This window comes from Abramis brama (assembly GCF_963993115.1).
Source record: "Abramis brama genome assembly, chromosome: 12".
Lineage (NCBI taxonomy): Eukaryota > Metazoa > Chordata > Actinopteri > Cypriniformes > Leuciscidae > Abramis > Abramis brama.
Window position 1 is genome coordinate 4997204 of NC_139974.1, and position 479105 is coordinate 5476308.

Below are 479105 nucleotides of genomic sequence, written 5' to 3' on the forward strand. Positions count from 1 at the left end.
ATGGGCACCCTGAAGATTGTGTGGTGCTGCAGCAAGTTAAGTTTATTGCTCTTAAATATTTGCTAAGTTCATCTTTTCATTGTTGTAACCTGAGTTACAAAAACACATGTCATTCAGTCAAATGCCAAAAAAACACTTTTATTGTTAGATTTTTTGAAAAACAAGTAAATGTTGTGAATAATTATGATGAATCTTTCTGGTCAAGTTCACTGTTTGATATAGGTGGCTAGTTGTTAGCTAGCAATATTAGCTTAAGTAGAAGTTTCATCATTCAGGGTAATGTTTTGTCATTCGGTGTAATGCAAATTGTCTGTTACACCACAGTGTCATCCATTACACTGAATGACAGTGTCACTGTTTAGATAACATTTTTAGCATTTTATTTATATTTCAGACAAATGAGGGATGTTTAGCACTAAAAGAAAATATTAAACTTTAAAAATATGAATGTTTAAATGCATTTTTTTTTATGCGTTACTGATTTACTTTAGATGCCCACAAACAAAGAGAGAGTTATAGGCACCGCCAGAAAGTTAATGCAGACCCAGTAGCTAGGGCAGTGCTTTTAGCAAGGAGACGAGAAAGGTATTGAGGATTGCAATGTCAAAATGATAGGGCTGGGTTAAAAAGATTGATTTCTCGATTTTAATCGATTCTCATTTTAAAGAACCAATACTGATTTGTAAATCGATCTTTCAGATGCTGTTTTCAGTTGATGTTAATCAATATCAGATTTATTTGAAATCGAATCAAATCGTGAAATTTGAGTCAAAGTGCATTTATCCATCATAAAATGTTATCTATCCATCATAAAAGTGCATCTATTCATCATTGAAGTGCTCCTCATTGCTCTGGGGGGTTAATAAAGGCCTTCTGAGGTGAAGCGAAGTGTTCGTGTAAGAAAAATATCCATATTTAAAACTTTATCGACTAAAATAACTAGCTTCTGGCAGACGACTGTACGCATCGATTTACGGTGGACGAGAAAACCGCAACCTGTCGCACAACATAATGATGAACACGGAAGCACAGAGCAAATCGCGAATAAGAGTCTAAAACGAGAATTTTTAAAGAGAAATGTCGGAGGAGTTTGAGTTTGTTGGCCAGCCCTGTTTGTTTGAACCGCGAGAGGCTTTAAAGTCCAACTGAAATCAAAATGGACCCTATTTACTTTGTTAGCGCATATTACTAGTCTTGTGGTGAACAATTAATCCGTGCAAGTTAAAACACAGAAAAAATTTTTTGGGCTTCGTAATCTTTAATCAAAATCTGAAAATGCCCCTCCCCTCTGCATTGGAGGACCTTCTCTGATGACGTAGGTTTGACGGCTTGGTTTGGGAAACGCTTAACCACTCCCCTCAAACCGTTAGTCTGTAATGAGCGAGAGATGGAGAGGAGGAGCGCTAGAGTAAAACCCTGCCCTCTGTTCAATATTCCTTTTCACTGGGAAATACGTCACAGCACTGGAGAAAAGTCGTTTGCAACTTCCGGTTCATGCGGACTTTAAACTTACGATACTCCTACATCTACGTCATACATCGTCAAGTGTTACTCTTTTGGCGTAATTTGACTTGCATAGGCTGTCTGGCGGAAGCTAGTTATTTTAGTTGATAAAGTTTTAAATATGGATATTTTTCTTACACAAACGCATCGCTTCACTTCAGAAGGCCTTTATTATCCCCTGCCATGTGGAGCACTTTAATCATGAATAGATGCACTTTTATGATGGATGGATGCTTTTTTTTTATGGACTTCAAAACATAAACGGCCATTCACTGCCATTATAAAGCTTGGAAGAACCAGGACATTTTTTAATATAGCCTAACTCCGATTGTGCTCGTCTGAAAGAAGAATGTCATATACACCTAGGATGGCTTGAGGGTGAAAAAAAAAAATCACGGGGTAAATTTTATCTTTGGGTGAACTATGTGTGTTTGTCCTTCAAGTTTCAAGTTCTCAATGAAATGATGCTGATTATACAGTATTACCATCAGTTCAGTTCATTTTTACATGAATATGATATACATTGTGGAATAAAATGGTTATTTTTTTCAGCATCTGCTTCTGTGATTTGCTCAGGAATTTAATGATACAGAATAATATTCAAAACATTGCAATATAATAGGAACAATGACAACATTTTCTCAATTTTTATCAAAATGTCATTCAGAGTAACAAACCATGGTCATTCGGTGTAACAGATATATTTATGTAAAAATTAAACAATATACTTATTCTGAGCTGTACTTATTAAAATATGTAAAACAATATGTGCTCCTACTAAATTTTATTAGATTTTAACTGATTTTCAATTTCTTACAAAAACTTCTTGCTGACAAATAGGTAAAACCTAATGGTTTAAAGGATATTGGCGAAGTATAAAGATTTAAAATTACAAATAATTATTATTTGGGAGCTGCACTGTGATCTTTAAATAGAATCCTATAATATGTTATCAAATTAGAGTTTTTCTAAAAATGTCTGATAAGATTTTTTTGCATAAAAATATTGTTACACTGAATGACATTTTAGTGGGTGTCTTCAGTAAAATCACAGTAAAAATGTATGGTGGTAATTATTTTTTGCTCAGAAAAATATAAAGTTAAACAGGACATATTCTAATGTATGTGAAAAAGAATAAATTTAAAGCAGTTTTACACTTTTATTTTTTGATGCTTGAAACCCCCTTTTCGTCTTTGACCCATCAACATAATATTTATTTCAGCAATGTTCAAAATAGCCAAATTTAACTACCTTCCATCAGTGAGCTAACTTTGCTAGCAAGCTAGCTAGTTAATGCTCACTTGAGGTATTTTTTTCATGTTTTGTTCAAATATTTAGATTTTACCACCTAGTTATACTGCATTAAGTGTAAAACAAAGGATTTGATAGACATAAATATTTTATTATAGTAATTATGATAGAGAGAAACTATGCCCCTAGGGGGCCGTTTTACCCCTCAGCGTATATAAAATAAAATGCACAAAAGAGTAAGATCATGACTATCAGAAGTTTCGGCGTTTTACCCCACAAGCTATGACTTTAAAAAAAAAAAAAAAAAGTGTATATAATTATATTCCTTATAAATACCATATGATCTCAAACTACAGACTTCACTATTCATCTATCATACATCACTGCGATATCCTGCAGAACAATATTGTATTAAACACTTGTTTACTAATATCTGAAAATTATAGCATTTACCCTGTAATCCTCTTCTCTTAAAATATGTCGCTGGTGTCAGCTTCTCCATAGAGATTTGTATATCCCCGTTATCAACGTAGTGCATAGCAACAGTAAAAATGTATCTCGACTACTTTTAGTGATCATTTTGGGGAAAACAGGTGGGGGCCGTTTTACCCCAGGGGGGCGTTTTCCCCCACTCTACCCTACTTAACTAAGAAGGTTTCGGAAAACACGTATTAACGATAAGGTACTTCTTAAGGTACAACTTAAGAACGACGTAGCGTTAAGGTAGTTTCGGAGAACGCAGCCCAGTTCACTTCCATTAGAAACCTGTTCAGCACAATCTCTCTTATATTTCTATCTCTTACCTGTGAGGATCAGATGTGTCCACAAGACTCTTTGAACGGATCAATAAATATTCTGTAGTTTAAAGAGGTTGATCGTTGAGGAGTCCATATTGTTGTTGATCAAGTTAGTTTCACTTTCTCTGAATCTGAAAGAGAGAGAGAGAGAGAGACTTCCTCTTTCCTCTTTCGCGTTTCCTTGCCCGTGAATGGACACATATACACACAATTATGTCTAAATACCCGTCTCAGCAAGTATTCTCTTGGATAAGTCACAAGTGAACAGTTGAGAAAGAGTTTTTCACTACGTGGGTCTTAAAGTGACAGCACACACCTAATATTCCTACTGTTTCCTGTGTCTAATGTAAAAAAAAAAAAAAAAATTCCAGCTTTAACAATGATGATATTATTGATATATTTTGGGATAATAAGGTCCCAAAAGATGCCTTATTGTGTCGGGATATGATTTGTAAGAATGTACAACACTGTAAGGATATATATTCCCTGTATGAAGCTATTGTGGAGTCTCTCGGTATTTCGAGTAGGCCTCTATATAAACCTAGGACAAAAGTGTGCAATGCTAAGCCAGGTTGGAAGGATCATGTAGAAGAACTCCATACAGAGGCCCGAAAGGCTTTTAAAAAATGAGTCAGGCAAAAGCAGGCATGGCCCCTTGTTTGAACATAAGAAATGCACTAATGCTAGATTTAAATATGCACTTCGCTATATAAAAAAAAATAAAACACATGAGGTCAGATTCACTGGCATAGAAGCTGCAAAAAAAATATGGTAATGACTTCTGGTAAGAAATAAAAACTATTAATAATTGCAAAACATCTCTTCCATCTAATATAGATGGTGTGGTGGTCCTGATGAAATCTCACAGTTATGGCGGAAACATTATTATGAACTGTTAAACTGTGTAAAAAGTAATGTGTTTGTAGTGGATAATGTAGAGTAATGATGATGTTGTTATCACTTCTGCTGAGGTCCATGAAGCAATATTGAAGTTAAGAGATTATATTACAGCTGAACATCTTAAACTAGTATAAGAAACTGTGTCCTCTGGTGGCTATGAGCTACACAGGTCTTTTTGTTCATGGAGAGTTACCTGATTCTACGCTCTCTGTTGTGCTGGTACCAGTTATTAAAGATAAAGTGGAGCTGAACAGCTCAGATAATTACAGGCCGATAGCTCTGGCCAGTGTTATGTCCAAAGTGCTGGAGACAGTTTTACTGTGTAGACTTGAGAGGTACGTCCTGTTTACTGCTAATTTAGTTTTAAACGAAAGTATGGCACTGATTTGTGTATTTTTGCACTAAAGGAAATTTAAGATAAATATAATAGGCAAAATTCCACAATGTTCTTGTGCTTCATTGATGCTTCTGAAGCATTCGATCATGTTAACCATGAGTTAAAGTGAGTTAAAGTACCGGTAATCTTGGTTTATTGGTCCTCGCATCCGACAATGAGAGTGAGATGCGGGAATGTAACGTCTGCTCACTTCCAAGTGACCAATGGTGTTCGCCAGGGCGGAATTCTGTCTCCTTTTCTTTTTAACATGTATATGAATGATTTGTCTGTGATTTTAAATGCATGTGGTACAGGTTGTAGGGTTGGTGACTCACTAATTAATACCTTATGTATGCTGATGATTTGGTCATTTTTAGCCCATATAGTGCTGGTCTACAACAGCTTCTGAGAATATGCACACAGTATGGTGCTGATTTTTATATAAAATAAAATGCACAAAAGAGTAAGATCATGATTATCAGAAGTAGAGAAGATAGACAGTCAAACTTTCCTGACTTCTATCTGTCTGGCACTGCACTTGGGGTGTGCAGAGAGATTACATATTTAGGCCATATTGCAATATTATTGTCTGATGATAAGGATAGCGGCGTCGGAAGCTGTATGCTCAAGCGAACATGCTATGTCGTTAGTTTAGCATGTGCTCTGTACCTGTGAAGATCTCACTCTTTAGAGCGTATTGTACACCTTTGTACACTGCCTACCTGTGGTGTCGTTATAAGCAAGGCAACATTAGAAAACTCATAGTGTCTTATAATGACAGCATGAGGCTTCTGCTGAGAACTCCAAGAAGCTCCAGTGCAAGCCATATGTTTGTCAGTGTCGGGGTACCTGCCTGCTCTGCAGTTTTACATAACCTGATGAATAGATTTATGTGTAGGGTATCCGAGTCAGAAAATGACTTAATCGCTGTTTTGGCAAACCCTGTACGAAGTTCTGTCAGATTTTCTTCCAGACTGTGGAACCACTGGTGAACATGTCTGTATGTTAGACACTGAACATTGCGGAAGGCTTTGTATTTTTTGTATTTTTATGTCTTACTCTGTGTGTTTTTATTGTGTTATGGATACCCCTGGGTCTGAAATAAAGTTTATTATTATTATTATGAAACTATATTTAATTTCAGCAGTGAACAAAGTGTTATTTTACCTAAAATAAAAAAATAAAACCTTTTTGTGTCCTGCAGTTTGAGTCCGTGTCCTGACCAGTTAGACTTTGTAACTGTTATTTAGTATTCATCTCTGCTTGTAATTCGTGTATTTGTTCTTATTTTATTACTGACGATTCACTTGTTTTTAATAAGGTTTGAACCTTATCTGTTACCTAGTAGTTTTTGATGTAGTATCGTAGAACTTCAAGTGAGCTTTAAGTAATAAATGAAAAGCAAAGTTTTTTTTGCTAATCCAAAAAATGATCTGATCCGTGGCTCAAAATCTGTAAATCATCCAAACCGTGAATTTTGTGATCATTCCACCACTAGTGTCTATTAATGGGTAAAGCTACAGTAACGTCTTCAGCTCGTCAGCTTGAGATCCTTTCCTTCTAAACTGGTATAACTCTTAAGCCTAGTAGTGAATGTTTTATGAGCAGTAGAATATCCATATTCATCCGCACAGTCACGCAGAGCCGAAGCACAACCAAAACAATGTTCTTTGTTTTTTTAACCCCTAGATGGCCAAAAGCTCCATTGTGTGTCTTTATGTGTGTTCGACGTGAAACGAGACAGAGAGAGCTGCAGGTCGCAGTAATGGACGTGCTGAAAGGTGAATATCTACAACAGAAACTTACGCCACACTCAGACAGACAGCTTTCCTGACCAATGATAAAGACCTTTCTTCACACCCATCACTCCAAACTGCAGTGCAGAAACCCACACTCGCTTGAAGCGGCGCTGTGCAGACCGATCGGTGTCTGACATCAAAGCACTGCAAGAGCGATTCGAAACCATAGAGCCGTCTGCTCTCGTTGATGTCAGAGCTTAGCTTAGATCGCAGCGCCGCTTCAAGTCCAACACACCTTTTTAACTTTGTGAGTTGCCAACCTAGACAGCATTTCTGGACTTCACATGCACATTCTGAATGAACATTATACGATACCCAAAAATGCTGCCTAGGTAGACAATGACCCTATGAGGGAGGGTAATCCCTACACAGACAGCTCACTAGGTTTTAAAACACAGTCCGTTTAACAATAAATTAAGATTCATGATTAACTGAAATTCCTTGCAGACACAAGAAGCTCGAGATCCTACTCACGTTTTTCATTCATATGATCAGGAATCCCTCCAAAAGCGCAAACAGCCTGTAAGACAATTCACAAAAAAAATTATGAATTTAGATTATTTTCCCTCTGGTGCTCTTCGGTCATTTCTGACCGGAAAATGTTCTGTTTTGAATTTTTAAAAATCACAGCTTCATCGGAATTGGTGACTTTTATGGCATTTAGAATGTGAACACACAGAAAAATTGAGGGCATGATTCGAGCAGGCTAAGTGGTTGTAAAAAATAAATAGTCACACTTGTGTTCTTCAGTCAAAAATTACTGACCATAGGAAATTAATGGGAAATCCACAAAAACACACAAAAAATCTACAAATCGGACAAGATGCAGGAAAAAAAATTGCTCAGCAATGAAGGGGTGAAACTCTAAAACATCAATAGTGCAAAACCCAAACAATTGAATTGCTACTAGTAAAATTTTTCATTTTTGATATCTGAAAATGTATTTCTGATATCAATATAATTTCAGATATCTAAAATGTCTTTCTTACTAGTAACAATCACATTCATGATATCAGAAATTAGCATTGTCACTAGTGAAAATGGAATTATTTATATCAAAAATGAACATTGTAGTAGCAATTCAATTGTTGACATCAAGAATATACATTTCAACTAGTGACAATTGAATTCTTGATATCAAAAATAAAGGTTTTTACTAGTAAGAATTGTATTTCTGATATGTGGAACTGGAATTTCAACAAGAAATCAATTCTTGATATCAACAATGGATTTTGAATGGCAGCCTATGGTGACATTTCAGTAGTGAAAATACAATTACAGATATCAAGAATTATAGTTTTTACTAGTTGAAATTCAATTGTTGATATCAAGAATTATCATTTTAACTAGTGAAAATGTAAATGCTGATATCAAGAATTAGCATTGTTACTAGTGGAAATGTAATTCCTGATATCAAAAATTGCCATTGTTACTAGTAGAAATCTAATTCCTGATATCAATAAGAATTCATATCCTGCGAATGATTAAAAGTCAAAATGGATTGCCTATTGCCATTCCCAGGAAATAAATTGTTAATATCAAGAATTATAGTTTTTACTAGTTAAAATTCAATTGTTGATATCAAGAATGAAAATTTTTACTAGTTGAAATGTAATTCCTGATATCAAAAACTGCCATTGTTACTAGTAGAAACATTATTCCTGATATCAAGAAGTATCATTTTAACTAGTGAAAACTGAATTGTTGATATCAAGGATTCATATCCTGGAAATGAATAAAAGTTAAAACGGCTTGCCATAGTCCATCAGGACATCAGTCTGCCTGAACACACAGCCTGTGTTCTCTTTATGTGAATAAATCTTTATTTCTTAATGTCAAAAATAGATCATCGAGAAGTCGATAAAAGCTTGTTTTCCTGTCCACAGGAGAAGCGTAAACTTTTCAGCGATGTTTTGTTGTAATGCTACCAGCATTCTGGACCATATTTATAGGCTATATCAATTTATTACTTGGACAGTTAGGGCTGGGCGATATTATATTTAATATTTTAATTAAAACAAACAAATAAATAAATAATATATATATATATATATATATATATATATATATATATATATATATATATATATATATGTATATATATATATATATATTATTTTTTTTAGCCTTATTTTGAACATGTTTGGTATTTATTAGGCCTATTTATATATTTGCTCTGAAATAGATTTGAAGGCTGATTTCTTTTATTAATTTCAACCAAATAGAAACTGTTGCCAGTTTGATTAAAAATGTTTAAAACAAGAAGAAAAATACAGTAAAAATCAAGAGAAAAAAACAACAACACATGTATAAATATAACAGTACATTAAAAGCAATATTAACATATAAAAGACTGAGACTGGAGATTTGAATCAGTTCGACTGATTCATGGAAAAGAATCAGAGAAGAAACTCAATGGCCAAATAAAATCATCACAATGTTTCTTCATTTTATAAATATGTGATATTTTATAAACAAAGCGTATATCGCCCGGCCCTACAGTGTAAACTCAGACTGAACGAACAAACACAACTGGTGTCAAAGGTCATGATGATGTCATATAGGGCCAAGTACTCACTTTCTACTGAATCTTGTTATGATGATGTTGAGTTTCCTCATATTATTTAATGTTTCCAGTTTGAGCTCAGTCCAGATGTGACACAGTCTTTCCCACGACACGCCGGTGACTGAAGCTTTTCTGAAGTGTAATTTCTACAGTGACCTGACAGTATTATTTCACAGTCATTATTTCTTGGTCCGTTCGGTGGTCGAGGCTCTTGAAGATGTTCGTTTCGTGCAGTTTTTGCCCTTCACTCGCTCTCGTTTGGATACAGTCGTTTATATTCGCAGTTCTGAAGCTCTGGTGTGAAACTCGTTTCAGTTTTAACGAGATTTTAAAGTGACATGCATGCATATTGTATTTGCACTTACATCTTTGTTTGTACATTATCGTGTAAGAATGTATATACGTTTGTAAATGTAAAGAAAAATAAGTTGGGTCATTTGCAAACACACGTTTCTGTGCCAAGCACTATTATGGGAGAGCAATGCAATATGAGAGGATTTTAATATTGTCAAATGTTTTATAAAAGCCTTGAACCCCGATCTGTTCTGACGTGATGCGATCCAGTGCACAGAACTAAACTACTTCTAAAATGGGATTTGATGCCAAAAGTGAGTTGATTATATCACTTGATTTCTCGATTTGTTTGATTAAAGGGAATTATGGATTTGTAAATGAAGAGCTCAGGAAAGAGTCCGAGTTTTTAGGCCACATACGTGTGAATCTGAGCTTCATCTGTTTCCACACTGACACATTTTGTTCACAGACGTGCGAACATCTCACCTGAACGTCCTGTGATAGACGACACAGAGCTTTTGTTGATATATATCTATAGCACTTGTGTTATTTTGTGTTTGACGGGATGTTTCCAGATGTGCAGAACAGACAGAGATGATGATGATGATGAAACATTGGCTGTCCGATGATTTGGTGAATCTCACAAAAAAATGTCTGGGTCACGTATTTCACCCCGAGATGAGAAATGAAAAACATCCTTAATTTTATTTATTGTTTACATTTATTTTATTTTATCAAATTATATTCAGTACAACAAATACCATGATGTATGCTTCAAAATTTAAATACTTTTTAGTTATTCTTTTTTATTATTTTCAGTAAGGGAACTGCAAGGTGTGTTTAAATGTGCTTAATTGTCATGAAAATAATGTCACAATGTGAGGACATTTTTTAATTAGGTACTTAAAACCTATTTAATTTTATTTATGTGATTATAAAATAGTATGAATTATATTTATGCAGTTTTGAACTTTTTTGTAAAAAAATAAAAATATATATATTTTTTTTTTTTACATTTTGGGGTGAAATATGACCTACAAGTTAATCATCTCATTTTTTACCTCAAGACTGGTCATAACTTTAAGTAATTAAAGGGATAGTTCACTTTAAAATGAAAATTCTGTCATCATATACTCACTCTCATGTTGTTTCAAACCTGTATGAATTTCTTTCTTCTGCTGAACAGAAAGGGAGATATTTAGAAGAATTTCAGTAACCAGACAGTTTCTGGTCTCATTGACTTCCATAGTATATACTTTTTCCTACTATGGAAGTCAATGGGACCAGAAACTGTCTGGTTACTGAAATTCCTCTAAATATCTTCCTTTCTGTTCAACAGAAGAAAGAAATTCATACAGGTTTGAAACAACATGAGAGTGAGTATATGATGACAGAATTTTCATTTTAAAGTGAACTATCCCTTTAACATAAGAGAGTAGACTGAACCAGCCCTAACTGGTCAGACTAGATCTTTAGATCGAGTCTTAACTTGGTCATTTCTGACAGTTTTTGTGAGATTCTCTCGGGTAAATGAAGTATTTTGAGGTTTGCTGTTCTCCTAAAGCTTGTGGATTGTGGCTGATCTTGTGCTGGAATGGATTTGAATAGTGAAGAAACTGGACTGACCTGCCGTCGCCAAAAGCAGGACAGAAAGCCACTGAGATTATGAACATTTATGGGGTGTTGTTGTAATCTGCAAATGTAAATATAGATATGCTCTGAATATAAGACTTAATGTTAAAAAAACACAGAGATTCAAAGCAATATATTTACAGTCTGTTGCTATAGAAACCACACACGTCTTTTCTATAACCTGCATTTTTACAATAATGTTTAAAGGCAAATGTCAATAAAAGATTTATGTAACATTACATGCTGTCTTAAATGAATTATTGTTATTATTATTTTTATTTTGTGAATTATCTCTCATTAATTCCACTGTCTTTTGTTTGCATAATCCAGATTTATTTATGTTTAAGAATAATGCTTCTGGGTCCTTTATTAATCACTAGTTCATTCAAGGTGTAAAGGAGCGTGTTTTAGACTGAAAACAGCAATGAACACTTTAAATATTGAGCAAAAATGTTTAATTCTTATCACAGCACAACCTCACCACACACACACGCACACTACATTAAACAGAGTTTAGGAATAACGTCTCGGTGACGTATGTAACCCTAGTTAGTCCCTACTCAGGGAACGACGAATGTGGTTTCGCTTAGAAAGCCTCTCACCTTCGAGTATACAAAACAAGCCAATGGCAAGAAAATGCCATGGGTCTGCGGAATTTGCATAGTGTAAGTCTGCCCCATGTCGTGGGTATATAAGGAAGTACGCTGGCAACATGCAGATATGTTTCTTCGTTGAGGAGCTGAGACTGAACTCAAGCGTTCCAGCGGTACAGCAGAAGTGGCAGGGAGACGTAATGTCTCCGTTCCCTACTCAGGGAACGAGGGTTACATACGTAACCAAGACGTTCCCTTTCGTGGTCACTACAAGTTACGTCAGTGACGACGAATGGGGTTCCCAGTCTAATCACGCCACCTCTTGGCTGTCTTCCAGTGCCCTGCGTAAGTCTGAGCTCCCTGTCGTGAGACTGGCATGGACAAAGGACTCCTACTTAACACAGGAATACCAAGGTACACTGGGAAGCATATCTCAGTGGAAATATGCAATCATGCCCAGCCCGAAGGGGGGGACTTGGAATACACATATGACCCAGAGGTGCTGCATATGGAGTATCACTGGGCTGTCCAGCCGCAGATGGAATCTTTCAACCCCAGGGGTGGCAAGGTGGCTTGCCAAGGGAAAGACACATGCTCAGAGAGGCTTACAGTGGAAATACACATGTGGGGGTCGCCCAGAGGGGGAACCATGCACATGGAGGCACCTAGCCAAGTGCGAAAGCTGCCGGTGGCATAACTCTGGTGTTGACGCCGACAGTGCTGGAGGAACTCAGGGCTTATTAGGCTCACCTGAGGAATATCGCATGTATCCCGTCCGTGGAGAGGAATGGCGAGCAAGCGAAGACACCTGAGCAGAATCTAGTACCGGCTGGTTGAAGCGAGTACATGAGAAGAAACTGGCTCCACTCGGAGATTGTAGAATCTCGCGAATGTGTTAGGTATCGCCCAGCTTGCAGCTCTGCAGATGTCTGTTAGCGAGGCGCCATGCGCTAGAGCCCAAGAGGATGCCACACTCCGGGTGGAGTGAGCCTTCACACCAAGGGGGCACGGTCGACCTTGCTGCTGGTAAGCCAAAGCAATGGTGTCCACTAACCAGTGAGACAACCTTTGCTTGGAGAGAGCCTTTCCCTTCAGCTTCCCACCATAACAGACAAAGAGCTGGTCTGAGGTCCTGGAACACTGCGTTCTGTCTACGTAGGCACGGAGGGCGCGTACAGGACAGAGCAGTGCCAAGGCTGGGTCTGCCTCCTCCGAGGGCAGCGCTTGCAGGTTCACCACCTGGTCTCGAAAGGGAGTGGTGGGAACCTTGGGCACATATCCAGGCCGGGGTCTCAGGATCACATGAGAGTTAGCCGCCCCGAATTCCAGGCACGCTTCGTCAACCGAAAATGCCTGCAGGTCCCCTACCCTCTTGATGGAGGCCAATGCAACCAAAGGCAAGGCAATGCAAAGAGCATGGAGGCAATGCAAAGAGCGCTGTCTTCATTGACAGAAACTTAAGCACCACTGATTGCAGAGGCTCAAAGGGAGCACTCTGCAGGGCAGTTAAAACCACTGAGAGGTCCCAAGACGGAACGAGAGGAGGGCGAGGAGAATTCACCTCGCTCCTCTCAGGAACCTGATGATCAGGTCGTGCTTTCCCAGAGACTTTCCTTCAAGTGTATCATGATGTGCGGCAACGGCGGCAACATACACTTTCAGGGTGGAGGGAGACAGCCTTCGCTCCTACCCTTCTTGCAGAAAGGAAAGCACGACACTGATCGGGCATTTCGTGGGGTCTTCACGTCGGGAAGAACACCATTTGATGAAGAGGTTCCACTTCAACGCATAGGCATGTCTCGTGGACGATGCTCTAGCGGAAGTGATGGTAGCCACCACCGCTGGTGGTAGGGTACTCAAACCTGCCTCATCCTGTCCAGGAGCCACACGTGGAGGTTCCGAAGATCGGGACGAGGGTGCCATAGGGTGCCCCGTCCCTGAGAAAGGAGGTCCTTCCTCAGTGGGATTGGCCAGGGAGGTGCTGTCGAGAGGAGTACTAGTTCTGGGAACCAGGTCCGGTTGTGCCAATACGGGGCAACCAAAATGACCTGCTCCTCGTCCTCCCTGATGGCTCACTGGGGGAAAAGCATATTTATAACAATAAAACATGTCGCAATGCGACGAGTTGTGGGAGGCAAACAGATCTACCTTTCCGTCCCCGAACTGATTCCAAATCAGCTGAACCATCTGGGGATGGAGTGTCCATTCTCCAGGGAGAGGCCGAAGCCGAGACAGCTCTTCGGCCGTACGGCTCAGGTCTCCCGGGATATAAATGGCTCAAAGCGACCTCAGATGCTTCTGACTCCATATGAGGAGGTGGCGGGCGAGTTGCGACATACGGCGGGAGTGCAGACCACCTTGACGGTTGATGTACGCTACTGTCGCGGTATTGTCTGATCGGACTAGTACGTGCTGACCCCTGAGCAATGCACGGAAGCGGTGCAGGGCGAGACGTACAGCCATAAACTCGAGGCAATTGACATGCCAAAGAGCATGTCCATTGCACATGGCGCCCCAGCCCGTGGTGGAGGCATCTGTTGATACAACAACATGCCGAGAAACTCGTTCTAAGGGCACTCTGGCCCGTAGAAAACTGAGGTTCGTCCACGGGGTGAAGGTCTGACGGCAGACCGGAGTCACTGAGACTCGGAGCGTACCTTGTTGCCATGCCCACCTCGGGACTCGATCGCGAAGCCAAAGCTGAAGCGGTCTCATATGAAGCAACCCGAGCGGCGTTACTGTGGCTGCGGATGCCATATGCCCCAGGAGCCTCTGAAATAGTTTCAGTGCCCTCGAACTAATGAAGGCAAGTCAGCAGTGACTGCGAGCGCTCGAGTCGATTTCCATACCGAGAAAAGAGATCCTCTGCATGGGGCAGAGTTTGCTCTCCTCCCAGTTGACCCGAAGGCCCAGACGAGCTAGGTGCCGGAGCAATAGGTCCCTGTGTTCGCAAACCTCAGAGTGAGTTAGGATCAACCAGTCGTCGAGATAGTTCAGGATGCGAACCCCGTGTTTCCGTAAAGGAACAAGGGCTGCCTCGACGACTTTCGTGAAGATCGATCGCCGCAATCCTGTGGTCGCACGCATTCAAAAATGCGTTTGGCCGTGAGCATCTTGAACGGCATCCTGTGAAGGGAGCGGTTCAAGACGCGTAGGTCCAGGATCAGTCGTAAACCACCGGATTTCCTCGGTACAATGAAGTAGGGGCTGTAGAAGCTGGACTTCATTGGTCTTCAGCAGCCTGATGGTCCTCGCCATAGATATCATATATAAACGCTAGATGTCTTATGGCGCAGTCACTTCCGGCATCACCGTTCGGCCATCTTGTCACAGTGAAGCATTAAGGTGACTGATCAGCATGCACACAAATCCTCTTATCTCGCTGAAATCTTGACGGATTTACAAACGGTTTGGTTTCTTACAAACGTTATTAGCGTGGCTATAATTCCGAATGCTTGAACATGTATGTTATAATTATTCATATGTATGCAGTGTATGTATGCAGTGTCATAACTACATCTCTGACGTTTATAACAAACCAAACCGTTTGAAAATCAGTAGAAAATTGAGCAAGTTATGGTTGTTTAAAAGTACATGCACCATTAAACGAGTGAGCGAGCACACTGTGGCAAGATGGCCGCCACATGCGGACGTCGACCTCCATTGGCCAGCAGCGCGCACGAGACATCTAGCGTTTATATATGATAGCTATGGTCCTCCCGACCCAGCGGGACAGTCTGGGAAGCTCTAACCAGGCTCCCAAGAACTGTACCAGCGGGGTCATGCGGACCACAGACGTACCCTCGGTGGTGCAGCGAGGCGGAATGACCGGCCCAGGCGTGGGTGGCATAGCGGCCCGGTGCGAGGGCACGGTCATTAGCCTGCCAGAGGGGGCCAGGGAAGCACCAGCGTTCCACGGGGGCGTGCTCTGGCAGGGGTCTGGCGACAGAGGGGGACGAGAGTGGCGAGGCTCGTGAGCGGCGGCACTGTCATCCACAGCCTCTTGGGGCTCGGAGAAAGGGGCATCAGTTCTTGAAATGAGATTCTCCCCCGGCCCTCCACTGGGGGAAGGAGTGGCCCTGCTACCAGCTCCTGAGAAGAACTGAGCCCTAACTCCAAGCTGCCAGTCTCGAGAGTGCTGCTTAGCCCGGCGTTTGGCCAGCTAAGGGGTGGAGACGGGCAGTGCCGCCCTCCCGCATCCCCCTCCTGCTCAGGGCCGGTGAAGGCTCGAGGGGAGGAGCCGCAGGGAGGCGGCCTCGGCGGGAAGCAGACTAAGGAGACCGCACAGACGGATGACCGTTGGTGCAGAAGGCCTCAGTCCGCTTCAAGGGAGGATGAAGGAGGGAAAATCTATAATTAAGGAAGCTTGCAATCGGATATGGCAAGGAAATTGGAAACTGTAAAACCAGAAGACATTTTTATAATATACAAAACATGGTAAGACAAAGTAAAATGATACAAAACTTAAGTAGAGAAGATCCGATAATTTTATTAAGACTAAGGATGGGCCATACAAGACTTAATTCTACACTGAACATAATAGGAAAACACAGTACAGGATAATGTGAAATATGCCAAGTGAAGGAAACAGTTGATCATGTGTTGTTATTTTGTCCTAAACAGGAAAGGAATGAACTATAAAGAGAACTACAGAACATAGGATGCAATGAATTTACAATCTGCATAAAACAAGGATCTGGTCAAATAATAAAGAATTAAATTTATTAAGAATAGTGGACTTAAAGGGTAACTAAACCCTAAACGAACTTTTTAATGATCTGTGAGAATGGGGCTTTATTCGTGCTGTTCATTGATTTGAGTAACTTTTTTGACATTGGAAAATTCAACTGCAGTAGCCACCGTTCAACCTGAAGAGGGCAGCACTCAGATGTTTTTACACCATATATTGTAGAATTAAAACACTTTATACCCACAAATTTCAACACACATCAGAAATCATGTAAAATCAACATCCCACAGTTTACAAATAAACCTGAGAGTCATGTTGTGAATTCTTCAAGCCTTGAATTTGTATTTGGTGCCATTTTATGTGTGCGTTCAAATCAAATAATTTCAAATAATTTTGTTTTGTATCATTGTGACAAAGTGCAAGTTGACAAAGTGACGTGTCTTTTGTTTTTTCTTCCAAAAAGGCATATGCAAACAAACCTGATAATTTGATTAAATGGTGGGAGTCATTATGTCTACTATTAATGTTCACCATTATGAATTTGGATATAACATTCCCTATGTTTATTTTTATGGATAAACATTGGGAATATGAAACGTATTATTAAAAATACAGTTAATTTTTTTTTTACCGTATCTGGTCACTTCTGACTGCGAAGATAACAAGTTGTACTCCCAAATAAGGAGCACCAGAGGGTTAAGATTTATATTATACTAAACTCTGAGTTCATCATCAAGTTGTCAGCTCAATATCATGACAATATATATATATATATATATATATATTATTAATCAAAATTAGGACTAAAGATTGAAAGATTTTGTATTTTATTATCATTATTATCATCAGATTCATCTACATTGTGACTTAGATTTAATCAACTGAAAACAGTGTCTGTAAAGGTGTGAACCAAATGGCCCTTACAGACATATGACCCATAGGTGGGTGTGAAACGACATTGCTCAGGGTAGATTGCAGTGTAGATCGATCTCCTGTGGGAGGTCCTAACAGTTTTACAGTTTTGTTTGTAGCCCTTTTGTCTTCATGTATAAAGTTCAGTCACACAGACAGAACTTTGGGTTAAGATTGTTGAAGGGTGACATGCTAAAATCGCTGCTGAAGGACTGCTACACTACAAACCTTCAATAAATTCTTCTCCCCACAAGAACTCTGGTCAAGCTTACTTATTTTATGTATTGGAGAAATTGAATACATTGGCGAGCAACCCAAACCACTGCTCGGCCAAATACACCAAAATCTAACAAGATGCATGATCAAGAATTAATATACCAGACATAGCACTCACAAAGAACAATTTTAACCAAGTAAACTAAAAACAACTCACTAAACAAATTAAATGTAAACATTTTAAATAACATATTTCCAGGTTTTCCTTGACTGTGTGAACCTCATTGTTTTCTCTGTATTTTCTGATTTGAAACTATAGCGCCACCTAGTGAACATTTCTACAGTAATGCTGTAGCACAGAGACCTCAGAGAATCTTAAAGTAATAGTTCACACAAAAAATAATAATTCTGTCATCATTTACTCGCCCCAAACCTGTATGAGTTTCTTTACTGTGACTGGTTTACTTTAAAGAGATAAAGTTTTCTACTCTTTCTCGCAGGACACAGAACAATGTGAAAAGACCAGAATATGTGACTTGCTTTCTATATTCCTTTTCCTTCAAAACGATGACCTTATTTTATCACTATCTACTGTAAAAAGAAGCTGTGCTCAATTTTCATACAGATCAAAAGACATTAAACATAAACAGCAATATAAATAGGCATCTTTAATAGAATAATCTGTACTATGTCCTGATAGAAGGAAAATATTTTTATAATGTTTATTTTTTTAAGATAGGCCTACTCTATTATACGGTTTCATATTTGTATCTCTACTTCATATCAGCTTCATCAGATATTTAACAGTCCTATATTTTATTTGAAGATGTATATAACTGTATATCAATAAAAAATGAGCATTTAAATTAATCTGATGTGTGTTGAAATTTGTCTATTATTCTATTATATTCTTATGGTTAAACAAACCTAGTTTTACCATGGGGCAAACATTAGACATTTGACATGGTAACTTGGTAATAGACCTACAATGTCTTCTTCTTCTTTAGTTTTTAGTTTTTACCATGATCATAATATCATGGTGTTTTGAAGATCCATAGTGTTGTGTATGAATATGGTAATAATCATACAGTGATATATATTGAGGAATTAACATCTGATTTACCTCAGTATTATCACAGATCATTTTGTAATTGAAATGGTAGAAACAGCTTTGATATACTTTATCAATTTTATCATAGTTTGGTTTATTTTGATGTATATAAAAACAAAAATACAGACACTTTCACTTTGTCAGGTTGAGATGGGAGAAAACAATGGCATGAATAATTATGAAAAGTTGAAAATAAAATTGTTAAACAAGCGTTATATTTTCACAATATAAATTGCAATTATAGCTAGAATTATAGATTTTAACAATGAAAAACAAATTATGAAAATATAGCAAAACATGTTTAGATTTGTAATTATATAAATAATTTTCATTGTGTATTTCATATTAGGGCTGTAAATTCATTTACTGTAATTGACAGGTGTGATGATCAGTGGAGTTGAGTTTTTACCTCCATTATTAGGGAACGGGCAAAAATATGGATAGAGTTTCCCAGTGAAAGACTGATCAGTGAAAGAGTAGAGATGAGAGCTGGACTCCACATCATAAAAGGAGACCAGACCCTCCTCATAATCCACAAACACACCGACCCGCTGCGGCTTCACTCTCACACACAGAGAGACAGGAGGACCAGAACCGGCTTTATATTTATTCCCATTCCTCAGACCCACAGTCCAGTATCCATTACTGAGTCTCGCTGTGATCTCTCCCTTCCTGTCAATGGATTCTCTGGCCACTCCTAAAGTCCATTTAGTCTTTTCCTTCACCTGCACCTCAAAATAAAATCTCCCTGAGGAGAATCCCTCCTTTCCCAGGACACTTACACAGTAATCAAATCTCTCTGGTTTGTCTGGGAGTTTCTGTCTAATGTCTCCATATCTCACTTGTTTTCCATCATCAGACAGGATGAGTTTAGGATGAGCTGTATCAGGATCCAGAGTCACATCCACTGAAAAAACAGAGAATATATAAATCACAAATTCACAATACAGATATTTAGTGATGATGTTTGTAATATGTAATGAGTGTTTAATCATACTGTCGGTCAGTGATGAAGCTGTGAGTATCTGAATGTAATCTAGTGTAGTGCAGACAGCACACTGTACCTGCATACTGCTGTGTCCTCTTCAGTTCTGTAGAGACACATGACAATAAAACACCATCAGATCTTTGTAATGTTTATGTGTGGAATTATAGACAAGATTTAAGGTTATATTTAAAGAATTGTGAACAACATCATGTTTTATCTAATCAATGTTTCTCTGCTGATATTTAGAGAATCCCTGAACTCCTATTGTGTTTGAGCTCGAAATATTCCTCCTTTTTAGAACATCTTTGGGAATGTTTTGTGAAACATTTTATGATATTTTTATTTGATATATTTTTATGCTTAATGTTATTCATCTCAGTTTTGGAGTGTATGTGGTTATTCAGCAAAGAACAAAGCCCAGCACTGCGAAGCTGTTTGAACTTCAGGTCAGAAATATTCCTCTAAAAATTAACAAATTTGCATCTTAAATTCATGATGTCTATGATTTGATTTACTTCTGCTGAACTGATTTTATCTGACACATAATCACAACATTTAGATGAAACAGCTGAAAAGACTGAAAATGTCAGAAAATGAATGTTTCTTTTAGGGCTGTCAATCGATTAAAAATTTTTTTCACATTTTTTTATTTGTTCTAAATGTGCCTTAAATTAATACTTTTCAAGTTTGTAATACTCTAATCAACGTGGGCATGGATAAATATGGATGCTTTATGCAAATGTATGTTTATTATTGAAACCATAGTCAACATAGAGCATGAAGACCAGACATGTTTCAAAGGTCATAGATGTTTTTCAGAGAACTTGTTCATGTCTATTAGACACATGTAGAAAGAACAAAGAAATACCAGGTTCCCTTTCGTGGTCACTCCGAGTTACGTCGGATGACGACGATTGGGGTTTCGCTTAGAAAGCCTATCACCTTCGAGTATATAAAACGAGCCAATGGCAATGAAATGCCATGGGTCTGCGGAATTTGCATAGCGTATCTCCGCCCACCGCAGGGGGTATATAAGGAAGTACGCTGGCAACATGCAGATATGTTTTCGCTTCGGAGCCGAGAACTTCTCCACTCCACGCAAGCCAAAAAATCCTGAGTTGTCCTTCTCATTCCCTTCGAGACGAGCGAGCTCTCCGGTGTTGGTGTGACGGCGATTTCAGCGAGTGCACACTACCCTGCTGATCTGGTCAGTGATCTGACAGATAGTGTGATTTCTCCCTGTTCGCTTCAACATCCGCAGAGTTTTTCCTCTCACAAAAAGAGCATTGCACGCGGCACGTCTTTTTAAAGATGCCTCGTCCGTGCACTTCTGGTTGTGGTCGCGATGTATTCTTTGCTGATGGGCACAATCTCTGCTTAGCGTGTTTGGGCGTTGATCACGCTAAAGCAGCGTTTGTGGATGACTCATGTTCTCACTGCGGGAACATGACCATCTCCATGCTGCGGTCGAGACTCAATGAGCTCACCAGAGCGAGAGTCCCCCTACCCACACCCCGATCTACTGACTCCCCGAGAGCTAGTACTTCGGCTGGTGGCCGGGGTGACCTGAGGGTGACTGTGTGGAGCACACCGCCGATACGTCCACGGTCCACACGCCCCTCTTCAGCATCGGTACCCGCGAGTGTTCAAACTGAGACCGCTGGTCCCTCTACGGAGGCCCCGCGTGTTTAGTTTGGAGCTCCAGCAGAGGATGCAATGTCGATCACTGCATCACAAGGTGGGCATGAGTCCTCGGGAAGTGAGGATTCGGCTGTGTTGCCGCCCTCGGGCGTGCCAGCATTGCCCGAGTCTGATCCCGAGCTGACTGCCATGCTTTCCCGGGCAGCCGCGGCCATTGGGCTCGAGTGGTCCCCGCCACCCGATCCAGTGCGCTCGCGGCTGGATGACTGGTTTTTGGGAGCGGCCGCTGACACTCGTCGCCGCCCAACCCCAATACCATTCTTCCCGGAAGTGCATGAGGAAGTCACGCGGTTCTGGAAGGCCCCCATCTCTTCCCGTGATCGTTCGTCGGCTTTCTCCGCCTTTCCTCCCCTCGATAAGCATCAGGCTTGTGGGTACACTGGGATTCCCCCGGTCGAACGTTCTGTCGCGATGCAGCTGTGTCCGACAAGCGCTTCATCGCGTGGTGATCCTAAGCACCCATCCAAAGCCTGTAGATTTTCGTCTACTATGGTGGCGAAGTCTTACAGAGCGGCGGGACAGGCAGCTGCCTCTTTGCATGCCATGGCCATCTTGCAGGTCTACCAGGCCAAGATGCTCCGTGACATGCACGAGGGTAGGACAGACCCAGGGCTCTTCGATGAGCTGCGCACCGCCACCGACCTCGCTCTCCGAGCGACGAAGGTGACCGTGCGCTCCCTGGGTCTGGTGATGTCCACAGCTGTGGTCCAGGAGCGACATCTCTGGCTGAACCTGGCCGATATGCGTGAGCCCGAGCGGACTCGTCTGCTCGATGCTCCCATATCCCAGGCCGGCCTTTTCGGCGGTGCCATCGAGGACTTTGCCCAGCAGTTCTCGACCGCCCAGAAGCAGACTGAGGCGATCAAGCACATTCTGCCCTGACGCTCCGCTGCTGCTCAGCCGTCGGCACAGAATCCTCAGCCTGCTCGCCGCCGAGGGCGCCCTCCCGCGGCTCCCGCCCCTCCCGCCCCTCCCGCACGGCCCCAGCAGCAGCCTTCATCTGGGCCGCGTCGTGGAGGAAGCCGCAGGAAGGCGCCACAGCCCTCTCCGGCCCCGCGGCCCGCTAAACGCCAGGCCAAGCGGCGCCCCTGAGACGGGCTGCTCAGGATTGGCGCTCAATTCTGTTCAGGAGCTGGTAGCAGGGCCACTCCGTCCCCCGGTGGAGGGCCGGGGGAGAATCTTTTGTTCTTCACTCCCCGCTGCTCGTCCAACGACGAGCAGTACCCTAATGTGGTTAAAGACAGAATTGAATTCCCCAATCCTGAGCCGACAAAGTCCGAGGGCCGCAGTGCACGCCGCCCACGGGCCACGCTCCTCTCATCCCCCTCTGTCGCCAGACCCCTGCCAGAGCACGCCCCCGTGGGACTCGCGCCCTCCTCTGGCAGGACGCGGTTAATGACCGTGCCCCCGCACAGGGCCGCTATGCCACCCTCGCCGGTGCCGGTCATTCCGCCTCGCTGCCCCACCGACGGTACGTCTGTGGTTCGTATGACCCCTCTGGTGCACTTTCTGGAGGCCTGGCTAGAGCTTCCCAGACTGTCCCGCTGGGTCGCGAGAACCATCAGATTCGGCTATGCGATTCAGTTCGCGATATCTCCTCCCCGCTTCAGGGGAGTCCGCTTCACTATGGTCGGTGGCAATGCCCCTGTCATGAGAGCGGAGGTCGCCACCCTACTGGCGAAGGGTGCGATCGAGATTGTCCCTCCAGCCGAGATGAAGTCCGGCTTCTACAGCCCTTACTTCATTGTACCCAAGAAGTCCGGTGGGTTACGGCCAATCTTCGACCTGCGCGTCTTGAACCGCTCCCTTCACAGGCTGCCGTTCAAGATGCTAACGGCCAAACACATCCTCCAGTGTGTGCGGCCGCAGGATTGGTTTGCAGCGATCGACCTGAAGGACGCCTACTTCCATGTCTCCATTTTACCTCGACACAGACCGTTTCTACGGTTTGCTTTCGAGGGGCAGGCATACCAGTACGCGGTTCTCCCTTTCGGGCTAGCCCTGTCTCCTCGCGTCTTTACGAAGGTCGTCGAGGCAGCCCTTGTTCCCCTCCGGGAACACGGGGTTCGCATCCTGAACTATCTCGACGACTGGCTGATCCTAGCTCACTCTCGAGACCAGGTTTGCGAACACAGGGACCTAGTGCTCCCTCACCTAGCTCGTCTGGGCCTTCGGGTCAACTGGGAGAAGAGCAAACTCTGCCCCGTGCAGAGGATCTCTTTTCTCGGTATGGAGATCGACTCGGTCGCCATGTGCGCGCAGCTTACGAGCGAGCGCGTGCAGTCACTGCTGACTTGTCTTCGTCAGTTCGAGGGCAAGAGTGCGGTTCCACTGAAACTTTTTCAGAGGCTCCTGGGGCATATGGCATCCGCAGCCGCAGTAACGCCGCTGGGATTGCTTCATATGAGACCGCTTCAGCTTTGGCTTCGCGATCGAGGGCAAGAGTGCGGTTCCACTGAAACTTTTTCAGAGGCTCCTGGGGCATATGGCATCCGCAGCCGCAGTAACGCCGCTGGGATTGCTTCATATGAGACCGCTTCAGCTTTGGCTTCGCGATCGAGTCCCGAGGTGGGCATGGCTACACGGCACGCTCAGAGTCCCAGTGACTCCAGCCTGCCGTCAGACCTTCACCCCGTGGACGAACCTCAAGTTTCTACGGGCCGGAGTGCCCCTAGAACGAGTTTCCCGGCATGTTGTTGTATCAACAGATGCCTCCACCACGGGCTGGGGCGCCATGTGCAATGGACATGCTGCCGCGGGCTCCTGGCAATTGACATGCCTTTGGGACATGCCTTCCATGCGCTGCTCAAGGGTCAGCACGTACTAGTCCGATCAGACAATACCGTGACAGTAGCGTACATCAACCATCAAGGTGGTCTACGCTCCCGCCGTATGTCGCAACTCGCCCGCCACCTCCTCATATGGAGTCAGAAGCATCTGAGGTCGCTTCGAGCCATTTATATCCCGGGAGACCTGAACCAGGCAGCCGACGAGCTGTCTCGGCTTCGGCCTCTCGCTGGAGAATGGACACTCCATCCCCAGTCGGTCCAGCTGATTTGGGATCAGTTCGGCGACGCACAGGTAGACCTGTTTGCCTCCCACGACTCGTCCCACTGCGACCTGTATTATTCCCTGACCGAGGGCACGCTCGGCACGGATGCACTGGCGCACAGCTGGCCGCGGGGCCTACGCAAGTATGAGTTTCCCCCAGTGAGCCTTCTTGCGCAGACTTTGCGCAAGATCAGGGAGGACGAGGAGCAGGTCATTTTGGTTGCCCCGTATTGGCACAACCGGACCTGGTTCTCCGAACTAGTACTCCTCGCGACAGCACCTCCCTGGCCAATTCCTCTGAGGAAGGACCTCCTTTCTCAGGGACGGGGCACCCTTTGGCACCCTCGTCCCGATCTTTGGAACCTCCACGTGTGGCTCCTGGATGGGACGAGGCAGGTTTGAGTACCCTACCACCAGCGGTGGTGGCTACCATCACTTCCGCTAGAGCATCGTCCACGAGACACGCCTATGCATTGAAGTGGAACCTCTTCGTCAACTGGTGTTCTTCAAAACATCAAGAACCCACAAAATGCCCGATCAGTGTCGTGATTTCCTTCCTGCAAGAAGGGTTGGAGCGAAGGCTGTCTCCCTCCACCCTGAAAGTGTATGTTCCCGCCATTGCCGCACATCACGACACAGTTGATGGTAAGTCTCTGGGAAAGCACGACCTGATCATCAGGTTCCTGAGGGGAGCGAGGAGACTGAATCCTCCTCATCCTCCCTTCGTACCCTCTTGGGACCTCTCAGTGGTTCTAACTGCCCTGCAGAGTGCTCCATTTGAGCCTTTGCAATCAGTAGAGCTTAAGTTCCTGTCTATGAAGACAGCGCTCCTGGTTGCGTTGGCCTCCATCAAGAGGGTAGGGGACCTGCAGGCATTTTTGGTTGACGAAGCGTGCCTGGAATTCGGGCCGGCTAACTCTCACGTGATCCTGAGACCCCGGCCTGGATATGTGCCCAAGGTTCCTACCACACCCTTTCGAGACCAGGTAGTGAACCTGCAAGCGCTGCCCTTGGAGGAGGCAGACCCAGCCTTGGCACTGCTCTGTCCAGTACGCGCCCTTCGTGCTTACGTAGACAGAACGCAGTGTTTCAGGACCTCAGACCAGCTCTTTGTCTGTTATGGTGGGAAGCTGAAGGGAAAGGCTCTCTCAAAGCAAAGGTTATCTCACTGGATAGTGGATACCATTGCTTTGGCATACCAGCAGCAAGGTCGTCAATGCCCCCTTGGTGTGAAAGCCCACTCCACTCGTAGTGTGGCTTCCTCTTGGGCTCTAGCGCATGGCGCCTCACTAACAGACATTTGTAGAGCTGCAGGCTGGGCGACACCCAACACATTCGCGAGATTCTATAATCTCCGAGTAGAGCCAGTTTCTTTACATGTACTCGCTTCAACCAGCCGGTACTAGATTCTGCTCAGGTGTCTTCGCTTGCTCGCCATTCCTCTCCACGGACGGGATACGTGCGATTATCTTCTCAGGTGAGTCTGATAAGCTCTGAGTTTCCTCCAGCACTGGTTACGTCAACGCCTGAGTTATGCCAATCTGTCATAACGCAGCTTTTGCGCTTGACTAGGTGCCTCCATGTGCATGGTCCCCCCTCTGGGCGACCCCCACATGTGTATTCCACTGTAAGTTTCTTTTGAGCGTGTGTCTTTCCCTTGGCAAGCCACCTTGCCACCCCTGGGGTTTAAATATTCCACCTGCGGCTGGACACCCCAGTGATACCCCATATGCATCCCTCTGGTTCATATGTGTCTCTCAAGTCCCCCCCTTAATGGTTGGGCGTAATTGCATATTTCTCCTGAGATATGCTTCCCAGTGTACCTTGGTATTCCTGTGTTAAGTAGGACTCCTTAGTTCGTGCTAGTCTCACAACAGGGAGCTCAGACTTACGCAGGGCACTGGATGACAGCCGAGGTGGCGTGATTAGACTGGAACCCCAATCGTCGCCATCCGATTCGTCGGAGTAACTCGGAGTGACCACGAAAGGGAACGTCTCGGTTACGGATGTAACCCTCGTTCCCTGAGTACGTCTTCCTGCCACTTCCGCTGTATCGCTGAAAAACGCCTGGGTCCAGTCTCGACTCCTCAGCGAAGACATATCTGCATGTTGCCAGTGTACTTCCTTATATACCCCCTGCGGTGGGCGGAGATACGCTATGCAAATTCCGCAGACCCATGGCATTTCATTGCCATTGGCTCGTTTTATATACTCGAAGGTGATAGGCTTTCTAAGCGAAACCCCAATTGTCGTCATCCGACGTAACGTCTCCGTTCCCTACTCAGGGAACGAGGGTTACATCTGTAACCGAGACGTTCCCATTACTTCTCTTTCTTTGCACTGAGCAATTAACACAAACATGTTTAGATTTTTGCATGACAGGGCAGCTCTTCTGGAAATGCTAAATGTACATTTATTATTTATTATTAGGCTACATTATAGTTTGTCTCTCTCTGTGCCCATTCTGATGAAGCTAAATTCTCAATAAAACTGTTTTCATAGGTATATTTTACTGTTTCTGTTGTCAAACAACGGAATGAATATGAAATGGTGACTGAAACGCGACCCATTAAGACATAACCAGCTCTCCCTTCCAAGATGTTAATCTGCACAATAATCCTGATAATCGAGCCGTCGTCTGATGAAATCAAATACACATGAGATAAACACAATATCTGTTTTGCGATTTCGGCTATACTTGCATGTAAAATTAGAGAAGCAACATCAAATCTGTGTTTACTGAATTAAAGCGCTGCTCCTCTCTCCAGCGCGAGACGCAGAGAGAGAGCGAGAGAGAGAGAGAGAGGCGCGCGCGCGTGCTGGGAGAGCAGTACCGGCGGTACCGGTAGATTCTCAGAAACTAAATAAGGTTTGGGCGCTTTGTTGAAGGGAAAAAAAATCGCTAAATGGGTCTGCAATGTCGCTAAGTTGGCAACACTGTGTATCTCCATTTCTCCAACTAGGTTTTGGGCCACAGGTCAAACAGAAAATACGCGCTGCGTTAATCGAGCGTTAAAAAAAATAGTGCCGTTAATATGATTTTGCGTTTACGCGTTATTAACGCGCTAACTTTGACAGCCCTTGTTTCTTTCTGTTGTTTCTCATCTAAAAGTGTTCACAGATTTACTAAAGCCTCAAGGTTCTGGTTACAGTGATGAAGCTTCTAGTACAAGATGAATTTACTGCATGTTTTCTGAAATTAGAGATGAATATGACCTGCTCTCTTCAAGAAGAACTGTGATGATAATGAGACACAAACACATGATCACACACTTCTCTTATTTCAGCTTTAACAGACTCATTCTTCATTACTGATATTAAAAGATGATAAATATACACTCTAAAAACTCCTGGGTTATTTCTTCAACCCATTTTCTGGGTTATTTGTGTTGGGTTAAAATTATGGGTTATTTTTTCAGAGAGTAACCATTTTCTGGGTTATAGGGCTAATATTTTGACCCAATTCATGGGTTGTTTGGGTTTCTGGGTTATTTTTCAAAGAGTAGCCCATGTTCTGGGTTATAGGGTTGGCTTTCTCTCTCTCTCTCGCCCGCAGTTGTTCTGAAATTTTCTCACAACAGTCGTTTGAAATAACCGTCGCTTTCGCGCTCGATCCGTTTTGGCCTGTGCTTCATCGGTGCAACTTCATCTATATTCAAGGTAAGAGAGTATTTTCAGTGTTGATGTAATGTAAACTTTTCTGTGTCCATGTCCCTGTTGCTAGTTTATCACCATTTGCTAAAAAAAATACGTTGAGACTAGCGTTAGCCGTGGTAATTCTGTGGTTGGCATGTAGCCGTGGCTATCACGACAACATCGTCTAGGACAACTCGAGGTAGCAGCTAACGTTATCACACACCGGACGCGATTTTGAACACGGTCCTGAGCCGTTGCTGGGTGTCGCGCATAGATATATATGTAACCGATGTTAGGGCCGAGGGACAATTACCACACTCCGGAGGAGCAGACACCAGCGGACACCAAGAGGCGGACAACAGAATGACTTTTAGAGGTAGGTTTTTCTTTTTATTAATTTAAAACAATAAAAACAGTGCTGAGAATGTTCGGGGCTGGAACCCGGTTTGGGAAGAGGAGCTGGGGGGGGGGATATTCCTCTTCTCTACTGGCTCGTGGGCGGGACAATGGCTTCTTCTTGTCTTTTCGACTCGTCAGAATGTGCTTGTAGGACGGACAGTAATTTCTTCTCGTTTCTCCGACTCATCAGAATGTGCTTGTAAGACGGACAGAGGCTTCTTCTCGCCTTCAGCTTTCCCCCACAGACAGAGCAGGTATGTATTCGGCTCGTGAAGATGCTCTTAGGACAGCCGATCGAATGAACAGCAGCTTCCCCACCTCTTCTCTTCTGAGGGACAGACGGTGACGGTGCTCAGACTCGGCTTGTGGACGTGTTCATGGAACAGCCGATCGAATGACAGCAGCTTCCTCACCTCTTCTGAGGGACAGACAGTGACGGTGCTCAGACTCGGCTTGGGGACGTGTTCATGGAACAGCCGATCGAATGACAGCAGCTTCCTCACCTCTTCTGAGGGACAGAGAGTGACGGTGCTCAGACTCGGCTTGCGGACGTGTTCATGGAACAGCCGATCGAATGACAGCAGCTTCCTCACCTCTTCTGAGGGACAGACAGTGACGGTGCTCAGACTCGGCTTGCGGACGTGTTCATGGAACAGCCGATCGAATGACAGCAGCTTCCTCACCTCTTCTGAGGGACAGACAGTGACGGTGGATCAGGCAATAACAAGTGAAACAGGGCTGTGGTAATTTACCCGCCTTTGCTCTCGTTCCGTACGTAACAGAGCGGCGTCGTTGGAAGAGTTCGTGAGACTGGACTTTTGTGGACGTGAGAGACAGTGCTCATAGAGTGTGGTACTCGGAGTGCGTTGAGCTCTTTCCCTCCACACCGTACACTCGAGTGGGAACCTGGACACAGCTTTAGACAGATCAATTTGAAAGAATCTTCACAGTCATAAGTCAATATTCATCCATCAAAGTTTCAGAGGAATCGCAGTCGTTTGATCTCACCACACTTGTGCATAAATCACTCTTGTAAATCTTCACACGCGTGCACTTCACTCTTTCAGACACTGCAAAACTCACTTCATCTCCACAGTGATTAATCGACTCGTTTCTCTTCTCTCTGTAGGGTGGATGACTCGAGGAATAATGTTTTCAGAAGATCAGCATGAACACATCAGCGATCCTCCCAGCTGTTCCAGTTACTACGCTTCGTTCTGTCAACAAGATCACACACACTGCCCGCAAACAAAAGTTAGTTGCACACTGATGATGGTCAATCTTCAAATGTGGTTTTCTCAACGGGTAATCAAATGAAGGGTGCACTTAACTTTTCCTCGGTGAGTCACTCAATATCCTGCAGTGGTTTCCTCTCTCACTTACTTCATCGCGTTGCTGTTCGTGGTTTCTTCAGAAAACTCACTAAATGAGCATGCCTCGGGGAATCTCACAGTAGAACTCCGATCCGGCATCAAACCTTCAGCCTTTTTGTTTCACCGCCGCTGTCAGAACACACACTGCTGCCTGCCCATGCACCCACACTGCTCAAACACTCCTTTTTTATGCTCCTTTTCCTGAGCACGTGCTTCAATGAAGCGCAGCTGATTTGCTTCAGCTGGCGCTCGTTATGGCCAACACTTTGGCCACACCAAATTTAGGACCAATGAGGAATCTTTTTGGATTTGCAAGGTTTTCACCCGGTGACACCCTCCCCCACCGGATCCGTTCTAGTCCCGAGAACGGGACCCAGACTCCCATTCTCCATATCTTGCAGGGGGTACTCCTTGGGTCTCCCGTTGGGAGCGTCGAGCTGGGGCAGCGGGTTCTTCCTCTCTTGGCTCCGGAGTGGGGGCTCTACGGATCATAGCCCAGCCCACCCAAGGTGGTGCAGGGGCCACAGGCGCTAGCGCCTCTGGTTCTTGTCTCGGGTAATTGGGACAGGGGCGCAGAAAGTTTCGGTGCAGGACTCTCACGGGGCCGGGCTTGCCCTCGGGACGGATGGTGTACACGGGCTGGTCAGGCCTCTGCCGTTGCTCCACTACGTAGGGGGTGGTCTCCCACCGGTCGCTAAGTTTCCCCTTCCCTTGGCGCCGGTTATCCCGCACCAGCACCCGTTCTCCGGACAACAAAGGGGCCTCTCGGGCAGTGCGGTCGTACAAACGCTTGTTTTTCTTGGCTGCTACATCGAGATGTTTAGATACCTTGTCGTAGGCAGAGTGGAGTTGGCGGTGGTGTCGATGTACCCATTCGGTGGTGGTGGCGGGGGCCTCAGCTGGAGCCGTCCCTAACAGCAGATCCGTGGGCAGACGTACATGTCTCCCAAACATCAGGAAAGTAGGGGCATACCCCGTTGTGCTGTGGATGCTGTTATTGTAGGCCTGTACCAGGGCCGGTAGACTGTCCGTCCAGTACCCTTGGTGGTCCGCATCCAATGTCCCTAACAGACTCAGGAGCGTCTGGTTAAAACGTTCACACCCCCCGTTCCCCTGTGGGTGATAAGGCGTGGTGCGGGTCTTCCGGCATCCGTACAGATTGCATAGCTCCTGGACGACACGGGACTCAAAGTTCAGCCCTTGGTCGGAATGGAGCGTCTCAGGGCATCCAAAGGGCTGGAAGACGTGTCTCCATAGAGCACTGGCAGTGGTGGTGGCGGTCTGGTCTAAGGTTGGTATGGCCCAGGCATATTTGGTGAATAAATCGGTAACTACCAAGATGTTCTGGTAGCGATCGGTAGGGCGACTTAAGGTCAGAAAATCCATAGCCACCATATGCAACGGGGCTCTAGGTCTCACTGGGACCATGGGGGCCCTCACGTCTCGCCGGGACTTGAACAGCGTACAACGGGGGCATCCTTGTACATACCTCCCCACCGACTCTTCCATCCCACTCCAAAAGAAGTGCCGGCGCAGTAGTGACACCGTCCGTTCTTGGCCCTGATGTCCTAGCTGGTCATGATAGGCCTGGAGCAACGGCTGGATTTGGGCTTCAGGCACCACCACTTGGGATACCAGCTCGTGGGTCCTGGAGTCCAGAACGGACCTGCAGATCACACCATCTCGCAACTTCAATCTTTTCCACTGCCCCAGAAGCTTCCTTACTCTCCCCGGATGTTCCCGTCGTTCTTCCACCCCAGGGAGTTTGTTCCGCTCCAGGTAGATACGTAGGGTAGCCAACCCTGCATCCTGTTCTTGCCGTTCCCTCCATCGACGGGGGTCCCATCCCCAACTTACTGGTACTCCCTCCGCTCGTGTTCCAGGTGCTTCCACTACTCCCACCATCAGCCCTTCTTCTGGTTCTGGCCCTGGAGTTCCCCCTTCTCTAGCTGGTGGTAATCGGGACAGGACATCGGCATTTATGTGCTCTCGGCCTGGCCGATATTGTAGCCGATAGTTGAAGTTGGCGAGCTGGGCCACCCACCGCTGCTCCACCGCCCCTAGCTTCGCGGTTTGGAGGTGCACCAGTGGACTGTTATCGGTTACCACCAGTACTTCGGCTCCCCACAGGTAATCCTTAAACTTCTCACACAAAGCCCACTTCAGGGCCAACAGCTCGATTTTGAAAGAGCTGTAATTGGCATCGTTCCGTTCAGCAGGGTGGAGGCTCCGGCTGGCGTAGGCAATGACCCTTTCCGCTCCATCTTGTCGTTGGGCCAGTACGTCTCCCAATCCGCTGTTGCTAGCGTCGGTGTAGAGGATGAAAGGCTGGGTGAAATCGGCATAAGCCAGAATGGGGGCCTGTAACAACTCCTGCTTAAGTTGGTGGAAGGCGGTCTCACACTCCGGACTCCAGGTGATGGTGGGGGAACTCCGGCTCCGTGACACACCAGCCCCGGCCAACAGCTGATTCAGGGGTTTTGCAATTTTTGAAAAGTCTTTTATGAAGCGCCTGTAGTAGCCGACGAATCCCAGAAAGGATCGCACCTGCCTCACGGTTTTCGGTGGGACCCAACCCTGCACCGCGGACACCTTCTCTTGATCGACGGCCACCCCTGCAGCGCTCACTCGTTGCCCCAGGAACTGAACCTCCCTTTTGAGGAGCTGGCATTTCCCTGGCTGGAGCTTCAGCCCGTACCGCTCCATTGCCCGGAAGACTTGCTCCAGATGTGACAAGTGGGAATTGAAGTCGGGGGAATAGACGATCACATCGTCTAAATAGACCAGGGTGGAGTCCATCAGCTGCCCTCCCAGGCATCGCTGCATAAGCCTCTGGAAGGTCGCAGGGGCGTTGCAGAGGCCGAAGGGCATACGGTCCCATTCAAACAGGCCGAAGGGGGTGGTAAAGGCAGTCTTCTCGCGGTCTTGTTCCTCCACTCTCACCTGCCAGTAGCCACTCGCCAAGTCCAAGGTGGAATACCAGCTGGCGTTGGTCAGCCCCGTAAGGGAATCCTCGATCCGGGGCAGGGGGAAGGCATCCTTCTTCGTCACCAAGTTCAGTTTGCGATAGTCTACGCAAAATCTCCAAGAGCCCGTCTTCTTATGGACTAGGACAATTGGGGCGGCCCATGGACTGCTGCTCTCTCGAATGACTCCACGTCCTAACATTCCTTTTAGTAAGGCCCGGACTTCTGTATATAAAGTCGGGGGTACCGGGCGGTACCGCTCTCGACTGGGTGGAGCGTCTCCGGTAGGTATAGCGTGTTTGACTATATCGGTGCACCCATAGTCCTCATCATGGGTGGAAAAGACGTGTTGCCACTTGGCCAATAAACTCTGAAGTCGGCGGGTTTGTTCCTCTAGTAGCCCCTCCCCCTGCAGGGACTCGCTCAGTAGGTGGATCGGCATGCCTCGCTCCGGGCAGGGACAGAGACAGCATAGCGACAGGCTACCCGACCAACGTCTTCCCGATCTCGTTGGGAGCTTGCGACGTCATTATGGGTTATTTTTGACCCAGGAGTTTTTAGAGTGTATGTATCTATACAGTGTATTTGATATTGTCGTACCAGTTAGCGTGAGTTTCTCCTGTAGAGAGTCCTGCAGTTTAGTCAGAGCTCTCCTCAGAGTCTCCAGACTCTCATCAGTCTTCACACTGATCTCAGACCAGTTCCTGGTGTTTCTAGAGCTGCACAGGGATGAGTAAATCTACAGCAGGAGAGAGGAGAAATCCTTCAGCATGGGGAGTGTTATGGTGTCATATACTGCATTATCATTGATCAGAGAGATGTTGACTGACCTGTAGGAGGTGGAGGTGATCTTCAGTGTGTGAGAGCTGCTCCAGCTCAGTGTTTCTCATCTTTAGCTCAGTGATCTCCTGCTCCAGCTCTTCAATGAGCTCTTCCTCCTGTTTCTCTGCTGCTTTCTGCTGTTCCTCCATCATCTCCAGCAGTTCAGTCTGACATCTCTCAATGGAGCGGATGAGATCAGTGAAGAGCTCCACACGGGCTGCTTTCTCCTCCTCTGTGTTTCTCTGCTCAACCAGGACAATCAATAAATGATTAGCTGTATTGTGGGCATGATGCACAGTTCATATTACAGAGTACAGACATTAATTATGTCTAAATTCATGTGTCCAGCAAGCAAGTAAGCAACCACAATTACTCACTTTCCTGACTTCTGCTGAGTGTTTGATGTCTTGAATCTTCTTGAATCTGTCCTGAATCTTCTGCTGTGTGTCTTGAATTATCAACTGAGTCTATGAACATAGAAAATTTGATTGATGGAATGACATGATGAGGATAACAATGACAATTATTTTAATTTATAGGTGAAATATTTGAGTATTGTTAGTCCTTTTAATACTCACTTCTTCTAAAGAAACAGTGTTGTGGTTCCTGTGGTCTCCGTCAGTGCAGGACAGGCACAGGATAGTCTGATCATCTCTACAGAACAGCTCCAGAGGTCTCTCATGTTTCTGACATATATAGTCCTCCAGATTACTCACAGGATTGATCAGTTTGTGTTTCTTTAAACCTGCCACTCTCGAATGAGGCTCCAGGTGAGTTTCACAGTAAGAGCACTGACACACCAGACACGACTTCAGGGCTTTCAGCTTTCTTTCCTCACAGAAGTCACACAGAACTTCAGGTTTTTTCTCAGGACTTTTCTTTTTATAGTGATCTACGAGCTCTCGGAGTGTGGTGTTAATCTTGAGATCAGGTCTGTGCTTGAATGTTTCTTTACAATATGGACAGTTGCAGGTCTGGCTGTTGTCCCAGCACTTATTCAGACAGGTCTTGCAGAAGTTGTGTCCACATGGAGTGGTGACTGGATCAGTGAACACGTCCAGACATATAGAGCACTGAAGCTCCTCAGTCAGTGGACCGCTGGAGGAAGACATCGCTGGAGAGAGAAATGATGAAGATAAATCACCCGCATTAGTTTAAAGTCAAAATCTTGTTGAGAGAATGTCCAGAATGTGCAGAGCTTAATTCCAACCAATGCGAGGCTATTTTCAAGATAAAATATAAGATAGATTTGAGTGGGTTATTGACTCACATGGAGGAACACTCATACTCCCTTTCCTTTCTCGTTTTTTTGTTGATGGTGGGAAAGATTCTGCCATTTTTTCACCTCTTTATTCCGTTTCAAGGCAAAAGAAAACAATAACAGAATAATCTTAAATAGGAAATAATGTTCACATTAAAGGACAGCACAGATAACCTTTCCCCCAAAATTAACATATATTTTGTATGGCCAAGAGACATTTAATTTTGATTTAAGTAAATGTGATTTTCAGCTGCAGTTTATTTTAAATGAAATAGTTTAGTAAAGCTATTAACAAATTGTATTAACAATTCTGATACCATTTCAGCGCAGTAAACATTTGTAGGAGAAAAGTTCCTTTCAAAACAGTGAGTGTCATAAAAAACTAAACATTTGGTGTTGATATTAAACGCAAACAATATTAACATAAACTTCTTTTGAAAATGTTTTTTGACAAAATAATCTGATGTAAGTATTATTTCATCTTGTCAAGTGTGTCTGCATTCAGTCATACTTTCTTCACTCTTCATAAGGTGTTTGACACATTTGTGCACAAAACTGTGTAACAGGTTCAGCAGGTTTTTCTGTCAGTGTCTGTATAAGGGTCATTTATGCTCCTGTTTCTTTAGTCTTTAAAATTAAAGAAAGCCCAAACTTTGTGTCACAACCAATCAAATAACATTAAATACAATTCTGATAGCTACCATTTCAGTGCAGTAAACAACTAAAATAGTTGAGTGAGTATTTGACATGATTAAACTTGCATTGGGAAGTTGCATAAACAACTATTATGTTAAGACTAAAGAACCAAATCACAGTTATTTAGGGGTTACCGGTCTTACTTTTCGGTATCAAATTAGACCAATCTATGTTTTCATGTATCTGGCTTAAAAAAGTTATGAACAGTCTTAAAGAAAAACATTTGATTAACTTGTAAGACAAGTCTTAGCAGTTTATGCAAACAGACCCTGGTTCTGTTCAACTTTTGTTTGACATAAACCTACTAAACCAGATCACTTCCATTAGAAACCTGTTCAGCACAATCTCTCTTATATTTCTATCTCTTACCTGTGAGGATCAGATGTGTCCACAAGACTCTTTGAACGGATCAATAAATATTCTGTAGTTTAAAGAGGTTGATCGTTTCAGGCGTCCATATTGTTGTTGATCAAGTTGTTTTCACTTTCTCTGAATCTCTCTGAACTACAGTGATGTCAGAACTCCTCCTGTATTCACACATTTGATTAATGTGTTATTTGTTTTTTTCTCTTATGACAAATCCTTTCATAAGGAATATTACTTAATTAATCTGCTTCTTCTGTTAGCGAAATTTAGTATTCATAAGTGCAAATTTGGAGGAAACAAGCCTTTATTTTTCATTTTAAGAGCAGAAATTTTACACTACCTAGACACAATATTGGGTTTGAAAAATAAGAAAGCTGCAAAGTGCGTTTCAATCTGTAGCCTAAATATTAAAAAAATGTTGTTTAACTTTTAAATGTGTCACTGTTGTATGCCTTTTTGTGTTTGTTTATCTACTTTACTCGTAATTCTTAAAATCCATCCATCCATCCATCTTCTACCGCTTATCCGGGACCGGGTCGCGGGAGCAGCAGTCTAAGCAGGGATGCCCAGACTTCCCTCTCCCTAGACACTTCCTCCAGCTCTTCCGGGGGGACACCGAGGCGTTCCCAGGCCAGCCGGGAGACATAGTCTCTCCAGCGTGTCCTAGGTCTTCCCCGGGGTCTCCTCTCGGTGGGACATGCCCGGAACACCTTCCCGGGAAGGCGTCCAGGAGGCATCCGGAAAAGATGCCCAAGCCACCTCAACTGACCCCTCTCGATGTGGAGGAGCAGCGGCTCTACTCTGAGCTCCTCCCGAGTGACCGAGCTTCTCACCCTATCTCTAAGGGATTGGCCAGCCACCCTGCGGAGAAAGCTCATTTCGGCCACTTGTATCCGGGATCTTGTCCTTTCGGTCATGACCCACAGCTCATGACCATAGGTGAGAGTAGGAACGTAGATTGACCGGTAAATCGAGAGCTTCGCCTTGCGGCTCAGCTCCTTTTTCACCACGACAGACCGGTACAGGGACTGCATTACTGCAGAAGCTGCACCGATCCGCCTGTCAATCTCCCGTTCCATCCTTCCCTCACTCGTGAACAAGACCCCAAGATACTTGAACTCCTCCACTTGAGGCAGGAGCTCTCCACCAACCTGAAGCGGGCAAACCACCCTTTTCCGACTGAGAACCATGGCCTCGGATTTGGAGGTGCTGATTCTCATCCCAGCCGCTTCACACTCGGCTGCAAACCGTCCCAGTGCATGCTGGAGGTCCTGGTTTGATGAGGCCAACACGACAACATCATCCGCAAAGAGCAGATATGAAATCGTGTAGTCCCCAAACCTGACCCCCTCCGGCCCCTGGCTGCGCCTAGAAATTCTGTCCATAAAAATTATGAATAGAACCGGCGACAAAGGGCAGCCCTGCCGGAGTCCAACATGCACCGGGAACAAGTCTGACTTACTGCCGGCAATGCGAACCAAGCTCCTGCTCCGGTCGTACAGGGACCGGATAGCCCTTAGCAAAGGACCCCGAACCCCATACTCCCAGAGCACCCTCCACAAGATGCCGCGAGGGACACAGTCGAATGCCTTCTCCAAATCCACAAAGCACATGTGGATTGGTTGGGCAAACTCCCATGAGCCCTCCAGCACCCTGTAGAGGGTATAGAGCTGGTCCAGTGTTCCACGACCGGGACGAAAACCACACTGTTCCTCCTGAATCCGAGGTTCTACTATCGGCCGGATTCTCCTCTCCAGTACCCTGGCATAGACTTTCCCAGGGAGGCTGAGAAGTGTGATCCCCCTGTAGTTGGAGCACACCCTCCGGTCCCCCTTCTTGAAAAGAGGGACCACCACCCCGGTCTGCCAGTCCAAAGGCACTGTCCCCGACCGCCACGCGATGCTGCAGAGGCGTGTCAGCCAAGACATCCCCATAACATCCAGAGACTAGAGGTACTCAGGGCGGATCTCATCCACCCCCGGTGCCTTGCCACCGAAGAGTTTCTTGACTACCTCGGTGACTTCAGCTTGGGTGATGGACGAGTCCGCCTCCGAGCCCTCAGCCTCTGCTTCCTCAATGGAAGACGTGACGGCGGGATTGAGGAGATCCTCGAAGTATTCCTTCCACCGTCCAGTGATATCCCCAGTCGAGGTCAACAGCTGCCCACCTCCACTGTAAACAGCGTTGGTAGGGCACTGCTTCCCCCTCCTGAGGCGCCGGACGGTTTGCCAGAATCTCTTCGAGGCCGACCGATAGTCCTTCTCCATGGCCTCACCGAACTCCTACCAGGCCCGAGTTTTTGCCTCCACAACCACCTGCAGTTCGCTTGGCCCGTCAGTACCCATCAGCTGCCTCAGGAGTCCCACAAGCCAGCCAGGCCCGATAGGACTCCTTCTTCAGCTTGATGGCATCCCTTACTTCCGGTGTCCACCACCGGGTTCGGGGATTGCCGCCTCGACAGGCACCGGAGACCTTACGGCCACAGCTCCAAGTGGCCGCGTTGACAATGGAGGTGGAGAACATGGTCCACTCGGACTCAATATCTCCAGACTCCCTCGGGATCTGTTCGAAGCTCTGCCGGAGGTGGGAGTTGAAGATCTCTCTGACAGGAGATTCGGCCAAACGTTCCCAACAGACCCTCACAGTACGTTTGGGTCTGCCGAGTCTGTCCAGCTTCCTCCCCTGCCATCGGATCCAACTCACCACCAGGTGGTGATCAGTTGACAGCTCCGCCCCTCTCTTCACCCGAGTGTCCAAGACATACGGCCGGAGGTCGGATGAAACGACCACAAAGTCGATCATCGACCTCCGGCCTAGGGTGTCCTGGTGCCATGTGCACTGATGGACACCCTTATGCTTGAACATGGTGTTCGTTATGGACAAGCTGTAACTAGCACAGAAGTCCAATAACAGAACACCACTCGGGTTCAGATCAGGGGGTCCGTTCCTCCCAATCACGCCCCTCCAGGTGTCACTGTCGCTGCCCACGTGGGCGTTGAAGTCCCCCAGTAGAACGACGGAGTCCCCAGTCGGAGCACTTTCCAGCACCCCTCCCAGAGACTCCAAGAAGGCCGGGTACTATGCACTGCCGTTCGGCCCGTAGGCACAAACGACAGTGAGAGACCTATCCCCGACCCGAAGGCGCAGGGAAGCGACCCTCTCGTTCACCGGCGGGAACTCCAACACATGGCGGCTGAGCTGGGGGGCTATAAGCAAGCCCACACCAGCCCGCCGCCTCTCACCATGGGCAACTCCAGAGTGGTGAAGAGTCCATCTTCTCTCGAGGAGTGTGGTTCCAGAGCCCAAGCCGTGCGTAGAGGTGATCCCAACTATCTCTAGTCGGAATCTCTGAACCTCACGCACAATCTCAGGCTCCTTCCCCGCCAGAGAGGTGACGTTCCATGTCCCTAGAGCTAGATTCCGCGTCCAGGGATCGGGTTGTCTAGGTCCCCGCCTTCGACTGCAGCCCGATCCACTTAGCACCGGCCCCTTACAGTCCCTCCTGCAGGTGGTGGGTCCACGGGAGGGTGGCCCCACGTCGCTCCTTTGGGCTGAGCCCGGCCGGACCCCATGGGGGGAGGCCCGACCACCAGGCGCTCGCATACGAGCCCCAACCCCGGGCCTGGCTCCAGGGTGGGGCCCCGGCTGCGCCATACCGGGCGACGTCACGGTCCTCGTTTTTTTTTTGCATCATAAGGGTTTTTGAACCGCTCTTAGTCTGACCCGTCACCTAGGACCTGTTTGCCTTGGGAGACCCTACCAGGGGCATATAGCCCCAGACAACATAGCTCCTAGGGTCATTCGGGTACTCAAACCCCTCCACCATGGTAAGGTGGCAGTTCAAGGAGGGATTCTTAAAATCATAAAAAATATACGTGGCTGGCAGCTAAACTTTAGACGTGTTTCATGGTGAAAAAAGAAAATCATCAAGAAAAAAATGTTTGATTTCATGAAATTTATTCTTTTTTTTAGAAGTCTTTATAGTTTTTTCCTTTTATTTCCCTCTGATCTGTGCGGTAAGTAACCAAATAATAATTTCGTTGAAGTAATGAAAACCACTTTTGGCTTTATATCTATATGTTAATGTTAGGCTAGCTATTACATTGAATATAGTGTATAGTATGGTTTTCAACGGGGGCGTTCAGAGAACAACAGATGTAAAGAAAAAAAAGTAAAGCGGCCTTGCACAATGAGTCAGTTTTTTCGTATTCGTGATTCGGTGGCTCTGAATAGAGAATTCGTTCCCTAGATTTAGCAGCACATATAGGCTATTACACAGCGTTTTTCCTGAAATGATTGTTTTTACAGTAACTTCATCTAATGTCATTCGTCTCAAGTTCATCAAAACATAGCCAATTGATCGTTACTGGAATCGCCATGGTTAGCACTTATTTCTGTAGTATGGCCGAACAGCGTAGATTATTCATAAAGTCTCACATAAAGGAATACACATGACACACCCATACTCAGAATTTCTTGAACCAAGGAAGTTGTAGAGGAAAATGAGACCCAGGGAGCTGAGGAAGCTGTTGGATTAAATGAAGAAAATGACAACCAAATTGAGGAAAGTGTGATTGTGAATTATGAAATAGCAGGAACGGTTGTAAACAATGTAAGGAGTGAAGATATGGAACATGTTGCAAGTAGTGGAGAAAATGATGTTGGAAGTAAAAGTGAGATCACTGGTGATGCAGAAATGAGAGACGAAGATGCACTTTCTGAGTTTTCGGACATTGGGTCACAAGTGATAGAAGACATGTACTCTTTAGAGGAAATTAATGACTTTCTTGATATAACATTTGGTAAAGTTGTAGAGGTAGAACATTTTTTTCCAGATGTGGACAAATTTATAAAATCAGTGTTGTGGCTGCAAAAAAACAGTGAGCTATGAAGTTTTGGATAAAAAGAAAAGATTCCGGCTGAAATTGAGGAGAAGAAAAAAAAAAAATTTGACATGAACAAATCACAAGTGGTGTTCTTACTCTGTGCTTTTTCTTTTCAGTTTCTGTCTATTTCTTATTTCTCTATATCAGTGGTTCTCAACCTCTCCTGCAGGGACCCCCTGACAGGCCATGTTTCTGTTTTAACCCTGAAATGGCACACCTGATTCAAATAATTAAAGGCTTAACGAGTAGTTGACTAATTGATTAAGTGACTAATTCCTACTCTTCCTATACTCATTAATTGAATCAGGTGTGCCATTTCAGGGTTAAAACAGAAACATGGCCTGTCAGGGGGTCCCTGCAGGAGAGGTTGAGAACCACTGCTCTATATGGATGTGTGGAGAGTGGGATCATTAAATATTAATGGAGGTAGGGACAAGAATAAATTAGCACAGATTTCAGAGTTTTTAAGAATAGAAAAGGTTAATGTTGGTTTTTTACAACACTGATAATGAAGTTGAATGGGGATTATGGTGGAAAGGAAATTTTGCCTTGAGTCAAGACACAAGAAATAGTGCTGGGGTAGCTATTTTATTTTTTGAAAGTGTCAATATTTTAAAGGTAGAAGTAATTGTTAAAGGAAGATTACTATTAACACAAATTGAGTATAAAGGAATAGAATCTGTATTTGTATTTGTTAATGTTTATGCTCCTAATAATGGTCCAGAAAGGCTGGAATTTTTTATGGAATTACGAAATGTGATCGTAAACATGAAAATATCGAAAATATGATGATAATGTTTGTCTAATACTTGGAGGTGATTGGAATTGTACAATAGACTATGTTGTTGATAGAAATGGAGAAGAGCCCCATAATAAGTCAAGTGATGCATTAAAAAAAGTTATCAATGAATTCCAGTTAACAGATGTATGGAGAATGAGAAATGAAGAAGTAAAGCAGTATATGGTTAAGAGTGGTTGATAATAGAATTAGTGGAGCGAGATTGGATAGGTTTTATTTTTAAAAAGACATGGAACAATAAGGTGATGAATACTTTTATTAGACCTAATGGTTTTTCAGACCATCACATGGTTATATTAGATGTTAATTTGAAAAAGACACTCAGATCTAATTATTACTGGATTTTTAACATTAAGGTATTACAGGAATTTCTTTCTTTTTTTTTTGTGTGAAAATTTTTAATTGTTCTGGGATATTTGGAAATTGAATAGAAATTCATTTGAAAACCTAAGCCAATGGTGGGATGTGGGCAAGACAAATATAAAAATGTTTTGTCAAAACTATGCTTTCCACTCATCAACTATTTTGAAAGCAACAGTGAAAGCTTTACAAAATGATATGGAGTTCATTGAAAGACAAGTTGTGTAAATAATGATGAAGCTGTAAATTGTAATGGGTTAAATAAGAAAAGACAAGAGCTGAGCTTTCTCCTACATGAGCAAGCAAAAGGAGCATTGATAAGATCAAGATACTCTTCCATAAAAGAAATGGATGCTCCAAGTACTTTCTTTTTTAACCTTGAAAGAAAAAATGTCCAACAAAAGATGATGTGCCATCTTCGTCATTACATCAGATCCTACAGAGATGAGGAGACTGGCAGGAGAGTTTTATAGACAATTATAAAGAGCTGAGAGTTGTGACATTGACTGTACTGAAGACTTGCTTAAAGAGTTACCTCAGCTTGGAGAAAAACAAAAGCAAGCATTGGACGATTTAATCACATTTCAAGAGTTCACAGAGGCTACGAGGCAACTATCTAAATTCTGGGACCTAATAGGACCAGATTTATATGAAGTAATTTTAGAATGCATCAAAAATAATTCACTTCCAATAAGTTGTCGTCGAGCAGTTTTGTCATTGCTTCCAAAAACTGGAGACCAGTATCTCTGTTGTGTCTGGACTATAAGATTTTTTCGAAGTGTTTAGCAAATAGACTAAAGCACTGTCTGGATTTGTTGATAAAAAATGATCAAACATATTGCATTCCTAAGAGATCTATTATAGATAGCCTTTTCTTAGTGAGAGATATAATTGATTTTAATCAGAATAATAAGAATGATATAGGAGTGCTGTCATTAGATCAAGAAAAGGCGTTTGATCATGTTGATCACGAATACCTATTTAAAGTGTTAAAGAGTTATGGATTTGGTGATGTTTTTATTTCTTATATTCAGTTGTTGTACTCTAATGTTTATGTGATGGTGAAAGTAGGGGGTGGTTTAAGTGCTCCAACACCGGTGACAAGAGGCATAAGACAAGGTTGTCCAATTTCTGGACAATTATATAGCCTAATTATTGAAACCTTATTATGTAGGTTGAGGAGGAATTTAAATGGAACTTTAATCCCTCATGTTAATGGTCATTATAAGGTGGTTTTATCAGCCTATGCAGATGACGTTACGGTTTTTATTACAGGACAAGAAGACATTGAAATTTTTACAAAAATTATTGAATTATATGAAAAAGCCTCCTAAGGTTAATTGGACAAAAAGTGAAGGATTTATGATTGGTAAGTTGGAAAATTTTCCAAAACTTCCAGGAGGGTTGCAATGGAGAAAAGACGGACTAAAGATTTTAGGTGTTTTCTCTGGAAATGAACAATTTCAAAAGAAAAACTGGGAGGGTTTGATAGAAAAGGTGTCTGCCCGATTGTCGAAGTGGCGATGGCTATTACCACAATTGTCATATCGAGGAAGGGTTCTGGTAGTAAACAATCTGGCTGCTTCTGTTCTGTGGCATAGGACTGTTGTCATGGAGCCACCAGAAGAGTTGATCTCCAATATAAAAAGGACAATAGTGAACTTTTCCTGGGATGGACAACATTGGTTGCGTGCTGCAGTATTATACCTACCAGTACAAGAGGGTGGCCAAGGACTGGTGGATGTGAGAAACAGAATCCGTGCTTTTAGGCTACAAGCTGCACAGAGATTTCTGTATGATAAAGATGTGCTTTGGGGAAAAACTGCAAGTGTGATCATGAGGACAGTTGGTGGCTTTGGACTTGATAAACAACTATTTTTAATGAAGCTTGACGAGATTAACCTGTCTGAGCTCACTGTTTTTTATAGAGCTATGTTGCAAACATGGAAAACTGTTATAAAAACAGAACGGAGTATGGACAATCTGGAACTTTGGGCACCAGAGGAGCCACTTTTTTTTAATCCGCTGATTCAAACTAGACTGCTGTCTTCTGTGACTATACGACAATGTTTATTAAGGAATGAAATCGTAAAGCTGGATCATTTATTGAATGAAGATGGATGGAAATCGATTGATATACTTCAAGAAGCAACGGGCTTGAGATCTTCACATCTAGTGTCAAAGCTAAAGGAAGAAATCTACAATGTACTACCAAGTGGATACAGAACATTTATTGCACAAAGACTTGAGAATACCCAGGACATGGGGAATAATGTGCAGTTTCCAGAACTGGTCATTTCTCCAGCAATAAAGGAGGATGAAGAAGAACTGGTGGATGCCATTTTATCCTTCAAGAATCCTCAGTTTTATTCCTTTAAAAGCATGTCAAAGAAAGAACTGTATAACGTCACAGTAAAAACAATCCATCAAGACTCTTTGAGAAAACAAAAAGTTTCCAAGTGGCCAGATTTGTTGAGCCCGGACTTCCTGATAAGAGACAGGTGGAGAGCCCTATATAAACCCCCTGTAGAGAAGCGTTCGGGAGATCTGCAGTGGAGGATTATTTATGGGCCGATAGCAACAGACGGACATGTGGCACACCTGAATACAGCTGTAAAGGGGGAATGTCGATTCTGTGGGGAAAAAGAGGATTTGGAGCATTTGTTTTTGAAGTGTGAGAGATTAAAAGGCATTTTTAAATTGCTTGGGAGCTGGTTTAGGAAATTTGATGAGACTTTTTCAGATAAGGTGTTTATTGGAGGAATAAAATTTACATTTTCAAAAAGAAAAAAAAATGTGTTTATTAAATGACCTGATTGGAACGGCTAAACTGGCAGTGTGGAAAACACGGAAAAACAAAGGTTTACAATTGGCAACTATAGATCCTAAAGAGATTTGCAAGCGGCTTATAGCAGGGAGGCTTAAGATTGAATTAGCATATTATAGGTTGACAAATAATTTATTTGGTTTTTGTGATATATGGTGTGTTAATGAAGTGTTATGTATGTTACATGAGGATCAATTTGTTTTAAATTTTTGAAAGATGTTAAAGGGAGTTTTTTTAAGGAGGTTTTATAATAGTAAGAATGCAAATATATTTATAGTAGTGGTTATATTGTTGAAAATTGTGAAGTAAAAATTTATAAATAAAGGTATTGTTAAACCTCTCTCTCTCTCTCTCTCTCTCTCTCTCTCTCTCTCTCTCTCTCTCTCTCTCAGCAAGAGCTGATCTTCTACACGTTCAGTCGTCAGGCCAGCACTGGCCACACGGTGGCGCTAGAGTTCCTGCTGCAGCGCTGTAACGAGGTCCAGCAGTGGGTGATGTCAGAGGTGCTGCTGTGCCCCTCGCTCGGGAAACGAGTCCAGCTGCTCAAGAAGTTCATCAAGATCGCTGCTCAGTGAGTCTCCGCTCCGAGTGTGTTTGTCAGGATCCACATCTGTACTCAAGTATTAAATACAGGTTATTGCACAGACATGAATCAGAACGCACACTGGAATATGCAGCTCTGCTTTGATCAACCAGTACCGCTTCTTATGACTGATAATGATTATTTTTTTGTATCTTTAATAAAATGATATATTAAAAATGTAAAACATTTTATTAGTTTAGTTTATATTTTTATTATTAAAACAATATAATACTGCTTTATTACATAGTGATTGTTTTTAAATATTTTAAAAACATTTTAGTTTACTATTTTAGTTTATATTTTATTACTAAAAATAATATTGGATTTTATGACAGATAGTCAGATACTGATTGTTTTTGTTTAGTAAAATAATATTGATTTAATATATTAAATATTTTATTAGTGTGTAATAGTTTATCATTACAACAATAATTCCAACTTTTTCTGACAGATACTGATTACTCGTATGTTTAATAAAAAATATTGATATATTAAAATTTTACATTTTAGTTTATTATTTTAGTTTATATTTCATTTAAAATATAATAATACTGCTTTTTGAGGCACATATGGGTTATTATTGTGTATAATAAAATTAAATTGATATTACAAATATAGAATATTTTATTTAGATATTATTTTATTATTAAAAATGATAATACTGCTTTTATGACAGATTATTTTTGTTTAATAAAGTAATATTAAATATAAATATAAATATCACTTTTTTTTCATATAACTACAAGAATACAATATTTTATATTATTATCATTTTCAATATTTTTTGTTGTTGTAATTGCTGTTTTTTTTGCATATTTATTTGTTTGCAAATGTATTATAGTTTTCTAATTGTTTCTGACTTGAGAATGAGTTAATGGTATTTAAGTTATAAAGAGCAATTATCAAACCAAAATATCATAACCAAAAATACTTTACCTGCTGTTTGTCAGACTAAAAAAAATCAATATATGATTTGATTCCATAAACCAAAGTTTGTCTGTGTGTGTGTGTGTGTGTGTGTGTGTGTGTGTGTGTCACATGCATCCGCCGCTCAGTGAACAGACTGTGTGAACAGATTATGTGCGGTTAACATCTTTATTAGTCAGTCAGAGAGGTTCTGGTATGATGTTTTATTCTGTGTGGGTGTTTAAACTCTCTGTGTCTGGAAGGCAGTGACTGACTCGTGTGTGTGTGTGTTTCAGCTGTAAAGCGCACAGGAACCTGAACTCCTCGTTTGCCATCATCATGGGTTTAAACACCGCAGCCGTCAGCCGGCTCAACCAGACGTGGGAGGTAAAACACTTCACACACTTCTACACACTTCTACACACTTCTACACATGCTCACCCTGTACTAACCAGGTGTGATGATGATGATGACACTAGTTTACTTTACAAACAGTTGGTCTCTCCATGCTGAAAGTGAACAGAGGCAAAATCACAGAATATTCAATGCAAAAATGCTTTTCTTACTTAGTATTTTTGTCTTGTTTCCAGTCTAAATATCAAAAGAATTATTAAATCAAGAGGCATTTACTAAAGTAGGAAAATGCCATCAACTCAGATTGCAAGATATTGTCTTGTTTTTTGGGGAAATTAAGATTATTTTTCTTACCCCATGGACAGATCATTTTTCTTGTTTTCAGCAAAAACTCACTTCATTTAGATTAATTCCCCCAGAGAACAAGACATCATTGCTTATCTAATTTTACTTATCTAGCAAATGCATCTTGATTTAAAGGGATACTTCACTTTAAAATGAAAATTCTGTCATCATTTACTCACCCTCAAGTTGTTTCAAACCTGTATGAATTTCTTTCTTCTGCTGCACAGAAAGATAGATATTTTGAAGAATGTCAGTAACCAAACAGGTAACTGGAGCCATTGACTTCCATAGTAATTTTTTTTTTCCTACTATGGAAGTCAATGGCTCCAGTTAACTGCTTGGTTACTGACATTCTTCAAAATATCTTCCTTTCTGTGCAACAGAAGAAATAAATTCATACAGGTTTGAAACAACTTGAGGGTGATTAAATGATGACAGAATTTTCATTTTAAAGTGAAGTATCCCTTTAAGAATTTTTAGATATTTGGACTGGAAACCAGACAAGAAGTAAGAAAAGCTTTTTGCAGTGTACAATGTTTAATGATGTTTAATATACAGTTTGGACCAACCAGCACAACATGAGAACTATAGAGATTTGAGGATTCATCGCTGGTTGCTCTGGTTTGAACACAGTTTAAGGGTGAACAAGTTAACAATACAAAAGTCAGCATGAAACCGAAACTGCAACTGTCTTTTCTGCCCTATTGGATCAAGAACAAATGTGGGCGGGGCTTGATTTCGTTCATTGGGAATTGATTGGATGGTTGTGGTTTGCTATTGGCTGATCTCATGTGAGTGACAAGTTGCCCCGCCCTTATCATCAGAGAAGAGAAGAGCTGCCAGAGGGAGGATAAAGTGATTCGGATTCAAGATCACGACGGCACATGAATTTAAAAAATAATGATGTGCACGGATAAATCATTTATAATAAACACTGCAATACTCCATTAAGAAAATAAGAATTGTCCATTTTGATTTCATAATGACTTTAAACAAGATGATGACTTTCCTGCTCATCAGTTTCTGTCGCTCTCTTTCCTGCAGAAAGTTCCCGGGAAATTCAAGAAGCTTTTCTCTGAGCTTGAGCTGTTGACGGTACGTCAAACCCAGTCACATAAACATAAAACACACATAAATATGGCTGATTTTGATTCCATGTCAACATATGATCATAAAGAGATTCATCCGTCTTCTTCCTCAGGATCCATCCATGAATCACAAAGCCTACAGAGACGCTTTCAAGAAGATGAAGCCGCCCAAAATCCCCTTCATGCCTCTGCTGCTCAAAGGTACAGGAGCCGCCCGCTGGTGGACAGGAAGTGATGTCACAACCACGCACATACACCACACACACATACATCGCATGGCCAGTGATTTGTTTCTTGGTCTCGTGATGTTGTGATCTCTGTTGGTTTTCAGATATCACCTTCATCCATGAGGGGAACAAAACATTTCATGATAATCTGGTGAATTTCGAGAAGCTGGTGAGTGTCCGTGATTGACAGGCTTCAGATGTGTTATCTTCACTGAGATGTGTTGTTGATGTGTGTGTGTGTGTGTGTGTGTGTGTGTGTGTGTTTTCAGCATATGATAGCCGACACCTCCGACTCATTCGCCACTGTCAGACTGATCAGACAGGTCAGTGTTTCCTCCGGTCGAGTGTCCAATCACAAACATCATTTACACATGTCATGTTTTTACTAATCAAAATGAAAGCATCACATGGTTGATATTTCATAAGGTATGATTAATATAAACACACATTATGTCTTAATATCAGGAATTTAAAGTGATTTCTTTTCGGCATTCTGAGCAGAAACTGTATTTTTATGCAGATGTTTTGCTAAATAATATTTGCTAAATGTAATAAAAAAAAAAAAAACTTTGGTCTTTGGTTTAGTGAAAAATGATCAGAACAAAATCACATTATTAACCAGTTACCAGCATTTACAAATAATGTTTTAATGTTTTCACTTTGAAACTCTGGTTTTGTTCCTTGAACCATATATATAGACTGAACGGACACTGATAGTGGATATTAGTGTGTTTCCTCCTCCGTCACAGAGCTCTTTCACAGCCAGATGAGTGAGAACACAGTCCATCAGGACATCAGTCTGCCTGAACACACAGCCTGTGTTCTCCTGATGTGAATAAATCTTTATTTCTTAATGTCAAAAATAGATCATCGAGAAGTCGATAAAAGCTTGTTTTCCTGTCCACAGGAGAAGCGTAAACTTTTCAGCGATGTTTTGTTGTAATGCGACCAGCATTCTGGACCATATTTATAGGCTATATCAATTTATTACTTGGACAGTTAGGGCTGGGCGATATTTTAATATTTTGATTTAAAAAAAATATATATAATATATAAATATACTTTTTTTTTCAGCCTTTTGAACATGTTCGGTATTTATTAGTATTTATATATTTGCTCTGAAATAGATTTGAAGGCTGATTTCTTTTAGTAATTCCAACCAAATAGAAACTGTTGCCAGTTACATTGAAAATGTTTAATGCAAGAAGAAAAATACAGTAAAAATCAAGAGAAAAAAAATAACAACACATGTATAAATATTAAAAGCAATATTAACATATAAAAGACTGAGACTTGAGATTTGAATCAGTTCGACTGATTCATGGAAAAGAATCAGAGAAGAAACTCAATGGCCAAATAAAATCATCACAATGTTGCTTCATTTTATAAATATGTGATATTTTATAAACAAAGCGTATATCGCCCGGCCCTACAGTGTAAACTCAGACTGAACGAACAAACACAACTGGTGTCAAAGGTCATGATGATGTCATATAGGGCCAAGTACTCACTTTCTACTGAATCTTGTTATGATGATGTTGAGTTTCCTCATATTATTGAATGTTTCCAGTTTGAGCTCAGTCCAGATGTGACACAGCCAGTCTTTCCCACGACACACCGGTGACTGAAGCTTTTCTGAAGTGTAATTTCTACAGTGACCTGACAGTATTATTTCACAGTCATTATTTCTTGGTCCGTTCGGTGGTCGAGGCTCTTGAAGATGTTCGTTTCGTGCAGTTTTTGCCCTTCACTCGCTCTCGTTTGGATACAGTCGTTTATATTCGCAGTTCTGAAGCTCTGGTGTGAAACTCGTTTCAGTTTGAACGAGATTTTAAAGTGGCATGCATGCATATTGTATTTGCACTTACATCTTTGTTTGTACATTATCGTGTAAGAATGTATATACGTTTGTAAATGTAAAGAAAAATAAGTTGGGTCATTTGCAAACACACGTTTCTGTGCCAAGCACTATTATGGGAGAGCAATGCAATATGAGAGGATTTTAATATTGTGAAATGTTTTATAAAAGCCTTGAACCCCGATCTGTTCTGACGTGATCGATCCAGTGCACAGAACAAAACTACTTCTAAAATTGGATTTGATGCCAAAATCTGAGTTGATTACATCACTTGATTTCTCGATTTGTTTAATTAAAGGGAATTATGGATTTGTAAATGAAGAGCTCAGGAAAGAGTCCGAGTTTTTAGGCCACAGACGTCTGAATCTGAGCTTCATCTGTTTCCACACTGACACATTTTGTTCACAGACGTGCGAACATCTCACCTGAACGTCCTGTGATAGACGACACAGAGCTTTTGTTGATATATATCTATAGCACTTGTGTTATTTTGTGTTTGACGGGATGTTTCCAGATGTGCAGAACAGATAGAGATGATGATGATAAAACATTGGCTGTCCGATGATTTGGTGAATCTCACAAAAAATGTCTGGGTCACTCATTTCACCCCGAGGAGTCATACATGAGAAATGAAAAACATCCTTTATTTTATTTATTGTTTACATTTATTTTATTTATCAAATTATATTCAGTACAACAAATATAATTTAATTATACAATAATAATATAATTATACAACAAACAGAACTGCAAGGTGTGTTTAATTGTCATGAAAATAATGTCACAATGCGAGAATTTTTTTTAATTAGGTACTTAAAACCTATTTAATTTTATTTATGTCATAATAAAATAGTATGAATCATATTTATGCAGTTTTGTAAAAAAAATAAAATAAAATTATATAGGCTACTTTTTTTTTTTTTTTTTTTTTTTACATTTTGGGGTGAAATATGACCTACAAGTTAATCATCTCATTTTTTACCTCAAGACTGGTCATAACTTTAAGTAAGTAACATAAGAAAGTAGATTGGACTAGCCCTAACTAATTTGGTCAGACTAGATCTTCAGATTGAGTCTTAATTCATTTCTGACAGTTTTTGTGAGATTCTCTCGGGTAAATGAAGTATTTTGAGGTTTGCTGTTCTCCTAAAGCTTGTGGATTGTGGCTGATCTTGTGCTGTAATGGATTTGAATAGGGAAGAAACTGGACTGACCTGCCGTCGCCAAAAGCAGGACAGAAAGCCACTGAGATTATGAACATTTATGGGGTGTTGTTGTAATCTGCAAATGTAAATATAGATATGCTCTGAATATAAGACTTAATGTTAAAAAAACACAGAGATTCAAAGCAATATATTTACAGTCTGTTGCTATAGAACCCACACGTCTTTTCTATAACCTGCATTTTTACAATAATGTTTAAAGGCAAATGTCAATAAAAGATTTATGTAACATTACATGCAGTCTTTAATTACTGTAATTATTTTTTTCTATTTTCTGAATTCTGTCATTAATTCCTCTTTTGTTTGCATGATTCAGCTTTTTTTATGTTTAAGAATAATGCTTCTGGGTCCTTTATTAATCACTAGTTCATACAAGGTGTAAAGGAGCGTGTTTTTAACCTGAAAACAGCAATGAACACTTTTTAAAGGGATAGTTCACTTTGAAATTAAATTTTGGTATGTTTTAGCTTACCTCAAGGGCATCCAAGATGTAGGTGTCTTTGTTTCCGCAGTAGTTTCAATTTTGATATTTTTAAGTCAAACCGTTCTTGTCTGTCAGTCGTATAAACGAGCGGTTTGTGTGAGAAAACGAACAGTATTTATATCGTTTTTATATTTATTACGCGCAAGAAATCACTTCCGGCGCTTGCGCAGACTAAGCCAGAACGCGTGCGCCCTCAGATCACTTGGACGTGGTTGTGTACAAGAGGTAAAAACGATATAAATACTGTTCGTTTTCTCACACAAAGCGCTCGTTTCGTGTCTTAGGTCATCAATGTGTACTTACATTGTTTAATTTGGACTTCTCTGTGCATGCTCTTTGAGGTGGTGACCATAGACCTGCATTATATGAAGAACGGTTTGACCTAAAAATATCAAAACTGAAACTACTGCGGAAACAAAGACACCTACATCTTGGATGCCCTTGAGGTAAGCTAAAACATACCAAAATTTAATTTCAAAGTGAACTATCCCTTTAAGTAAAAATGTTTAATCCTTATTACAGCGCGCGCACACACACACACACACACACACACACACACACACACACAGTACATTAAACAGAGTTTAGGAATATCTATGGAGCACATGCCCATGAAAGTGTGACATCAGTAGCGAACAGAATATTACAGGATTGAAAAATATTAAGAATTTAAATGCATTTACACGGCAAGAAGAAAAGAGTTGTCTTTAAAAGAGGACATCTTGCTATATCAGTGCAAATAAAAGTGAAGTTAGTTTATATAGTAATTGATGAGATAGAAAAAGTTTTTTATTTCTCTTGTTTGTTTCATCCAATAAATCATATTTTTAATCATATAGAAATCATGTTGTGTTCATCATTATTTAATCTGAAATTCTTCCATATAATGGCAGTGAATGGCAACCAGCATCAAGCTTTAAAAAAGACACAAAAGTATCACAGAATGACCCCATGTGACACGTGTCGGTGTCGTATAGTGTTCTGGGGGTGTTCAACAGTTTCTTTAAGTAGGAAGGAGGGAAAAGCTATGATTAAAGAAGCTTGCAGTCGGATATGGCAATGAAATTGGTAAAACTGTAAAACTGGAAGACAGTTGTTTTAATATACAAAACATGGCAAGACAAAGTAGAGAAGATCCGATAATTTTATTAAGACTAAGGATGGGCCATACAAAACTTAATTCTACACTGAACATAATAGGGAAACACAGTTCAGGATAATGTGAAATTTGCCAAGTGAAGGGAACAGTTGATCATGTGTTGTTATTTTGTCCTAAACAGGAAAGGAATGAACTACAAAGAGAACTACAGAACATATGCAATGAATTTACAATCTGCAACTTATTAAACATAAAACAAGGATCTGGTCAAATAATAAAGAATAAAATTCATTAAGAATAGTGGACTTAAAGGGTAACTAAACCCTAAACCAACTTTTTTTAGTTAATGATCTGTAAGAATGGGGCTTTATTAGTGCTGTTCATTGATTCGAGTAACTTTTTTGACATTTGGGTATAAAGTGTTTTAATTCTACAATATATGGTGTAAAAACGAGTGCTGCCCTCTTCAGGTTGAACGGTGGCTACTGCAGTTGAATTTTCCTATTGGATGTTTGCGGTACTGCGTAACATAAGCAGGTTCCAGCTCACCACATATTCCAATATAGAGGCAGAAAAGTCTCAATTATAATTCACGCAAAAAACATGATTCACACATGCGTAGACAATTTAACATGCATGAAACCTAATTCACGTACACACTTCTTCTTCTTCGTCTTCTTTCTTCTTCGTTTTCGTCTTCTTCTTCTTCTTCTCCTCCTTTTTAATTTTCTGTTTTTACCATGATCATAATATCATGGTGTTTTGAAGATCCACAGTGTTGTGTATGAATATGGTAATAATCATACAGTGATATATATTGAGGAATTCACATCTGATTTACCTCAGTATTATCACAGATCATTTTGTGATTGAAATGGTAGAAACAGCTTTGATATACTTTATCAATTTTATCATAGTTTGGTTTATTTTGATGTAAATAAAAACAAAAATACAGACACTTTCACTTTGTCAGGTTGAGATGGGAGAAAACAATGGCATGAATAATTAAGAAAAATTTAAAATAAAATTGTTAAACAAGCATTTTATTTTTAATTTGCAATTATAGCTAGAATTATAAAAAAACAAATGAAAAACAAATTATGAAAATATAGCAAAACATGTTTAGATTTGTAATTATATAAATCATTTTCATTGTGTATTTCATATATTACGGCAGTAAATTCATTTATTGTAATTGACAGGAGTGATGATCAGTGGAGTTGAGTTTTTACCTCCATCTATAAGGCCCGGGCTAAAATATGGATAGAGTTTCCCAGTGAAAGACTGATCAGTGAAAGAGTAGAGATGAGAGCTGGACTCCACATCATAAAAGGAGACCAGACCCTCCTCATAATCCACAAACACACCGACCCGCTGCGGCTTCACTCTCACACACAGAGAGACATCAGGATCAGCACAGGCTTTATATTCATTCTCATTCCTCAGAACAACAGTCCAGTGTCCATCACTGGGAGTCAGTGTGATCGATCCCTTCCTGTTAATGGATTCTCTGACCACTCCTAAAGTCCATTTAGTCTTTCCCTTCACCTGCACCTCAAAATAAAATCTCCCTGAGGAGAATCCCTCCTTTCCCAGGACACTTACACATTTATCAAATCTCTCTGGTTTGTCTGGGAGTTTCTGTCTAATGTCTCCATGTCTCACTTGTTTTCCATCATCAGACAGGATGAGTTTAGGATGAGCTGTATCAGGATCCAGAGTCACATCCACTGAGAAAACAGAGAATATGAATCACAAATTCACAATACAGATATTTAGTGATGATGTTTGTAATATGTAATCAGTGTTTAATCATACTGTCGGTCAGTGATGAAGCTGTGAGTATCTGAATGTAATCTAGTGTAGTGCAGACAGCACACTGTACCTGCATACTGCTGTCTCCTCTTCAGTTCTGTAGAGACACATGACAATAAAACACCATCAGATCTTTGACATGTTTATGTGTGAATTATAGACAAGATTTAAGGTTATATTTAAAGAATTGTGAACAACATCATGTTTTATCTGATCAATGTTTCTCTGCTGATATTTAGAGAATCCCTGAACTCCTATTGTGTTTGAGCTCGAAATATTCCTCCTTTTTAGAACATCTTTGGGAATGTTTTGTGAAACATTTTATGAATTTTTTATTTTAGATATTGTTATGCCTAATGCTATTCATCTCAGTTTTGGAGTGTATTAGTGTTGTGGTTATTCAGCAAAGACAACACTATAAAAATAACCTTAGAGAAAGTGAAAATGAAGCCCAGCACTGCGAAGCTGTTTGATACAGGTCAGAAATGTTCCTCTAAAAAAGAACAAATCTGCATCTTAAATTCATGATGTCTATCGATTTGATTTTCTTCTGCTAAACTGATTTTATCTGACATATAATCACAACATTTAGATGAAACAGCTGAAAAGACTGAAAATGTCAGAAAATGAATGTTTCTTTCTGTTGTTTCTCATCTAAAAGTGTTCACAGATTTACTAAAGCCTCAAGGTTCTGGTTACAGTGATGAAGCTTCTAGTTCAAGATGAATTTACTGCATGTTTCCTGAAATTAGAGATGAATATGACCTGCTCTCTTCAAGAAGAACTGTGATGATAATGAGACACAAACACATGATCACACACTTCTCTTATTTCAGCTTTAACAGACTCATTCTTCATTACTGATATTAAAAGATGATAAATATATGTATCTGTACGGTGTATTTGATATTGCTGTACCAGTTTGCGTGAGTTTCTCCTGTAGAGAGTCCTGCAGTTTAGTCAGAGCTCTCCTCAGAGTCTCCAGACTCTCATCAGTCTTCACACTGATCTCAGACCAGTTCCTGGTGTTTCTAGAGCTGCACAGGGATGAGTAAATCTACAGCAGGAGAGAGGAGAAATCCTTCAGCATGGGGAGTGTTATGGTGTCATATACTGCATTATCATTGATCAGAGAGATGTTGACTGACCTGTAGGAGGTGGAGGTGATCTTCAGTGTGTGAGAGCTGCTCCAGCTCAGTGTTTCTCATCTTTAGCTCAGTGATCTCCTGCTCCAGCTCTTCAATGAGCTCTTCCTCCTGTTTCTCTGCTGCTTTCTGCTGCTCCTCCATCATCTCCAGCAGTTCAGTCTGACATCTCTCAATGGAGCGGATGAGATCAGTGAAGAGCTCCACACGGGCTGCTTTCTCCTTCTCTGTGTTTCTCTGCTCAACCAGGACAATCAACACATTATTAGCTGTACTGTGGGCATGATGCACAGTTCATATTACAGAGTACAGACATCCAGCAAGCAACTGCATTACTCACTTTTCTGACTTCTGCTGAGTGTTTGATGTCTTGAATCTTCTTGAATCTGTCCTGGATCATCTGCTGTGTGTCTTGAATTATCAACTGAGTCTATGAACATAGAAAATTTGATTGATGGAATGACATGATGAGGGTGAGTAATAATGACAATTTTAATTTATAGGTGAAATATTTTAGTATTGTTAGTACTTAATACTCACTTCTTCTAAAGAAACAGTGTTGTGGTTCTTGTGATCTCCTTCAGTGCAGAACAGACACACGATAGTCTGATCATCTCTACAGAACAGCTCCAGAGGTCTCTCATGTTTCTGACATATATAGTCCTCCAGATTACTCACAGGATTGATCAGTTTGTGTTTCTTTAAACCTGCCACTCTCGAATGAGGCTCCAGGTGAGTTTCACAGTAAGAGCTCTGACACACCAGACACGACTTCAGGGCTTTCAGCTTTCTTTCCTCACAGAAGTCACAAAGAACTTCAGGTTTTTTCAGAACTTCAGGTTTTTTCTCAGGACTTTTCTTTTTATAGTGATCTACGAGCTCTCGGAGTGTGGTGTTAATCTTGAGATCAGGTCTGTGCTTGAATGTTTCTTTACAATATGGACAGTTGCAGGTCTGGCTGTTGTCCCAGCTCTTATTCAGACAGGTCTTGCAGAAGTTGTGTCCACATGAAGTGCTGACTGGATCAGTGAACACGTCCAGACATATAGAGCACTGAAGCTCCTCAGTCAGTGGACCGCTGGAGGAAGACATCCCTGGAGAGAGAAATGAAGAAGATAAATCACCTGCACATCTCAAATATTTTAGAGATCATGTACAGTCAGCTGGTCATTACTGCAAAATGAACCCAGACAAGCTGATCAGAACCCTAATGTGAAGCTCATTACACGAACACTAATCAAATAAATAAATACACAAAGGAGCAATATTGATTTGAAACATATGATTTTAAATGATTTTGCTACTGTACACTCCTGAACTGTACATAATCAAATATTATATGAGAAGAGTGAAAGTTATTCATGCACTAATTCATTCTTCTTGTTTTTTATTTTTTATTTATTGACTTACATGGAGGTGTATGCTCAATACTCCATCTCCTGGTTTTTCTTTCTTTGGTTGATGTTGGTGAAGATTCTGCCATCCTTCCCCCTTCTTCAAACCTTGTCAAAAAATAAAATAAAAATTGTATTTAACAGTAAATTATGAAAAATGATTTGCTCCTTGTAATATTGAGTGTTTATTTGGTCACTGATGTTTAAATGAAATTTCCATAGTAAAATTGTGGGTTACTTATTAGTATTATTTAAAAATAGATAATTTTACAGAGCAGTATTTTCGGCTGCAGTGAGTAACAGGTTTGTGTTCGGTCTGTCTGCAGGATTTACTTCCTGTTTCTTTAGGGCCAGATTGAAAGTTCAGCACAAGATCTACTGAAGAATACAGACGCAGCCGGATCATTTCCATAATGACCAACACAATTATTTAAATGCTCTCCTCCCATAAATTTTGCGTCTGAAAGGGAAACTTTTTCACTGCGTGTCTTTAGTAAACCCTGACAATATTTTTTACTGCCAAAAGAGGGTTTGCACGGGCGCATGCTGTTAGTAAATCTGTTTTAATCTTATGGAAATGATCTGTTCTTTAATATGCTAGTCTAGCCTGGATGCCAGGCGAATTTAGCCCCGCCCACAAAATTTTTAGGACTAGAATCTGAGTATAGCCCTGACCCAAATGGCGCACTTCATGAGGACTTTCGGTCTCGTGGACTTAAATTGCGCGTGCTCGCCGAGTCTACGAGTCAGGCATTATTCAGAGTGGCATAAGCCCGATAAGCGAGGATTTAAAGGAAAAAGGAAGTGGAAAATTTTTTTATTTTATTTTTTTATTAAGAGGTTAAGTGCTCACGGAAGAGAAGGGTTTTCAGTTGTCTTTTGAATGTTGTCAGGGATTCTGCATTCCGGATGAGGGTGGGGAGAGCGTTCCACCAGCATGGAACTGTGAATGAGAATGTTCTGGAAAGTGATTTTGTGGCTCTCTGTGATGGAACCACGAGACGTCGCTCGTTGACCGATCGTAGGCTTCTGGTAGGGATGTAGACTCGTAGGAGTGAGTGAAAGTAGGAGGGAGCTGAGCCTGTGGTAGATCTGTAAGCAAGCGTCAATGCCTTGAACTTGATGCGAGCAGCGAGAGGTAGCCAGTGCAAAGTGATGAAGAGAGGAGTGACGTGGGCCCTCTTGGGCTCATTGAAGACAAGACGAGCTGCAGCATTCTGAATCATTTGTAGAGGTTTAGTTGCACATGAAGGAAGTCCAGCCAGAAGAGCATTGCAGTAGTCAAGCCTAGAGATGACCAGGGCCTGGACGAGAAGTTGTGTTGCATGCTCAGTTAGGAAAGGCCTGATCGAGTAGTCTTTGAAATGTGATCTGTGAAGGTCATCTGGTCATCAAATGTTACTCCAAGATTTCTGACCGACCTTGATGGGGTGATTGATGATGAATCTAACTGGATAGTGAAGTCGTGCTGTAGAGACGGAGAGACGGAGGACGAGAAGGTCAGTCTTTGCCAGGTTGAGCTGTAGGTGATGTTCCCTCATCCATGTCGAGATGTCCGCCAGACAGCTTGAGATCCGTGCAGCTACTGTGGGATAATCTGGTTGAAATGAGAGGAAGAGCTGTGTGTCATCAGCATAGCAGTGGTAGGAGAAACCATGTGCCTGTATGATGTGTCCCAGTGATGTGGTGTAGAGGGAGAAGAGCAGGGGTACAAGAACTGAACCCTGAGGAACCCATGTGGTCAGCTGATGTGCTTTGGATATCTCGCCTCTCCACGCGACCCTGAAGGACCTACCTGTGAGATAGGACTCAAACCAGTGGAGAGGAGTACCTGTGATGCCCAGTGATGAGAGGGTGGACAGAAGGATCTGATGATTCACAGTGTCGAAGGCAGCAGACAGATCCAGGAGAATGAGAACTGAGGATTTGGAAGCAGCTTTTGTGATCCGTAGGGCTTCTGTGACCGACAGTAATGCAGTCTCAGTTGAATGCCCTTTCTTAAAGCCGGATTGGTTGACATCCAGCTGGTTTTACATGACATCCATTCAGCATTTAAATGCTCTGAAGTGTGCTCAGCAGCGCCCCCTTTGTACCCTTGAAGCGGTCTTCCGCAAAGCCTGCATAGATCATGCAGGCTCCACACACTTTAACTACCCAGGAATCCTTGTGAAAGGCCAACCAGACAACGGATGGGAGGAGATTTCACTCACGGATAATTGTAGACATGGCTGAGAAGAAAATATTAAGATTTTTATGACCTAGATGTACATTTTACCAGTTGTTACCTACAGTTTATACAAACATTATGATCATCGACCAGTGGTTGATGTCTCAAACATAATAATAGTGAGTTGAATAATACAATCACATTATGATTCATTAAATAAATAGAACCGAATGTCAGGGCTTTACTGAGTCATATATAAACATAGTATGAATATTGAAACCTGTAAATTCATCTGAAACTCATGCACATTTTCATTATGTGTTAAAATTGTAATCTTAGTTCAAATGGAACATTATGTATTATTATGTACAACTGTATACATCATTTAAATAAGCATGATGTATCTATTGTCTAATGCCCAGGTGCACAATATCAAAATATAGAACTGTAAAATTAGGCTGTGTAGTTGAGATAAGACGTCGGAGCGTAAAATGTGATTTCTCCTGTCCAACAACAACAAGACCGTTATTTCCGGCGTGGCGATCGAGTCTGTCCCAAAAATACCTCTCAATGCGCCCTCGTGGACTCGCGCCAAGGGCCCTATAGGTCTGCACTACATGACGTCACCAAAGTGTGGACTTTTGAGGAAGTGTGCCATTTGGGACAGGGCCTATCCTCCTGGGACCCAGGAATAGACTTTTGTCCACTGTAGTGGACATTATATTTTAGTGAATTTCTCTGACATCATACATGTCACATGTCACAGCCTGGGTGTCCTGTAAAGAGCACATTCAGGACTTTTCAGAGATACCAAATGTTTGGAGGTTTCACCATAAAAACAACTTCTCCTTGGTCTTTAAAAATGTCTGACATTAATTTAGTGATCAAATGTAAGAAATATGATAATATATTGTAATTATAATTTAAATCGGACTACTTTTCAAATTGTATTTCATAAACCAACATCTCAGGAAAATGTTATGGGGTTTAAAAAAAAACAAAAAAAACTTTCTGTTACAGAACAGGGCATTGATTTCATACGTGTCCACTGTAGAGGACATCAGGACTTAAATCTTGTTTATCAGGCATTTTGGGAGACACAACAAGAGAATTTGGAAATAAATTATACATCAATATTCCTATGAAATATTAGATATTATTATTAAAATGTTGTCAATTATTACTCCAATTATTACACTTCTTTTTTTCATTAAATGTTGCTCCAAGAACACATTAATGTGCAAATTAGATACAGTGTATAGATACATTGCATTGAATGGGAATATTAATTTATGGCCATTTTACCCACATATTGCATAAAGTAAAATGGTGTATCAATTCATTCCGTTATATCTTTCATAACATAGTTGAGAATCATCTTTATACAAATTTTGGTTAAAAAAAATCCTGAAACACCAAAATGTATTGGTGATTGGGAAAAAAATCCCATTGTTTTTGACTATACATATAATTTCATGTCATTTTATTTTTTAAACAACTGAGTCCTGGTGTCCACTACAGAGGACATAGTATAACGTATGAATAAAATATTATTTTTCAAAAATGTTTTTTTTTTTTTTTTTTACCATTTGTTTCTTATGCTCTAAACAATGTGATGACATAAAAAAAAAACTAAATTCAAAAAACTTTTTTTTTCTGGGTCTCAGGAGGCTATGACGACGTCAGGCTAATGCTAGTCGTCAGTAGCCTAGAATCACATGCAGAATTTCCCACTTCCGTCTGCGCTTTTATGGGATTGCGCTCTCACACTAGAACTCCCAATCTGGCCCTTTATGTAGTGACAAATTGACAGAAACACCAACATTTGCCTTTGCGTTACAACCAGTCAAATGAAATAAATACAATTCTGAAAGGTCTACCATTTCAGTGCAGTAAACAACTAAAATAGTTGAGTATTATGCTTAAGCCTGGTTCTGTTCAACTTATTCCAGTTTGACATAAACCAACTAAACCAGATCACTTCCATTAGAAACCTGTTAAGCACAATCTCTCTTATATTTCTATCTCTTACCTGTGAGGATCAGATGTGTCCACAAGACTCTTTGAACAGATCAATAAATATTCCGTTGTTTAAAGAGGAAGATCGTCCATATTGTCGTTGATCAAGTTAGTGTTGTTTTCTCTGAATCTCTCACTGAACTAAGGTCATAGTCCAATGTATCTGTTATCAGTTTCCAGAACAAAGGCTGCTCATAAAATCCTCTGCTTAGACTGACATACTCTGGCTTATTGTTTTACAACAGATATGTGGATTGTGAAACTTCTAGGATTAGGACTGTTCAAAGTATAACATAATTTCAATGTGGCAATGCCAGATAAATGCATTATTTAATATGCAAAGCATTTGTATGCTCATCTGCAAGCTATTGTAGTAATTTGAGAAGAGATTATAGATATTAATGGAGTAATGAGAGATTTATAAACATTAAAAATATGACCTCTGAGTCCTTTCTATATTTTAGTCTTGCATCACACAGAAAGAAGCAGTCATCTCCAAAAGTGTCCAGTAGAGGCCGCCATTCTCTCACAATGACTGCTGTGATCAGTGTTATTGATATGTGTGGGTGTTAATACTGTTATTCCCCATTGAGCCTGCAGGTGGCACTGCCACTTGTAATTGTAAGTTGTTGAGTAAGTAGAGAATGTTGGCTGTGTTCTTTTAACATGGTATACACAGGGGGGCAGGGTTTCATATTATTTTGAAGTTTCCCCGGGCGCCGCCATTGGCTAGCGGACCCCCATCTGCTGTTAGCATCCCATTGACTCCCATTCATTTTGGCGTCACTTTGACAGCGAATAACTTCACGTCTGAGGCGTTTAAAGACTCCATTTGTCCATTATTTATTTCTAAAGAAACACGAAAATGTATAAAAGGCTCCATTACCTTGTAGCTTCCGTTATGGCCCTGTAGAAGCAATTTTTGTAAAAATAGGCTAACGATTGCGTCATAACCGCACGTCGCACAGTAGAGAATTACCGTATGGACAGGAGGAGAAGCTCGCGGGCAATCGGGGGGACGTGGAGGCAAAGTGACTAAATAATTAATCAGAATACATAGCAAAAGTTTCTCCTGCTCCTAGCTCATGGACAGCTCCTACTCACGCTCTCCGTCTCTGCAAGATTTGGAAGGGAATGATACAGATTTCTCTTGGCACAGCTACTAGAAGACAGACGGGTTGCTCACGTCACATCTACGTCGTCAAGCCCAGTTTGAGTCTGCGCAGTACGGTCAGCCATCAGGAAGTTAGTGCTTCTAATTGACTTCACTTGTCTCCGTTGAATCCAATGGGGTCGCTGTGTCCAGTTTATATACTGTCTATGGGTATACACCCAAGTGTTTTCTACATGTTGATATTGAGAGACATAACAGTTATGTCAGATGTGCTTGCGATCACACCTGGACTGGTGATTGTCTGGGTTTCTTGTTTTTATTTTTTTAATACATAATTTTATATATTTTTTTTTTAATAACGAGTAGTTATTTGTAGTTTAGTACACACAGAGTTTGGCAAATGATAATTATTCTAATTTGCTTTATGAATATCCAGTAAGTTGTTAAATTGTCAAATGGTTAGTCCACTTTTTCCTTTAAAAATAGTCTTGATAATATATATTTTTGTAAAAACACTTGCATGTCCACCTATCATGTCCACACTCAGAGCCGCCTTAACCTAATGTTAGGCCCCGGGGCTGAGAGGTTTTGTAGGCCCCCCATCCCCTCAATTTATAGTCTCATTTTAAAAAAGTGTAATATGTAGGTAATCTACATCACATAATGCATTAGTTTCTTTCGAGACCTACAACAGTGAGTTTTTTTTATATTGTTTTCAATTTTAATATTGTTATTAACATATCACTGAGCACATAAACACAAGACACTTTATTTAACAACCACACACAGCAACTAAATTTCAACTTTATGCAAATGAGAAGCGATTTTCGCGAGCGACAACCAATAGGAAAGAAGCCTTTCAGTGGAGCTCAGCTCCCGTCACCGTCTCGAGTGCAGGAGAGACAGAAGAGTTCGAGGGCGATTTCACTGTTTTATATGATTTGACAGTAACTAACCACAAACATGGATATAATAAAATGATGCACGGAAAAGAAACTGTCGACAATCTCAGTGAGTTTATTCTGGATTTAGTGCATAAATCATTTTGTTTACAAATTAGACGCTTTGCAGTTGTTATATAGCCTACATGTTAAAGATTTTATTTTGGATGTGTTCATTGTGATTATATTGGCTGGGTTTATAAAAGTTTATAAAATTGAAAGGATCATTGCTTGGTGCATTTGGAAACAAAGCTTGTCTATTTCTAAATGTAATCGCGTGCATCGCTGATGATTATACTGTCCGTGTGTTGAAAAAAACGTCGATTAAACACACTCGCAAAAGACACCCCAAAGCGGAGACGTTAGCGGCACTGAGCGGACACGAACCGTAACGTCTCATTCGCGCCGCGGGACCTCTAGACGCGCATAAACGCGTCTTTGCATAGACTTAACATTGAAATCACTCGCGCCAGACGCTCTTTTCACGTTTGGTGTGAACGCACCATAACAATAACATTAGAGCGACAGCACTACCAACGTCCACAAGCGACTAGCGACATACAGCGACAAAATCTGACAAGTTAAAACAATATGACCTTTTCAGCTCATCATAAACCTGAACATGGGAGGCCCCTGAACTTGGGAGGCCCCTGGGCTTCAGCCCAGGTAAGCCCGTGCATTAATGCGGCCTTGTCCACACTATTGATTTTCTGCATCATCCTGTGGCTTGAAACATTCTGAACGCTGGATTTGTCAATATTATAGGCCTACGTTTTTGTTCCCTGTAAGATTTCACTAATATTTGTCACTACGAAGTTCTTATTCTGTAGTTTATTCTTAGATTTTCATATTTTGAATATTTTATGCTGTAAAGTTGTGTACACTATTGTTTATGCAGCAGTATAATCATAAAATAAGAGGCAGACATGCGAGTGCAGCTCAGCAACTGTAATGACAACAGAACAGCCAGCGAACAACCAGGGAAAAGCAATCGACTGCCGATCGCATGATTCATTACATTCCGTAACATCCCCCTTTACAAATATGAACTAAAGAATTCCCTTCTAAAATAAGAACAAAATACTATATATACTTTAGGCCAAATGACATTTAAAACGACTGCAATAAACTTCAAATTAGGCACTAATGACCTGAAGTATCGCTGACTATAGATTCCTTGTTACACTAACCGTTCTTTTCCTTTCCAAAAACTGCCACAGAAGCATTTCTAACCTATTACAAATCAAGCCTCTTGAGTGGCTTGGACAATCGGCCAGCCCTAGTGTAAGTGTGTCCATCTGATGATGAGGGTTTGACAGGGCCAAGTGAAGCCTGTGGTATGGGCTTCACAGGAGGTGAGTCAGCGGATGGAAGGGCCTCTGCAACACTCCCTTCCAGCATAAGAGGCAGTTCGGGTTCAGTACTGTCCAATGCTTGTGTGGTGGTTGACTCTGCCGTTCTTAGGTGCACTCTGTTTCGTCTATATAGGGATCCACACACATTCACAAGATAAGAGCGTGGTGCCACTTTCTGAAGGCAGGTGCCGACCCTCCATAGCGCAGGGTTTTCCCCTGGAAGGGGCTTCATGCGGATCCTCTCTCCTATGTTCAGCTCTGGCAGATCACGAGCTGACCTATCATAATAGGATTTTGCCAACTTCTTTTGTTGGTGAAGCCGCTCCACAACCCCAGTTACAACACTTGGCTCCAGAAGCTTGTTTGTTACTGGAAGAGATGTTTTCAGTCTCCGTGACATTAACCTTTGTGCAGGGCTATCCATGTATTCAGTAGAGGTGTTTCTCCAATGAAGGATTGCTTTCCAAGGGTCAGTTCTGTCATGCATAGCTTTGCACAGAAGGTAATTAGCAATCTTGACGGCTGACTCAGCCTTTCTATTTGTTTTAGGATGTCTTGGTGAAGAAGTGACATGCTCAAATTCCCAGCTTGAGGCAAAGCACAGCACCAAACTGAGGGCCATTATCTGTGATCACTCTTTCTGGCTGACCATGTCGAGCAAACTGAGCCTTGCAGCGCTTAATGACCGTCTCTGCAGATAGATCAGTAAGCAGTTCAATCTCCCAAAAATCTGAGAAATGATCCACAATTAGAAGATAGTCCTTTTGCCGGTGACTAAACCAGTCCATGCTGACGATCTGCCATGGCCTTGCTGGGGATGTCATGAGATAGCATGGTTTCCTTCTGTTGGTTGTGCGCAAATTCATTGCAAGTCGAGTAGTTACTCACAAAGTCTTTGATTTCTGCTTGCATATTAGGCCAATACAGTGTGTCACGGGCTTGACGATAACATGCGTCACCTCCTATATGGCTTGAATGTATGCACTTGAGCATCTCTGGACGTAGTGACTTGGGGATAATAGCTTTCTGTCCACGGAACAAAATACCATCTTTCACACTAATTTCATCTCGATAAGGCCAGAATTCTGGCCAGAGTTGTACATCATCTTGCTCTTTCTGCAGATGGCATATGGCGTGCCGCTGGTAAACTGATCGCTTGCCTGTACAGTCAGCAGTGGCCCTGCTCAACATGTCAAAGCCCCGGCTTGTAGACAACCTTGAGACTGTAGTTTTGAAGTGTCATGAGCATGCTTTGAAGTCGCTTGGGTGCACTGAGAAGTGGTTTGCTGAATATAGTGATCAAGAGTTTGTGGTCAGTCTCTGCTGTGACCAACTCTTGTCCATAAAGGTAATGGTGAAATCTTTGGCAAGCAAAAACAATACTGAGACACTCTTTCTCAATTTGAGCGTAATTTTTTACCCTGTCAGATGTAAATAGACATTTAAAATGAGCGTCTTTAAGATGTATATGGTTTATGTAAATCCACTTTGGAGACGTAAGTGTTATGTTGGGCATAAGGCTTGTTTGAGATGAATTTGAGATGTTTTAGAAATGTGCCCGAGTGCGGTCGTGTCAGATTCTGCAGTCGAGCGCAGTTGCTCTCCACTGACTGCGCTGATCAAAAGCACGATGGGAAACGACTTGCTTGATGACACAGCTTAATGCTCATTGGTTTAAACAACTGTGATGTATTGTTCTCTTTTAAAATGTTCGATTTTAAAACTCTGATATCATGTTTTATACGTTATGTGTGAATATTCCCAAACTATCTGACAGTGCGATCTCTATGGGTTATGCAATGTAATAAAAAAATAAAAAAAACATCTGTCTGTATTAAAGAAAAAATTATTGATAAACATGTATTTGGAATTGAATTAAATAAGTACTTTGGGTGTCTTGTTCATTATATTTATTTTCATATAAAAGCAACAGAACTTAAATTCCATCCAGTTTATTAGCAACACTGTGCACGAGCATGAATCCCGTGATATCCACCTGATCTCACAGGTGTCAGATCCACTGCGAGAAGAGAGAACTGTCCTGCACTTGCCTGCACTTTCTTCACTCCTCCCCTCACTGCAGCCGCCTACTTTCGCTTACATTTCAGGCGAGGCAAGGCGCATCTCAAACAAGCCTATATTAGAACGCACTTTAAGTATACGTATGTCCGAATCTCGCGAGATACCTGGTACGTCACCCAGGTAATTCTCGCCTACTCTTTTATGAATACTAAGGATTCATAAATACTTTTTCGCTCGCCTATGCTTTTCCCCTACTATATAGTAGGGAAGTATGCAGTTTCAAACGCAGCAATATACTTCAATGGAGACAAGTGAAGTCAATTAGAAGCTGATTAGAGGCACTCACTTCCTGATGGTCGAGCGTACTGCGCAGACTCAAACAGAGCTTGTCGACGTAGATGTGACGTGAGCAACCTGTCTGTCTTCTAGTAGCTGTGCCAAGAGAAATCTGAATCATTCCCGAATCTTGCAAAGATGGAGAGTGTGAGTAGGAGCTGTCCATGAGCTAGGAGCAGGAGCAACTTTATGACTCTCTATGGGCTTCTCCCTTGACTTTATCGGACTTTATGCCTCCACGTCCCCCCGATTGCCTGCGAGCTTCTCCTCCTGTCTATACGGTATCTCTCTACTCTGCGACAGAGAGTCACGTGGTTATGACGCAATCGTTAGCCTATTTTTACAAAAACTGCTTCTACAGGGCCATAGTGTAAGATACAAGGTAATGGAGCCTTTTATACATTGTCGTGTTTCTATAGAAATAAACAATGGAAAAATGGAGTCTTTAAACGCCTCAGATGTAAAGTTATTCGCTGTCAAATTGACGCCAAAATGAATGGGAGTCAATGGAATGCTAACAGCAGGAGATGGCTTGCTTGCCAATGGCGGCCCCCATAGAAGGTACGCTTTCCGGATGAAAAGTTTGTAGGTCTTGCAAATTGTGAGATTGTGTTTTACCATGGTAAAACTAGGTTTGTTTAACCATAAGAATATAATAGAAAAATAGACAAATTTTAACACGCATCAGAAATCATGTAAAAGCAACATCCCACAGTTTACAAATAAACCTGAGAGTCGTGTTGTGAATTCTTTCCTCTTCAAGCCTTGAATTTGTATTTGGTGTCATTTTATGTGTGCGTTCAAATCAAATAATTTCAAATAATTTTGTTTTGTATCATTGCGACAAAGTGCAAGTTGACAAAGAGGACATGTCTTTTGTTTTTTTCTTCCAAAAAGGCAAATGCAAACAAACCTGATAATTTGATTAAATGGTGGCACCAAAAGAATGCACACAGTTATTTCCTGATATGTTTATGATTACTCTCAGTACTGTAAGAACAATTAACAGGCATTAATGTCTACTATTAATGCTCACCATTATGCATTTGGATATAAAATTCCCAATGTTTATTTTAATGAAGTTCCTAAACGCAAGTTAGGGAGGAGTGAGCCCATCTAATCTTTCAATCAACAGCCTGAGTATATAAGCAGCCGCTTACCTCTCTCTAGCATCAAGCTGTTCCAGTATCCCTCCACCTCCCCAAACTCCACCTTCATCTCCGGTACCTTGCCCTTCAATTATCATATCCTACATTTAGCCACTGGGGGGTATATCAGAGCTCGAGTTGAAGCTGCTTCATCGAGCCCCTCTTCAGTGGACAGCAAGCCAAATAAGTTTAACCTAATATCTGAAAGATTTTATGGGCAAACAAACTCGTTAAATGGATAAACATTGGGAATATGAATCATAATGTGTCCGGTCACTTCTGACCGCGAAGATAACAAGTTATACTCCCAAATGAGGAGTTAATTATTGTTTAATATCTTTGTTATTATTTCTAATTATATATTTCTAAAATACTGACCGCCACTGATGTGACAGAGGACGTTCCGCTTCCTTGAACTTCCTGTTCCTCCGATCAGTCTTGCTGTTGGAATTCCTAAAGCAGAAGAAAGCTGATGCTGACCTGTATAACTTGTTAGGGGTTAACAGTTTAGGACCCAAAGACCAGATGTTTGAAAGAAGACCCAGAGTCAGAATTATAAAAAATGTAAGAAAAGTTTTACTGAAGATAGTTTGCAGTTTCATCAGCAGAAGTCAGCTTCAAGACTCACACAGGAGTTCGTAGGACGCCCCGCTTACAGTAACAAAGATCACAGCAGTTATACCATTTCCAAGGTCTAAGCTACGTCATTGCTTACAGGTTGAATGATTCTCATTGGCTAAGAAATAGATAAACATAGTCATTTTCTACACATATACAGATAGACTGAAGCATATCTCCATCTGATTATGCAGCTGACACTCAGACCCTGAAGTTAGGCACGTCGTGACCTTCCAGGTCGCAGATTTGGGTTGCTGGGTGCCAGCATGTCCAGAACAACAACTCAGTCAATCTCCAATAATGCCAGTGGTTCCTTAACCTGTAACCAAGAAGACTAACACACACACCGGCACACAGCTTTTCCAAGGTTGGATTCAGCCAAACTCTAACTATAAACAGGATTCCTCTCAAAACATCAAGATAATGCGTTCTTTCTCTCAAGGAGAACTACACTTTAGTCTAACTGGAAAGTACGGCTTTAACAAAGAAATGGTCTCTTAAACTATTGGCTTCAATGACCCCTATATGTTTAAACACGTTGAAGACCTTTCTCAAACACAAAACCAGTCCCTATTTCATTTCTGGAAGCCGGGCTGAATGAGCAAGCACTGTTACTGCATTCAGATATCAAATACAGACATTAGAGAATACATGAAAATAATTTTCCAGTAATCACACTGGTAACTTCTATAACAAAGTAAATTTTCTCTGTATTTTCTGATTTTAAACTATAGCGCCACCTAGTGAACATTATCTACAGTAATGCTGTAGCACAGAGGCCTCAGAGAATCTTAAAGGGATAGTTCACACACAAAATAATAATTCTGTCATCATTTACTCTCCCCAAACCTGTATGAGTTTCTTTACTGTGACTGGTTTACTTTAAAGAGATAGAGAAGAGAAGTTCTACCAGAAAGACTCGGGAGAATTAATACTGTGACAATAAACATTTATTTAAGAGCTCAGCAAACAATCAAATTCTTTGGCGTAGGCCCCGTCCGTAACTCGCATTCCGAGGGTACGGAATCTGCATATCCTGCCTGAAGACGAAGGCAGGGGCGCAGCTCACCCCCTGCGAAGTAAGGAAGGGGGCCATCTGGTGGTGGTGGGGTGGAAGGAGGAGAGGACATCCTGGCGTCTTCAGGGTAGAGGGGAGAGCCCGTCTGGAGGTGATGGGGAGGATGGAGGGGAGGACCCAGCATAGAAATGTTAGGGAGATGAAGGAAAATTCCCGTCTTGGTGGTGGATGGGGAGGATGGAGGTGGTTGAAGCGACAGCATCTGCGAACTCAGACATGTGTAAGTACCACCCTTTTATACTGGCTATTAGGATATGATTGGATAGAAGAGAAGGTAATACATGACGTGAACGATTGAGTCTTCCTGGCAGAACTTGCGCTAGGCTTCATTTTTCTACTCTTTCTCTCAGGACACAGAACAATGTGAAAAGACCAGAATATGTGACTAGCTTTCTATATATATTTTTTCCTTCAAAACGATGACCTTATTTTATCACTATCTACTGTAAAAAGAAGCTGTGCTGAATTTCCATACAGATCAAAAGACATTAAACATAAACAGCAATATAAATAGGCATCTTTAATAGAATAATCTCTACTATGTCCTGATAGAAGGAAAATATTTTTTATAAGGTTTAATTTTATACTCTTTTATACAGTTCCATATTTGTATCTCTACTTCATATCAGCACCATCAGATATTTAACAGTCCTATATTTTATTTGAAGATGTATTCAACTGTATCAATAAAAAATGAGCATTTAAATTAATCTGATGTGTGTTGAAATGTGTCTATTATTCTATTCTATTCTTATGGTTAAACAAACCTAGTTTTACCATGGGGCAAACATTTGACATGGTAAATTGGTAATAGACCTACAATGTCTTCTTCTTCTACTTCTTCTTCTTCTTCTTCTACTAATTTTTTGTTTTTACCATGATCATAATATCATGGTGTTTTCAAGATCCATAGTGTTGTGTATGAATATGGTAATAATCATACAGTGATATATATTGAGGAATTACCATCTGATTTACCTCAGTATTATCACAGACTATTTTGTAATTTAAATGGTAGATACAGCTTTGATATACTTTATCAATTTTATCATAGTTTGGTTTATTTTGATGTATATAAAAACACAAATACAGACACTTTCACTTTGTCAGGTTGAGATGGGAGAAAACAATGGCATGAATAATTATGAAAAGTTGAAAATAAAAATTTTAAACAAGCATTATATTTTCACAATATAATTTGCAATTATAGCTAGAATTATAGATTTTAACAATGAAAAACAAATTATGAAAATATATCAAAACATGTTTAGATTTGTAATTATATAAATCATTTTCATTGTGTATTTCATATTACGGCAAAAAATTCATTTATTGTAATCGACAGGCGTGATGATCAGTGGAGTTGAGTTTTTACCTTCAGCATTAAAGTACGGGCTAAAATATGGATAGAGTTTCCCAGTGAAAGACTGATCAGTGAAAGAGTAGAGATGAGAGCTGGACTCCACATCATAAAAGGAGACCAGACCCTCCTCATAATCTACAAACACACCGACCCGCTGCGGCTTCACTCTCACACACAGAGAGAGAGGAGGATCAGCACAGGCTTTATATTCATTCTCATTCATCAGCCGCACAGTCCAGTGTCCGTTACTGGGACTCAGTGTGATTGATCCCTTCCTGTTAATGGATTCTCTGACCACTCCTATAGTCCATTTAGTCTTTCCCTTCACCTGCACCTCAAAATAAAATCTCCCTGAAGAGAAACCCTCCTTTCCCAGGACACATACACATGGATCAAATCTCTCTGGTTTGTCTGGGAGTTTCTGTCTAATGTCTCCATGTCTCACTTGTTTTCCATCATCAGACAGGATGAGTTTAGGATGAGCTGTATCAGGATCCAGAGTCACATCCACTGAGAAAACAGAGAATATAAATCACAAATTCACAATACATATATTTAGTGATGATGTTTGTAATATGTAATCAGTGTTTATTCATACTGTCGGTCAGTGATGAAGCTGTGAGTATCTGAATGTAATCTAGTGTAGTGCAGACAGCACACTGTACCTGCATACTGCTGTCTCCTCTTCAGTTCTGTAGAGAGACATGACAATAAAACACCATCAGATCTTTGACATGTTTATGTGTGGAATTAAAGACAAGATTTAAAGTTATATTTAAAGAATTGTGTACAACATTGAGTTGCCATTAAGGGAAAATTTTAGGGACTTTTAATTTTACTTTTATTTTGATTTGATTTTCATTTTAATTTGATTTTGCTGTAGACCTGGAGTTTGGGGTTAGAGGTTATTTCCTGTATAGAAGAAAGGAAGCTGACAGTATGTGTGCACATTTAATCCATCTGTTGTTAGCACTAGAGGCAATGTCGTAAGTACAAAATTCATTGTTATGTTAATAAGTTAATGTTACAACCGTTTAAAAAAGGAAAGACTACACATAGTTACAATATTTATTTATTTACAGGTATATTTCATTAGACAAGATTTATGTTAAAACAGTCAAACTTTATTCCATTGTTATAGTTTTCACTCTGTCATGTAAGATGATGTTGGAAGCAGGGGCGTAATTTGTGGGTGGGTTGGGGGGGAGATAACCCCCCCCCCCCCCCAATATTTAAATCTATGCATTACAACCCCCCCAATATTTATACCATGATCACATGAAAAGGAGGCATCAGGAGGCATACCCAAACTTCAACCCCCCCAATGTTCAAACCAAATCTACGCCCTTGGTTGGAAGCCACAGTAAACAGCAAGAAATTGCTCACTACGACTTGTCGTCATTTTGCATCAGAGTTAGCTGGTTGTATAGCTACAGTTGCTACACTGCAGTGAGGACAACACAGTGAAAAGACAGAGAAAAGTTAGTGTTGAACATCGTGGCAAGATGGAAGGAAAACGTCCTAAGAAGAGAGACTGAGCTTGAAACACTCGCCATGTGTCGTGAAGCAGCGGCTGCTGAAGCTGAAGCAGCTGTTTGGGAATCGGCTGACACAATGGCGAAGTGTATTCTGTTGGATGAAACAGGCTCGTCAGGAGAAGATAAAATGGAGCGGACAAGCGAATACGTCCAAACTCTTTTTGGCCCAACTAGCTCCCCAAAGCGAGCAGCTACGAAGGCTTGCCATCGGGCATTTCAGCCTGCTACAGATGGCACTCTCATTTTCAGTCCGAACAACCCCTTCTCTTCATATCAGCAGGTTCCTGTTTCTTCACATGAGCCACGACAGGCTAATAACATAGGCAATGTGAATTTATCAAAGGATGGTCTAGACGATGCTTATGTTCCACCGGCAGTCAAACTGTCATATGGTCAGACTTTATTTGACAGAGAGGATGCTCAAGTCGATTCAAAGAAGTTTCACACTGACTTGAATATTTCTGCTCCGTGCTACTACCCCCGGCTAAAAACTGACCAGGGTGTGTCTGCAAATGAACATCTTGCGCAATATTTAGCTCGACGTGACCTGGTGAGTGCAAGCTTGTATGAGTTTGATGATAAACCGGAAAATGATTGTGCTTGGCAGTCTTCATATAAAAATGCTACACAAGGGCTGGGTCTCACTGCTACTGAGGAGCTAGACTTAATGACTCAATGGCTTGGCAAAGAATCCAGCAACCGAGTGAAACGCCTGCGTTCAGTGCATGTAGCAAGTCCAGACATAGCACTTAGAAAAGCATGGGAACATCTTCAGGAATGCTACGCAGCACCAGAGGTAGTTGAAAAGGCCCTCTTCACTCGACTCGACAAGTTCCCTAAGGTTTCGCGAAAGAAAATCTGAAGCTAAGGGAGCTAGCAGATCTGCTGATGGAAGTGCAGTGTGCTAAGGAAGACAGCTACTTTCCAGGTTTGTCCTACCTGGATACTGCACGAGGCATTGAACCTATTGTAGCCAAGCTGCCTTATGGACTTCAGGAAAAATGGATTTCTGCGTGTTCAAGGTATAAAGAAGGAAACGGAGGATGGTTTCCACCATTTGAATTCTTTACCAGATTCATGTGCTATGAGGCAAAGAAAAGGAATGATCCCAGTATTGTCCTTTTAAATGCTAGCGAATATTCTGTAAAGGCTGAAAGTCCCCAACTTAAAAGCACCAAGAACCCCATTGCAGTTCATAAGACCAATGTCTCCCCAGCAGAGTCAAGCACTTCCAGTGATCCAAATAAGAGCTGCCCAATACATGCAAAGCCACATCCACTGAAGAAGTGCAAAGCCTTTAGAGCCAAAGATCTTCAAGACAGGAAAGCCTTTCTGAAAGAGAGAGGATTCTGCTTTAAGTGTCGTGGCTCAAATAGTCATGTGGCGAAGGACTGCACTGCAGTAGTGAAATGTTCTGAGTGTGACAGCACCAAACATGTCTCAGCTATGCATCCGGGCCCTCCACCACAGACGGCTCCTGTAACCTCGTTACAGAATGGCGGGGAGGGAGAAGAGGATAACAACAGCAGGGAAGTCATCAGCTCAAGCTGCACTGAAGTATGTGGTGCAGGACAAGTTGGGAGGTCATGTTCCAAGATATACCTAGCAAAGGTGTATCACAAGGGCTGTCCAGATAAAGCCATCAAGGCATATATCGTTTTAGATGACCAAAGCAACCAGTCATTGGCGAGGTCCAGTTTCTTTGACCTTTTCAGCATTCAGAGTAAGCCATATCCTTACGTGTTCCAGCACAGAGGAAACATTTGGCAGAAGGGCTGAAGATTTTATGGTCAAAGCACTTGATGGGAAAGTGACAATCCCTCTCCCTCCGCTTATTGAATGTAACGACTTACCTGACAACTGGGCTGAAATTCCCACGCCGAACGCCGCTCTTCATCAACCTCACCTCGTCAAAGTAGCAGAACACATTCCCGAGTTGGACCCCACTGCGGAGATCCTCCTGCTGCTTGGTAGAGACATAATTAGAGTGCACAAGGTAAGGGAACAGGTAAATGGCCTTCCTAATGCCCCTTTTGCTCAACGCCTTGACCTAGGTTGGGTGTTGGTTGGAGAGGTCTGCCTAGGGAATGCGCACAAGCCAAATGTCAGCACTTACAGGACAACAGTGCTTGGTTGTCGACGGCCCCCGCTCCTCCAACCGTGCACAAGTTTTATGCATGTCAGGGATGAGCTTCATGGCAAAGAGCCCAGGAAGATTGTCTTAGGGCCCAGCAGGGCTAAAGAAGACAGGCTGGGTAAAAATGTATTTGACCGCACCGAACAGGACAACAAGCTGGCACCATCAATTGAGGATGAGATTTTCTTGAACATAATGGACAAATAAGTCATTTACAGAAATCACACTGTAAAAAATTCACACAGTTGGGTCGCTCCACTAACGTTCAGGCAGCCTAGAGAATGGTTGCCTAACAACCGCAGCCAAGCACTCAAACGATTTGAATCACTTCAATGCAACCTGAGGAGAAGCCGGAGATGGAACAGCAATATGTGACATTCATGGGTAAACTGCTGGAAAATGATCATGCTGAGGTGGTGCCAGGACTAAGGGAAGATGAAGAGTGTTGGTACTGTTGTAAAGTTTTCTTGTTCGAAGCAGAGACCAGTGAGACAGTTGGGATCGCGTTCAACAGAAGTTATTCTTTATTGAGAACTCCTCTGTACGCGGCTGTAGAAACGTCCAACATGATCTAACTGAGGGAACTTTACATGGTATCTTATAGGCCATTCAGTGGGCTGTCCTTAAAGGTGCTGAACTTACACACAGCCTTAGAGATGACTACTGAATCTAATCATCTAAAGACAATAGAGGCAATTACCCCCAACTGAGATAATAGTACCCCCAAATGGTATAATTTGATACGCTGTAGACCTGGAGTTTGGGGTTAGAGGTTATTTCCTGTATAGAAGAAAGGAAGCTGACAGTATGTGTGCACATTTAATCCATCTGTTGTTAGCACTAGAGGCAATGTCGTAAGTACAAAATTCATTGTTATGTTAATAAGATGATACAAGACCGTTTAAAAAAGGAAAGACTACACATAGTTACAATATTTATTTACATGTATTAACAAGTATATTTTTATTAGACAAGATTTATGTTAAAACAGTCAAACTTTATTCCTTTGTTACAGTTTTCACTCTGTCATGTAAGATGATGTTGAAAGCCACAGTAAACAGCAAGAAATTGCTCACTACGACTTGTCGTCATTTTGCATCAGAATTAGCTGGTTGTATAGCTACAGTTGCTACACTGCAGTGAGGACAACACAAACATCATGTTTTATCTGATCAATGTTACTCTGCTGATATTTAGAGAATCCCTGAACTCCTATTGTGTTTGAGCTTGTTTTGTGAACAATTTATGACATTTTTATTTTAGATATTTTATGCCTAATGTTATTCATCTCAGTTTTGGAGTGTATTAGTGTTGTGGTTATTCAGCAAAGACAACGCTATAAAGAATAACCTTAGAGAAAATTAAAATGAAAGCCCAGCACTGCGAAGCAGGTCAGACATTTTCCTCTAAAAAAAAGAACAAATCTGCATGAATAGACATTCATGATGTCTATCGATTTGATTTTCTTCTGATAAACTGATTCTATCTGACACATAATCAAAACATTTAGATGAAACCACTGAAAAGACTGAAAATTGCAGAAAATGAATGTTTCTTTCTGTTGTTTCTCATCTAAAAGTGTTCACAGATTTACTAAAGCCTCAAGGTTAAAATTACAAATGATTTACTTCTAGCATCTGACCAAGGCTGTATCTCAATACTAGTTTTACTTGATCTTAGTGCTGCGTTCGATACTATACATCACACAATACTCTTAGATCGACTACAAAATTATACTGGTGTTCAAGGACAAGCATTAAGTTGGTTTAGATCATACTTATCTGACCGCTACCATTTTGTCTATTTAAATGGAGAAAAATCGATCATAACTCCAGTAAACTATGGAGTACCGCAGGGATCTGTGTTAGGCCCTCTGTTATTCTCAATATATATGCTGCCACTTGGAAATATTATAAGGAAACATGGAATTAGTTTCCATTGTTATGCTGATGACACTCAAATCTATATTTTATCACGGCCAGATGAAAACGCTAAATTATCCAAATTGACAGAGTGTGTTAAAGATATAAAAGATTGGATGACGCGTAATTTTCTTTTATTAAATCCAGACAAGACAGAGGTACTAATCATCGGTTTAAAAAAACGCCCACAAAACCTCTCACACTACAACTTTAACATAGTAGGATGTCCTGTTACTTTATCCTCTACAGTAAAAGACCTGGGTGTTATACTAGACTGCAACCTGTCTTTTGAAAATCATATTTCATATGTTACAAGAACAGCCTTTTTCCACCTTAGAAACATTGCTAAGCTACGTAATATGCTATCTGTTTCTGATGCAGAAAAATTAGTTCATGCATTCATGACCTCGAGACTAGATTACTGTAATGCTTTATTAGCCGGTTGTCCTGCATCCTCAATAAACAAGCTACAGTTAGTCCAAAATGCCGCCGCTAGAGTTCTTACTAGATCAAGAAAATATGATCATATAACACCAATTTTATCATCACTACATTGGTTACCTATAAAGTTCCGTATTAATTACAAGGTATTGCTACTGACTTATAAAGCCCTAAACGGCTTAGCTCCAGTCTATTTAACTGATCTTCTATCGCCCTATAATCCATCGCGCTCTTTAAGATCACTAAATTCGAGGCTTTTGGTCATACCTAGGATATCCAGATCCACCAAAGGAGGGAGAGCATTTTCACATTTAGCTCCAAAACTATGGAATAGTCTTCCTGATACTGTTCGTTGCTCAGACTCGCTCTCCCAGTTTAAAACTAGATTAAAGACGCATCTCTTCAGCCAGGCATTCATATAATACTTTTAATCTTACAGTTAAATCCGACCTCTAGTTCATAAACGCCAGAGGAGAACTGGCCCCCGACTGAGCCTGGGTTCTCCCAAGGTTTTTTTTTTTCTCCATTAGGTCACCTGATGGAGTTTTTCGGTTCCTTGCCACTGTTGCTTTTGGCTTGCTCAGTTGGGGATATTTGGGATATTTAATTTAATTAATCAATCAACAATACTATTGATCAGCATTACCAAACTTGGAATTTTTTCACTAGAAACAAGCATTGATGTATTATTTTAATTTAATACTGTGAAGCTGCTTTGATACAATCTGTATTGTGAAAAGCGCTATATAAATAAACTTGACTTGACTTGACTTGACTTCTGGTTACAGTGATGAAGCTTCTAGTACAAGATGAATTTACTGCATGTTTTCTGAAATTAGAGATGAATATGACCTGCTCTCTTCAAGAAGAACTGTGATGATAATGAGACACAAACACATGATCAAACACTTCTCTTATTTCAGCTTTAACAGACTCATTCTTCATTATTGATATTAAAAGATAATAAATATATGTATCTGTACGGTGTGTTTGATATTGCTGTACCAGTTTGCGTGAGTTTCTCCTGTAGAAAGTCCTGCAGTTTAGTCAGAGCTCTCCTCAGAGTCTCCAGACTCTCATCAGTCTTCACACTGATCTCAGACCAGTTCCTGGTGTTTCTAGAGCTGCACAGGGATGAGTAAATCTACAGCAGGAGAGAGGAGAAATCCTTCAGCATGGGGAGTGTTATGGTGTCATATACTGCATTATCATTGATCAGAGAGATGTTGACTGACCTGTAGGAGGTGGAGGTCGTCTTCAGTGTGTGAGAGCTGCTCCAGCTCAGTGTTTCTCATCTTTAGCTCAGTGATCTCCTGCTCCAGCTCTTCAATGAGCTCTTCCTCCTGTTTCTCTGCTGCTTTCTGCTGCTCCTCCATCATCTCCAGCAGTTCAGTCTGACATCTCTCAATGGAGCGGATGAGATCAGTGAAGAGCTCCACACGGGCTGCTTTCTCCTTCTCTGTGTTTCTCTGCTCAACCAGGACAATCAACACATTATTAGTGGCGTTTGTTAAGAGAAGAATCAGTGTTATTATTTCTCATACTTCATTGTTTTTAGGCGGTTTTCAAAATCCCTCATTCTGCACCGTTTGCACTGAATGATTCCTCAAATCATGTGTGTTGTTGAGGAGAGATGTGTTATTACTTTACTAAGTGATCAGGGAATCACAGACGTGTCGATATTCAGGCCACCAGTGTGACTGTGAGTGTGAAATTGCTTTTATACAACAATTCAATAAACAATGATAGATATTAAAATTAATTTAATTAAATTATTTTAAACTCACTTTTCTGACTTCTGCTGAGTGTTTGACGTCTTGAATCTTCTTGATTCTGTCCTGGATCATCTGCTGTGTGTCTTTCTGTGTCTTCATCAGTTGAGTCTATAGACAGAGAACAACACACAATATGTTTTCATAACTGATTCATTTATATTAAAGAACATGTGATTCCTCATGATAAGAGCCATTTAAAATCAGTTTGTTAGTAACTTCTACCTTCTTCTCTTCACTCTCCTCTTCTAAAGAAACAGTGTTGTGGTTCTGGTGGTCTTTCAGCACACATTGGACACACACATGTCTGATCATCTCTACAGAACAGCTCCAGAGGTCTCTCATGTTTCTGACATATATAGTCCTCCAGATTACTCACAGGATTGATCAGTTTGTGTTTCTTTAAACCTGCCATTCTCAAATGACGCTCCAGGTGAGTTTCACAGAAAGAGCTCTGACACACCAGACACGACTTCAGGGCTTTCAGCTTTCTTTCCTCACAGACGTCACACAGAACTTCAGGTTTTTTCTCAGGACTTTTCTTTTTATAGTGAACTACAACTTCTCGGAGTGTGGAGTTAATCTTGAGATCAGGTCTGTGCTTGAATGTTTCTTTACAATATGGACAGTTGCAGGTCTGGCTGTTGTCCCAGCTCTTATTCAGACAGGTCTTGCAGAAGTTGTGTCCACATGGAGTGCTGACTGGATCAGTGAACACGTCCAGACATATAGAGCACTGAAGCTCCTCAGTCAGTGGACCGCTGGAGGAAGACATCACTGGAGAGAGAAATGAAGAAGATAAATCACCTACACTAATAGTCTAAAGTTTGGAAACACATTTGACTTTTTGATTTACTGGCTTTTGCTTGAAGGACTTAAATAACAATAATAATTATTATTATTAGCCTTATTATTATAAATGGGCTCATTTAATACTGTTTATAAAGAATCCTATGATGCACCTCATAAAGTTGGTTGAATGTAAAGAATGTCTAGAGACAAAGAGTGATGTCTTTGAAGAAACTCAAATACATTAGAGATCATGTACAGTCAGCCGGTCATTACTGCAAAATGAACCCAGACAAGCTGATCAGAACCCTAATGTGAAGCTCATTACACAAACACTTACTGTACCAAATAAATAAATACACGAAGGAGCAATGTTGATTTGAAATCTTGATTTGAAATTATTTTATTTTCTGCTGCTGTACACTCCTGAACTACATATTAAATATTATATGAGAAGAGTGAAAGTTATTCATGCACTAATTCATTCTTCTTGTTTTTTTATTTTTTGTTTATTGACTTACATGGACGTGTATCCTCAATACTCCGTCTCCTGGTTTTTCTTGCTTGTGTTGATGTTGGTGAAGATTCTGCCATTGTTCTTCCCTCTTCGTTTTCAAGAATAGAAATGTTATTGATTGATCAAAGAACTTATAAGAAACATCTAAGCCTATATTTGCTCCTAGTGTGTATTTAGTCACTGAGGTTTAAATGAAATCTTACCTCGAGTCCGGCTTAGTTTTACTTATTCATCATAATATTATTTCAAGTCAGATTTATAATTTATATCAAATTGGTTTGTTAACTTACAGAACTGAACTTTGACCTGCTCTTTTGATAACTTTTTTTGAGAACTTTTTTTTTGAGAACTCAACTGAACTTTTGACCCAAAGTGATATAATTTCCAACAAAACTATATATATTATCTCTTCACATATCTCTTCATATCTCTTCACAAAATACATTATATAGTCAAGTGTAGTTTTGATCTAGTTTATTATAAATGTGATTTTCATCTGCAGTTTAGCAGGTTTGTGTTCAGTGAATCTGCAGGTCATTTACTTCCTGTTTCTTTAGTCTTTCTGCCATGTGACAAAATGACAGAAACACCAAACTTTGCTTTACAACCAATCAAATTACATATTTAAATACAATTCTGATACCATTTCAGTGCAGTAAACAACTAAAATAGTTGAGTATTTGATATGCTTAAACCTGGTTCTGTTCAACTTGTTCCAGTTTGACATAAACCTACTAAACCAGTTCACTTCCATTAGAAACCTGTTCAGCACAATCTCTCTTATATTTCTATCTCTTACCTGTGAGGATCAGATGTGTCCACAAGACTCTTTGAACGGATCAATAAATATTCTGTAGTTTAAAGAGGTTTATCGTTTCAGGAGTCCATATTGTTGTTGATCAAGTTAGTTTCACTTTCTCTGAATCTCTCTGAACTACAGTGATGTCAGAGAGTGATGTCAGAGCTCCTCCTACATGTATTTCATGTGTTGTCTAATGGTATCCATTGTTGGGAAAATGTTTTTGTTAGGTACTGTATATGCCTCAAATATTAAAAAATATAATGTTGATTTGTTCTCTGATATTGAAAATGAGATTAACAAAGTAAGAAAAAGATTTCATGATCTTGAAATGATTCTAGGTGGGGACTTTAATATTGTCCCAGATGTTAAGATGGATAGAAATCCTATTCCTATAAGATCATCTACAGGCGATTCAGAGCTATCTATATTCTGTGCAAGTTTAGGGGTAATTGATATATGGAGATATAAACACCCACATTTGAAAGAGTTCACATGGAGTAATAGAGATAAATCTAAACAGTCAAGAATCGATTTTTGGTTAATTTCTAATTTATTAGAACAAAATACAAACAGAGTATCAATTGAACCATCGATATTGTCTGATCACAAAATGATTTATCTTCTCATTAAAATGAATAACAAAAGTTCATATAAAATCTCTTATTGGAAACTAAAAATAAATAATTGGAAATTGATAGTTTTCAACATGAAATTAAGAAGATAATACAAACATATTGAGCTAAGCAAACAAATTTATACTGTAAAAATTGGGAGTTTATGAAGTTTCAGATTAGATTTAGTGCAATTGATAAAGGCAAAGAAGTTGCAAAGTCTAACAAGTCAAAGGAAGAGGAAATCATTAGAGCTCTTTGTAACATCACTAATAATAAAACTGATGGGAATTCTAATGTGTTAATGAATCTGCAGGCTGAGTTAGATAAATTAATCAAGGCAAAAGGAACATTTGTTAGATGACGAAGACGTTGGTTAGAGGAAGGGGAAACTAATTCCAGATACTTTTATAATTTGGAGAAAAGGAATGGAGAGTATACATCTATTAGAAAGCTTAATATTAATGGCCATGAAACACAGGACCCTTTTATTATTTCAAAATACGTCTGAAATGTTTATGGTAAACTATATTCCAGCAGTGCATGTTCTGTAGACACAATAGATGATTTTTTTAAAGCCCCTGAAACATAATATAGATCGTATCGATGGAGAATTTAAAGCTCTTTGTGATAAGGAAGTTTCCATTTTAGAGATAAGAACAGCTATAAAAAAAAACTTAAATTAAACAAGTCCCCCGGTAATGATGGCTAGACGATCTAGCTGAATTTCTGTTAATGGTCTTTAAAGAATCTATTGATCAGGGGTTTTGCCCTCCATGACACAAGGTCTAATATCCTTAATTCCATCTATTGGCGACCTATTACCTTAATTAATAATGACAGTAAAATTATTGCTTCCATATTCGCTGAAACGTTAAAGTTAGGATTAGAATTTATTATTGATGAGGCGCAGTAAAGTTTTATAAAAAGAAAGACATATTTGTAATAATATTTGTATATTATTATATAATGAGACTTGTATTATAGATTATACTGAAATTCTCAATGAAAATAGTTTTATTCTGTTTGTCGATTTTTACAAGGCCTTTGATACAATTGAACATGACTTTATTTTTTAAACTCTTAATTTTTCGGATTTGGGAACAAATTTCAAAAAGTAATCAGAACCCTATATAATAAGATCTGTAAAATTGGCATATGGAACTTCTCATAGATTCAGAATTAAAAGGACTCGACAGCGCTGCCCTATTAGTCCATTGCTTTGTTTGTTGGCTACACAAATTATGGCCATTATTAAGAGAGACGTTTTTTGTGGTATCAAAATAGAAGATACAGAAATGAAATGCACACAATGAGCTGATGACGCTCCTCTTTTCTTAAGAGACTGAAGTTGAAAAAGCAATGAAGTGTCTGCAGTTATTTTCATCTGGATCTGGTCTTTCCCTAAATATTAATAAATGTGAGCTTATGGCTCTAGGTTCCTGTGACTTTACCGCAGTATGCAATATTCCCGTGAAAGAAGTTGTCAAATATTTGGGTATTAAGATATCAAAAAATGAGGAAGTCAGGAATGAGTTAAACTTCACTCCCATCATTCAATCATTTGAGAAGAAACTGAATTCTTGGCTGATGAGAGATCTCTCTTTCACTGGTCGTGTGTTATTGGTTAAAGCTGAGGGTTTGTCCAGGTTGGTTTATAATGCTCAAGTGTTACTTGCAAGTTTCCACAAACAAGCATTACTCTCATGGACTCGCATGTATAGTCATAATTTCCCCCCATAAATGTACCATCTGGAATAACAGATTTATAAGGATTAGAAACAAATCAATATTTTTTTGAGAATTGGTTTGAAGAGGGAATTATTTGAGTTAAACAGCTGATCAAAAATGTTTTATACAGTTATACTGAGTTTGTTCATATTTATAACTTTTGAGTTGATCCTGTCCAATATCTTTTGGTTTGACATGCAATTTCCAAGGAAATTTTGAGATTATTACACTCTAAAAACTAATTCAGAGGACCTTTAGTCATTACTTAAATATATATATATTGTTGTGAAATAAAAAATCAAGTTCTGAGATACTGTTAGACTTTTTACTTGTAATTGTTATTTTATTGAGCTGGGATGACACACAAATTATGCCTATTGATTAAATATACTATCATGACTTGTCAGAGTTTAACATTTTCAGTTAATCAAAAATTAATTTAATTTTAAGTTCTGTTAATGTAAAAAACAATTTGATGACGTGTAAACGGTCCACAGTTTCCGTGCGCATGTTTAAGGCCAGACGAGTGTGGCCACAGCTGAAACTCGCTGAAGCGTATTGTGGTGAATGGTAAGTAATTTTATGCTTAAACATATTCGCATTCGCTCAGGATTCTGTTGGTGATAGCCTACTGTAACCGAATACCGACATCTGGAAATTTGAGCAGTGTTGATAGTAGCCTATACGTTAGTCTGTGTGCCGAGGTAAAGTTAGCTAGTAGCTGTAGCCTGTCACTGATTGAGTAGCTACACTATTTGTTCAGATACTTTGCTCAAAACAAGTCGGAGTTATGTAGGGCCCTATGAATTCCCGTTTTAGTTTTCCAAATTTCGTTTTTATTGTTAACAATTGTGACAGGCGCCCGCGCATGTTACTGAGAGAACGAGCAGAGAGAGAGAGAGAGAAAGAGACACCCTCCTCTGGCCGCGCGCGCGCACTCTCACAGTCTTCAAACTGTCTTGCTCTCCCTCCCTCCGTCGCGCATTAACGTTAATCAAAATTGATATTACCATCAAAATCAATAGAGAATTGACACGATGGTAATAGGTCGGAAGACCGAAGTTTCACGTGAAGCATTCAGAGATTTTTTTTCCCTGAGTTACCGCTGGGTGCGAATTGTAGGCTACTAAAATAACGTTGCCTTATCTTCTCTGAAAAGCGTTCCGCACATTCAGCTGACATAAACCACACTTTAAATAAACGAACGAAACCTATCCCGTGATGAAATGTTTTCTGTGTTCAAACTTCACAGAGGCAATTTATGAGATCAATGTAGATCGGATGAGAACAAAAAAGTGTTGGCTGATTTTTATTGACAGATTGTCACACTCTACAGCCAATGATATCATTAACAGTGTGTGCGCGCCTGTCCAATGACAGTGTAGTGACCATACATTTCAACTGAATGTTTGATTTGAAGTGATAAGTACACAGGTTGATTTCTAAGAAAATGTATGCTTTACGTTGTATTAGAAAGGACATGGTAATACAGTTCTTTTAAATGTTTTGAAAGGGAAATATATTAAAAGATGAATGTTACATAACTGTTGTTTAAAAGAGTAATCAACTTCAAATCAAATCAAAAGGGCTCAACTTAACTCTTGCAGAGATCAACTTAATTATTGAGTTCATGTTACTTAGAAATGTGTTTTATTGTGGCCAAAAAACTGCTTCACCTAACTTAAAACATTATGTTGGATCAACTTAATTACTTGTATTCATGTTGAAAATTATTAAGTTCATGTTACTTAGAAATGCGTTTTATTGTGGCCAAAAAAAAGTAATTCACCGTACTCAAAACATCGCTTTGAATTAATGTAATTCTGCCAGCAGTCTTAACATAAAAATTCTAGTGGAAAACGTTAACATATTTTTTTTTGTTGACCCAATGTTTTATTTTTTAGAGTGTAGAAGGTCATAATAATTATTCTCTACAAACAACAGTAGAAGAATTTACTTCTTGTATTAAGTTGCAGGGCAAGGATTTCACCAGTTCTGGATGTAATAATACTTTTGTACGTTCCCTTCTTCAATCTAAATGTATACTTGTTGTTACTCACTGGAATTCTTTATTTAAAAACGTATTGATTGGAGTAAAGTTTGGATGACGCCTCATTAGTATTGCATCACAAACAAAGTGAAAGAGGTTTCATATAACATTCTTCATCGAGTTTACCCAGTTAAGTCACTTGTGGTACAGCGTTTTAAAGTGAACATGGAAGATATTTGTGCTTTTTGTTAAATTTCCCCTGAGACTAACCATCTATTTTGGGAGTGTCCCGAGACCAAAATGTTGTGGAAAGAACTCAGTAATTACTTGCAAAGAAAAGTTATGACTCTTGTTAACTTTGAAGAAATTGATGTTATGTTGAAATGTTTTTCTATTGAGGGTGATAAAAATCTTCTGTTTATATTTGATTTAATTGTTATAATTGCCCGTTACTATATTCATAAAGTCAATTGGAATGGAAAAATAGCCTACCAAATTTTGAACATTTTAAAATTGATGTTAAAATATATTTAAAAACTAGGCTATATCCAAAAGAAAAAAACCTAAAAGCTAGGAAAACTACACAGCTGTTTGACAGGTACAAGTGTTTTCTGTAAAACGCCTTCCTTTTCTCTTTTTTTTTCTTTTTTTTTTCTTCTTTACCCCTGTCATGTATGGTTATATGTACTCTTGTATGTAAAGTTTTGTTCTTCTTAAATAAAACCTTTAATGTGTTGCACATTTCTATTTTAAAGGGCACCTATTATGCAAAATTCACTTTTACATGGTGTTTGAACATAAATGTGTGTTGGCAGTGTGTGAGAAAAACCACCCTAGAATGATAAAAATCCACCCAGTAATTTTTTTACTATCTCAATAAATCATAAGCACTGTCTCAGAACACCCTGTTCTAGATTTTCCTCAGTGTGATGTAGAAATGAGCTAAGCCCCACCGACGCGGTTTGATTGACATCTGGTTTTGGCATAGACCCCGCCCTCGGTGATCTGTTCTGCACACCATCGCCACGACAGCCGGTAATGTCTCATAAGAAGTGTAGGTGTTCTGTTGTGGGTTGTAAGAATGGACATAGTCTTCACTGACATCAGAGCCACCGAAAACGCAGCGGATGGATTTTATTTATGAAGAAAAGGCACCACTTAAACTTCCTAAATACAAGAATCATTTTCTGACTGACTGTTTAGTGAACGAGGGTCAAAGTTAATCCTCAAGTGTGGATCGTTGCCTACTGTTCGTGATCCAACGTCACCTCCAGAAGAAGTAAGTGTATTTTATCATTTTTGAGCAAATAGTCATTTCAATCGATGTCAGCCAGTTCAACAACAAATGCGTCTAAAGCTATTTATTGTCGTCGTCATAGGATGTCTCAACAAACAACGTCAGACAGTTTTATGTCACGTACATTATTTTTTGCAGCAATAAAAAATGTAAAATGAATACCTCTATCTCCATAGACAGTATAAACGTCTATCTCCCTGCAGCATTTGTTTTCTGGTTCTGTAACGTTAGCCATCTTCTCATATTTGCCACATAAGCGTGTGTATAAGTTAGTTTAAAAAAATTGCGCGAAAGTTATCACAATTTGTTTGTGTGTGTGTGTGTGTGTGTGTGTGTTGCACATCCATAATTGCAAAGGGGACGCGATTAAAACTCTATAAGTACATAAATGTATCAAATAACCTTTCCGAGACGTTTAGTCCATTCTCATTCGTGTTTATTCTGTGCCGGAGTCTCTTCATCATCTGGGTCCAGCAGGGCGGGGATATGCAGCTTTTTTACATTTAAGGTGGTATAGACCAAAAACAGCTCTTTTTAAAACAGGCCCCAAAAATGACATTTTCAAATGGTTATAATAAATTAACTGTGGGGAATTTTGTGCTGAAACTTCACAAATACATTCTGGGGACACCCAAGACCAATATTACATCTTGTAAAAAGGGGCATAATAGGTGCCCTTTAAAATGAAGAAGCAGTATTTTTCTGAAGTCTCCAGTAGAGGCCGCCATTCTCTCACAGTGAAGCTGTTATCAGTTATCCACCTTCTTCCTACAGGCCCCATGATGCTTTGCGCAGCAGTGACTTCCGTTAAACTGTTAAAGTCCCTGTAAAGTCAAAATTAAGTACGTGTTCTGAGTCTATCACACCACAGAAAAATGTGTTATTAGCCACCCAGCCAAATTTGAATGATAAAAAAAGCCGTCAAGTACATAAAATAAGCTATCAAAATCTTGAAAAAATGAGCAGTAGTCTCTGCTCTCAAACGCTGGGGGCGTGTCCGCTGGCTGCGCTGAAACCACGCCCATTTGCGGGAAAGCTGCCGTCGCCACACTCAACTGTCACCGCTACAGCCGGAATGGATGCTCCTAGCAGCTTAATTTGTTTTACAAAGCCATACATGTTCGAGCCTGGACTACCTACTATAATTATAACATAAGCACACAAGGCAACTTACACTCATTGGTTATATTGTTAGGCACGCACTGCCGACGATGGCACCAGTTGTCGGCGCGACGGGAGGATGAAGGCCGAGGCGGGAGATAGTCGGTTCGGCCCCATTCACCAGTAACAGCGGATTATTTAAACAAGAACACCGATCTGTTTTGAACGCGATCGCATCCAGGTAGTACGCATTTCCGTGACGAAGGCATAGCTAGTTAGCAAACTGTAGGCTGTAACAGAGAATGTAGAAAGCTGTAGTATATAATACTGACAGTAACTCGCGATTGAGCGGCAAACTGATGTGAATCTGCTCTATTTATATTGTTAGGGGAGGGGCCAGCGTCAGGGGCTCCAGTGCGTCATCAAGTAGGGGCGTGTCCAGGGGGCCTCAGTGCGTCATCGAGCCCCCGTTTTAGCCCCGCCCAGAAAATCCGTAACACAGCAATGGTGAAAAACTGTTTAACGGTCTAACTCCACAATTCAGCACTTCACAGTTCACAGTCTTTGTAATATGTTTTAGCAATACATTTCTAACATTTATAATGTGTTTAGAATTTTTTTTTAGAATTGCCTTTACAGGGTCTTTAACAATCAGTGAAAGGCTCGCTCTATGAACGCGATAATATATATTTTAAACTGGCTTCAAATAATTATTCTACTCACCTTTCAACAATCGAACATCAAAAGGAAACATACAAATGTAAAAGCTTTAAAAATTACTTTCAACAATATATATATAGGCCTAAATGTTCATTAACTTCAGCATTGAGTGATAATATTTCAAAGTTATTTCAGTCATTTTGATAGACAATATTTTATTTACCTGCTTTAGAAAGATTCCAGTAAACACTGGGATTAGAAGTGAAAAGCGTAGAGGAGGAACAAAATGCTTGATTAAGTATTATATTCATTTGAAAATATATTTTAATTTTCACTAACCCTATTTTATTTTATTTTATTTTATTTCTCTTATCTGTGGCTATTACTGATTGCAGTGTATTGTTAACTCTGACTTCCAAAGTGCATACTTTATTATCCAATGTTGGTTTGTGCTATTGCACTTTTCATGTAATATGAGCCCCAGTGTTGTTGTGTTTTTTTTTGTACATTATATGTGATGTTACAGACATGTGATGTACATTGTTGTGTAAGTGTTTAAGAAAATGCAATAAAAACAGTATTACGAAGAAGTGAAAAGCGGAGACAATTAAATTTTAAAGCAGGGGTGTCCAGACTTTTTTTTTTTACCGGCGGCAGATTCGACAGGGCTCTAGAATATTTGAGACCAGTGGCACCAACACACGATACAGCATGTATTTATAATATTACATGTTTTGTCTCTTGGAAATGCACATTTGACAGTAGCTTGAGTTGACAATAGCAGTTGGGATACAGATGTACATTTATTTTTCATTAACACAGACAGTAGTGAACATCTGTAAAAATAAATAAATAAATAACAGCCTCATTTTTAAAGGGCAAAATTTAAATAGGCTATTCTTACTGAGATAGAAGTTAGAACTCTTAATATAATCTTATTAAAATTAACCATTGGTCTAGCTATCATACATTTAGATCATGAGAACCACAGGTAAAACACACATGGCACACATATGGTTTCTGATGAATGGCTTTATTGTGTTTAGTCAGATTTAGTATAAATACAAATGCAAAAAGTAAAATAAAAAATTTGCTATCTTATAGGCTAACAAAAAATGCCTGTAATTTGGCCTGTATTTCATTACTCATTTATAACATTTAATAGACCTACATGTCTCCATAATATAATACATTTGTAGACAAATAGCATTTCTTTTACTTGGCCTATTTCTCAATAAAAATGTGTAAAAATATTCAAAACAAGATCAGATTGAATTGAGAAGCACTATTTTTAAATTGGTTTTAAATTGTTTTATCTTGCTCATCTTGTTTTTTCACAATATTTTTTTAGATATTTAAACAAAAACAAAAAAAGTTACAATACATGATGAAAATATGATTTTTGACAGTGTGAAATGAGAAAGCACTTTCTGCTTGGACGAGAGAAAGATATGGAAGAGTTCCTCCCATTGCATTGTCTTTCTTATGTCGCCGCCTGTAAGTCTATGGCAGTGCTGACTACGCCACCCGCTGGACAAGACTGGTCAGAGCAAGGGGACTCTATTTTACAAAGAAGCACACACAGGCTTGGCTTAGCAAAGTAAAAAGATACTTTATTTTATCTTAGTTAAAAATGAGTCACTTTTGGTTGTCAATAAATAACACACAAATCCATCATTTAACATAGGGATAAGCCACAGGTGGGGGGGCACCGGAATACAAGCTTGACCAGGCCTAGGTTTCAATACCACACGTGAGCTAAGGCACACCACTTTAGAGTAACGAACACTACAAACTCAGCTTACACAACACGGCAACCATGTTCTTTAAGCTATTTCAGAAGACGCACACTTCACAGCATTACACTGCACACATCGGCTCCAAACGGGTGAAACACTCTGAGGAAAGCTGAGTAGATCCCGGTGGGCTAGTCTATCCTATGGGCCCAATTCACACCGAGGCTATTACTGGGGAAGGGGGGTGAGACAAACAAAAAGAAGAAACCGCTAGCCGGTGGCCACAATCAGTTCACTAACACAAATCTTCTTGTAGTTCACTAACTACAGCCCACCGGCTAGTGGGAAAAGAAAAGAAAAAAAATAAACAACACGGAAAAGTGTCTAAAAAGCAGCACCTGCACACTTACATGAAGTTAAAATGGTTTTGTCATGTTGCTTTGCTCTCTCTCACTGTAGATGAAGTGTTGTAGAGTTAGTTTGAACAGATGTGGATCTCTCCGGCTCTAAGCGGCTGGAGTACGGAGGCTGCTCGTGGCTCGAGGAATGTTGTGTTTGTTGCGGCTGTGAGAAGCCCATCGGCGGACAGTCGTTCATCCTAGATAAGAGCGAGTTTTACTGTGTGCCCTGTTACGAGGGACGAGGAGGGTTTTGAAAAGTCAGAAGAATTGTTCATTCTGTTGTGGTAGTGAGTTATTTGAGCAGTAGAGAGACATTAGCAGAGAAGCTCGAAAGGAGGGATTTATACAAACCAAGGTTCGATTTGCACCCTTTCTTCTTCCAGTCAACAATGTGATCTCTCCATCCCAGGATACTCACTGTGGTCGATGTGATCTCACCATCCCAGGATACTCACTGTGGTCAATGTGATCTCTCCATCCCAGGATACTCACTGTGGTCGATGTGATCTCTCCATCCCAAGATACTCACTGTGGTCGATGTGATCTCACCATCCCAGGATACTCACTGTGGTCGATGTGATCTCTCCATCCCAGGATACTCACTGTGGTCGATGTGATCTCTCCATCCCAGGATACTCACTGTGGTCGATGTGAGGTCACAGTGAGCTAAAAGTGTAACCTCAAAGCTCACTCACTGTGTGCTCAAACTGTGAGCTCAGCATGAGAGACCACTGTAAAGTCATTGTGTTAAACTCTCATTCTGTTTGTTTAGTGAGTTTACTGTGATCTAAAATTCCTCTAATATTGGTCAGTTAGCCTATATCACAAACATCATGTAGAAGTTCATATTTTATTTCCATCAACAAAGTATTTCAAAAATTCAGTTTTCTTGTTTATTTTGTATTCTTTTCAGGTGTTGACATTTGACAAATATTTCTATTTGACGGATGCATTCAGATTCTGGTGTGGTTTTGGTGACTCTTTTTCACTTCTTAACCTATATTTCTTTTTCCCCTTGAAAAGACTCGACATCCTGAAACACAGAGAGCAATATGTTTGATTACTGGTGTGATTTCTGAAGCCAGGTGACTCTACACATGAGCTGGTAAGATGGATGGTTCACATGTACCTGGTCATGTGACAGTACTCTGCTAACACAGGGCCAGGCCACAGTGCATATTAGCATTATAATATCATATGAGCGTATGTGAAATGCAATTAAAGTGACCACTCACCATTTCTCCAGTGTAACAATTCCACGCTGAGTCCAGAACACAACTGTACAGCACAAACGGTTTGCTAACAAATCCTGCAGTGTCCACATTTTTCCAGAGTTGAGAAACAGGAACTATAATGTTCCCCAGTGACCGATATTTGAACTTCCTCCTCTCAACCGGCTCAACATTTTGAATTCACAATGAGCTCATATAATATTCACACTGTGAGTGTCACTGTATGAGAATGGTCTCATGATCTCACATGTTGACTGGGATCTGCAGCCCTGAGTTTAGACCGATGCTCGCGGAGAACATCACATGACCAGGGCAGAGGAGGTGACGCGGGCTGGCCTGGAGGAAAGGGGGCAGAAGTCTAAGCAAGATTTTAGAGTGGAGAAAGAGTATCAGTTGCACTGTTAGTATCTGATGATGATGAGATGATTAGTGGGAGTAAGTGTGTCTGAGACCAGAGAGGACAGACGGAGGGTGAGAGTGAGCGAAGGTTACAGTGTGTTGTTCCTCCGGTTGCTGATACTTCTCTCTGCTGTCAGGTTCTTTATAGATATAGAAAAAGACTATTAAAATATTATTTACACTGAGAAAAAAAAGTGTTGATTTCATGCACTGGTCAATTTTCATTAGACTGGCTTTTCATATCATATTGTTTCAGACTAGTGGAAACAAAAAATCCAAAATACACTTTTAAGTGTTTACTTTATGGCACTATATATATTTGCATCTCTAGATTTAAATTACAATTCATATCTTTAAAGGTTGCTTTTTTTAAATGAGTTTTTTTTCTCCTCCAGTTCAGTAGCACTTACACACACCAAACTTTACAGTTTTATTCATATCTATATTCTGAAGGTTTTTACAGAGGTTTGTTCATATATCATTTGGCTGATATGTTACAACAATTTATTCCTAAAAACATGGTGAAAATGTATTTATTGACAGTATTGGCTGATTTATGGAGTAATAAAAAGAGAAATCCTAAATCCCCTCTCTAAAAACCTTTAATTCTAATATGTCAACAAAATGAAACAAGAGATTTGAACCTGACTTCATCCAATATTCAGATTTTTGTTTTGGAGTTTTTCACACACCGAAGAAGGCCTGCCCTAGAGTGAAACTGATCTCAGGCACTCAGCTAGGACGAGAGCACTTGTGCACCAGGCGTACTAGGGAGGTTCAGACTATAAAACCTGATAAAAGTGTGCGGGATAGCCCAACCGGCTGCCTCACAGATCTCCTGGAGGGGCACTCCCGAGAGGAGGGCCCTAGTGGTTGCCATGCCTCTAGTAGAATGAGCCCTTACGGCCAAAGGTGAAGGCAAATTGCGCACCTTGTAGGCCGAGGCAATAGTCTGAACAATCCAATTACTAATGGTTTGTTTGGATGCCGGGAGCCCCTTCTTAGGTGACATAAAACACACTAATAGTTGGTCCGACCTCCTCCAAGAAGAGGACCTCTCAAGGTAAATACTCAAAGCTCTAACTGGGCAGAGCAAATGGAGCCTCTCTTCTTCTGCCGACACATGAGGTGGAGGATGAAATGCCTGTAGGACAGTGGACCGTGCCATGTTAGAAGGCACTTTAGGCACATAGCCAGGTCTCGGGTGCAGGATGACCTTAACTCCGCCGGGGGCAAACTCCAAGCAGGCTGGCGTTACTAAGGCGTTGATATGGCAGTGTTGAGTTCCCTCGATAGGGAACTAATGATTTATGGTAATGCAAGTGATGACCCTAAAAGTATAGCAAAGTTCTGTGCCGAATTTTATAGTGATTTGTATCTAAATTTTCCCAACAACATATGAATGATTTCTTTAAATATTTACCTAATATAAACCAGTTGAGTGATTTAGATAAACACTTTTGTGACGCCTCTATTACACTGAAGGAGATAGAGGAAGCTATTAACTGTTTAAAAACCAACAAATCTCCCGGAACAGACAGACTCAGCTCAGAGTTTTACAAGCTATTTAGTCAAGTATAGCACCATTCTTGTTAAAGGTATATGAGGAAAATATAGAAAAAGTATTACTTCCAGCCACATTAAGTCAAGGATTAATAACACTTATACCAAAATTAAATAAAGATCCCCTCTTAATTGAAAATTGGCATCCAATTACACTATTAAATAATGATTATAAAATAATAGCTGCAGTCCTAGCAAAAAGATTAAAATATGTTTTGAATACTATAATTGACGAAACACAGTCAGGATTTATGCAGAAAAGACACATTTCTAATAATATATGGCTAGTGCTAGATATGTTAGACTATTCAGAATTAATTGACAATGATGGCTTCATTTCCTTTTTAGATTATTACAAAGCCACACTTCGACACATTGGAACACAAATTTTTATTTCAGGCTCTTTGAAAAATCGGCTTTGGCGACTTCTTTTGCAGGATGGTCCAAATGCTATACATACACGGAAACAGCTCAATTAAGCTAAGTAATGGTACTTCACCTAGATTCTTTTTAAAAGGAGGAGTTAGACAAGGATGTCCAGTTTCCCCTTACCTATTCCTAATTGCAACACAATTCCTTAGCGTACATATCAATGACAGTTCTTTAAAGGGTATCACAATTGGCAACACTATAAAAATTAGTCAATTAGCGGACGATACAGCTTTATTCTTAAATGATTCTTCACAAATTCCAGTGGCTTTGGGTATTCTTCAATCCTTTTCTAAAGTCTCTGGATTAAATCTAAATTTTAATAAATGTGAATTGCTACCTATTAAAAATTGCTCTCTTACCTCAATTGAGGGTATTACTGTTAAAAATAGGGTAACATATTTAGGTATACAAATTACTAAAGATGAATGTAGGTGTTCAGCAAACTTCAAACCTATTATTACCAAAGCTCAAAAAAAAATAAAAAATGCAATTGCTGGTTACAAAGGGATCTGTCCTTAAAAGGTAGAACACTGCTCACTAAGGCAGAGGGTCTGTCTCGTCTGGCCTATGCAGCTCAGTCTCTTTTTGTGGACAAGACCACTTCTAAATTAATTAATGAGGTTTTAATAAAATTCTTATGGAAAAATAAATCTCATTATATGAGAAAATCAGGCATATTAAATTCTTATAATAGTGGTAGTTTGAATTTTATTGATTTTGATTCCCTCAACAACACATTTAAAATTAATTGTCTGAATCAGTACTGATAAATAGCAAATTATTTATGAATAAGTAATTATTTACATAAATGTGATGCTTTCCTAGTTTCCTTATCCCTGTTCTGGCTCTGATCGCGGCTGCTTAGGCTCCGCCCCCTGTGCTGTGAACCAGCAGTTCACAGAGGTTAAGTGCTCACGGAAGAGATGGGTTTTCAGCTGTCTTTTGAAGGTTGTCAGGGATTCTGTATTCCGGATGAGGGAGGGGAGAGCGTTCCACCAGCATGGAACTGTGAATGAGAATGTTCTGGACAGTGATTTTGTGGCTCTCTGTGATGGAACCACGAGACGTCGCTCGTTGACCGATCGTAGGCTTCTGATGCACTCACTTCCTGATGGCTGAGCGACTGCACAGACTCAAACTGAGCTTGACGACGTAGATGTGACGTGAGCAACCTGTCTGTCTTCTAGTAGCTGTGCCAAGAGAAATCTGAATAATTCCCTTCCGAATCTTGTAGAGATGGAGAGCGTGTGTAGGAGCTGTCCATGAGCTAGGAGCAGGAGCAACTTTATGACTCTCTATGAGCTTCTCCCTTGACTTTATCGGACTTTATGCTTCCACGTCCCCCCGATTGCCCGCGAGCTTCTCCTCCTGTCTATACGGTAATTTCTCTACTGTGCGACAGAGAGTCACGTGGTTATGACACAATCGTTAGCCTATTTTTACAAAAACTGCTTCTAAAGGGCCATAGTGTAAGATACAAGGTAATGGAGCCTTTTATACATTGTCGTGTTTCTTTAGAAATAAACAATGGACAAATTGAGTCTTTAAACGCCTCAGATGTAAAGTTATTTGCTGTCAAAGTGACGCCAAAATGAATGGGAGTCAATGGAATGCTAACAGCAGGTGATGGTCTGCTAACCAATGGATGCCCCCATAGAAGGTACGCTTTCTGGGTGAAAAGTTTGTAGGTCTTGCAAATTGTGAGATTGTGTTTTACCATGGTAAAACTAGGTTTGTTTAACCATAAGAATAGAATAGAATAATAGACAAATTTCAACACACATCAGAAATCACGTAAAAGCAACATCCCACAGTTTACAAATAAACCTGAGAGTCGTGTTGTGAATTCTTTCCTCTTCAAGCCTTGAATTTGTATTTGGTGTCATTTTATGTGTGCGTTCAAATCAAATCATTTCAAATAATTTTGTTTTGTATCATTGTGACAAAGTGCAAGTTGACAAAGGTGACATGTCTTTTGTTTTTTCTTCCAAAAAGGCATATGCAAACAAACCTAATTAAATGGTGGCACCAAAAGAATGCACACAGTTATTCCCTGATATATTTGATTACTCTCAGTACTGTCAGAACAATTAACAGTCATTAATGTCTACTATTAATGCTCACCATTATGCATTTGGATATAACATTCCCAATGTTTATTTTTATGGATAAACATTGGGAATATGAAACGTATCATTAACAATACAATTAATTAATTTTTACCGTGTCTGGTCACTTCTGACCGCGAAGATAACAAGTTATACTCACACATGAGGAGCACCAGAGGGTTAATTATTGTTTAATATCTTTGTTATTATTTCTAATTATATACACTCACCTAAAGGATTATTAGGAACACCATACTAATACTGTGTTTGACCCCCTTTCGCCTTCAGAACTGCCTTAATTCTACGTGGCATTGATTTAACAAGGTGCTGAAAGCATTCTTTAGAAATGTTGGCCCATATTGATAGGATAGCATCTTGCAGTTGATGGAGATTTGTGGGATGCACATCCAGGGCACGAAGCTCCCGTTCCACAACATCCCAAAGATGCTCTATTGGGTTGAGATCTGGTGACTGTGGGGGCCATTTTAGTACAGTGAACTCATTGTCATGTTCAAGAAACCAATTTGAAATGATTCGAGCTTTGTGACATGGTGCATTATCCTGCTGGAAGTAGCCATCAGAGGATGGGTACATGGTGGTCATAAAGGGATGGACATGGTCAGAAACAATGCTCAGGTAGGCCGTGGCATTTAAACTATGCCCAATTGGCACTAAGGGGCCTAAAGTGTGCCAAGAAAACATCCCCCACACCATTACACCACCACCACCAGCCTGCACAGTGGTAACAAGGCATGATGGATCCATGTTCTCATTCTGTTTACGCCGAATTCTGACTCTACCATCTGAATGTCTCAACAGAAATCGAGACTCATCAGACCAGGCAACATTTTTCAACATTTTCAACAGTCTTCAACTGTCCAATTTTGGTGAGCTCGTGCAAATTGTAGCCTCTTTTTCCTATTTGTAGTGGAGATGAGTGGTACCCGGTGGGGTCTTCTGCTGTTGTAGCCCATCCGCCTCAAGTTTGTGCGTGTTGTGGCTTCACAAATGCTTTGCTGCATACCTCGGTTGTAACGAGTGGTTATTTCAGTCAAAGTTGCTCTTCTATCAGCTTGAATCAGTCGGCCCATTCTCCTCTGACCTCTAGCATCAACAAGGCATTTTCGCCCACAGGACTGCCTCATACTGGATGTTTTTCCCTTTTCACACCATTCTTTGTAAACCCTAGAAATGGTTGTGCGTGAAAATCCCAGTAACTGAGCAGATTGTGAAATACTCAGACCGGCCCGTCTGGCACCAACAACCATGCCACGCTCAAAATTGCTTAAATCACCTTTCTTTCCCATTCTGACATTCAGTTTGGAGTTCAGGAGATTGTCTTGACCAGGACCACACCCCTAAATGCATTGAAGCAACTGTCATGTGATTGGTTGATTAGATAATTGCATTAATGAGAAATTGAACAGGTGTTCCTAATAATCCTTTAGGTGAGTGTATTTCTAAAATACTGACTGCCACTGATGTGACAGAGGACGTTCCGCTTCCTTGAACTTCCTGTTCCTCCTGGACCAGAAAAGTTTTACTGAAGATAGATTGCAGTTTCATCAGCAGAAGTTCAGCTTCAAAACTCACACAGGAGTTCGTAGGACGCCCCGCTTACAGTTACAAAGATCACAGCAGTTATACCATTTCCAAGGTCTAAGCTACATCATTGCTTACAGGCTGAATGATTCTCATTGGCTAAGAAATAGATAAACATAGTAATTTTCCACACATATTTCTACAGATAGACTGAAGCATATCTCCATCTGATTATGCAGCTGACACTCAGACCCTGAAGTTAGGCACGTCGTGACCTTCCAGGTCGCAGATTTGGGTTGCTGGGTGCCAGCATGTCCCGAACAACAACTCAGTCAATCTCCAATAATGCCAGAGGTTCCTTAACCTGTAACCAAGAAGACTAACACACACACCAACACACAGCTTTTCCAGGGTTGGATTTGGCCAGACTCTAACTATAAACATGAGAGTTTTCTCAAAACATCAAGATAGTGCGTTCTTTCTCTCAAGGAGAGCTACACTTTAGTCTAAAGGCTTTAACAAAGAAATGGTCCCTTAAACTATTGGCTTCAATGACCCCTGTATGTTTTAACACGTTGAAGACCTCTCTCAAACACAGAACAAAATTTCATTTCTGGAAGCCGGGCTTAATGAGCAAGCACTGTTACTGCATTCAGATATCAAATACAGACATTAGAGAATACATGAAAAGAACATTTCAGTAATCACACTGGTAACTTCTATAACAAAGTAAAATCTCCAGAGAAGTCATTCAACTCATGTGATATTTAGAAGGAAAAATATTGATTAATACCTTGATTATAATCACAAATTACATGAAGCAGCAGTGGATTCCAATCCACCCAATCCACATATATATTATTAATCATAATTAGGACTAAAGATGCATGATCAAAAATTATTTAGACATAGCACTCACAAAGAACCATTTTAACCAAGTAAACTAAAAACAAATCACTACACAAATTAAATGTAAAAATTTTAAATAACATATTTCCAGGTTTTCATTGACTGTGTGAACCTCATTGTTTTCTCTGCATTTTCTGATTTGAAACTATAGCGCCACCTAGTGAACATTATCTACAGTAATGCTGTAGCACAGAGGCCTCAAGTCAAGTCAAGTCATCTTCATTTATATAGCGCTTTTAACAATGTAGATTGTTTCAAAGCAGCTTTACAGAGATAAACGTATAATTTAAGGTAAGATTGTTTTGGTAAGATTGTTAAAGTTATTTTCCAGCTAAAGTAGTTTTGATTGATTCGCTTCCGTCGCAACAATCATTTGTTATTAAATTAGGAGCCGCTAAGACGACACCATTCTCTCTACACAGACTTTAAACGCGAACCTGTGAGAAACGCTGATGGCGGTCACATGCTCATTAAGAACAGGTTCTATCGTTATGTGCGTTTGAATATATGTGCGCAGGTTTGGAATTCCCTACAGACCAAGCCTAAACAAAGTACTGGTGTTTCCTTATAATTTTTGATACAGAATTTTATTCTGTTTTATTTTATTTTATTCCATTTTATAGTTTAGTTTTCCCGACGACGCTTTATCTGTAGAGTGGTAAAGGGATCCTCCATAGGGAGAGACTAGTTGGCACTTCAGCACTGCGTTGACATCGGGTTCAGGCGTAGGTCCTTTGTCAGATCTGGATACGGCCTGGATGCGGCAGGCTGCGGGAAAACCTCGGGATAAACAAAGACACTAAAATCAGCGTAGATGCCATTCTTCTTATGATGTAACAAGTACATCAGGATTTATGGGAAGTGTTCCCTGTTCCAGCTGACCTAACCTATGCAGCCTAACATTGAATTATAGAAGTCTATAATGTATTATGGGAATGTTAGGTCGAAGAGATGTGTCTTTAATCTAGCTTTGAACTGACAGAGTGTGTCTGCTTCCCGGACAATGTTAGGAAGACTGTTCCAAAGTTTTGGTGATAAATAGGAAAAGGATCTACCGCCATTAGTCGATTTTGATATTCTAGGTATTATCAACTGGCCGGAATTTTGAGATCGCAATAGACGTGAAGGCTAAACTACAGACGTCTGTAGTTTGTTTATTAAGCGTGCAGGGCTACCACCCAGTAGAGCATTACAATAATCTAGCCTTGAGGTCATGAACGCATGGACTAATTGTTCCACATTTGTCAATGAGAGCATATGGCGTAATTTAGATATATTTTTAAGATGGAAAAGCCATCAAGTGTTAGACAGTATTCTAGGTTATTATGTGAGGAAGTTTTTTGTCCAATAATTAGAATCTCTGTTTTTTCAGAATTTAGAAGTAGGAAATTACGAGTCATCCAATTTTTTACATCAGCTATGCATTCCATTAATTTTGTGAATTGGTAAGTTTCAATAAGTTTTGAAGAAATATAGAGCTGAGTATCGTCGGCATAACAGTGAAAGCTAATTCCATGTTTCCTAATGATATCTCCTAATGGTAGCATGTACAGAGTGAACAGCAGCGGTCCTAGTACTGAGCCTTGAGGTACGCCATACTGAACTTGTGATCGATGAGACATCTCTTCATTTACTGCTACAAACTGATAACGGTCAGATAAGTATGATTTAAACCATGCTAGTGCAATTCCACTAATGCCAACATAGTTTTCTAGTCCATTTAAAAGAATGTTGTGGTCAATGGTGTCAAATGCAGCACTAAGATCGAGTAACACTAATAGAGAGATACAACCACGATCGGATGATAAGAGCAAATCATTTGTGACTCTAATGAGAGCTGTCTCAGTACTATGGTACGATCTAAATCCTGACTGGAAATCCTCGCAGATGTCATTTCTTTCAATAAAGGAACACAGTTGTAAAGATACTGCTTTTTCTAATATCTTTGACAGAAAAGGTAGATTCGAGATCGGCCTGTAATTGACTAATTCTGTAGGATCAAGTTGCGTTTTTTTAACAAGCGGTTTAATCATAGCCAGCTTAAAGTTTTTTGGTACGTATCCTAGAGACTGTCACGAAACACACACGGGAAGTGGGAGAACCAATTGCAGTATTTTAATAGGGTATTCCGTACTCACAATCCAGTCCAGGCCAGGGTCAAAATCCAATGAGTCAATCCAAAAACAAGAAAACAAACATGAACAGGCAAAAACAGACTACCAGAAGTGGTGTGACAATATACAAGGACTCCATGACAATGACTAAACAGACAGGGTATATATACACACAGATACTAACAAGGTGACGGGAAACAGCTGAGTGCAATGATCAATGAGTGACAGAACAGGATGATGGGAAATGTAGTTATGAGTGAAAGACACCATGGGGGAAGAGGACCTCTAGTGGTTACCCAAGGAACACAAACCAGACACTGTGACATAACCCCCCCTCTACGGAGCGCTACCAGACGCTCCAAGACATAACTATAAAACAAAGAGTCCAGGAGGGAGGTGGAATGGTGGAGGATCAGGGGGAGGGATGGGGGGCCAGGTCCATGAAGGGGAACAGAAACGGGGTGACGGCTTAGCCGGTGGCCAGGGTGAAGCAGACAGTCCATCGGGCGGCCAGGGCGAAGCAGACGACCCATCGGGCGGCCATGAAGGAGACGGCAGTCCATCGGGCGGCCAGAGTGAAGACGACAGTCCCTCGGGCATCTATCGGGCGGCCAGGGCGGAGACTTTCCCTCGGGCGGCCAGGGCGGAGACTTTCCCTCGGGCGGCCAGGGCGGAGACTTTCCCTCGGGCGGCCAGGGCGGAGACTTTCCCTCGGGCGGCCAGGGCGGAGACTTTCCCTCGGGCGGCCAGGGAGGAGACGACCCTTCGGGAGGCCATGGCACAGAAACAGGCTCAGGAACGGACACCGGCTCAGGAACAGACACCGGCTCAGGAACAGGAACAGACACCGGCTCAGGCACAGGAACAGACACCGGCTCAGGCACAGGAACAGACACCGGCTCAGGCACAGGAACAGGAACAGACACCGGCTCAGGAACAGGAACAGACACCACCGGCTCAGGAACAGGAACAGACACCACCGGCTCAGGAACAGGAACAGACACCGACACCACCGGCTCAGGAACAGACACCACCGGCTCGGCGGCGGCTATCTTGTCCGAAGACACAGGCTCGGCAGACGTGACGTGAACAGTCTCTCTGGCGGCCATCTTGTCCGAAGACACAGGCTCGGCAGACGTGACGTGAACAGTCTCTGTGGCGGCCATCTTGTCCGAAGCCACTGGCTCGGCAGGCGTGACGTGAACAGTCTCTGTGGCGGCCATCTTGTCTGAAGCCACTGGCTCGGCAGGCGTGACGTGAACAGGCTCGGCAGCGGCCATCTTGTCCGAAGACCCAGGCTCGGCAGGCGTGATGTGAACAGGCTCGGCGGCGGCCATCTTGTCCGAAGACACTGGCTCGGCAGGCGTGACGTGAACAGTCTCTGTGACGGCCATCTTGTCCGAAGCCACTGGCTCGGCAGGCGTGACGTGAACAGGCTCGGCAGCGGCCATCTTGTCCGAAGACCCAGGCTCGGCAGGCGTGATGTGAACAGGCTCGGCGGCGGCCATCTTGTCCGAAGACACTGGCTCGGCAGGCGTGACGTGAACAGGCTCGGCAGCGACCATCTTGTCGGATGACACAGGCTCGGCAGACGTGACCTGAACAGTCTCTGGATCGGCAGGTTGCATCAGTGGAACCGGCAGGACGAGACACTGGGTCGACGCTGGCAGAGCGAGGCGCTGCCGGCAGGGCAAGCAGCTTGGGGACAACCTCTGGGACGACAGCGGGCTGCACGGGGATGACCTCCGGGACAACAGCGGGCTGCACGTGGACGACCTCCAGGACAACAGCAGGCTGCATGGGGACGGTCTCCGGGACATTAGGGAGACGGGAAGTCTTCCTCCATCGTGTCCGCGAGCGACTGGATGCTGCTCTCTCCCCGGAATTCACCGGGAGCGCAGCACTCTCCTCTCTGATGCGAGCACATAGAGCAAAACAGTCAAATAAAGTCATGCGAGGCTCCTCCTCTTCGGCTCGCAAAATCCCACTCTGCTGCCTCCTCTCCCTCTTGGTGGTTGAGGAAGAGTTACGAAAACCCATACCGCTGGATCTTGACATGATGGAGTCCTTCTGTCACAAAACACACACGGGAAGTGGGAGATCCAATTGCAGTATTTTAATAGGGTATTCCGTACTCACAATCCAGTCCAGGCCAGGGTCAAAATCCAATGAGTCAATCCAAAAACAAGAAAACAAACAAGAACAGACAAGAACAGGCAAAACCAGACTACCAGAAGTGGTGTGACAATATACAAGGACTCTATGACAATGACTAAACAGACAGGGTATATATACACACAGATACTAACAAGGTGACGGGAAACAGCTGAGTGCAATGATCAATGAGTGACAGAACAGGATGATGGGAAATGTAGTTATGAGTGAAAGACACCGTGGGGGAAGAGGACCTCTAGTGGTTACCCAGGGAACACAAACCAGACACTGTGACAGAGACAAAGATGAATTAATGATATTAGGAAGAGGATCTATGACCTCTGGAAGCATCTCTTTCAGTAGCTTAGTCGGTATAGGGTCTAACATACATGTTGTAGATTTAGATGATTTAACGAGTTTAGTAAATTCTTCCTCTCCTATAGCAACGAATGAATCACATTTTTCCTCAGGGAGACTTAAATGCACTGCCTGATGCGATACTGTAGTAGACGGTTGCATAGTTATAATTTTGCCCTGATATTATCAATCTTATAAGTGAAGAAGTTCATAAAGTCATTACTGCTGTGTTGCTTGGAAACTTCGGTGCTTGAAGCTTTCTTTTTCGTTAGTTTAGCCACTGTTTCAAATAAATACCTAGGGTTATGTTTATTTTCTTCTAATAGGCTTGAAAAATAAGCAGATCTAGCAGCCTTTAAAGCCTCTTTGTATGCAATCGAGCTCTCCTTCCATAAAATGCGAAATACCTCTAGTTTTGTTTTCTTCCAGTTGCGCTCCATGTTTCTGGCTGCTCTCTTAAGGGCCCTTGGACTATTTTTTTAATCTTCTTTAAGCGCAACGGAGCAACTGTGTCTAAAGTGCTGGAAAAGAGAGAGTTAAAAGTTTCTGTTACAATATCTAGTTCTTCTAAGCTATCTGGGATGCTGAGGAGATGAAACTGATAAGGAAGATTATTAATAAAGAAATCTTTAGTGGCAGAAGTAATAGGTCTAACATATTTGAAACACGGAGTCAGCTTTGCAGCCTTGGCTAAATGTAATTTACACAAAACTAGATAATGATCTGAGATGTCATCGCTCTGCTGCAGAATTTCAACGGCATCAACATTTATTCTGTGTGATAATATTAGATCTAGAGTATGATTACGACAATGAGTCGGTCCTGACACGTGTTGTCTAACTCCAATTGAGTTTACAATGTCTTTAAATGCCAAAACTAATGCATCTTTTTCATTATTGATGTGTATATTAAAATCACCAACAATTAGTATTTTATCTGCAGTCAGTATTAATTCTGATAGAAAGTCCGCAAATTCTTTGATAAAATCTTTATGGTGCCCTGGTGGCCTGTATACAGTAGCCAGCACAAATCTCAAACGTGATTTATCATTTATACTATATATTTTTACATTAAGCACCAACACTTCAAAAGAAGTATATTTAAAACTTGATTTCTTAGTGGTTTTGAAAATATTTCTCTAAATTACTGCAACACCTCCCCCTTTGCGTTTCAGAGGAGGCTCATGTTTATAACAGTAATCAGACTCAGAGAATCTTAAAGTAATAGTTCACACAAAAATAATAATTCTGTCATCATTTACTCACCCCAAACCTGTATGAGTTTCTTTACTGTGACTGGTTTACTTTAAAGAGATAAAGTTTTCTACTCTTTCTCTCAGGACACAGAACAATGTGAAAAGAACAGAATATGTGACTAGCTTTCTATATATTTTTTCCTTCAAAACGATGACCTTATTTTATCACTATCTACTGTAAAAAGAAGCTGTGCTCAATTTTCATACAGATCAAAAGACATTAAACATAAACAGCAATATAAATAGGCATCTTTAATAGAATAATCTCTACTATGTCCTGATAGAAGGAAAATATTTTTTATAAGGTTTAATTTTATAAGATAGGCCTACTCTTTTATATGGTTTCATATTTGTGTCTACTTCATATCAGCACCATCAGATATTTAACAGTCCTATATTTTATTTTAAGATGTATATAACTGTATCAATAAAAAATGAGCATTTAAATGAATCTGATGTGTGTTGAAATTTGTCTATTATTCTATTCTATTCTTATGGTTAAACAAACCTAGTTTTACCATGGGGCAAACATTAGACATGATAACTTGGTAATAGACCTACAATGTCTTCTTCTTCTTCTTCTTCTTCTTCTTTAGTTTTTACCATGATCATAATGAGAGATTATGATCATAATCTAGATCATGATCATGGTGTTTTGAAGATCCATAGTGTTGTGTATGAATATGGTAATAATCACACAGTGATATATATTGAGGTATTACCATCTGATTTACCTCAGTATTATCACAGATCATTTTGTAATTGAAATAGTAGAAACAGCTTTGATATACTTTATCAATTTTATCATAGTTTGGTTTATTTTGATGTATATAAAAAAAAATCAGACACTTTCACTTTGTCAGGTTGAGATGGGAGAAAACAATGGCATGAATAATTAGGAAATGCTGAAAATAAAATTGTTAAACAAGCATTATATTTTCACAATATAATTTGCAATTATGGCTATAATTATAGATTTTAACAATGAAAAACAAATTATGAAAATATAGCATAACATGTTTAGATTTGTAATTATATAAATCATTTTCATTGTGTATTTCATATTACGGCTGTAAATTCATTTATTGTAATTGACAGGAGTGATGATCAGTGGAGTTGAGTTTCTACCTCCATCATTAAGGCCCGGGCAAAAATATGGATAGAGTTTCCCAGTGAAAGGCTGATCAGTGTAAGAGTAGAGATGAGAGCTGGACTCCACATCATAAAAGGAGACCAGACCCTCCTCATAATCCACAAACACACCGACCCGCTGCGGCTTCACTCTCACACACAGAGAGACAGGAGGATCAGCACAGGCTTTATATTCATTCTCATTCATCAGAACCACAGTCCAGCATCCATTACTGGGAGTCGCTGTGATCGACCCCTTCCTGTCAATGGATTCTCTGACCACTCCTAAATACCATTTAGTCTTTCCCTTCACCTGCACCTCAAAATAAAATCTCCCTGAGGAGAATCCCTCCTTTCCCAGGACACCTACATATGTATCAAATCTTTCTGGTTTGTCTGGGAGTTTCTGTCTAATGTCTCCATGTTTCACTTGTTTTCCATCATCAGACAGGATGAGATATGGATGAGCTGTATCAGGATCCAGAGTCACATCCACTGAGAAAACAGAATATAAATCACAAATTCACAATACAGATATTTAGTGATGATGTGTGTAATAATCAGTGTTTAATCATACTGTCGGTCAGTGATGAAGCTGTGAGTATCTGAATGTAATCTAGTGTAGTGCAGACAGCACACTGTACCTGCATACTGCTGTATCCTCTTCAGTTCTGTAGAGACTAATGACAATAAAACACCATCAGATCTTTGACATGTTTATGTGTTGAATTATAGACAAGATTTAAGGTTATATTTAAAGAATTGTGAACAACATCATGTTTTATCTGATCAATGCTTCTCTGCTGATATTTAGAGAATCTCTGAACTCCTATTGTGTTTGAGCTCGAAATATTCCTCCTTTTTAGAACATCTTTGAGAATGTTTTGTAAACATTTTATGAAATTTTTATTTGACATATTTTATGCCTTATGTTATTCATCTCAGTTTTGGAGTGTATTAGTGTTGTGGTTATTCAGCAAAGACAACACTATAAAAAATAACCTTAGAGAAAGTGAAAATAAAAGCCCAGCACTGCGAAGCTGTTTGATACAGGTCAGAAATTTCCCTCTAAAAAAGAACAAATCTGCATGAACAGACATTCATGATGTCTATCGATCTGATTTTCTTCTGCTAAACTGATTTTATCTGACACATAATCACAACATTTAGATGAAACCGCTGAAAATGGCAGAAAATGAATGTTTCTTTCTGTTGTTTCTCATCTAAAAGTGTTCACAGATTTACTAAAGCCTCAAGGTTCTGGTTACAGTGATGAAGCTTCTAGTACAAGATGAATTTACTGCATGTTTCCTGAAATTAGAGATGAATATGACCTGCTCTCTTCAAGAAGAACTGTGATGATAATGAGACACAAACATGATCACACACTTCTCTTATTTCAGCTTTATCAGACTCATTCTTCATTACTGATATTAAAAGATGATAAATATATTATCTGTACAGTGTATTTGATATTGCTGTACCAGTTAGCGTGAGTTTCTCCTGTAGAGAGTCCTGCAGTTTAGTCAGAGCTCTCCTCAGAGTCTCCAGACTCTCATCAGTCTTCACACTGATCTCAGACCAGTTCCTGGTGTTTCTAGAGCTGCACAGGGATGAGTAAATCTACAGCAGGAGAGAGGAGAAATCCTTCAGCATGGGGAGTGTTATGGTGTCATATACTGCATTATCATTGATCAGAGAGATGTTGACTGACCTGTAGGAGGTGGAGGTGATCTTCAGTGTGTGAGAGCTGCTCCAGCTCAGTGTTTCTCATCTTTAGCTCAGTGATCTCCTGCTCCAGCTCTTCAATGAGCTCTTCCTCCTGTTTCTCTGCTGCTTTCTGCTGCTCCTCCATCATCTCCAGCAGTTCAGTATAAAATATCTAAAGCAAGATTCAGTTCAGTCAGGACCACTTCGCCAAGTATGGATAAATAGATTTATTGCGATAATATAGCATACAGTTAGTGTTGGCAGTATGGAACTGTTCTGGGCAAAACTCCCACGCCTGTCCATGCAGCTATGCCTGGACAGAGCGGGAGAGCAGCAAGGCAAACCCCCATGGGGTACAGAACAGAACCAGTATATGCATGATTACAATTCTCAATTACATTGTTGAAATGAGCAATTACATGTGAAATACAATATATAATAAAATTTGCCAAGATTACACTGTAAAGAAAACAGGTGATTAGAAAGATGAGGTTGGTTAGGAGGAGTTGGGGTTGGAGGAGGGAGTTTAGATGCGAGCAGCAAGCTATGTGGGAATGCTGAAGGAGTGTGAGATTTATGTGTGCCGCTGAGATAGATGTCGACACCGGATTGGACCGTGTCATGAACAGCTGGCTACCAGCTGATGCGGGCTTGGCTGACGTGGCCTGCCTGAACTAACGCGATGCTTGATTATTACTATTGCTCATATTTCAGTGTGTTAGGGAGTTTTTTTCTTTCAGTTTAATTTGCACCGTTTGGACTGAATAATTCCTCAAATCATGTGCCTTGTAGAGGAGAGTTATGTTGTCATTTTAAGTGATCAGAATAACAACTAATGAAATCGCAACAACTAATGAAAAAATGTGTTGCAGACAATGGATGACAGTGAGTTAATAATACGCTATAGATTAGATCGTGCAGGAATCATGTTTGTGACAGACCTTATTAGAGACTCGCTAACATCTCCGACATAGCACCAAAAATGAAAGTAATCACTACATTACGATATTTGGCAACTGGGAAAATTCTATGTTTGATACATTAAAACCAACATTCAAACCACCACTTCAATAGACATGCCAGCAATCAGTGTAATTTGAAAGAGTGGAACAAATGTTATCATTCTAAGCCAATCAAATACCTTATAAGAAATTAACAGCATGGTAAATAAATAAAAAAAGGATTTATATACACATATATAATGTTTGTGTGTGAGAACGGTCAAATAGGAAAAATTATGCATGTAATTTCAAAGAGAAGGCTTAGAATAGACCCTATACTTAAAATCACTCTTTTTTCCCTTCTTGGACAACCAACCAATCACAGTCTTCAAAAGATTGTGTCATACATAGCAACGGGGTCAACCCCGCCTCCTCACTAAGATAAAAGTTTTTGTCTTTTCCTTACTCAGAGTTGCTCTCAGATCGGTCGCAAATCGCTCTTAAGCTAAGACTCCTAAGTAAAAGTTTTTAAGCTAAATTAAGAGTTTTCTGAGAGGATTCTTAGAATCTTTATGAATACGGGCCCAGGTGTTTATGTGGTTCTTTCTTTATTTTAGTCGATAGACCAAATGAATTAAAATCGATGTCTCTCTCATAAACAGTCACTTTTTGCCATAATGGTGTATCAATGTAACCTGCAGAAAGAGTGACTGTACAATCCACAGCACTAATATACAGACTGAAGGCTGGTTTATACTTCTGCGTCGGACCTACGCCAGAGCCTCTACACTGTAGACTACTCGTTGGTTTTCATTTATACTTCAGCATCGTTGTTGATGCGCAATTACACATGCAGAGGGAGCATGTGAAACCTGAGGGAGGGGTTCTAGCAGACCAATCACAGCGCTTGCGGTCCGTGTAGAATTGGCGCGTTGTTACATTTTGGAGAGGTGCGCATCAGGGTACGCAGAAGGGTACGTGCACTACACACAGCCTAATGGCGCTGATCCACTTGTCCGACACGACTGTCGCGTGGTGTCGCGACGCCTCCCCACATTGGTACGTTGATGGGCGTTTACCGCTAAGGGCGTGGTTTTGATCGAGCTTCTATTGGATAGTCGTGTCGCGTTTAACGGAATTGATTTGCATAAAGATGGGCATCGGACAGCTTTTTGACACGCAGCATTTTTCCAAATGAAGCGCCGCCTTCCCGGAATGCTTTGCGGGCGCGTCAAAGTCGCTTGACGTCACCCATAGGAATATAGTGGAGAGCGGTGCAACAGAAGTGTCGCACGGACAAGTGGATCAGCGCCGTAAGATGTATAGCTACGGCGTGAGTTCGACGCAGAAGTTTAAATTGGGCTTGACTTACAGGCTGTCGAACAAACACAGACAAGAAGAGTGATGCAAACAGTGAAAAATCCCCCCAAACTAACTGATGAAATAAATATTTAAGAAAACTGAAATACATAATTTAACTTAGGCTACCTTTCTGACTTCTGCTGAGTGTTTGACGTCTTGAATCTTCTTGATTCTGTCCTGGATCATCTGCTGTGTGTCTTTCTGTGTCTTCATCAGTTGAGTCTATAGACAGAGAACAACACACAATATGTTTTCATAACTGATTCATTTATATTAAAGAACATGTGTTTCCTCATGATAAGAGCCATTTAAAATCAGTTTGTCAGTAACTTCTACCTTCTTCTCTTCACTCTCCTCTTCTAAAGAAACAGTGTTGTGGTTCTTGTGATCTCCGTCAGTGCAGAACAGACACACGACAGTCTGATCATCTCTACAAAACAGCTCCAGAGGTCTCTCATGTTTCTGACATATATAGTCCTCCAGATTACTCACAGGATTGATCAGTTTGTGTTTCTTTAAACCTGCCATTCTCAAATGAGGCTCCAGATGAGTTTCATAGTTAGAGCTCTGACACACCAGACACGATTTCAGGGCTTTCAGCTTTCTTTCCTCACAGACGTCACACAGAACTTCAGCTTTTTTCAGAACTTCAGCTTTTATCTCAGGACTTTTCTTTTTATAGTGATCTACAACTTCTCGGAGTGTGGTGTTAATCTTGAGATCAGGTCTGTGCTTGAATGTTTCTTTACAATATGGACAGTTGCAGGTCTGGCTGTTGTCCCAGCACTTATTCAGACAGGTCTTGCAGAAGTTGTGTCCACATGGAGTGCTGACTGGATCAGTGAACACGTCCAGACATATAGAGCACTGAAGCTCCTCAGTCAGTGGACCGCTGGCGGAAGACATCGCTGGAGAGAGAAATGATGAAGATAAATCACCTGCATTAGTTTAAAGTCAAAATCTTATTGAGAGAATGTTAATAATGTGCAGAGTTTAATTCTAAACAATGCATGGCTATTTTCAAGATAAAATATATGATAGATTTGAGTGGGTTATTGACTCACATGGAGGATCACTCATACTCCCTTTCCTTTCTCGTTTTTTTGTTGATGGTGGGAAAGATTCTGCCATTGTTCTTCACCTCTTCATGCCTTTTCAAGGCAAAAGAAAATAACAACAACAACAGAATAATCTTACATAGGAAATGTTGTTTACATTAAAGGACAAGTACAGATAACCCCCCAGATTACCTCAGAGTTTTTCAACCGTGGAAATAGGTAAATAAAACAGCTCGAGAACAATGATGTTACATTTAGCCTACCTGAAAATGAGCTACATGGGAGTATTTTTTATATGTGCACTAGTGTTGTCACGGTACCAAAATTTCAGTATTCGGTACCAATACCAGTGAAAATCCACGGTTCTCGGTACCAATTTCGGTACCAAAGGGCTAGAAATCAATAAATTCTTTGCTGATACTTCCTCGTCATCATGGAGAGCGCAGTTCGCACCGTTTCAAAAATAGTTGATCTCTGAATGAACTTACTCTGAATTTCAGTATTGTTTTTATATGAGGATCCTTTTTCAAATACAAGGTCAATATTGATTTTCACTAACGACAAAACAACAAATTATCCATGAATTTATATAGAACTAATCTTTAAAAGCTTTCCATCTTTACTCTCCTCACGTTGCATCCGGAGATCGACAAGTTTCTCCTTTCCACAAGCGCTTGCTCTCCCGTGGCGTCTGTCATTGCTATGAAACCATGAACATAGGCGCGCCTGGAAAAACGAGTGCGCCGCGTCGCTTCTATTATGAACGCGCTTGCCGCGCGCCTACATTTGGAGTAACGAATCTGCACGCGCAAAAAACGCGCTATGTGAACGGCCACTTATGGCAATGTGACATTAGCCTAATCCAAAATATTTCCATCTGTCTCTTTCCTCCTTTCTTATCAACAAGTGGATTTACAGCCACCACATCAGCAGCACCGCCGGTCGCCATGTCTCAGCGCTAAAAGAGGACGCGCAACTGCACGCGCTCAGTGCATGCATGCGTGCATGCATGCGCATCAAGGAACCGGGTTTGAACGGGTCCTCGGTACCACCGGTACTTAAGAAAACTTGGTACCGTGACGTTTACGTTTTTTTAGTACCGACTTGGTACCGAAGTACCGGATCTTTTGACAACACTAATGTGCACTATATTACATATTATATTTGCGGTTTTTATATTACACTAAACATTATTATATTTTTGTGATGATACAGAGACGGATGCAAATGCAAGTAAAACAGTTTATGTTTTTATGTTTAACAACCCGGTGATGGCGTCCGGTGATCGGCGTGCACAGGAATCCAGGGAAGCACAACGAACATAATCCACACGAGGAAGGTTAGAGAAGCACACTGGAACAGGACACAACACCGGGGAAGCCACAACAATCTGACAACATGAGACAGTGATCACTGAACATATAAAGGGAAAGGGAATTGATTACAGCTGGCGCTAATAATCAGCCTGAGATTGGATAACCACGCCCACACACACACACACACACACACACACACACACAAACACACACACACACACACACACACACAAGAGGGAGACAGTGGATTCATGAACCGTGACAGTACAGGATAAATAGGTGGCTGGAAACCTAAACTACATTCAAATGGAGAGAGGCCAGTAGATGACACTGGTAACGAATTATGGGCGTACTCCACCATTGTGAGTTGCTGACTCCAGGAGGAAGGATTCCTAGAAACCAAACATCGCAACACTCTTTCCAAATCTTGGTTGGCTCTCTCGGTTTGGCCATTGCTTTGGGGATGAAACCCCGAAGACAGACTGACACACTCTCCTAGTAACTTAAAATTTTGACACAAATTGGGGCCCCCTGTCGGAAACCATGTCCATCGGGAGGCCATGTAAGCGAAAGATGTGATCTACGACAGTAACCGCTGTCTCCTTGGCGGAGGGTAATTTAGGTAAGGGAATGAAATGAGCCGCCTTCGTGATCACAACGGTCAAAATTAACGGTCAAAAAATCTTATCGATATTCCTCCGGCACAAATAATCGGTTTTGGTGGGCAACCGGACGGAAGCGTTACCCCTTCTAAGGCCGTTTTGACCTTCGATTCGACCTCCCATGTGTGTGTGGAGACAAATAGGGTCTCGGATAAAATGCACTCGGGAGTGGACGGGCGTTCGGACAGGTCAAAAATACGAGATAAAGAATCGGGTTTAATGATCTTGGAACCCGGGCGGTACGAGAGAAAAGTTAAAACGTCCGAAAAAAAGTGCCCACCGAGCCTGCCTGGAGTTGAGTCTTTTGGCGGTTCTGATATATTCTAGATTCTTGTGATCGGTCCAAACGATAAAAGGTACCCCTGACCCTTCTAACCAATGACACCATTCTTCCAATGCTAACTTGACTGCCAACAACTCTCTGTTACCAATGTCATAGTTACGTTCGGCAGGTGATAAACGATGGGACAAAAACGCGCAAGGATGCATCTTGTCATCTGTGGGAACGTTGGGAAAGCACTGCACCTACCCCCACCTCTGATGTATCAACCTCCACCACGAACTGATGTGAAGGATCAGGGGCTATGAGGATGGGAGCCGAAACAAAGCGGTTCTTGAGTTTGGCGAATACAGCCTCGGCTGTATTGGACCACCTGAACATCGTTCTGGGGGAGGTCAAGACGGTCAGAGGCGCAGCTAGTTGGCTGAAGTTGCGAATGAAACGCCTGTAGAAATTGGCGAATCCCAGAAACCTCTGTAGGGCCTTACGGAAATCTGGACTTGGCCAATCTACCACAGCCTTAACCTTGTCAGGATCCATACGCACTCCCTCAGATGAGACGATGTAACCTAGGAACGGAACAGACTGTGCATTAAATACGCATTTCTCCGCCTTGTAAAAAAGCCCATTCTCTAGCAACCTCTGAAGCACTCGTCTGACGTGCTGAACGTGTTCCTGGAGAGAAGACAAAAAAATCAATATGTCATCCAGGTAGACATAAATGAACTGATCAACCATATCTCTCAGCACGCCATTGACGAGTGCCTGGAAAACCGCTGGGGAGTTGGACAGCCCAAAAGGCATGACCAAATGTTCAAAATGCCCCCTTGGGGTGTTAAACGCGGTTTTCCATTCATCCCCCTTCCTTATGCGAACCAAATGATACGCATTACGTAAATCCAATTTTGTGAACACGGATGCTCCCTGTAACCTCTTTAAAGCTGAAGACATCAACGGCAAAGGATAAGTATTCTTTACCGTGATGTTGTTCAACCTTCGGTAATCAATGCAAGGTCACAGAGACCCATCCGTCTTCCCCACAAAAAAGAATCCCGCCCCCGCTGGAGAAGAGGAAGGACGAATGAACCCGGATGCCAGAGAATCAGAAATATATTTCTCCATAGCCTCCCTTTCTGGGACAGAAAGCGAATATAACTTGCCCTTATGCTGGGTACACACCAAAAGATAATCGGGTCGATTTTGGGCTGATTTCCCCCCTTCCGACAATCATAGCTATGTCCCGATTATCTTGATGGTTCAACAGATTTTCTTATCAGATTTTCCCTTGGTGTGAGGTATGTTAAGCGTGTCCGAACCTGATCGGAAGAACGTCAGAGCCGCCCCGATCGCGAATCGTAAATATTCAACATGTTTAATATTTACGATCAGAAATCCTGATGTGTGGGGGGAACTCCGAGGACAAACGCGCGTACGTTCTGGAGATTATCACGTGAAATGAAACAATATCCAATCAGAAAGCGAGATGATGGAAGACACGGTCATTCTCGCACACACACACTTGCAGGAAGCTGAGTGTTAAGGGTTCAGTGAGGTTCTATAGAGGGATTAAATTACTTTTTCTAAAGAGACAATAATTCCAATACAGAATAAATAAAGACAATATAGAATGAATATATTTCTGTATAAAAGGTTATATATAATGGTGGGTACAATGGTTTTTTTCACATGAATTTTCTGTGAAAATCATTCCAAACACGATCATCGCAATTTCTTCCTGCATATCATCCGCCATGCTTATTCTGAAGTCTCACAAGATTTTGTGAGATTTCCTGTGTTCACAGTCGAGACTCTGGTTGAGTGAAAATCTGTTCGTGTGTGGTGTGCTGTCTTTGTCACATCATGGCACACCACACACTATAGGAGCAAAACGCTTAAATCTATGATTTTTTGTCCTCAGGTTTGTGGTCTATCACATTTTGAAAATCTTATAAGATGTAAAAAATCTTTTGGTGTGTACCCAGCATTAGGCGGAGACTCACCTGGCAGTAATTCTATAGCACAGTCATAGGGATGATGCGGAGGAAGATAAGCAGCACGGGACTTACTGAACACTTCCTTCAGGTCGAGGTACTCTGCGGGCACGTTAGACAAATCCACTGCCTCCTCCTGAAACACAGAACCAGACACAGACGAACAAGCAGACACTAAACAGGACTCATCATGACACTTGTTACTCCATGTGGATATGGAATTGTGACCCCAGTCGACTCTGGGGTTGTGTTGAGTGAGCCAGGGGTGACCAAGAACCACGGGTGCAAGTGGTGAGTCCATGAGGAGAAATGATATTGTCTCAGTGTGATTGCCAGATGTGATGCGTGTGATGGGTTCTGTGGTGTGAGAAATATTGGGAAGTTCTTGGGAAGTCCATTCCAATGACACTCTGCGGCCAGGGTGCGGAACTGGATGGAATATTCCGACACCGAGCCATTTCCTTGGCAAAGGTCTGCGAGTAGTCTGGCCACCTCCCTACCCGCCATCGCACGATCGAAGACCCTTCTCATCTCCTCGGAGAGTGCCTGGAACGAGGCGCAGCATGGATCCTGGTTCTCCCACACAGCCGTTTCCCAAAGAGCCGCTTTACCCAACAGCAATGCGAGTACAAATGCTATCTTCGACTGTTCACTGTTGAAAGTCCGTGGCTGCAATGAAAAATGCATGGAGAATCTAGTGAGAAAGGCTCTGCATTAGTCAGGTTCACCTGAATAACCCTCTGGTGTCGGTAGTCGTGGCTCTGGCTGGGAATCTGGCTCTGGCGGGGTGGGTTGAGCGGGCGGTGTGGGTGGCACAGCGGGAGCCTTTAGATGTTGAAGTTGTTGGGTGAGCTCAGACACCTGCGCCACAAGTGCTTGTACCGCCCGACCTGTGTTAGAGATGCTCTCCTCTTGCTGATCCATTCTTGTGATACTGTGTGAAATGAATTCGCACAAACTGGTTGAACTCGCTGCATCCATGATGTGGTCAGATCATTCTGTGATGATACAGAGACGGATGCAATTGTAAGTAAAACTGTTTATTGGAGATTCGTAGAAGATAACAACAGGTCAAAGGACAAAACACTCAGGTGACAGATGACGCAGGGACTTCGACGGGCAACCCGGTGATAGCGTGCGGTGATCGGCGTGCACAGGAATCCAGGGGACAACAATCCAAATAAAGATGAAGCACAACGAAGATAATCCACACGAGGAAGGTGAGAGAAGCACACTGGAACAGGACACAACACCAGGGAAGCCACAACGATCTGACAACATGAGACAGTGATCACTGAACATATAAAGGGAAAGGGAATTGATTACAGCTGGCGGTAATAATCAGCCTGAGATTGGATAACCACGCCCCCACACACACAAACACACACACACACAAACGCACAAGAGGGAGACAGTGGATTCATGAACCATGACAATTTGTACTTAAATCATTAAAATAGCCTATTATAACATTGTTATTATAATAAAAATCACATAATATTTAATTTGAGTTGTTATTTTTAACCTTTAATTATAATACCAGCTGACAGGGCTCTCTCTCTGTAACCTGTTTACAGCATTAGGTGACATATTTTTGTTTCTTGAGAAAACAAATTAACATGTAGGCTATCTACTGTAGCACCGACCCCCAATAACGTGAATCACAATATTTGACGTGGGCTGAATTATTGGATACAACATGAGCTAAAATTCAGTTGAAATGTGATGTTTTCAAATCTAATTTTGACCGTACCTGAAACGGAAACAGAAGTAAAACATTGCTTATTCTAGGATGTGCATTTATTGCATGGACTTAGCAAAAACATATAATGTAAGTGTCTAAAATGCGTGAGCACAGTTCAGTTGAATGATAAATAAAAATTTCACTTAATGCTGAATTAATGAAACTGTTTGCTGAAATAACCACATCATGGCAGGTAGCCTACAGATAAAAAGTTTAAAATTTCGTCACTTTAAGATAACGAAGAACAGATTGTTTTTCTGAAAGAGAGTGTAGCAAAAGTCTGATATCATGCTTTGCAATGTAGTGAAGAAATTGAAAGCTTCATAGGCCTACACAGACACTTCAGCCTATTGCAGAGTTATTAGTTATCATACAACTGCATGACCAATAACAGCTTCTGTAACTATAAGTAGGCTATGTCTTGTCATTGTTACTGATAACGATACTGATACGTTTCCATATGGGTAAAGGACGCAGCGCACATCACTCAGCTCGCTCTGCTACTCCGGTTATCTCTGTATATTTTAGGCAACGAAATATGTTATAAAACACCATACTAACTCGTTTTCATTTAAAGAAATCTTAAACATTATAGCCACACAAATGTGGTTCAGGCAACACGTATTGATTATATTCACTGCATAACGTTTGCCTATTTATAACAAAACGAAATATAAAACACAAACCTGCCTCTTTTCGTTTTAAATATAATAAAAAAATATTAAACATTTTAATATGGTCCAGGCAATATGTGCATTTGTAATAAACAACAGATGTTGCAGTAAACAACATTACAGATCATCTTCGTTGTATTAAAATTTAAAATGACAAAACTCAACCCAGTCTCTTTTTGTTAAATTTCAGTTTTATCAATATTAGCTATTATAAAAGTATAAGTAAAAGGTACAAGAAGCTATACAAATAAAGCAAACAATTCAGTCAAACATACAAAGTCAGCGCTCTAGTCTAACCATACAACAGTAAAGTTAAATAGCTTATAAAGTTATGAAACTTCCCCTCAGCCAAAACGATTGGCCAGGGAACAAATTATAGATTCACGAGACCAAAAAATAGATATACACAAGACGAATTATATCTCATATTTAACCACTACAGAGACGCCAGAGTCAGCGGCAAACGTCAGAACGACTAGCCGAGGAAAGGCTGTTCCAGGCGGAGTACATGAGCGCCCGGTCATCGCTGGAGCTCACAACCTGGATAAAATTTTCATAAATCTTTATAAATAAACCACAGATTTGAGCTTTAAACAACTACATTCTCGCCTGAAAAACTCTTAAAATTACATTTCATGATTCAAAAACAGTAGTATTATATTTCAACTGTGTTAAAAAATGGCGTTTCTTATGTTGTCATTCTCCTTGGCGCAGCCTTATCAGCTGTCAATCAAGCTGTCAATTAAAGTTAACCACGCCCTTATTTGTCATACATTTTATATCTAAATATGATCTAAACTAACGAGTTAGAAAAAAATTCACCCCCCTCACAGTTGTCAGGCACTCAGAAGCTATCGAAAAATACAATAAAAGTCCATGGGACCAACCTGTAAAAACATGAATTTATGCTGTGAAAACGGACATTTTAACAAGGGGTCTATGGACATTTGCTCCCTTTTGGGACCTCCCTCTAGCGGATTTTCCATGTATTGCAGTTTTTCGCACTTCCGGGTAGGCTTAATTTTTCAGATTAGAATGTTGCCGCTTGATTCACCCCTAGCCGTGCGCAACCATAGCCAGGATGTCCTGATACCAGGGACGTGCACAGGAATTTTGAGGGGCAGTTGCTCTGACCTGAAACCCCCCCCCCCCCCCCCCCCCCACCTCCAAAAAAAAGGGCTATATGAAGGACTGAGAATTACAGGGTCTTTATTAAAATACTGTATATATACGCAAAGAAGTAAAACACTGAAATACAGCACTCAATCACCTTAACTAGTACTAATAACACAGATTTGATCAATAATAATACCACTGACGATTCTGATTATCGATCCGATTCTTTAACGATTCTTCTTGATAGCACTGTGTGGAAAAATGCAGTCATATGCTTTTTAAAAAAAACAAGAGGTTTTATTTATTTTAAAGCTTAAGCTTGAGTAAGCAAACTGTACTTTTTATGTAATTTATGTAATAAATAGAACCTTATTGTAAAGTGTTACTGATTAGTTATACACCGATTCAGACGTCTCCTGAGTTCACTGCTGGAAAGAGCAGTTGTTTTAACCATTCATTAAAATGAATCGGTTCAAAGGAGTCATTAGTTCGCGAATTGGACGTGTCATGCGCGCTGTGTGATTATCCCAGCAGTTAGGACATGGACATCCAAGATTTGTGTCAACACAGAAAACATTTCATCACTGGATAGTTTTTTTCGTTTGATTAAAGTGTTGTTTTATGTCAGCTGAATGTCCGGCACGCTTTTCAGAGAAGATAAGGCAACTTATTTAGCACAATTCACACCCAGCGGTAATTCAGGAGAGAAAAAAAATCTCAGAATGCTCCACATGAAACTTTTGGTCTCCCGACCTTTTACCACCGTGTCGATTTATTTTGATTAATATGTGCGAGGGAGAGAGAGAGCAAGACAGCGCTTAGTTTGGAGACGGTCTTGTTTACACTTTCGCCTGGCTCCGAAGAAAGAGAGAGCGCGCGCGCAATCGGGTCTCTCTCTCTCTCGCTCTCTCTCTCTCTCTCTGCTCGTTCTTTCAGTTAAACATGCGCTGTCACAAGCGCAGCAGTTCATCTACATTACTCACCGATCAAATAAGACTTTGGCGGGACAAAAATTCACTTTGGCGGGCGCTAAAACAAGTTCAATGCAGGAAAATTCATGCGTGAATTAAACTGAGTAGTACATGACCATGCACTCGCACAAATGCGACCACATACAATTTTTAACTCGCACATTCTCAAAAAATGGTCACAGTCTGGAACCCTGATGATGATTGTTCGTTTGTTATACATCACAAACTCACTTTTTCCGACAACGTTGAGTCTCACCCGACAACCGCGATAATCTCCTTCTAGGGCCGCTAATGCAGGCTCAGCTCAGGTGCCGGTCGCGTGCAGCGCTGCAGCCACATAAACAGAGTTTGCCCTTCCCCTACTGACTTTCACTTTCGGTGCCCGAATGGAATTGAATGAGGCTTTGCGATTTTTTTTTATTATCTATGCCTACGTGAAATTCTGCATCCATTGTACTTTTTATTTATTTATTTTTTTCCCCCTTGGAAGGGCAACGTGAGTCGAGAAGGGCATATGGGCAGTTGCCCGGGCAACCTGAGCAACCCCCCTGTGCACGTCCCTGCCTGATACTATGCCACAATACTGTAGCATATCAGACAAGCAAGTAACATCTCAAAACCAATGATGATAATTGGGGTTGTGTTTATTAATGAAGCCTCAGCCTTCAAATAAAAACAAAAAATGTGTACAATGCCATTACATCTGCAATGAAAATATAATAAAAATAATGAAATGTCACTGGCCACAGAAACCCCAAATTACACAAACTTATAAAACAAATATACCAGGGGTCTCCAAACTTTTTGTGCTTGGGCTACCTCAAGGGATAAAATAATCTAGAAGGGCAACTTATTTGTTATACTCAAAAACATCTATTATACATAAAACATGGTGGTGCTTTTTATTTTACCTTTACTTTTAACTTTACCTTTTTTTTTTTTTTTTTACTTTTCACCATCATATGCGAAATAATAAAATATCTTGATATTCTGGTTCAGACAAGCGTTTAAAAAAAAAAAAAACAATTCCTGAAAAATTATGAACATATATATTGATTTTTTTATTCTCTATAAACTTACTGTATGTGTTATCAAAACAGTAGCACAAATATTTAGTATTAATATAAATGCAAAATAAATAAACTGCCATAACTTCTAAACAAAAACATTACTGCATTAAATTTAATAGCTTCATGACTATATATAAAAGCATTTTTAATATTGTACAGACACATTTCTGCCAAAAAAGTTTGTTTTACTACAGTTTTATACAGTAAAGTTGTGGAGTGAAATGTTTTCTTTGTTCTTGGAACAATGTTTCGCCTGTTTTTTGCGCTGTTTCATCTGTCTTTTAACTAACTTAAATCACATAGTCATCTGTGGTTTTATAATAGAGATAGAGAACTCTGCGCTGAATTGAAATGGTTCTCAGTGGATCGCGCATCTCTATGTAATAATGTTCGCGTGATCGAGATCGGATTCGGCCCTGCTTGCTTTGGCCGTGCTCAGATCAAACAAGTTTCGTTTCGCTTTTTGAGCGTTTCCCATTTGATGTTTCTCATACGCAACGCAAATAACAGCGTATAATCAAAGAGAGTTGGGTAATTCAGTGGCAACAGTGCTTGTTTAGTTGCACCGGCACGTCTGGAGCCCCGATTTACAGTGGATCGCTACTGGCAAGTTGAGGCTATTTATAGAATGTGTTTAGCGGGCAAATCACAGGCTCCACGCGGGATACCATGTGCCCGCGGCCACCACGTTGGAGACCACTGCTAGCCTACTATAACTTATAACTATTCAAATATAATGTAAGCAAATTTAAAAGTGCAATAGCTAGGTAAGCCTTATAAAACTAACGTTCTGTCAGTGGCTAGGCCGACTCTTCTTCCTCAGTTGTTGTTGTTACGGGAAAACGTACAAATTCTACGAGGTGGCCAATTCGTATGAATTCATACGAATGACCTACCCCTGACCCCGCCCCTAAACCTACCCATCACGTGGGTTTAGACAAATCGTACAAATTCGTACGAGTTAGGTCGTACGAATTAGTACGAATTAGCCAACTTTTTATCATTCGTACGAATTCGTACGAATTGGTCGTGAGATAGCGTTTTACACGTAGCTATAGGCTAAGATCGTATCTGCGCCCCTGCTGTTGGCTGTTCACTGTTCATATTGCTTTATTAGACTTTTTCTTCTGGACTTTTCCAGAACGCACAGATTGTCAGTCCGTCCCTGCCCTTTACATTTCCTTTCTCATATGGTGATATGAAATAATCAAAATGAGAAATAAATCACACGTGTAGCCCCGCTGCGATCTGCAGACTGCAGCCAGGTCCTTCTCCAAAGGTTTGTCAGTGTCTGTGTAAGGGTCATATCCTATTTCTTACGGCTTTATGTCGTGTGACTTAAATTAAAGAAAGCCCAAACTTTGCTTGACAAGCAATCAAATGACATATTTAAATACAATTCTAATAGCTTCCATTTCAGTGCAGTGAACAACTAAAATAGTTGAGAGAGTTTTTGACATGATTAAACCCTCGGGCAGTTGCATATAAAACTATTATGTTAAGACTGTCTAAAGAATTAGCAGTCATCTCTCTTACTTTTCGGTTTTACACCAATCTACGTTTTTATGTACTGACTTTAAAAAGTTATGAACAGTCTTAAAGAAAAAAATTATTAACTTTGATTAACGGGACTAGCGGTTTATGCAAACGGCGCCTGGTTCTGTTCAACTTATTCCAGTTCGACATAAACCTACTAAACCAGTTCACTTCCATTAGAAACCTGTTCAGCACAATCTCTCTTATTTCTATCTCTTACCTGTGAGGATCAGATGTGTCCACAAGACTCTTTGAACGGATCAATAAATATTCTGTAGTTTAAAGAGGTTGATAGTTTCAGGAGTCCATATTGATGATCAAGTTAGTTTCACTTTCTCTGAATCTCTCTGAACTACAGTGATGTCAGAGAGTGATGTCAGAGATCCTCCTACATATATTTCATGTGTTGTCTAACGGTATTCATTGATGGGGAAAATGTTTTTGTTAGGTACTGTCTATGCCTCAAATATTAAAAAATATAATGTTGATTTGTTATCTGATATTGAAAATTAGATTAACAAAGTAAGAAAAAGATTTCATGATCTTGAAATGATTCTAGGTGGGGACTTTAATATTGTCCCAGACGTTAAGATGGATAGAATTCCTATTCCAATAAGATCATCTACAGGCGATTCAGAGCTATCTATATTTTGTGAAAATTTAGGGGTAATTGATATATGGAGAAATAAACACCCACATTTGAAAGAGTTCACATGGAGTAATAGAGATAAATCTAAACAGTCAAGAATCGATCTTTGGTTAATTTCTAATTCATTAGAACAAAATACAGAGTATCAATTGAACCATCGATATTGTCTGATCAAAAAATGATTTATCTTCTCATTAAAAGGAATAACAAAACTTCATATAAAATCTCTAAGACTTATTGGAAACTAAAAATAAATTATTGGAAATTGATAGTTTTCAACATGAAATTAAGAAGATAATACAAACATATTGGAATCAAGCTAAGCAAACAATTTTATACTGTAAAAATTGGGAGTTTATGAAGTTTCAGATTAGATTTAGTGCAATTGATAAAGGCAAAGAAGTTGCAAAGTCTAACAAGTCAAAGGAAGAGGAAATCATTAGAGCCAAGACCCAAATGTTTTGGAAAGAATTCAGTAAAAATCAGTGAAAGGCTCGCTCTGTAAACGCAATCATATATTTTTTAAACTGGCTACAAATAATTATTCTACTCACCTTTCATCAGTCGAACATCAAAAGGAAACATAAAAATGTAAAAGCTTTAAAAATTACTTTCAACAATATATATATAGAAATGTTCATTAACTTTAGCATTGAGTGATAATATTTCAAAGTTATTTCAGTCATGTTGATAGACAATATTGTATTTCCCTGCTTTAGAAAGATTCCAGTAAACACTGGGATTAGAAGTGAAAAGGGGAGACAATTAAATTTTAAAGCAGGGTTGTCCAGACTTTTTATTTTAACGGCGGCAGATTCGACAGGGCTCTAGAATATTTGAGACCAGTGGCACCAACACACGATACCGCATGTATTAATAATATTACATGTTTTGTCTCTTGGAAATGCACATTTGACAGTAGCTTGAGTTGACAATAGCAGTTGGGATACAGATGTAAATTTATTTTAATTAACACAGACAGTAGCAAACATCTGTAAAAAATTTAAAAATAAATAACAGCCTCATTTTTAAAGGGCAAAATTTAAATAGGCTATTCTTACTGAGATAGAAGTTAGAACTCTTAATATACTCTTATTTAAATTAACCATTGATCTAGCTATCATACATTTAGATCATGAGAACCACAGGTACAACCACACATGGCACACATATGGTTTCTGATGAATGGCTTTATTGTGTTTAGTCAGATTTAGTATAAATACAAATGCAAAAAGTAAAATAAAAAAATGTGCTAGCTTATAGGCTAACAAAAAATGCCTGTAATTTGGCCTGTATTTCATTCCTCATTTAAAACATTTAATAGACCTACATGTCTCCATAATATAATACATTTGTAAACAAATAGCATTTCTTTTACTTGGCCTATTTCTCATTAAAAATGTGTAAAAATATTTACAGTTTTTTACAATCGCTATGACAATTTTTTCAATACTTTTAACAAATTTCCTAAACTCTTAACGCACCAACACACCTAAAACACACAATTGGCAAAACGGTTAATTTCATGCTCAAAATCACACATTGTAAACTAAACTCCAAAACTAATTTACAAAATACAATAATACACTAACACAATACACAATGTCTAACAAAACACTGCAAACATGTTTCAAAATCAAATAATTATTCAAAACACTAACACATGTTCTCTTCCAACAGGAACATTTAGTCAATCATAACACAATGATAAAAAAACACTGACATCAGCTGAAATTACAGAAACTGCATTATTTTATGTGTCAGGTCTGCCCTTATACAATAGACAGTATATTGTATTGATCAGAGATTGTGTTTTGCACTGCAGATTTTTTTTTTTTTTTTTTTGAAGTCTCTATATTTTTGTTTTGTTTGTAATGTAAATGCATGCATTTTGTTTGTTTTTTTTGTTTTTTGTTTTGCAGCAGAAATTCAATACAACAAAATAAATGACCCTTCTTAGAGTAGCTTTATAGAATGTATGGTTTGTGAAAAAAGAAGACAGAGACAGAATTGCTGCAGTAACGGCTTTATTTGCAACAGGACATTTCTGCAAGATAACAAAAATATGCAATATAGCTGCCATTTACAGTATTACTGTATGTGAAAATACAAAATATACAAACAGAAAAGGCCATCTTCTAATCTGCCCGGTCTTCTGCGTTTGTCCACATGTTCTCATCCACATCACACCTGATATCTGCCCTGGCAAGGCATCTTGGGAAGAATCTTTTACAGTAACATGCCTTATCCACCCCTGGCAGTGTTCAGCTGTGATGTCTTGGTATGCAGCATCTTTTGCATACAGGAGGGACATTTGGTCCTGTGGACTATGGTCAAAAACCTTTCATCTCCAGGCTGAGAAAACTCCTCAATGGGGGTTGAGGAAAGGGAAGTAAGGGGCAATCCTCTGATGGGCGTCAAACCTGGCTGTGACTGCACGGGAATGGTGGAATGCCACATTGTCCCATATTTGCATAACTTCAATCAGCTGTTTCTCACTAGCAATAGAATAATGTGAAAATACAAAATATATGAACAGAAAAAGCACCAGAAGAATAAAAAAAAAAGAGTCATCTTATTATTATTTGCATAATTCTATCAGCTGTTTCTCAGTAAGAATAGAATCAAATACAGGGGATATATTTGTGTTTCAGTTCACAATATAAGCAGCTGTTTACCTTGACTTTAGCCTGTAAGGTTAGGTTTAGAACATGGTGTTATCTGTTCTGACATACAGTGTTAAAGCATTGGTAAATTTGGCAGTAAAAATCAATTGTTTTGGTCTTGTTTGAGCTTGTGTGTAAAAGAAGTTCAAGCATTTTAAATTTGTGTTAATTGTATGCATTTTGTGTTAAAGCAACAAGAAATGTGTTAATAGTATAGCTTACACAGACGGATGTAGTGCTAACTGTGTTAAGAGTTTTGGAAAATTGTTAAAAGTATTGAAAAATCTGTCATAGCAATCGTAAAAAACTGTAAAACAAGATCAGACTGAATTGAGAAGCACTATTTTTAAATTGGTTTTAAATTGTTTTATCTTGCTCATCTTGTTTTTTCACAATCATTTTTTAGATATTTAAACAAAAACAAAAAAGTTACAATACATGTTGAAAATATGATTTTTTTGCCAGTGTGAAATGAGAAAGCACCTTCTGCTTGGACGAGAGAAAGATATGGAAGAGTTCCTGCTCCCATTGCATTGTCTTTCTTTCTTATGTCGCCGCCTGTAAGTCTATGGCAGTGCTGACTACGCCACCCGCTGGACAAGACTGGTCAGAGCAAGGGGACTCTATTTTACAAAGAAGCACACACAGGCTTGGCTTAGCAAAGTAAAAAGATACAATCTTTATTTTATCTTAGTTAAAAATGAGTCGCTTTTGGTTGTCAATAAATAATACACAAATCCATCATTTAACATAGGGATAAGCCACAGGTGGGGGGGCACCGGAATACAAGCTTGACCAGGCCTAGGTTTCAATACCACACGTGAGCTAAGGCACACCACTTTAGAGTAGAACACTACAAACTCAGCTTACACAACACGGCAACCATGCTCTTTGAGCTATTTCAAAAGACACACACTTCACAGCATTACACTGCACACATCGGCTCCAAATGGGTGAAACACTCTGAGGAAAGCAGGCTAGATCCCGGTGGGCTAGTCTATCCTATGGGCCCAATCCACACCGAGGCTATTACTGGGGAAGGGGGGTGAGACAAACAAAAAGAAGAAACCGCTAGCGGTAAAAGCGCTAGTGGGAAAAAAAATAAAAAATAAATAAACAACACAGAAAAGAGTCTAAAAAGCAGCACCTGCACACTTACATGAAGTTAAAATGGTTTTGTCATGTTGCTTTGCTCTCTCTCACTGTAGATGAAGTGTTGTAGAGTTAGTTTGAACAGATGTGGATCTCTCAGCTCTAAGCGGCTGGAGTACGGAGGCTGCTCGAGGCACGAGGAATGTTGTGTTTGTTGCGGCTGTGAGAAGCCCATCGGCGGACAGTCGTTCATCCCAGATAAGAGCGAGTTTTACTGTGTGCCCTGTTACGAGGGGCGAGGAGGGTTTTGAAAAGTCAGAAGAATTGTTCATTTTGTTGTGGTAGTGAGTTATTTTAGCAGTAGAGAGACATTAGCAGAGAAGCTTGAGAGGAGGGATTTATACAAACCAAGGTCAGCGGGATCTTTCGATTTGCGCCACTTCTTCTTCCAGTCAACGATGTGATCTCACCATCCCAGGATACTCACTGTGGTCGATGTGATCTCACCATCCCAGGATACTCACTGTGGTCGATGTGATCTCACCATCCCAGGATACTCACTGTGGTCGATGTGATCTCTCCATCCCAGGATACTCACTGTGGTCGATGTGATCTCTCCATCCCAGGATACTCACTGTGGTCGATGTGAGGTCACAGTGAGCTAAAAGTGTAACCTCAAAGCTCACTCACTGTGCGCTCAAACTGTGAGCTCAGCATGAGAGACCACTGTAAAGTCATTGTGTTAAACTCTCATTCTGTTAGTTTAGTGAGTTTACTGTGATCTAAAATTCCTCTAATATTGGTCAGTTATATCACAAACATCATGTAGAAGTTCATATTTTATTTCCATCAATAAAGTATTTCAAAAATTCAGTTTTCTTGTTTATTTTATATTCTTTTCAGGTGTTGACATTTGACACAAATATTTCTATTTGACGGATGCATTCAGATTCTGCTGTGGTTTTGGAGACTCTTTTTCACTTCTTAACCTCTATTTCTTTTTCCCCTTGAAAAGACTTGACATCCTGAAACACAGAGAGCAATATGTTTGATTACTGGTGTGATTTCTGAAGCCAGGTGACTCTACACATGAGCTGGTAAGATGGTTCACATGTACCTGGTCATGTGACAGTACTCTGCTAACACAGGGCCAGGCCCTGTGAAATGCAATTAAAGTGACCACCCACCATTTCTCCAGTGTAACAATTCCACGCTGAGTCCAGAACACAACTGTACAGCACAAACGGTTTGCTAACAAATCCTGCAGTGTCCACGTTTTTCCAGAGTTGAGAAACGGGAACTATAATGTTCCCCAGTGACCGACATTTGAACTTCCTCCTCTCAACCGGCTCAACATTTTGAATTCACAATGAGCTGATATAATATTCACACTGTGAGTGTCACTGTATGAGAATGGTCTCATGATCTCACATGTTGACTGGGATCTGCAGCCCTGAGTTTAGACCGATGCTCGCGGAGAACATCACATGACCAGGGGCAGAGGAGGTGACGCGGGCTGGCCTGGAGGAAAGGGGGCAGAAGTTGTCTAAGCAAGATTTTAGAGTGGAGAAAGAGTATCAGTTGCACTGTTAGTATCTGATGATGATGAGATGATTAGTGGGAGTAAGTGTGTCTGAGACCAGAGAGGACAGACGGAGGGTGAGAGTGAGCGAAGGTTACAGTGTGTTGTTCCTCCGGTTGCTGATACTTCTCTCTGCTGTCAGGTTCTTTATAGATATGGAAAAAGACTATTAAAATATTATTTACACTGAGAAAAAAAAGTGTTTTTTTCATGCACTGGTCAATTTTCAATAGACTGGCTTTTCATATCATATTGCTTCAGACTAGTGGAAACAAAAAATCCAAAATACACTTTTAAGTGTTTACTTTATGGCACTATATATATTTGCATCTCTAGATTTAAATTACAATTCATATCTTTAAAGGTTGCTTTTTTAAAATGAGTTTTTTTCTCCTCCAGTTCAGTAGCACTCACACACACCAAACTTTACAGTTTTATTCATATCTATATTCTGAAGGTTTTTACAGAGAGGTTTGTTCATATATCATTTGTCTGATATGTTACAACAATTTATTCCTAAAAACATGGTGAAAATGTATTTATTGACAGTATTGGCTGATTTATGGAGTGATAAAAAGAGAAATCCTAAATCCCCTCTCTAAAAACCTTTGATTAAAATATGTCAACAAAATGAAACAAGATTTTTGAACCTGACTTCATCCAATATTCAGATTTTTGTTTTGGAGTTTATGCAAATAAGTGCATAGTTAATTAGAAAATGCATCATTTGCATATTTAAACATAATATTAAAAAAAAAAAAAACTTACAAAAATGTTTGGAATTATTAATGTAATCAATCAACACAGAAAGTATGGTGATATTTTTTATTGTTAAAATTTTACCCTATTTATGAGTCTTGCCTTCAAAATTGTTCACTGAAATGTTCTTTGTCAAAGGTTCTTTTTTTCCACTCTGAAAACCCCCTTTGGAAACTTTACTTTTAACCCTTGTGTGGTGTTCATATTTTTGTTACTCAGCCAGTGTTCGTGGGTCTGGTGGACCCGCTGCATTTATGGGTTTTTAATTCAACACAATCAAAAATGTTATGTTAAAATACTCAACAGATGTTTACTTCATCCCAATTACAAGCAATATAAACAGCATATGGTTAATATTTTCTCTTTACCTTTATTAGATCACATTTAAGAATTGCAACCTCGTGTGGGAATGGCAGGAGTAGAAACACAAAACTCACTCTTGCTCTCTTTCACACTTACACACAATCTCTCTCTCACACGCACGCACACACACACACACACACACACACACACACACACACACACACACACACACACACACACACACACACACACACACACACACACACACACACACTCACTTGGATATGTGGTGTACGGTCACTCTCCATAGGCATAATGGTTTTTCTAATGTACAAACTGTATAATCTATCCCCCTACACTAACCCTACCCCTAAACCTACAGTACCAATCACAGAAAACTTTTGGCATTTTTTTTAATTTCAAAAAACACCATTTAGTATGTTTTACAGTTTTTTTTATTCGCTTTGGTACTATTTTCACAAGTTAGGTGTACATTTTCAAAACTCTTAGTGCTAATATCACAACAGATCATCAAAAGTGCACTTTTTTCAAACATTTCATCATGTTTTCAATTGTGTTCGCACAATACACACAATCACAAAGTATTCTTTTCACAACACAAAATAAGAGTTTCGTCTACATAAATGTTTCATTCACAGTCACTGCCTTTCATAAAGCTCCTACTATCAAACTTTTGATTTGCATCTCTTCTTGTTCAGTTTAATACATTTGTCTATGATTTAATCCAAATGATCTTAATGGTTAATCAATGAATCATTTGGTACACCTATAGATTTCTATAGATATTGATTCAATACACAATTTCTATATAACTTGTTTGCAATTTCTGATATGGATAACCAAATGTAATGAATTCTTTTTACATAAGTGATTTATAGATAATACCGTAACCACCATGATGTTCAAAGGACACGCATGTGTGTGTGTGTCTCTGTGTGTGTGTGAGAGAGAGAGCGAAAGATACAGAGAAATTTGCCATTTGTGAAAATACTGTAAAGCAGAATAGAGTATAAGGGAGAGGAAACAGTCAATGACTGTAAAACATCAGATTGATCAGAGATGCATCAGTAGAAGGGAGACAGACGGAATCAAATACAGCATTTTACATTACAGTATGTATGCCATGTGATACTGTAAACATGGTAGAGACATGGTAGTTAGATTACTGTAACTCAACCTTCATCTGTAAAGGTCCACTACAGTATATTCAGTCAAATAGTCAAAATCATTTACTGTATTCATTGCCAGCAAACTCTGCTCTAGCACAGAACATCATGGCTGTGCTTCATCACACCGATAACACACTGGATAGATACTATTACAAACATTATGGATTAAATTACATAAGTTAGGTTATGCACGTGTATTTTCTAATGTGGCATAGCCTGTATTACTGTAATTAATTCAGCAACAACGGTGATTTGAAACATGTATCTTGCATTGTTTGCTGTTGAATGAGCTGATTGTTAAAAGTACTAAATTGAAAGAAGATCATACTGTTGTGTTTCTGTGATTAAACCAAATGTTCTCATTACATATTACAATAATCTTGTGTTTGAAACAATGATTATGTGGACTGAAAACATGTGCAACTGACTGAAAGCATTACATCAGGTTTTGAAAGAATGACTAGCTGTGTTACAAGTGTGATCAGTTTGGATTTTTGTACTAAGAGTTTTGAAAATGTACACCTTACTTGTGAAAATAGTACCAAAGCGAATAAAAAAAACTGTAATCACTGAATCATTTGGTACACCTATATATTTCTATAGATATTGATTCTATATACAGTTTCTATAGAACTTGTTTGCAATTTCTGATATGGAAAACCAAATGTAATGAATTATTTTTACATAAGTGATTTATAGAAAATAACCTCCATCATGTTCAAAGTGTGTGAACATGCATGTGTGTGTGTGTGTGTGTGTGTGTGTGTGTGTGTGTGTGTGTGTGTGTGTGTGTGAGAGAGAGAGAAAGATACAGAGAAATTTGCCATTTGTGAAAATACTGTAAAGCAGAATAGAGTATAAGGGAGAGGAAACAGTCAATGACTGTAAAACATCAGATTGATCAGAGATATATCAGTAGAAGGGAGACAGACGGCATCAAATACAGCATTTTACATTACAGTATGTATGCCATGTGATACTGTAAACATGGTAGAGACATGGTAGTTAGATTACTGTAACTCAACCTTCATCTGTAAAGGTCCACTACAGTATATTCAGTCAAATAGTCAAAATCATTTACTGTATTCATTGCCAGCAAACTCTGTTCTAGCACAGAACATCATGGCTGTGCTTCATCACAGCTTTTGATAACACACTGGATAGATACTATTACAAACATTATGGATTCAATTACATAAGTTAGGTTATGCACATGTATTTTCTAATGTGGCATAGCCTGTATTACTGTAATTAATTTAGCAACAACAGTGATTTGAAACATGTATCTTGCATTGTTTGCTGTTGAATGAGCTGATTGTTAAAAGTACTAAATTGAAAGAAGATCATACTGTTGTGTTTCTGTGATTAAACCAAATGTTCTCATTACATATTACAATAATCTTGTGTTTGAAACAATGATTATGTGGACTGAAAACATGTGCAACTGACTGAAAGCATTACATCAGGTTTTGAAAGAATGACTAGCTGTGTTACAAGTGTGATCAGTTTGGATTTTTGTACCAAGAGTTTTGAAAATGTACACCTTACTTGTGAAAATAGTACCAAAGCGAATAAAAAAAAACTGTAGTATGAGGACACAGATGTCGTCATAAACCATGTTTACGTTGTATTACCCATGTCATTATACACATTTGTGTCCTCATAAACCATATACAAGAACATACACACACTAACAGCAGGCCCTGACAGGAGGAGGACAGAGTAAAGGTACACAGGGCCTACAATTTCCACACTTTTATTAGCCCCGGGTCCAAGGGACCCGAACATCCTGTGTGTAATATAAATGTGTAGGGGGGGTGTACAGTGCGTTTTCATTGAAAATGTGTTCTGATATATATTCCTCACAGAAAATGAGCCAAGGCCAATGAGTCTCAGTTTGAAAAAATAATTAATTGTATCATTTTTCTTTTGATAAAAAATGAAAACGAGTCCAACAGACCCGAACACCATACAAGGGTTAAGAGTGTAAACTACACACATCTGAAGATTAATCTAAAACTGAGTATTTTTTGCTTTTTTTCACTGCCAACCTCGTTAAGTTGTACGCAGTGAATGACAGTGTGTTTGGTCTCGTCTCTTCCTGATCTTGGTTCAGGGTGGCGTTACGTACAGAGACGAGCCCTGGCATAAAGAATGTTTCTTGTGTTCGGGTTGTAAAGTCCAGCTGGCCGGACAGCCTTTCACAACGCAGGGTGAAGATCCGTTCTGTGTGAAGTGCTTCAGTAACCTGTACGCCCAAAAATGTGACAAACCCATCACAGGTCAGTGTGTGTTAATGTGTCCTTATAACAAGAGCGCTCTTCATTAGCAGTTCCTTCAGCTGAGAACAGAAACACTGTCAGAAACAAGAGACAGTTGTCACATAAACAGGGTCGTGTGTTTGGAGGCTGTTGAGTGTGTTTGAATAAAGTTCTGCTTGTTCATCGGGACTCAAGAGTCTCTCATCCACCGGGTCATGACCTATGAGAATATAATATCTAACTCAAATATCAATATCAAATATCTCACTGTTTATATGTTTTAACCTTAGTGTATCATATTTGATACGCACATTTCTAAAACATTATCAAAACTTTGCTGAAAACTTGTACACAATCTACTACATGCCATCTATTGTATGAGTGATAGTTTATACATTTTAGCAAGTAAAAGGCCTTTTAGTGTAAATTTAATAACGTCCCCCTTCAGGTCGTGATTCACGTGTCTTTTTGCTGTGAAATCTTGATTTTTTATAAGTAAATGTAAGAACAAGGTTTATATTGTTATTAATATTTCAAGATAAACTGGACTGAAGCAACTTTTATTTGTTACATTTATTTGTTCGTCTCTCAGTCATCATTGTATTGCATTATACGTTTTGCCTCCCACAATAAAAACTACAGATATTAAGCATTTAAATATCATCTAACTAAGACATTATTGGGAGATATTGAGTGACAACTGATTTTTACATGCATTTCATGCAGTCCGCTATACTGTTATAAAGATCTCAATGATCTACATTACAAACAATCAGAATTTCATCCATTTATGGGGCATATAAATATCAGCAACAACAAATTGCATGTTTTTTCTCAGTTTGGACCTTTGAATAAAATTGAGGTGTTTTTTTCCTCCAACTATGAGCTTCATATTCTCACTAATCAAACTATTAGCCATAAAATTGTGTCGAATATGACATAAAAAAAAACACATATATATATATAATACATCAATTTATTTTGATTTTCTCATCCTCATGTCAGTCTAAACCCCAATGAATTCTTCTAAGGATGAAAAAAAAAAGAAGATATTACGCAGAATGTCCATGTTGCTCTTTTTCATTTAATGAAAGTGAATGGAGACTGGGGCTGTCAAGCTCCACACATAAAAAAAGCAAAACATGACTTAAACATAACATACAAGTTGCATAAACCATGTTGGGTTTTTTTGTCATTTAAAAAAAGCTCAACAGCCCCAGTCCCCATTCACTTTCATTATGTCTATAAGAACTTCTTTTGTTGCACAGAAGTAAGCAATATAAGTTTGGAACAACTTTAGATTTTAGAAACGGCTGCTCAAAATGAAACTCCTCAATGTTTTTGTCAGGTTTTGGAGAAGGGAAGTACGTGTCGTTTGAGGATCGTCAGTGGCATCAGTCGTGTTTTAAGTGTTCTGAGTGTTCGGTGTCTCTGGTCGGCGCTGGATTCTTCCCCGACGGGACAAAGATTCTCTGCAAAAACTGCAATGCCGAATAATTCAAAACTGCTTCTGTAGATGTGCTGAAGAACAGACCGCTGTGTGATAGAAACACATTTATGAAACGTTTGACATCATTTATACATGTATGATATACATGATATACATTTAGGTGTTACATTCTCCCAGATCTGTATGTTAAGAATCTCTAAACTAGAGCAACACATTAGATTGTGTAAATGTATTTCACAGTTTAAATGATAAACTCAAATCATTTGAACTGAACATGTTTCGTGCCAAAGTGACTCAGTTTTGATTTTACGTTTGAGTAATTTTCCATGTGTTTGCATTAACATCAGGCCTTTAAATTCCCTCCGACAGCAACATTCCTCAATGAAACTTACATCTGAACAAAACACACACTGAGTGTTATTATGTGAGGTGTGTGTTCAGCGAGACAGGATTGAATCATGTATTGATGCATTAGAATGTGGACAGAAAATGTTGTTTGTATTAAAAAGTGAATTTTACAGTGCACTATTTTAATGCACATGAATTAGTGTTTTATCCATTCATTTTAATAATTCTCAAATGAAATATTCACATATTAATTATGATTTAACAGATGGCTTCCTATTTGTGTTGCTTTCAAGAGAATACTTTTAACTTTGTTTTTGTATTTTTACATATGAATGGCTTCTGTAAAACTGCTCCTGTGTTGTGTTTCCTTTCTGAAAATGTTTGTTACATAATAAACAACAACTTTCAAATATTTGAGGTTCATTAAAATTGTTTTCTATTTTTTTTTAAACTATACTGCACATGTACATTTCTGAGACTAAATGTCTGATAAAAAAAAATGCAGTTTAATATAAGAATATTATGGAAATCCTGCATTTCCTATAAAACTCAACCCTAACATCTCTAATCATGAATAAATCCTTCATGTAAAGTTTTTCAATTTTAATTTTAATTTACTCATTTTTACCAGATGCCAAATTTCAGAGAGGTTCTTTTTTTTTACCTTAAATAAAGGCATGTAAAACTAAAAGATGACGATGGAACGTAATTCGTAATGTCTGATGGCAGAATTACAGGTTTCTCACTGCAGGATGTTGAAGCACAAAGATCAGGAAGTTCAGGTACTTTAGTGTGGATTTGCAGAATCCAACAGGCCAATACTTGAAGAACGACACAATCACTGTGATCAGACTTTCCACACACATCCAGTGGAAAAGATGGACTGATGGAGACACTGAGTTCCTTAAAAGCTAAGGTCTGTCTGTGATAATGAAATTTAATGATAATTCAACTGGTTTGACATGTTGTTAATGACAGCCATATACATTTTAAGTACAAATAGACCTACTTTACATAAAATATGAGGATTAAAAACATCACAAAGCATAAATAATCTTTCCAAACCCCTTTATAAACATAATCTGCAGCCATTGGTTTAAGAAATTCTCATGACTCTTCCATTAGATGCAGTTGACTCTGTTTATGGAAATATGAAAATTGTGTCTTTGTCCCAGGAGAGACTCCGGGTCCCATTAAAGCCGTTCTCTGGGGTCTTTGGTTTCATCTTGTGTCCTAAACCTCAGTGGACAGAACATTTGTCCTGCCGTCTCTGTTAAAACCATCAGAACTTAACAGTCACTCGATCCATCATGTGTTAAATATACGGCAACACACACTCAATACACAAACAGTGCATTAAAATGTGGATCCAATATATTCATCCATTAATGAGTGCAGGCATCATTATTAATCATCATTAGGACTAAAGATGCACAATCAAAAATTATTTACCAGACATAGCACTCACAAAGAACAAATTTTAACCAAGTAAACTAAATAAAACAAAATCACTAAACAAATTAAATTAAATTAAAACTATATAGCGCCACCTAGTGAACATTATCTACAGTAATGCTGTAGCACAGAGGCCTCAGAGAATCTTAAAGTAATAGTTCACACAGAAATAATAATTCTGTCATCATTTATGAGTTTCTTGACTGTGATTGGTTTACTTTAAAGAGATAAAGTTTTCTACTCTTTCTCTCAGGACACAGAACAATGTGAAAAGACCAGAATATGTGACTTGCTTTCTATATATATTTTCCTTCAAAACGATGACCTTATTTTATCACTATCTACTGTAAAAAGAAGCTGTGCTCAATTTTCATACAGATCAAAAGAAATTAAACATAAACAGCAATATAAATAGGCATCTTTATTTCTACTATGTCCTGATAGAAGGAAATATCTTTTATAAAGTTTCATATTTGTATCTCTACTTCATATCAGCACCATCAGATATTTAACAGTCCTATATTTTATTTTAAGATGTATATAACTGTATCAATAAAAAATGAGCATTTAAATGAATCTGATGTGTGTTAAAATTTGTCTATTATTCTATTCTATTCTTATGGTTAAACATTTGACATGGTTTATTTATTTATTTTATTTATTTGTTTATTCACAGAACACAACAAGTTCATATTTACAGATTTTAAAGAAGATACTATTCTGTAAAAAAGGACTCCACAGAAGCCATACCGGCTTATAAATAGGGCCCTTCAAGACACATAATCAGCACTAATAACAACAAATAATAGTCCACCCACCTAATACCCATCCACACCAACAACAACACCATTCACCACAAAATATCCTCCCACCAGCCAGCATACATCACACATCTCATCCATCCCTCAAACAAAATCCAATAATGGGGTATTCAAACACCACAAAAAAGAAAATCAGATAAGTCAATAAAATATGAAACCTTCAGCCTTATGGGGTCTATTATGCATAATGTTGTAACAATTTGTGTTTAAAATGCTTATTAAATATATCAAAAGAAGGTAGTTCCTTTATAGAATTGTCAATCTCATTCCAGATCCCAGGACCCTTACATGCTATACTAAAGCTAGTACACTTCAGCTTATGCTTTTTCCCTCGTAATAGAGTTCTCCTTCTAGTGTTATGGTCATGAGTAGGCGAGGTTACTGGAATGAGATGGTAACTTGGTAATAGGCCTACAATTTCTTCTTCTTCTCTTTTTTAATTTTTTGTTATTACCATGATCATAATATCATGGTGTTTTTTATGTATACTTTGAAGATCCATAGTGTAGTGTATGAATATGATAATCATACAGTTCTGATATATATTTAGGTATTACCATCTGATTTATCTCAGTATTATCACAGCTTTTATCACAGCTATTAGACACAGCTTTGATAATTTATTAATGTTATCATAATGGTTGATTTTGATGTGAAAAAATACAGACACTTTCACTTTGTCAGGTTGAGATGGGAGAAAACAACGGCATGAATAATTATGAAAAATTGAAAATAAAATTGTTAAACAAGCATTATTTTTTAATTTGCAATTATAGCTAGAATTATAGATTTTAACAAAGAAAAATAAATGATGAAAAAACAGCAAAACGTTTAGATTTTTAATTATATAGATAATTTTCATTGTGTATTTCATATTAGGGCTGTAAATTGTAATTGACAGCTGTGATGATCAGTGGAGTTGAGTTTGTACCTCCAGCATTATTGAATGGGTTAAAATATGGATAGAGTTTCCCAGTGAAAGACTGATCAGTGAAAGAGTAGAGATGAGAGCTGGACTCCACATCATAAAAGGAGACCAGACCCTCCTCATAATCCACAAACACACCGACCCACTGCGGCTTCACTCTCACACACAGAGAGACATCAGGATCAGCACAGGCTTTATATTCATTTCCATTCCTCAGCCCCACAGTCCAGTATCCATTACTGGGAGTCAGTGTGATTGATCCCTTCCTGTTAATGGATTCTCTGGCCACTCCTAAATCCCATCCAGTCTTTCCCTTCACCTGCACCTCAAAATAAAATCTCCCTGAGGAGAATCCCTCCTTTCCCAGGACACAGTAAAACTGATCAAATCTCTCTGGTTTGTCTGGGAGTTTCTGTATAATGTCTCCATGTCTCACTTGTTTTCCATCATCAGACAGGATGAGTTCAGGATGAGCTGTATCAGGATCCAGAGTCACATCCACTGAGAAAACAGAGAATATAAATCACAAATTCACAATACAGATATTTAGTGATGATGTGTGTAATATGTAATCAGTGTTTAATCATATGTCGGTCAGTGATGAAGCTGTGAGTATCTGAATGTAATCTAGTGTAGTGCAGACAGCACACTGTACCTGCATACTGCTGTATCCTCTTCAGTTCTGTAGAGACACATGACAATAAAACACCATCAGATCTTTGACATGTTTATGTGTGGAATTATAGACAAGATTTAAGGTTATATTTAAAGAATTGTGAACAACATCATGTTTTATCTGATCAATGTTTCTCTGCTGATATTTAGAGAATCCCTGAACTCCTATTGTGTTTGAGCTCGAAATATTCCTCCTTTTTAGAACATCTTTGGGAATGTTTTATGAACATTTTATGACATTTTTATTTTAGATATTTTTATGCCTAATGTTATTCATCTTAGTTTTGGAGTGTATTAGTGTTGTGGTTATTCAGCAAAGACAACACTATAAAAAATAACCTTAGAGAAAGTGCAAATGAAGCCCAGCACTGCGAAGCTGTTTGATAAAGGTCAGAAATATTTCTCTAAAAAAGAACAAATCTGCATGAATAGACATTAATGATGTCTATCGATTTGATTTTCTTCTGTGAAACTGATTTTATCTGACACATAATCACAACATTTAGATGAAACAGCTGAAAAGACTGAAAATGGCAGAAAATGAATGTTTCTTTCTGTTGTTTCTCATCTAAAAGTGTTCACAGATTTACTAAAGCCTCAAGGTTCTGGTTACAGTGATGAAGCTTCTAGTTCAAGATGAATTTACTGCATGTTTCCTGAAATTAGAGATGAATATGACCTGCTCTCTTCAAGAAGAACTGTGATGATAATGAGACACAAACACATGATCACACACTTCTCTTATTTCAGCTTTAACAGACTCATTCTTCATTACTGATATTAAAAGATGATAAATATATGTATCTGTACGGTGTATTTGATATTGCTGTACCAGTTTGCGTGAGTTTCTCCTGTAGAGAGTCCTGCAGTTTAGTCAGAGCTCTCCTCAGAGTCTCCAGACTCTCATCAGTCTTCACACTGATCTCAGACCAGTTCCTGGTGTTTCTAGAGCTGCACAGGGATGAGTAAATCTACAGCAGGAGAGAGGAGAAATCCTTCAGCATGGGGAGTGTTATGGTGTCATATACTGCATTATCATTGATCAGAGAGATGTTGACTGACCTGTAGGAGGTGGAGGTGATCTTCAGTGTGTGAGAGCTGCTCCAGCTCAGTGTTTCTCATCTTTAGCTCAGTGATCTCCTGCTCCAGCTCTTCAATGAGCTCTTCCTCCTGTTTCTCTGCTGCTTTCTGCTGCTCCTCCATCATCTCCAGCAGTTCAGTCTGACATCTCTCAATGGAGCGGATGAGATCAGTGAAGAGCTCCACACGGGCTGCTTTCTCCTTCTCTGTGTTTCTCTGCTCAACCAGGACAATCAACACATTATTAGTGGCGTTTGTTAAGAGAAGAATCAGTGTTATTATTTCTTATACTTCAGTGTTTTTAGGCGGTTTTCAAAATCCCTCATTCTGCCCCGTTTGCACTGAATGATTCCTCAAATCATGTGTGTTGTTGAGGAGAGATGTGTTATTACTTTACTAAGTGATCAGGGAATCACAGGCGTGTCGATATTCAGACCAGCACTGTGACTGTGAGTGTGAAATTGCTTTTATACAACAATTCAATAAACAATGATAGATATTAAAATTAATTTAATTTAATTATTTTAAACTCACTTTTCTGACTTCTGCTGAGTGTTTGACGTCTTGAATCTTCTTGATTCTGTCCTGGATCATCTGCTGTGTGTCTTTCTGTGTCTTCATCAGTTGAGTCTATAGACAGAGAACAACACACAATATGTTTTCATAACTGATTCATTTATATTAAAGAACATGTGATTCCTCATGATAAGAGCCATTTAAAATCAGTTTGTCAGTAACTTCTACCTTCTTCTCTTCACTCTCCTCTTCTATAGAAACAGTGTTGTGGTTCTTGTGGTCTGTTACACCACACATCAGGCACACGATAGTCTGATCATCTCTACAGAACAGCTCCAGAGGTCTCTCATGTTTCTGACATATATAGTCCTCCAGATTACTCACAGGATTGATCAGTTTGTGTTTCTTTAAACCTGCCACTCTCGAATGAGGATCCAGGTGAGTTTCACAGTAAGAGCTCTGACACCCCAGACACGACTTCAGGGCTTTCAGCTTTCTTTCCTCACAGACGTCACACAGAACTTCAGCTTTTTTCAGAACTTCATTTTTTTTCTCAGGACTTTTCTTTTTATAGTGATCTACGAGCTCTCGGAGTGTGGTGTTAATCTTGAGATCAGGTCTGTGCTTGAATGTTTCTTTACAATATGGACAGTTGCAGGTCTGGCTGTTGTCCCAGCACTTATTCAGACAGGTCTTGCAGAAGTTGTGTCCACATGGAGTGGTGACTGGATCAGTGAACACGTCCAGACATATAGAGCACTGAAGCTCCTCAGTCAGTGGACCACTGGAGGAAGATATCGCTGGAGAGAGAAATGATGAAGATAAATCACCTTCACTACTAGTCTAAAGTTTGGAAACACATTTGACTTTTTAATTTAATGGCATTTGAGAAGGACTTAAATAACAATAATAATTATTATTATTAGCCTTATTATTATAAATGGGCTCATTTAATACTGTTTATAAAGAATCCCATGATGCACCTCATGAAGTTGGTTGAATGTAAAGAATGTCTAGAGACAAAGAGTGACGTCTTTGAAGAAACTCAAATATATTAGAGATCATGTACAGTCAGCTGGTCATTACTGCAAAATGAACCCAGACAAGCTGATCAGAACCCTAATGTGAAGCTCATTACACGAACACTTACTGTACCAAATAAATAAATACAAGAAGGAGCAATATTGATTTGAAATCTTGATTTTAAATGATTTTATTATCTGCTGCTGTACACTCCTGAACTACATATTAAATATTATATGAGAAGAGTGAAAGTTATTCATGCACTAATTCATTCTTCTTGTTTTTTAGTTTTGGTTTATTGACTTACATGGAGGTGTATTCTCAATACTCCGTCTCCTGGTTTTTCTTGCTTGTGTTGATGTTGGTGAAGATTCTGCCATTGTTCTTCCCTCTTCGTTTTCAAGAATAGAAATGTTATTGAATGATCAAAGAACTTATAAGAAACATCTAATCCTATATTTGCTCCTAATGTGTATTTAGTCACTGAGGTTTAAATGAAATCTTACCTCGAGTCCGGCTTAGTTTTAATTATTCATCATAATATTATTTCAAGTCAAATTTATAATTTATATCAAATTGGTTTGTTAACTTACAGAACTGAACTTTGACCTGCTCTTTTGATAACTTTTTTTGATAACTTTTTTTTTTGAGACTGAACTTTTGACCCAAAGTGATATAATTTCCAACAAAACTATATATATATATATTATCTCTTCACATATCTCTTCATATCTCTTCACAAAATACATTATATAGTCAAGTGTAGTTTTTATCTAGTTTATTATAAAAGTGATTTTCATCTGCAGTTTAGCAGGTTTGTGTTCAGTGAATCTGCAGGTCATTTACTTCCTGTTTCTTTAGTCTTTCTGCCATGTGACAAAATGACAGAAACACCAAACTTTGCTTTACAACCAATCAAATTACATATTTAAATACAATTCTGATACCATTTCAGTGAACAACTAAAATAGTTGAGTATTTGACATGCTTAAACCTGGTTCTGTTCAACTTATTCCAGTTTGACATAAACCTACTAAACCAGTTCATTTCCATTAGAAACCTGTTCAGCACAATCTCTCTTATATTTCTATCTCTTACCTGTGAGGATCAGATGTGTCCACAAGACTCTTTGAACGGATCAATAAATATTCTGTAGTTTAAAGAGGTTGATAGTTTCAGGAGTCCATATTGATGATCAAGTTAGTTTCACTTTCTCTGAATCTCTCTGAACTACAGTGATGTCAGAGAGTGATGTCAGTGCTCCTCCTACATGTATTTCATGTGTTGTCTAATGGTATCCATTGATGGGAAAATGTTTTTGTTGGGTACTGTATATGCCTTAAATATTAAAAAATAAATATAATGTTGATTTGTTCTCTGATATTGAAAATGAGATTAACAAAGAAAAGAAAAAGATTTCATGATCTTGAAATGATTCTAGGTGGGGACTGTAATATTGTCCCAGATGTTAAGATGGATAGAATTCCTATTCCAATAAGATCATCTACAGGCGATTCAGAGCTATCTATATTCTGTGATAATTTTAGGGGTAATTGATATATGGAGATATAAACACCCACATTTGAAAGAGTACACATGGAGTAATAGAGATAAATCTAAACAGTCAAGAATCGATCTTTGGTTCATTTCTAATTCATTAGAACAAAATACAAACAGAGTATCAATTGAACCATCGATATTGTCTGACCACATAATGATTTATCTTCTTATTAAAATGAATAACAAAAGTTCATATAAAATCTCTTATTGGAAACTAAAAATAAATTATTGGAAATTGATAGTTTTCAACATGAAATTAAGAAGATAATACAAACATATTGGAATCAAGATAAGCGAACAAATTTATACTATAAAAATTGGGAGTTTATGAAGTTTCAGATTAGATTTAGTGCAATTGATGAAGGCAAAGAAGTTGCAAAGTCTAACAAGTCAAAGGAAGAGGAAATCATTAGAGCTATTTGTAACATCACTAATAATTCTGATGGGAATTCTAATTTGTTAATGAATCTGCAGGCTGAGTTAGATAAATTATATATAATCAAGGCAAAAGGAACATTTGTTAGATCACGAAGACGTTGGTTAGAGGAAGGGGAAACTAATTCCAGATACTTTTATAATTTGGAGAAAAGGAATGGAGAGTATACATCTATTAGAAAGCTTAATATTAATGGCCATGAAACACAGGACTCTATTATTATTTCAAAATACGTCTCAAATGTTTATGGTAAACTATATTCCAGCAGTGCATGTTCTGTAGACAAAATAGATGATTTTTTTAAAGCCCCTGAAACATAATATAGATCGTATCGATGGAGAATTTAAAGCTCTTTGTGATAAGGAAGTTTCCATTTTAGAGATAAGAACAGCTATAAAAAAAACTTAAATTAAACAAGTCCCCCGGTAATGATGGCTAGACGATCTAGCTGAATTTCTGTTAATGGTCTTTAAAGAATCTATTGATCAGGGGTTTTGCCCTCCATGACACAAGGTCTAATATCCTTAATTCCAAAGCCTGATAAAGATCTATTATCACTTGATAATTGGCGACCTATTACCTTAATTAATAATGACAGTAAAATTATTGCTTCCATATTCGCTGAAATGTTAAAGTTAGGATTAGAATTTATTATTGATGAGGTGCAGTCAGGTTTTATAAAGAGAAAGACATATTTGTAATAATATTTGTATATCATTATATAATAAGACTTGTATTAGATATTATAGATAATACTGAAATTATTAATGAAAATAGTTTTATTCTGTTCGATTTTTACAAGGCCTTCGATACAATTGAACGACTTTATTTTTAAAACTCTTAATTTTTTCGGATTTGGGAACAAATTTCAAAAAGTAATCAGAACCCTATATAATAAGATTAATAGCTCTGTAAAATTGGCATATGGAACTTCTCATAGATTCAAAATTAAAAGGATTTGACAGCGCTGCCCTATTAGTCCATTGCTTTTGTTGTTGGCTACACAAATTATGGCCATTCATATTAAGAAACACATTTTTCGTGGTATCAAAATAGAAGATACAGAAATGAAATGCACACAATGAGCTGATGACGCTCCTCTTTTCTTAAGAGACTGAAGCTGAAAAAGCAATGAAGTGTCTGCAGTTATTTTCATCTGGATCTGGTCTTTCCCTAAATATTAATAAATGTGAGCTTATGGCTCTAGGTTCCTGTGACTTTACTGCAGTATGCAATATTCCCGTGAAAGAAGTTGTCAAATATTTGGGTATTAAGATATCAAAAAATGAGGAAGTCAGGAATGAGTTAAACTTCACTCCCATCATTCAATCATTTGAAAAGAAACTGAATTCTTGGCTGATGAGAGATCTCTCTTTCACTGGTCGTGTGTTAAAGCTGAGGGTTTGTCCAGGTTGGTTTATAATGCTCAAGTGTTACTTGCAAGTTTCCACAAACAAGCATTACTCTCATGGACTCGTATGTATAGTCATAATTTCCCCCCATTAATGTACCATCTGGAATAACAGATTTATAATGGTTAGAAACAAATCAATATTTTTTTGAGAATTGGTTTGAAGAGGGAATTATTTGAGTTAAACAGCTGATCAAAAAGGATGGTGTTTTATACAGTTATACTGAGTTTGTTCATATTTATAACTTTTGAGTTGATCCTGTCCAATATCTTTTGGTTTGACATGCAATTCCCAAGGAAATTTTGAGATTATTAGAAGGTCATAATAATTATTCTCTACAAACAACAGTAGAAGAATTAACTTCTTGTATTAAGTTGCAGGGCAAGGATTTCACCAGTTCTGGATGTAATAATACTTTTGTACGTTCCCTTCTTCAGTCTAAATGTACTTGTTGTTACTCACTGGAATTCTTTATTTAAAAACGTATTGATTGGAGTAAAGTTTGGATGACACCTCATTAGTATCACATCACAAACAAAGTGAAAGAGGTTTCATATACTGTAATATTTTCATCGAGTTTACCCTGTTAAGTCACTTGTGGTACAGCGTTTTAAAGTGAACATGGAAGATATTTGAGCTTTTTGTTAAATTTCCCCTGAGACTATTAACCATCTATTTTGGGAGTGTCCCAAGACCCAAATGTTGTGGAAAGAACTCAGTAATTACTTGCAAAGAAAAGTTATGACTCTTGTTAACTTTGAAGAAATTGATGTTATGTTGAATTGTTTTTCAATTGAGGGTGATACAAATATTTTGTTTATATTTGATTTAATTGTTATAATTGCCCGTTACTATATTCATAAAGTCAATTGGAATGGAAAAATAGCCTACCAAATTTTGAACATTTTAAAATTGATGTTAAAATATATTTAAAAACAATATCCAAAAGTAAAAACCTAAAAGCTAGGAAAACTACACAGCTGTTTGACAGGTACAAGTGTTTTCTGTAAAACGCCTTCCTTTTCTCTTTTTTTTCTTTTTTTTTTCTTCTTTACCCCTGACATGTATGGTTATATGTACTCTTGTATGTAAAGTTTTGTTCTTCTTAAATAAAACCTTTAATGTGTTGCACATTTATATTTTAAAATGAAGAAGCAGTATTTTTCTGAAGTCTCCAGTAGAGGCCGCCATTCTCTCACAGTGAATCTGTTATCAGTTATCCACCTTCTTCCTACAGGCCCCATGATGCTTTGCGCAGCAGTAACTTCCGTTAAACTGTTAACAATCAGTGAAAGGCTCGCTCTATAAACGCGATAATATATATTTTCAACTGGCTTCAAATAATTATTCTACTCACCTTTCAACAATCGAACATCAAAAGGAAACATACAAATGTAAAAGCTTTAAAAATTACTTTCAACAATATATATATAGGCCTATATACCTTGCCTTAGAAATGTTCATTAACTTCAGCATTGAGTGATAATATTTCAAAGTTATTTCAGTCATTTTGATAGACAATATTGTATTTACCTGCTTTAGAAAGATTCCAGTATACACTGGGATTAGAAGTGAAAAGCGTAGAGGAGGAACAAAATGCTTGATTAGGTATTATATTCATTTGAAAATATATTTTAATTTGCACTAACCCTATTTTATTTTATTTTATTTTATTTTATTTCTCTTATCTGTGGCTATTACTGATTGCAGTGTATTGTTAACTCTGACTTCCAACATACTTTATTATCCAATGTTGGTTTGTGCTATTGTACTTTTCATGTAATATGAGCCCCGGTGTTTGTTTTTGTTTTTTTGTACATTATATGTGATGTTACAGACATGTGATGTACATTGTTGTGTAAGTGTTTAAGAAAATGCAATAAAAACAGTATTACGAAGAAGTGAAAAGCGGAGACAATTAAATTTTAAAGCAGGGGTGTCCAGACTTTTTTTTTTTAACGGCGGCAGATTCGACAGGGCTCTAGAATATTTGAGACCAGTGGCACCAACACACGATACAGCATGTATTAATAATATTAGCCTACATGTTTTGTCTCTTGGAAATGCACATTTGACAGTAGCTTGAGTTGACAACAGCAGTTGGGATACAGATGTACATTTATTTTTCATTAACACAGACAGTAGTGAACATCTGTAAAAATAAATAAATAAATAACAGCCTCATTTTTAAAGGGCAAAATGTAAATAGGCTTTTCTTACTGAGATAGAAGTTAGAACTCTTAATATACTCTTATTAAAATGAACCATTGGTCTAGCTTTCATACATTTAGATCATGAGAACCACAGGTAAAACCACACATGGCACACATATGGTTTCTGATGAATGGCTTTATTGTGTTTAGTCAGATTTAGTATAAATACAAATGCAAAAAGTAAAATAAAAAATTTGCTAGCTTATAGGCTAACAAAAAATGCCTGTAATTTGGCCTGTATTTCATTACTCATTTAAACCATTTAATAGACCTACATGTCTCAATAATATAATACATTTGTAGACAAATAGCATTTCTTTTACTTGGCCTATTTCTCAATAGAAATGTGTAAAAATATTCAAAACAAGATCAGATTGAATTGAGAAGCACTATTTTTAAATTGGTTTTAAACTGTTTTATCTTGCTCATCTTGTTTTTTCACAATCATTTTTTAGATATTTAAACAAAAACAAAAAAAGTTACAATACATGATGAAAATATGATTTTTGGCAGTGTGAAATGAGAAAGCACCTTCTGCTTGGACGAGAGAAAGATACGGAAGAGTTCCTGCTCCCATTGCATTGTCTTTCTTATGTCGCCGCCTGTAAGTCTATGGCAGTGCTGACTACGCCACCCACTGGACAAGACTGGCGAGAGCAAGGGGACTCTATTTTAGGGGAGGGGGGGGGGGGGGGGGGGGGATACAAGCTTGACCAGGCCTAGGTTTCAATACCACACGTGAGCTAACACACCACTTTAGAGTAGAACGAACACTACAAACTCAGCTTACACAACACGGCAACCATGCTCTTTGAGCTATTTCAAAAGACACACACTTCACAGCATTACACTGCACACATCGGAAACGAATGGGTGAAACACTCTGAGGAAAGCAGGCTAGATCCCGGTGGGCTAGTCTATCCTATGGGCCCAATCCACACCGAGGCTGTTACTAGGGAAGGGGGGTGAGACAAACACAAAGAAGAAACCGCTAGCCGGTGGCCACAATCAGTTCACTAACACAAATCTTCTTGTAGTTCACTAACTACAGCCCACCGGCTAGTGGGAAAAAATAAATAAATAAACAACACGGAAAAGTGTCTAAAAAGCAGCACCTGCACACTTACATGAAGTTAAAATGGTTTTGTCGTGTTGCTTTGCTCTCTCTCACTGTAGATGAAGTGTTGTACAGTTAGTTTGAACAGATGTGGATCTCTCAGGCTCTAAGCGGCTGGAGTACGGAGGCTGCTCGCAGTGGCGGATTTAGCAAATTGGGGGCCCAAGGCGAAGGTATGTATGGGCCCCCCATCCGATCTTTAAAGGTGCAATGTGTCATATTTCTGAGGATCTATTGACAGAAATGCAATATAAGATCCATAACTATGTTTTCAGTGGTGTATAAAGACCTTACTTAATGAACCGTTATGTTCTTATTACCTTAGAATGAGTCATTTATATCTACATAACCGCAGGAACCCCCTTCTATGAAGATTGACATATTGTGACGTCTAAAAATCACACACTGCACCTATCTGAGTCTTTTTTTCTTTTATTTGAGACGCTTGGGTAACTTCGAAACTTTTCATTTTCACGTTTAGATCTTGCTCTGTTTGTGTATTTCCTGTATCGTTAGCGTTGTTGTCATTGTCAGCGGGCATCACAAAAAAGTTTGTTACCTTATTCGGCAATTTTTCCTCCTTTTTTCAGCACCGCTTGGGTAGCTTCGCTTCATTTTTACTCTACTACTCTGTACACTCTGTCAATCACTTCTTTTTCTCTGTCAGTTTTTTGTCGCAATACAGCCTTGTCACTTTCGCAGATGCGTGAGATAATGGAATAGTCCAATGTAGTGAGGTGGGGGCCCCCTCCTTTCTGCGACTAATGATTTGATGCCATTTTTCGCAAATGGAGATTTAGAAATACATAATTTGCGACAATAAAAAAAAAAAAAAAAAAAAAAAAAAACTTAAGCATAAGTTAATGGGGCATTTTGGGGGCCCCTAGGTAGCTTGGGGCCCAAGGCAATTGCCAACCTTTGCCTAATGGTAAAGTCCGCCCCTCGTGGCACGAGGAATGTTGTGTTTGTTGCGGCTGTGAGAAGCCCATCGGCGGACAGTCGTTCATCCCAGATAAGAGCGAGTTTTACTGTGTGCCCTGTTACGAGGGACGAGGAGTGTTTTGAAAAGTAAAAAGAATTGTTCATTTTGTTGTGGTAGTAAGTTATTTTAGCAGTAGAGAGACATTAGCAGAGAAGCTCGAGAGGAGGGATTTATACAAACCAAGGTCAGCGGGATCTTTCGATTTGTGCCACTTCTTCTTCCAGTCAACAATGTGATCTCACCATCCCAGGATACTCACTGTGGTCGATGTGATCTCACCATCCCAGGATACTCACTGTGGTCGATGTGATCTCACCATCCCAGGATACTCACTGTGGTCGATGTGATCTCTCCATCCCAGGATACTCACTGTGGTCGATGTGATCTCACCATCCCAGGATACTCACTGTGGTCGATGTGATCTCTCCATCCCAGGATACTCACTGTGGTCGATGTGATCTCACCATCCCAGGATACTCACTGTGGTCGATGTGATCTCTCCATCCCAGGATACTCACTGTGGTCGATGTGATCTCACCATCCCAGGATACTCACTGTGGTCGATGTGATCTCACCATCCCAGGATACTCACTGTGGTCGATGTGATCTCACCATCCCAGGATACTCACTGTGGTCGATGTGATCTCACCATCCCAGGATACTCACTGTGGTCGACGTGATCTCTCCATCCCAGGATACTCACTGTGGTCGATGTGATCTCACCATCCCAGGATAATCACTGTGGTCGATGTGATCTCACTATCCCAGGATACTCACTGTGGTCGATGTGATCTCACCATCCCAGGATACTCACTGTGGTCGATGTGAGGTCATAGTGAGCTAAAAGTGTAACCTCAAAGCTCACTCACTCTGCGCTCAAACTGTGAGCTCAGCATGAGAGACCACTGTAAAGTCATTGTGTTAAACTCTCATTCTGTTAGTTTAGTGAGTTTACTGTGATCTAAAATTCCTCTAATATTGGTCAGTTATATCACAAACATCATGTAGAAGGTCATATTTTATTTCCATCAACAAAGTATTTCAAAAATTCAGTTTTCTTGTTTATTTTGTATTCTTTTCAGGTGTTGACATTTGACACAAATATTTCTATTTGACGGATGCATTCAGATTCTGGTGTGGTTTTGGTGACTCTTTTTCACTTCTTAACCTCTATTTCTTTTTCCCCTTGAAAAGACTCGACATCCTGAAACACAGAGAGCAATATGTTTGATTACTGGTGTGATTTCTGAAGCCAGGTGACTCTACACATGAGCTGGTAAGATGGATGGTTCACATGTACCTGGTCATGTGACAGTACTCTGCTAACACAGGGCCAGGCCACAGTGCATATTAGCATTATAATATAATATGAGCGTATGTGAAATGCAATTAAAGTGACCACCCACCATTTCTCCAGTGTAACAATTCCACGCTGAGTCCAGAACACAACTGTACAGCACAAACGGTTTGCTAACAAATCCTGCAGTGTCCACATTTTTCCAGAGTTGAGAAACAGGAACTATAATGTTCCCCAGTGACCGACATTTGAACTTCCTCCTCTCAACCGGCTCAACATTTTGAATTCACAATGAGCTCATATAATATTCACACTGTGAGTGTCACTGTATGAGAATGTTCTCATGATCTCACGTGTTGACTGGGATCTGCAGCCCTGAGTTTAGACCGATGCTCGCGGAGAACATCACATGACCAGGGGCAGAGGAGGTGACGCGGGCTGGCCTGGAGGAAAGGGGGCAGAAGTTGTCTAAGCAAGATTTTAGAGTGGAGAAAGAGTATCAGTTGCACTGTTAGTATCTGATGATGATGAGATGATTAGTGGGAGTAAGTGTGTCTCAGTGGTGTAGTCTAGTTTTTTGTAGTGAGTATACTGTAATTTTCATATCATATTGTTTCAGACTAGTGGAAACAAAAAATCCAAAATACACTTTTAAGTGTTTACTTTATGGCACTATATATATATTTGCATCTCTAGATTTAAATTACAATTCATATATTTAAAGGTTGCTTTTTTAAAATGAGTTTTTTTCTCCTCCAGTTCAGTAGCACTTACACACACCAAACTTTACAGTTTTATTCATATCTATATTCTGAAGGTTTTTACAGAGAGGTTTGTTCATATATCATTTGCCTGATATGTTACAACAATGTATTCCTAAAAACATGGTGAAAATGTATTTATTGACAGTATTGGCTGATTTATGGAGTGATAAAAAGAGAAATCCTAAATCCCCTCTCTAAAAACCTTTAATTCTAATATGTCAACAAAATGAAACAAGAATTTTGAACCTGACTTCATCCAATATTCAGATTTTTGTTTTGGAGTTTATGCAAATGAGTGCATAGTTAATTAGAAAATGCATCATTTGCATATTTAAACATAATATTTAAAAAAAACTTACAAAAATGTTTGGAATTATTAATGTAATCAATCAACACAGGAAGTATGGTGATATTTATTATTGTTAAAATTTTACCCTATTTATGTGTCTTTGCCTTCAAAATTGTTCACTGAAATGTTCTTTGGCAAAGGTTATTCTTTTCACTATGAAAACCCCCTTCGGAAACTTTACTTTTAAGAGTGTAAACTACACACATCTGAAGATTAATCTAAAACTGAGTAATTTTTGCTTTTTTTCACTGCCAACCTCGTTAAGTTGTACGCAGTGAATGACAGTGTGTTTGGTCTCGTCTCTTCCAGATCTTGGTTCAGGGTGGCGTTACGTACAGAGACGAGCCCTGGCATAAAGAATGTTTCTTGTGTTCGGGTTGTAAAGTCCAGCTGGCCGGACAGCCTTTCACAACGCAGGGTGAAGATCCGTTCTGTGTGAAGTGCTTCAGTAACCTGTACGCCCAAAAATGTGCCGCCTGCGACAAACCCATCACAGGTCAGTGTGTGTTAATGTGTCCTTATAACAAGAGCGCTCTTCATTAGCAGTTCCTTCAACTGAGAACAGAAACACTGTCAGAAACAAGAGACAGTTGTCACATAAACAGGGTCGTGTGTTTGGAGGCTGCTGAGTGTGTTTGAATAAAGTTCTGCTTGTTCATCGGGACTCGAGTCTCTCATCCACCGGGTCATGACCTATGAGAATATAATATCTGACTCAAATATCAATATCAAATATCTCACTGTTTATATGTTTTAACCTTAGTGTATCATATTTGATACGCACATTTCTAAAACATTATCAAAACTTTGCTGAAAACTTGTACACAATCTACTACATGCCATCTATTGTATGAGTGATAGTTTATACATTTTAGCAAGAAAAAGGCCTTTTAGTGTAAATTTAACTATAACGTCCCCCTTCAGGTCGTGATTCACGTGTCTTTTTGTTGTGAAATCTTGATTTTTTTAAGTAAATGTAAGAATAACGTTCATATTGTTATTAATATTTCAAGATAAACTGGACTGAAGCAACTTTTATTTGTTACATTTATTTGTTCATCTCTCAGTCATCATTGTATTGCATTATACGTTTTGCCTCCCACAATAAAAACTACAGAGATTTGATCATAAAACTAAGCATTTAAATATCATCTAACTAAGACATTATTGGGAGATATTGAGTGACAACTGATTTTTACATGCATTTCATGCAGTCCGCTATACTGTTATAAAGATCTCAATGATTTACAATACAAACAATCAGAATTTCATCCATTTATGGGGCATAGAAATATCAGCAACAACAAATTGCATTGTTCTCAGTTTGGACCTTTGAATAAAATTGAGGTGTTTTTTTTCCTCCATCTATATGAGATTCATATTTTCACTAATCATACTATTAGTCATAAAATTGTGTCAAATATGACATAAAAAAGCACATATCCAAAAAAAATTGTTTTTTTAAATATAGAAATTGTCCATTTAAAAAATGTATATATCTATATCTATATATCTATATATGTATCTCTCTCTCTCTCTATATATATATATATATAATACATCAATTTATTTAGATTTTCTCATCCTCATGTCGGTCCAAACCCCAATGACTTCTTCTATGGAAAACAAAAGAAGATATTACGCAGAATGTCCATGTTGCTCTTTTTCATTTAATGAAAGTGAATGGAGACTGGGGCTGTCAAGCTCCACACATAAAAAAATTACAAAAGTAGTCAAGCAAAACATGACTTAAACATAACATACAAGTTGCATAAACCACGTTGGGTTTTTTTTTGTCATTTATAAAAAGCTCAACAGCCCCAGTCCCCATTCACTTTCATTATGTCTATAAGAACTTCTTTTGTTGCACAGAAGTATAAGCAATATAAGTTTGGAACAACATTGAGTAAATCATCTTTAGCAGAACAACGCTGTAAAAAAAATCCATATCCATAAAAAGAAAAGTTCTGTTTACAGTTAAGTTTACAGACTTTTCTGTTAACCATACATCACAACACAACACAATCCATATTTCAAAATACGGGTAAAACGCCTGTGAAACATCAATACGGAATATTCCTTCATTAACACATTGTGCCATATTTTTACAGACTTTTCTTAGAGTGCATCCTTATCAATGTTTATTAACAATTTAAATGATGTTCATATGAAATGATGATAATGTTGTTATAGAGATTTTAGAAACGGCTGCTCAAAATGAAACTCAATGTTTTTGTCAGGTTTTGGAGAAGGGAAGTACGTGTCGTTTGAGGATCGTCAGTGGCATCAGTCGTGTTTTAAGTGTTCTGAGTGTTCGGTGTCTCTGGTCGGCGCTGGATTCTTCCCCGACGGGACAAAGATTCTCTGCAAAAACTGCAATGCCAAATAATTCAAACCTGCTTCTGTAGATGTGCTGAAGAACAGAGCGCTGTGTGATAGAAACACATTTATGAAACGTTTGACATCATTTATACATGTATGATATACATGATATACATTTAGGCAGGGACGTGCACAGACATTTTGAGGGGCAGGGGCTCAAGTGAAATAAAGGGCACTTCTCATAATTATTATTTTTTTTTTTTAAACAAAAAAGTATATATATTAACGCAACTCTGACTTCCTTTTTAAAAAAATAATTAAAAAAGTTAATTAATTTTATCTTCCTCAAACTCACGCAATTATTTCATTTTCAAAAGATGTCTACAAAATAATCCGTTCACACAGAAACCATGGTCTCCTTAGTATTCACTAGGTTTATAGAGCAGCAAAGCAAACCATTCCACAATGTGCATGTTTTGAAAACATTTTCTATGCTACTAGTTTCAAGTATATATGAATAGTTCAGATGCAAAAGCCTCTAAGTGCCATCTGAAATTTTCTTCTAAAATGAGCATTTTTTTTCAAGTTCAGTAATTTAACTTAAATGACAATTAAAGGGATAGTTCACTTTGAAATTAATTTTTGATATGTTTTAGCTTACCTCAAGGGCATCCAAGATGTAGGTGTAATTGTTTCCGCAGTAGTTTCAATTTTGATATTTTTAGGTCAAACCGTTCTTGTCTGTCAGTCATATAATGCAGGTCTATGGTCACTGTCTCAAAACACAAGCACAGAGTCCAAATTAAAACAATTCCCCATCGTCCAAATGAAACAATTCCCCATCATAAGTACACATTGATGGCCTAAGACACGAAACGAGCGGTTTGTGTGAGAAAACGAACAGTATTTATATTGTTGTTATCTCTTGAAAACAGCACACGTCCAAATGATCTGACGGCGCGGGCGATATATAGATATATACATAGATGCCGCCTTGGCTACGGTTTCGTCCCAATGAACTGCAGTAGCGAAGGCGACATCTAGTGTATACATCTATACCCGCCTGCGGGCAGGTATAGATATATACACTAGATGTCGCTTGGCTACGGTTTCGTTCCAATGAACTGCAGTAGCCAAGGCGACGTCTAGTGTATATATCTATACCCGCCCGCGCCGTCAGATCATTTGGACGTGTGCTGTTTTCAAGAGATAACAACGATATAAATACTGTTCGTTTTCTCACACAAACCGCTCGTTTCGTGTCTTAGGCCATCAATGTGTACTTATGATGGGGAATTGTTTCATTTGGACGATGGGGAATTGTTTTAATTTGGACTCTGTGCTTGTGTTTTGAGACAGTGACCATAGACCTGCATTATATGACTGACAGACAAGAACGGTTTGACCTAAAAATATCAAAATTGAAACTACTGCGGAAACAAAGACACCTACATCTTGGATGCCCTTGAGGTAAGCTAAAACATATCAAAAATTAATTTCAAAGTGAACTATCCCTTTAATAGGTAATTTTCATTGCCAGTAATGTGAAATAAGTGAACATAAACATACAAGCTTGATAGAAAATGATCATTATAAGGAAATTTCAGATGGCACTTAGAGGCTTTTTCATCTGAACTCTTCATATTTAGAATAACCTAAATAACTGCATCAAGCAGAGGGGCGTGTTTTACTAATAATTTATTTATTTTTGCACAAGGCACTACATCGTTTTAATTATTTTGGTGTTATCAGAATACATAACACTTTAAAATTAAACTTCCCAAAATAATTGAGTAAAAATTCAATAAAAGCCCATGTCAAGTATGTATTTGTGGTTGTATGGAATACTATTTTATAAAGGTTTAGAGGAAATAAAAAAAAGTTAAATTACTCATAAATAAAAAGTTAATTTATAAATATTGTTATTTTGAATGTTTAATGTTTACTTATTTCTACTCAGTTTTATTTATTAATGTACCAGATGCAGTTACTCAGATTTACTACATTTTTTAGAGTGTATCCTCCATCTGTTTGCATCTGTAGATTTCTTCTAAATTCACCAATTTAGATTTCTAAATTTCAGGGGGAAAGACTCTTGATGTAAGTCATTAACTGGGGACGTTCTGTATGCAAATTAGGCGTCAACTAGTTAAAATGCGCACATTTGCATCTAATTAACAGGGCAATGCAGGTAAATAGGATAAACAAAATAACTAAAGCATATCACCTGGTGGTGATATATGCTTATTTTATTAACTTATTTTATTACATGGCTTGGTTGAATTCCATGGTCTGTTATTTCTTGATAACAGAATGCTGTGCGGAGTATAACAGACCGTTGCCATGAAAAACAGAGCGTTGCTATGGACTCACAGGATTCTAACCGTAGAGACGGAGCGCACTATTTTCTTTAGCGGAAGCAATACAATCGGGTTTAACAATCGGGGGAGAGGGAGAGGGAGCGCTTCAGAACTCCTGACCTGATATTTAGATATACTATTCTTCAAAAAATATATTTGTTTGACAGGGAAGCTGTGCGCAAACAGAAATATATATTATTTTTCAAAAATAAAAAAAAAAGCACCCCAGAAAAAAGGGCACTTTCTCTCCAGGAATAAAAAGGGCAGGTGCTCAAGCCCCCTTTGATGTCTATGTGTGCACATGCCTGCATTTAGGTGTTACATTCTCCCAAATCTGTATGTTAAAAATCTCTAAACTAGAACAACACATTAGATTGTGTAAATGTATTTCACAGTTTAAATGATAAACTCAAATCATTTGAACCGAACGTGTTTCGTGCCAAAGTGACTCAGTTTTGATTTTACGTTTGAGTAATTTTCCATGTGTTTGCATTAACATCAGGCCTTTAAATTCCCTCTAAAAAGCAACATTCCTCAATGAAACTTACATCTGAACAAAACACACACTGAGTGTTAATATGTGAGGTGTGTGTTCAGCGAGACAGGATTGAATCATGTAATGATGCATTAGAATGTGGACAGAAAATGTTGTTTGTATTAACTCAGACGGTCCTCGGTCATTTCTGACCGATACATTTTCTGTTTTGAATTTCTAAAAATCACAGCTTCATCGGAATGTTATGAAACTTGGTGACTTTTGTGGCATTAGGTATGTGAATACAAAAAAAAATTGAGGTCATGATCCGAGCATGCTAAGTGGTCGTAAAAAAAATAGTGACGATTTTGGTCTTCGGTCAGAAATGACCGACCCATAGGAAATTAATGGGAAATTGACAACAAAAAAAAAATTCTCCGAATTTTTGTGTGTACAATCTACAAATCGGCCTCAATCCTAAAAAAAAGTACACCGCTGTAAAGGGGTGACACTCTACAACATCAAGAATACAAAAAAGACACACCCACCCACACACACACACATACACACACACTTTTATACACATAAACACCAATAAATTTTGATTACAAAAAATCTATTTTGAATTTTTAAAAATCACAGCTTCATTGGAATGTTACGAAACTCGGTGACTTTTATGGCAATAGGTATGTGCACACACAAAAAAATTGAGGTCATGATTCGAGCATGCTAAGTGGTCGTAAAAAAAATAGTCACACTTGTGGTCTTCGGTCAAAAATGTCCCCCATAGAAAATGAATGGGAAATTGAAAAAAAAATAAAAAAAAATAAAAGAAATAAAAAAATGTAATATTATTTTACAAAAAGTGTTATAATTGAATGAATTGCATTTTTTGTTACAAATTCTGTACAAAAAAAAGTAAATGTGTCCATAAACAGCTGGGGAATTCACATGCCTCTCCATAGAGAACTGTAGATGCCATCTAGTGGTTACACCCTGCTCCTACGCTTTTCCTCCATACTCTCACCAGATGGTGCTAATCTGCTTCAAACATTTTTTTTTTGAAGGCCTAGACTCTATATTAAACTAAAATACTGTATAATTTTTTTTTTTAAAAATACATATATTTATATAAATTTTTTAATTATTTTCAATGGCAAAAATAGACCATAAATATTGCATAAATATTAATAAATTCAATAAAATGATCTCAAAATACTAAATTAAAAAGAATAAATATTATAGAACAAAAATAAATTGCATTGGTTTTACTGGGATGGAGGAAGTTTCATTTTTAGGCCTCCGGTCACTTCTGACCGGGAAGGCCCAGCATGTGACTGGAAAACGAAGACCGTCTGAGGGTTAAACAGTGAATTTTACAGTGCACTATTTTAATGCACATGCATTAGTGTTTTATCCATTCATTTTAATAATTCTCAAATGAAATATTCACATATTAATTAGGATTTAACAGATGGCTTCCTATTTGTGTTGCTTTCAAAAGAATACTTTTAACTTTGTTTTTAAATGTTTGATGTATTTTTCCATATGAATGGCTTCTGTAAAACTGCTCCTGTGTTGTGTTTCCTTTCATAAAATGTTTGTTACATAATAAATAACAACTTTCAAATATTTGAGGTTCAGTAAAATTATGTTTTCTATTTTTTTTAAACTATACATGTACATATACATTTCTGAGACAAAATGTCTGATAAAATATGCAGTTTAATATAAGAATATAAGGTTATGGAAATCCTGCATAGCCTATATAACTCAACCCTAACATCTCTAATCATGAATAAACCCTTCATGTGAAGTTTTTAAATTTAAATGTTAATTTACTCATTTTTACCAGATGCCAAATTTCGGACAGTTTTTTTTATTATTTTTTTAACCTTAAATAAAGGCATGTAAAACTAAAAGATGACGATGGAACATGTAATTCGTAATGATTGATGGCAGAATTACAGGTTTCTCACTGCAGGATGTTGAAGCACAAAGATCAGGAAGTTCAGGAACTTTAGTGTGGATTTGCTGAATCCAACAGGCCAATACTTGAAGAACGACACAATCACTGTGATCAGACTTTCCACACACATCCAGTGGAAAAGATGGACTGATGGAGACACTGAGTTCCTTAAAAGCTAAGGTCTGTGATAATGAAGTTTAATGATAATGCAGCTTATTGGTTTGACATTTTGTTAATGACAGGCATATACATTTTAAGTACAAATAGACCTACTTTACATAAAATATGAGGATTAAAAACATCACAAAGCAGAAATAATCTTTCCAAACCCCTTTATAAACATAATCTGCAGCCATTAGTTTAAGAAATTCTCATGACTCTTCCGTTAGATGCAGTTGACTCTGTTTATGGAAATATGAAAATTGTGTCTTTGTCCCAGGAGAGACTCCGGGTCCCATTAAAGCTGTTCTCTGGGGTCTTTGGTTTCATCTTGTGTCCTAAACCTCAGTGGACAGAACATTTGTCCTGCCGTCTCTGTTAAAACCATCAGAACTTAACAGTCACTCGATCCATCATGTGTTAAATACTGCAACACACACTCAATACACAAACAGTGCATTAAAATGTGGATCCAATATATTCATCCATTAATGAGTGGTGCAGGCATCATTATTAATCATCATTAGGACTAAAGATGCACAATCAAAAATTATTTATCAGACATAGCACTCACAAAGAACAAATTGTAACTAGTTAGTAAACTAAATAAAACAAAATCACTAAACAAATTAAATTAAATTAAAACTATATAGCGCCACCCAGTGAACATTATCTACAGTAATGCTGTAGCACAGAGGCCTCAGAGAATCTTAAAGTGATAGTTCACACAAAAATAATAATTCTGTCATCATTTATGAGTTTCTTGACTGTGACTGGTTTACTTTAAAGAGATAAAGTTTTCTACTCTTTCTCTCAGGACACAGAACAATGTGAAAAGACCAGAATGACTAGCTTTCTATATTCCTTTTCCTCAAAACGATGACCTTATTTTATCACTATCTACTGTAAAAAGAAGCTGTGCTCAATTTTCATGCAGATCAAAAGACATTAAACATAAACAGCAATATAAATAGGCATCTTTAATAGAATAATCTCTACTATGTCCTGACAGAAGTAAAATATATTTCATAAAGTTTCATATTTGTATCTCTACTTCATATCAACACCATCAGATATTTAAAGGAGCATTCCACCCATAGGAACATTGTTTTTTATTGAAAGTGGGTCATATATGTAGAAATGTAAAATAAATTTTGAATTTGGTGCCTTCGTGACCGAGGAAAGACAAAAAAATAACTTCAGGACGCATTTGTATGAAAGACAACAACTCCCACAATGCACCACATTGCACAGCTCCGCAAGCCACTCCCACTAATCCAGAACAGCGCATATCTGCCTATAAGAGAAATCACTCTTCCGTCTACAAGGCTAGCTACCACCAGAGCTTGAAATTAATTTCACACAAAATGTCTAGTTAGTTGGCGAACTCATTAGTGCATTACTCCTCGTTTGTATTTCTTTCGAAAAGGTGAATTATTGCATGGTACCTGGATGTTCAGTCAGAACATATGCGGTGCGAAACTAGGATAGTTCTCAACACAAACGTCCGTGTCCTCGTCTGATTCAGAGATTTCGTCCAGGAGAAATTGTCATCGTTGAAATTCTTTGCTGCAGACGGACTCTATCTCTGTGTTCGTAGTTGCATCTTACAGTCTATGAGTTGCATAGTGAGATCACCGGCGCCACCAGTCCGCCCTAACTCGAGCCAGTCCGGGCTCCTCGTCCGCGGCAGGCAGGTCTTCTGCCTCGGCTGCTCTTCGCTATAATGCGGCTTGTAAAGATAGCCACAAACACCTGATTCAAGCATCAGACTTCCGAAATCATCTTCTTCTATATCATATTGAGTACTCTCCTCCGCTATTGTCATAACTTTACATCTGTCTCCACAGCGCCTGTTAGCTTAGCTTCAAACAAGATGGAGGATATTGCTTTCAGTTTCAGAGAGTAAAGTCCCACCCACTGATCTGTAATAGGTCTGTAGCGTGAGCGGGTCCCGCCCCTGGGAAAGATGAGGAACGTGTCTGTAGTCTCAACAGAAATCCCCCCCTCTTACACTTCCTCCGACAATGACGCAGAATGACGATTTTTGCGTCATTGTAGGAGGAAGTGTAAGAGGTAAATAACGGATTTCTCCCGTCTCAGGGGAAAATGAGAGAGTGTTGCACGACCATTCAACAGTATGACTGGGTTTCTAACAATGCAAAGCTTAATGCAAATGGGTGGAGTGTCCCTTTAACAGTCCTATATTTTATTTGAAGATGTATATAACTGTATCAATAAAAAATGAGCATTTAAATAAATCTGATGTGTGTTGTAATTTGTCTATTATTCTATTCTATTCTTATGGTTAAACATTTGACATGGTAACTTGGTAATAGTCCTACAATGTTTTCTTGTTCTCCTTCTTCTCCTTTTATAATTTTTTGTTATTACCATGATCATAATATCATGCTGATTTTATGTATACTTTGAAGATCCATAGTGTAGTGTATTAATATGGTAATCATACAGTTCTGATATACAGCGGGGGAAATAAGTATTGAACACATCATCATTTTTCTCAGTAAATATATTTCCAAAGGTGCTATTGACATGAAATTTTCACCAGATGTTGGTAACAACCCAAGTAAGCCATACATACAAAGAAACAAACAAGAAAAAGGTCTCATTGCCAAGGTGTCACACAAGACACATCTCATGATGGGTAAAAGTAAAGAGCTGTCTCAAGACCTTCGCAACCTAATTGTTGCAAAACATAAAGATGGCATTGGTTATAGGCGCCATTCTAAGCTTCTGAATGGTCCATGCAGTGAGCACTTTTGGGGCCATAATACGGAAGTGGAAAGACAATAATTTCACCATAAATTTGCCTCGACCAGTGCTCCTCGCAAGATTTCTGACAGAGGAGTGAAAAGAATAATCAGAAGAGTTGTCCAAGAGCCAAGGATCACTTGTGGAGAGCTTCATACATACTTCTTCTTTGTATGTATGGCTTACTTGGGTTGTTACCAACATCTGGTGAAAATTTAATGTCAATAGCACATTTGGAAATATATTTACTGAGAAAAATGATGACGTGTTCAATACTTATTTCCCCCGCTGTATATTGAGGTATTACCATCTGATTTACCACAGTATTATCAGAGCTTTTATCACAGAAATTAGACACAGCTTTGATAATTTATTAATGTTATCATAATGGTTGAGTTTGATGTAAAAAAAAAATACAGACACTTTCACTTTGTCAGGTTGAGATGGGAGAAAACAATGGCATGAATAATTATGAAAAATAGAAAATAAAATTGTTAAACAAGCATTATATTTTCACAATATAATTTGCAATCATAGCTAGAATTATAGATTTTAACAATGAAAAACAAATTATGAAAATATAGCAAAACATGTATAAATTTGTAATTATATAAATCATTTTCATTGTGTATTTCATATTACGGCAGAAAATTCATTTATTGTAAATGACAGGTGTGATGATCAGTGGAGTTGAGTTTTTACCTCCAGCATTAAGGCCCGGGCCAAACAATGGATAGAGTTTCCCAGTGAAAGACTGATCAGTGAAAGAGTAGAGATGAGAGCTGGACTCCACATCATAAAAGGAGACCAGACCCTCCTCATAATCCACAAACACACCGACCCGCTGCGGCTTCACTCTCACACACAGAGAGACAGGAGAATCAGCACAGGCTTTATATTCATTCCCATTCTTCAGCCGCACAGTCCAGTATCCATCACTGGGAGTCAGTGTGATCTCTTCCTTCCTGTTAATGGATTCTCTGGCCACTCCTAAATCCCATTTAGTCTTTCCCTTCACCTGCACCTCAAAATAAAATCTCCCTGAGGAGAATCCCTCCTTTCCCAGGACACTTACACATTCATCAAATCTCTCTGGTTTGTCTGGGAGTTTCTGTCTAATGTCTCCATGTCTCACTTGTTTTCCATCATCAGACAGGATGAGAGCTGGATGAGCTGTATCAGGATCCAGAGTCACATCCACTGAGAAAATAGAGAAGATAAATCACAAATTCACAATACATATATTTAGTGATGATGTTTGTAATATGTAATCAGTGTTTAATCATACTGTCGGTCAGTGATGAAGCTGTGAGTATCTGAATGTAATCTAGTGTAGTGCAGACAGCACACTGTACCTGCATACTGCTGTATCCTCTTCAGTTCTGTAGAGACACATGACAATAAAACACCATCAGATCTTTGACATGTTTATGTGTGAATTATAGACAAGATTTAAGGTTATATTTAAAGAATTGTGAACAACATCATGTTTTATCTGATCAGTGTTTCTCTGCTGATATTTAGAGAATCCCTGAACTCCTATTGTGTTTGAGCTCGAAATATTCCTCCTTTTTAGAACATCTTTGGGAATGTTTTATGAACATTTTATGACATTTTTATTTTAGATATTTTTATGCCTAATGTTATTGATTTCAGTTTTTGAGTGGATTAATGTTGTGGTTATTCAGCAAAGACAAAAGTATAAAAAATAATCTTTAAGAAAATGAAAATGAAAGCCCAGCACTGCGAAGCTGTTTGAACTACAGGTCAGAAATTTTCCTCTAAAAAAAAAGAACAAATCTGCATGAATACAAATTCATGATGTCTATCGATTTGATTTTCTTCTGCTAAACTGATTTTATCTGACACATAATCACAACATTTAGATGAAACAGCTGAAAAGACAGTGTTCACAGATTTACTAAAGCCTCAAGGTTCTGGTTACAGTGATGAAGCTTCTAGTACAAGATGAATTTACTGCATGTTTCCTGAAATTAGAGATGAATATGACCTGCTCTCTTCAAGAAGAACTGTGATGATAATGAGACACAAACACATGATCACACACTTCTCTTATTTCAGCTTTAACAGACTCATTCTTCATTACTGATATTAAAAGATGATAAATATATGTATCTGTACGGTGTATTTGATATTGCTGTACCAGTTAGCGTGAGTTTCTCCTGTAGAGAGTCCTGCAGTTTAGTCAGAGCTCTCCTCAGAGTCTCCAGACTCTCATCAGTCTTCACACTGATCTCAGACCAGTTCCTGGTGTTTCTAGAGCTGCACAGGGATGAGTAAATCTACAGCAGGAGAGAGGAGAAATCCTTCAGCATGGGGAGTGTTATGGTGTCATATACTGCATTATCATTGATCAGAGAGATGTTGACTGACCTGTAGGAGGTGGAGGTGATCTTCAGTGTGTGAGAGCTGCTCCAGCTCAGTGTTTCTCATCTTTAGCTCAGTGATCTCCTGCTCCAGCTCTTCAATGAGCTCTTCCTCCTGTTTCTCTGCTGCTTTCTGCTGCTCCTCCATCATCTCCAGCAGTTCAGTCTGACATCTCTCAATGGAGCGGATGAGATCAGTGAAGAGCTCCACACGGGCTGCTTTCTCCTTCTCTGTGTTTCTCTGCTCAACCAGGACAATCAACACATTATTAGTGGCGTTTGTTAAGAGAAGAATCAGTATTATTTCTCATACTTCAGTGTTTTTAGGCGGTTTTCAAAATCCCTCATTCTGCCCCGTTTGCACTGAATGATTCCTCAAATCATGTGTGTTGTTGAGGAGAGATGTGTTATTACTTTACTAAGTGATCAGGGAATCACAGGCGTGTCGATATTCAGACCAGCACTGTGACTGTGTGTGTGACATTGCTTTTATACAACAATTCAATAAACAATGATAGATATTAAAATTAATTTAATTTAATTATTTTAAACTCACTTTTCTGACTTCTGCTGAGTGTTTGACGTCTTGAATCTTCTTGATTCTGTCCTGGATCATCTGCTGTGTGTCGTTCTGTGTCTTCATCAGTTGAGTCTATAGACAGAGAACAACACACAATATGTTTTCAAAACGTATTAATTTATATTAAAGAACATGTGATTCCTCATGATAAGAGCCATTTAAAATCAGTTTGTCAGTAACTTCTACCTTCTTCTCTTCACTCTCCTCTTCTAAAGAAACAGTGTTGTGGTTCTGGTGGTCTTTCAAAGCACACATCGGACACACACATGTCTGATCATCTCTACAGAACAGCTCCAGAGGTCTCTCATGTTTCTGACATATATAGTCCTCCAGATTACTCACAGGATTGATCAGTTTGTGTTTCTTTAAACCTGCCACTCTCGAATGAGGCTCCAGGTGAGTTTCACAGTAAGAGCTCTGACACACCAGACACAACTTCAGGGCTTTCAGCTTTCTTTCCTCACAGAAGTCACACAGAACTTCAGGTTTTTTCAGAACTTCAGCTTTTTTCTCAGGACTTTTCTTTTTATAGTGATCTACGAGCTCTCGGAGTGTGGTGTTAATCTTGAGATCAGGTCTGTGCTTGAATGTTTCTTTACAATATGGACAGTTGCAGGTCTGGCTGTTGTCCCAGCACTTATTCAGACAGGTCTTGCAGAAGTTGTGTCCACATGGAGTGGTGACTGGATCAGTGAACACGTCCAGACATATAGAGCACTGAAGCTCCTCAGTCAGTGGACCGCTGGAGGAAGACATCCCTGGAGAGAGAAATGATGAAGATAAATCACCTACACTACTAGTCTAAAGTTTGGAAACACATTTGACTTTTTGATTTAATGGCTTTTGCTTGAAGGACTTAACAATAATAATAATTATTATTAGCCTTATTATTATAAATGGGCTCATTTAATACTGTTTATAAAGAATCCCATGATGCACCTCATGAAGTTGGTTGAATGTAAAGAATGTCTAGAGACAAAGAGTGACGTCTTTGAAGAAACTCAAATATATTAGAGATCATGTACAGTCAGCTGGTCATTACTGCAAAATGAACCCAGACAAGCTGATCAGAACCCTAATGTGAAGCTCATTACACGAACACTTACTGTACCAAATAAATAAATACACGAAGGAGCAATATTGATTTGAAATCTTGATTTGAAATGATTTTATTATCGGCTGCTGTACACTCCTGAACTACATATTAAATATTATATGAGAAGAGTTAAAGTTATTCATGCACTAATTCATTCTTCTTGTTTTTTGTTGTTGTTTTTTTTACTTACATGGAGGTATATCCTCAATACTCCGTCTCCTGGTTTTTCTTGCTTGTGTTGATGTTGGTGAAGATTCTGCCATTGTTCTTCCCTCTTCGTTTTCAAGAATAGAAATGTTATTGAATGATCAAAGAACTTATATTATATAAGCCTATATTTGCTCCTAACGTGTATTTAGTCACTGAGGTTTAAATGAAATCTTACCTCGAGTCCGGCTTAGTTTTAATTATTCATCATAATATTATTTCAAGTCAAATTTATAACTTATATCAAATTGGTTAAAATGAATGTAAGAATTTATAGTGAGTGAAACACAATAATTCATTTGAAATTCAGTAAGAAACTCATAAACTTACAGAACTGAACTTTGACCTGCTCTTTTGATAACTTTTTTTTTTTTGCGAACTCAACTGAACTTTTGACCCTAACTAAAGTAAGTACAAAATACATTATATAGTCAAGTGTAGTTTTAATCTAGTTTATTATAAATGTGATTTTCATCTGCAGTTTAGCAGGTTTGTGTTCAGTGAATCTGCAGGTCATTTACTTCCTGTTTCTTTAGTCTTTCTGCCATGTGACAAAATGACAGAAACACCAAACTTTGCTTTACAACCAATCAAATTACATATTTAAATACAATTCGGATACCATTTCAGTGAACAACTAAAATAGTTGAGTATTTGATATGCTTAAACCTGGTTCTGTTCAACTTATTCCAGTTCGACATAAACCTACTAAACCAGTTCACTTCCATTAGAAACCTGTTCAGCACAATCTCTCTTATATTTCTATCTCTTACCTGTGAGGATCAGATGTGTCCACAAGACTCTTTGAACGGATCAATAAATATTCTGTAGTTTAAAGAGGTTGATCGTTTCAGGAGTCCATATTGTTGATGATCAAGTTAGTTTCACTTTCTCTGAATCTCTCTGAACTACAGTGATGTCAGAGAGTGATGTCAGAGAGTGATGTCAGCGGTCCGTGTGGATAAAACATCGAACATGTCTGCGTACGTTACTTCATAAACTTTTTTTTTCTCTCTTTTTTTTACAGTCTATGGTATGTACAGATAGCGAAAAAGGTAGAACATTTCTGTTTAATTTTCTACGAGAAACTGGACTGGACAAGCGACCGTAAAATAAACATTCTGTTACTGCCATAAAACACCAACGAAATTACGTTTATTGTATGGCGCTGTAAAAAAAAAAAAGAAAAGAAAAAAAAATACGACTTGATACGACTTATATTTTCTGTGCTATATTTTTTTATGCGCATCTCAGTGCGGTAAGTTGGCAGGGACGTGAGAGTTCCTCAGGGGCAGCCGGGCAGGGGCTCAAAAATGTAAAAAAGGGGCATATATATATTAGTATTATAAGTATAATGGTATATAAGTAGCCAACCAGACAAAAGTTTGGACACTACTATTTTTAATGTTTTGAAAGAAGCCTTTTATGCTCATCAAGGCTGCATTTATTTGATCTAAAATATATTACTACAATTTAAAATAATTGTTTTCTATTGTAAAATACTTATAACCTTTGATATTTTTTTCAGGATTCAGGAAAAAAAATATATATTTTGTACCAATATACAGTACCGTTCAAAAGTTTGGGGTCAGTAATTTTCTTTCTTTCTTTTTTTTTTTTTAAAGAAATGAATACTTTTATTCAGCAAGGATGTGCTAAATTGATAAATAAAAAGTAAAATAATTTCTATTTTAATTTAATGTTCTATTTAACTTTTTATTCGTCAATGAATCCTGAAAAAAAGTATCACAGGTTCAATAAAAAAAAAACTGTTTCCAACATTGATAATAAATCATCATATTAGAATGATTTCTGAAGAATCATGTGACACTAAAGACTGGAGTTATGGCTGTTGAAAATCCAGCTTTGCATCACAGAAATAAATGCAATTTTTTTTAAAGTATATTAAAATAGAAAACTATTATTTTAAATTGTCATAATTTTTTCTGTATTTTTGTCAAATAAATACAGGCTTGATGCGCATAAAAGACTTCTTTAAAAAAATAAAAAAAAACATTAAAATAATAGTGTGTACATTTTTGACCAGTAGTCAAATACCACAGGCCATGTAGGCCTATGAAAAAAATTAACGAAGAAAACAATTTGGCATATTATTTTACTTCCAGTGTTCTTGTTTCTGTTCAGTGCATGGAATCCTGAAGGCTTAGGGAAGGATTTTCCCCGGGGATAAGAGGGAGAAGTCCCGACACCAGCATGTTGCATGATTGGAATGTGTGGCTGAGACTGTCCTGTGCAGAACCCATCAATGTGCTTACATTTGCTTTATTCCTCAATAATATTGGACATGTAGATTATAGATCAGGAGTTCCCAACTACGTTCCTGGAGCCCTCTGTCTGACACACCCATCTGATCTAAAATTATTGACTGCGCACATTGTGTATCGCAACTGTTCAGATCCGATCTGTGTGTCCCATGGTGCTCTTTCGTTTTCCAGAATATCTGCATTGCTTTCTATGCCAATAACAACAACAGCAACATGGAGGGGTTTGCAATATAGATGTTGTCTTATTTACAAAATGACAATGTGTATCTGCCTCGCTGGACTACTGTGTCTTCTGAGGCAGCGGCAGAACCGTCGGAGGCTGGGATGAGTTGCTTGATGCCATGCTGCCATCTTCGCCGGTTTCAAAACATGTCTCCGTTAAATTCTAATGTTTTGCTCGTCAGGCACTTTGCAACAGCGCAACCTTGTTTCTGCAGGGACATGTTTCCTATAACAACGGCTGATGTTTCTGTTTTACACGGCGTAAGAAAGTCACATAAAGATTTCAACCGGATATGCACAAAAATCGGATTTGGACTGACAGTCTGAACTTAGCCCAATGCAACTTGTAGTGATCAATGTGGCTTATCAGTATCTTTTCAGAATAATTTGTCTTGCTTTTATTTTTCTTCAGAGAGACATCTTCTCCAGTATGTTTACAGCGCTCTCTCCAAACCTGCTGGATCCTCCGGTCCTGAGTTCAGTGCAGTGGGTCTGTATGATGACAGACGGATCTCTCACTACAGTAATGAAGAACAAACCTGGAAAAGAGACCGTCAGAGTTCAGAGATCTGGAGAGACACTGAAGAACCTGATGAATCTAAAGACTGGTTTATACATCTGGTTTATACTCTGGCAAACTGCACAAGATCCAAATGTAATGGTGAGTCGGTGATTATTATTATTTTTTTAATACATTCATATTCAAAGAGTTATTTATTAAAATAAATATTGATCAACAATGTTATCATATATTTTTAGGCCTCCATACACTACAGAGGAGAGTCGGCTGTGAGCTGGATGCAGTGATGAATGTAAAAGCGTTTGATGAGTACGGATATGATGGAGAGGATTTTATTGCCTTTAATTCTGACACGATGCAGTGGATGGAGAAAAATCCAAAGGCAAAAGAAACCAAAATGAAGTGGGATGCTGACAAATTTCTTAATCAGTATCTCCAGTCATTCCTCAAGAAGTGCAAGGGCTGGATCTCCACATTTAATGATTCAATAAGCAGTATGTGTTGATCTGATGACTTTCTATATCTTTTTCAATGATACTATTCACTACGTTTATGGTGGTTTGTGTTTGATTTTTCTTTTGTGTAGAAATAATATGGAATATTGTTGCACTTTGATTTATTCCTGATGTTTCTTACTGCAGATGCACCAGATGTTCACACGTTTGCCTCTGAAGCTCCTCATGACCGAAGCAAGCTGAATCTGAGCTGTCTGGCCACTGGCTTCTACCCCAAACACATCGAGATGAAGATCACATTGAACAACGCTAGCGTTGAACCCTTCAGCTCTACTGGAGTCAGACCCAATGATGACGAGACCTTTCAGATGAGAATCAGTGTGGAGATTCACAGAGAAGAAGAAGAGAGTTATGAGTGTCACGTCTCTCATAGCAGTCTGACACAGACACTTATGACACAATGGGGTAAATATGAAAGTATGTCCTGTCAGAAGATAACTTTAATTTTTGACCTCTTTACCTGTATTCAAACCTCAGTCAGATTTTCTCAAATTAAATTTGGACATTGCATGTTGTTATTAATTCATAAAAATTGTAAAAAGACTTGTTGTTTTCCTACAGATGAGAAGCGCACTAATAGCAGTGAAGAATCTAGAAGGCATGATTTGGCAGTAACGGCAGCTGTATTTGCACTGGTAGTTTTAAATGTGTTTTTATGGTGTTTCTGTGCAGGAACTGCACACAAAGAGTTAAATGGTAAGTTCAAAATGTTTAAAACTATTTAAAGTAGTTCACCTAAAAATTACACACTCATGTTGTTTCAAACCTGTATGACTTTCTATTTTTTTCTACAGAACTGAATTATTCTTTTGTCCTTGCAATGAAGTCAATGGGGTGCAAAATAACATTGGACCCCATTGACTTTCATTGTGTGGACTAAAGAAAAACACATTCTTCAAAATAACTAATTTTCCTTTAATAACATTTTAATAATTTTTTGAAGCTACATTTGTAATGCAGATAAACTGCTTTAAAATTCAGTGCCATAAAAGCTTATGAATTGTGAAACACAAAACAGTGAATAATTACGAAGTCAGCTTGAGCTAAGATTAATGCTAATTTTGTCTAATGTGTATTTTATAATCTCTAGGCCAGATGAACTATAATGGCTCCAGCAGAAGAGAGAACGTCATCTCAGGGTCTCCAGAACGACCGAAGCCTGTTGAGCGAAACCGGTTTCAGTGGCTACTCGGGTCAGTTTGGGCTTCGTTTGAGCAAACTCAGTTTTTTCAGACTCAAAAAAGTGGATCCCCTTTTAGTGGTGTTCATCAAAAAAGTCCAAGAAGGTATTTAATGCAGGGTTTTTTTTCCTGCAGGCCGAAGAATCTGTGCTCATGTACAGCAGTGAAGCCAGAAGAGGATCTTCCCACATTCATGAGGTTCTTCCATGAAAACACATCTCAGGGTTTCAAAATTAGAATTTCATTTCACCGCTCTGATCAGGCCAAATAATTTGTAAGCTTTAGTGGTCAATATAGATTACAATTAGTTTTTTATTTTATTTTTATATGGAGCCGGTTGCATCAGCTGCTTAGTGCACAAGTACATTGAAATATTTACAAAAGCCTCCGACCAGGACCATATATGTGACCCTGGACCACAAAACCAGTCACATGGGTCAATTTTCTTAAATTGAGATGTATACATCACCTGAAAGCTGAATAAATAAGCGTTCCATTGATGTATGGTTTGTTAGGATAGGACAATATTTGGTCGAGATACAACTATTGTAAATCTGGAATCTGAGAGTACAAAAAAATCGAAACATTGAGAAAATCTCCTTTAAAGTTGTTCATTTATGTTGGCGATTGTGCTGCATTCACTCACAAAAATACATGTTTTATATATTTACGGTAGGAAATTTACAAAATATCTTCATGGAACATGATCTTTACTTAATATCCTAATGATTTTTGGCATAAACGAAATATCTATAATTTTGACCCATACAATGTATTGTTGGCTATTACTACAAATATACCCGTGCGACTCGAGATCCAGGGTCACATGATGTTTCTGTTTGCATGCATTTCCACACTAAAAACTATAGTGTTGTTCCAGGTACAGCAGGTAAACCACTTTAATGCTGCAGCCAATTAAGTACAAAATGAGTTACAAACGTACCTGATCTGTTCTGTTCTATGCACTTTAAGCCATGGTTCCCAACTCTGGTCCTGTTTGATCCCTGCAGCAAATTTGGCGTTGGGAAACACTGATTTAATCGTATCCACTTTGAGCTATCTATCAGTCTAAAGCTATCTGTCTACTTTGAGACTTCAGTGTTTTTGCTCTAATTCATCTTTTGATACTCATATGAGTTGAGTTGTATAAAGAGTTACATAAATTACTATATCCTTCTTTACACTGAATAATACATGTGATTCACTCGGACTGATAAATAATAGTATGGATGAATGGTGTTTAAATTGCCCCTATTATGCTATTTTAAAGGTTCCTGATTTAGGTTTAGAGGTGTCCTCCTACAATAGGTTTACAGGCATCAAAGGTAAAAAAAAAAAAAAAAAAAAAATGCATCAAAGGTTTAATTTTCCCATAATATAGATTGCACATCACCTCATTTCTCAAAGAGTCTGAAACCGGTTCATTCGAAGATTCGGTCTCTCTAAACCCCTCCTTTATGTGAGCTACTCTGCTCTGATTGGTCAGATGGCCCAGTCTGTTGTGATTGGTCGACCGCTTACAGTGTGTCAGAAACATTAGCATATCTGAATCTCAGCTCCGGATCTTCCTCAGCACTTGATTCACAGTGATGCGAACAGTAACGATGGTGTCGGTTTTTCCGTATCATTTCCAGCACGAGTCTCATTCTTTTGAAGTGCAGAAAGTGGATTCACAGCACAGAAAACAGCGTCTTCTCAACATGTGGACAACATGAACCAAACTCTTCCAGTCTCAGCTACAACTGCAGTGTTTGAGGGTCAAAGTAGACGTTGTTCACCGTCAGCCAATGAAGATCATAGGCTGGCATTATGCAAATGTGTGACATTGTTACATAGGTAACAGGAAGTGAGACTGGAATTACTGACGACTCAATTCAGCAGTTCAGAATCGATTCTTTCTTTAGGAGACAATAAGTCCATTTATCTGCACTTTTATCTTTAAAACTTTGCAGATATTTTACATTCACAAACAGCTCTATTATTACACGCTACATGAAAGATAATATCCCAAAAATGCATATAGGGTCACTTTAACAAGCACCATTCATCTTTTCTGAGGAAAATTCATAGGTCAAATGAATCACCAATGCTGTATATTTAAGATTAGGGAGGTTAATGAATTATTGTTGATTGATTAATTGCTGCTGAAAATTTCAATGAATAAGCTAACTCAGATATGTTATAATTTGCGTCATTGCCTGTACCGTACCGAACGCCCTGTATCCGTTACTGTTGCATATATGGATGTGTGTTTTGAGGTATTAACGTTAATGATTTGAATGAAAATCGATTATTAATATTCCGGAGAATTTTTTACAGTATTTAAGTAGCAAAAACGTAACTTTTATTTAATCTTTACAGATATATTACATGTACAATAGCTTCAGGTCGTCAGAAACACTGAAGTTTTACATTTTTAGTATAAAATATATTGAATGTGTTCATTTCATTTGCATTCAGAAGACCTCATTGTTAAATGTTAAAGTGTCACATGTCTTTTATATTGTCATACATGTTGTACTGTCTGTTTAGTGTTTATTTTTCATCCTTGTTTTGAACTATTTCCTTTGTTCTCCATGAAGTTGCAACTTGTTTGCAAATGAACATTTATTTTTAACACCAATAAACCATAAATCTGAAACTTCTCCTTTGTCAGTGTGTTTTTACAGGCGAGGTTTGCTTTACTTGAGGAAACAGTATAAAATAAGTTGTTCAATAAATTAATTAAATTACAGCAATACACTGCTTTTCTAAAACTAAACAAAAGTGAAATATTTTATTTTGAAATTGCCACAGTTTAAGTTGCAGCCAAAAGTAATACTTATAAACAAACAAACTCGGATCACATTTTTATCAAAATTGGATACTGGAATTAAAAAAAATTACACCAAATTCAAGAAGTAATAGAAACAGATACATAAAATACATGAAATATGAAGGTTCCATATAATGAAGGTCAAATGATGGATAATTTGTGTAGTTAAACTTTACAGAAAGCTTTAATGGTGTAATGGAGGCTTAATTACTTTAATGGTGCAACCAAATCCAGTAATGAACACTTCACCTCTGGTCCTGCAGGATCCCGGTGCACATCTGCATTTCTGGATACTTCAGGAACAGGGTTTGGGAAACACTGATTTAATCAGTCTAAACTTTAAGCTCTTTAACTTTAAGCTGAGTTATAACAACCTCAACTTGAAGGGAAATGGAAAACTTAAAATAACGTGTTCATATAACAAAACATAGGTTCTTTCAATACTAAAAATATCAGTCCATATTTGTGTTTACCATTACGAATAAAAATGCTTGATTTACTTGATTTTGAGCACGTGCAAATATTTATAGGCTAAATTAATTTATTACTTGGACAGTTAGGGCTGGGCGATATTATAATTAATGTTTTAATTTAATATATATATATATATATATATATAATGCAATTTGTTTCAGCCTTTTGAACATGTTCGGTAATTATTAGTATTTATATATTTGCTCTGAAATAGATTTGAAGGCTGATTTCTTTTAGTAATTTCAACCAAATAGAAACTGTTGCCAGTTTGATTGAAAATGTTTAATGCAAGAAGAAAAATACAGTAAAAATCAAGAAATTAAATAAATAACAACAACACTTGTATAAATATAACAATATAAAAGCAATATTAACATATAAAAGACTGAGACTCGAGATTTGAATTTGTTCGACTGATTCATGGAAAATAATCAGAGAAGAAACTCAATGGCCAAATAAAATCATCACAATGTTGCTTCATTTTATAAATATGTGATATTTTATAAAACTACAAAAGTGTATATCGCCCGGCCCTACAGTGTAAACTCAGACTGAACGAACAAACACAACTGGTGTCAAAGGTCATGATGATGTCATATAGGGCCAAGTACTCACTTTCTACTGAATCTTGTTATGATGATGTTGAGTTATTGTTTCATATTATTTAATGTGTCCAGTTTGAGCTCAGTCCAGATGTGACACATCCAGTCTTTCCCACGACACGCCCGTGACTGAAGCTTTTCTGAAGTGTAATTTCTACAGTGACCTGACAGTATTATTTCACAGTCATTATTTCTTGGTCCGTTCGGTGGTCGAGGCTCTTGAAGATGTTCGTTTCGTGCAGTTTTTGCCCTTCACTCGCTCTCGTTTGGATACAGTCGTTTATATTCGCAGGTCTGAAACTCTGGTGTGAAACTCGTTTCAGTTTTAACGAGATTTTAAAGTGACATGCATGCATATTGTATTTGCACTTACATCTTTGTTTGTACATTATCGTGTAAGAATGTATATACGTTTGTAAATGTAAAGAAAAATAAGTTGGGTCATTTGCAAACACACGTTTCTGTGCCAAGCACTATTATGGGAGAGCAATGCAATATGAGAGGATTTTAATATTGTGAAATGTTTTATAAAAGCCTTGAACCCCGATCTGTTCTGACGTGATCGATCCAGTGCACAGAACAAAACTACTTCTAAAATGGGATTTGATGCCAAAATCTGAGTTGATTACATCTCTTGAATGCTCGATTTGTTTGATTAAAGGGAATTATGGATTTGTAAATGAAGAGCTCAGGAAAGAGTCCGAGTTTTTAGGCCACAGACGTCTGAATCTGAGCTTCATCTGTTTCCACACTGACACATTTTGTTCACAGACGTGCGAACATCTCACCTGAACGTCCTGTGATAGACGACACAGAGCTTTTGTTGAGATATATCTATAGCACTTGTGTTATTTTGTGTTTGACGGGATGTTTCCAGATGTGCAGAACAGATAGAGATGATGATGATAAAACATTGGCTGTCCGATGATTTGGTGAATCTCACAAAAAATGTCTGGGTCACACATTTCACCCCGAGGAGTCATACATGAGAAATGAAAAACACCCTTTATTTTATTTATTGTTTACATTTATTTTATTTTATCAAATCATATTCAGTACAACAAATACTACCATGATGTATGCTTCAAAATTTAAATACGTTTTAGTTATTATTTTTAGTATTTTCAGTAAGGGAACTGCAAGGTGTGTTTAAATGTGCTTAATTGTCATGAAAATAATGTCACAATTTGAGGAACATTTTTAATTAGGTACTTAAAACCTATTTAATTTTATTTATGTGATTATAAAATAGTATGAATCATATTTATACAGTTTTGAACTTGTTTGTAAATTTAAAAAAAATATATATATATATATATATATATATATATATATAGGCCTATATTTTTTTCTTTTTTTTCTTACTTTTATTTTACATTTTTTACATTTTGGGGTGAAATATGACCTACAAGTTAATCATCTGATTTTTTACCTCAAGACTGGTCATAACTTTAAGTAACATAAGAAAGTAGATTGGACTAGCCCTAACTAATTTGGTCAGACTAGATCTTCAGATCGAGTCTTAACTTGGTCATTTCTGACCGTTTTTGTGAGATTCTCTCGGGTAAATGAAGTATTTTGAGGTTTGCTGTTCTCCTAAAGCTTGTGGATTGTGGCTGATCTTGTGCTGTAATGGATTTGAATAGGGAAGAAACTGGACTGACCTGCCGTCGCCAAAAGCAGGACAGAAAGCCACTGAGATTATGAACATTTATGGGGTGTTGTTGTAATCTGCAAATGTAAATATAGATATGCTCTGAATATAAGACTTAATGTTAAAAAAACACAGAGATTCAAAGCAATATATTTACAGTCTGTTGCTATAGAAACCACACACGTCTTTTCTATAACCTGCATTTTTACAATAATGTTTAAAGGCAAATGTCAATAAAAGATTTATGTAACATTACATGCTGTCTTTAATTACTGTAATTATTTTTTTCTATTTTCTGAATTCTGTCATTAATTCCTCTTTTGTTTGCATGATTCAGCTTTATTTATGTTTAAGAATAATGCTTCTGGGTCCTTTATTAATCACTAGTTCATACAAGGTGTAAAGGAGCGTGTTTTTAACCTGAAAACAGCAATGAACACTTTTAAAGGGATAGTTCACTTTGAAATTAAATTTTGGTATGTTTTAGCTTACCTCAAGGGCATCCAAGATGTAGGTGTATTTGTTTCCGCAGTAGTTTCAATTTTGATATTTTTAAGTCAAACCGTTCTTGTCTGTCAGTCATATAAACGAGCGGTTTGTGTGAGAAAACTAACAGTATTTATATCGTTTTTTTATTTATTACGCACGAGAGATCACTTCCGGCGCTTGCACAGACTAAGCCAGAACGCGCGCACACGTCACACACCAGGAAGCGCGTGCGCCCTCAGATCACTTGGACGTGGTTGTGTACAAGAGGTAAAAACGATAATATTGTTCGTTTTCTCACACAAACCGCTCGTTTCGTGTCTTAGGCCATCAGTGTGTACTTACGATGAGGAATTGTTTAATCTGGACTTCTCTGTGCATGCTCTTTGAGGTGGTGACCATAGACCTGCATTATATGACTGACAGACAAGAACGGTTTGACCTAAAAATATCAAAATTGAAACTACTGCGGAAACAAAGACACCTACATCTTGGATGCCCTTGAGGTAAGCTAAAACATACCAAAATTTAATTTCAAAGTGAACTATCCCTTTAAGTAAAAATGTTTAATCCTTATTACAGCACGCGCGCACACACACACACACACACACACACACACACACACACACACACAGTACATTAAACAGAGTTTAGGAATATCTATGGAGCACATGCCCATAAAAGTGTGACATCAGTAGCGAACAGAATATTACAGGATTTAAAAATATTAAGAATTTAAATGCATTTACACGGCAAGAAGAAAAGAGTTGTCTTTAAAAGAGGACATCTTGCTATATCAGTGCAAATAAAAGTGAAGTTAGTTTATATAGTAATTGATGAGATAGAAAGTTTTTTATTTCTCTTGTTTGTTTCATCTAATAAATCATATTTTTAATCATATAGAAATCATGTTGTGTTCATCATTATTTAATCTGAAATTCTTCCATATAATGGCAGTGAATGGCAACCAGCATCAAGCTTTAAAAAGAGACAAGTACCACAGAATGACCCCATGTGACACGTGTCGGTGTCGTATAGTGTTCTGGGGGTGTTCAACAGTTTCTTTAAGTAGGAAGGAGGGAAAAGCTATAAAGAAGCTTGCAGTCGGATATGGAAATGAAATTGGAAAAACTGTAAAACTGGAAGACAGTTGTTTTAATATACAAAACATGGTAAGACAAAGTAGAGAAGATCCGATAATTTTATTAAGACTAAGTATAGCTGCATTGGTCTGATGAAATAAAGGCCACGCTTCATACAGATGTCTTTGTAGTTTATTTTGTATCTCTCTCTCTTCAGTAAACACCGTAGACACCGTGAAAACTACAAGAAATAAAAACATATACTCAAAATATGCATTTCTCAGTCCTTCACAAGTCTCTCGAGCCAATGTCCAATGAAATGCACGTGAATGTTGCAACAGAAATACGACAAATACAATCAACATCATGAATAGCACATCACATTGCACGTAAAGTAATATAAAACAACACTATAAACATTATGAAATATATAAAGGCAAATTACCGTGTGCGCCTCTCAAACCATGCAGATCACGCAATTCCTTCTCAGACTACATGTCGTTTCTCTGCCTCCATATTCGCTCTGACCCAAAAATGACGTAGACCCGCTCCAAACTGAACTGGGTCACGTGACACATCACGTATTCTACGTAAATCTTAAAGAACCCCTAATTTTAAACACCTCAAAGGGCATACATTATAAATATGGGCTTCTGAATAACGCAATTGTTTCAAATTGAATGAACTCAAATTGACATTAATTTATAACAAAAAACATAAATACACATATCAACAAAAACATGTCCTTTGACAGTTACACTCCCACCAAATTACTATAATTTATTATGAACTTGTAAACTTGCAAAAGTTTGAATAAATTTAGTAATTTCACAAACCAAATTTCAGAACTAAATAGAATGTTCTCTGACTCTTGGCATCAAGTCTAATATTTAAACTCTTAATACTTCAAACTCTCAACTTGTGTAGGAGTAAAGAGATTAGTTCCATTACATAAGATTTAATTGTTTTCTACAAGTACCACTAATTTGTGAATAGGACGTTCAAGAATGGATGGATTAGTAAGTCGCTGACCCTCTTTCCCTAACTTTCTATTTCCTATTTGTATTGTGGTTTTTCGCACCAGGCCATCTTCATCTTCACAAACATCAAGCACTCTTCCAAGTTTCCATTCATTGCGCGGAACCCCTTCCTCTTTGACGATGACGATATCCCCAATCTTCACATTGCGTCTTGGAGTATGCCACCGTTGTCTGAGAGTGATGTTTGTCAGAAATTCCTTCCTCCATCTACTCCAAAATTGCTCTGTCAGATATTGTACTCTGCGCCACCTTTTTCTTCCGTACAGGTCTTCTTGCACAAATTTCCCTGGTGGAGGCAGAGGAACAGAGGTTTTCATGGTGAGTAAATGGTTTGGGGTAAGTGGCTCTAGCCCCTTGGGATCATTGATTGTATCTGTGGTGAGTGGGCGGCTATTAATGATTGACATGGCTTCATAGAAGAAAGTTCTCAAGGAAGCATCATCCAATCTTCCCGAGCTCTGCGACAGAACCCAACTTAGAACGCTCCTAACTGTTCTGATCTGCCTTTCCCAAACCCCTCCCATGTGACTGGCATCAGGTACGTTCATTATGAAGTCACATTGCTTCTGGGATAGATAAGCAGTCAATCTGTCCTTGTCCAATTCTTTCAAAGCTTTTGTCAGCTCATTTTTCGCCCCAACAAAATTTGTCCCTTGATCCGATCTGATCTCTCTTACAGCTCCACGGATAGCTATAAAACACCGCAAGGCATTTATGAAAGCATCAGTTGTGAGATCTTCCAGCATCTCTATGTGGACTGCTCTTGAGGAGAAACAGGTGATTATGAGACCATATCTCTTATGCTCTTTACGACCTTGCTTGATGAGAAATGGTCCGAAACAATCCATCCCACAATAAGAGAATGGTGGAGAGGGATCAACACGGCTAGCTGGTAGATCCGCCATCTTTTGCATCTCTGTTGACCTGCGATTTCACCTGCATGGAACACATTGCTTAATGTGATTTGCCACAACTTTGCTGCCACCAACAACCCAGTAACCGTTCGCTCTCAATTCATTGAGGGTCTGTCCTCTGCCTTGGTGCTGAGTTTTTTCATGGCAGTGATCCAAGATAAGACGTGTGACTACACTATCTCTCGGGAGGATTGCTGGGTGTTTCGAGTCAAGAGGTAAGGAAGCTTTCATCAATCGCCCTCCCACCCTCAGAACACCATCATGCAGTACTGGGTCAAGTTGGAACAATGGATGACAATGTGGCAATTTGCCATGACTCAGTTTTTGCATCTCATCTTTAAAGGCATCCTTTTGTGCCAATCTTACGAGCACGATACTGGCCTTTCTCATGTCTTCAACATTTATGGGTTGAACGGTTTTGTATCTTGCCAATTGCTGGATACGAGCAACAACTTTCAATGCTGTGTGCCATTTTGAAAACCGCTTAAACCTCTCCAAAAAATTCTCATCTTCTACTACCTTTGTTTGTAGTACTTGTGTCGTTCTGATTTCAGGATCACCAACAAGCAGCTCTGGAGTTGTCTTAGGTGTGATAATATCCTTTTCCCAAAGAAACTTGGGTCCCGTTAGCCAATTTGAGTGAATCAGATCTGACACCTTGAGGCCCCTGGAGGCATGATCCGCTGGATTTTGATCCGAGTTTATATAATGCCACTTTGCAGGGTCAGTTGTTTCACGAATTCTTTGAACTCGATTCGCCACAAACACGTGAAACCTACGTGCTTCATTGTTAATGTAGCCTAAGACTACATTTGAGTCTGTCCAGAAATATTCTTCATCAATTTGGAGCTCCAGCTCCTCCTTCAACATGCTACTGACCGCTGAAGAGATCACCGCAGCTGTCAACTCAAGCCTTGGTATGGTCACGACTTTTGTGGGTGCAACCCTTGCCTTGCCAATAACAAAGGAGCAGTGCACTTTGTCCTCACTCAACACTCGGATATATGAGCACTGACCATAGCCATGGCTACTCGCATCTGAAAAGTGATGGAGTTCGATCCTCTGAACAGTCCCTAGGTGTTCAGGAGCAAAACATCTCATAATCTGGAGATTTTGCAGGTTCTTCAGCTCGTTCAGCCAGCATGTCCATTGTGGCATTAACTCTTCAGGCAGAGGTTCATCCCATCCAATGCCCTTTTTGCACATCTCCTGTAGTACCTTTTTACCTAATAGGAGGAAGGGAGCCAGGAAGCCTAGTGGATCAAACACAGAAGCCACAGTGGAGAGGATTCCTCGCCGTGTTGCTGGTTTTTCATCCAGGGCAACTTTAAAGGAAAAGGTATCACTATTTACTCTCCACTTTACTCCTAGCACAGTCTGAACTGGGAGTTCACCAGAACCAAGGTCCACATCCTGAACTTCGCTGGCTCTTTCGCTGACAGGAATTGACTCCAAAACCGTTCTGTTGTTGGACATGAACTTGTGTAGACGCAATTTTCCTTTTGCACACACATTTCGGGCTTCCTGAATTAGTTTGATAGCTGTGTCCACATTTTCTACACTAATGAGCCCATCATCAACATAGAAATTCTTTTTGATGAAACTGGCTGCTGCAGGATACTCTCTTTCATTTTGACATGCAAGGTACTTCATTCCATAATTTGCGCAGCCAGGTGAGGATGCTGCCCCGAACAGATGGACTTTCATGCGATACTCCTTTGGCTCTAAATTTGTATCGCCATTTTCCCACCACAGGAACCGCAAGTAATCTCTGTCTTCCTGGCTCACATGGAATCTGTGGAACATCCTTTCTACATCACAAATAACTGTGACTGGATGTTTGCGAAACCTGCAGAGTACCCCTGTAAGCCCATTAGTGAGATCAGGTCCAGTTAGCAAGTGATCATTTAAAGCAGTGCCATCATACTTGGCAGAGCAGTCGAACACAACTCTAATCTTCTCTGGCTTTCTAGGGTGGTACACCCCTTGGTGAGGAATATACCAGACGTTTCCTGCCTTGGGTTGATGTTCAGCTCTCTCCGCATCACCATCACTGAAGACACTTTCCATAAATTTAACATAGTCACTCTTGAATTTGGGGTTTTTCTCAAATTTTCCTTTCAAACGTTTCAGCCGCACAAGAGCCAGCCGCTTATTTTCTGGTAATTGTGGGCGTGTCTTGAAGGGAAGTGGCATCTCCAGGTGTCCCTCTGTATTCTGATGAATTTTTTCATTCAGTAATTGCATGAACTGTATATCGTCTTGCGATATGCTCTTTTCCTTTGGGTTTGTATCTTTAAAGTCTGATTCAAGGGCTCTGATAACAGCAACAGGAGTCAGTATTGGAAGTTCCTTAACAGATACACGATGACACAGACCAGTGACTTCTGTCGACTTTACAACCTGTGGTGAACTACCAACAATACTCCAACCCAGGTCAGTCCTGATGGCATACGGCTCATTATCACCTCCTGTGATGACTTGTCGAGGTGCTAAAGCTCTTGAGCAGTCGTAACCAATCAGAAGTCCAACCTTACAATCCAACAGCTCTGGTATTTCCTGTGCTATTTTATTCAAATGTATCCACCTTCTTGCGGTTTCAGAGGTAGGAATGTGGGAACGGTCAAGTGGGATAAAATCTCTGGTACAGGACGGTGGCAAATTAATTAGCCCATAAGAGGAAAACCCTCTAACTCTGAGTCCACTAACTCTTTCACTTTGAACGACAGAATCCTTTCCCATCATTGTAGTAAGCTTTAACTTGACAGGCTCTGAAACTACCCCCATCCTCTCACATACCTCTTGGTCTACAAAGGTGTTGCTACTCTGGGTATCTTGTAGGGCATAAACTAAAGTCTCTCTTTCAGGATTGTCAATTGAAGAAATCCATACAGGCACTATCATTGATGTGCTCCCACCATTACTACTGTCTACACAACAGGAAAGGGAAGATGTGTTTTCTTCTGTTTGCATAACATGAGAAAGTGCTGCAGAAGACGGACGGTCTTCATGAAGTGGTGTTGGATGATGTTTCTTGCATATACTACAAGTAGCTTTACTCTTGCAATCCTTTGAATTGTGTCCTTTCCGAAGACAGCCAAAGCACAGGTTATTGTCAAATATGAACTTTCTCTTGTCCTCCACAGACTTACTGGCAAACGTTTGACATTTGTGTATGGAGTGACTTTCCCCACAACACCTGCATATGATTAGGTATGAACATAAAGGCGCTGCGCTTACTTTATTGGGTCTGTTTGGAACTAATGAGTTGCTTCTCTCAACACTGTATGTTTTCGGCACTGTACTTGGTTTGTCTGATGCTTTCACATTTGTGATGAATGCATTAGCCTTTGAGCGCTTAACTTCTCTAGATGGCCGTTCTTCAGAGAGTTTCAAGGCGTGAAAGGATGTTACAGGGTTGCAGGCTATTTCTGCTTCTTGTGCCAGAAATTCAGCAAACTCCTTGAAATTAGGGTATTCCTCTGTTTGTCTCAACTGTATTGTAACATGGCGATTCCAACGAGACGTCACCCAATCAGGGAGCTTTTGTAGCATTTTTCTGTTCTCTTCACAGTCATTTAACACTTGAAGCCCTTTGATGTGTGGCATGGCACTGCTGCAGGCAGTCAGAAAGTCACTTAACTCTCTCAGTTTAACTGATTCTCTTGAACCAATCTTTGGCCAGTTATTCAGTTTTTCTCTAAAAGCACGCTGAATTACAAATGAATGGCCGTACCGAGAATTCAAAGCTTCCCATGCTTGATCATAGGCTTTATCGTCCTTTCTGTAGAAGCTTCCTTCCAATACAGATCGTGCTTCACCACTGACATATTTTTGTAGATAGAACAACTTATCAGCTGAATTTGTGCATCGCTGTTCTATCAATGCCTTGAAACTTGTTCTCCACTCTAAGAACTTAAGTGGGTCCCCTGAGAAAACTGAGGGCTCAGGTGCAGGAAGTCTGCTGAGAACCATTGTGTCATGTATGGCTTGTACTACTGAGGCTTCCCTATCAGAATGGGTTATTTGTTCCTCTTTAATTTCCTTAAAAGATAATGGAGGACAATTAGCTACCTTACTGCGTGCTATTCCATCTTCGTTATTAGATTCACCGGAGTCAGCTTCAGAGTATGCTTTGAGCTTTGCAGCTATTACTTGAAGATCACGCTCATTTTCCAATCTTTTAAGTTCTTGTCTTTGAGCAGCAATAGCCTCCTCCATCTTTATCTCTGCCTGCTTTGCAGCCAACTGTGCGGCAAACTCTGCTCTTTTTGCGGAGATGCTTTGGTGTTCTGATGAGCAGCTTGAACGGTGACTACGAATTGTAGACTTGGAGCTTGTAGCTGAAAATATTGACTTAGCATACTCTTTGTCAAGCACCATACGAATTCTTGCATCTTCTGCACTAGCATCAAATTCCTCCTGCCCCACTTCACTCATGCGTACTTTCATCAGCCCCATCAAATCTGTTGTTACTGCTGTACAGGAATCAATTTTTCTTCTAATCTCAGTTGAAGGTACTGATTGAGAACGTATAAGTTCGTACATATTTTTCACTTGAGTTTCCAGCCCTTCAACACTGTCCATCATGTCACCCAAGTCTTGGTCAGAGCACTCATCCTTAAGTTTGGTACGGGTAGTTCTTACTTGTTCTTTCCAGCTTTCATACAACTTGATGAATTTACTCTCCTTCTGAGAAACTTCTTGCTGCTTAAGCTCTTGCATTTTTGGAGTTAATTTTCTCTCTCGTGAAGATTTCCTGGGTTCATCTCTTCTTGAAGTGGAAGCAGTAGGTTTTGCTATTTGAAATATTTTAGCATGAATATCAGCTATGAGTGACTCTAATCTTTCCCTTTCAGCATCATCAGTTTGAAATTTTAACTGTTCAGTTAAGCTAGTCAACTCTGCCTGAAGGGACTCAGTTTGTTCACTTGATTCATCATATTGTGATTTTTCTCCACGAACCGACATTGCAAAAGTTTTTAGCAAAGTACTTTAGTGTTACTTAACTACTACTCTCAGATCAAAAAAACGTGTAACTATTCACCACTACGTCAATTATAAGGCATACACCAATTAGACTGTAAAATCAAACAATATGAATACAAATAATTTGTCTTTACTTTTTTCTTCTTCTTTTGATGTCCATAAAGATGTAAAAGCAGCACAGTCTAACCTGCTGTTAATTGCAGAGCAGCACTCTTCTGCTTGTAACAGTAATGAAGTAAACAAACACTGTTCTCTGAAGCCTGCAGAAAGGATACTCGCGAAGCTGTAGTCTACGCGGTTAAATGTCGCCCTCTACTGGTCGGGTCGCGGTACTTCCCTGACGGTGATAACTGCGTGCAGACAAGCCTCGTCTCTGACGCATTCTCTCTCCACGCGATAGTCCCGCGATGGAGCTTTCTCTTCGTATCCGACGTCTCTTCTATACGCGATGCGCCCGCGATCTCGTTTCCTCTTCTCATCCAGCCGATGCCGTTCCACTCTCTAAGCTGTCGACTGTAATGGCGTCACGTTTTCACTATAGCTGCATTGGTCTGATGAAATAAAGGCCACGCTTCATACAGATGTCTTTGTAGTTTATTTTGTATCTCTCTCTCTTCAGTAAACACCGTAGACACCGTGAAAACTACAAGAAATAAAAACATATACTCAAAATATGCATTTCTCAGTCCTTCACAAGTCTCTCGAGCCAATGTCCAATGAAATGCACGTGAATGTTGCAACAGAAATACGACAAATACAATCAACATCATGAATAGCACATCACATTGCACGTAAAGTAATATAAAACAACACTATAAACATTATGAAATATATAAAGGCAAATTACCGTGTGCGCCTCTCAAACCATGCAGATCACGCAATTCCTTCTCAGACTACATGTCGTTTCTCTGCCTCCATATTCGCTCTGACCCAAAAATGACGTAGACCCGCTCCAAACTGAACTGGGTCACGTGACACATCACGTATTCTACGTAAATCTTAAAGAACCCCTAATTTTAAACACCTCAAAGGGCATACATTATAAATATGGGCTTCTGAATAACGCAATTGTTTCAAATTGAATGAACTCAAATTGACATTAATTTATAACAAAAAACATAAATACACATATCAACAAAAACATGTCCTTTGACAGTTACACTAAGGATGGGCCATACAAAACTTAATTCTACACTGAACATAATAGGGAAACACAGTACAGGATAATGTGAAATATGCCAAGTGAAGGGAACAGTTGATCATGTGTTGTTATTTTGTCCTAAACAGGAAAGGAATGAACTACAAAGAGAACTACAGAACATATGCAATGAATTTACAATCTGCAATTTATTAAACATAAAACAAGGATCTGGTCAAATAATAAAGAATAAAATTCATTAAGAATAGTGGACTTAAAGGGTAACTAAACCCTAAACCAACTTTTTTTAGTTAATGATCTGTAAGAATGGGGCTTTATTAGTGCTGTTCATTGATTCGAGTAACTTTTTTGACATTTGGGTATAAAGTGTTTTAATTCTACAATATATGGCAGGGCTATTCAAGCTTCATTCGAGGGCCGGATTATCAAATCGAAAAGTTGAGGTGGGCCGGTGGGCCGGTTTGGGGGTTTAGCTTATTTATTGAAACATAACAGTTTCAATAAATAAGTTAAAGTAACCCTAAAAAAGTATGGTATTTACTTGGAAATGTGGTACCCAACAGTATGCATATACAAAACCATAATAAATAAAAACTTGATAATTTACAGCTGTGTACAACTATTTTCCTTGGAAAAAATAAATAAATTATACAAACTAGTAGCTGTTGGTGAGAAATAATAATTATTTTATTTATAATTGTTATGCTTAAATGAAAATATTCTGACAGTGAGACTTGATAACCACAGGCTACTCACTCTCACTGTATAAAAAATGCCTAAACACAAGTTAAAAACTATAAGCACCTTTACAAAGAAACTGACATAATTTCATAACAAACATTAATTATATATTCCTCTACCCACCTAATAAATCTAATGCAGTATAAATCACTATATTTACTATTATACTATATAATATTATAGTATATATATATATATATATATATATATATATATATATATATATATATACATACATACATACTATTTATTTATTACTACATAGTATTCAATATAAATATTGCACATTTCTGCCCAACCCATGGTAAATTACTACAGTACATTCATGATAAATGTTTGTAAGGGTGATTAGGGGATTTAAAGTCTTCTAATTTCGTTCATGCCACAATGTTTCTCCTGCTTTCCTCATCAGTCTTGTTGGGAATGTTGAGGCTGTTTCATCCGATTTAATACTAGGCAAGTTAAATCATCGAGTGATTTGTGGTTTGTAACAGAGAGGTTTCTGTCGAACTGCAACGCTTTAATAATAGTGTCCGAGACCGGGAGTAAACGCAGCTCCGTGCTGGGCCGTGTTGAAACAATTGGTGAAACAACTGAAAACAGCGCTATTTGTTGTTACTGTGCTGCTGTACTGACCGAGAAACCGCTTCAGATGATTCAGTGACGGAGCGGTCCGAATGAATCCGAATATTTTAGACCGTTATGCAAGCGCGTTTAGAAAGAATCGAACCAAAAGAATGATTCATTCACGAATGATTGGTAGCCTATCGCTGGTTCAGTCGACATAAATTCGGGACACATATAATAACTGCTGAAATATTCGCACGTAAAACGTTTCTCAGGTCAATCGGAGCGAGTATCAAACTAAATTACCCGCACCACCAGTGCTGCGTTCCAGTCCAAAATTGTCATGCCCTTCACTCGCTAACTTCCCTCCGTCTCGTTCACTCGGATGTACGTCATTGCTTACGTTGCACAAGTGCCCACTACTGGCGGAAACTGCAATGGGCTGAACTGGAACGTCCTAAGCCCTTGATCACTTGGAATCAGCTGTGGAGTTGATTTATTTACATTTATTTTATCCTTTAAGAATTTGTTTAATGCAGCATCCAAATGTTTATGTGTGTTTGGGTTTTAAATAAAATAAAAAAATATAATTAATATATCATAGAGTTGTCTGTTGTGGTGGTGATTAGACGAGATATGTGGTGACGTCACAGTCGTACTGCATTGTGGGACATATAGGTACCTGAAGTGTACATTTGAAGTAGACTCGCTCCATCGGTCAAGATCGAGGGAACGAGGGTCTGTCCATATAAACTTCCCTCGTCCACTTCACGAAGTGGAACGCACTTCAAAATGATGGCAGGGATTCCCCCAAGGGGAAGTGCTTAGGGAAGTTCGCAAGTGCGTGTCTAAAAGTGGACTGGAACGCAGCACAGGAAAAGAGGAGGAGGGAGGTTGGTGCCGTCGGGCCGGATGGAGATGATTGGCGGGCCGCATTTGGCCCGCGGGCCGCCAATTGAATAGCCCGGATATATGGTGTAAAAATGTCTGAGTGCTGCCCTCTTCAGGTTGAACGGTGGCTACTGCAGTTGAATTTTCCTATTGGATGTTTGCGGTACTGCGTAACATAAGCAGGTTCCAGCTCACCACATATTCCAATATAGAGGCAGAAAAGTCTCAATTATAATTCACGCAAAAAACATGATTCACACATGTGTAGACAATTTCACATGCATGAAACCTAATTCACGTACACACAAAAAAAATTCTCGTGCGTGAAAAAAATATACATTCACAAAAAACAATTCACATGTGCAAAATAAAAGTATATATTCATAAAATACACTTCACAAATGCAAAACACAATTCGTAGATATACAACGGTGCACAAAAACCTTTGAATGTTTAAAATGTACGAGTTTATCCTTGAATGTGAATATCGTCATTCACGTGTAAATCGCCTTGGATTTGTGTGTGTGTTTGAGACTTTCTTGGCAGCGAACTCCTCCTACACGTAGAGGTGGGCGGATCGATCCTAAAATATCGATACTTCGATACTGACGTGGTATCGAAAAGGATCGATCCTCACATAAAAATATCGATCCAAATGTGTGTGTTTTTTTACCAGTAATTTTTATTAATTTAGCACGCAATTCAGTGCGTAAAATAAGCTTCTAAGTGGAAAAATAAGCGAATGTTAGCAGATAATTGTGTAGGATAGAACTTTTTCTCCTAGTCATCTGGATACAAGACGAAACCAATCAATCACAGAGAGCGTTCGTTGCTGGTGCTTCACTGAGCTCACAGGCACGTTTGGGAAACGAAGCCTTGCTTAGATGACAGAGAACCAATCGGGAGTTATTTTGCAGTAAACAAAGCAAAAGTGTATATAACGGTTCAAAATGTTGAGGACAGTATGATTTTTTTTAATGAAATTAATATTTTTATTCAACAAGGATCGATGCATTAAATTGATCAAAAGTGACAGTCAAGGGTTTTTCACTGTTAAAAAAATCTACTTCATATAAATGCTGATCTTTCAACTTGGTTCATCAAATAATTGCTCACTTCCTGCTCAACTTCCTGCTCAGCTACTGTTCGGACGCTCTTGCTTACTGCTCCGCGCTTTGCTCTATCGCTTTTACATTTTAGCTCCTATTTTATTTCCTTTATTTTATTTCCTTTTATCACCTAATTTTAACTTCAGCAAATCAGCACAGTGCTTAGACGACAAAGTTTGGATTACTACAAAAACGCAGAATTCTTGTACCCGACCAGCTTACATTCCGGGAAAGGAAAACACAACTGCCTCAAGGATAAGAGAAAATGCCTCTTCTGGAATCTACTTGCTGCACCAACTGCCACAGACTTTTACAAAGGATTGCAGTTCTTGAAACAAAGTTACTTACGGGACCACCAAACCAGACGGAGCACACAACAGAGCTTCGTCATGGACATCCTCAGCATACCGGTGAGTCCCATGAAACTAGTGCTCCTCGACAGGTAGAGAAACAAGCCGATCGACTTACTAATCGATGGCACAAACAGGGAGCGAGACCCAAAGGCACTCGAGACATCAGATTGTCACGAGCATCACATATTGCCGCAGTAGCATCCTCAACCCCAGATACAGCTCTGACAAGGATTGCAAACACTGGTCTCCTACCACCGCCTATACATCTTGAGAACAGATTTGAAGTGCTAATGAATGTAAATGAGGAATCCCCAAATGTGATGAATGTAATTGAACTCAGACTGAATGGGCCAGTTGCTAACACTGATGCTAACTGGCGCTCAAGGTCGAGCAGACAGCGGCACTCAGCTCAGAGCGCAGCCGAGCCCAGGACTCTGATAGTGGGGGACTCCATAATCAGAAACATTAGCAGCAGGGATACAACTACATGCTGCCTTCCACAAGCAACAACGTCTGATATAAACAGGGAACTTCAGAACATTCTGATGAAACATAAGGCTGCAAATCGACTCATCATACATGTGGGGAAGAATGATATTCATAAAGAGCAGTCAGAACTCCTTAAGAAGGATTTCAATGAACTTTTTGAAACACTTAAAAGACTGAAAGTTCAAACATTCATCAGTGGACCACTCCCAGCAAGAGGAACAAACAGGTTTTCACGGTTGCTTGGGCTTAATACGTGGCTGCAAAAAACCTGCAATATAAAAGGAGTGAACTTCATTGACAATTTCAATCTTTTCTGGAGTCAGAGACAACTGTTTCATCGGGATGGCCATCACCCAAACAAACTTGGTTCAAGAGTGTTAAAGGACAATATCTACTTCTCCCTCAATCATCCTTCAGCAGTGTGTGCCAATCCACTCAATCTGAACGGCACACACACACCTGGACACAGTATTAATGACCACAGGACTTCACTTCAGCAGCAAAATGGACATAACACCACTCCGCCACAACAACCTCTGCTCACGGACACAATCTCAGCTGAGCTCTGCCAACAGAGCTCACCACAGACAGACATATCAGAACTGCTTGAAGATTCATCACCCAAGGACGACTTCCTGGAAAACAGCCAGGGAAGCCAGGACAGCATATCACAGCCTCCGATAACACCAGAGCAACAGCCCCTCTCACCAGACACTTTCTCTCTCTCCCCAGCATCAGCATCGCCACTTCTGTGCTTCTCACAGAAAATGGAAGAACTAGTGCATGCTGGAACCAGACTATCCCACTCTTTTGCTGCGAGCCCCCAGATACCAACCAAAAAAAGACAGGCACCATTACCACCCAAGCCTGCGGGCCCAGCTCGCCCTCCCCCTCCTCCTGTGAGAGCTCTTCGGCCTCTGCCACAACGCCAGGGCCCATACCCTCCTCCATCTGCTCGAGGTGAACCAAAAACAACTGATACCAGCTCTCAGTGATATGTGTCGGGTCCCCGTTTTGATAACAGTAACTTTCTCAAATGTTTACAGAACAAACGGGAACCCAGTGTGCCTGTATCTTCCTCTATTGCTGTTATATTACAAGATAGAAAGTCTAAGGCCTTCAATAGCTGTACAGCAAACCTAACTAATCTGGTGCCTCTTACACGTCAAACTAATATTGCTGTGGGGAAAAGTAAGACTGTTAAGTTAGCACTCCTTAACATCCGCTCACTTAAAAATAAATCACTTCTAGTCAACGACTTAATAACCACAAACAATCTGGATTTTATGCTTCTAAATGAAACCTGGCTAGAACCCAGCTGCAGTGCAACAATCCTCAATGAAGCAGCCCCTCCTAACTTTACTTTTATGAGTGTCTGCAGAGCTGTTAAGAGAGGTGGGGGTCTAGCTGCTCTTTTTAAAGATATCTATCAATGTAAGCAAATATCATTTGGGAATTACTTGTCTTTTGAATATCTGGGTATTGTGTTGAAAGGTGCTCCACGCATTTTACTTATCATTATTTACAGGCCTCCAAAATACTCTCCAGCCTTCGCTGAGGACTTTACAGAACTGTTATCAAAAATTACCTCAGAGTTTGACTGTTTTGCCATTGCTGGAGATTTTAACATCCACATAGATAGTGCAGAAAACAATATGGCAAAAGAAATCAATACTGTTTTAAAAACTTTTGATCTGACTCAGCATGTACATGGACCCACACACAATCGTGGACACACTCTAGATTTACTTATCAGTAAGGGTCTAAAAATTTCATCGATTGTTATTAAGGATGTAGCGCTGTCTGATCATTTCTGTATTTTCTTTGATATATTGATCTCTCCTGCCACTGAAGCTAGATCTGTGTCTGTCAAGAAGAGATGCTTAAATGAGAACACTAGTGTACTATTTATGAAGGCTATATCCTTAACACCAAGCATATCTGCTGACTCTGTTGAGTTTCTCCTTGATTCCTTTAACTCAAAAGTTAAAACTGTAATTGATGATATTGCTCCTGTTAAAGTCAGGAAGAAGAGTGGCAGACAAAAAGCACCTTGGAGAAACTCAACAGCAGTGCAAAATATGAAAAGACAATGCAGAAAAGTAGAGCGCATGTGGCGGAAGACAAAACTTGTAGTCCATTATAACATCTACAAAGACAGCCTCCATGCTTTTAATATGGAACTAGGCAAAGCTAGACAGACTTTCTTCTCAAATATTATAAACAGTAATTTAAACAACACACACATTCTTTTTGCTACTGTAGAGAGACTGACAAACCCCCCAAGCCAGATTCCCAGTGAAATGCTCTCAGACAACAAGTGCAGTGAGTTTGCCTCTTACTTCTCTGAGAAAATCAATAATATCAGAAAGGTGATCAGCACATCCTTGAGTTGCCCTGGGGTTAGACAGATCAAACCACCTGAGAAAGTAGTTACTATGTCTGACTTCAAAGAAATTGATGGCAAAACTTTGGAAGAAACCGTACAGCACCTTAAAACATCAACATGCGCTCTTGACACACTTCCCACATCATTTTTCAAAAGTGTGTTAAACAGTTTAGAAGTAGATCTTCTAGAAGTGGTAAATGCCTCACTTCTCTCTGGGAGTTTTCCAAACTCCCTGAAAACTGCAGTTGTCAAGCCCCTCCTGAAAAAGAACAATCTGGATAAGACCATATTAAGCAACTATAGGCCGATCTCAAATCTTCCTTTCATAGGCAAGATCGTTGAAAAAGTTGTCTTCAATCAGCTGAACAAATTCTTATGCTCGAACGGATACTTTGACAATTTTCAATCTGGTTTCCGACCGCACCACAGCACAGAGACAGCGCTAATAAAGATAATAAACGATATTCGCTTAAATACTGATTCAGGCAAATTATCAGTGCTGGTACTACTCGACCTCAGTGCTGCATTTGACACTGTCGATCATAACATACTTCTTGACAGGCTGGAAAACTGGGTCAGGCTTTCTGGGATAGTCCTAAAATGGTTCAGGTCATACTTGAATGGGAGAGGTTATTATGTGAGTATAGGAGATCATAAGTCTGAGTGGACATCCATGACATGCGGAGTCCCTCAAGGCTCAATTCTTGCGCCACTCCTGTTCAACCTGTATATGCTCCCAATGAGCCAAATAATGAGAAAGAACCAAATTGCTTACCACAGCTATGCAGACGACACACAGATCTACTTAGCCCTATCGCCTAACGATTACAGCCCCATTGACTCCCTGTGCCAATGCATTGATGAAGTCAACAGTTGGATGTGTCAAAACTTTCTTCAGTTAAACAAAGACAAAACTGAAGTCATTGCATTTGGAAACAAAGATGAAGTTCTCAAGGTGAACGCATACCTTCACTCTAGGGGTCAAACAACTAAACATCAAGTCAGGAATCTTGGTGTGACACTAGAGTCAGACCTTAGTTTCAGTAGTCATGTCAAAGCAATAACTAAATCAGCATACTATCATCTGAAAAATATTGCAAGAATTAGATGCTTTGTTTCCAGACAAGACTTAGAGAAACTTGTTCATGCTTTCATCACCAGCAGGGTGGATTACTGTAATGGACTCCTCACTGGCCTTCCCAAAAAGACCATAAGACAGTTGCAGCTCATACAGAACGCTGCTGCCAGAATTCTGAGCAGAACCAGAAAATATGAACATATCACACCAGTCCTCAGGTCTTTACACTGGCTCCCAGTTAAATTTAGGATTGATTTTAAAGTATTATTACTAGTATATAAATCTGTCACAGTGTCTGGTTGCTTTTCCCCGGGTTTCCACGAGATGTCCTCCTTCCCTCACGGTGTCATCACATATGAACTTCAGTTCCCATAATCCTGTTCGCTACACCTGATTCCCATCACAGTCTCAGCTGCGTTCTATCACCTTAATTATGATTGTGTATATAGTCCTGTCCGTTTCAGTGTGTGTTGTCGAGTCCTTGTAAAATGTACGACACTTCTGTGTTCTTGTTCCCTTGCCCGTGAGATCTGTGTTTATTGTTGGACTGATTTTATGGATATCGACTCATGCCTGGATTGTTTACTCTCTTGGAATTTCCTAATTAAAACATACTGCACTTGGATCTGTCTCCTCTTGTGTGTGTCGTGACAGAAGGACTCGACCAAAACAAGATCCAGCGGTATGTTTTTTTCCCCAGCCACCGAGCGGGAGAAGAGGCTGCAGAGAGCGAACTTTCGACCCAAGGAGCCAGAGCCTCGCATGACACTCTTTGAGTGTTATGCCTTATGGGCTCGTAAGCCTGAGGAGACCACGGTGGTCAACACCCCTCCCCAGAGACAATCCTTTCAGGGAACCCGCCAAGTCATCTTCCGCGGGACACGGGGAGGTCGCGGAGGGGGAAGTAGCCGAGAGGATCGGCGCCACTGTCCATCATGGCCTCCCTTCGATCCGGAGCCGGCAGCTTTCCATCAAGGACGGCAGGGGAGGAGGGACTCTGCTCGCTCCTTCAGTGGTCTAGAGCAACCGCTGAGCCGTCCAGAGCAGCCGCTGCGCCGCTCAGAGCAACCACCGCGCCATCCAGAGCAGCCGCCGCGCCGTCCAGAACAACCGCCGCGCCATCCAGAGCGACCGCCGCGCCGTCCAGAACAACCGCCGCGTCGTACAGAGTGACCGCCGTGACCGTCCTGAGCCTGAGCCGGTGGTGTCTGTTCCTGAGCCGGTGGTGTCTGTTCCAGTTCCTGAGCCGGTGGTGTCTGTTCCAGTTCCTGAGCCGGTGGTGTCTGTTCCTGGGTCAGTGGTGTATGTTTATGAGCCAGTGATGTATGTTTCTGAGCCGGTGGTGCCTGTTCCCGAGCTGGTGGTGTCTGTTTCCGAGCCAGTGGTGTCTGTTCCAGAGCCGGAGCCAATGTCTGTTCCAGAGCACCCAGCCGAGCATCCAGAGCACCCAGCCGAGCATCCAGAGCACCCAGCTGAGCATCCAGAGCACCCAGCTGAGCATCCAGAGCACCCAGCTGAGCATCCAGAGCACCCAGCTGAACAGCCAGAGCACCCAGCAGCTGACCCAGAGCCCGAGCACCCAGCAACTGACCCAGAGTCCAAGCACCCAGCAGCTGACCCTAAACACCCAGAGTTAGCTGAGCCAGCTGTTCCAGAGCCAGACCCAGACCCAGAGCGGCCGGAGCCGGACCCAGACCCTGATCAGCCGGACCCAGACCCTGATCGGCCGGAGCCGGACCAAGACCCTGATCGGCCGGAGCCGGACCCAGACCCTGATCGGCCGGACCCAGACCCTGATCGGCCGGAGCCGGACCCAGACCCTGATCGGCCGGAACCAGACCCAGAGCGGCCGGAGCCGGACCCGCCTGATAAACTTTTTTGTGTTTCCCGGCCACCTAGGTTTTTGTCACTTCCTGTCCCTGTTCCTCTCCACGGACCTGGCCCCCCCATCCCTCCCCCTGATTCTTTACTGTTTTGCCTCCTGCCCTGTACTCTTGTCTTGTTCTGTTGTTATCCTTGTCTTGTAGTGTCTGGGAGCCACTCCGTTGAGGGGAGGTTATGTCACAGTGTCTGGTTGCTTTTCCCCGGGTTTCCACGAGATGTCCTCCTTCCCTCACGGTGTCATCACATATGAACTTCAGTTCCCATAATCCTGTTCGCTACACCTGATTCCCATCACAGTCTCAGCTGCGTTCTATCACCTTAATTATGATTGTGTATATAGTCCTGTCCGTTTCAGTGTGTGTTGTCGAGTCCTTGTAAAATGTACGACACTTCTGTGTTCTTGTTCCTTTGCCCGTGAGATCTGTGTTTATTGTTGGACTGATTTTATGGATATCGACTCATGCCTGGATTGTTTACTCTCTTGGAATTTCCTAATTAAAACATACTGCACTTGGATCTGTCTCCTCTTGTGTGTGTCGTGACAAAATCATTTAATGGCCTAGGACCTCAATACATTGCAGATATGCTCACAGAATATAAACCCAACAGATCACTCAGATCATTAGGATCATATCAGCTAGAACTACCAAGGGTTCACTCTAAGCATGGCGAGTCCGCTTTTAGCTATTATGCCAGCCGCAGCTGGAAACAGCTTCCAGAGGAGATCAGACGTGCTCCTACAGTAGTCACATTCAAATCCAGACTAAAAACACATCTGTTTAACTATGCATTTACTGAATGAGCACTGTGCCAATGTTCGTCCGACTGTCTGTACTGTACTGTATTTTATTTTTTTCTAAACTGTTTTAATTACTCTTATTTCTTTTTATTTTAATTTCTTCTATGTAAAGCACTTTGAATTGCCACTGTGTATGAAATGTGCTATATAAATAAACTTGCCTTGCCTTGCCTTGCCTTGCCTAATTCTGCATCATGGTTTCCACAAAAAAATATGAAACTGTTTTCAACATTGATAATAATAAGAAATGTTTTCTGAGCTGTAAATCAGCATATTAAAATTAATTATCATCATAACTGGAGTAATGATGCCGAAAATTACGCTTTGATCAATTTAATAAATTACAGTTTAGTATGACATAGAAAACAGATAGCCTATGTTAAATTGTAATATTACAGTTTTTACTGTATAAATGCAGAAGAGAATTAAAAATCTTACAGACCCCAAACTTTTGAACAGTAGGCTAGTGTACAATAGTACTTTTACTATAATTAGGGTAGTTTTGTAAAAGTCACTGACTAATAATTACAGGCGAGTTGAGAGCACAAATCACAAAATATTTAGTAGTAATGAAAACGTTTTCAGATTTAGCATATTAATGATGCATTCACCTCATAAATCATGACACACTGCTCTAGCACAGGAAAGTGCATACAAGTTCAAGTGCATGCTTTTAAAATTAAAAAGTATTGGTATCGGTATCGATATCGGCGATACTGGCCCTGTATTTACTTGGTATCGGATCGATACCAAAATTTGGAGTATCGCCCACCTCTATACACAGATGAGTCGTACTCTTTAGCCAATCAGATTTAAGCTTATCAATTGACCAATCGGTATCACGTGAGGGCGTGCCTACCTGCATGGGGCAAACATTTGACATGGTAACTTGGTAATAGACCTACAATGTCTTCTTCTTCTTCTTCGTCTTCTTCTTTCTTCTTCGTCTTCTTCTTCTTCTTCTTAATCGTCTTCTTCTTTCTTTTTCGTCTTCTTCATCTTCTTCTTTCTTCTTCGTCTTCTTCTCCTACTTCGTCTTCTCCTCCTTTTTTAATTTTTGTTTTTACCATGATCATAATATCATGGTGTTTTGAAGATCCATAGTGTAGTGTATGAATATGGTAATAATCATACAGTGATAAATATTGAGGAATTAACATCTGATTTACTTCAGTATTATCACAGATCATTTTGTAGTTGAAATGGTAGAAACAGCTTTGATATACTTTATCAATTTTATCATAGTTTGGTTTATTTTGATGTATTTAAAAACAAAAATACAGACACTTTCACTTTGTCAGGTTGAGATGGGAGAAAACAATGGCATGAATAATTAAGAAAAATTGAAAATAAAATTGTTAAACAAGCATTATATTTTCACAATTTTTATTATAGCTAGAATTATAGATTTTAACAATGAAAAACTAATTATGAAAATATAGCAAAACATGTTTAAGTTTGTAATTATATAAATCATTTTCATTGTGTATTTCATATTAGGGCTGTAAATTCATTTATTGTAATTGACAGGAGTGATGATCAGTGGAGTTGAGTTTTTACCTCCATCATTAAAGCACGGGCAAAAATATGGATAGAGTTTCCCAGTGAAAGACTGATCAGTGTAAGAGTAGAGATGAGAGCTGGACTCCACATCATAAAAAGAGACCAGACCCTCCTCATAATCCACAAACACACCGACCCGCTGCGGCTTCACTCTCACACACAGAGAGACATCAGGATCAGCACTGGCCAAATATTCATTCCCATTCCTCAGAGCCACAGTCCAGTATCCATTACTGGGAGTCAGTGTGATCGATCCCTTCCTGTTAATGGATTCTCTGACCACTCCTAAATCCCATTCAGTCTTTCCCTTCACCTGCACCTCAAAATAAAATCTCCCTGAGGAGAATCCCTCCTTTCCCAGGACACATACACATGTATCAAATCTCTCTGGTTTGTCTGGGAGTTTCTGTCTAATGTCTCCATGACTCACTTGTTTTCCATCATCAGACAGGATGAGATATGGATGAGCTGTATCAGGATCCAGAGTCACATCCACTGAGAAAACAGAGAATATAAATCACAAATTCACAACACAGATATTTAGTGATGATGTTTGTAATATGTAATCAGTGTTTAATCATACTATCGGTCAGTGATGAAGCTGTGAGTATCTGAATGTAATCTAGTGTAGTGCAGACAGCACACTGTACCTGCATACTGCTGTCTACTCTTCAGTTCTGTAGAGACTAATGACAATAAAACACCATCAGATCTTTGACATGTTTATGTGTGAATTATAGACAAGATTTAAGGTTATATTTAAAGAATTGTGAACAACATCATGTTTTATCTGATCAATGTTTCTCTGCTGATATTTAGAGAATCCCTGAACTCCTATTGTGTTTGAGCTCGATATATACCTATAAAAATGAACAAATCTGCATCTTAAATTCATGATGTCTATCAATTTGATTTTCTTCTGCTAAACTGATTTTATCTGACACATAATCACAACATTTAGATGAAAAGACTGAAAATGGCAGAAAATGAATGTTTCTTTCTGTTGTTTCTCATCTAAAAGTGTTCACAGATTTACTAAAGCCTCAAGGTTCTGGTTACAGTGATGAAGCTTCTAGTACAAGATGAATTTACTGCATGTTTCCTGAAATTAGAGATGAATATGACCTGCTCTCTTCAAGAAGAACTGTGATGATAATGAGACACAAACACATGATCACACACTTCTCTTATTTCAGGTTTAACAGACTCATTCTTCATTACTGATATTAAAAGATGATAAATATATGTATCTGTACGGTGTATTTGATATTGCTGTACCAGGTAGAGTGAGTTTCTCCTGTAGAGAGTCCTGCAGTTTAGTCAGAGCTCTCCTCAGAGTCTCCAGACTCTCATCAGTCTTCACACTGATCTCAGACCAGTTCCTGGTGTTTCTAGAGCTGCACAGGGATGAGTAAATCTACAGCAGGAGAGAGGAGAAATCCTTCAGCATGGGGAGTGTTATGGTGTCATATACTGCATTATCATTGATCAGAGAGATGTTGACTGACCTGTAGGAGGTGGAGGTGATCTTCAGTGTGTGAGAGCTGCTCCAGCTCAGTGATTCTCATCTTTAGCTCAGTGATCTCCTGCTCCAGCTCTTCAATGAGCTCTTCCTCCTGTTTCTCTGCTGCTTTCTGCTGCTCCTCCATCATCTCCAGCAGTTCAGTCTGACATCTCTCAATGGAGCGGATGAGATCAGTGAAGAGCTCCACACGGGCTGCTTTCTCCTTCTCTGTGTTTCTCTGCTCAACCAGGACAATCAACACATTATTAGTGGCGTTTGTTAAGAGAAGAATCAGTGTTATTATTTCTCATACTTCAGTGTTTTTTTAGGCGGTTTTCAGAATCCCTCATTCTGCACCGTTTGCACTGAATGATTCCTCAAATCATGTGTGTTGTTGAGGAGAGATGTGTTATTACTTTACTAAGTGATCAGGGAATCACAGACGTGTCGATATTCAGACCAGCAGTGTGACTGTGAGTGTGAAATTGCTTTTATACAACAATTCAATAAACAACAATATATATTAAAATTAACTTAATTAAATAATTTTAAACTCACTTTTCTGACTTCTGCTGAGTGTTTGACGTCTTGAATCTTCTTGATTCTGTCCTGGATCATCTGCTGTGTGTCTTTCTGTGTCTTCATCAGTTGAGTCTATAGACAGAGAACAACACACAATATGTTTTCATAACTGATTCATTTATATTAAAGAACATGTTTCCTCATGATAAGAGCCATTTAAAATCAGTTTGTCAGTAACTTCTACCTTCTTCTCTTCACTCTCCTCTTCTAAAGAAACAGTGTTGTGGTTCTTGTGGTCTGTCACGTCACACATCGGACACACACATGTCTGATCATCTCTACAGAACAGCTCCAGAGGTCTCTCATGTTTCTGACATATATAGTCCTCCAGATTACTCACAGGATTGATCAGTTTGTGTTTCTTTAAACCTGCCACTCTCGAATGAGGCTCCAGGTGAGTTTCACAGTAAGAGCTCTGACACATCAGACACGACTTCAGGGCTTTCAGCTTTCTTTCCTTACAGACGTCACACAGAACTTCAGCTTTTTTCAGAACTTCAGCTTTTTTCTCAGGACTTTTCTTTTTATAGTGATCTACAACTTCTCGGAGTGTGGTGTTAATCTTGAGATCAGGTCTGTGCTTGAATGTTTCTTTACAATATGGACAGTTGCAGGTCTGCCTGTTGTCCCAGCACTTATTCAGACAGGTCTTGCAGAAGTTGTGTCCACATGGAGTGCTGACTGGATCAGTGAACACGTCCAGACATATAGAGCACTGAAGCTCCTCAGTCAGTGGACCGCTGGAGGAAGACATCGCTGGAGAGAGAAATGATGAAGATAAATCACCTTCACTACTAGTCTAAAGTTTGGAAACACATTTGACTTTTTGATTTAATGGCTTTTGCTTGAAGGACTTAAATAAAAATAATAATTATTATTATTATTAGCCTTTTTATTATAAATGGGCTCATTTAATACTGTTTATAAAGAATCCCATGATGCACCTCATGAAGTTGGTTGAATGTAAAGAATGTCTAGAGACAAAGAGTGACGTCTTTGAGGAAACTCAAATATATTAGAGATCATGTACAGTCAGCTGGTCATTACTGCAAGATGAACCCAGACAAGCTGATCAGAACCCTAATGTGAAGCTCATTACACAAACACTTACTGTACCAAATAAATAAATACATGAAGGAGCAATATTGATTGGAAATCTTGATTTTAAATGATTTCATTATCTGCTGCTGTACACTCCTGAACTACATATTAAATATTATATTAGAAGAGTGAAAGTTATTCATGCACTAATTCATTCTTCTTGTTTTTTAGTTTTTGTTTATTGACTTACTTGGAGGTATAGCCTCAATACTCCGTCTCCTGGTTTTTCTTGCTTCTGTTGATGTTGGTGAAGATTCTGCCATTGTTCTTCCCTCTTCGCTTTCAAGAATAGAAATGTTATTGAATGATCAAAGAACTTATAAGAAACATCTAAGCCTATATTTGCTCCTAATGTGTATTTAGTCACTGAGGTTTAAATGAAATCTTACCTTGAGTCCGGCTTAGTTTTACTTATTCATCATAATATTATTTAAAGTCAAATTTATAATTTATATCAAATTGGTTAAAATGAATGAAAGAATATATAGTGAGGGAAACACAATAATTCATTTGAAATTCAGTAAGAAACTCATAAACTTACAGAACTGAACTTTGACCTGCTCTTTTGATAACTTTTTTTTTTTGAGAACTCAACTGAACTTTTGACCCTAACTAAAGTAAGTACAAAATACATTATATAGTCAAGTGTAGTTTTAATCTAGTTTATTATAAATGTGATTTTCATCTGCAGTTTAGCAGGTTTGTGTTCAGTGAATCTGCAGGTCATTTACTTCCTGTTTCTTTAGTCTTTCTGCCATGTGACAAAATGACAGAAACGCCAAACTTTGCTTTACAACCAATCAAATGAAACACTTTTAATACAATTCTGATACCATTTCAGTGCAGTGAACAACTAAAATAGTTGAGTATTTGATGTGCTTAAACCTGGTTCTGTTCAACTTATTCCAGTTCGACATAAACCTACTAAACCAGTTCACTTCCATTAGAAACCTGTTCAGCACAATCTCTCTTATATTTCTATCTCTTACCTGTGAGGATCAGATGTGTCCACAAGACTCTTTGAACGGATCAATAAATATTCTGTAGTTTAAAGAGGTTGATAGTTTCAGGAGTCCATATTGTTGTTGATCAAGTTAGTTTCACTTTCTCTGAATCTCTCTCTGAACTACAGTGATGTCATGATGTCAGAGAGTGATGTCAGAGCGGTCCGTGTGGATAAAACATCGAACATGTCTGCGTACGTTACTTCAGAGTATGTATGTATGTACTACATACTTTTGGGTTTGATACGACTTATCCTTCTGTGCTATATTTTTTATGCGCATCTCAGTGCAGTAAGTAGGCAGAGACGTGAGAGTTCCTCAGGGGCAGGGGCTCAAAAAACAAGTAATAAAAACTCAGTGAGTGTTTTAGCGCAATTTTCTCACGTCATGGGATCACAACACTAAGAGATAGTAAATCTTTTCCTGGATTTTTTTTGTGCGTTCCCGAGATTAGACCTTCCTTAACATAATGCCGAAAACCCGAAGTCTCTAGGTGGTCTGGTTGAGGAGTAGATAGAAGTGCAAGATTGGTGCGCACAGACAGAACAGAAATCATGAGTTAACAATCGCAATTTTGTCCGGTGGAAAATTGCGCTAAAAAGGGGTATATATTTGTAAGGAATAATTGACGACAGGCCGTTGAATTATTAGAAAAATAATGCACACCCGTTACACCTCGGGTGTGCATTATTTTTCTAATAATTCAACGGCCTGAAGTCAATTATTCCGCTTATACTACAGTTACCACACCTCGAAACATTGTTCAGAATGTATTTCAAGATGTTTGTAAAGTTTTTGTCATTAAAACGCTCTTGTATGTAGCCTAGGACTAATTTCTTACGCATCTAATCCCATGCCTCGTTGCTAATTCCAAAACGTCATTTTAGAGTTAGTAACAGAGGTTTGAGCCACTGATAGCAGACTAATGCTGGGGACACACGACTAGCTGACACAATCTCTGACTGTTTTCATCGACTGCAGCAGATTTTAAACACCGACTTTAGTTAAAAAAAGAACAGCATCTATTTAAAAAAATATATTTTGTACCAATATACACTACTGTTCAAAAGTTTGGGGTCAGTAATTTTCTTTCTTTCTTTTTTTTTTTAAAGAAATTAATACTTTTATTCAGCAAGGATGTGCTAAATTGATAAATAAAAAGTAAAGACTTATAAAATAATTTATATTTTAATTTAATGTTCTATTTAACTTTTTATTCATCAATGAATCCTGAAAAAAAGTATCACAGGTTCAATAAAAAAACTGTTTCCAACATTGATAATAAATCAGCATATTAGAATGATTTCTGAAGAATCATGTGACTGGAGTTATGGCTGTTGAAAATCCAGCTTTGCATCACAGAAATAAATGCTAATTTTTTAAAAGTATATTAAAATAGAAAACTATTATTTTAAATTGTCAAGAGACTTTTTTTAAAAAAAACAACAACATTAAAATAATAGTGTGTACATTTTTGACCAGTAGTCAAATGCCACACGCCATGTAGGCCTATGAAAAAAATTAACGAAGAAAAAAATTTGGCATATTATTTTAGTTCCAGTGTTCTTGTTTCTGTTGTTTCTGTTCAGTGCATGGAAGCCTGAAGGCTTAGGGAAGGATTTTCCCCGGGAATAAGAGGGAGAAGTCCCGACACCAGCATGTTGCATGATTGGAATGTGTGGCTGAGACTGTCCTATGCAGAACCCATAAATGTGCTTACATTTGCTTTATTCCTCAATAATATTGGACATATAGATTAGATCAGGAGTTCCCAACTACGTTCCTGGAGCCCTCTGTCTCACACACCCATCTGATCTAAAATTATTGACTGCACACATTGTGTAAATCCGATCTGTGTGTCCCATGGTATAGAATATCTGCATTGCTTTCTATGCCAATAACAACAACAGCAACATGGAGGGGTTTGCCATATAGATGTTGTCTTATTTACAAAATGACCATGTGTATCTGCCTCGCTGGACTACTGTGTCTTCTGAGGCAGCGGCAGAACCGTCGGAGGCTGGGATGAGTTGCTTGATGCCATGCTGCCATCTTCGCCGGTTTCAAAACATGTCTCCGTTAAATTCTAATGTTTTGCTCGTCAGGCACTTTGCAACAACGCAACCTTGTTTCTGCAGGGACATGTTTCCTATAACAATGGCTGATGTTTCCGTTTTACATAGCGTAAGAAAGTCACATAAAGATTTCAACCGGATATGCACAAAAATCGGATTTGGACTGACAGTCTGAACTTAGCCCAATGTAACTTGTAGTGATCAATGTGGCTTGTCAGTATCTTTTCAGAATAATTTTTCTTGCTTTTATTTTTCTTCAGAGAGACATCTTCTCCAGTATGTTTACAGCGCTCTCTCCAAACCTGCTGGATCCTCCGGTCCTGAGTTCAGTGCAGTGGGTCTGTATGATGACAGACGGATCTCTCACTACAGTAATGAAGAACAAACCTGGAAAAGAGACCGCCAGAGTTCAGAGATCTGGAGACACACTGAAGAACCTGATGAATCTAAAGACTGGTTTATACATCTGGTTTATACTCTGGCAAACTGCACAAGATCCAAATGTGACGGTGAGTCTGCTGAGTTCAGCTGTTTTATCAGTGATCAGACCTGTAATATGAGTGTGGACTTACTGTGGCGCACAAAATAACTGGACGTTTAGGTCACACATAAAATATCTGAATGCTATAACATGAAATACCATAGCAAGTGTAATGTGTTTCTTTGAAAGTGGTAGCACGTTGGCCATTCGTTATTACAATGTATTGTACATTAAGAATTATAATATGAACCATAAACCCAACTACATCTGAAATCTAAATGATGTAAATGAATATCATTTATTTATACATGGTATCACACTTACATTTATGTGCTACATAATGCAAACTGTGAAAGTTTGATTATGATTATCCAATATACAACTGCTTTATATATGCTGTGATTTTTAGGCCTCCATACACTACAGAGGAGAGTCGGCTGTGAGCTGGATGCAGTGATGAATGTAAAAGCGTTTGATGAGTACGGATATGATGGAGAGGATTTTATTGCCTTGAATTCTGACACAATGCAGTGGATGGAGAAAAATCCAAAGGCAAAAGAAACCAAAATGAAGTGGAACAGTCAAAGAGTTCGCAGACAGGTCGTCCAGTCATACCTCAGGACCTGCAAGGACTGGATCTCCACGTTTAATAATTCAATAAGCAGTATGTGTTGATCTGATGACTTCAGTCTTTTGAACTTAATGTTTAATGTCTTTGTATTCAGAATCAAGTGTCTTTTTTTAGATGTTGTAATATTCTTTACTCACGATGTTTCTTACTGCAGATGCACCAGATGTTCACACGTTTGCCTCTGAAGCTCCTCATGACCGAAGCAAGCTGAATCTGAGCTGTCTGGCCACTGGCTTCTACCCCAAACACATCGAGATGAAGATCACATTGAACAACGCTAGCGTTGAACCCTTCAGCTCTACTGGAGTCAGACCCAATGATGACGAGACCTTTCAGATGAGAATCAGTGTGGAGATTCACAGAGAAGAAGAAGAGAGTTATGAGTGTCACGTCTCTCATAGCAGTCTGACACAGACACTTATAACACAATGGGGTAAATATGACCATCATTTTCATAACTGGCCATAATTGTTAACTTTAAGTTAAATTGTTGCAGCTGTCTAGCTTTTGGACTTCTACATGTCTTTGTGATGGCAGCTCATTCACATTTTTAGCTTTTAGCTGTTGCATGTAACTATGAATGTATAAAATGGTTAAAAAGTATTTGTTATTTGTAATGTTTAGTTTTATTGTTGTGCTACTGCAGATGGAAAATGCACCAATTGTCGAACAGAATCTAGAAGGCTTGCTTTAGCAGCAGCAGCTGCAGCTGCAGTTACAGTTGGAGTTCTGTCCATCGTGGTTTTAGTCTACAGATGGAGAAAGTCAAATGGTGAGTTCAAATAACTGAAAGGAATAATTCACCCAAAATTGAAAATAGTCATGTCCTCACCCTCATGTTGTTCCAAACCTGTATGATGCTCCATTGAACACACAAAGAAAGACATTTAGCTCTTTTTCATTTAACATCAGTTCATTGTTGCCACATCTGTCAAGCTTCAAACAGGACAATAAAAGCTCTTAAATGACATTTGTGTTCATGTATATTCAAATATGGTGCATCAAGATGCATCACTCCAAGTTTGATGTAAATGATGCACATTTCTCCTAATCCTAGAAAGATTTTCAGTGAATTCTTCCATTTCAATCAGTTCCAGGCACAAATCGGGATCCATAAGTCTCATAGTGGACTCCTTTTACATCTCTTTTTGTGATGCTTGGAAGAAAGTAACTCTAGTTTTGGTCAAGTAACTCAAAGTAATGGTTTTGGAACAACATTAGGTTGACTATCCTTTAAAGAAAACTTTCTAATCCCACAGAGAGATGTTTCATGAAATATGTTGTGTCATCTCTACTAATGAACTGTAATTGCTCCACCAGAAGTGAGAACGTCAGCTCAAGATCACCAGATCTCTTGAAAAGATGCAGAGCTCAGTGAATCAGGTACATAATGATACAGCCGATCCATGTATCTACATGTCATATTTATTGTTCATCTCAAGAGTCATTGTCATACAGTAGAAATAGATTTGTTAGCTCGTTGATGTCTTGCAACTAATCGCTGCATTGCTACATCTAGTAAACACATAAAGGGACTCTTAGGGACAATTTAGCTCTAAGAGTTTAATAAAGCCTTAAAGGGATAGTTCGCCCAAAAATGATATTTAAGCCATGATTTACTCACCCTCAAGCCGTTCGAGATGCATATGTCAATCTTTTTTCAGACGAACACATTTTCAGTTATTTTAGAAAATGTCTTAGATCTTTCAGTGGTTATAATGTGAAGCAATGGGGTCCAGCTGATTCACGTTCGAAAATGTACATGCATCCTTCTCAAAAATAATCCATCCGGCTCCAGGGGGATAAACGAAGGCCTTCTGAGGGTAATCCGTGCGGTTTTGTCGTAAAAATATACATATTTAAAACTTTATAAACGAAAATAACTGGCTTCCGGTGGCGGTCGGTGCGCGTTCACAGAGATGAAAAGCGTCGTGACGTAGAACGAACGTTGAGTTTTGTTTTGCTCTGCGCTCTGACTGCGCTGTCACGTTCGTTCTACGTCACGACGCTTCCTACGCTACGTCTTACGTCATATGCCAGCATCCATCTCTGTGAACGCGCACCAACCGCCACCGGAAGCCAGTTATTTTAGTTTATAAAGTTTTAAATATGTATATTTTTACGACAAAACCGCACGGATTACCCTCAGAAGGCCTTCGTTTATCCCCCTGGAGCCGGATGGATTATTTTTGAGAAGGATGCATGCCCATTTTGGGACTTCATCGTTGTGGACCCCATTGCTTCACATTATAACCACTGAAAGATCTAAGACATTTTCTAAAATAACTGAAAATGTGTTTGTCTAAAAAAAGATTGACATATGCATCTCGAACGGCTTTAGGGTGAGTAAATCATGGCTTAAATATCATTTTTGGGCGAACTATCCCTTTAAATAATTTTTTTTTTTTTAACCAAGAACTTCTATAAATGCAGTATAGCAGTAAAGACAGAGGAGCGTTCCTACATTCATGAGGTTCTTTCCATCCTAATTAAAGAGAAATGTTTGTAAACTTATCATCCAAACCGCTTTATCCTTATTAGTGATGGATGGATGGATGGATGGATGGATTGAGGTGTAAAGGAAGGTTCAACAGTGTCATTATAGATGTAATTACAGAAATGTGTGAATGGCTTAAGCCAGGTTCACACTGTGTGATATATAACAGCACTTTTCAATTGTTCCTTGTGCAGACTGTACGAACATGATTCAGATTTTAGCCTTGGATCAGATGAGTCTTTTAGGATTTGCAAAATTTGTCTCAGACTGCCAAATCATATCAGTGGCCAAAATCATACAGTGTGTGTCCGGCTTTATTAGCTCTGCCTTAAGATGGGGCAAGAAAATCAAATCCAATGTTTGTTACAGAAGTAGGAACTTGTAGTATGAACAACAGGTCATTTCCCTTTGGAAATTGAAGTATGAACGGTATGAACAGTGACGTGCGGTCTGGGTAGGCAAACTAGGCACTGCCTACCCTGCCAAAATTCAAAAATAAAATTGTTTATTAAATAATAAACTTGTATTTGTATTTTTACTGTTTATTCTTGTGATTTATATATGCAATATGTGTGTTATTCCAATTATTTAGACGTTATGATGACAAATGTAGCAGTTACGCATAATCAAATAAAAAACAAATCGTAGAATAAGCAGTGCTTTTACTGTCCATTCATTGCAGACGGCAAGCGAAAAACCCATGTTGCGCATGCGCACTTCGATCCTGTATTCTTTAACATGTACGTCAAAAAGCACAACTCTGCTGTGCCTTTGGACGTAAATATGGTATGCCCGTAACATCTCCGTAACATATCAGACATGGACCAATTAAAATCGAGATATTACTGGACATTTGCGCAGCTAACGTCATTAACGTTACACCACAACTAGCCTACATGCCTAATCCCCGCGCCAAATTCAAAGCCAAAATGACAGCACCGGAGTTAAAAGGCCGTCATCACAGAGTTAAAATGTTTTAAATTGAGAGCCAGAGACTTTGCAAACTGAAGGCCCGTAAAGACGAGTTTTACAAAGCTGTGATCGACGTCTTCACGAGGAAAGGGCGGCGGATGAATTTTATGTAGGCTACAAATAATCTACCGATTGGTGAGTCAAAAACTATTTTAAATATGGTTGAATTAATGCAAGCCATTTACCTTCATATTCAATTGAGCAGTGTGTGATTTTACTTTTACTTTTGGCCGCTGTGCAACAATAAGGATTAATAATGGTTGCATTCTAATGCTGGAGTGGACATAAACTACTGTTACCGGTGTGTGCCTGTGCCGCGCTTGTGTGTGTGCGACGTGCATGTATGTATGTGTGTGTGTGTGTGTGTGTGTATGTGTGTGTGTGTGTGTGTGTGTGTGTGTGTGAGAGAGAGAGAGAGAGAGAGAGAGAGAGAGAGAGACTGAGAGAATACACGCGATATACATCCTGATTTGTACATTTCTTGATATGCCGCGCTTGTGCGTAATGTTTACTGTTACCGTATTATGTATTATTAGCCTAAACAATAAATCAGGTAATCTGGCTTTCATAAATCAGTGCCTAGCCTCTTTAAGACATCACCGCACGTCACTGGGTATGAATGTATGCATCATGTCGCTTTGAGCCAGTGTTTTCCAGCCCTGGTTTTGGAGTACTTTTTTGTTTCTTTTTTCGTGAATGTGAAATGTGTGTGTGTGTGTGTACTGTTGAGTTACTGTAAAACCAGGGTTTGGAAACCCTGATTTTGGGGCCGTTTACACAACACCGTTTTCAACTAAAAACAGGAAACTTTTTGTGCATTTTTGGCCGTTCATTTACATGGCAACAGCGTTTTTTTTCCATTTTTAGTACATTGTTGTTGTGTAAACGTACCCTTAATCTGGTCCTTCCTATCCATTTACATGCGTCTCGCTTATGCACTTTCACACTGTTGCCTTTTGCTCTGTTTATGATATAACGTTCTTAAAATGTTAAAAATGTCCTGAATTACATTTTAAGTATTTGACATTTTGCATTTTGTATGTGTAATTTTATGTATTGTGTACTTTTTTCCTTTTTGCCATATTGAAACCCTATGTTGGTGACTGTATGATCATTGAAAGTATTCTTTATAGTATGAAAGACTCGCCAACTTATGGTTTCATTTAATCTTTATATTCCTGTTGCATTTTTAGGGCTGTTCTTGCACTGTGTCATCACTGCAGGGAGTTTTATTTGCACTATTTCCACTATTTTTTTATGAAGTGCATTAATTGCACTTACTGTAATATGCAATAAATATGTTTGTCTTTTATGTTGCCATGTTTAGTTTCATTGTCTTCTGTTTAATTTCTAGTTATGGTTTTCTTTGCCATGGTTTCTAATCAGTGTCTCACCTGTTGGGTTTATCATCTAGCCCTGTGTATTTAAGCCCTCTGTTGTTTACAGTATTTGTGTGTTCTCGTTATTTATTTAATAAATGCTGAGTGTCTTCATTTATTCTGTGTCACACGTCGTTCTTGTTGGATTGTCTTTCACTGTTTTAAAATAGCTTTATTTTTCATCTACACACAAACTTCTTGAAAACATTCTTTTTTTTTTTTTTTTTGGAATAAAACCAAGCCTAGATGTGGGTTTGCATTCTTGTTCATTGGGTCACATTCATTGTTGTTGATTCCTGTAGTGACTGACCCGCCCGGAAAACATTTTTAATGTACATTCAATAATTTTTTGTTTTTGTGAATTCAACACAATAAACGTATTTTTAAGTGACTCCATTAAGTATCCTCAATGTGATTTTACATGATTAGTTTCCTCACTTTTGTATCGCATCACTCAATTATATTATTGGGTTCTATAGCAACTGTTCACAATTGCATGTTAATTAGTAATAAATAGTCAAATCCTCAACCCAATCAAAACCTGCAATGTTAACCCAACGTATCAGGACATTGAACAATATAAAGACTCCCTCTTTTATCATCTTGCACAAAAATCAAGCATAGCGTTAGTTCTGGCAGGTCACGTTAGTCAAGCTCGCATCAGCTGACCCTCAGCTGATCCACATCTACCTATAGGAATACGACACCTATCACCGTATACATATATAAGCTCCTTCAGTATTATCAGCAGCTATCGCGTTTCTCAGGAGCTAATTACCCTCCTCCATCCCCAGCTCCTCCTCTCGCCCAGTCAGGATTTGACATTCTGATTCCCCTTGAATCAGAATAATTATCGAATAATGTTGTACTTTAAATCTTGAATTAAATATATTTGCAAATTTTCATGTTGGTTCTGTTCTGTTTACCCCAAGGGGGATTATTGCTGCTCTCCCTGCTCTTATCCATGCTAGGCTGCATGGATGCGCAGGGAGTTCTCGCCCAGAACGGAACCATTCCGCCAATCCAAACTGTATGCTAATTGTCAATCATATTTGACGGTAGTGGTCCTGACAGAACCACTTTTAAAATAAAACTTCATTTCTGAATTTACAACATCAATTTAATGGAAAAAAATTATAATGCAAAATTGCACAACTTTTTTAGTGTAAAAGATGTAACTTCTGAGTCTTCCCCATTCCTGTTTTTTTTTTCTTTTCTTTTTGTGTGTTAAATCAGAAATCATGTAAAAGCAACATCCCACAGTTTACAAATAAACCTGAGAGTCGTGTTGTGAAATATTTTGTCTTCACGCCTTGAATTTGTATTTGGTGTCATTTTATGTGTGCGTTCAAATCAAATAATTTCAAATAATTTTGTTTTGTATCACTGTGACAAAGTGTTGACAAAGGTGACATGTCTTTTGTTTTTTCTTCCAAAAAGGAATATGCAAACAAACCTGATAATTTGATTAAATGGTGGCACCAAAAGAATGCACACAGTTATTCCCCTGATATGTTTATGATTACTCTCAGTTCTGTCAGAACAATTAACAGTCATTAATGTCTACTATTAATGCTCACCATTATGCATTTTATATAAAATTCCCAATGTTTATTTTTATGGATAAACATTGGGAATATGAAACATATCATTAAAAATATATATTTTTTTTAACGTAGGCTGTCATTAAAAATTGTTATGGTAGATATATAAAATTGTTTTAATTTAACTTAATTCTATTTCAAATTGTAATTCTGCCTCTATTTTGTCATCTCAATTCACTGTCAGATTCTTCCACAGTGGGCGACATTTACATTTACATTAGATGTTGAACGGTGAGCGAAACGTTTTGAAAGGACTATTCAAATATTAGGATGAATTTTAGCTAAAGTGGGACAGTAGATGAAGTGAATAAAATATGTTTAATGCTCATCTGCCCTTTATATGCTCTCTCACACTTTTACTGATGATCTCTAAAACACACATAAACAAACAAAAAGCATCAGATCATCAGCGCATAAAAATACATACAAAAAGGTTGTTTTGGTATATTTATGGCAGGAAAGCCACTGTCTGAAGAGTTTCTCTTGACCAATCAGCGTTCAGTGTGGAGGACAGCAGGAGCTTCTACCTGAGCAGAGACATGATCCCGTGTGTGAGGAACAGCTGATCCACAGTCCACTCTGGACACTCCAGTCCAGTTAGTGGCGGTAATGTATTATCAGGAGTCAAACTCCCAGAAGAAGAATGAGATTCTGGCTCTGCCTTTCAAACGAAAGTAATTCACTGATGATTCTGTCTTGTGTCTGGGATCGCGAGACAGCGGCACGTTCACATGTGCTTTATGGCTCTGTAGAACATGATGCTGATGGTGTTACTTTTCCTGGGGAAACAAAATGGAATCAATACGACTTTTTGTCTCTGTTACATTTCTTTGCGCATAACCAATGTTCAGTGCGGTAAGCAAATTAAATATTTATTTTAATTTAGTTTTTTAATATATGAATGAATGGCGCTGGTGATGGAGGTTGAATTTTTTATAAAGTTAGTGTTAAATTAAGTTTAAGGTTCAAAGTGAAGCAACGCCCGTGATGCGACAGGGAGTGTTATTTATGATTGAAGGGAGATATAAGAGAATATTTTAGCCTAATCAGGAGTTCAGCGAGATTTTTTCTTTTCTTTTCTTTTCTTTTCTTTTCTTTCTTTTTTTTTTTTTTTTTTTTTTGCATATTAGTTAAGTTTTGTGCATTTGCAGCTTCCCTTCTCTCTTGTCCAGTGATGCAATAATAATGTGTCTCCTCATCATTGTCTGAAACTCTAGCACGAGCGGTAAAAGCTGATGTCACAATGGCACATTAAAACATGCATCATCACTACAGAATTAAAAGGAGGTCAGATGTGTTATTACATTCCTCCTGCCTTCAAAATATGATTGCAAAGATTCTTTCACTGCCCTTGCCGCCCACACGTTGAAGAACTTGAAGTTAGGCGCGCGCGTGCGTGTGTGTGTGTGTGTGTGCTTCTCCCGTTAGGGGGGTTATTTGAAGCTGCATTATCTAGCATTGTTTTGGCTCAGTTGCTGCTTGACAGCTGGTCCTCCTCCTGCGGAATGCGCTTGTAACAGACGGGGAGGGGTTTGGGGGGCCCATGTACTCCCGACTGTCATGGGACAAATATGCGGCGACATTATATGGGCGACGTGCGTGGGAATTCGAAAAACTCAATGGCATTTGCATGTCAATGCATCATCGTGTGGGACATCGTTTCCGCGTGGGATAGTTCAGCTTGTGGAAGAGGGCGCACACAATTCATTGACAAAACTGTGAATCTAAAGTTTCACAGAAATGCTATTGCATTTTTCACGGTTTGTGCAGTTTTGTATTAAGAAATGTGGAAGTTTATAGGCTATGGCTAGTTGATAGAACCGCTTCTGATCACAGGTAACTTATTCAGAACCATCTCGTGTAGCCTATACCTGTATTTTTCATTAATAACATTTTCAAACTGGGGGCCAAAGAGAGAGCTAGGAGTAAAAATAAAAAATAAATAATAATAAAAACAAGATCGAACTAACCAAAAAAAAAAAAAAAAAAATGCCTAGACCTACATTTAATAAAAAAAAAAAAAAAAAGATTAAAAATAAACAAATTGTTTTAAATAATTAACAGATTTGATTCAAATAAAATATAGGCTATTCAAATAAACAAATACACTTTGATTTAAATAACTAATAAATAGGCTACATTTGATTTAGATATAAATGCATATAAAAAATAAAAATTGATTTAAATGCATTGATTAAAATAGGCCTACATAAATTTGATTTAAATAAGATCAAGATCTAGACCCACAATGATCTAACAATAGAAACTAAATATTTTCCAAACAACATTTTACACATACCTATAATAATAATTGGGTCTTTTTATACATTTAATTATATAGCTGCATTGTACATTTAAGGATGGGGGTTTGGGGATAATCAGATTTGGGGGTCCGTGTGTAAAAGACTGCACTTTGATCACTTTGGTGTGTTTCCACAGTATTCTTGTCTTGCTTTTATTTTTCTTCAGAGAGACATCTTCTCCAGTATGTTTACAGCGCTCTCTCCAAACCTGCTGGATCCTCTGGTCCTGAGTTCAGTGCAGTGGGTCTGTATGATGACAGACGGATCTCTCACTACAGTAATGAAGAACAAACCTGGAAAAGAGACCGCCAGAGTTCAGAGATCTGGAGACACACTGAAGAACCAGATGAATCTAAAGACTGGTTTATACTCTGGCAAACTGCACAAGATCCAAATGTGACGGTGAGTCTGCTGAGTTCAGTAAAAAAAAAAAATTTTTTTAATACATTCATATTCGAAGAGTTATTTATTAAAATAAATATAGATTGTTTTGTTTATCAATGTTATCATATATTTTTAGGCCTCCATACACTACAGAGGAGAGTCGGCTGTGAGCTGGATGCAGTGATGAATGTAAAAGCGTTTGATGAGTACGGATATGATGGAGAGGATTTTATTGCCTTTAATTCTGACACGATGCAGTGGATGGAGAAAAATCCAAAGGCAAAAGAAGCCAAAATGAAGTGGGATGCTGACAAATTTCTTAATCTGTATCTCCAGTCATTCCTCAAGAAGTGCAAGGGCTGGATCTCCACATTTAATGAATCAATAAGCAGTATGTGTTGATCTGATGACTTCAGTGTCTTTCTATATAGTTTTCGAACATTTAAAATGTCTCTTGATTAGACAGCAAATGGAATTAGTGAATTAAAAATATAAAAACTTTCTCAAATAAAGTGCATGAGTCATATGGACTACGTTTATGGTGGTTTGTGTTTGATTTTTCTTTTGTGTAGAAATAATATGGAATATTGTTGCACTTTGATTTATTCCTGATGTTTCTTACTGCAGATGCACCAGATGTTCACACGTTTGCCTCTGAAGCTCCTCATGACCGAAGCAAGCTGAATCTGAGCTGTCTGGCCACTGGCTTCTACCCCAAACACATCGAGATGAAGATCACATTGAACAACGCTAGCGTTGAACCCTTCAGCTCTGGAGTCAGACCCAATGATGACGAGACCTTTCAGATGAGAATCAGTGTGGAGATTCACAGAGAAGAAGAAGAGAGTTATGAGTGTCACGTCTCTCATAGCAGTCTGACACAGACACTTATAACACAATGGGGTAAATATGAAAGTATGTCCTGTCAGAAGATAACTTTAATTTTTGACCTCTTTACTTGTATTTGTGATCAAATCTCAGTCAGATTTTCTCAAATTAAATTTGGATCTTTTTTGTCATTGCATGTTGTTATTAATTCATAAAAATTGTAAAAAGACTTGTTGTTGTTTTCCTACAGATGAGAAGCGCACTAATAGCAGTGAAGAATCTAGAAGGCATGATTTGGCAGTAACGGCAGCTGTATTTGCACTGGTAGTTTTAAATGTGTTTTTATGGTGTTTCTGCGCAGGAACGGCACACAAAGAGTTAAATGGTAAGTTCAAAATGTTTAAAACTATTTAAAGTAGTTCACCTAAAAATTTTTTTTTAGGTGAAAACTTTCTTTTATTCTACAGAACTGAATTATTCTTTTGTCCTTTCAATGAAGTCAATGGGGTGCAAAATAACATTGGACCCCGTTGACTTTCATTGTGTGGACTAAGAAAAACGCATTCTTCAAAATAACAAATTTTTCTTTAATAATCGTTTTAATAATTTTTTGAAGCTACATTTGTAATGCAGATAAACTGCTTTAAAAATCAGTGCCATAAAAGCTTATGAATTGTGAAACACAAAACAGTGAATAATTACGAAGTCAGCTTGAGCTAAGCTTAATGCTAAATTTGTCTAATGTGTATTTTATAATCTCTAGGCCAGATGAACTATAATGGCTCCAGCAGAAGAGAGAACGTCATCTCAGGGTCTCCAGAACGACCGAAGCCTGTTGAGCGAAACCGGTTTCAGTGGCTACTCGGGTCAGTTTGGGCTTCGTTTGAGCAAACTCAGTTTTTTCAGACTCAGAAAAGTGGATCCCCTTTTAGTGGTGTTCATCAAAATTTGATACTGGAGTTTAAGTCCAAGAAGGTATTAATGCAGGGTTTTTTTTCCTGCAGGCCGAAGAATCTGTGCTCATGTACAGCAGTGAAGCCAGAAGAGGATCTTCCTACATTCATGAGGTTCTTCCATGAAAACACATCTCAGGGTTTCAAAATTAGAATTTCATTTCACCGCTCTGATCAGGCCAAATAATTTGTAAGCTTTAGTGGTCAAAATAGATTACAATTAGTTTTTTATTTTATTTTTATATGGAGCCGGTTGCATCAGCTGCTTAATGCACAAGTACATTGAAATATTTACAAAAGCCTCCGACCATATATGTGACCCTGGACCACAAAACCAGTCACATGGGTCAGTTTTCTTAAATTGAGATGTATACATCATCTGAAAGCTGAATATGAATAAATAAGCGTTCCATTGATGTATGTATATGTTAGGATAGGACAATATTTGGTCGAGATACAACTATTGTAAATCTGGAATCTGAGAGTACAAAAAAATCGAAACATTGAGAAAATCTCTTTTGTTCATTTATGTTGCCGATTGTGCTGCATTCACTCACAAAAATACATGTTTTATATATTTACGGCAGGAAATTTACAAAATATCTTCATGGAACATGATCTTTACTTAATATCCTAATGATTTTTGGCATAAACGAAATATCTATAATTTTGACCCAAACAATGTATTGTTGGCTATTGCTACAAATATACCCGTGCGACTCGTGACGGGTTTTGTGATCCAGGGTCACATATGATGTTTCTGTTTGCATGCATTTACATTTTAAGAAAGAACGTGTGAATGTCCTTACGTATGCAGGTCAAATTTCCACACTAAAAACTATAGTGTTGTTCCAGGTACAGCAGGTAAACCACTTTAATGCTGCAGCCAATTAAGTACAAAATGAGTTACAAACGTACCTGATCTGTTCTGTTCTATGCACTTTAAGCCATGGTTCCCAACTCTGGTCCTGTTTGATCCCTGCAGCAAATTTGGCGTTGGCAAACACTGATTTAATCGTATCCACTTTGAGCTATCTATCAGTCTAAAGCTATCTGTCTACTTTGAGACTTCAGTGTTTTTGCTCTAATTCATCTTTTGATACTCATATGAGTTGAGTTGTATAAAGAGTTACATAAATTACTATATCCTTCTTTACACTGAATAATACATGTGATTCACTCGGACTGATAAATAATAGTATGGATGAATGGTGTTTAAATTGCCCCTATTATGCTATTTTAAAGGTTCCTGATTTAGGTTTAGAGGTGTCCTCCTACAATAGGTTTACAGGCATCAAAGGTAAAAAAAAAAAATGCATCAAAGGTTTAATTTTCTCATAATATAGATTGCACATCACCTCATTTCTCAAAGAGTCTGAAACCGGTTCATTCGAAGATTCGGTCTCTCTAAACCCCTCCTTTCTGAGCTACTCTGCTCTGATTGGTCAGACGGCCCAGTCTGTTGTGATTGGTCAACCATAAACAAAAAACCCATTAGCATATCTGAATCTCCGCCCCGGATCTTCCTCAGCACTTGATTCACAGTGATGCGAACAGTAACGATGGCGTTGGTTTTTCCGTATCATTTCCAGCACGAGTCTCATTCTTTAGAAGTGCAGAAAGTGGATTCACAGCACAGAAAACAGCGTCTTCTCAACATGTGGACAACATGAACCAAACTCTTCCAGTCTCAGCTACAACTGCAGTGTTTGAGGGTCAAAGTAGATGTTGATCGCCGTCAGCCAATGAAGATCATAGGCTGGCATTATGCAAATGTGTGACATTGTTACATAGGTAACAGGAAGTGAGACTGGAATTACTGACGACTCAATTTAGCAGTTCAGAATCGATTCTTTCTTTAGGAGACAATAAGTCCATTTATCTGCACTTTGATCTTTAAAACTTTGCAGATATTTTACATTCACAAACAGCTCTATTATTACACGCTACATGAAAGGTAATATCCCAAAAAAGCATATAGGGTCACTTTAACATGCACCATTCATCTTTTCTGAGGAAAATTCATAGGTCAAATGAATCACCAATGCTGTATATTTAAGATTAGGGAGGTTAATGAATTATTGTTGAAAATTTCAATGAATAAGCTAACCCAGATTATGCTATAATTTGCGTCATTGCCTGTACCGTACCGAACGGCCTGTGTCCGTTACTGTTGCATATATGGATGTGTGTTTTGAGGTATTAACGTTAATGATTTGAATGAAAATCGATTATTAATATTCTGGAGAATTCCTTACAGTATTTAAGTAGCAACAACTTAACTTTTATTTAATCTTTACACACATATTACATGTACAAAAGCTTCAGGTCGTCAGAAACACTGAACTTTTACATTTTTAGTATAAAATATATTGAATGCGTTCATTTCATTTGCTTTCAGAAGACCTCAATGTTAAATGTTAAAATGTCACATGTCTTTTATATTGTTGTTGTACTGTCTGTTTAGTGTTTATTTTTCATCCTTGTTTTGAACTATTTTCTTTGTTCTCCATGAAGCTGCAACTTGTTTGTAAATGTACAAATATTTTTAATACCAATAAACCATAAACCTGAAACTTCTCCTTTGTCAGTGTGTTTTTACAGGCGAGGTTTGCTTTACTTGAGGAAACAGTATAAAATAAGTTGTTCAATAAATTAATTAAATTACAGCAATACACTGCTTTTCTAAAACTAAACAAAAGTGAAATATTTTATTTTGAAATTGCCACAGTTTAAGTTGCAGCCAAAAGTAATACTTATAAACATAAACAAACTCGGATCACATTTTCATCAAAATTGGATACTGGAATTAAAAAAATTACACCAAATTCAAGAAGTAATAGAAATAGATACATAACATACATGAAATATGAAGGTTCCATATAATGAAGGTCAAATGATGGATAATTTGTGTAGTTAAACTTTACAGAAAGCTTTAATGGTGTAATGGAGGCTTAATTACTTTAATGGTGCAACCAAATCCAGTAATGAACACTTCACCTCTGGTCCCGCAGGATCCCGTTGCACATCTGCATTTCTGGATACTTCAGGAACAGGGGTTGGGAAACACTGATTTAATCAGTCTAAACTTTAAGCTCTCTCTACACTGTAAAAAGTGATTCTGAGTTTTAGTCAGGTGGACAAGTAAAATCATGTCCTGTCAACTTGCAGTGTCTCACTACACAATAGGATGAGTTATAACAACCTCAACTTGAAGGGAAATGGAAAACTTAAAATAACGTGTTCATATAACAAAACATAGGTTCTTTCAATTTTCTGCCTCATGCGCATGTGCCAGAAACTCTACGTCATGATGACGTACTATTTTAACGAATTTGAGCCAGACGCGCCATCGCCATTTTCTGCACGAGAAGACGAGATCACGACACGAGTTGCTGATGAGAGAAAAAAGACGAAGGAGCTCTTATTTGAACGACTACAGATGGATTTTTATAGTAAGTATAACGTTACCCTGATTTATGGAACGCCGTTGGGGACAATACTTATTATATGCAACGCGTGAAATTTGGACGCATTAACACGCACAGTTTGTACGCGTAAATACGAAGTATATGTTCGGGTGTCGCGTCAGACCGCACAACAGCCAATAGCGTTGCTCTGTTTAGAATTTCATTTGCATTTGTGATGCGATGGCACGTTGCTGTATACATATATAAACATCAGACGACATTTCTTTCCGTGAGGGATGATGTGCTGTTAGGTAAGCAAATACCTATGCAAACGTCACACGTAACATTTGTTCGTGAATGAGATCGTAATTTTACGTTGGCATGTACATAGGCAAGCGTAAAACTTTAGAGTCAATGATGCATTTATACGTTGGCTGTGATGTCAGTGCTGTGTCATGCTGTGGCATCTCATCCCATTTGTACTCATGCAGGTTTTTTGTCTCCGGTAACGTGGAAAAGTGGATTGCTCTCTACGATGGCTCTTAGAAATTTTTTATTAAACTGTCAAAGAACTTTTACAGACTGCATTCAGTTTGCATCCTCTTATAACAGGCTATATACACATGTACAGTGCTTAATTTGTAAAGTGGGAGGTCCCGGAGCGCAGATCCGGCGACTCAAAACGGGGGTTGGAGGTAACGGAACAAAACAAACAAAAAACAAAAAATAAAATAAAAATTACACTGCCTACGTAGCTTCTCTGCAGGGACAGCGCCAGAGAATTTTTAACGCATGTGCCCACTCAGGGTGCTAGATTTGACGGAGAGCCGCGCAAAACTTGGCCACTAAATATTTAATCTTCAGTTATGTTAATGATCACAATTAAAGTTTTATTTTTATTAAATTGAACAAGGGCAACTTTCAGCATTCAATCAAATAGGCCTATTCTAAAAGATGTAGGCTATTATTAATAATAATGTTATTTCAACACAATATCTCGTTATTTCGAAATAATATGTGTGCGTGCATCTGTAAATCCGGTGATGCGTGTATTGATTTTTATTAATAAACAAGTGTTTTCTCTAAAAGTGTCGACTCGGCTGCAAAGATGAAGTTGACGATCGCCATCTCCGTGTGAACGCGCTTATAGAGAAATGCACATAAATAAGACTAATGGATTACATAATCAGAGAGTAGCCTTTTTCTTTTTTCTTTTTGAATTATTTCGTTTAAAGACATTTCAAGCTTTGTGTATTTGATGTATTTGTCATGTCTGTGTGAGGCATACACTGAGTTTCGTTAAGTTAGGGTGTGCTCTAGTTCACGTGCAATGGAAGTGAGCGCGCGGGCGCCTCCGTTATATTTGTTTCGTAGGCCTATACAGGCAATTGGTTGATGAAAAATTGATTAAAATTAAGATACAATTTATACAAAACGAAATTCACTTTAAAGAAAGGCTTTCTACAAAACAACTTCAACTTCAGCGGTCAAAATCATGTCTGACCCGCTCCATGTCTCATTGCGCATCCTATCTTACTCGGTCGTGCTGTTCACTTTTCATAAATCAACATAAATGGAAAAAAAATAACATTATAATATTTTAACAAATATGAAACTAAATGCGCTTTTTTAATGGCTAAAACAGTATAGTAGGCCTACATACTTTCTATTTGTACAAATTTCTGCACATTAATTTAATTCTGAATTTTGCACACACAAGTTGAAAGGCATTTGTTCAAATCAAGTTCACGGATAATTGTGCGTGCATTTATTAATCATTATGATACTAAAATCCTAACAAATAGGCTATGCTATGTACAAAAATCAGAAAAGCCCAAATCAGAAAAACAAATCAAATGAGCCCAGAATATGAACGCAATTACACGTTAAGCATTTTCCTCCCATAGAAACCCATTATAAGAACGCTTAATGTGGCTTAATGCAGATTAGAATGTCCCCTTATGTCGAAATAACGAGATATTATGTCGATACTAGGCTACTGTGTCCACCGTGGTCTCCTTTTTGATCAGCGGAAACGATTTTTGCTTGTTTGGGATCTGACTGTCCAGCGTATTTGAAAAAGTTAAGCAAACTTTCCTGTCTTTTTGACATTTTTCCCCTGCGTGAAACGATCGAGGCTAACAGCAATCTCAACTCGTACAACAAGCGCGCAAGTCATGTGTCACAAACATTGAACACTACACAAACAGTATTTATTTATTTATTTTTCATTTAGGCAATTAATTTTAGTGACACAGTACCGAATCCAATAAAAAAGGTGCCGGATCCAATGTCGGAGGTGACGGAACATGTTCCGGCGTGTTCAGGCTCAAATTAAGCCCTGTGTATAACATATGTTAACATATGTATACAACATACAACACTGGATACGGCCATAGCCAGGGTTTAATAATTAGTGAGGTCCAGGGTGGGGTGTCAATAATTATACATAATAGTGCCAATAAATGCCATAAATCATTCAACTTTAATAAATACAATGAATAATAAAGTTAGCAAAGGCTAAATACTAAATACTGTGGCTATTGTTTTTTCAAAATGACTGGAGTAATCTCCGAGTGGGCCAGCATCAATCTGGTATGAGAGACTCTGGAATGCTCCTTGAAGTCGGGATGTCAGTTTGACTGGAAATAATTAATACACATATACTGTATGTATACTATATGTCAGATAAAAATAATCTAATAACAACAATATATTGTAACAATCACAAATTTAACAATTATATTATAACAATAAGGCAAATACAAAAGCAGAAAACAAAGCACCAGTAGCCTATGACAATTTACAAATCTTTATTCAACATTTAAACACAGACACAATCATACGACACATAAACATTACAGAATCACTACAGCAGGCGGACCACGTAAACTGTGGGGCAGCCAGTCCAGGATTCAGTAGACAGTTAGATGCTATTTACTTATAAATATGTGACAGATAACGTTACTATTTGCTCATCAGTATTGTTGTGCATTAAACATCCTGCAATTTAACTGACAGTAGATTATTAGATTTATAAAACAATATTAAAATCATGGCAACTTATTGAGATATTAAAGAGAGCTACCCCTAACCTTACCCTAAATGTAACTTTTATGAATTAAAATGAATTTTAAGTCAAATCATTTTTATTGAAAACAATTTTGCGTTTAATAACTGTAAAGTTATAAAAAAAAAGCGCTGTCAGTGGGAATAGAACCCCGGTCTCCCTTTACACGTTACGCCACAGAAACCGCTGACTAAAGAGGTGACTTTTTCCACATATAGGGTAGACTGGCCTAGTGTAATTAGTTCTGCCAACAAGTAGGCTATTTGCAGTGGTCCAAATAGACACCTCGAATGCATTAACCAGGGGGGAAATAGGCTATGGTCATTGGATCACAGAGACCACTCACTTTTCCTACAGGACAAATTCCTTTAACGTTACAAAAGAATATAATGTTAATTCATGCAGTCATTGAATGTATTTAATCATTGACTCTAAATTATCACCAGTTTAACTAAAACAGAAAAATTTGTATGTCGCACATCAAATAAGACTCAGAAATATTACACGTTCAAAAATGTCATGTTTACACGACGAAAACGTTCGTATAGAAACACGTAACAAAAAATACACGGCCAAAAATGTTGCGTTAAGGCGATACAAACGATCGTGTCTTTAAATAACATGACAAAAAACTTCGCGTTTAGACGTACAAAACGTTCGCGTTTACACGGACCAAAAAGACGCGTACAAACTGTGCGTGTTAATGCGTCCAAATTTCACGCGTTGCATATAATAGGTATTGTCCCCAACGGCGTTCCATACTGATTTGTTCTTTCTTTCATGTAAAAATTAGGCTTGTTTCGTTTGCACTCACCGACCGCGTATTGATTTCAGGCTATCACATTTGACAAACTAAGACAACTTGATTAGTAATCAGGAGCCGCATGCACATTTTTGCTAGCTATACAGTGTGTTAGACGACACCGAGCTGCTGTCGAGACGTGAGCAGAAAGAGAAGTCGTCTTTGACTAGTATAAGTTAATGTTGGTAAATAGATAAAAAAAGTCTACATATAAGTTACTTTTTAGCGTGTTCTTGATCGGATCTCATTATCGTTAGAAACACAGAATGACCAGTAACGTTAATATCTGAAGCACCACCGCCAGTCCATATTTGTGTTTACCATTACGAATAAAAATGCTTGATTTACTTATGTTAAACGCCCAGTTGTTATTTTTTTTAAATGACATACCATATTTTGAGCACGTGCAAATATTTATAGGCTAAATGAATTTATTACTTGGACAGTTAGGGCTGGGCGATATTATAATTAATGTTTCAATTTAATATATATATATATATATATATATATATATATATATATATATATATATATATATATATATATAAATGTAATTTGTTTCAGCTTTTTGAACATGTTCGGTATTTATTAGTATTTATATATTTGCTCTGAAATAGATTTGAAGGCTGATTTCTTTTAGTAATTTCAACCAAATAAATTGTTGCCAGTTTGATTGAAAATGTTTAAAGCAAGAAGAAAAATACAGTAAAAATCAAGAAATTAAATAAATAACAACAACACTTGTATAAATATAACAATATAAAAGCAATATTAACTTATAAAAGACTGAGACTCGAGATTTGAATCAGTTCGACTGATTCATGGAAAAGAATCAGAGAAGAAACTCAATGGCCAAATAAAATCATCACAATGTTGCTTCATTTTATAAATATGTGATATTTTATAAACAAAGCGTATATCGCCCGGCCCTACAGTGTAAACTCAGACTGAACGAACAAACACAACTGGTGTCAAAGGTCATGATGATGTCATATAGGGCCAAGTACTCACTTTCTACTGAATCTTGTTATGATGATGTTGAGTTATTGTTTCATATTATTTAATGTGTCCAGTTTGAGCTCAGTCCAGATGTGAGTCATGTGACACAGCCAGTCTTTCCCACGACACGCCCGTGACTGAAGCTTTTCTGAAGTGTAATTTCTACAGTGACCTGACAATATTATTTCACAGTCATTATTTCTTGATCCGTTCGGTGGTCGAGGCTCTTGAAGATGTTCGTTTCGTGCAGTTTTTGCCCTTCACTCGCTCTCGTTTGGATACAGTCGTTTATATTCGCAGTTCTGAAGCTCTGGTGTGAAACTCATTTCAGTTTTAACGAGATTTTAAAGTGACATGCATGCATATTGTATTTGCACTTACATCTTTGTTTGTACATTATCGTGTAAGAATGTATATACGTTTGTAAATGTAAAGAAAAATAAGTTGGGTCATTTGCAAACACACGTTTCTGTGCCAAGCACTATTATGGGAGAGCAATGCAATATGAGAGGATTTTAATATTGTGAAATGTTTTATAAAAGCCTTGAACCCCGATCTGTTCTGACGTGATCGATCCAGTGCACAGAACAAAACTACTTCTAAAATGGGATTTGATGCCAAAATCTGAGTTGATTACATCTCTTGAATTCTCGATTTGTTTGATTGAAGGGAATTATGGATTTGTAATGAAGAGCTCAGGAAAGAGTCCGAGTTTTTAGGACACAGACGTCTGAATCTGAGCTTCATCTGTTTCCACACTGACACATTTTGTTCACAGACGTGCGAACATCTCACCTGAACGTCCTGTGATAGACGACACAGAGCTTTTGTTGATATATATCTATAGCACTTGTGTTATTTTGTGTTTGACGTGATGTTTCCAGATGTGCAGAACAGATAGAGATGATGATGATAAAACATTGGCTGTCCGATGATTTGGTGAATCTCACAAAAAATGTCTGGGTCACGCATTTCACCCCGAGGAGTCATACATGAGAAATGAAAAACACCCTTTATTTTATTTATTGTTTACATTTATTTTATTTTATCAAATCATATTCAGTACAACAAATACTACCATGATCTATGCTTCAAAATTTAAATACGTTTTAGTTATTATTTATTATTATTTGCAGTAAGAGAACATTTTTTAATTAGGTAGCCTACTTAAAACCTATTTAATTTTATTTATGTGATTATAAAGTAGTATGAATCATATTTGTTTGTAAAAAAAAATTAAAAAAAATTATATATATATATTTACATTTTGGGGTGAAATATGACCTTGTTAATCTTAATATGAAGTTAATCTTCTAATTTTTTTACCTCAAGACTGGTCATAACTTTAAGTAACATAAGAAAGTAGATTGGACTAGCCCTAACTAATTTGGTCAGACTAGATCTTCAGATCGAGTCTTAACTTGGTCATTTCTGACCGTTTTTGTGAGATTCTCTCGGGTAAATGAAGTATTTTGAGGTTTGCTGTTCTCCTAAAGCTTGTGGATTGTGGCTGATCTTGTGCTGTAATGGATTTGAATAGGGAAGAAACTGGACTGACCTGCCGTCGCCAAAAGCAGGACAGAAAGCCACTGAGATTATGAACATTTATGGGGTGTTGTTGTAATCTGCAAATGTAAATATAGATATGCTCTGAATATAAGACTTAATGTTAAAAAAACACAGAGATTCAAAGCAATATATTTACAGTCTGTTGCTATAGAAACCACACACGTCTTTTCTATAACCTGCATTTTTACAATAATGTTTAAAGGCAAATGTCAATAAAAGATTTATGTAACATTACATGCTGTCTTTAATTACTGTAATTATTTTTTTCTATTTTCTGAATTCTGTCATTAATTCCTCTTTTGTTTGCATGATTCAGCTTTATTTATGTTTAAGAATAATGCTTCTGGGTCCTTTATTAATCACTAGTTCATACAAGGTGTAAAGGAGCGTGTTTTTAACCTGAAAACAGCAATGAACACTTTTAAAGGGATAGTTCACTTTGAAATTAAATTTTGGTATGTTTTAGCTTACCTCAAGGGCATCCAAGATGTAGGGGTCTTTGTTTCCGCAGTAGTTTCAATTTTGATATTTTTAAGTCAAACCGTTCTTGTCTGTCAGTCATATAAACAAACAGTATTTATATCGTTTTTATATTTATTACGCACGAGAGATCACTTCCGGCGCTTGCGCAGACTAAGCCAGAACGCGCGCACACGTCACACACCAGGAAGCGCGCGCGCCCTCAGATCACTTGGACGTGGTTGTGTACAAGAGGTAAAAACGATATAAATACTGTTCGTTTTCTCACACAAACCGCTTGTTTCGTGTCTTAGGCCATCAATGTGTACTTACGATGGGGAATTGTTTAATCTGGACTTCTCTGTGCATGCTCTTTGAGGTGGTGACCATAGACCTGCATTATATGACTGACAGACAAGAACGGTTTGACCTAAAAATATCAAAATTGAAACCACTGCGGAAACAAAGACACCTACATCTTGGATGCCCTTGAGGTAAGCTAAAACATACCAAAATTTAATTTCAAAATGAACTATCCCTTTAAGTAAAAATGTTTAATCCTTATTACAGCGCGCGCACACACACACACACACACAGTACATTAAACAGAGTTTAGGAATATCTATGGAGCACATGCCCATAAAAGTGTGACATCAGTAGCAAACAGAATATTACAGGATTGAAAAATATTAAGAATTTAAATGCATTTACACTGCAAGAAGAAAAGAGTTGTCTTTAAAAGAGGACATCTTGCTATATCAGTGCAAATAAAAGTGAAGTTAGTTTATATAGTTGAAAAAATGCTTCTGATTGGTAGCACTTATATGACAAGTTGCCAGCTCAGGGTGCTGACCCACCAAAGACTGTCCGATTAGAGACTAAACGAAGATGCACTTTTCTGGGAATAACCCATTTATTGTCACCACTCAACAGACTGGGTTGTATGTTGTCTGTTGTTGTATTGTCTCTGATTAATTTGGTTTCTCCATCAAGTTCTGGGGCCAGTGCGACTAGTCGACTGTTCCGTGAAAGTGGTTTACCTGTCCTTAGTTGTTCTAAGTCTGATGAAAAGCATTCATTTATTTCATTTCATTTATTCATTTATTTCACACACGTCATATTAAAGACAAATACAAAATTGCAGTAGTTATAGTTATAGGATGATTATTGTGTGAAAAGGGGGAACCCCAAAGAAGCTATTAAAAGCTTTTAATAGGGGGCCCAATACCAACATACAACAAATAAATAACATACAAAAAAAAAAAAAAAAAAAAAAACACTAAATCCATAAACACAAATAAATAATATAATAAATACAACAAGACACAACAAACAGACAATCCCAGCACAAGTATAATACTGAAGTATTCAAATGGTGTATGTTAATAGCATTTTTACCTTAAGATGTTTCTTGAAAGCGGAGACAGAATGCAAAAGTTTAAGATTTTCCTCAAGCTCGTTCCAAATCTGCGGACCTCTACAGACTACACTCAGGCTCGTACATTTCAATCGTCTTATTTTTCCAGTAATTAAATGTTTTTCCCTTGTATGATGTGTATGCTGGGGTCGACTGATTGGGACAAGTTCACACAATCGGTAATTTAGCTTATGGACAACCTGAAATATCGTACAGGCATTATGAAAAGCATTATATTCTGTAAGTCTTAATAAACCAAGGCGATAAAACAAAGGACGCGAAGGGGTATTTTGCTCAGACCACGTTAATACCCTAATAATTTTTTTCTGTAAAGACTGTATTTTTATCAAGTAGCTAGTAAAAGTGTTACACCATATAACGTTACAATAATTTAAGTGTGACTCAAACAAGTTTTATATAAGATGACAAGTGCTGATTGTGGGAGAAAATTTCTTACTTTGAAAAATAGTCCAACGTATTTTGATAATTTGTTTACTAACTGATCAATATGATATTTAAATTGTAGACATTCATCAATAAAGACTCCAAGAAATTTAGTGGTGTTTACTCTTTCAATAATTTGTTCATTCATTTTAAGACAAACGTGCTTATTAGCCAATTGATTCTTTTTGGAATGAAACACAATGTAGTTTGTCTTGTTTATGTTAAGAGATAATTTATTACACCGAAACCAGATAGCAACATTTCTTAGCTCTCTATTTATTGTTTCTTCCATCACATCTGGACTCTTATGAGACATAAATAAGTTTGTGTCATCAGCAAATAAAACCCTGTGTAAAGCCATTGTTGAATTTTCAAAATCATTTATATATAAAAAAAGAAGAGGGCCCAAAATGGATCCCTGAGGGACTCCACATTTAATGGGTTTACTTATTGAAATTTGGTCATTGATACTTACATAGTGCTTTCTACCAAGTAGGTAACTTGTAAACCAGCTAAGGCCTATTCCTCGAACTCCATAATGATTTAATTTATTCAAGAGGATGTTAAAATCAATAGTGTCAAACGCCTTAGATAAATCTAAAAAAATACCAGTAGCGGTGTCACCTTTATCGATGGCATCATTGATCTTTTCAATCAAATCGAGTACCGCCATACATGTGCTTCTTTTTTTTCTAAAACCATATTGAGAAGAAGAAATAATATTAAATTTATCAAGGTAGCCATATAGCCTATTGTACACTACTCTCTCCAAGGGCGTAGATTTGGTTTGAACATTGGGGGGGTTGAAGTTTGGGTATGCCTCCTGATATAGTGATCATGGTATAAATATTGGGGGGGGGTTGTATTGCATAGATTTAAATATTGGGGGGGTTATCTCCCCCCCATCCCCCCACAAACTACGCCCCTGACTCTCTCTAAAACTTTTGAGATTGTGGGCAAGATTGATATCGGACGATAATTGCACATATCATTTTTATCTCCAGATTTAAACACTGGTATAATTCTGGCAATTTTTGTCCTTTTTGGTACAATTCCAGAGAACAGAGAGAGATTAATACAATAAGTCAATGGCTCCATGATATTATATGCTATGGCTTTCAGAACTTTACTACAAATTTCATCCTCACCAGCAGTGTACGTGCTACGTAAATTTGTAATTATTTTATAGACTTCATCGCAATTAGTTGGTTTCATAAAAAAAGAATTTACATAGGAGCCCCGCAAGTAGTGGTCAAAAGTGATACCCAGAGGTTGAACTATTTTGTTAGAAAGTTTTTCCCCAATAGAGTTAAAGTAGTTATTAAAATTATTTGCTAAATCAATGTCATACGTATATTTATTACCCAAATTTGAGTGTATGCCCACAGAATCTGGAAACACAGCGTTGTTTTTGCTCTTGTTAAGGACTTCATTTAGTACTTTCCAAGACTTCTTAGAGTCACCCTGTGACGCTTTTAGGAGGTATGTATAGTGGTTACTTTTACTTTTCCTTATTATGTTAGTAAGTTTATTCCTGTAAGTAGTATATGTGTCCTTGTTCGTAGCACTTGGACATTTTAAGAACCGTTTATAAAGCTTATTTTTATGGGTAATAGATTTTAAGATACCCTTTGTAAGCCAAGGGTTGAGACCAGTTGCGCGGTGTCTGGCGTTCTTTTCAGGAATAGTACAACCAATAGAGCTTGTAATCTCCTTTATTAAGTTATCATACGCAATATCAGCATTGTTGCTGTCATAGATTGCTTTCCATGTTTTAGCCTGTAAGTTTTCACTCAGTAGTTTCAGGGTTCTCTCATTTATTACTTTAATTTTTGTTTTTTTTCCGTGGTATTTCGTTCTTATTTGCAAGATCTAGAAACAATACAATCGGAAAATGGTCAGTAATGTCAGATAACACAACTCCAGATTCTAGTCTAGTATTTCGAATGTTTGTGATGATATTGTCAATAACTGTCCTAGTAGAACGCGTTACTCTGGTAAATTGATTTATAGTACAAAAAAAAGAAGTGCAAAGTATTAACAAAGTTTCTTTTTACAACGTCATCTTTGGAGACATCAATATTGAAGTCCCCAAGTATGACACAATCTTTGTTTTTCTTGTTTATGGAAAATAAAATGTCCTCCAGTTTACCCTCGAAAACATCAAGGTCAGAGTCAGGGGGGCGATAAATCACTCCTACTATCATTTTTTTTTGCATTAGGGAGGTTTATCTCAATAAAAAGGGAATCAGAATGATTGTCATCTAAGACAACATCATCACAAACATTAATATGATATCTAGAGTGAACATATAAACAAACACCACCACCAGTACGGCCAAGCCTATTCTTGGTAATGAGCTTATATCCATCTAGGTTGAGAATATCAGTAAAGGTCCTATCATTAAGCCAGGTTTCACTGCAACCAATAACATCAAAGCCACAGTCAGAGTTAGAAAGTAAAGTAACTAATTCTTCATGGTGTTTACCCAAGCTTCTAATGTTAAGGTGCAGAAATGAACAACTGTTTGTATTATTTAAGCTTTTTAATTGTTCAGGAGTGTAATATCTGCAATTTAAATTATTATCTATATCAATACAATGTTTTACATCCTCTCCATCATAATTCAATTCATCAAAGGCCATAAAATAATAGTATCGTATTTGATTTGATTAGTTTGATAAGTTGATTAGGCAAGAAGTTTGCTGGGATCATATAAAAATAAAAATAACATATACACACAAAACCCATACATACATACACGGACATGTTTACACAGATAACGTTAATCTACTGCTATAATAAACTAAACTAGCTCCCTATTTAATTAGCTCTCTACCCACAACATTACATTGAGAGCTTATAAGGAAAATAAATTAGAGCCAAATCTGAGAGAGATAACTTCAGGCGCTGTACTTCAAAAGAAAACAAAATAACTCTCCCCTTTATGAGATGCATACAATAAAATACCAGAACACATGATAGGGGAAGAGTGAGTCACCTCTGAAAAACAATGTCTCAATAGTAAAGTCTTAGAGCGTCATTAATCAAAATCAAGTCCATGATCATCAATACTTTACTTAACAGTCTGATGAGCATACGACTGTATTACGAACTAGGGTATACACACACACTCCCCGGGGCAGACAAATGCAATCGTGCACAGTGATTAGTGAAGTGAATAGCATGGTTTAACGAAAAGATGCTATATAATCTTTAGCTTCCGCGACTGATGCAAATCCTTTCCTGCCTCCCTCTTTCAGTTTAATGATGAGCCTGGCAGGGAACAGCAGGGCTGGTTTAAGTTCTAGTTTATATAGCTCAGTCATTACCTCTCGATATTGTTGTCGTTGTTCCAAAACCTCCGGAGCGTAATCCTCATATATGGAGATCAGGTTATCCCGGTACTTCAGCTTCCCTCTCATTGACCGTGCTTCGCGAATTATTTTATCCTCGGCATTCTTTCTGTGCTTGCTGCAAAACACTGATCTCGGCACTTCTGTAGTCATTGGCTGTGGCTTCACCATTTTTGGCCTCTTGAAGAGCCGTGGACTCGATTAGCTCCTCGAAAGACTTAAACTGACTGAATTCAGAGGAGGTGAAGCAGACTAGAGTACTGGACCCAATCTTGCGAAGTTCATTATCATCTACATCAACTGGACTGGGGCAAACGGGCCACAGGTTGGCTGGATCTTTTAGGAAAGGCGGTCCTTGGCACCGGCGTTTTTCCGGGCCAATCTCACGCAGACTCATTCCCCGAGTGATGTCATCGGCCGGATTGTTGGCGGAGGGTACATATCGCCAGCTGTGTTGTTCTGTAAGGTCCTGAATTTCTGCCACCCGAGTCCCAACAAATACTTTGAATCGGCAAGAGTCTGATTGTAACCATGTGAGGACCGTAGTGGAATCGGTCCACAAGATCGTTTGGCGTATGGGCAGGTTTAACTCATTGTTGAGTACTTTGGCAAGTTGAGCTCCTGTCAGTGCAGCGCACAGTTCCAGTCGGGGAACAGATTGTTGTTTCTTTGGTGCTACACGTGATCTTGCAGTTAAGAAAGCTACCTCTGTTTGCCCATGTTGATCCTCTGTTCGAAGATATGCCACAGAGCCATAGGCACGTTCGGAGGCATCACAGAAAACATGTTTATCTCTTAGGCTCGTTTTTGTGTCTTTGTTGGGGCTACTGTAACACCGAGGAAGAACGATATTCTGTAGGGCTGGTAGCTCCTCCTCCCATTCAGTCCAGGTTTGTAGCAGATCTGTGGGCAAGTGTGGATCATCCCAATCCCGTTTTTTGTCCCACAATCGTTGAACGAGGATCTTGGCGCGAGTGGTGTAGGGAATGAGGTAACCCAACGGGTCGTACTGGCTGGCTAGGATTCTATATATGTTACGCATGGTAGTCTCACTACTAGGCTTGGGCGGTATTGGAATTTTGATACCGTCAAACCTCCTCCCTATTTTACCGGGGTATACGGTATTACCGTGACTAATTAAAAATTATGACATAATGGGCTCAGATGGCGTCACCAAACTGTTGGCTTGTGCCTACACCGTTCAGAAACTGAATGCCAGATCAAAAAAAATAAAATCAAGCCGTGCACGTTGTGTCTGAGTCCGGCCGACGGCATTGTTATTATGAGCCCGAGCCCACCATTATTCAACATAATATCTGTGTGCGTGCAACAAGCAAGAAGTGCCTTTGTAATCCGGTGACGCGTGTCCATTGATTTTTATTTTATAAAACTGTTCTGCAAAGATGGAAGTTGACGATCGCCATCTCTGTAGTGAACGCGCCTATAGAGAGAAATGCACATCATTGATCAATCAGATTTATTTTCGTTTTGAATTGTTTCGTTTAAAGAAATTGACGATCGCCATCTCCATAGTGAACGATAGAGAGAAATGCACATCATGGATTACAGAGAGTAGGCTAGTCTATTTCTTTTCTTTTCGTTTTGTATGGTTTCGTTTATTGAAATTGATGATCGCATCTCTGTATGAACGCGCCTAGAGAGAAATGCACATCATGGATTAAATAATCAGAGTGGCCTTTTTCTTTTCGTTTTGAATTGTTTCGTTTAAAGAAATTGACGATCGGCATCTCTGTGAACGCTATAGAGAAAAATGCACATCATGGATTAATCAGAGAGTAGCCTACCCTATATTTCTTTTCGTTTTGAATTGTTTTGTTTAAAGAAATTGACGATCGCCATCTCTGAGTTTCGGTTAATTTATGAGATTTCAATGCAAGTGACCGTGGCATGCCAACGCCCATCATGTCATGATTATATTAAATCCAGGCAATTTGGTTGATGAAAAATTTATTAAAATTAAGATACAATTTATACAAAACGAAATTCGTTTTAAAGAGGCCTTTTACAAAACGAAATTTATTGAAGTGGTCAAATCGTCTGACTCCCGATGCATCCTATCTTATTTGTGCTGATTCACTTTTCATAATCAACAAAGATGGAAAAAATAACATTATAATATTTTAACAAATACGAAACTTAATGCGCTTATTTAATGAACTCGAGAACAAAATGCATCCTGGCAGTAGTGAGTGGGTGGTAGTTTCGGAGATGCGACATTAGGTTAGAGGTGTTTACATCTCTCGCGGTCACCTTTTTATGGCACAATTTACAAATTGCCTCGTCAGTATTTACCGCCATTCCCTTCTCATTTGGCTGGAACCATAAATATTACCAAACTGCAACCACACAAGCATTTTTAGGCAATAAATAAATTATATATATTATAGGCTATATAAGTGCCGGTAATGACGGTATTGAAACTGATACCGGTGCTATTTTAAGATCCCGCGGTATCCGATATTACCATAATACCGCCCAACCCTACTCACTACTGTCTTTGGCACGGTATTTGTAGGAGATTGTGTCAGACTGATGGTTCCAGAGGAGCCCCAATGTCGACTCATGGGTGTCTGTTCGGCCTTGTGAAATCCAGAGTTCTGCACTGTCCGAAATTGCATTGTGAGGCAGGTGACTTATAGTTAAAGGGGCATTGCTGGACCACTGCCTCAGCTCGAAGCCTCCATCTGCCAGCAGGTTCCTTCCCAGCAAGCAATTTCACGTCTAATAGACGTCTAATAGCCGTCTAAACACAGCCCAGACGTCTAGGCTAAATCGAGGCTAATTTTGGGCTGTCAGTGAAAATCTAATAGACGTCTAAACATAGCCCAAGAATAGACAGCTATTGAATGACTACATATATACGTCTAATAGACGTCTAACCATAGCCCAAGAATAGACAATCAGACAGCTATTGAACGACTATATTTATACGTCCAATAGACGTCTAACCATAGCCCAAGAATAGACTAGTCATCAATTAGACCGCTATTAAACGACTACATATATACGTCTAATAGACAGACAATATGGGTCTAGGCTAAAACAAGGCTGATTTTGGGCTGTCAGTGAAAATCTAATAGACGTCTAACCATAGCCCAAGAATAGACTAGTCATCAATTACACTACATATACATGTAATAGACAACAAAATGAGGCATAAGGATTCTTTTCACTCAAATATAACAGGTTCTCATAAATGAAAATCCATCCAAACTAATTGAATATAAAGGGATTTATTTTGAACAATTATATAGACAACAACAACTTAGACAACATTCAAACATAAAAATGAACAAATAAAACATTGGAAAAATATGTAAAACAAATTAAGATATTCAAATTTTTAAGAATTAACTGTTTACTTTTGATCCATAACCCCCACCCCCTGCCCTCCCTGGTGCTTGTTTGAAATGATTAGAAATTGCATTTTTTTATTTCACATTCCGTAGCTGATGGAAAGCTGGTCATCACTGCGTCTGCCAAATGAGAAAAAGGAAATAATTATTGCTCAAGAAAAGCATTGTTGAGTCATTTAACTAATTACAGTCAATCACTTTTGCTAGGATGCACACTAGAGCTGGCCAATATAGAGTTAACAGAATATAGATTGAGACTATATAATTTATATCAATATAGACAATAATTTATATCAATATTATAAATTAATTAATATCAATAATTGAACATTTTTGCTCGCGTAATGGTGATGCAATACGGGGTGTAACGATACGCGTATTGAACAATTCTGTACAAGGCATATATATATATATATATATATATATATATATATATATATATATATATATATATATATATATACATCTGAAATTTTCTTCTCGAATGTTCATTTTTATCAAGCTCATATATGCAAGTTCAGTAATTTCACTTAAATGGCAATGAAAATTACCTATTAATTGTCATTTAAGTGAAATTACTGAACTTACATATATGAGCTTGATAAAAATGAACATTCGAGAAGAAAATTTCAGATGGCACTTAGAGGCTTTTGCATCTGAACTCTTCATATATGTGACCCTGGATCACAAAACCAGTCTTATGTTGCACGGGTATATTTGTGGCAATAGCCAACAAAACATTGTATGGGTCAGAATTATAGATTTTTCTTTTATGCCAAAAATCATTAGGATATTAAGTAAAGATCATGTTCCATGAAGATATTTTGTAAATTTCCCACCTTAAATATATAAAACATTATTTTTGTGAATGGATGCAGCACTATCGCCAATAGAAATGGACAACTTTAAAGGCGATTTTATCCATGTTTCGATTATAAAAATTTAAAGTACTGCGGAAACAAAGACACCTACATCTTGGATGCCCATAAGGTAAGCTAAAACATATCAAAATTTTATTTCAAAGTGAACTATCACTATAAGTCATTCTTTATCACTTACTCATATAACTCTAATAAACATAAAAAGATACTTATAGGCGTAGTTCACTTAAAAAAAAAAAAAAAAAAAACATGTAATCATTTACTCACTTTCACTTGGTTCCAAACCTGTATGGCTTTCTTCTGTTGAACACACACAAAAAATATATTTTGATGAATGTTGGTAACAAGACATTTAATGGTAGTCATTGACAAGTGTTCTGTATATTCAATTGTTGTACTTTGTTGACTGATTGCTGGATAATTTGCAATAAACAGTGTCTTTAAATCAAATAAAGTGGATTACATCACTCCAGTTCTGAGGTTTTTACACTGGCTATCTGTCTGTCAAAAAATTCATATCAAAAAACTACAGTTGGTTATTAAATTAACATTTTAAGGCCAAAGTAAATTTATAATCTTCTGATGCACTATGAAGAGCAGACCTCTCAGGTCATCTGGGACAGTAGCCAGCTACTTTTATATCTCCAAAGTCAAAACAAAACATGGAGAAGCAGCATTCAGTTTTATATCTGAAACAAATTCACTGAAAACTGAATGTATGCTGCATATTGTAATTATTTAAAAACAAGTGTAAAGACTTTATGTTTGCCACTACCTTTTATTAATTGGAAAGGAATTTTTTTTTTAAATAATTTCTTTTCATGTTGCACTATGCTGCTGTTAAATTTTATGTAAAGTACTTACAAAATTTGCTTTAAATCAAAAACTTTTATTTATTACTCTAATTTAAAAACAATATACTGGTATCTTTATAATAATAAAAAATAGTAATGAATAGTTTCATGCTTACCACATTCATTGAATTTAGATACATTTGCAATAACACGAGCAGGTAACGTTAACTTTTTGGAGAAAAATACTACTCTGCAATGTTAATGTTAAAATGTCACGGTTTCTACACATTATAACAACTAGGCTAACTAATTTAAACAATGAACATATCAAAAATAACACGCATACTTACAAGATCGAAGTAGAAATGTGAAGGTTTTCACTCAGACTGTTGCTCACCCGTTGCTCTCCGACAGCTGCCTCGTGTAAAATAAAATGGCGGAAATGTTTATCGCGAAATTTGGCTAAAGTGATCTAGTCGCGCAATGCCAGTAGTCCCAGTAGACATGTCTCAGTAGTGTTTCGATTGTGCCATCTAGCGGTTGGGAAATGCAATTGCATGTGATTAGATTTTTTTATCGTAGATTGTGTATGAATGTTATGTTTATGTGTGACAGAAAACATATTAAGCTGTGTGAGCGAAAACATTTCAAAGAGTAATATTCTTATACTATATCGCTGGTCTGAATCTGGGCTATAGCCAAGCCGTACGTAGACCAGATTGCCTTGATTTCGTCAGGTGGGCTAAAGCAGACCCCATATAGCCCGTCCAATTCGGAGCTAAATCGTGACTACAGATCGACCATGTCTTGAAATTACATATTGAATCTTGTAGATATCATACCAATGCGAACATGATGGAATATCAACCATTTCATGCACTGCCTGGCAAAAAACAACAATTAATCAGTTTTGACTAAAAGTGGGCTACAATAGCCGGGTCTGAATACGAGCTAAATCGTGGCTACGCACAGCCTACACATATAACATGTAAAATAAAGTAAACCAAACAACTTGTAATCACAGTAGACTTTGCTTACATGATGGAATATCATACATCTCACAAGTTATTTTGGAAAAAAATACATTTATCCAGATAAAATGTTATTTGGGCTAAAAGTGGGTTACGCATAGCCGGGTCTGAATACGAGCTAAATCGTGGCTCCGCACAGCCTATAACATGTAGCCTAAAATAAAGTAAGCCAAACAACTTGTAATCACGGTAGACTTTGCTTACATGATGGAATATCATACATCTCACAAGTTATTTTGGAAAAAAATACATTTATCCAGATTAAATGTTATTTGGGCTAAAATTGGGTTACGCATAGCCGGGTCTGAATACGAGCTAAATCGTGGCTACGCACAGCCTACACATATAACATGTAAAATAAAGTAAACCAAACAACTTGTAATCACGGTAGACTTTGCTTACATGATGGAATATCATACATCTCACAAGTTATTTTGGAAAAAAAATACATTTATCCAGATTAAATGTTATTTGGGCTAAAAGTGGGTTACGCATAGCCGGGTCTGAATACGAGCTAAATCGTGGCTACGCACAGCCTATAACATGTAGCCTAAAATAAAGTAAGCCAAACAACTTGTAATCACGGTAGACTTTGCTTACATGATGGAATATCATACATCTCACAAGTTATTTTGGAAAAAAATACATTTATCCAGATTAAATGTTATTTGGGCTAAAATTGGGTTACGCATAGCCGGGTCTGAATACGAGCTAAATCGTGGCTACGCACAGCCTACACATATAACATGTAAAATAAAGTAAACCAAACAACTTGTAATCACGGTAATCTTTGCTTACATGATGGAATATCATACATCTCACAAGTTATTTTGGAAAAAAATACATTTATCCGGATTAAATGTTATTTGGGCTAAAAGTGGGTTACACATAGACCTATATCGGGTCTATATTTAACCCAGACGTTGAAAAGACGGCTATTGCTTGCTGGGTTTTGTCAACGAAACACTTTGCTTCTTCTGCTGAAGTGAAACTTTGTAGGCAGTTGTCTACATAAAAGGATTTCAGCACCGAATTGCAGACATCATCTCCAGGCAGGCTATGATCAAGGACGTGTTTCTGGAGTGCAAATACGGCACAGCAGGGGCTCCAGGTAGTGCCGAATGGGAGGACTTGCCATTCGTACACACTGGGTTGTTCCTGTATATTCAGATCTCTCCAGAGGAAACGCAAGAGTGGTTTGTCTTCTGGAAGTAGTCGAATTTGGTGGAACATCCCCTTGATGTCGCTGCTGACTGCTACTGAATGTTCCCTAAATCTGAGTAGCACAGCAAGTAGCGATGGTCCCAACACTGGTCCTGGCAGCAGAAGCTCATTCAAGTTTTGTCCGTGATATTGGAACGAGCAGTTGAAAACTATCCTGTTCTTCCCATTGTGGTGCACCATGTGATGCGGGATGTACCAGGAGCTGGAAGGATCCGGTTCAGCATTCTGTGGCAATTTACTAACATAACCTGCTTGTTCCAGTTTTGAAATCTCAGCAGTATAAGCGGCTGCTTGCTCTGGATTCTTTGCCAGTCTCTTTTCGGTTGCCCTCAGCTGTGATAAGACTGCCTCTTTGGGTGCTCTGAGTTCAGGCATGTTCTTGACACGCAAGAGAGGGGTCGCGTAACGCTCGATACCATCCACCTCAACCCTGATTGTCTTCCTTTCCAAGAGGTCCACCGCCTCCTGGTCCAGTCTGGATCTGATGCAAATCTTTTCGTTGCACCAGGGCAGTATGTCCATCTGCCATAATTTCTCCACTTGCTTGTAGAGATCTGATTCTGGGAATGAAACCAAAGTGAAGAGACAGTGCTGTTCAGTCATCTCCTGCCGAAAGAGTTGGACTGGGCCCTGTAGTGTCCAGCCAAGACGTGTCTTTATAGCCGCTGGTCCCCCTGGAGGGCCTAGTCTTACTGGTTCTACGGGAGTGATCAGATGGGGATAATCAGAACCAATGAGCAGCACGGGACAGACTGCGTCAAAATCATATAGTGGAAGCCCTTTAAGGTGTTGATATCTCTTTCTCAGATTATTCACAGGATGTGAGTGCTCTGCTAAACTTAGCTGTTGAGCAGTAAAGGCACCTTGGATGCGATACCGTTTAGTGGGCTGAGCCATTGGGGAGATTGTAAATGAGACGGCTGCACCTCTGAGAACTTGAAACTCCTGCCTGACTGTTCGAAGGGGTAGGTCTTCAGGCTGACCTTTGAGGCCCAACTGCTGAGCTGCATTGTGGAGTAGGATAGTTCTCTCAGATCCATCATCCTGGATTGCGTATGCATCCATTCTCCTCTTTCCATTTCTGAGAATCACTTTGGTGATTTTAAGAAGAACTTTCCGGCTGGTGGGCGGTTTATGAATCAGGAGAATCTCATTCATAGTGTTGAGCAGACAGGTGTTGGTATCAGTAGTTTCATCGTGAACAGGCTTTGGATTCTCTGGCTTCCAAGCACTGATGTCATGCAGAGCCATAAGGTGTCGACTGTTGCACTGTTTGCATCGCATTTTTAGGTTACATTCTGCTGACTTATGAGTTCTACCACAGCGCCAACATCTGTTGTTGTCTTTGACCCAGCTTCGTTTCTGGTCTTTAGTAAGCAGCTTGAAGTTGGTGCAGTTGTTGAGGGAGTGCTTACTGTTGTCACAGTAGGTGCAGTAGGGTCTCAGAGAAGTCTTAAGTGGTGAAGCAGATGGCATAGACTCAGAATTCTCCTTCTCTGTGTTCAATAAGATTGTGGTGCTTTTAGCGGCTGGCTTAGAGTCTCTGAAAGTCTCTCTTGTTCGTGGTAAGGGCCCTCTACGGTGATTACTTGCAAACCTCGTAGTGTCCTCTTGAACTTGGATTTCAAACTCCAGCCATTCTGCAAAATCCAGAAGTGTAGGGATGGGCACATGATGTGGATGTGCAAACCTCCAAAACCCTGATCTGAGGTCATGTGGAAGCTTCCCAAGCAGCCGAGACACATGTGACCCACACTGTAATTCGAAAGTTCCCTTTTTGCCTAATTGTTCCAGCATGCCAACCAGGGAACTGACCTTGAGAGCGAAAAGTCTAAAGGCCTTCTGGTCTCCACTAGCTATATTTGTGCCATCCATTAACTCTGCAATCCGTTGTAGAGCTAGTTGATGTGGCTGACCATACTGCTGATCTAAAGCAGCCATCGTCCTTGTGTAAGGGTGTTGCGAATGGCAGTACGAGTCAGATGATCCATCAGTATCTGGAATTTGAACCTTTCTGTCGCATTAGCTGGGAGGATATTTTCCAGAGCAATTTTCAGTCGTGAGAACTCTCTTGGGTTAGGATGTATAAAGTCAGGAATTGTGGGGGTTGGACCTCTATACATCAGTTCTCGTTCAAGGGGAGGTGATGGAGTAAGTGACCGGCATGGCATTTGTAGATGTCTTGCAGTGTCTTGAGAGACCCAATATGGAGAATTTGAGTGTTCTTGTCTGTGGGAGTACTGTGCCTCTAATCTCTGAACCCCTTGTGGCATATAGTGGTAAGAAGAGCTCTGTTCTCTATTGTAAGCAGATGCTGGAGTTGGGTGGTGTGGAGGACTTTGAAACTTGTCCTCGGTCTGATGCTCCTTTTGCGGTTTTATGCGCGGAGCTGGTACAGGTCTGAAGCTAGTTTCATCAGAACGTGCTTGTGGGCGGACACGTGGTGCAGGCACAGGAGAACTGGAGCCATACTGCCTCGTAGGGGTGTCAGGCGAAAGGGGCTGACTTCCAGGAAGTTGATGCTCCATCTGAATTTGTAGCTGCTTCATTTGCTGCTTGAGCTGAGAAAGCTCCTTTGCATATTGGTCATTTTTGCTTTGAACTGTGTCCCTTTCCTGTTGTATCCTTTGTAGGACTTTGCGGAGATCCTTAATCTCTTCCCGTATGATGTCTGATGCAGATTTGCGCTCATCATCGGACCACTGTGACAGATTGTCTTCTTCATAACCTGGTAGCACTGGAGTGAATCCAGTTGCGCCTTTCTCTGCCAGTCTGACTGGATGAGTGAGTGGTGACATGGGTTCTGAAACAGGCTTAGAGAGGGTGAAGCCAGTGAGATCGTACTCATCGTAACGTGCGGGAAGGACAGTCCTCCTCCTGACTCGCACAGTTGGCTCATCCTCTTCATATAATGACATCTTCTATCTCTTTGGTAAGTCCAGAATCCGTCTCGAAGGACCGTGAAAAAATGCTTCTGGTTGGTAGCACTTATACGACAAGTTGCCAGCTCAGGGTGCTGACCCACCAAAGACTGTCCGATTAGAGACTAAACGAAGATGCACTTTTCTGGAAATAACCCATTTATTGTCACCACTCAACAGACTGGGTTGTATGGTTGTGTTTGTGTGGTTTTCTATAAAATAAACAGTAAAATAAACATGAATATACATAATAATAACAATGATAAATTACAACAATTAAACATGAGCAATAATGTAGTATGATATTTTAACATCAATAATTAAACATGCACATTATTATAAAAACAAACTGAAAGCAAATGTAAGATAGGCTGTAACTCCTATATTATATTCAACACAGATGTAATCTGACACCTTGTTATGCTGTGAAGATGGTCTAGCGCTGCTCTGACTGGATTATGAGTGCGCATGCGCGTAGCGAATTTTCCACAACAGTTCTCCCATTAAATATAGAAAATATACAGCAAACTCTGCTTCAAACAATAACATAACATGTAATAATAAAAGAAGTATAACTCTAGTCCGGATAATAATAAAGTTATGTATACAAACATACGAGCTAGAGTGGCATGAATACACGAGGGTGAACACATCTATGATATAACGTTACATCTCGGGCACAATAACTTGTTTCCAAGAGCGAATGCAGTACTCATCCAGTGTATAATCAAGGATTACAAACTTACTTTTGCATTCACGCACAACGCTTCTTCTTCTTCTTCTTTTTGATTTTTAACGGCGGCTGGCAACCAACTTAAATAGGTGCATTACCGCCACCTTCTGCTCCGGAGTGTGGAACAGAGTTTTACAATCTATTCACCAAACCCGTTTCTCTAATAAAATCGAAGAAGACTTTACTATTTATTTCACTAGCCCATTTTATTAAAACCTTAAAATTTATTTCCTGCTTTACATTCTTTCTTATTTCTTCTATCATTGTTCCTCTTTCTTGCTCATATCTTCTACAATCAAGAAATACATGAGTTACTGTTTCTTCAACCACAGATTTCACATAACCCGTTTGGGTGTTTCCCTATTATTTTAAGTGACGCACAACACTTTGTCCGAAATGCGGTATATAAACAGTTTATACTGATGTAAATTCAGCGTCAATCTCCGAGTCCCGCTGCATTGTAATACCAGAGAATGTCTAATAGGAAGAGAATTGGCACTCTCTGGTTACTTCCGGTTTCTGGACTGGCTGCAGTAACAAGTCTCTGTCCATGCGGGGGCGCTCGCAGGCGAGTGCAGAATGAATGGAGGTCTATGTCGCTATATCCATCAAAATCCACTTTTCTCAGGATATAATTTTTTGTCTAGTAATTTGAATGTTGTATTCGAAAGGAGATGCAAAGAAATTACACATTGCTGGGTGTTAGATTTTTTAGAGTCACTTATTTGCTTTAAAAAGTATTTTAAAGTGTCAATGACGTCATCCACATCGTACGACCAGAGATACTGCTTAACGGCAATCCTTCACTCACTCTGGTGCGTTCGCGCTCTGCACTTTCTTTTCACTCGAGGCATCGACAACACAGCTGACACAGGTAAATACACGTGCTAGAAGAGTTTTTGTTTTGTTTGTTTCTGGTCCCGCTTCGGATGCCACGATGCCATCAAGCGGCATCTCTGGTCGTAATCAGTCCTTCACTGACCAATCAGCGTTCATTAGCAGAATGCTAGCATGTTATGGGCAACAACAACTCAACTTGTAAGAAATCGAAAGGACATAAGTACTCTTTCATTCAATTTTCGACCTTTAACCCATGTTGAACTTGCAAAACCTACAATAAAATCTGAGATTTCTCAACGGCAATCGGGTGAAAGAGACAAATTTAGCCGTATAGCCCCATTGACTCCCATTCAGTCTGCACTCGCCCGCGATCACCTCCAGTGGAATTCTAATGGAACTGCAACCAACCATCTATACAATGGGGCTAATAGGAAGTGCCAAGGCTCTCCGTAGACGGGCTCTGGTAATACTTTAAGCAACAGCTGCGAATGGAACGGCTACGGTGACCGGAAGTATGCTGTCACACCGCCGTAGCCATGAACTTAAAAATCACTAAGCAACCGTAAACAGAACAGCGCAACGCAGCATTAATTCATTTAATCAATCGTAAAAATTAGCTTAAGTTTAAAACATTTTAACACATATTATACAGGGTTGCCAACTCTCACGCATCTGGCGTGACACTCACGCTTTCAGCATCAATCTCACGCTCTCACGCACACGCAAGAAATGTCACGCCAAAATCCATGTTTCTCCCCTCTCAATCCGTTAATTTTCTGTTGATGACTAGACCACAGCGTATTAATTACAGGAGAGGAGTTTAAGGCCCACAGCTGTAACATCTGCCTACAACGTTCTCACAGCAGTATTCTCTGGCCGCTGATTCGCTGAAAACCTTGCACCTGATACGTCAGTTGCGTGTGAATAGTTCAGAGAGAGTTCAGAGAATAGGTTCGGAGTCGGAGCCACTGATGCGCGTTTGAAAGTTTGGATGACAATCAAGGTAAGCAGATAATAAAATGGTTTGCCTTTCACTCACGGGCGTAATTTCCTATGGGGACAAGGGGGACATGTCCCCCCTCTTTTCGAAATCCCGTTCGTTTCCCCCCCACTTTCAAATTAGTTTATGATTTTTTAACCGCCGAAGAGCAGGACCGAGCAGGACACGGAGCGCCGGCATCAATGCGCGCAGCCGCGTCCAGGAACATCGCTTGCACACACTAATACCTCACTGAAAGTTATAATGAGCAGGTATCGCGCTGTCTGTGAATGTCCTGACGCACACACTCACACACACGACGCACAAAAAGACTCGCGCCAGTATCGAGCGCACAGACAGCGCGTCAGAATCAGTTTTGCTGGGCAGTTCTCTTTCGCGCTTGAACGAACAATAACACACACCAAAATGTCCGTTTTGTCGAGTATCCTCATAACAGAAAAGCAGTCTTAAATTAGTTACATAAAGTCTTAAATGAACACGAGAAAATGAGATGCGTGAGAGCCTGTCTGCAGCGGCAGATTTTAAAGGGACAGCAGCCACTAATTCTGTCTGTCAGTAAAGTTAATCAAAAAACAAAGGGAACAGAGAAAATCACTAACTGCTCTTGACTAAAGGACGCTTGCAGCTTTAATAAGGATTAATCTAATTTAATTAATAATTTATGCAGTGCGGACTGTTTGATAACCTAATTCAATTTCTGTATATTTCATAGGCCTACCTGTTAGACAGGAAGGGCACATGTCAATATTACATTTATTTTGGGGTTTATGTGAGGATAGTTTTAAGTTCACTTATATTAAAAGTTGTTATAATTTTCAAAAGTAAAAAATAATTTTCATGGAGACATGCATCATAGCTACAGTGATACTGGCCTTCATTCATAAAAAAAATGCCATTAAACAATTATTTAAAATATATGTTGTTTCTATATTACAGTGGAAATTGAGTCTCACATTATTAAAATTTTATTTGCACACAAAACATTAATGGTGAACATTTTTGACTTTATAAAATGATTCTCTCAAGTCTTGGCAATTGGCCCCTAAACAATAAAGAAAGTAAGACATATTTTTCTTATACATAGTTTAGTAGCCTACTATATTCTTTTTGGCAGAATTTATCATTATAATCAACTTAATTAGATTTTGTATCACCATAGTCCCTAAAGGTATGTAAATGCAGGAAATGTGATTAAAATTGTGAAAAACATTGACACCCCAATGTTGCTTAAAGTCCCTACCTACTGTCTCTGTGAGGGCGGGGGAGGTCACATGCTCAAGGTTTCTGGACGCTGATTGGCTCAGGTAAGGTGCCGTGTGTGCCTCAAATACAGAGGGAGAAATTATAAAGAGAGGTTAGATTTGACGGCAAACTATAGCCTTTTTTACAATAGTAATTGATGAGATAGAAAAAGTTTTTTATTTCTCTTGTTTGTTTCATCTAATAAATCATATTTTTAATCATATAGAAATCATGTTGTGTTCATCATTATTTAATCTGAAATTCTTCCATATAATGGCAGTGAATGGCAACCAGCATCAAGCTTTAAAAAAAGACACAAAAGTATCACAGAATGACCCCATGTGACACGTGTCGGTGTCGTATAGTGTTCTGGGGGTGTTCAACAGTTTCTTTAAAAGCTATGATTAAAGAAGCTTGCAGTCGGATATGGCAATGAAATTGGAAAAACTGTAAAACTGGAAGACAGTTGTTTTAATATACAAAACATGGTAAGACAAAGTAGAGAAGATCCGATAATTTTATTAAGACTAAGGATGGGCCATACAAAACTTAATACTACACTGAACATAATAGGGAAACACAGTACAGGATAATGTGAAATTTGCCAAGTGAAGGGAACAGTTGATCATGTGTTGTTATTTTGTCTTAAACAGGAAAGGAATGAACTACAAAGAGAACTACAGAACATATGCAATGAATTTACAATCTGCAACTTATTAAACATAAAACAAGGATCTGGTCAAATAATAAAGAATAAAATTCATTAAGAATAGTGGACTTAAAGGGTAACTAAACCCTAAACCAACTTTTTTTAGTTAATGATCTGTAAGAACGGGGCTTTATTAGTGCTGTTCATTGATTCAAGTAACTTTTTTGACATTTGGGTATAAAGTGTTTTAATTTTACAGTATATGGTGTAAAAACGTCTGAGTGCTGCCCTCTTCAGGTTGAACGGTGGCTACTGCAGCAGGGTTCCTGCAGGTTTCAGTTAGTCAAATTTAAGACCTTTTTAAGACATTTTAAGACCATAAAGATTGAAATTTAAGACCTACACGACGCATTGCCAAAAAATATTCAAATCAAAGAATTCATTTTATTTCAATGAATTCAGTAATTGAAAAAGTTGTACAATGTACATGTACAAGTTCAAATAAAGTTGACAAAAAAGGTTTTTATAAAAAGATAAACCTCACATATTTCAGACTTTAATTTATCTTTTTTGACTCATTCTTTTTATAAAAAATTATTTAGTGACATTTACAATACACTTTAGCTTATCTTTTATTATTAATAGTAAAATTCGGTCCGATTTTCCCGTGGCGTCTGTCGTTGCTATGCAACTCCACAATGACAAAAAAGTTTTAGTGGCTAATGGATTTCCACCGCCGAAAAACGCTTGCTGTAGCTCTGTTACAAGATTTATTTACGGAGAAGAGAAAAACACCCGTAGTGTTTGGGTGCACCCGCATCCTTCATGTCTTTTTTCATGTTGCTGTGCCTGGAAAAAAATGAGCGCGTCGCTTCAATTATAAGTGCGCTTACCGCGCCTACATTTGAATGAACTTGAGCGCGAAAAAGACGCGATATGTGAACTGCCTCTTGGCGAGCGACTTCGATACTTTTTTGCTACTTTGTAATAACTTAATGCGGCCAGCGTTTCTGGAAATGAACGAGGGTAAAATCTTTTTTAAGACCTGACTAAATTAAATTTAAGACCGCGGATGAAAATCTGGCTGTTTTTAAGACGTTTTAAGGCCTTAAATTTAAAGTTCAGAATTTAAGACATTTTAAGACTTTTTAAGACCCCGCGGGAACCCTGTGCAGTTGAATTTTCCTATTGGATGTTTGCGGTACTGCGTAACATAAGCAGGTTCCAGCTCACCACATATTCCAATATAGAGGCAGAAAAGTCTCAATTATAATTCACGCAAAAAACATGATTCACACATGCGTAGACAATTTCACATGCATGAAACCTAATTCACGTGCGTGAAAAAAATATACATTCACAAAAACCAATTCACATGTGCAAAATAAAAAAATATTCAAAATACACTTCACAAATGCAAAACACAATTCGTAGATATACAACTGTGCACAAAAACTTTTGAATGTTTAAAATGTACGAGTTTATCCTTGAATGTGAATATCGTCATTCACGTGTGAATCGCCTTGGATTTGTGTGTGTGTGTTTGTGTTTTTGAGACTTTCCTGGCAGCGAACTCCTCCTACACAGATGAGTCGTACTCTTTAGCCAATCAGATTTAAGCTTATCAATCGACCAATCGGTATCACGTGAGGGCGGGCCTACCTGCATGGGTCAAACATTTGACATGGTAACTTGGTAATAGACCTACAATGTCTTCTTCTTCTTCTTCGTCGTCTTCATCTTCTTCTTCCGTCTTCTTCCTCTTTCTTCTTCTTCATTGTCTTCTTCTTTCTTCTTCGTCTTCTTCTTCTTCTTCTATGTCTTCTTCTTTGTCTTCGTCTTCTTCTTCTTCTTCTACTTTGTCTTCTTCTTCTTCGTCTTTGAAGATCCATAGTGTTGTGTATGAATATGGTAATCATACAGTGATATATATTGAGGAATTAACATCTGATTTACCTCAGTATTATCACAGATCATTTTGTGACTGAAATGGTAGAAACAGCTTTGATATACTTTATCAATTTTATCATAGTTTGGTTTATTTTGATGTAAAAACAAAAATACAGACACTTTCACTTTGTCAGGTTGAGATGGGAGAAAACAATGGCATGAATAATTATGAAAAGTTGAAAATAAAATTGTTAAATAAGCATTATATTTTCACAATTTTTATTATAGCTAGAATTATAGATTTTAACAATGAAAAACAAATTATGAAAATATAGCAAAACATGTTTAGATTTGTAATTATATAAATCATTTTCATTGTGCATTTCATATTACGGCAGAAAATTAATTTATTGTAATTGACAGGTGTGATGATCAGTGGAGTTGAGTTTTTACCTTTATTGTTTAGATATGGGCTAAACAATGGATAGAGTTTCCCAGTGAAAGACTGATCAGTGAAAGAGTAGAGATGAGAGCTGGACTCCACATCATAAAAGGAGACCAGACCCTCCTCATAATCCACAAACACACCGACCCGCTGCGGCTTCACTCTCACACACAGAGAGACAGGAGGATCAGCACCGGCCCAATATTCATTCCCATTCCTCAGAACCACAGTCCAGTATCCATCACTGGGACTCAGTCTGATCAATCCCTTCCTGTTAATGGATTCTCTGGTCACTCCTAAATCCCAGTCAGTCTTTCCCTTCACCTGCACCTCAAAATAAAATCTCCCCGAGGAGAATCCCTCCTTTCCCAGGACACTTACACATGTATCAAATCTCTCTGGTTTGTCTGGGAGTTTCTGTCTAATGTCTCCATGTCTCACTTGTTTCCCATCATCAGACAGGATGAGAGCAGGATGAGCTGTATCAGGATCCAGAGTCACATCCACTGAGAAAACAGAGAATATAAATCACAAATTCACAATACAGATATTTAGTGATGATGTGTGTAATATGTAATCAGTGTTTAATCATACTGTCGGTCAGTGATGAAGCTGTGAGTATCTGAATGTAATCTAGTGTAGTGCAGACAGCACACTGTACCTGCATACTGCTGTCTCCTCTTCAGTTCTGTAGAGACTAATGACAATAAAACACCATAAGATCTTTGACATGTTTATGTGTGGAATTATAGACAAGATTTAAGGTTATATTTAAAGAATTGTGAACAACATCATGTTTTATCTGATCAATGTTTCTCTGCTGATATTTAGAGAATCCCTGAACTCCTATTGTGTTTGAGCTCGAAATATTCCTCCTTTTTAGAACATCTTTGGGAATGTTTTGTGAACATTTTATGAAATTTTTATTGTAGATATTTTTATGCCTAATGTTATTCATCTCAGTTTTGGAGTGTATTAGTGTTGTGGTTATTCAGCAAAGACAACACTATAAAAATAACCTTAGAGAAAGTGAAAATGAAAGTCCAGCACTGCGAAGCTGTTTGATACAGGTCAGAAATTTTCCTCTTAAAAAGAACCAATCTGCATGAATAGACATTCATGATGTCTGTCGATTTGATTTTCTTCTGCTAAACTGATTTTATCTGACACATAATCACAATATTTAGATGAAACAGCTGAAAAGACTGAAAATGGCAGAAAATGAATGTTTCTTTCTGTAGTTTCTCATCTAAAAGTGTTCACAGATTTACTAAAGCCTCAAGGTTCTGGTTACAGTGATGAAGCTTCTAGTACAAGATGAATTTACTGCATGTTTTCTGAAATTAGAGATGAATATGACCTGCTCTCTTCAAGAAGAACTGTGATGATAATGAGACACAAACACATGATCACACACTTCTCTTATTTCAGCTTTAACAGACTCATTCTTCATTACTGATATTAAAAGATAAATATATGTATCTGTACAGTGTGTTTGATATTGCTGTACCAGTTAGCGTGAGTTTCTCCTGTAGAGAGTCCTGCAGTTTAGTCAGAGCTCTACTCAGAGTCTCCAGACTCTCATCAGTCTTCACACTGATCTCAGACCAGTTCCTGGTGTTTCTAGAGCTGCACAGGGATGAGTAAATCTACAGCAGGAGAGAGGAGAAATCCTTCAGCATGGGGAGTGTTATGGTGTCATATACTGCATTATCATTGATCAGAGAGATGTTGACTGACCTGTAGGAGGTGGAGGTGATCTTCAGTGTGTGAGAGCTGCTCCAGCTCAGTGTTTCTCATCTTTAGCTCAGTGATCTCCTGCTCCAGCTCTTCAATGAGCTCTTCCTCCTGTTTCTCTGCTGCTTTCTGCTGCTCCTCCATCATCTCCAGCAGTTCAGTCTGACATCTCTCAATGGAGCGGATGAGATCAGTGAAGAGCTCCACACGGGCTGCTTTCTCCTTCTCTGTGTTTCTCTGCTCAACCAGGACAATCAACACATTATTAGTGGCGTTTGTTAAGAGAAGAATCAGTGTTATTATTTCTCATACTTCAGTGTTTTTAGCCGGTTTTCAAAATCCCTCATTCTGCACCGTTTGCACTGAATGATTCCTCAAATCATGTGTGTTGTTGAGGAGAGATGTGTTATTACTTTACTAAGTGATCAGGGAATCACAGACGTGTCGATATTCAGACCAGCAGTGTGACTGTGAGTGTGAAGTTGCTTTTATACAACATTTCAATAAACAATGATAGATATTAAAATTAATTTAATTTAATTATTTTAAACTCACTTTTCTGACTTCTGCTGAGTGTTTGACATCTTGAATCTTCTTGATTCTGTCTTGGATCATCTGCTGTGTGTCTTTCTGTGTCTTCATCAGTTGAGTCTATAGACAGAGAACAACACACAATATGTTTTCATAACTGATTCATTTATATTAAAGAACATGTGTTTCCTCATGATAAGAGCCATTTAAAATCAGTTTGTCAGTAACTTTTACCTTCTTCTCTTCACTCTCCTCTTCTAAAGAAACAGTGCTGTGGTTCTGGTGGTCTTTCAAAGCACACATCGGACACACACATGTCTGATCATCTCTACAGAACAGCTCCAGAGGTCTCTCATGTTTCTGACATATATAGTTCTCCAGATTACTCACAGGATTGATCAGTTTGTGTTTCTTTAAACCTGCCACTCTCGAATGAGGCTCTAGGTGAGTTTCACAGTAAGAGCTCTGACACACCAGACACGACTTCAGGGCTTTCAGCTTTCTTTCCTCACAGACGTCACACAGAACTTCAGCTTTTTTCAGAACTTCAGCTTTTTTCTCAGGACTTTTCTTTTTATAGTGATCTACGATCTCTCGGAGTGTGGTGTTAATCTTGAGATCAGGTCTGTGCTTGAATGTTTCTTTACAATATGGACAGTTGCAGGTCTGGCTGTTGTCCCAGCACTTATTCAGACAGGTCTTGCAGAAGTTGTGTCCACATGGAGTGCTGACTGGATCAGTGAACACGTCCAGACATATAGAGCACTGAAGCTCCTCAGTCAGTGGACCGCTGGAGGAAGACATCGCTGGAGAGAGAAATGATGAAGATAAATCTTCACTACTAGTGTAAAGTTTGGAAACACATTTGACTTTTTGATTTAATGGCTTTTGCTTGAAGGACTTAAATAACAATAATAATTATTATTATTAGCCTTATTATTATAAATGGGCTCATTTAATACTGTTTATAAAGAATCCCATGATGCACCTCATGAAGTTGGTTGAATGTAAAGAATGTCTAGAGACAAAGAGTGACGTCTTTGAGGAAACTCAAATATATTAGAGATCATGTACAGTCAGCTGGTCATTACTGCAAAATGAACCCAGACAAGCTGATCAGAACCCTAATGTGAAGCTCATTACACGAACACTTACTGTACCAAATAAATAAATACACGAAGGAGCAATATTGATTTGAAATCTTGATTTGAAATTATTTTATTATCTGCTGCTGTACACTCCTGAACTACATATTAAATATTATATGAGAAGAGTTAAAGTTATTCATGCACTAATTCATTCTTCTTGTTTTTTTATTTTTTGTTTATTGACTTACATGGAGGTAAATCGTCAATACTCCATCTCCTGGTTTTTCTTGCTTGTGTTGAAGTTGGTGAAGATTCTGCCATTGTTCTTCCCTCTTCGTTTTCAAGAATAGAAATGTTATTGAATGATCTGTAACAAATACGACTTTGGGTTAATTTGAATTAGCTCAAGAATATAGGGAATTTTGGAAATATTAATAATTATGGCTCATGGTCATAATTCATAAGTCGCATGTACATTTATTTTATCAATTATAGAGATTACCTTGTTCTGTAACTGGTCTGATCGTTATTCGTCCCGCGAATAAATGTAAGATTATCACAGTTAAGAAGGGGTATCTATTTACAAACTCCACGAAAGTTTATGTTCTGGCCACGGACATCAAACTTTCTGAGTTTATTAATTAAAACTACTCAAGTAGTCTATATATCGAGCTTGTAGCTTATAATTGGATCTTTTAAGTTTCATTGACTTATAAGGTGGATTTTCAAACACAGAGACAGTGAAAAGTATTTATGAATTTTAATAAATGCAAAACTAGAGATTATATGAGCTACGAATATAAACGTACGTCAAAATGCAAACAATAAAACAAACACACATATAACCAAACAATAACATAAGTGATCAGAATGAAATGAAATGAAAGAAAGAAAGAGAAGAGAAGAGAAAATTAGTAATTATTACATACAGAAACCTAAGTTCACGAGACTCCTGGAAAGCAGCTTTCAGAGAGGGTTTTAAAGTTACTTGCACGTTCGTTCTCTGTTCGGGCGAGGCTGAGGCAGGAAGCGAGGGTGGTGTCCTGTTTTCCGCTGCGTCTTCCAGTGCCGCGGAAGTTTAAAAAGGCTCACTGAAATGTAACGTTACCGAGAAAGTTCGTCTCCCGGGATGGGAGAGGCCGGAAATCTTGGCTTCTAAGAGGGAAATCTATGACTCGAACATGCGTTCGTTCGATAGAGAAGGCCAGGGCCTTCTTCAGATGTTCCTGGGAGAAGCGCTGCGCCGGGGCGGCAGCAGGAGATGAGAGAGGAAGCGCCGGAGAAGAGCAGGGATCAGAGAGAGAGAGAGAGGAAACAGGGTCTCTTGCTTTTTAAAGACATCTGTTTACGCCCTGTTTTCGGTGACAACAGCCAATCAGATCTTCTGATCTGTAGCGGGAAGAAGTCTTCTTTGTGTGAAGAAGACACGCCTACTTTGACCATATGTCTTATGAGAGAAAGGATTCATATTTTCTCTTAAGATTGTACACACAGAACAATACATCTTACTGTAATCTCTTATGTGTGACTGGTCGAATTAAAACAGGACGGTCAGACAGATACCAATTATGACAGGTAAAGATCAATGAAACATAACGTTACATTTACATGCATAATTACACACAAATAAAGTTTGATTAAACACACAATGAAATGGTCAGTATTTCCGTTATGGCATGTGAAGACACTTGAGAAACACAGGAATACATATCAAACATTTTAGGGGTACTTTTCTCTGAAAAGCTCCATGAATGGTGTGTGTGTGTGTGTGTGTGTGTGTGTCATGAGGTTGTAAAGTCACAGGGAGTCCATGCTGAAATGGGGGTCTTAGAGGGGATTGTCCAGAACAGGGTTCCTTTTGTGACTCAAATGTCCCTCTGGGGAGCAACAGATTGCAATTTTGACTGTTCATGGTAGACTTAGCGGCACCATGCACAGACTGTTGTTTAAGGAGACAACGAAGGATGTGTTTGGAGACAGGATGATTCACTTAATGTGAAAAGCAGATGTCATTGTTGCTACATTTCCCACTTTTTGTTAGATGAAATCCGGGATGGACTTCATCGAACAACAAATAGGCACAATGAATGGCAGGTGAATCATGATGGTCAAATAGCAGGTGGTTGCTAGGCTGATGACTCAGCTCAAGTGAAGTTGAGGGGGTCGATGGTGTGGGACCCCCTTTTCCAGGGTTCGTAGGAAACCGCCAGACACGGCTTTGTGAGCTTGGCTGTGGATGCTCACGTCTCGTTGAGTCTGGTACAGGATGAAAGCCAAGACGAGTGTCGGGGCGTGGTCGGTGACCGTGGAGATGCACATCCCAGTGTTAGACTTTCTGAGTGTGAGTCCTGCCTTGGTGATCAGGAGTCGGGGGTGTTTTCTCTTAATGCGATGCCGGATGCCGGACCTGGTGATGTCCGATGGTGGCTGCTTTCTCGCGAACCACCACAGCATCCTGTTAGAGGCAAAAGGGGAGAGAGAGAGAAAGGGAGGAAAGATTTCAGCGATGGTTGCTAGGACAGTCTTGTTGCTTCGCTGAGGTTGGTATGCCACATACTTTGATGTGCCATGCGTGGCTTTTGTGCTGCGGTGTTCAACACATGAGGCGTCATTGGTGGCATAGGAAAGGTCTGTTCATCAGAGGCCCGCATGACCTTCTTTGTACACAGCGGAGGTAGTGTAAGCGGCTCTGAGGCGTGCAGTGTAGTTGGTAAAGTTCGTTTGTGCTGTGTAGTCACTGCAATCGTGAGGGTAGTTGGTCTGGTTACTTCAGCTGCGGGTCAGTCCTGACCTTGAAGCAGTAGGTGTCAGTGTTCGTTTTCTGTGTCTGTGTCAGACGTGGCTGCACTGTCTTCATCTGTTATGTAAGAAGACTCTGGCTCACCAGTGTTCTGGGGAGAGTGGTTACAGGTTTGACGGTCTGGGCTTGGAGTTCTGGACGGCGGATGATGCTGGTTCCAGAATCTTTCTGAGCGCTCGGTCCGACGCTTTGGATGGGCACCATCACAGTCGTGCTGCCACCTGCTGTCTGGCTCTGAGCAGTGCTCAGAGACGGAGTGAATTGTGTGTGTTTTTACAGTCTTTTCATCCATAGCCCTTTGCTTGGTGTAAGCCTTGTGGGCTAAGTCTCTGAGTTCTCGAGTAGACATGGTTCGTGGGCAGACAAGCACATCAAGATGTCCACTCACGCTGCTATGTAGATTCCGCAGAAACAAAGTTCTGAAGGTTACATCTTCTTCCATATGTGGTGTGTTGGTTGCTCCGAAGAACGTTTGTCGGAGTCGGCCATAGTAGGAGTGTGGGTGTTCAAGTCGGGCCTGTTTGACGTCAAATGCCGTGATAAACCCTTGGTCTGATTCTGGGTCAGAGAATTCACGGATAAAAGCTTGTCGCAGTTGCTTGTAATCTGCTTTGACAGTCTCTGGTTGTCGATCCAGAAAACTACGCACTTCTCTATTTGCGGTGATTCGTAACAAGTACAATTTGTCCCAAGCTGTCATGTTGGCGACAGTTTGCAGGTGAAAGTCAATGTCTTGAAGGTACGCATGAACACTGCAGTCTCCGGCAAACGTAGGAATGTTTCTGGCCAGCTTGTCAAGGTCTCGGGGGGCCGTGCCGTGGTAAGTGGCATGGGTTTTCTGGAAGGGTCCTCCCCCCTTCGCTGCTGACAGGTGGTCTTGGAAGCTGGTTGGTGATGTCTTGAGCCGTGGGCTTACATCTCCCTTTTCAGCTCTGGGTTCTTGGCTGAAAGGGTTGGGGTGGCTGGCCGGGAGAAACTCTGTGATGTGTGTTTCTCCGTTCCAGCCACTCTGCAATCTGTAAGAATGTTTTAGTTCTGCATGAACAGTGTCAAGTTCATCTTGGAGCTCGTGTCTCTGCTGAGCGAGCTGATGAATTTTAGTCTCTGCTCTCTCAAGGAGAGCTTCAGCCCGTTGGAGCCTTTCGTTGAGTTCTTTTCTGGTTTCTCTCTCCAACTGTTCTCTTTGGTCTGTGTCGAGGTGCAGATCTTGCAGGGCATTTCGAAGTCTTTCTACTTCTTTCTGTAGCGTTGTGTCCGTCTCGTCCTCTTCCTCGGTCGGGAAGAGTAGCTGGTCTAGACGGCTCTGTGTGTGTGCTCGGTCCTCCAGGGCTTCTGTGGCCTGGAGCTGTAGTGTGGCTGCCTTCTGCTCCAGATCGAGGTTGGTCCTTTCGCTGGCCCGGGCCTTGGTGACGAGGTTGAGTGCGAGTTTTCCGAAGATTTTGGCCAGCTGCTCGTGGTCGTACTTCTGGGTTGGATCGCAGGTCTCAAACTGGTCCAGGTCTTGGTGGTCAGCGGCGTCCTGGGGTAGGATGGTTGCCGTCATTTCTCTCAGCCATGTTTCGAGAGCGTGCCAGCGGACTGCGGGACCGGGTGAGCTCGACATCTCTGCTTACTGTGGTGAGAGAGGCACAGCACACACAAAAAGAGACAAAATGCAAGTTTGTTTAGGGTCAAATGAGCTATACTCATACGGGCTATGCCGTTTATGAGAATTTCGGGGCTAACTGATGCCGACAGTTAGCGGAGCCAATTTCGTGGGTATGGATAAAACCCACAATAGAGATTTTGACAGGCGGTAGCCTGGGGGTCGTCTAATGACGCCGGCTTTGATCGTTACTCTATTATTCAGCTTTCCTGGGGTCTCTCTTAGGTTCTGTCTCTAAGTGAAATGAGAGGAACAAATCACAACAGAATGGAGAAAGACAAAGTTAGAGGTAGGGAAGAAAAGGGAAACACAACACAAGGAAGTGAATTGGTCTGCAATGAAATGTCACAAACAATAACACGGGGAGCGTTATTAAAAATAATATATATAAAAAAAAAATGAATCAAGAGGCCTAAGCCTATTAACACTGCTAGAGTTATCGGGACAGGACCTCGAAAGAAGGTGTGTCTTAGAGAGAAAAAGGTGGGCCAAACACCTAAAATATACCAGGAGGAATATCTAGTATTCTGTGGTCCATAATAAGTGGATGGGTTCTATCAAATTTTAGTTACCTGGGGTGAATAGAGGTCATCCAGGTGGAAACCAGCGGGCGCGGTCAGACCCTCCGACGGTCCCAACACCGGACGGAGCGCAGTGTCAGTAACGTCGGACAGATGATTCCAGATTTTTTTTCTGTGGGATCACGAGTATTTTGCGCTCTGTTGCATGCAGAAAATTACACGAGTTTCATAACATGTGACTAACAGGGATTACACATCTATTTAATTACACATTATATATGAAACGGTTTACAATAAAAACAGGGATTAGAACTTCTGTTTACTTACACATTATACAGGAAACGGTTTACAATAAAAACAGGAATTAAACTTCTTGTTTTAATTAATAGAAACTGTGAGCAAACAGGCATTAGAACTTCTGTTTACTTAAGCTGTGAGCACACAGGCATTAGACTTCTGTGAACAGGAATTATTTCTTCTGTTTAATTTGCACAGCTGTGAGCAGGAATTATGCGTCTGCTCATCCCCCATAAGCATTAATCAAAATAGCACTTTTATGATTTAAATGCGTAGGTTTACAAAATTGGATCGCGACGCCAATTTTTGACCAGGAGTTTATCGTTAACGTATTGTATATCATAAGGCCTATTACGACTGAAAACTGAAGTGCTCAGATCAGATTTACGTCTTCGCACTAAAAAAAGATTCCTTCGTCTTTATTTAGTCGGTTTAAATCATATTACATGTACAGAGACCAATGTAATATCCTGAACTGCAGTTTTTTGCAGAGCTGAGCTGGCTTTGTGCCTACCATCAGCTGGGTGAGTTCGCCTTATAGCGACTTACCTCACAATTCAAAACGCGCGTATAGCCTACAATTATTAAACCAATAATACACATTCAACTGAAACTGAATTTGTTCCACCAGATAAAGTTTGGAACTGCCTGCATTCTCCACCAAACATGTAACAAATACGACTTTGGGTTAATTTGAATTAGCTCAAGAATATAGGGAATTTTGGAAATATTAATAATTATGGCTCATGGTCATAATTCATAAGTCGCATGTACATTTATTTTATCAATTATAGAGATTACCTTGTTCTGTAACTGGTCTGATCGTTATTCGTCCCGCGAATAAATGTAAGATTATCACAGTTAAGAAGGGGTATCTATTTACAAACTCCACGAAAGTTTATGTTCTGGCCACGGACATCAAACTTTCTGAGTTTATTAATTAAAACTACTCAAGTAGTCTATATATCGAGCTTGTAGCTTATAATTGGATCTTTTAAGTTTCATTGACTTATACGGTGGATTTTCAAACACAGAGACAGTGAAAAGTATTTATGAATTTTAATAAATGCAAAACTAGAGATTATATGAGCTACGAATATAAACGTACGTCAAAATGCAAACAATAAAACAAACACACATATAACCAAACAATAACATAAGTGATCAGAATGAAATGAAATGAAAGAAAGAAAGAGAAGAGAAGAGAAAATTAGTAATTATTACATACAGAAACCTAAGTTCACGAGACTCCTGGAAAGCAGCTTTCAGAGAGGGTTTTAAAGTTACTTGCACGTTCGTTCTCTGTTCGGGCGAGGCTGAGGCAGGAAGCGAGGGTGGTGTCCTGTTTTCCGCTGCGTCTTCCAGTGCCGCGGAAGTTTAAAAAGGCTCACTGAAATGTAACGTTACCGAGAAAGTTCGTCTCCCGGGATGGGAGAGGCCGGAAATCTTGGCTTCTAAGAGGGAAATCTATGACTCGAACATGCGTTCGTTCGATAGAGAAGGCCAGGGCCTTCTTCAGATGTTCCTGGGAGAAGCGCTGCGCCGGGGCGGCAGCAGGAGATGAGAGAGGAAGTGCCGGAGAAGAGCAGGGATCAGAGAGAGAGAGAGAGGAAACAGGGTCTCTTGCTTTTTAAAGACATCTGTTTACGCCCTGTTTTCGGTGACAACAGCCAATCAGATCTTCTGATCTGTAGCGGGAAGAAGTCTTCTTTGTGTGAAGAAGACACGCCTACTTTGACCATATGTCTTATGAGAGAAAGGATTCATATTTTCTCTTAAGATTGTACACACAGAACAATACATCTTACTGTAATCTCTTATGTGTGACTGGTCGAATTAAAACAGGACGGTCAGACAGATACCAATTATGACAGGTAAAGATCAATGAAACATAACGTTACATTTACATGCATAATTACACACAAATAAAGTTTGATTAAACACACAATGAAATGGTCAGTATTTCCGTTATGGCATGTGAAGACACTTGAGAAACACAGGAATACATATCAAACATTTTAGGGGTACTTTTCTCTGAAAAGCTCCATGAATGGTGTGTGTGTGTGTGTGTGTCATGAGGTTGTAAAGTCACAGGGAGTCCATGCTGAAATGGGGGTCTTAGAGGGGATTGTCCAGAACAGGGTTCCTTTTGTGACTCAAATGTCCCTCTGGGGAGCAACAGATTGCAATTTTGACTGTTCATGGTAGACTTAGCGGCACCATGCACAGACTGTTGTTTAAGGAGACAACGAAGGATGTGTTTGGAGACAGGATGATTCACTTAATGTGAAAAGCAGATGTCATTGTTGCTACAGATCATAGAACTTATATTATATAAGCCTATATTTGCTCCTAATGTGTATTTAGTCACTGAGGTTTAAATGAAATCTTACCTCGAGTCCGGCTTAGTTTTACTTATTCATCATAATATTATTTCAAGTCAAATTTATAATTTATATCAAATTGGTTAAAATTAATGTAAGAATTTATAGTGAGGGAAACACAATAATTCATTTGAAATTCAGTAAGAAACTCATAAACTTACAGAACTGAACTTTACTCTAAAAAATGCTGGGTTAAAAACAACCCAATTTGGGTTATTTTGGCAACCCAGCGCTGGGTCAAAAAGGGACGTACCCAGCGCTGGGTTGTTTTAACCCAACTAGTTGGGTTAAATGTTTGACCCAGCATGCTGGGTTATCATTTTAACCCAATTATGGGTTAAAAATTACTACAGTGCTGGGTTTATGTAACCCAAAATGGGTTGGAATTTTAAATTAGAAATTTTTGTAAATAAAATTACTAAAATAACCCATCTACAGCAATACAGACTTCAGTAATCAAAATATGAAAATTTATTTTTGTTTTATCAAGTAAAATTGTCCATTTGTGAATACATTTTTTTTTACATTTCCCATCACTCCCTCCCCATTGACACAATTCAATGAAAATGCATGAAACCATATCACAGAAAGACTTGAAATAACTTCTTGAAGAAAATATGAAGTGAAATCTAAAACCATTTCACAACATTTACATCAAGATCTTGAGCATAAGATATCATGTGAGAGAAATACTCAGTAAGAATCAATTGTAGTGTAATTGTACTGTAGAAGAAAAGTACAAGTATTTAGAAGTAATAGTAAATATAAAAAGAACAACAGCATAAAAGAGGCAAGGTCGCAGACAGTAATAACCTGTTTGTCAGCAAAAATGAGTCAGAAAAATTAACCTTTTGAAGAAAATATGAATTTGAAGTCTTAACACATTTCAAAGCATTTACATCAACATTTTGAGCATAACATCATGTGAGAGAAATACTCACAGTAAGAATCATTGTAGTGTAATTGTACTGTAGAAGAAAAGTACAAGTAGAAGTAATAGTTTAGAAGTAATAGTTTAGAAGTAATAGTAGTAAATATAAAAAGAACAAACAGCATAAAAGAGGCAAGGTCACAGACAGTAATAACAAAAACTACTGTCTGTCAGCAAAAACTCTCATTGTTGGTGTTTCATCCCCAGAAAGTCCATACACCACAGTCTGTAAAAACTGCCACCACTGTTTCGGATAGTCAAATACGTAGAACTCCTTAAAGCAAACATCAACTGCAGCAAGCAATGTATTTTGCTCGAGTGCCTCTCCGTTTATAATGGCAAAGGCTTGAACGCACTGGTTGTCTCCAAGCATGAGAAAATGTGGAAATTCAGAGTCTTTTGAGCGCAGGTACTCAGCCATATTGGTCTCAATCTGACAAAAAAAAAAAAAAGAAGAGGGAAAAAAAAAAAAATTAGCATCAATTTAGAACGCAAAAAATTAAAACTAATTTAAATACCTTTAGGAACAGTAAAGGCTATGATTGGCACACCAAGCCAATCATCGGCCAATGTTAGCACTAGTCGGACCCCTGTTGGCAGGGGTTGGCCCTTGGCCATAGCTTTTGCAGTGTGTTCCAACTTTTTGGCCCAGATGCAAATGACTCATGGCAACAACACAGTTACCGTTTGATGTCACTAGTTTTTTTAATGTCGGCTTGGTGTGTCATGGCCTTGAAGGGTTAGTACACCTAAAAATAAATACTTAAATTAAATTAAATCTGTTCATCATATGAAGCGATTAAGTCTCTTCAGAAAATTTGGAATACATTAGATTCATATGAATTAGTTTTACAATCTTTTTACTAACTTTTTGTAGCATTAAAGTGGTAATTGCATAGTGGGACAGAAAGCTCTCATATTTCATTAGAAATATCGTCATTCCATTCCGAAGATGAACAAAAGTCTTAAAGGTTTGGAACGACAGGAAGGTGAGTAATTGATGAAAGAATTTTCATTTTTGGTTGACACTACTGTATGTTTTCACTCAAAAATTAAAAATTAAATTAAAAACATTACTAGATTTGTGACGTTGATAATTGTTAAAATGTGTCAGTCTGTGAAAAGGGTCCATACAATATATTGTAAATACTTAAATCGTGTAGTTTTAGCAATGGCTGTTAACTTACAGGCTGTATGTCTATGAAGGCCTTCCGGGTTTCAATGAAAGGTGGTTTAAACGTCTTCCTTCCAATCTTGTACACTGATGTTGGAAGGACTACTGGAAGTACTTGTAAGGCAACATCACTCTACGTCTCTTTAGAATACAATGAAAAAATGTTCACAAAAATCACTCAAAATTAAAAAAAGAAAAAGTCTTCATAAAACTGCAATAAAATCGTTAGTAGAGACTCCGACCAGAAATACATGGGTCAGATAAGGCAGTGCTTCTCAAACCTGTCCTGGGACCCCCACCACTGCACATTTTGTATGTCTCCCTCATCAGACACACCCAATTCAAGTCTTGCAATCTACTAATGAGCTGGTCAGGTGTTAAATGTGCAATGGTGGGAGGCCCTTAAAACATGATCTGAGAAGAGCACGTGCTAGTGCTGTAACCTTTAAGCACAGATTTAAAAACAGCAATTATTTCATACTTCTAAGTTCAGAAATACAGAAGTTCGTATAAATACAGCAAAATCACATCCCTGTGTTAGACACTGTACTCACATAGCCTTTACCCTGGCAATCCTTAAGGCATGGAAACTGTTCAACTACTGATGAAGCCAGGGTGACTTTTGTACCTGCACTTGGGCTAAAAGAAACAATTTCATATTTTGAATTTTAACAATAGTACAAATGTACACGCCAAGACATTTAATATATCAAAAGATATTTTAGCATTAAAATGTTTTACTTTAATTTGTATTGAAAATGTGTACTCACTTTTCTCCAAAGCGTTCAATAAGATGTGACACCAAGATCCGAACCATGGCTTGTCTCTCTTTAAGTGAAATGCAGTGCTTGTTTTCAAAAGTATCTACAATACCTCTGCCATTGGGTGTTGCAAGAAGGATGTCTCTTACATTCTAAAAAAAAAATATTTTGTTTAAAAGAAAAACATCCTACAAATTTCTTTCATTTAATGCAAAAAAACAACGCCTTTTCTAGCAACAGTCTGGTCCCAAAACAAGAAATAAATAAACACAAACTTACAAATGCTGCTACTTGCTCCACAGATATCCTGTGCTGCTGCTCCCTTTATATAGTAGGTGTAGTTGCAAGCTCTTCAATTGATTCCTTTAATAGAAAAATGTAATGGTAATGCACATGTATACATTTTTACAGTATGTTAGGTCTGCACAATATATTGTGAATATATTATACACACTGAAAGTAACTAGATGTAGAAAATACATGATGTACAACCCTCAAATGTGAAAATAAAGATCTGATATTAGGCCCCAAAGACCTTTTGCATTTAAAGCAGATGAACCCCATGCCTTCTACACCTAATACCTTGTACTTACATCAAGTGCATTCTTGAGGTACTTCTTGAATTTTAAACGAAGTCCAATAATGGGGATAAGAGAGGTCAGTGTGACATCATCTAAAAGAAGGAGGGTTTCTTGATCAATCTTCTCAGCTGTAAGAGAAAAAAAATATGCAGAACATAAGTATTTTGATGGAGATGATGAAACATCATTTTATAATATAAATATAGATAAAATAACAGATAAAATACATTTTATGACTAAATTATGTACATCCCAATTTACAGATTGGCAAGGCAAAATTGGCGGTCATGATGCTAGTTAACATTATTGAACTAGGCAACTGTAGTCAGGTTTATAGAACTGAAACGTCTCATTCATTGCTCTTTAATAATAGTGAAATCAGGGTCGATGATGTGAAATATACAAGGCTTAACAGAGTTGAAATTAGAAGTGGAAAAATGAGATGGAACAGTTAACTTAGCTGGATAACACTTTTCTGCGTCAAAGCAGCATTTGGCAAAAAAGTTTATTTATGAAAAAAATAACATAATTTAACAAATACAACAGTAACAAAAAGGTCTTACTGTTTTGCATTTATTTTCCAATGTCCTTCGATGCACTTTTCAGTCATTTCAAGATCACAGTGCGTGCTGCCTTTACATTCTCTAAAACAAAAATTAATGTCAGTCAAAAGGCATTTTATTATCACAGAAAACTTGAGAAAAGCTCTTATACAAATTATCCCGGGAGTGGCACGGACAAAATGGCGGCCGAGGTAACTTAACGTAAAAAAAAAAAAAAAAAATTTAAAAGGTAAAAATGTAAAGTAAGTATAGTGAGTAGTATGCTCATAGTAAATTAATAACATCTACTGTTACTATTGTACAGTTAAACGAAAGCAGAGTGGAAAATTTGTGAAGTATGTTCCCAGCAAACACAAAAACGTTGCAAAAACGTTTTTTTCACGTCGTGAAAAAGTTGTCACAACGTTTTTATCCTACGTATTTAATACGACAGATGTCGGGTTTTTTAAACGTTATAAACACGTATTTTCACAACGTGGCTGAAACATTTTTTTTACGTTATAAACACGTATTTTCACAACGTGGCTGAAACATTTTTTAAACGTTATAAACACGTATTTTCACAACGTAGCTGAAACATTTTTTAAACGTTATAAACACGTATTTTCACAATGTGGCTGAAACATTTTTTTAACATTATAAATACGTATTTTCACACCATTGATTAAATGTTTTGTAAAAAAACGTTTTTTAAACGTTGCTTCGACGATATGCGTCATGTTCAACATTTTCAAAATGTCAATATCACGTCTCATGTGGTACTTTTTTTCCTATTGGTTTTTACCACGTTCACCCGAAAAATTCACTGAAAGAATGTGTTAATCACTAAAACCTGAGATGTTTCCATCCTTGGATGTAGCCTGTAAGTGTTTGCAACTGCTGCCACGTCCGTCTTCAAAGAATCCAGTGTGAAGAGTAATCGATCCAGTGTGAAGAGTAATCGATCCAGTGGGCTATAAACACAATTCTTTCTGGGACCCGTTAAAAACATTGAAAAATCACTGGACACAAAACATAAAAGTTAATCAAATTCTTTAGAATTTATTGATTAATAACACAATATGATTGATATATGATTAATGATTTTAATTAATGAGTGCATTTCTGTAATGTATTACTAATTCTAGAATAAATAATGATACGATCTATTATATATATATATATATATATATATATATATATATATATATATAACATTTATGATTATTATCAGTTGTACGGCTTCATATTTTTGTGGAAACTATGATACAGTTTTCAGTAAGAGCAACATTTATTTAAAACATTTTTTTTAAAACAATTTAAAAGTTTTTACTGCAACTTTTGATCAAATTAATCTATCTTTTCTGTATAAACATTTTTTTCAAAACAATAAATCTTTAAAATATTGAAAATGTTTATAAAACAGAACAATGGCCAATTATAACCACATTAGAAAACATTAAAGGGATAGTTCACACAAAAATGTAAATTCTGTCATTAATTACCTCATGTCGCTCCAAACCCATAAGACTTTTGTGGAGAACACAAATGAAGATATTTTTAACAGATACCTTATGTGCGCATACAATTACATCTTTATTCACAAATTATGTATCTCCAACGCATGTTGCGCCATGAGATCGCTGGCTCTTTCGCCAACACAACACTGATGAATCGTGGCGCTCCGTGAACACGTGTCAGAGCTGTATATTTTGTGAATAAAGATGCAATGGTTTTTTTTGCACATACACAGCATTTACTTCACTTCATAAAGTTGAGGTTAAACCACTGGAGTCATATTGATTATTGTTATAATGTCTTTACTACCTTTCTGAAGCTTGAAAGTTGTAGTTGCATAAACTGTGAAATGGAGGGACAGAAAGCTCTCAGATTTCATTAAAAAGATCTACATTTGTGTTTCAAAGATGAACGAAAGTCTTACAGGTTTGCAACGACATGAAGGTGAGTGATGAAAATGTTTGGTTAAATTTGACGCATTAGGTGAATCAGTTCCTCAGGGGCACGAGTAGATCTTCCTGATCTCTGATCTTCTGCTCCTTATACCATCCCAATCCTGGATTATTGAGCCATGACAGAAGTTTCCACTTGGAATGCTTTAGCCTGGCTGTTTTTTCTCCAGCATCTAAAGTGAGAAAGAAAACAATAACCAAAATGTAAATGTAAAAAAACAATGGTTGTCCAAAATGTGAAGTATACACTTGAGTTTTCCCTCTACATACTTGTGGAAGATTTCAGTCATAAATAAATTGTAAATGTTTGCTTGATTAGACATTAACTGTCTAGAGATGTTATGTTTATGCTGAAATATAATATTGGTTTGTGTTTTAAAATCACCTATCACATGTCATCTGTCTCATGTGATAAAGTTTTGTGCTTCAGAATTTCCGATAACAATAATAATAATAATAATGTTTCAGTGCACTGTAAGGATTTTGTGATAAAGACGGCCACTGACTACTGAGATAGAGACCTGAGTGATATGCACCCAGAGTTTAGCACCTTGATTAGCTTGTTCAGGTGTGCTGGACTAGGTTGGAGTAAAGCTCTGCATGTAAGTGGACCTTGAGAGACAATGTTGAGATCTCAATATGTTCTGAACTTACAACACTGGGACACTTGAACACTGGAACACTGAGACCAAAGTCCTGCAGAGTTTCTGGTGATCCTGGATCAGCTGCTCAGGTCTGCTTAATTGGGTTTGGAGATAAACTCTGTGATCAGAACTAGATGGCAAACAATACTGTAAAGGGGAGAAGACAAACAATATTATTTTGTTGTAAATAATCTGCTTACCTGTACAAAGTATGCATCATGAATAAGTGGTAGGCTATATATTTAATTTGATATTTTAATAACACTGTTTTACTACATTAATACTAACTACAAACCTGATAAAAATGACTGGGCAGTGGAGGAAAGCCTTATTTTGCCCTCCAGGTGGGCGTAATGGTGTGACGTCACATGATAACTATGAATTAACCATACAGTGCATACTTTTATATAAATAAATTAGCTTATTTCCATTCATCCATTGACCAATCGTCAGCAAAACCTTTACAAAAATATCTCATCTACACATAAGTGATTAAAAGCCCAAACTTACAGCTCAAGTCTAGTCAACCTAACGTTATCTCTAACGTTAGCTAGCTAAAGTTAGTTAGATGCTAACGGACTTTTTCGAAGACACTAAACCATTTCTATTAAGTAAATATTCAACGAAAGCGAGTGATTTACATGAAAGAAAGTCTCAGAAACATTTGTATGTACTATTTGTGTAATTTTATGGACTAAACTTACCTTAAAGTTGTTAAAACAACAGTGATAGACGGAGTTTCGCTGATTGTCAGTTGAGCTGCTGCCTCGTTTCCATGGTAACGCCCTCCGCTCCAGTTCAAATGCGGCTTGAACGTTCAGCGCGCGCGCCCATTAAAATACGTAAAAGTCACGCAGCATTTACATTTAGATTGATGTAATGAATTATTTGATAATCAGCTAAAATATCATGAAACTTGATATATTATTAAGTGGATAGTAGGCCTGTGGCCATCGCAAACTGTAAATTGAATGAAAATATGAAAGCATTAAGAAAGTAAAACAATGTTTCAAATCATATATAATAGGCTACATTATAACATAATATATGTCTACCTTTAGAAATGGTAAACGAGGTAAACAAAAATAGCAAAAACTACATGATATAATTATGAACATATTTTCATAAAGTATGTCAATCATCATTACAGCGTCACCCTCAGGCTGCATGAATGCAAGGACATTAACATTTTTCCAAAAGTGCATATGACATGTTCAGTGACGATTAGCGTAAAAAATGTTATCAAAAAATTTATAGGCTATTAAATGAGAAGAGACGACTGAGAGTAAGCATTCACATATCACCTCTAAGTCCTTTTGATACTTGATATTCAGGCTGCCTACAGCGGTCTCGTGTTAGGCTACTCGGTCAATGAAGAATCGCTTAAAATAGTGTTCGAATTGAGGGGGGGCTGGGGGGGTCCGGGACCCCCCATAAGCATCAAGGGACCCCCCTTAAGGCCCAAAAAAATTACATCGGGGGGTCCCCTGGTTTTTCATTAAAACTAAAATAATAGAAACATATTTATTAGGTAATATATTTATTTTTAATCAAAGTATTGCGCTGCCGCTCCCATTAGAAAGTAATTCAAATTAGATTTGCGTCTGAAAAGACGCTCAAATTTATAAACAGATACATTTTATTGATCGTGCCATTTATACGCCAAAAACAGGTTTTTTTTTTTTTTTTTTGCGTGTAAATGATACGCACTGCAAACCCCTTGAGTAGGATTAGGGGTGTGTAGTACGTGTATTACACGCCATAAAGTGCGTATCATATGCACGCAAAAACTATTTTTTTGCGAATAAATGGTACGAGAAATAAATTTCGTGCTATAGATAAGCACTTTCACGAGAGTCTGGCAGAGTGAATCCTCATTTTCACCTCACGACGACGGTAAGATAATATTCTTTCTTTTATGATTGTTTGGTAATTTACAGATCTGAATAGAATTTCAGCATTAACGCTTGTCCGGGACACGTGTGTGTACGTGTTTTTTTAAGAGACAAGTGAAAGAGAATTGTACTTGCCCAACCGGACAAAAGCTCTTACCCCCAAGAGCTTTGACACAATTCGAACACTGCAAACAGAACGTAGCCTACCATTGGAGATTTGGCATGTTTGTATTAATACTGTCGTGACGTTACTTTTAAAACCTATTTCAACGTGCAGACTACGTTTTTTTAACACCTAAATAAAACGTCTCGCCAAAGTTGCATTTTGGTCTGGTTTTGTTTTCGTAGTAGACGAACGTGATATTTACGTTTTTTTGACTACCTAAAGAAAACATACCTGGTTGGTATTTTCACAACGTTTCTAAAACGTTTTATTTTGGTTACATTATTATTATTTTTTTTAGGTGTGGTTTCTTAAACGTTTTTAAAACGTTGCACTGCAACATTACCTAATTGCAACCAAAAAACAACGTTGTGAAACGTTGTAAAAACGTTTTGTGTTTGCTGGGTTCTGACAGAAGACTAACGTTAGCAAAGTAAGTTAAACTTCACCGAATCAAACCCGTAACGTTAGCTAATACAGCAAATCATATATAATAAAGTACAGTTAACATATTCAGAAGCAAATTTTAAAAATGGACTTACCTTTTCCCTTCCTAAGGCCAGCATCGCGATGACAGTGTGGCGCACTTTCTTCCTAGTCCACTGAGCAGAGTCGTATCGTATGAGGCGCGCGCAGCGCGGCTGTCATGGCAACGTTAATCTCAATTGAGCTGAGAGCGTAAAACTGCGTTTATTCAGTAAAATCGTTAGAGAAATATTGAATATGTAAGGGATAATGTATTGTGACTCTATTAACAGAATTTTTGGAAATAAGACATAAGAAAACCAATAAAAGCGGCATGTTAAGACATGAGGCAAAAACCGCGAATATTTCCATATAAGCTCTTTTCTGACTTTTCCACCTTCCACGAGATCTCAAAATACCCTCGGATAAAAACCAATTGAAAACTACTTGAAATATGTATATTTATTTACCTTAAACTGCATAAACGTCTTTTATTTGCTTCCACCTGAAGGCGCTAAGAAAATGGCGGCTTCTCCAACTGGTGTCGTCCTTGTTGTTGCGTGACGTGCGTGCTCTCTTTCACGTCCGCGTTCCCAACCCAGCACCGCTGGGTTACTTAAAGGGATACTCCACCGTCTTTTCATATTAAACTATGTTATTCCCTTAACTAAAACGAGTTGATACATACCTCTCTCGTCTCAGTGCGTGCACTCAATCGCTCTGGCGCGCGGCGAAACTTTGTTCACTCAGTTCATTCAATATGGGCCAAGCAGAGAAGCTACCAAACACCTCCACGTTTTCCCTATTTAAATACAGTTACTCACGTAGTGTAACTCGACCTAGGACGGTGACACAAAACAAAACGTTGCGCTTTTCTAAGCGTGTAAAATGGATAACTATATTGTATGGCGGAATACCATAGCAAGTGCTTATGAGCACTTCGACTTGGCGGAGTAATATCTTCACTAGAGGGAGCGGGGGCCGGTGAGAGGATTTTTCACGAGTGAAGATATTACTCCGCCAAGTCGAAGTGCTCATAAGCACTTGCTATGGTATTCCGCCATACAATATAGTTATCCATTTTACACGCTTAGAAAAGCGCAACGTTTTGTTTTGTGTCACCGTCCTAGGTCGAGTTACACTACGTGAGTAACTGTATTTAAATAGGGAAAACGTGGAGGTGTTTGATAGCTTCTCTGCTTGGCCCATATTGAATGAACTGAGTGAACAAAGTTTCGCCGCGCGCCAGAGCGATTGAGTGCACGCACTGAGACGAGAGAGGTATGTATCAACTCGTCTTAGTTAAGGGAATAACATAGTCTAATATGAAAAGACGGTGGAGTATCCCTTTAATAAGAACGATTTTCAACCCAAATTGGGTTACATCAACCCAGCATCCTTACCCAACAGTCTCAACCCAGCGTTTGGGTTGAAAAAACAACCCAGCATTTTTTAGATCAACAACATCTAAAAAATGTTGAGTTGAGTTCTCAAAAAAAGTTATCAAAAGAGCATGCTCTTTTGATAACTTTTTTTGAGAACTCAACTGAACTTTTGACCCAAAGTGATATAATTTCCAACAAAACTATATATATATATATTATCTCTTCACATATCTCTTCACAAAATACATTATATAGTCAAGTGTTGTTTTGATCTAGTTTATTATAAAAGTGATTTTCATCTGCAGTTTAGCAGGTTTGTGTTCAGTGAATCTGCAGGTCATTTACTTCATGTTTCTTTAGTCTTTCTGTCCTGTGACAAAATGACAGAAACACCAAACTTTGCTTTACAACCAATCAAATTACATATTTAAATACAATTCTGATACCATTTCAGTGAACAACTAAAATAGTTGAGTATTTGACATGCTTAAACCTGGTTCTGTTCAACTTATTCCAGTTTGACATGAACCTACTAAACCAGTTCACTTCCATTAGAAACCTGTTCAGCACAAACTCTCTTATATTTCTATCTCTTACCTGTGAGGATCAGATGTGTCCACAAGACTCTTTGAACGGATCAATAAATATTAAGTTGTTTAAAGAGGTTGATCGTTTCAGGCGTCCATATTGTTGTTGATCAAGTTAGTTTCACTTTCTCTGAATCTCTCTGAACTACAGTGATGTCAGAGAGTGATGTCAGAGAGTGATGTCAGTGCTCCTCCTACATGTATTTCATGTGTTGTCTAATGGCATCCATTGATGGGAAAATGTTTTTGTTAGGTACTGTATATGCCTCAAATATTACAAAATATAATGTTGATTTGTTCTCTGATATTGAAAATGAGATTAACAAAGTAAGAAAAAGATTTCATGATCTTGAAATGATTCTAGGTGGGGACTTTAATATTGTCCCAGATGTTAAGATGGATAGAATTCCTATTCCAATAAGATCATCTACAGGCGATTCAGAGCTATCTATATTCTGTGAAAATTTAGGGGTAATTGATATATGGAGATATAAACACCCACATTTGAAAGAGTTCACATGGAGTAATAGGGATAAATCTAAACAGTCAAGAATCGATCTTTTGTTAATTTCTAATTCATTAGAACAAAATACAAACAGAGTATCAATTGAACCATCGATATTGTCTGATCACAAAATGCTTTATCTTCTCATTAAAAGGAATAACAAAACTTCATATAAAATCTCTAAGACTTAAATTATTGGAAATTGATAGTTTTAAACATGAAATTAAGAAGATAATACAAACATTGGAATCAAGCTAAGCGAACAAATTTATACTGTAAAAATTGGGAGTTTATGAAGTTTCAGATTAGATTTAGTGCAATTGATAAAGGCAAAGAAGTTGCAAAGTCTAACAAGTCAAAGGAAGAGGAAATCATTAGAGCTATTTGTAACATCACTAATAATTCTGATGGGAATTCTAATTTGTTAATGAATCTGCAGGCTGAGTTAGATAAATTATATATAATCAAGGCAAAAGGAACATTTGTTAGATCACAAAGACGTTGGTTAGAGGAAGGGGAAACTAATTCCAGATACTTTTATAAAGAGAAAAGGAATGGAGAGTATACATCTATTAGAAAGATTAATATTAATGGCCATGAAACACAGGACCCTTTTATTATTTCAAAATACGTCTCAAATGTTTATGGTAAACTATATTCCAGCAGTGCATGTTCTGTAGACAAAATAGATGATTTTTTTAAAGCCCCTAAAACATAATATAGATCGTATCGATGGAGAATTTAAAGCTCTTTGATAAGGAAGTATCCATTTTAGAGATAAGAACAGCTATAAAAAAAAATCTTAAATTAAACAAGTCCCCCGGTAATGATGTCTAGACGATCTAGCTGAATTTCTGTTAATGGTCTATAAAGAATCTATTGATCAGGGGTTTTGTCCTCCATGACACAAGGTCCAAGGACACAATATCCTTAATTCCAAAGCCTGATAAAGATCTATTATCACTTATAATTGGCGACCTATTACCTTAATTAATAATGACAGTAAAATTATTGCTTCCATATTCGCTGAAATGTTAAAGTTAGGATTAGAATTTATTATTGATGATGCGCAGTCAGGTTTTATAAAAAGAAAGACATATTTATAATAATATTTGTATATTATTATATAATAAGAAGTGTGTTAGATATTATAGATAATACTGAAATTATTAATGAAAATAGTTTTATTCTGTTCGATTTTTACAAGGCCTTCGATACAATTGAACATGACTTTATTTTTAAAACTCTTAATTTTTTCGGATTTGGGAACAAATTTCAAAAAGTAATCAGAACCCTTTATAAGGAGATTAATAACTCTGTAAAATTGGCATATGGAACTTCTCATAGATTCAGAATGAAAAGGATTCGACAGCGCTGCCCTATTAGTCCATTGCTTTTGTTGTTGGCTACACAAATTATGGCCATTCATATTAAGAAAGACATTTTTCGTGGTATCAAAATAGAAGATACAGAAATGAAATGCACACAATGAGCTGATGACGCTACTCTTTTCTTAAGAGACTGAAGTTGAAGAAGCAATGAAGTGTCTGCAGTTATTTTCATCTGGATCTGGTCTTTCCCTAAATATTAATAAATGTGAGCTTATGGCTCTAGGTTCCTGTGACTTTACCACAGTATGCAATATTCCCGTGAAAGAAGTTGTCAAATATTTGGGTATTAAGATATCAAAAAATGAGGAAGTCAGGAATGAGTTAAACTTCACTCCCATCATTCAATCATTTGAAAAGAAACTGGATTCTTGGCTGATGAGAGATCTCTCTTTCACTGGTCATGTGTTATTGGTTAAAGCTGAGGGTTTGTCCAGGTTGGTTTATAATGCTCAAGTGTTACTTGCAAGTTTCCACAAACAAGCATTACTCTCGTGGACTCGTATGTATAGTCATAATTTCCCCCCATAAAGAACCATCTGGAATAACAGATTTATAATGGTTAGAAACAAATCAATATTTTTTTGAGAATTGGTTTGAAAAGGGAATTATTTGAGTTAAACAGCTGATCAAAAATGATGGTGTTTTATACAGTTATACTGAGTTTGTTCATATTTATAACTTTTCAGTTGATCCTGTCCAATATCTTTTGGTTTTACACGCAATTCCCAAGGAAATTTTGAGATTATTAGAAGGTCATAATAATTATTCTCTACAAACAACAGTAGAAGAATTAACTTCTTGTATTAAGTTGCAGGGCAAGGATTTCACAAGTTCTGGATGTAATAATACTTTTTTGCGTTCCCTTCTTCAATCTAAATGTAAACTTGTTGTTACTCACTGGAATTCTTTATTTAAAAAACGTATTGATTGGAGTAAAGTTTGGATGACACCTCATTAGTATTGCATCACAAACAAAGTGAAAGAGGTTTCATATAATATTTTCATCGAGTTTACCCAGTTAAGTCACTTGTGGTACAGCGTTTTAAAGTGAACAGAAGATATTTGAGCTTTTTGTTAAATTTCTTAAATTTCTTAAACAAATTTCTATTGTTAAAAACAATATCCAAAAGAAAAAACCTAAAAGCTACGATAACTACACAGCTGTTTGACAGGTCAAGTGTTTTCTGTAAAACGCCTTCCTTTTCTCTTTTTTTCTTCTTTACCCCTGACATGTATGGTTATATGTACTCTTGTATGTAAAGTTTTGTTCTTCTTAAATAAAACCTTTAATGTGTTGCACATTTATATTTTAAAATGAAGAAGCAGTATTTTCTGAAGTCTCCAGTAGAGGCCGCCATTCTCTCACAGTGAAGCTGAATTAGTTTGATTGCAAAATACAAATTCACCACTAGATGGGAGTAATTCCTACTTACTGCCCCTTTAAGGTGGTACACACTAAAACAGCTCTTTTTAAAACAGGCCTAAAAATGACATTTTCAAATGGTTATAATAAATTAACTGTGGGGTATTTTGTGCTGAAACTTTACAAATACATTCTGGGGACACCCAAGACCAATATTACATCTTGTAAAAAGGGGCATAATAGGTGCCCTTTAACTAGTTCACTCGAAGGGCCAGGCCCACTTTTAGGAGGCCATCTATCAATGGTTGCATCAAACACAGTATTGAAATCTCCTCCCCAAATAACTTTAGCTAAAGGATATAAGAAAATAAAATGCTGAATTCTAGATTCAATATGCAAAAAGAGTATTTTGTTATTAATGTTGTTATTGGTGGCATAACCATTAACTAATATAAATTGTCCGTTATCCTTATCTACCACAAGTAATATCCATCTACCACAATCATCTTTTTCATAATTCAATATCCGCCCTGTAAATTTATCTTGTAAAATAGCGACCCCCCGCTGATCAATTACTGCCAAATGACAACCAAATCTCTTTTCCCTACTGATTTTTCCAGAACATGGCATCTGAAGAACATGCATGCGTTTCTTGAATTAAACATAAATCTACACATTTCCCTTTGCAATACAAAAATAAAGCTTTTCTTTTTAGCATATCACGAATACCTCTGGCATTTATAGAAAACAAAGAAAGAGACATAAAGTTTCAAAAGTAGCCAGTTAGTGAAAAATAAACCACAAGAGTAGGTAAATAGCCTAAACTTTAAACTTTAACATAATGGGATTCCCACAAACAATCTTCAAATATTATGACAGTTGCAAACATTTAAATAAACCTTAAAGTGCATCCATTATTTAACCATCCAAAGAACTTAGAAGCAACCACTTCTTGTCTCTAATAGAGAAAATTAACCTTGACTTTCATGATACCGCCAACTGCAGACTCCTACCAAACGACCACAAGTCTATGAAGTTCCGTTGCCCTCTTCAGGATGAATCTCTTTACCATCAACAAAAGCCCGCGCTCCGCTGAAGTATGCGCTTTTGCCCTCCTTCCTCACCCTCTCCACAGTCGGCCAAAGACGATTCCGTGCTTCAATGTCAAAAGCAGTAAAGTCCTCTTTAAACCGCAGCCCCTTGGTGGTAAGATACTCGTTATTTTTTTTATTTTTCCAGATTAAATCTCTGGCTGTGCGAGAAATGAATCTCATGATCACTGGTCTTGGTTGAACTCTTCTGCCATCATCCGAGGTTTTAGGTCTGCCAAGACGATGTGCCACATCCAGAGCATCCGCTACCATACGCATGTCCGCTGTGTCAGCGGACACTTCTTTGCATATTTCCACAACTCTCATTTTCACGTTTTCATTGGATTGCTCGGACAGTCCGTATAAACGCAAACACCATCTGCGACTGTAACGTTTCCTTGACTTTTTTTCCTAGGAGAGCATTTGCATTTTTTAGGATTTTGTTTTCTTTCTGCAGTTCCATTACATCATCATGAACTGACATAAGAGATTTGCCCAAAGCTTCAATGTTGTAAGAATTCTCCTTCACCATCCTTTCAATGTGGTCAGATCTCTCGTTAATCTTCTCAGAGAGAATTCGGATGTTATTCTCCTGCACTTCACTTAAAGAGAGTTTAAGAGACTTAAGAGGCCACAACATTTTTATGCCTTTTGGAAGGTTGATTTTTGCTTGGTGTGTTTGGACACAAATCACAACTTCCTCCGTTTTTTACCTTACAGGCATACGAGTGGGTATCGCTGAAGTTTCTCTTCTCTTTTACAGTCTCAACCTCCATCTCTGCGCCAAGATTAGCATCCTCAGCCATTTTTTCAAACTGTGTAACAAACAGCTGATGCTTTGGTAATTTAATACTGTTCGCACCGCTCCAAAATCAAAATTTAATCAGATGCAGCAACCAGTAACAACCTATAAATATTAGTTAGCAACTTTACGAAAACTGTATCTTCATTTGTGGGGAAATACCCGATATTGCTTCTCAGCTTGCAAAACCAAAAAACTGCTCACGGCGCCATCTTGAGCCCCCACCCACTTTGCGGTACTGCGTGACATAAGCGGTACTGCGTGACGTAAGCAGGTTACAGCTCACCATGCCCTTAGTAAGAGCTCACCACGCATAGTATTGCATCAGTTAGGATAGCTTCAAGTTAGCGTAGATTTATCTGTATTTAGTACAGTGGTCAGGAGGGTAGGTGTAGTGTTGGTGGTTGCAGCAGCACTGCATAGCTTTCCAGCTGACTTGGAAATTAGGCGCCAGTGGTTGCATACACTTGGCCTGGAAGACGCGAGTTCCCGCCTAGAGCTCAAGTGTGCATCCTGCATTTTACGCAGGATTGCTTCTCCAACGCAATAGAGGTGGAACTTGGCTTCTCCACACAGCTCGCGCTGAAAAGCGACGCAGTGCCAAACGCTGCTCCTCCTGCATGGACTCCACCACCGCAGCGCCGTCTTGATGTGAGTGATCATATATATTTTAATCACAATTTATGGTTAGGCTAAAGTTAATCCTCTGGGGTCGACAAACACGCTGGCGCATTTTGCTGGATTTTTTTCACAAAGCGGCAAAAATGCCTAAAGAGAGTGCGCACTATTGACATCAACTTGATAAAACTCATCAGATGCATGTACTTTACGTCGTCTTGCGACCCTGTGAGTCACTCTCCATTTTATAGTCTGACAGCAGCTGTCAATTAATCTGTCACTGCGGGTCTCAGGGTACACGCCCTCCTGCTCAGCCCCGCCCTCGGTTCGTCCCCTCTATCTCTGCTGGGGTCTGGCCACTTTTCCAGCATTTTTCAAATATTGCCAGTGGGTGGAGTCAGGCTCTGACCAGGGGTTTAGTTACCTTTAAAGGTGACGGATTAATTGACAGCTGCTGTCAGACTGATGCAATACTATGCATGGTAGCTCGTACCAAGGGCGTGGTGAGCTGGAACCTGCTTACGTCACACAGTACCGCAAACATCCAATAGGAAAATTCAACTGCAGTAGCCACCGTTCAACCTGAAGAGGGCAGCACTCAGACGTTTTTACACCATATATTGTAGAATTAAAACACTTTATACCCAAATGTCAAAAAAGTTACTCGAATCAATGAACAGCACTAATAAAGCCCCATTCTTACAGATCATTAACTAAAAAAAGTAGGTTTAGGGTTTAGTTACCCTTTGAGAATAGAATATAGATCTCATAATATGCCTAGACTGAAATCTCTTCACACTCCAGTACAGGAGGTGGCGGTATGGTAAAAGCTGGTATGCGACCCGCCAATAAATCCCATAGACAGTAAAAGAAATGGACAAAGCGACCCCATAGACTTCAACGGAGACAAGTGAAGTCAATTAGAAGCAATCACTTCCTGATGGCTGAGCGTACTGCGCAGACTCAAACTGAGCTTGACGACGTAGATGTGAAGTGAGCAACCCGTCTGTCTTCTAGTAGCTGTGCCAAGAGAAATCTGAATCATTCCCTTCCGAAACTTGCAGAGACGGAGAGTGTGAGTAGGAGCTGTCCATGAGCGAGGAGCAGGAGCAACTTTTGCTAAGTATTCTGATGAATTATTTTGTCATTTTGCCTCCACTTCCCCCCGATTGTCATAACCCCCCGGTTATGACACAATCGTTAGCCTATTTTTACAAAAACGGCTTCTACAGGGCCATAGTGTAAGATACAAGGTAATTGAGCCTTTCATACATTGTCGTATTTCTTTAGAAATAAATAATGGACAAATGGAGTCTTTAAACGCCTCAGATGTAAAGTTATTCGCTATCAAAGTGACGCCAAAATGAATGGGAGTCAATGGAATGGCGATGGCTTGTTAGCCAATGGCGGCCCCCATAGAAGGTACGCTTTCCGGGTGAAAAGTTTATAGGTCTTGCAAATTGTGAAATTGTGTTTTACCATGGTAAAACTAAGTTTGTTTAACCATAAGAAGAGAACAGAATAGACAAATTTCAACACACATCAGTTTACAAATAAACCTGAGAGTTGTGTTGTGAATTCTTTCCTCTTCAGGCCTTGAATTTGTATTTGGTGTCATTTTGTGTGTGTGTTCAATCAAATCATTTCAAATCATTTTTTATGTATTGTAGTAAACCTTTTTATTTTAAAGATGTTTAACCAAATTTAATGGAGGACAGAGGGTACATCACACACCAGACTTCATGGAAAAATCACTTTGACAAGTTCATTTTGAAAAATATACTCATTATGTAAAGCAGCATTTAAAGAAGTGTAACAAACATTTACTCAGTACGCTCCCCTAAGGCAAACGGCAATACACAAGTGAAACTCCAAAAACGTCACTACACTGCACTCCAGTATATCCTCAGCCCCGCACGGCACAATAGCAATCGTGATCAAACAGCAATCAGTTTATCAAGTGGGAAAATCAGCGCGTCCCCAGTCCAGGGTACCCCTAAGTATAATGTCCATATAACTTCTAAAACTCAAAACCACAATCACAATCACGCATTCACACCACACATAAAGAATTAAACTATAAAACACTTCCCCGTTTCCAGGCAACAAGACCCCACCCCGGGGTCTAGGGAAAGGAATACGCCGTGCCAAATTTGTCCACACTCCACAGCAAAAGCATGCGCTCTTCTTCGAGTTATTCCCGTCCCCGCAGTCGCAGCGATTACTCACAATGGAACTGGCATTAATTAGTCCTCTTTGCGCAGCAAGCTTCTCTTTGGGAATCACAATGTCTCTTTGCGCAACACAGCTCGCTCCTGGAACATGTGGCCAGCGCTCCTACACACCCCGTCCCACTATTATCTTACTACACCGATACGATCTATCTAACTAGCTAGCTAGCTATCTTCGTTGCCGGACAAACCACTGCTAACGGTCTCGAGCAACACCAAGCGTCCCCATTCTTTTGCCGAGCGCAGAAAGCCAGTCACGTTCACCACTGTCGAGCCCCGATTCTCTCACCTCTCCTCTATTAATGTCCTCCACTCCAGGTGAAATCAATTATCCCTGCCTTCAGGTATACGACAAAGTGCTGCAGAAAGGTTCAGATGGGCGGAATCAGAGTCACACACAAAGATAAATCCCCGCATTCATCACAGTGTCATTGTGACAAAGTGCAAGTTGACAAAGAGGATATGTCTTTTGGTTTTTCTTCCAAAAAGGTAAATGCAAACAAACCTGATAATTTGATTAAATGGTGGGAGTCATTCATGTCTACTATTAATGCTCACCATTATGTATTTGGATATAACATTCCCAATGTTTATTTTTATGGATAAACATTGGGAATATGAAACGTATCATTAAAAATACATTTTTATTTTTTTATTATTTTTTTTTACCGTGTCCGGTCACTTCTGACCGCGAAGATAACAAGTTATACTCCCAAATGAGGAGCACCGGAGGGTTAATTATTGTTTAATATCTTTGTTATTATTTCTAATTATATATTTCTAAAATACTGACCACCACTGATGTGACAGAGGACGTTCCGCTTCCTTGAACTTCCTTGTCCTCCGATCAGTCTTGTTGTTGGAATTCCTAAAGCAGAAGAAAGCTGATGCTGACCTGGATGACTTTAAGATTTATATTATACTAAACTCTGAGTTCATCATCAAGTTGTCAGCTCAATATCATGACAATATAAATATATTTATTATTAATCATAATTAGGACAAAAGATGCATGTTTAAAAAATTATTTACCAGACATAACACTCACAAAGAACAATTTTAACCAAGTAAACTAAAAACAAATCACTAAACAAATTAAATGTCAACATTTGAAATAACATATTTCCAGGTTTTCATTGACTGTGTGAACCTCATTGTTTTCTCTGTATTTTCTGGTTTAAAACTATAGCGCCACCTAGTGAACATTATCTACAGTAATGCTGTAGCACAGAGGCCTCAGAGAATCTTAAAGTAATAGTTCACACAAAAATAATAATTTTGTCATCATTTACTCTCCCCAAACCTGTATGAGTTTCGTTACTGTGAATGATTTACTTTAAAGAGATCAAGTTTTCTACTCTTTCTCTCAAGACATTAAACAAAAACAGCAATATAAATAGGTATCTTTAATAGAATAATCTCTACTATGTCCTGATAGAAGGAAAATATTTTTTATAAGGTTTAATTTTATAAGATAGGCCTACTCTTTTATACTGTTTCATATTTGTATCTCTACTTCATATCAGCACCATCAGATATTTAACATTCCTATATTTTTCTTCTTCTCTTCTTCTCCTCCTTTTATAATTTTTTGTTTTTACCATGATCATAATATCATGGTGTTTTGAAGATCCATAGTGTTGTGTATGAATATGGTCATAATCATACAGTGATATATATTGAGGAATTACCATCTGATTTACCTCAGTATTATCACAGATCCTTTTGTAATTGAAATGGTAGAAACAGCTTTGATATACTTTATCAGTTTTATCATAGTTTGGTTTATTTTGATGTGTATATAAAAAACAAAAATACAGACACTTTCACTTTGTCAGGTTGAGATGGGAGAAAACAATGGCATGAATAATTATGAAAAGTTGAAAACAAAATTGTTAAACAAGCATTATATTTTCACAATATAATTTGCAATTATAGCTAGAATTATAGATTTTAACAATGAGAAACAAATTATGAAAATATAGCAAAACATGTTTAGATTTGTAATTATATAAATCATTTTCATTGTGTATTTCATATTTTTTGTGTATTTCATATTTAATTCATTTAATTGACAGATGTGATGATCAGTGGAGTTGAGTTTTTACCTCCATCATTAGAGCACGGGTTAAAAAATGGATAGAGTTTCCCAGTGAAAGACTGATCAGTGAAAGAGTAGAGATGAGAGCTGGACTCCACATCATAAAAGGAGACCAGACCCTCCTCATAATCCACAAACACACCGACCCGCTGCGGCTTCACTCTCACACACAGAGAGACAGGAGGATCAGCACAGGCTTTATATTCATTCTCATTCCTCAGAATCACAAACCAGCATCCATTACTGGGACTCGCTGTGATCACTCCCTTCCTGTCAATGGATTCTCTGGCCACTCCTAAATACCATCCAGTCTTTCCCTTCACCTGCACCTCAAAATAAAATCTCCCTGAGGAGAATCCCTCCTTTCCCAGGACACATACATATCTATCAAATCTCTCTGGTTTGTCTGGGAGTTTCTGTCTAATGTCTCCATTTCTCACTTGTTTTCCATCATCAGACAGGATGATATATGGATAAGCTGTATCAGGATCCAGAGTCACATCCACTGAGAAAACAGAGAATATAAATCACAAATTCACAATACATATATTTCACAAGTTCACATCTACATATAATTAGTACAATAAGTTTATGCGTATTTGGCGTGCTGTCCGGGGGGAGGGCTCCGAGCTCGGAGTTAGGCCTGAACCCAGAGTACTCCCCCCAGTTGGTAAGTGTAGATGGAACTGGAAGTGAGGAGATGGGGTGGAGGAGGGATTCTGACAAACTTTCAATGAACAGAGATAGGTCTGCTGTGAATTTATACTCTGTCATTGAGTTGATTACTGATTAATCTCCAGCTGTGCATAATTTGGTTAATTATCTGAACCTGCTCCTCCCGAACTTTGTTAATAAAACATAATTTAGTGATGATGTTTGTAATATGTAACCAGTGTTTAATCATACTGTCGGTCAGTGATGAAGCTGTGAGTATCTGAATGTAATCTAGTGTAGTGCAGACAGCACACTGTACCTGCATACTGCTGTATCCTCTTCAGTTCTGTAGAGACTAATGACAATAAAACACCATCAGATCTTTGACATGTTTATATGTGGAATTATAGACAATATTTAAGGTTATATTTGAAGAATTGTGAACAACATCATGTTTTATCTGATCAATGTTTCTCTGCTGATATTTAGAGAATCCCTGAACTCCTATTGTGTTTGAGCTCGAAATATTCCTCCTTTTTAGAACATCTTTGGGAATGTTTTGTGAACATTTTATGAGATTTTTATTTTAGATATTGTTATGCCTAATGTTATTCATCTCAGTTTTGGAGTGTATTAGTGTTGTGTTTATTCAGCAAAGACAACACTATAAAAAATAACCTTAGAGAAAGTGAAAATGAAGCCCAGCACTGCGAAGCTGTTTGATACAGGTCAGAAATGTTCCTCTAAAAAAAAAAAAAAACTAATTTGCATGAATAGACATTCATGATGTCTATTGATTTGATTTTCTTCTGCTAAACTGATTTTATCTGACACATAATCACAACATTTACATGAAACCACTGAAAAGACTGAAAATGGCAGAAAATGAATGTTTCTTTCTGTAGTTTCTCATCTAAAAGTGTTCACAGATTTACTAAAGCCTCAAGGTTCTGGTTACAGTGATGAAGCTTCTAGTACAAGATTAATTGACTGCATGTTTCCTGAAATTAGAGATGAATATGACCTGCTCTCTTCAAGAAGAACTGTGATGATAATGAGACACAAACACATGATCACACACTTCTCTTATTTCAGGTTTAACAGACTCATTCTTCATTACTGATATTAAAAGATGATAAATATATGTATCTGTACGGTGTATTTGATATTGCTGTACCAGGTAGAGTGAGTTTCTCCTGTAGAGAGTCCTGCAGTTTAGTCAGAGCTCTCCTCAGAGTCTCCAGACTCTCATCAGTCTTCACACTGATCTCAGACCAGTTCCTGGTGTTTCTAGAGCTGCACAGGGATGAGTAAATCTACAGCAGGAGAGAGGAGAAATCCTTCAGCATGGGGAGTGTTATGGTGTCATATACTGCATTATCATTGATCAGAGAGATGTTGACTGACCTGTAGGAGGTGGAGGTGATCTTCAGTGTGTGAGAGCTGCTCCAGCTCAGTGTTTCTCATCTTTAGCTCAGTGATCTCCTGCTCCAGCTCTTCAATGAGCTCTTCCTCCTGTTTCTCTGCTGCTTTCTGCTGCTCCTCCATCATCTCCAGCAGTTCAGTATAAAATATCTAAAGCAAGATTCACTATTACTATTGCTCATATTTCAGTGTGTTAGGGAGTTTTTTTCTTTCAGTTTAATTTGCACCATTTGGACTGAATAATTCCTCAAATCATGTGCCTTGTAGAGGAGAGTTATGCTGTCATTTTAAGTGATCAGAATAACAACTAATGAAATGGCAGCAGGTAATCACAATTAGCGCTTTTATACAACAATTCACTAAACACAAATTTAATATTCATTAACTTACGTTATAGACACAATATTGACAAGTTATGCATACTTCATCTATTTTTGCTTCAACGAAAACATTTCCAAACAAAACCACAGAAGAAACAATTGTTGAACATCTGAGCAACACTAACAGGTGTTTATGTGGTAGACACATGTTATGTGGTTAAGTCGGTAGACCAAATGAATTAAAATCGATGTCTCTCTCATAAACAGTCACTTTTTGCCATAATGGTGTATCAATGTAACCTGCAGAAAGAGTGACTATACAGTCCACAGCACTAATATACAGACTGAAGGCTGGTTTATACTTCTGTGTCGGACCTACGCCAGAGCCTCTACACTGTAGACTACTCGTTGGTTTTCATTTATACTTCAGCATCGTTATACGCGTTGACGCGCAATTACACCTGCAGAGGGAGCATGTGAAACCCGAGGGAAAATCATCCACAAATAGAAATTAATGTATCACTAAGTAAATCAGAAATCAAGAGATTAATAGCAATTGAAATTAGTAAAAGATGGCAAAAGATATGGAATAGTGACTCTAAAGGAAGACATCTTTATCAAATTCAGGAACGGGTTGGAAATGAGAGGAAAAGATATGGAAATAGGAAAAAAGATGTCATTATTACAAGGTTAAGAATTGGTCACACTGCATTAAATTATAGTCTTTATAAAATAGGGAAGCATGATACAGGAAACTGTGATAATTGTGGGGATTTAGAAACAGTGCAGCATATTATTTTAGAATGTGCTGCATATGAAAGGGAGAGACAACAGTTAAGTCAAGAGTTACGAAGGACGGGAGTTGATACAATTTCAATAAAAGGATTGTTAGGAAATGGGACAAGACAATCAAAAATTCATGAATTACTATTTAAATATCTAAATAAAACAGGAATAATAAATAGAATTTTTTTTTCTTTTTTTCTTTTTTTTTTCATTTCTTCCAAAGCCAAGTACACTCCACACTCCAGATCAGTAGGTGGCGGAAATGCACCATTTATGTTGGTCTGCCAATCCGCCATTAAACACCAGAAGAAGAAGAAGAAGAAGAAGAAACCCGAGGGAGGGGTTCTAGCAGACCAATCACAGCGCTTGCAGTCCGTGTAGAATTGGCGCTTTGTTACATTTTGGAGAGGTGTGCGTCAGGGTACGCTGAAGGGTATGTGCGCTACACACAGCAGACGTATAGCTACGGCGTGAGTTCGATGCAGAAGTTTAAATTGGGCTTGACAAACAGACTGTCGAATAAACACAGACAAGAAGAGTGATGCAAACAGTGAAAAATCCCCCAAAACTAACTGATGATGAAATAAATATTTAAGAAAACTGAATTACATAATTTAACTTAGGCTACCTTTCTGACTTCTGCTGAGTGTTTGACGTCTTGAATCTTCTTGATTCTGTCCTGGATCATCTGCTGTGTGTCTTTCTGTGTCTTCATCAGTTGAGTCTGTAGACAGAGAACAACACACAATATGTTTTCATAACTGATTCATTTATATTAAAGAACATGTGATTCCTCATGATAAGAGACATTTAAAATCAGTTTGTCAGTAACTTCTACCTTCTTCTCTTCACTCTCCTCTTCTAAAGAAACAGTGTTGTGGTTCTTGTGATCTCCTTCAGTGCAGATCGGACACACACATGTCTGATCATCTCTACAGAACAGCTCCAGAGGTCTCTCATGTTTCTGACATATATAGTCCTCCAGATTACTCACAGGATTGATCAGTTTGTGTTTCTTTAAACCTGCCATTCTCAAATGAGGCTCCAGGTGAGTTTCACAGTAAGAGCTCTGACACACCAGACACGACTTCAGGGCTTTCAGCTTTCTTTCCTCACAGACGTCACACAGAACAGGTTTTTTCAGAACTTCAGGTTTTTTCTCAGGACTTTTCTTTTTATAGTGATCTACGAGCTCTCGGAGTGTGGTGTTAATCTTGAGATCAGGTCTGTGCTTGAATGTTTCTTTACAATATGGACAGTTGCAGGTCTGGCTGTTGTCCCAGCACTTATTCAGACAGGTCTTGCAGAAGTTGTGTCCACATGGAGTGGTGACTGGATCAGTGAACACTTTCAGACATATAGAGCACTGAAGCTCCTCAGTCAGTGGACCGCTGGAGGAAGACATCACTGGAGAGAAATGAAGAAGATAAATCAGCACATCTCAAATATATTAGAGATCATGTACAGTCAGCTGGTCATTACTGCTAAATTAACCCATAGAAGCTGATTAGAACCGTAATGTGAAGCTCATTACAGGACCACTAATCAAATAAATAAATACACAAAGGAGCAATATTGATTTGAAACATATGATTTTAAATGATTTTGCTACTGTACACTCCTGAACTGTACATAATCAAATATTATATGAGAAGAGTGAAAGTTATTCATGCACTAATTCATTCTTCTTGTTTTTTATTTTTTATTTATTGACTTACATGGAGGTGTATCATCAATACTAGGTCTCTTGGTTTTTCTTTCTTTGGTTGATGTTGGTGAAGATTCTGCCATCCTTCCCCCTTCTTCAAACCTTGTCAAGAAAAACAAAACAAAATATTATATTTAACAGTAAATTATGAAAAATGATTTGCTCCTTGTAATATTGAATGTTTATTTGGTCACTGATGTTTAAATGAAATTTACATAGTCAGATGATTGGGGGTGGTGTGGCGCAATGGATAAGACACACGTGTGAGAGACCCGGGTTCGAATCCACTGTGAGACACCAATGTGTCCCTGAGCAAGACACTTAACCCCTAGTTGCTCCAGAGGCGTGCGACCTCTGACATATATAGCAATTGTAAGTCGCTTTGGATAAAAGCGTCAGCTAAATGAATAAATGTAAATGTAATGATTGTGGGTTACTTATTCGTATTATTTAAAAATAGATAATTTTACGGAGCAGTATTTTCGGCTGCAGTGAGTAGGTTTGTGTTCGGGATTTACTTCCTGTTTCTTGAGGGCCAGATTCAAAGTTCAGCACGAGATCTACTGAAGATGTGCAAATTACAGAATACAGACGCAGTCGGACCATTTCCATAATGACCAACACAATCATTAAAATACTCTCGTCCCATAAATTTTGCGTCTGAAAGGGAAACTTTTTCACTGCGTGTCTTTAGTAAATCCTGACTATATTTTTTAATGCCAAAAGAGGGTTTGCACGGGCGCATGCTGTTAGTAAATCTGTTTTAATCTTATGGAAATGATCTGTTCTTTAATATTCTAGTCTAGCCTGGATGCCAGGCAAATTTAGCCCCGCCCACAAATTTTTTAGGACTAGAATCTGAGTATAGCCCTGTCCCAAATGGCGCACTTCATGAGGACATTCGGTCTCGTGGACTTAAATTTTGCGTGCTCGCTGAGTCTACGAGTCCGTAGGCCAGGGTTCCTCAAACTCGGTCCTGGAGGGCCGCTGTCCTGCAGAGTTTAGCTCCAACACTGATCAAACACACCTGAGCAAGCTAATCAATGTTTTCAGGATCACTAGAAACTCACAGCTAGGTGTGTTTGATCAGGGTTGGAGCTAAACTCTGCAGGACAGTGGCCCTCCAGGACCGAGTTTGAGGAACCCTGCCGTAGGCCGTCCCATTCAGCATTTTAACGCTCTGAAGTGTGCACAGCAGCGCCCCCTTTGTACCCTTGAAGCGGTTTTCCTCAAAGCCTGCATAGATGCAGGCTCCACACACTTTAACTACCCAGGAATCCTTGCTAAAGGCCAATCAGACAATGGATGGGAGGAGATTTCGCTCACGGACAATTGTTGACATGGCTGAGAAGAAAATATTACGTTTTTTATGACCTAGGTGTATAGTTTATACAAACATTATGGTCATCGACCAGTGGTTGATGTCTCAAACATAATAATAGTGCGTTGAGTAATACAATCACATTATGATTCATTAAATAAATAAAACTGAATGTCAGGGCTTTACTGAGTCATATGTAAACATAGTATGAATATTGAAACCTGTAAATTCATCTGAAACTCATGCACATTTTCATTATGTGTTAAAATTGTAATCCTAGTTCAAATGGAACATTATGTATTATTATGTACAACTGTATACATCATTTAAATAAGCATGATGTATCTATTGTCTAATGCCCAGGTGCACAATATCAAAATGTAGAACTGTAAAATTAGGCTGTGTAGTTGACATGGAGATAAGACGTCGGAGCGCAAAAATGTGATTTCTCCTGTCCAACAACAACCAGACCGTTATTTCCGGCTTGACAATCGAGTCTGTCCCAAAAACACCTCTCAATGCGCCCTCATGGACTCGCGCCAAGGGCCCTATAGGTCTGCACTACATGACGTCACTAAAGTGTGGACTCTGAGGAAGTCCACAAGTCCGGAGTGTGCCATTTGGGACAGGGCCTATGACGACGTCAGGCTAATGCTAGTCGTCAGAAGCCTAGAATGACATGCAGAATTTCCCACTTCCGTCTGCGCTTTTATGGGATTGCGCTCTCACACTAGAACTCCCAATCTGGCCCTTTATGTAGTGTGACAAATTGACAGAAACACCAACATTTGCCTTTGCATTACAACCAGTCAAATGAAATAAATACAATTCTGAAAGGTCTACCATTTCAGTGCAGAGAACAACTAAAATAGTTGAGTATTATATATGCTTAAACCTGGTTCTGTTCAACTTATTCCAGTTTGACATAAACCAACGAAACCAGTTCACTTCCATTAGAAACCTGTTCAGCACAATCTCTCTTATATTTCTATCTCTTACCTGTGAGGATCAGATGTGTCCACAAGACTCTTTGAACGGATCAATAAATATTCGGTTGTTTAAAGAGGAAGATCGTCCATATTGTCGTTGATCAAGTTAGTGTTGTTTTCTCTGAATCTCTCACTGAACTAAGGTCATAGTCCAATGTATCTGTTATCAGTTTCCAGAACAAAGGCTGCACATAAAATCCTCTGCTTAGACTGACATACTCTGGCTTATTGTTTTACAACAGATATGTGGATTGTGAGACTTCTAGGACCAGGACTGTTCAAAGTATAAAATAATTTCAATGTGGCAATGCCAGATAAATGCATTATTTAATATACAAAGCATTTGTATGCTCATCTGCAAGCTATTGTAGTAATTTGAGAAGAGATTCTAGATATTAATGGAATAATTAGAGATTTATAAACACATTAAAATATGACCTTTGAGTCCTTTCTATATTTTAGTCTTGCATCACACAGAAAGAAGCAGTCATCTCCAAAAGTCTCCAGTAGAGGCCGCCATTCTCTCACAATGACTGCTGTGATCAGTGTTATTGTTATGTGTGGGTGTTAAAGCTGCAGTAGGGAGTTTTTAGAAAACGTTGACAAGCACAACTTACAGGTCACTCCCCCTTGCTCTCTGCTGCGCTACAGCCCTCCCTCCACAGCTCATCCCCCAAAACGCAGCCTGCCGTGAACGTGCAGGCTAGTAAGCAGGGCCACCGATGACGGCGGATAAACAGTTATCGCACATTCACTGGTAGGGACGAAACATCAACAATATGCTTTACATTGACTATGGCCTGCCCATACTTTGACTACAAACTTGGTCCTCAAATCATTACGTGTTTTGCAATACATGTTGTTACAAACCCCTGTTATAGTCTAGAGGGGATAAGGCGTGCAACATTAAAATATTGAACATGTACTGGAAAACATCTCTCACACACAAATCAATTTAGTGTAAGAAAAATGATGATTTATTATAATGAGAAACAATATGACATAGACACCTCAAAGTAATTAATTATATAAACAATTAATGTAAACCAAAGAAAAGGTTCACAAAAAAAAAAAGGTAAAGAGAAAAGAACTAGACCGTGCCAAATCAATGAAATAAGTAAAACCAAATCCAATCTTACTAGAAAAAACAAACAATATCTAATCTGACTAAATTAACATTCAACAAAGACAAAAATAACAGATCTTCAGCGTCAACGACGCCCTAAATAAACTACTCTTACTAACAAACACGAAAAATACAAACAGTGGCACAGGTCGCTAAACTAGTGTTCTAGACATGATTGATAACTCAGTGTAGCACATGTATATCACGTGATATCTCAGCTGTTCTTTTCTCTTCCCCGTTTAATAACAGATCAAACCGCCAGAACAAAATAAACGGCGAAATACTCACAGAGGAAAGACAACCCAAATGAGCCTCAAGTACCAAGTTCTCAAAGAACACATTTCTCAACACACTATAACAGTACAGGTCAGGTAAACATGCATCACAAAAAGGATCAAGTGCTCTAGCGTGCAAATCATCTCTCGCTTCCCACACAGGTGCGCTCTTTAAAGGCACATGGCGCGCCCTCATTGGAAAAGCCGCGTCGTGTCGTCACCCGGCATTTTGATGATGGACAGATGGGTCAACCAATCAGATAGCCGCTTCGTCCTGCTAAAGTGAAAGTACAGAGAGAAAAAGGGAGGGAAAAAAACAACAACTCCAAACAAATAACAACATAGGACGTAACACTCCTCCCCATAAGAATAAACATATCATGTCTATTTCAATCAGATCTATAAGACTACACTCTAGATAAAGCATCGGCCAACACATTATCTGACCCTTTCTTATGCTTGATTTCAAGATTGTATCCCTGAACCACCAACGACCACCGCATAAGACGTTGATAGTTGTTATACATTCTTGCAAGGAACACCAAAGGGTTGTGATCTGTATAAACAACAATAGGGACACTCGAAGAACCCAAGTACACTTCAAAGAATTGAAGGGCCAGCAACAAAGCCAATGTTTCTTTTTCAATGACGGAATAATTGCGTTGATGTTTGTTAAACTTTTTGGAAAAATAACAAACGGGGTGATCTACTCCCACATCATCCTCCTGCAAAAGCACTGCTCCGGCTCCCACAGCGCTTGCATCCACTTCCAGTTTAAAAGAACGTTCGAAATCTGGGGCAGCCAACACAGGAGTATTGTACAACAAAGCCTTCACCGCTTCAAATGCATTTTGACAATCGTCAGACCAGATGAAAGAATTAGCAGGGCTAAGCAAATTTGTTAAGGGATTAACTACCGTAGAAAAGTTCACACAAAAACTACGGTAGTAACCTGCCATACCCAGAAATCGTCGTAATTCTCTCCGTGAGGTAGGCACGGGAAATTCGGTAATGGCAGTAACCTTAGCCTCTACAGGTTTTACCTGTCCTCCTCCCACTTCTTTACCCAGGTAAGTCACACTCGCCTTCCCAAAGACACACTTAGCTAGGTTGAGTGTCAACGTAGCATTCTCTAAGCGCTCAAACACTGTACGAAGGAGTTTCAGATGTTCTGTCCACTCAGTTGAATAGAGCACAAGATCATCCAAATAAGCATTACAATGGGAAACCCCAGCCAATACAGTTTGGATTAATCTTTGAAAGGTGGCAGGTGCATTTCGTAACCCGAAAGCCATCACGTGATATTGCATAAAACAATCCAGAGTTACGAAAGCAGAAATAGTAGATGCGCGGGGAGTTAACGGAACCTGCCAATACCCCTTTAGTAAATCCAACTTGCTGACAAACTTCGCTGACCCCAAATTGTCAATGCAATCTTCCATTCTAGGAAGTGGGTAACAGTCAGGTACTGTAACTGCATTTACACAACGATAGTCCGTGCAAAAAAGAAACGAACCATCGGACTTATGCACTAACAGGCAAGGAAAGCTCCAAGGGCTACTACTATGTTTTGCTAACCCATTCTCCAACAGATAATCAGTTTCTTGTCTCATTATCGTTCTCTTAACAACGTTCATCCGATATGCATGTTGCTTAATAGGGGATGCGCCATCAACATTAATGTCGTGCTGCAACACCGTAGTTTGCGACGGCACGTCTCCAAATAAGGATGGAAAATCAGTGACAACACCTACAATGTCCTGCACATGAACATCAGATAAATGAGTAAGGTGTGTCGGCAGATTCTTCAGAATCTCAGAGTTTTCCAACTTAGCACACTGCTGAGAAGTGTTTCGCAGGATTATGTCATCATCTGCACTAACCTCATCCTCCAGGTTTAATGGTAGTCCACAGATCAGAGCCCCAGAAGATTCCATGGGCCCTATGGTCCCCTCAGTAGATCCGCCCCGTGAACCATCTCTAGTGTGATAAGACTTAAGCATATTAATATGACAGACGCGCGACTTCCGTTTTCTGTCAGGAGTTCGAATGACATAATCGGTCTCGCTGATCTTCTTTAACACAACATAAGGTCCCGAGAAACGTGCTGATAATGCAGAACCCTGGATAGGTAGCAGTACTAATACCTCATCAACAGATTTAAAAGAAAACGAGAAACAGCTTTCACATCATACCTTTTCTTCATTCCAGACTGAGCATTCACCAAGGATTTTTGTGCAAAACTGCAAGCATAATGTAGTCGTTCCCGAAAACGACTAACATAGTCCAAAACATGAACCTCTGACCCAGAATCAACCTCCAACATTTTCTCTTTGAGAACTTTGAGTGGTGGTCCTCTTACAGTGTGTCCGAAGACCATTTCAGCCGGACTAAAACCCAATGACTCCTGCATGGCTTCTCGCACAGCAAATAACACCAGAGGAACACCCTCATCCCAATCATTTCCCGTTTCTAGACAGTATTTTCTGAGCATTGATTTTAATGTCTGATGAAATCGTTCAATAGCTCCTTGGCTTTCGGGGTGATATGAACTTGAGACTCGGTGTTCAATAGATAGAGATTTTAAAACTTGTGCAAAAAGTCGTGATAAAAAATTTGTTCCCTGGTCAGTTTGTACAACTCTAGGAAGACCAAAAGTGGAAAAAAATTTAAGCAACGTTTTTATGATCACCGGAGCTGTGATTCTTCTCAACGGAATAGCCTCGGGAAATCGAGTAGCCCTACACATAATTGTGCATAAAAACTGATTACCGGACTTGGTCTTAGGTAACGGTCCGACACAGTCGACAAGCACCTGTTCAAACGCTTCACCCACAACAGGAATAGGTAACAGAGGAGCGGGTTTAATCAGCTGATTCGGTTTTCCCGTTACCTAGCAAATATGACACGATCTACAAAATCTAGCCACATCTCTCTTTAGTCCTGGCCAAAAAAAATGTCTAAGAATGCGATGGTAGGTCTTTGTCACTCCCAGATGACCAGATAATACATGTTCATGCGCCAAAGATAAAATATATTGACGATACTCACTAGGGATGACAATTTGATAGACAGCATTCCAATCTGAATCAGGATCAGCCATAGAACTCCATTTACGCATCAACAATCCAGCATCTATAAAATAGGCCGTGTTATTGAGTCCGTTTCCCTTCTCAACAATCTCAGATCGAACAACATTAGAGAAACATTTATTTAAGGACTGATCCTTCTTTTGTGCCAAAATAATTCTCTCGCGAGTTACAGGCAACTTTAAAACGTTGTGATCATCGAATACACTGTCTAGACCTTTCAAACTAGACTTTTTCTCCGATGTAGCTTTCATCATTTCTTCACCAGACAGATTGTGTACCATGAAAGTATCTTCCAAATCAACATCAGTAATCTTTTTCTTTGACTGCGCGCGCGTATTTACGCACGCTGAAAACACCTCTGGATAATCTCGGGATAACTCGTCAGAAGGGAACCGCATATCAGGTGTATCTGCTACTTCTAGCATAGGCGTGACTTTACCCCCTGCCAAGTCATTCCTTAAAATGAAAGTTACTCCTTTCACCGGAAGTGAAGGACGTACTCCAACCTGAACAAACCCTGTAACAAGCGTACTCTTTAGGTACACCCGATACAGTGGTACCTTAACCACACCCATTTCAATACCTCGCACAAAAACACTCGAACCACTATATGATTCAGCCGACCAAGGCAATACATCTGCCAAGACAAAAGAGTGACTTGCGCCAGTATCTCTCAATATATGGATTTCTTTTTGTTCATTTCCATCATCAGATAACGAAATAAACCCAGTTGTCACAAAAGGTTTATAGCTCACATCAAGGATATTCTCCTCCTCTGCTCATCCAATATGAGATAGACCTACAGCGTTTACCAAGCCAACACTTTTCGTCTGAGCTGTCTGTTGTTGCTGTTGTTTCCGTTTTAAAACGTTACAGTCGGCAATTAAATGACCTTGCTTATGGCAATAGAAACACTCTCGAACTTCTTTCGATGACGAAAGAACGAATTTCGCTCGAGGAGACTGATCAAAACTAGGAACATTTTTAACTACTGCACTCTTGTCTATACGTGGAGAAAACACGGTCTTGTGCGTAAGGACGAATTCGTCTGCCAAGACAGCAGCTTGTGACAACGTTGATGCCTTTTGTTCGTTCAAATAGAGCACAACGCGTTCTGGTAGACAACCCTTAAAATCTTCATGCAAGAATAGCTCTCTCAGTGAAGCAAAGTCATCAACTTTACTTGCATGACACCATTTATCAAGCAAATTACTTTTCTCTCGAGCGAACTCTACAAAAGTAGAATTAGAATTTTTTTTATGACTTCGAAACCTCTGCCTATAGGCTTCAGGAACTAATTCATACGCACGGAGAATTGCCAGCTTTACGGTCTCATATTTTAAACTCTCTTCAATAGGTAAAGTTGAAAATACCTCTTGTGCTTTCCCTACCAATCTACATTGAAGTAGGACAGTCCACACTTCTTTTGGCCAAGCGAGCGAAGTCGCAATACGCTCAAAAGCGCAAAAAAAAGAGTCAACCTCGGTTTCCCTGAAATGAGGTACTAACGATATATATTTACCTACATCAAATGTGTTCATTGCCGAACTTGACACTGGAACCGGAGAAGCACTTATGACTCTAGGAAGAGCACTCGCAACTTCAGAAGGAACAGCTACCCCACCAACAATTCTCATAGCGTCCAACTCTAATTGTCGCATCTTCACTTGCTTCTCTGCCTCAATCTCAAGGGTGTGTATTTTAAGTCTGCCTGTCGAGTATGAGCTTTGTCCTGAGCTTCCATCTGCAAACGAGCTAAACGCACTTTTAACTTCGTATCCTCCTTGGACTGCGAAGAACCAGGTGAAAATGGATCAAACGGCGATAAACCGGACCTCCTAGCAGTTCCAAGCACAGGTTCAAATACCTCACTTCGCACATTGTCTCGATCCACAAGACCAGGATCAGGAGAAAACCCTTCTGCACCACCTAACTCTACGCCTGGAACAGGTCCTACCAATACACTTAATTCCACTAGACGATTCCACACAACACTTTTAATTTCCCTTTTAAGAGCCTGTCTCACTACCGGAATTTGAAAATGACCCGCAATAGATAATAAATCGTCCTTTCTACATTTTTCAAATTGCTCCACAGTTGGATTTTCAATAAAAGTTTGCAAACTAAACAAAGTCATGGCTGTTATCCCTATCCAGTGTAATTTTCAAAAGTTAATAACAAACAGCATCTATGGTGTAAGAACTTTCAAGAGGCAAAATTGTAATAAAGAGAAAAGTTTATTCTTTGAGGATTCTTTTCACAAAAACCGCAGCTACCCGGTTTGGAAAACAGAATACCTGTAGACTCAATAAAGCATAGACATTTTATACAGTTTCTTGGCAAAAAACTCCTCCTTCCAGGTTTCTTGTAAATTTCCAGAAAGATACCCCCTATCTTCAGCTAGTTCGGACTGGTTTCTACCCCCCGGTGCAGGTCACACTGTTCTTCACTGTTCCACACCCAAAGGCCTTCATCTATGACCTAAATTGCCTCCCGCTTCCCTCAGGAGAGGGCCTGGTGCTTCTTTTATTAGTTAAATAACCCTGTATTCTTCTAACCAAACTCTTTCTCGTGCTCAGGTATTTCACTATCTTCCTGCCCATCCGTCTTATTGGCCTGCTCTTTCCTGTCCCCTCCTCAGCTGCTGGAAAACCTCACAGAAACATATGATTAAACAGTTTGAAAACAAATGATTATAAGAAATACTGAATTTTTCCCGTAACAATTCCTCCTCTTTATCATTCTCTGATAAACGTATTAAAAGAAAATTCACCCTTGTCTTCTAATTTCTTGATCAAAATCATTACATCATTACATTTCAACAGTGGTGGAGGAAGTACTTAAGTTTAGTACTTAAGTAAAAGTACAACTACCCTGCAAAATATATACTTAAGTAAAAGTATAATTACTACATCAACATCTTACTTAAGTAAAAGTCCTAAGTACATACTTTTAAATTTACTTTAAAGTATTTTTTTAAGTAAAAGTACACAATCAGTTGTCTCAATGTCTGGGCTGTTCAATTGTAGTAATCACAAACAATTTCTATTGTGTACTGGAAAGGGTTGTTGTGCAAGCTCTCTGCAATACTGACACACTGTAAAAATCTGGTTATTTACTTATTACTCATTAAATAATAATTAAGCTAAGCCAATTATGACATACAATTTATTTTATTTTTACTATACTATTAAGAGCAGTAAAAAAAACTCAAAAGTACACAGGTGAGTGTTATTCTGAACACTTTAATAAAATTTGTATGACCAGTTTATTCTGCTCAACAACAGTTGCTTTAGTCCTTTACCTTGGCCTGCATGGGGAAAACGTAGCTAAAACTGCATTTGAGGCTTATACTCCATTGATTACAGAAAATCCAAAAGCATTAGGCTAATAATGTATAACACATTAGAATGAGAAAAAAATAAGCACCAAACAAAATTTGACAAGGGTGAGTGCTTCTCTTAAAACATGCAAGCAATATTGCTATTTAGAACTCTGATCAACCTAACATTAACAGGACAAAAAAAAAACAATCTATTTGAAAAACAATGAAGTCAATATACTGTAAAGGCAGATGTTACGATAAGAAACTTAAAAACAAAGGACCTTCAAATAAAACTTTTGGCCAGGCAATCAAAGGTCAAAAGGGCAAAATGCCCCTATAGAACATGAGAGTATTAGAGCCCTAATACTGTATTTGGTTCCGCATAGCATTACCAATAGTTTTTGTTCAATTTCAACAAAATTTGGTTCTCAAAGCTTTCTGATCCTAGCCTGCCTCTTTTTGCAGAAAAAATGTGCCCTGCTGTGCTAAACATTCGTTCGCATGCTGCTGATGCGGGCAATGGTGTGTTGAGCTTCAGGGACAAATTAAAAACTGTGGGCACTGACTTGAGTATATCCATTGAGGTAGAAGTGTTGGCCAGATAGGCATCCAACTGTTTTGTGGTTTCGTGGACATTTCCCTTCATAAGGCCAAAAAAGTCTTCCTCCTCAGATCCAGAATGGCTACCAGGTGATGATAAGGCTGGCTCTTCCTCCATGTGTGTCTTGATGTAGTCCATGCCTGCACAAAAAAAAAATCCAAACATGAATGAAGAGTATTTCTGTCTAGCCTTTTAAAATACCAGTTAGCTTTGAAAATAGCATATATTGGTTAAAATGAACCACTACCCATTAATCTATTAACAAATGAATGCTTGACAAAGAAATTATTTAAATGACTTACCCAACTTTAGCAAGTTTTCATTGCTTGTCCATGATGTGCGAAACTTAGGAAGTAAAATTGCAGCAGATATAAGTTCTGGGTCATTCATCATTTTTCCAAACCGCTGCTGTATTCCTTCCTGAAGAGCAGAGATCAGTGGCTGGCAGAACTTGGATGAAGTTTGGAGGCGGTCCAGCTTCACAGTTAGGAGCGTTATAGTGGGTACCAGCCATCCCATGTGGACATCCACCTCTCCCTGCAATATGTTGAGTGCCTTAGAGACTGGGTTCATGGTTGATGCATAGTCAGACAAGAAAGCAAGTTCTGCAGGGCTGAACCTGTAAAACACCATGTGAGAACATGGATAATGTCAGCATGATAAGCATAGGCTACACTATTGCAGTTCAATTAAATGGAGTAAATCATTAGTAAACAACATTATTTCACACAATCAATAGCCTACCACATCACAACTACGTATCTGCTCCATGACAAACTTACATTGGGACTTTAAGTGCAATGGTCACTGCTCTGACTGCTCCTTCTCCACTTTCCCTAATTATCCTCAGTATTCGCTCAACTGCAAGGAAGAGAGAGTTCCACCTGGTCTGAACTGGACGGATCAATTGCAGCTTGCACTCCCTCTCAATAACCTCTGCAGCTGTAGATGACCGGGCACTCTTATTCCAAAGAGCTGAGCACTTGGCAAATGCTGCACGAGATATCTTCTTGTACATAACATTTGATTCAGCTTTTCTAGCATCTACGGTTGAGATCAAATTCAGAATATGACAGGCACAACGGTGATGCTTTGGAAGCTGATATTCAGAACACTCATCTTCTTCCTCCATCAAAGCTTCCACTTCAACACCCTCTGTCTCCTCTTCTGCATCCTCCTCTTCACTGTCATTCACACCTTTACTCTCATCTTCAGTTGAACTTCCTTCATCTTCACATGCATAAACTCGGAAGGCCTTAATAAAGTTTGAGGCATTATCTGTTGTGGTCCTAACAATTTTTTCACGGATGTTATACTCACTGTGAATATCATTAAGTGCACTGGCTAACACATCATAAGAATGTGTCCCTTTCAGCCTTTTACAAGCCAGAGCCACAGACTTTCTTTCTAGGGTATCTGGCTCTATCCAGTGGGCAGTAACCCCAATGAAACTTTGCCTATGAGCTGTCCAACAGTCTGTAGTCGTGGCGATATACTTAACAGTCTGCATTGCATTCTTCAATTTTTCTTTCATTTGCTTTGTGCACTTATCAATTCTCTCTCTCAATGTTGTACGTGACATGACTGTGTAATCAGGTTGAGTACAATGTATTAAATCAACAAACCCAGTCTGTTCTACTACTCCAAAAGGGTGCAAACCATGGACAATAAAGTTAACCACTGCAAGGTCTATGGTCTTCTGAGATGCTTTGATGTCCTCAAGTTTTCGCTGCTTTATTGAAGAACCTCCATCAGCAAACAATGTCCCCTTCTTTTTAGAAGAAGTTGCTGCCAAGTACTCCTTCAGAAGTGGTCTGTGCTTTCTCTATAAAAGATAGTGACAACAGAATTAATACACGTTTAGCATTAGTAGTATTCGTATTTAGTAATATAGTCAATCTACAACCAAAATAAATCTCACAACATAATGTAAAATATTTTTTAAGGGTTCAAGAATTAATCTAAACCACTACTAGTTAAGTGCAAGTGCAAACACTAACCTTACATCTTACTAGCATATTACTTTGTTATGACTGGCAACATGTAAGTACCACACAAGCAAAAAGCTACTGTATTTGCCATGTTAAACTAAGAGTTTGGACCCTAAAGTTACAGGATTTTACATTTACGTTAATACAAAACCACAGTGTATGGGGCACTGAAACGCGAAACCAACGTGATTACATCTTTAGACTAAAAAGACAAGCTACTGACACTTACAACCAAGCATATCACACGGGTAAAATTGGTTTGATATTCGCATATACTTTCGCGCTAAATATAATATAATGTATATATATATAGATATGTTTGCAAATTCTAAAAAATGTCATGATATTGACGAAAAACAACTGTCATAGTGCAAAATTGTTCACAATCGAATCAAACCAAGATATAGTTTTGCCTGCATGCTTACTTGTGAATGTCAACTAAATACCCAATGTTGAATGGTAAAGAAGCTAGGGGCCGTATAAAAAGTTTGAACATTTTTTCATCGAGTCAAAACAAACAGCTATTTTAGCCAACTCTGAATGTACAGATATAGCAGTATTTTGCTTAATGTCCAAAAATGTAACGTACTAGCAAGCTATCGTCCCTGCTGTGCTAATAACCAGCTAATGAAGTTGCCCTGTTAGGGTACCACTAACTTACGTCAAACAAATATTATACTGGTGTGATATTTTTGTTATGTTGACATCCGTTTTTCTATAACAGTCATAGCACCATGTCATAGCAAGTTTGTAACTTAAATATTAATAACTAGCATTGCATGTCTTACCTCTATATGTTTCTTCAAATTTGAAGGGGAGTTTTTAAACGCAAACAGTTCTTTGCGTTGAGGTAGGCACTTGACACATTGAAAACGGCAGGAGTCATTCTTTGAACCTTTAAATTCAAATAACTTGCTTAAATAAGGCCAGGGATGTCTCTCAGAATCAGAGCTGCAGGGCACAGGCTCAAGCTCAGTCGACGTTGTTGGCTCTTCGTCCATGTTTGCTATTTGGTGTCCACCGTGTCCTTTTCTTCGATTTACAACTGAGGTCAAGCCAGCCACCACCTCGAAATGAGCGGTCAAACTAGCCGCCCCTATATTTCGCGGTGCGCGTATACACTAGCTATTACGGTAAGACCGTCAACCTCTCATCTGAACTGAACACACTGATCTTCCGGCAAAGGCTATTTCACATTCAGTTATTCGGTCTGTCTGTCCGTCCGTCCGTCTTTTTATCTATATTATTATTTATCTATATATCTCTAATTAATTATTTATCTATCTATTTCTATCTATCTTTCTATCTATCTATCTATCTATCTATCTATCTATCTATCTATCTATCTATCTATCTATCTATCTATCTATCTTTATAATTATCTATCTATATATCTCTATAATTATTTATCTATTTATCGATCTATTTCTATAATCTATCTATCTATCTATCTATCTATCTATCTATCTATCTATCTTTATAATTATCTGTCTATATATCTCTATAATTATTTATCTATCTATCTATCTATCTATCTATCTATCTATCTATCTATCTATCTATCAATCTATCTTTATAATTATCTATCTATATATCTCTATAATTATTTATCTATTTATCGATCTATTTCTATAATCTATCTATCTATCTATCTATCTATCTATCTATCTTTATAATTATCTGTCTATATATCTCTATAATTATTTATCTATTTATCGATCCATCCATCCATCCATCCATCCATCCATCCATCCATCCATCCATCCATCCATTCTGATGTTGTTTTCCAAAATAAGATCCCCCCAAAACTCATTTATTACCTCTTTTGTCCATACATTCAGAAAATCATAAAAATAAAAGTTCTAGCTTCCACAGACCAATTCCACCTCAGCTGGATAGTACACCTTCTCAAGGTGTCAACTACAATGTTTCAGGACATTCTGATGTTGTTTTCCAAAATAAGAGCCCCCCAAAACTCATATATTACCTGTTGCTTCCATACATTCAGACAATCATAAAAATAAAAGTCCTAGCTTCCACAGACCAATTCCACCTCGGCTGGAGAGTACACCTTCTCAAGGTGTCAACTACAATGTTTCAGGACATTCTGATGTTGTTTTTCAAAATAAGAGCCCCCCAAAACACATATATTACCTCTTTTGTCCATACATTCAGAAAATCATAAAAATAAAAGTCCTAGCTTCCACAGACAAATTCCTCCTCAGCTGGAGAGTACACCTTCTCATGGTGTCCCCTACACAGTTTCAGGACATTCTGATGTTGTTTTCCAAAATAAGAGCCCCCCAAAACTCATATATTACCTGTTGTGTCCATACATTCAGAAAATCATAAAAAATAAAAGTCCTAGCTTCCACAGACCAATTCCACCTCAGCTGGAGAGTACACCTTCTCAAGGTGTCAACTACAATGTTTCAGGACATTCTGATGTTGTTTTACAAAATAAGAGCCCCCCAAAACTCATATATTACCTCTTTTTGTCCATACATTCAGACAATCATAAAAATAAAAGTCCTAGCTTCCACAGACCAATTCCACCTCAGCTGGAGAGTACACCTTCTCAAGGTGTCAACTACAATGTTTCAGGACATCCTGATGTTGTTTTACAAAATAAGAGCCCCCCAAAACTCATATATTACCTGTTGCTTCCATACATTCAGACAATCATAAAAATAAAAGTCCTAGCTTCCACAGACCAATTCCACCTCAGCTGGAGAGTACACCTTCTCAAGGTGTCAACTACAATGTTTCAGGACATTCTGATGTTGTTTTCCAAAATAAGAGCCCTTCAAAACTCAAATATTAGCTGTTGTGTCCATACATTTAGAAAATCATAAAAATAAAAGTCCTAGCTTCCACAGACCAATTCCACCTCAGCTGGATAGTACACCTTGTCAAGGTGTCAACTACAATGTTTCAGGACATTCTGATTTTGTTTTCCAAAATAAGAGCCCTTCAAAACTCAAATATTAGCTGTTGTGTCCATACATTCAGAAAATCATAAAAATAAAAGTCATAGCTTCCACAGACCAATTCCACCTCAGCTGGATAGTAAACCTTCTCAAGGTGTCAACTACAATGTTTCAGGACATTCTGATGTTGTTTTACAAAATAAGAGCCCCCCAAAACTCATATATATGCTGTTTTGTCCATACATTCAGACAATCATAAAAATAAAAGTCCTAGCTTCCACAGACCAATTCCACCTCAGCTGGAGAGTACACGTTCTCAAGGTGTCAACTACAATGTTTCAGGACATTCTGATGTTGTTTTTCAAAAAAAGAGCCCCCCAAAACTCATATATTACCTCTTTTGTCCATACATTCAGAAAATCATAACAATAAAAGTCCTAGCTTCCACAGACCAATTCCACCTCAGCTGGAGAGTACACGTTCTCAAGGTGTCAACTACAATGTTTCAGGACATTCTGATGTTGTTTTCCAAAATAAGAGCCCTTCAAAACTCAAATATTAGCTGTTGTGTCCATACATTCAGAAAATCATAAAAATAAAAGTCCTAGCTTCCACAGACCAATTCCACCTCAGCTGGATAGTACACCTTCTCAAGGTGTCAACTACAATGTTTCAGGACATTCTGATGTTGTTTTACAAAATAAGAGCCCCCCAAACTCATATATATGCTGTTTTGTCCATACATTCAGAAAATCATAAAAATAAAAGTCCTAGCTTCCACAGACCAATTCCACCTCAGCTGGAGAGTACACCTTCTCAAGGTGTTAACTACAATGTTTCAGGACATTCTGATGTTGTTATCCAAAATAAGAGCCCCCCAAAACTCATATATAACCTGTTGTGTCCAAACATTCAGAAAATCATAAAAATAAAAGTCCTAGCTTCCACAGACCAATTCCACCTCAGCTGGAGAGTACACCTTCTCAAGGTGTCCCCTACACAGTTTCAGGACATTCTGATGTTGTTCTCCAAAATAAGAGCCCCCCAAAACTCATATATAACCTGTTGTGTCCATACATTCAGAAAATCATAAAAATAAAAGTCCTAGCTTCCACAGACCAATTCCACCTCAGCTGGAGAGTACACCTTCTCAAGGTGTCAACTACAATGTTTCAGGACATTCTGATGTTGTTTTCCAAAATAAGAGCCCCCCAAAACTCATATATAACCTGTTGTGTCCATACATTCAGAAAATCATAAAAAATAAAAGTCCTAGCTTCCACAGACCAATTCCACCTCAGCTGGATAGTACACCTTCTCAAGGTGTCAACTAAAATGTTTCAGGACATTCTGATGTTTTTTTCCAAAAGAATAGCCCCCCAAAACTCATATTACCTGTTGCGTCCACACATTCAGAAAATCATAAAAATAAAAGTCCTAGCTTCCACAGACCAATTCCACCTCAGCTGGATAGTACACCTTCTCAAGGTGTCAACTACAATGTTTCAGGACATTCTGATGTTGTTTTACAAAATAAGAGCCCTCCAAAACTCACATATTACCTGTTGTGTCCATACATTCAAAAAAATCATAAAAATAAAAGTGCTAGCTTCCACAGACCAATTCCACCTCAGATGGAGAGTACACCTTCTCATGGTGTCCCCTACACAGTTTCATGAAATTCTGATGTTGCTTTACAAAGTATTATTTTGAAAATTATTATGAAAAACAACATCAGAATGTCCTGAAACATTGTAGTTGACACCTTGAGAAGTTGTCCTCTCCATCTGAGGTGAAATTGGTCTGTGGAAGCTAGGCAAGGCAAGGCAAGTTTATTTATATAGCACATTTCATACACAATGGCAATTCAAAGTGTTTTACATAGAAGGAATTAAAATGATAAAAAGAAATAAGAATAATTAAAACAGTTTAGAAAAATAAAAAATAAAATACAGTACAGTACAGTCGGACGAACATTGGCACAGTGCTCATTATGCATAGCTAAACAGAAGTGTTTTGAGTCTGGATTTGAAAGTGACTACTGTAGGAGCACGTCTGATCTCTTCTGGAAGCTGGTTCCAGCTGCGGCTGGCATAATAGCTAAAAGCGGACTCACCATGCTTAGAGTGAACCCATGGAGTCTTGTCTGGAAACAAAGCATCTAATTCTTGCAATATTTTTCAGATAGTATGCTGATTTAGTTATTGCTTTGACATGACTACTGAAACTAAAGTCTGACTCTAGTGTCACACCAAGATTCCTGACTTGATTTTTAGTTGTTTGACCCCTAGAGTGAAGGTGTCACGGCAGACTAAAAACAAAAGGTGTGAGGACTCAAATGCTGGAGAAAATAAGAATTTATTAATGAAAACACAAAACAAACCCACGAGGGGGAAAACAGAACTAAGTAAATACAAAAACAACAACAGACTAAGAAAACTCTGGAAAATCTCGGGGAACAGGAAACAAAAGACAACGTACCGACACAGACTGCAAACAAGAGGGAACTAATAAAGGGAAACTAATCAGGAGGGAACAGGTGGATGAACTCAAACAATAATGAGATAACAAGGGGGAGGGATCAGACAATAACACGAGCACATGGCCCAAAATAACAAAACACCCATGTGCAGCACAAGACAGGACAGGCATGTGACATTACCCCCTCCCTACGGAGCGGCTACCAGACGCTCCATAAGACCTGGACGGGACGGAAGGGACAGACCAGGGCGGGACGGGAGGGACAGACCAGGGCGGGACGGGAGGGACAGACCAGGGCGGGACGGGAGGGACAGACCAGGGCGGGACGGGAGGGACAGACCAGGGCGGAGACTCTCCCTCGGGCGGCCAGGGCGGAGACTCTCCCTCGGGCGGCCAGGGCGGAGACGCCCCCTCGGGCGGCCACGGCGAAGACGACAGTCCATCGGGCGGCCAGGGCGGAGACGACAGTCCATCGGGCGGCCAGGGCGGAGACGACCCCTCGGGCGGCCACGGCACTGGAACAGACACCGGCTCAGGCACAGGAACAGACACCACCGGCTCAGGCACTGGAACAGACACCACCGGCTCAGGCACTGGAACAGACACCACCGGCTCAGGCACTGGAACAGACACCACCGGCTCAGGCACTGGAACAGACACCACCGGCTCAGGCACTGGAACAGACACCACCGGCTCAGGAACTGGAACAGACACCACCGGCTCAGGCACAGGAACAGACACCACCGGCTCAGGCACTGGAACAGACACCACCGGCTCAGGTACTGGAACAGACACCACCGGCTCAGGCACTGGAACAGACACCACCGGCTCAGGCACTGGAACAGACACCACCGGCTCAGAAACAGGCACCACCGGCTCGGGCTCAGGAACAGGCACCACCGGCTCAGGTTCAGGAACAGACACAGACACAGACACAGACACAGACACAGACACTGGCTCCGGCTCAGGAACAGACACTGGCTCCGGCTCAGGAACAGACACTGGCTCCGGCTCAGGAACAGACACTGGCTCCGGCTCAGGAACAGACACTGGCTCCGGCTCAGGAACAGACACTGGCTCCGGCTCAGGAACAGACACTGGCTCCGGCTCAGGAACAGACACTGGCTCCGGCTCAGGAACAGACACTGGCTCCGGCTCAGGAACAGACACTGGCTCCGGCTCAGGAACAGACACCACCGGCTCAGGCTCAGGAACAGACACAGGCTCGACGGCGGTCATCTTGTCAGGGGACACAGGCTCGGCAGACGTCACGTGAACAGTCTCGGCGGCGGCCATCTTGTCCGAAGACACAGGCTCGGCAGACGTGACGTGAACAGTCTCTGCGGCGGCCATCTTGTCCGAAGACACAGGTTCGGCGTCGGCCATCTTGTCCGAAGACACAGGCTCAGGAACAGTCTCCGGCTGGGCAGGCTGGACGTGAACAGTCTCTGGCTGGGCAGACGTGACGTGAACAGTCTCTGGCTGGGCAGACGTGACGTGAACAGTCTCTGGCTGGGCAGACGTGACGTGAACAGTCTCTGGCTGGGCAGACGTGACGGATCGCTGTGGTGGTGCAGGCAGTGCGAGCAACTCGGGCGGGGCCAGTAGAGCAAGACGCCTGGGCGGTGCGGGCAGAGCAAGACGCCTGGGCGGCGCGGGCAGAGCAAGACGCCTGGGCGGCGCGGGCAGAGCAAGACGCCTGGGCGGCGCGTCAGGGACGGTAGTCACCTCCGGGATGGTCTCCGTGTTAGGAGCCACCGGACTCGGGACCACCGGACTCGGGACCACCGGACTCGGGACCACCGGACTCGGGACCACCGGAACTGGGACCACCGGACTCGGGACCACCGGAACTGGGTCCACCGGAATAGCCACGGAGGGGTTCTTCCTTCTCCTCCTCCGTTTCGGAACCACTGGAACTGGGACCACCGGAACTGGGTCCACCGGAACTGGGATCACTGGAACAGAGACCACTCCCCTGGCGATCCTCTCCCGATGGCAAATGAAACCCTCCACCATCGCCTCAAAACTGACATGATCAAACGCTCTACAGATCAGCCAGTCCATCGGCTCATCCAGCGCATAATTAAATAGATCCCTGCAAGCCTCCTCGCCCAGGTTCAGCCCTTCAGCAGCGCGACGGAACCTCTGACCGAAAACCCTCACCTCCATTCCCTGCTGACGGAGGGAGACCAACTCCTGAAATCGGAGAATCCGCTCCCATTGCGGACAGAAGACAGGTTGCGGCTCTCTTCTCCGCTGAGTCCTCATAATGGTCGGTACGTTCTGTCACGGCAGACTAAAAACAAAAGGTGTGAGGACTCAAATGCTGGAGAAAATAAGAATTTATTAATGAAAACACAAAACAAACCCACGAGGGGGAAAACAGAACTAAGTAAATACAAAAACAACAACAGACTAAGAAAACTCTGGAAAATCTCGGGGAACAGGAAACAAAAGACAACGTACCGACACAGACTGCAAACAAGAGGGAACTAATAAAGGGAAACTAATCAGGAGGGAACAGGTGGATGAACTCAAACAATAATCAGATAACAAGGGGATCAGACAATAACACGAGCACATGGCCCAAAATAACAAAACACCCATGTGCAGCACAAGACAGGACAGGCATGTGACAGAAGGTATGCGTTCACCTTGAGAACTTCATCTTTGTTTCCAAATACAATGACTTAAGTTTTGTCTTTGTTTAACTGAAGAAAGTTTTGACACATCCAACTGTTGACTTCATCGATGCATTGGCACAGGGAATCAATGGGGCTGTAATCGTTAGGCAATAGGGCTAAGTAGAGCTGTGTGTCGTCTGCATAGCTGTGGTAAGCAATTTGGTTCTTTCTCATTATTTGGCTCATTGGGAGCATATACAGGTTGAACAGGAAGGCGCAAGAATTGAGCCTTGAGGGACTCCGCATGTCATGGATGTCCACTCAGACTTATGATCTCCTATACTCACATAGTAGCCTCTCCCATCTAAGTATGACCTGAAGCATTTTAGGACTATCCCAGAAAGCCCCACCCAGTTTTCCAGCCTGTCAAGAAGTATGTTATGATCGACAGTGTCAAATGCAGCAGTGAGGTCGAGTAGTACCAGCACCGATAATTTGCCTGAATCAGTATTTAAGCGAATATCGTTTATTATCTTTATGAGCGCTGTCTCTGTGCTGTGGTGCGGTCGGAAACCAGATTGAAAATTGTCAAAGTATCCATTCGAGCATAAGAATTTGTTCAGCTGATTGAAGACAACTTTTTCAATGATCTTGCCTATGAAAGGAAGATTTGAGATCTGGCTATAGTTGCTTAATATGGTCTTATCCAGATTGTTCTTTTTCAGGAGGGGCTTGACAACTGCAGTTTTCAGGGAGTTTGGAAAACTCCCAGAGAGAAGTGAGGCATTTACCACTTCTAGAAGATCTGCTTCTAAACTGTTTAACACACTTTTGAAAAATGATGTGGGAAGTGTGTCAAGAGCGCAGGTTCATGTTTTAAGGTGCTGTACGGTTTCTTCCAAAATTTTACCATCAATTTCGTTGAAATCAGACATAGTAACTACTTTCTCAGGTGGTCTGATCTGTCTGACCTCAGTGCAACCCAAGGATGTGCTGATCACCTTTCTGATATTATTGATTTTCTCAGAGAAGAAGGAAGCAAACTCACTGCACTTGTTGTCTGAGAGCATTTCACTGGGAATCTGGCTTGGGGGGTTTGTCAGTCTCTCTACAGTAGCAAAAAGAGTGCGTGTGTTGTTTAAATTACTGTTTATAATATTTGAGAAGAAAGTCTGTCTAGCTTTGCCTAGTTCCATATTGAAAGCATGAAGGCTGTCTTTGTAGATGTTATAATGGACTACAAGTTTTGTCTTCCGCCACATGCGCTCTGCTTTTCTGCATTATCTTTTCATATTTTGCACTGCTGTTGAGTTTCTCCAAGGTGCTTTTTGTCTGCCACTCTTCTTCCTGACTTTAACAGGAGCAATATCATCAATTACACTTTTAACTTTTGAGTTAAAAGAATCAAGGAGAAAATCAACAGAGTCTGCAGATATGCTTGGTGTTAAGGATATAGCCTTCATAAATAGTACACTATTGTTCTCATTTAAGCATCTCTTCTTGACAGACACAGATCTAGCTTCAGTGGCAGGAGAGATCAATATATCAAAGAAAATACAGAAATGATCTGACAGCGCTACATCCTTAATAACAATCGATTAAATGTTTAGACCCTTACTGATAAGTAAATCTAGAGTGTGTCCACAATTGTGTGTGGGTCCATGTACATGCTGAGTCAGATCAAAAGTTTTTAAAACAGTTTTGATTTCTTCTGCCATATTGTTCTCTGCACTATCTATGTGGATGTTAAAATCTCCAGCAATGGCAAAACAGTCAAACTCTGAGGTAATTGTTGATAACAGTTCTGTAAAGTCCTCAGCAAAGGCTGGAGAGTATTTTGGAGGCCTGTAAATAATGAAAAGTAAAATGCGTCGAGCACCTTTTAACACAATACCCAGATATTCGAAAGACAAGTAATTCCCAAATGATTTTTTTTTTTTTTTTTTTTTTTGGCCCGCCACCTCTTCGGAGGACAACTTTATTGTTTAATAAAGCAAATTATATACACAATATATTAAAATACTGACGACAGATTTATATACAGTGCGTGACCATTCAACCAATTTAGTAAGACCCTGGGTACATGAGGGGGGGGGGGGGATTATAACACCACGAACAGAGTGTAACACATAACATATAAGACATGACAAGGTGATAGACAGACAACAGAGGGACAAGACAGTTGACAAACACAAAAACCTATTATTATTGATTAAGTAGAATGATCTTAAGCAAATTTTATTTGTTAATCTAAGATTTATATTAGTTGGTCATGGCTAGGGTGTTTGAGGGGGAAAAGGGTTTGGAAACATGTTATGCATAAGTGTATGCCTATGTGTATGTATGAAGTGATGGCTGCAAAAACAAAAGTTGGTAATGTACACGGCTTGTAGTTATGTTTGTGTGGTATTAAGAAATGTCAAAAATGGTGACCAGGTGTCTTCAAAGGCTGATGTTTGCTTCCTTCTGTATGCATTGTGTTTTTCCATTGAAATGTATTCTGAGATTAAATTTGTCCAGTGTTTGATGTGGCAAGATTTTTTTGATTTCCAGTTTTGGAGAACTACTTTCCTAGCGACAGCTAGAGAGATGAGCAACGGATTCCTGTATTTTTGCGGGATATGGATTTCGGAAGAGTCGCCTATGAGACAAAGTGTTGGTGATGATGGGATTCTGTGGCTCAGGATAGTGGACAGTGTCTCAGTGACTGTAATCCAAAAAGAGTGAACTGGTTGGCAGTGCCACATGGCGTGCAAATAGTCGTCTGTGCTACCCAAAGTGCATTGTGAACAGATTTCGGTGTTGTGTAGGCCCATTTTGAACATTTTACTTTGGGTGATGTGAGTTCTATGAATGACTTTATATTGTATAAGCTGCAGGTTTGTGTTATCGGTCATGGAAAATGTATTCCTACAGATTTGTTCCCAGTACTCAGGGTTGGAAGAGACGGCAAGGTCGGTTTCCCACTTGGCTGTTGGGAGTGTTATTGTTGTGTTTTGGTTGGAGATTAATGTATATAGTTGGGAGGTTAATTTTTTGAAGTTATTAATTTTCAAAATTTCTTCTATAAGCTGGGAAGGTTGTAATGTATTGTTGGTAAGTGTGGTTTTATCTTTAATTTGAAGTCTAAGTTGTTGATATTGAAGGAATTGTTCTCTCCCAACCCCATATTTCTGTGTGAGTGTGTTAAATGACATGAAATGTTGGTTCTCAAATAAGTGGTGAAGATGTGTGATTCCTTTTTGTGCCCATGTGGGGAAATAAAGAGGTTTGTTCTGTATCATGAATTCTGGGTTGTGCCAGAGTGGGGTGTACCTGTTTAATTCTAGTGATGATTTTGTGATTTGGTTCGTTTTCCACCAGGCTGTCAGAGTTGAATGGATGGTAATGTGTTGGCAGAGTTTGGATTTTTTGATTGATTGTGAAAGGAAGGGGAGATCTGCAACTGAGATATTTGTGCATTTGTTTTGTTCCAGTTCTAGCCAAGGATAATTATGCTTGTGTATATTGATCCATTTAGCTAGGTACTGTAATTGATTAGCCAGGAAGTAGTGATGAAAGTTTGGTGCCTCAAGCCCCCCATGTGATTTTTTATTTTGTAGTGTTGAGAGTGATATCCTGGGTTTTTTGTTTTTCCAATAAAATTGTGTTGTTAATGAATTAAGAGTTTTGAACCATTTATCTGTAGGAGTGATAGGGATCATAGAAAAAAGGTAATTTATTTGGGGTAGGGTTTTCATTTTGACAGCAGCTATTCTTCCGATGAGTGTGAGTGGGTGTTTAGACCAGCGTTTATATTCATCTTCAATTTTCTTTAGGAGTGGAGTATAGTTGAGGGTGAAAAGCTCTGACAGCCTGGGGGAAATCTGAATCCCTAGGTACTTGATGTTGCCTGTGTGAAGGTGGAGGGATGTGTCCTGAGCTCCAGAATCCCATGCATCATCTGAAAGTGGTAGTAAAATTGACTTGTTCCAGTTGATAGTGTAATGTGAGACAAGGGAGAATCTGCTGATAATGTTGAACGTTTCTTGAAGTGATACTCGTGGGTTCTGTACATAAAGTAGAAGATCATCTGCATATAAACTGATTTTGTGTTGGGCGTTGTCTACCTGAATTCCTTTGATTATGGTGTTTTGTCTTATTGCTGCTGCGAGTGGTTCAATGAAAATTGCGAAGAGGGAAGGCGAGAGTGGGCATCCCTGTCTGGTGCCCTGATGCAGTGTGAAACTCTGTGAAGTGATTCCGTTAGTGGTGATGTGTACAGTATTTTAATCCAGTGGATGAACGACTCTCCAAAACCGAACTTATGAAGTGTGTTGAATAAAAAAGACCAGTTTACCTTATCAAAAGCTTTTTCTGCATCAAGTGAAATGATAATGGTTTTCTGTTGTCTTTCTTGTGATATATTAAATAGATTGAAAAGTCTGCGGACATTGTCTGTGGCGTGTCTATTTTTTATGAAGCCTGTCTGATCTGGATGAATGAGTGTGGGGGTGACTGTTTCTATTCTGGTTGCTAGTGCTTTGGTAATAATTTTCAAGTCAGTATTCAATAGTGAGAGAGGTCGGTAACTAGAAGGGTGAGATGGATCTTTGTTGGGTTTTAGCAGTAATGTCATGACTGCTGTATTCATGTGTGTGGGTATGGTAGATGACGTTTTAATTTCTATAATTACTCTGTTAAATAGTGGTGATAATATGTCCCAGAAGTGTCTGTAAAATTCAGCTGGTAATCCATCTGGCCCGGGAGATTTATTGCTAGGAATGTTATTGAGTGCTTTAGTAAGTTCATTAAGGCTAAGGGGTGTGTCTAAGATGTTGGTTTGTTCTGCAGTTAATTTTGGCAATGTCAGACTGTTCAAGAAGGTGTCGATTTCTGATTGAGTAGGTTGGTGAGTGGGGGAATAGAGGTTGCTGTAGAAATTCCGAAATATGTTATTTATATCCTGTGGGTTTTGATTAATATTTCCTGCAGCGTCTAGGATAGCTGGGATGATTGATTTCTCTTTTTTGCATTGGAGTAGATTTGCTAAATATTTACTGTTTGCTTTATTACTATATTGAAGACCATTAAGTTTCAGTTGCTGAATTTGAAATTGTGTTTTTTTTTGTATGATGTCATCAATTTGAGTTTTAAGTTCCTTTAATTCTTTCTGATTTGGTTCACTGGGGTGGTGAGATATTTCATTTGTGAGGAATTTGATTTTTTGTTCTAATCTATTTTCCAATTCTTGTTGCTGTTTTTTCCTATATGAAGAGTATGATATAATTTTTCCTCTGATTACGGCCTTCCCAGTTTCCCATAGCAGTGAAGGTGAGGTGTCTGGAGAGTCGTTCATTTCCAAAAAGAATGCCCACTCTTGCCTTATAAGGGTTGTAAAGTTGGAGTCTTCTAATAGTGAGGTATTGAAGCGCCATATAGTTGAAGTTTTAGCATATGTTTGAGTATTTATAGACAGAGAGATAGGGGCATGATCACTGATTACAATTGGGTGAATTGTGTTATCTGATATCTTGGTTATTAGTGAGTTGCTGATGATAAATAAGTCAATTCTAGATGAACATTGGTGGACGGTGGAAAAATATGAATATTCTCTTAAAAAAGGGTTCCTCATTCTCCAACTGTCGCTAAGGCCATAGTCCTCCATATATTGCTTTATTATGTCAGTGGAGTGCCAGTTTCTTAAGTTGCCAGAGGTGCTCGAGCGGTCAATTGTAGGATTGATGACTGTATTGAAATCTCCTGCTATGATGAGATTGTTTGAATTTGATAGTATGGAGAAGAGATTGTGGAAGAAAGATGGGTCATCATTGTTAGGGCCATAAATGTTTGCCAATGTAAATGTTGTATGATTTAGAGTTGCATTAATGATGATGAATCTACCGTCTGGGTCCATGATAGATTGATTTAGTGAGAAATGAATGTCTTTATTTATTAAAATAGAGACACCTCTTTGTTTGCTGTTATATGTTGAAGAATAAATTTTGTCAAATTGTTTAAAGTTAAGATGTTGCAATTCTGTGTCTGTTAAGTGTGTTTCTTGAAGGAAGCAAACATCAGCCCCCAATTTTATTAGATGATTAATTACTTTGAGTCTTTTCGTTTGGTTACGGAAGCCGCGCACATTCCATGTTATCAATTTAAGTGGTTGCATGTGTGTATGTCAGGTATATCAGAGTTGTGGGCTAGCACGTATATATGGGTTAAGAAGAGACATATGAAGTGATAAAGAGAAAGAAAGAGTGTTGAGCGGGAGAGAGGGATAGAGAGGTTCAGTTGATGTAATATGGCGTGAGTGTTTTTTATCCTCAGTATTAGGTGAATGTGTGTCATATCTCGCATAACATGTTTTCCAACATTTTTGTTTATGATTGAGCTGAGAGGGAGTAGTGGTGTTGAACATGAATACAAAACTAACAAACAGATACTGGACCAGAGAACTTTACACATATAGACAAAGACAAACAGAAAGTCAAGACATAAATACTCAATATACAAGGAAAGGCACATGTATGCCTTATTAGAAATTGAAAGGGAGGGAGAGACAGTGAGAGAGAGAGAGCGAGAGAAAGAGATAGAGAGAGAGAGAGAGATTGCTAAAAAAAAAAAAGGGAAAGAAAAAAAAAACAAAAGAAAGAGAGAGAGAGAGAGACAGAGAGAGAGAGAGACTACTACTACTGAACAAAAATAAGAGAAAAAAATGTAGAAAGGGCAGATATGCAAATAAGAAAAGCGAGTGTGAGCACAGAACTTAGACGCTGGGCTAACAGATTTTGTAGGTTTACAGAGGTGTGGGAGAAAAAAAATTATATATATATAGAAAAAAAAAATAGAGAAAAAAAAATAATAAAATGAAAAAAAAAAAAAAAAAAAAAAAAACTAATAATTAATACTAATAATAATTATACATAGCCTATAGCATATTTGTATATTTATTCAGAAAAGCCATGGTGTTTTTTCTTGGCTTCGGAATAATTGTCCATTTATATACAGTTTATCAACTGCTAGTACTGCACGTATGTTGTTTCTTCGGTTTTCCTTTAGAATGGGATAGAGAGCTTTTACCCAGTGCGTCATTGCCAGTACCCAGTGTTACTTGCTTAGAGGAGCCAGCACCAGGGTCAGATTGTACAGCACCTGTAATCCCATCCATAATCGGCCGTCCCTTATTGCCTACTCAGAGCCAACTCCTCCGCCAGTGTATTCTGGTTTTCTGAATTTAATTCTTTATTTCTGTTTGCTGCAAACAAGTGTGATAAAATGTTCACAAAAGTAATAAAAGGTTGTGGTAAATACTCTTTGAATTAACTCCTTGAAATAACCACTTTGAATTATATTTTTATATTTTGTCTGCTGCCAAGAACATTTGGAGTTGGGGTTGCATCTAAAAATAAAAAAAATCAATGAATATTAATCTTTCTTAGTACATAAATGCACATTTTTTTATATATTATAAAAATAGGCTATTGGCTATATTACACATATAGGCTACACATACATATATACATAGCCTGGGAAAACCCAGACTACTTCCGGCGAATTTTAATTCTCTCTCCAGGATAGTCTGGAGAAGAGCCCATTCAAACTCATTACTGTGCCGCTGAAATAGCGGCACCAATCAGAAACGTTGGGGGAGGGATTTACATGATAACGACAGCGCAGCGACTCTGAAGGAGATTTCATTACAAAGATGGATACCGCCGTGGAACATCTCTTGTTCGAATCTATTATCGCGTCTGTTTTGAGTGATTTAAACTTACCGTTTTCGTTAAAACCGGAGCAAAGAACAACAGATGTTTCTCCGTCGCTCTGCATACGTCATCTCATTCATCGATCTGATTGGTTTTAAGACTATCCAATTGCGCCCAGAGGAATTTGAGCTACGTCGTTTGGTGACGCCCCTTTGGAAATGATTTGTCTACATAGCTTCCCCAGACCCTACACTCAGTTTCAACTGAGAAGGGTCTGGTTTTAACCAGGCTAATATATACATACATAATTTTACATAAATATAGAACGTATTTGTTTAACTTACACATTAAAGGTGCTGTATGTAGCTTTTCTACCAAAACGAATCCTTTTTTTATTGCCTGTGTGTGAAAGGGTTGTAATCTCACATTAAAATTATTCACTTTGCGGGTTTTGCTATTAACTCTGAAAGCAAGTATTCTTATTTTAATGTGAAGGTCCCGGGTCGGATTTACCGCCAGTGACGTCACCTGCATGCGCGCTCCCGAGCCTCTTGCCTCGTCTAGCCTACTGACTTTGCACTCAACAGCGACGACACTGCAACTTATGACATGGACTTATGACTTATGCAACTTATGACATGTCTGATAACACTAAGAAACGACCTGCGCCCAGCAAAACACAGACTCCAACACAAACTCCACATATTGATAAAAAAAAAAAAAGTATTTTCTGCTGAAGCTCGTAAGGCCAGACGTGAATCGGATGAACTTCGGGTAAAAAACACGGATCAGAATCGGCAGGGCATTTGAATCATGGAGAAACCTTATCTACAAACCTAGAATGTACATTTCCTGAAGAAAATGTGAAATGTTTGCAGTGGCAAAATTCGGCACGGTTGATAGGGTTCCATAGCCTACTTATCATAGTACGAGCATGGAGCATTAGTTCAACGTCAAGCTGATAAAAGTAGCCTATTATTGTAACGTTGCAGTGGGAGTTTACCTGAGTTTCCAGCATGTTGTGGGATGCTTTCTCCCGTGTGTTGCGTGACGTGTCTCAGTCTGGCCGGTACCCACAGTGCTCGCTCATAAATTCGAGCACGCGAAGAGCACGCGCTTGTAAACTTATTGGTTGCAATCTGAAACATCACCGCTAGAGGCCGCTAAAAACTACATACAGCACCTTTAACAATCAGCAATCTTTCTCCAACAGTCTTCTCTTGCTTTGGCAGCAGAGACCGTATTGTTTCGAGCTTGACATACACATTTAAATTAATCGTAATTATGAATGATTATCTCTTGCTCCTCCCCTGGAAAAATATAGGCTATCGCTCTCGCTCTACCCGCGATTGGTTGTTCAGTGTCGACGTCACTCTTTTATGTGCACGCGCGCGTGGAGTATTCATACCTTTTCATACCGGGTCATATATGTAGTCGAAATGTAAAATAAATTTTGAATTTGGTGCCTTTGTGACCGAGGAAAGACAAAAAATAACTTCAGGACGCATTTGTATGAAAGACAACATCTCCCACAATGCACCACATTGCACAGCTCCGCAAGCCACTCCCACTAATCCAGAAAGCGCATATCTGCCTATAAGAGAAATAACTCTTACGTCTACAAGGCTAGCTACCACCAGAGCTTGAAATTAATTTCACATTCACACAGAATGTCTAGTTAGTTGGCGAACTCATTAGTGCATTACTCCTCGTTTGTATTTCTTTCGAAAAGGTGAATTATTGCATGGTACCTGGATGTTCAGTCAGAACATATGCGGTGCGAAACTAGGATAGTTCACAACACAAACGTCCGTGTCCTCGTCTGATTCAGAGATTTCGTCCAGGAGAAATTGTCATCGTTGAAATTCTTTGCCACAGACGGACTCTATCTCTGTGTTCGTAGTTGCATCTTACAGTCTATGAGTTGCATAGTGAGATCACCGGCGCCACCAGTCCGCCGTAACTCGAGCCAGTCCGGGCTCCTCGTCCGCGGCAGGCAGGTCTTCTGCCTCGGCTGCTCTTCGCTATAATGCGGCTTGTAAAGGTAGCCACAAACACCTGATTCAAGCATCAGACTTCCGAAATCCTCTTCCTCTATATCATATTGAGCACTCTCCTCCGCTATTGTCATAACTTTACATCTGTCTCCACAGCGCCTGTTAGCTTAGCTTCAAACAAGATGGAGGATATTGCTTTCAGTTTCAGAGAGTAAAGTCCCACCCACTGATCTGTAATAGGTCTGTAGCGTGAGTGGGTCCCGTCCCCTGGGAAAGATGAGGAACTAGTGCTTGTATGTACACTTTTTTATCTATTTACCAACATGAACTATACTAATCAAAGACGACTTCTCTTTCTGCTCACGTCTCGACAGCAGCTCGGTGTCGTCTAACACACTGTATAGCTAGCAAAAATGTGCATGCGGCTCCTGATTACTAATCAAGTTGTCTTAGTTTGTCAGATGTGATAGCCTGAAATCAATACGCGGTCGGTGAGCGCAAACGAAACAAGCCTAATTTTTACATGAAAGACAGAACAAATCAGGGTAACGTTATACTTACTATAAAAATCCATCTGTAGTCGTTCAAATAAGAGCTCCTTCGTCTTTTTTCTCTCATCAGCAACTCGTGTCGTGATCTTGTCTTCTCGTGCAGAAAATGGCGATGGCGCGTCTGCCTCAAATTCGTTAAAATAGTACGTCATCATGACGTAGAGTTTCTGGCACATGCGCATGAGGCAGAAAATTGAAAGAACCTATGTTTTGTTATATGAACACGTTATTTTAAGTTTTCCATTTCCCTTCAAGTTGAGAATGTTATAACTCATCCTATTGTGTAGTGAGACACTGCAAGTTGACAGGACATGATTTTACTTGTCCACCTGACTAAAACTCAGAATCACTTTTTACAGTGTAGAGAGAGCTTAAAGTTTAGACTGATTAAATCAGTGTTTCCCAAACCCTGTTCCTGAAGTATCCAGAAATGCAGATTGTCATGATTCTGCCATCTTGTTCTTGATTTTCTCTCGTCTTGAGGCAGAATCATGACAGACCTATGTTTTTGTGTGCAGCACATGGCCATTTGTTTGGGCCATTAGGTTAGGGTTAGGCCTATAATTATTATCATATTAGTCTCACCTGCTGTTCATTTTTAGCCTCCCCTTATAACCCCCTTGTGTTTCTCTGTCCTTTGTTGGTTCATTGTCAAAAACTGTCTATCGTTGCTTGTCTATCTTTATGATATACCTCTGTGAGTACTTTGTCTGGAATCCTGTTTAACGTATAGTGAGAATTGTTTTGCTGTTAGTTACTGTCTAGTCATCGTCAAGGTCAAGTCAAGGCTAATTGCCTCTCGTCTTGTTTTGCCCCCTCGTGGGTTTTGTTTTCTCTGTTTTGTCTACAATAAACTGTGTGTGAGCATTCAGTCTGCTTTTGGGTTCATCTACCTTCATCCACATGACACAGATGTGCAACGGGATCCTGTGGGACCAGAGGTGAAGTGTTCATTACTGGATTTGGTTGCACCATTAAAGTAATTAAGCCTCCATTACACCATTAAAGCTTTCTGTAAAGTTTAAGTACACAAATTCTCCATTTGACCTTCATTATATGGAACCTTCCTATTTCATGTATTTTATGTATCTATTTCTATTACTTCTTGAATTTGGTGTAATTTTTTTTAATTCCAGTATCCAATTTTGATGAAAATGTGATCCGAGTTTATGTTTATAAGTATTACTTTTGGCTGCAACTTAAACTGTGGCAATTTCAAAATAAAATATTTCACTTTTGTTTAGTTTTAGAAAAGCAGTGTATTACTGTAATTTAATTAATTTATTGAACAACTTATTTTATACTGTTTCCTCAAGTAAAGCAAACCTCGCCTGTAAAAACACACTGACAAAGGAGAAGTTTCAGATTTATGGTTTATTGGTATTAAAAATATTTGTACATTTGCAAACAAGTTGCAGCTTCATGGAGAACAAAGGAAATAGTTCAAAACAAGGATGAAAAATAAACACTAAACAGACAGTACAACATGTATGACAATATAAAAGACGTGACACTTTAACATTTAACAGTGAGGTCTTCTGAATGCAAATGAAATGAACGCTTTCAATATATTTTATACTAAAAATGTAAAAGTTCAGTGTTTCTGAAGACCTGAAGCTATTGTACATGTAATATGTGTGTAAAGATTAAATAAAAGTTACGTTTTTGCTACTTAAATACTGTAAAAAATTCTCCGGAATATTAATAATCGATTTTCATTCAAATCATTAACGTAAATACCTCAAAACACACATCCATATATGCAACAGTAACGGATACAGGGCGTTTGGTACGGTACAGGCAATGACGCAAATTATAGCATAATCTGGGTTAGCTTATTCATTGAAATTTTCAGCAGCAATTAATCAATCAACAATAATTCATTAACCTCCCTAATCTTAAATATACAGCATTGGTGATTCATTTGACCTATGAATTTTCCTCAGAAAAGATGAATGGTGCATGTTAAAGTGACCCTATATGCTTTTTTGGGATATTATCTTTCATGTAGCGTGTAATAATAGAGCTGTTTGTGAATGTAAAATATCTGCAAAGTTTTAAAGATCAAAGTGCAGATAAATGGACTTATTGTCTCCTAAAGAAAGAATCGATTCTGAACTGCTGAATTGAGTCGTTAGTAATTCCAGTCTCACTTCCTGTTACCTATGTAACAATGTCACACATTTGCATAATGCCAGTCTATGATCTTCATTGGCTGACGGTGAACAACATCTACTTTGACCCTCAAACACTGCAGTTGTAGCTGAGACTGGAAGAGTTTGGTTCATGTTGTCCACATGTTGAGAAGACGCTGTTTTCTGTGCTGTGAATCCACTTTCTGCACTTCAAAAGAATGAGACTCGTGCTGGAAATTATACGGAAAAACCAACGCCATCGTTACTGTTCGCATCACTGTGAATCAAGTGCTGAGGAAGATCCGGAGTGGAGATTCAGATATGCTAATGTTTCTGACGCACTATACGCACTGCGGTCGACCAATCACAACAGACTGGGCCATCTGACCAATCAGAGCAGAGTAGCTCAGAAAGGAGGGGTTTAGAGAGACCGAATCTTCGAATGAACCGGTTTCAGACTCTTTGAGAAATGAGGTGATGTGCAATCTATATTATGAGAAAATTAAACCTTTGATGCATTTATTTTTTATTTTTTTTTTTTTTACCTTTGATGCCTGTAAACCTATCGTAGGAGGACACCTCTAAACCTAAATCAGGAACCTTTAAAATAGCATAATAGGGGCAATTTAAACACCATTCATCCATACTATTATTTATCAGTCCGAGTGAATCACATGTATTATTCAGTGTAAAGAAGGATATAGTAATTTATGTAACTCTTTATACAACTCAACTCATATGAGTATCAAAAGATGAATTAGAGCAAAAACACTGAAGTCTCAAAGTAGACAGATAGCTTTAGGGCGCTTTCACACTAGCACTTTTGGTGCGCACCCGGGTTCGAATGACGTCAGAGTTCGGTTCGTTTGGATGATGTGAACGCTGTTTTCCGAACTCGGGTGCGCACCCGCGAACCGTACTCGAGTCCGCTTAAAAAGGTGGTCTGGGGTACGGTTCATATGAACTCGGGTACGGTTCGCTGCTGATATGAACGCAATCGTACCAAATCGCGGAAGTGAACCGCTATTGATGACATAATGTGGTGCGTGCCTGCGTTTTAACAACTGTAAAAGGGTCTATTACCTTGACGAAAAGTGGGATTGACGTACTGCAAGCAGAGAGATGATTTCTGCTTGCCTCCACAAAAATTGTCTTCGGCAGGCGGGCAGACATCCCGCTGTCTTTGGAACTGTTTTAATACCTTTGCGGCAGACAGAAGCAAGTGTGTTTCTGTATCTTTTCTTTGAAAACAAAACCAAAGGTTCAAAAAAAGAAGAACAAATGTGAAACGAGCAATTCTATCCATTTTGACGCCTTTTCATAGTGGTTACCAAGCAACACGAGTACGCGCCAGCTGCAGCTTGATGACGCAAGCGTACTGCGGTTCGGATACAAATAATATAATGTGAACACAGTCCATCGGAGGCAGGGGGAGGGGGGAGCAATCGAACTCGGGTTCGGAACAGGCAATCGAACCAAGTGTGAAAGCACCCTTAGACTGATAGATAGCTCAAAGTGGATACGATTAAATCAGTGTTTCCCAACGCCAAATTTGCTGCAGGGATCAAACAGGACCAGAGTTGGGAACCATTAAAGTGCATAGAACAGAACAGATCAGGTACGTTTGTAACTCATTTTGCACTTAATTGGCTGCAGCATTAAAGTGGTTTACCTGCTGTACCTGGAACAACACTATAGTTTTTAGTGTTGAAATTTGACCTGCATACGTAAGGATCGGTTTTGTGCCGAAGAGCCGCTTACAAGTCAGTCATTCACACGTTCTTTCTTAAAATGTAAATGCATGCAAACAGAAACATCATATGTGACCCTGGATCACAAAACCAGTCACGAGTCGCACGGGTATATTTGAAGCAATAGCCAACAATACATTGTATGGGTCAAAATTATCCATTTTTCTTTTATGCCCAAAATCATTAGGATATTAAGTAAAGATCATGTTCCATGAAGAGATTTAGTAAATTTCCTGCCGCAAATATATAAAACGCTTATTTTTGTGAGTGAATGCAGCACAGTCGTGAACATAAATGGAGAACTTTAAAGGCGATTTTCTCAATATTTAGATTTTTTTGCATCCTCAGATTCCAGATTTACAATAGTTGTATCTCAACCAAATATTGCCCTATCCTAACAAACCATACATCAATGGAACGCTTATTTATTCAGCTTTCAGATGATGTATACATCTCAATTTAAGAAAATTGACCCATGTGACTGGTTTTGTGGTCCAGGGTCACATATATGGTCCTGGTCGGAGGCTTTTGTAAATATTTCTTTTTTTTTTTTTTTTTTTTTTTTTTCAGAGTATGGGATACCGTACTTGGCTACACGTCATGTCACTTTCACTTGTTTGACCAGATAAAGGTTTGTATTATTGTTTTTATAAAAAATAACCTTGACATTTATAATTGTCTACAGCTTTTTTATCTGTAATGCCATTTCCTGCCTTATGGTTTTATTGTCACTGGTGATGGGAGAAACTCAAATCTTTGAATAAATTGAACCAATTGCTTCACAAAATGATTAACTGTTTTGAATCGTTCGAAACGCCACAGGCTGGTGACCCCTACCGATCAAAACCGTGGAAATGCAACAAACACTCAGGCCAAACATGCATTAAAAAAAACATTTTACAAACCCATTGCAAATGTTTTATTTAATGTTAGGCTATATGTTTTATGTTTTATTTATATCGTTCACACTTATTCACGCAACATTAATACGGGTGGTTCTGAACAGTTACTCTCTGAAGCATCAGTGTTATAGTTCTGTCAATAGATAATATTTCCTTTACACATATTTCGTTTTTTACACATTATTCTCTTAACTTACACTCATTGCTGCTTTTTTAATTTACAAAAACAACAGCAGGTTTTGAAGAATAAACCTCTGATTATTCCACATCATCTAAACTTATCAGAAAATGAATCTAGATTTTAATCCAGTTCTCAGATTGTAATACTTGAGTTACTCACCGGTGACAGTAACACTGAATATGTCAAGTAGTGTCTGAGCTGTGGTCCAGATTTTTTTTTTTTTTTTTTTTCACCTCCACCCCCCCTCTTCGGAGGACAACTTTATTTTATTTTTATTTTATATAGAGGTGATATATTTTTTAAGTACATACACTATTTTACATTCAAATCATAATCAGTGCATTTAACTGTTGTCCTACCATAACCTTTCACCATGTTTTAGTAAGATTTAGTAAGATTTTCCACAGACTGGTAACGGAATTGTGCTGACTGCAGGCCGCTGAGCTGGAACACAGACTGGTAACTGGATTGTGCTGACTGCAGACTGCTGGGCTGGTCCACAGACTGGTAACGGGCTTGTACTGGCTACAGACCACTGATCTGGTCCACAGACTGGTAACGGGCTTGTGCTGACTGCAGACTGACGGGCCGATCTGATCTGGGACACAGACTAAGAGCCAGCCCGTGCTGACTGCAGACCACTGGGCCGGCCCAGAGACTGGCAACGGGCCTGTGCTGACCGCAGACTACTGGGCTGGAACACAGACCGGCAACGAGACTAGGCTGACCACAGGCCGCTGAGCTGGGACACAGACTGGCAACAGGACTATGCTGACTGCAGGCCGTTGATCCGGGACACAGACCGAGAGCCGGCCCGCGCTGACCGCAGGCCACTGGGCTGGTCCACTGACCGGCAACGGGCCTGTGCTGACTGCAGACTGCTGGGCTGGGACACAGACTGGTAACGAGATTAGGCTGACTGCAGGCCGCCGATCTGGAACACAGACTGAGAATTGGTTTGCGCTGACTGCAGGCCGCTGATCTGGGACACAGACTGAAAGCTGGTTTGTGCTGACTGCAGGCCACTGGGCTGGTCTACAGACTGGTAACGGGCTTGTGCTGACTGCAGACTGCGGGGCTGGGACACAGACTGGTAACGGAGTTTTGCTGACTGCAGGCCGCTGAGCTAGTCCACAGACTGGCAACAGACTTGTGCTGACTGCAGACTGCTGGGCTGGGACACAGACCGGTAACGAAATTGTGCTGACTGCAGACCACTGGGCTGGTCCGGAGACTGGTAACGGGCTTGTGCTGACTGCAGACTGCTGGGCTGGGACACAGACTGGTAACGAAATTGTGCTGACTGCAGACCACTGGGCTGGTCCGGAGACTGGTAACGGGCTTATGCTGACTGCAGACTGCTAGGCTGGGACACAGACTGGTAACGAGATTGTGCTGACTGCAGGCCACTGAGCTGGTCCAGAGACTGGTTACAGGTTTGTGCTGACTGCAGGCCGCTGAGCTGGGACACAGATTGGTAACGGGATTGTGCTGACTGCAGGCCGCTGATCTGGGACTCAGACTGAGAGCTGGTTTGTGCTGACTGCAGGCCACTGGGCTGGTCCACAGGCTGGTAACGGGCTTGTGCTGACTGCAGACTGCTGGACTGGGACACAGACTGGTAATGAGATTAGGCTGACTGCCGCTGAGCTGGGACACAGACTGGTAACGGGATTGTGCTGACTGCAGGCCACTGGGCTGGTCCACAGACTGGTAACGGGCTTGTGCTGACTGCAGACTGCTAGGCTGGTCCACAGACTGCTAACAAGCTTGTGCTGACTGCAGGCCGCTGGGCCGGGACACAGACTGGTAACGGGATTGTGCTGACTACGGGCCAATGATCTGGTCCACAAACTGGTAATGAGCTCGTGCTGACTACAGACTGACGGGCCGGGACACAGGCTGGAAATGAGACTGTGCTAACTGCAGAATGCTGGGCTAGTCCACAGACTGGTAACGGGCTTGTGCTTACTGCAAACTACTGGGCTGAGACACAGACTGGTAACGGGCTTGTGCTGACTGCAGACTGCTGGGCTGGGACACAGACTGGTAACGGGATTAAGCTGACTGCAGGCCGCTGAGCTGGGACACAGACTGAGAGCTGGTTTGTGCTGACTGCAGACCATTGGGCTGGTCCACAGACTGGTAACGGGCTTGTGCTGACTGCAGACTGCTGGGCTGGAACACAGACTGGTAACGAGATTAGGCTGACTGCAAGCCACTGAACTGGAACACAGACTGGTAACGAGATTGTACTGACTGCAGGCCGCTGATCTGGCACAAAGAATGAGAACTGGTTTGCGCTGACTGCAGGCCGCTGATCTGGGACACAGACTGAGAGCTGGTTTGTGCTGACTGCAGGCCACTGGGCTGGTCTACAGACTGGTAACAGGCTTGTGCTGACTACAGACTGTGGTGCTGGAACACAGACTGGTAACAGGCTTGTGCTGACTACAGACTGCGGTGCTGGAACACAGACTGGTAACGGGCTTGTGCTGACTACAGACTGCGGTGCTGGAACACAGACTGGTAACGGGCTTGTGCTGACTGCAGACTGCGGTGCTGGAACACAGACTGGTAACGGGCCTGTGCTGACTGCAGACTGCGGTGCTGGAACACAGACTGGTAACGGGCTTGTGCAGACTGCAGGCCGCTGATCTGAAACACAGACTGAGAGCTGGTTTATGCTGACTGCAGACTGCGGGGCTGGGACACAGACTGGTAACGGGATTGTGCTGACTGCAGTCCGCTGATCTGGGACACAGACTGAGAGCTGGTTTGTGCTGACTACAGACTGCGGTGCTGAAACACAGACTGGTAACGGGCTTGTGCTGACTGCAGGCCACTGGGCTGGTCCACAGACTGGTAAAAAGATTGTGCTGACTGCAGGCCATTGATCTGGGACATCAGACTGGTAACGGGCTTGTGCTGACTGCAGACTGCTGGGCTGGAACACAGACTGGTAACGAGATTAGGCTGACTGCAGACCACTGGGCTGGGACACAGACTGGTAACGAGCTTGTGCTGGTTGCAGACTGCTGGGCTGGAACACAGACTGGTAACGAGATTAGGCTGACTGCAGACCACTGGGCTGGGACACAGACTGGTAACGAGCTTGTGCTGGTTGCAGACTGCTGGGCTGGGACACAGACTGGTAACGAGATTGTGCTGACTGCAGACCACTGGGCTGGTCCAGAAACTAATAACAGGCTTGTGCTGACTGCAGGCCACTAGGCTGGTCCACAGACTGGTAACAAGATTGTGCTGACTACAGGTCATTAATATGGGATATCAGACTGGTAACGGACTTATGCTGACTGCAGACCACTGGGCTGGTCCAGAGACTGATAACAGGCTTGTGCTGACTGCAGACTGCTGGGCTGGAACACAGACTGGTGACGAGATTAGGCTGACTGCAGACCACTAGGCTGGGACACAGACTGGTAACGGACTTGTGCTGGTTGCAGACTGCTGGGCTGGAACACGGACTGGTAACGAGATTGTGCTGACTGCAGACCACTGGGCTGGTCCAGAGACTGATAACAGGCTTGTGCTGACTGCAGACTGCTGGGCTGGAACACAGACTGGTGACGAGATTAGGCTGACTGCAGACCACTGGGCTGGGACCCAGACTGGTAACGGGCTTGTGCTGGTTGCAGACTGCTGGGCTGGGACACGGACTGGTAACGAGATTGTGCTGACTGCAGACCACTGGGCTGGTCCAGAGACTGATAACAGGCTTGTGCTGACTGCAGACTGCTGGGCTGGAACACAGACTGGTGACGAGATTAGGCTGACTGCAGACCACTGGGCTGGGACCCAGACTGGTAACAGGCTTGTGCTGGTTGCAGACTGCTGGGCTGGAACACAGACTGGTAACGAGATTGTGCTGACTGCAGACCACTGGGCTGGTCCAGAGACTGGTAACAGGCTTGCGCTGTCTGCAGGCCGCTGAGCTGGGACACAGACTGGTAACGGGATTGTGCTGACTACAGGCCGCTGATCTGGGACACAGACTGAAAGCTGGTTTGTGCTGACTGCAGGCCACTGGGCTGGTCCACAGGCTGGTAACGGGCTTGTGCTGACTGCAGACTGCTGGACTGGGACACAGACTGGAAATAAGATTAGGCTGACTGCCGCTGAGCTAGGATACAGACTGGTAACCGGATTGTGCTGACTGCAGGCCACTGGGCTGGTCCACAGACTGGTAACAGGCTTGTGCTAACTACAGACTGCTGGGCAGGAGCACAGACTAGTCACGGGCTTGCGCTGATCATACCGCATACCCCCATAGCCTCCAGTAGAGTGGAACACATATCCCTTCCCTCCCGTTAAGTGACATAACTAATCAGCGGGGCCCAGAGAGAGTTGAAGTCAGCTAATTGAAGTTTGTTAAAGGCAAACATAGACTCCAGACTGATATGGTCCGACAGGAGATTTCTATACTGGTTAATGCTAAGATGATTTTTAGTTTTCCAATTCAAAAGGATAGTTTTCTTTGCGACAGATAGTGTGGTGAGGACCATGTGTGCTTTGTCAATCTCCATATTAATATCATTTAGATCACCTAATATACATAGTTTTGGGCAAATAGGTATATTACACTTAAGCCATATTGATAAGTCTTCACAAACCTTAGTCCAGAATCTTTGGACTGGTGTACAGAGCCACAAGGCATGCATGTAATCGTCTGCTGTGTTACTTGTGCACTGCGTGCAAATATTTGATTGATTAAAACCCATCTTGAACATCCTTTGTCCTGTGTAATAATTTCTATGGAGGATTTTGTATTGTATAAGTTGTAGATTTAAACTGTCAGTCACATTAAAGTTGTTTAATATTATTTCCGACCAGAACTGATTGGTAGAATTCAGTGATAGATCTGATTCCCATTTTGCAATTGGTAAGGAGATTGTATCTTCTATTTTGGAAATGAATCTATATATTTTTGATAGCAGCTTTGGAGTACCAAGGCTCCTGAATTCTGAAAAACTTAGTGGGAGTTCCAGATTTGTTTGCTTAAGGAGGAATTTTTTACTTATTACTGATTTGAGTTGTTGATATTCTAGATATCTGTTATTACTTATCCCGTACTGTGAGGTAAGTGTTTGAAAAGGTAAAAAGTTACTGTTATGGATTAAATGCTCTAAGTGTTTAATTTCTTTGTTTTTCCATTGGATAAAATTGATCATATTCTTGTTTAGTATGATATCAGGATTATTCCATATAGGGGTGAGCCTACATGGGATCATTGAAGAGTCTGTTTTTTTAAGAAATTCCCACCAGGCTGTCAAACAAGTGCTGATGTTAATGCTCTTAAAGCACTTATGGGACTTAATATTTGAGCTAAAGAACGGCAGGTTAGAAATTTCCAGATTGTCGCATAGTGCTTGCTCTATATCCATCCATGTTTCATCTAATACACTAGGTTTAAGCCATTTAGAAATATACTGTAACTTATTTGCTAAGAAGTAATGATGGAAGTTAGGTAAGTCTAGTCCACCCCTGTCTTTAGTTTTCTGTAGAGTTTTCAGGCTGATTCGAGAGGGTTTATTCTTCCAAAGAAATTGGGATACAGTATGTGTGTATCTAGTAATCTAAACCACGTATAGGGAGGTTTCGTAGGAATCATAGAGAACAAGTAATTGATTTTAGGCAAGATCATCATTTTTATGGAGGCAACTCTACCCATGAGTGAGATGGGTAAAGATGTCCATCGAGCAAGATCGTCTTCTATGGTTTTCAGTAGTTGAGTGTGATTTAACTTCAATAAATCTGACAATCTGGAAGAGATGTTTATACCGAGATATCTAATATTACCTGACTGTAATGCTATACTGGATGGCCCTTGAATACTACAGTTGATCGGTAGGACTGTGCTCTTTGACCAGTTAATAGAGTAGTCAGACAAAGATGAGAACTTATTGATTAATGAGATTGTTTCCGAAAAAGATGTACGTGAGTTCTGAAGGAATAATAAAACTTCGTCAGCATAAAGGCTTATCTTATGTTCATTCTTTAAGGACCAAACACCTTTAATATTCTGATTTTGCCTGATGGGGATGGGGAAAGAGGACATCCCTGCCTAGTGCCTCTCTGCAGATTGAAGCTAGGAGAGGTTTGATCATTTGTCCTAACTCTTGCATTAGGGGATTTATATAAGATCTTAATCCAGTTAATAAAGATTGGTCCAAAGCCGAATTTACTTAAAGTAGCTAGTAGAAATTTCCAGTTAACTCTGTCAAAGGCTTTTTCCGCATCCAGAGATACTATAATTGTTTCTAAATTATTAATGTTGGAATAATCTATTAAATTTATAAATCTACGCATATTGGTAGTGGAATGTCTGCCTTTTATAAAACCCGTTTGATCAGGGTGAATTATAAGAGGAGTTATTTTCTCTAACCTTCCTGCTAAGGCTTTACAGATTATTTTAAGATCAACATTTATCAATGATATGGGGCGATAACTAGATGGTAATGTGGGGTCTTTGCCTGTTTTAACAGTACAATAATGTTTGCAGAGTTCATGGTTGATGTTAAATAGTTTTCTTCTTTAATTTGTGTAACCATTTTGAAAAAGGTTGGTGCCAGTATTGTCCAAAATTCATTATAAAATTCTATTGGGAAGCCATCTGGTCCGGGAGCTTTATTGCGGGACATATGTTTAAGGGCTTCATGTAGCTCTTCCACTGTAAGGGGAGAATCTAAGGCCATGACTTGTTCTTCATTTAATTTTGGAAGGTTTATGTTGTTCAAGAATTTCTGGATGTCGCTGTCTGATGGATCTAGTTGGGATGAATAGAAGTTTCTATAGAAGTTTCTAAAAGTGTCGTTTATTGCATTGGACTCGTGTGTAATATTATCTACTGAATCTTTAACTGAATTAATTGTTGATTTTTCTTTATTAATTTTTAATTGGTTAGCTAAAAATGTTCCAGATTTGTTGCTATGTTCAAACTGCTCCAAGCGTAATCGTTGTACCATAAACTGTGTTTTCTTATTGATTATTTCGTTTAATTCAAGTTTAGCTTTCCTTATTTGCTTAAGTGTCTGCTCTTCCGGTGATGTGTTGTAGATGTCCTCTAGAGATTTAATTCTTAATTCTAATTCTGACATATTTGCATTTTCCTTCTTTTTTTTATGTGATGCAAAAGAAATTATTTTTCCTCGCATCACTGCCTTCCCTGCTTCCCATAGGATACCTGCTGAGACTCCTGGTGTATCATTGTTTTCTAAATAGTTGGACAATTCTCTTTTAAAATAGCTGATAAAATCAGGATCTTTAAGCAATGCCATATTGAGTCTCCAGTTCCTAGAAGGTGGAGTAATTGATTTATTCCTCAGGTCGAATGAAACTGGGGCGTGATCACTCACGGTGATGGGATGAATCTGAATATCAGATAACTCACTCACTAAAGAGCTGCTAATTAGGAAGTAATCTAATCTACAGTACGAATGATGAACTGAAGAAAAAAAAAGTATATTCTTTAAGATTGGGGTGGTAAGAACGCCAAACGTCACATAGTCCCAGGTCCTCCATGTATTGTTTAACAGTATTAACAGATTGCCAATTTCGATAGTTATCTGCATTACTAAGCCTGTCAGCTGTAGGGTCCATTACCATGTTGAAGTCCCCTCCAATAATCAATGTATTGTCTGTATGCTCAGACAGTGAGGTGAAGAAGGAATGAAAAAAGGAAGGGTCATCAACATTTGGGCCATATAAGTTGGCTAAACACAGTTTCATGTTCTGAACTGATAAATGAACTATTATAAATCTCCCTTCAGGATCTGTAACTATGCTGATTACTGTGAATTTGACCTTTCTGTAAATCAAAATAGCAACACCTCTCTGTTTAGAATTATAACTGGAAGAAAAAATGTGCAGAAACTGTACTGTAGAAAGGATATCAACTGACGTATTTGACATATGAATCTCCTGTAAAAACACAATATCAGCATGTAAATCTTTTAATCGATTGTGAATTTTTAGTCTCTTCTCTCTGGTCCCGGCTCCGTGTACATTCCACGTGATAAATCTAAATGTGTTCATGCTCATAGTGGAGGTGTATGTTGAATGCTATCTACAAATGTGTGTGTATGTGTGTGTATGTATGAGAATGAGTACATGGTGTGTGTAAGTGTGTGTGTATCTTTACATTTATGTGATTCTATGTATGTAATATGTCTGTGTATATGGATCTTATACAGATACCAGTATGTTTCTATGTGTATGTTGTCTGTGTAAATAAAATGACCGCCTGGGGAGTGAGAGCAGGGGATAGTGTGCAGAAATAAAGAAAAAATAGTGCAAGAAAAGAAAATAGAGAAACAAAAAAAAAAAAGTAAATGCAGAAACCATTAGAAAAAACAACAACAACAAAAAGAAACAAGAAAAGAAAGAAAAGAAAAACAAACAAACCTAGCTATTGGCATAGACTAGAGACTGGCAGTGTTATAGAAAAGAAATATCACCATCAATTAGCAGATCTTGTGTATTAAAACCAGTGGGTCAGATTAACCTATCTCTCTCATGTAAACTAAATGGAAAAGAGAATACATATCTGATTTCAGTAGAGCCAGGGGGTGGTATTCTGGTCTCGATGTAGGTGCCCATTTACATACAGTTTGTCCACCGAGATGACAGCGCGGGCTCCTTCTTCCAGGAATTTCCTCCTGATGGGGAACAAGATCTTACGACGCTCCAGGATTTCTTTTGGGAACTGATCATTCATACTGTAGTCCGTTCCCCGGAGCTGTCTACCGCAGCGCTTCACATCTTCTTTTTCTTTAAAAAGCACAAATTTAGCAACTATGGGACGCGGTCTTTGCCCTGCTGATCTTTTTGCGCCTAGACGATGTATGCGATCAAATTGAATAGCCTTAACCTTAACTTCTGGAAGTTTCAGTTGTGTTTGCAGAAAGTTTTTGACAATTACCTCAGCATCTTCGTCGGGTTGCTCTGGCAGACCGGCGAAAACCAGATTATTCCTCATGCTCCTACCCTGCACGTCTAGAACTGTTTCTTTCATTTTCTTATTTTCTACCGAGAGTCGTGTTACCTCTTCGTTTAAGTATTTCACGGACTCACGGAAGGTGCTATTCTCCGCGGCCAGATCTTCTACCTGCTTTTGGCTGTATTCCAGAGACTCACGTAGTGCCTTGATTTCCCGATGAAGAGCCTCCAGCAGGCCCAACCGCGCATCAAAGCTGGATAATTTCCCTTCTATGGAGAGCAATATATCCGCTGTGTCGCTCCCGGTTGGTGATGTCGGAGAGGATTCCCCGGGGGAGTCTTTCCGACTCCTCTTGGATTTTCCCATAACGACCCACTGGTAGCTCTCGTCAATAAAGCTCGTCAAGCTGGCTAAATCCAGCTCCCTATGATCCAGGATTGCCAAGTTTAATGTGTTTTTTTAGATATAAATTACTTACTTGACTTGATATATTGTTATTTTTATCCTTTCATTAATTAAGCGTTTGTTTGTTTGCTTGCTTCAGAAGCACGCCATGTTGTATTCTGCCAAGTCTTGTATTCTGAAAACCTCTCATCTCCACTCATCTTTATATTTTGTAAATATTTCAATGTACTTGTGCATTAAGCAGCTGATGCAACCGGCTCCATTTAAAAAACAAAAAACTAATTGTAATCTATATTGACCACTAAAGCTTACAAATTATTTGGCCTGATCAGAGCGGTGAAATGAAATTCTAATTTTGAAACCCTGAGATGTGTTTTCATGGAAGAACCTCATGAATGTAGGAAGATCCTCTTCTGGCTTCACTGCTGTACATGAGCACAGATTCTTCGGCCTGCAGGAAAAAAAACCCTGCATTAATTCCTTCTTGGACTTTTTTGATGAACACCACTAAAAGGTGATCCACTTTTTTGAGTCTGAAAAAACTGAGTTTGCCCAAACGAAGCTCAAACTGCCCCGAGTAGCCACTGAAACCGGTTTCGCTCAACAGGCAACATGCCTTCTAGATTCTTCACTGCTATTAGTGCGCAGCAACAAGTCTTTTTACAATTTTTATGAATTAATAACAACATGCAATGGCAAAAAAATCTCCAAATTTAATTTGAGAAAATCTGACTAATATTTGAATACAGGTATAGAGGTCAAAAATTAAAGTTATCTTCTGACAGGACATACTTTCATATTTACCCCATTGTGTTATAAGTGTCTGTGTCAGACTGCTATGAGAGACGTGACACTCATAACTCTCTTCTTCTTCTCTGTGAATCTCCACACTGATTCTCATCTGAAAGGTCTCGTCATCATTGGGTCTGACTCCAGTAGTGCTGAAGGGTTCAACGCTAGCGTTGTTCAATGTGATCTTCATCTCGATGTGTTTGGGGTAGAAGCCAGTGGCCAGACAGCTCAGATTCAGCTTGCTTCGGTCATGAGGAGCTTCAGAGGCAAACGTGTGAACATCTGGTGCATCTGCAGTAAGAAACATCGTGAGTAAAGAATATTACTACATCTAAAAAAAGACACTTGATTCTGAATACAAAGACATTAAACATTAAGTTCAAAAGACTGAAGTCATCAGATCAACACATACTGCTTATTGAATTATTAATCGTGGAGATCCAGTCCATGCAGGTCCAGAGGTATGACTGGACGACCTGTCTGCGAACTCTTTGATTGTTCCACTTCATTTTGGTTTCTTTTGCCTTTGGATTTTTCTCCATCCACTGCATCGTGTCAGAATTAAAGGCAATAAAATCCTCTCCATCATATCCGTACTCATCAAACGCTTTTACATTCATCACTGCATCCAGCTCACAGCCGACTCTCCTCTGTAGTGTATGGAGGCCGAAAAATCACAGCATATATACAGCAGTTGTATACTGGATAATCATAATCAAACTTTCACAGTTTGCCTTATGTAGCACATAAATGGTAGGTGTGATACCATGTATAAATAAATGATAATCATTTACATCATTTAGATTTCAGATGTAGTTGGGTTTATGGTTCACATTATAATTCTTGAATGTGCAATACGTTGTAATAACGAATGGCCAACGTGGAGGTGCAAGTTTCCCAGGTGCTCTTGATGGCAGAATTCATCACATTAACTAACAAAGTCAACATATTGTTTGTCATCATTTTTGTCTATCAACATTAGATTTAACAATCCTCTTTTTATCAAATGTTTACTTGAAAGTGTGCTACCACTTTCAAAGAAACACATTACACTTGCTATGGTATTTCATGTTATAGCATTCAGATATTTTATGTGTGACCTAAACGTCCAGTTATTTTGTGCGCCACAGTAAGTCCACACTCATATTACAGGTCTGATCACTGATAAAACAGCTGAACTCAGCAGACTCACCGTCACATTTGGATCTTGTGCAGTTTGCCAGAGTATAAACCAGATGTATAAACCAGTCTTTAGATTCATCAGGTTCTTCAGTGTCTCTCCAGATCTCTGAACTCTGGCGGTCTCTTTTCCAGGTTTGTTCTTCATTACTTTAGTGAGAGATCCGTCTGTCATCATACAGACCCACTGCACTGAACTTAGGACCGGAGGATCCAGCAGGTTTGGAGAGAGAGCTGTAAACATACTGGAGAAGATGTCTCTCTGAAGAAAAATAAAAGCAAAACAAATTATTCTGAAAAGATACTGATAAGCCACATTGATCACTACAAGTTACATTGGGCTAAGTTCAGACTGTCAGTCCAAATCCGATTTATGTGCATATCCGAAATCTGAATGTGACTTTCTTACGCTATGTAAAACAGAAACATCAGCCGTTGTTATAGGAAACATGTCCCTGCAGAAACAAGGTTGCGTTGTTGCAAAGTGCCTGACGAGCAAAACATTAGAATTTAACGGAGACATGTTTTGAAACCGGCGAAGATGGCAGCATGGCATCAAGCAACTCATCCCAGCCTCCGACGGTTCTGCCGCTGCCTCAGAAGACACAGTAGTCCAGCGAGGCAGATACACATTGTCATTTTGTAAATAAGACAACATCTATATTGCAAACCCCTCCATGTTGCTGTTGTTGTTATTGGCATAGAAAGCAATGCAGATATTCTGGAAAACGAAAGAGCACCATGGGACACACAGATCAGATCTGAACAGTTGCGATACACAATGTGCGCAGTCAATAATTTTAGATCAGATTCCATTCGGATTTGGACTTACAGTTTCAATGTAGCACTAGTCACTTGTCCAAAAATGATGACAATTTAAAATAATAGTTTTCTACTTTAATATACTTTTTAAAAAATATCATTTATTTCTGTGATGCAAAGCTGGATTTTCAACAGCCATAACTCCAGTCTTTAGTGTCACATGATTCTTCAGAAATCATTCTAATATGATGATTTATTATCAATGTTGGAAACAGTTTTTTTATTGAACCTGTGATACTTTTTTTCAGGATTCATTGACAAATAAAAAGTTAAATAGAACAACATATTATTTTATAAGTCTTTACTTTTTTAATCAATTTAGCACATCCTTGCTGAATAAAAGTATTCATTTCTTAATAAAAAAAAAGAAAGAAAGAAAATTACTGACCCCAATCTTTTGAACGGTAGTGTATATTGGTACAAAATATATATTTTTTAAATAGATGCTGTTCTTTTTTTAAATAAGAATCCTGAAAAAAATATCAAAGGTTATAAGTATTTTACAATAGAAAACAATTATTTTAAATTGTAGTAATATTTCACAATATTACTGTTTTTTCTGTATTTTAGATCAAATAAATGCAGCCTTGATGAGCATAAAAGGCTTCTTTCAAAACGTTAGTGTCCAAACTTTTGACTTTTTTTTTTTTAACTACAGCGCCATAAAATAAACGTAACGGAACTTCTCCTTCGTTGGTGCTTTATGGCAGTAATATAATGTTTATTTTACGGTCGCTTGTCTAGTCTCAAATCTAGGTGTATGCACCATAGACTGTAAAAAAAAATTGGTGAGAAGTTTATATACTGTCTATGGTGAGAAGTGAAGCCGCCATTACTGCATCTTGGGGCTTGAGTCTGCGCAGTAGCGATTTCGGGACCAGACCAGAGCCCGTCTACGGAGAGCCTGCCCACTCCCTATTAAGCCCTATTGTACCGAATTTTGGTTGTAGTTCCACCAGAGTTCCACTGGGGGCGATCGCTATGAGTGCAGACTGAAGGGGAGTCAATGGGGCTAGACAGCTAAATTTGTCTCTTTCACCCGATTGCCGTTGAGAAATCTCAGATCTGATTGTAGATTTTGCAAGTTCAACATGGGATTTAGGTCGAAAGTTGAATGAACGAGTACTTATGTCCTTTTGATTTCTTACAGGTTGAGTTGTTGTTGCCCATAACATTCTAGCATTCTGCTAATGAACGCTGATTGGTTAGTGAAGGACTGATTACGACCAGAGATCCCGCTTGATGGCATCGTGGCATCCGAAGCGGGGGCCTGTACCATGAAGGTAGCTGAACAAACTCGGGGTTACAGGATTAGTTTTGAGTTGACAAAACCAAACCGATGCAATCAGGCTTTATTGGTACCATGATGCAGCTCATCAACTTTCTTTGTCAACTCAGGCTTTGATCCTTAAAGGGACACTTCACCCATTTGCATTAAGCTTTGCATTGTTAGAAACCCAGTCATACTATTGAATGGTCGTGCAACACTCTCTCATTTTCCCCTGAGACGGGAGAAATCCGTTATTTACCTCTTACACTTCCTCCTACAATGACGCAAAAATCGTAATTTTGCGTCATTGTAGGAGGAAGTGTAAGAGGGGGGGATTTCTGTTGAGACTACAAGCAGAGTGCGAATTACCCCACCATAATTGGGGGGTACTGCTCCTTCACTTCTTCTATGACCATCATGGTCCACTACCATATCAATCAATCCCCACCGTGATCGCCAAGTGCAACATGCGTTGTGCAGTGCAACACACATTTAAGGTCTAAACATGCGACAAACTGATAATCAGTAGGCTACAGAATATCTCATTGTTATTATATATCCAAAAGAGAACTGTTTTGATCAACTCCCAAAAGTTATAAGTTAAGTGCACTGAAATACCATTCTAATTACTAGTAAAAATAATACCTTTACAAGAAGCCTATTGCCTATTTCAGGGTTTTTCCTGGCTCAAAATGAGGCAGAGGTGGTAAAATCATAATAATGTATTTTAATAATAAGATAATTAAATGTGTATTTTTTTTTGTAGATCATCATATAGCCTAATGTGTTTCCCACATTTTTGTTGATGGTGGAGCTTGGTATCTCTAGGGGGGTCTGGGGGCATGCCCCCGTAAGACAATTTTGTACATTTTAAAGATAAATTCATTAATCTGGTGCACTTTGAGTCACCCGAATCCAGGCATGTACTGGCCATCGGGACTACCGGGAGATTCCCGGTGGGCCGACGTGCTTTTTGGGCCGATGCATCTCATATGTAGGCTATATAATTTTTTTTGTTTATGCTACTTAATGGCCCATAAAACTAGTACATCAGCGGCCCATTCGTTTTGTTTTGTTTTGCTTAATTGGCGGCGCTGGGTTAGTGCCGGTGTAATGCATTGGTCAAAAAAAGGCAGCGTTAGTTTTTTTGCGCCGCAGTTCAGAGAATCCTGTGAGTCATCAGTTTCTCCCGAAATAAATGCAAGAAAGTGGCCGGTGAACTGTGAGAAGAATAGAGTAAACTTTATAGTTACTTCCACTGTGTTTGTCTGATATGAATAACACATGTCGGCAAATTATATTTGAATAGATTGTTATTGCTGCTTCCACAGACATCAGTGTGTATTTTACAAACTCCAAATGTATTGTTTTACTAGTGCTTATGTGTATTTAAATGACTGAAACCTAAAATAAACATTGTGAGGTTGAAAACACTGCTCAGTTGTGATATATGACAGCGCTGAGTGTGTCCGTCTCTGGCTCAGCGCCAGCCAACGCGCGAAAGCACAGTCTGAATCCGGCAGTTATGCAACGTCACTGAACATTCTAAATCCCATATGTGGGACCGTACTCTCAGGGGCACAGAAATAAAAATCACACATAATATATGGGACTGTACCGCTCAAAAGGTTAAACATTTCATTTGTAACCATGAATACAAAAATGAAACTGAGTGGGCACAAATCAGATGTGAGGGGGCAATGCCCCCTTTTGCCCCCTCGTGGCGCCGGGCCTTGATCTGACTGAGAAGATTCGCTGTTTAATACAGAAGAAACTCATCAAGAAGTACTTGAGCAGGTATAAAAACCTATTTTATTTGTGGATTAAAGAATAGACAAAATAGCCATTTCTATAATAAAAGTATTTCTCTCTCACTATGGACAACCAATCCCATGCATGCCAAACTATCCTTTGGCATAACTAATCATTATCAACATATATTTTTTTGATAAAAGAGTTCCAAATGACACTTATTTTTGAGCCCCTAAGCGCTCCAGTTCACTTTGTCCACAAAAAAGGAACTTAGCCTTAATTTACTGAAGGCTATGGATGTTAGGTATACATTTATTAAATTGTACACATGTTATTTCTTCTCCTCTCACATTAAATCGCATGTATTATATAGCCTAGGCCTATTTTAAGTTCAAAATGGTAAAATTAGAAAAATTAGAAAATTATTTTTGTCGTTGTTTAACATTTCTCAAAACATTTCCGTCAAATATGATATATGATATACCGTCCATCATGTGCTCTAACACCTGCAGCATCAGCCGGTTCATTGACTTTGAACTGGCGTATGAATGTGTTTATTTTATGTTAACTTTATTTTTGCTATTGTACATACATTTTATTCTTCTAACTGTTTGTCTTTGGTTAACACAGTTGGAGAAGAACAACAGGGAGGTTGGAAGACACAGTAGAGGAACTACAGAATAAAAATGGAGAGAAAACAGCATTAAAAAGGATCAAGTCCATAGTGAAAAAAAGCAGAAAAAAGAATAAAATGTATGTACAATAGCAAAAATAAAGTTTGCTTTATTCGCTTAAAATAGCTTTAAATCGCTTAAATTATTAATGGCCATTTATAGAAATAAACGGCTCTCAAAGAAAAGTCTTCACCTAAAACACATACGGTCCAACATACAACATGTGAAACAGTGTCGCCTGAATCTGAACCACGTCTTTTGAATCTTACATGGACATTCTTGTATAAGGATTATGTTTTTAAGTTAGTCCATAGAGTGTGGAACTTTGCATCAGTATGGCGTGACAAAATACACCCAAAAATACTAAGTAGGAGAATATCTAACTGTAGAATGTGAACATTCCATTTTTTTTTTAAACCCTCTGGGGTCCTTCGGGTCCAAATGGGTCCTTCGGGTCCAAATTTGATTATCTCAAAACACCAAAAAAGAAAAGAAAAAATATTATAAAAAACAAGTAAAAAAAAAAAGAAAATGATTTTATTTATATATATATTAATCCCGCCCTCCGGGTCCATTTGGACCCGAAGGTCCTGAGTGTGACTGTTAAACGAAGGACCCCAGAGGGTTAAATAATACATCTCTTTAATTTTGTGTGTTGAAGTGTTAGTAGGCATTAGTTAATAACAAAAACTTTAAATCAACATAATATTAATAAAATATGGTTAAATTACAGTTTGAAAATGTTTATTTACAACGTTTTGCGTTGTGAGTGAGATGTTAGAGAAATCTGGTTGCACTATGCCTCAAAACATAGCCATCCACATCTAAACATTATCATGGTTTTGTTGTATTTCAGATACACTGTTTTTTTTCTTTTTATCTTAAAATGATCTTGTTTAATCGTATTCATATTGATCAGGTTGATGTTTGTAGAAATAAGCAAAATACATTTATAAAACAAGTTAATGGCCTTGTGTCAGACTTTGTGACACTTAACTTTTTATTCTAACTTTGAAAAGTGTCATACGGTATTTGATTTTTACACACGCAGTGTTTTCGCCAACTGACCTACCCCTGAAGTTATAACTTCTGAAGGCCTCTCATGCGCAGATTCGCTCGGTTGAAAAATGGTATGTTGTCATTTAACACATTAAACCTTTATTGCGATGCTCCCCAACAGATATTTTATTCTAATATTACTTATTCTAACCCTACCAGTCCACTAATACTCTACTAACACTAATGAGAGTTTACTCACACTCTGACTCTCACAAGCGGGCATGCAGGTGCAACACTACTATAGTCAACAACCAAATTATGACTTAAAAAGGCGTAATTGACAAAAATTGTAAATTATGACAAGTTTAAATGATGACGTACTAAATTGAAATGGATAAAGATAAAGTAAATGTTCCATAGTGAAATTTTCTGAATTCAATATAATTGTATTTGTGAAAATGATTCAGTACTGAATCTTCAAGAAACTGCATGTTTTCTGCAGGTTGTGTAGGCCTCTAAGACTATGAATAACAAAAAATGATTATTGATGAACTTGAATTTTGTTGGCAATGTAAAAAAATTGTCTTCCCATACCGGGAGTCGAACCCGGGCAGCCTGGATGAAAACCAGGAATCCTAACCGCTAGACCATATGGGAGACGTTGATACTTCCCGCGGCACATTTGAAACGCTGCACTGCACGGTACAATATAATGCTGGATCATAGTTATGCCGAGCCACGGGGGAAGTTTTAATTAAATTCAAATTTAATTTATCGGTATGTAAAAAAATATCGGGATAGCTTTTCCCAGGTGGAAGGAGCTAATGAAGGAGAAAGACTTAGAAAGGGAAGTTGCCTGCTTTCTTCTCGACAGGTAAGTCAAAGGTACGGTCTAAATGACAAGCTTGGTTGTGTAAATCATTATATAGAACATGTACGGTAGAACATGTAACAAGTAGGCTACATCATAACGGTAGAACGTACAATTAAACTCGATGAAGCGCTATCGGAAGACATGTTGTCATAGATTCTTGACACATTTACCAAAGTTGAAAAAGCGAGTAGATGGGAGAACCGCTAGAGAGCACTATTTGTTTAAATGCAAAATAGAATTTCACCGCTAGATGGGAATCTTTTTAAATCTTTAACAAAAAGGCCTTTCAAAATCGAGGAGGTCAAAGGGCACAGCTTCCTGCTATAGCTCTCCCAAAGTCTGTTCATGCGGCCACCATCAACAAATGCTAACATTTGAAACTTCTACATGTATTTTGAGTAGATGGCAGTGGTATATTCTCAGTAAAGGGTTTCACCCTAGTTTGGGAGATACGAGTAAAAATGATCTTATACTATCTCATACTTTGAATTAAGACGATGTGTGATTTTTACTTATGACACATTGCGTCTCTGAAATTGTGTGGTGATTTGTGTGGTGATTGACAACTTAGTCTAAATAAGAGCAATGTGAAGTCCTCGGATTTCTTAAAAACAACGCAGCAGCAAAACATTGTGACACCATGTTTCATGGACAAAAGATCTAAGACGTCTAAGCACAGTTTTTCAACAATCTAAAGTTTTTGGACAGACGCTGTTTAGTAACAATAAATCTTCTAAAAAGATAAATAGAAGATATGATTTTAATAAAACTTTTAATGTTATGCTTTTAAATGAATTTAGTAAAAAACTCTGGATGTAGTATGCTCTGAAACGCAGACTAGATTTACTGCGACATTGTCCCCCGAGACTCATCTGGTCTGTCGCCCTATATCCTGAAGCACTGTAGTTTATCACTGAAGGGCCTGGGGCTGTTATGTTTAGGACAGCCTAAACTATTTGCTTTTTGGATCGTTTTTATCATTGCATAAATAACTACTTTGCCTCTCTGGAAATGTAAGGTAGCTATAAACTTTGAAATGTAAGGTAGCTTAAAACTTTGTTTACATTTTGAAAATGTAGTTTTCTGTGATGGTTGTGTTTAGGTGTACGGGATAGCTATGGAAAGCCCCCCACCATAAAAATTGAAACCCCCGCATGGACAAAAAATGCTGGTTGAATCTTTTTCATAAAAATGAGATTTAAGACGACTAAGTACAGTTTTTGAACAGACATTGTTTGATAACAATTATACTTTAGGTCACCGTTAAGCAAAAATAATTTATATCATACATAAGTACAGATAAATAGAAGATGAGTATGTATTTAAACTTTAAAGATTTAATTTAATCAATCTTTTAAAATATCTAATGTAAACGTGTAAGGTTATGATTTTAAATGAGAGAGAGAACCACTCTGTTATTTTGTATTATATAAATTATATAAAAGGATAAAATATAAAGAATAGAATGTTTTATGTAAGATGGATTTTATTATTTTTGTTTATCTAAAACAATTGGTTTCAGCAGATATATTTTTTATATACTTATAAAGAACAGAATGTTTTTTAACTTGTGTGAGATAAACTTCACAGTGTCACTGTTACCTCTGGAAATGGAAGGAGGGGTTATCAGAATGCAGAGGACGCGCGCATAGACACACAGACACACAGACACACGATCGGGGGCCTCTGTTTGAGAGACTTTTTATTAAGACTTTTAATAATGTATTTAATTTAAAAACATTTTATAAAGATATCATTTAAACTTTGAAATAAATTTAGCCCTAACACAATGTCCCATTCTGATCGCTGAATAAACCCTAGGAATCAGAGACGCTGGTGTGAGAGAGAACCACTCTGTGATTTATGTTAACTCTCTTAAGACATTCTTGAACATGTAAGTTCAAGAGTTGTAAGTTTCTAAACATGTAAGATGAATTTTATTCTTTTTACAAGCATTTCAGTAGATTTCTAGCAAGGTATTATTGTATATTATTTGTGTGAAATTTAAAACATTATTATCACTTTCACCGTGCTCAGGAATGCGAAGGAGCAGAGTCAGGAAAAAACAGTCTTTTCTATTACAACTGCAATCTCATTCATAGGATGTATAGACATCTATATGATATGAAACATATTTTTTAAAAAGATATCATTTAAACTTTTAATTTTTAAATTTAGCCCTAACACAATGTCTCATCCCTTCGCTGAATACACCCCTCTGAGTCAGAGACGCTGGTGTGAGAGAGAACCACTCTTGTGATTTATGTTTAACACATCACACACACACACACACACACACACACACACACACACACACACGCACATTAGACGCGCATACATTAGACTGCAATGTTTTGAGACAGTGTAAGGTCATTCAGGAATGACTATATGAATTCAGTTGTGTAAAACAATTTTGAACCAATTGCATTTTTGTGGACATGAATGGTAGGATATACTTTCACTCTCTAACATGTAAGATGATTTTTATTTTTAGTAAGAAATATTGTATAAGCATTTCATTATATACTTTTAAAGGATAGCATGTTTTTCAACCTTAGTTGAATTGTTTTAGATTATATAATTTATATTATATAAATTATATAAAGGATAGAATGTTTTATGTAAGATAGGTATTTTATATTAAACACTTTTAAAGAACAGTATGTTCCCTTTCGTTCGGGAACTCCTACAGTACGTCTCGTCGGAGGAGTTTCCAACGAATTGGGATCACGCTAGGGAGACCAATTGCCTTCGAGTGAAATAAAACGAGCCAATGAATATTGGCATGCGGGATTTGGTATACCACAGCCCGCCTATCAGCGCGGGTATAAAGCGGAAGCAACCGCATGCACAAACGCTTTCTGCTTCGGAGCCGACCGGTTGTGTCCTCTGAGTGTATGAGCATTTGGATTGTGTTTTCCGTGAAGCTCAACGAGTCTGCTGTTTCCAGAAGCTTCTTTGTGTTGGTGTTACGGCGCTGCAGTGATCTTCGCGACCTCCCGGATCCCATCTGTTACAATCAGACGCGCTGCTTTTTTCAAAGAGCTGTTGTCACAGCTGGTAACCGGTTGAGTGCACACAGCGGGCTTGCAGTTTCCCTGCTGTGTTGCCGCGTTTGATCCCTGCGTGCTTCGGCACACTAAAAGAGCATTTCTGTGAAAGAGCAACACGAGTGAAGATCGCGTCCTTTTAAGGATGACGTTTCACCCGTGTGTTTCTTGGTGCGGTCGATATTTACCTCCAGGTGATGGCCACGATCGCTGCCTCACGTGTTTGGGCCTCGTGCACGCTGAGGCAGCGTTAGTGGATGAATCATGTTCTCATTGCGGGAACATGACCATCGCGACATTAAGGCTGAGACTGAGAACCCTCAGACGAGGGGGAGTCCCTTTGGCGATTCCCCGATCTAGTTCTTCTTCTGGTTCAGTTCAGAAGAAGGCTACTTCGGCTAATCCCATGGGTAGCCTGAGGGTTACAGTGAGGAATAACCCGCCGGGTGAAAGACCCCCACGGGCTCCTTACTCCTCTGTGTCGCTGCCATCGGAGTCTTCGATTGAGACAGCTGGTTCATCTCGTATGACTCCGGCTGTTTCTTTTGGAGCTCCACCGGATGAGCAGATGTCGATCGCGGCATCGGAGGGAGAGCAGTCATCTTCTGGAGAGGATGATTCGGCTGCGTTGCCCCCTTCGGGTGTGGTAGCGTTGCCCGAGTCAGATCCGGAAATGGCTGCTATGCTTGCCCGGGCAGCCGCGAGTGTCGGGCTTGTGTGGAATCCTCCACCACGTCCCGAACCTTCGCAGCTTGATGATTGGTATCTCGGCGCGGGCCGTGCTGGTTCTCAGCATGCCGCTCCAGTGCCTTTCTTCCCGGAGGTGCATGATGAAGTGACGAGATCGTGGAAGGCCCCTCTGGCGGCCCGACACAGGTCAACTCCCTTCTCCTCCCTCACCACTCTTGACGGCGGGGCAGTTAAGGGATACGACGGTATCCCCCCAGTGGAGCGGTCTGTGGCGATGCATCTGTGTCCCAAGACGGCGGCCACTTGGCGGGGTAATCCCACGCTCCCCTCCCGCGCCTGTAGGTTCTCTTCCGGTTTGACTGGAAAGGCCTATAGTGCGTGTGGGGAAGCTGCTTCCGCCATGGCGTGTGGGGAAGCTGCATGCCATGGCGCTTCTCCAGGTTCACCAGGCGAAGGCGCTTAATGACATGCAGGAGAGTGGTACCGACCCCGCGTTGCTGCAAGAGCTGCGTACAGCGACGGACCTTGCCCTACGGGCGACGAAAGTCACCGCACGTTCGCTGGGTCGTGCGATGTCCACTCTTGTGGAGGACTATGCCCAACAGTTCTCCGCTGCCCAGAAGCAGTCGGAGGTGATTAAGCACATCATGCCACGGAAGAGGGGTGCTGCTGCCCAGGCTTCACCGGCTCCACCTCCGGCTACTCGTCGCCTAGGGCGCCCTCCTGCCGCCGCCTCCGCCCCCGCTCAGTCTAGGCAGCAGCCCTCACCTAGCGGGCGGGGTGCCGGCCGCAGGAAAGCTGCCCAGCCTGCTCCCAGCACTTCTAAACCTCCAGGCAAGAAGAGAGGCAAGAAGCCCTGAGACAGGCAACCCAGGGGATCTTCCAGTTGCTCTTCGGGAGGGTGCCTCTGCACCTCTCCTTCCCCCGGAGGAGGGCCGGCTGGAAAACCTTTTTATTTTCCTTTTCTTTCTGTTCCGCCGCTGGCCAGCAGACCAGCGGTACCCAAAGTTTCAATAAAAGAGCAATTTCTAGAATTTCCCCTGGGTCAAAGACGGTTGAGACTAGTAGTTCAGCAGTCTCCTCCGTCCAAGAGGGCCAGGATGACAGTGTGCGCCGCAGCATTGCCTCGCCGCTCTCATTACCCTCTTTCCAGTGCTCAGATGACAGTGATGCCGCCTCGGCCTCATCACTCTCGTCTCCCACTGGTCAGGGAGGTGCGGATACTTGGATTCGATCCCCCCGGGCGTCGTTCCTCGTGTCCCCTCCCTCCTTCGCCTCCGGGCAACGAACAGCCGAAGGCCTCCATGCCTTCTCTGTTGATTGCCCACCTGTGGAAGCAGGTTGGTGCCGCATGTCACACCCAGACTCCACTTCCGGCCGCCACAGGGCCTCCGGAGTCGAGTCCCTGCCTTCCACCTCGCTGCCCCATCCAGGGTACGCCGGTGGTTCAGGTCGGCTCCCTGGTTCGGTTCCTCGAGGCCTGGCTAGCGCTTCCCAGGACGTCCAGGTGGCCCAGATTCAGCGGCGTCCTCTTTACCAGTGTGCGGTCAAAGGATGCCCCTGTCTTGCGGAAAGAGATCGATGTCCTGCTGGCGAAGGACGCGAACGAGCCGGTCCCTCCAGCCGAGATGAAGTCAGGGTTTTACAGCCCGTACTTCATTGTACCCAAGAAAGGGGGTAGGTTACGACCAATCCTGGACCTGCGTGTTTTGAATCGGGCCCTTCACAAGCTCCCGTTCAAAATGTTGACGCAGAAACGCATCTTCGAGTGCATCTGTCCCCAGGTTTGGTTTGCATCAATCGACCTGAAGGACGCTTACTTTCATGTCTCGATTCTTCCTCGTCACAGACCATTTCTTCGGTTTGCGTTTGAGGGTCGAGCATATCAGGACAAGGTCCTACCCTTCGGGCTGGCGCTGTCGCCCCGTGTCTTTACAAAAGTCGCTGAGGCGGCCATTGTTCCCATGAGAGAACATGGCATTCGCATTCTCAACTATCTCGACGACTGGCTCATAATAGCTCACTCGCGAGACCTGTTGTGCGAACACATGGATATGGTGCTTCACCATCTCAGTCAGTTGGGGCTTCAGGTCAACTGGGACAAGAGCAAACTCTGCCCCGTGCAGAGGATCTCTTATCTCGGTATAGAGCTGGACTCGGTCAACCAGACTGCGCGCCTCACGGAGGAGCGCGTCCAGTCAGTGCTCAACTGCCTCAAGTCCTTTCAAGGCAGGTCAGCGGTCCCACTGAAACTTTTTCAGAGGCTCCTGGGGCATATGTCAGCCGCAGCCGCGGTAACGCCGCTCGGCTTGTTGCATATGAGACCGCTTCAGCGCTGGCTTCATGATCGAGTCCCGAGATGGGCGTGGCAGAGCGGCACGTTCCGGGTGAACATCACTCCGCACTGTCGCCAAACCTTCAGCCCTTGGTCGGACCCTGCGTTTCTACGGGCCGGAGTGCCCCTAGTCCAGGTGTCCAGGTATGCTGTTGTCTCTACAGATGCTTCTGCCACCGGCTGGGGGGCCACGTACAACGGGCATGCAGTTTCGGGTCTGTGGACGGGGCCCCAACTGCATTGGCACATCAACTGCCTAGAGTTGCAGGCAGTACGCCTAGCTTTGTGCCGCCTCAAGGGCTTTCTCAAACACAAGCATGTACTGGTCCGTACGGACAGCACTGCGACCGTTGCGTACATCAATCATCAAGGTGGTCTACGCTCCCGTCGTATGTCGCGACTCGCCCGCCATCTCCTCCTTTGGAGTCAGAAGCATCTGAGGTCGCTTCGAGCCATTCACATCCCTGGTGCGCTCAATCGTGCGGCCGACGAGCTCTCACGACAGCCACCACTTCCGGGAGAGTGGCGACTCCATCCCCAGGTGGTCCAGCTGATATGGCGAATCTTCAGAGCCCGCTCAGGTAGACCTGTTTGCCTCTCCGGACACGACCCATTGCCAGTTGTTTTACTCCCTGACCGAAGGAACACTCGGCACGGATGCACTGGCACACAGCTGGCCCCGGGGTCTTTGCAAGTATGCGTTTCCCCCAGTGAGCCTTCTCGCACAGACCCTGTGCAAAGTCAGGGAGGACGAGGAACAGGTCCTGCTAGTTGCGCCGTATTGGCCCAACCCCCGAACTTGCCCGATCAGTGTCGTGCTTTCCTTCCTGCAAGATGGGTTGGAGCGAAGGCTGTCTCCCTCCACCCTCAAAGTGTATATTGCCGCAATAGCCGCACATCACGATGCAGTAGAAGGTAAGTCCTTGGGAAAGCATGACCTGGTCCTCAGGATCATCAGGGGTGCTAGGAGATTGAATCCTCCTCGAAATCAGCACCCCGTACCCTCTTGGGATCTGAATTTAGTGCTCAGAGCACTTCAAAATCCACCCTTTGAGCCCTTGCATGCAGTCGATTTAAATATTCTGTCAATGAAGACAGCTCTCCTGCTCGCTTTGGCATCCATCAAGAGGGTAGGGGACCTGCAAGCATTTTCGGTCGACGAATCGTGCCAAGAGTTCGCGCCGGATTTCTCTAGCATTGTTCTGAGACCCTGGCCCGGATATGTGCCCAAGGTTCCTACCACTCCATTTAGAGATCAGGTAGTGAACCTGCAAGCGCTGCCCCCGGAGGAGGCAGACCCAGCCCTGGCTTTGCTCTGTCCTGTCCGCGCTCTGCGCTGTTACGTTGACAGGACTCAAAGCTTTAGGACCTCAGACCAGCTCTTTGTCTGTTACGGAGGCCAGCAGAAGGGGAAGGCTGTCTCCAAGCAGAGGTAAGCCCAATGGCTAGCGGATGCTATTGTCCGGGATTATGATTCCCAGGACGTGCCTTGTCCACCCAGGTTAAGGGCACACTCTACTAGGAGTGTTGCTTCCTCCTGGGCTTTGGCTCAAGGCGCCTCGCTGACAGATATTTGTAGAGCTGCGGGCTGGGCGACACCCAACACGTTCGCTAAGTTTTATAGCCTTCGTGTAGAACCTGTTTCCTCCCGTATACTCGCTTCGGCCAGTAGCGCGAGGAATTAGGTTAGTGTCGGCTTGCTACGCCATTCTCGCCTTAGTGGCCAGATACGTGCATTATTTTGCTCCGATGGTTACCCAACAAACGGCTAACCTCGTGAGTTCCTCCGTCTCCCCCTCCGGCGACAGGCGAGGCGGATCGCCGGTCGCCAGGCCTATTACCTCTCTAGAAGTGAGCTGAGTTTAGGCTGGGGTTCTATGCAGTGGTTCCTACGGTGACCCCATAGGTGTCTTTTCCACGTCAGGTTACCCTCCGGGCTAACCAGTGTCTTCCCCTCGACAGACTCCGTCTGTCGTCTCTGTTGAGTACGCTCCCACCCTCCGGGCTGGGACTACCTCAGAGACTGCCATGTGTCAACACTACCCTTCGGGCTAGTGCACATGTGTATTCCTAGTGCCTCCCTTCGGGCAGGTTATGGACTCCGCAGCGTGCCCCCCTTTTATATCTTGGGCACGCTTTCCCAGTGTTATCCAATGTCCACTGAGCGGGTCTTGCGGAACAGCAGTGTGACTTCCTGGCTAAGCTTCTGCACATTCAAGTTAAGTTTCAAGAAACTGCCGCTGAAGCTTAGACAGGGCGCTGGAAGGGTCCAGCACCATGACGTTTTATTAGGGATCCCAATTCGTTGGAAACTCCTCCGACGAGACGTAGGAGTTCCCGAACGAAAGGGAACGTCTCGGTTACGTATGGTAACCCTCGTTCCCCGAGTAGGGAACGGAGACGTCTCGTCCCTTCGCCATGCTGCTGTACCTGTAAAAGCGTTTGTTCATGCGGTTGCTTCCGCTTTATACCCGCGCTGATAGGCGGGCTGCGGTATGCAAAATCCCGCATGCCAATATTCATTGGCTCGTTTTATTTCACTCGAAGGCAATTGGTCTCCCTAGCGTGATCCCAATCCGTTGGAAACTCCTCCGACGAGACGTCTCCGTTCCCTACTCAGGGAACGAGGGTTACCATACGTTACCAAGACGTTTTTCAACTTTAGTTTAATTTGCAAGATATTTATTTTATAAAGATTTAATTTAAAGGATACAATCTTTTTTCAACTTTAATTATTTTTGTGGACATCAAGTATATTTTAGTAAGATATTATTGTATATTATTTTTATAAACATTTATATACTTTTAAAAAGAACAGAATGTTTTACATATGAATGTGAAATAACTGAATGTGACATATACATATATGAAATAACTGATCCCATTTATATACGCTGTTCAGGAATGTGAAGGGCAGGAGGGACCTGCGACTCCGTTTCATACATTGCATTTTTATGGACATCCGTGGTATACTTTACCTCTAACATGTAAGATGATTTTTATTTTTAGCAAACTTTTTATTTTATATTATTTTATTAATCTAAAACTAAAATAATTGGTTTTAAGTAAGATATAGTTTATAAGCATTCAACTTTTTGCAAGATGTATACTGTAAGCATTTCATTTAAACTGAAATGGCTGGTTCAGTAGTTTTTATTTTATACACTTTTATGTGTGTTTTCAACTTTTGTTAGTGTGAGATTTCACCGTACTCTGGTATGCAAAGGAGGGGGTCAGAGCTCAGACGGAGAGGGGGCGCGAATAGACACAGACACGCGCGCGCACCATTCTGAGTGCTCTGACGAGGTCATTCAGGAAAGGAGTGTTTTTGTTTTACCACTTTTAATAACTCATTGATTTTAAAAGCATTATTACAACTTTAAAACATTTTTAAACTTTTAGGATTATAATTTCAGCCCCTGATATCTTGATCACTGAAGTCAGAGACCGTCCAGACTTAAAAACATGTAAGAAGATTTTTATTTTTATTCTTTTTAGTAAGATATATTGTGTAAGCATTCCATTATATACTTTTAAAGGATAGAATGTTTTTTTCAACCTTAGATTATATAATTTATATTATATAAATGATATAAAGGATAGAATATAAAGGATAGAATGTTTTATGTAATTTTTATCTAAAATAAAATAATTGGTTTTAGTAAGCTTTTTTATTTTATATAGTTTTAAAGGTATGTTTTTCAACTTTAATTGTTTTATATTATATCATTTATATTATATAAAGGATGTAAAGGATAGAATGTTTTATGTAAGATTATATATTTTCATAAGGAAAACAGATGTCAGTGCCCGATGCTCTGGAATGTGAGGGAGCGCGATGCTTTGGGATGCCTATGACATATACACATAACTAGACAGAAACCCACATAACTAGAACATGACACCACAATCGCACACATACATAGAACACAAAGCTTGTTGTCTGTGACACACACACACATAGAACATGACACCGGCTGTTTGAATCCGTCAAAACTATACGTCAAAACTATCCGCCAAAACAACATCTGTTTTATTTGAATCTGTCAAAACTATCCTTCAAAACTATGATTTAGGACTAACTAGGTTTAAAAGGGATTAATAGGGCAAAGGTTAATCCCATGACCCCCATTCGGGAAGTTCAACCCATCAATCAAAAAGGTCACAGGAAGTTCAACCTGTCACAAAGGTCAAAGGTCAAAGTCGTAAATCATTCTGACACATGCACCCCCATAAGTACTACTGACATTTAGAAGGAAAAATATTGATTAATACCTTGATTATAATCACTCATTATATACATTGAAGCAGCAGTGGGTTCCAAGTTTTCTACTCTTCTCTCAGGACACAGAACAATGTGAAAAGACCAGAATATGTGACTAGATTTTTTTCCTTAAAAACGATGACCTTATTTTATCACTATCTACTGTAAAAAGAAACTGTGCTCAATTTTCATACAGATCAAAAGACATTAAACATAAACAGCAATATAAAAAGGCATCTTTAATCAAATAAACTCTATATGTCCTGATAGAAGGAAAATATTTTTTATAAGGTTTAATTTTATAAGATAGGCCTACTCTTTTATACGGTTTCATATTTGTATCTCTTCATATCAGCACCATCAGATATTTAACATCCTATATTTTATTTGAAGATGTATCACACAAAAAAAAAAAAAGAGCATTTAAATGAATCTGATGCGTATTGAAATTTGTCTATTATTCTATTCTATTCTTATGGTTAAACAAAGCTAGAAAGATCCATAGTGTTGTGTATGAATATGGTAATAATCATACAGTGATATATATTGAGGAATTACCATCTGATTTACCTCAGTATTATCACAGATCATTTTGTAATTGAAATAGTAGAAACAGCTTTGATTTACTTTATCAATTTTATCATAGTTTGGTTTATTTTGATGTATATAAAAACAAAAATACAGACACTTTCACTTTGTCAGGTTGAGATGGGAGAAAACAATGGCATGAATAATTATGAACAGTTGAAAATAAAATTGTTAAACAAGAATTATATTTTCACAATGTAATTTGTAATTATAGCTAGAATTATAGATTTTAACAATAAAAAAAAACAATTGATGAAAAAATAGCAAAACATGTTTAGATTTTTAATTATATAAATCATTTTCATTGTGTATTTCATATTACGGCAGAAAATTCATTTATTATGTTTGACAGGAGTGATGATCAGTGGAGTTGAGTTTTTACCTCCATCATTACGGCCCGGGTAAAAATATGGATAGAGTTTCCCAGTGAAAGACTCATCAGTGTAGGAGTAGATATGAGAGCTGGACTCCACATCATAAAAGGAGACCAGACCCTCCTCATAATCCACAAACACACCGACCCGCTGCGGCTTCACTCTCACACACAGAGAGACAAGAGGATCCTCACAGGCTTTATATTCATTCCCATTCCTCAGACCCACAGTCCAGTGTCCATTACTGGGAGTCAGTGTGATCTGTCCCTTCCTGTCAATGGATTCTCTGACCACTCCTAAATCCCATTCAGTCTTTCCCTTCACCTGCACCTCAAAATAAAATCTCCCTGAGGAGAATCCCTCCTTTCCCAGGACACAGTAACACCGATAAAATCTCTCTGGTTTGTCTGGGAGTTTCTGTCTAATGTCTCCATATCTCACTTGTTTTCCATCATCAGACAGGATGAGATATGGATGAGCTGTATCAGGATCCAGAGTCACATCCACTGAGAAAACAGAATATAAATCACAACTTTAAACAGTTATTGTCACGATCCACACACGGGAAACAGGGATAGATCCAAATGCAGTTTTATATTATTTATTAGGGTAATCCAATCTCATACAGTCCAGGCAGGGGTCAAAACCAAAGTAGCAATCCAACAAGAACAATACAAACAGACAAGAACAGAACTCTGAAGTGGCGGGATACATACAAGGACTCCGTAACAAACACTAAATAGGCAGGGTAATTATACACAGGGAAATGACAATGATAATGGGAAACGGGCTGAGTGCAATGATCAGTGATAAGGGACAGCTGAGTGCAATGAAAAAACAAGGATCATGGGGAATGTAGTTCAAGAGTGTGCTGGACACCGTGGGAAAGGAGGACATCTAGTGGTGACCCAAGGAACATAAACCAGACACTGTGACATAACCCCCCCTCTCTGGAGCGGCTACCAGACGCTCCAAGACATAACAAAAAACAAAACCCAACAAAAGTCCAGGAGGAAGGTGCAACGGTGGAGGATCAGGGGGAGGGATGGAGGGGAACAGAAACAGGGGGTGATGACTTAGTCGGGGGCCAGAGCAAAGCAGACGGCCCATCGGGCGGCCAGGGCGGAGACTTTCCCTCGGGCGGCCAGGGCGGAGACTTTCCCTCGGGCGGCCAGGGCGGAGACTTTCCCTCGGGCGGCCAGGGCGGAGACTTTCCCTCGGGCGGCCAGGGCGGAGACGACCCCTCGGGCGGCCAGGGCGGAGACTTTCCCTCGGGCGGCCAGGGCGGAGACTTTCCCTCGGGCGGCCAGGGCGGAGACGACCCCTCGGGCGGCCAGGGCGGAGACGACCCCTCGGGCGGTGGAACTGGCACCGACGACCCCTCGGGCGGTGGAACTGGCACCGACGGCTCCGTCTCAGGAACAGACACTGGCGGCCAGGGCGGAGACGACCCCTCGGGCGGTGGAACTGGCACCGACGACCCCTCGGGCGGTGGAACTGGCACCGACGACCCCTCGGGCGGTGGAACTGGCACCGACGGCTCCGTCTCAGGAACAGACACTGGCTCCGTCTCAGGAACAGACACTGGCGGCCAGGGCGGAGACGACCCCTCGGGCGGTGGAACTGGCACCGACGACCCCTCGGGCGGTGGAACTGGCACCGACGACCCCTCGGGCGGTGGAACTGGCACCGACGGCTCCGTCTCAGGAACAGACACTGGCTCCGTCTCAGGAACAGACACTGGCGGCCAGGGCGGAGACGACCCCTCGGGCGGTGGAACTGGCACCGACGACCCCTCGGGCGGTGGAACTGGCACCGACGACCCCTCGGGCGGTGGAACTGGCACCGACGGCTCCGTCTCAGGAACAGACACTGGCTCCGTCTCAGGAACAGACACGGGCTCCGTCTCAGGAACAGACACGGGCTCCGTCTCAGGAACAGACACTGGCTCCGTCTCAGGAACAGACACTGGCTCCGTCTCAGGAACAGACACTGGCTCCGTCTCAGGAACAGACACTGGCTCCGTCTCAGGAACAGACACTGGCTCCGTCTCAGGAACAGACACTGGCTCCGTCTCAGGAACAGACACTGGCTCCGTCTCAGGAACAGACACTGGCTCCGTCTCAGGAACAGACACAGGCTCGACAGGCGTGGTGTGAACAGGCTTGGCGGCGACCATCTTGTCTGAAGACATCGGATCTGGCTCGGCGGCGGCCATCTTGTCTGAAGACACAGGCTCGACAGATGTAACGTGAACAGTCTCAAGATCGGCAGACGTGACAACCTCCATGTCTTGAGGGACGGTGGACGCCTGCTTCCCCCTTCTCCTCCGCCTACGATGGCAAGATGGGGGCATCTGGTTTAACACCTCTGGGGATGCTGCAGAGTCCTCGACCGCTTCAGGAAGTGTTACAGTCTCCTGCAAGGGTATGGTGGCCATCTTGTCCGGAGAGATGGGCGTAGCTGGTGTATCCCATTGGCTCCGATGGTGTAAATACTTAGTGAATCCCCAGAAATCCAAAATCTCAAGTCCGTTCATCTCCCACTGAGGCAAAGGATCATCAAGGCAGCTATTAAAAATATCTTTCAATGCTGCCTCGTTATACCTCATGCCTCTCGAGAGAGTCCAAAAAGTCTGCGCTAGACAACTCACCGTCTGGCCCCGCTGGCCTAGGTTTGTTAAATTGATGAAACGTGCCTTCCTCTCCTGCTTAGTGGTTGGGGGAAGGATATGAAGACCCATACTGCTGGATCTATGCAGTGTGACGGAGTCCTTCTGTCACAATCCACACACGGGAAACAGGGATAGATCCAAATGCAGTTTTATATTATTTATTAGGGTAATCCAATCTCATAACAGTCCAGGCAGGGGTCAAAACCAAAGTAGCAATCCAACAAGAACAATACAAACAGACAAGAACAGAACTCTGAAGTGGCGTAATACATACAACAAGGACTCTGTAAAAAACACTAAACAGGCAGGGTATTTATACACAGGGAAATGACAATGATAATGGGAAACAGGCTGAGTGCAATGATCAGTGATAAGGGACAGCTGAGTGCAATGAAAAAACAAGGATCATGGGGAATGTAGTTCAAGAGTGTGCTGGACACCGTGGGGAAGGAGGACATCTAGTGGTGACCCAAGGAACATAAACCAGACACTGTGACAGTTATTTAGTTATGATGTTTGTAATATGTAATCAGTGTTTAATCATACTGTCGGTCAGTGATGAAGCTGTGAGTATCTGAATGTAATCTAGTGTAGTGCAGACAGCACACTGTACCTGCATACTGCTGTCTCCTCTTCAGTTCTGTAGAGACTAATGACAACAAAACACCATCAGATCTTTGACATGTTTATGTGTGGAATTATAGACAAATTTAAGGTTATATTTAAAGAATTGTGTACAACATCATGTTTTATCTGATCAATGTTTCTCTGCTGATATTTAGAGAATCCCTGAACTCCTATTGTGTTTGAGCTCGAAATAATCCTCCTTTTTAGAACATCTTTGGGAATGTTTTGTGAACATTTTATGAATTTTTATGCCTAATGTTATTCATCTCAGTTTTGGAGTGTATTAGTGTTGTGGTTATTCAGCAAAGACAACACTATAAAAAATAACCTTAGAGAAAGTGAAAATGAAGCCCAGCACTGCGAAGCTGTTTGATACAGGTCAGAAATATTTCTCTAAAAAAGAACAAATCTGCATGAATAGACATTAATGATGTCTATCGATTTGATTTTCTTCTGCTAAACTGATTTTATCTGACACATAATCACAACATTTAGATGAAACAGCTGAAAAGACTGAAAATGGCAGAAAATGAATGTTTCTTTCTGTTGTTTCTCATCTAAAAGTGTTCACAGATTTACTAAAGCCTCAAGGTTCTGGTTACAGTGATGAAGCTTCTAGTACAAGATGAATTTTGAAATGTTTCATGTTTCCTGAAATTAGAGATGAATATGACCTGCTCTCTTCAAGAAGAACTGTGATAATAATGAGACACAAACACATGATCACACACTTCTCTTATTTCAGCTTTAAAGGAACACTTCGACTTTTTGGGAGTTTAGCTTATTCACCGTATCCCCCAGAGTTAGATATGTCCATACATACCTTTTTCATCTCCAAGCGTGCTTTAAGTCTGTTTGACGCACTCACCGCTAGCCTAGCTTAGCACAAAGACTGGATGTAAATGGCTACAGCTAGCATACTAATCCCAATAAGTGACAAAATAACGCCAACATTTTCCTATTTACATCTTGTGATTTCTATAGTCAAAGTGTGTACAAATAACAAGGTCATATGAGACACAGACATTTTTTAAACGTTTAAATACTGGGAACTATTTTTTCAGAAGGCAAAGCACTGCTACTTGGGCGGAGTGATTAGCGCAGCACCCGAGACGCGCCATGGTGAGGAGCAGAGAGTTCGCTCAGAGTTGGAGTAATAGAGTTAGCAATTACTAGATAGTAAATGCAAAGTTTACAATCATGGGTGTTCGCTGTATTGTAAAGAACTGCGACAATAAACAGGGGAGACCAGGTAATACCATGATGTTTCATAAAATTCCAACCAAAAACGCTGACCTGATGAATCAATGGCTACTTGCTCTGGATATAGATCCAACACACACCTGTAGACATCATCAAGGTCAAGGACTATCGCGTTTGCTCAGAACATTTCACTGACGACGACTACTTTGAAAAAAATGGAATTTGCCACACGGACCATGAAACGTGTGCTGAAGGATATGCTTCATCCCATCGATAGTAAAGACAGGACAAAGTGGATCACCTGCGGCTGCGGTAAGTGTTCCGTTATGTTTTTAGATGACTAGTCTACTGTTACAGTGCCATTAGCTAGATGTAATGTAACCTCAGTGACACTATTACATGAATAGGGTGCTCACTACTATTATAGTTGTTCCCGGGCTCCATGTATCCCCTGTAATGTTAGTATTGTGTTGTCACAAACGCGCTCTATCGCCCCAGTAACAAATAAGTGGCGCTAAAGGTAACTTTCAGGACTGTAGCCTTCAACTTGCTAATGAATTGGAGGGGGGTGATGGGCAGTTTTCATTTTTGAGAAACAGTGACCTTGTTTGTGAAATAGTAGGCTACTCCCGTTCTGATTCTCCCCTCGACCTCAGTCTGTTCGGCATCTTGTCTATCAGTTTGCAAAGTTTGTAACTCCTCGTCTGTGTATTCTGGCTCAAAACGATATGGTTCTGGATCTTGGTTTGATACCAAATAAAATTCCTCTGACAATTCCTCAAAGTCAGCCATGATCACGAATCATGTTCGCTACTAGCTAGTTAGTCACGTTGGTTTTGTTGACTGAACGGCGCGTCTCGGGTGCTGCGCTAATCACTCCACCCAAGTATCAGTGCTTCGCCTTCTGAGAAAATAGTTCCCAGTATTTAAACGTTTAAAAAATGGCTGTCTCACATATGACCTTGTTATTTGTACACACTGTGACTATACAAATCACAAGATGTAAATAGGAAAATGTTGGCGTTATTTTGTCACTTATTGGGATTAGTATGCTAGCTGTAGCCATTTACATCCAGTCTTTGTGCTAAGCTAGGCTAGCGGTGGGTGCGTCAAACAGACTTAAAGCACGCACTGAGATGAAAAAGGTATGTATGGACTTATCTAACTCTGGGGGATACGGTGAATAAGCTAAACTCCCAAAAAGTCGAAGTGTTCCTTTAACAGACTCATTCTTCATTACTGATATTAAAAGATGATAAATATATGTATCTGTACGGTGTGTTTGATATTGCTGTACCAGTTTGCGTGAGCTTCTCCTGTAGAGAGTCCTGCAGTTTAGTCAGAGCTCTCCTCAGAGTCTCCAGACTCTCATCAGTCTTCACACTGATCTCAGACCAGTTCCTGGTGTTTCTAGAGCTGCACAGGGATGAGTAAATCTACAGCAGGAGAGAGGAGAAATCCTTCAGCATGGGGAGTGTTATGGTGTCATATACTGCATTATCATTGATCAGAGAGATGTTGACTGACCTGTAGGAGGTGGAGGTGATCTTCAGTGTGTGAGAGCTGCTCCAGCTCAGTGATCTCCTTCTCCAGCTCTTCAATGAGCTCTTCCTCCTGTTTCTCTGCTGCTTTCTGCTGCTCCTCCATCATCTCCAGCAGTTCAGTCTGACATCTCTCAATGGAGCGGATGAGATCAGTGAAGAGCTCCACATGGGCTGCTTTCTCCTTCTCTGTGTTTCTCTGCTCAACCAGGACAATCAACACATTATTAGTGGCGTTTGTTAAAGGTGCTGTATGTAGCTTTTCTACCAAAACGAATCCTTTTTTTATTGCCTGTGTGTGAAAGGGTTGTAATCTCACATTAAAATTATTCACTTTGCGGGTTTTGCTATTAACTCTGAAAGCAAGTATTCTTATTTTTATGTGAAGGTCCCGGGTCGGATTTACCGCCAGTGACGTCACCTGCATGCGCGCTCCCGAGCCTCTTGCCTCGTCTAGCCTACTGACTTTGCACTCAACAGCGACGACACTGCAACTTATGACATGGACTTATGACTTATGCAACTTATGACATGTCTAATAACACTAAGAAACGACCTGCGCCCAGCAAAACACAGACTCCAACACAAACTCCACATATTGATAAAAAAAAAAAAAGTATTTTCTGCTGAAGCTCGTAAGGCCAGACGTGAATCGGATGAACTTCGGGTAAAAAACACGGATCAGAATCGGCAGGGCATTTGAATCATGGAGAAACCTTATCTACAAACCTAGAATGTACATTTCCTGAAGAAAATGTGAAATGTTTGCAGTGGCAAAATTCGGCACGGTTGATAGGGTTCCTTAGCCTACTTATCATAGTACGAGCATGGAGCATTAGTTCAACGTCAAGCTGATAAAAGTAGCCTATTATTGTAACGTTGCAGTGGGAGTTTACCTGAGTTTCCAGCATGTTGTGGGATGCTTTCTCCCGTGTGTTGCGTGACGCGTCTCAGTCTGGCCGGTACCCACAGTGCTCGCTCATAAATTCGAGCACGCGAAGAGCACGCGCTTGTAAACTTATTGGTTGCAATCTGAAACATCACCGCTAGAGGCCGCTAAAAACTACATACAGCACCTTTAAGAGAAAAATTAGTCTTATTATTTCTCATACTTCAGTGTTTTAGCCGGTTTTCAAAATCCCTCATTCTGCACCGTTTGCACTGAATGATTCCTCAAATCATGTGTGTTGTTGAGGAGAGATGTGTTATTACTTTACTGTGATGAAGACGAGCCTACCAGCCCGTCTTCGGGGAGAATTGTGAGTCCGTGTATGGATGTAAAAGGATGGCGCACTCGCAGAAGCACTTCGTGCAAGGTGGAATTTATTTACAGTGCCAATAAGAAGACCGTCCACAGTTAAGTATATGTACAGGTGCACACAAAAAGAAAAGGAAAAAAAAAAAAAAACTAAAAGTACAACAAAAAAAAAAAATAACAACGAAAACTCTTCAACAATAAAAAAAAACGTATCTACCGTACACCAGTTCACAAAGGTTTGGTTTGCTTGAGGCACCACAGTTGCACTTCAGGTTTGTCCTTGGCTTAAATAGGCCAAACCCCGCCCCTTTTTGGGCCACACCAATTCCCGAAACATATAACAATTAATACACATACAAATACTTAATCTATTTTATTATTCATTCGCAATATATTATATATATTAATAATACATTAATAATATATTAATAATACACATATACCCAAATAAAACACATAATACACTTAACACATAATTTTTCCATTTGACTACACACCTATTCACACTAGACAATGGTTTCGTCAGCTTCCGGTTTCGATGCACTGACGCGACCCCGCCATGACGTCATAAACGGCCGCCGCTCGATTGTTCTTTTCGGCCGCTGGCGCGGGAAGACTGACTACGCCTACACAGACAAACAACACGGACGAAACAACCAGACAGTGCAATGTAAGTGTATGAAATAACCGGGGAATGAATATGGAAGTGAGAGTGGAGAAATGGATGAATGTCCAGGTTCTATCATCATCGCGTGTGCACACGCTCCTATGATAGCGGCTATGGCAGGGAGGAACGAGATGTTGATGAATGAGGTCAGTATGTATGGGCGTATATATGCGTGTATGTGTGTGTGACAGTGCTGCTTCCCCAGCGGTGGCAGCTAATGTGACTTTATCACATCACCTTCCAGGTAGTCAGGTAGTCGGCTACCACGTTGAGTCTGCCCGGTCGGTGCCGTATCTTGAAGCAGTATGGCTGCAGGGCAAGGTACCACCGTGTGACTCTGGCATTGTGGTCCTTCATTGACTGAATCCAGGTAAGGGCACGGTGGTCGGTTTCTAGATCGAACTCTCGGGCTGGAGCACATCTTGTCTTTTAGCGTTGTGAAAGCTGTCTCGCAGTCATCAATCCATGGAATAGGATTCTTCACTAGTTTTGACAACAGGTTTTGTCAGGGGGACCGCAATGGAGGCAAAGTTTGGTACAAATCTCCTGTACCAGCCCACCAGTCCTAAGAATGACCTCACTTCTTGGTCTTTGGTTGTGGTCTCCTTTGGATTGCCTCCACCTTGTCAATTTGTGGTCTCAGTTGTCCGTTGCCCAGGTGATACCCAAGGTAGTTTGCCTCTTGCTTTGCCCACTCACATTTTGAAACATTTAATGTCAATCCTGCTTCCTCTATCCTCTTTAGGGTTTTTTGGAGGTGTTGAAGATGCTCTTCCCACGAGTTGCTATGGATTACCACGTCATCCAGGTACGCCGCAGACCAGTCTTCACAGTCTTGGAGGATTCTGTCCATCAGCCTCTGGAATGAGGCTGGTGCCCCGTGATGGCCAAAAGGAAGGACTGTGAATTGATATAGTTTTAGTGGTGTTCGGCATGCGGAGTATGGTCTGGACTGAGGGTTGAGGGGTACCTGCCAGTATCCCTTACACAGGTCTAACGTGGTGATGTACTGGGCTCTTCCAATTTTCTCCAGCAGATCATCTATTCTGGGCATGGGGTATACACCAAATTTAGATTGGGCGTTGAGCTTGCGGAAGTCGATGCAGACACGCAGGGATCCGTCCTTCTTGGGTGTGATCACCATTGGGCTGCTCCACTCGCTCGTTGAAGGTTCTATCACTCCTAGATCCTTCATCACCTTGATCTCTTCCTTTAAAGGGTTCCACCAGCCTCTCAGGCACCCGGTAAGGACGTTGGCGTGATGGTGTTGGATCGGAAAGGTGGATGGTATGTTGGGTTAGCTCAGTCCGTCCAGGCCTCTGACGGAACAAAGCAGGAAACTGGTTCAGGAGGTGCTGCAGCTCTTTCCTCTTGGAGTCTTCTAGGTGCGATAGATTCACCACAGACGGCTGCCTCTTTGCATCCTCTGATTCCTCTTCCACCTCCACCTTCCTCACCAGAAGAGATGTTTCGGGTCCCTTACCGGGTGGCTCCTTCCACTCCTTTAGTAGGTTCACGTGGTAGGTCTGCCTGGCCTTGCCCTTTTCCGGATGATGAACTTTATATGTGACTGGCCCCATCTTGCGGACGACGCTGTATGGTCCTTGCCATTTAGCCAATAGCTTGCTCGTCGAAGTTGGCAACAGGAGTAATACCTTCTGCCCCGGTTGGAATTGTTGTAGCCTGGCATGTTGGTCATACCATCTTTTCTGTGCTCGTTGTTTTTCCTGTAGGTTCTCTTTGGCTTGTTCTCTGTACTGCTCCAGGCGATCTCGCATCTCTAGCACATACTGTACGATGCCACCTTTCTCCTCCATCTTGGATGCAGGTTCCTCCTCCCAGCCTTACTTCAACAGGTCCTTGTACCTGCCATCCGTAAAGGAGCTCAAACGGTGAGAATCCTGTTGATGCTTGGGGTACCTCTCTGTAGGCAAAGAGAACAAACGGTAGCCACTTGTCCCAGTCTCGTCCTGTGTCCGCAACGAACTTCCACAACATGTTCTTGAGGGTTTGGTTGAACCTCTCCACCAGACCGTCCGTCTGAGGGTGATATGGAGTTGTTCGGATGGCTTTTATGCCCAGCTGCTTGTTCAGCTGCCCCATCAGTCATGAGGTAAAGTTTGTACCCTGGTCTGTCAGGATCTCCTCGGGTATGCCGACTCTGGAGAAGAGTTAAACCAGGGCATGGATAATCTTCGTTGTGGTGATAGAATGGAGTAGGAAGGCCTCAGAATACCTTGTGGCGTAGTCGTTAACTACCAGGATGTAGCGATGTCCAGCACTGCTCTTTTCCAATGGTCCCACAATGTCCATGGCGATCTGCCTAAAAGGTTCAGAGATGACAGGGAGGGGCTGCAGGGGTGCTCTGCCCCGCTGGGATACAGCACCCGTCTTTTGGCAGATAGCACATGTGTTGCAGTGTGTTTGTACATCAGTGTATAGTGTGGGCCAGTAAAAGCGTGAGCTAATACGTGCATATGTTTTCTGTTGGCCCAGGTGACCAGCCCATGGAACAGTGTGTGCAAGGTGCAGAACAAGTTAACGACAACAAGATGGTACAATCAGACGAGTCACATCATTTGTTCACACATACAACACACCATTCATCACTACATATTTTTCTTTGCACAGATTCAAATTCTTTCCACTCTCAGCTTTGACAAATAAGGGCTTTAAAGTTTCATCTTCCCTTTGGAGTTGTGATATGTTCCCTGGGACCTTCCAGCCATTAACTTCAAGGCCCTCCACCGAGGCTTCAGAGGCTGGGATATCCAGGTACTTTGCAAGCCGCCTTTGGCGCCGTGACTTTTTTAGGGCCTTTAGTCCAGCCCTGCAACAGACTACCATCCCAGTCTGGCAGTGGCTGCAGACCTGCCCTGGCTTGAGCTCGAGTAAGAGCAGGACATGACAAATTAACAGTGGCAGTGGCAAAAGAATGTTCCGAGTCCTTGATGGTGGGTTGCAAAATTTCATATAACACTGGTAAGTCTCTTCCTAGAATCATATCAGCTGGTAAATTGTCCACTATGGCAACATTAAGCAAGTACATTTGTTCCTGTACCTCTACCATTATCTCAGCTTGGGGATACTGCTTTACATCCCTATGTACGCATTGAACAGAGGTAGTGTTCACATAATTGACATTATTTACAAAGCATGATTTCAACATTGACAGAGAACTTCCAGTGTCAAAGAGTGCATTTAGTGCATGTCCATTAGCAATCACATCATATACATTCTGGCCCTCCCCCACAGAGTCAAGATCACAGTCCCCTTCTCTAGGCACATAACAAAACCCTGTAAGCTTCGCTTTGCGAACAGGACACACAGCTGCTTTGTGGCCCGGCTGCTGGCAGTAAAAGCAGAGCAAGTCTTTGGCTGTTGACTTTGGACCTTGGGCCTGGTCAGCTAGTTCCACACGACACCTTTCAGCCCCAGTGTTATGTGAAACACCACGTACAGTACCTTTGAATGGTTGAGTATGAAGACCGCCGCAATGAGCATTCAGGTACTGCTGAGCCAACTTTACTGCCACCAGTCCTGACCTCGGCTCGTGCTCTCTCACCCAGGTGCGTGCGTCGTAGGGTAGCACCCGAAGAAGCTGCTCCAGGATGATGGCCTCTCCGATCTCCTCTTTGGAGTGCTCCTCCGGTCGCACCCACCGCTTGTACAGATTCTTTAGCTGGTGGTAAGTCTCTGTTGGCGACTCTGCCGCTGGGACTGTAGACGATCGGAAGCACTGGCGGTAGGTCTCGGGAGATATATTGAACTTCTCCAGCAGTGCTTCCCTCAGATCAGTGTAGACCTCAGCTTCCTCCTCGTCCATTGCCAGGTTTGCTTCCAATGCTCACCCTGTCAGCAACGGGACCAGGCGGTAGCTCCACTCCTCCTCGGGTCACCTCCAGGTCCTGGCCAGACGCTCGAACCGCCGAAGATAATTCTCGTTGTCTTCCCCCTCCTGGAAGCTCGGCATCTTCGGATCAGCCCACTGGCTTGGCTCTCTGTGCTGCGGCATTCAGGGAGTCTTGGAAATAGGCTGGTCTGTGTCTTGTGGATACCTTCGGTGCTGGCATTGGTAGCTCCATTCGTTCGCTCTCTGCATCAAGTGAGGTCTCAGCTGGATGAATCGACTGCACGATGGACTCACGAAGACCGCGGAGCTCCTGCAGATATCCCTCCTCTCTCTGCTCTTGAGTGTTGAGAAATCTGCGCATCAGGGAAACCATACCCTCGTCAGCTGTAGCGTCAGGAGTGATTGACTTGGTTGGTTGTGGACTGGACTTTGGTGAGATTCTGGGTAGACTCGTGGCTCCCTCATCATCCTCCGTATTCTCACCAGAATTCCAGGTCTCCTCTTCCTCTGATGCTGCCTTCGTAAACCCGCCCTGGGTTTTCTACCTCTCGGCGCTGTCTTGCGAGTCGTCATCCCACCGCTGCCACCAAATGTGATGAAGACGAGCCTACCAGCCCGTCTTCGGAGAGAATTGTGAGTCCGTGTATGGATGTAAAAGGATGGCGCACTCGCAGAAGCACTTCGTGCAAGGTGGAATTTATTTACAGTGCCAATAAAAAGACCGTCCACAGTGAAGTATATGTACAGGTGCACACAAAAAGAAAAGGGGGAAAAAAAACCCTAAAAGTACAACAACAACAAAAAAAAACAACGAAAACTCTTCAACACTAAAAACGTATCTACCGTACACCAGTTTACAAAGGTCTGGTTTGCTTGAGGCACCACAGTTGCACTCTCGCTTTCCGACTTGGTTAACAAGTGATGACTTCAGGTTTGTCCTTGGCTTAAATAGGCCAAACCCCGCTCCTTTTTGGGCCACACCAATTTCCGAAACATATAACAATTAATACACATACAAATACTTCATCTATTTTATTATCCATTACCAATATATTATATATATTAATAATACATTAATAATATATTAATAATACACATATACACAAATAAAACACATAATACACTTAATTTTTCCATTTGACTACACACCTATTCACACTAGACAATGGTTTCGTCAGCTTCCGGTTTCGATGCACTGACGCGACCCCGCCATGACGTCATAAACGGCCGCCGCTCGATTGTTCGGTTCGGCCGCTGGCGCGGGAAGACTGACTACTCCCACACAGACAAACAACACGGACGAAACAACCAGACAGTGCAATGTAAGTGTATGAAATGACCGGGGAATGAATATGGAAGTGAGAGTGGAGAAATGGATGAATGTCCAGGTGCTCTCATCATCATCGCGTGTGCACCTGCTCCTATGATAGCGGCAATGGCAGGGAGGAACGAGATGTTGATGAATGAGGTCAGTATGTATGTGCGTATATATGCGTGTATGTGTGTGTGCCAGTGCTGCTTCGCCAGCGGTGGCAGCTAATGTGACTTTATCACATTTAGTGATCAGGGAATCACAGACGTGTCGATATTCAGACCAGCAGTGTGACTGTGAGTGTGAAATTGCTTTTATACAACAATTCATTAAACAATGATAGATATTAAAATTAATTTAATGAAATAACTTTAAACTCACTTTTCTGACTTCTGCTGAGTGTTTGACGTCTTGAATCTTCTTGATTCTGTCCTGGATCATCTGCTGTGTGTCTTTCTGTGTCTTCATCAGTTGAGTCTATAGACAGAGAACAACACACAATATGTTTTCCTAACTGATTCATTTATATTAAAGAACATGTGATTCCTCATGATAAGAGCCATTTAAAATCAGTTTGTCAGTAACTTCTACCTTCTTCTCTTCACTCTCCTCTTCTAAAGAAACAGTGTTGTGGTTCTTGTGGTCTGTTACAGTGCAGATCGGACACACACATGTCTGATCATCTCTACAGAACAGCTCCAGAGGTCTCTCATGTTTCTGACATATATAGTCCTCCAGATTACTCACAGGATTGATCAGTTTGTGTTTCTTTAAACCTGCCACTCTCAAATGAGGCTCCAGGTGAGTTTCACAGTAAGAGCTCTGACACACCAGACACGACTTCAGGGCTTTCAGCTTTCTTTCCTCACAGACGTCACACAGAACTTCAGCTTTTTTCAGAACTTCAGCTTTTTTCCCAGGACTTTTCTTTTTATAGTGATCTACGAGCTCTCGGAGTGTGGTGTTAATCTTGAGATCAGGTCTGTGCTTGAATGTTTCTTTACAATATGGACAGTTGCAGGTCTGGCTGTTGTCCCAGCACTTATTCAGACAGGTCTTGCAGAAGTTGTGTCCACATGGAGTGGTGACTGGATCAGTGAACACGTCCAGACATATAGAGCACTGAAGCTCCTCAGTCAGTGGACCGCTGGAGGAAGACATCGCTGGAGAGAGAAGTGATGAAGATAAATTACCTGCACTATTAGTGTAGAGTCAAAATCACGTTGAGAGAATGTCCAGAATGTGCCAAGCTTAATTTTAAACAATGCATGGCTATTTTCAAGATAAAATATATGATAGATTTGACAGAGTTATTGACTCACATGGAGGATCACTCATACTCCCTCTCCTTTCTCGTTTTTTTGTTGATGGTGGGAAAGATTCTGCCATTGTTCTTCACCTCTTTATGCCTTTTCAAGGCAAAGGAAAACAACAACAGAATAATCTTAAATAGGAAATAATGTTTACATTAAAGGTGTTATGATGTGGCAGGAATGAAGCAGAGAGAGAATCCATATGCAAGCGTTATTTTAATAAAACAAACAGGAAATCCAGGTAAACACCAGAACACGGAACTCAGGACCAGAACAAGGAAACAGCTACAACGACCGACAAACCACAACTGAAACACAGAGGTATAAATACACAGGCAAACAAGCTAAACAAGATGACAAGGGGGCGTGGTTAATGGGAAACACCTGGGATGACTAATAGACAGACAGGGAACCACTAAACATGACAGGATACAAAACCACATCGTGACATAGCCCCCCCCCTATGGGCGGCTCCTGACGCCCATAAAAACAACAACAAAAAGTTCAGGAGGGCGGTGAAGCAGAGGCGGTCTTGGGGGAGGGAACGGAGGGTCAGGCCTGTACAGGGAACCAAAACCAGGACACAGGCAAGGCGGGCCTGGGCCGTGGAGCGAGGGCGACCAGGGTGGAGCAGAGCAGGATGTGCAGGCGGCCAAGGCGAAGACCCCTCGGGCGGCCACGGCGGAGACGAACCTTCGGGCGGCCAGGGCGGAGACGACCCTTCGGGCGGCCAGGGCGGAGACGACCCTTCGGGCGGCCAGGGCGGCCAGGGCGGAGACGAACCTTTGGGCGGCCAGGGCGGAGACGACCCTTCGGGCGGCCAGGGCGGAGACGAACCCTCGGGCGGCCAGGGCGGCCAGGGCGGAGACGAACCTTCGGGCGGCCAGGGCGGAGACGACCCTTCGGGCGGCCAGGGCGGAGACGACCCTTCGGGCGGCCAGGGCGGTTCCGACGGTTCAGGAACAGGAACGGGCTCAGGTACAGGAACGGGCTCAGAGGATGCGGCGGCCATCTTGTCCAAAGACACAGGCGTAGAGTCTGCCATCTCGTCTGAAGACACAGGCGTGGAGTCTGCCATCTCGTCTGAAGACACAGGCGTGGAGTCGGCCATCTCGTCCGAAGACACAGGCGTGGAGTCAGCCATCTTGTCTGAAGACACAGGCGTGGAAGACGTGGCGTACACAGTCTCTGGCTGGGCAGGACTGACGTGAAGCTCTGGCTCTGGCTCGGCAGGACTGACGTGAAGCTCTGGCTCTGGCTCGGCAGGACTGACGTGAAGCTCTGGCTCTGGCTTGGCAGGACTGACGTGAAGCTCTGGCTCGGCAGGACTGACGTGAAGCTCTGGCTCTGGCTCGGCAGGACTGACGTGAAGCTCTGGCTCGACATCAGCGCGCTCTGAGCTTGACGGGACCAGCGGCGGCGAGGGCTTTGAGCTGGGTAGGACCAGCGATGAAGAGGGCTCTGAGCTGGGCAGGACCAGCGGCGAAGAGGGCTTTGAGCTGGACAGAACCAGCGGCGTAGAGGGCTCTGAGCTGGGCAGGACCAGCGGCGAAGAGGGCTCTGAGCTGGTTAGGACCAGCGATGAAGAGGGCTTTGAGCTGGACAGGACCAGCGATGAAGAGGGCTCTGAACTGGGCAGGACCAGCGGCGAAGAGGGCTTTGAGCTGGACAGAACCAGCGGCATAGAGGGCTTTGAGCTGGACAGAACCAGCGGCATAGAGGGCTCTGAGCTGGGCAGGACCAGCGGCGAAGAGGGCTCTGAGCTGGACGGAACCAGCGATGAAGAAGGCTCTGTGCTGGACGGGACCAGCGGCGGCGAGGGATTTGAGCTGGGTAGGACCAGCGATGAAGAGGGCTCTGAGCTGGGCAGGACCAGCGGCGAAGGAGACTCTGGGCTGGCGTGAAGTGCAGGCTCGGCTGGCCTGGCTTGAAGCTCTGGATCGGCAGAAGCGACGTGAACAGTCTCTGGATCAGCAGAAGCGACGTGAACAGTCTCTGGATCAGCAGAAGTGACGTGAACGGTCTCTGGATCAGTAGAAGCGACTGGATCAGCAGAAGTGACGTGAACGGTCTCTGGATCAGCAGAAGCGACGTGAACAGTCTCTGGATCAGCAGAAGCGACGTGAACAGTCTCTGGATCAGCAGAAGCGACTGGATCAGCAGAAGTGACGTGAACGGTCTCTGGATCAGCAGAAGCGACGTGAACAGTCTCTGGATCAGCAGAAGCGACGTGAACAGTCTCTGGATCAACAGAAGCGACGTGAACGGTCTCTGGATCAGCAGAAGCGACATGAAGAGACTCAAGCTTTGCAGGCATGACGTGAAGAGACTCAAGCTTTGCAGGCATGACGCGAAGAGACTCAAGCTTTGCAGGCATGAGCCGAAGAGACTCAGGCTTTGCAGGCATGACGCGAAGAGACTCAGGCTTTGCAGGCATGACGCGAAGAGACTCAAGCTTTGCAGGCATGACGCGAAGAGACTCAGGCTTTGCAGGAATGACGCGAAGAGACTCAGGAAGCGTGAAGGCGGCCATCCTGGGAATCAGAATTAGGCGTGGCCGCCTTCTTGGCTGGAGACTCTCCAAAGCTGCTGGATTCATTTTTGGTCGGTCGTTCTGTTATGATGTGGCAGGAATGAAGCAGAGAGAGAATCCATATGCAAGCGTTATTTTAATAAAACAAACAGGAAATCCAGGTAAACACCAGAACACGGAACTCAGGACCAGAACAAGGAAACAACTACAACGACCGACAAACCACAACTGAAACACAGAGGTATAAATACACAGGCAAACAAGCTAAACAAGATGACAAGGGGCGTGGTTAATGGGAAACACCTGGGATGACTAATAGACAGACAGGGAACCACTAAACATGACAGGATACAAAACCACATCGTGACAAAAGGACAGCACAGATAACCTTTCCCCCAAAATTAACATACGTTTTGTATGGCAAAGAGACATTTAATTTGGTTTAAGTAAATGTGATTTTCAGCTGCAGTATATTTCAAATGAACTAGTTTTAATACAATTCTGATACCATTTCAGCGCAGTAAACGTTTTATTTTGTAGGAAAAACGTTCCTTTCAAAACAGTGAGTGTATTCATAAAAACTGTTTAAATTAAGCACATATTAACATAAACATCTTTTTGAAATATTTTATGAGAAAAAATGTCTTCAAAATTAACTGATGTAAGTATTATTTCTTGTCAAGTGTGTCTGCATTCAGTCATACTTTCTTCACTCTTCATAAGGTGTTTGACACATTTGTGCACAAAACTGTGTAACAGGTTCAGCAGGTTTTTTGTCAGTGTCTGTATAAGGGTCATTTATGCTTTATGTTTCCTTGTGACAAAATTAAAGAAAGCCCAAGCTTTGTGTCACAACCAATCGAATTTCATTAAATACAATTCTGATAGCTACCATTTCAGTGCAGTAAACAACATAGAAAATAGAAAAAGCCACCGCTCATCCGTCAATCAAGTCTTGTGGTGAGGTGCTGCTGAACTAAATCATCATAGAAAATTGTACAAATACAGCAGCCGCACACTCAAAAAAAGTGCAAGTGCAGTAAACAACTAAAGTAGTTGAGTGAGTATTTGACATGATTAAACCCTCGGGGAAGTTGCATAAACAACTATTATGTTAAGACTGTCTAAAGTCAAATCAAATCAAATCAAGTATATTTCATAACTTTTTTTTAAAGAACTAAATCACAGTTATTTAGGGGTTATCGGTCTTACTTTTTGGTATCAAATTAGACCAGTCTACGTTTTCATTTAACTGACTTAAAAAAGTTATGAACAGCCTTAAGGAAAAACATTTGATTAACTTGTAAGAGTCTTAGCAGTTTATGCAAACAGACCCTGGTTCTATTCAACTTTTGTTTGACATAAACCTACTAAACCAGTTCACTTCCATTAGAAACCTGTTCAGCACAATCTCTCTTATATTTCTATCTCTTACCTGTGAGAAACAGATGTGTCCACAAGACTCTACAGATCAATAAATATTCTGTAGTTTAAAGAAGTTGATCATTTCAGGAGTCCATATTGTCGTTGATCAAGTTAGTTTCACTTTCTCTGAATCTCTCTTAACTACAGTGATGTCAGAGCTCCTCCTGTATTCACACATTTACATTTGTCCCTGTATGCAGTGTGTTTGGTTCATGTGTTTATTTGTAATGGGACTGATGTTTCTGTCAGGTCCTGAAGAAGAAAAATAGCAGACTTACAAAAGCTTGATTGTTTGGTAATATCTGTGAAGAGTTTCCAGGACAAATACTGCTCAACTTAATTTTTATAAAGTCCTAAGCATCGTTAGTCAATCTGTTGCTCTCATATCTGATATTTTATGGGATATTTATCCCATACACGATATTGCTAAAAGCTGTTCATTCAATACAGCAGTATTTGAAAATCGATAATATTTTGTAAAATTACATTTATATTTGCATTTATGTCAAAACCTAGACACTTTATTTCAACATTTTTCAGTCGATTTTTACTCATCTCAGTATAGCAATACAGTTTGCTAAAACATCATCATTCATTCACACACGCGATTTAAATTTAAACTGTCTTTTTGCGAGCTGTGGTAAACAGCGTGCATCTCTGCCGTTCATTCATTCATAAACAGAAACCAGATTCACATGAGAAGGAAAAAAAAACTTTCTACAGCATTCCTCAGCTCGCTCCTCGATATACCCGCACTTCTGAGGTACATTTTCCATTATTATTATTCCTCACAGCGCTGCGAGACAGTGTAAACAAGTAGGCTACAATGATCTGATTCAACTTGTTTTCTCGAGCTGATATGGGGGCGTTCACAGTTTGCACGGATTGCCTCTTAGTCATTTGCGTTTGAATAGCGCGCGCTCTCCGAGGGACGGAGTCACATTACAAGTAATTAGATGAGATAAGAACGACTGACATCTCGCTCTTTTCTTACAGATTACATGAACTGAGAATATTTGTTTTTTATATAAATTACTTAATTTAAAAGAAGAGAATTCATGCTTCATGCCTGTGTGTCTGTTTGACTGAGTATTCGCTGAGTTACAGTTCATTTTCGGACGCGTTTCAGAATGGACTACACTGACAGAGAGGAGGCAGAACTCGCATCATGTTTATTTTTCTTTATTTGGCAAAAAGCACAACACTTTGTTTTTATTGTTAGTATACACAAAAATAATACACACTTAACAGGATCGATTGATGTATAACACAAGCATATAAGATAAAAAATAATATTTAAAAAAAAAAAAATTTTGCACTGATAAGGAAAAAAACGAGCCCATCGCGCCGGCGCGATTGTCGACCTCAGGGGGTTAAGGAGTGGATTAAATACCGAGACACGGGTGAGAGGCGACAATGCACATAATTTAACTGGTAATGAAGTAGAAAAATTCTGCAAAGAGCAGGGTATTACTTTAATTAAGGCAGTTTGATATCAGCCAGCATCAAATGGCATCGCTGAACATTCAATCAAAGAAGCCAAACAGTGGTTTATCAAGAATCAAAATTTAGGTGAGTGGGACAATTTAATTAATGAATGTACCCATTTCCTTAATTACAGGGTCTTGAAGACCAATAGTACTTGTGAGCCAGTCGACACAAGCAAAAATCCATTCACGATAGGAGATAAAGTATTTATCTTATTAAAACAAAAACAGGGGCGGTTTCGTAGCAAAACAGGGACTGAGGATAGAGTAGTTGAATTAACTTCAAATACTACTGTTAGATTAGAAGCTAACGGGATTTGGTCCATTAGAAATCTTGTGAAGAGCAAAGATTAATTTTGGTAAACATGAGTAAAGTGTACAGACCAAAAGTAAGTTTCCAGTCAGACGCTAAGTGTCTAGCAGAGGGCACTGTTGTAGTGTGCAAAGACTTTAGTGATTCTTTCTTAGTGAATATATGGCATACGGATTGTGAAGTAGGAACTGCAACGATCCGTAGGAAACCTACTGACTGTGTGATCTGTGGCAAACAGGATATTTGTCAACTCCTCTGGGAAGGACCAAGAGAGATCAGAGAAAGGCAGCATTGGCTTAGAAGCCAAATGACAATTATACCTAAGTGGTATGGTACCGGCAGATCAATGGGATCGTGCTCGGTCGGAGACTTAAGCATTTGTAGATTGTGCCGGTTGTCCAGACAACGCTGTTCAGTCTGGCAATATGAATTAACCACAGGGAATTGTGGTTGCAAAGCATGCATAGACTGTGAGATAAAGTACAGTCTTAGAGGTCAAGAGTGTAAATGTACACTAGACAACCAAGGGCAGCTGAATAAGTGTCCTAGATGCAAGTTAATGATGATAAAACGATGGTTAAAGATTACAAGTTTAAAAGAAATTTGGCAGTCTAGAAAAACTGAAACAAGTCTAGGCTGCTTAATTGATGATAGAATTATAAATAAATGGGATGTAAATCCCTTGGCTTTGGTCTGTAATACCGAGAAAGCCTTCCTATGGGAAAGGCTGTTAAGTTCAGGTGGCCCAATGCCATTGGACTCTGATCCATTTTTGAAAGACAGTGTTTTGGATAAAACACTGTCAAGGGATACTGACTTGAACCGTTGGAAAACGGTGGTGAGGGATCCATTCTATGACAATGGTTGCTCAATTCAGTTTAAAGAGGAAGGAATGTATAAAGAATTAAATGTGCATGACTTACTTGTTGAATTGATGACCAAAATTTCATTTCAGGAGGAATTTCCAATATACATGCCTAGGAAATATAGTCATTATGTAAGGGAAACCTCATTGACTGTCAGAGCAAGGTCACAACAGACCTTCTTAGGGACAGAAAGAATTAAAGTTAAGCTAGATTCACAAAGGGCTAGTGAATTATGGCAGGTGAAAGTTTTTCTCACCACCACCTCGGATTACCTAGGTATAGGCAAATCAATAGAGGGGGTTAAAGTGGAAAGGATGAATATCAAAAAACCTAACAAACTAAGCAGAATGGCCGCATGGTTAAAAGGACAGATAGGGAAAGCTTAGGAGGTTTTTGTGCATCTATATCTTTTTGTGAAAAGAGGAAGTGGACTAAAGGGGAAGTATCAGGAGTTACTTTGTGACCGAAGTGAAGTAGGACTGTTCCTGTTAGCCCTACAGATGGTTCTGGTAGTATGTCTCCTTATAGTTGGTTTTGGAATCACAGTAGGGAATCAAACAAATGAGGTAGGGGTAGCCTCCTGTTCTGTTGTTGAGAAAGTTGTACGGAAAATATGTTACAATCAAACAGTGAATTTTGATGGTACTAAATATGGACCAAAAATGATAAAGAATATGTTCAAAGGATTTATAAAAGATATAGATAAGTCATTCTGGAACTGCACAGGTTCTAAACGTATTAGTGCCACAAAGGTGCCTAGTATTTATGGAAACAAGATTGTTAATAATAAAACTAGGTTACGATGGAGTTACTTAAAAGAATATAATCTGACGCACGTCAAATTACAGGGCCTTATAATCTTTCGGATGTCTTTATTTTGACGTCTACTATGGTCATATATCGATTATGGAATACTCCATTGCTTCGGATTTAAAAAATGGATGAATAGGATTGTTTAACTAAACACATTGTACCAATAGTAAGGAGATCTTGGCTGGGCAAGGGTCGTTCTGAAAAATCAATTCCCCTATCAATAGACGATAAAAGAAAGAGCAGAGGGCGGAGTGGAAGATCTGCCTCGTCAGGCTCGAAATATATAATTAGTAAGAATACATGGGATAATATGGATAACCGGAACCCAGTGCAACAAGGTTATTGGCCTAAGGGCCTAAGCCCATATGTATTGATAATAGGTATATACAAAAATAGACCTAAACCAGTTTATGTGGAATTAACATGTGAGAAGCTGATTATGCCCATTGAAATGTGCGAAAATCACAAGAAATGTCCGTTACTGAAGAAAAATAAATTTCTTAGTGATATTCCTGAGAATCAGTTATGGTATGACATTGACAAGAATTGTATGTCTGCTTATGAAACAACATCTGCATGGGTGTGTTACTTGAATGATACCTCGATTTGGAATGATAAAATTTTCGAGAGGCATGGTGTTAACATTATTAAGCTGTGGCATGAATGGATGGGATTACAAGACCCAAATAATGACATGGTGAAAGCTGAAAGTAAACGTAAGACATGGACTATTAAAGCTACACTGTGTATTTTTTTAAGTTGATTCTTAGCAAAAAACACTTAGTTCTTTCAAAAATATATGTGCTCATTAATGTTTATTTACTTCTTTCAAGTAATAAAGTATTCTCGTAAATTTATAATCTGCCATTGAAAGTACATACGGGTGAGGGGTTAGAATGCCGGTCGCCATGTTGCCCCTCCATCTTGAAACTACATTAGCCAAAGAGGGACATACCTGTAAATTCAAGCTTTGCCTTTTGCGTTTTTCACTCAGTGACACCGTGACGAATGCGAGGGGGAGATTACTCGCGAGTCGCGACTGCCGGCAGATTTGAAAGATGTGTGTGTGTGTGTGTGTGTGTTTGTGTGTGTGTGCATGTGTTCACTCACATTTGATTTTGAAAGAGACAATTAAAACGTCAATGCGACAGGCAAATCAGCATGACCAAGACAATATTGGAGTAACTTTTCCCAGATGGAAAGAGCTCATGAGGAGCAAAGATTTTAAAACGGACGCCGAAGTTGCCTGCTTTCTTCTCGACAGGTAATTCAGCCTATTTGTGTAAATTCGAAGTTTTATAGTTGCTTGTCTAACCATAGCATGGTTGTGCATAACGCCAGAACGACCTCTAGTATAACTTCATCCTCGCATCAATGGTGAAAAAGTATTGTTTACCTTGTAACATTTTCTGTGCTGTGACGGACCACAGGTGATGAGTAGTTTTTTAAGGCGCAATTTTTTAAGCTATATAAAAAAAGGACATTGTAAATTTTAGTTATTTTTAATTGCTTTTACTTGTACATTGTAACGTTAACCTAATCTGATTATGCTGGGATAGCCGATTCCAAGGGTGACGTTTACCTCCTGACATTTGTCCTGTAGTTTTATTCATTTTAGACGTATTATTGTTTATTATTGTCATGGACGAAGTCGATAACTGGAAGCCATGTTAATCTTGGAATAATGCGGCCACCGTAGGAGTTAAAACGCCCTCGGAATTGAAAGGAACAGAAACTAATATTCACTGGGTAGTCATATACAATTTCACCACTAGATGGGGGAAAAATTCACACAGTGTAGCTTTAAGGGAAAAGTGAGAGAGAATTGTAGGCCTAATGTTACTACTTGCCCAACCGGACAAATGCCCTGATTAAAACCATTTTAAATATAAAAATAAAAAATAACCAGTGAATCACCGAAAACGTGAGGATGATTCTGTTTTATTTAATTTGATGTAGGTGGCGATTGATAGCCTATAGTTGATAATAATATAAGCCCAATGTGCGCTGTTGAGGCTTGCGCAGTTATAACATATTTTGGTCCCACTTTATATTAAGTGGCTTTAAGTACTATGTACTTACATGTACTTACATTGAAATTAATAATTTGATACAATGTACTTATTGTGTAACTACATGTTTTTACATTGTACTTACATTTTAAAAATTCCTGCATGTAATTACATCTGTAATTAATTTATGTAATTACATTTGTAATTACACTGTTGACCCTTCCCTTACACCTTAAACCTACCCAATCCACCTCACCTGTCCCTAACCTTACCCGTATCACACCTCAATAGCAGCAAAAGTGTTTTACAATACAACATGAACACAATAAGTACATTGTACTTATTTTTTTATGTAAGTACATAGTAACGCCACTTAATATAAAGTGGGACCCATATTTTAGTTAAGAAACAATATAGCCTATAGCCTAGGCTACACACTACCAGCTGTTTTCCTGAATGCCATCAACATTGAAACCGTGACTGGTTTCATAACAGTTCAATAAACAAATAGTTCAAATTAAGTCACTTACATTTTGGACGCAATGACTGTTTTTGTTCTGTTTCAGCAGCGAAAATAGTTCCAAACAAAGATCACAGCAGTTTTGAACGAATCGGTTGAGTCAAAGATTCAATTACCCATTCATAAACTGCCTCATTATGAATAAATCAGCCATTTGAACGAATCGTTTGAATGAATGACTCAATGACTCGCTCATTAAGACGGTCGCCTGCCGCCTCCTACTGCGGTTTAGTTTCATAAAGTATCATTCTTTTCAACATTCCTTATTTGTATATTCAAAAATGTTAAAAATAATCTAATTTAATACGTTATATTTTTTCAATGTAAATTATTTAATTTTAATTATTAAGAATTTGAAATGAAAGATGGAGCATACATTTAGGCTAATACAATTAGGGGGGAAATGCCCTTTATAAAGGTATAAAAAATTAGTGTTTTGACAATTTAAAGCCCATGATGTTGCAGGGTTTTTTTTTTTCTTTCAAAATTAATATAACCTTGTATGAAAATACCATATGAAAAGTAAATGCAGGATTAAAAATTGTTTTGCAAGACATAAGGGCACACATTTAATAGAAAACGTGACAGTTTCCTTGACCGTGTTGAAAAACCGCTTTTTTTCACCATCGCGTCATATGACGTCACATGAGGTAGTTGTGCGTTCGCTCAGTGTGGAGTAGGTTGGTATCGTTGGTATTCAGTTGGAGCGGTCGTGATTCAGTGTGTTTTCGGGGCTTATTGTATTTCAATTAATCATCGTCGTGGTAAATGATTGTGAACTATGGCCTGTCAGGACATCGAGTCCACAGGTTTCCGAATAAGAAAAAGGACGGTGCGATCTTCCGTGCCTGTGTGCGTTCTGTGCAGGGTAAGAGACGGGACTTCACTTCTGCTTCTGCTTTGAAAAACGCGGTAGTGTGTAGCGTTCACTATAGACCGGATGATTATAATCCCGGTGATGTGCACACTGTCACGGCTCCTTCATCGGGTCGCCCGGTGACGGTCCGCCGTCAGCATGTGGTTCGGCCGCCAGCGGGAAACATGACGCTCACGGATCCGTCAGAGATCACTTATTGTACATCTGTTTTACAAAATGTGCCTGTCTTAATTTAATTCATTAACATATCCTACATAAACTTGTAATGTAATGCATATGTGTTTGTTATTCTGCAGCCGACACATTATTATTATTATAAATATAATATATTATGTTCTTAATTAATTTTCAATCTGTACAAACCGACTTTAATGTTTGTGTTGGCTGTTTCTACATATAAAGTTTGTATACAGTAAGACAGTTGTGATTGTGATCATTTTTTTTTATTCATCGTCACCAAATGGGTCAATTCAAAGCCTTTATAAAGTCCCTCTTCCTCTGGAAACGGTCTCCTAATGGCTGACACACACAACACATGCAGGTAAGGGTCTAAATACTAGCTTTGCTATTGCCTGATACATGATGATAATAATCTGTACAGTATTGTGATCTGAGAATAGGGTTATATATGGAAGCTTGTTTCCGCCACAAAATAAAAAAAATAAAAGATAATTGCGACTTTTTATCTCACAATTGCGAGTTTACATCTCGCAATTCTGACTTTATTTCTCAGAATTGCGAGATATAAAGTCAGAATTGCGTGAAATAAAGTCAGAATTCTGATATAAAGTAAGAATTCTGAGATATAAAGTCAGAATTGCGTGATATAAAGTCAGAATTCTGAGATATAAAGTCAGAATTGCGTGAAATAAAGTCAGAATTCTGAGATATAAAGTCAGAATTCTGACTTTTTTTCTCGCAATTGGGACTTTATATCACGCAATTCTGACTTTATATCTCAGAATTCTTACTTTATATCAGAATTCTGACTTTATAACACATAATTGCGAGTTTATATCTCGCAATTCTGACATATTTTCTCAGAATTGTGAGATATAAAGTCCAAAAACGACAGACTTTTTTTTTTTACCTTAGAATAGTTTATATCTCAGATTCTGACTTTATAACACGCAATTGCGACTTTATATCATGCAATTCTGACTTTATATCTCCCAATTGCGTGATATAAAGTCAGAATTCTGAGATATAAAGTCAGAATTGCGTGATATAAAGTAGCAATTGCGAGAAAAAAAAGTCAGAATTCTTTATATCTCAGAATTCTGACTTTATTTCACGCAATTCTGACTTTATATCTCGCAATTCTGACTTTATATCTCAGAATTCTGACTTTATTTCACGCAATTCTGACTTTATATCTCGCAATTCTGAGAAATAGTCAGAATTGCGAGATGTAAACTCGCAATTGTGAAATAAAAAGTTGCAATTATCTTTTTTTTTTTTTTTTTTGTGGCGGAAACAAGCTTCCATAGACAGTTACATATCGTCGGCTAACGTGAATACATCTAACAACAGCTAACACTGTTCTCTCGCCCTGTTCTCCTCACATCACAACTCACCGTTGTTCTGTCTAACCCTGGCCTGTCCTGCTCACTTGGCTTCATATCAGGCTCATAATTATATGATATCATCATATATATCAATTATATCTGAATTATATATATCATACGAGTAAACATTTAGGCTACAATTCCCCCAGCTTTCCGAGCTGTCATTGCGATCCATTGCTTTCCTATTGTTTACTTTGACCGCTCTACCTCATGTTACGTCACTTCAGGTTCGGCGGTTTTCAAATGCGGAAGTAAAAATTTCTCACAAAAACGACTCCAGAAGCCTAAATAGCGTTTTATAAGTATATGTTTATATTTAAATCTAGTTCCTACATTATTTTTCTATACATTGGCTTACTGGGTACTCTAACCTGCAACATGGCTTTAAGTTTGAAGGGAGTAAAGTCTCTGTTTAGGCTATTAAGGAAATGTAATTTTGCCAAAAGAAGAACTTTTATTTTAAATAAATGCAGATATCTAAATCAGAATATCATCGGGCGGTTTGAGGGTGGATTATTTATGTTTAACAGTGGATTCGGGTGACTCAAAGTGCACCAGATTAATTAATTTATCTTTAAAATGTAGAAAATTTTCGTAGGGGGGGCATGCCCCCGGACCCCCCTAGAGATACTAAGCTCCACCCACAAAAATAAGGTGGGAAACACATTAGTGTATATGATGATCTACAAAAAATACACATTTTATTATCTTATTATTAAAATACATTATTAGGATTTTACCACCTCGGCCTATTTTTGAGCGAGGAAAACCACTGTTATGAAATCACCTTTGGGTCACAGCTTTTGTCCCCCCCACTTTTATAATGGCTGCTATGCCCCTGATTGACACTGTATGCATGACATAATGATTGATATAATCTGTGATAGATCTGTTTTGAACAAGAGACAAGGAAGCATCTCATGCAATATGCCAAGAACAGGTCATATCTGACCCTAAAATGAAAATAAATTTGGGTCATCCTTTAGATCAGGGTCCAATTCTCACTATTAACTAATTTATTACAACTTTTGCCTCAAACTCCAAATTCCTGCTTATTAATAGTAGTAAGGTAGTTGTTAAGTTTAGGTATTGGGATTAAGGGATGTAGAATATGATCATGCAGAATAAGGCATTAATATGTGCTTTATAAGTACTGATACACAGCCAATATCCAAGTAATATGCATACTAATAATACACTAGTTAATAATAATGAGAACTGGACCCTAAAGTGTTGGCTGCCTAAAAAATTTCTTAGGCCTAAATAAGGCCTATTTAAGGATCATTAAGAAAGATCATTTTCATGATAACTAAGCACATTTTATGTAACAGATAATCACATAAATCACATAAGTATCTTTACATTTATTAAAGGCAAACTTAAGCTGCACACACACTGTAACCTTTCTTGTCTCTCTCTCTCTCTCTCTCTCTCTCTCTCTCTCTCTCTCTCTCTCTATGCTGTGTAGTGTGTGTCTGTTGAACATCTGCAGCAGCTGTTGAGGAACCACAGCAGTTCTCCGGAGCTCCAGATGGAGGATTTCTTCACGGTGGCTCCTGCGCTCTGTCTGTTCCTGAGCGCTCCGATGGAGACCTGCAGGGCTGTACGCGCGGGACACTGGGACACAGAGACACACCAGTTCATCCAAACCCTCTCAGACCTCAACGACACCAGCCGGCCTCCTCACCCGGGCGTCCCAGGATATCAGGGTTTGGACAAGCTGCTCGACGAGATGGAAACACACTATCAGCCCGACACACATGAGGTCAGGAACAGCAGAACTGCTTCAGCTAATCATTCAGCATCATAGTATATATCAAAGTTACACGGTCTTGATACACATCTGTTATTTGTCCGTCCACATTTCTAGTCGTGTCTCTCTCTGAATGACGTCCTGGAGGAGATCGGAGGTCATCACGTGGAGCTGGACGCCGTGTTGGGAAACGTCCTCTATCATGTCCTGCTTGGAGACTGTCTCAGAGCTCATGTTCTTCCTCAGAACCGATACTTTCTGGATTACATCTTCAGTCAGTTTGGCTCTGATAACCTCACGCTTCATGGTATGACTCAATGATAATCCTGATGATGTTACATGTGGGAACATTCGGTCTTATTTAAGTACAAAAAATTAAGATCATTGTTATTTTAGTATCATATACCATTAAAGTTTTTTATAAAAATGTTGAATGTTTTTATATTTTCATTTTAGTTACAGTCTTAGTAAATTTGTTTATTAGTTAAATGTCTATATGTTTTTTATTAATTTATATTTCAGTTTTAGTACTTCAAGTTAAACCAGAGATATTTTAGCATCTTTGAGATACTATTATATATTATATTTATTGTTATTATTTTTGAAATAGATGTTATATTTATATTTTCCATTTTCATTTTAGTTCATATGTTAGTAATTGAAATTTGTTAATTTGTTAATTTTGTTAATGTTTTGTTAATGTTTATAATTTTTTTATTTTTTTTATTTCAGTTAGTTATTTTAGTGCATCAAGAAAATGCGAAATTCTGTATTCTGTCTTGGCAACCAACTGAAATATAAAGCAAATTAAACATTTTATTTTATTTCAAGTAAAATGTCTTTTTTATGGTTTTAGTTTCAGTTATAATAAAAACCCTGAGTTATACTAAGTTTTTTTTTTTTTTTTACAGTGAACAATTATTTTATATCAAGTGACAAAAATGTGTTTTTACGTTTTTATCTTTTTTTCTTGCTAACTATAATAACCCTGCTCAGGTCAGGTACAAATGGCACTTTTTCACTTTTAAAGCAAAAATTATATCTAAAGCGCATCAGTCCTCAGATCAGTGTTTAGGTTTCTGTGTTCTACATTTATGTTTATGCATTTGGCAGATGCTTTTATTCAAAGCACAATTTTTGTCAATTCATGCATTCCCTGCTGAACCCAAAACCTGAGAGGGGGTAAAATCTTTGCGTGGCAGGGGGAGCTGCCACTCGACCAGTCACAGATATATGCGCCTGCCACTCGACCAGTCACGGATATATGCGCCTGCCACTCGACCAGTCACAGATATATGCGCCTGTCACTCGACCAGTCACGGATATATGCGCCTGCCACTCGACCAGTCACAGATATATGCGCCTGCCACTGCGTTATATGCGCCTGCCACTCGACCAGTCATGGATATATGCGCCGGCCACTCGAACTTACACAATATGTAAGGTTTAAAAAAACAAAACAAATGCAGCGCGCGTCTCGTGGCTCTATTAGCATCGCGCCAACCACTACCAGCCACACGATCTCTCACTGTTTACATATATCAGACACTCCTAATCATACACGAGAGCTATTTCTCAACTAAATCTTACTTTTTATTCGCTCTTTTTACCCGTACTGTGCGCGCTCGTGGCTCTATAGCATCGCGCCGGCCATACCAGCCACACAATCTCTCGCTGTTTACGGCCACTACCAGCCACACAATCTCTGACTGTTTATTTCAGACACTCCTGATACACGAGAGCACACAGACAGTGCAATACAGATCTTATTTACCTATTTCTCAACTAAATCTTACTTTTTATTCGCTCTTTTTACCCGTATTGTGCGCGCTCGTGGCTCTATAGCATCGCGCCGGCCATACCAGCCACACGATCTCTCGCTTACGGCCACTACCAGCCACACGATCTCTCGCTGTTTACATCTTTCAGACACTCCTAATGACACACGAGAGCACACAGACAGTGCAATACATATCTTATTTACCTATTTCTCAACTAAATCTTATTTTTTATTCGCTCTTTTTACCCGACTGTGCGCGCTCGTGGCTCTATTGCATCGCGCCGGCCATACGAGCCCGATCTCACGGGAAAACGTACAAATTCTACGAGGTGGCTTATTCGTACGAATTCATACGACCTGGCTCGTACGAATTAGTTTTTGCAAAATCGTACATATTTTACGAATTGGCCAATTCGTGTGAATTCATACGAATGACCTACCCCTGACCCCGCCCCTAAACCTACCCATCACGTGGGTTTAGACAAATCGTACAAATTCGTACGAGCTAGGTCGTACGAATTAGTACGAATTAGCCAACTTTTTATCATTCGTACGAATTCGTACGAATTGGTCGTGAGATAGCGTTCTCTCGCTGTTTACGGCCACTACCAGCCACCCAATCTCTCACTGTTTACATCTATCAGACACTCCTAATGATACACAAAAGCACACATACAGTGCAATACATATCTTATTTAGCTATTTCTCATTGTATCTGTTTTTTTATGTGCTCTTCATACCCGTATGGGAGCGCGCTCGTGGCTAAGCGAAGCGTCGCACCAGCCACACGATCTCTCGCTGTTTACGGCCACTACCAGCCACACGATCTCTCACTCTTTACATCTATCAGACACTCCTAATGATACACAAAAGCACACATACAGTGCAATAGGCCTACATATCTTATTTACCTATTTCTCAACTTAACTTGTTTTTTTATTTGCTCTTTTTACCCGTATATGGGAGTGCGCGATCGCGGCTCGTGGCTCTATAGCATTGCGCCGGCCACTACCAGTCACACAATCTCTCACTGTTTACATCTATCAGACACACCTAATGATACACGAGAGCACACAGACAGTGCAATACAGATCTTATTTACCTATTTCTCATCTTAACTTCTTTTATTATTTGCTCTTTTTGCCCGTATGGGAGTGCGCGATCGCTGCTCGTGGCTCTATTAGAAACGCGCCGGCCACTACCAGCCACACGATCTCTCACTGTTTACATCTATCAGACACTCCTAATGATACACGAGACCACACACAGACAGTGCAATATAAATCTTATTTACCTATTTCTCACCTTATCTTGTTTGTTATTCTTGTTTGTCTGCTTAATTATTTTTATCCCCGTATATTTTAATATAGGCCTATTTATATTTTTAATATATTTTTATTCTGAATTTTGCACACATAAGTTGAAAGGCATTTGTTTGTGCATGCATAGTAAAACATATCTGCAACATTTATCAAGTTCACTGATAATTATGCGTGCATTTATTATTATCTTAATGAATAATGTAACAAGGAGGACGGAGCATGTAAACTGCGTTGTTTGTTTAGAATGGAATGATCGCAAATAGATCCAAATGAAGAAACGTACAAAACCATAGTAGAAAATGGATGGGCCCGGACCTAAGGCCCAATGGTAGCGCCGCGGCTGCTCTCGTGTATCATTAGGAGTGTCTGAAAGATGTAAATAGTGAGAGATCGTGTGGCTGGTAGTGGCCGGCGCGTTTCTAGAGCGCGCAAACTCCCATACGGGTAAAAAGAGCGAATAAAAATAAGATTTAGATGAGAAATAGGTAAATAAGATCTGTATTGCACTGTCTTTGTGCTCTCGTGTATCATTAGGAGTGTCTGAAAGATGTAAACATTGAGAGATTGTGTGGCTGGTAGTGGCCGTAAACAGCGAGAGATCGTGTGGCTGGTATGGCCGGCGCAATGCTATAGAGCCACGAGCGCGCACAATACGGGTAAAAAGAGCGAATAAAAAATAAGATTTAGTTGAGAAATAGGTAAATAAGATCTGTATTGCACTGTCTGTGTGCTCTCGTGTATCATTAGGAGTGTCTGAAAGATGTAAACAGTGAGAGATTGTGTGGCTGGTAGTGGCCGTAAACAGCGAGAGATCGTGTGGCTGGTATGGCCGGCGCGATGCTATAGAGCCACGAGCGCGCACAGTACGGTTAAAAAGAGCGAATAAAAAATAAGATTTAGTTGAGAAATAGGTAAATAAGATCTGTATTTCACTGTCTGCGTGCTCTCGTGTACGATTAGCAGTGTTTGATAGATGTAAACAGTGAGAGATCGTGTGGCTGGTAGTGGCCGGCGCGTTTCTAATAGAGCCACGAGCGCGCACAATACGGGTAAAAAGAGCGAATAAAAAAATAATATTTAGTTGAGAAATAGGTAAATAAGATCTGTATTGCACTGTCTGCGTGCTCTCGTGTATGATTAGGAGTGTCTGATAGATGTAAACAGTGAGAGATCGTGTGGCTGGTAGTGGCCGGCGCGTTTCTAATAGAGCCACGAGCGCGCACAATACGGGTAAAAAGAGCGAATAAAAAAATAAGATTTAGTTGAGAAATAGGTAAATAAGATCTGTATTGCACTGTCTTTGTGCTCTCGTGTATCATTAGGAGTGTCTGAAAGATGTAAACATTGAGAGATTGTGTGGCTGGTAGTGGCCGTAAACAGCGAGAGATCGTGTGGCTGGTATGGCCGGCGCAATGCTATAGAGCCACGAGCGCGCACAATACGGGTAAAAAGAGCGAATAAAAAATAAGATTTAGTTGAGAAATAGGTAAATAAGATCTGTATTGCACTGTCTGTGTGCTCTCGTGTATCATTAGGAGTGTCTGAAAGATGTAAACAGTGAGAGATTGTGTGGCTGGTAGTGGCCGTAAACAGCGAGAGATCGTGTGGCTGGTATGGCCGGCGCGATGCTATAGAGCCACGAGCGCGCACAGTACGGTTAAAAAGAGCGAATAAAAAAATAAGATTTAGTTGAGAAATAGGTAAATAAGATCTGTATTTCACTGTCTGCGTGCTCTCGTGTACGATTAGCAGTGTTTGATAGATGTAAACAGTGAGAGATCGTGTGGCTGGTAGTGGCCGGCGCGTTTCTAATAGAGCCACGAGCGCGCACAATACGGGTAAAAAGAGCGAATAAAAAAATAATATTTAGTTGAGAAATAGGTAAATAAGATCTGTATTGCACTGTCTGCGTGCTCTCGTGTATGATTAGGAGTGTCTGATAGATGTAAACAGTGAGAGATCGTTTGGCTGGTAGTGGCCGGCGCGTTTCTAATAGAGCCACGAGCGCGCACAATACGGGTAAAAAGAGCGAATAAAAAAATAATATTTAGTTGAGAAATAGGTAAATAAGATCTGTATTGCACTGTCTGCGTTCTCTCGTGTATCATTAGGAGTGTCTGATAGATGTAAACAGTGAGAGATCGTGTGGCTGGTAGTGGACGGTAGTGGCCGCCGGCGCGTTTCTAATAGAGCCACGAGCGCGCACAATACGGGTAAAAAGAGCGAATAAAAAATAAGATTTAGTTGAGAAATAGGTAAATAAGATCTGTATTGCACTGTCTGTGTGCTCTCGTGTATCATTAGGAGTGTCTGAAAGATGTAAACAGTGAGAGATTGGGTGGCTGGTAGTGGCCGTAAACAGCGAGAGATCGTGTGGCTGGTATGGCCGGCGCAATGCTATAGAGCCACGAGCGCGCACAATACGGGTAAAAAGAGCGAATAAAAAATATGATTTAGTTGAGAAATAGGTAAATAAGATCTGTATTGCACTGTCTGTGTGCTCTCGTGTATCATTAGGAGTGTCTGAAAGATGTAAACAGTTAGAGATTGGGTGGCTGGTAGTGGCCGTAAACAGCGAGAGATCGTGTGGCTGGTATGGCCGGCGCAATGCTATAGAGCCACTAGCGCGCACAATACGGGTAAAAAGAGCGAATAAAAAATATGATTTAGTTGAGAAATAGGTCAATAAGATCTGTATTGCACTGTCTGTGTGCTCTCGTGTATGATTAGGAGTGTCTGATAGATGTAAACAGTGAGAGATCGTGTGGCTGGTAGTGGCTGGCGCGATGCTAATAGAGCCACGAGACGCGCGCTGCATTTGTTTTGTTTTTTAAACCTTACATATTGTGTAAGTTCGAGTGGCCGGCGCATATATCCATGACTGGTCGAGTGGCCGGCGCATATAACGCAGTGGCAGGCGCATATATCTGTGACTGGTCGAGTGGCAGGCGCATATATCCGTGACTGGTCGAGTGGCCGGCGCATATATCTGTGACTGGTCGAGTGGCAGGCGCATATATCTGTGACTGGTCGAGTGGCAGGCGCATATATGCGTGACTGGTCGAGTGGCCGGCGCATATATCCGTGACTGGTCGAGTGGCAGGCGCATATATCTGTGACTGGTCGAGTGGCAGCTCCCCCTGCCACGCAAAGATTTTACCCCTACAGGAAAACCTTGGCTATAGCAAAAACATTAATATGGAACTTAATAAGGTTCTCCTGGCTGGAGTATAAGGATGTTTAAATAACTATTCATGTTCTATAGAATGTCTGAAGTACTTTTATGTACAATATTTGTGATGTTTGCGCTCTATTTTTAATGATGCTATTGTTACTCAGATTTTGAGGAGCTCCTGAAGACGCTAAATCTGGGTGGAGGAGAAGACGATCATGATGATGTCCACCTCGAGCCTCATCAGGAGGATCACCTTAATAACAGCAGCTGGGATACAGTAAGACGCCACAGTGTGTGTGGGGCATCATGGGAAATCTTTGCATGCTGTATTACTCTGATCATTTAGATTTAGATGAGGAGAGCAAGTTATTTTGAGGCCTGTAACATATCAACATGAATAGTTGATGTTTAGCTCTCTTGATTGATGTGACATAATGTGCAATCTGAGAACATGCAATCTGTCCGTAATGATAATCATTGAAATTAAGCCATTACAAGTGCTAATTTTTTGTTCACAATTTTTTAAGTGAAAACAGAAAAACACAACATTTGAAACTTCAAACAGAATGAAAACATGCATATAAAATCTATATAAATATATAATGCCTGTCATTTGGCATCCGTGCAACTAATAAATCAGGGAATTGCACTAAAGCATGCATGCTTATCAGAACAATGAAAGCAACTGAAGCCAAATTATATATGATAATGATAAAAAATGTGCACGTCTGAAACTGTGTCTGGTTGTTTTGTCTTTAGACGTGTTTCAGCGCTGAAGACCTGCTGAGGATCTACCAGCTGAACTCTTCATCGCTGACCCGAGATCAGTTCACACAGCTCAGTCCTGCTCTGATCCAGCAGATCCTCAGCGGAGGCTGTTCTGAGATCAGTTTCACACACGTGACCCGATTCTCTGAGCACAGCTGCGAGTGAGTGACGGATCAGCACTGAACAGTTAGTCTGAGCTGCATTGCATATCGATATAAAGTCCAGAACATATTCTAAACAATATGTAGTAACAAACCTTAGTTCTTAAGCTTCCTTCAGATGTCTGTGCGTTCAGCTGAATGTTTCATTATTCTGGCAGCTGCTATAAACGCATCATTTTAATTAACTTTAACTACAGCAATTAAGATTCTCTTTAAATTGTTTGTCTGCCATGACAGTAGTTATGACTTATGACTGCATTATGAATTATGTGAAAAATTATGTAAAGCCAATTTGATGGGAGTGACAAACATCAATATAGTCGACCGTATGTTTGACATTTAAATAAGTAATTTAAATGAATGCAAATAAACTATAAAAACTTACAGAAATTAAATTAAGATTCATTATTTAATCAACATCTGAAAACAGAAAATGTGCATTAAAATCTAGGTTTATAATTGACTGAAGCTAAACAAGAGGAACTAAGACTTCTGTGCAAGGCTATAATAACTGATCAATGCCATGTTATTTGAAAATAGCCAAATATTAATCTGTCTGTATGATATTTATATTGGTGTCACTACTATGTACATATTTTTATTTGACAAAATTAATTTTGTTATGCATTAAATTGATCAAAAACAATAGTGAAGACGTATGTTACACAATATATCATATTTAAATAAATCCTAAAAAAGATGAAGCAGCAAAACTGTTTTCAACACTGATAATAATCATAAATGTTTCTTGAGCATCAAATCATCATATTATACTGGTTTCTGAAGGATCATGTGACACTGAAGACTGGAGTAATGATGCTGAAAATTCAGCTTTGATCACAGGAATAAATTACATTTGAACACATATTCACATAGAAAAAAGCTATTTTAAATTGTAGAAATATTTCACTGTTTTTACTGTTTCTAATTTAAAAATGCAGCCTTGGTGAGCAGAACAGACTTCTTTCAAATACATTTTTAAAAATCTTACCGACCCCAAACATTTGAAAGGTAGTGTAATATCTAATGGCAACAATTTAAATGTAAAAAATATATTAAAAAAATACTACCAACTTGATAGTTTAGTTTGTCAGAGAGTAAAGATGTTTTATATACAGTGTGTAACAGTCAGTGATGGTGAATGTTTAGATGATCACTTACATTCAGTTTCTGTATCAGAAACATGACACGTCATGACCAGTTGATTTTCTGGTTCTACTACAATATTTAGTTCTTGTTGGCATCAGTCTCTCATTGACGAGAACAAGGACAATCAGAATCATTCCTGAATGCTGTGACTTATTATTTTAGTGACCATCTCTTCCTGGAGAAGAACAATCCCTCCACTGATTCCACACCTGAGAATGACACAGACATTATGATCTCTTTATATAATCACTCAATGAGCGCTTTGTGTCCAGGATATGGATATGCCACACTCGCCAACATCATCATCTGAATGATGGCCATGTTTGGGATTGTGGTGCTGCTGTTTTCCAGGTGTACGCAGGTTTTCCAGATGTGCATCCAGTTCTGCATCAGCCTGGCCGTGGGATCCCTCACGGGAGACGCTCTCTTGCATCTGCTTCCCTCGGTAGGCGGACTCACATGTGTCTGAATAGGATGGGCTTCGTTCGTTGTTTTCATTGTTTTGTGCCTGTAGTTTTTAGGTCTTCATGCACATAAAGATGGACACGGTCACGAGGAGGAGAACCTCGACTATGTTTACAAACTCCTGGTGGTCCTCGCCGGCATCTATGTCTTCTTTCTGATGGAAGCCATATTCTCCATCATCACTCGACACGGACATCATCATGATGGAGTGAGTGACTGAGTCTGCAGTCTTAGAAGAAAAGGCTCTGTATAGAAGCTTTAAGGGTTCTTTCAGGTGCTTAATATATAGAATCTTTTAGGGGTTCCAATCATTTTGATGATTTTTAGTTCAATTAATTTAATGAATTAAACCGCACATAAACATACTGTACTTCATCACTAGAAAAAATTAAATGACCCATTAAACATCAACATTTTATGCAAGCATTTCACATTATATAGAACCTTTTTGCCATAAAAGGTTCTTTAAAATTGAGTCTAGAACCCTAGGATTCTATATAGAACCCCAGTGCACACTGCAAATGACATAATCCAATTCTTACTGAGTAATTTTGTCTAATTTTCCAGTTCCAGTTTCTTAAAACCCTTAAAACGAGTTAAATTTAGCATGACAATCAGAAGCAACATAGCAAAAGATATTAAGACTTTTTAATAAACGCACATACTGTTAAAAAGTTTGGATTTTAAAAAAGAAGATATTAATACTTTTATATAGCATGGATTCATTCATTTGACCAAAAGTAACAGTAAATACAATTACAATGGTACAAGAAATTAAAAATAAATGATGTTCTTTGGAATTTTTAATATCAAATAAATCCTGAAAATATGCATCACAGGTTTCACGCAGAAAACCTTTTTTTTAATTAATAGAAAACACTTATTTTATATTGTAATAATATTTCACTGTTTTTACTGTATTTTTAATTAAATAAATGCAGCCTTGGTGAGCAGAAAAAACTTTAAAACATTAAGAAATCCTTCTGACCACAAACTTGTGAATGGTAGCATAAATATATTTACATTTTTACTGCACTGGTGTGTTTTTTCACTTGTTTGATAGTTTGTTCATACTTTAAACAAGAGAAAAACCTCAGTGCAGTTAGACAGCAATGCACTTATATTATAGACACACTGTATGAAAAGTCTTGTTATCATATTCAAGTAAATCTTTTGTTTCAAGGATTTTTAGACATTAAAGGCCCATTCACACCAAGGACGATAACTAAAACGATATAGTTTCTAAATGTAAAACAAATAATCCACACCACAACTATAATAATAACTGCACAGAGGAACGATATCATCAGGATCACTTTCACAAAGGTTTTTTGATGAGCGATATGAATGCGAAATGGCATTTTAAGCTTGACTAATAAAAATAGGTTAAGCTGCAGGGGAAATTATTGGTGTAGAGCAGACTGGTCCTACTGAAATTATTTACAATTATGTTATTAACAAGGCTCAGGTCATTCATTGTACTGATGACCAGCCATTATGACCTGAGTTTCAGGCCTTACCTTCGGGCTGTCGTTTTAGAGAACAAAAAAATTAAAGATTAATTTGTCTGTGGCTATTAAGCTACTAAACTGCTCTGGCCCTGATGCAAGTTTACTTAGCACACCAAATTAATTAATTTATTAAGAATAGAGCCTGGTATTTTTATGTATGCATCCTGTATAATTGTATTGTTTATTTGGGAACTTTTGTATGTAATAGTTTATCTAAAATGTATTACATGGATATGGTTAATGTTTCTGGCACCTTGTTGCAGTCTTAGTTTCCCTAAGTGGGACAATAAAGTGGTGTCTGAGTCTGAAAAAAATGTGTCCAAATAATAAATAAAAGAGGGCCCAAGACTGAGCCTTGGGGAACACCAGTGGTAAACTGCAATGGATAAAAACATTGACAGCCAATCAGAATCCATCGTGCTTTAAAGAGCTTGAGCATTTAAAGAGACAGACGACAAAACTGCAGCTTGCTGTCATGAACAGAATGATATCGTCCGCTGGTGTGGATGTTGTTATAGTTATCATTATACAAGTGAAACTAGTCTCAGTATTTATTTCAGTAATTCAACTTAAAAGGTTAAACTAATATATTATATAGACTCATTACATGCAAAGTGAGCCTTTATTTGTTATAATTTTGATGATTATGGCTTACAGCTTATGAAAATGTTACAAATTTCTGAGATTTTGAATTGAGGGTTTTCATAAGCTGTAAGCCATAATCATCAAAATTATAACAAATAAAGGCTTGAAATATCTCACTTTGCATGTAATGAGTCTATATAATATATTAGTTTCACCTTTTAAGTTGAATTACTGAAATAAATGAACCTTTGCATGAAATTCAAATTTTTCACCTGTAGAGTTTCACCTGTATTTATCTTTTAATTGTTTTTGTTTTTTGCTGTGTGCACTGGTACGACTGGAAAATGTTAGTAAGGTGGCCGCCACATGAACAGACTTGCCTTAATAAAGGGTCTCTGTTGTCTTGTTGTAGGAGTCTGACCCTCATCACTGCGATCACAGTAAAGTTCTGCAGATGTTCCAGAGCAGGAGACGCAGCAACAACTCCACCTCACAGGACGAGCTGGTGAGACCGTCTTTCTGTGTGAACACGGGCCAAATAAACAAGTTATCATGTTACAAATGACTACACAGGCACTACAGACAATACCAGTTTTCCCTGAGGAGGACAGAGGTAATCATATTTCACAAACCCAGACAGTAACTGTAAAAAAACAGGAGGTCATTTTAGATGATTTTATTATCATCTGAATCAGGAATGTTGGTGTTCATTGGTGGCGTTTTTGATTGTTTGATTAATGAATGGATATTTAACTCATTTCTAGATTATCCTTAGATTTAGACAGGAAAATTTGAGCATCAAAGGTGGATTTTTTTTTTCTTTTTCATACAATATCTCTAAAAATTACAGCAATTTTTCTGCTCACTCATAAAACAAAATCCTGTAGGAACATCTGTGATTTGGGTGTATAATTTTTTTCCGTAACATGTCTGCTTTATTTTGACCATCAAATACAGTTTATCAGTGCAGAAACACCACAGTCTTCCTCTGTAATCATCAGTTAACACTGTCAGGTCTCATTGATTTCAGGTGAACGAGCAAAACAACGGGAAGTCCTTCCTGGAGCCGTTCAGCAGCACACGAGGTCAGTTCATGCCTAATACTCGGCGCTCTGTGCTAAACACATCTGGGCTGTAAATAATTACACCCCACTTAGAGTTAATCACATGTTTGTGCATTAAGGGACTAAAGTGACCTGTTATTAAAGTGACCTTTAGCAGAACCATCCTATGAGGTCACTTGTCAAAATTTTTCTGCTGCCATATAAACTTTTCGTGAACATTTCTACACCTCCTTTCAAAAGCTTAGACTCAGTAAGATTTTTACTCTTCTGCTCACCAAAGCTGCATTTATTTGATCAAAAATACAGTAAAAACAGTAAAATTGTGAAATAGTAAAATTTAAAAGTACTTTTTTTTCTATTTGAATATATTTTAAAATGTAATTTATTCCTGTGATTCATTAAATTGATCAAAAGTGACAGTAAAGGTTTTCACAAAAATGTGAAGCTGCAGCACAACTGTTTTTAACATTGATAATAATCATAAATGTTTCTATTAGATTGATTTCTGAAGGATCATGTGACACTGAAGACTGGAGTAATGATGCTGAAAATTCATCTTTGATCACAGGAATAAATTACATATTACAATAGATTCACATGTAAATATAGATATGCTCTGAATATAAGACTTAAAGGTCCCGTTCTACGTGATCCCATGTTTCAAACTTTAGTTAGTGTGTAATGTTGTTGTTAGAGTATAAATAATATCTGTAAAATTATAAAGCTCAAAGTTCAATGCCAAGCGAGATATTTTATTTAACAGAAGTTGACTACATAAAACGGCTCGATTGGACTACACCCCTCTACTTCCTTCATTAGTGACATCACCAGAACCGTGTTTAGACTAACCTCCGCCCACAGGAATGCTCCCTCAACTCTACTGGCTACTTGCCACTTCTTATAACTTAGGCTACTGTGTTTACTCAGCTCTTACGGTGATTTTCTGAAGTAAAACTGACGCTTCATCTTTTGTGTGATGTACAATAAACTTTATTAAACTCATCAGTACATGTTTGATCATCATTCGGACCTGGTCCGAAACAGCAGACTTGTAGGCTGTTAATAAATAATGGATACATACAAGCAGATGACAAATACGTTATAATAACCGTAATTAAACTACTAAACCATACCTGTTTCATCTCTATACAGCACTCTGACTCTGTAGGCATTATTGTCCGACTCGAAATGAACGCCGTTACTGAGAGTTTCTGATATTATCATCATTCCGTGAGATGAATTTGTCCTGACAGACTGAGCGCGAGCTCATGAAGCTCCGCCCCCTGGGTCATCCAGCAGCAGCTCATTTGCATTTAAAGGGCACACAGTGAAACAGCTCGTTTTTATGAGCCCCTAAAAATGTCAATTTAAACATGCTGTAAAAAATGATCTGTTGGGTATTTTGAGCTCAAACTTCACATACACACTCTGGGGACATCAGAGACTTATTTTACATCTTGTGAAAAAGGGCATATAACGGGACCTTTAATGTTAAAAAAACACAGAGATTTAAAGCAATATATTTATTAGTCTGTTGCTATAGAAACTACACGCGTCTTTTCTATAACCTGCATTTTTACAATAATGTTTAAAGGCAAATGTCAATAAAAGATTTATGTAACATTACATGCTATCTTTAATTACTGTAATTATTTTTTTCTATTTTCTGAATTCTGTCTTTAATTCCTCTTTTGTTTGCATGATTCAGCTTTATTTATGTTCTGGGTCCTTTATTAATCACTAGTTCATACAAGGTGTAAAGGACCGTGTTTTTAACCTGAAAACAGCAATGAACACTTTTAAAGGGATAGTTCACTTTGAAATTAAATTTTGGTATGTTTTAGCTTACCTCAAGGGCATCCAAGATGTAGGTGTCTTTGTTTCCACAGTAGTTTCAATTTTTATATTTTTAAGTCAAACCGTTCTTGTCTGTCAGTCATATAATGCAGGTCTATGGTCACCACCTCAAAGAGCATGCACAGAGAAGTCCACATTAAACAATTCCCCATCGTAAGTACACATTGATGGCCTAAGACACGAAACGAGCGGTTTGTGTGAGTAAACGAACAGTATTTATATGTTTTTTGTATTTATTACGCACGAGAGACCACTTCCGGCGCTTGCACACACTAAGCCAGAACGCGCGCACACGTCACACACCAGGAAGCTTGCGCGCCCTCAGATCACCTGGACGTGGTTGTGTACAAGAGGTAAAAACGATATAAATACTGTTCGTTTTCTCACACAAACCGCTCGTTTCGTGTCTTAGGCCATCAGTGTGTACTTACGATGAGGAATTGTTTAATCTGGACTCCTCTGTGCATGCTCTTTGAGGTGGTGACCATAGACCTGCATTATATGACTGACAGACAAGAACGGTTTGACCTAAACATATCAAAATTGAAACTACTGCGGAAACAAAGACACCTACATCTTGGATGCCCTTGAGGTAAGCAAAAACATACCAAAATTTAATTTCAAAGTGAACTATCCCTTTAAGTACTGAGCAAAAATGTTTAATCCTTATTACAACACACACACACACACACACACACACACACACACACACACACACACACACACACAGTACATTAAACAGAGTTTAGGAATATCTATGGAGCACATGCCCATGAAAGTGTGACATCAGTAGTGAACAGAATATTACAGGATTGAAAAATATTAAGAATTTAAATGCATTTACACGGAAAGAAGAAAAGAGTTGTCTTTAAAAGAGGACATCTTGTTATATAAGTGCAAATAAAAGTGCAGTTAGTTTATATAGTAATTGATGAGTTTTTTATTTCTCTTGTTTGTTTCATCTAATAAATCATATTTTTAATCATATAGAAATCATGTTGTGTTCATCATTATTTAATCTGAAATTCTTCCATATAATGGCAGTGAATGGCAACCAGCATCAAGCTTTAAAAAGACACAAAAGTATCACAGAATGACCCCATGTGACACGTGTCGGTGTCCTATAGTGTTCTGGGGGTGTTCAACAGTTTCTTTAAGTAGGAAGGAGGGAAAAGCTATGATTAAAGAAGCTTGCAGTCGGATATGGAAATGAAATTGGAAAAACTGTAAAACTGGAAGACAGTTGTTTTAATATACAAAACATGGTAAGACAAAGTAGAGAAGATCCGATAATTTTATTAAGACTAAGGATGGGCCATACAAAACTTAATTCTACACTGAACATAATAGGGAAACACAGTGCAGGATAATGTGAAATTTGCCAAGTGAAGGGAACAGTTGATCATGTGTTGTTATTTTGTCCTAAACAGGAAAGGAATGAACTACAAAGAGAACTACAGAACATATGCAATGAATTTACAATCTGCAACTTATTAAACATAAAACAAGGATCTGGTCAAATAATAAAGAATAAAATTCATTAAGAATAGTGGACTTAAAGGGTAACTAAACCCTAAACCAACTTTTTTTTAGTTAATGATCTGTAAGAATGGGGCTTTATTAGTGCTGTTCATTGATTCATGTAACTTTTTTTAAATTTGGGTATAAAGTGTTTTAATTCTACAATATATGGTGTAAAAACGTCTGAGTGCTGCCCTCTTCAGGTTGAACGGTGGCTACTGCAGTTGAATTTTCCTATTGGATGTTTGCGGTACTGCGTAACATAAGCAGGTTCCAGCTCACCACATATTCCAATATAGAGGCAGAAAAGTCTCAAATATAATTCAGGAAAAAAACATGATTCACACATGCGTAGACAATTTCACATGCATGAAACCTAATTCACGTGCGTGAAAAAATATACATTCATAAAAACCAATTCACATGTGCAAAATAAAAAAATATTCAAAATACACTTCACAAATGCAAAACACAATTCGTAGATATACAACTGTGCACAAAAACCTTTGAATGTTTAAAATGTACGAGTTTATCCTTGGATGTGAATGTGCAAATCGTCATTCGCATGTGAATCGCCTTGGATTTGTGTGTGTGTGTGTGTGTGTGTGTTTGAGACTTTCCTGGCAACAAACTCCTCCTACACAGATGAGTCGTACTCTTTAGCCAATCAGATTTAAGCTTATCTATCGACCAATCGGTATCACGTGAGGGCGGGCCTACCTGCATGGGGCAAACATCTGACATGGTAACTTGGTAATAGACCTACAATGTCTTCGTCTTCTTCTTCTTCTTCTATGTCTTTTTCTTCTTCTTCTATGTTTTCTTCTTTGTCTTCGTCTTCTTCATCTATGTCTTCTTCTTCTTCTTCTACTTTGTCTTTTTCTTCTTCTCCTCCTTTTTAATTTTCTGTTTTTATCATGATCATAATATCATGGTGTTTTGAAGATCCATAGTGTTGTGTATGAATATGGTAATAATCATACAGTGATATATATTGAGGAATTAACATCTGATTTACCTCAGTATTATCACAGATCATTTTGTAATTGAAATGGTAGAAACAGCTTTGATATACTTTATCAATTTTATCATAGTTTAGTTTATTTTGATGTATATAAAAACAAAAATACAGACACTTTCACTTTGTCAGGTTGAGATGGGAGAAAACAATGGCATGAATAATTATGAAAAGTTGAAAATAAAATTGTTAAACAAGCATTATATTTTCACAATTTTTACTATAGCTAGAATTATAGATTTTAACAAACAAATTATGAAAATATAGCAAAACATGTTTAGATCTATAATTATATAAATCATTTTCATTGTGTATTTCATATTAGGGCTGTAAATTCATTTATTGTAATTGACAGGTGTGATGATCAGTGGAGTTGAGTTTTTACCTCCATCATTAAGGCACGGGTTAAAATATGGATAGAGTTTCCCAGTGAAAGACTGATCAGTGAAAGAGTAGAGATGAGCGCTGGACTCCACTTCATAAAAGGAGCCTAGACCCTCCTCATAATCCACAAACACACCGACCCGCTGCGGCTTCACTCTCACACACAGGGAGACATCAGGATCAGCACAGGCTTTATATTCATTCCCATTCCTCAGAATCACAGTCCACCATCCATTACTGGGACTCAGTGTGATCACTCCCTTCCTGTCAATGGATTCTCTGACCACTCCTAAAGTCCATTTAGTCTTTCCCTTCACCTGCACCTCAAAATAAAATCTCCCTGAGGAGAATCCCTCCTTTCCCAGGACACATGCACATGAATCAAATCTCTCTGGTTTGTCTGGGAGTTTCTGTCTAATGTCTCCATGTTTCACTTGTTTTCCATCATCAGACAGGATGAGTTTAGGATTAGCTGTATCAGGATCCAGAGTCACATCCACTGAGAAAACAGAGGATATAAATCACAAATTCACAATACAGATATTTAGTGATGATGTGTGTAATATGTAATCAGTGTTTAATCATACTGTCGGTCAGTGATGAAGCTGTGAGGATCTGAATGTAATCTAGTGTAGTGCAGACAGCACACTGTACCTGCATACTGCTGTCTCCTCTTCAGTTCTGTAGAGACACATGACAATAAAACACCATCAGATCTTTGACATGTTTATGTGTGAATTATAGACAAGATTTAAGGTTATATTTAAAGAATTGTGAACAACATCATGTTTTATCTGATCAATGTTTCTCTGCTGATATTTAGAGAATCCCTGAACTCCTATTGTGTTTGAGCTCGAAATATTCCTCCTTTTTAGAACATCTTTGGGAATGTTTTGTGAACATTTTATAATTTTTTTTTATTTGACATATTTTATGGCTAATGTTATTCATCTCAGTTTTGGAGTGTATTAGTGTTGTGGTTATTCAGCAAAGACAACACTATAAAGAATAACCTTAGAGAAAGTGAAAATGAAACCCAGCACTGCGAAGCTGTTTGATACAGGTCAGAAATTTTCCTCTAAAAAAGAACAAATCTGCATCTTAAGTTCATGATGTCTATCGATCTGATTTTCTTCTGCTAAACTGATTTTAACAGACTCATTCTTCTTTACTGATATTAAAAGATGATAAATATATGTATCTGTACGGTGTATTTGATATTGCTGTACCAGGCGTGAGTTTCTCCTGTAGAGAGTCCTGCAGTTTAGTCAGAGCTCTCCTCAGAGTCTCCAGACTCTCATCAGTCTTCACACTGATCTCAGACCAGTTCCTGGTGTTTCTAGAGCTGCACAGGGATGAGTAAATCTACAGCAGGAGAGAGGAGAAATCCTTCAGCATGGGGAGTGTTATGGTGTCATATACTGCATTATCATTGATCAGAGAGATGTTGACTGACCTGTAGGAGGTGGAGGTGATCTTCAGTGTGTGAGAGCTGCTCCAGCTCAGTGTTTCTCATCTTTAGCTCAGTGATCTCCTGCTCCAGCTCTTCAATGAGCTCTTCCTCCTGTTTCTCTGCTGCTTTCTGCTGCTCCTCCATCATCTCCAGCAGTTCAGTCTGACATCTCTCAATGGAGCGGATGAGATCAGTGAAGAGCTCCACACGGGCTGCTTTCTCCTTCTCTGTGTTTCTCTGCTCAACCAGGACAATCAACACATTATTAGTGGCGTTTGTTAAGAGAAGAATCAGTGTTATTATTTCTCATACTTCAGTGTTTTTAGGCGGTTTTCAAAATCCCTCATTCTGCCCCGTTTGCACTGAATGATTCCTCAAATCATGTGTGTTGTTGAGGAGAGATGAGTTATTACTTTACTAAGTGATCAGGGAATCACAGACGTGTCGATATTCAGACCAGCAGTGTGACTGTGAGTGTGAAATTGCTTTAATACAACAATTCAATAAACAATGATAGATATTAAAATTAATTTAATTGAATTATTTTAAACTCACTTTTCTGACTTCTGCTGAGTGTTTGACGTCTTGAATCTTCTTGATTCTGTCCTGGATCATCTGCTGTGTGTCTTTCTGTGTCTTCATCAGTTGAGGCTATAGACAGAGAAAAACACACAATATGTTTTCATAACTGATTCATTTATATTAAAGAACATGTGATTCCTCATGATAAGAGCCATTTAAAATCAGTTTGTCAGTAACTTCTACCTTCTTCTCTTCACTCTCCTCTTCTAAAGAAACAGTGTTGTGGTTCTGGTGGTCTTTCAAAGCACACATCGGACACACACATGTCTGATCATCTCTACAGAACAGCTCCAGAGGTCTCTCATGTTTCTGACATATATAGTCCTCCAGATTACTCACAGGATTGATCAGTTTGTGTTTCTTTAAACCTGCCACTCTCGAATGAGGCTCCAGGTGAGTTTCACAGTAAGAGCTCTGACACACCAGACACGACTTCAGGGCTTTCAGCTTTCTTTCCTCACAGACGTCACACAGAACTTCAGATTTTTTCAGAACTTCAGCTTTTTTCTCAGGACTTTTCTTTTTATAGTGATCTACAACTTCTCGGAGTGTGGTGTTAATCTTGAGATCAGGTCTGTGCTTGAATGTTTCTTTACAATATGGACAGTTGCAGGTCTGCCTGTTGTCCCAGCACTTATTCAGACAGGTCTTGCAGAAGTTGTGTCCACATGGAGTGCTGACTGGATCAGTGAACACGTCCAGACATATAGAGCACTGAAGCTCCTCAGTCAGTGGACCGCTGGAGGAAGACATCGCTGGAGAGAGAAATGATGAAGATAAATCACCTGCATTAGTTTAAAGTCAAAATCTTATTGAGAGAATGTCCAGAATGTGCAGAGCTTAATTCTAAACAATGCATGGCTATTTTCAAGATAAAATATATGATAGATTTGAGGGGGTTATTGACTCACATGGAGGAACATCCATACTCCCTCTCCTTTCTCGTTTTTTTGTTGATGGTGGGAAAGATTCTGCCATTGTTCTTCACCTCTTCATTCCTTTTCAAGGCAAAAGAAAATAACAACAACAGAATAATCTTAAATAGGAAATGTTGTTTACATTAAAGGACAAGTACAGATAACCCCCCAGATAACCTCAGAGTTTTTCAACCACGGAAAGAGGTAAATAAAACAGCTCGAGAACAATTATGTCAATTTAGCCTACCTCAAAATGAGCTACATGGGAGTATTTTTTATATGTGCACTATATTACATATTTATTATATTTTTACTTAAATCATTAAAATAGCCTATTATAATGTTGTTATTAGAATAAAATTTGCATAATATTTAATTTGAGTTGTTATTTTTTAACCTTTAATAATAATACCAGCTGACAGGGCTCTCTCTCTGTAACCTGTTTACAGCATTAGGTGACATATTTTTGTTTCTACTGTGGCCCCGACCCCCAATAACGTGAATCACAATATTTGACATGGGCTGAATTTTATTGGATACAACATGAGCTAAAATCAGTCGAAATGTGATGTTTTCAAATCTAATTTTGACCGTACCTGAAACGGAAACAGAAGTAAAACACTATTCTAGGACGTGCATTTATTGCATGGACTTAGCAAAAACATAATGTAAGTGTCTAAAATGCGTGAGCACAGTTCAGTTGAATGATAAATAAAAATGTCACTTAATGCTGAATTTATAAAACTGTTTGCTGAAATAACCACATCATGGCAGGTAGCCTACAGATACAATTTAAAATTTCGTCACTTTAAGATAACGAGGAACAGATTGTTTTTCTGAAAGAGTGTAGCTAAAGTCTGATATCATGCTTTGCAATGCAGTGAAGAAATCGAAAGCTTCATACAGACACTTTAGCCTATTGCAGAGTTATTTAGTTATCATACAACTGCCTGACCAATAACACCTTAACTATAAATAGTTAACTATAAATAGGCTAGGCTATGTCTTGTCATTGTTACTGATACGCCCTTTACATTTCCTTTCTCATCTTCACCTTATTCCGCCCCGCCCACTTTTACTTCTGTCCAGTACTTCCGTTGTAAACCAACTTCCGGTTTAGCGGACCCTCATTCAATTTCGAGGAGAACTGCAGAGAAGTCTCACTGATAAAATGTCACATAAGATAAGCTAATTTGTGCCAAATGTGCTATGTACGTGTGTACCAACAGCACAGCAATGCACTGTTTCTCGGGGTAATTTTTAAACGACTTTTAGGTGTTTATATGACCCGTCTGATCGCAGCCCGGCCGATGTGTAGTGTTTAGCCTACATTAGCCACAAACATCTAATGTTGTAATGGTCTCACTACAGGACACATACACATGCTATACCTTGTTTGAAAGCTATGGTCCTCTAGAATTCAGTCGCTGGATTTATTTTACAGCCATTACTTGTGTTAGAGATCAAACCATAAGAAATTGCAGCTAGCAGTTAGCTAAGCTAACGTTACCCTCTTGTTCATCTAGTTGAGGCTCTACTTTCTTTCTACACCAGTTCGTGGCTATTTTTTTCTCATCTGTTGGCTATACACTGCAAATGTATCTGGTGATTAAGCAAACAAACTGTGGTGTAATAATGTTTCAAACTTTACATGTAGTAGTGTTTGTGCACATCTTCATAACTAAGTAATAGCTATTAGAAAGACACAGCTATTAAATAATTTGATTGTGGCATTGTTTCAAAAGCTTAAAGTGAAATGTACTTTAGTACGTTGCAGCAGTTGTTAATAACCATAGGCCAACGCATTTGGCTATAATATTATAGTCTATCTACTTATATCAAGACAGATTACAGATTGGACCAGGGCAAACAAAGCGCTAAGTAGCTAAACCAGGAAGTGAGATTACGCGGATGGCGCCACCCAGTGCTACTTCCGGAATAAGGTGAATAGAGCTGGTAAGTCCCGCCCCTTCCGCTAATCGCCCTGGACCTCAAAGTGGAAAAACCGTCAATGCAAGTGAATGGGAGAAAATAATTATTTTCTGGTCCCGTTTGAATTTTGCCATGAATGTGAACATATGTTGTCTGTGAATTTTTTATATAACTTTTCGTGTAAAGAATGCTAGAATTTAGCGGGTAGAAGTTTGATACGGTTAGACTTTGTGTGAGAGCACTTTGTGGACTACAACTCTCGCTGCTTTCGACGCGTTTGAAACGTCAACACCACAAGCACACAAACACTAGCTCACGGATCCCGCTAAACATGGCTGTGTCTTTGATGCACTTCATCGCCTTCTTTAAGGGAGAGGACAAAATCGTTGAGGTTGGTGAAAACCACGGGTAAGTCAACTTTATGGGGTGACGTCACATAGGCGACATGTAGTCTTTCTCGTTATGTCTTTTCCACAACTGCTAGCCGAAGAATCATACCATATACTGTCAAACTCGTAACATGAAAAGTTATATAAAAAATTCACAGACAACATATGTTCAATTCATGGCACAATTCAAACGGGACCAGAAAATAATTATTTTCTCCCATTCACTTGCATTGACGATTTTTCAACTTTGAGGTCCAGCGGGGTTTTACAGAAGGGGCGGGACTTACCAGCTTTATAGAGCATCACAGTCCCGCCCACAGCCGGTTCCGGAAGTAAAAATTCAATACAATTTCTCCATTGACAGTTGGGATATAAGCCATAAAAACGTAACCATACATGGTAGACTTAAAACCAGCTACGGCTGTACTAAGCAATTGTATATGCTCATATAACCGCCAAAAGTTCATGGGGCACTAACCTTGTTTTGGGATAAATGCCTTTTATTCGCGATGTCTTGGAGAAGTACTTCATTACCCACAATCCTGAACAATCCCACAATCCCACAGTGATGCATCTGATTGGTGGAGCTCGTGTAACTGTCTGGTTAAACCCTGCGAAAGTCCGTGAAGACTGAAGATCATTAAAAAAAAAACCTGTGTTTGTTGCGTTTTTTGCACGGTAGACTTATCAGTGCAATCATGATCTCCTTGGCTGCCATGATGGCTTTTTTCAAGGAGGAAAACAAAAGTGTTAAAAGGGGTGAAAACCACTTCAAATCGGGTCATGTAGTTGAGTGTAGCGTGTCCGAGGGTCAGCTTGTGGGTTTTGTAAGGGCCAGCATGAGGGACAATCTAACGTTACAAAGTTGTGGTGAGTTTTGCAGGGAGATGGCAACGTTAGTTAGCATTATCGTTCACTTTAGCTAGGCTACTGTAGCCTCCATATGGTATGAGTCATATCAAGCATTTTATGATGCCACTGTCAAAACAATATTTAGCTTAGGCATACCTCTTCATGCATTTACTGAACATTTGTGTAATAATTTATTCATCAAATCAAAATCAAATCAAGTATATTTGTATAGCGCTTTTCACAATACAGATTGTATCAAAGCAGCTTCACAGTATTAAATTAAAATAAAATAATACAACAAAGTTTGTTTCTAGTGGAATTTATTGATTGACAGAATAAAATTAAATATCCCCAAAATATCCCCAACTGAGCAAGCCAAAGCCAACAGTGGCAAGGAACCGAAAAACTCCATCAAGTGACCTAATGGTGTCCTAAAACTCCATCAGGTGACCTAATGGAGAAAAAAAAAACCTTGGGAGAACCCAGGCTCAGTCGGGGGCCAGTTCTCCTCTGGCATTTATGAACTAGAGGCCGGATTGTAGTTTGAACTGTGAGATTAACAATATTATATGAATGCCTGGCTGAAAAGATGCGTCTTTAATCTAGTTTTAAACTGGGAGAGTGAGTCCGAGTAACGAACAGTATCAGGAAGGCTATTCCAGAGTTTCGGAGCGAAATGTGAAAATGCTCTCCCTCCTTTGGTGGATCTGGATATCCTAGGTATGACCAAAAGCCTTGAATTTATTGATCTTAAAGAGCGCAATGGATTATAGTGTGATAGAAGACCCGTTAAATAGACTGGAGCTAAGCCGTTTAGGGCTTTATAAGTCAGTAGCAATACCTTATAATTAATACGGAACTTTATAGGTAGCCAATGTAGTGATGATAAAATCGGTGTTATATGATCATACTTTCTTATATTTTATTCATGGCAAGTTAATAAACTGAATATGATGCACTTTCTGGTTTGCTGACCATCACTGTTTAATTTTTACTTTTATTAAGTAAATACATTAAATGTTATTACAATTAAGGATGAACTATAACTTCATGAATAAAATGAGCATGGACCACAAGTGGGAAATTGTTGAGGCATTTGTCTGCAACCTGCCCGTGGGCCGCTGAAACTGATGAGCAGAACGCCGCGGACCGCCAAAACTATTAAACCTTGCAGGCTGTTGGTGACCCGGCTACCGGCAGTTTCATAAACACGTCCACACACAACACAACATGCTAGACATTACAAATAATTGTAAAGTAGGCTAGAATGCATGCTACATGTTTTGGAACCTTTGAACAAAAACATCTTCAACCTGTCCTGTCAGCAGAGTGTCCTGTAATATTGAGAACAGGCGCGCTCAACTCCCAAATCATTTATGGGTGCGAGTAATAAAAAAAGTTATCAAAAATAAAGACGAAAAACCGCACTCTCAAGGTATAATTTCATGAATTTATTGTAACCATGTCAACACAGACGCGTTTCGACCTAAGCCATCATCAGTGTGTAGCAGAGTGTCCCTGTGTCATAAAGGGCTTTGAAATAAACACACAAACTACACACTGAACACACACGCTAACCATCTCATTAACACAGATTAATGTCTTTTCACAAAATAATTGTAATCGTTATCGTTAACCGCTTTTCACACACGCACACAATATAAAATACACGATAAAATACACGATGATAAATATAAAATTCAATACACAATACCTATAAAACACTATTATTTACACGATTACTACTGAAAGAACTGCTATAAACTGCACAAGAAAAAGTTCGCGTGGCTGTCGTCAGATTTGAAAGTCGCTCTAAAGCAGGGGTGGGCAAACTTTTTGTCTCAAGGGCCACACTGGGTTTTAAAATTTGACAGAGGGCCGGCCCAGTAGATTATGAGACACGATCTCATGAAAGTGCGTATCTATACCACAAATTTAATTTTTCGTGCCATTTATACGGCAAAAATGTTTTTTTTGCGTGCATATGCTACGCACTGTAAACCCCTTGGTTAGGATTAGGGGTGCTGAGTGCGTGCCTATTACACGCCATAAAGTGCGTATCATATGCACGCGAAAACTGCGTATCATAAGCACTACAAATACAATTCTTGGTATTCACACTTTCATGAGATCGGGCTGAGCAAACACATTTACGTTGTGGCAACGTTTGCGCGAAATTCAACAACTGAGAGACGCCATTCTGACAATACATTTTTTATGCTAGATATCTCCCATTTAGCATGTTATGTTTTGAGGTTAATTTTTAATTAGTCAGATTTTAGATAATTATAGCCTATACTTTTTAAATATTGTTTATCCTTATTATTATTTAATGGGCCTAACAGTAAATTAGAAACAAAACACCTGCAAGTGTACACTTAGAAGAGTAAAAATTACAGAAGGTTACGTTAATTCAACTTTATTAAAACTGCATATGGCAATCAATTTGCACTTCCAAAAGTCATACATTTGTGTTTTCATGGCATGAAATATCTGATATTCCGATTGTCAAATAAATGTTACGCAATATAGGCTATATATAACGCAAAGTATTGCAAGAAAAAGGCAAAATGAAATGGATCTTAAGACAATTTTTTAAATACTCGACGGGCCGGATTAAACAGCCTAACGGGCCGTATGTGGCCCGCGGGCCGTAGTTTGCCCACCCCTGCTCTAAAGGCTCTTTCGCGGTTGTGGCTTCAGTGGACTTCAGTGAGGCGCGGTGGTTTATGGGATGAGTAGTTCCTTCGCTCGGAAATGAAAATATGTACACAGTCTTGTACCTTTGACTTTTTTTGGATTTTCTCGTCGTTTTTTCACTCGAAACGATATGAGTTCAGCCGTAGCTGGTTATCCTCAGACATGCTCTAAAACTCTTTAAATACGTATTTTCCAAAACGTCAATGGGAGAAATGAATGGGAAATTTACTTCCGGCACCAAAGCGCTCTCGGGCTGTGGGCGGGACTGTGATGCTCTATGGCAGGGGTGGGCAAACTTTTTGTCTCAAGGGCCACACTGGGTTTTAAAATTTGACAGAGGGCCGGCCCAGTAGATTATGAGACACGATCTCATGAAAGTGCGTATCTATACCACAAATTTAATTTTTCGTGCCATTTATACGGCAAAAATGTTTTTTTTGCGTGCATATGCTACGCACTGTAAACCCCTTGGTTAGGATTAGGGGTGCTGAGTGCGTGCCTATTACACGCCATAAAGTGCGTATCATATGCACGCGAAAACTGCGTATCATAAGCACTACAAATACAATTCTTGGTATTCACACTTTCATGAGATCGGGCTGAGCAAACACATTTACGTTGTGGCAACGTTTGCGCGAAATTCAACAACTGAGAGACGCCATTCTGACAATACATTTTTTATGCTAGATATCTCCCATTTAGCATGTTATGTTTTGAGGTTAATTTTTAATTAGTCAGATTTTAGATAATTATAGCCTATACTTTTTAAATATTGTTTATCCTTATTATTATTTAATGGGCCTAACAGTAAATTAGAAACAAAACACCTGCAAGTGTACACTTAGAAGAGTAAAAATTACAGAAGGTTACGTTAATTCAACTTTATTAAAACTGCATATGGCAATCAATTTGCACTTCCAAAAGTCATACATTTGTGTTTTCATGGCTGATATTCCGATTGTCAAATAAATGTTACGCAATATAGGCTATATATAACGCAAAGTATTGCAAGAAAAAGGCAAAATGAAATGGATCTTAAGACAATTTTTTAAATACTCGACGGGCCGGATTAAACAGCCTAACGGGCCGTATGTGGCCCGCGGGCCGTAGTTTGCCCACCCCTGCTCTAAAGGCTCTTTCGCGGTTGTGGCTTCAGTGGACTTCAGTGAGGCGCGGTGGTTTATGGGATGAGTAGTTCCTTCGCTCGGAAATGAAAATATGTACACAGTCTTGTACCTTTGACTTTTTTTGGATTTTCTCGTCGTTTTTTCACTCGAAACGATATGAGTTCAGCCGTAGCTGGTTATCCTCAGACATGCTCTAAAACTCTTTAAATACGTATTTTCCAAAACGTCAATGGGAGAAATGAATGGGAAATTTAATTCCGGCACCAAAGCGCTCTCGGGCTGTGGGCGGGACTGTGATGCTCTATGGTGATATGAAATAATCAAAATGAGAAATAAATCACACGTGTAGCCCCGCCGCGATCTGCAGACTGCAGCCAGGTCCTTCTCCAAAGGTTTGTCAGTGTCTGTGTAAGGGTCATATCATATGCTTCATATTTCTTAAGGCTTTATGTCGTGTGACTAAAATTAAAGAAAGCCCAAACTTTGCTTGACAAGCAATCAAATGACATATTATATACAATTTTGATAGCTTCCATTTCAGTGCAGTGAACAACTAAAAGAGTTGAGTGAGTTTTTGACATGATTAAACCCTCGGGGAAGTTGCAATTATATTAAGACTGTCTTAAGAATTAAATAGCAGTCATCTGATCGCTCTTACTTTTCGGTTTCAAATTACACCAATCTACGTTTTTATGTAGCCTAACTGACTTTAAAATGTTATGAACAGTCAGTCTTAAAGAAAAAAATGTATTACCTTTGATTAACTAAGGACGAGCAGTTTGCAAACGGCGCCTGGTTCTGTTCAACTTTTTCCAGTTCGACATAAACCTACTAAACCAGTTCACTTCCATTAGAAACCTGTTCAGCACAATCTCTCTTATATTTCTATCTCTTACCTGTGAGGATCAGATGTGTCCACAAGACTCTTTGAACGGATCAATAAATATTCTGTAGTTTAAAGAGGTTGATCGTTTCAGGCGTCCATATTGTTGTTGATCAAGTTATGCCCTGTCCAGGCGGTCAGGGTTTCATATAATTTTGAAGGTACTCCCGGGTAGAGGTGGGCAGATCGATCCTGAAGTATCGATACTATCGATACTGGCGTGGTATCGAAAAGGATCGATCCTCACATAAAAATATCGATCGAAATGTGTGTTTTTTTACCAGTAATTTTTATTAATTTAGTACGCAATTCAGTGCGTAAAATAAGCTTATAAGTGGAAAAATAAGCGAATGTTAGCGGATAATTGTGTAGGATAGAACTTTTTCTCCTAGTCATCTGGATACAAGACGAAACCAATCAATCACAGAGAGCGTTCGATGCTGGTGCTTCACTGAACTCACAGGCCCAGTGCGTTTGGGAAACGAAGCCTTGCTGAGATGACAGAGAAACAATCGGAAGTTCTTTTGCAATAAACAAAGCAAAAGTGTATATAACGGTTCAAAATGTTGACGTCAGTAAGATTTTTTTAATGAAATTAATATTTTTATTCAACAAGGATCGATGCATTAAATTGATCAAAAGTGACAGTCAAGGGTTTTACACTGTTAAAAAAAAATATAAATGCTGTTCTTTCAACTGTGTTTATCAAATAATTCTGCATCATGGTTTCCACAAAAAATATGAAACTGTTTTCAACATTGATAATAATAAGAAATGTTTCCTGAGCTGTAAATCAGCATATTAAAATGAATTATCATAATGACTGGAGTAATGATGCCGAAAATTCAGCTTTGATCACTTGAATAAATTACAGTTTAGTATGACATAGAAAACAGATAGCCTATGTTAAATTGTAATATTACAGTTTTTACTGTATTTTTGATCAAAAAAAAAGCAGAAGAGAATTAAAAATCTTACAGACCCCAAACTTTTGAACAGTAGGCTAGTGTACAATAGTACTTTTACTATAATTAGGGTAGTTTTGTAAAAGTCACTGACTAATAATTACAGGCGTGTTGAGAGCACAAATCACAAAATATTTAGTAGTCATGAAAACGTATTCAGATTTAGCATATTAATGATGCATTCACCTCATAAATCATGGCACACTGCTCTAGAACAGGAAAGTGCATACAAGTTCAAGTGCATGCTTTTAAAATGAAAAAGTATTGGTATCGGTATCGATATCGGCGATACTGGCCCTGTATTTACTTGGTATCGGATCGATACCGAAATTTGGAGTATTGCCCACCTCTACCCCCGGGCGCGATATTTTTTTCCCCAGGATGGTATAGGGGAAGACTCATGAATATTAATTAGGTAAGTCATCCCTGATTGGTCTTAACCCCAGTGACGGGTAGGTTTAGGGCGGGGTTAGGGGTAGGTCATCAGACCCCCAGTGGCGGGTAGGTTTAGGGGTGGGGTTAGGGGTAGGTCATCAGACCAATCAGGGATGACTTACCTAATTAATATTCATGAGTCGTCCCCTACCATCCTGGGAAAAAAAATATCGCCCCCCGGGCGCCGCCATTGGCTAGCGGACCATCACCTGCTGTTAGCGTCCCATTGACTCCCATTCATTTTGGCGTCACTTTGACAGCGAATAACTTTACATCTGAGGCGTTTAAAGACTCCATTTGTCCATTATTTATTTCTAAAGAAACACGAAAATGTATAAAAGGCTCCATTACCTTGTATCTTACGTTATGGCCCCGTAGATGCAGTTTTTGTAAAAATAGGCTAACGATTGCGTCATACCCACGCGACTCTCTGTCGCACAGTAGAGAGATTACCGTATGGACAGGAGGAGAAGCTCGCGGGCAATCGGGGGGACGTGGAGGCAAAATGACAAAGTAATTAATCAGAATACTTAGCAAAAGTTGCTCCTGCTCCTAGCTCATGGACAGCTCTTACTCACGTTCTCCGTCTCTGCAAGTTTCGGAAGGGAATGATTCAGATTTCGCTTGGCACAGCTACTAGAAGACAGACGGGTTGCTCACGTCACATCTACGTCGTCAAGCTCAGTTTGAGTCTGCGCAGTACGCTCGACCATCAGGAAGTCCCATTGACTTCCATAGTAGGAAAAATATATATACTATGGAAGTCAATGGGACCCAAAAACTGTCTGGTTACTGACATTCTTCTAAATATCTTCCTTTGTGTTCAGCAGAAGAAAAAAATTCATACAGGTTTGAAACAACATGACGTGAGTATATGATGACAGAATTTTCATTTTAAAAGTGAACTACTCCTTTAATATTGAGGAAACAGTGCTACCAGAAAAGTTCATATTTAAAAAAAGAAGAAATGCAAACATGTTTTACACTTAAACCTTTCTTTTCTTTTGTCAACAGGTGTGGTAAACTGGAACTCCTTTTCAGGGGAGTATAAAAGGACCTACCGCATTCCCTATCTGATCTCCCGTTGCATTCAATGTGATTATTTGTACAAAGACTGTTAAGGATACTGGGGAAGTGGACAAAGAGGAAAACTTAAAGGGTTGGTCAACTGGTCACTCTGAAAATGATTTTGCTGGATACTGCTGCATGGACTGTTTTTATGTGGCTGGAGGCACAATATGATTTTCTATGACAATATTAGTGACAGAAATTGTGGATTGGGTTTGCATAAACCCTCCTTGTGTTGCCTTTCAATAAAAGTTTTTTTGTGATAAGTTTGCTTGTAGTTAATTTGTCTCAAAGTATCATAAGATATTTGACAGTAGTGCATTTAGCTGTTTATTAGTGTTGTCAAAAATTCGTTTGTCAGCACATCAGGCAATATGACAAGGTCAAATTAGCCCAGATGTCTAGGCTAAAACAAGGCTAAATTTGGGCTGTCAGTGAAAATCTAATAGACGTCTAACCATAGCCCAAGAATAGACTAGTCATCAATTAGACGGCTATTGAACGACTAAATATATACGTCTAATAGACAGTGTATATGGGTCTAGGCTAAAACAAGGCTGAATTTGGGCTGTCAGTGAAAATCTAATAGACGTCTAACCATAGCCCAAGAATAGACTAGTCATCAATTAGACGGCTATTGAACGACTAAATATATACGTCTAATAGACAGTGTATATGGGTCTAGGCTAAAACAAGGCTGAATTTGGGCTGTCAGTGAAAATCTAATAGACGTCTAACCATAGCCCAAGAATAGACTAGTCATCAATTAGATGGCTATTAAATGACTACATATACATGTAATAGACAACAAAATAATGGCTAAATGATTCTTTTCACTCAAATATAACAGGTTCTCATAAATTGTAATCCATCCGAACAAATTAAATATAAAGGTTTTATTTAGAAAAAGAACATTAACAACTTTCAAAACATAAAAATGACCAAATCAAATATTAAAAATAATTTATATATGGAAAAAATAATAAAAAAATATACATATATAAAAATAAAATAAAAAAATGGAACATCAACAACTTGAGATAATAAAATATAAAACTCTGTTGCTGCTGGGAAGCTGGTCGTCACAGCATCTGCCAAATAAAAAAAAATTAATTTGCACAAGAAAATCATTGTTGACAGTTTAACCTCAAGTGTGCATGGACTAATACATTCACCTATACTGTGTGTGTGTGTGTGTGTGTGTGTGTGTGTGTGTGTGTGTGTTCAGTTTAGGTTTTAATGCACATCGGAGCTATTTGCATTATTGATATACTGCCAGATATATATTTTTTATAATTGCTAATTTTATGTAGCCAATCATTTGTTTTTTTATGCTGTATTATAAAATTAATTTGAAAGTTTCAAACTTGAATGAATGAAGGCATTTTGAATAAAACTTCATCTTATTGTGCTTGACAATGACAAATATTATTCTACTCTATTAGAAATGCTCTCTCTATGTAACAAGCCATTGTTCAGACAAATTCAATATTATAGTTCAAATCAATGATGGACTTTGTCAAAGATGAGAGCTTTAGTGAGGAAATGCTATTTTCATATCATAATGATCTAAAGAAAAGAGTAAAATATATTTGTGGCTTTCATAACACTCTATAATTGTTTGCACATGTTTCATGTTTACACCTTTGGATTTAGATAATTCCAGTTTAAGGGCACATGGAAACATGGGGTTACAGTACACGTGAATGTACCATGATACACCGTTACCCACTAAAATGTCACGATTCAACACATGATAACAAATAATCTAGCTAAAAAATGAGCACGTCAAAACGAAAACACAGATACTTACAAGACAAAAGTAGGACTGTCTTTTACCTGTTCTCTTTGACCGACAGCTGAATGCAATGCTCTGGGTCGTTTAAAATGTTTCAAAATGGTGGAAATGTTTATCGCGCGATCGCGAGAATGGTGATCTCTACTAACTATCAAGTCTCGCGTTGCCAGTAGTCATGTCTCAGTAGGGCTGTTGCCATCTAGTGGTTGAGAAATGTAATTGCATTTTTATTTAATTTAAAATGAAAGACAGTCAAATAATATTGTAGATTTTTTTATGAATGTGTGACAGCAAACATGAAGCTGCGTGGGCGAAAAACATGTAAACTATTTTAAGACTATTTTGGCTATACTAATCGCTGGTCTAAATCAGGGCTATAGCCAAGCAGTTAAACGTTGACCAGCAGACAGCACATAGCCCGTCCGATTCAGAGCTGAATCGTGACTATAGATCGACCATGTCATGAAATGACACTGGCACCTTGTAGATATTATTACCAATGCGAACATGATAGGATATCAACCATGCCATGCATTGCCAGCCCAACAATTAATTAAAAATACAATTAATCAGTTTCGACTATAAGTGGGCTACAAATAGCCGGGTTGACAATAGGAGCTAGATTGTGTCTACGCACAGCCAGGGCCGGATTAACCACTAGGGCAACTGGTCACTTGCCCAGGGGCACATGACATCTAAGGGGCCCTGACAGGTAGGAGGAAATACACAGAAATGTAATAAAGTTATCAAACACTTTACAGTCTTCACTGCATAAAATGCATCTACGCGGGTTCATGCAGACTTTCCTCCCTCCGCGCTGAACGCCAGCGATTACTAATTCATGAAATGCACTCCCGCTGGTTGAGCGCGGTAAAGTTCGTTTTAGGTTCGATATTCGGACATTTGTTCTATAGGGTCGGTAGTCTAACAAAGATATCAATATTGTATTGTTCCAGAGACAACAAATAAAGATAAAAAGAATAGATGGTACTGGCGTCTTTATTCCATGTGGCACACAAAGCATGTCTCCATTACAACCCCTTCCTCTAGGGAATGCACTTCATCTTATACACCACATTACTGCCACCTGCAGGCATAAATCAGTACTCATCACAATAGATACTCATTACATCTCTTTTCCTTTTTTTTTTTTTTTTTTTTTTTCATAAGTCCATTCGAACAGGAGCTTTTCGAACTCGATTAGTTCTCCGCAAGAGAGGCATGTCAGTCTTTGGTACAGATAACTCGAGTTCAGGAATTTGTTCTGCAGAATTAAACATACCTGGAGATAGCATTTCATGATGTTGCAGATCAACAGGGGGCATTTCACAAGACTGCAGTTCTGCAGACAGGGTTGTCTCATCAACAAGTGGACATTTCTCTGCAGTCTTAAGCAAGCTCTGTCGATTTCTCCGCAATGTCTGTCCATCTTCTGTTTGAACCAGATATGATCTTGGTGTAACAGGTACAGAAAGTGTACTGTTAAATGTATGTATAGTTTATTAGAATTCTCACAAAATTGTTCGTTTACATGTACCTGATATGACTGCCTAAGTGAAATGAGTAGCTTTCCCTTTAATTGATGTGATGTCATGAGTCAATACAATTTCCTGTTCTGTCCCCTCCTCTTCCTCTTTGCATTGGTGATGAAGTGGAGAGGTGAGGTTATTTTGGGCTCTTATAATCTTATTTAATCCTAATTTTAATTGTTGCTTTTGTGTCTATATTTTCACTTTAATTTATGTATATAATATTATTTTACCTATCTGTGTGGTTATTTTTGTCATTTTGTCCCGATTGAGCTATATTTTTGCATCTGAGCCTAAATGTGAAACGAGAGCACATGTGACAACTGTACATCACATTTGTTTTATAGAGCTAAAGAGAGCGAATTTCACTAAGAGGCTGATTACATGTGTTTGTACATCAGGTATGTTTATTGTTCTGTGATTTATTCCTCTTTGCATTGGTGATGAAGTGGAGAGAGCTAAAGAGAGCGAATTTCTTTAAGAGGCTGATTACATGTGTTTGTACATCAGGAATAAAAGATCGGTGAAACTGCGAATGCTGTCTTGTTCTTCTCATATCAACCTAAACACAACGCAGACAACAGACCAGTTACACTGGGTTTACCTCTTTTAGGACTGTAGCTTTCTTTTTCCATCCAGTAGGCTCCGCAATTCTAAATGCATCTCGTTCAGAAAGAGGTTTCAGATGTCGAGCTCCCTTGTCATAATATTCTTTCTGCTTCTCTTTAAGATGTTGCATCTCTTTCAATGATAGACTGTTGTTTTCTGTTTTCAGGGATACTTTTGGTAGTGTATCACGCAGTTTTCGGTTCATCAATAACTCACCAGGAGATAATCCACAACTGAGTGGAGAAGAACGGTAACTCAGAAGAGACAGATTTATATCAGACCTGCTTGCTGCGGCTTTTTTCATAAGTCTTTTTACAATTTGTACCCCTTTTTCTGCTTTACCATTTGCCTTTGGATAAAGTGGGCTTGAAGTAGTATGTTTAAAGCCATACTGTTCCGCAAACAGTTTGAATTCACAACTAGTGTACTGAGGACCATTGTCACTTTGCACAATATGAGGAATTCCATGCCTTGCAAAGATGCTTTTCATGCGTTGAATCAGGTCATTCGATGTTGTATGATGGAGCTGTTCAACTTCAGGATAATTGGAATAATAATCGATAACCACGAGTTCACATCTACATATAATTAATACAGTTTAATAAAGTTTATGCGTATTTGGCGTGCTGTCCGGGGGAAGGTCTCCGAGCTCGGAGTTAGGCCCGAACCCAGAGTACTCCCCCCAGTTGGTAAGTGTAGATGGAACTGGAAGTGAGGAGATGGGGTGGAGGAGGGATGCTGACAAACTTTCAATGAACAGAGATAGGACTGCTTGTGAATTTATACTCTGTCATTGAGTTGATTACTGATTAATCTCCAGCTGTGCATAATTTGGTTAATTATCTGAACCTGCTCCTCCCGAACTTTGTTAATAAAACATCATATAATCCTTACCATTCAACTGGAAAAGATCAGTTCCTACTTTTTGCCACGGTTCAGTAGGATGAGCAGCTATCATCATAGGTTCTTTGGCCAGTTTATAATGATGACTTAGACAGACGTCACACTGATTGATGTATTTCTCAATGTGCACATTAATTCCAGGCCAGAAAACAGCTTGTCTAGCTCTTCTCTTGCATTTTTCGATACCAAGATGTCCCTCGTGAATTCTACGAAGCATGTCGTGGCGCATTGATACTGGAATGCAGTGGCGGCTGGTGAAAAATTTCTTAGGTGGGGCTGTGTCATATTCAGTCGGTTTCAATAGTCTGGTAATCATGGGAGTCTTTTAGCGTAGTGGCTCAGAGGTTGTGGAATGCTCTTCCTCAAGACATCAGACAAGCATCCACCCTTCTCTCCTTCAAAAACACATTTTTTATCTGAATTTTACTCTTCAGCTATTCATTCTGTAAATTCATCATTGTTATTGATATGCTATTTGTTTGTATCTTTAACCTAACTTTGTAAGTGACCTCTGAATATTAGGCCTACTTTCTGCTCTTGGTATGTGTATTGTGCTTTGATGTTGATTTTGTTCCATTCCTTAACCCAGTCCCAGTGGTTCTCAAACTTTTTAGAGTTGTACCCCATGAGGCTTTAACATCCTTCTGCGTACCCCCACTCTTCAGTCATAACTTTTTAAGTAAGGGACGATATTTGCCCCTTAAATAAATAATGCTTTAAATAATAAATGTTCATAATAAATGTTCAATAGAGAAATATGCAATGATGGTAAAAAAAAGTGATGCTTTTAAATATAAAATTAAAACCGCCAGTAGGTGGAGAGTCATCGAGTCATTCATTCAGATTTGATTCTTATATCGATCGCCATGCACAGCCTGTGTCTGAATTTGAATTTGAACATGAATTTGTTCTTCATGATAGTAAGTGCTAAATCCCTACTTTTACAAAGGTAACGTACATTGTCGAGAACGGTAACTTATAGCGCGATTTGCCAAGGCAGCAATCTACACGAGACCTGCCTACTACACACTGCTTAAATGCAGAAAGTTTTGCCGCAAAAGTTTTGCCGTCATTTACAGCATTTTACCTGATAGAAATGCATGCTCAGTTTAAATCTCATTTTAAGGCGAGGTAGTAACGTTAGCCTATTAAAGGAACGGCAAAATTCAGGATTTTAGCTTTAACATCTCATCTGAAACTGGTAACGCTGAATACACCATACTCACATGTCTCTCAACTTCGTCCATTTTGCTGATCTCCGAAGCTACTGGTGCTCGAGACAGTGCATCAGCCACAATGATATACTTTCCAGGTGTATAGACAAGATTCAGATCATATCTTTGTAATTTCATCATCATGCGTTGAATTCGAGGTGACATATCATTTAAGTTCTTTTGAATGATGGAGATTAATGGTTTATGATCCGTCTCTACTGTAAAAGTAGGTAATCCATGAAATTTTTCACAGCCAAATACTAAACCCAAAGTCTCCTTCTCTATTTGTGAATATCGTCTTTCAGTCTCTGTCATAGATCGAGAAGCATAGGCCACAGGTCTCCAGGAATCCTCAAAGGCCTGAAGAAGCACCGCCCCCAATCCATCCTGAGAGGCATCTGTAGAGATCTTAGTTGGTCGTGTGTGATAAAAAAAAAACAAGGACAGGTTCAGTAGTAAGAGTCTCCTTTAACTGCTTCCATTCTTGATCATGTACTGAAGTCCAGACAAACTCCTGATCATTTTGTAACAACTTTCTCATTTCTCAGTTTTAGCTGACAAATTTGGCAGAAATTTTCCCAGGAAGTTCACCATTCCCAAAGCACGCAGAATTCCCTTCTTATCCGTAGGTGGAGGCATATCAAGGAGGGCTTGCACTTTTGCTGGATGTGGCTGCACACCTTTTGCAGACAGCTTGTCCCCTGAACGTGATCTCTGTGACTCCAAATTGACACTTTTTCTGATTGAGCTTTAAATCATGTGCTCGAACTCTTTCCATCACTTTTACTAATCGCTGATTATGTTGTTGAATGGTGGACCCCCACACCACAATATCATCAATATATACTCAAACACCCTCTAGACCTTCAATAAGGGTTTCCATGGCTCGATGAAAAATCTCAGGAGCTGATTTGATTCCAAAAGGAAGTCGAAGAAAACAATATCGCCCAAAGGGAGTATTAAATGTACAATACTGGCTACTCTCAGAATCCAATCAGATCTGCCAGAATCCTTGAGATGCATCTAATTTGCTAAATAACTTAGCTCCTGACATGTCACTAATGATCTCTTCACGGGTGGGTATCTGGTAATGTTCTCATTTGATGCTATCATTTAGGTCTTTAGGATCTAAGCACACTCTTAAGTCACCATTAGGCTTCTTCACACAAGTTATAGAATTTACCCAGTCTGTAGGTTGTTCAATCCGTTGTATTACTCCTGATTGGGTCATGCGATCCAATTCCTTTTTCAAGGCCTCACGCAGAGGTGCAGGGACCCGCCGAGGAGCATGTATGACGGGAGAAGCATCATCTTTCAGTTGTATTTTATAGGTAAATGGCAGTGTGCCTTGACCTTCAAAAACATCTGGAAATTGTTTGACAATGTCAGTTATATTGTCACAGACAGGCTGTAAGACTACGGTTTCCTTATTGACTTGATACACTCTTTTAACCAAATGAAGGTCTTCACACGCTTTATCTCCTAAAAAAGATTCATGACCATTGGGAACTACAACAAACATCAAACTCTTCATCTTTCCTTTTACTTGTATGTTTAGTCTGCATATTCCTCGCGTTTCAATTGGTTGTCCATTATAGGCTTTGAGGGGAACTGTACGTTTTTTAATTAGAGGTTTTTCTTTCAGTGCTTTCACATCTCTGATGTTGATTAAATTAACTTTTGCACCAGTATCTAATTTAAAGGGTACTACGGTCCCATTAGCCACAAGAGGAACAATCCACATCGAAGACTTGACTGAATCATCACTTGATACACACGTTTCAGCATCCGGATTTACTTTCTCTTCAGAAACCATGTTCACATAAAATGAGTCGCTCAAATCACTGTCATCTGCCTCCTCCACTAAATGCACTTTATTTTCCTCCTTCATGTCTTTTGAAAAACACATTTTTGCAAAGTGGTTGGGGCCATTACACTTAGAACATCTTTTTCCGAAAGCTGGGCACTGTCTGAACTTATGTTTGGTCCCACAGCGCTTGCATGAGAATGTTTCATTGTCATTATCTCTGAAACCTCTTGTATCATTGTCTCTGAAACCTCGTGTGTTACCTCTTCTCTTGTCTCTGAATGAAATGGCGTCAACTTCTACACTCTGAAATGACATAGCGGCTGTATTAGTCCCATCAAACTGCTTCACTTACTGTCTCGCTACTTCACTGGATTGGCACAATTTGACAGCATAATCCAAGGTGAGTTCTGATTCTCGTAACAATCTTTCTCTCAGTTTCTTCTCATAGATACCAAAAACAATCTGATCACGAATCATTGAATATCTCAATTCATTAAAGTTACAAGTCTTTGCCTTTATCTTGAGATCAGTCAGAAAGTAATCTGCAAGTTATTTTGGAAAAAAATTACATGTAACTAGATTCAATGTTATTTTGGCTAGAAGTGGGTTACACATAGCCGGACTATATCGGGTCTATATTTAACCGAGACGGTGAAATGATGGCTATTGCTTGCTGGGCTCTAAGGAAAGCAGGCTAGAACCCGGTGGGCTATAGGGAAGGGGGGTGAGACAAACAAAAAGAAGAAACCGCTAGACGGTGGCCACAATCAGTTCACTAACACAAATCTTCTTGTAGTTCACTAACTACAGCCCACCGGCTAGCGGGAAAAAATAAAAAATAAATAAACACAGAAAAGTGTCTAAAAAGCAGCACCTGCACACTTACATGAAGTTAAAATGGTTTTGTCATGTTGCTTTGCTCTCTCTCACTGTAGATGAAGTGTTGTACAGTTAGTTTGAACAGATGTGGATCTCTCGGCTCTAAGCGGCTGGAGGGCGGAGGCTGCTCGTGGCACGAGGAATGTTGTGTTTGTTGCGGCTGTGAGAAGCCCATCGGCGGACAGTCGTTCATCCCAGATACGAGCGAGTTTTGCCCTGTTACGAGAGACGAGGAGGGTTTTGAAAAGTCAGAAGAATTGTTCATTTAGTTGTGGTAGTAAGTTATTTTAGCAGTAGAGAGACATTAGCAGAGAAGCTCGAGAGGAGGGATTTATACAAACCAAGGTCAGCGGGATCTTTTGATTTGCGCCACTTCTTCTCCCAGTCAACAATGTGATCTCACCATCCCAGGATACTCACTGTGGTCGATGTGATCTCACCATCCCAGGATACTCACTGTGGTCAATGTGATCCCACCATCCCAGGATACTCACTGTGGTCAATGTGATCTCTCCATCCCAGGATACTCACTGTGGTCGATGTGATCCCACCATCCCAGGATACTCACTGTGGTCGATGTGATCTCACCATCCCAGGAGACTCACTGTGGTCGATGTGATCTCACCATCCCAGGATACTCACTGTGGTCGATGTGATCTCTCCATCCCAGGATACTCACTGTGGTCGATGTGATCTCACCATCCCAGGATACTCACTGTGGTCAATGTGATCTCACCATCCCAGGATACTCACTGTGGTCGATGTGATCCCACCATCCCAGGATACTCACTGTGGTCAATGTGATCTCTCCATCCCAGGATACTCACTGTGGTCGATGTGATCTCTCCATCCCAGGAGACTCACTGTGGTCGATGTGATCTCACCATCCCAGGAGACTCAGTGTGGTCGATGTGATCTCACTATCCCAGGATACTCACTGTGGTCAATGTGAGGTCACAGTGAGCTAAAAGTGTAACCTCAAAGCTCACTCACTATGCGCTCAAACTGTGAGCTCAGCATGAGAGACCACTGTAAAGTCATTGTGTTAAACTCTCATTCTGTTAGTTTAGTGAGTTTACTGTGATCTAAAATGCCTCTAATATTGGTCAGTTATATCACAAACATCATGTAGAAGTTCATATTTTATTTCCATCAACAAAGTATTAAAAAAATTCAGTTTTCTTGTTTATTTTGTATTCTTTTCAGGTGTTGACATTTGACACAAATATTTCTATTTGACGGATGCATTCAGATTCTGGTGTGGTTTTAGTGACTCTTTTTCACTTCTTAACCTCTATTTCTTTTTCCCCTTAAAAAGACTTGACATCCTGAAACACAGAGAGCAATATGTTTGATTACTGGTGTGATTTCTGAAGCCAGGTGACTCTACACATGAGCTGGTAAGATGGATGGTTCACATGTACATGGTCATGTGACAGTACTCTGCTAACACAGGGCCAGGCCACAGTGCATATTAGCATTATAATATCATATGAGCATATGTAAAATGCAATTAAAGTGACCACCCACCATTTCTCCAGTGTAACAATTCCACGCTGAGTCCAGAACACAACTGTACAGCACAAACGGTTTGCTAACAAATCCTGCAGTGTCCACATTTTTCCAGAGTTGAGAAACAGGAACTATAATGTTCCCAGTGACCGACATTTGAACTTCCTCCTCTCAACCGGCTCAACATTTTGAATTCACAATGAGCTCATATAATATTCACACTGTGAGTGTCACTGTATGAGAATGGTCTCATGATCTCACATGTTGACTGGGATCTGCAGCCCTGAGTTTAGACCGATGCTCGCGGAGAACATCACATGACCAGGGGCAGAGGAGGTGACGCGGGCTGGCCTGGAGGAAAGGGGGCAGAAGTTGTCTAAGCAAGATTTTAGAGTGGAGAAAGAGTATCAGTTGCACTGTTAGTATCTGATGATGATGAGATGATTAGTGGGAGTAAGTGTGTCTGAGACCAGAGAGGACGGACGGAGGGAGAGAGTGAGCGAAGGTTACAGTGTGTTGTTCCTCCGGTTGCTGATACTTCTCTCTGCTGTCAGGTTCTTTATAGATATGGAAAAAGACTATTAAAATATTATTTACTCTGAGAAAAAAAAGTATTTTTTTCATGCACTGGTCAATTTTCAATAGACTGGCTTTTCATATCATATTGCTTCAGACTAGTGGAAACAAAAAATCCAAAATACACTTTTAAGTGTTTACTTTATGGCACTATATATATTTGCATCTCTAGATTTAAATTTTTAAAATTTAAGATTTAAAATACAATTCATATCTTTAAAGGTTGCTTTTTTAAAATGAGGTTTTTTTCTCCTCCAGTTCAGTAGCACTTACATACACCAAACTTTACAGTTTTATTCATATCTATATTCTGAAGGTTTTTACAGAGAGGTTTGTTCATATATCATTTGCCTGATATGTTACAACAATTTATTCCTAAAAACATGGTGAAAATGTATTTATTGACAGTATTGGCTGATTTATGGAGTAATAAAAAGAGAAATCCTAAATCCCCTCTCTAAAAACCTTTAATTCTAATATGTCAACAAAATGAAACAAGAGATTTGAACCTGACTTCATCCAATATTCAGATTTTTGTTTTGGAGTTTATGCAAATGAGTGCATAGTTAATTAGGAAAGGCCTCATTTGCATATTTAAACAATATTTAAAAAAAAAACGTACTAAAATGTTTGGAATTATTAATGTAATCAATCAACACAGGAAGTATGGTGATATTTATTATTGTTAAAATTTTACCCTATTTATGTGTCTTTGCCTTCAGAATTGTTCACTGAAATGTTCTTTGGCAAAGGTTCTTTTTTTCACTGTGAAAACCCGCTTTGGAAACTTTACTTTTAAGAGTGTAAACTACACACATCTGAAGATTAATCTAAAACTGAGTATTTGTTGCTTTTTTTTCACAGCCAACCTCGTTAAGTTGTACGCAGTGAATGACAGTGTGTTTGGTCTCGTCTCTTCCAGATCTTGGTTCAGGGTGGCGTTACGTACAGAGACGAGCCCTGGCATAAAGAATGTTTCTTGTGTTCGGGTTGTAAAGTCCAGCTGGCCGGACAGCCTTTCACAATGCAGGGTGAAGATCTGTTCTGTGTGAAGTGCTTCAATAACCTGTACGCCCAAAAATGTGCCGCCTGCGACAAACCCATCACAGGTCAGTGTGTGTTAATGTGTCCTTATAACAAGAGCGCTCTTCATTAGCAGTTCCTTCAGCTGAGAACAGAAACACTGTCAGAAACAAGAGACAGTTGTCACATAAACAGGGTCGTGTGTTTGGAGGCTGTTGAGTGTGTTTGAATAAAGTTCTGCTTGTTCATCGGGGACTCAAGAGTCTCTCATTCACCGGGTCATGACCTATGAGAATATAATATCTGACTCAAATATCAATATCAAATATCTCACTGTTTATATGTTTTAACCTTAGTCTATCATATTTGATACGCACATTTCTAAAACATTATCAAAACTTTGCTGAAAACTTGTACACAATCTACTACATGCCATCTATTGTATGAGTGATAGTTTATACATTTTAGCAAGTAAAAGGCCTTTTAGTGTAAATTTAACTATAACGTCCCCCTTCAGGTCGTGATTCACGTGTCTTTTTGCTGTGAAATCTAAGAATAAGTAAATGTAAGAATAACGTTTATATTGTTATTAATATTTCAAGATAAACTGGACTGAAGCAACTTTTATTTGTTACATTTATTTGTCATCATTGTATTGCATTATACGTTTTGCTTCCCACAATAAAAACTACAGAGATTTGATCATAAAACTAAGCATTTAAATATCAACTAACTAAGACATTATTGGGAGATATTGAGTGACAACTGATTTTTACATGCATTTCATGCAGTCCGCTATACTGTTATAAAGATCTCAATGATTTACATTACAAACAATCAGAATTTCAGCCATTTATGGGGCATATAAATATCAGCAACAACAAATTGCATGTTTTTTCTCAGTTTGGACCTTTGAATAAAATTGAGGTGTTTTTTTTCCCTCCAACTATAAGAGCTTCATATTCTCCCTAATCATACTATTAGCCATAAAAATGTGCCGAATATGACATAAAAAAAGCACATATCCCAAAAAAAAAAATATATATATATATAAATATTGTCCATTTAAAAAATGTGTGTATATATATATATATATATATATATATATATATATATATATAATACATCAATTTATTTTGATTTTCTCATCCTCATGTCGGCCCAAACCCCAATGACTTCTTCTATGGAAAACAAAAGAAGATATTGGAATGTCCATGTCTTTTTCATTTAATGAAAGTGAATGGAGACTGGGGCTGACTTTTCTGTTAACCATACATCACAACACAATGCAATGCATAATTCAAAACATGGGTAAAACACTTGTGAAACATCAATACGGAATATTCCTTCATTAACACATATTTTTACAGACTTTTCTTAGAGTGCATCCTTATCAATGTTTATTAACAATTTAAATGATGTTCATATGAAATGATGATAATGTTGTTATAGAGATTTTAGAAACGGCTGCTCAAAATGAAACTCCTCTCAATGTTTTTGTCAGGTTTTGGAGAAGGGAAGTACGTGTCGTTTGAGGATCGTCAGTGGCATCAGTCGTGTTTTAAGTGTTCTGAGTGTTCGGTGTCTCTGGTCGGCGCTGGATTCTTCCCCGACGGGACAAAGATTCTCTGCAAAAACCGCAATGCCAAATAATTCAAACCTGCTTCTGTAGATGTGCTGAAGAACAGACCACTAATAGAAACACATTTATGAAACGTTTGACATCATTTATACATGTATGATATACATGATATACATTTAGGTGTTACATTCTCCCAAATCTGTATGTTAAAAATCTCTAAACTAGAACAACACATTAGATTGTGTAAATGTATTTCACAGTTTAAATGATAAACTCAAATCATTTGAACTGAACGTGTTTCATGCCAAAGTGACAAAGTGAGTAATTTTCCATGTGTTTGCATTAACATCAGGCCTTTAAATTCCCTCCAACAGCAACATTCCTCAATGAAACTTACATCTGAACAAAACACACACTGAGTGTTAATATGTGAGGTGTGTGTTCAGCGAGGCAGGATTGAATCATGTAATGATGTATTAGAATGTGGACAGAAAATGTTGTTTGTATTAAACAGTGAATTTTACAGTGCACTATTTAATGCACATGAATTAGTGTTTTATCCATTCATTTTAATAATTCTCAAATGAAATATTCACATGTTAATTATGATTTAACAGATGGCTTCCTATTTGTGTTGCTCTCAAAAGAATACTTTTAACTTTGTTTTTAAATGTTTGATGTATTTTTACATATGAATGGCTTCTGTAAAACTGCTCCTGTGTTGTGTTTCCTTTCATAAAATGTTTGTTACATAATAAACAACAACTTTCAAATATTTGAGGTTCAGTAAAATTATGTTTTCTATTTATTTTTTTAACTATACATGTACATATACATTTCTGAGACAAAATGTCTGATAAAATATGCATTTAATATAAGAATATAAGGTTATGGAAATCCTGCATAGCCTATATAACTCAACCCTAACATCTCTAATCATGAATAAACTGATCATGTGAAGTTTTTAAATTTACTCGTTTTTACCAAATCCCAAATTTCAGACAGTTTTTATTTATTTATTTATTTTTTACCTTAAATAAAGGCATGTAAAACTAAAAGATGACGATGGAACATGTAATTCGTAATGACTGATGGCAGAATTACAGGTTTCTCACTGCAGGATGTTGAAGCACAAAGACTGTGCTCAATTTTCATACAGATCAAAAAACATTAAACATAAACAGCAATATAAATAGGCATCTTTAATATAATAATCTCTACTATGTCCTGAAAGAAAGAAAATATTTTTTATAAATTTTCATATTTGTATCTCTACTTCATATCAGCACCATCATATATTTAACAGTCCTATATTTGAAGATGTATATAACTGTCTCAATACAAAATGAGCATTTAAATGAATCTGATGTGTGTTGAAATTTGTCTATTATTCTATTCTATTGTTATGGTTAAACATTTGACATGGTAACTTGATAATAGACCTACAATGTTTTCTTCTTCTTCTTCTCCTTTTTTTATTTTTTTGTTATTACCATGATCATAATATCATGGTGCATTTATGTGTTCTACTTTGAAGATCCAGTGTAGTGTATGAATATGGTAATCATACAGTTCTGATATATATTGAGGTATTACCATCTGATTTACCACAGTATTATCACAGCTTTTATCACAGCAATTAGTCACAGCTTTGATTATTTATTAATGTTATCAGCTAGAATTATAGATTTTCACAATGAAAAACATGATGAAAAAATAGCAAAACATGTTTAGATTTTGAATTATATAAATCATTTTCATTGTGTTCATTCAATTGGTGTGATGATCAGTGGAGTTGAGTTTTTACCTCCAGCATTATTGCACGGGCCAAAATATGGATAGAGTTTCCCAGTGAAAGACTGATCAGTGAAAGAGTAGAGATGAGAGCTGGACTCCACATCATAAAAGGAGACCAGACCCTCCTCATAATCCACAAACACACCGACCCGCTGCGGCTTCACTCTCACACGCAGAGAGACAGAAGGACCAGCACAGGCTTTATATTCATTCTCATTCCTCAGCCACACAGTCCAGTATCCATTACTGGGACTCAGTGTGATCAATCCCTTCCTGTTAATGGATTCTCTGACCACTCCTAAAGTCCAGTCAGTTTTTCCCTTCACCTGCACCTCAAAATAAAATCTCCCTGAGGAGAATCCCTCCTTTCCCAGGACATTTGCACAGTGATCAAATCTTTCTGGTTTGTCTGGGAGTTTCTGTCTAATGTCTCCACATCTCACTTGTTTTCCATCATCAGACAGGATGAGATATGGTTGAGCTGTATCAGGATCCAGAGTCACATCCACTGAGAAAACAGAGAATATAAATCACAAATTCACAATACAGATATTCAGTGATGATGTTTGTAATATGTAATCAGTGTTTAATCATACTGTCGGTCAGTGATGAAGCTGTGAGTATCTGAATGTAATCTAGTGTAGTGCAGACAGCACACTGTACCTGCATACTGCTGTCTCCTCTTCAGTTCTGTAGAGACTAATGACAATAAAACACCATCAGATCTTTGACATGTTTATGTGTGGAATTATAGACAAGCTTTAAAGTTATATTTAAAGAATTGTGTACAACATCATGTTTTATCTGATCAATGTGTCTCTGCTGATATTTAGAGAATCAATATGTTATTTTTGTGGCTAATGTTATTCATCTCAATATTTCATCATACTGTATTTTTGGAGTGCAAACAAGCTAAAAAAGGAATAAAAAAAACTTTAACGATTTTAAAGTTTAAGCTTTAGGTCTGATATAATGAAGGATAAAATGTACCTCTCAAACCCATAATGCCTATTAATTAGATTTTCTTAAAAACATGTGATGATAATGAGACACAAACACATGATCACACACTTCTCTTATTTCAGCTTTAACAGACTCTTCATTATTAAAAGATGATACATATATGTATCTGTATGGTGTATTTGATATTGTCATACCAGTTTGCGTGAGTTTCTCCTGTAGAGAGTCCTGCAGTTTAGTCAGAGCTCTCCTCAGAGTCTCCAGACTCCCATCAGTCTTCACACTGATCTCAGACCAGTTCCTGGTGTTTCTAGAGCTGCACAGGGATGAGTAAATCTACAGCAGGAGAGAGGAGAAATCCTTCAGCATGGGGAGTGTTATGGTGTCATATACTGCATTATCATTGATCAGAGAGATGTTGACTGACCTGTAGGAGGTGGAGGTGATCTTCAGTGTGTGAGAGCTGCTCCAGCTCAGTGTTTTTCATCTTTAGCTCAGTGATCTCCTGCTCCAGCTCTTCAATGAGCTCTTCCTCCTGTTTCTCTGCTGCTTTCTGCTGCTCCTCCATCATCTCCAGCAGTTCAGTCTGACATCTCTCAATGGAGCGGATGAGATCAGTGAAGAGCTCCACACGGGCTGCTTTCTCCTTCTCTGTGTTTCTCTGCTCAACCAGGACAATCAACACATTATTAGTGGCGTTTGTTAAGAGAAGAATCAGTGTTATTATTTCTCATACTTCAGTGTTTTTAGGCTGTTTTCAAAATCCCTCATTCTGCCCCGTTTGCACTGAATGATTCCTCAAATCATGTGTGTTGTTGAGGAGAGATGTGTTATTACTTTACTAAGTGATCAGGGAATCACAGACGTGTCGATATTCAGACCAGCAGTGTGACTGTGAGTGTGAAATTGCTTTTATATAGCAATTCAATAAACAACGATATATATTAAAAATAATTTAATTTAATTATTTTAAACTCACTTTTCTGACTTCTGCTGAGTGTTTGACGTCTTGAATCTTCTTGATTCTGTCCTGGATCATCTGCTGTGTGTCTTTCTGTGTCTTCATCAGTTGAGTCTATAGACAGAGAACAACACACAATATGTTTTCATAACTGATTCATTTATATTAAAGAACATGTGTTTCCTCATGATAAGAGCCATTTAAAATCAGTTTGTCAGTAACTTTTACCTTCTTCTCTTCACTCTCCTCTTCTAAAGAAACAGTGTTGTGGTTCTGGTGGTCTTTCAAAGCACACATCGGACACACACATGTCTGATCATCTCTACAGAACAGCTCCAGAGGTCTCTCATGTTTCTGACATATATAGTCCTCCAGATTACTCACAGGATTGATCAGTTTGTGTTTCTTTAAACCTGCCATTCTCAAATGAGGCTCCAGGTGAGTTTCACAGTAAGAGCTCTGACACACCAGACACGACTTCAGGGCTTTCAGCTTTCTTTCCTCACAGAAGTCACACAGAACTTCAGCTTTTTTCAGTACTTCAGGTTTTTTCTCAGGACTTTTCTTTTTATAGTGATCTACGAGCTCTCGGAGTGTGGTGTTAATCTTGAGATCAGGTCTGTGCTTGAATGTTTCTTTACAATATGGACAGTTGCATGTCTGGCTGTTGTCCCAGCACTTATTCAGACAGGTCTTGCAGAAGTTGTGTCCACATGGAGTGGTGACTGGATCAGTGAACACGTCCAGACATATAGAGCACTGAAGCTCCTCAGTCAGTGGACCGCTGGAGGAAGACATCGCTGGAGAGAGAAATGAAGAAGATAAATCACCTGCATTAGTTTAAAGTCAAAATCTTATGAGAGAATGTCCAAAATATGCAGAGTTTAATTCTAACCAATGCAAGGCTATTTTCAAGATAAAATATGAGATAGATTTGAGTGGGTTATTGACTCACATGGAGGATCACTCATACTCCCTTTCCTTTCTCGTTTTTTTGTTGATGGTGGGAAAGATTCTGCCATTTTTTCACCTCTTTATGCCCTTTCAAGGCAAAAGAAAACAACAACAGAATAATCTTAAATAGGAAATCATGTTTACATTAAAGGACAGCACAGATAACCTTTCCCCCAAAATTAAAATACATTTTGAATGGCCAAGAGCCATTTAATTTTGATTTAAGTAAATGTGATTTTCAGCTGCAGCTGTTTATTTTAAATGAAATAGTTTATTAAAACTATAACAAATTGTATTAACAATTCTGATACCATTTCAGCAGGTTTTTCTGTCAGTGTCTGTATAAGGGTCATTTATGCTTCCTGTTTCTTTATCCTTTATGTCGTGTGACAAAATTAAAGGAAACCCAAACTTTGTGTCATAACCAATACAATTCTGATAGCTACCATTTCAGTGCAGTGAACAACTAAAATAGTTGAGGGAGTACATAAACAACTATTATGTTAAGACTGTCTAAATTAAATATTATAGTTATTTATAATTATTTAGGGGTTACCGGTCTTACTTTTCGGTATCAAATTAGACCAATCTATACGTTTTCATGTAACTGACTTAAAAAAGTTATGAACAGTCTTAAAGAAAAACATTTGATCTTGTAAGAGTCTTAGCAGTTTATGCAAACAGACCCTGGTTCTGTTCAACTTTTGTTCGACATAAACCTAAACCAGTTCACTTCCATTAGAAACCTGTTCAGCACAATCTCTCTTATATTTCTATCTCTTACCTGTGAGGATCAGATGTGTCCACAAGACTCTTTGAACGGATCAATAAATATTCTGTTGTTTAAAGAGGTTGATCGTTTCAGGCGTCCATATTGTTGTTAAAAAGGTTCACTTTCTCTGAATCTCTCTGAACTACAGTGATGTCAGAGCTCGACATGTGTGAAAGGGTCAAAGATAACAAAATCAGTGTAAGAACTGATTTTCCTGCTAAAACAAAAGCTGAGATAAAATTCACCCTGCAATAAAGCAATAAAGCAATAAAACGCACCCTGGACAGAAGATCGCAAAGAAAGAGCACAGGACATTGTCTTGTCCAAACTTATCTCCTTGTTTATATATGTGTCCCCCCTCTCCCTCCTCAAGTCACTAAAAGTTCACTGAGATTGTCTATATATCACATATGATGTATCTTGTGAATCTATTGTTTTTCCTTTTCATGTTTGGTATCATTTTAAATGTCTCAGTGCGACTGATAAAATGGTCTTAATTTCATTGCAGTCATTGGTATACTGAGAAAGATTGAGAACTTAGGAGAATCCTGTCCTCCTCTCTGGGTGATGTCTCTTCAAGATATCTCCCCTCTCCCCCGAAACCAGGTGTTACTCCCTGGGGAACATGATTTGACCCAAAACAACTCTAAAATATTGGTATAACCCTTTGTTCTGGTCTGGGTATTTAAGGGTAGGTGACAGAGCAGTCGGTGGGAACCTGTAACCAAGAACATGCCTTGTTCAGTGCTGTTTCAGTGTTTTCCCATTGGAACACACTCACACACCACTGTGTGTCTCTGTCAGGAATGCATTGCTTACTTTTAGAGTCATCTTGGAGTAATTGATTTCATGTATTTATTATTTCTGAATTGGCTTTTAATCATTTACATGTGTAATTGACATTATAGATTTTTACCTGACAAATAAATGTTACATCTTGATTTATTGAAGTTTTCTGAAATCATTATTTTAGTAGATAATGAGCTGGTGCTACCGCAGCTCTGTGTCCTGGATAGGTCAAACTAAAGGCACATATATGAACGGAGCAGTAGCCACGTCATCTGAAGACATTTTGATTTCTGTCTATCACTGATTTAGCAAGTTGTATGGAAGTGGCTAAAATAAACTACACTTTTTCTGTATGAGTGAGCAGTAGGCAACCGACTTAAGAGGTATTAGCAAACCCTGCATCCACTAACTAAAGTCAGAACTGATGAGTTTGTGTCCGTGAGATCCACGTAAACCCGGGGCGTGAGACTCTGTGCGGCATTGGGTCCATAATGAAAGAATAATTGAAAATATGGATACTCAGAATAATCAAAGATCTAAATTAAATCATAATCAATATTTATGAATATTTTCTAATAAGAAACACAATCTAAATTTGATTATCATTTGAAATTGGAGTCAGATTAAGCGTAGAGCTAAAGTAATATTGAAACTAAAATTCGAATAAATAAAGTGAACTTCACTGGAGCGCTGAAAAGACACACGCATTATACCTTCACCCAGACCGTTGGACTCCGTCTTTGGGCCAATGGGTGGTCTTTACACTCATATCTGATTTTTATGGGACGGCTCTGAGAAACACTGCTATGATTTTACAAAATCCAAATTAAAAGGTTTATAATGTCTCAAACAAAAGAAAGTAAAACGAGTTTCTACGACAAAGATTTATCTCAGTGTTTGAACAACTAGTATAAATGGTAGTGTTGGGTCCGAGTCCACCATTGTCGAGTCCGAGTCGAGTCCAAGTCCTTAACAATCGAGTCCGAGTCCAAGTCCGAGTCCAAAGAGGGCCGAGTCGCACTTGAGTCCGAGTCCTTAACATCCGAGTCCGAGTCGAGTCCGGCCGAGTCCACAAAGATTTAAATGGTTTTAAATTGACCTTTCACAAAGACCCGCCCCTCTTACTGTCGCTACGTCCGACAAGCCATTCCGCTCTCACTCCGGAAATATGTTCTCACACAGTGAAATATATATTGCGAAGAGGACACTGACAAAGCGCCAACAGACAAGACAAGGCTACTTCTGGTATGAAATAAAGTCTCAGCTTTCAAATTTTGTAATTTTTATGAAATTAAAACAATACACACCGTTTTGTGGTGCTTTAATATAGGCCTCAACTCAAGCAGCACATGAACTGATAATATCTTCTAGTTATAGCACGAATTAAACATGAATGAACATCAGAACTGCAAAAAGAATTCAATACACATCATTTTTCAAGTTCAAGTCCAATGACTTTAATCTACTATCTGGTTTGGTTTGTTTGTCGGACAAAAATGGCAGGTATCTGCATTATCTGGTCAGATCGCATGTCAATCAAATTCCAGTGAAAGGTCTCAACACTGAGCTCTTAAATTAATATGTTAAACCTTACAAAATGATTCCAATGTATAGTTACAGTCATACGTTTACCTATCGTACATCTTTCAGATTCTGCAAGGTAATGCTCAAGAATATAACACGATGCATTAAGAGCCAGGAGTAAACTTTTGAGCAAGATGACGTTGATTTTTTAATTTTTATTTATTTTGATGATCTTATTTTGTTTTACATGCTAATATCTTATTTAGCCTCTAAATGGCAGGACTAAATTAATTAATGATTTTTAAAATAAAATAAGAGCAATTTACACCAATGATCCAGTTCAAAAATGTACACCCCCTGGCTCCTAATGGTTGCTTCCTTCTTGAGCATCACTAAATGTTTGCAGGGTTTGTAATAGTTGTGTATGAGTCCATCAGTTGTCTTCAGTGTGACAAGATGGATCTCACAATCATGGTCACTGCTAGTAAGGAGAAATATGCAGAAGATGCTGGAAAAGCAAAGAATGTGCAGGAGCTGGAGGATTTTTCCTCATGAACAACCATTTAAAAAAAAACAAAAAAAAAAAAACTTGTGGATCATTCAGGTAAAGAAACACAATATTAAAATCAAGCCTATGTAATTTGTCTTGTATTTTGTGTTTGTATTTTTTCTTGTTGACTAGGCTATTAAACATCCATTATGTGAAAAAGATTTTTCAGGGCAGTAATAAATAGCCTAGAAACAATGTTTTTATGATCATCCTCATTAAAAAATAAATAAATATTACATTTTGGAGATTCTGCAAGGTGTATGTAAACTAATGACTAAAGTGTAGGCTAAATCAATGTAACATAAATTTCATGACTCACAGGACAAAAATTCTGCGGATTCTCTCCCACATTTAAATGCAGTTATCACTCTTTTTAATTTACAGTATGAACGTAACCACTGGTCCTCTACAAGCATGAAAAAAATATATTATTTAGATTGTCAATAGCGCTCACTTTAAGCCATCACTTACTTCTTTCACTTACGTTCTGCACTCTCACTGAAACTCTCGTCATAAACACTGAAGCTGTCCGCACTGCACAGCGAATCTCTTATTTATATCGCGTCAAGACTTTGTCGTTTATGAGGAGATTTGCGAAAGGATAAAACTCGCGCTGATTCTGAACATACGTTTTGAGCGACTTCTCCGCATGGTGACTCAAAACGCCTCTGATTGGCCACTGTGTTCATGCGCTTAATATACATATCTGTGATTGGCTACAATGCTCAACACTGACACAACACAATGTAAGCAGTTTCGTTTCGTTTTTGAATAATATTGTGTCCTTCAGTGCCCGGACTCGACTGTACTCGGCAAATTTTCCGAGTCTAAAATGTCCGAGTCCGTGTCAAGTCCGAGTACAAATTCATCCGAGTGCGTGACAAGTCCGAGTTCATTAAAAATTGGACTCGAGTCCGGACTCGAGTCCGAGTCCGAGTTCGAGTACCCCAACTCTAATAAATGGTTTTAATAACATTTATCAAGATGCTTACATAGTCCAGTTTTTAATTCAAGAATTGGCCACCAAACAACACATTGTCTCAGTTTTATTCAAAACAAGATGGTTAAAAAAAATACTAACAAAAATAATGACATGACCAATTTTTTACATTAGCACTACACAAGTTTAACAAAAAAGTGATGGATATCCAAAAGCAAGAGGCAACGGTTTGTATCCACTGATGCATCATCTATGTAACGTAATAAATAAAAAGATTCCAGCATTATGAGCAGTTCTGGAACCTCATGTTTGCAAACTACAAAAACTACAGCCTCTCTATTGTGTTCCTTCTGAATCCCTTCTCCGCTCTTTGTGCCTTGCTGTTCTGAAAAGCTCTTATGTTGTTTTTTAACTCACTACATATTAAAAATGCTGTGAGCCTTGGTGCAACTATGAAACAGAGATGCTTGATTATTATGTTGTTAATTATCTGTGGTGATGTGCAGCCAAATCCTGGCCCAGTTGATATTGACTCTAAGATCTGCAATACTCCGGCTGATTTTAAAAACAGGTCTGGGTTGGGTATTATTCATTTGAATATGCGAAGTATGCTCCCTAAGATTGATTCTTTACTTATTTGGGCAAAATCCACCGATGCAGATATTATAATTCTTTCAGAAACATGGCTCTCTAAATTAGTCACAGACAAAGACATTGCTGTCAGTGGATACAATGTCTTTAGAACTGACCGACCTCGTAAGGCTGGGGGCGTGGCTATATATGTAAAGAGCAAGTTCATTGCCAATGTAGTTTATATCTGTGAGTAAACAACTTGAATTTCTGGCCCTAAATGTTGAGGTGTACGACTGTCACTGTTGTTGGAAGCTACAGACCACCCTCTGCTGTAGCTGACACCCTTCAGACGCTGTCACAGCTTTTATCACAGCTGCAGTACAGTGAGATTGTCCTGGCAGGCGATATGAACTGGGACTGATTCAAACCTGCTTCAGACGGATTGAAGGGTCTTTGCAGAGAATTAAATCTTACACAATTAATTGAGTCTCCTACTCGCCCAAATCCAAAACACCCAGAGAAATCTACTTTAATTGATTTGCTATTGACAAATGCTCCCCATAAATTTTCTGAAATTGGTGTGTTTGCTAATGACATTAGTGATCATTGCACGATTGCTGCAGTTAGAAATGCCAAAATTCCAAAATCCAGGCCTCGATGCATTGAAAAACGTGATATGAAACATTTCTCCTTACAAGGTTTTATACATGATTTATTTTATTTTAACTGGGACAGCATTAGGCTTATTGATGATGTTGAAATAGCCTGGAAATACTTTCATGATGGATTTTTGCAACTTATTAATAAACATGCTTCTTTGCGTAAGTTTAGAGTCAAGGGACGAGATAACCCTTGGTTTTCGACGGAGCTTAGCAAACTTCTTCATGAGAGGGATGTGGCTTGGGCAAAGGCTAGAAAATCAGGGGTGGAGGCCGATAGGATTAATTTCAGACGACTACGAAACCAGTTCACAGCAGCTGTCCGACATGCCAAATCTGAATACTATCTAGCGGCTACTACAGACAATCTAAATAACCCTAGGACTTTTTGGAAGTCTATCAAGTCAATTTCTTTAACTAAATCTCATAATGAACTGCCTCCCCATATCATCAGGGACAATATTACTATCTCGGACACAGGGAACTACACTAACCTTTTCCACTGGTGGCACTTGCGCTACTAACTTTTTCAGTTACTGGCGCAAAACATGATTTGGTCGCACAAATTATTTATAGTAAGCCGCTCTGGATAATAATGAACAATAATGAAACTGTATTGCATACAGATGTGCTTTTTATTTTACTTGCCATCTTTTAAACCACATACCTTCTTGTTTTTGTTTTCTTTAACATTGGTTGGGATAGATTTACTGCAATAGAAAATACAGTAGCCTACACAATAAAGTGCAAAATGGATTTCAACATGCTATGGTTGGCACAGATGGGCAGACTCCTGAACTCTTAAGTAGTGATGCACCGATGTGAAAATTGTGGCCGATACCGATAATAACCGATATTAATATTGCTGTTATGGCCGATACCGATATCTCTGTATAGAAAACAAATTTACTGATAATCAAATAAAGAGATATTTTCCAAAACACTTTTCTTTTTTTTTTACTTTAGAAATGACTGATATTGGGCACCTTTACCTGTGTTTGCAAAATATGTCACACATAGGACACACATGCATTATATTGCATTGCATTGCATATAATGTGTGCTGGTCAACTTGTCTAAAATTAAGAAACCCCTAGAAAACAGTAAAAAAAACAAAAACAAAAAAAACCCAGGAACATTGTGTACAATTAAGATAGGCTACTTAATTTATTATTCAAATATCCAAATAAGAAACTAAATAGCACAGGGAAAAGGGCTTGTATTTGTGACGTGCTGTCTTTGCGTTTGAACATTGCACATTTTAAACAGGACACGCATTAGCTGAATAAAGTTAGCCAATACAAACATATTTATAGAAAACAGTTTACAATGAATAGACAGGAGTCCGATAATAGCATAACGAATAAGATAATATCAAGTTAGACGAATCCGACATATAACGAGGGCTGTGTTAACAGTAAAACCTCCGTCATTTAACGAATTCTAAAAACACGGATGGATAATACAAAATGCTTTCTGACATTTTGACAGAAAATTTTCATTTTACAATTATCTTCTCTCTCTGTGTGCGCGCGTCCGTGTTTTGAGAGAGAGAGAGAGCTCGCGCAGCACTGATACCGGTACAACAATGGTACGTCTCGTAACGGTCGCGGGGCTGAAGCCAACTTGATGTGTTGAATGCTCAGAGCACGTTATAAAACGTATTCTTAAAATACACATTTCTGTTTTAATAAATGCTCATAGTAAATCATAGCATATTGCCTAAAACATAGGTAGCCTACAAAAATAATCAGTGATACATTTGCGACCCATTAAAAATTAGGGTCGCATTGGCATTTCAAAAGGTCGCATATGCGACCATTTTGGTCGCAGTGTAGTTCCCTGCTCGGACAGATCGGCGATGCTAGAATGTTTTAATGAACATTTTGTTGCATCTGGTTCTTTGTTTGACCAATCTCTACCTCCAAAAACCTCCCCTTCTGATGGTAATGCTGCTGGAAGATGTTGTGTTGGCCAGCCTTTTTCTTTTACCTTTGCCCCGTTTTTAATCGATGATGTACATAAAGCCCTAATGTCACTGGACATCAAAAAGCCTGCTGGCCCAGATTGTTAAGAGCCATATTTTTTTTAAATTGCTGCAGATTTTATTGCTAAACCGCTTATGTATATTTTTAATTTGTCTTTGGTTCAGAATGTTATGCCATCAATCTGGAAATCTGCCCATGTCCTCCCCTTGTTAAAGGGAGGAGATCCTACCTGGCTAAACAACTATAGGCCTATCTCCAACTTGTCTGTGCTGTCAAAGGTCTTAGAACGACTAGTAAGTGAACAACTGAAAGAATTCCTGAGTGTTAATAATATTCTCTCAGAGTTTCAGTCGGGTTTCCGAAAGGAACATCTCTGCTTCACTGAAGGTTGTGAATGACATCATTGAGGCATTGGACAGCAAAAAGATGTGTGCAGCTCTTTTCATCGATCTTTCCAAAGCTTTTGATACAGTGAACCATTGTATTTTAAAACAGAGACTGCTCAACATTGGTCTTTCTGAGAAGGCAGCTGGTTGGTTTGAAAATTATCTCTCAGATAGGACTCAGTGCGTCACCTTTGACGGTATCTCTTCAGGTTTCTTACAAGTTGTATCAGGGGTTCCTCAGGGATCGGTGCTGGGCCCACTTTTATTTACTATTTATGTAAATGACCTTGGTTCAAATATCCACAATGCTCTGTTTCATTTTTATGCTGACGACACAATCATTTACACCTGTGGAGAAACCCTTCACCAGACTTTTCAGTACCTGCAGGATGCCTTTGACACTGTACAATCTCGGCTATTTGACTTGAAGCTTGTGTTGAATGCAAATAAAACCAAAACGGTCCTGTTCTCAAATAATAGGAACTCTACAGCTATCCCTCCAAACATTGTTACCCTGCAGGGAAATCTAATAGAGCGTGTGGCTGATTATAAGTACTTAGGGCTTTTACTTGACATCCATTTGACTTTTAAGGCTTATATCCAAAATTTAGCCCGGAAACTTAGGTTAAAGCTAGGGTTCTATTTTAGGAATAGGGCCTGCTTTTCTCTTGCAACAAGGAAGAAACTGGTCGAGGCTATTTTCCTGTCTCTTATGGACTATGGTGATTTTTTATATATGCACGCCCCTAATAAATATTACTCAGTTTACCATGGTGCACTGAGATTTATTACAGGGTGCAAACCCTTTACACATTGTTGCACTCTGTATAATCTAGTCCAGTGGCCCTCCCTTGCTCAGCGCAGGCTAACCCGTTGGCGATTTTTTATATATAAATCCATCACTGGGACATTGCCCCCTTATTTATGTAGGCTTATGTCCTTCAAGGCCAGCACTCGCTCTCAGCGGTCTAATGATAATCTCCACCTGGTTGTGCCTAGGGCTCGCACAGAGTTAGGGAGGCAGGCATTTAGAATTTCTGCCCCATCAGCGTGGAACCTGTTACAGAATGACTTAAAACTTGATAACTTGGTCTCCTTTGGTCAATTTAAGAGGCTAGTAAAGTACCGGGAAGCAGGCACAATGGGCACTTGTCCCTGCTTCCCAAATTAGGATAAGTCTATGGTGACAATGGGTGATGTCATGATGAATTTTCTTTTTTTTTTTTTTCTTTTTTTTTTTCATTGTACTGTAAACGTATTATGTCTGTAGTATGTATGTTCACTGTATTTCTTATATTTTGTATTCTATGTGGAACTTTTATTGCGGCTTTCTTGGCCAGGGCTCCTTCGCAAAAGAGACTTGTTCTCAAAGGATTTCCCTGGTTAAATAAGGGTTAAATAAATAAATAAATAAAATATATCATGCAAAAACAGGATCTGAATCCCATAGAGACTATAATTCACATGAGAGCTTCACTACGGTCAGGAAAGAAGCAAACACAAGTGGAGAAAAGCAGGAGAAGATCCAGATGTTCTGGACCGGAAAGAATCAGGATTGACTGAAGAGGTTTGGTTTGTGTGAATGTCTGTGAATGAGACTGAGGGGATCCGTTAGGAGTAATCCTGCAGAATCACACAAATCACACTATTACACTCTGGAGAAAAAGATGAGCTAATATGTGTGAAAGCTTCGACAATTCAAATTTACATTATTTTATTAACAAAAGATTTCCCAAAATATTAAGCAGTGGGAAAACATCAGAATATGCAAATACTGTCATCACTGATTGGTCTGTACATGATCTGGCACATTCAAACTTTAGTTTATATAATATTATATTTAACAGCAAATATTTTAAGTTATTTACATGTGTACGAGATGAGTACATCTGAACTTACCGCTCTGGGTTTCTTGTTCATCTTCATGTCAAATATGTAAGGAGACAACAAATAAATCCCATTATAGTCAGATCAACTATAAAACCCTGCATGCAATTAACTAAAAAAACCCAAAAATGCTTTCTCTGTGTTCAGATTTGACTGTAGTAATAATAATGCAAAAATGTGTTCACTTTACATCAAAAAAAAAAAAAAAAAGGAACAATATAAACCATGACAAAAAAGTATTATTTGAGAATTTCAGAAAAATACTTTCAAATCCACATCTTAAAAAAAAGTCATTTTGTCCAAAAACTACTAGAGAATTCACTAGCCTCTCCATAGAGAGCTATACAGGCATCTAGTGGCAACACCATGACATGACATGTTTTCTTTTATTTTCTCTCAACAGTTGGTGCTAATCTAGTTTCTTTTTATGCTTTATTTGAACATTCAGTTTACATTGTGAAATAACAGAATTAGAACACAACAATAATTATTAAGAATAACAAAAATTTAAAAATAGTGAAAGAAAACATTCAACAACATCATTGCACAAAACAAAAAACAGTTGTAATGTAAAAAAGAAAAGAACAAAGAAAGACAGAGGGCATTACTTAAATGAAAGGAAATCTAAACATTAATCACAGTAAAAAGTTGATATTGATGTTGATAAAGTTTATCACAATTGTACATGTTGCTTTGAGTGCTTTTGGATTAAGGGAGGATGAAATTGAAATTGAGAGAAATTTTGCAAGATATTGCTTGAGATAAACCAACTAACATCTTTCCAAAGTTGCAGTAAAACTGCACGACCAAAACAAGTGCAGAAGAGTTTTAGTGTCATTCTGACAGAAAGAGCAATTAGTGTCAAAATCAAATCTGAAATTTTTGACTGGGTAAATATTATGAATTAATTTAAAAGATATTTCTTTTACTTTGTTTGGGAGAAACCTTTGTTGTACGGATCATATATTTTTCCAATTTAAATATAATTCCCAATAGCAGGAGGTGCAGAAATAATGTTCTCAAGGAATAGAACTCTTTATAATTTCTTCCTTTTTTTTCAGTGAAACATGTCTCACCAATAGGAGTGTTGACAGGTTCAGGAGAAGATAATGAACGAGAGAGTATTATTTTTGAAAAACATGAGTATGCCAGATGGAATAGCATCCATAACTGTGGCAAACTCTTTGGGAGTTACCGGTATATTATATTCTGAAAGAAATTCTGCATACCTAAAAAGCAGAACCTTCGTTATTAAAAAGCTGTCTAACATGAAATATGCCATTACTGAACCAGTGATTATAGAACAAATATTTATTCTTAAATAAAATACTCCTATTGTTCCATATGTAACACCAATGAGGAGAAAAGTTATGCTTGTAAATGAGAGTCCATGCCAAAAGCTTGACAGAGAGTTTATAAATATCATAATTACACATTAGAGCAAACTTTGCGCCACCAAGTTGGCAAGCTGAGGGAAAATATTCCAAATAGAGGAGAGATTTTTAAGGAATCGATTAAGCCAATTTATTTTAATTGTGTTATTTAGTAAACTAAATCAATGAAGTTTAAGCCACCCTTTTGTTGAGTATTCAGTATCACTGACTTTTTCAAATAATGGGATTTGTTTTTCCATAAAAATGTAACTAGATTCCATCAATAATATTACAAGTGTGCTTATCAATGTACAGTGACTGAGCAGCAGAAGTACGGCGAGACAAACCCTCTGCTTTAACAAGCAAACCTCTTCTTTCAGAGAAAGGTCTCTCTGTAGCAGCAGTTCAGGCGTTTCATTGTTTTTATAGTAATTGGGTCCAAATTAGCAGAGCATCTAGCATCTAGAGTTATCTTTTGTTATTTGTGTACCCAAATATGTAACACGGTTTTTAACTGCAATACGACTAATTGAAGAGAACATAGTGTTTTTTATGGGAAGTAGTTCACATTTATTAAGATATGTAGGCCAGAAGCTTTAGAAAAGAGAAGAAGAGTACATAAGACTGCTGGTATTTGCAGAGAGTCTTCTAAGAACAGAGTATCATCCACTAACTTATTCATAATTATCTTTGTATTGCCAATATTGATGCCTTTTAGATGGCTTGTTACTCAACTTAATGGAGCTATACTGTTCATATACAGCATTTTGACCATATTACAGAAGGAGTCACCAAAGCCAATTCTATTTAGTGCTTGAAACAAAAACTCATGTTCTAATGTGTCAAATGCTTTATAGTCTAAAAATAAAATTAAACTTTCTTTTAGGAGTAAATATGAGTAGCCCAATACATCTAATATTAAGCGTATATTGTTTGATATACAGTAGGCTATGTCTGTTTGGCAGAAATCCTGACTGTGTTTCATCAATAATGGAATTTAGGACACATTTTAGTGTTTTGGCCAAAACTAAATCGATTATAGTCATTGGCGCCAATTATCAATGAAAAGGGGATCTTTATTTGGCTTTGGAATTAGGGTTATTATTCCTTGACATAGGGTGGGGGGAAGAAATGTTTTCTCTATACTTTGTCTAAAAACCTCTAATAGAAATGATGCTATTTTTCTGCTAAATAATTTATAAAACTCTGAAGTGAGCCCAGTAGTGCCAGGAGATTTTCCATTTTTTTAATGAATTAATTGCTTCTACAATCTCATGGTAATAGGAGCATCACAAAATTCTTTATCTACCATATTCAATTGCTGTACGTACATTCTGAAGAGACTCGAAGAAATTAGTCGCATCTTGGTGGCAAAATTAAGATGTATAAATCTTTGTAAAATTTCGAACAGAGTTTCAAAGACGTGAAACTCACAGAGTGGTCAGGGGTGTTCACTGATATGCTCACACAAAAATCGCTGTAAAAGATGCTTTCCAACAGGTTTTATCGTAGTTTTTGACCAACTCCATTGACTTGTATTGAAAGAGCTGTGTGAGGTACGGTATTACTCCGCCGCTTCTTCTTCTGCTTCTTCTGTGTATTCAATTAAATGCCAGTGGTTTGCTTGCAATTGGCAAAGGTGCATTATCGCCACCAACTGGGCTGGAGTGTCTATTATTCAAGCTCTCAGCGGAAGAATCTACGGGTGTGAGACGTTTGGAAAAATAGGTCCACAGTTTTACAACGAATGGTAAAACACCTGTTGGAAAGCATCTTTTGCAGCGAATTTTTTGTGAGCATATCAGTGAACACCCCTGACCACTCGGTGAGTTTCACGTCTTTGCAAACGAAAGTTTAATGCGTTTTAGGAAGGATTGTTCCAGTGCCCATAGGCTGCCATTGTGTAGGTGGGGGGGAAAGCGAAATAAACCTAAAATTCTCGGGCCAGCAGCATGTGTCCAAATTTTAATTTTAACCGTTCTATTTCATCAGAAACGATCTGTAAACAGGGCTTTAAGTGTAAAATACCGAACTTACCCTTTAAGCTTAAATCTTTCCAAAACATGCTTAGCAGGATCAATTCTGTGAAGTATTTTGTAAGACACTTCCTTAATTTTGTTATTGACACAAAACTTATTTGGCAATTTCCATGCTTTAACCCAAGAGATATCACCAAATAAAGAAGACCAAAAGAATCTTTCTGCAGGAAAAGACACAGAACCAAGAGCATTCCTTATAATCTTATTGCTACATTTTTGTTTTAAAACATCAACATTATCAATGAAAATTTTATCACAAAGATTGTCCATATTGATTTCCACTGAATCAGCGTTTTTTAAGAGTAACATCACACTCTTTGGAATCGCGTCAAGAACCATATCAAACTCTCTTGGTTTAACTGGTAATTTAAATTTTTTGTAGAAATTCAGTATATGATAACAAATATCCATTGTAATTAACCAATTGTCTTACTAATATAATCCCTTCATTGAACCAAGTATGACAGAATAGTGATTTGTTTTTAAATATGTCTTTGTTATTCCATATGAAATAGTTGTGTGGTGAACAATTGTGCTTATATACCAATTTCCATGCTAGCAGGGCTTGTCTGTGAAAACTGGCCAATTTTACAGAATTTTTGTCAGCAGAAAAATTACATTTCAACAAAAAATCTATGCCTCCAAGAGTATTAAAAATGTAATTAGGAAATACGTTCCAAAGACTTTCTCTATTCTTCAAAAATTTTATCAACCATTTAATCTTGAAAGTGTCATTAAGTGTACTATAATCTAAGACCTCAAGTCCCCCTTGCTCTTTCGTGTTACATATTACTTCCTTTTTTAAATAATGCGGCTTTTTTCTCCATATGAAGTCATAAAATATCTTGTCTAATTCCTTAATCACCTTAGGAAGCACATCTAATGATAAAGATGTATACTGATCTAGAAATACCTTCCGCCTTTGGCAATAATACCCTCCCAATTATTGATATATCTCTCATTAACCACCAATTAAATTTATTTTTTGTTCTCTCAATAATTGGTTAAAAATTTAACTGACTCCTCTATTTTTCATTTTTACAAATTACTACACCTAGATATGTTAATTGGTGTTTAACTGGGATGTTCTCTATTTCTGTAGAGGAGCAATCTTTAAGGGGAAACAATACAGATTTATCACAATTCATTGTAAGGCCTGATACAGCAGTGAATGCCTCAATACATCTCATTATTGTTTTTCCAAAAAATTCATGTCATCAGGAAACTGGCTAAGTTTAATTTCTAAACCTAAAGCTGAGATACCATTATACTGATTTCTTTTTACATGCATTGCCAAAACCTGGGTGACTAACAGAAATAAAGAAGGAGAGAGGGGACGTCCTTGCCTAATGCCACAATGAATATCAAACCTTTGTGAAGTACCATAAGCAAGTTTGACGGAACTATTACATCCATTGTACAATGTTTTAACTGCTTTCAAAAATACATCTCCAAACCCTAACAATTGAATAACTTTGAAAATAAAATCATGATTCACCGTATCAAATGCTTTATAAAAATCGATAAATAAAATAAAACTATCATCATCAATTAATTGATTATAATCTATCATATCTAAAACTAGTCTAATATTATTCCTAATATGACAACCTTGCATAAAACCAGACTGTTCCATATCAATTATTTTATCTAAACCTTGTTTCATTCTTCTAGCAAAAATCATTGCAAACAACTTACTGTCATTATTGAGCAAACTAATAGGCCTCCAATTTTCAATGAGTAACTTGTCCTTGTTAGGTTTGGGAATCAGTGTTATAATCCCTTGTTTTAATGAAGCAGGCAATTCACCTTTTTCTATAGCTTCAAAATCAGTCAAGGCTTCTTTCCTCTTTTTATTCAAATTTAATATTTCCTCAATAATTTTTTTATTTTTTTATTTTTTGCTTCCAATTTTCCTTGGTTAAAGGATGCCGTTCTGATATCAAACTTCATTAATTCCCAGTACTTTCCATACATCTTTTCTATAGCTGCAATTGTCCTATATTTTTCAATAATGTGTTTGATTTTTTCCTTTAGGCATTCATTTTCAAGCAATTTATTGTTTAACTTCCAGTAACTATTAGTTTTTTTGACTGATTTATCTTGCACCATATTTATTCTTATGAATATTCCTTTATGATCTGTCATTATGCAAGGTTCTATCAGTACAGAGGCCACATTATTAGTTAAATCATTAGACACTAATCAATAGTCAATACGAGAATGAAGACATGGTTTTCTTATTACTCCATGTATATTCCTCCCTGTCTGGATTCTCTCCACACATCAGTAAGGCCCAATCTTAAACATACATTAAAGGGCACCTATTATGCAAAATTCACTTTTACATGGTTTTTGAACATAAATGTGTGTTGGCAGTGTGTGAGCAAAACCACCCTAGAATGATAAAAATCCACCCAGTAGTTTTTTTACTATCTCAATAAATCATAAGCACTGTCTCAGAACGCCCTGTTCTAGATTTCCCGCACTGTGACGTAGAATTGCGCTAAGCCCCACCGACGTGGTTTGATTGACAATCTGGTTTTGGCATAGACCCCGCCCTCGGTGATCTGTGTACACCATCCTCCATTGTTTCAACGACAGCCGGTAATGTCTCCTAAGAAGTGTAGGTGTTCTGTTGTGGGATGTATCATGTAAGAATGGACATAGTAGTCTTCACTGACATCAGAGCCACTGAAAACGCAGCGGATGGATTTTATTTATGAAGAAAAGGCGCCACTTAAACTTCCTAAATACGTTTATGTTTGCGAGAATCATTTTCTGACTGACTGTTTAGTGAACGAGGGTCAAAGTTAATCATCAAGTGTGGATCGTTGCCTACTGTTCGTGATCCAACGTCACCTCCAGAAGAAGTAAGTGTATTTTATGATTTTTGAGCAAATAGTCATTTCAATCGATGTCAGCCAGTTCAACAACAAATGCGTCTAAAACTATTTATTGTCGTCGTCATAGGATGTCTCAACAAACAACGTCAGACAGTTTTATGTCACGTATTATTTTTTGCAGCAATTACAAATGTAAATAAATGAATACCTCTATCTCCATAGACAGTATATAAACGTCTATCTCCCTGCAGCATATGTTTTCTGGTTCTGTAGCCATCTTCTCACATTTGCCACATAAGCATCTGTACGACAAGTAATGTCAACATGACGCAACAGCACCCCTCGCATAAATATAATTTCGTTTGTACTTAGCAAACATTATCACAGTATTTGTGTGTGTGTAGTTTCAAAAGATTGCGCGAAAGTTATCACAATTTGTCTGTGTGTGTGTGTGTTGCACATCCATAATTGCAAAGGGGACACGATTAAAACTCTACAAGTACATAAATGTATATAAAAAAAAAAAACATTCCGAGACGCCCTGGTCCATTTTCATTCGTGTTTATTCTGCCGGACTCTCTTCATCATCTGGGTCCAGCAGGGCGGGGATATGCAGCTCATTTACATTTAAGGTGGTACACACTAAAACAGCTCTTTTTAAAACAGGCCTAAAAATGACATTTTCAAATGGTTATAATAAATTAACTGTGGGGTATTTTGTGCTGAAACTTCACAAATACATTCTGGGGACACCCAAGACCAATATTACATCTTGTAAAAAGGGGCATAATAGGTGCCCTTTAACTAGTTCACTCGAAGGGCCAGGCCCACTTTTAGGAGGCCATCTATCAACGGTTGCATCAAACACAGTATTGAAATCTCCTCCCCAAATAACTTTAGCTAAAGGATATAAGAAAATAAAATGCTGAATTCTAGATTCAATATGCAAAAAGAGTATTTTGTTATTAATGTTGTTATTGGTGGCATAACAATTAACTAATATAAATTGTCCGTTATCCTTATCTACCACAAGTAATATCCATCTACCACAATCATCTTTTTCATAATTCAATATCCGCCCTGTAAATTTATCTTGTAAAATAGCGACCCCCCGCTGATCAATTACTGCCAAATGACAACCAAATCTCTTTTCCCTACTGATTTTTCCAGAACATGGCATCTGAAGAACATGCATGCGTTTCTTGAATTAAACATAAATCTACACATTTCCCTTTGCAATACAAAAATAAAGCTTTTCTTTTTAGCATATCACGAATACCTCTGGCATTTATAGAAAACAAAGAAAGAGACATAAAGTTTCAAAAGTAGCCAGTTAGTGAAAAATAAACCACAAGAGTAGGTAAATAGCCTAAACTTTAAACTTTAACATAATGGGATTCCCACAAACAATCTTCAAATATTATGACAGTTGCAAACATTTAAATAAACCTTAAAGTGCATCCATTATTTAACCATCCAAAGAACTTAGAAGCACCACTTCTTGTCTCTAATAGAGAAAATTAACCTTGACTTTCATGATACCGCCAACTGCAGACTCCTACCAAACGACCACAAGTCTATGAAGTTCCGTTGCCCTCTTCAGGATGAATCTCTTTACCATCAACGAAAGCCCTCGCTCCGCTGAAGTATGCGCTTTTGCCCTCCTTCCTCACCCTCTCCACAGTCGGCCAAAGACAATTCCGTGCTTCAATGTCAAAAGCAGTAAAGTCCTCTTTAAACCGCAGCCCCTTGGTGGTCAGATACTCGTTTTTTTTTTTTTTTTTTCAGATTAAATCTCTGGCTGTGCGAGAAATGAATCTCATGATCACTGGTCTTGGTTGAACTCTTCTGCCATCATCCGAGGTTTTAGGTCTGCCAAGACGATGTGCCACATCCAGAGCATCCACTACCATACGCCTGTCCACTGTGTCAGCGGACACTTCTTTGCATATTTCCACAACTCTCATTTTCACGTTTTCATTGGATTGCTCGGACAGTCCGTATAAACGCAAACACCATCTGCGACTGTAACGTTTCCTTGACTTTTTTTCCTAGGAGAGCATTTGCATTTTTTAGGATTTTGTTTTCTTTCTGCAGTTCCATTACATCATCATGAACTGACATAAGAGATTTGCCCAAAGCTTCAATGTTGGAAGAATTCTCCTTCACCATCCTTTCAATGTGGTCAGATCTCTCGTTAATCTTCTCAGAGAGAATTCGGATGTTATTCTCCTGCACTTCACTTAAAGAGAGTTCACTTTCTTTGGCAGCGGAGGCCACAACATTTTTATGCCTTTTGGAAGGTTGATTTTTGCTTGGTGTGTTTGGACACAAATCACAACTTCCTCCGTTTTTTACCTTACAGGCATACGAGTGGGTATCGCTGAAGTTTCTCTTCTCTTTTACAGTCTCAACCTCCATCTCTGCACCAAGATTAGCATCCTCAGCCATTTTTTCAAACTGTGTAACAAACAGCTGATGCTTTGGTAATTTAATACTGTTCGCACCGCTCCAAAATAAAAATTTAATCAGATGCAGCAACCAGTAACAACCTATAGCAACTTTACGAAAACTGTATCTTCATTTGTGGGGAAATACCCGATATTGCTTCTCAGCTTGCAAAACCAAAAAACTGCTCACAGCGCCATCTTGAGCCCCCCCCCACTTTGCGGTACTGCGTGACATAAGCGGTACTGCGTGACGTAAGCAGGTTACAGCTCACCATGCCCTTAGTAAGAGCTCACCACGCATAGTATTGCTTCAGTTAGGATAGCTTCAAGTTAGCGTAGATTTATCTGTATTTAGTACAGTGGTCAGGAGGGTAGGTGTAGTGTTGGTGGTTGCAGCAGCACTGCATAGCTTTCCAGCTGACTTTTTTTTTTTTTTTTTTTTTTCTCTTTATTTGATTGGGACAGTGCATTTTAATGAACATAACATTGAGTACATGCATGTAAAAATGCCGGATTATAGCCAAAGGCTAATTTCCATCCGTAGTCCCACGTGCTAGGATCACACAGCTCACAAAAACATTGTAAAATAAAATTTACATCTACAGTCAGTTCATAAATTAACTAAGTCCTATATACAATATTCAAACAAGACTACATTCAACTTCACAAACACTCAACCATATACACATTACAACATAAAACAATTTAAAAGAGGATAAAACATACATACTAATGTGTACAGCTTTGGTTTGCCCATAGCCAATTTTTCAGCTGGACTTTAAACGAGCCATATGTAGTACATTCTCTTAGTGTTAGAGGAAGACTATTCCACAGGTTCCCACCCCGGACAGACAGGACCGTCTGACCGAAGGTGGTACGTCTGTGAGGTATTATCAAGTCTCCTCTAGTAGAGGCTCGTGTGGTCCTCAGAGCATTTTCTTTGGGTTTAATAAAGTCCTTCAGAGGTGGCGGAGCGAGGGAGTGAAGGACCTTATATATCAGACAGGCCATTTTCAAATTAATCATATTTTGAAAATCTAGTAATCTATGTTTTTTTAGCACTTGACAGTGGTGATGTGATAGCGGTTTTTTATCTAATGTTTTTAATGCCTTTTTATATAGGCTTTCTATGGTTTTAAGTGTTGTGGGACAAGCAAGAGACCAGGTAGTCAGACAGTAATCAAAATGAGAAATAATCATCGAATAAAAATATGTTTTAGCAGCACCCATAGTTAAATTATTTCGAATGTGACAAAAATTTTGAAGATTAAATTTGACGATCTTTGATACTTTTTTTACATGATTTTTGAAGCAAAGTGTTGAATCAAGGACTACCCCAAGGTATTTGAATTCTGAGACCAGGAGAAGTTCCTCTCCATTCAAAAAGACATTTGACCTGCTTACTTCGACGTGACGTTTTGAGAAGTACATGCACACGGTTTTTCTGGTGTTCAACATGAGGCATGAATTCTTGAGCCAGTCCTGCACATAAGATAGGGCAGCTGTGAGATCAGCAGCTGCTTGTTGGATGGTTTTTGCTTGAGTGTAAATTACTGCGTCATCCGCATACATCTGCGAGAAGACGTTTGGACATGAATTTGGTAGGTTATTGATAAAAAGAGAGAACAGAACCGGCCCAAGAACAGACCCCTGCGGGACACCAACTCCAGAATCTAAGCAAGGAGATTTGACACCATCTACTACCACATACTGTTTCCTGTGGGACAGATAGGATTTAAACCATAAAAGTGCTTGATCAGAGATGTTAAATTGAGTCAACCTGGATATTAAAATTTGATGGTTAACAGAGTCAAAGGCTTTCTTCAAATCTAAGAAGACAGCTCCGACACAAGGACTCTTGTCAAGCAGACCTTTTATGTTTTCTGTTAACACACACAGGGCACTATCGGTGGAGTGATGGGTCCGAAAACCGAACTGTAATGGATGTAGTGAAGGTTGAACATTTTCCAGATGAGCCGTCAGCTGTCTGACTACCCACTTCTCTGCTATTTTTGATATAACGGGAAGTATGCTGATAGGTCTATAATTAGACATGTCTGTTTTAGCACCTGATTTAAGTATTGGTGTCACTGCAGCCACTTTCCAATCTGCAGGGACTATAGAATGGTTAAAGGACATATTAAGAAGATGGGTTATTGGACATATTAGATGATCCTTGTACTCTCTAAAAAAGTATGTATTAAGGCCAAATGCATCAAGAGCTTTTGAATTTTTCATGCCAACAATAATTTTTGTTACTTCATAGTCTGAGATTTCAGTGATTTTAAATACAGGCTGATGTGGATCAGAGACATTGTCAAAACACAGAGCTGAATCAAAATGCTGCGTAATCTCTTTCACAGAATTTATAAAGAAACTATTAAAATTGGTGGCTATGGAAAATGGATCTTTAATAATCAAGTCATTCATTTGAAGCTCCATTTCCTTATTGTTTTTATTTAGATGTCGACCAAGCAGTTTGTTTAAATTTTGCCATACTAATTTTCCATTGCCGTTTGCATTCTCTATTATTTTAATGAAAAAATTCGCTTTGGCCTGTCTCAGACTCTGTGTTACTTTATTTCGCATATGAGTAAACCTTTGACGGTCTGTTGTTAGACTTGATTTTAAAAATTGCTTTAATAGCAGGTCTCTAGCTGACATCAGATTTTTACATTCTTTGTTCAGCCATGGCAAGTGGCACCTTTTTTTACATTTATATTTCCCTCTACTCGAATGGGTTGAGATAACATCCTTCAGAGATTTAATAAATTTACTGCTACATAATTCAGGATTGTCATCATACAAGATTGTATCCCATTCCAGTGATGACAGGGCGGTGGCCACATTTTGTCGTTGACTGTTAGGTATAAACTCATAAGGAGACCTGTTATTTGTGGGGTTAAGGAAATCATTATTAACCCTCGACTTGGACAATTTCCTAGAAAAAATTATAATATTATGGTCTGAGAGACCAGTCAGAAAATTGTATGATCTAATTATCCTTTCAGGTCTATTGCTGAAAAGTAGATCTATTTTAGTTTTAGAGTGTTTCGTAATCCTTGTTGGTTGCTGGACAAGTTGGGAAAAATTGAGATTATCCATTATATGCTTTAGTGTTTTCCTGTCTTTCTTACAGTCCCAGTTCACATTGAAATCTCCAATTACAATAACTTCATTGGACTTGTTGTGTATTGTATGATGTTTAAGTAGTGCTTGCAGTTGTTCATAGAAGTCAACTTTGGCTGATGGTGGACGGTAAAGGCAAACCAGAGTAAAACTCATCTCTGCAGAGAGGGAAATTTTAACTGAAACATTTTCAATTTTGATCTCACTTGGCACACTTAGTTGTAAACACTTCAAATTATTTTTCACATACAGCAGTACACCCCCACCTCTTCCTTTACCTCTGTCCCTTCTAAACACATTATAGTCAGGGAAAACAACACCAGCTTCAGGGGATGATTCTTTAAGCCAAGTTTCTGATAGACCTAATATATCAATATTTGAATTCCTGAGAATATGGTCCAGTTGTTCACGTTTAGGGAGCATACTGCGTATGTTAAGGTGAGCACAAAGAAGCCCTTTTGGCCTATTTTTATTGTCCCATATTAAATTAGCATGATTTAATGTATTAAAAATATTTGTCTCTCGATATCTTCTCATTACATAATTTCTAATCTTTTTAATAACTTGGCTGGAGTTTGGTGCAGTCTGAGTGCAGTCAGGTACGAACCCGTTTTGGATCCCTGGCGTAAGTGGCGTTGTTTCCAATTCAGCTGTCATGTTGACAGCCAATGTCACATGACCATCGATGCATGCTGCAGCTGTCTGCAGCCTCCTAGCCGATACGCTAGCAGTAGTAGCCCCCGCTGCCGCTGTGTTAGATGCATCGAGTGCTATTGTGGACTGCATCTCAGCTGTCAATCCTCCCTCCGGAATCCCGACTCCACCACAGTCCGAGGGCACCCCCGGCACAAGATCCAACGTGCCCACTGCAGTCCCCACGGGACCTCCGGCGCACGCCAACGGACGCAGGGCACCGCACGCCAAAACGCCTTCCCCCACCCCCAGGCCCACAGGTGAGTCTGAGCCAATGCCATAATGGCCAGAGTAGCTGTTGGCGGCCAACGCAATGATAGCCCGGGGTTCACGTTCCTCCAGTCTTTTAAGGGGTCCCGGACACTGGTGTATGTCCCCGGATAAAAGTAGGCAGATGGCGATTATAAGCGTGCGGCTTTGAGGAATTTGTAGAGTGCGTGCACTGCTTTTCCTGCTTTTAATTGAGCAGTAGAGAGATGGAAAAACAAAAGCCGCAGCAACGGCATGTCTCCCAAATCCAAAATCCAAAATGTTTATTGTTCGAAGTTTTGTGTGGAACTTGTAAGATTGTTCCCGGATATTTTTTGCCAGCACTGTAGTACTTTGATTGTGATGAGAAACAGGCAGTGTCGTTGAGTCTATATCTTAAATTGTCCAAAAATAGCACATAAACAAGGAGTGCTATGACAACTCCCGTCGTACCTGCTGCCGCCATCTTTTTCGAGATGAGTTACTCCAGCCCAAATTACTAGCCTAGACATGGACTTGGAAATTAGGCGCCAGTGGTTGCATGCACTTGGCCTGGAAGACGCGAGTTCCCGCCTAGAGCTCAAGTGTGCAACCTGCATTTTACGCAGGATTGCTTCTCCAACACAATAGAGGTGGAACTTGGCTTCTCCACACAGCTCGCGCTGAAAAGCGACGCAGTGCCAAACGCTGCTCCTCCTGCATGGACTCCACCACCGCAGCGCCGTCTTGATGTGAGTGATCATATATATTTTAATCACAATTTATGGTTAGGCTAAAGTTAATCCTCTGGGGTCGACAAACACGCTGGCGCATTTTGCTGGATTTTTTTCACAAAGCGGCAAAAATGCCTAAAGAGAGTGCGCACTATTGACATCAACTCGATAAAACTCATCAGATGCATGTACTTTACGTCGTCTTGCGACCCTGTGAGTCACTCTCCATTTTATAGTCTGACAGCAGTTGTCAATTAATCTGTCACTGCGGGTCTCAGGGTACACGCCCTCCTGCTCAGCCCCGCCCTCGGTTCGTCCCCTCTATCTCCGCTGGGGTCTGCCCACTTTTCCAGCATTTTTCAAATATTGCCAGTGGGTGGAGTCAGGCTCTGACCAGGGGTTTAGTTACCTTTAAAGGTGACGGATTAATTGACAGCTGCTCTCAGACTGATGCAATACTATGCGTGGTAGCTCGTACCAAGGGCGTGGTGAGCTGGAACCTGCTTACGTCACACAGTACCGCAAACATCCAATAGGAAAATTCAACTGCAGTAGCCACCGTTCAACCTGAAGAGGGCAGCACTCAGACGTTTTTACACCATATATTGTAGAATTAAAACACTTTATACCCAAATGTCAAAAAAGTTACTCGAATCAATGAACAGCACTAATAAAGCCCCATTCTTACAGATCATTAACTAAAAAAAGTAGGTTTAGGGTTTAGTTACCCTTTGAGAATAGAATATAGATCTCATAATATGCCTAGACTGAAATCTCTTCACACTCCAGTACAGGAGGTGGCGGTATGGTAAAAGCTGGTATGCGACCTGCCAATAAATCCCATAGACAGTAAAAGAAATGGACAAAGCGACCCCATAGACTTCAACGGAGACAAGTGAAGTCAATTAGAAGCAATCACTTCCTGATGGCTGAGCGTACTGCGCAGACTCAAACTGAGCTTGACGACGTAGATGTGAAGTGAGCAACCTGTCTGTCTTCTAGTAGCTGTGCCAAGAGAAATCTGAATCATTCCCTTCCGAAACTTGCAGAGACGGAGAGTGTGAGTAGGAGCTGTCCATGAGCGAGGAGCAGGAGCAACTTTTGCTAAGTATTCTGATGAATTATTTTGTCATTTTGCCTCCACTTCCCCCCGATTGCCTGCGAGCTTCTCCTCCTGTCCATACGGTAATCTCTCTACTGTGTGACAGAGAGTCGCGTGGTTATGACACAATCGTTAGCCTATTTTTACAAAAACGGCTTCTACAGGGCCATAGTGTAAGATACAAGGTAATTGAGCCTTTCATACATTGTCGTGTTTCTTTAGAAATAAATAATGGACAAATGGAGTCTTTAAACGCCTCAGATGTAAAGTTATTCGCTATCAAAGTGGCGCCAAAATGAATGGGAGTCAATGTAATGCTAACAGCAGGCGATGGCTTGTTAGCCAATGGCGGCCCCCATAGAAGGTACGCTTTCCGGGTGAAAAGTTTATAGGTCTTGCAAATTGTGAAATTGTGTTTTACCATGGTAAAACTAAGTTTGTTTAACCATAAGAAGAGAACAGAATAGACAAATTTCAACACACATCAGTTTACAAATAAACCTGAGAGTTGTGTTGTGAATTCTTTCCTCTTCAGGCCTTGAATTTGTATTTGGTGTCATTTTGTGTGTGCGTTCAATCAAATCATTTCAAATCATTTTTTATGTATTGTAGTAAACCTTTTTATTTTAAAGATGTTTAACCAAATTTAATGGAGGACAGAGGGTACATCACACACCAGACTTCATGGAAAAATCACTTTGACAAGTTCATTTTGAAAAATATACTCATTATGTAAAGCAGCATTTAAAGAAGTGTAACAAACATTTACTCAGTACGCTCCCCTAAGGCAAACGGCAATACACAAGTGAAACTCCAAAAACGTCACTACACTGCACTCCAGTATATCCTCAGCCCCGCACGGCACAATAGCAATCGTGATCAAACAGCAATCAGTTTATCAAGTGGGAAAATCAGCGCGTCCCCAGTCCAGGGTACCCCTAAGTATAATGTCCATATAACTTCTAAAACTCAAAACCACAATCACAATCACGCATTCACACCACATATAAAGAATTAAACTATAAAACACTTCCCCGTTTCCAGGCAACAAGACCCCACCCCGGGGTCTAGGGAAAGGAATACGCCGTGCCAAATTTGTCCACACTCCACAGCAAAAGCATGCGCTCTTCTTCGAGTTATTCCCGTCCCCGCAGTCGCAGCGATTACTCACAATGGAACTGGCATTAATTAGTCCTCTTTGCGCAGCAAGCTTCTCTTTGGGAATCACAATGTCTCTTTGCGCAACACAGCTCGCTCCTGGAACATGTGGCCAGCGCTCCTACACACCCCGTCCCACTATTATCTTACTACACCGATACGATCTATCTAACTAGCTAGCTAGCTATCTTCGTTGCCGGACAAACCACTGCTAACGGTCTCGAGCAACACCAAGCGTCCCCATTCTTTTGCCGAGCGCAGAAAGCCAGTCACATTCACCACTGTCAAGCCCCGATTCTCTCACCTCTCCTCTATTAAATGTCCTCCACTCCAGGTGAAATCAATTATCCCTGCCTTCAGGTAATACGACAAAGTGCTGCAGAAAGGTTCAGATGGGCGGAATCAGAGTCACACACAAAGATAAATCCCCGCATTCATCACAGTGTCATTGTGACAAAGTGCAAGTTGACAAAGAGGACATGTCTTTTGGTTTTTCTTCCAAAAAGGTAAATGCAAACAAACCTGATAATTTGATTAAATGGTGGGAGTCATTCATGTCTACTATTAATGCTCACCATTATGTATTTGGATATAACATTCCCAATGTTTATTTTTATGGATAAACATTGGGAATATGAAACGTATCATTAAAAATACTTTTTTTTTTTTTTTTTTTTTTTTTACCGTGTCCGGTCACTTCTGACCGCGAAGATAACAAGTTATACTCCCAAATGAGGAGCACCGGAGGGTTAATTATTGTTTAATATCTTTGTTATTATTTCTAATTATATATTTCTAAAATACTGACCGCCACTGATGTGACAGAGGACGTTCCGCTTCCTTGAACTTCCTGTTCCTCCGATCAGTCTTGCTGTTGGAATTCCTAAAGCAGAAGAAAGCTGATGCTGACCTGAATGACTTTAAGATTTATATTATACTAAACTCTGAGTTCATCATCAAGTTGTCAGCTCAATATCATGACAATATAAATATATTTATTATTAATCATAATTAGGACAAAAGATGCATGATCAAAAATTATTTACCAGACATAGCACTCACAAAGAACCATTTTAACCAAGTAAACTAAAAACAAATCACTAAACAAATTAAATGTCAACATTTGAAATAACATATTTCCAGGTTTTCCTTGACTGTGTGAACCTCATTGTTTTCTCTGTATTTTCTGGTTTGAAACTATAGCGCCACCTAGTGAACATTATCTACAGTAACGCTGTAGCACAGAGGCCTCAGAGAATCTTAAAGTAATAGTTCACACAAAAATAATAATTTTGTCATCATTTACTCTCCCCAAACCTGTATGAGTTTCGTTACTGTGAATGATTTACTTTAAAGAGATCAAGTTTTCTACTCTTTCTCTCAAGACATTAAACAAAAACAGCAATATAAATAGGTATCTTTAATAGAATAATCTCTACTATGTCCTGATAGAAGGAAAATATTTTTTATAAGGTTTAATTTTATAAGATAGGCCTACTCTTTGTACGGTTTCATATTTGTATCTCTACTTCATATCAGCACCATCAGATATTTAACATTCCTATATTTTTCTTCTTCTCTTCTTCTCCTCCTTTTATAATTTTTTGTTTTTACCATGATCATAATATCATGGTGTTTTGAAGATCCATAGTGTTGTGTATGAATATGGTCATAATCATACAGTGATATATATTGAGGAATTACCATCTGATTTACCTCAGTATTATCACAGATCATTTTGTAATTGAAATGGTAGAAACAGCTTTGATATACTTTATCAATTTTATCATAGTTTGGTTTATTTTGATGTATATAAAAACAAAAATACAGACACTTTCACTTTGTCAGGTTGAGATGGGAGAAAACAATGGCATGAATAATTATGAAAAGTTGAAAACAAAATTGTTAAACAAGCATTATATTTTCACAATATAATTTGCAATTATAGCTAGAATTATAGATTTTAACAATGAGAAACAAATTATGAAAATATAGCAAACCATGTTTATATTTGTAATTATATAAATCATTTTCATTGTGTATTTCATATTTTTTGTGTATTTCATATTTAATTCATTTAATTGACAGATGTGATGATCAGTGGAGTTGAGTTTTTACCTCCATCATTAAGGCACGGGTTAAAATATGGATAGAGTTTCCCAGTGAAAGACTGATCAGTGAAAGAGTAGAGATGAGAGCTGGACTCCACATCATAAAAGGAGACCAGACCCTCCTCATAATCCACAAACACACCGACCCGCTGCGGCTTCACTCTCACACACAGAGAGACAAGATAATCAGTACAGGCTCTATATTCATTCCCATTCATCAGAATCACAAACCAGCATCCATTACTGGGACTCGCTGTGATCACTCCCTTCCTGTCAATGGATTCTCTGACGACTCCTAAATACCATCCAGTCTTTCCCTTCACCTGCACCTCAAAATAAAATCTCCCTGAGGAGAATCCCTCCTTTCCCAGGACACATACATATCTATCAAATCTCTCTGGTTTGTCTGGGAGTTTCTGTCTAATGTCTCCATTTCTCACTTGTTTTCCATCATCAGACAGGATGATATATGGATAAGCTGTATCAGGATCCAGAGTCACATCCACTGAGAAAACAGAGAATATAAATCACAAATTCACAATACATATATTTCACAAGTTCACATCTACATATAATTAGTACAATAAGTTTATGCGTATTTGGCGTGCTGTCCGGGGGGAGGGCTCCGAGCTCGGAGTTAGGCCCGAACCCAGAGTACTCCCCCCAGTTGGTAAGTGTAGATGGAACTGGAAGTGAGGAGATGGGGTGGAGGAGGGATTCTGACAAACTTTCAATGAACAGAGATAGGTCTGCTGTGAATTTATACTCTGTCATTGAGTTGATTACTGATTAATCTCCAGCTGTGCATAATTTGGTTAATTATCTGAACCTGCTCCTCCCGAACTTTGTTAATAAAACATAATTTAGTGATGATGTGTGTAATATGTAATCAGTGTTTAATCATACTGTCGGTCAGTGATGAAGCTGTGAGTATCTGAATGTAATCTAGTGTAGTGCAGACAGCACACTGTACCTGCATACTGCTGTATCCTCTTCAGTTCTGTAGAGACTAATGACAATAAAACACCATCAGATCTTTGACATGTTTATGTGTGGAATTATAGACAAGATTTAAGGTTATATTTAAAGAATTGTGAACAACATCATGTTTTATCTGATCAACGTTTCTCTGCTGATATTTAGAGAATCCCTGAACTCCTATTGTGTTTGAGCCTGAAATATTCCTCCTTTTTAGAACATCTTTGGGAATGTTTTGTGAACATTTTATAAATTTTTTTAGATTTTTTTATGCCTAATGTTATTCATCTCAGTTTTGGAGTGTATTAGTGTTGTGGTTATTCAGCAAAGACAACACTATAAAAAATAACCTTAGAGAAAGTGAAAATGAAAGCCCAGCACTGCGAAGCTGTTTGATACAGGTCAGAAATGTTCCTCTAAAAAAAAAAATAATAAATGATTTGATTTTCTTCTGCTAAACTGATTTTTATCTGACACATAATCACAACATTTACATGAAACCACTGAAAAGACTGAAAATGGCAGAAAATGAATGTTTCTTTCTGTTGTTTCTCATCTAAAAGTGTTCACAGATTTACTAAAGCCTCAAGGTTCTGGTTACAGTGATGAAGCTTCTAGAACAAGATGAATTTACTGCATGTTTCCTGAAATTAGAGATGAATATGACCTGCTCTCTTCAAGAAGAACTGTGATGATAATGAGACACAAACACATGATCACATACTTCTCTTATTTCAGCTTTAACAGACTCATTCTTCATTACTGATATTAAAAGATGATAAATATATCTGTACGGTGTATTTGATATTGTTGTACCAGTTTGCGTGAGTTTCTCCTGTAGAGAGTCCTGCAGTTTAGTCAGAGCTCTCCTCAGAGTCTCCAGACTCTCATCAGTCTTCACACTGATCTCAGACCAGTTCCTGGTGTTTCTAGAGCTGCACAGGGATGAGTAAATCTACAGCAGGAGAGAGGAGAAATCCTTCAGCATGGGGAGTGTTATGGTGTCATATACTGCATTATCATTGATCAGAGAGATGTTGACTGACCTGTAGGAGGTGGAGGTGATCTTCAGTGTGTGAGAGCTGCTCCAGCTCAGTGTTTCTCATCTTTAGCTCAGTGATCTCCTGCTCCAGCTCTTCAATGAGCTCTTCCTCCTGTTTCTCTGCTGCTTTCTGCTGCTCCTCCATCATCTCCAGCAGTTCAGTATAAAATATCTAAAGCAAGATTCACTATTACTATTGCTCATATTTCAGTGTGTTAAGGAGTTTTTTTCTTTCAGTTTAATTTGCACCGTTTGGACTGAATAATTCCTCAAATCATGTGCCTTGTAGAGGAGAGTTATGCTGTCACTTTAAGTGATCAGAATAACAACTAATGAAATGGCAGCAGGTAATCACAATTAGCGCTTTTATACAACAATTCACTAAACACAAATTTAATATTCATTAACTTACGTTATAGACACAATATTGACAAGTTATGCATACTTCATCTATTTTTGCTTCAACGAAAACATTTCCAAACAAAACCACAGAAGAAACAATTGTTGAACATCTGAGCAACACTAACAGGTGTTTATGTGGTAGACACATGTTATGTGGTTAAGTCGGTAGACCAAATGAATTAAAATCGATGTCTCTCTCATAAACAGTCACTTTTTGCCATAATGGTGTATCAATGTAACCTGCAGAAAGAGTGACTATACAGTCCACAGCACTAATATACAGACTGAAGGCTGGTTTATACTTATGCGTCGGACCTAGGCTGGAGCCTCTACACTGTAGACTACTCGTTGGTTTTCATTTATACTTCAGCATCGTTATACGCGTTGACGCGCAATTACACCTGCAGAGGGAGCATGTGAAACCCGAGGGAAAATCATCCACAAATAGAAATTAATGTATCACTAAGTAAATCAGAAATCAAGAGATTAATAGCAATTGAAATTAGTAAAAGATGGCAAAAGATATGGAATAGTGACTCTAAAGGAAGACATCTTTATCAAATTCAGGAACGGGTTGGAAATGAGAGGAAAAGATATGGAAAAAGGAAAAAAGATGTCATTATTACAAGGTTAAGAATTGGTCACACTGCATTAAATTATAGTCTTTATAAAATAGGGAAGCATGATACAGGAAACTGTGATAATTGTGGGGATTTAGAAACAGTGCAGCATATTATTTTAGAATGTGCTGCATATGAAAGGGAGAGACAACAGTTAAGTCAAGAGTTACGAAGGACGGGAGTTGATACAATTTCAATAAAAGGATTGTTAGGAAATGGGACAAGACAATCAAAAATTCATGAATTACAATTTAAATATCTAAATAAAACAGGAATAATAAATAGAATTTTTTTTTTCATTTTTTTTTTTTTTTTTTCATTTCTTCCAAAGCCAAGTACACTCCACACTCCAGATCAGTAGGTGGCGGAAATGCACCATTTATGTTGGTCTGCCAATCCGCCATTAAACACCAGAAGAAGAAGAAGAAGAAGAAACCCGAGGGAGGGGTTCTAGCAGACCAATCACAGCGCTTGCAGTCCGTGTAGAATTGGCGCGTTGTTACATTTTGGAGAGGTGTGCGTCAGGGTACGCTGAAGGGTATGTGCGCTACACACAGCAGACGTATAGCTACGGCGTGAGTTCGATGCAGAAGTTTAAATTGGGCTTGACTTACACGCTGATGCAGAAGTTTAAATTGGGCTTGACAAACAGACTGTCGAATAAACACAGACAAGAAGAGTGATGCAAACAGTGAAAAATCCCCCAAAACTAACTGATGATGAAATAAATATTTAAGAAAACTGAATTACATAATTTAACTTAGGCTACCTTTCTGACTTCTGCTGAGTGTTTGACGTCTTGAATCTTCTTGATTCTGTCCTGGATCATCTGCTGTGTGTCTTTCTGTGTCTTCATCAGTTGAGTCTATAGACAGAGAACAACACACAATATGTTTTCATAACTGATTCATTTATATTAAAGAACATGTGATTCCTCATGATAAGAGACATTTAAAATCAGTTTGTCAGTAACTTCTACCTTCTTCTCTTCACTCTCCTCTTCTAAAGAAACAGTGTTGTGGTTCTTGTGATCTCCTTCAGTGCAGATCGGACACACACATGTCTGATCATCTCTACAGAACAGCTCCAGAGGTCTCTCATGTTTCTGACATATATAGTCCTCCAGATTACTCACAGGATTGATCAGTTTGTGTTTCTTTAAACCTGCCACTCTCGAATGAGGCTCCAGGTGAGTTTCACAGTAAGAGCTCTGACACACCAGACACGACTTCAGGGCTTTCAGCTTGCTTTCCTCACAGACGTCACACAGAACAGGTTTTTTCAGAACTTCAGGTTTTTTCTCAGGACTTTTCTTTTTACAGTGATCTACAACTTCTCGGAGTGTGGTGTTAATCTTGAGATCAGGTCTGTGCTTGAATGTTTCTTTACAATATGGACAGTTGCAGGTCTGGCTGTTGTCCCAGCTCTTATTCAGACAGGTCTTGCAGAAGTTGTGTCCACATGGAGTGCTGACTGGATCAGTGAACACGTCCAGACATATAGAGCACTGAAGCTCCTCAGTCAGTGGACCGCTGGAGGAAGACATCACTGGAGAGAAATGAAGAAGATAAATCACCTGCACATCTCAAATATATTAGAGATCATCATGTACAGTCAGCTGGTCATTATGCTAAATTAACCCAGAGAAGCTGATCAGAACCGTAATGTGAAGCTCATTACACGACCACTAATCAAATAAATAAATACACAAAGGAGCTATATTGATTTGAAACATATGATTTTAAATGATTTTGCTACTGTACACTCCTGAACTGTACATAATCAAATATTATATGAGAAGAGTGAAAGTTATTCATGCACTAATTCATTCTTCTTGTTTTTTATTTTTTATTTATTGACTTACATGGAGGTGTATCATCAATACTCCGTCTCTTGGTTTTTCTTTCTTTGGTTGATGTTGGTGAAGATTCTGCCATCCTTCCCCCTTCTTCAAACCTTGTCAAGAAAAACAAAACAAAATATTATATTTAACAGTAAATTATGAAAAATGATTTGCTCCTTGTAATATTGAGTGTTTATTTGGTCACTGATGTTTAAATGAAATTTACATAGTCAGATGATTGTGGGTTACTTATTCGTATTATTTAAAAATAGATAATTTTACGGAGCAGTATTTTCGGCTGCAGTGAGTAGGTTTGTGTTTGGGATTTACTTCCTGTTTCTTGAGGGCCAGATTCAAAGTTCAGCACGAGATCTACTGAAGATGTGCAAATTACAGAATACAGACGCAGTCGGACCATTTCCATAATGACCAACACAATCATTAAAATACTCTCGTCCCATAAATTTTGCGTCTGAAAGGGAAACTTTTTCACTGCGTGTCTTTATGTGACATGAGAGTTAAGACGTTTGTGTGACGTCAGTAATGGGCGCCGTGTTACGTACACATATAAGCGTCCCACACTCGTAGCTCAGGTAAGCGACTCCCCTCTGGGGTGCTGTTTCTTCTCCTGGCTGGGTTCGTGATTGGGGTGAAGCATTTCAGGTAGCTTCACTTTCAATCTGCTGTTTCCCTCCCGTGTGGCTTTGTCACTCCGTAAGCGAGTTTTATACTCATATGTGCGCATGCCCTCTAATCTTGCCTTTTACGCTGGCGTGTTACCTTCTCTTGTTGGCCTGGGCGTTAGGGTAAAAGAACGTACACTGGATCATTATTCCTTTTAAACCGAGTGTTTGAATGTGTTGATTAGTCAGATCCGCAACGACCTGCTGGAGAAAGCGTGGCTTCGCTTTCACGACTGTATCGCTGCTTTGTTCCCACGTGGAGCACACGTCCAGTGTGCTGTCTTCATCAGGATCGCTTTTGAGCGTACTCCCGTCTATTGGGGCGTGTGGAATATTATTATTTTTTTCTTTTGTTTTGGTTTGTGTGGTTGAGCTCTTTTCTTTAAGGGCATTTGTTTATTTTGTTTCATGTTGTATTTTTGTTGTGATTTACTTATTTTTGTGTTATAACTCAGTGGCTGATTCCTTTTCATTTTGAAGAGAAACCATTCATCTTGGGTGTATTGAGTATTGTTTATTTTGCTGATTAGTCAGCTGACCTTATAATTTCAACTTAATGTAATTATTGGTTTGATTTAATGGTTGTAGCTGTCTTATTGTTTTCAGATATTTGTTTATTTTGTCTATTTTTGTCTTTTGATAATTCTTAATGGTTTAGTAAACTTAATCTGAAGTTTTTCTCTTATGTGGTTGTTTGGTTGCAAAATTTAACTTTGTTATTAATTTATGTTTGGTGTGTGCGTGTGTATTCCTCAGGAGCTGCAGGTTTGCTCGGGACGAGGGCGTGTGACGTGCGGTGGTGGTGTTTCTCACGGATTGCAGTGCTTTGCTGTATGCATGAGATCTCACATTAGTACAAGTGTGCGTGTGTGTGGCACAAACCGGAATTGATCTTTCACCTAATTAACCTGAAGTAAGGTTGCAGCCCTGTGGATTGTCGTGTGTGTGCGTGAGTACGTGTGTGTGTCCCAATCTGTTGTTAAATCTGTTGTTATTTTAAACTGATTAAAATAAAGCACCTTTTGTAATTTTGTACACAAGTCTGTGTCTCCTATTTATAACTGCCTTGGTGGTGAACCTGTGTAGCCTTTAGGCATAATTCCTGGGGTGAAACTCCCCAGGTGGCGTAGTCGGTGCTCTGGTAACTGTAATTGTCTCGGATGCCACAATCTGGCGTAGTCGGCAGGGCCCACCTAGATTTAGGAAGTTCTGTGGAGATGCAGGTTTGGGTATAATTCTTTTTTTTCTGCTGTTGTTTCTCTCTTTTTTTTTTTTTTTCCTTAAAAAAAGAAAAAAATTCTTCATTGAGTTGGTTGTTTTTTTCTCTTTTCTTTTAGGTGGGAACAAGGCAGCGGTATAGGTGTCATTGAGAAATTGTTTTTCATATAGGAATTTGAAACAAGAAAATGGAGGAGTTGCAGGAGTTGCGGGATCTGATAGTACAACTGAGGGCAGAGAACGAAAGCTTGCGATTGGAACAACAAACCACCCGTTCTGTAGGTACTGCTCAGGTTAGTGAGGCTGCTGTAGCAGATAGGCCTTCCTTAGGGGAGGCCAGTGCTGAGACCATTGATAGGTTCGTTTTTGTCCCAAGGGACAGGAAGTGTCCGAAATTTAATGGAAAATCAGGTATAGGTATAAGTGAGTGGGTCGACGAAGTACAGGCGTGTATAAGAGCACGTTGCATCCCTGTAGCAGACCGGGCTTTCTTCCTCTTTGATCATCTAGAGGGAGAGGCTCGGGAAGAAATTAGACATCGTTCAGCTACAGAGAGAAGGGACCCAGCTAAAATATTTGCAGCCCTTCGTGAGTTGTATGGTTGTTCCTTGTCGTACGTGGCTTTACAGGAAGCGTTCTTTTCTCGGAGACAGCAGGAAGGGGAGACCTTATTGGAGTTCTCCCTTGCCTTGATGAGTTTTCAAGAGCGGGTAAAGCAGCAGTCATCTACTGCCATGCCAAATGCTGAAATGCTATTGCGTGACCAATTTGCGGAATTTGCTTTAGATCCGGCATTACGTCGCGAACTTAAACAGTATGGGCGCCGTCAGCCAATGTGCACTTTTTTGGAGGTTCGAGGCGAAGCCATTCGATGGGAGCGGGAAGGGGTGCCAGGAGGGGCAAGAGGCAGAAGTCAGTCGCTTCCGTTAGTGCATGGAGTTCAGTATGGGGTGCAAGGGACACAGAATGTGGATGTTGGTGGTTCGATAGCAAAATCTGAGTTGGGTGAGTTGAAAGATCTGTTAATGCGTCAGCAGGAACAGCTGAACCAACTAGTGCAGGGTCTTGCTCGGGTGCAAAACCCCCAGTTCCAAAACTCTGTTCTTCGTAGAAACCCTGTGATTTGTAGGCGTTGTCAACGCGCGGGCCATTTCGCTAGGGATTGCGATGGAGCACGTGTTCCTCCCCGCGCTGGACTCTCCCCCCGGGCTGCACCAGCGACCGGGGAAGGAAATTTACGCTTTGTCCGGCCATCGGAAAACTAGCTCCCACCGAACTGCAGAGCCATCGTTCGGTTGGGGTATCCATTGTTCTCTGTAGATGTTGAGTACGATGACGCCTATCCATTGTTCTCTGTAGATGTTGAGTACGATGATGCTTATCCATTGTTCTCTGTAGATGTTGAGTACGATGATGCTTATCCATTGTTCTCTGTAGATGTTGAGTACGATGATGCTTATCCATTGTTCTCTGTAGATGTTGAGTACGATGATGCTTATCCATTGTTCTCTGTAGATGTTGAGTACGATGACGCCTATCCATTGTTCTCTGTAGATGTTGAGTACGATGATGCTTATCCATTGTTCTCTGTAGATGTTGAGTACGATGATGCTTATCCATTGTTCTCTGTAGATGTTGAGTACGATGATGCTTATCCATTGTTCTCTGTAGATGTTGAGTACGATGATGCTTATCCATTGTTCTCTGTAGATGTTGTGAGTACGATGACGCCTATCCATTGTTCTCTGTAGATGTTGTGAGTACGATGACGCCTATCCATTGTTCTCTGTAGATGTTGAGTACGATGATGCTTATCCATTGTTCTCTGTAGATGTTGAGTACGATGACGCCTATCCATTGTTCTCTGTAGATGTTGAGTACGATGACGCCTATCCATTGTTCTCTGTAGATGTTGAGTACGATGACGCCTATCCATTGTTCTCTGTAGATGTTGAGTACGATGATGCTTATCCATTGTTCTCTGTAGATGTTGAGTACGATGATGCTTATCCATTGTTCTCTGTATCCCTTGTAAATGATTTTAAGTGCGGTGTCGCTATGGTGGCTCCTGTTTAATTTTTGTCTGCCCACTTTAGGCCCTGGCACTAGTCTGAGGGCAAGAGTCGTTAGTTTTGTCTCTAATGTTCTCATTTGAGTTCATTTATCGTCGGGACGCCGATTAAAAAAAATAGACGGTAGATTGTGACATGAGAGTTAAGACGTTTGTGTGACGTCAGTAATGGGCGCGGTGTTTCGTACACATATAAGCGTCCCACACTCGTAGCTCAGGTAAGCGACTCCCCTCTGGGGTGCTGTTTCTTCTCCTGGCTGGGTTCGTGATTGGGGTGAAGCATTTCAGGTAGCTTCACTTTCAATCTGCTGTTTCCCTCCCGTGTGGCTTTGTCACTCCGTAAGCGAGTTTTATACTCATATGTGCGCATGCCCTCTAATCTTGCCTTTTACGCTGGCGTGTTACCTTCTCTTGTTGGCCTGGGCGTTAGGGTAAAAGAACGTACACTGGATCATTATTCCTTTTAAACCGAGTGTTTGAATGTGTTGATTAGTCAGATCCGCAACGACCTGCTGGAGAAAGCGTGGCTTCGCTTTCACGACTGTATCGCTGCTTTGTTCCCACGTGGAGCACACGTCCAGTGTGCTGTCTTCATCAGGATCGCTTTTGAGCGTACTCCCGTCTATTGGGGCGTGTGGAATATTATTATTTTTTTCTTTTGTTTTGGTTTGTGTGGTTGAGCTCTTTTCTTTAAGGGCATTTGTTTATTTTGTTTCATGTTGTATTTTTGTTGTGATTTACTTATTTTTGTGTTATAACTCAGTGGCTGATTCCTTTTCATTTTGAAGAGAAACCATTCATCTTGGGTGTATTGAGTATTGTTTATTTTGCTGATTAGTCAGCTGACCTTATAATTTCAACTTAATGTAATTATTGGTTTGATTTAATGGTTGTAGCTGTCTTATTGTTTTCAGATATTTGTTTATTTTGTCTATTTTTGTCTTTTGATAATTCTTAATGGTTTAGTAAACTTAATCTGAAGTTTTTCTCTTATGTGGTTGTTTGGTTGCAAAATTTAACTTTGTTATTAATTTATGTTTGGTGTGTGCGTGTGTATTCCTCAGGAGCTGCAGGTTTGCTCGGGACGAGGGCGTGTGACGTGCGGTGGTGGTGTTTCTCACGGATTGCAGTGCTTTGCTGTATGCATGAGATCTCACATTAGTACAAGTGTGCGTGTGTGTGGCACAAACCGGAATTGATCTTTCACCTAATTAACCTGAAGTAAGGTTGCAGCCCTGTGGATTGTCGTGTGTGTGCGTGAGTACGTGTGTGTGTCCCAATCTGTTGTTAAATCTGTTGTTATTTTAAACTGATTAAAATAAAGCACCTTTTGTAATTTTGTACACAAGTCTGTGTCTCCTATTTATAACTGCCTTGGTGGTGAACCTGTGTAGCCTTTAGGCATAATTCCTGGGGTGAAACTCCCCAGGTGGCGTAGTCGGTGCTCTGGTAACTGTAATTGTCTCGGATGCCACATTTAGTAAATCCTGACTATATTTTTTAATGCCAAAAGAGGGTTTGCACGGGCGCATGCTGTTAGTAAATCTGTTTTAATCTTATGGAAATGATCTGTTCTTTAATATTCTAGTCTAGCCTGGATGCCAGGCGAATTTAGCCCCGCCCACAAATTTTTTAGGACTAGAATCTGAGTATAGCCCTGTCCCAAATGGCGCACTTCATGAGGACATTCGGTCTCGTGGACTTAAATTTTGCGTGCTCGCTGAGTCTACGAGTCCGTAGGCCAGGGTTCCTCAAACTCGGTCCTGGAGGGCCGCTGTCCTGCAGAGTTTAGCACCAACACTGATCAAACACACCTGAGCAAGCTAATCAATGTTTTCAGGATCACTAGAAACTCACAGCTAGGTGTGCTTGATCAGGGTTGGAGCTAAACTCTGCAGGACAGTGGCCCTCCAGGGCCGAGTTTGAGGAACCCTGCCGTAGGCCGTCCCATTCAGCATTTTAATGCTCTGAAGTGTGCTCAGCAGCGCCCCCTTTGTACCCTTGAAGCGGTTTTCCTCAAAGCCTGCATAGATGCAGGCTCCACACACTTTAACTACCCAGGAATCCTTGCTAAAGGCCAATCAGACAATGGATGGGAGGAGATTTCGCTCACGGACAATTGTTGACATGGCTGAGAAGAAAATATTACGTTTTTTATGACCTAGGTGTACCTAGAGTTTATACAAACATTATGGTCATCGACCAGTGGTTGATGTCTCAAACATAATAATAGTGCGTTGAATAATACAATCACATTATGATTCATTAAATAAATAAAACTGAATGTCAGGGCTTTACTGAGTCATATGTAAACATAGTGTGAATATTGAAACCTGTAAATTCATCTGAAACTCATGCACATTTTCATTATGTGTTAAAATTGTAATCCTAGTTCAAATGGAACATTATGTATTATTATGTACAACTGTATACATCATTTAAATAAGCATGATGTATCTATTGTCTAATGCCCAGGTGCACAATATCAAAATATAGAACTGTAAAATTAGGCTGTGTAGTTGACATGGAGATAAGACGTCGGAGCACAAAAATGTGATTTCTCCTGTCCAACAACAACCAGACCGTTATTTCCGGCTTGACAATCGAGTCTGTCCCAAAAACACCTCTCAATGCGCCCTCATGGACTCGCGCCAAGGGCCCTATAGGTCTGCACTACATGACGTCACTAAAGTGTGGACTCTGAGGAAGTCCACAAGTCCGGAGTGTGCCATTTGGGACAGGGCCTATGACGACGTCAGGCTAATGCTAGTAGTCAATAGCCTAGAATGACATGCAGAATTTCCCACTTCCGTCTGCGCTTTTATGGGATTGCGCTCTCACACTAGAACTCCCAATCTGGCCCTTTATGTAGTGTGACAAATTGACAGAAACACCAACATTTGCCTTTGCATTACAACCAGTCAAATGAAATAAATACAATTCTGAAAGGTCTACCATTTCAGTGCAGAGAACAACTAAAATAGTTGAGTATTATATATGCTTAAACCTGGTTCTGTTCAACTTATTCCAGTTTGACATAAACCAACGAAACCAGTTCACTTCCATTAGAAACCTGTTCAGCACAATCTCTCTTATATTTCTATCTCTTACCTGTGAGGATCAGATGTGATTGTGTCCACAAGACTCTTTGAACGGATCAATAAATATTCGGTTGTTTAAAGAGGAAGATCGTCCATATTGTCGTTGATCAAGTTAGTGTTGATTTCTCTGAATCTCTCACTGAACTAAGGTCATAGTCCAATGTATCTGTTATCAGTTTCCAGAACAAAGGCTGCACATAAAATCCTCTGCTTAGACTGACATACTCTGGCTTATTGTTTTACAACAGATATGTGGATTGTGAGACTTCTAGGACCAGGACTGTTCAAAGTATAAAATAATTTCAATGTGGCAATGCCAGATAAATGCATTATTTAATATACAAAGCATTTGTATGCTCATCTGCAAGCTATTGTAGTAATTTGAGAAGAGATTCTAGATATTAATGGAATAATTAGAGATTTATAAACACATTAAAATATGACCTTTGAGTCCTTTCTATATTTTAGTCTTGCATCACACAGAAAGAAGCAGTCATCTCCAAAAGTCTCCAGTAGAGGCCGCCATTCTCTCACAATGACTGCTGTGATCAGTGTTATTGTTATGTGTGGGTGTTAAAGCTGCAGTAGGGAGTTTTTAGAAAACGTTGACAAGCACAACTTACAGGTCACTCCCCCTTGCTCTCTGCTGCGCTACAGCCCTCCCTCCACAGCTCATCCCCCAAAACGCAGCCTGCCGTGAACGTGCAGGCTAGTAAGCAGGGCCACCGATGACGGCGGATAAACAGTTATCGCACATTCACTGGTAGGGACGAAACATCAATAATATGCTTTACATTGACTATGGCCTGCCCAAACTTTGACTACAAACTTGGTCCTCAAATCATTACGTGTTTTGCAATACATGTTGTTACAAACCCCTGTTATAGTCTAGAGGGGATAAGGCGTGCAACATTAAAATATTGAACACGTACTGGAAAACATCTCTCACACACAAATCAATTTAGTGTAAGAAAAATGATGATTTATTATAATGAGAAACAATATGACAGACACCTCAAAGTAATTAATTATATAAACAATTAATGTAAACCAAAGAAAAGGTTCACAAAAAAAAAAAGGTAAAGAGAAAAGAACTAGACCGTGCCAAATCAAAGAAATAAGTAAAACCAAATCCAATCTTACTAGAAAAAAACAAACAATATCTAATCTGACTAAATTAACATTCAACAAAGACAAAAATAAAAGATCTTCAGCGTCAACGACACCCTAAATAAACTACTCTTACTAACAAACACGAAAAATACAAACAGTGGCACAGGTCGCTAAACTAGTGTTCTAGACATGATTGATAACTCAGTGTAGCACATGTATATCACGTGATATCTCAGCTGTTCTTTTCTCTTCCCCGTTTAATAACAGATCAAACCGCCAGAACAAAATAAACGGCGAAATACTCACAGAGGAAAGACAACCCAAATGAGCCTCAAGTACCAAGTTCTCAAAGAACACATTTCTCAACACACTATAACAGTACAGGTCAGGTAAACATGCATCACAAAAAGGATCAAGCACTCTAGCGTGCAAATCATCTCTCGCTTCCCACACAGGCACATGGCGCGCCCTCATTGGAAAAGCCGCGTCGTGTCGTCACCCGGCAGTTTGATGATGGACAGATGGGTCAACCAATCAGATAGCCGCTTCGTCCTGCTAAAGTGAAAGTACAGAGAGAAAAAGGGAGGGAAAAAAACAACAACTCCAAACAAATAACAACATAGGACGTAACACTCCTCCCCATAAGAATAAACATATCATGTCTATTTCAATCAGATCTACAAGACTACACTCTAGATAAAGCATCGGCCAACACATTATCTGACCCTTTCTTATGCTTGATTTCAAGATTGTATCCCTGAACCACCAACGACCACCGCATAAGACGTTGATTCTTGTTATACATTCTTGCAAGGAACACCAAAGGGTTGTGATCTGTATAAACAACAATAGGGACACTCGAAGAACCCAAGTACACTTCAAAGAATTGAAGGGCCAGCAACAAAGCCAATGTTTCTTTTTCAATGACGGAATAATTGCGTTGATGTTTGTTAAACTTTTTGGAAAAATAACAAACGGGGTGATCTACTCCCACATCATCCTCCTGCAAAAGCACTGCTCCAGCTCCCACAGCGCTTGCATCCACTTCCAGTTTAAAAGAACGTTCGAAATCTGGGGCAGCCAACACAGGAGTATTGTACAACAAAGCTTTCACCGCTTCAAATGCATTTTGACAATCGTCAGACCAGATGAAAGAATTAGCAGGGCTAAGCAAATTTGTTAAGGGATTAACTACCGTAGAAAAGTTCACACAAAAACTACGGTAGTAACCTGCCATACCCAGAAATCGTCGTAATTCTCTCCGTGAGGTAGGCACGGGAAATTCGGTAATGGCAGTAACCTTAGCCTCTACAGGTTTTACCTGTCCTCCTCCCACTTCTTTACCCAGGTAAGTCACACTCGCCTTCCCAAAGACACACTTAGCTAGGTTGAGTGTCAACGTAGCTTTCTCTAAGCGCTCAAACACTGTACGAAGGAGTTTCAGATGTTCTGTCCACTCAGTTGAATATAGTACAAGATCATCCAAATAAGCATTACAATGGGAAACCCCAGCCAATACAGTTTGGATTAATCTTTGAAAGGTGGCAGGTGCATTTCGTAACCCGAAAGCCATCACGTGATATTGCATAAAACAATCCAGAGTTACAAAAGCAGAAATAGTAGATGCGCGGGGAGTTAACGGAACCTGCCAATACCCCTTTAGTAAATCCAACTTGCTGACAAACTTCGCTGACCCCAAATTGTCAATGCAATCTTCCATTCTAGGAAGTGGGTAACAGTCAGGTACTGTAACTGCATTTACACGACGATAGTCCGTGCAAAAACGAAACGAACCATCGGACTTATGCACTAACAGGCAAGGAGAGCTCCAAGGGCTACTACTATGTTTTGCTAACCCATTCTCCAACAGATAATCAGTTTCTTGTCTCATTATCGTTCTCTTAACAACGTTCATCTCTTTAGTCCTGGCCAAAAAAAATGTCTAAGAATGCGATGGTAGGTCTTTGTCACTCCCAGATGACCAGATAATACATGTTCATGCGCCAAAGATAAAATATATTGACGATACTCACTAGGGATGACAATTTGATAGACAGCATTCCAATCTGAATCAGGATCAGCCATAGAACTCCATTTACGCATCAACAATCCAGCATCTATAAAATAGGCCGTGTTATTGAGTCCGTTTCCCTTCTCAACAATCTCAGATCGAACAACATTAGAGAAACATTTATTTAAGGACTGATCCTTCTTTTGTGCCAAAATAATTCTCTCGCGAGTTACAGGCAACTTTAAAACGTTGTGATCATCGAATACACTGTCTAGACATTTCAAACTAGACTTTTTCTCCGATGTAGCTTTCATCATTTCTTCACCAGACAGATTGTGTACCATGAAAGTATCTTCCAAATCAACATCAGTAATCTTTTTCTTTGACTGCGCGCGCGTAGTTACGCACGCTGAAAACACCTCCGGATAATCTCGGGATAACTCGTCAGAAGGGAACCGCATATTAGGTGTATCTGCTACTTCTAGCATAGGCGTGACTTTACCCCCTGCCAAGTCATTCCCTAAAATGAAAGTTACTCCTTTCACCGGAAGTGAAGGACGTACTCCAACCTGAACAAACCCTGTAACAAGCGCACTCTTTAGGTACACCCGATACAGTGGTACCTTAACCACACCCATTTCAATACCTCGCACAAAAACACTCGAACCACTATATGATTCAGCCGACCAAGGCAATACATCTGCCAAGACAAAAGAGTGACTTGCGCCAGTATCTCTCAATATATGGATTTCTTTTTGTTCATTTCCATCATCAGATAACGAAATAAACCCAGTTGTCACAAAAGGTTTATAGCTCACATCAAGGATATTCTCCTCCTCTGCTCGTCCAATATGAGATAGACCTACAGCGTTTACCAAGCCAACACTTTTCGTCTGAGCTGTCTGTTGTTGCTGTTGTTTCCGTTTTAAAACGTTACAGTCGGCAATTAAATGACCTTGCTTATGGCAATAGAAACACTCTCGAACTTCTTTCGATGACGAAGGAACGAATTTCGTTCAAGGAGACGGATCAAAACTAGGAACATTTTTAACTACTGCACTCTTGTCTATACGTGGAGAAAACACGGTCTTGTGCGTAAGGACGAATTCGTCTGCCAAGACAGCAGCTTGTGACAACGTTGATGCCTTTTGTTTGTTCAAATAGAGCACAACGCGTTCTGGTAGACAACCCTTAAAATCTTCAAGCAAGAATAGCTCTCTCAGTGAAGCAAAGTCATCAACTTCAGAAGGAACAGCTACCCCACCAACAATTCTCATAGCGTCCAACTCTAATTGTCGCATCTTCACTTGCTTCTCTGCCTCAATCTCAAGGGTGCGTATTTTAAGACGCAAGTCCAAGTCTGCCTGTCGAGTATGAGCTTTGTCCTGAGCTTCCATCTGCAAACGAGCTAAACGCACTTTTAACTTCGTATCCTCCTTGGACTGCGAAGAACCAGGTGAAAATGGATCAAACGGCGATAAACCGGACCTCCTAGCAGTTCCAAGCACAGGTTCAAATACCTCACTTCGCACATTGTCTCGATCCACAAGACCAGGATCAGGAGAAAACCCTTCTGCACCACCTAACTCTACGTCTGGAACAGGTCCTACCAATACACTTAATTCCACTAGACGATTCCACACAACACTTTTAATTTCCCTTTTAAGAGCCTGTCTCACTACCGGAATTTGAAAATGACCCGCAATAGATAATAAATCGTCCTTTCTACATTTTTCAAATTGCTCCACAGTTGGATTTTCAATAAAAGTTTGCAAACTAAACAAAGTCATGGCTGTTATCCCTATCCAGCACACTATAATCCACGACATAAGCGATACAAACTTACACATACCAACAATCCATAACCTGTACCATTACAAGTGTTTCCAGTACACGAACAATATTTACTTTCTCGGGAAAGGTTATTATAAATAACGATCCCGGACGAGCCCCCATTAATGTTACAAACCCCTGTTATAGTCTAGAGGGGATAAGGCGTGCAACATTAAAATATTGAACACGTACTGGAAAACATCTCTCACACACAAATCAATTTATTGTAAGAAAAATGATGATTTATTATAATGAGAAACAATATGACATAGACACCTCAAAGTAATTAATTATATAAACAATTAATGTAAACCAAAGAAAAGGTTCACAAAAAAAAAAGGTAAAGAGAAAAGAACTAGACCGTGCCAAATCAAAGAAATAAGTAAAACCAAATCCAATCTTACTAGAAAAAACAAACAATATCTAATCTGACTAAATTAACATTCAACAAAGACAAAAATAAAAGATCTTCAGCGTCAACGAGGCCCTAAATAAACTACTCTTACTAACAAACACGAAAAATACAAACAGTGGCACAGGTCGCTAAACTAGTGTTCTAGACATGATTGATAACTCAGTGTAGCACATGTATATCACGTGATATCTCAGCTGTTCTTTTCTCTTCCCCGTTTAATAACAGATCAAACCGCCAGAACAAAATAAACGGCGAAATACTCACAGAGGAAAGACAACCCAAATTAGCCTCAAGTACCAAGTTCTCAAAGAACACATTTCTCAACACACTATAACAGTACAGGTCAGGTAAACATGCATCACAAAAAGGATCAAGCGCTCTAGCGTGCAAATCATCTCTCGCTTCCCACACAGGTGCGCTCTTTAAAGGCACATGGCGCGCCCTCATTGGAAAAGCCGCGTCGTGTCGTCACCCGGCATTTTGATGATGGACAGATGGGTCAACCAATCAGATAGCCGCTTCGTCCTGCTAAAGTGAAAGTACAGAGAGAAAAAGGGAGGGAAAAAAACAACAACTCCAAACAAATAACAACATAGGACGTAACACATGTAATGTAACTTTATAACGTTGCACTCTTTCTATAAGTTATAAATAGCAAGATAATATAACGGTAACTAACGTTACAGTATGTAAGTAATTATTCTAGCGATAAGGTTTGCTAGTACATTATTTCAACAACATGACAAGCTAGTGAATTAGCAGGTTTGTCCACCATTAGCACATCTGCGGCACACCGGCAATCTTGATTTTGAACGACGGTACGCGCTGTGCAAGAGAGGGAGTGATCAGCGCATACACGAGCTTGATTGACACTGCTAAGACACTCCTCCTGGCTCTGATTGGTAGTTTCTGACCAGGAGCGGTGTATTTCTGCAAATGGCAATAGGAGGAGCCAGAGGAGCTTGATTTTTTCACAGATTATCTGTCTCATATTCTCCTTTCAGGACATAATGACAGTTTTAACAAACATGTAAAAAATACATTTTTACAAAAGTTACCTACTGCAGCTTTAATACTGTTATTCCCCATTGTGCCTGCAGGTGGCACTGCCACTTGTAATTGTTAGTTGTTGAGTAAGTAGAGAATGTTGGCTGTTCTTTTAACATGGTTTACACCCAAGTGTTTTCTACATGCTGTTGATATTGAGAGACATAAGTTATGTCAGATGTGCGATCACACCTGGACTGGTGATTGTCTGGGTTTCTTGTTTAGATTTTTTTAATACATAATTTTATATTTTTTCTTTTTAATAACAAGTAGTTATTTGTAGTTTAGTACACACAGAGTTTGGCAAATAATAATTATTCTAATTTGCTTTATGAATATCCAGTAAGTTGTTAAATTGGCAAATAGTCCACTTTTTCCTTGATAATAGATAATAGATTAAAAAAAAAAAACATTTGCATATCCATCTATGATGTCCACACTATTGATTTTCTGCATCATCCTGTGGCTTGAAACATTCTGAATGCTGGATTTGTCAATATTATATATAGGCCGACGTTTTTGTTCCCTGTAAGATTTCACTAATATTTGTCACCAGGAAGTTTTTATTCCTTGTCACCAGGAAGTTTTTAAGTTTTTATATATTTTCATATTTTGAATATTTTATGCTGTAAAGTTGTGTACACTATTGTTTATGCAGCAGTATAATCATAAAATAAGAGGCAGACATGCGAGTGCAGTGACAACAGAACAGCCAGCGAACAACCAGGGAAAAGCAATCGACTGCCGATCGCATGATTCATTACATTCCATAACATCCCCCTTTACAAATATGAACTAAAGAATTCCCTTCTAAAATAAGAAGTAAATAAGAACAAAATACTAAATAAACTTTAGGCCACATAACATTTAAAACGACTGCAATAAACTTCAAATTAGGCACTAATGACCTGAAGTATCGCTGACTATAGAGTCCTTGTTACACTAACCGTTCTTTTCCTTTCCAAAAACTGCCACAGCAGCATTTCTAACCTATTACAAATCAAGCCTCTTGGGTGGCTTGGACAATCGGCCAGCCCTAGTGTAAGTGTGTCCATCTGATGATGAGGGTTTGACAGGGCCAAGTGAAGCCTGTGGCATGGGCTTTGCAGGAGGTGAGTCAGCGGATGGAAGGGCCTCTGCAACACTCCCTTCCAGCATAAGAGGCAATTCGGGTTCAGTACTGTCCAGTGCTTGTGTGGTGGTTGACTTTGCCGTTCTTAGGTGCACTCTGTTTCATCTATATAGGGATCCACCCACATTCACAAGATAAGAGCGTGGTGCCACTTTCTGAAGGCAGGTGCCGACCCTCCATAGCGCAGGGTTTTTCCCTGGAAGGGGCGTCATGCGGATCCTCTCTCCTATGTTCAGCTCTGGCAGATCACGAGCTGACCTATCATAATAGGATTTTGCCAACTTCTTTGGTGAAGCCGCTCCACAACCCCAGTTACAACACTTGGCTCCAGAAGCTTGTTTGTTACTGGAAGAGATGTTTTCAGTCTCCGCGACATTAACCTTTGTGCAGGGCTATCCATGTATTCAGTAGGGGTGTTTCTCCAATGAAGGATTGCTTTCCAAGGGTCAGTTCTGTCATGCATAGCTTTGCGCAGAAGGTAATTAGCAGTCTTGACGGCTGACTCAGCCTTTCCATTTGATTTAGGATGTCTTGGTGAAGAAGTGACATGCTCAAATTCCCAGCTTGAGGCAAAACACTTAAACAGAGCACCAAACTGAGGGCCATTATCTGTGATCACTCTTTCTGGCTGACCATGTCGAGCAAACTGAGCCTTGCAGCGCTTAATGACCGTCTCTGCAGATAGATCAGTAAGCAGTTCAATCTCCCAAAAATCTGAGAAATGATCCACAATTAGAAGATAGTCCTTTTGCCGGTGACTAAACAAGTCCATGCTGACGATCTGCCATGGCCTTGCCGGGGATGTCATGAGATAGCATGGTTTCCTTCTGTTGGTTGTGCGCAAATTCATTGCAAGTCGAGCAGTTACTCACAAAGTCTTTGATTTCTGCTTGCATACTAGGCCAATACAGTGTGTCACAGGCTTGACGATAACAAGTATTCAAGTATTCTGGTTGGTTGATGAGTTGTACATCATATATCGATAACATGCGTCACCTCCTATATGGCTTGAATCTATGCGCTTGAGCATCTCTGGACGTAGTGACTTGGGAATAATAGCTTTCTGTCCACGGTACAAAATACCATCTTGCACACTAATTTCATCTCGATAAGGCCAGAATTCTCGGTTGATGTGTGCTGTTTTTTTCTTTCTCATCAGGCCAGCCTGCAAGGACAGTGGCCTTAAGGGCCTGTAGCGCATCATTTCCTTCAGTATGCTCCCTGATCGTCTTCAGCCGTTGGTCCATCACATTCAAGTATTCTGGTTGGTTGATGAGTTGTACATCATCTTGCTCTTTCTGCAGATGGCATATGGCGTGCCGCTGGTAAACTGATCCCTTGCCTGTACAGTCAGCAGTGGCCCTGCTCAACATGTCACTGATGAACATTTTAGGCCCCGGCTTGTAGACAACCTTGTGGCCTCCTGGGATAGAAAAGTATCCATCGGTTGAGCACTCAGTAGTAGATCATCCAGGAACTTCGCCTACTCTTTTGTAAATACTGTTGTTTCGAACATACTACTCCTTTCATGTACTGTTTTCTCCTACTATAAAGTAGGTAAGTAGGCATAAGGCTTGTTTGAGATGAGCAAAATCTGCGCAGAACCGATCACCGGTGATCAGCGCGAGAGGCATGCCGGTTAGAAATGTGTCCGATTGCAGTCCGCCTTGCTCTGATGTCATGCTGACATATGTCAAAATTCTCTCGCGAACGCAAGGCGGAGGTGTTGGATTCTGCAGTCGGGCGCAGTTGCTCTCCACTGACTACGCTGATCAAAAGCACGATGGGAAACTACTTGCATGATGACACAGCTTAATGCTCATTGGTTTAAACAACCATGATGTAATTGTTCTCTTTTAAAATGTTTGATTTTAAAACTCTGATATCATGTTTTACACGTTATGTGTGAATATTCCCAAACTATCTGACAGTGCGATCTCTATGGGTTATGCAATGTAATTAAAAAAAATAAAATAAAGAAAAACATCTGTCTGTATTAAAGAAAAAAATATTGATAAACTTGTATTTGGAATGGAATTAAATAAGTAGGCTACTTTGGGTGTCTTGTTCATTATATTTATTTTCATATAAAAGCAACAGAACTTAAATTCCATCCAGTTTATTAGCAACATTGTGCACGAGTGTGAATCCCGTGATATCCATCTTTGATCTCACAGGTGTCAGATCCACTGCGAGAAGAGAGATCTGTCTGGCTTGCCTGCACTTTTTTTCACTCCTCCTCTCACTGCAGCCGCCTACTCTCGCATACATTTCAGGCGAGGCAAGGCGCATCTCAAACAAGCTTATATTCAAACTCACTTTAAGTATATGTACGTCCGAATCTCGCGAGAATTAGTACGTCACCCAGGTAATTCTCGCCTACTCTTTTATGAATACTAGGATTCATACATACTTTTTCGCTCGCCTACTGCTTTTCCCCTACTATATAGTAGGGAAGTATGCTGTTTCGAACGCAGCAATATACTTCAATGGAGACAAGTGAAGTCAATTAGAAGCTGATTAGAAGCACTCACTTCCTGATGGTCGAGCGTACTGCGCAGACTCAAACTGAGCTTGACGACGTAGATGTGACGTGAGCAACCTGTCTGTCTTCTAGTAGCTGTGCCAAAAGAAATCTGAATCATTCCCTTCCGAATCTTGCAGAGGCGGAGAGCGTGAGTAGGAGCTGTCCATGAGCTAGGAGCAGGAGCAACTTTATGACTCTTTATGGGCTTCTCCCTTGACTTTATCAGACTTTATGCCTCCACGTCCCCCCGATTGCCTGCGAGCTTCTCTTTCTGTCTATACGGTAATTTCTCTACTGTGCGACAGAAAGTCACGTAGTTATGACACAATCGTTAGTTAATTTTTTTCAAAAACGGCTTCTATGGGGCCATAGTGTAAGATACAAGGTAATGGAGCCTTTTATACATTGTCGTGTTTCTTTAGAAATAAACAATGGACAAATGGAGTCTTTAAACGCCTCAGATGTAAAGTTATTCGCTGTCAAAGTGACGCCAAAATGAATGGGAGTCAATGGAATGCTAACAGCAGGCGATGGCTTGTTAGCCAATGGATGCCCCCATAGAAGGTACGCTTTCCGGGTGCTGGATTACCCCCCTGGTGAAAAGTTTGTAGGTCTTGCAAATTGTGAAATTGTGTTTTACCATGGTAAAACTAGGTTTGTTTAACCATAAGAATAGAATAGAATAATATACAAATTTTAACACACATCAGAAATCATGTAAAAGCAACATCCCATAGTTTACAAATAAACCTGAGAGTCGTGTTGTGAATTCTTACCTCTTCAAGCCTTGAATTTGTATTTGGTGTCATTTTGTGTGTGCGTTCAAATCAAATAATTTTAAATAATTTTGTTTTGTATCATTGTGACAAAGTGCAAGTTGACAAAGAGGACATGTCTTTTGTTTTTTCTTCCAAAAAGGCAAATGCAAACAAACCTGATAATTTGATTAAATGGTGGGAGTCATTAATGTCTACTATTAATGCTCACCATTATGCATTTGGATATAACATTCCCAATGTTTATTTTTATGGATAAACATTGGGAATATGAAACGTATCATTAAAAATACAATTATTTTTTTTTTTACCGTGTCCGGTCACTTCTAACCGCGAAGATGACAAGTTATACTCCCAAATGAGGAGCACCAGAGGGTTAATTATTGTTTAATATCTGTGTTATTATTTCTAATTATATATTTCTAAAATACTGACCGCCACTGATGTGACAGAGGACGTTCCGCTTCATTGAACTTCCTGTTCCTCCGATCAGTCTTGCTGTTGGAATTCCTAAAGCAGAAGAAAGCTGATGCTGACCTGAATGACTTTAAGATTTATATTATACTAAACTCTGAGTTCATCATCAAGTTGTCAGCTCAATATCATGACAATATAAATATATTTATTATTAATCATAATTAGGACTAAAGATGCATGATCAAAAATTATTTACCAGACATAACACTCACAAAGAACAATTTTAACCAAGTAAACTAAAAACAAATCACTAAACAAATTAAATGTAAAAGTTTTAAATAACATATTTCCAGGTTTTCTTTGTGTGAACCTCATTGTTTTCTCTGTATTTTCTGATTTGAAACTATAGCGCCACCTAGTGAACATTATCTACAGTAATGCTGTAGCACAGTAATAGTTCACACAAAAATAATAATTCTGTCATCATTTACTCTCCCCAAACATGTGCTCAATTTTCATACAGATCAAAAGACATTAAACATAAACAGCAATATAAATAGGCATCTTTAATAGAATAATCTCTACTATGTCCTGATAGAAGGAAAATATTTTTTATAAGGTTTAATTTTATAAGATAG

General features: G+C 39.4%; 13 protein-coding genes, 1 long non-coding RNA gene and 2 pseudogenes across 30 annotated transcripts; 5 read left to right on the plus strand and 11 right to left on the minus strand.

The window, feature by feature from the left end:
• Nucleotides 1-18548: 18548 nt before the first annotated feature.
• LOC311094060 (E3 ubiquitin-protein ligase TRIM39-like) lies at nt 18549-61621 on the minus strand. Of its 3 annotated transcripts, none has more exons than XM_084131793.1 (8): nt 35903-36059; nt 34847-34923; nt 34155-34690; nt 33954-34043; nt 33585-33818; nt 33355-33493; nt 19705-19731; nt 18549-19547 (listed from the first exon to the last, which is right to left on the minus strand). In XM_084131793.1, the coding sequence occupies exons 2-8, from the start codon at nt 34911-34913 to the stop codon at nt 19000-19002; spliced, it is 1641 nt and encodes a 546-aa protein (XP_083987919.1). In that variant the 5' UTR covers nt 34914-34923; nt 35903-36059; the 3' UTR covers nt 18549-18999. The 3 variants fall into 3 exon arrangements, with proteins under 3 accessions (XP_083987919.1, XP_083987918.1, XP_083987917.1); XM_084131791.1 differs by lacking the exons at nt 18549-19547; nt 19705-19731; nt 33355-33493; ... (3 more) ...; nt 34847-34923; nt 35903-36059 and adding exons at nt 52970-54668; nt 54824-54850; nt 55672-55810; ... (3 more) ...; nt 57309-57400; nt 61492-61621; XM_084131792.1 differs by lacking the exons at nt 34847-34923; nt 35903-36059 and adding an exon at nt 57309-57396.
• LOC311094068 (rap guanine nucleotide exchange factor 5-like) lies at nt 45142-48496 on the plus strand. Its single transcript, XM_084131807.1, has 5 exons — nt 45142-45342; nt 46557-46647; nt 48004-48054; nt 48161-48248; nt 48379-48496. Exons 1-5 carry the CDS (start codon nt 45266-45268, stop codon nt 48459-48461), a joined length of 390 nt encoding a protein of 129 aa, XP_083987933.1. The 5' UTR covers nt 45142-45265; the 3' UTR covers nt 48462-48496.
• Nucleotides 61622-69951: 8330 nt separating the features above from the next.
• LOC311094059 (E3 ubiquitin-protein ligase TRIM39-like) lies at nt 69952-81514 on the minus strand (annotated as a pseudogene). The gene is made up of 8 exons (XR_014609648.1): nt 81369-81514; nt 80574-80657; nt 79489-80040; nt 79279-79374; nt 78727-78960; nt 78497-78635; nt 72119-72145; nt 69952-71963 (listed from the first exon to the last, which is right to left on the minus strand). The product of XR_014609648.1 is annotated as an E3 ubiquitin-protein ligase TRIM39-like (transcript).
• A 44031-nt stretch (nt 81515-125545) lies between these two features.
• On the plus strand, nt 125546-135117 carry LOC311093779 (four and a half LIM domains protein 3-like; annotated as a pseudogene). The gene is made up of 4 exons (XR_014609503.1): nt 125546-125620; nt 127049-127236; nt 132847-133048; nt 134376-135117. The product of XR_014609503.1 is annotated as a four and a half LIM domains protein 3-like (transcript).
• A 2086-nt stretch (nt 135118-137203) lies between these two features.
• LOC311094056 (E3 ubiquitin-protein ligase TRIM39-like) lies at nt 137204-166690 on the minus strand. 4 transcript variants are annotated; one of them, XM_084131781.1, is made up of 8 exons: nt 142422-142550; nt 141631-141714; nt 140529-141100; nt 140319-140414; nt 139767-140000; nt 139537-139675; nt 138685-138711; nt 137204-138530 (listed from the first exon to the last, which is right to left on the minus strand). In XM_084131781.1, exons 2-8 carry the CDS (start codon nt 141701-141703, stop codon nt 137977-137979), a joined length of 1695 nt encoding a protein of 564 aa, XP_083987907.1. In that variant the 5' UTR covers nt 141704-141714; nt 142422-142550; the 3' UTR covers nt 137204-137976. The 4 variants fall into 4 exon arrangements, with proteins under 4 accessions (XP_083987907.1, XP_083987908.1, XP_083987909.1 ...); XM_084131782.1 differs by lacking the exons at nt 137204-138530; nt 138685-138711; nt 139537-139675; ... (3 more) ...; nt 141631-141714; nt 142422-142550 and adding exons at nt 161802-162710; nt 162866-162892; nt 163675-163813; ... (3 more) ...; nt 165764-165847; nt 166554-166690; XM_084131783.1 differs by lacking the exons at nt 137204-138530; nt 138685-138711; nt 139537-139675; ... (3 more) ...; nt 141631-141714; nt 142422-142550 and adding exons at nt 161802-162710; nt 162866-162892; nt 163675-163813; ... (3 more) ...; nt 165764-165847; nt 165959-166660.
• Nucleotides 148150-160706, plus strand: LOC311093780 (four and a half LIM domains protein 3-like; the record flags this gene model as incomplete). Its single annotated transcript, XM_084131373.1, has 6 exons — nt 148150-148234; nt 148996-149117; nt 151739-151949; nt 153694-153955; nt 156451-156789; nt 157971-160706. The coding sequence occupies 4 exons, from the start codon at nt 148150-148152 to the stop codon at nt 153840-153842; spliced, it is 567 nt and encodes a 188-aa protein (XP_083987499.1). The 3' UTR covers nt 153843-153955; nt 156451-156789; nt 157971-160706.
• Nucleotides 166691-166735: 45 nt separating the features above from the next.
• On the plus strand, nt 166736-171023 carry LOC311094065 (zinc-alpha-2-glycoprotein-like). Its single transcript, XM_084131804.1, has 7 exons — nt 166736-166763; nt 168700-168948; nt 169047-169301; nt 169449-169727; nt 169884-170018; nt 170413-170515; nt 170639-171023. The coding sequence occupies exons 3-7, from the start codon at nt 169094-169096 to the stop codon at nt 170772-170774; spliced, it is 861 nt and encodes a 286-aa protein (XP_083987930.1). The 5' UTR covers nt 166736-166763; nt 168700-168948; nt 169047-169093; the 3' UTR covers nt 170775-171023.
• A 26060-nt stretch (nt 171024-197083) lies between these two features.
• On the minus strand, nt 197084-201987 carry LOC311094052 (E3 ubiquitin-protein ligase TRIM39-like). Of its 5 annotated transcripts, none has more exons than XM_084131765.1 (8): nt 201758-201987; nt 200959-201042; nt 199852-200423; nt 199644-199739; nt 199090-199323; nt 198860-198998; nt 198232-198267; nt 197087-198076 (listed from the first exon to the last, which is right to left on the minus strand). In XM_084131765.1, exons 2-8 carry the CDS (start codon nt 201029-201031, stop codon nt 197529-197531), a joined length of 1698 nt encoding a protein of 565 aa, XP_083987891.1. In that variant the 5' UTR covers nt 201032-201042; nt 201758-201987; the 3' UTR covers nt 197087-197528. The 5 variants fall into 5 exon arrangements, with proteins under 5 accessions (XP_083987895.1, XP_083987891.1, XP_083987892.1 ...); XM_084131766.1 differs by having other exon boundaries at nt 200959-201047; nt 201758-201884; XM_084131767.1 differs by having other exon boundaries at nt 197256-198076; nt 198232-198258.
• Nucleotides 201924-423418, plus strand: LOC311093806 (zinc-alpha-2-glycoprotein-like; the record flags this gene model as incomplete). Its single annotated transcript, XM_084131399.1, has 9 exons — nt 201924-201966; nt 204108-204356; nt 204738-204992; nt 205114-205392; nt 215177-215311; nt 215690-215792; nt 215931-215993; nt 420953-421139; nt 422558-423418. 8 exons carry the CDS (start codon nt 201924-201926, stop codon nt 421080-421082), a joined length of 1257 nt encoding a protein of 418 aa, XP_083987525.1. The 3' UTR covers nt 421083-421139; nt 422558-423418.
• Nucleotides 248171-252136, minus strand: LOC311094071 (E3 ubiquitin-protein ligase TRIM39-like). The gene is made up of 7 exons (XM_084131811.1): nt 252038-252136; nt 250936-251507; nt 250726-250821; nt 250174-250407; nt 249944-250082; nt 249095-249130; nt 248171-248939 (listed from the first exon to the last, which is right to left on the minus strand). Exons 1-7 carry the CDS (start codon nt 252108-252110, stop codon nt 248251-248253), a joined length of 1839 nt encoding a protein of 612 aa, XP_083987937.1. The 5' UTR covers nt 252111-252136; the 3' UTR covers nt 248171-248250.
• Nucleotides 259885-269211, minus strand: LOC311094072. 3 transcript variants are annotated; one of them, XR_014608554.1, is made up of 10 exons: nt 266335-269211; nt 266050-266186; nt 264279-265568; nt 263447-263527; nt 262896-263011; nt 262582-262665; nt 262312-262454; nt 262096-262180; nt 261555-261682; nt 259885-260800 (listed from the first exon to the last, which is right to left on the minus strand). It is a non-coding gene; the product is annotated as an uncharacterized lncRNA (long non-coding RNA). The 3 variants fall into 3 exon arrangements; XR_014608555.1 differs by having other exon boundaries at nt 264279-265285; nt 265368-265568; nt 266050-269211; XR_014608556.1 differs by having other exon boundaries at nt 266050-269211.
• LOC311094063 (E3 ubiquitin-protein ligase TRIM39-like) lies at nt 280310-287979 on the minus strand. Its single transcript, XM_084131800.1, has 8 exons — nt 287850-287979; nt 285540-285631; nt 284660-285228; nt 284450-284545; nt 282698-282865; nt 282468-282606; nt 281610-281645; nt 280310-281141 (listed from the first exon to the last, which is right to left on the minus strand). The coding sequence occupies exons 2-8, from the start codon at nt 285610-285612 to the stop codon at nt 280603-280605; spliced, it is 1620 nt and encodes a 539-aa protein (XP_083987926.1). The 5' UTR covers nt 285613-285631; nt 287850-287979; the 3' UTR covers nt 280310-280602.
• LOC311093781 (zinc-alpha-2-glycoprotein-like) lies at nt 331236-332313 on the minus strand (the record flags this gene model as incomplete). Its single annotated transcript, XM_084131374.1, has 3 exons — nt 332064-332313; nt 331652-331942; nt 331236-331366 (listed from the first exon to the last, which is right to left on the minus strand). The coding sequence occupies exons 1-3, from the start codon at nt 332269-332271 to the stop codon at nt 331236-331238; spliced, it is 630 nt and encodes a 209-aa protein (XP_083987500.1). The 5' UTR covers nt 332272-332313.
• Nucleotides 350186-369108, minus strand: LOC311094062 (E3 ubiquitin-protein ligase TRIM39-like). Its single transcript, XM_084131799.1, has 8 exons — nt 368939-369108; nt 364980-365066; nt 364249-364820; nt 364039-364134; nt 356554-356766; nt 356324-356462; nt 353810-353845; nt 350186-351028 (listed from the first exon to the last, which is right to left on the minus strand). The coding sequence occupies exons 2-8, from the start codon at nt 365044-365046 to the stop codon at nt 350481-350483; spliced, it is 1671 nt and encodes a 556-aa protein (XP_083987925.1). The 5' UTR covers nt 365047-365066; nt 368939-369108; the 3' UTR covers nt 350186-350480.
• Nucleotides 395570-407543, minus strand: LOC311094057 (E3 ubiquitin-protein ligase TRIM39-like). Of its 3 annotated transcripts, XM_084131786.1 has the most exons (9): nt 406746-407543; nt 401649-401800; nt 398844-398930; nt 398116-398687; nt 397906-398001; nt 397354-397587; nt 397127-397262; nt 396552-396578; nt 395570-396396 (listed from the first exon to the last, which is right to left on the minus strand). In XM_084131786.1, the coding sequence occupies exons 3-9, from the start codon at nt 398908-398910 to the stop codon at nt 395849-395851; spliced, it is 1680 nt and encodes a 559-aa protein (XP_083987912.1). In that variant the 5' UTR covers nt 398911-398930; nt 401649-401800; nt 406746-407543; the 3' UTR covers nt 395570-395848. The 3 variants fall into 3 exon arrangements, with proteins under 3 accessions (XP_083987912.1, XP_083987913.1, XP_083987911.1); XM_084131787.1 differs by lacking the exon at nt 401649-401800; XM_084131785.1 differs by lacking the exons at nt 401649-401800; nt 406746-407543 and having other exon boundaries at nt 398844-399109.
• Nucleotides 423419-423902: 484 nt separating the features above from the next.
• LOC311094070 (E3 ubiquitin-protein ligase TRIM39-like) lies at nt 423903-427153 on the minus strand. 2 transcript variants are annotated; one of them, XM_084131809.1, is made up of 6 exons: nt 426582-427153; nt 426372-426467; nt 425820-426053; nt 425590-425728; nt 425096-425131; nt 423903-424940 (listed from the first exon to the last, which is right to left on the minus strand). In XM_084131809.1, exons 1-6 carry the CDS (start codon nt 427149-427151, stop codon nt 424402-424404), a joined length of 1614 nt encoding a protein of 537 aa, XP_083987935.1. In that variant the 5' UTR covers nt 427152-427153; the 3' UTR covers nt 423903-424401. The 2 variants fall into 2 exon arrangements, with proteins under 2 accessions (XP_083987935.1, XP_083987936.1); XM_084131810.1 differs by having other exon boundaries at nt 423905-424940; nt 425096-425122.
• Nucleotides 427154-479105: the final 51952 nt, after the last annotated feature.

What these genes read in the sequence shown, in the direction of transcription:
- LOC311094068 (XM_084131807.1), top strand. Translation starts at nt 45,266, where the DNA reads ATGTCAGAGGTGCTGCTGTGCCCCTCGCTCGGGAAACGAGTCCAGCTG. An exon ending in TTCATCAAGATCGCTGCTCA is followed by an intron (nt 45,343 to 46,556) that starts GTGAGTCTCCGC and finishes TGTGTGTTTCAG; the next exon opens with CTGTAAAGCGCACAGGAACC. An exon ending in CATGCCTCTGCTGCTCAAAG is followed by an intron (nt 48,249 to 48,378) that starts GTACAGGAGCCG and finishes GTTGGTTTTCAG; the next exon opens with ATATCACCTTCATCCATGAG.
- LOC311094060 (XM_084131791.1), bottom strand. Translation starts at nt 57,381, where the DNA reads ATGGCAGAATCTTCACCAACATCAACCAAAGAAAGAAAAACCAGGAGA. An exon ending in ACACTGTTTCTTTAGAAGAA is followed by an intron (nt 56,329 to 56,438) that starts GTGAGTATTAAG and finishes CTATGTTCATAG; the next exon opens with ACTCAGTTGATAATTCAAGA. An exon ending in ACTCAGCAGAAGTCAGAAAA is followed by an intron (nt 56,136 to 56,238) that starts GTGAGTAATGCA and finishes CTGGTTGAGCAG; the next exon opens with AGAAACACAGAGAAGGAGAA.
- LOC311094056 (XM_084131781.1), bottom strand. Translation starts at nt 141,703, where the DNA reads ATGGCAGAATCTTCACCAACATCAACACAAGCAAGAAAAACCAGGAGA. An exon ending in ACTCAGCAGAAGTCAGAAAA is followed by an intron (nt 140,001 to 140,318) that starts GTGAGTTTAAAA and finishes CTGGTTGAGCAG; the next exon opens with AGAAACACAGAGAAGGAGAA. An exon ending in ATCACCTCCACCTCCTACAG is followed by an intron (nt 139,676 to 139,766) that starts GTCAGTCAACAT and finishes CTCCTGCTGTAG; the next exon opens with ATTTACTCATCCCTGTGCAG.
- LOC311094065 (XM_084131804.1), top strand. Translation starts at nt 169,094, where the DNA reads ATGAATGTAAAAGCGTTTGATGAGTACGGATATGATGGAGAGGATTTT. An exon ending in ATTTAATGATTCAATAAGCA is followed by an intron (nt 169,302 to 169,448) that starts GTATGTGTTGAT and finishes TTCTTACTGCAG; the next exon opens with ATGCACCAGATGTTCACACG. An exon ending in TGCACACAAAGAGTTAAATG is followed by an intron (nt 170,019 to 170,412) that starts GTAAGTTCAAAA and finishes TATAATCTCTAG; the next exon opens with GCCAGATGAACTATAATGGC.
- LOC311094052 (XM_084131765.1), bottom strand. Translation starts at nt 201,031, where the DNA reads ATGGCAGAATCTTCACCAACATCAACAGAAGCAAGAAAAACCAGGAGA. An exon ending in AGGAGAGTGAAGAGAAGAAG is followed by an intron (nt 199,740 to 199,851) that starts GTAGAAGTTACT and finishes CTCTGTCTATAG; the next exon opens with ACTCAACTGATGAAGACACA. An exon ending in ATCACCTCCACCTCCTACAG is followed by an intron (nt 198,999 to 199,089) that starts GTCAGTCAACAT and finishes CTCCTGCTGTAG; the next exon opens with ATTTACTCATCCCTGTGCAG.
- LOC311094071 (XM_084131811.1), bottom strand. Translation starts at nt 252,110, where the DNA reads ATGGCAGAATCTTCACCAACTTCAACACAAGCAAGAAAAACCAGGAGA. An exon ending in ACTCAGCAGAAGTCAGAAAA is followed by an intron (nt 250,408 to 250,725) that starts GTGAGTTTAAAA and finishes CTGGTTGAGCAG; the next exon opens with AGAAACACAGAGAAGGAGAA. An exon ending in GAGGAGACAGCAGTATGCAG is followed by an intron (nt 248,940 to 249,094) that starts GTACAGTGTGCT and finishes CTGTTTTCTCAG; the next exon opens with TGGATGTGACTCTGGATCCT.
- LOC311094063 (XM_084131800.1), bottom strand. Translation starts at nt 285,612, where the DNA reads ATGGCAGAATCTTCACCAACATCAACCAAAGAAAGAAAAACCAAGAGA. An exon ending in ACTCAGCAGAAGTCAGAAAG is followed by an intron (nt 282,866 to 284,449) that starts GTAGCCTAAGTT and finishes ATCTTGCTTTAG; the next exon opens with ATATTTTATACTGAACTGCT. An exon ending in GGAGAAACTCACTCTACCTG is followed by an intron (nt 281,646 to 282,467) that starts GTACAGCAATAT and finishes TATTGTCATTAG; the next exon opens with TCTCTACAGAACTGAAGAGG.
- LOC311094062 (XM_084131799.1), bottom strand. Translation starts at nt 365,046, where the DNA reads ATGGCAGAATCTTTCCCACCATCAACAAAAAAACGAGAAAGGAGAGGG. An exon ending in GAGTATGAGTGATCCTCCAT is followed by an intron (nt 364,821 to 364,979) that starts GTGAGTCAATAA and finishes TTCTCTCTCCAG; the next exon opens with CGATGTCTTCCTCCAGCGGT. An exon ending in GAGGAGACAGCAGTATGCAG is followed by an intron (nt 351,029 to 353,809) that starts GTACAGTGTGCT and finishes CTGTTTTCTCAG; the next exon opens with TGGATGTGACTCTGGATCCT.
- LOC311094057 (XM_084131787.1), bottom strand. Translation starts at nt 398,910, where the DNA reads ATGGCAGAATCTTTCCCACCATCAACAAAAAAACGAGAAAGGAGAGGG. An exon ending in GAGTATGGATGTTCCTCCAT is followed by an intron (nt 398,688 to 398,843) that starts GTGAGTCAATAA and finishes TTCTCTCTCCAG; the next exon opens with CGATGTCTTCCTCCAGCGGT. An exon ending in AGGAGAGTGAAGAGAAGAAG is followed by an intron (nt 398,002 to 398,115) that starts GTAGAAGTTACT and finishes CTCTGTCTATAG; the next exon opens with CCTCAACTGATGAAGACACA.
- LOC311094070 (XM_084131809.1), bottom strand. Translation starts at nt 427,151, where the DNA reads ATGTCTTCCTCCAGCGGTCCACTGACTGAGGAGCTTCAGTGCTCTATA. An exon ending in AGGAGAGTGAAGAGAAGAAG is followed by an intron (nt 426,468 to 426,581) that starts GTAAAAGTTACT and finishes CTCTGTCTATAG; the next exon opens with ACTCAACTGATGAAGACACA. An exon ending in GAGGAGACAGCAGTATGCAG is followed by an intron (nt 424,941 to 425,095) that starts GTACAGTGTGCT and finishes CTGTTTTCTCAG; the next exon opens with TGGATGTGACTCTGGATCCT.